The sequence below is a fragment of the Takifugu flavidus genome, chromosome 13 (assembly GCF_003711565.1).
Source record: "Takifugu flavidus isolate HTHZ2018 chromosome 13, ASM371156v2, whole genome shotgun sequence".
NCBI lineage: Eukaryota > Metazoa > Chordata > Actinopteri > Tetraodontiformes > Tetraodontidae > Takifugu > Takifugu flavidus.
Window position 1 is genome coordinate 1,144,764 of NC_079532.1, and position 434,038 is coordinate 1,578,801.

The 434,038-nt window shown below is 44.0% G+C and overlaps 48 protein-coding genes, 5 long non-coding RNA genes and 4 other non-coding genes across 144 annotated transcripts in view; 32 read left to right on the forward strand and 25 right to left on the reverse strand.

The window, feature by feature from the left end:
- commd9 (COMM domain containing 9) overlaps nt 1–616 on the forward strand; it is a 1,956-nt gene extending 1,340 nt beyond the window's left edge. For both annotated transcript variants that reach the window (XM_057053143.1, XM_057053142.1), the window contains exons 4-6: nt 11–45; nt 132–235; nt 349–616. In XM_057053143.1, the coding sequence (XP_056909123.1) occupies nt 11–45; nt 132–235; nt 349–477 (268 nt within the window). In that variant the 3' untranslated portion in view covers nt 478–616. The remainder of the gene's footprint in view (nt 1–10; nt 46–131; nt 236–348) is intronic.
- Nucleotides 498–10,006, reverse strand: LOC130536886 (L-fucose kinase). 2 transcript variants are annotated; one of them, XM_057053126.1, is made up of 23 exons: nt 9,369–10,003; nt 8,732–8,883; nt 6,649–6,699; nt 6,454–6,579; nt 6,305–6,377; nt 6,130–6,227; nt 5,971–6,051; nt 5,778–5,897; nt 5,459–5,630; nt 5,193–5,299; nt 5,017–5,118; nt 4,654–4,830; nt 4,341–4,414; nt 3,902–4,257; nt 3,533–3,764; nt 3,168–3,334; nt 2,878–3,099; nt 2,650–2,793; nt 2,323–2,442; nt 1,906–2,093; nt 1,674–1,773; nt 1,289–1,512; nt 498–1,062 (listed from the first exon to the last, which is right to left on the reverse strand). In XM_057053126.1, the coding sequence occupies exons 1-23, from the start codon at nt 9,448–9,450 to the stop codon at nt 985–987; spliced, it is 3,246 nt and encodes a 1,081-aa protein (XP_056909106.1). In that variant the 5' UTR covers nt 9,451–10,003; the 3' UTR covers nt 498–984. The 2 variants fall into 2 exon arrangements, with proteins under 2 accessions (XP_056909106.1, XP_056909105.1); XM_057053125.1 differs by having other exon boundaries at nt 6,454–6,699; nt 9,369–10,006.
- On the forward strand, nt 8,741–17,704 carry nedd1 (NEDD1 gamma-tubulin ring complex targeting factor). Of its 4 annotated transcripts, none has more exons than XM_057053131.1 (17): nt 8,741–8,763; nt 12,937–12,970; nt 13,655–13,798; nt 14,032–14,126; nt 14,244–14,360; nt 14,435–14,575; nt 14,699–14,928; nt 15,269–15,467; nt 15,610–15,730; nt 15,821–15,943; nt 16,045–16,095; nt 16,159–16,245; nt 16,324–16,487; nt 16,554–16,737; nt 16,805–16,964; nt 17,032–17,098; nt 17,182–17,704. In XM_057053131.1, the coding sequence occupies exons 3-17, from the start codon at nt 13,663–13,665 to the stop codon at nt 17,284–17,286; spliced, it is 1,980 nt and encodes a 659-aa protein (XP_056909111.1). In that variant the 5' UTR covers nt 8,741–8,763; nt 12,937–12,970; nt 13,655–13,662; the 3' UTR covers nt 17,287–17,704. The 4 variants fall into 4 exon arrangements, with proteins under 4 accessions (XP_056909111.1, XP_056909108.1, XP_056909110.1 ...); XM_057053128.1 differs by having other exon boundaries at nt 8,743–8,763; nt 16,156–16,245; XM_057053130.1 differs by lacking the exons at nt 8,741–8,763; nt 12,937–12,970 and adding an exon at nt 12,512–12,535 and having other exon boundaries at nt 16,156–16,245.
- Nucleotides 10,419–12,467, reverse strand: pclaf (PCNA clamp associated factor). Its single transcript, XM_057053145.1, has 4 exons — nt 12,308–12,467; nt 11,478–11,558; nt 11,223–11,403; nt 10,419–10,866 (listed from the first exon to the last, which is right to left on the reverse strand). Exons 1-4 carry the CDS (start codon nt 12,351–12,353, stop codon nt 10,836–10,838), a joined length of 339 nt encoding a protein of 112 aa, XP_056909125.1. The 5' UTR covers nt 12,354–12,467; the 3' UTR covers nt 10,419–10,835.
- Nucleotides 17,705–17,947: 243 nt separating the features above from the next.
- sycp3 (synaptonemal complex protein 3) lies at nt 17,948–20,189 on the reverse strand. Of its 3 annotated transcripts, XM_057053139.1 has the most exons (9): nt 20,066–20,189; nt 19,803–19,969; nt 19,630–19,714; nt 19,497–19,531; nt 19,217–19,334; nt 18,958–19,057; nt 18,734–18,832; nt 18,514–18,618; nt 17,948–18,250 (listed from the first exon to the last, which is right to left on the reverse strand). In XM_057053139.1, exons 2-9 carry the CDS (start codon nt 19,927–19,929, stop codon nt 18,197–18,199), a joined length of 723 nt encoding a protein of 240 aa, XP_056909119.1. In that variant the 5' UTR covers nt 19,930–19,969; nt 20,066–20,189; the 3' UTR covers nt 17,948–18,196. The 3 variants fall into 3 exon arrangements, with proteins under 3 accessions (XP_056909119.1, XP_056909120.1, XP_056909118.1); XM_057053140.1 differs by having other exon boundaries at nt 19,630–19,711; nt 19,803–20,140; XM_057053138.1 differs by having other exon boundaries at nt 19,803–20,140.
- LOC130536897 (uncharacterized) lies at nt 18,218–22,151 on the forward strand. The gene is made up of 2 exons (XR_008953498.1): nt 18,218–18,384; nt 21,413–22,151. It is a non-coding gene; the product is annotated as an uncharacterized LOC130536897 (long non-coding RNA).
- On the reverse strand, nt 20,382–24,210 carry actr6 (actin related protein 6). Its single transcript, XM_057053133.1, has 11 exons — nt 23,859–24,210; nt 23,490–23,607; nt 23,335–23,403; nt 23,116–23,239; nt 22,376–22,511; nt 22,242–22,298; nt 21,984–22,082; nt 21,695–21,773; nt 21,445–21,616; nt 20,961–21,099; nt 20,382–20,680 (listed from the first exon to the last, which is right to left on the reverse strand). Exons 1-11 carry the CDS (start codon nt 23,924–23,926, stop codon nt 20,551–20,553), a joined length of 1,191 nt encoding a protein of 396 aa, XP_056909113.1. The 5' UTR covers nt 23,927–24,210; the 3' UTR covers nt 20,382–20,550.
- Nucleotides 24,211–24,817: 607 nt separating this feature from the next.
- On the reverse strand, nt 24,818–28,587 carry zgc:101783 (uncharacterized protein LOC447883 homolog). Of its 2 annotated transcripts, none has more exons than XM_057053136.1 (10): nt 28,447–28,587; nt 28,249–28,287; nt 27,018–27,101; nt 26,759–26,830; nt 26,582–26,684; nt 26,233–26,291; nt 25,880–25,930; nt 25,715–25,799; nt 25,520–25,646; nt 24,818–24,987 (listed from the first exon to the last, which is right to left on the reverse strand). In XM_057053136.1, exons 1-10 carry the CDS (start codon nt 28,463–28,465, stop codon nt 24,898–24,900), a joined length of 729 nt encoding a protein of 242 aa, XP_056909116.1. In that variant the 5' UTR covers nt 28,466–28,587; the 3' UTR covers nt 24,818–24,897. The 2 variants fall into 2 exon arrangements, with proteins under 2 accessions (XP_056909116.1, XP_056909117.1); XM_057053137.1 differs by having other exon boundaries at nt 28,451–28,565.
- Nucleotides 28,588–29,766: 1,179 nt separating this feature from the next.
- Nucleotides 29,767–35,065, reverse strand: zgc:171459 (uncharacterized protein LOC562056 homolog). The gene is made up of 13 exons (XM_057053127.1): nt 34,489–35,065; nt 34,327–34,420; nt 34,161–34,248; nt 33,739–34,072; nt 33,415–33,508; nt 33,052–33,139; nt 32,509–32,815; nt 32,347–32,440; nt 32,195–32,282; nt 31,803–32,121; nt 31,453–31,546; nt 31,268–31,355; nt 29,767–31,176 (listed from the first exon to the last, which is right to left on the reverse strand). The coding sequence occupies exons 1-13, from the start codon at nt 34,550–34,552 to the stop codon at nt 30,625–30,627; spliced, it is 2,304 nt and encodes a 767-aa protein (XP_056909107.1). The 5' UTR covers nt 34,553–35,065; the 3' UTR covers nt 29,767–30,624.
- Nucleotides 35,066–35,528: 463 nt separating this feature from the next.
- On the forward strand, nt 35,529–38,790 carry kcnj11l (potassium inwardly rectifying channel subfamily J member 11, like). Of its 4 annotated transcripts, none has more exons than XM_057051250.1 (5): nt 35,529–35,688; nt 36,104–36,266; nt 36,461–36,700; nt 36,783–37,052; nt 37,159–38,790. In XM_057051250.1, exons 2-5 carry the CDS (start codon nt 36,108–36,110, stop codon nt 37,870–37,872), a joined length of 1,383 nt encoding a protein of 460 aa, XP_056907230.1. In that variant the 5' UTR covers nt 35,529–35,688; nt 36,104–36,107; the 3' UTR covers nt 37,873–38,790. The 4 variants fall into 4 exon arrangements, with proteins under 4 accessions (XP_056907230.1, XP_056907231.1, XP_056907229.1 ...); XM_057051251.1 differs by having other exon boundaries at nt 35,532–35,792; XM_057051252.1 differs by lacking the exon at nt 35,529–35,688 and having other exon boundaries at nt 36,017–36,266; nt 37,159–37,366; nt 37,451–38,790.
- Nucleotides 38,791–39,077: 287 nt separating this feature from the next.
- LOC130535881 (CD59 glycoprotein-like) lies at nt 39,078–41,922 on the reverse strand. Its single transcript, XM_057051254.1, has 4 exons — nt 41,616–41,922; nt 40,849–40,972; nt 40,468–40,569; nt 39,078–39,457 (listed from the first exon to the last, which is right to left on the reverse strand). The coding sequence occupies exons 2-4, from the start codon at nt 40,901–40,903 to the stop codon at nt 39,258–39,260; spliced, it is 357 nt and encodes a 118-aa protein (XP_056907234.1). The 5' UTR covers nt 40,904–40,972; nt 41,616–41,922; the 3' UTR covers nt 39,078–39,257.
- Nucleotides 41,923–42,675: 753 nt separating this feature from the next.
- On the reverse strand, nt 42,676–45,376 carry LOC130535880 (CD59 glycoprotein-like). Its single transcript, XM_057051253.1, has 4 exons — nt 45,090–45,376; nt 44,460–44,583; nt 44,079–44,180; nt 42,676–43,032 (listed from the first exon to the last, which is right to left on the reverse strand). Exons 2-4 carry the CDS (start codon nt 44,512–44,514, stop codon nt 42,833–42,835), a joined length of 357 nt encoding a protein of 118 aa, XP_056907233.1. The 5' UTR covers nt 44,515–44,583; nt 45,090–45,376; the 3' UTR covers nt 42,676–42,832.
- On the forward strand, nt 45,310–47,195 carry LOC130535882 (uncharacterized). Of its 3 annotated transcripts, none has more exons than XR_008953232.1 (3): nt 45,310–45,450; nt 45,672–45,833; nt 47,019–47,195. It is a non-coding gene; the product is annotated as an uncharacterized LOC130535882 (long non-coding RNA). The 3 variants fall into 3 exon arrangements; XR_008953230.1 differs by having other exon boundaries at nt 45,672–45,810; XR_008953231.1 differs by having other exon boundaries at nt 45,672–45,810; nt 47,046–47,195.
- Nucleotides 46,432–52,841, reverse strand: prdm11 (PR domain containing 11). Of its 2 annotated transcripts, none has more exons than XM_057051246.1 (7): nt 52,706–52,841; nt 51,901–51,975; nt 51,550–51,809; nt 51,403–51,470; nt 51,101–51,288; nt 50,194–50,703; nt 46,432–49,957 (listed from the first exon to the last, which is right to left on the reverse strand). In XM_057051246.1, the coding sequence occupies exons 2-7, from the start codon at nt 51,926–51,928 to the stop codon at nt 47,829–47,831; spliced, it is 3,183 nt and encodes a 1,060-aa protein (XP_056907226.1). In that variant the 5' UTR covers nt 51,929–51,975; nt 52,706–52,841; the 3' UTR covers nt 46,432–47,828. The 2 variants fall into 2 exon arrangements, with proteins under 2 accessions (XP_056907226.1, XP_056907227.1); XM_057051247.1 differs by lacking the exon at nt 52,706–52,841 and adding an exon at nt 52,544–52,678.
- A 752-nt stretch (nt 52,842–53,593) lies between these two features.
- On the forward strand, nt 53,594–54,374 carry LOC130535883 (uncharacterized). The gene is made up of 2 exons (XR_008953233.1): nt 53,594–53,723; nt 54,184–54,374. It is a non-coding gene; the product is annotated as an uncharacterized LOC130535883 (long non-coding RNA).
- Nucleotides 54,375–56,080: 1,706 nt separating this feature from the next.
- On the reverse strand, nt 56,081–56,152 carry trnam-cau (transfer RNA methionine (anticodon CAU)). Its single transcript has one exon. It is a non-coding gene; the product is annotated as a tRNA-Met (tRNA).
- A 150-nt stretch (nt 56,153–56,302) lies between these two features.
- phf21ab (PHD finger protein 21Ab) lies at nt 56,303–76,474 on the reverse strand. Of its 6 annotated transcripts, none has more exons than XM_057051563.1 (20): nt 76,242–76,474; nt 73,733–73,812; nt 73,358–73,397; nt 72,818–72,869; nt 72,336–72,425; nt 71,136–71,168; nt 70,951–71,016; nt 68,068–68,220; nt 67,642–67,878; nt 67,020–67,112; nt 65,587–65,928; nt 65,283–65,405; nt 65,151–65,202; nt 64,988–65,067; nt 64,799–64,859; nt 63,307–63,413; nt 62,761–62,916; nt 62,387–62,462; nt 62,202–62,305; nt 56,303–62,007 (listed from the first exon to the last, which is right to left on the reverse strand). In XM_057051563.1, the coding sequence occupies exons 2-20, from the start codon at nt 73,806–73,808 to the stop codon at nt 61,237–61,239; spliced, it is 2,712 nt and encodes a 903-aa protein (XP_056907543.1). In that variant the 5' UTR covers nt 73,809–73,812; nt 76,242–76,474; the 3' UTR covers nt 56,303–61,236. The 6 variants fall into 6 exon arrangements, with proteins under 6 accessions (XP_056907543.1, XP_056907542.1, XP_056907544.1 ...); XM_057051562.1 differs by having other exon boundaries at nt 65,283–65,408; nt 76,242–76,473; XM_057051564.1 differs by lacking the exon at nt 63,307–63,413 and adding an exon at nt 63,510–63,532 and having other exon boundaries at nt 65,283–65,408; nt 76,242–76,473.
- A 19,638-nt stretch (nt 76,475–96,112) lies between these two features.
- dgkzb (diacylglycerol kinase, zeta b) lies at nt 96,113–109,370 on the forward strand. Its single transcript, XM_057052128.1, has 33 exons — nt 96,113–97,148; nt 98,229–98,337; nt 99,072–99,167; nt 99,279–99,356; nt 99,424–99,480; nt 99,554–99,622; nt 99,722–99,793; nt 100,027–100,143; nt 100,351–100,425; nt 100,614–100,715; nt 100,919–101,001; nt 101,167–101,227; nt 101,305–101,418; nt 101,668–101,808; nt 101,877–101,955; nt 102,356–102,411; nt 102,576–102,638; nt 103,083–103,156; nt 103,237–103,348; nt 103,714–103,913; nt 104,068–104,168; nt 104,340–104,431; nt 104,561–104,630; nt 104,702–104,742; nt 104,954–105,147; nt 105,661–105,750; nt 106,401–106,469; nt 106,549–106,583; nt 106,756–106,799; nt 106,872–106,992; nt 107,652–107,688; nt 107,755–107,854; nt 108,648–109,370. Exons 1-33 carry the CDS (start codon nt 96,157–96,159, stop codon nt 108,762–108,764), a joined length of 3,861 nt encoding a protein of 1,286 aa, XP_056908108.1. The 5' UTR covers nt 96,113–96,156; the 3' UTR covers nt 108,765–109,370.
- Nucleotides 109,371–110,282: 912 nt separating this feature from the next.
- mdkb (midkine b) lies at nt 110,283–114,542 on the forward strand. 2 transcript variants are annotated; one of them, XM_057051015.1, is made up of 5 exons: nt 110,283–110,443; nt 112,480–112,568; nt 112,755–112,928; nt 113,602–113,775; nt 114,042–114,542. In XM_057051015.1, the coding sequence occupies exons 2-5, from the start codon at nt 112,481–112,483 to the stop codon at nt 114,059–114,061; spliced, it is 456 nt and encodes a 151-aa protein (XP_056906995.1). In that variant the 5' UTR covers nt 110,283–110,443; nt 112,480; the 3' UTR covers nt 114,062–114,542. The 2 variants fall into 2 exon arrangements, with proteins under 2 accessions (XP_056906995.1, XP_056906997.1); XM_057051017.1 differs by lacking the exon at nt 110,283–110,443 and adding an exon at nt 110,562–110,915.
- A 241-nt stretch (nt 114,543–114,783) lies between these two features.
- On the reverse strand, nt 114,784–117,886 carry chrm4b (cholinergic receptor, muscarinic 4b). The gene is made up of 2 exons (XM_057051014.1): nt 117,156–117,886; nt 114,784–116,568 (listed from the first exon to the last, which is right to left on the reverse strand). Exon 2 carries the CDS (start codon nt 116,503–116,505, stop codon nt 115,195–115,197), a length of 1,311 nt encoding a protein of 436 aa, XP_056906994.1. The 5' UTR covers nt 116,506–116,568; nt 117,156–117,886; the 3' UTR covers nt 114,784–115,194.
- Nucleotides 117,887–118,146: 260 nt separating this feature from the next.
- ambra1b (autophagy/beclin-1 regulator 1b) lies at nt 118,147–131,746 on the reverse strand. 2 transcript variants are annotated; one of them, XM_057051005.1, is made up of 18 exons: nt 131,434–131,746; nt 129,597–129,802; nt 129,257–129,315; nt 128,744–128,927; nt 128,489–128,661; nt 128,333–128,399; nt 126,772–128,261; nt 126,355–126,435; nt 126,036–126,221; nt 125,781–125,861; nt 125,586–125,686; nt 125,352–125,462; nt 124,977–125,165; nt 124,721–124,875; nt 124,187–124,326; nt 122,658–122,762; nt 121,917–122,224; nt 118,147–120,728 (listed from the first exon to the last, which is right to left on the reverse strand). In XM_057051005.1, the coding sequence occupies exons 2-18, from the start codon at nt 129,726–129,728 to the stop codon at nt 120,217–120,219; spliced, it is 4,074 nt and encodes a 1,357-aa protein (XP_056906985.1). In that variant the 5' UTR covers nt 129,729–129,802; nt 131,434–131,746; the 3' UTR covers nt 118,147–120,216. The 2 variants fall into 2 exon arrangements, with proteins under 2 accessions (XP_056906985.1, XP_056906986.1); XM_057051006.1 differs by having other exon boundaries at nt 120,442–120,728; nt 121,879–122,224.
- Nucleotides 131,747–132,211: 465 nt separating this feature from the next.
- Nucleotides 132,212–139,107, reverse strand: nox5 (NADPH oxidase, EF-hand calcium binding domain 5). The gene is made up of 17 exons (XM_057051013.1): nt 138,851–139,107; nt 137,843–138,042; nt 137,328–137,478; nt 137,027–137,237; nt 136,642–136,882; nt 136,256–136,409; nt 135,788–135,960; nt 135,285–135,467; nt 135,053–135,185; nt 134,779–134,921; nt 134,502–134,702; nt 134,375–134,419; nt 133,772–133,896; nt 133,533–133,617; nt 133,365–133,464; nt 133,131–133,297; nt 132,212–132,923 (listed from the first exon to the last, which is right to left on the reverse strand). Exons 2-17 carry the CDS (start codon nt 137,960–137,962, stop codon nt 132,792–132,794), a joined length of 2,364 nt encoding a protein of 787 aa, XP_056906993.1. The 5' UTR covers nt 137,963–138,042; nt 138,851–139,107; the 3' UTR covers nt 132,212–132,791.
- A 258-nt stretch (nt 139,108–139,365) lies between these two features.
- Nucleotides 139,366–148,615, reverse strand: rpgrip1l (RPGRIP1 like). Of its 6 annotated transcripts, none has more exons than XM_057051011.1 (26): nt 148,327–148,603; nt 147,832–147,927; nt 147,525–147,669; nt 146,846–147,153; nt 146,455–146,551; nt 146,145–146,288; nt 145,744–145,849; nt 145,311–145,457; nt 144,974–145,047; nt 144,717–144,856; nt 144,540–144,646; nt 144,149–144,199; nt 143,881–144,039; nt 143,574–143,691; nt 142,975–143,424; nt 142,713–142,855; nt 142,296–142,629; nt 141,782–142,092; nt 141,568–141,660; nt 141,418–141,480; nt 141,213–141,342; nt 141,014–141,108; nt 140,483–140,669; nt 140,281–140,365; nt 139,841–139,974; nt 139,366–139,771 (listed from the first exon to the last, which is right to left on the reverse strand). In XM_057051011.1, coding segments are annotated over exons 1-26 (3,858 nt in total). In that variant the 5' UTR covers nt 148,328–148,603; the 3' UTR covers nt 139,366–139,631. The 6 variants fall into 6 exon arrangements, with proteins under 6 accessions (XP_056906991.1, XP_056906992.1, XP_056906990.1 ...); XM_057051012.1 differs by having other exon boundaries at nt 146,455–146,547; nt 146,842–147,153; XM_057051010.1 differs by having other exon boundaries at nt 139,366–139,974; nt 148,549–148,615.
- A 3,312-nt stretch (nt 148,616–151,927) lies between these two features.
- trnav-uac (transfer RNA valine (anticodon UAC)) lies at nt 151,928–152,000 on the reverse strand. The gene has a single exon. It is a non-coding gene; the product is annotated as a tRNA-Val (tRNA).
- A 12,743-nt stretch (nt 152,001–164,743) lies between these two features.
- LOC130535917 (uncharacterized) lies at nt 164,744–195,332 on the reverse strand. Of its 22 annotated transcripts, none has more exons than XM_057051340.1 (12): nt 187,908–188,246; nt 187,009–187,323; nt 186,485–186,609; nt 181,826–181,969; nt 177,811–177,855; nt 176,740–176,862; nt 176,400–176,598; nt 168,729–170,092; nt 166,728–166,800; nt 165,756–166,506; nt 165,343–165,438; nt 164,744–165,253 (listed from the first exon to the last, which is right to left on the reverse strand). In XM_057051340.1, the coding sequence occupies exons 1-7, from the start codon at nt 187,921–187,923 to the stop codon at nt 176,515–176,517; spliced, it is 852 nt and encodes a 283-aa protein (XP_056907320.1). In that variant the 5' UTR covers nt 187,924–188,246; the 3' UTR covers nt 164,744–165,253; nt 165,343–165,438; nt 165,756–166,506; nt 166,728–166,800; nt 168,729–170,092; nt 176,400–176,514. The 22 variants fall into 22 exon arrangements, with proteins under 22 accessions (XP_056907320.1, XP_056907318.1, XP_056907317.1 ...); XM_057051338.1 differs by lacking the exon at nt 165,756–166,506 and adding an exon at nt 168,599–168,656; XM_057051337.1 differs by having other exon boundaries at nt 168,599–170,092.
- On the forward strand, nt 188,638–191,742 carry LOC130535915 (iroquois-class homeodomain protein IRX-5-like). The gene is made up of 3 exons (XM_057051324.1): nt 188,638–189,741; nt 190,193–190,595; nt 190,994–191,742. The coding sequence occupies exons 1-3, from the start codon at nt 188,980–188,982 to the stop codon at nt 191,572–191,574; spliced, it is 1,746 nt and encodes a 581-aa protein (XP_056907304.1). The 5' UTR covers nt 188,638–188,979; the 3' UTR covers nt 191,575–191,742.
- LOC130535916 (uncharacterized) lies at nt 195,121–197,130 on the forward strand. Of its 2 annotated transcripts, XM_057051327.1 has the most exons (4): nt 195,131–195,199; nt 195,260–195,933; nt 196,081–196,198; nt 196,374–197,130. In XM_057051327.1, exons 1-4 carry the CDS (start codon nt 195,143–195,145, stop codon nt 196,818–196,820), a joined length of 1,296 nt encoding a protein of 431 aa, XP_056907307.1. In that variant the 5' UTR covers nt 195,131–195,142; the 3' UTR covers nt 196,821–197,130. The 2 variants fall into 2 exon arrangements, with proteins under 2 accessions (XP_056907305.1, XP_056907307.1); XM_057051325.1 differs by having other exon boundaries at nt 195,121–195,933.
- A 1,294-nt stretch (nt 197,131–198,424) lies between these two features.
- Nucleotides 198,425–208,340, forward strand: rbl2 (retinoblastoma-like 2 (p130)). 2 transcript variants are annotated; one of them, XM_057051323.1, is made up of 22 exons: nt 198,426–198,742; nt 199,329–199,459; nt 199,816–200,016; nt 200,100–200,164; nt 200,283–200,411; nt 201,306–201,466; nt 202,596–202,660; nt 202,791–202,962; nt 203,050–203,213; nt 203,321–203,433; nt 203,507–203,610; nt 203,924–204,061; nt 204,158–204,322; nt 204,410–204,518; nt 204,642–204,914; nt 205,054–205,250; nt 205,342–205,518; nt 205,588–205,659; nt 205,850–205,949; nt 206,021–206,262; nt 206,343–206,513; nt 206,620–208,340. In XM_057051323.1, the coding sequence occupies exons 1-22, from the start codon at nt 198,605–198,607 to the stop codon at nt 206,785–206,787; spliced, it is 3,255 nt and encodes a 1,084-aa protein (XP_056907303.1). In that variant the 5' UTR covers nt 198,426–198,604; the 3' UTR covers nt 206,788–208,340. The 2 variants fall into 2 exon arrangements, with proteins under 2 accessions (XP_056907302.1, XP_056907303.1); XM_057051322.1 differs by having other exon boundaries at nt 198,425–198,742; nt 202,791–203,213.
- trnad-guc (transfer RNA aspartic acid (anticodon GUC)) lies at nt 207,780–207,851 on the reverse strand. Its single transcript has one exon. It is a non-coding gene; the product is annotated as a tRNA-Asp (tRNA).
- A 180-nt stretch (nt 208,341–208,520) lies between the features above and the next one.
- Nucleotides 208,521–208,592, reverse strand: trnad-guc (transfer RNA aspartic acid (anticodon GUC)). The gene has a single exon. It is a non-coding gene; the product is annotated as a tRNA-Asp (tRNA).
- Nucleotides 208,593–208,600: 8 nt separating this feature from the next.
- Nucleotides 208,601–210,802, forward strand: LOC130536791 (golgin subfamily A member 6-like protein 26). 3 transcript variants are annotated; one of them, XM_057052977.1, is made up of 4 exons: nt 208,601–208,930; nt 209,220–209,405; nt 209,554–210,468; nt 210,564–210,802. In XM_057052977.1, the coding sequence occupies exons 3-4, from the start codon at nt 209,791–209,793 to the stop codon at nt 210,639–210,641; spliced, it is 756 nt and encodes a 251-aa protein (XP_056908957.1). In that variant the 5' UTR covers nt 208,601–208,930; nt 209,220–209,405; nt 209,554–209,790; the 3' UTR covers nt 210,642–210,802. The 3 variants fall into 3 exon arrangements, with proteins under 3 accessions (XP_056908957.1, XP_056908959.1, XP_056908960.1); XM_057052979.1 differs by lacking the exon at nt 209,220–209,405; XM_057052980.1 differs by lacking the exon at nt 209,220–209,405 and having other exon boundaries at nt 208,601–208,770.
- Nucleotides 210,803–212,602: 1,800 nt separating this feature from the next.
- LOC130536315 (golgin subfamily A member 6-like protein 1) lies at nt 212,603–214,216 on the forward strand. Its single transcript, XM_057052171.1, has 2 exons — nt 212,603–213,559; nt 213,655–214,216. The coding sequence occupies exons 1-2, from the start codon at nt 213,314–213,316 to the stop codon at nt 213,730–213,732; spliced, it is 324 nt and encodes a 107-aa protein (XP_056908151.1). The 5' UTR covers nt 212,603–213,313; the 3' UTR covers nt 213,733–214,216.
- Nucleotides 214,217–216,415: 2,199 nt separating this feature from the next.
- LOC130536878 (golgin subfamily A member 6-like protein 26) lies at nt 216,416–217,504 on the forward strand. The gene is made up of 2 exons (XM_057053112.1): nt 216,416–216,649; nt 216,745–217,504. The coding sequence occupies exons 1-2, from the start codon at nt 216,449–216,451 to the stop codon at nt 216,820–216,822; spliced, it is 279 nt and encodes a 92-aa protein (XP_056909092.1). The 5' UTR covers nt 216,416–216,448; the 3' UTR covers nt 216,823–217,504.
- A 4,782-nt stretch (nt 217,505–222,286) lies between these two features.
- On the forward strand, nt 222,287–223,222 carry LOC130536817 (golgin subfamily A member 6-like protein 6). The gene is made up of 2 exons (XM_057053017.1): nt 222,287–222,833; nt 222,929–223,222. Exons 1-2 carry the CDS (start codon nt 222,306–222,308, stop codon nt 223,004–223,006), a joined length of 606 nt encoding a protein of 201 aa, XP_056908997.1. The 5' UTR covers nt 222,287–222,305; the 3' UTR covers nt 223,007–223,222.
- Nucleotides 223,223–231,805: 8,583 nt separating this feature from the next.
- On the forward strand, nt 231,806–234,237 carry LOC130536064 (F-box/LRR-repeat protein 14-like). Its single transcript, XM_057051679.1, has one exon. The coding sequence runs from the start codon at nt 232,341–232,343 to the stop codon at nt 233,550–233,552; it is 1,212 nt and encodes a 403-aa protein (XP_056907659.1). The 5' UTR covers nt 231,806–232,340; the 3' UTR covers nt 233,553–234,237.
- A 128-nt stretch (nt 234,238–234,365) lies between these two features.
- On the reverse strand, nt 234,366–247,268 carry LOC130536058 (ELKS/Rab6-interacting/CAST family member 1-like). 7 transcript variants are annotated; one of them, XM_057051662.1, is made up of 21 exons: nt 247,090–247,268; nt 245,160–245,935; nt 244,854–245,042; nt 243,079–243,370; nt 242,696–242,823; nt 242,294–242,368; nt 242,045–242,200; nt 241,801–241,968; nt 241,549–241,716; nt 241,312–241,449; nt 241,084–241,224; nt 240,780–240,920; nt 240,511–240,704; nt 240,022–240,033; nt 239,549–239,684; nt 239,315–239,446; nt 238,593–238,753; nt 238,253–238,400; nt 238,061–238,156; nt 237,035–237,220; nt 234,366–236,951 (listed from the first exon to the last, which is right to left on the reverse strand). In XM_057051662.1, the coding sequence occupies exons 2-21, from the start codon at nt 245,703–245,705 to the stop codon at nt 236,814–236,816; spliced, it is 3,345 nt and encodes a 1,114-aa protein (XP_056907642.1). In that variant the 5' UTR covers nt 245,706–245,935; nt 247,090–247,268; the 3' UTR covers nt 234,366–236,813. The 7 variants fall into 7 exon arrangements, with proteins under 7 accessions (XP_056907642.1, XP_056907641.1, XP_056907640.1 ...); XM_057051661.1 differs by having other exon boundaries at nt 240,022–240,036; XM_057051660.1 differs by having other exon boundaries at nt 242,294–242,371.
- On the forward strand, nt 246,228–247,984 carry LOC130536068 (uncharacterized). The gene is made up of 2 exons (XR_008953265.1): nt 246,228–246,374; nt 247,214–247,984. It is a non-coding gene; the product is annotated as an uncharacterized LOC130536068 (long non-coding RNA).
- Nucleotides 247,985–248,483: 499 nt separating this feature from the next.
- On the forward strand, nt 248,484–269,967 carry LOC130536054 (serine/threonine-protein kinase WNK1-like). 6 transcript variants are annotated; one of them, XM_057051651.1, is made up of 29 exons: nt 248,484–248,703; nt 250,241–250,477; nt 250,558–251,379; nt 255,673–255,845; nt 256,184–256,404; nt 257,946–258,103; nt 259,011–259,099; nt 259,172–259,391; nt 259,472–259,573; nt 259,711–260,053; nt 260,134–260,294; nt 260,390–260,473; nt 260,786–260,821; nt 261,262–261,384; nt 262,078–262,148; nt 262,225–262,387; nt 262,471–262,587; nt 263,198–263,311; nt 263,402–263,450; nt 263,535–263,681; nt 263,923–264,911; nt 264,995–265,069; nt 265,176–265,295; nt 265,388–265,706; nt 266,049–266,226; nt 266,348–266,535; nt 266,610–266,795; nt 266,875–267,104; nt 267,184–269,967. In XM_057051651.1, exons 3-29 carry the CDS (start codon nt 250,591–250,593, stop codon nt 267,553–267,555), a joined length of 5,817 nt encoding a protein of 1,938 aa, XP_056907631.1. In that variant the 5' UTR covers nt 248,484–248,703; nt 250,241–250,477; nt 250,558–250,590; the 3' UTR covers nt 267,556–269,967. The 6 variants fall into 6 exon arrangements, with proteins under 6 accessions (XP_056907631.1, XP_056907630.1, XP_056907635.1 ...); XM_057051650.1 differs by having other exon boundaries at nt 250,241–251,379; XM_057051653.1 differs by lacking the exon at nt 248,484–248,703 and adding an exon at nt 248,978–249,115 and having other exon boundaries at nt 250,241–251,379.
- A 75-nt stretch (nt 269,968–270,042) lies between these two features.
- On the reverse strand, nt 270,043–274,707 carry rad52 (RAD52 homolog, DNA repair protein). 3 transcript variants are annotated; one of them, XM_057051676.1, is made up of 13 exons: nt 273,953–274,707; nt 272,437–272,472; nt 272,154–272,275; nt 271,974–272,075; nt 271,825–271,918; nt 271,681–271,748; nt 271,491–271,609; nt 271,329–271,404; nt 271,088–271,251; nt 270,839–271,011; nt 270,598–270,678; nt 270,286–270,525; nt 270,043–270,210 (listed from the first exon to the last, which is right to left on the reverse strand). In XM_057051676.1, exons 3-13 carry the CDS (start codon nt 272,205–272,207, stop codon nt 270,149–270,151), a joined length of 1,233 nt encoding a protein of 410 aa, XP_056907656.1. In that variant the 5' UTR covers nt 272,208–272,275; nt 272,437–272,472; nt 273,953–274,707; the 3' UTR covers nt 270,043–270,148. The 3 variants fall into 3 exon arrangements, with proteins under 3 accessions (XP_056907656.1, XP_056907655.1, XP_056907658.1); XM_057051675.1 differs by having other exon boundaries at nt 272,574–274,576; XM_057051678.1 differs by lacking the exon at nt 272,437–272,472.
- Nucleotides 274,708–274,716: 9 nt separating this feature from the next.
- prr5a (proline rich 5a (renal)) lies at nt 274,717–281,164 on the forward strand. 2 transcript variants are annotated; one of them, XM_057051671.1, is made up of 11 exons: nt 274,717–274,767; nt 274,982–275,112; nt 276,413–276,538; nt 276,630–276,710; nt 277,123–277,171; nt 277,265–277,322; nt 277,395–277,486; nt 277,672–277,812; nt 279,143–279,278; nt 279,368–279,640; nt 279,723–281,164. In XM_057051671.1, exons 1-11 carry the CDS (start codon nt 274,732–274,734, stop codon nt 279,998–280,000), a joined length of 1,401 nt encoding a protein of 466 aa, XP_056907651.1. In that variant the 5' UTR covers nt 274,717–274,731; the 3' UTR covers nt 280,001–281,164. The 2 variants fall into 2 exon arrangements, with proteins under 2 accessions (XP_056907651.1, XP_056907652.1); XM_057051672.1 differs by having other exon boundaries at nt 279,398–279,640.
- Nucleotides 281,165–281,438: 274 nt separating this feature from the next.
- Nucleotides 281,439–283,222, forward strand: tmem60 (transmembrane protein 60). The gene has a single exon (XM_057051683.1). It carries the CDS (start codon nt 281,813–281,815, stop codon nt 282,215–282,217), a length of 405 nt encoding a protein of 134 aa, XP_056907663.1. The 5' UTR covers nt 281,439–281,812; the 3' UTR covers nt 282,218–283,222.
- Nucleotides 283,223–283,608: 386 nt separating this feature from the next.
- On the reverse strand, nt 283,609–291,634 carry LOC130536056 (lysine-specific demethylase RSBN1L-like). The gene is made up of 8 exons (XM_057051658.1): nt 291,079–291,634; nt 290,716–290,835; nt 289,733–290,382; nt 288,473–288,610; nt 287,223–287,365; nt 286,952–287,119; nt 286,753–286,864; nt 283,609–286,454 (listed from the first exon to the last, which is right to left on the reverse strand). Exons 1-8 carry the CDS (start codon nt 291,566–291,568, stop codon nt 284,811–284,813), a joined length of 3,465 nt encoding a protein of 1,154 aa, XP_056907638.1. The 5' UTR covers nt 291,569–291,634; the 3' UTR covers nt 283,609–284,810.
- On the forward strand, nt 291,626–300,233 carry LOC130536055 (mucin-2-like). Of its 2 annotated transcripts, XM_057051657.1 has the most exons (4): nt 291,626–291,750; nt 295,434–295,563; nt 295,641–298,308; nt 298,886–300,233. In XM_057051657.1, exons 3-4 carry the CDS (start codon nt 295,710–295,712, stop codon nt 299,608–299,610), a joined length of 3,324 nt encoding a protein of 1,107 aa, XP_056907637.1. In that variant the 5' UTR covers nt 291,626–291,750; nt 295,434–295,563; nt 295,641–295,709; the 3' UTR covers nt 299,611–300,233. The 2 variants fall into 2 exon arrangements, with proteins under 2 accessions (XP_056907637.1, XP_056907636.1); XM_057051656.1 differs by having other exon boundaries at nt 295,434–298,308.
- On the forward strand, nt 299,034–303,019 carry fam185a (family with sequence similarity 185 member A). Of its 2 annotated transcripts, XM_057051681.1 has the most exons (9): nt 299,034–299,052; nt 300,602–301,079; nt 301,179–301,288; nt 301,473–301,565; nt 301,669–301,807; nt 302,194–302,235; nt 302,311–302,406; nt 302,486–302,620; nt 302,699–303,019. In XM_057051681.1, the coding sequence occupies exons 2-9, from the start codon at nt 300,662–300,664 to the stop codon at nt 302,815–302,817; spliced, it is 1,152 nt and encodes a 383-aa protein (XP_056907661.1). In that variant the 5' UTR covers nt 299,034–299,052; nt 300,602–300,661; the 3' UTR covers nt 302,818–303,019. The 2 variants fall into 2 exon arrangements, with proteins under 2 accessions (XP_056907661.1, XP_056907660.1); XM_057051680.1 differs by lacking the exon at nt 299,034–299,052 and having other exon boundaries at nt 300,524–301,079.
- Nucleotides 303,020–303,596: 577 nt separating this feature from the next.
- On the reverse strand, nt 303,597–311,837 carry fbxl13 (F-box and leucine-rich repeat protein 13). 3 transcript variants are annotated; one of them, XM_057051668.1, is made up of 18 exons: nt 311,617–311,837; nt 311,366–311,520; nt 310,896–311,005; nt 310,737–310,826; nt 309,749–309,844; nt 309,530–309,665; nt 306,714–306,766; nt 306,366–306,466; nt 305,827–305,911; nt 305,317–305,415; nt 305,127–305,247; nt 304,882–305,044; nt 304,703–304,816; nt 304,514–304,637; nt 304,353–304,433; nt 304,100–304,234; nt 303,867–304,030; nt 303,597–303,794 (listed from the first exon to the last, which is right to left on the reverse strand). In XM_057051668.1, exons 1-18 carry the CDS (start codon nt 311,715–311,717, stop codon nt 303,710–303,712), a joined length of 2,013 nt encoding a protein of 670 aa, XP_056907648.1. In that variant the 5' UTR covers nt 311,718–311,837; the 3' UTR covers nt 303,597–303,709. The 3 variants fall into 3 exon arrangements, with proteins under 3 accessions (XP_056907648.1, XP_056907647.1, XP_056907649.1); XM_057051667.1 differs by having other exon boundaries at nt 305,827–305,956; XM_057051669.1 differs by lacking the exon at nt 310,737–310,826 and having other exon boundaries at nt 305,827–305,956.
- LOC130536062 (leucine-rich repeat-containing protein 17-like) lies at nt 305,625–309,435 on the forward strand. Of its 2 annotated transcripts, XM_057051673.1 has the most exons (7): nt 305,625–305,850; nt 307,002–307,183; nt 307,261–307,728; nt 307,825–308,030; nt 308,457–308,612; nt 308,785–308,926; nt 309,001–309,435. In XM_057051673.1, exons 2-7 carry the CDS (start codon nt 307,053–307,055, stop codon nt 309,296–309,298), a joined length of 1,401 nt encoding a protein of 466 aa, XP_056907653.1. In that variant the 5' UTR covers nt 305,625–305,850; nt 307,002–307,052; the 3' UTR covers nt 309,299–309,435. The 2 variants fall into 2 exon arrangements, with proteins under 2 accessions (XP_056907653.1, XP_056907654.1); XM_057051674.1 differs by having other exon boundaries at nt 305,689–307,183.
- A 53-nt stretch (nt 311,838–311,890) lies between the features above and the next one.
- LOC130536060 (uncharacterized) lies at nt 311,891–315,601 on the forward strand. Its single transcript, XM_057051670.1, has 3 exons — nt 311,891–312,041; nt 312,110–312,165; nt 312,233–315,601. The coding sequence occupies exons 1-3, from the start codon at nt 312,025–312,027 to the stop codon at nt 314,059–314,061; spliced, it is 1,902 nt and encodes a 633-aa protein (XP_056907650.1). The 5' UTR covers nt 311,891–312,024; the 3' UTR covers nt 314,062–315,601.
- A 515-nt stretch (nt 315,602–316,116) lies between these two features.
- On the forward strand, nt 316,117–319,129 carry armc10 (armadillo repeat containing 10). Its single transcript, XM_057051682.1, has 6 exons — nt 316,117–316,654; nt 316,813–316,958; nt 317,098–317,232; nt 317,322–317,498; nt 317,620–317,691; nt 317,802–319,129. Exons 1-6 carry the CDS (start codon nt 316,393–316,395, stop codon nt 318,051–318,053), a joined length of 1,044 nt encoding a protein of 347 aa, XP_056907662.1. The 5' UTR covers nt 316,117–316,392; the 3' UTR covers nt 318,054–319,129.
- Nucleotides 319,130–320,034: 905 nt separating this feature from the next.
- LOC130536941 (DENN domain-containing protein 5B-like) lies at nt 320,035–333,303 on the forward strand. Its single transcript, XM_057053278.1, is given in 22 exon segments — nt 320,035–320,356; nt 322,872–322,981; nt 323,307–323,897; nt 323,899–324,016; nt 325,242–325,429; nt 326,118–326,609; nt 326,687–326,918; nt 327,750–327,900; nt 328,022–328,112; nt 328,192–328,311; nt 328,392–328,544; nt 328,636–328,714; nt 328,823–328,898; nt 329,014–329,142; nt 329,227–329,348; nt 329,547–329,692; nt 329,821–329,939; nt 330,218–330,399; nt 330,587–330,669; nt 331,136–331,262; nt 331,507–331,681; nt 332,108–333,303. Coding segments are annotated over 22 exon segments (3,777 nt in total). The 5' UTR covers nt 320,035–320,247; the 3' UTR covers nt 332,292–333,303.
- A 642-nt stretch (nt 333,304–333,945) lies between these two features.
- On the forward strand, nt 333,946–339,952 carry sinhcaf (SIN3-HDAC complex associated factor). Its single transcript, XM_057053280.1, is given in 8 exon segments — nt 333,946–334,136; nt 334,139–334,165; nt 336,539–336,666; nt 336,757–336,856; nt 336,937–337,060; nt 337,136–337,286; nt 337,702–338,039; nt 338,114–339,952. Coding segments are annotated over 7 exon segments (927 nt in total). The 5' UTR covers nt 333,946–334,076; the 3' UTR covers nt 338,039; nt 338,114–339,952.
- A 1,205-nt stretch (nt 339,953–341,157) lies between these two features.
- On the forward strand, nt 341,158–343,469 carry kxd1 (KxDL motif containing 1). Of its 2 annotated transcripts, none has more exons than XM_057053281.1 (5): nt 341,158–341,256; nt 341,621–341,739; nt 341,883–342,035; nt 342,114–342,160; nt 342,243–343,469. In XM_057053281.1, the coding sequence occupies exons 2-5, from the start codon at nt 341,633–341,635 to the stop codon at nt 342,491–342,493; spliced, it is 558 nt and encodes a 185-aa protein (XP_056909261.1). In that variant the 5' UTR covers nt 341,158–341,256; nt 341,621–341,632; the 3' UTR covers nt 342,494–343,469. The 2 variants fall into 2 exon arrangements, with proteins under 2 accessions (XP_056909261.1, XP_056909262.1); XM_057053282.1 differs by having other exon boundaries at nt 341,188–341,332.
- An 891-nt stretch (nt 343,470–344,360) lies between these two features.
- ergic2 (ERGIC and golgi 2) lies at nt 344,361–347,232 on the forward strand. 2 transcript variants are annotated; one of them, XR_008953509.1, is made up of 13 exons: nt 344,361–344,843; nt 344,919–345,027; nt 345,100–345,146; nt 345,224–345,291; nt 345,399–345,439; nt 345,578–345,679; nt 345,790–345,882; nt 346,010–346,065; nt 346,151–346,249; nt 346,349–346,446; nt 346,513–346,703; nt 346,813–346,892; nt 346,975–347,232. XR_008953509.1 is itself a non-coding variant. In XM_057053279.1 (13 exons), exons 1-13 carry the CDS (start codon nt 344,738–344,740, stop codon nt 347,077–347,079), a joined length of 1,167 nt encoding a protein of 388 aa, XP_056909259.1. In that variant the 5' UTR covers nt 344,364–344,737; the 3' UTR covers nt 347,080–347,232. The 2 variants fall into 2 exon arrangements, 1 of the variants encoding a protein (XP_056909259.1); XM_057053279.1 differs by having other exon boundaries at nt 344,364–344,843; nt 346,541–346,703.
- A 179-nt stretch (nt 347,233–347,411) lies between these two features.
- LOC130536940 (membrane-associated guanylate kinase, WW and PDZ domain-containing protein 2-like) lies at nt 347,412–398,567 on the reverse strand. 9 transcript variants are annotated; one of them, XM_057053277.1, is made up of 23 exons: nt 397,901–398,567; nt 386,908–387,024; nt 377,326–377,445; nt 374,669–374,893; nt 373,287–373,515; nt 372,972–373,051; nt 367,863–367,920; nt 367,273–367,394; nt 366,606–366,788; nt 363,009–363,529; nt 362,309–362,477; nt 358,537–358,568; nt 355,332–355,524; nt 355,163–355,254; nt 354,617–354,809; nt 354,020–354,259; nt 353,227–353,412; nt 352,615–352,909; nt 351,924–352,143; nt 351,686–351,829; nt 351,206–351,344; nt 350,800–350,888; nt 350,074–350,274 (listed from the first exon to the last, which is right to left on the reverse strand). In XM_057053277.1, the coding sequence occupies exons 1-23, from the start codon at nt 398,196–398,198 to the stop codon at nt 350,218–350,220; spliced, it is 4,002 nt and encodes a 1,333-aa protein (XP_056909257.1). In that variant the 5' UTR covers nt 398,199–398,567; the 3' UTR covers nt 350,074–350,217. The 9 variants fall into 9 exon arrangements, with proteins under 9 accessions (XP_056909249.1, XP_056909248.1, XP_056909251.1 ...); XM_057053273.1 differs by having other exon boundaries at nt 355,139–355,254; XM_057053274.1 differs by having other exon boundaries at nt 350,135–350,274; nt 350,800–350,910; nt 355,139–355,254.
- On the forward strand, nt 398,555–401,862 carry LOC130536945 (uncharacterized). Its single transcript, XR_008953510.1, has 2 exons — nt 398,555–398,635; nt 401,009–401,862. It is a non-coding gene; the product is annotated as an uncharacterized LOC130536945 (long non-coding RNA).
- A 2,750-nt stretch (nt 401,863–404,612) lies between these two features.
- LOC130536358 (guanine nucleotide-binding protein G(i) subunit alpha-1) lies at nt 404,613–411,630 on the reverse strand. Its single transcript, XM_057052240.1, has 9 exons — nt 411,171–411,630; nt 408,036–408,078; nt 407,394–407,535; nt 406,929–407,086; nt 406,730–406,858; nt 406,519–406,648; nt 406,296–406,449; nt 405,658–405,850; nt 404,613–405,574 (listed from the first exon to the last, which is right to left on the reverse strand). The coding sequence occupies exons 1-8, from the start codon at nt 411,286–411,288 to the stop codon at nt 405,660–405,662; spliced, it is 1,065 nt and encodes a 354-aa protein (XP_056908220.1). The 5' UTR covers nt 411,289–411,630; the 3' UTR covers nt 404,613–405,574; nt 405,658–405,659.
- A 4,779-nt stretch (nt 411,631–416,409) lies between these two features.
- Nucleotides 416,410–423,994, forward strand: LOC130536740 (muscarinic acetylcholine receptor M2-like). Its single transcript, XM_057052880.1, has 4 exons — nt 416,410–416,612; nt 419,867–420,080; nt 420,179–420,961; nt 421,402–423,994. Exons 2-4 carry the CDS (start codon nt 419,919–419,921, stop codon nt 421,711–421,713), a joined length of 1,257 nt encoding a protein of 418 aa, XP_056908860.1. The 5' UTR covers nt 416,410–416,612; nt 419,867–419,918; the 3' UTR covers nt 421,714–423,994.
- A 652-nt stretch (nt 423,995–424,646) lies between these two features.
- Nucleotides 424,647–432,294, forward strand: LOC130536948 (S-adenosylhomocysteine hydrolase-like protein 1). 8 transcript variants are annotated; one of them, XM_057053287.1, is made up of 17 exons: nt 424,647–424,956; nt 427,489–427,600; nt 427,889–428,065; nt 428,148–428,248; nt 428,350–428,452; nt 428,570–428,664; nt 428,741–428,847; nt 428,920–429,036; nt 429,109–429,172; nt 429,245–429,333; nt 429,403–429,473; nt 429,542–429,636; nt 429,720–429,818; nt 430,036–430,104; nt 430,188–430,266; nt 430,421–430,541; nt 430,609–432,294. In XM_057053287.1, the coding sequence occupies exons 1-17, from the start codon at nt 424,672–424,674 to the stop codon at nt 430,613–430,615; spliced, it is 1,791 nt and encodes a 596-aa protein (XP_056909267.1). In that variant the 5' UTR covers nt 424,647–424,671; the 3' UTR covers nt 430,616–432,294. The 8 variants fall into 8 exon arrangements, with proteins under 8 accessions (XP_056909267.1, XP_056909275.1, XP_056909268.1 ...); XM_057053295.1 differs by lacking the exon at nt 430,609–432,294 and adding an exon at nt 426,388–426,469 and having other exon boundaries at nt 424,647–424,967; nt 427,928–428,065; nt 430,421–430,545; XM_057053289.1 differs by having other exon boundaries at nt 424,648–424,956; nt 427,928–428,065.
- Nucleotides 432,295–434,038: the final 1,744 nt, after the last annotated feature.

The window sequence follows — 434,038 nt, forward strand, 5'->3', positions numbered from 1 at the left end:
TGTTTTTCAGTCCAACATGGAGGATAGAAGCTCTCAATAATCAAAGTGAGTAAAATTTATGTTCACTGTGTTGTACAGGTGTGTTTGTGTACAGCCTTTAACTGTGTGTGTGTGTGCACATGTATTTTTAGTCTCTCTCCCTAAGCTGAAGGAGATGGACTGGAGAGTCGACATGGTGACAGGTTCAGACTCGGTCAGCCGTCTGTCTGTCCCCACCTGTTTAGTTCAGTTCAAGGTGAGTAAAGAACAAATGAGCCTCTGTATCTGTCGTCTAGTCAAGTATTAAATAGGTGCTTGATTCTAGGTGACAGATGTGATCTTTTGAAATGAAATCTGTAACCCTTCCAGATGGAAGACACTTCAGCAGGTGGGGGTTCTGATGTGGTGACGGTGGAGTTGAGCAGGGAGTCTTTGGACACCATGCTGGATGGACTGGGACGCATCAGGGACCAGCTGTCTGTGGTTGCTGAGAAATAAGGACGTTTGCTAACACAGTAGACGTTTACAGACTTTATTTTTATTATTTTCAGTGTCAAAGATATTTGACTGAGTTCATGATTAATAAATTAGCCTCCCCAGACCAGAGAAACAACAGACAACTGGTGGTAGACGTTGACTTTGGTCCAACTTTTTGTATTAATTTGGCTTAATGCGGTTTAAACCGAGCTTCATAACTGTTATTTTTTACACCTTTCATATCAAACTCCTAAAACAAAAGAACCCCGGAAGAAGCTTCCTAAATATGTAAAAATCACTTAACCATTCTATTATGAACTCTAAATAACACATTTTCAACATTCCAGCAATGACTCCTTTTCTGATTTAAAAAGTAAAAATCATAATACCGGTAAATACTTTTGTCTGATTTCAGGTTTTGATCAGGTTAAATCAGGGACATTTATAGAAAAGGATCATTATCAAATATAGTCATGGGGAAAAAATACAGTATTGATGGCTGTCAACAGAATCTAAACCCAGAATTATTTAGTATCCTCCAGGAGTGCTGGCGGAGATCCCGTCCATGTCTACCTCCATGTAATGAATGCTGAAGTCCCCCAGTCCCTGTAAGAAACCACTCATCACATGGCTGGTTCATCCTGTGAGCTTTGCATCTTTAACTACATTTTAAAGTTCCTCTTCGTTTGAGTGGCTCTTCACTGATCAACTAAACATTTTAGATTTTTACATTTTTATTCATTCTCAAGTCATTTGACCAGGAACCATATCTTCAGCCAAAGGTTCTAGTTTTCTAGACTTGTATAAACAGAGTAATTGATCACTTCCTCACCGGAGTGTTGTTGAGGACCTGGAGCACTTTCTCCCGCTGCTGAGGCTCCCGGGTTAGCACGCAGAGGAAGCCTCCCCCTCCGGCGCCAGCCAAGGTCTGACCCAGGACCAGTGGCTTCAGTGCCTCCATCATGGTCTTCACTGATGCTGGCTCACAGCCAGGAGCCATCACTTTCTTAAGCCTCCAAAACTGGTCCAGACATGCCCCCAGTCTGGAAAGTGAACCTGGAAGAGGTGGGAGAACTTATTTATACTGCAAAGATTAGAACAACACTTGACAAAATGTCAGCATTTACTCAAATCCCCCAGAGACAGGTGAAGGTGCTATAGAAACCTATTGTCTAAAACAATACATTTATTTGAATATAACATTCAGCCCTTCTCACCCTCTAGACAGGCTTTGGCACATTGCTCAGCATTGGCCACCAGGTCATGGGCATTCTGAACAATGGCAGGCAGACGACTGTACCAGCTACGAACCACATCCTGTGGACAAAGTTACTCTTGTTACACAGCAGGCAGCAATACACAAGTTGCACATACAGTGGATGATATCAACCAAATGGTGGCATGAATCATTCTGATGCTGCAATCAGACAGCAGGTTAACGGGACAGACCTGCAGCAGGTTGCGAGCCAGGCGTGTTTTTCCTGTGTACACCAGCAGGAGGTGCTGCTCCAGAGATGCCAGGAAGTCCTCTGGAGGACGGAGACATTCTACTTCCACCCGCAGAGGCAGCGAAGCCCTGGAACGACCCACCTTCATTCCGCCCACTAGACCTCCCACCTGATCCTGCCAGCCCCCACCTGAAGTCAAACAGATGCCATGATTTTAAACCAAGAAGACAAAAAAGGAAAATCCAATGACTTTATTTCTGGGCTTTAGCAATTTCTGTCATTTTGAGTGAGTGTTTTACATATATACTAAATACATTTAAGCCTTTCATATCTGCAAGTCCACACTAACTTTATCTTTATTTGCAATTATTGGCAAGCAATTCTTCTTGTTCACCCCTACATATTAGCACAGCTTTACCTGTGGTGAGAACCTGTTCCACGTGGAGGACAGCGTGGATAAGCGAGTCTGTGTCATAGGTTCGACCGGTACACCTGTATACAGCAGCCAGTAACGCCCCCGCCAGGATACTACTGGTACCTGCAGTAAAAGAACTGGTCGCTTACCACTCAGAGAAGTCCCTTTTTTATGATACGACAGTGGTATAAACGTCATTTATGTGTTCTACCTAACCCTCATAGAGCGCACACGAATAAAATGGGAAAAAGTTTCATCATGAAAATCATCTCATTGTGGGACAGACTGCAGGGTTAAACACCACATGCTGCCATGTTGTGGTGATCTCACCCAGTCCAGATCCTGTTGGCAGCAATGACCAGCTGTGGAGCTCCAACCCTCCCCCCCAACAATCCATCAGCTGATCTCTCAGAGACTGACTGGAGGAGAGAGACACCAGACCGCTGTACACACACACCGCCTTCAGCAGGGCCCCTGTAACACACACACAGACATACACGTGAAATTAGAAGAAATGCATGAATTTCTCTCAGGCTGTTTGAGAAGCCAATCACCCACCAGGCGCCTGAGGCTGACAGTAGTCCCTCATGTCATCCAGGCTTTCACACACCAAAGAAAGGCCCCTGTCTCTTCCTTGAGAATGGATACAGAGCACGATGTGTGGCTCGCAGATGCGTCGAGCCCTGGCTCCAATAGGACACTTCCCATCCACCTTGACTGCAATATTAATTACACAGCCACCATGCTCAAAGGCAATGGGCGGCGTGTCGCTCCAGCTGCCTGAGCCATAAAGAAGCTGTCAATCAGAAACTGTACGCACTGTAAATCACAATATACCATCTTCCCACCTGCCAGGTCTAGTCGGGCTGGACACTCCACTTTATGCCACTCCTCCAGAGGTGGCAGCTCACCCTGGCCAATGGAGATGAACCTGTGTGATGACATCACAGCTTTTCGCAGCAGCACCTGGCTGGCTCCTTCATAATGCCGCGCTGCTCTCACCAGCAGATCCGGCCTGCAAGAGGAAAAGTGGAATGGATTGTAGGTGTGAGATAATGGAGCTAATCACCATTGCCTGTTTCCTGTTTAACAAACATTTGTGAAAAACATTCCTGGTTTGTAGGAATTATTAACAGCATCTGAATAAGGAAAGTACCATCAGAATGATTGTGGAGACCCGTTAATGCAGATGTTGCAGTAACGTGCAGCTCACCTGCTAAGCCAGTTCTCTCTTTGTGCAGCCAGGGCCTGGACCCCACCACTCAGGTCCTTCTCCAGCAGCAGATAGGCAGAGCTCCAGGCTTTGTTGGCAGCTGGTCCACTTCTAAGGCCACCTTTACCCCCCGCCATGCCCACCAGCACATCGGCAATACAGGTGAGGCAGCGAGCAGCCAAACCCAACTCTTCCATTGACTCCACCTCCTGCTCTCCACATCCTGCTGCGACTAAATGTAAGAGAAAACGTAGTACAAAACACATGGAACAGCTGTTTGGATGTACCGAAAACATGTTCACCGGGGAGTTTTCCGTCACCCAGGCTGTGATATAGAAGTGTTTTTACCAAAGAGAAACTGTAACTCACTGTTGTCCAAGGTCTCCAGCAGAGCCTTGTGTTGGCCTCCTAGCACCGCCGCCCTGAAGCAAGGCAGCAGGCAGACATTTGTGCCATTGCACAAGGCATCGCACACTCTCCTTCTCCCTGCAAGGTAAAGCAGCTCCTCTCTCCACTGTAGCTCCGCCTCCTGGTGGGTGAGAGCCATCACCTCCTTCAGAGAGAGCTTCCAGGCTTCCTTCCACATCTGTAGAGATCCACTTCCTCCCAGCAGCCAGCCGACACCTCCCTCTAGACCCACAGCACCTCCTTTTGGAGAGAAGACTGGAAAGAGTCGAGCCTCCAGGAGGGAGCGTTGTTCTTTTTTTACCCATAATTCCTCTGGCCTAAGAGAAGGATTGTTTTCAGGATTTTTTGTACTTTTTTGTACTCTAAAATTCTCTTAAAACTTGTGTACTAAAAAACATACTGAATTCCAGTTCTGCTGCAGAAGTGGTTCCAACTCTGGTTAAGGAAGGAGGCTCTGGCGTCATCAAAGGAGCTCTGGGGAGGAATAGCAAGTCGAGGAGACAAAAGAAGAAGATTCTTATAGTTTTTACAGTTTTTCCTGTCCTGAGATGAAAATAATTCACTTTATTGACTTGATTTTTAGGTCTTAAAGGATCCTCCTTATCTTTTTCAAGCCACCCCAGTTTGAAAGGAACTTTTTTTTACACCTATTTTTATTGTCAATCCCATGGCAACAGTAGTCACACATTCTGTTAAGTGTTGTTGAATGGTACCTCCAAATCATCTTGTGCTCCCATCACTGTGAACACTTTCAGCTTCAGCTCCCCCAGCTCAATGAAGCGTCCCTGGATAATGATGTCACTGGCCAGGTCCAGCTGCCACAGCGGACATTGCAATGTCATCATGTTGAGACCTGACAGCAAACAACCTGTTGGAACCTTTAGAGGACCCTGGTTGGGAAGTGAAAACAAGTCACGGCTGGAATAATGAAAGTAGGTCACATTTGATCAGGAAAAGGGATGCTTGCATTTATGTGATGCAACTAATCAGTGATTTTGTTCTTAAATTTTAAATCTGTTGATAATTTCAGTTGTAAAACAACAGCATTTTCTTGACATCGGCAGTAAACTCCTGACCTTTAGGTGACAGTGTTGCACCACTGCTCCTGTCGCCACTGTGACATCTCCCTCCAGAACACTATTGATAATGCTGGCTCCTGGGTTGACCCCGCCAACTTTCTGCAGACAGGGACTGTTGTAGTGTCATGGATGCAAACTAGACACGTGTGACTGACGGGAACAGGAAGTGTCACCTGGATGTGGGACAGAACATTTCCGTCTGTGCAATTCTGGCTCAGTCTTTCCACGTGTTGCTTTCCGGACAGATTGAGGTAGTCATAGCAACCGTCTGGGACGTATGCTGTGGGAACAACACAAGAGCAGAGGAGATGACATATCTACCATACCTCAGCGCTACATCAGAGCCAGTCAGGGTCACACATAAGTAAATGTAAAAGAAAACGTGCCTGTGAGGGCATCGGGTTGTTTTCAGTGTGAAGCAAGAGCTCCGGTTACCCACCCACAGTGAGGGGAGTTCCTCTCAGGATCCGCCACAGCTCTTCCCTGCATTGTCTCACTGTCTCCCCCTGAGGCCCAACAGGAGAACTGCAGCCAGTTCGTTCCTCCCTCACAAACTGGTCCTGAGTCACATCTGAACAGAGACACTTCAGCACATCCAGGAACAAAGAAACCTGAGAAGGACACAGAAGAAGAAGACTGGGCTGTTTTCAAAATTAGCAGAGAAGCCAAAGTGTCCTAGCGATAAGGACATGAGAACAGTTCTGAGAAATATTATTTGTGTGACCGTTACGAAGCTGTCCGTGTACACTGACAGTTACCTGCAGGGGCGGAGCTCCTGAGTCCAGGCCCAGATAGGTGCAGCCATCCAGTGGAGGAGTGACATGAGTGCGGAGTAACTTCTCTGACACCAAGCTACTGAAAAAGACAGGACCTGACACCTGCAGACACGCAGAGAGACGTTTTCTTGTATTACGTATTGAAGAGATAATCAGCACAAACAGGAGGACCCACCAATGGAACTTTCCCATCAGGCATCAATGCTGGCCTGAGCTGGTCTTCCGTTCCCCTATAGATGATATCCCGGACGTGACCCTGGGAGACAAATCATGAGACCTCAATGAAACCCTAATGTGCTGCTCTGCATCAAAACAAAACCAACAAGTTGAGCACCTGTTTGTCAGACAGGTAGACTCCATGACTGAGCGCATACGAGATGTCGCCTGGCAGCGCCAAGGCCCGAGCACCTGAGAACCCCTCCCAGGACATGACTAAGACACACACTCAATGGTCAGTACATTTACAGTACCTGACGGACTCAATTCTGTGATACTGCACTGAAACTGACCGAAGTCTGGAGGGATGGTGAGGATCATGTCGGTGCTGCAGACCCAAACACCAGGAGGGGAACCGGGACAGACCTGATCGTCCATAAAGACATGCTGAGCATATTCTGATGGATGGTGAAAGGTGGGGTGTTGTTTTTCTGCAGCAGACCTGATGGTTGAGACAGTTCAGCAGCAGGTCCACGCAACAGACCGGAGCGTGGATGCTCTGGTCGGGGTTTTCCACAGACAGCCAGCAGAAGGCTCTGCTGCAGGAGCTCCAGGGGAAGTCACGACCCTGTGGGAGAACAAACAACCCTGAAGACGACAAAGGCCAGACACAGGTGGAACCTCCAGCAGCACTCACCGTGTGGAGAATGAGGATGTGAGCATCATGCAGGACATCAGCTGTCACCACCTGAGGGTAGCAGAGCTCTCATTAACGCTCATGTTAACTCTTTGACGCTTTGAGGAAGCCCCATATGAGATTATAGTAAATGTGTTGTTTCACTGTGAAGAATATGATATTTGTCTTCTTTAAAACACAAAATAGATGAGGAGCATCTGCAAAGAGTGGAGAGAAGAAGAATTGCTCTTTGTGAAAGAATACTGCAGCAATACTGCTGAAGAATACTGCAGCACCTGTTCAACCAGAGCCTTCATCTTCAGAGGATCCCAGTGCTTTGGAAGACATCCTGCCTGGTCCCGGTGCCAAAGAAGACCCATCCTGTGGCACCGAGTGACTACAGGCCAATAGCACTGACCTCCCACATTATGAAGGTCATGGAGCGGCTGGTGCTGACACACCTCAGACCTCTGGTGAGCCCCTTTCAGGACCCTCTGCAGTTTGCCTATCAGCCCAAGGTGGGGGTTGATGACGCAGTGATATACCTGCTGCAGAGGGCTTACTCCTCCTTGGACAGACTAAACACCACAGTGCGGGTCATGTTCTTCGACTTCTCTTCTGCCTTCAATACCATCCAGCCAAGACTGCTGAGGGCGAAGTTGGAGAAGATGCAGATGGATGCTCCCCTTGTTTCTTGGATCGAGGACTACCTGACAGGTCGGCCACAGTTTGTGAGACTGCGGAGCTGTGTGTCCGACCCCCTGATGAGCAACACAGGAGCTCCTCAAGGAACTGTGCTCTCCCCATTCCTGTTCACCACCTACACAGCCGACTTCCAGTACCACTCTGAGACATGTCATCTCCAGAAGTACTCGGATGACACAGTCATAGTCGGGTGTGTGGAGAATGGACAGGAGGATGAATACAGGGACATTGTGGAGAGTTTTGTCAGGTGGAGCAGGGAGAACCTTCTGCAGCTCAACGTGACCAAGACGAAGGAGATGGTGGTGGATTTCAGAAAAAGCAAGTCCCCACCCTCCCCAGTCTGCATCAGTGGGAAAGATGTGGAAATAGTCCCATCTTACAGGTTCCTGGGTGTCCAGCTGGACAATAAACTGGAGTGGTCCACAAACACCGATGCTGTTTACAAGAAGGCCATGAGCAGACTCTATTTCCTCAGGAGACTCAGGTCCTTCAGTGTTTGCAGCAGGATGCTCCAGATGTTCTACCAGTCTGTCATGGCTAGCACCATCTTCTTTGCTGCAGTGTGCTGGGGTACAGGCATTAAAGCAAAGGATGCTAACAGACTCAACAAACTCATTAAAAAGGCAGGGTCTGTTGTTGGCTGTAGACTTGATAACTTGGACGAGGTGGTGAGGGACAGGATGGTGTTGAAACTGCGGACAATCATGGACAGTCCCTCCCACCCCCTCCATAACACAGTGGACAAACTGAGGAGCAGCTTCAGCAACAGACTCCTGCAGCCTCGCTGCTCTAAGGAACGGTACAGGAAGTCATTCCTGCCGTCCGCCATTAAACTCTATAATTCACTCAAACCAACTCAACAATAATTGTGTAATGTTTATGCTGTAATTTTATTTCTAATTTATTCTATATTTATGTATATATGCTTATAATGCTTATAATATGTATATATTATATTATGTATATATTATATATATGCTTATAATATATGCTGTATATATGCTTATAACATTCTAATCTTATCTGTATTTATTTTTTTCTGTCTCTTTACTCTGCATACGCTGCTACTATAACTCAATTTCCCCACGGGGATGAATAAAGTCCATCTTAATCTTAATCTTAGAACAGCCAGACTTTACATAAGCAGTGGTTCACACCCCTGAGGAGGATCTCACACTGTACAAACACGTGATGGACGACACGCCTCAGAGGCAGAACAAACAGATTGTTTTAAGCTTTCCTTTACCTGAACGAGCCATGAGCCAACATTGTGGCCTCGTGGAAAAATTAGATGGCATAAAATTCTAAGTATTGGTGAATTGAGTAACCGACCTGACAATATAGAGATATTATAAATTACAGTGGCCAGTTGAAGGTGACAACACTCAAACCAACTTACAGTGTGTCCGGCTCTGTTGCTAAGGTGCTCCACGGCGACCAGCAAAGCATTGAGCGTCGCACCTCCACTGCCCAGCGGCTGCTGACGATCCGTCACCGTGGCAATCAGCATGTCCTGGGGGAGAGAGCCACGCTGCTGCCGCAACTCTAGCTCTAGCACACACACACACACACAGTATATCAAAAATGATATACTGGAAGCAGTCCCTGCGGCGGGGGCATTGGGGGATTGTGCCCTCCCACAGAGTAAGCCATTCCAGCAATGGCCTGGACACTATTTATTTTATTTGGTTTATGTTTTTTTACCTTGGAGTGGTCATCTCTCTATTATTCCTATCTCAATTCTTTGACAAGCGACAACGCGAGCAGGAAGCAGTGACACTTCTATTGGGCTCTCAGGTCAACAGTAACACTGGAGTAAACATTTATGTTAAGAGAGGCAGCTACAGGCACACCTCTCGCGCAGCAAGAAATATAAAAACTTTAAACCGACAGAAATGAAATAAACAATAGTTTGATCGGAACGCAGGAACATCAGTAATCTTCCAAGTCCGAACAACAATCGGATACCCAGCGCGGGTTCGATTGCGTGATTAATGTGTTCTTTAGTAATTCTGCAGAACTTTGAGTGGACTCACCCCTGTGGAAGGAGTACACGCTGTCTTTATGTTGGCAGGTCAGAACCACCACCGTCCACCTGAACCCGCTGCCTCCAAACATCTTCTCACAGCTACTGAAGCACGTGAAAGATCCTAACTACGCTGCTGCACCAGGACCTCTGAACTCTTCTGGGACGCGATGGATCTCCGTGTGATAGGCGGCAAACACAGACAGCGAGGCGGATTTCGCAAGACAATGAAGTTAACGGTGCCTGGATCGTCCCAGTGCAGTCCTCGGTGCTTCGACAGACCTTCAAAGGAGAAATTCGGGGAAATAAATCAGGTTCTGAAGTCTCTCTGCAGGTTTATCCTGTTGGATAGCTTTTGACTATACGGGCTTCCGTAGGTTAGTACAATGGCGGTTTGATTTTCGCTTTGTTTTTCAAAAGTCAGAGACTATCAAAATAAAATCTTAATGTGCCTTCTTCATTGTTCGTTGCTATTATTTGCCTTATAATTTCCAAGTGAACAGAGTAATTGTGTATGTGAGGTCCGAGCGGCAAGCTGATCTGAGATCCAGAAAGAAACTCTAACGTTGTTCTTGTGACATGAAGAAAGGTTCTCCTGGAGTTCTGGCCAATTCTCCACCTAAGGGTCAAAGAATGTGCATACATACATACCTACACACACACATACACTATGTGTATATATATCTTTTAAATACATACAATATAAAAGGGTATATATACTTTGTGTATATATATATATAAAATTTTAATTGCTGACGGTTCTGCAGAACAAGTTAACTGTGTGTATGAAACAAGTCAAAGAAGCAAAATACCTTATTTAGCTGGTTTTACCACCAAGAACATTCTTCTGGAATGTTTAAAGAGGAATTCTAGAAAAGATATGCAGGAAAGAAAGCGACTTAAACATATAAAACATCACAAAAATGAGTTAAGTTATAACCATGTAACCTTTTACCAATTTGTATCAGCTTTATAAAAGGTGCTGCTTGACTATTGTGTGGGTTTGTGTGACCACACCCCCTTCAGAGTCAGTATATTATGGCAAATAACACCTCCAAACTGACTTTAACAGCATTTTATTGTCATATTTTGCAACAACAGCTTTACTTTAGTTAAAAATACCATACAGTCCAACTGATGCAACTGGACTTGCTAGCATTTAAAAACACCTGTACTGGGAGAGAACAATCACATTTTGCCTCGTTTAAAGTTCAGGTTAAACAGGAAGGAAGGAGGCGGTGAGCCAAGTAGCTGAAGGCTAATTTCCATAGAGACTAAAAAAACAATTTGATTAGAGATTTCAAAATTTGGCTAAAACTGCTGTTAAAAAAACCTGAAAGACAAAAAGAGCCTCCCAGTGAAAAAACATACAAACAAGTTTTATGAAATGTACAAAATAAGGCAAGAAAAATTATATACAACGATGTACATTAAAATGCCACAAGAGCAGATCAGGAACCAACAACATTCATCATCTTCAGTCATCGTCATCAGGCAGCGGTCTTGACCTGCAGACAACAGAATGCCAATCATTATCAGACTGTAGCTATACCCTCAGCACAGCAGTTATGACAAACTGCATTATGACAGTCTGCATTATGTATTCAGCCAACCAGACCCAAAACATCTGCAGTAAATTCTCTTTATGTGAATAATGACAAAGAAATTTTAGCCAAAAACTTTGTTTTATAGAAACCTTCCAAAAAGTCAAAGCAGCCAATTGATTGAAAACACTGCAAATTTAATTAATAACCCAAATAAAGCTGCAGTGATCAACAAAATCTGAGCATGCTGAAACTGTCTGCAGATACACAAGTTTTTCAAAGCAAAACTCATGTGAACACCTGTAATAATTCAACCTTACCTTCTGCTGGCCTTTGACATGCCACTTCCTCCAGCCTCTTCATCATCCTCAACCTCCTGGGGCTGCTGGTTTTCCTTCTCGGGCTTCCTCGGGGGACCGCCAAAGAAGTCTCCGATGCCTTTCTGCCAGGTTGGTGTTGGACGAGGACACACCGGGTTGCCGCCAGCATACTTGCCCTTTGCTGTGAATGAGACATAAGATCATGAAAATATGCGTCACGTGTTGCAGGTGATGTAGCGGCAGGCTGGAACTGACCAGGAGTGGAACACTGGCTGCTGGGTGAAGAGTTGGATGAACTGGAGCCCAGAGACTTCCGGGGAGCCGAAGCTGCAACAGCTGCAATCACAATCACACAGTGAAGATTCAGTCATAACGCATGACATGGAAAAAATTAAATAAATGTAAGCCATCAAATAACATTTACAAAATAATATGAAGCAATCATTTATATCAGTGTTGAAGAATTGTCAGAATTTATACTAAACGGGACGTTTAATGTTATACAGCAAAGCCAACCACGCCATAACCAAACCACATGTTAAGAAATATTTAAAGCTTGGCTCAAAACACTTTCCCTGCCATACGTGATCCTCGGGAGTGCATAAAAGCTGTAAATTAGCAGCACTTGGGGAAGTTTAGGTGGAGAAATGCAGAAAAGTGCATAAAGGTGCACCGCGGCGCTCAAAAGTGGCGCCAGTTTGCACTAAGAGAGAAATAAACAGAGTAGGAGACCGTCTCTAAACACTAAACCACGCCACCACACAAGTGGGAATACAACATTGAACAACAGGCTTGAAACACAATTTCCTAAATTATGTCCGGATGTCGTTCGGGCAAGGACACACACTGATGGCGGGAGGCTGCTAGGAACACAACTCCTGGATGTAACAAATTCGACAAAGTCATTACATTGCAACCTTTCGCTTCTTAAACAAAGACGTTAATACAGTATTAAGTGAAACCACTGACTTAAACAGTGGGTTTATTTCGGTGCGAATGTACTTTTGGCAGGCCAGACTGAATGGTCGCAACCACATAAAAAGATCGCGTTATTTGTAATGAACATTTCCTGTGTGTTGCTGTACCTTTTCTGTAGGATCCAGGAACACTGTCAGCCTTAGTCCTTACCATGTTGACGGCAACCTGGAAATACGAAATATAATTTCAACACCAATCGAGAAAGTGGATGGAGCAATGTTGGAAATCCCGCCTTGGTTTAAAAAGATGAACGGATGTGGGCGGGAGTCTTCTTCTTCTTCTTCTTCTTTTTCGATGAAGATGATGACACAAGCCTGCCCTCTTTTGGAGTAAAGGTATAATAACATCACATCGTTGCATTTAAAATACTTTATCCACTTAAAAATAATCTTATATATTCGCATTGATAACGATTAACATGTTTATGTATAATATCAATAAATAGATCTAATAAGGAATTTTATTACTGACGCGCACTTTAATTGTGATGTCTTATAATATAACTGGGCTTAATTATTTTGTTAAATTATCTTTTGTACGGCTATGTTTATTATTAGGGTAATTCTTACTAGATAGTACTCCCGTTATACATCATGCGAGTCAGCAGGTGGCAGTATTAGCTAAAGTGTAAAATCTCTCAGAAGAAGACGAAACTTTAAATACTTTTTGTCCTTCCCGGGTCGCGGTAGTGGCGGTCTATTAGTTGGTGTCACACTACAAAACAAAACAGCTAAATCGCCTCTTAATCTAACTTGATTTCATTTTACCGGGTATGTAGTACACATTAAAATGATGATGGCGATGAGACTGAATAATCTCCAAATATAAACATTGCTTTTACTTTTCCCCACTCTATTTGGTGATTGTTCGGCAACTTTAAACCCTGCTATGCTATGACTAAAGATCTCTTCTAGCTACCGAATTTTGACAGCAGCTAACCCTAGCTAAGTCACTTTACCTTCTTCTGGCATCGATTTTAAAAGTCTTCCGTGTTTAGTTGTAATAAATAGTGTTTTTCAAACAAAAAAAATATTGGAATAAACTTATGGCTTCATAAAATAGGCGTATGGTTCAGCTCACATTACTGCATCGAAGCTTTCGGAGTTAGTTTATTTAGTAATACTCTGACCTCTGTTTAAGAAAGAAAACGTGATATTTGAAAGTGTCAACTTTAGTCTACTTCCCAGTTTAGACAGAAAAATCGATATTGTGTGTGTGAAAAGTTCAGTAGTTCATCCACTGAAGATGTCATCATGTGTCAAAGATCAAAACACATGACAGCTATGTAACGTCTTCTTCTCATTTAGCTCATTATTCAGCCAGTCTATAACTTTTGTGAAAACTGAAGTAATCTCACACATGTCACTAACAAAGAAAAGATGAGAGTGGCCATAGTTGGTCAGAGAGGTCACAAATTGAGTGGATGTGTATTAATTTAATTTGTGTTTCTCCAGGCTTTGTCATGGAGGAGCTCAACCGTCTGGTTTCCACAGGAGACAATGTGAAGATGTGGGATGCATTTTCCATGGCACCACTGGAGCAGTTCAATCCACACAGCATCAGCCACCCAGTGGCACAAGCCTGCTGGAGCTCTAACAGTATCCTGATCAGTGTGCATCTTGATTGGAGTGTAATGTCATCACATGAGAAAAATATAAGTTCTTATACTTGAAAGTCACTTTTTCTTAAGGATGTGTTTAATATGGCTGTATTTTTTCATTTCTGAATTGAAATAATGTAATATTAGAATTTAAAAACTGTAGTTTTGTAAGGATCAAATTTTGCTTGTCTAAGCTGTTAAAGATGGGATAGTCTTGACCAGAACTTTCAGACCAGTACTTGGTGAGTGCAAGCAGCAGCGGAGACAAACTGGTGGTCTCAAGCCTCAAATCGACTCCAGTTCCAGTAGTGGAAATGGCTGAAGGGGTAAGAAGAACGCTCCTTTTTATTGCTTATTGAGTGTCATAGTAAAAAATAACTGAAGTAATAACATGAAGTAATACAGTAAACTGACAGCCACTTGGTTTATGATTACTCTTTCAGAAAAGGCAAACCCGCGTGTGTCTTAGTTCCTCATCTCAGTTCCTGGTCAGTGGAGGTTTGGACCACTGCGTCCACATCTGGGACCTCAAGACTAAGAGGCTGCATCGCTCCTTGAAGGTTAAATAATTTCTGAAACAACTTTTGCAATAGTAAATTACAACATGGTGAAGGTCGGTTTTCTTTTCGCTTAGGACCATAAAGAAGAGGTGACCTGTGTGTCATTCAATGCCAATGACAGCTCCGTCGCCTCTGGCTCCACCAGTGGGGACCTGGTCCTCCACAGTCTAACTACTAATGTGTCCAGCAAACCCTTTGGTCATGGAAGCAACCAGGTTGGACCACTTTTCTGTTGACCTGTCGTGGATCAATCAGACCCCCCCATCACAGTGAATCTGAGTTGAACAAATATGATAAATTTGAAGTTCCTTTATATCTCTTCTCCTGTTGAATCTCAGCCCATCCATGACCTGAGGCTGTCTCCACTGAAGCGATCCCTGCTGGGCAGCATTTCTGACAGTGGCAGCATGGTCCTGTGGGACGCCAACACACAGAAAGAGATCCATGTCTTTGACAGTGCCCATAAAGCTCCAGGCTGTGGTTTGGTCTTCTCTCCTGCTAGTGAGCTGCTGGTTGTCAGTGTTGGTCTGGACAAAAAGATCATCTGCTATGACACAGTCAGCAAAATGTGAGTTTTGTAATGATCTTCAGAAGCAAACCTGTTACACGGTTTCATCGGCCTGAGATAGCACTCCATTTAAAAAAGCGAGTTAGAAACCATGCGTAGAAAGTTGCCAACACAAACTTCTACCTTCACTCCTGCTGTTTGCTTCCCCCTGTCTTCCCCCTGTCCAGGCTTGCAGAGTTTCTATTGAGGAGCTAATAGGATTGAATCTGGTTTTAAAATAGACTGTGTTTTTAGACCTAGCTCCTCTCGTTAGCCAGGTTAGTCTCAAGAGGCCATCTTGGTGTTTTAATTGGACAAGTGTGTGAGTCTTAATTGCAGCGGGTGTGTTTTGAATCTCCAGTTTTCTGAAGTCCATCCGGGTGGAGAGTCCACTCACCGCTGTGGATTTCACTCTGGATGGTACTGGTCTGGTTGTGGGATCCACTCAAGGGAAGATTTACCACTATGACCTGAGGAACTCAAGTGCACCCACTCGGATCACTGTGGCACATAAAACCTCTGTTACCTGCCTGCGTTTCCAGAGCAACTTCAAACAAAAGGTACCCTCAGATGAGATTCACACTGTATTAGTATGTTAGCATCAGCCATCAGTAATGTCTGACCTGTAGTGTTTAACCCCAAACGACCAGCAATGGTGTGCATTTAAAGACAAGCCCTGGCTTTGTCTCTTATAAATGACAGAACAGTAAACTGGGCTCCGCCAAGATTGGCAGTACAAAGAGATCTTCAAACAAAGTGTTGAATCAGCCAGATCCTGCTGCGACCACAGGCTCTGCCCCTCAGAGACTGATCACCAAAACAGGTTTGTTCTTGTTACTGGTCTCCTGTGATCTGATTCTCAGTATTTGTTTGTAGTCCGCAACAGAACATGTCAGTGTTTTATGTCCAACAGGGGGCGCTGGCGCCGATGTGATGTCCTGGGAGGCAGAAGGACAACAGGGCCTGGAGCCTGGTGTCCAGAAGTTCAACAGTATCCGGCAAAACAGTCTGGACATCTTCTCTCCTGCTCGAGATGGTTAGATGATGCCCCCAGGCATTGATACATCAATAAATGGAACACATTTTCATCGTATTGCATTCTAAAACTTAGAGACTAATTGACAGTTTTTGTTACAGACTCCAAGATCCAGGGGGCAGTTGGAGATAGCATGTTTGGAAGAACACAAGGTAGAAAAGAAGACTTTAGAAAAGTCCTTATGTTCTGGCTCTAATGTTGTGTTTTTGTAGCAGCCACTTTGGAGATGCTGCCCAGAGATTGTGAGGGTCAGCCCGTCATCGGTCGGGCCAGTTTGGATGTTTTCTCCCCAGTCAGAGAAGGTCTGATTTCTCTTCACTGGTTTAACAATGTTGAGGTGATTTCTGTGAATGTGACCACTGTCATCCACTGTGTTTCAGACTGTCAAACAGCTACCAGTGCCCATCGTAAGACCCCCTTAGGGACACCTCTGGTAGCCTCCGCAGGGCGATGCTTCAGCCCGCTGTCTGTCTACCAAACCCCCCCCATCAAAGAGGAGGAGCCAGCACCTGCTATGGTGGCCGAGTCAGGTGACATCGCGAAGGTACAAACTCAGACCTGTGAGAACAGCAGTGTGGAGCGCTGCAGGATAACAGGTTTTCATCTTCAGCCCCATAAAACTAGCAGCTCCAGTTTGGAGGGTGAAGTTCATACCACGCCCCCCTCATCCCATCAGACCAATCTTAGCCAGCCAGCGCCACCCTTCTTCACCCCAGAACCAAGCCTCGGGAGAGCCAACGGCATTCAGACTCAGCTGAGCTACGATTCACCCACCCAGAGAGCCACAGCAGCAGGTAAACCTATGTGGGATCCCCTCAGCACGCAGAACAACCACAGCTGAATGATTTGTGCTTCCGACAGCCTCGTCCGGACCTTTAGGTTCAGCACTTTCGGCAGCCGTATCCTCTTCTCTCTCCCAGAACATCGTGGAGGTGGTTGGACAGGGAGGAGCTGCTCCTCTCACCTCCCTGCAGATCCACTTCATCCAAAATATGATTCATGAAACTCTGGAGGACTTTAGGTATGTCCCCGATAAGCACCACTGTCAGATGTGTGTGGTCATGACAATGATTGTGTCTCCTCTTAAGGGACACCTGTCACAGGGACATCGTCAACCTGCAGGTGGAGATGGTCCGACAGTTCTACATCCAGCTGGTGAGAATCTCTGCTGTTCTATGTCAGTTGGGATGTTCTACCTCTCAGAAGACACCACTGAATGTGGATTTGCTGTCTTTTAGAATGAGATCCACAGTCTGATAGAGAGATACTCTGTGAACGAGTCTCTGGTGGAAGAGATTGAGAGGCTGAAAGAGGAGAACCGCAGGCTGAAGACCAACTACTGACCTCAGATCCAGAGGTAGTGGATCTCCTCAGCCTTGAATTCAGACTCTCACACACTGTTTTTCACTCAGAACAGCAGCCTCCTGAAGAGGACATCTGGACACCTTATTCTACATGGCTGCCTCTCTTTAGTCGTATTTCTGTGCCTTGAGCCGGCAGAGCCTCCTAGTGTGGAGCCTGTCAGTGCCGTCATGTGTGCGAGTGGCTAAAGTTGTGTTTAATGGTTGAAAAAAAGGTAGATGGTTTATTAAAATAAGCCTCCAGAAGGCCTGAGTAAAGAAAACTTGCCAATTTCAACAAACCTGCAGCATTTTCATCTCCTGTCTGAACTTTTTTAACAATTTACATTTTCTCACACATGAGCAACCCTTATGGATTTTTAATGTAAAAAATAAAGATTAATAATGAATTTAAAACTTATTCTGTGTCCAAATCATCAACATTGTTAAATATGTCTGTCTGGTAATCTAAAGATTTCTGCTACATTTCCAGAGCCACAAGAAGCAATTTGAAAATGAGCTCCAGGATAATTAATATTATCCAACATCAAATGAATATGCCTTATAGTTATAATAGCTTAATAATTTGATAAGCAAACGGTGAAAGGGTTTCTTTAGTTGGCAACTAAAACACCAAAAACTACACGAGACTTGTCTACGTCAATCCAGCTAATTCAAATACTTTTTTATTTTTCACATTTAACTGTTGCAAAAATCACAAAGCTACTTTTGTTTTCAACTGTCACCAAAAGAAATCCATAAAATAGTAAAATGAACAGACATCCGTTAAGAATCACCTTTAACATCTGCCTCACTGCGGCTGAAATCACAAACCTGTCGTCAACATTGCAGTTACACCAACATTAACTTGGTGACATTGACCTGGCCCCTCTGGTGCCATGGCAACGAGCAGCTAGAACAGCATGGACTTCAGGGACTTGCGGACTGTGGCCATCTCCTGCTGATGCTGCACAATTAGACACAGCCAAAAACATGATCCTAGATTATGTGGTCTAAAACTCAAGGAAATCCCTCAACTGTGACTTCCTGCAGTGTTTCAGAAAATTTTATGGCTGGATGAGCTCAAATGAACATCAAAAGGTAACCATTTGAATTACCGTACATGTTTAGATAATGGAATTACATGGAGATAAAAAGATAATGATTCATATCCAACAGCCCGTAGTGTTCTTGGAACTCTGCACTCACTCCTTTTCTCTCTGCACTCACTGTGTCTATGAGGATCTTCTTCTGCAGTATGGCCATTTCCTTCTTCAGCTCTTGTTGTGCCCCCTGCAGAAAAGTGTTGTGGCTCCTCTCCATGTCCTCCATGTCCTAGAGGAGTTGGAGAAACAGGTTGATCGCAGAATTAAAGTGGACCTCACACTGTTTTAATTACAATTAGTAAAAAAAAATCTGGTGGGTAAATGTGCAGTTCCCACATCATCACCTTCACAAACTGCTCGTACAGCTCTCGGACCATCTTCAGCTTCTGGTTTTGCACCACTCTAGCCTGCTGTAGGACCTTCAGTTGCTGTCTGAACATACTCTGCAGATGGCAAACATCGTGGAAGCAACATCATCACACTGGATATATTGTATATTATGTGAGAGAACTTTTTTCTCTGGTGGATAGCAATGCTGTCCAAATTCCGCTATAGCACCAGAACCAACATTGAATTTCTCCTCCTGCTCCTCAGATCTCTGGGCTTCAGTCTCCCACTGCTGTAAAGCGGTTGACACCTGCTGAGAGTACTGCTGTGTAATCTTTTGTCTAGAAACACACAGAAGATGTATAAAAATAATGGTCTTTATGTCCGTACATCTCCTCATGACAATGCACCTGCCACAGAATTTTTGGAAAATCTTAAAAGATCTTATATCTCAGGTCAGTGACTTTTATTCACAAGTCCCAGGACTCAGAAAGCCAAACCTTTGGCCATGGTAGGTGTTCCAAAGCTGCTCCAGTTTGTTCTGGCTCCCTTTCATGTAGTTCTTTGTCAGACATTCCAAGCGTTTCCTCTTCACCTGCATAACCTTACTGATGTCAGCTGCAAGCAAATGTAAATTAGATGTACCACTAAACATCTGATCTGGGTGCAGACGTGCTTTGATAAATTACTCTCACATTGCGGTTAATTTACTATGGCAGGAATGATCCACTTTATGCTGTAAATATTTATCAAAAAAATGTAAAACAAAAATCCACTTACATCCAAATTTCTCCAACATGGATTGAACCTCATTTCTGAAAGAGCAGAAAAATGTTCAGTTTAGTATCCATTTACAGTAAGTGGTTATTCAAGTGGCTTATTTGAAAAGATATTACGATGTAACAGTGAATACCCCACAGCACACCGCGGCCCTTCCTCTTCCATTTCATTGGCGTTTCTCTTCTTGGTGGACCTTTCTGGCATCGAAGTCTCAACTTCTTACAACAAAATACAAAATGGTTACGCATTAATTAGCTCAAGCGCTAGCTAGAGCTAACGAAGATAGTCAAAGCCTACTACTCTTACTTCCTCTGACTTCGTCTTCTGATTCACTCAGTTCCTTCTTTTCATTTTCATCTTCACCGAAATCATAAACATTTTTATCTTTTTCTTCTGGGAGCTTCTTTTTTAACTGTTTTCTCGATGTCGTCATGCTTTTTGAGCTTCCGTAGCTAACAACCTGGCTACACTAGCTGTAAAAAATATTTTAGAAAGTTAAAATCTTTTTGAAGATTTCAACCTTAAGTGATTTTGAAGATTTTTGAGTAAAGTTTAGCGTAATGTCTTACAAAATTAGACAAAGTAGCCAAATGAGTTGATGTAGATCAAAGTTTCGCTCTTCCCGCCACAATCAGACCGTCGGTCCGGAAGTTTATTATGAAGGTCCTAAAATCCCATAACAACTAAAAATATGAAATGATTCACGCAAACAAGTTATTTCTACCATCGAATAGTTAATTACATATTACATCTACTGAATTGTAGATTAGTGGTACCAATTCTAATGAGAAATTTATTGTTGAAATATTTCATTCACAGTATCTGAGATAATTTGATTTCTGCATTTGGAATCAGTTACACAGAAGGCGGGTTTTAAAAATGAACTCACTTTTCAAAGTTTACTGACAACAATAAGGAAATACTTTAACATACATACAACATGTATAAGGATACATAAAAATGTAAAACTTAAAACACTATTTCCTGGTTATCCTTTAAGAAAATCTGAATTTACAATCACAATCATTCCATGGCTGAGTTTTTTAAATTTCAGTCAAGTATCAAATTTTTCTTCACAAATACAATGTCCATTCTCTTCGTAGTCTTCTCGTGTCACCACAATTTCATCGTAGTCTGGACTGTGAGCGAGCAGCTTCCCTCCTTCCCACGAGTAACAGATCGGGCTGCATGAAAAGACAAAACACAAAATGAGGGGGATGAACAATACACAGCTGCTTCAATGCAAGTTCTACTTCAGCATCAGCCAGTTAGTGCTGATCTAAATTCCGTGCTCACACTCTTGTGAGGTTCAGACCTAGACAGTGCAGCATGACCCACACAGAGACAGTCATTTTTAGCCAGACATTGTTTTGTATGTTTATTGACTCACAAAATCATAATTTAATCTGAGAAAGTTCACTATCACGGCTGTAAACTATTAAAAAGGAATTCCCTGGCACCTACTTCTGTGGGAGCAGAACTGACACAGGTAGGTGGGCAGGGACAAGCGAGCGTAGCTCAGCCTGCAGCCGTTCCCTGAAGCCTGGAAATAAAGTGTTCCCTCCAATAATGATGATATTCTGGTAAAAATGAGGTTGCATGTCTGAAGAGGGAAAAAAGACAGTAATCACTCACTCATTCAGAAAATCAGGGTTCCAATTAAACACAAACATTTTCTTACATTTTCTAACCCTAACATTTTCTTAGGTTTCAGCCCTTTTCTGTGCCTGAAGGTAGAATTCCCAATTCCTTTTATAAAGAGATGATGTGAGTGAGAGTTAAACCATCTCTGTCCATTCCTGTTGGATGGTAAATGAACCCGATTCCTTCAGTGTACAAATTAAAGTCTTCTTTGATTGTTCTATGAAGCTTTTATCATATTAGGTGAATGCTAATATTTATGCTGCCATTTTAAGGCTTCAGGGAGAAATGCAGAAGAACAACAGACCTTCTGGTAGAGACTGGATGGAGTCAACGATGGCCTCCGGGATGCCCATCTCCTGGATGCCGATGTCAGATGGATGGAAGAGCATCTCGGGGACAGCAAAGCGCTCGTTGGCCAGCCTCAGGATCTGCTCACCTGTTTTGTACTTTCCACTGAAGACCATCTCCTCTTTCGGCTGGTGGACAGAGAAAGGAGCCGTCAGACCAGAACACAGGTGTCGCTGTGTGACCACAATTCAAAGGTGTTTTCTCACCTTACAGAAGCCCTTTTTGATGGAACTGAAATCTGGAAGAACATAATCCCTCATCACAGTGTTTTCCTCCCCCTTCAACCTGAAAACAGGGACAGAACAGGCTGTAGCTACACTGTTGTCTTATTTTTATTTCATCTGAACTTCTTGAAAGAGGATTTGAGCAAATCCTGAACTACAGTGACTACACAGCGAGCATGATTTGACAATATTAAAAACATTATTCTTTGCTAAAACATAACATTGACTATTTCATTCTGCAGTGTGATGGCTGTGGTGTAACTGGGCTTACTGGGCAATCTCCATGTCTTTATAAAACTGTTGGGAGACGTAACAGACGTCCTCCTTCACCTGGTTGATGACATAGGTTTCATCCATGACATGTAACTGGCTGGAAGGAAGAATATTATTATTTTTTGTTTTTGTTTTACTCCCTGAATAAAACTAATATTTTCTTGCAGTTATGCTCTCATTCTCTCAAATCTATATTAGAAGTCAACAGCCTTTATTGTCAGTTCAGTGAAGACATCTAGTTTTTAAGCTTCCTTACCGATATGAAATGATCTCTTTGAGGTGGTTGGTCAGGAGTTTCCCTCCTACATTGATCCTGCAGAGAAGAAGAAGCCATCTGTGACTTTTATCTTTTATGACTGCTAACAATTATTAATGCTGAGGTTGCCTGACCTTCTGATCCCTTCTTTCATTTTTTTGCTGCGGCAGTACGGGGCAATGTGGGTGAAAGAGAATCCACTTTCAACCACCAAACAGCACAGTTCTGATGGATTTGTATGGAAGTAGTGATGAGCACTGAGGGAGCCAGCTGTACAGGGAAAAAAATAAAACATGACCATAAAGACTGACAACCACAAGAAAAGAGCAAATGTGCATGTCTATATTCATTTAAACGTGATAATATACAGTGGGGGAAAAAAGGTTAGGTTAGTGGTCTACTATGTGCTAATGGCTAAACAAAAAAAACAACAACCTAAAACTTAATTTATGACAGTTTTACGATGTCAGTTCTTTTTTTGTATCAAAGTTAATAATGTTGAGAACTGATATCTTCAAACTGTAAAGAATTTAGTTTTGATAGGTTTTCTTGTAAATACTTAACAAAAAATCATTTGTATCCATCTGTCTAATGCAGACACAAATTTTGAAACACAAAAAGATTGTTTCCCACAACTGTATTATTTAAATGTCACACAAACAACAAATAAAACCAGATTGTTATTTTTAAAAAATTAAAATTAGGGCCCCTAAGGCAGAGGCGGTGGGTGGGTGGGAGGGAGGGAGGGATGGATGGATGGATGGATGAATGGATGGAGGGAGGGATGGATGGATGGATGCAAATGTGTCTTCCAGTACTCTATACTTGTAATTTCTTGTAGTTTTGCAATTGTCAAGTGTCTAAATTGACTAACCATTTATTCTGAGAGCTGACTGGAACTGGTACTCCTCAAAAAGGATTTCATTCATTGATTCTTGAATGGATGAAAAGTTGAAATACGGTTCAGTGATAATGATGCTGGTATCTGCAAAGTCAACCTGGATATACAGGATCCAGAGGGAGGGAAAGTCAGATAGGATGAATATTTTTAAACAATTGCAAACAGCAAGTCAGAATGAAGTACAAAATAAACCTTAAACATCTCTTTTCCAAACAGGTGGTCCCACACTTTCCTCTGGACATCCCAATTGACCAAATAACCCTGAAGTGAAATGACAGAATTCTGATCATAAAGAAAATTCCTCTGTGAGAAAGACAAGACTTCTGCCTGTGTCCACACTTTCTTACCTTCTGGAAGGGTAGAATGTAAAACAGACCTGAAGGATCTTTGATCTCATCGAGCTGGTTGGCTGTAAACGTTTTTAATCTGGATGTTTTGGAACGAAACTGGCAGTTTGGAATCACACTGAAGCAGAGACAGGAAAGGTGAGAACAGAACACTGCAAGCAAAAGAATTGTTAATGCTGTTGGTTCAGAGATTATCATCGGGATGTATCTATGATCACAGATTCCAGAGTTCAGTCTGTGAAGTCAGTAACATTACTTAAGCAAAGTAGTAGGCTATCGTTTTAAAAGTGAACTTGTGTTAGACAACTGCGGGCTCATTATCTCTACCCGTAACCAAACATTAGCTGCTTTGCTAACAGGTTAACCTACCTGACTTTTTCCAGACTGTATCCTATTTTCGCCGTATATGCTCCGTTGTCAAGCACCAGCGTGGCCATTTTAGTCAGTTTACAAGCAGCCACATACAAAAAGTCCAATTAGTCCACAAATGAAAAACAAATTTGAAACAATTTCGACAAAAGAGCTGAAGCCTTTACGTTTCATGCGTCAACTTAGCATTCCCCAATCAGGAGCAATTTCACTTCGACGGCTCAGCAAAGCGACCAATCAAAATTCCCAATGCTCATTGGCTGCTGCTACAGCCAATCAAAACCGACGTTTTGGCTCCTTCAAGAAAAATGTTCGGCCAGAGACCAATCTCCGTTATTAGTTCCGGAGCAGCATTAAATGAACTGCGTTGTGTTTTAGAAAATGTTTTTCATTTCAGAATTGCTAATTATAGTGTACACTTAAGGTGTAAGAAAAACATAAACATAACATTAGTTAAAATGGCTTTTATCTTACAATAAATGTCATAATTTAACAAGCTGATTTAACAACCGATTCAACATTAACACCAGATTTCACAGTAAGTATCCAGTAATTACTTTGCTATGTCAATTTATCAGCTTTATTTGCTAACAATAGGCAATAGAACAAAACTTAAGCTTGGAAAGCCCCTAAAGTCTGTGAAGGTTCTCAGTTATACCCCTAAAGTCAAAACCACACACTCAAGCACACACAACATACTGTAAAACCAGACATCTAAAATATCTCTCCAGGATCCAGTTACTCCAAATAAGTTCAAAATTTAAAAGAAAAAAAAAAAGCATTTAGTATTAATTTTACTCATGTGTCCCCAACAAAAATTATTACAGAAAAATTCTGAAATGAAACTAGTGCTATCTGAGTCAATAAAACACTTCTTCCCCAGTTGGTAGACCGGAGCATAAGACGCTCACCAAACTCACAGTGCTTCACTTAATATTTAAGTTATATTCCAGGCTTGGTTTTCCTATATCAACACGATTCCTCAGCTTTATTCTTCTGTAACTGGCTGCAACCAGGTAAAGAAGGAAGAAACAGCATATCATCCCAAATATTTAGGAATACATCCTGTAAGGGTGATGAACTCTGGCCATCCATCATATGGGTTCTTCTCCCCATCATTCTTTGTGTGCTAAAAAGAAACAGAAAATGTGGAGCAGGAATTCAGGCTCCATCTGGACAACATTGGTTGAAATGTTTGTACAGTAAATTTGAGGGTACAGTCAGCATAGTGTAGCTGATCATGAGGTCTGAAACATGGCCCAAAATTCCAAACTCATGATAACCTCAGCAGAGTACTTGGATGAATTGAATTGCAGTTTTTGCCTAAAATATTTTTTGTCATATAATAATAATATGGTCCCGGCCATAAAACTGCAGTCAGATTAAACAAAGTGGAGCCACACTGGGTAGAATTAAGTTTGATGGTAAGAAAGTGTAACCTTTTCCCAATAAATGCTCCAACTACTATCAGCTACAGGGTTGCTCTGAAACATCATGAGGGAAAAAATCAATCAATCAGCAAAGACTTATAATTTGGGGGGGTCAGAGTCAAGTGTCTAACAATCAAGGCCTTTCAACATTAGTCTAATATATGAATGATGAATGAATAAGGAACTGTAAAAAAAACCCAAAACATTAAATTCCTGGGTCTGAGCTGTTACCTTCTCGAATAGATCCTTTTTGCTTGCTCCCTTTGCACCAACAAACAGCCAGTTGTCTCTGAATCCCACTGAGTTGATGTACTTGCTTCCCAGTTCAGCTATGAGCTTCTTCGCCTCGTTGTCTAACCTGTCAGAGTGAGTCAACAGTCGTCAAAGTTTGCAGATTGTTTTTTCCATTTTATACTGGGGACATACTTTGTAGCAGGTTCATCAAACGACGCCATTAGCACAATGGATCCGTTCTCGATGCTGTTCAGGAAAGTGATGAGAGGTTTCACCTCTGCAGAGAAAAACCAGCATAAAACTAATCAAGAGCGAGATTTGTGCATTGCTGGTACATTTAACATGGCTGACACATACCTCCGACGTACATGTCAAAGTGGCCGGTCTTTGTGACTTCCCCTGTTTTACCTGATTAAAATATTCCAGTCAGGAACAATTCACTTCTGGAAAAAGCTTACAAATGTCATGCTACTGCAGAAACACTGCAATATTTTGTTGCAAACTATCAGAGATAGTAGCAGCAGCCTTCAGTTAATATAATTCAGTAAACCTAATAATTAAATGTCAATCCTGTTGCTGATGTCCTTTAATTTAAGTCTAACTAGACTAGAATATAGAATGTTTATGTTCATGTAGCTAAGAATATTTAGGAAATGCATAAAACATCTAGAATGGATAGCCTGTAAACAAAACTGCCGTGATCAACTCACCATTTACAATAACAATATTTATCCCGACTCCAGCGTTGTTCAGCGTTGATCCAAGAATGCTGTAAGAAGTAGAACATGCACGCTGAGATCAGCATTGTAAAAATATCGACTATATGGTAAAAGACTCAACTGAACGTGTTGAAAGACAGGAAATTTGCCCAGAATCAGTGCAGGCATTTGTGGACAACTGCGAACCCTAGTGATGGAACTTTGATGCCAGTTTAGCAATTTGTATTTTACACAATTTTATGCAGGACTGACACTTAGATCACAAATGAAAATATTAAACCACCTACAACCGAAAATAAAGGCTACAATTAGCTTCTTAGAGAAATTAAGAAGCACCTACAGAGTATTGTAGAGGCAGATCTTTCCAGGAACAACATTGGCAACTCCGCTGTGCATGTAGAAGCTGATCTGATCACTTGGACACTCTTTATTTTCACACGGTCCTAAAGGAAACACGCATCCGTAGTCAATCTACAATCAAAAAGCTTAATTGTTCTGATCTAGTTTCATCTCTGACCTGATCGTTTAACTAGTGCTTGGTTCTGTCCGGACATCTGACCAGACAATGCACGCTGCCGAGTTGAGAAAGCTGAGAAAGAGCATTTTAAAAGTTAGAATATATAATATTCAGTTGCAAAATGTTATTTATAGATTTCTAGTTGTTTAAACAGAACAGGGCTTTAAAGAAGCTGATGAAGCGCAACTAAACTTGGCAGCAGTGAGTTTTAATTTCACTTATTAAACTTATTTAAAATGTCTGTGTTTGCTGGCTGTACCTTTGAATGGCTGGCTGTACTTCTGTATAAACACTGTAACAAAGATTAAGAGTGTCACCACAATCAGCAGGCACTGCAAAATCCCTGTAGACACAAAGAATCCTTCAGTCAGACTGGTAGCTTGGGCCTGAAAGAGTTCTGTAAAACTGGAAAATCAACCAACTGATGTGAGGAGGGCACTATGGATTTGTAAAACAATAACAAATTACACTCCACCCATGTGACATGGCTATAATCTGTGTTATGCCTGCGATGATGGTGAATTACTGATGATGATGGTATCACGCATGTTTCAGAGCAGATTTATACAAGACTCAAGTCTGGATCAGATGAGGGATTTAAAAAAGCTAGAACTTGGAGCTGGATTGGACGAGCAACATGAAGGCTCAGAGCAGGAGGAGCTGCCTGAAGAGGCTACGATCTTCAACATCTTGCGTTCTATGTGCAACAACCATAACATACTTTAGTTACATGAATTACATACAGTATATTACAAATATTATGTGTACACACATTTCCAGTATTCCTATATTTTAACTATCTAACTTGATTGAAAAAACATTTGACAGCTGAGAGGGAATTCACCTTCAGATGCATAAAATGTGCTGTGGCTCTGCATTAACATTCCAACAATGATGACAAGCTGTTATTTGTTATACTGGCATTGCAGCAGTCACCACGGTGATGACTGCTGAGCAGCTGTATTTAACCAGTCAAACCCATCCACTAAAAATGCTCCACATTATTGTCCACTAGTGTTAGTCACAGACTAGTTCTCCTGTGATCTCATCCATGCTTTTATTTTGCTAATACTAAAGCATTTATAGCCTTAGCATTTTACTTCTCCATAAACTCCATCTGCTGATAGCCACTTAAACGCTCTCACACTCAGATCTGTGTTGAACACATCAATGTTTGTCTTCACCAGCATCAAGTGACAGAAGCAAGACTCAAAATATAATAACGGTCAAATAAAGTGAAAGCAAATCTGCTTTGACTGCTTCCAACCAAGGCCATTACTTTGGCGCTTCTTATAAATGCACTTGTGCGCACCATCAACAAATCTGCAGCTCAGTTCAAATGGAGTGTTGGGAACTGGCTCCTGTCAAAACAGGTAAATATGGCCAATTCTCATCCCCACAGAAAACACACCGCCAGGTCAAGTGTGACGGACACTCAGTCACAGAAGGATTACTGACAATTCTTCACTAATGAGTTTGTTAAATCTTACATCTTGTGTAGATATGTCGTCTGGGCATCGTTACTCTCCCTGTTAAAGACAAGCCAACAAAGGTAAATAAACAATGTCAAATATGAGACTTAAATTGATTAATTCTTTCAGAAGAGAGTTGACTGTACAGAATGCTTATATAATCAGTGATGGAAGGCAGAGCTGAGGAATTATACAGATAATCAAAGTCAAACTGACCCACTCTGACTGTCAGCATGTCCACGACGTCCACACCAGCCGCTCGCTCTGATTCCCAGAAGCTTCTTCAGCTATGAGGCGTGTCAGCACAGACAGGTCGATCCTGTTTGAGTCACTGATTACAACCAGTCACATAAAGGACCTGCCATTCTGAAAGCAAAGGGAAATGCAGTAATTCTGTATTCTTTATAGGGATTTCATTGATATTCTTTGAATGCCTTTGCACCAGAGGATAGATAAATGAAATGCTGATTCTGCTTTACCCACTTTCTAACATTTTCAGTAGCAAATTATGAAAAGTTTGGTTTCAAACTAGTTTGTTTTCATCCTTTTTTTGCACACTTCATTATCTATATTATATATTTATTTGTGGGAAATAAATTAACCTCCAGGATTCTGAAATCTGCACCCTAAACAAAACACAGGCCATTCTGATGTGAATTACTTTTAGTGTCTCCACATCCTGTTAAATATTTGTTAAAGGTTTGTACATGAGCGCATTCTGTGTTCATAGCTGAACAAACGTCTAATTGTTTAAACGATTTCTACTGATGCTTTCCCTGTCCCAATTTCAATCAATTTAAATTTCTGAGGCGATCCCAATGAAAACGGTACCAAAATATGAAAACATCAATTCCTAGTCAAGAGGCATGTATCCGCAAACACACGTAAAAAAACAGGCAAAAAGAATAAAGAGAATAAAAAAAGAATCTAGATGAGAGAAGTCACAGCAGAAAAGCAGTCTTAGATTGTCAGAACTCTTGGATGGAGAACAGAAAAACTCACCTGCCGGCTCACCTGGTTTGGCTGCAGTGTGAATTCCTTCCACCAGGACGACAAATAGCGCCGTGGCCACTGTGACTTTCATGTCACATTTTAGTAATGTAATCTACCAATCTAAACAGGATTTAATCAACTTAAGGAAATAATACAGATGGCGCTAAAAACAATATCAACCTGTGTCGGTCCTGAATGTTCTGAGGTGTTCAGAGATGTGACCGCTCCCAACATTTATCAAACAAGCCTGATAAGCACAAGCACAAGTTTTACAGGGTCAAAATGATTATTTATACACCTTTATTGTTGGAGCCACTTTATGTGTCCTTGTTGCCATAGTGAGTGCTGATATGGTGTATTTACAGGTCAAACTATGTCATATTATTGTCTGGGAACATCCTGGCCCTGGGGCCCCGGTGAGGGACCAATAATGTCTGAAATGATTTGTTAATAGTCATTTATAGTGGCTGTCATCAGGTCTGATGCTCATAAAAGACATTCTTTCATTAATCAGAATTTCAGAAGACAAATATCACATCCAAACACATATGAAAACCTTTTTAATGCCATCGTCTCATCACCTCATTCCTGCTTTATCATCAGATAACAAAGTTTTATTTAACAATGACAATATATAAAACAAAACAAGTCTTGGCATGAAATAATAATTTACCCGTGTCTAAAATAAAATGGTTTTCTTCTTCTCAACGTTCCCTATTTAAGGCACAAAATCAGAGAATCACTTGGGAAACTTTGTCTCCTTTGTTGGGTCTTAAAGGTTAGTGAACAGATGAAGCTGAAAATGGTGCCACGCTCTATAAGTATTTCTAGATGAGAGCTCCATTACCATGGGGGTCCAGCTCAACAGGAGATTGTGGCAAACCTTCACTAACGTTTACACATCTGAGCAAAGGCCATGAATATGTCATCTTAGCATATAATCCAACATTATGAGCCAATAAATTAACTTTCGCTGACATTCTGTAAGAAACAGGTAAGTGTGTATCTCAGATAAAGGTCACAGTTGCTGACAACTCTGGCTCAGTAGTTTGCAGTGAATTACACCACATTCATCAGCTGACCCAATATTAAAGGGTGGGCTGAAATCAATGACCCCCAGGAAATGTCTATCTGCACACCAATGGAATGCAGGGCCTCAAACCAGTTTATACTGGACTAGCACACCTGAAAAACCAACCATATCTTGAAAACTCCAAACCGTACTGTTGATAACTGCAGCAGGAAGAGTCACATTATTTTACTACAGTCCACTTCCTCCCTCCACTGGGAGGTGTTCCAGTCACCACACGACAGCCGCCTTGCTGTAGTTCTGTGGTCTGTCAGTTAGGCTGTGGGTTCAAAAGCTAATCAGAGGGTGTCTCTAAGCCCAGAGCAGCTTTCCTACATCAGGGCATTGAGATGTCCAGTGTGTCCTACAGAGTTTAGCATCAACGCTCTCTGGTCCAGCACCTCCCTCTCCCGCTCCAGCGCCGCTCTCTCCTGGTCAACCAAAGCTCTGTCCCGTTCCACTGCCGCCCTCTCTCGCTCCAACCACAGTCTGTCTGCCTGCACTGCCGCCTTCTCCCTCTCCACAGATGCCCTCTCTCGCGCCACTGCTGCCCTCTCTCGCTCCACCATCTCCCACTCTCTCTCCAGCTCTTCCAGCGACCGCTCACACACCTCTGAGCTCTGCTGGTTTTGGTCAGGAGTGTCATTGAACACATCCTGACTGTAGTTTGTGGAAGACAAGGGGAGCAGAGGTGGTGGAGCCGGGCAGGGCCGGTGTCTGGGGGCTGCGTCCGGCTGTTGCTCGTCATCTTGAGTAATGGGGGTCAGAAGGGGGGCGCTGTTCCCCAGACGACCTTCCATGGCTTCATTCATCAGGTGAAACCAGGGCCAGGAGGAGGCGCTGTCTCCGTTACTCTCCATCCCAACAGGAGGATACTTCAGGTCCTGACGAGCAGGTGATGAAATATTAAAACAGGAATTTATGATCGAAAACCTTTTTCCTGCCAGTCCAGACTCTCCCCACACAACAGATCACCTTGTATCGTCTCTTCAGATTATCCCATTTCTTTGACATCTGGTAGGTGGAGATTTTTCCCTGCAGACCGAGCTCTTTCAGGATGGCCCTTCAGACAGACAGGCAGGCAGGCAGACAGACAGTGTCAGGAAACCATCGACTCTGACAGGCAAAGCAGCTGAGGTGCCACAGGCAACCAGTCTTACTTCCAGGCAGCTTTAGCGGCATTCCTCCTGCCAGTGAACAACGACTCGTTAGCTGCTCGAAGTTTAATCATCCTGCGGGTGTCCTGATCCGACACTGGGACAGAAACAAGGGAAAGAATTGACTCATTCTATAAAACTTGGGTTCAGTTTGGAAATTATTTGAAACCATGTGAAATTAGCAGAAACTGGAGATAAGATTTCACTGTAATAGTGCATTAAATGTTAATGCGACTGTCTCAGACAGAAACCTGCAAAACACTGAAGACGTGTCGCAACAAAAATATTCAGATCACCATACAATTGTGCACATTGGCAACATGGAGAGTTAAATCCACAGGTGCAACGCTTACTTTTATAGGCAGGGTCTGAAGGCATTGAGCACTCCTCCCCACTAGCATCAATGTAAGTGATATTCCCATCTGCCCCGTCCCCGTCTGCTTCCACCATGCTGTCCAGCTCCGACAGGCTGCTTCTCTCCCCCATCAAACAGTCTCTGTCAGCAGGTGGAGATGAGACAAATATGCTGTCCTCCTCATTGTTCCACACCGGTGCCACTCTGGGAGCCTTCCCTGCCAGACGTCCTTCCAGGGCGTCATTCATCAGCTGGAACCAGGGCCAGGACGCCGGGTTGGTTTGGCCCTCCATCCCTCGAGGGGGGAACTTCAGGTCCTGCACAATGACACCGATTAGAATCATGTTTTTAGAACTACTGGAGTGGTACAATTCTGTGTGAAAGTGTCACCTTGAACTTGGACTTCAGGTTGTCCCACTTCTTGGCCACCTGATCAGGTGTGATCTTCCCTGTCAGACCCATCGCCTTCACGATTCCCCTGTGAAGAAGAGAGAACCACCATAACATCAGCTCCAGGTGGTTCAAGCCTTGTTGTTCTTTACCTCCAGGCAGGCTTGGCTGTGTTCCTCCTCCCAGTGAAGAGAGACTCGTTAGCAGCTCGTAGCTCTATCAGACGTCTGGTGTTCTCTTCTGTCACTGCAACAAGGTCAAAAGGTCACCAGACAGGCAGGAACTGTTTGAGGATGAAGCTAACAAAGTTTTACATTTGTAGGAGTACTCAGAGATGCGCTGGATGTCTCCTAGAGAGGCAGATCTGTTTTTGTCTTCATTATCTACCAGCAGGTCCATCTCAGACTCTGTCAGAAACTCGGCCATTCCCCCCCGACTGCGCCGGGCTCGTTTCCTCGGTGCCGGTGACAGTGCCTCACAGTCTTCATCTTCGTCCTCCACGATGGGGGTGAGGAGGGGTGCCGCCCCTGCAAAGCGGCCTTCCATGGCTTCATTCATTCGGTAAAACCAAGGCCAGGAACTCGGGTTGGTCTCCACCCCGCGGGCAGGAAACTTCAGCTCCTGTTAAGAGCAGGAGGCTTTTTTTATTCTCCAGACTCCCAGAATGATCTACTGACAGAAACACTACTGATCCATTCCTTCAGACTGTGATCAGCATTTAAGACTTTTGTAACAGAATGGCTAAAATTATTAAATTTGTTAATGATTTCAGTGCCCTGACAAACAGCAACACATTTAACTTCTCATATTAAAATCTCATTTACTATAATGCCAGGAGTTTAAGCGGCTGGTACTACCTTGTACCTCCTTTTCAGGTTATCCCACTTCTTTGCCAACTGATCTGTGGTCAGCTTCCCTTGAAGGCCCAGCTCGTACAAAATGGCTCTGAAGGGAACAACACTTATGATGAATCTCTGCCTGAAGACTGTGAATGATAAAAATGACATCTCCTGGACACTGCAAGTGGAAAAATGTTTGGTTTGCACAGGAGCAGCAGAATGTGAAGATCACCATCTGGCCAGTCCTCACACACATACACGGTCATGAGCTACTGTAACACATCCACAACAGGGACATCATGTAATCTGACCTACAACACCAGTCCTGTTGCCCGGATCACAGAGCTTCTTCTGTAAAACAGAACCTGAAGCGTGACTTACCTCCAGGCTGATCTGGCTGAATGTTTCCTGCCAGTGAAGAGGGCCTCATTTGCAGCTCGGAGTTTGATCATCCTCTCTGTTTCTGCCTCTGTCACTGAGAACAAGAGCAACGGATTTTAGGCAGCTTTAGATATGTGTCTCCCTCTACTGGTGAGAAGAGTCATTACACAAACAATGCTGACACAAAACCTCTAAGTTTTCTACATTGTTTGATAAGTGGCATGAAAAAATGTCTAAGAATTACTGCAATTATAACCAACTCTGCCATTTAAGAGATGAATTGTTAAGAAGAAGAGACTGAAACACTCAGAGAGGTCTGCTTACTCTTATAGGAACACTCAGACATCCTCCTCCAGCCCATGGGGACTCCCTCAGTGGGAGCAACCGCCGAATGAACCACGCCATCATCCTCTGCAGTTTCTGCAGACACTGCATCCTCCATCTCTGTCTTGATGAGGAATTCCAAAATGTCGTTGTTTTCCTGGCTCTGGTCGATGTTGCCACGGTGAGCAGCATTACCACACACAGTCTCAGGACTCAGTATTAGGTTACTGTTGTACAGACGCCCTTGCGTGGCCTCATCCATGATATGGAACCAGGGCCAAGACTCCACCACACCACCTACGTTATCCTGGCCCTGATATTGCTGCTTCAGATCCTAGATTTGAATTGAAAACAAACATTTTCATAAGTGGGGACTTGCCAAAAGTGGGGTCATGCTCATCTAAGTGCTGAATCACACCTACCTTGTATTTAGTCCGCAGGTTGTCCCATTTCTTGGCAATCTGTTCTGATGTTAGCTTGCCTTCCAGGCCCAGGCCTTTTAGGATGGTACTGGGTAATAAACACAAAGGGGTCAGTGAGAGGGTCACTTGCCCACAGTTGTTCGAAATGTGAAGATGGTTTACATACCTCCAGGCTATCTTAGCAGAATTTCTTTTCCCGGTGAAGAGCGCCTCATTGGATGCCCTGAACTCAATCAATCTTTTCACATCCTCTTCAGTCACTGGCAATTGAGGGGTCAAAGGTCACAAAACACTTGCGCTTAAAACCTTACCGATATTAATTTCTTACTTTTATAGTTGTGTTCTGGGAACTGTGGCAGTGGATTAAGGTCGGACTCCATCGATTCCATCATTGGGGATGAGCTCTGATTTCCAGGGAAAGATGATGGTGGGGAGGAAGGAAAGAAGGGGTTTAAGTGCACTGGGGTTCGGGCCTGATGCTACAGCTGTTTGACCATCCTATGGGTTCACCAGCCATGTTTGGCCCGAATCAATCCTCCTCCAGCCATCGCGGATGGCAGTTCTGGCGAGGATTTTAGGCAAGGGAGGAAGACTTAGGAAGACTGCTGTTACGATCTCCTACGACGCTCCCAGACAGCACTTCAGAAGCTCACTGCTAGCTAGCTCGGCTAGCTAACTCAGACAAATCTACAACACGCACCATGGTTTCCAGTCACATAATGGCATCTGTTTCCTTAAGATAAAATTATTTATACAATATCCTTTCTGGATTTATCTCGCGTCATCCTCTGTGGAATAAAAAAGGTGAATAAAAGGGTTAAATAGATAGAAACCGTTCCCCGTCTTCACTGCAGAGGAGAATGCGTTTGATAACAACTCCAAGGCCTGCCGTCCGTCACGTGACAAGCAACACGAAGGAGCGGAGTCAGACGTTATATCAAGATTTCCTAATATGATAGTCATTTTATTTTTCCATAATTTTCCAGTTCTGTCTTACTTTTATTGATAGCTCACTAAAAATTGACTCTTGACATTTAATGTAGAGCCAGGAGCAAACTGTGCGTATGCGTGTTTATCATATGTACATATACAGTATAAACGCCATCTGTTGGCCACGGGAAGCTTCCGCAGCGTGCACCTGTTGGGTGTCCCACAGCACCAGCGTAAAGTTCGTAAAATCTGGACGATATAACACCGGAAATTGTTACAATTACAATGCATTAACTATAGGTAGGCAACGTGTGGTCTAGGTTATTCAACATGTAAGGGCGTAACTTGGTAGTAAAACAGGGGATAAAAACCTTGTTCGATGTGCTTCACCACAATATTTTATTTTGAAGGTAGTAACCGGAAGCAAGGCGCATTAACCAACATCGACTTGACCGCTTTTCTGTTAGTGGTTTAGAGGTTATCTAAAGGATGTGATGAATAAACGATGGAGGCCGCGTCCTTTTAGAGACACAAAACTACCGTTTTGATAGAGGAAGTAAATACCTGCGTCCAGACTAGGCTGTGATTTTCTGAATAGGTATTACATCCTTTATTACCTCATTAATACCTGCGTTTACGTGGACATTTACAGTCAAAACAGCTGATGGTGTTTTGTTCACGCTGATACTCAGTTTCCTGCAGGCAAGACGTGCTTTTGCTGCCTTTTTTAGACGTTACTTAAGGTTAATAATTAAATGCAATCTGATTTCTTCAGTGATCATCATCAGTTTGTCTTTATTAATATGTAGCCAGTGTTTTAAATATAATACACATTTTGCATTAGATACTTGGAGTCGTATTCTTTGAAGTCATGTATTCAAAGTACAAATGTATTGTGATTAGAAGTTGTAGACTATGAACCGTACATAGAATATATATTTGCATGTCAAATAACCTTAAATAAAGACATATTGTTACCTGTAGGTTAAAATGAATTGTGTCTGTCACTGTAGCATCATGTTGGCAAGGAAGGGTCTCCTGCCTGATGGGTTCCTCCTGACCCGTCTGGCCGAGAACCAGAACCAGCCAAACCGCGGCCGCTTTAAGTCCCAGAGGGCCCGGTTCATCACTAAGACTGGGTCTTGCAATGTGGCCCACAAGAATATCAGGGAGCAGGTACGTTTCCAGGGCATCTGTTTCTGATATGATTGCTGTCAGTGATGAATTTGTACAGTATAAAGAGAAAGCAGAGTTGACTTCATGTCAGGTAGTCACAGTGTTATCATGCTAACAACTATCTTTCCTCTCTGTTTCCTACCTCATTAGAGCAAACTTCCATTTCATATTCTTGTCTTATTTGTGCGTTTCAGGGTCGTTTCCTGCAGGACGTTTTTACCACCATGGTGGACCTGAAGTGGCAGCACTCCTTCCTCATCTTCACTTCAGCCTTCCTTTGCTCTTGGATGCTCTTCGCGATGATCTGGTGGTTGCTGGCCTTCGCTCATGGGGACCTGGAACCCCGTGACCCCAATGGCGATCCAGGCCCTGTTCCATGCGTTACTGCGATCCATTCCTTTACCTCTGCTTTCCTTTTCTCTATCGAAGTCCAGGTATGAGTGCTTACTGCTTGCACCCATTGATCGAGGTGGTTGTTTCCGGTTTTGCGTCTTTAAAAATGGCCACCTGCTTCAGGTGACCATTGGCTTTGGCGGCAGGATGGTGACGGAGGAGTGTCCTTTGGCAATCACTGTGCTGATCATCCAGAATATTGTGGGGCTGATCATCAATGCCGTGATGCTGGGCTGTGTATTCATGAAGACGGCACAGGCCAACCGCCGAGCAGAGACGCTGATCTTCTCCAGGAATGCCGTCATTGCTCCACGAAATGGCCGTCCAACCTTCATGTTCAGAGTTGGAGACCTGAGGAAAAGCATGATCATCTCTGCTACAATTCAGTTACAGGTGAGGCAACCAAAGGTCTGACAGAGCTGCATTCTCAGGTGTGAGAGGGCTTCCAGAGGAAATAAAAGACAATTTTGATGTTGCATGGCTGATGTTTCCGTTCCAGGTGATCCGACGGACGGTGACGGCGGAGGGTGAGGTGATCCCTGTGGCCCAGCTGGACATTCAAGTGGAAAACCCTCTAAGGAGCAACGGCATCTTTCTGGTTTCTCCACTCATCGTCAGCCACACCATCGAGAGAGGGAGCCCCCTCTATGAGCTCTCTGCCCAGTCTCTTAGTGCCGAAGACCTGGAGGTCATCGTCATCCTGGAGGGTGAGAATGCTCAGATCCTGATTCAGAAGTCACATGACCCAAAACTTTACTGGTTCTTGGTGTCGTTGTCTCCCTTTTTTTTAGGTGTGGTGGAGACAACGGGGATCACCATGCAAGCTCGGACCTCCTACACTCCTGAGGAGATCCTGTGGGGGCGTCGTTTTGTCTCCATCATCACTGAGGAGGACGGACGCTACTGTGTGGACTACTCCAAGTTCGGCAACACCGTTCCCGTCAGGATGCCATTCCTGAGTGCCAAGGAGCAGGACCAGACCAGGGGCATTCAGGAGGACAGCCCTTCCACCCAGCTGCAGGGTTGGGGGTTGGTCCGAGCTGGGAGGGGGGGTTTCCGAAGAGGAGGCAGGACCTGCGATAGCGCTGCCACCCAGCCCTGGTACGCCCAAACAGAGAGAGAGGTAGAGGGAAAAGGACAGAAGAAGACAGTACAGCTGGAGGTGATTGGACGGCAGACTGATGAAGATGGTCTGGGAGAGATGAGTGAATGACAAACCAGGAAACAGATCCCCCCCCACAAAGTTTGACTGAAGGTCCGAAAAGGCCGAAATATCACAGTATTTGATTGTCTTTGCAGCACTGTGACCCTCAAAATCTACAGTTGATAAAAAAAGTTTGTATTTTACTCAGTTTGATGGAACACAGGAGCCAAAGATGGTGAACAGGTCTCACAGGGAGCCGCAGAGAAACAGTGAAAGTTCACATAAAATGGGCATTTTTATCAGGTCTTTGCATCTGAGTAACATTTGTTCATATGTTGCTATGCTAGTGATGCCATGAGCAGTTAACTGGAAACAACAGTTGGAGGTTTTTGTGACTCACAAAAGTGACTCACATGTGTTGTTTTTGTGGTGTTAAGTTATATTTTTTCATAAAGTTTGTGTATTTGTAACATTAGATTTTCTTTCTTGGTTTTAGATCTGGTAATGTGTCATTTTTGACATTTGTATCCAATAAAATATTTTGTATTTTCACTCTGAAGCTAAAGAATTTTCTATAATGTAGTATCTGACCCGTTCTATGCAGGCTTTACGTTTGTAAGGCCGTAATGTGTTTAACTGCCAACCTAAGCACAATATCAGGACATCCTCCACATGTGTGTCCGGTGTCCTTCCTTCTACAGGAACCTGTGGGCCCCTGGTACCTCTCACTAGGAGGATGTATAGCATGAAGCATCTCCACTATTCCCTTTTTTTAGTCATAACTGAACAATACACCATTGAGTTGACCATACGGTATAGCGTGAGGTCATCAGAAAAGAATGTGTTTACTGGCCTCTATAAGAAGGAGGTATCGAGGTAGACTCCCCGGAGTTCTTCACCATCGGGACCTCGAGACCTCCCTCGGACAAACTGCAGTGTTCGATTGATGCCTGACTGTTCTCTCCAATAAACATCTTTGATAACCAAGTCGGTGTCTGCGAAGTTTCCTTCATCATCAACACATCTCGGCAACCACCAGGAGAAGATTCACAACAATAATTAAATGTCATTTTCGAATATAACCTAATTTGCTTATGTTAAATTCTGTTCTTACAAGGCTTGATGCAGTTTCAGAGTCCTTAGTATATTTGAACATCAAAGAACTATCTAAAAACCATCTGTAAATATTGAAATAAAACCATTTCTGTTCTAAGAAGAACTAGTGAAATTATGGCTGAATGACTTGAGGGGTTCTATAAAATCTAAACTGGAAATAAAACAAAGGGAGAATTTAATGTTCAGTGACAAGCAAAACACCTTTTTTCTACTGTTCATTGTTTAAAGCACAAGTTAGTTTCAAATGATAAACACAAAGAGAAAAAGTCAAGTTTGTTGACAGAAGCTGTGAGTCTGAAAACAGAACAGTTGACTCAACGCCAATGCTTCGGCGCCGTTTAGCTCCAACACCACCAAATGCTCAGCAGCAAGCTGGCCAGAGCCAGGGCAGGCGTCACCATGGTAACGCCACTGGCGGAGTTGCACAGGTTGCTGTTGCAGCATTGGAACTTGAATTTGGAGATGGACGGGAACATCTGGGCCAGGCGAGAGTTATCACAATCCGTGTACCTGATGCACTGACGGATGGTCTTTCCCCCTAGACACACACACGCACGCACGCACACATACACACACACACACTAAAGTTAAACACTGTTATATACAGTCTGTAAAAATAATGAAATATGCTTAAAGCTGCAATACAGAGTAGCTCTTGTGTCCCCTGCTGGATGAAATTCCCATCAACATGAGTAACTGAAAGTGAGTGAGTGAGTGAGTGTGTGAGTGTGTGAATGAGTATCTTAAGTTGGGCTGCCCCGTTTAACCGTCATACATGAAAATATGATATCACCGCAAAGTCTCTTCATTTACTTTAAATCAGTGCTTCTCAATTATTTTCTGTTACGCCCCCCCTAGGAAGAAGAAAACATTTTGCGCCCCCCCCCGCCGTGACTATAATTAGTATGAATTTGTCTATGAAATTGTTATAAGTACACCTCTGCATAACACTGTATCCTTATTAACATTAAAGAAAACAAAAAAAGAAAGAAATATAGACCAAAGCGGGATGATTGTTGCCAATATTCGGCCCGTTTTTGCTGAAAAAACTCAAGCGGCTGATCAGCGTGACTGGGGTGTAATGTCTTTAAGTGACGCCTTCATTTATTTGGCTTCATGCTGTCCGCTGCCAACATTTTTAGACACAGTAAACACACCGGTCTTTCCTCGTCTCCCACCGTAGTCACAGTGAAGCCAAGCGCTATATATGCTTCGTCATATTTCCTCGTCTTAGCTTTCGGGAGACTTTCGTTTGTCTCATTATCTCCGTCTCTCTCCGCCTTTCATTTCATCACTTAAGTATTTTTTCATGCCGTCTCTTGGTGGTTTGTTCACTGCACTTCCTATCCCTTGCTCTGTGGTGTGTGCGCGCAGGATGTGCAATTACACTTTATTCTAGTACGGAAAAAAAAACAACATCTTCTCCGGGGTCACACGCGCCCCCCTGGCATCGCACCCCACTATTTGAGAAGGGCTGCTTTAAATGCAAAACATTCATCAAACATCTGTTATCAGAAACGGTTCCACAAAAGTTTCAAACCAACTGACCTCCTTCGCTCAGAGAGATGCAGGAGTCCTCGTATGTGCACTCCTGCACGTTCTCACAGCGGCCGGTGTTATCCGAACAGTTGTAACAGCGAAGTCCCAAACCTGCAGAAGAGTAAATACGAGGATAAAACATATTAAAAAAAAGAAATAAGGCAACATTTGTAAAACTATACACAACAAACACCAGGTTAAATGTGGAAGTAAAAAAGCCTTTTAATAAAGCTGCCAAATTCAGGGAGCATTTCAACACTGGGAGGATCACACTTCTGTAAACAAACACTGTTTTTCTTCTCCCAGAGAAATTAACTGGAAATACAGGAGATTGTCTTCTGATTAGCGTGTCGAGACCTGAATCTTAGAGAATATCAACCGTCCACCCACCTGCATGGAAAACGGCCAAACACACGAGCAGGAACAGTCCGAGGCCGCTCTTCATATCGCCTCCCGTTGAACAGTCACAAACAGAATGGAGTTGGAGCGGCTGTGGCGTCCGATCTGTGCCACCCTGCGAGGGAGACAGCAGCTGAGTGATAGCAGCTCTTTGTGTCCTGACTCACAGAGCCTTTCTCTCCACCCTCTTCCTCCTCTTCCTGTCCAACAACCACTAGGCTGCTTCCTCACAGGGAATTTTATAGCAGCTGCATCCCAGATTTTTCACCCTGAAACTCACCCAATTCTGCAGAAATTCTTTTTGATTAATTCTATTTATTTGCTTTGATTAAACCAGAGTTTATACCTGTTTTAAGAGTTTTGGGCATATTAAAACATATTTAAAGCATACCTAAAATTAGAACATATTTGATAACAGATAAGTAAAGTTTATTAAATATAAAATAAAAATATTACATTTATTTCCCTCAATAAACAGAAAAGTTACAACACATGTTTATGCTGAGACTGGGATTAGACTGCTCTAATGATGTAGATTAGCATTTAACAGTTATTTTAATTGTCTTTAAGATGGTAGATTTGACGATCGTCGTATTTCTTTCTGTAGCTGCTGACTGTGGCGAAATTAACGCCAGTAACAGGAGCGTATAATTGTTACGCAACATTAAAGCTACTTTGACCATTGGTCCTTGAACCACTTTCATTCTATTGATCTTTAGACTTGTTGGATCTTATTTTTGGATAATAAAGATGATTACCTCCAACCTTGAAGTGACACAAAATGAAGCGACACGTCAGAAGTTGTCTGTTCCAAACTCGACGTTGGCAGAGCTGCTTTGGTCGCCGCTACCTGCTGGTGAACCGTTAGCATATAACGCTAAACAGATAATGCGAACACGACCGTGTTCCTGTCCACGCAAAAGCCTCGTTTGCACGACGACGTCGGCACCAGAAACCTCATCTAACCTGTTATGTTATAAGAACGTGCTATGTTTGGGCAAAATACCGACGCACATTCTCGCGGACTTTCCGAAGAGGAGGCATGGGAGAGATGAGTGAATGACAAACCAGGAAACAGATTTCCCCCCCCACAAAGTTTGACTGAAGGTCCGAAAAGGCCGAAATATCACAGTATTTGATTGTCTTTGCAGCACTGTGACCCTCAAAATCTACAGTTGATAAAAAAAGTTTGTATTTTACTCAGTTTGATGGAACACAGGAGCCAAAGATGGTGAACAGGTCTCACAGGGAGCCGCAGAGAAACAGTGAAAGTTCACATAAAATGGGCATTTTTATCAGGTCTTTGCATCTGAGTAACATTTGTTCATATGTTGCTATGCTAGTGATGCCATGAGCAGTTAACTGGAAACAACAGTTGGAGGTTTTTGTGACTCACAAAAGTGACTCACATGTGTTGTTTTTGTGGTGTTGTTATATTTTTTCATAAAGTTTGTGTATTTGTAACATTAGATTTTCTTTCTTGGTTTTAGATCTGGTAATGTGTCATTTTTGACATTTGTATCCAATAAAATATTTTGTATTTTCACTCTGAAGCTAAAGAATTTTCTATAATTAAATGACAATATTTGTCATTTTCAAATATAACCTAATTTGCTTGTTAAATTCTGTTCTTACAAGGCTTGATGCAGTTTCAGAGTCCTGAGTATATTTGAACATCAAAGAACTATCTAAAAACCATCTGTAAATATTGAAATAAAACCATTTCTGTTCTAAGAAGAACTAGTGAAATTATGGCTGAATGACTTGAGGGGTTCTATAAAATCTAAACTGGAAATAAAACAAAGGGAGAATTTAATGTTCAGTGACAAGCAAAACACCTTTTTTCTACTGTTTATTGTTTAAAGCACAAGTTAGTTTCAAATGATAAACACAAAGAGAAAAAGTCAAGTTTGTTGACAGAAGCTGTGAGTCTGAAAACAGAACAGTTGACTCAACGCCAATGCTTCGGTGCCGTTTAGCTCCAGCACCACCAAATGCTCAGCAGCAAGCTGGCCAGAGCCAGGGCAGGCGTCACCATGGTAACGCCACTGGCGGAGTTGCACAGGTTGCTGCTGCAGCATCGGTACTTGAATTTGGAGATGGACGGGAACATCTGGGCCAGGCGAGAGTTATCACAATCCGTGTACCTGATGCACTGACGGATGGTCTTTCCCCCTAGACAGACAGACAGACAGACAGACACACACACACACACACGCACACACACACACACACACACACACACACACTAAAGTTAAACACTGTTATATACAGTCTGTAAAAATAATGAAATATGCTTAAAGCTGCAATACAGAGGAGCTCTTGTGTCCCCTGCTGGATGAAATTCCCATCAACATGAGTAACTGAAAGTGAGTGAGTGAGTGAGTGTGTGAGTGTGTGAATGAGTATCTTAAGTTGGGCTGCCCCGTTTAACCGTCATACATGAAAATATGATATCACCGCAAAGTCTCTTCATTTACTTTAAATCAGTGCTTCTCAATTATTTTCTGTTACGCCCCCCCTAGGAAGAAGAAAACATTTTGTGCCCCCCCCCCCCGCCGTGACTATAATTAGTATGAATTTGTCTATGAAATTGTTATAAGTACACCTCTGCATAACATTGTATCCTTATTAACATTAAAGAAAACAAAAAAAGAAAGAAATATAGACCAAAGCGGGATGATTGTTGCCAATATTCGGCACGTTTTTGCTGAAAAAACTCAAGCGGCTGATCAGCGTGACTGGGGTGTAATGTCTTTAAGTGACGCCTTCATTTATTTGGCTTCATGCTGTCCGCTGCCAACATTTTTAGACACAGTAAACACACCGGTCTTTCCTCGTCTCCCACCGTAGTCACAGTGAAGCCAAGCGCTATATATGCTTCGTCATATTTCCTCGTCTTAGCTTTCGGGAGACTTTCGTTTGTCTCAATATCTCCGTCTCTCTCTGCCTTTCATTTCATCACTGTTAAGTATTTTTTCATGCCATCTCTTGATGGTTTGTTCACTGCACTTCCTATCCATTGCTCTGTGGTGTGTGCGCGCGGGATGTGCAATTACACTTTATTCTAGTACGTAAAAAAACCCAACATGTTCTCCGGGGTCACACGCGCCCCCCCTGGCATCGCACCCCACTATTTGAGAAGGGCTGCTTTAAATGCAAAACATTCATCAAACATCTGTTATCAGAAACGGTTCCACAAAAGTTTCAAACCAACTGACCTCCTTCGCTCAGAGAGATGCAGGAGTCCTCGTATGTGCACTCCTGCACGTTCTCACAGCGGCCGGTGTAATCCGAACATTTGTAACAGCGAAGTCCCAAACCTGCAGAAGAGTAAATACGAGGATAAAACATATTAAAAAAAAGAAATAAGGCAACATTTGTAAAACTATACACAACAAACACCAGGTTAAATGTGGAAGTAAAAAAGCCTTTTAATAAAGCTGCCAAATTCAGGGAGCATTTCAACACTGGGAGGATCACACTTCTGTAAACAAACACTGTTTTTCTTCTCCCAGAGAAATTAACTGGAAATACAGGAGATTGTCTTCTGATTAGCGTGTCGAGACCTAAATCTTAGAGAATGTCAACCGTCCACCCACCTGCACGGAAAACGGCCAAACACACGAGCAGGAACAGTCCGAGGCCGCTCTTCATATCGCCTCCCGTTGAACAGTCACAAACAGAATGGAGTTGGAGCGGCTGTGGCGTCCGATCTGTGCCACCCTGCGAGGGAGACAGCAGCTGAGTGATAGCAGCTCTTTGTGTCCTGACTCACAGAGCCTTTCTCTTCACCCTCTTCCTCCTCTTCCTGTCCAACAACCACTAGGCTGCTGCCTCACAGGGAATTTTATAGCAGCCACATCCCAGATTTTTCACCCTGAAACTCACCCAATTCTGCAGAAATTCTTTTTGATTAATTTTATTTATTTGCTTTGATTAAACCAGAGTTTATACCTGTTTTAAGAGTTTTGGGCATATTAAAACATATTTAAAGCATACCTAAAATTAGAATATATTTGATAACAGATAAGTAAAGTTTATTAAATATAAAATAAAAATAGATTGGGAAGATTGGGATTAGACTGCTCTAATGATGTAGATTAGCACTTAACAGTTATTATTGTTACTCAGCATTAAAGCTACTTTGACCATTGGTCCTTGAACCACTTTCATTCTATTGATCTTTAGACTTGTTGGATCTTATTTTTGGATAATAATAAGATGATTACCTCCAACCTTGAAGTGACACAAAATGAAGCGACACGTCAGAAATTGTCTGTTCCAAACTCGACGTTGGCAGAGCTGCTTTGGTCGCCGCTACCTGCTGGTGAACCGTTAGCATATAACGCTAAACAGATAATGCGAACACGACCGTGTTCCTGTCCACGCAAAAGCCTCGTTTGCACGACGACGTCGGCACCAGAAACCTCATCTAAGCTGTTATGTTTTAAGAACGTGCTATGTTTGTGCAAAATACCGACGCACATTCTCGCGGACTGAAAACGCCACAGCAAGGACTCCGAGCCAGTAGATGGCGATGTTCACAGTTGACTCAGTTTTTACCCAAAAATGTGACGCAGACAACCCACGGTTAGTAAACAAACTGCGCGATAAGATAAAATTATGTAAATCGTGTAGAATATAAGATAGAATGACTTAAATATTGTATTATGTAAGATTAAATGACTTAAACAGATTGTATACTGTAAGATAAAATGACATATATTGTATGGTGCAAGTAATGTATTAGAATGATGTAAATATTTAGTGTAGTGTAGAAAAACAAAAACATTATTGTTGTCTGGTTAAAGGAGCCCAGACTGACCTTTGGCGCTGATGTGGGAGACCCTGGCGTTGGTTTGGCATTTGTGTTTGGGTCTTCTGCAGAAGCCTCGATGGCACCGGCGGCTCCAATCCCCCATCACAACCTGAATCGTTACATCTGCTGTGGTACCACTGCACATTTATTAACGGTTAGCAGTTTAGCTGTATATTCTTTGTACCTCTGACTCCCATAATCAAATCATGTCAAAGTTAGTAGAAGAGTCAAACAGCCTAGATGTCTTCCAACAGGAGCAGATTCATTTGGATCACAGAGAGGTCAGATTCGGCTTCTGTCATAAGTGAACAAACATTCAATATTGTTCCAATTATTCACGTTATTATGGGTTGTCTGTGCCCTTCCTGGGCCTTGTTTTTTCTGGTGGACCCACTTCCTCTTTCTTTAGTCTTGAGGCCAAATGGCTGCAGGAAATCTCAGCAGGGAGGAAAATTTGCAGTTTCCTAGAAACCAAACATGTTGTCCAGCAGGTTTCCTCACCTCCTGCTTGAGGGCTAAATTGTTTCTGGGGTTATTTTTAAATCATGGGAAATCAGACACACAATCGGTGTTTTGGTTCAACAGGCTTAATTTCTGAATCCAGCAGGGGAAAAAAAGTCAGTTTAGAGAAGTCCAAGTGAAGCAGATCAAACCCTCCGCCTCCTGTACCTGCGATGTATAGACTTTATCCCTCCTTAACTAATTTAACATGCAGAGTATAAATACAGACAAAAGCAACTAAAAAAACTGAACATTTGTGACTGTTTAATCACATTGTTGTTGAAAAAACAACTTCAGCTGTGAGAACTAGCTTAGCATATAGGCTAGAGGCAGCAGGTAGGAGCTAGCCCGGCTACACCAACAACTCCAGAAATCACCTGCCAATTTGTTTTCAACCATCATGTTTCAATTAACTGAACAATAAAGCATAAGAGCAATAAAATACATTCTCTGTCAGAACCAACGAGTACAAAACAAGCAAAGCTTTAAAGGCAAAAATGAGGTTGTTTAGCCCTCAACATTTTGGACTTCAGCTTTAAATGAAATACAAGCATCTTAGGATGGATGAGAGATGCTTATAGCTGCAGCATGAATGCTGTCGTGAGGTTTTGACACATTTTCAGCCTGAGCTTTAGCAACAGTGGCATTAGTTTGTTAGCATGAGGAGAAAAAACATGATGTTTCTTTAGTACCGACCAAATATTTACAGCAGCAAACATTTAAACAAATGCATCAAAAACAGCAGCACAGCTTCACCTTTAGCATTTAAATCTTTATGGTACAACTTTCAAGAGAAAATATACTCTGAGCTAATGTACACTTTATACAATATAAACAGGAGGAGGCGTGTGTGCGTTTCCAACAGAAATATAAAGCCTCTGTGAATCGTGTGTGTTCCTGCCAGGCGCCACGCTGAACATCCACAGCAGCCAAGAAGCAGCTCAACAGTGCAGGCGGCAACTTTCACACTGACTGATTGTTCACCACAAATAAATGACTTTTATTCTGGCAACAAGTGATTTATTATTCTATTTACGCTGAGCAGAGCCAATCGGGAGCCTCTTTTTGGAGAGACTCGTTAGAAAAGCTGCCCTGGAAAAGAAAGAGTTCCATATATGTGAGGCAGAGGACAGACGGACAGAAGGCGCAGCTGCTAGATTCTCCTTGTCTGTCCCCTCCTTCTGCCTATTCGACTTTGTTTTGCATCTCAAGTTTTTGTATCTCCTCGTAGCTGTTAGCTTTTGTATTTGTTATATCTGTTGGGTTTTTTTGTCCTTTTTTCTGTGCAGTTTTGGTCTTTGTTGTGTTCTTTTCTCTCAGGTTTAGAAACTGATGCATTTCTGTATTTTTATTTCATGGTTTTGTTGTTTCCAAACTAATAATTCTTCCAGCTGCTCTGGTCGAGTTATGTGCAGAACATCTGAAACTGGAGATGGAACCACTGTTTCCATATTTGTGAGACTGTTTTTTTTTTTTTTTTTTACATGTTTAGACCTTCTGCTGTCAGTCATCTGACGTACTTTTATCTTGTGATGAGCTGATCTTCATGTCCTGATGCGTGAGACCGTGTTTAAGGTTGTAACTCCTGGTTGGGAGTAGCGTGCAGCCTCCTTGTTTTTTGCTGACAGCGATTTTCCTGGTCGACCAGCTAAATATCAGGATGCACCTCTGTGTTGAAATGATCGGTGGCGGACGTCCTGTTCATCACCTGTACAGACAAACTCCCTGACTTCTCCTCAAACCAGCTATCCAGCGCTCGTTTCCCGTCAAAGTTGGCGATGGGAGGTCCGTTCACCGCCACGGTCAGCTGATCATTGGTGTGCTCCAACGTTGGCCGGGAACGGTGGTTCTGACACACCTTCTGTAGAGCACCGCGCCCCTTATCGCAGCAGGCTGCAGAACTAGGCTGGACCCTGACAAACTGAATTATCTGGTTTAACAGAGGAAAACGCTGCCGGTACCTGCAGATGTGACCAACGATCTCTTTGAAACCGTTCATAGTGAAGTAGTCGGATTTCAGATCTTTCCATTCCACCAATAGGCTGCTTCGGGCCTCTGGCCTGGCCTGGGAGCCCTCCTGACCTCCAAAGGGAATGGACTCCAGGTGGTTAAAAATGATCTGTATTTCTTCCTCTCCGTAGTCTTTTAAGTCATCTGGGTTGTGGGGCCAGGACGACAAGTCCAAGATCCTGCAGGCATGTGTGAAGGAACGAGACTGCTGGTCCAGCCTTTGGGACAGGATGCTCTGGCTCCTGGTGCAGATCTTTTCACGAATGGACTGGAACTTAGACTCTGCGACGCGCAAGTTTTTCAGAGAAATTCCATTGAAACTTTCTCTGAAACTGTCCTCAAACTCCTGCAGGTACTCTCCAGGACAGTCCACCAACTGACCGATCTCCAGAATGGCCTCCTCAATCTTGGTTTGAACTTGTGACACCAGCAAGTAGTCTCGCTGGAAAGTGAGTGCGAGACGTGAAAGAACAGCTATGATATCCAGGAGGAAGTAGATGAGCTTTACAGACTGATAATCCATGAGGAACTGAAGAAGAGTGAGAGCAATGGCTGCAGCATCAGCCCTCTGAGTGTGGCTGCTGATCTCCTTCAAATGGGCAACTACCTCCAGGTAGTCTTTGATCAGCGCATTTAGGACATTTGGTTCTCCTATGATCCATCGAATGGCTCTAATGTCACCTAAGAACTCTGTCTCCTCTGACAATGTTGGGGCTGTAGAACGAAGATCGGCCATCATGCAAGGGAAATAACGATAAAAACTAAAGAGCTGCTTGAGATTGGTCTCTAGGTCCTCCAGGCATGAGAGATCCTTCCCACTGATGGCATCTAGCACCTCCAGATGGGGCCGATGGATCATGACAGGAAAGCAGAGGATCCAAGGAAATGTCTTTTGTACAGCGGAGTATAGGTTGGATCTCATTCCTGAGGAAATGTTGGTACCATCTATCCCAAAGCCCACCACGAGCAAGTCCTGAAAACGGAGGCCGAGGACACTTAAGGCACGATCCACAGCCTGGAGATAGCCATCCACACTGGTCACACTCAACCTCTGCAGGGACAAAAACTCAGTGCTTGGGGAGCCTTCATTGGTCAGGAACTGGATATAAACCGCTACCACATTAGAGAAAATGTCATTACTTTGGGCGTCCATGATGACACTGAGGAAGGGAGACAGACGCATCTTCTCAGCCAGATCTTCTCTCAAAGCCCGGGCAATGTGGTGAATGAGGATCTGGCAGTCTCCTTCATTCATGTACTGGTCCACCACTCTGAGGTCACACTTCTTCAGAAGCTCTGCCAGCGGCCGGAGATCAGAGTAGGGCCGTCCCTCCAGGGCCAAGTGGTATGCTGCATTCAACAGGATCATCATGTTCTTGCACATCTCCTCTGTCTTCTCTGGATGCATGCGGAGCTTGTACAGCTGCAGACACTTCTTGTGGAGGTTGCTCTGACTGTGAAGTTTGATGGTGTGGATCTTGAACTGCTTGGAGCCGATAATGAAAGCAGACGTTCGTGATGACTGCACAGTGTACTGGCGACACACGTGGCACCACATCTCGTTGAGGGTCGGTGAGTAGCGAAGGAACCAGAACTTCTTCAGCCATTCTTGTTTGAAACGTCGAATCCTCCTGCCACCACCAGAGGAAACCTTGGAAACATCTTCAGGAGAAATCACTAGATCAGCAGAGATGGATTCATCTGCTGAGTCCACATCCTGCTCATCTTCATCTAGAACTGCCTGAGTAGGAGTCAAAGGCTCCATCACTGCAAAGAGAAACATAAAATCCACTAAAATTTAGTATGTGAACTCGTGATGATGGTAGCATCTATGCCTACCATTAGGCATAGATGCTTTAAGCCCATAAACAAAAGTCTTAACACTTAATGAACATTGGAATCTTCAAGTATAAACATTAATATTTACAAAAGGTGCTGAGTACTTTCACCTCAAATATTCTGCCCCTGACTCAAAAACAGCTCTGGTTTTTCCAGGATCATACCTTGAACATCTTCAACGGGGCCTTGTTCGGGATGAGGAGCAACCAGCTGGTTTTTGGGTGGACCTCGTTCAGACCTGGATGGACCATCCCTCTGGTCTCCTTTGAGACGGGAGAGCTCTTCCTCCAACTCTAAGATCCTCCTCTTCAGTTTAACACAGTTGTGGCAAAAAGATGTGGAAGGTTCTTCACCTCTCTGGTTCTCTTCTTCTTTCTCCACTTTCAGACACGGAACACTAAAACCACCTTCTAAGGAGTCGATCCATGAACTGTGTGCTCCTGTTTCACACTCACTCGGTAGGGAAGACTGGGATTTACCCCAAGCTGAGCCTTCTAGAGAGGCCTCCAGGACATCCTTGAAGATCAAATCGATCTTCTTCTTCTTGGCAGGAGGCTGACCATTTGGCTCTTCACTGGGTTTACTGGGACTGTGTTTTCCCCGCACAGTTGAAGGTAGACTCGAAGATTTAAAATCCCTCTGCAAACTGGGCAGTGACTCTGACTTCTTTAAATCTGGAATCAAACCATTGATTTACTTATGTCAGGTAGCAGGAACCCACAGAAAAGATAGACCTTTGAGACCCCACTTCAACAACTAAATGGGATAAAACCCCCGAAATGGCTCAAATAAAAGAATTCTGCAGAGGGAAGCATCTCCTGTCAAACCAACTGAATGGGATTAAAAACTTGCTACTGCAGTGGATGCACGCTCACCTTCTGGCTGAATTCATCACTTTTATAGTTTCCATGGAAACAATTTCTGCAGCTGATTTCAAAACTATAGAAATCACAACGCTGACCTCTAAACACAGCAGTCATACATACACAAACATCAACAGGAGACCTCCCGCCACGTTTCCAGATTGGTTTCTGGTTGGTAAAACCCACTCAGCTGGTATATACAGCTCACCTGCCTCCAGGTTCTGGTCAATGCTCTCCTGAGAGATGGCGTGCAGTCGGTGGATGTAGTCTTCACTGTACCAGACCCTCAGTTTCTCTCCGGCCACCAGCGTGCGACACACCCTGAAGTAGATGTTTTTACAGTGCTGAAACGCTGTCAGGTTCCTGTCACTCTCCTCCGCCGAGGTCCGCACAAACCTGCCGAGCCCCAATGTTAGGTTTCCAGAGATGTGACATGGAATTAGGAAAAGACTGAAGTTAGCTCAACCGCTAACTTCACAATAGATCTCTGCTGCACAACAGCAGCGCTACCTCATCCAGTTGGCTTTGGTCTCATCGCCACCATCGATGCACCGATAAGTGTTGTCAAAGTCAAAAATCTGCAACAAACAAAACAGTAAGAACTGGAACTTTCTGTCCATATTGGTTCTTATCGGGCCTTTGACTGAGTAAACTTACTATCCAAGAAAAGAGGCCAGGTGATTTGTCTTTGGAGACCAGCTCTCCTTCGTATGGACCGAATACAGCCCCCTTGGGGATGTTAGCGTCCAGACAGCGTACATCCACTTCCTGTCCGTTACTGAAGACTTCCAGTCCTGAGGGGATTGTGAGCGCCGCCCTGTTGTTCAGCCCCAGGGCAGCAAACGTGTCAGGGACAAACCGCGGGGGCCCGTGGGTCGGACACTCCTTCTGAAAATAATCCTGGCACTCTTCACAGACTGACGCACAAACATTTGATGCTTTTATAATGTCTGATAGGTGATCAATAACAGTGAGGAGTAATCAATAATGTAGCTGATTCATACTCACACCAGAGGTCCGACGACTGCTCGCTCATGTTTGAACCATGTCGATAGATTCACAGCTTCTTTCACATTGCTGCACCTGCAGAAACAGAACCGGTCAATAACAAACTGGTTATCCAGGTGATGTCATCATATCAGTACCAATAACCTAAATTTCAACCCAAAGTGTGTTCTTATCCGGCAGAACACTACAAGAACCTTTAGATACCCGAAGGTACATTTTATGGTTCTCTTGATCAAACAAAGACTTAAGTTTGTTGATATTTATTAATGAAATAACAAGATATTCAAAACAGCCACTACTGATCTGAAATCCCATCACAGCAAACCTGAATTCAGGTCATAACTGTTTGTCGCCTCACGAATTACTTTAAATTAGTCCAGTGTGGGTAATTAGGAATGTCAGAATGATCCATCACAGCATTAACAGCTAAAACAAGTCTGAATTAATTTGATCCAATCAATAATTATAAATTCCACTCTCAGATGACTGATTAAAATAAGAAATTCTGATGAAAAGCGGTGAAAGGGGTTTTTCTGCAGACTGCGGCAGTCTTCTGTGCGCGCAGCTGCACTGTAGCTCTGCAGGAGTCTCTGCCAAAAACGCAACACTTTGCAAGCACTGAAAAACAAAAGTTGCCCCCAACTTTTACGTCCACGACGCTCAATAATCTGCAAAATTCGCGTATGATTGGGCGAAGCGGCATGCAGGAGTTGATCTGCGCCACGGTCTCTGCAGACATCCGGCGATCTGCCTACTGTGTTCGGGAGCCATGTTCGCTGGCCCCGGAGGCGACTGACGGGCTCACCTGGTGCAGCAGGCTACGGGGACACGGAGTTCCTGCCCCGGGAAAGACCGACTCTGGCCCGACACCGACCCCCCGCCAGCAGCCCGATGACGATAAGGTTCCAGTTAATTTAGAGAGACTCAGTCGCCTTCTCGAGCTTTGACCACCATTTTTATATCACAGGAAATGACATAGAAGCGGAAGAAATACAATTACGCAAAAATTAAAGTTAACAGATGGATTTTGAGGCCGTAGGCAAAAATAGTAATATACAATTTGCACAGAAATGAAATCTACTCAGTAAATCACAAAGAGGAGAGCAATATAAGAGAACCAGCATTCTAGTTTAATAGAAGAATACATTTTTAAAAATGTAATTATTATATTAATTAACATCTGCATATCTGGTGCAGGTGATGTTTTAGAAGGTCAGTTTTATATTAGTAGAGAATTTTGAGCCACCTGGGTTAGATCATGGAAAAGTTTCCCTTTTAGAGGAAAAGGTCATCTTAAATAAATCAGAGTTTCTTTAATTTAGTCAATTTTTGACTGAGAAACAATAAATAAGCATTTTCACATAGTCTTCAGGTAGTTATTGAGGACAAACTTGTTATATTTTATAGGTGACCTGTTCTACTCCATTCCTCTGCTCCTCCTTTCCTTTATACCGCAGAGGATATTTATTATAATTTGTATATTACTGCAAACACGACAGAGAAACTAAAATGACATACATCCTTTCCTTTGACAGTGTGACAGCATGAATTGCATTTAAGAATCTGATTGACTAAACTTCAGAAACCTCAAAAACAGCAGCTTTGCAGGTGTGTCTCAATGTTAGTGAAATAAATACAAAAAGGCAAGAAATTGACCCATATTCTGAAGGTAGCACATTGTCAACCTGTTTCCAGTAGTAATCTAAACTTAATCTATTTATGGATACATATTAAGAATCAGTGTCCAAATTATCACCACGGTTACCATCAGCAACTGTTTAAACAAGAACATAAATAACAACAAAAGCCTTTTGTGGCATCATGTGACTCCTGGAATACACAGCAAAAAGCCCTGTAAAATATACATATATAAAGTTGTTTCCACCCAGAAGTAAAAAAATGTTTTTTTCAGGTTTAACCTTAATTAACTGAACTTTGTAGCAACTGAAGAGAATTGTGTTTGCTTTTTTCTATATGTTTATGTTTTCTGTTACAGTTGGTTTAGAAGTTAGGGATAGTATAATCTTTAGCAAGAGCAAAAACGATAAACAGTCAGTTGACCCTCACTTGACATGATTGTTGTTTAGATGTAATCAGCAGGAGACAGTCAGACGGGAAGTGTTAAACCCCCATCGTAGGACAGCATAGTTTACTGGTGTTGATAAGATCCTCTGCAAGAAGACGGTGAACTTTGACCTGGCCATTTGGGAAACAATGGAGAACAAGAACTATGTCAGCAACCAATGGAACGGGAAGAAGACGACGAGGTCATCCAAGCAGAAGGACTGGATTGGACTAAATTAGCATCAATAATTTGCATATGTGTTTCTATAAAAGACTGGGTCAAGGGATAGGTTGTCAGACTTCATGCCCTGGCAATTGACTTTGTTATTGTAGGGTTATGAACTGGCCCGGAGCTCTGTAATATTTGTATCTTGAATTGGTTCTATTTGCTAAATACATTTTGAAATTGGTATTTCTCTTCTTGTAGTCTTCATTCAGAGAACACGCGGATTGGCAGTGACACACGAGAGGTATTGCGATCCAACAAAACCTTCAGTGCTGAATCACAGTTCTGGTGGAGCCCTTTTTCATATAAAGCACTAAATCATTTACTGTTCCGTTCTTAAAGGATGGAAGAGGCATCATGTCTTTGGGATCGGGGCAGACGCCAACAACATGTGGGGCTCCACACTCGTGATATGATAGTTGGTCAAACTGTGTCTCTTAATGGTTGAGAGACGAAATGCCCTGGATCCTCTGATTAAGAAGGTTTGCTGGTATTTAGCGTGGCGGCGGCACACGTGACACCACATACAATCCTGAGTCGCAGAATACCTAAGGAACCAGAACCTTTTCAGCCAGGATTTCTGAAATTAAGTAGATCTGGGTGAGTGTTTGTGAGCAGCTGCATAGCCGGCAAAGGTTCTGTTCTTACTGCCATCACAGCTGCGAAAAAGGCTCCATCCTTGAAAACAGAAGAAAACAAGAACTTCAGAGCAGGACACTATTTCTCCTCCAAACATCAGGGGACTGACCCCCAAATGGTCCAATTAGACTGTTTAACACTACTAAAACATGGTGATCCTTCCGTGTGAGTCACTAAACCAGAACCTGATAAGATAACCAGAGCAGAACAAAACATGGATGACACAGCACTCGAATAACAACAAACAAGGTATGTGACTGAACTAGTCGCAAAACTTCCACATTTGAGTTAATGTTAACTTAACAGTTTAGGAGATGGACAGAAAACAGAAAGAATTACCTTTCTTTTCTCTTAGTTGATGAAAACATTTATGAAGACGTTTTAAGAAGCTTACAATTGCCATCTAATGAGTAATGAGACCTCTCTCCAGCTCGGGGTAGAAGGCCTCTCTGGACCTGCAGAGTGGATTGTCTGTCACAATAGGAAATAAAACACTATCTCCAGGTGTTTTTCCTGCAGAATGACGTCCTCACCTCTGTGATGCTTCTCTCCAGCTGTGCATGTGGACACGGGACTCAGTGTCATGGCTTTTGTTCATGTTTGGTGTTGCTTTTGTCTGTTGTATGGTTTGACACCGACACTCAATGTCAGTTGACCTGTAACAAGACGGCACATTTTTCATTACAAATTGACCTGTTCACAGTGTTATCAGAATGGGACCCAGACCCAACAGAACATGGGGACCAAAAGGATAAAGTCTGCACCAGTTGATCACAGATGGACCTCATGCCACTAAACGTGCCCAAGTGAACGTAAAGAAGTTAAAACAATTACATAGGAGGTTAGAAGCCACGTTATCTATTCTAGAGCATCTCGGAGCAGAAGACCAGTGGTGAATGTTGAGACTCACCACAGGATCTCCTCCACAACTCCTGCAACTACAACGAACAAGCCATTTCTTTCGTTACGGTCATGAAACGTTTGGTGGAGTTTTTCTGAAGGCACGTCGCCCTGGTACAAGGGGAACAGAAACGATCCGGAAATCTCGAAACAAAAGACACGCTAACGAGCTCCAACTCGTTTCCCACAATGCACTGCGGTTCTCAATCTCAACTTCAGAGGTGGTTTGTTTACTTCGTTATTTTATGTCGGTTTGTTTTTTTCTTGTGCCTTATTGAAGAATAATTAGAGATACACATATTGGATGTAATTCCTTTAGGCAAAAGAAAATCTGCAAAATCAAAAATATGTTAGCAGAGGATGGTTTCGATCCATCGACCTCTGGGTTATGGGCCCAGCACGCTTCCGCTGCGCCACTCTGCTCGGCTGTTGGACGAAACATTTTTTTGTTTATAAAAAATACATATGATAACTAATTAGAAAATGAGTCTTCTTACTCTTTCAAAAGGTTAATAGTAAATAAGAATAATGTGGTGAAACGTCTGACGAGTGCGAGGCAGTACAAAACACGTGTTGCTTTTCACAATTTATTAACAAAATGATAAAATAAATAAATACAAATTGATCAAATGCTCCTAATATCAACTCCTCCCCATGTTCCCTACAGTATTTCCTAAACACTGCATACAAAGAATTCATCACAGAAGAGGCTCAATACAGAGGTAAGAATCCCACCAGACCAGTCACAATGTCAGGCCAACAGAAGACACATCTGGAACAGAAGTCAAAAAAATAAACACATTCCTTTCCAAAATCATTATGAAAAAATACAAACAATTATACAAATATTTAGATTGTGTAATTAACAATTTACACTTTATTCAGCACACCAGGTGAACTTTATTCATATCGCTACAATGCATCTCACCAAATGGAAGATAAAAAAGACTTCTTTTATTTTGTAATTTCCGCTTTTTCTTTATTTTATTTTTTTGCACTCAACACTCCCCCAAATGGAATCAGCTGTGGATGAGGTAAGAAGCTTCAGGTGTACAGTTGGGTCTGGACAGGATGCCAGGTGAGTGATGATAACAACGGGCTGATGTCATGTTTCCACAGAATACTACAAGGCCACAATCATGACATGATCGTATTTAAAACCGACTCGAGTTGGACTGAAAGCATCATGGTTGATGGAAACTGATGCACATAGAGTCTCTGTCAAATACAACTCTCAACGGCCAACACCACGGTCCTCTTCCAGCTCAGAGAATGCACACGATGCAGAAATTAAATTTCAAATGATATGCATCGACTACAAAAAAGGCTTCCAAACAGAAATGCACAGTTGCAATGTTCTTTGGATAAAATCACTTTTAGAGCGTGACTGACTAGAAACCGAGGAACTTTTTGCTCGAGATGACGCAATTTAGACGTTAAGACTCGACTGACCCTGCCCCCCTCACACACACTGGGATCCCAACATTCAGCGTGGTGCATTTGCCAAATTAAAATCAAAACCAAAAAAAGTTTTCCCTCCTCAAAACGTGAAGTCAGTAAGAAATCATCTGAACGGTTCACACCTAATCAGAACGTTTGGCATCAGGATGCCTGAATGTTTAAAAGAATAAAAGGTGACTTGAGATTTACAAAAAAAACTTTAAAAAAACAAAACACAAATGCATATTAAAAAGGTTCGACAGATCCTGTATAAAATTTTGCATAAGAAGGCATGCGTTCCACCAGAGTGAGTGGACAGATGTTGCTAATTGGGTCAAAGTCTGCCCATCAGGGTGCAGGTTTGTTCAAACGCACACAGGCTCCGGCTCACACGACCTGATTCAGCAAACTCATCTCTCCTCCAAAAACACAAGAAAAAGAACCACAGCACGGACAGAACGATGAACGAGTGGAAGGGAGACAAAGAGGTCTCATCGAGGCCTCGGGATCCCAGATTCATGACTGCAATTCAGGAGATCCCTTAAATTCTTTTCCTTTTTTTTTTACACTGATAATAATACTGGTCAAATGAAAAGTGCATCACAAAACAACTGACTGTCACACCGAGCTTCGTCAACAATCCCTCATTCATATTTTTTTCCCCCCATCAACCACAATTTGATTTTCACTGAACGACCTCTGAGCTGCATCAGCAACTTTTTTTTTCTTGATGTAAATTTTTTTTACATAATAAAAATAAAAATAAACACATTTAAGGCAACTCCTATAATAAACAACAAGAAAACACTATCTGGTCAATCTAAACGGCTTTATATGAAGCGTAGTTTCACTTGCATTGACTACTGGCAGCCTGAGGTGAAGGGACCGGCTCTGTGCTCCAGGCTATTCGGGGTGGAGCTTGGAGGGATGGTTCAGATGGGAGGGTGGCAGGCTGGGTGGGGAAGTAAGATTCTACAAGTCACAGTGCAAGTCAAGAGACAAAATATTATCTGCTGTTTGAAAAAAGGCACTCGAGGTACCTACTGTACAGAGGGAAAGGTCCAGTTTGCCTGGAACAGGTTTGGGCTTGTTCAAAAGAAAGGAAAAAAAGAAAGAGCGAGTTAAGCGACTGGACTCGTGATCCGTGAACAAAGGCAGGCTGAAATGAAGACAAAAGAGGAAAATCCACCCAAGTGCGCCCACACATAAAGTAATACAGCAGAACTGTTCACCATTTTCAGTCTAGGACAACTTCTAAGTGAAGGTGGACCATAGTTTCTGTTTTTTTTCTGGGATTTTTCTGAATGAAGGCAGTTTATACAGCTGATGTCTGAGGGGTGTTTGCTCAGATATGTTGATTCGCTTTCAAGAGTCCATTTTGATATGACAAAAAGACACCATGTAACTGGCCCGACATCATTACTACCCTGCTGCCCCTTTAGCCACACACTCAAGGTGAATTCCTTTCTTACAACAAAGAAATCATCTAAATGGAGTCACATTATTGACTATAGAGCAAAGATGGTCAAGATGAGAACTCCCCAAAAGCAAAGCCGGTACGTCCTGATCACCCCTGGGGCCTGGCTGCAGCATTCATCTGCATCAATTTTAGATTTTAGATTTGACATTTTTTAACTCAATTCCTGAAACGTTTTAGCTGCTTTGTTGCACAAAGGAAGGTAAGATATCCAAATTGTGAGATGACAGCCATGATGGCAGCTGTCTCCGCTCAAACAGAGCAAAGAGAGGACCTGAAAAAGGTACCAGACTAGATGAAAAATCATTACCGTCCATGATCAGGGGACCAATTGTATCTGAGCTAAATATCAGGTAATTCCTTTGACTAATATCCCTGCCTGAATTCCACATTTCTTTATTTATTCATTTAAACATCTGGACGAATATTCCAAGGTGTCAGCCTGGTGCAGGGACCAAGTTGTGCCGCTAGCATGCCGTCAATCCCACTGAAGTCTAAGAGATGTTGCACAAATGCTGCGGCTGTTTGGAGTGTCATCAAAAACCAACCAAAAAACATCAATAAATTAGAAAAAGCACACACTTGGCCCAATATTGCAAAAGTAAGACATTCCAGCACAACCAGAGGCACCGTTAATGAAAGACCAGAGTTCGTTAATGCCCCAAACCCAACAGTTCACCGGACAAAGACAGACCTGGACCGACAGCCACCAACGCCAACGAACAACAGCATCACATTTCAGCTCCCAAAGGAGATGCGCTAGTCTACATGTGAGGGGGCAGAAAACCCAGCTATTCCTCCCAAAAATGATAGACACTTGAGCTTAAATGTCAGACAGAGGTTTGCATTTCCTCCTAGAAAAATATTGGCAATGTGGGGATAAATCACATCACAACAAAAAAGAGATGCATACTCTGTTCAATCCCATAACAACATACAAAAAGCTCTTCAGCACTTCTTTGTAACGCAGCAAGCTTGTGCTTTAGTCGCAGGATTTGTGTTTTTTTTTTTCCTAGGTTCACATAACAAATCCTTCCATGAAGGAAAAAAAACAAAAGTTCCTTTAAATGGTATCATTTAACAAGCATCCTGTCTCAAAGAGGGGAATCTCAATTTCAGAAATTTGTACCAGATAACCTTTTGGTGCGGTAGAGTGGGCATGTCTCTGCTGAATTTGGGAACATTTGGCAGTTCAGGGTTCAACAGAAATGTACCTTGATGGCAAAGAAAATAGATATTTTGTGTAAATTGCCAGTTCAGCAGGATCAGGAACAGAAAGCACTTATTCTGAAGACTAGGAAGACCTGAATATCTTTTCCTATAAAAAGAAACAACACAGCCCAGATATAGTTTGTGTTTTGACATTGCAATATTGCAATTTCACATTTAGTGCTCACAGTTGACACACGTAACTCACAAATGAAAACTCAATCACGACACTTGACCAACACCACTGAAAACATCTGCTACCGCGCCTGTTCCACCGCGTCCTCCTCATCTGCTGAACCAACGCTCAGCACCTCTCCCACCCCAGCTCAGGGACCAAGGAGGAGAGGGGAGGGGATGCTGAGGGCACTTTAACTGGGATTCTGGGGGAAATCTGCTCACTGGTTAACTGGGACAGGGTTGGAGGCTGAGGGAACTTATGCGGTTGGGAGGATCAGGAGGACATTAGATGGTAAAGGGTGGCTCAAAGGCTTCAGAACACCTCAAATACACCCAGGATTTGACCACGGGAGGATGTGTTGGTATCCCTCTTCATGCCTCTGCTTGCTAAACCTCATGGCACGATGGCTAAAGGGGGTCAGAGAATAAGCTAGGCTAGAATAAGCTACACTAACCAGCCAGATGCCGCCTGTGCTTTCAGTTAGACTGGAAAGTTCCTTTGTCAGAGTGCGTTGGTCCAGTTCAGAGTTGGCTGGTTACTGGGACGTTAAATCTGAGCATCCTACCCAGACCTCAGTTTGTTGGTAGAGCCCAAACAAAGCTAATCAGCTTTTACAACAGGTGACCTTTGGCAAAAATGGAAAATCTTGCTTAGAAGTGTCCTGAGCCTTTAGCGGGACCCACATCGACTGCTGTTGAACTGGGAATCTTGGGGGGCCCTTTAATGGGGGAAAGCAGGGAAGAAGGATGGTGAACAGGCTGTCTTTTCAGAACACATTTTACCACAACACTGCTTTTTATATCGATAACCCCGGACAGATGTTTTGTGTTCTCGATTTCGCCACGTGAACCCGTCTCCCCTTCCCATGAGAACGCAGGGGCCACAATAACAGGCACACACTGGTGTGATGATGAAATAAATCTCCCTTTGAGCATTCCCACCACTGATGTCTATCACTAATTGGCATGATGACACTGGTATGTTAGTCTTCCTGTACTCCAGCTCTGTGGGCAGAACAGCCTACATCATCCCAGAGTCATGTGACTTGGGCAGTATACCTACCAATGACACAGTCTGACAAATACAATGCAAACAAACAAACAACATTTATACAGATTGGCAACTTTAGAGCACCATTTGGTGCAAGCAAGTCTTTTTTTTTAATATATATGTTTCAATTCCCGCAACTGAAGAGACGTAGCATTATTTTTTATTGTCCAAACTGCTGACAAGAGCTGGCAAAGAATGCTGGCAGGGTTCTGAGGTTTTGCTGTTGCTGTTGTTGCTGCCGTCACTGTCGGTGATCTCCTCCTGTTTCTTCTCCGTTGCAGTCTCTGGAGAGGTGACAGCAGCCATCCTGTTGTCAGTGTTGGTGTTGCAACCTCCTGCAGGGCTGTGAGCGGGACAAGCCAGCTCCGTCGTACCGTTGGTAGTGGCGACCGCTGCAACTGCCGAGGCCGCAGGAACCTCAACAACAGGCGGCGCCTCCGTCTCAGGTTTGGCCACCATCTCTGCCTGTGGTTCAGTCCCTGTGCTGGCCCCTCCTTCTGCTTTGACTTCAGACTCTGCCGTGTCTCCAGCTGCTAATCCAGGGCTGTTATCTGCCGTTAGGATCCGACCGTCCACTACGACAGCCGGGCTGCTCGGGTCTCCAGCCACCGTTGCTTGTATTTTCTCATTGATCCCTGTGGCTCTGTGCTCTTCTTGATTATTCCCATCGGTGCTGCTGCTGCTGACGGAGGCGTTTCCGTCCTTCATTTGCTCCACAGAGTTAGAGTCTGGTGCAGATTCGGAGCAAACGACACCTTCGGCACTGTTCTGGACTCTGGAATTGATGTCCTTACCCTCCGTCTCTTCCAGAGTTTGGTTGAAATTGAAGGCTTGGATGAGGCGGATCAGGTGTTTTACCTTTTCCAGGGAAAGCTGCATCTCTTTCTGACGAGCCAGGATGGTGTTTTTGGTCTCCATGCATTTCTGATAGAACAACAGCAAAAAGTCAAATTTAATCCCAGTTTCCCCAGATGTTTAGAACCAACAAGCTCTACTGCTCTGGCCGGTGGACAGTAGAACAGGGAATAAACCTCCGAGGTTGTGAGACTGATTATATTATTATTCTAATAGGATCTGAGTCTTTTTCACTGGTAAATCTGACATTCTCTGGTTCTTACCGTTATGGAGTTGCTGAGCTGCTTGACTCTTTGTTCCAGCTGCTCTCGCTCCAGTTTTAGCTCAGAACTCCACTTCATCAGCTTCTGTTTCTCCTCTTCTTTAGCTGCAAAACATACAAAAAGCAATCTCGTCACTGTTACCTCTTCGTCATCGGCAGAATGAAGGAAAAAGAATCTGAAATCACCTTCTTTGTAAGCGATGTAGGAATGAACAATAGCCAGCGTTCCAGGCCAGGGAATGGCTTCTTCTTTTTTCAGGATCTGCAGTGAGAAACTCGGAGTTGTCACAGAGAAATACCTGAGGAACAACTGATCAGGCCGCCACCCTGCGGCGCGGCTGAGAGACGGCGAGCAATGAAGTGATGGGCGTGAGATGCTAATTTTACTGACACAGTGAATGAGACAAAAGCACAAAGAAACAATACTGCATCATGTTTATGCTTACAAAGATTTGAACAGTCCTACAGTCCAGGAGTGTTTACAGTCTACTACAGCGTCTGGCCCTGACTGACCCCTCTCTGGGCCCCCCCACAGCTCAGATCACGGCTGCTGCATTTACCTGATCTTGACATTTTGGACAGATCCACATGCCTTTAGGAATGGTTTTCAGGGGTGGATCCAGGCAGTCCAGATGATAAACACGAGAACAAGTGTCGCACATGAGCAACTGGCCACTGCGTCTGCACACAGTGCAGAAATCCTCATGGATGTCTCCCTGTGAGGAAGAATTGGACCAATCAGTTTCCCTGCCCAGCTGAACCCCACCACCCGTCTATGGAGAGGCGGAAGAGGCTCTGTGATCTGGTTACTGTTGGCCTTTTAGCATCTAATGGATATGTGTATTAGATAACCCACAGAAAGGTTAGAATGTGTAGTTGAGTAGTTGTTATTAATGGATGCTCGTGGGTACAGGACTCTGTTCACTTTGTAAGATCCAACTAAAAATCTGGTGACTGATGATAATCACATGGAGACAACGGACTAATGGACATGTTTGTGGAAATCTTGGGGTGTGGATGGTTGACAGAGCTATTGGGCCACCGGGGCTGTGTGTGACGGGCTTTTCCGACCCTCTGAGCTGTCCGACTCCCCCATCGTTACTTACATCCCCAGAGCTGGGGCTGGGCAGGGGGAGGGAATGGACAGGGCTTGAGGGGGAGGTCGGGGTGAGGCTGCCCAGCTCCGGGACACTGCTGTATTTGGGTGGGCGACCTGGGTGAAATGAGACAGACGACAAAGACGGAAAAACAAAGAAAAAAAAGAAAGATGGAGAGGGGGGAGAAAAAAACAACAGTCTGTATGACATACCTTAGAAAGGGAGTCTTCATTGGCTAGCATGAGACAAAGGAGCGGTCAGGGAGGAAGGGGAGGAGTCAGAAGCACAGACAGAGTTAGTGCAGGAGACTCCAGGTGAGCTCCAGGCCAACAATGCAGTCATTAATCTAGTCAGCTGTTACCACACCAACACCAGCAGAGCCGCAGATGGGTTCAGGCCAAAATCTGCCACTTCTTATAGGGCGATTTTTTACATAGCTACATGTAAAAGGCAGCCGGACAAAACAAAGGCTAAGATCACACGCGTAAGGTTTACTGCACATTTCTAAATAAAATACCACCTCATGCAGTCCTCTGGATGTGGATGTGATAAAGCCTGACGCAGACACATCAGATTTTAGTGTTTGAGTTTTTCTTATCAGTGAAATGGTTGTGCAGATTAAAACCTGTTAAGTTAGCCTGAAGTAAATAAGATTTTGGTCATTAAAACAGGTGGAACTCCACAGTGGAAACTTCCTCAATTAAATTTAGCCATGGTGTTTCATGTTAATCGTGTGACCCGGAGTTCAACCAACATTCACACATGTTTCTGATCAGCCACCTGATTAATGGCAGAAAAAGATTCGATAGGAGGAAAATGGATCAGAAAAATTTCCTTCTGTCAAACACTTTCAACAATCTCTACATTTGTAAGGACACTTTTCAGGCACTTGAATATCATTGGCAATTCCCAATTCTTTCAGGAACTTCGTTAGAAGAGAACATGTGTGAAGGTTGAACCAGATTTATACTTTTTCATCAACCGTGATAAAGAACCACCAGAACTGCAGCACAGAATTGATGGATTGTTCAGAAAAATGCAGCTATCGGTACTTTGTTGAGTTTCTGATTCTTTTTGCTAGGAATGTTTTATTAAAGGAAAATAACTGCATTTAGGCGACAAGGTCGACGCATGAAGAGGTTAAAATGTCACCATTTTAAATTATCTCTGATTTTTGAATCTTTCAGCTGAGCCAGCTGAGTTCTGCTATCATCTGACAAATAAGTAGAAATCTGGTTTTAGATATTAAAGCTGACTGAAGCACTAAGCAAGCAGGCAAATGAGGGAAGAAGACTCATTTTACAGCTGTCAACAGTTCTGGACATCATGTTATTCTAAAGTTCCATCAGCTTAATAAACCTGAAACATTTCTTTTTGTCCTGCAGAATGAGTTTGTAACGGCTCGATTCCACTCTCACATGGTTCCCTGACTGATGTCTCTATGCTGTTTCTGCCAGTTGTGGCAGGTTTTTGACCCGTGGGGTCAGAATTTCATACAGACCTCTCTTTCTAGCCCCCTGGTGCAGAGGGCTGTTCAGGTAACTCACTGCACTCTTTTTCCTCTGAAAAACAAATGGAAACACAAACAATCAAATACTTACATCAGGTTGGAGATTGTGATATCAGAGAACCAACAATTTCACAACAGGAACCTTTAAGTTCAATCTAATCTCAAATATTCATGTTGTACCTCTGGTTCAAACACGGCACCGCTGTACACAGGGTTAGCTGTCGTTCTTCTCTTCCTCTCCTGTCTTTTGCTCTGAATTTCTGTGATTAAATAGTCAAGTTTTGATGCAAATAACCATCTTGTTACTTTTATCTGACTTGAAGTTTTTCAACCAGTCATTCACCTTCCAAGTGGTCATGTGTTACCAGGCCCAAGGACACCATAAAGGCCAGTTTCTGGAAAAGAAACGACAGATTCCTCATGGGAGGAAGGTTGCAATACTGAATGCATCACTTGTGGGAACCTCGTAGAGTACCTCTGGATTCTCTTCTTTCTTGGGCCGGGGAGGAGGCAGAGGAGGAGACAAGGGAGGAGTGGATGAAGAAGGGATAGTCACAACAGCCTTCTGCTCTGCTCCATTTCCAGGTTTAACAGTCTGCTGCTAATAGGAGAAGAACCAAGGATTCAATGACAAACAGCCAGTAACAACCAGTTCACCTTCCAGCTATGCTACCAACTTACATGAAATAAATAATATTTCTTTATTTGTTTTAACTAAATCTAGGGATCACAGGGAAAAATACATTTTCAGTCCCTGGGAAGAGTTGCACTGGTAGTACCTTTGGTTCAGGGCCCAGGCTGCTGATCTGGATTGGCTGCACAGGAGTGGGAGTGGAGACAGGAATGGGGTTAGGTGGCTGCGCAGGGCTGGCGAGGCGTGTGGGCGCAGTAGAGACTGGCGTGGTGATGACAATGCCCGTCAGAGGGGTGGTGCCAGTCTTGCTGCAAGGCTGACCATTAACGATCCGGACCTGGTGAATGGGGGCCGCTGAGGGCAACGGGGATGACAGCTTGGTTGCCAGCATCACAGGCCTCTGGAGCAGCTGTGGAGCAGCCATCATGGGTGGCGGGGGGGCCGGTGCAATCGGGACATTGGTGGATGTCGCGGGTTTTGGTCTGACCTGCTGACGAGAGACAGCCAATCAGAGAAGTGCACAAGTATTTACCTGACAGTGCTGGGTGACGTGCTGTAGAGCTCTGATTGTTTCATTGATAATGTTCAAGAATGTAACTGTAGATTACACAATAATGATAGCAGATAAATATAAATTCTTTCCCTTCCTGGATTTAGTTTACCATGACCTGCTGCCGTGGAACTGCTTTGTATGGTGTATTTCTGAAATTATAACATGTAGTGTGAAAGATTTCTAGATCTATTTGACTGAAAGACCTTAAATTTGCTCCTATTTTGAATTAGAATAGGCAAAATCTAAAATAGATATTTAACAAAATTAAAGCTTTTAGTATTTTACAAAATAACCAACAGTGAAAAGAAATGGAATTTGTTATGACCCATTTACTTAAGATTCACATTTGTGTGTTGATTCATTCACTGATAGAGTGATACTCAGAAAAATAAATTTGATTGATAAAACTAAATATTTCTATTTTCTGGAAAGCGTCTATCCGGAATTAAAAAGGTTCCTCTCAACCAGCATTACTTTTCTTTCCAACCACAATACCAAAAAGTCGATGAAGCTTATCAAACGATGACGATGTAGAAACATATCCTGGTATTTCAGTTCCATGCTTCAGCTTTGTTCAGCTGTGTATGAGCTGTTGTAAATATTGTCAGCCAGTGTTAACAGTGATTTTACAATGGAACCAACCAGAGCTCCCAGCAGCACCACTCAGCATGGATTAAATCATCAACATGTTTCCAGTTAATGAGTTAAAAGACACCAACAGCCAGGAACAAAAATACCAAGAAGCTGCAGGAAATCAAGCAAGGTAAACACACACACATATTCACGAGCAGGAAACCGTCTAAAGGGACCTTTTTACAGGTCAGTCAGAAAAGATAAAAAGCAGAGGGAGAGAAGATGAGTTGAGGCAGCACAGAGCAAACAATGTTTTAGTGCCACGAGCAAGGCATGAGTGTTTGCTTTAGTCCAATTCTGCCCTCTGCTGGAGAGTGAACAGGTCACCTTGGGGGGGGGCCACAGAGGTCTGGGAAAGTTAGGGTTTGGAGGCGGGTCTTACAAGGACGCACCTGTGGTTGAAAGGTGGGTCGAGGCATCAGTCTAGGAGGAGGGACAAACTGAGGAACTTTGATTGGCTGGGCAGTGGTGGTGGTGGCCTGCACCTGAGACAAAACCACAGCAGATGTAGATCTGTGCAACACTTTCTGCTGTTCGAACACCGATCCGTTTGCTGCCATTGCACACGCGTGTCTGCTTGCTGCCAAAATTACAGCAACATCCTAAAGTGTCACCAGTCGTTTCATCACACCAGGACTGTTGGGATGTATCGATTCATTTCACTTGGTTTTGTTCGCCTACAACTGTAGATCGTTAGTCATTGATCACCAGTGGACAAACCTGTTGACCTCTGCTGGTTCACGCAGCCACATATCAACATGGCTAACGGAGGCAGCCAAGACTGACTGAGAACTGTGACCTGTGTCATCAATTTGGCTGCAACATGGCCACCACTCACACCACAGCCTGCTCAAGCACTTAGCAGTATTAGAGGAAACCTACAGAAGGAGTTTTTTTTTTAATCCTGCAAAACCCCCAAGTGAACATGAAAAGTCAGTAGATCAACTCAGCACTACAGAAGACAAACTGGACACATACTGAGTCAGCAAGACACGGAGGAGATGGAGGACTTACCACCATAGCATTCTTGGATACCAGTCGCATGGGCTCCGAGCTCTGGTTTGTCAGCTTGCTGGCCACCTGCAGGTTGATGGGGACGTTCTGTGATTCGGATTTGGTGATAGATGTGGTTACCATTGCCACTGTAGGCGGGCGTGGCGACAGGACAGAAGCAGGTAGGGCAGGCGTGGCAGCAGCTTTCAGCACCAGAGGTAGAGTCTTTGTGGTGAGGACCGGCGTGACTGTCAGTGTCTGTGGAGACACCGTTCAAGCCATGAGACGAGATGGTTACGTGGGTTTTATGTAGAGGTGCACCACTTTGGTCCTCATTGCTCAATAATGTTCCCACGTACACTCACCGGTGGACCGAGTGGTGTAAAATCACATCACTAGAGTACCATTAAATGAGCACCAGAAAGAGCGATGATGTGACTACAGTACCTGCTGCAGTCCTCCAGGTATCTGCTGGCTCTGCAGCAGGTTGGCAGGCTTGAGGTCGCCGCCTACTGGAGGAGTTTGGACGTGCAGCTGTAGTTTTGTCTCAGGCTCCTGCTTCACCAGCAGCTCCTTCCTCAGCTGCTCCACCACCTTTTTCTGCAGGAAAGGAGAGATAATACTCACATGGCATCTAACTCAGTGAAAACCCTGAACAAAACCCTTCAATAGAAGTATAGAAGTATGTTTGACCGAGGCCCTCGAATTACTGACAACACTCTGACTTCCTGTCTTGGACATTCAGCTTTAACTTCATCCTGTGGACAATAAACTTAACAAAAATCCTAAATAAATCAGTTTGCTGCTGTCTGGCTTCTGAAACGAAACCATCTATGGTGTAACATACATCAAAATACCGAGATCAAATCAAAGTGAATCTCTTGCATTAGAGCGTATCTGACTGCCACTGGTGTCTTTCCAAAGCACTGCAGATTTGTGTATCAGCCATTTTGAGCAGCAGCTGACAAATTTACAACAGGAGAAACCAGTGAGTTGGGTTAGTAATCAATAATTGCTGGTCAACCCCGCTACAATCTCTGCTGTGCCACAGAAGGGATTCATAGAAGAATCAAGAGCAGATTGTAATATAGAGAAGTAGGGGGTCTCTCACTCACACACAAAGCTGGCACTGACGTATGAATTGAGGGTGAAAGATAAAGCAGACCTGTTGCTTAGCAACACTGGACTCTCTCGCAGCAACTTAATGCAGTGACACACAATCATAAAAATGAACTGGAAAAAAAAAAACCAAAGCCCCATTTGTCCTCTCAGAGTAGTTTGACCCACAGCCTCAGTTAATCAAGCACAACTAAGGGATGTTTTATTGCTCAGGATGAAGCCGTCGAGTCCTGGCTGCTCTTAACAATGTATGCTGTAAAGCACCATTCACAAACACAGAAAACAGCGACCAGCCACCAGATGGATGACGTTTTATTCAGTGAGGATTAGAATTATTTACAAGAACTTTGATTCTACGAAGATATACGAAGCTGTGGTGGTGGGATTTAGTTATCTAGAAGCAGGCAAGTGTCCGGGAGAGCAAACTGAGCAGGGAGTTGGCGTGTTGCTGAACGCTCTGTAAGAAGAGACCCGAGAACTTCTGCTGGTGTGGGACGACGCCAAAACATTCCATCTGATCCAGAGAATCACAAGGCTTTGGCCCGGCTCTGGTCCACCCACACTGTGAACAAACTGTCTAGATCTGCCCTCGTTCAACACAAAACTTACCAACCAGCAGGTTAACAACAAAAAGAGGCTGAGCTTTAGGTGTCCTATAGCACCATTAAAAAAGCCCTCCTGGGTTAAAGTAAAGGTGACGTGCATCACAATTTTAATATCAAGCTCAATAAACCAAAATGATCGGTACAACAATGTACCAATTGGTCGTAAAGTTCAGCAGCATTTTTATTGGCTCATTTGTTAAAATTCCATGAAAGATCTGTTCAGCATCTCCATTATTTGTCTAGAAGTCTCTACTGACAGGGCATTAAATCAGTAGCTCCTGTTTGCAGCATTTCCATGGAAACAGATAACTATTACTTGAATAAATTGATGCAAAAGAAAACAACAAAAAAAACTTCAAAACCAGCTCTGCAGACTCTTTGTTATTTGACTTTGCAGCAAATTAACAGATTTTGTTGAAGAACCGAAAACAAAGATGTGTCTTTGGGCCAGTTTTATCAGCCACGGTATTGAAAGATGCATTGATTTAATCACAGACTCCATCTTCTATTAATCGGCACATACTCAGGCCTCTTTCAATAATGCATGGAATTCAGAGACTCTCAAACGTGCCTGACATTTGCTGTTGCTGTGATTAAAGCACAGTTTTGACCTGAAAACAGGTATTTGACCAGCTGAAACTTGCTCACACAGAAGCTTCTTAAGTTAACGTTACAAACACACATTCATACTGTTCATCCTCACGGTCTTTCACTTGCACAGCAACAAAGCAACAAAGACTGGTGAGTGGCAGCAGGAAAGTATGAACCTGATTAAACCAGTCTGCATGATAAGCAAGCAAAGAAGAGTGGTTTAACTGGTATGTCATGTGGCCTGATGAAGTTCTGTCTGTCATTACTGGACCTCCAGAATGTGTAGATTAACTCCTTCAACAACAAGAAGCACCCATAATTCTGTTGATGAGGAGGCTGCAGGCAGCAGAGACAACTTTGATCAGTTGTACATCGGCAATGGAGGAACTGAGCCATAGACCTTATTCTCCCGTGCACATTTCTTGTTATCATCACCAGATAACAACACTCAGTCAGAGTAATCTTCAGAAGTTGTAATGGAATCAGTCACTTACACTTCTATTTTTGCCCATGTCCTGAATTTTAAAAAAAATAAATAAAAAAAAACACAACCACCTGATAAGCAACATCAGTGTCAAAGAAGCTTCAAAGCCCTCATTCCATTCTACGAGTTCTGCACCTATCTGGATCAGCAGCGGAAAACAGTAAAACATGTTGGGGTAGTTAAAAATAGCTCGCTGACAGCAGTTAAATAAAGACACCTCCCACCAAAATAAGCAGGAACACAGGATTCAGAATCAAAGGAGGGATGAAGATGTGAAAAACAAGATTCAGACTTTTGAACAAGATGTTGTATTTCTGGTCACTTCTTGAAACTAGAGCCAACAAGCTGCAGAGCTGGTTTATTCCTCAAATAAAGAATGACTTCATGATCACTTCATCTCCTTAAAGTGTGGCAATTAATGGCCTTTCATTTGAAAAATAAAAAAAAGGATGTCTGTGAAAACTTGAAGGACAGTGTTTATTAAAAGGATTTAGCCCTAAAGTCCACCTCAACAAGCTGCATGTAACATACCTGCTTCTCACTCAGTGCTGTGATCTTTGCTTGAAGTTCATGAAGCTGCTTTTTTAGATCTGCATTCTGAAGGAAAATTCATACAAAATCACCTTTGTCCCACAAAACAGTAATTTTCGTATAAAGGGGTGCAAATCACACGAAACACGCTTAGTTATGCGGGTGATGTGAGCAACGTCGGATACCTGAGGGTCCTGCTTCATCTGGGCAACGAGTTTCTGCAGAGGAAGAAGGGGGAAATAAAAATTAGTGACATCTGCTGGCCACAAGTAGAACTGCAGTCAGGGGAGGGCGCACCAGTCAAGCAAAAACAGCAAATCTTTTTAAGATTAAAAATATATTAACATTTATTAAATTAAAATGAGATTATAGGAGATTAATTTACATGAAAATCAAAGAAATAATCCAACAAAGCTATCTGTTACATACTGAGGAAAATATATAGAAAACTATTAGAATTTAAATTTATGGGTGATTTATGGGTAAATTTAAGGTTCATTCCAATTTAAACAATTAATACTAAATGATTCCAACCACAAAGCATTCATTCATGGTAGAAAAACTGAGAAAATAAGCTTTCCCTCCATAAAACAGCTCACACATCTGAATTTTCTGCTGTAATTGGGTCAAGATTTCTGAAAAGAGACACGGCTATTAAGATTTCCACATGTTTTTTTCCCCTCTTATAGTGCCATGAGCAAAGTGACATCTAGCTTCATTACACTGGAAGGAACACAGACATTATTACAACTGATATCTGCAATACTGAGTGAGGTAAAATGGACCAAATGGGAAAAACAGCAGCACTGGTGAAGAAGAGAAAGCACATAATGGATGGACCCAGTGGTGCTGCTGCTAATGCTAATGTAGCTGTTATTAATGCTGCCTCACTTTCTGGTGGATAAACTTACTCTTATTCTTTTAATGTTCTATTCAAACTGAAAGCTTACGATCAGGGTACTTTCAACAGTGAGCTTCCATCTTTATGGTTGCAGTTCAGTTTGAGAGTTTAGACCTTTTTATCATTTTATTATGTTGTTATGCTAAAATTAAAAATACTTGTTTACACTCTATAATGCAGACGGTCTTTGAAAATGGAATTGACAGCTGTATTCAGACTCTGTGTTTAGGTGCCTATGGAAGTACTTACAGCCTCCAGTCTCGTTTATGGTGTCACAATCCTAGCTAATGAAGATTTGGGGCTATTATGGGGTTTTTTTTGTTTTGTTTTTTTGATGTAGCATACAGTTGCAGAATGAACCTTTATGGGGCCTGGGTGACTTATTTCTCTTTGAAGTTCACCATTAAACATCAGGAATTTCAGCAGTGGTGAGCGACAGCCGCCTCCTAACCCACTGACCCAGTGGCCTTGAATTGTAGCATACCTGATGAATCTGGATCTCCACCTTCAGAGCCTCCTGTAATGTCTGTAATTCCATCATGGATCCAGTAAATCTGCCAGCCGATCGATCAGCCTGGGTACCCATGCACGCACGCGCATGCACACACACACACACACACACACACACACACACACACACACACACACACACACACACACACACACACACACACATGTGCACACGCACGAGAGGGGAGATGGAGCGAGAGGGAAGAAGGAGAAAGGTCTAAACAGCAAGCTCAACAAAAGTCACCTGGGCTGGGGTCACAGCTGTTGTCATAGAAACACGAGGTACAAGGACTTCCTGCTGTGTGACAATAATGCTAAACTTAACCCTACACCAAGGTGAGAAAAGCCTCACTGCGAGTCAAGTGTTGTGCAGCGAGTCTAAACCTGCCACCATAAGTCCCATCCCTCACTTGGGTACAGTATTTACCAATGAATAATGTGAATAAAGGCTTTTACCTGAACACCGTCTCCAGTAGGAAAACCATCCAACTGAAGCATTAAAGTGCCGCTGAAAACAAAGAAAGACATATTTCAAGCTAATTTTCATCATAAAACCATTTGGTGTTTCTCAAACAATAAATAAGTAAAGATGATTTAATTTATGGTTGTACTGTCTGTTCCTTTTAATAACCGATATTATTGCAATCACTATTTTCATAGTCTGGAAAATCTAAAAATAAATAAGCACCATAAGACAATATTAGATTAAAAAAAACTACACTTGTTATCTTTTGAAGGAGTAGAGTTAACAAATGTGATGATAATGACACCAGTCTTGGTAAATGTGTCAGATTATTTTGTTGTCAAATTACAATGCTTCACTTTGGTGCTGTCAAGCTAAAATGGGTTCAGTGGATGTTGAAAATTCTACCCTATGACTCTAAAACCAGCTGGATTAACTAAGATTATCATTAAATGACTGTTAATGATATCATACATAGCCTTAATCCATTGAATGTGGTGACATGTAGAGTCACTTCAAAAAGGAGGACTTACCACCTGGCTTCGGGACTGGACTCCACCCCTCTGTGCTGCCCTGTGCAACATAAAAAATGCCCACAATCAACACTGCTGAGATATAAATTTTAACACAAATTCAACTACTGTGCTTTAAGTTTTTAATTAGTTGAACACCATTTTTTCCAGTATTTCTGAATGCTTCCTTCACATAATTTTACTTAAAGTCTTAAGTATAATGATAATCATAATAAGTACTTTATAACATAGCAGGTGACCCTGAGGAGCACCTACAGGAGATGTAAAATTAAATTTTTTTACCATTGAGTAACTTATAATAGCTAAGAAACATGAATTTCACATTTAGAATAGTCTACACAGAAACACACAAGTAAGCAGTAAAAGTACACACACCTGTATCAGATGCATGTGGTGAGAGTAGCAAATATACACAAGTATTTTTTGCTGCTGTTTTGTCACTGGAATTCATGAAACTATAAGCAGTAAAAGAACAAAAAAGGATCTGCATCATGAAGGCATCTGTAATAAACACAGACTGGTGCTACACTTAATGTAGTAAAAAAATAAGTCAGCAGTAAAAATATGCATCTCAAATTAGTGGTATGTAGTTAAAGTAGCAGCAAAAAAGTACAGACAGTAATACGATGAAGCAGCAGTAGTTGAGCAGCAACAGTAGCTTCATGCAATATAAGCATTTCCATTGAATGTAAGTGTACAGCTAAATTATCAGGCTTGTTACGCAAGTATCACTATTAGAAAAGTACTATCGGTTCGGAGAATTATAAAACACTCATGTAATACCAGCAATGGAAGCAGTGAGAAAAGGTATGACAGAACAATCAGCTTAAGCTTATAAACGTATCAGCATTCAAAGCCTGAAGCTGCAGAAGTAACAGTGAAACTACAGAAGTTACTTAAGCTGGTTAATTATCAGCTGAATCAGTCTTCATGCAGGAATATCCTGCCAGGAAAACAGCCCAATATTTTATACTAGTTTAGAAAAGGGTTCAAAAGTTGCCTTTCTTTATTTTGGTTTAAATGAATCATATAGATCTTATACTGTGGTACACAGGTGACAAGCAGGTATAAAGAATAACAACTACTCTAGGTAGAATTTAAAATGTAACAATAAATAAAGTATATCCACAGAGGTACATCGAAAAGGTCAATGTATAGTTCACTCAAAATAATTCTTATGCCCTTATTATTCACTAACTAGTGTGACGGCAGTTTAAAAAAAACTCTTGTTGAGTTTCACAGTTAAATTAGTTCACAACCAAATCTCATAACATGGAAGGAAACTGTGGGGATGTCTTCAAATCTTAAAAAAAACACACACCAAAAAAGCAGTAATCAAGTCATAAACACATTAACAAAGACAATTGTTCAACTCATCCATGCAGGGCTTCAACCCTTGAGATCAACTACTCTGCACCTCCTTTGTGCACCACAAAAGAGAAATAAATGTTTGCAGCACTTAAAGAAAAGGGACACAAACACTGGTTCCATCCAGCAGCACATCTGCAGGCTTTAAAAACTGACCAACTGATGTTCTCAGTCTAAATTTGACTTGTTGGAGTGTGACCGACAGCACAAAGGTAAAAGAGAGACATTTTTCTGATGGTTTCCAGCCACTTTCCTGGTTGTTTTGGTGGATCTGTGCCTCCAAAACTAGCAAAAGTGTTTCTCTGCCCCAGGAACTACAGAGACCATCCCAGCTCTATAAGCATCACAGCGGGGGGTGAATAATTACTGATCTCCTTTGATTATTTTAGGTGAACTGTCTCTTTAAGTGCAGGGCGGAGGAACCAAAAGAAACAGGATTCATGTGTAAACACAGAGCGTCCAGCGAGGTTATATCATGATCCTGACCTCTATGACTAACGCCATGTGTCACTGATGGGAGCTTCATAGCTGCTGGAGCCCTTCTAATAAAAATCTATATTCAGATGCACTCTTTAATAATCACTCTTTCGCTGCTTCTCCACGGAGTGGCCCGGCCCAGTGGAAACGCCGCCGGTTAATTGGGAGTAATTGCTCCCTGGGTGGGACACCAAGTAGTCGGGATAAACTTCCATCAGCATCACATGCCGTCGCAGAGGCCCCGAAAAAGGGAGAAATGAAGCTAAAATGGAGGGTTTCGCTGCGAGAGACGTTAAGTGCTTTTTTTGCAAGGAGAGCAGAAAACGACGAAAAGTGTGTGTTTGTTTCGGTGGCGACATAAATGTTTTATAACATTCTTATTAGCCCCCCTAACACAAGCTGGCTGTTCAACCTCTCCTTAAGGGAAATAAAAAGGCATCGCTTTGCCTTGGTTAGGTGGCAACCTGGCGGCAAAGTGTTGTGTTTTGGTTGGGAAGCGGCGTCCCGAGTGTTTGTGTCGGTGCTGAGGATGCCAGGCGAGCCTCAAGCAGCCGACATTGCTGAAAATGTTGCCCAGAACAAGTGGATCAGGTTAGCGGTAGCGGCTAATGCTAGCCATCCTGTTAGCCGCGCTGGCTAACGCTACAAGCCACGCTGATAACTTACATCCAACACAAATATCAGCGTCGGTCGGCGGCGATGTGGGACGGAATGAAAGTGGAAATAAAGAAAATCGCGAGCGGACCGCCACCAAAGACGCCATCTTTTAGATTTGTGACAGCGAACAGGCGTCGGTGGGTCTAAGTTATATCGGCCCCTTGTCCTCCAGAATATCAACTCCTAGAATAAGAAACACACCAGCTAAACACACAGAAACAGAGGAACAGAGCTAAATACAGTCCACCTCCGGCTGCCAGCGCACACACCTGCCCACAAACAGCCACAAATACGCCGATAAAGCCTCGGGGATGAACGCAGGTGAAGTTTGACAAAAGAGAAAATTAAAGTTATGAAATTAAAAAGCCCAATGTGCACTTACTCAGCAGCAGTCCTCCTCTAGATTAATTAAATATATATCTATAAGAAGCCGATCCACGATGGAATAACAGCATATAAACAGTGCAGCAGAATCCTTCCCGCGCAGCTTTATTTGGCTGCAGTATTTTAGATTTAGTTTTAGTAAATTTGTGCAAAAACAGAAAAAAACTGAAGCTACAAAACAAGAAGAACTCTTCTTCAATCTCATTCAGCTCAGCCTCAGCACAGCACAGATCCCTGCGCTCCGGAGCTGGAGGAAGGGGAACAAAAACTACTAATAGGTTCAACTAACGGTCGTTTGGACGAGACAAAGCCTTTGATATTTGTATGCATTTTTGTTAAAGTTCGTTAAATGTGGCCGATCAGCGAGGCGCTGCTCGAAGAAAATGTGTTCGGAAAGCGAACTAGTTTTTTGTGTCGGTGCGGCGAATTTATTTCACTTTGCCTAAGGAACGGCGGTGCTGCGACTCTCATTGCCTAGGGAAAAAACCCGGATGTAAACTCAGTGAAACTCTATGGAGAGAAAGTCGGTACACACACAAACACACACACTCGCGCACACACAAACACACACACGCCATGGAAGTCAGCAGAGAAGCCGTTTTTGGTGCTGTGTTCTGATTCTGATTCGGTTTCCATCTCCGCTTCTCCACCATTAAACAATAGCCGGACGGTCCGCCCTCACTCTGACGCTGTTCGGGCTCCATCTGCGGCTGCTCGGCCTCTCCCGCACGGATGCACGGTTGCGGGGGACAGGTTCCATGGCCTTTTGCGTGACTGCCTCGGAGATTTTCCTCCTTCAAAATAGATAAACCACTAATAAAACTCCAATTTAGCCTTAGGCTAACTATAGCCTTTACTGTAATCTAATATAACGACACCACAAACTGGTATGAAGTATTGCTACTATAAAATATAATTAAAAAAAATAAAGTAAAAAGAAGACCAGGAAATAATAAAAAAATAATATATATAATAAATCATTAGAATAAATGAACTTCCCAAGTGTAAGTGTGATGTAAAATGATGGCATACTATTTTTTGCTTACGGTGGTTTGCTGTTTCTGGTTTTAACATTATTTTATTATAATTTGATTTGACATATCCAATGTTCAAATAAAACACTCAGCTATTTTATTCTCTGTTGTAATTATGAAAAAATAAAAGGTTGATCCAAATCTTGATCAAAGGCAGGAATACAAGGAACATTCGTGCTTAAATATGCAGTGCAATTTCTTAAGAAGCATTATTGTGACACGTCTGATGCCCAAACGCAGCTCAGCAGCGCCACAGTCTAAAGGTTCAGGATTTCCTGCTGGTTTTCAGTTGATCCCAAGATTCAACTTCTACTGATGACGTAACCAATCAGGAATGCAAAAAATATTCTTCTCTGTTGCCTGCAGGAGAGACACACACGTGCAAACACACAAACAAAAAGTGTATTCAAAGTATGTAAAAAATAAATATTTAAACTATTTAAAAACAGCCATTTTTTAAATTAAAAACACAAATATTCCCTCTTATACAAACTAGTCTGTTTTTTGAATAATGTTTTATTATTCATTAATTAGGTTTGTGGCTCCTAATACATTCACTGTTTGATTCAGTTTTTGATGCTCTAGAATGAGACTGAAGCCTCGGACAGATTACATTTCAGAGGACTGTATAAGCGGGCGGAATCCCCTTTGCTGTGTGAAGGTGTTGGTGGATGTTCGCTGAGTCTCACAAACCTGTCGGTTGAGTTAAGTTTCCCACAGTTTGAATCTCCAACTGAACTTTCTTGTGCTTTTTCCTCAACTCTCAACAGAAGGCCAAAATAATCAACTTTAATCAAATTCTCCTGACTGGGATCTCTCTGGCGACAGCTTCTGAGGCTTTTACAGCATAATTACAGCCAGTACAACAGTGGTTCTCCCTCAGGGTTTGGGTGTTAAAGTTTGAGCTGGGGATGATTAACAAGATAAAGATGAGTCTCCCAGCCGGTCTCTCTGGTTTGCACCTGTAAATGGATTATTAAAAGGTTACATTACCCATAAATGAAATATGTATCATTCTGTTTGTGTCTGCCGGATCTGTACCCTGATCAGACCCACATTTGTCTTTTACAAAGAATCCATTTGACAGAAATTAGAAATTCATCTTTGCTGTTTCCTTTGTGAGGACCATAAAAGTGAGGATGCAAGTTTAAGGCACCAACATAAAAAAATGTTTATTACCTGATAGGTTTATAAAACAACTACAATTATAGTGATATAGTGTTTATTTGATATCATGTATCATTTGATACTTTTTTAAGAACTCAACTGCTGCATGAAATCAGATACAAATTCAATAATAAGGCAGATTCTTGATCAATGTGAATGTTTACACACACCACATGGCTCAGACCAGCAATGCAAATCAGCTACATTAATTAATCAGCAGTGCTGCAGTGATTTGATGGATTACGTTCAGATCCCACTGAAACTGTATTGTTTGGTGTCATGAAGACACTAGAGGGAGACAAAAGACATAAGATGGCGAGCAAAGACCCACCCGGACAAACGAGGGACGACAAAAATATAAAAGGACCTTTAATCACATTGATTGACATGTCCGCCATATAATCTTAGACTAAAACAGTTCATCCTCATCCTGTTTTTTTCTTGTTATTTACGTCCTATATTGGTAAACGCATTTTCAAATGAGACATTGTTTGCAAATGATACATACGTTTAAATTACATTAGCTTATTCAGCAATAAATACGCAAACCAGAAGATTCCTTCTGCCCAAAAGTTTTGAAATGCGCCCCGGAGGGCTCCGTCCCAGTTTTCCCTTGTCGATAACAGAAAAACAATTGTCCGGTGATATCCGCTCACATTTGTCTGTTGTGTGGCCTATCTGGTGAAGAATACGTGCGTGATTCAATTACACCAAATAAAAGAAGATTTATCTGTGATTTATTTCCAAGGACAAGAAAGAATGATCATAATTCCGCCGGACGCGTATTTAGCGCCCCCTATTGGTCCCCGTTGTGCACTGACCTGGTTTCCATGTTCCTGTTGAACCTGGAGAACCTTTTCCAACTCCTCCCTTACGGTACAGTGTGTAATATTCAAATGTTACTGTCCAGCTGAATCCTCCAGTGAATTTTGGTTGGAAAGACTCCAGATTTTCTTTTCCTTTCATTTTGAGTTTTTGCAACAAGACGCACAGCCACACGTGACGCCACATTAATAACTTCCACGTTTCTCTCACGCAGGAATAGAATTTAGCAGTCAGACATTTCTCTCCATTATCGACAGGACGATTAAAAATAAGTTAATTCAAGTCGTGCATCATCCTGACACCCGCGCCTCGGGAATAAATCTCAAACGACATTTTTATTTTCAGTTTGGAGCCTGAGATCTCGCTCCATCGCACTTTGATTTGATCAAAATTAACTCCGCTCACCCGCCCCCTGGTGTGGACCAGTCAGTGGTCTAACCGATCCTGTCTCCCGTGGACAGCTGTGCGGTGCTTTGTGGGCTGCAGGCTTGTCAACAATCACAAAGTGGCAATTTTATCATGTATGACTGAACACACGGTGTATCAAAGAGGACGATGTAGGAATTCTGTCCTGATTAGATTCAAACCCGGTGGACGTGTCATGAAATTACAGCATGGATAATTACTGCAGCCCTTCACCAGGGGGCGTGCGTAACACACTGAGCTTAGATCTGGAAGCTTTCATGTTACCATCTTTGTGTTTGCAATAATTATCTTCAGAATAAGAGTCACATAAAACAGTCATTTCTGCTGGCTTGTTTAAACATGCCCAGAAGTTTATTTGACCTGCAGTTCTCCTCATTAGTCCCTTTAACAACCCTGATAACACCTTTCTCTTAACTGGAACAGTGGAAATTGTTTTCTCAAGAGTTTCTCAGACCAGTCAGACCCATCAGGTCAGGCTCTCCTCTGACTGACAGCTGCGTGTGGCGAGTCTTGTGATCCTGGACCCTTTAACCCAATCAGAGGGAATGAATCTATCATCTGCAGGATAATTACTTCCTGGCCTCATTAGTGGCGACTAACGACATTAATGTCCCCGTGCTCCCCTCAGATCTCCCCGTAGCTTCGTTTTCCTGCTGCGTCTGCTCTCCTTTGAACAGGAGGACCTCTGGTTTTTCTCCTCTCAGGAGCTTCTTCTCAGATCTCACATCAGATCTGGATTTAAACATGATAAACCATCAGCGGGACTGTCGTGCTGCCACGAGCGCAGTGTCTGGCTGGGAGCTGACAGGTGGAACGGGGGGCGGGGAATAAGGATAGAACTTTGATCATTTATCACCTGACACCAATAATAGTGACCACACACATCGATTTCTAAGAATTGCTTGAATCTAGATGTTAAACTGATGATAAAATCTCATATTTGACTGCTGGAATACTTTTGTCTCACAAACATTAGAAATAAAGACTAAAAAAACTCATGGAAATGGTTAAAAGCTGGCGAAACAACCCCCTCCCCCTTCAACCATTATTAACAGCCACTTCTTTGTGATCAAAACATCATTTTTTCTACAGCAGCAGCTTGCTCTTCTTGGAGCTCTGGGATCTTCTACCAGCCCCAGCTTGGAGCTCTGTCAGCATGAGCAAAGCAGCTTTAATCTGGTGATTGGTTTCACTATTATGGACAAAACCTCAGAGATGAGTCTTCCTTCAGGGGCCAGAACCCACCACGTTCTGAGAGGGGTCACATGGGCCACACTGGAGAGACTCTTGCCTCAGAACTGAATCCAAACCAGTTGGAATGAAGAGAACATCTTTGAAAAACAAAGGCAGATTTTTTGACCTACAGTAACATTTAAATTAAAAACCACAAATGTGTTCCGGTTGTGTCTGTCACTCCAGCTGCCAGCACAGGAAACACTTTTACAGAATTTTCTGGAGTAAGAAATGGAAAATATGAATACTTATAATCACTGTATATGGTCCCAGAATGGGCAGGTAGAAAATAAATTCATAACAAGTTTTCGGCTGAAGTCTTTCTATAGAGCAGAAACCAAGAAAGGTGCTAATGAAGCAGCATGTCTGAGTCACAAGACCAGTACAACTCCTGCAGCTTTACTCGTTGTATCAAAGATTTGTTTCAATAAATCCTCCTCACAGAGATTTTTTAGTTGGGCCGCACATTTTATGACCCAGGTGGTTTTGATGTGTTGATGGACAGGGTGGATCGTCATCAGTCCTCATCAATGCTTTTGTCATGAGACTGCAAACCATAAAAAAGTAATAGGAGAGGTGTTGTGCATGTTGTAGTGGAGCAGCTCACAGGACTCCTGAGCACTCCTCCTGCAGCAGATACGGCCCTCTGATGACATAACTGCAGCTCCACTGTTACTTTTTCAAGCCTTAGTGGAAATGACTCATGAGCGCTCATATGAATCAAAGCAGAGCGTTTGACAGTGTTTCATAATGCTGTTTATGTAAGGGAGGGCAGCAGTGATGTAGGGAGAGGGGGGTGCAGCAGCATTTCGGGGGTGGAAGTGAAGCACACCCCCACTGCAGCTCCACCCAACATCTGCTGCTGAAGCAGGGACGCGCCAGCAGACGTTTCCATCGTCCCCCTCCAGAGTCTCTGTTTAAGTACAATTTAAAGGTTATTTAACCACATTTTCACTTGTAGCTTCTTGGTAAAACTGCTGGAAAATGCTGAAACTTTTTATTTTTTTCTAATTACTGAACTTTAATACCCTTTTATACTTCTGTAATATTTATTGAGTTCATTTTGTTAGTCTAAACTTTATTTTTTGGCAAATACATGACTTTTCCTCACTACGTTTCTTTTACTGCTCCTCATTCATCACTTCCTATGTTGGACTGGTTGAAGGTTTCTGACATTTCACTCAAGATCCACTCACATTTGTCTGTTGACTTGAAGCAGATGCACAAGATGGGAACCGAAAACTCCTGAGTAAGCTCTGCAGTGGACTCTGCAGGACTTTTTGACTCCTCTGTGTCTTCCAAACCCGTTTGTTTTTTCTTCAGTTTGTGCTGCACCTGTCCTCATTGATTTTTTCCACATTTTCATCAGTTCAGATCTGTGATGTGCTTCCTGAAGATCTAAAAGGCGTTCACAGTGCATCTGTGTTGCTGGGAAAAGTAATGAGATTACAGTAACCTCCAGACCAGTTATTACAGTGGGTAACTGGCAGCAGCAGCAGCAGGCCGATCAGAGAGGCTCTCAGCCAGAAAACAACCAGGCTGATGCGATTAGAGGCACCGAGGCCATGTTTCATGTCATTTTTCGTGATTCATTGATTCACTCATCTAACATTAACCCCTTATTTCAGAATGGCCAATGGCATTTACATGGCTCAGACTTCATTGTGTTTGTCAACTATCAACCCTGATACAGATATAGGCCTTTATGTTAAAGTCATGATTTATTCCATGTTGTTTCTGAGGTGTTATTTTGCCGAGTGTTCGGAACTGCACATTCTCAGTGTGACATAAGACTTTTGTTGTTATTTCACTTGTATCTATCGAATGTGTGCGAGAGTGATGAGCTCATTTGTGATGTAACACCATGTTCTGCTACCTGAATCATTTCTCAGCAGGCCTTTCAGCATGTGGGCTCCCTGTGTGAGTGAGACGGAACCAGTGAGGTCACGCAAAGTTAAAACACACTTGCCCCCTTTTGAACTGCAACAAGTACATGAGCCAAAATTCTGTAAGACACAATGATAAAAATGTTTTTACACCCTCCAGCTGTTTAAGAGTATCTAAATATACAGGTACAAGGTCATAAGTTCTCCTGTGGCTTTAAATTTGTGCACCACGTATTGATCTAACAACAAAAACGTAATTATTGCTAAAGTTATGTTTTCCAAAACAGGTGCACTCAAAAAGTAAGTAGGTGTTTTTTTTAAGTAACGGTTAATTAAGAAAACATGTAACAGAGTCAAAGTCAAGAGTTGAGAGCGTATACATTTAAATCCTCAGCGCTTTTGTACGTAGTCAAACATCTGAGCGACATATCGCCGGACACGTTGAGGGAATAACAGGTTAAATCGTTGTGAGCCGACGCAGCAGTAAGTTTGGCCTCCGCAGTGTTAGATAATCAGATTCAGCAGCACAAGTACCGCAGGAAGCTGCTGCAGGACGGACAGAAACCAGCTCAGGTGAGCCGGAAACGGAAATAACACCCCACACAAAAAAGATGACCGAGGATGCGCCAAAATGTTCAAAAAGTTGTGCTTTAATTACGGCCTTCTTCTCAGAATTGGAAAAGTGAATGTAATATTTTCTATTTTAGCCACGCTATCGCCATTTAACTAAGCCAGCGCTACCATCATGCTAACAGTTATAGTCACCAACTTAGTTTAGCATCCATTTAATTAAGAATCAAAGAATGGTTACAGTTGGTTTTTTAAACAAATAGAAATGATACAGACAAAAAGATATATAAATTAAACAACCTTCCAGGTAAAGTGCTAAATATAGGAAGGAAACATTAGCAAGTTTGTTAATATTTTTTTTCCTTCGCAGTGCTAGCTAGTTAGCAGTTAGCCTATCAGGGATAGATTTTCCAATCATTCATCAGAGAATAGCCAGAAAGGTCTGTATTGAGATGTATATACCATAAATACCCTTTGTGTCTGACAAATACAGCCAATTATTTTTATTTTTAAGAGTTCAAGCCTAACGTATCAAGCAAACAAACTACTTGGATCAATTAAAAAGTGACGATTAATATGTTTTATTTTTTTATTTATTTTTTATTTTTATTTTTAAATTTACTGGTTGTTTTCTTGCAATGGTGGTAGGTGGATGTCAGGAGGCAAACTCAGGTTTGTGATTTGAATTGACCTTTAAACGGGTCTCATTGAGTTTGTGCCATCTTGGTACTGGTGAGGTTTCTGGAGCTTTTCTGTGGGGAACCAGTATAAAGATGACGCAATCAGGACGAGAATCACAGCACCATCAACCTACAGAGGTACCGTAACAGGTGGAAAGGGGGGCAAAAACAGTCTTGTAAAGGTAGATACAAGGCTTTGTTTTGGTTTCTTGGCACTTAATGCTCTTAGCAGCTATAATATTTAAGGTAATTTAGGGAGTATAGATCAGTGGCCCTTTAATGTCAGGCAACATTAAGTTAATAACAATGTAGAAAAAAACTAGCTCATCTGAGCTGTTTGATTTCTAGGAATCTGTCTAAATTTCATGGTAAACCTGCCAATTTGTAGCAAAAAAAACATCATCTGACTAAATTGATTTTAGTTCCTGCTTTTGGCTGCCGAACGTCATATTTTAATTTGCTGTCAAAAATAACCTTGCCCTGGCTCATGCTTGTTGCCCCTTGGAGCACGAACCCGGGGGATCAGCCTACCACGTGCATTCGGTGAAGGGTTCTGCGTGGGTCTCGATGCGGCCATGTAACCTCTGCAGCAAAAATCTTTCTGTCTCTCTTGTCAGTGTGGGCTGCCTTACCATCTTTATGTAAAACCTATGTGGGTGGAGAGCACATTGCAGAGTAGCGTTTTAGAAATGTGATCCAAGTGAGAGGCAGGCTGCAGTTACAACAGTGAAACCTCAATTGACTTTTATTTTTCAGGTAACAATGAGGCCGTGCTTTCCTCTTTGCTGCTGCCATGATTAAAGAAGAAGAGGCTGTGTTCCAGTAAGTCTGGTCCGTCCTGTGTTTCTGCTGCTTCGGCGGCCCCGGAGAGGAGAAAATTAGTTCATTTCCTCCTCTTTTTTTTTAGCAGCTGCAGTCTCCGAAACGCCAGCAGGCGGCCAAGTGCTCACCTCTTCCAGCCAGCCAATCAGCACAGGAACACCCGGGAGTGGGTGGGACATAGGAAAAAAAGAGAGGGAGAGCCACAGCGCTCAGATAAAAGTAGAAGAGACGTGAGCAGAGTTTCAGAGACTCCAGGAGAAGTAAAGTTAAGAGACAACAGGTCAGTGCAGCTGGAGTGAGGAGGAGAGGAGCAACTCCTTCCTTGATGCTTCCTGTCAGAGGTTGTCATTTCTGGATTTGGTGCAAAGCATGCTTTGTGGGGGTCGGTATAAGGAGGACAGAGGCTTTGTCAAACTGCGTGCATTAGTAGGAGGAAGGAAGTCAGTTTAGAGAGAAGAACCTCCTAATTTCTCCACCTCCACCACCTCCTTCCTGACCTGGAGGAGCTGCCTGTGTTGTGCTGCTGTTTCCTGCTGTGAACTGAAGCTGAAGCTGCGCTTCCTGTGTGGTCCGCTGTTACTCTCAACCCGTGAGGAGAAGCTCAAGCCATCAGGATGGACTACTCTGAGGAGGACCATGACAGTCCCTGCCTGTGAGCGGAGCAGCCGAGAGGATCTGTCATGGATCAGCAGCCCGAGGACGAGCAGCCTGACGGCGGAGAGGGAACCTTTGCCTCCACATCAGTCACATCCACATCGTCCAACACTGAGCTGCCGCCTGCAGCCGCTGTCCCTCGCTGTCACCACGGCAGCAGAACCTTCACCGGCCTGAGGATCTTCTGCAGAAGGTGAGCATATTTTCAGTTCTCCAGGTTCCCTCACTAGCACACGGAGCAGCTCATCCAATGAAAACTCCACCTTCTGCTGTAGTACAGGAAGTGAAGTGTCTGTTTCCAGATGAGAGGTGGTCTCTGAACATTACATCTGAAAACAGGATGTGATGACGCTGCTGTTGAACAACAGGATCAGCGCTGTAAAAATAAGTTTTCCCCTGAGATTCACACTGGTCCAGACAGACACTTTGTAAATTGGAAAATTCGGATGAAAAGATAAGACACAGTGATGTGATCACTCACAGAGGGTGATAATAAATGTTAGTTTATGCTTTAGTGCTATTGATAATAAAGTGAATCATAAACACCGCCGCCATTCCAGGGATGCAAAGTTCAACTCTCCTCACATCTTGGTAGTTTTCTGGGCAGTGACAAAAGAGCTCAAGCAGCAGGAATTTGACCTTCAATTCAAACAGCTGGATGATTACGCAGAAATAAACAGAAACTATGAGGTCAGAAAACACTTCATCAGATAGTGAAACCTACACTGGAAAAGAACCTACAACTACAGTTCCAGGTGTTCTCACTGCTTGTGATGTGTTTCATCTAAAGGAAAAGTGTGTGTGTGTGTGTGTGTGCGCGTGCGTGTGTGTGCGCTCGCGTGTGTGTGATCTGAAAATGTACAGTCCCTCAAATAAGCTCCATCCATGCAGTCCTTTACTCTGTTCATCTCAAGGGAATATTTTTCTGCTTGGGATATCTGGATGATTTTCACTCAACAGCAAATTAGAGAACTTAAATTGAGCTCATCTGTCTCGTTTACATATTTTTAACTATGGAGATGAAAAACGGTTCTTGTCCCTGTAACAAGGTGTCCCTGTAAACTCTCTATGCTGGTTGTGAAGGTGCTGAGCATCAAAGCAAATTTTGTTGATATCAGTAACTGAATGAAGTACAAGTGTAATATTTTCCCCACAGATCAGGAAGTTTTATCTCAGAGGAGTGAGCTTCCACACACGCTGCTTGTAAACACATCGTCACTGAGGTGATGTTTCCAACAGGAGGTCCAACTGGCTTCCTGTCTCTCTGAGTAGCGTTGCTGTGTGTGTTAGTCACCGTCTGCAGGGTCCTGCAGGGGTAGCCGAGCACGTTCAGGCCTGTCCTGCTCAGATGGGCATCCACAGTTCCTTGGGTCCATTAGTATGTAAGAGGTCAGATGATAAAATAGTGTAAACATTCCCGGTTAATAATTCCAGTTTGTGTAACTGATGTGTAAAAGTGAAATCAGGGTTTGTGATAAAAGACTGTGGGTGCTCAGCCCACCACAGCTCACCAAAGCATCGACGGTGTGAAAGCCAATGTCAGACCTTCAAACATGCTCCGCTGTGAATAAAAAGGTAGATTCAGGTTCAGTCAGGTGGTTAGATTAATCTCTCGGTGATCTCCCATGGTGCTCTAATTATAGCTGCTATTAATGGATTGGCAGAGCAATTAATTAAAATGCGCTCAATTTTGGAGTCTGGTGGGAATATTTCACTGCACAGGAGAAGATTCAATCTTTGGATCTCTGAGGAGTCGCCTTGGCTCTCCTAAAAACGTCAAAGGCTTTAAATGATAACACTGCTATGCAGTGTGTCAGAGCTAGACACTTTATAAAATATGCAAATAGTAGTAGAACAGCAGACATGTCTAGTTTAACTAGTATAACTGTATCATATTTACATGCTTAACACGTCTTCCATGCATCAGATACTGCAGTGTACATGGCAAAACCAGCCAGTCCTTGACACCTAGTCAGATAGTAAATTTGCATGCCTGCAGAGGCCCAGGGTGCCCAACTGTTGAATCTGTGGCTACAGACAACATTGGAACATGGAACTCTGGCCATGTGAAATGACCCCAACTGACAGGATGCCAGCAAGAACCAGTTCAATTGTCAAAGGATATGAAGGGTTACTGGGACTGATGACTAATTATCAGTCAGGGACGTGTTTGCGGTGATGAGTGTGAGTATGCAAATGTAGCTGATCTTAGTCACATGACTTCTGGGATTACTGGCTGGCTTCGCTATGTGTTAATTGTTGTTTCTGCCCCCAAAAACTGCTGATGATGAGGATCAATTTATCATTCATATACAGAGATGTTTATATCAGCCATTATCTGCTTTTTAAGCATTATTCAAACATCTTTATTTGCAACACAGTTTCCTTAAAATGCTCCTCAGATCTTTCAAACATTTCCCCAGAAAGACATTTGGCTCTGTAAGATCTGTCTGCTTGCAGCTTGTCTAAATTTAGATTAAAACGGCTTATATCCAATCATGGCTGTTTCACTCCTGACTGGTGTAAGATGTAACCAAGAAAGAATAAACATTCTAACCAGAATGCAGGTGCAGCACGTCTATCTGCTAAAACAGCGTTAGTGTCTCACTAATGGACGAATTGATGTTCTCTAAACAGCTAACAATCACCTCAGGTCTCTTCATCTTTCAAAAATCACATTTACTTGACAACATTTCCCAATGTGGAACATGTCAAAGTAATGTGTGTGAATGCCAACAGAGCATTAATGCTCAGAGTGCTTGCCTGGTGTGTACAGATCACCACGATGGTGTTTTTAGTAGTGTCTGACTTCATTTAAACACTTGTACTGGGTGGCAGTATACGTGTGTGTCACCTGTTGACAGATACAGAATCTGTGCTTGAATTTTAATTTTCCGGCTGTTAAACTGAGATGATGTACAGTGGTCACAACTGAAGAGACTTCAGGTTCACATAGATACACATCTTTATTCAGACTGCAGTAATTGACAGGACTTTGCAGATGGTCTAAATGAATTGTGGCCTTTATGCATCAAAATCTGTTTTTCTTTGTGCACTAGTCTGATTAGTGAGTTGATGCTCCACTTATTTTAGTACCAATAACTAACTAACCAGCTCTAAGTATGTAGCTGTGGTTTAAACAGTCTGAACATGATATATTTAGTGGGTTTTTGCAGCTATATACAGATCTGGGTTAGTACATCAGCCACTGTTGGACCCTCTGAGGTGAGGAAAAAATGTGTAAAACCTCAAAGAACTGTGACTGGGTGAACATCTGTGTGTGTGTGTGTGTGCGTATGTGCGTGCGTGCGTACCCAGGGATTACACAGACCCATTTCCTGGGCTATCTTTGTTAGTCACTTGCCCTGTTTCTATAAATAGTCTGGTCCAGAAGGGACAGTTGCTCTCAAGGAGGAGCAGGAGGGGCAAGAAAATGATAAAAAAAAGAAAGAGGAGCAGCAAGAACAAGAGGAGGAGAAACTGGAGTAATGGTTCATTAGGAAGGAAACACGACAGAAGAGTCAGAGGCCATATGGAGGTGGATGAGAAAGCCTTAAAGATGGAAAGCTCCCTGAAGGTGAAACCGTGTCTTCAGCACCCTGGACTTGCTGATATTAGGAAGAGTCAGTTCTCTCTTTCCTAAATGCCTCCAAAAAGCAGTTTTTTTACACTGTCCATCTATTTTCATGGTTGATAAATGGAAGAAATAATTTAATTTTAAACATCTCAAAAATTTCTAACACTTGTCAATGGTTGTGTCTGTGTTTCATGGACATCACTGCCTATTCATTTTTAATGCCTTTGAAAAAGTGTGACTAGTTTTTGCAGCAGTTCAATGGTCATTATTAATCTTCCAAATATAGATTGGAGCTGAGCGCATTAATGAGCATAGTTCAAAATAAGATGGGATATTTTGTCCTGCTACAGCAGCAACAAAAAGCCTGTTTTGAGTCAGAAAATCTGCCTGTGTAATGTTTTAAATCTCTAAAATGGAAAATTGTCACACCAGTGTTCCCTGTTGTCGTAAAGATGTTATAAACTCTTTTCACCGCCAGATGGCAGCAGAGTGACACCAGTGGAGGTTCTCCGAGGCGCTAAAGATTTGACGTGATCAGATGCAGGTATATTATCAGTGGGGTTATGAGCAGGATGGCAGCAGGGACGTTGTTCTGATCACACTGATGACGCAGATTTGTCTGCTGCCCTGCTGACTCCTTGACTGAATTAATTAATTAGTTTACTTATTGTCCGTCTCTCTTGGAAAGCTGATCTCTCACTCTCACCTGGGTAACTTTCCCCCGCTGTGAAAGTGGAGCATCATCAAAGCAGCTGTTTATGTCATCTTTCAGACTCTTTTCTGTGCTTTAAAAGTTCACTTCTTCAAAAAGTGAACATTCTTCTCCCTTGAAATATCTTTCCCACAGTAATCAGAATCTATTAGCATCACAACAACTGCTATATATGTTTGTCAACATGCATGTTTTTTTGAGAGTCAAGCAGGAGCAGAGTGTGAGTCAAACGTGTTGATGCCAAATTTTCCAACATAACCTCAGAAGAGCTGAACACTTTGGCTCCTGGGACTGCTAGCATTAGCATTAGCATCATCTGTATGATGGACATATAAAAGTAAGACTCATATCAGCCCATGTGGAATCCATAGTATTGATTTCCTTTTCTCAGGCTGAGCCCAGCAGCCCTGGGTAATGCTGAGGTGAGAGCCTGACATTGTTCTGATCAGTTTGTCAAACAGTGATGGAAAGTAAACCCATTAATAATTCAGGCTGTCTGTCTTCTGTTTGTCAGTCTCAGAGCTCTAATTTCAGTGACAGCAGAACAAAGTTCAACATGTCATCTCATAAATGATATAAAGGCCACCTGGGCCAGCAGCTGACGTGTTCTGTAGGTGGAAACTCTCAGGCACTTTTCATTTGAGAATACAGTTCAACAGGTTTATACATACTTGATTCTTTTCTGCTCTTATTCTCTGATACTGTACAATACCTCAGAATAGAGCATTGAGTACAATATTTATCTAAAATACTTGAAATGTCTACAGCAGGTCCAGCACTGCTGTGGTCCAACTTTCACAGGAGCTGTTGATCTTTTAAGCCTCTTGTAAGTAATCTGTCTGTGTCTGTTCCATTGATGGAAATGCTTTCTTGCCACACAGCAACTGATGACGTCGCAGTGCCTCTATGCTGCTAAAGCTCACCATAAAATCTCTTTCACAAACACTGAATCTGATCTGATCTCCATCATGGTGCATCATGGGAAATGCAGACAATTAAATCTGTAATGTTTTTCAACAATCATGGTCATCGCTATTTTTTATAAGTAAATTCAAATCAATCTTTATCAAATCAATCTTTATTTATATAGCATCTTTTACAATCAAAATTGTTTCAAGGCGCTTTCCAGAATCCAAGGGGCCTAACCCCAGACAAGCAACAGTGGCAAGGAAAAACTCCCCCTTAAGAAGAAACCTTGAGCAGGACCAGGCTCATGTAGGGGGAGCCTCCTGCTGATGGCCAGCTGGGTAGAGAGAGGGGAGGGGAGGGGAGAGGAGAGGCACAGAGCACAGAAACACATACAAAAATACACTATTTATGCAAGCCGCCGGCCGAGTGGGTCAGCGGGGCCGGAAGTCATCAGGCAGCCTGAAAGCAGTGATACCTGTAAATGAATACAGAAGGGGGGATGGAAGCAGAACAACTACACAAGAATCAGCATAACTAGTCTACTTGATGAGAAGGAGAGGAGACCAGACCAGACCAGACCAGACGATCATGTTTCTGGACCCCGGCAGCCTCGGCCTATAGCAGCACGGCTAAGATATTAACCTAATGATTAGACGACCCCCTAAGTATAATAATTTCTCTGTCTATGATAGTAACTGGAACTACATAATTAGTAACAATAAGCTTTTTCAGAAAGGTAGGTTTTAAGTCTGATCTTAAAAGTAGCGATGGAGTCAGCCTCCCGTACCTGGACAGGGAGCTGGTTCCATAGCAGGGGGGCCTGGTAGCTAAATGCTCGGCCCCCCATTCTACTCCTAGATTATGTGATCTCTTTTGTCAATACCTGTCAGAACTCTGGCTGCAGCATTTTGGATCAGCTGGAGGCTTCTTAAAGAGTTTTTTGGACACCCTGATAATAAAGAATTACAATAGTCCAGCCTGGAAGTAACAAATGCATGGACTAACTTTTCAGCATCATGCCGCGTCAGTATGAGAAGATCATTAGTAACTTTAAGAAGTGCTGTGATGAGCTCTAAAGCCTGACTGAAACATCTCAAACAGGCTGTTCCTCTGCAGGTGCTCCAGTAACTGAGTCACCACCACCTTCTCAAGAATTTTAGAGATAAAAGGAAGGTTGGATATCGGCCTATAATTTGCTAAGACATCAGGATCCAGTGATGGTTTTTTAAGCAACGGCTTAATCACTGCCACCTTGTAGGACCGGGGTACATAACCTGACACTAAAGAACCATTGATCTGGTCCAGGATAGAGCTGCCTATCAATGGTAAAACATCCTTCAACAGGTGTGTTGGGATGGGATCTAAAAGACACGTGGTGGTCTTGGATTTCTGAATTAGCGATGACGCCTCAGAAAAATATATAGGGCTGAAGGAGTTTAAGGGCTCGTTGGAGAACCTGTATGTTCCCACAGTCAGCACATCTGGTGATGGTCCAGTTGTTGGGATGGCCTGTTTAGCTTTCTCTCTGATAGCTAGAACTTTATCAGTGAAGAAGCTCATGAAGTCTTCACCACTAAGGGAAGAAGGGATACGTGGATCTAAAACACTGTGACTCTTGGTTAATTTGGCCACAGTGCTGAAAAGAAACCTGGGGTTGTTCTTATTTTCCTCAATTAAAGAAGAAAAATAAGCTGTTCTAGCCTTACGGAGGGCCTTTTTGTAAACTAATAGACAGTCTTTCCAGGCTACATGTTAGCTATCTATTTTACAAGAATGCCACTTCCTTTCTAGTCTGTGCGCTTTCTGCTTGAGGGTCCTGATATGTGAATTATACCAGGGGGCACACCTCCTCTGATTTACTATTTTCTTTTTCAGGGGGGCAACAGAATCAAGTGTGATTCTCAGTGAGGTTGCTACACCTTCAGCAATAGAGTCAAACTGTTAGACAAAAATAAATTATTAAATTGAAAAACACACGGGTAAGAAAATCATCGAAATTAGTTGCTAGACGTTTATGAAAAATAAATATTTACTTTGGTTAATCGTGTTGCTTTATGAATCATTAATTATACAGCGTTTGTTGGTCAGACAGTTTCTTTTTAAAGATCTGATTAGTTTTGAAGTAGAAATAAAATCCGCAAAAGTTTGTACGTCTGCCATCGTAAATGAGTTGTGCTGTTTGCTCTCTAGTAGCAGATAAACCACAGTCCCATTTGGAAACAACGTCAAGTGTGTTTGATTCTGTACATTAGTCATGATGGAGCTTTCATTCAGTGGTTCAATGGTTCGGATCCCACATTTGTTTAACATGCAGCCTCCCGTCCTGTTATCAAATCCATAATACAGCAGTTGCACAGCTTTGAAGTGATAATGAAGAGTATTCTGTGATGCTGGAGTGGGCTGGCGGCTCCATTCATCATCACAACGAGCTGGATTGAAGTGAGCATCCACAAAAGGATGTGCGCTCTCCTAAAACAAGTGTTCTGTTGACGGACGGCAGCTGAAACACTGTTGTGCGGCAGCACTGAGATTTAGCTACGCGTGTGAAGCTGAGCTGAGTTATTTTAAAACGGCAGCTTAGTCTCTCTCTCTCTCTGTCCCTCCCCCCTCTCTCGCCTTCGTTCCTTCTCAGTATTTTTCCTCCATCCTTCCAGGACAGACGTCCGTGAACACTCCTTCACAGGTTGTATCATACCTAACTGTAAAAATCTTCCCTCTGTGTTTTTAACCTTAAGATTTGACCTGCTGATAACAAAGCGTCTCTTTGCTTAATTGATAACATTTCAAGAGTTCAAACCGAATCAATCCAGCAAGTAAAACAGTAGTTTTACTTAAAACCCTTTGTCGGTTATTTCTGTGGTGATTGATTGAGTTTTGCAAAGGTGGAAACTCTTTTTAATTAATCACAAAAGTAGCCTTTTATTGAAGATGTTTGTGTTTGACAGTGATGGATCTGTAGAAATGTTAATGTGAGATCACGATCAGCTCTGTGATTGCACCCTGATCACAGTGTTTGGGTGAACTCACGTCAGACGGATTTGATGCGATACTCATCCTACTTTTCACTGCTGAATTCAAATGAACCTAGATCCCTTCAGAAGATTTTAAAGACATTGCCACCACGCTTCCTGCTTTTATCTGTGTGTCTTAGCTGTTGGTGAAATCCGTGCTGAAATGCTCGTCTCGTGTCTAATGCTCACACAAGCACCATAGAGATCCAAAACAACTAGTCGGGCATAAAATGCACACAGGAACAGGAAATGAGGTGGGAAAATAGCATTTGTGAGTTGTAAACATGGCAATTCCCTATTTAGAACTCTAATCTGAGGTCAGTTTCAGAGGTTTTTCCTTGACATGGCGTACTACTGCAAATAAGTTTATTCTTAAAGGTTTTTTTAATTTAGTCTCAACAGTTCAGATTATCTTCTGGTTATTCTTTAATTTCTCTTTATTTTTCATTTCTGTCAGTTAAAAAAACATTCATTCCGACCCTTTGGCTCCATCAAGCTCCCCCAGGATTAATCCTTTTAGTGGCCTCAGCTGTTTGTGTTCTTGGTGCCGCACACTATAAAGGGTATATTGGTTATCTGTGTTTGTCCACATGTTGCAGCTGTTTGTCGCCTGGTGTTCATTATGTGTCGCTGACACAACACGTCTGCTGCTGTTTGTCAAACCAACAACAGCATTATCCCCCTGTTTGATCATGTTGTTTGATTTTATACTGCATCCACAGAGACGGTGGCAGATATTGCCGCTGTGGTTAAAGTTTAGTGTTGTTTTTATTTGAGGTCAGTACAGTGGTACAGCCTCACTGTGAGGTTCCAGGTTTAAATCCCCTGGGGTCCAGGGGCTTTTCTGTGAGGCATTTGGACGTTCTCCTCCTGTCTGTGTGGACTCTCTCCAGATCCTCCCATAGTTGGGGGAGGATTGGTGTCTCTAAATTGTAATAGGTGTGAATGTTTGTGGAATTGGGTGTTTTTTGTTGTGTGTTAGTCCTGCTGGTAACCTGTCTGAATCCTGCTGTGATGGGCTCTGACCTTGTTAAAAGAAAGTGGTGGAGGATGGATGGATGTTTTTATTGATCTTAGGAATCAGAGCTGCACCTCCGGGTACCTTTTTTCCATAATTATCCCTGTGAAAGGAGTAATTAGAGATTTCAGGGTGCAGTTTCAGGCTATCGAGGCAACGCAGATCAATGTTTCCTGCAGAGTAGCTGAAGAAGCTGGTTCTGCCACATCTCATCTGCTCCTCTCAGGTAGTTATTTCTACAAAAGGTTTTGATGCAACAGCCAGTGTAGTAGCAACATACAAACAACAGATCATGTTCCATGATGAAAAGAACTGCATGTTTAACCTTTTGCCTGGTTGTTCTCAGGCATAAATATAAAATAGACATTCAGGAAGTCGATAAAGTGTTAGGAATTAAGTGCCATTAACGTTTTCTGGTGGTAAAGGTTCCAGTAAGCTGTTGGACACTGGCCAGTCAGAGGACAGACTGGTTACGGATGAGAGATTTCCATGTTTTCTCGCACATCATGTCCCACATCTAACGATACTTAACATGGAGCATGTATCAAGATAACAGGAAAACTTGAATTGTTATTTCACAGGAACTGTGGCTCCACTATTCTTTTACTGCTACTGGAAAAGTGTGTGTCTGTGTGTGTGTGTGTGTGTGATTGTTTTTGTTTTTTTGTTTATTTCAGTCTGAGACTGTTCCTTTGTCTGCTGTTTACAGACAAATGAGATGATGCTGTAACTGACTAATTATAGCTGCGATGTTGTTGTAATGGTGTGAAGCCAACAGGTAGTGTGACCTTAATTATTGTTCCTTCCTGTTGTTTTGTGGCGATCCCTGTGGAGAGCCCCCCCACCCCAACACGTTTCCTGTCTGTTTTATAATTCATGTATATGTTTGAGAAATTATAATAGGCATGTTGATAAAGCAGCCAACAGCAAATTATTAGTGTAAATAAATGAACAGTCCACACCATTAATCACTATCTTCTTTTATGTAACACGTTTGTAATAAAGTTTAAACAGGCGTATTTAAAGTTTCCTATTAGCATCATCTACACATAAAACATTTCTGAATTCCATCTTCTCCATCTAATTTAGACATTACAATTAAACCCCCTGCTGAGATTACAGAATCTATATTTTCACTGCCCAGCAGAGCAGCAGGCAGTCTAATGAAGGGTTTGGTGTGGTGGCTCTTTATCATCTGTATTTGTAGATGTACCTTCACGTATTCTGAGGAGTAATTACAGATGCAAATATCTGTAATTATTCCTCAGAATACGTTGTTAAACAGCTACCAAATGTGGCGGTAAATTCTCTGCCCACGAAGCTAATGCCTCTTTGCACCCAACAGCTGGAGGGCAGCATTCAGAAGTCCGCTCCCTCCCTCCTTCCGATATGGACACTTTTTTCCGACGTCACTTTAAGAGAAAGGAAACTGGTTTGCAGGCAGACACTAAAGACAAGACATGTCGTCAGCGGAGGCCCAGTGTGGCTGTCCCGACCAGCAAGGCACGCCGGAGGTCCAGTGTAGGGCTTCCATCCTCCACCCTGATGCAGCGGCGATGCTCAAGTGTACAGGTCCCAGCCAGGCTGCCTTGTACAGGTGGGGTACATCTCACAAAGGCGACAAGATGCAGGTGGACAGGACAGACTCGCAGGCGTTCCAGCACTACCACCCCCAACCACAACCCGAGGTTTGTTGTGTGCAGGAAGAAGGTGGCAAAGCTGCGCACCATTGACACCCACCTACTGGGGCCCTCCATGCTGCTGGCCAGTTTGATTCAAATGGCTGAGGAAGATGAGGACAATGACATGGGCATGGGACTTCCGGGTGAACAGCAGGTAGAAGTGAGGGACGGGGCCACCAACAGGAGACCATTTTCACGCTCCAGCAGCCTCCACTCAGACGGCAGTGATTACTCAACTGACAGCCAGAACCTGTCGGGAGAGAGTCAGCTGTCTGAAGCAGAGCAGCTGACCAAGGAGGAGGAGGACGACACATCGCTGTCTCAAGATCGGGACCATTGGCCCTCTACCTCATCTCCCTCAGAGACAAAGGTGGTGAAAAAATCTCCTCTGCCCTCTTTGACTTCTAGGGCCCTCATCAGGGCCCCTCGCTGCCTCCGCAGAAACTCCTCTCAGGTTATTCTGGGAGAACCTGCTTTCTGCAACCGTTCTCATACATCTACTCACAGGAAGAGGAGGAAGATCTCCACTATCTCCAAAGCTGGGAGCCCCTGGCCAGGAAGAGGCCACCCGCTGCCCAGCCGCAAGAGTTCAGTGTACTACCTCAACCACACGGCCTTTTACAGGGGTCCCGGAGGCCTCAGCTCCCTGGGAGCCCATGGCCATGACTCTCACCTGGAAAACTGGAGTGGCTTCCTGCTGTATGTAGTCCCTGACTTACATGATGCCTAAAATTAAAACAATTTTTTCTCCCACTTGCCTGCAGGTCTTTCCACTGCCCTTTCTAGCACTTTTGGCTTCCTTGCAAGGGTTCTAGTGCAGCTGCACCCATTACAAAAAAACGTAGTGGTGGCGTCTGCACTTTTTAACCAGGCTCCCATAACCATCTGGTGAAATCCCAATAGCTTACAGATTTAATCAAAATGAAATTTGTCTAAGCTGAATTGAGTCTTTCCCTGTTTTAATGATTGCTGATCACTTCAGCTGTTATGACTGTTTTTACAACATTTCAAACTCTCAACTAAACTACTCACTGCAATACTGCTTTACCAAATCACTGGTGAGTCATAGCATCCCCTATGGTCAGATATAAACCCCAGATAGGTTGGCATGTGGGTTCACGGGACCTTTAATGAAGTAAAAAAAATGTTCATGTCATTTTCTCTGCATTGGCAAACAGACTGTAAAAAGTGTTTTTGCAACTACATGATGCCTATTTAGACATTAGATATTATTTATATCTTTGTGGGTTTTTTCAACATTGATAGACCGACTACATCCAGTAACATGTTGGAAGGATGAAAGGAGCTCAGCAACAATAGAAATAATTCTCCAGATATCCAAAATTCTGCTCCAGGCACAACCACACTCCATGGAGCTGAAACTCATTAGCAGCTTGTGTAACAATGACATTCGCAGCAGAAGTGCTTCGTTGCTAAGGTTAAATGATTGGTGTGTATTGGAAGCCTGAGGGGGACAAATTAAAGAGCCACAATAGTCTACTGACATGTTTTGAAGACCTTCTTGAAATTTAAAGACTTATATTTTGTATTATTGAAACAGGAATAGGGAATATGTTCCAGTATTGCTGTTTAGCCCCAGAAGGAAGTGAAACATTTGTTTGTCTGTTGTAAAATAGGAACATCATTAGCTTAAAAGAACCAGCCAGGCTTTGTTCAGGAATCAGTAATCACCCAAGTGTCAGTCTGAATACACTCAAATATAAATAAGTGAAACAATTACTGTGAAATTGGTCTTCTTAAAAGTTATTTTGTTTTCAGGAAAGCTATAACAAAGACAGGCCTGCAGCATGTGGGGCCTCAGCCCACCTTACCCACATCAGGACAGACTGACCAGCTGCGGGAACCCAGCAGCACCATCGACTGGACTGTAAGTAAATGCCTATTGAGTGGTGAAGGGTCCATCTAAACCAGGGGTGGGCAAACATTTTGATTCGTGGGCCACAATGGGTTCTAACATTTGACAAAGGGGCCGGACCAGGAGCAGATGGATGGATGGAGTGCTTTGGTAACCTCACCTCATTGGAGAAAAAATACACATCTTGGGATATGGAGAAAACATGTGCTTTAATTTCAAATGAAAATGAAGAGACAAAATATCTGACTTTGGAATGAGTCTTAAAACACTTAAAATCAAATGAATAAAATGTGCCTTTTAAAAAAAATTAATAACCATTTCTATTTTAAAGCACTGAAAGTTCTGTTATCCTTCAGGATATCACCGTCACTCTCCTCCTGACTGTCTTTTTTCTAGTGGGAAAACACCAGAATTGCAGTGAAAATTTAACATTAACAAGGTTTATTCATTTAATTTTTCAAGTTTGGCGGGCCGGATTAAAACGTTTAACGGGCCGCGTGTGGCCCCGGGCCTTAGTTTGCCCATGCCTGATCTAAACTGATGTTAAACAAACCCAAATAAAGACGAGAACATGGTAGCACATTCAAAAAATGTGTTTTTAATTGTATCTGCTGCGCACACGTCCATCTTGTGCTGGTAGCATTATGTCTCGACTGTTTGCTATAACACATTTTTGGTGGGTACAAATAAACTGGGACCGTCACTGGACTGCTGTATAGAAAATATTCCATGTCTTTGCTTCCCAGGACAACGCTCAGTTTGGGGAGCACATCTGGTTTGAGACCAGCGGCTCGGGAGACTTCTGTTATGTCGGAGAGCAATACTGCTTTGCCAAATCACTGGTGAGTCATAGCATCCCCTATGGTCAGATATAAACCCCAGACAGGTTGGCGTGTGGGTTCACGGGACCTTTAATGAAGTAAAAAATAATAATTTTGTGTCATTTGCTACAGCAAAAGTCGGTAGCGAGGAAGAAATGTGCTGGATGTAAGATCTCAGTTCACACCATGTGTATGGAGCAGTTGGAGAAGGTAACATGGGTCGTTTTTGAATCAGCAGCGGCCTTTATTCCCCTCACTGTCTCTCCTCTCTGTTCAGATTAATTTCAGGTGCAAGCCATCATTTAGGGAACCTGGATCTCGAGCCATTCGAGAGGTCAGTCGTGTTATTACAAACTTTTGTGGGCACATTTTATTTCGCAGTAACATCATGCTTATTGTTTTTTCAGTCCAACGTTGTCCGGCATCACTGGGTCCACAGGAGGCGCCAGACAGGAAAGTGTCGACAGTGTGGCAAGGTTCGGTTACCGCTGCAGAAAAATCACTTAGAAGCTGTTTTAAAAAAAAAAAAAAAAAAAAAATTCCTGCAAGCTAACTGAATCTCTTACTACCAACAGGGATTTCAACAGAAATTTGCATTTCACAGCAAAGAAATTGTTGCCATTAGCTGCTCGTGGTGCAAACAGGCAGTAAGTCACACATTCACCCAGGACAGAGAATCTAAGATTCCAGAAGTAGTTCCAGGCTATGGAACCACCTAAGAAAATGCTGGGTACCACTGAATACATTTGATTAAGAACCCTGCACCCTGCAAAAATTATTTGCTTTGACATGAGGCTGTAATTTATTTATTACATTTTCTATTTAAATTTAAATTACTTATTTGCCCTGCAAGGTAATTCATTTTATTTTTGTGTTTCAGTATCACAACAAGGTGACGTGTTTCATGCTGCAGCAGATTGAGGAATGCTGCTCTCTGGGGGCTCATGCTGCTGTCATCATCCCTCCAACCTGGATCATCAGGGTCCGCAGGACACAGGTACACATTACTACACACCCACACATACGCACACAGACTGATGTTACTGTCACAGGTAAATTTTTAAACTCCTTAAAACCAGAAGGTTTTATGCTTCTCATTCAAAGAAAACTCCATTGTAGAGCCATATTTAGGTCCACAAATTCTTCATAAACAACAGGATGCATACAAAATAAAATGTTCTCACTCTCTGATGGTGTTTGCCAGACATCTTTAAAATCCAGTAAAAAGAAGAAAAGAACATCTGTGAAATGCAACAAGTCAAGCAAGAAGGGTGCAGAGGTGAGGAATTGATGATACAAAAGCCTATTTTTATTGTCTCCTTTTAAAACTATCATAAATAAGATCAAGTAAAAGAATCACTATTGATGAGCAGATCTTTTATTATCATAGTAATGTGTGCCTGTGTTCATTGGTGAGGAGCTGTTGTCCGCTGACCTAAACCCTAGTTTCTCTGCTTTGTCTCACAGCTTCAGGATGGCCGCTGGAAGCCCTTTCTGGTGAAGCCGCTTCCCTCTCAGCTTATGAAGCCTCTGCTTGTGTTTGTCAACCCCAAAAGTGGAGGAAACCAGGTAGTTATTGTTTCTTCCTACAAGTAAATTCAGACCAACATTCTGTTTTTGATCATTATCAAAAACATGAGGGGGTGATTCTTATTTTATCATCAAATATTCAACCCTGAAAGAAGCGGCACCACATTCTAACATTTGAGGATGAAACCAGTACAAAATTGCCATCCAGGCTCAGCTGCATCTGTTTTTCTGTCCATTCTAAGGGAGCCAAGATCATTCAGTCTTTCATGTGGTATCTGAACCCTCGGCAGGTGTTTGACCTGACCAAAGGAGGACCCAGTGAGGGGTGAGTTCCCCCATGTTGACCCAGGGTCAAGTTTGATTGATTCCCTGAGCTCTGAATTCCATTTGGTTTATTTATGCCCTATTTACATCAATATCACTGTTTCTGTTATGCTTTATAATGAATGTTTGATTTTATCTCCCTGCTTGATGATTTTGTCTTCTTTAGGTTAGAACTCTACTCCAAAGTGCCCAACCTGAGGATTCTGGCATGTGGAGGAGATGGGACAGTGAGTCCAGTTTGACTTACTGGTTTACAATAGGTGTATTCGGATTGACCCCTCACTCCAAACGTAAATGTGTTCAGGTGGGCTGGATCTTATCAGTGTTGGATCAGCTGAAACTCCGTCCTCAGCCCCCTGTTGGCATCCTACCTCTGGGCACTGGCAACGACCTGGCCAGGACCCTTAACTGGGGAGGGGTATGTTCTGTTGCAGTTTAACTGTTGTAATGCTGGGCTAAACAGTGACCCAGCAGTGGAATATCTAACAAAAAAAAAAAAAATCAATCTTTATTTATATAGCATCTGTTACAATCAAAATTGTTTCTAGGCGCCTTACAGAATCCATGTATAACAGCTGTTTACAGCTGATATTACAGTAGATCCTCCATATTAATAAAATATGGTTAAATGGTCAACCTAAAATGTTGGTTCTCACTCCTCCCTCAGGGTTACACTGATGAACCAATAACAAAGATCCTCTCACATGTAGAGGATGGAAACATCGTCCAGCTGGATCGTTGGAATCTGAACGTGGAGCCAAATCCCGAGGCCCGACCGGAGGACATGGACGAACACCAGACAGACAAGGTGTGTCAATAATCAGACCTAATGGAGACAGGTTGACACTGTTGAGGCTGATGTTTCGTCTTCCTCAGCTCCCCATCGATGTGTTCAACAACTACTTCAGTTTGGGCTTCGATGCTCACGTGACTCTGGGCTTCCATGAATCCAGAGGTCAGTGACCCCCACAGACCAACTGCACTAGTTTAGAGGGAGAGACCCATTTTTTTATTGAAATAATTAGTTATATTAACAACAGGGTTCGTAATTATTATCTTTGAATCTTCAGGATAAGATTAGAAATCAAATTATTGTTGTGTGTCCTCAGTACTTAATTACTTCACGTTATCTTTACAGTTCTGACTTTATTTGTTCTATTCTTATTGTTGTGCTGCTCAGTAACCTGAATTGTCTCCAGACATCAATAAAAGTGAATCAGATCTTATGAGGTGATGGAGGGAAATGTTGACAGGCCAAGTTTATTCTGCCCATTTCTACTTTATTTTCCTAAAGGTATCAGTGAGTTTGTTTTGTTTATATAAAGCAGAAACTGTATGATCTGTTACTTTTTCAGAGGCAAACCCAGAAAAGTTCAACAGTCGCTTCAGGAATAAGATGTTCTATGCAGGGGTGAGTGTTTCCCCAAGTTCTGGTTTCTGTTTGTTCATATTACAGCGGCCATGATTCATTTCACAGTATTGTTTAAGCCTTAAATTCGAAATAAATAAAGATTATAGTTTGACCATGAAACTTCTCTTTTGGTATACAGTATGTCTTGTTTTTGTGTGCTTCAGACAGCATTCTCAGATTTTCTGAGTGGCAGCTCCAAAGACCTCGCAAAGCACATCAAAGTGGTGGTGAGTGGACGCACATTTTAAGAACAACATTTGAACAGTAGAGGATGGATGATGAGCGTTTCTCTGAGAAACTGAGGATGTGCCAAATGTACCAGATTTAAGTCATGGAGTCAGTTAGACTGTGGAGTGAAGGAGGATCTCTGTCAGCAGAAGGACTTCCTGCAACAACAGCAGTAGGATTAGTAGAGGAGCCCGCTGAGCATCAATCACTTCTGAGCTGACACTGATCAAACCTGATGTCTGTCACACACAGTGTTTGATTCATTGGATCTGAATGGTGAAGAATATTCAACTGGAAGTGTGATAATATTAGCAGAGTAAAAGGGTTTCAGCTTTAGTGAGGTTGCATAGCTTTATCAAAAGCTGTGTTTCTGTGCGCTTTACTGCTACTACTGCTGCTGCTGCATCTGCTACATCAGATGTTTTCTGGTGGTTTCTCCCCAGTGTGATGGAACAGACCTGACAGCTAAAGTCCAGGAGATGAAGCTACAGTGCCTGCTCTTCCTCAACATCCCCAGGTATGCTGAGGCCTGAAATAAAGTCTTGATGTGGTTATTCAGTTTAAAATCTGGAGTGAAGTCATGTGAGCATGCTGCAGGTACTGCGCCGGTACCATGCCTTGGGGGCACCCCAGTGAGCACCAGGACTTTGAACCACAGCGCCATGATGATGGCTGTATCGAGGTCATCGGCTTCACGATGACGTCCCTGGTGAGCTTGCAGCTTTACTTAGCCGCAAAACACGAGGCCACAACAGCCACCAGAGATGCCTACACTAGACGACATCAAACAAAATCAGACCATATGAGAACATAACTGGGGAGAAGAGAGGACATTATACAGCCTTATAATTTAGCACAATCAGTGGTTTTATTTACGTTTTGGATCTATTTTCCTGTTTTTGGTTGTGTTAATCTGATAGTTCACAAGCAGAAGTATTTGACTGATAAGTTATCTCAAGTTGCTGTGTCACAGGATGTCCTCTGAATTCAAGGATTTCAGCAGAAGTGCATTCTTTCCCTGAAATGTGACAATACAGTCGCCTGAGCGGAGTTGATCTGTTGTCTTGTGTCCAGGCCACGCTGCAGGTGGGTGGCCACGGCGAACGGCTCCATCAGTGTAAAGAGGTGACGCTCACCACCTCCAAGTCCATCCCCATGCAGGTGGATGGAGAGCCCTGCAAGCTGGCACCGTCCATCATCCACATCAATTTGAGGAACCAGGCCAACATGGTGCAGAAGGCCAAGAGGAGGATATCCATGCCCCACCTCAACGAGTACAAACACACCACTTCACTGTTCATATTCTTCAATTCAGCAGGGTTTCCTTTAACAATGACATGATTTAATGAGAAAAAAAGAATAGCTCCCCACAATCGGTCAACATCAAAGATGAAGTGTGTGTGTGTGTGTGTGTGTGTTTGTTTGCAGTCAGCTGCCCCTCCCAGAGAAGCTGCACATTCGAGTTAACCGCATCAGCATGGCGGCATATGAAGCTCTGCACTACGACAAGGACCAGTTGAAGGAGGCCTGTAAGTCCCTGGAGGGTTAAATAAAGCTCATCTATCATGTCCTCATCACGATCAATCAGACCCAGAAATCGACGAACAGCTCACAGGAGAGCTTGTTAACACTCGGGGCCGACTACTGGCTGTATATGAAAGCACTCTTAATTGAATCGTCATCATGTTTATTGTTTGCAGCGACGCCACTGGGAGTGATCACCGTTCCTGGAGACAGTGACCTGGAGACCTGTCGCCTGCTGATTGAGCGCCTGCACAACAATCTGGATCAGGTAGATGGTATCAGTCACAGAACGGTGTCAAAGCTCAAATCAGTCCTGCAGTCAGCGTGGATTCACAGCAGAGTAGCTGACATGTTAAGCGTTGGTATGACTAAGCTGTTTCTGACTGTGTGCTCTCAGGACTGTGATGAGATGAAGAGGGAGTGTCTGTCATCGCAGAGCCTTTCCAAGAAGTGGTGTTTCCTTGACTGTGAGTGAAAAATGTTGCACAGGTCCTCTGCAGTCCCTGCTGACCCTGATGACCTGTTCTTTGTGTAACAGGTACAACTGCCGACCGGTTCTACAGGATCGACCGTGCTCAGGTGTGAACTTCCTCAGACAATCATCATTATAAAGTCATGTTTTTAGATTCTCAGTGACCCTGATTTTTGAGTACAGGCAGGATTTGTAGCAATGGCAGTAGCACTAAAGCAAAATAAATCCTACATCATTATCAGTATTGGTGGTAACCATGGCAACATCAATGACAAGCATTTAAAGCAATCTTATAGACATGTTGTCCTTTTTCTGTAGGAGCATCTGAACTATGTGACTGAGATCTCCCAGGAGGAACTTTATGTCCTGGACCCGGAGCTGGTCGTCAAAGAGACAGTGGGCACGTCCCCCAGCATGCCTGACTTGGTGGACTCTGAGGAGCACCAAGACCAGCAGAGACGTTTTGCTTTTCCCAGCTCTCTGTCCTCTCCCACCTCCTCAACCTCACCCAGGTAAGACAGGAAGCCCATTATTAGATGAATACGAGCACACCCTGCTGGCTGAAGCGGGTACTACATGTACCATGACAACCTGTTCAGGGCGGAATGAACGTTAATAAAGAAGCTGTGATGAAGCCAGATGGCAGCTGATCTTTATTATCTGCATCTTGCTGCTTTTGAAGAGATGAGCACTGAGTTTCTGTCTGTCTGCCTCTTCAGGAGCGAGCAGAAGATGATCAGAAAGAGGAAAGCGATAATAATTAGAAATCTATTTGATTTAGGGAAACAAAAAAGATTTTAACCTTATGAACTCAACTTCTGAATAAAATATAATAAAGTGGCCATGAAAACACAAAAACCATTTAGCAGAATTATTTGACATTTAGTTCTCTTTGGAATTAGAAAATGGACAAAAACTCCATTAAGTGGAATGAAGTCAGAGTTTTGTCTGCATTTTTAACTTTTTTCTTCTCAAAGATGCTCATGTCCCTGTATGTTTCTCTTCCTCCTCTGTGGATGTTTCAGAGTAAGAGACTTTCAAAGGAAGCGGATCTCTAGTGACAGTTCGGTGGCTGAAGCTTTGTCTCAGAGCTCCTCGAAGACTGCTCTCTGCAGGTAGCACACACAAAGAATCAAAGCTTTTTAATTCATTTCATTAAACATGGGAGACTAAAAATACATAATTAACGATGATGAAGTGTATAAAATAAAAGCTATGCATTTAGATGAAGTATTTAAGGTTTCTGATGTACGTAAACAGATGACATTAGTAAACATGGTCAGTATCTGTCTGCTCAGCTTGCCTTTAGTTAAACTGGTGATTTACATCTCCACTGGGTAAACTGGGCCATTAACCAGGCAGTTATCTTCATGCCTCAGCCTGAAATCAGCTGTTGTAAATGTCTCCATTCGTTGTCATATTTCATAAAGTCTGAAGTTTTTTTTTTTTTTTTTACATCAGATTATTAGATTACCATAGGAAATTATTCATATTCAGCCCTACATAGCAGATTTGTGTAAACCATATTATATCTTATCAATGCAACAAAAGTCTTGATCGACACGTCTGTGTTGTGATGCTGTACATGCATCTTCGTGTGTGTGTGTGTGTGTGTGTGTGTGTGTGTGTGTTTCTGTTAATAAAGTAATTTTGACCATAACAAAGCTGTTAGCTGCAGCTCCACTTTATCAGCTCCTCTTCATCACACCACATGTCCGTCTTCATACTGTGACTCTTGTCTCTGTCCGTCTTGTCCTTGCTGAAGGAGGGGGGCAAAGATTCTCAATGTGCATCGCTCCAACACAACGGTGGCTGATTTCAGACCAGTCGTTAGGTATGGCTGCTTTGTGTGCGCGTCCATGTGTAACCGTGCTTACACGGTGTTAACAGGTTCTTCTGCTTGTGTCTGACAGTTCTTCCAGTGCTACCTCACATGATCCAGAAAAAGGTAAATGTTTCGTTTGTTCTGAATGTTTGAGATTAAAATCCTGACTCACTTCAGTCTGATGGTCCATCTGCTGCTGAAAGGTCATATTATTTAACCATAGCTGACTTTAATGCTCTTTTAACATAATCTGATTATTAAAATAATGCAAAACCTTTGTTTTTCTCTTTCTTAGATGCAGATTTGATTAACTGTGTGAAGACTGAGAATCTGAACAGGGTGAGTGTAACCTAAGAGTCCTTGTTAGCCTCCTGCCTCTGCTACCATCAAACCCTGACATCTGTGTTCCAGCTGATGGAGCTCCACCAGCAGGCAGCAGACATCCTGCTGCAGGACACAGCTGGCTGCACGCTGCTGCATCACGCTGTGGAGGCGGGCAGCAAGGAGATCCTCAAGTACCTCATTGACAACGGTGAGAGTCATCTACACTTTCCGTAACCTTTGACCTTTTAAATATGCTGCATTTGTGCTTCAGTTCAGTCCAAATCTTAGCTTTTAATATTACATCTCATAACTTTTTGGACCCCTGTCCACACGATATGTGAGGCCACATTGTTTCTTTTATACTCAACATTTTTATAAGATGTGTTGTTCTTTCTGTACATTATTGATTTTTTTGCGTGTATTTGTTTAGCCGCTTGGTCGCGCTAGAGCACAACTTTCTCTCTGGCAGCCCGACATTACTTCTGTGGAGACAGAGAAAAACTTTAAATGTTCAGTAATCATCATAACAGCTTTATTTGATTTAAAAAAAAAACATTTAAACAAGGGATGTTCAGAGACATATAATATAGGGTTAACTGACTCCTAATGATTAGTGTTGATGCATCTTGTTAAAGGGGAATTCAAACAACTTCTCTGAGTTTTACACTTTGTTTTCTCAGTATTTCTGTGTGCGTATGACTAATGCTGGTACCCACTGGTTGCCACTGTAACCACATGTAATCTCACATAACTCATCCTTCCACAATTTCCGTGGTTGCTTGTATATTGACAAAGATGCATTTTTGTGGTGGTAGCGTTGGTAACATGGGGAATCCTCTGATGACAAAATGTTTCTCTCGGCTTTAGTGCCCACATCTCACCTGGACATCACGGAGAGAGAGACGTGAGTCCAGTCCAACTTTTCCCACACTGTCCTGACATGTACTGTAGCTAACGTTGTTCCTTTCAGAGGTGAGACGGCGCTCCATAAAGCTGCCTCCTCGTGTCAGAGGAGTATCTGTCACTACCTGGTGGATGCTGGAGCTTCGCTCATGAAAACTGACCTGCAGGTAAAATGCACAGTCAGCACTCTGGCTTTTGTACTGACAGAATTCCTCTCATTCTGCTGAGTCAGCTCCCTCTTTCTCCCCGTTTTTCATTCCATTCTGCTCGACTTCCTCGTGACAAAATAGAGAGATTGCTGTAAAAACACACAAGAACCGTCTGTGTCGAAAAAGCAGACATTGATTTCAGAAGCTTAAAGACCAAACCACATAAATTCCAGATGTTTTACTGAACTCTGTAATTCAGGCGGTTCCTGGTGGAAAAAGTGGTCCGAAGGTTCCAGGCTTTGATTTGAGTTCACTGAAGCAGTAGCAACCACTTCCTGCAGCATGAGGCCATTTTGTGATTAGTTCTGGGCCGCAGTGACGGCCACCAGCCCGAGCTGTCCCAGCACATTTTAAATGGATCTCCTGCTCTGTTTGACCCACTTCTGTAACGTGATTAATGTTGTGTGTCACTGAGAAACGGAGCCCTGCTGGATCCCCGGCCTCGCTCCCAAACACACAAAGGCTGCGGCTCATCGTTGCTATGGTGAAGCCAGTGGTAACAAGAAGAAGCCCATAATCTGAGTTTTTTCATCTCCTTCAGCTAATGAATAGACTCCATGACTGTGTTGGTGTGGAGCCCAGTATGTCTGTCTGTCTGTCTGTCCTGCGACAATGTGGCAGTAAGAACTAATGAAGAACTAATGCCAAATAATCGTATACTCCATCTGGTGGTTGGCTGCAGTATGGGAATAAGCCACCCCCCCCACCCCCCCAGATTCCAAACAAACCTTTTTGGTGTTTTTGGTTTCAGGGCAAAACGCCAAAGCAGCATGCAGAGAAGGCCAACGACCAAGAACTGGCCGATTACCTGGAGAACCGCCAACATTATGAGATGATCCAGAGGGAGGACCAGGAGACAGCGGTCTGAGAGCCTCCAGTCAAACCCCCCCTGCTGATGCAAACACACACTATAGAGGATTCAATACTGGACGCTTGTGTAGGGGCGTGGCCGCTGTCAACTTAAACATTATCGCCGCCACGGGCTCATGTGGACCGATGTACAGAAGAAGAGCAGATGCTTCCAGCGATAGTTTTCATCCACCCGCAGCTCGACACCAATGAGCTAAACGCTGTTGCCATATTCTATAGAACTGTTGTAGATAAGTGTCTTTATCCGGCTCATAATGACCTTTTGGATGTATGTTTTTGACTGAAATAAGTATTCATATTTAAAGTTTTCTGTCACCCATTTTATCTATTTATGATTTAAGTATAGGGTTGAGCCTTTAGCGTGTCTGTGACGTAGAATATACGGCGGCTTTCTGACATCCTCGTGCATCCGAGACCTCGGAGATCCGCCAGCGCCGGATATTTAAAAATGGCGACAGAAGCCAGAATCGGTCTAAACGGTCGCATCCGTATCGATGAATATAGCAGTTAGAATGAAATGCTGATGTATGCTAGTGGATGCGTTACCTGCTGTGTTTAATTTTATTTTGACTTGAGTGACCTGCAATAAAGCACGTCAACCACACTTTCCCCCTTCATGGAATCATTTATCCACCCTCTCGTGTTCAAGCTGCATCGCTGGCGCCATGCACAGCGCAGGAAGCAGTTAAAATGCTAACCAAAGTGTCGCAACACCAACGTTCCTAGACCGGCTCCTTGTTTTTACACAAGCGGGACTTTGGAAGCCAAGCTCGCTGCTCCTGGGCCCTGCGGAGCCCCGCAGGTCTTCACTGTGTGTGGTGGTCAGATTCCAGCGGGAGGGGGCAGGAAGGTTCCCCCTCCCTCTCTGTTCCCAGCTGTAGGCTTCAACAATGGCTTCCACGCATGACTGAGCCATCAGAGCGCTGCTAGACTTTTCCCTTCTCGTTTTCGGGGAGCTGAGGAGCAGAATTCCACAGATCTGCCTCCGGTCACCTCCTTGGAACCAACTCCACTTTGCTCCACCTGTCTTAATGCTCCTCTCCCCTGTTTCTGTCCCCTCTTCCCCCCCTCCACAGCTCTGCTCTGGTAGTTTTATTCACGCTAAATGACTTCCAGCCTGCTCAACTCAGCTCAAGTTGAAAATACCTGGAATCTGAACCATTTCATCCTGGACCTGCACCATGAGGCTCAGTTGCTTTCACTCTGACCTTTGACCCAGATTCACTCCTCTTATCTGAACTTTTTACCAGTCTGATAGATCCATGAATTCAGACATTGCCTCTTGGCCCCTCAATGCCAGCATCTTAAAATTAAATTAAATTAAACCCCACTTAAGTTTCACTTTTGATTTGATTATTTAGCGTATTTACATTTTATTTCAGATTATCAAAAAGAATGAGAAGAATGTCAGGTTCATAATGACCTTTGAGTGGCCACCGCATCCATAACACACACACGCACGCACTGTAACACTTCATGATAGACGCACACTGTATGCAAATGGCCTGAGCTGTATTTGTTCCTCAGGGGATGGCTTAAGCCCGTGATGTCACCGCGTGTGCATGCGTGTGTGTGCGCGCCCGCGCGTGTTCATGGATGTTGAGCAGCAGCAGCTGAAAGCAGCGACAGAAGCCGAAGACTCCGCAGCTCCACCGGCCGCTCCTCTGAGCTCAACACGTAAGTTTGATTTCATGTTTGTGTCCGATCGAAGAGAGAATCGATCGAGCTTCGATCTGAAACGATCGAGTGTTTAATTCTTTCGCGGAGGGGTGCAGAATGAAGGGAAATCGGTCACTCCAAGGAGGCTGAAATCAGTGATGGATTTTAGCTTCTGTAAAGATGAAAGGCGGGGTTTTATTCTCCGCTCGGATGATTGAGATCTGGATTTAAAATGATGATCGATTTGTGTTACGCTCATTTTCGGGGGATCCGTGTGCGGTTGACCGGTTTACACTGATTGTGGTTACGTCATGATTTTCCCGTTTTAAACGTGTGGGTCATGTGACGCTCCGGCCGTTGGGACGGTGACTGAAGCTGCGGCTGAGTGCCCGGACGCCATTCCTGTAGGAACAGGCGTGCGTGGATGTTTGTTTTCTCTGTCCAGGAGGAGCCGCCGACACATCCCGACTCCTGATTCATGTTTCCGGATGTGAGTTGAACCCTGAGATCTGGGAGGAAGTTCCTCCAAATGTTGCTGCTGCTCCTGCAGCAAAGGAGCATCCCACTCCTTTTCTCCGTGTTAAGATTTCATTGTTTTCTTATGCAAATGAATTTCCATTCAGGGTGGTGATGGTGTTGGGGGGGGGGGGGGGGGGGGTGGGGGGTCGCGCAGCTCCTAAGATGTGGGCTGAAATTTGTGTTGGGCTTTTAAGAAATGAAACCAGGCTGGAAGAGTCTTTGTTTTGGCCCAATGAATCAGTATTCTTTTGAGGGAATCTAAAGAGCCCTTTCAGGCGCCCCTCCTCCTCCTCCCCTTCTTCATTGATGGAGGACAGACTGGAGGCCTGCTGAGAGCTGCTTCTTTCCTCATAAAAGGCTGCAGGAGGAGCAAGAAGAGCAGGATTTGCTCTGCCAGCTGACGTGTGAAAGAGGAACATTGCTTTAATGGAGGCCTCAAAGAGGAGTCTGTCATCTCCCAGCACAATAACAGAGGGAGAGGAGACGAGAGGGGCTTTATGGGTCATTTGACTCTCCCATTTTAAAAAGTGACATTTAACATGAATGGCTCGTCATTAAATACGACGGAGGAATTTTCTGTTTACGAGGAAAGAGAGAAATAAACTGGAAAAATGTTTGGAAAAAAAGGGTAGATCAGATCTGAATACATTAGCCTACTTCTATAATCCTGCGGTGACTACAATAGTCAGATTATTTGTGTTAAGCGTTTCGAGGTGGGGGGGAGAACAAATCTGAATTAAATTCGGACCATCTGGCCTGAGATCACACTCGTCAAACAGCATGTCAACAATCGCAGAAGAAAATCAGATTAAGACCAAAACAACTGTTTTATTATTGTGTCTTAACGCGGTTGTCCTTAAACTTGGAATAAACGCCTATTTGTCGTCGGGTTTACATGCCGTGTTACAGCGCGTGTGCCACCAGGGGTCGCTGTTGCTGCCAAACCTTTCCTCTTCTACAATTCGGTCCTGCCGCTTCACTGCCTCCGTATTTACTTGTGTCAAAAAGATTTAAAGCGTTTGGTTGTTGCGTTCCAGATCAGTCTGCTGATTTTGACAATTCTATCCGTTGTATTGTGTATATGTAGCTTTGAAGTTTGTGGTCAAATGTTCGATCGCAATCAATCCCAAATGCAAAGTTGCGGTAATTCAAGCGAATACTTGAATAATACAAATAAAATATATATAAAAAATATATATATATTTTTATACAATTATAGGTAGAAAACCGCTAGATGTGAATGTTAGATAAGTGCGAAGAAAAAGAGAGATGCGCAATAATAAACACTCCAATTTGTGTTAGCCTAACGTGCTAATCCATAGTTGTCTTTATTTGAACAACATATATGTACACCAACCGATCTAAAAAAAAACATATAAATATGTGTGTGTGTGTGTGTTTATATATATATATATATTTTTTTTTTTTTTTAAATCTAAAAACATGGACTGGATGAGAACTACAAAGTGCATCAACCGTCTCTATGGGGTTAAATGAACTTTGCTTACTGCTGAATTTTTAATGTGTTTGTGCAGAATGAGAAGTTTGTTGTCAGTCACGTTGCTGCTGCTGCTGACCTTGACGCTCGCGACGGAGGCCAGCAGACGTGTCAAAGGTCACAGAGGTGAGACCCAAAAGAGGAAATCTTAAAATTCCAGAATGGGGCAGGTTCCTGAAGGCATCACCCGCCACTGGATGAACAGCGTGTGGATTTAAAAAAGATAAAAACAAATATGCAGGTTTATACAGATTAGAAATCTTTAACACGCAAATAGCAAAAACGATAGTGTGACACTTTGCGCTCCAACAGGTGGTAAAAGTGATAAATCCAAGGCCGTCTCGGAATGCACCCCCGCGGAGACCCGCTATGGGAAATGCGTCCCTGAGAGCGGAGACTGCGGCGAAGGTCTGAGAGAGGCCACGTGTAAAGATCGCACCGACAAGATCCACTGCAAGATCCCGTGTAACTGGAAGAAGGACATCAGTGAGTCTCTCGATCTCTCATTCACTCTCACTCACAGCATGAGGAAGTCCTTTACTGGGGTGGGACTGATGTGCGTAATGAGTTTGAGGCTCTGTAGGATCAGGAATTCTTCTGCTACCATTGAACACATATTCTGCATGAATCAGTCTAAAATCGTCATTACTGATTATTCTTATTTCAGGAAACATGAATTCATCGGACTCGTTGTGATGTTTTTTTCGTGCGCACAGCGCCATCTAGTGGAAATCAATGAAAATGCATTTAGTAACCTTGCTGTACCCTCGTCTTCCCTCTGAGGACTCCAACCGCACTAATACGCACTAATTATATTATTTTTTAATGGAAATTGTTTCTTCTAATGGTGATTAAATTCAGGAACACATTTAATGTAGTTTTGCAAAAATACTTAAATTGTTTTCTTGCTGTTTTTCCACATTGGGAAAGGTTTTTCGTTTTGTTTTCTGGACCCCAATGTGAGCATTTAGGGATTCAATACCTTGCTCAGGGGTACCTCGGCAGTGCTGTGAAGGTGCTCTGGCACATCCCCCTACTACCAAAACACCTTCTATGTTTCCTAACTGAGCGACCGCCTCCTGCTCCACCATGTTTCTCTGAATTTCTCATCGTGTTCTGCTTCAAACACCAACCTGAGACCATCTGTTGTCTCCTTCAGATGACTGTAAGTATAAGTTTGGCCCCTGGGGACCGTGCGATGCCGCCACCAATACCAAGAGCCGATCAGGGGCGCTGAAGAAGGTGCTGTTTAACGCGGACTGCCAGAACAGCGTGAAGGTCTCTAAACCGTGTTCCCCCAAAGTGAAGAAGGGTCGAGATGAGAAAAACAAACGTAAGGCTTTTCAAACTTCTAATAAATTCTAATAAATAAATCAGCTTTTAGTAAATTTGTATGAAATATGATTTGCCACCATCTAGTTACACATCAAGCATGCACGAGCAGACACACCAATGTTTGAGCTGAAACACGTTTAACACGTTTCAGGAACGTTCTTTTAAAAGCAGAGTTCCTCAGCTAATGTGTCGTCTTTACATCTCAGACAAGTTGATCAAGAAAGTGCCAGTTTTTAAAAATGATAATGCTCTTTTTTTTCCCAGGGGACAAGAAATCAAACTAAAGAGACGACGTGGCGGCGGCAGGACTGAGTTCTCTTCCTCCGGCTGAACAATCGTCGACACTGATCACTCAAAAACCGAGACTCCTCCGACACGGAAACACACCAACCGCCTTTTTCATTCTTGGCCTCCTGACTTTTATTCTTTTACTGATGCTAATTTGATTTTCTTGTGTTGATTTGATCTTGTTTGTGGAAAACCTTCCCGCTAGTTGCTAATTAGCCATATTATCGTCTTGTAGCTGATAGTTCGAATTAACAGTACATTTCTTTGATAGTAGACAAAGTTAAAAATGTCCACGAATATTTTCATGAAATGTCAGGACATCGCCAGATTATTCACATGTGTAAAGATTTTAAAAAAGCATGTTTGACTAATGGCAAAAGCACTGTATCAAATGTATTTTTTTGAACTGTAGATTGTTGATGCCAGACAACAACTGTATAAATGAACAAATTAAATACTGTACATTGTTTTGGTGAACGTATGCTTGTTCATGTACTCGAACAACACCGACCATCTTGGACTGGTGACGTCATCTGCAGCCAGAGTTATGCGGTAGTGCACGAGACGTGCACGCCATAAAAGGCGTTACAACTTTTACCAAATGCGGCCGTTAGGGGGCTCCGGTGTTACCCGTCTGTTCAGAAATTACTGCACGTGTTCTGAAAAAAGAAGGCTTAAATCATTTTTCTAGAATTTAAATGAAGCAACGCGCAACACATTTTACTTTTGACCACAGTTAGACATTTATTAGCTTTGGGTGGCTAAAGAAGTATTAATAAATGCTGTTATGGGGGCATAAAATAAACATCATGTAACACACTAACAGCCATTAACGTTAATTTAAAGCAGGGCATTAGATTTAAAAGAAGGGTTTCCAATACATCATTTATTTTAAAAAGATAAAATTAAGAATCCTTTAAACCCAACAATTGAATTCTTGCTAAAATGACATCGTTTATGTAGCAGATTTATTCCTGATGTCAGAGAACCGACAGCTGCTCCGGTCATGGTTGCTTCAAAATCACTTAAATTCTTACCAACCAGTCAGAAAGAAACGTGGATCCAGAAGAAGAGTTCTAATTTGGCGCCAGAAGATGCCTCTGTAACATCAGAGGGAAACAGGAAACATTCACTGGAGCTTCCTGCTGCAGCAGCGAAGGAGGCCGCAGAAGGTCTTCCTGAAGGTCACGTTGCACAGAGCGTAGCAGCAGGGATTGATGGCGCTGTTGACGTAACACAGCCAGTATCCCGTTGTCCACAGAACGCTGGGGATGACGATGTGCCCGATGGCGGCGATGACGGCCAAGACATTATAGGGCGTCCAGGTGATGATAAAGGCCAAGACAATGGCCAGGATGGTCCTGGTGACCCTCCTCTCCCTTGCTATTGCTCGCCGTTGGCGTCTTTCCTGAGACCTGCAGCTGGAAAAGGCAGCAGAGGCGGTCCGGTGGTGGTCAGTGTTGGACGAAGACTCATTTTCAAATCTGCTTTCGTCCTCCCTCGAGGGTCGAGCACAGGCCCGAGGACGGGGCCCCTCAGGAGTGCCACAGATGGCCTCCGGCTCGGCAGCGTCTCCGGGACTCTTCTGGTTCTTTTTAGGGTTCGGAGCGCTGTAGTCTGATTGGTTCAGGTAGAGCTCCGAGCCAGGGTCGCTGGACACCAACCAGCTGCGTCGCTTCAAAAGAAAGTCCTTGATGGAGGAACTAGACATTCTGAGCGCGCCTCGCTCCAGCAGGTAGGCGTTCAGACGGTTCATGCTGGCGGCAGAGAGGCGGCTGTACAGCGTGACCATGATCACGGCCGGCAGGTAAAAGGTCGGTAATGTTGTTCCCAAGGTGACGGCGGGGCTGGCGAGGAGCTGGGTGTAACACTGGTCATCAGGAACCACGCGTTTGCCGCCGTTCGTCTGCCAGCAGAGGATGGCTGGAGCCCACAAGACGAAGGACAACAACCACGCGGCGCCAATCATCAGGGCGGCCATCCTGCCGCTGCGCCATGTAGGGTAGCTGAACGGTCGCGTCATGCAGAGGTAACGATCTAAACTGATGATCAGCAAGTTCAGGACAGAGGCACCGCTCACCACACGGTCCACCACGAGCCACATGTCGCAGAGCGCCGCCCGCAGGGGCCAGTAGCCCTGCAGCAGGTACAGCGTGTACAGGTTCATGGACACGAGCCCGATGACCAGGTCAGCCACCGCCAGACTCAACAGGAAGTAGTTGTTGACGGTCCGCAGGTGACGGTTTACATTGATGGACAGAATGACCAGGATGTTGCCCGTGATGGTGACAATGCTGAGGGAGGTGGTTACCATGGCGATGAGCACCACCTGAGCGGTGCTGTAGGGGCACTGCGCTGTGATTGGAGGCTGACAAGAGGCGTTCGTGCAGGGGCGTGTCCAGGTGGAGGCGTTGGAATCAGACTCGGGTGCTGTTGTCATGGTTACTGGGTGACTGAAAAAGCGCACTTAAATATTAAACTTTAAATCCTCTTCTAGCGGAAGCTGTGGAACAGAAGACCCGATATGACGTCACACCACTATTTAAATAGGGATTCGTTAGGTAAAATAAGAAAATCATTTTCTAGGTTTCGTTAACAGATTAAGATCGGATTCATTTAACATCGATCACATTTGACGAGTTACATTGGATTTCTGTTTTTTAAGATTATTTTATCAGTCGCATCAAAACGCTGCCGTCAAAACGCGACATTGAAATATTTTTTAAATAAAACAATTGCAACATTCCAACATCATTTTATCAAAACTTTTTCCTTAGACCGGAGGAAACAAGATGCTCGACAACACTGGAGGGAAAAAAAACAACCGTTTCAGAATTAATGAGAAAAAATCTCCTTTTCACTTTAATTTGAGAATTTCCAACTTTCTCCAAACCTTGAAATAGACTAAAAAAAACTAACGAAGTATTAATAAACGGCTCTGAATCTTTGATGGAATTTAAATGTTGGACCTGATGAGCCTGCAGCAAAACAAATATTATTGAATTTTACGCGTAATTTGGGGGAAAATGGGGTTAAAAATCTTTCAGTAAATTGTGAAGCGACTGAGCTCCTCCTGATTCTGGTCTTTACCTGAAACCTGCTGCTCCGGGTCCTCACCGGCGTCGCCTCGTCTTCTGCGCTTCCTGCAACCGCGGCGACTCCTTATAAGAGTTTCTCTCTCATTATCATTATCCGACGCTCCTCCCGAACATCTCCACTGCATCTAAAACCGTCCGGTACCGCCAGGAGACGGAGTCCAGACAGCAGGACGCATTTTATGAGCCTTCCGTTCCTGCAGACAGCTGCTTTTATCGCCTGTTTACCTGCGTCCATCCGTCTGGACTCGGATCATTTACTTTATTAAAATCCTCAGTAAAGTTATCAGCTTTTCACCTACGCGGTTTGGAGGACTATTACTTTTTAATTAATGGTCAGATTAAATAATTTCCATATTAACCAGCATCTTGATTAAAAACGGAATCTCTTTAAAATTAGCATTTATTTTTCAGATGGACTTCGCGTCACGACTGTGAACGCACCAAGTTTGGACCGAGGCACCATTCAGCAGAGTCCAGTGTAAATATGGAGAAGTTGGACAAAAAGTCACTTTGAGACACACGGACAGTGAACAAGTGCTCAGGTCCATAACTGGGAGTCGTTGAAGTGATAAACTCGGATTTTTAACGTTTGAATGCGAAAGTCCCTTCTCACACTATGATTTCTCCACACTAATGTCCACCTTGTCTTGTTGATAAAAGGGAAGGCAGGGAAACAAAGTGAAAGATGATTGACTGCTCAACTCTGCTTCCTGTTTGGTGGAAATTAGATAGTGGATCCAATTGCTGCTTACATGACAACGACCTATGTTTAATCTTTACGCCCCCACCAAAAAAACCGAATGGATTCAACCCGATCAGATCTGAGGCTGAGCACAGGTGGACATTTTACTAGCTTATATTCAATTATCACTGGCAAGTTTTTATAATTAAAAAACATTTTTGATTAAATCAGATATAAATGAATCACAGAGGATCATATGACACAACAATCACACAAAGACAAAACAGACTGCAGCCAGTGGTGTTTTTAAAATGTTAATTAATCAAGTAAAGCCAGGAGGAGCATTCAGATCAGTTTGTAACACAGAAACAAGACCTCACCTGGACTGACCTGCTGAAACTACAGAAACAGAAGCTCCACCTACTCATCCACATCCTCGCTCTCATAGGTCCATTAATACCCCAACGATCACACATCACAACTCAGTAACTTACACAACTTTAACACCATCAGTCTCTGCAACCCAGTCTCTGCAGTGGGGTGTGTGTATCGAAGCACGTGTGGAATAAAAATGAAGTAGTACAGCAGCGGCAGCTGGACAGTCTGGAAAAGGAGCACTTGATCAGAGAAAAAAAAAAATTCAAGTTTTCTTCTTGGAGCAGAGGGAAGGTGAGGTGTATGGGCGTTGCTTTACGTATGGGCAGGGCTTGAACCAATCACAAACGGTTCCACCAGAAGACCTTGCGTCTGTTGCGTTTGCTTAGGTCTTGGTAGAAAAGAACCAAAACATCTGAACCGAGTGTTATTTTTAGTCACTTCCTGTGATTACACATGCAGCAAACGTCAAAGTTTGTGGTTTATAGTTAAATGAGAAAAAAAAAATGACATCAGAATATCTACAAATCTTTTCATTTGATTGCTTTCATGATCAACTGATTATTTTTCTTATAAAAGATTTAAAACGTCTCAGCTAACCCAAATCTTAAAAAGTTTTTTCTGACCAGTCAAAGCTGGCAGCAGTAAATCTTCTCTAACGCCCTCTGCTGGTAGGCTGCAGCAAGGGAACACACCTCGCCTTGAGCTCAAGGTTTTTCCAGAAACTATTTAATAATCAGCTTATATCGTTATTTGTTTTTAGACATATCAGTTTACCTGTGCCGCCCCCCCCACTCCAACACTGTGAGCAGGGCTAATTACAGTATGCTAATCCTTTTATCTGAAATGTTTGTGGAAACGACCCACCAGATGCAGCATAAAGCCCATATGACACATGCGTCTTTAGAACAACGTGCACAAGTCAACCTGTTCCAGCTTTGACGCCGTGAGCAGGTTTTCCTTCAATGATTTGTAATAAAACTCAACAACACAAAATAATCCAGTATTCCACAAACTACGTCGGCATCTTCACACACCTGTTCAGATGGCAAAGGGGCGGAGCTTGCACATTAAGCAAACTCCTCCTCCGCCAATGATGTCACGAGAGAAGAGAAAAATTCTGGGAATTTCTTGGCGCAAAAATGGCCTATAATCTCAGAGAAGGCAGAAATGTCTGAAAGTAAGCAGCTCACCTGAAATAAATAGGAACTGGTTCGTGGTCTTGGGGTGAACTGGCCCTTTAAATCTGCCCAATCTGAAGCTAAACGCAGCAAATCTTCTGTAGTTTATAGTTGATGTGGCCTTACAGCCCGTGAACATGAACACAACGCACTCACTCACACTTTAGTGCAACAGGATTGAGTAGGTTTCAGAGGGATGACGGGTTGGAGCGTGATGACCCGCCCCCCCCCCGGAAAATAAATGGGCTCTTCAGCCTGTAGACATAAACCTGGTGTTCGTCTGATGAGCTGCAGCACTGCAGCTGGATTCATGTCAGATGTCCGATCATCCATGTCTGGTTGTCCCTGTGTTGGGGTGGGGTGGGGCGTGGTGGGGGTCCTCGGCCATTAGAGTAACAAACACCACAAAGTACAGCTCACTTTACTTTTTCAACACTTCAATCACATCGAAAGTCAATGTTGCATGGCACCAAATGCAGCACACTGGGAGTAAATGCAGGAGGCCCCACCCCCTCTGTTGGCACTTGAACCTCTACCCCCCCAGAATGATCATCCTGCAGGAGGACAGCGACTCTGCGCTGACCTGTATTTATCCGTGTCGTAGCCCTTTCTGGCGAGGGTTGACGGCGGCCAGATTCAGTCCAGTCGGTGCAAGTGCAGTAGAAGTGCATGCTGATGTGAAGGGGTGGGGGTGGGGGTGCCGCGTCCCTTATTTTCCAGGTGGGAGACCCCGTTTAAGGTCAAAGCAGCACCCATTTCTTTCGAGATAAGGCTTCAGGTACAGCCGTCTGCTAAACCATCAGCCAACAGCAGAACTACCTGCTGTACGGGTCGCTGGTGGGGGCGCTCCCGCTGCCAGGAAGTGGGCTACGAGATGAGGAGGATGAAGAGGAGGGGGAAGAAGAGGGGGCAGGTAGGGAGTCGTCATCTGTTTGCCCGCCATCAAATAAGTCATCCAAATCCTCCAGAGAGATGGTGTCTGGCTGGGGGGCCGAAAGCACCGGGGGGCCCCACACAGGCGTGAGCTGTTCAGCTGGGGTGGGAGCTGTGGGAGGTGGGACAGCTTGCTGCAAGGGCTGGTTGAGGAGGTGAACACCAGAGGTGGAAGGAGCCGACGAGGCAGGATCAGCTGGCAGCTTGGAGGCTCCTGAGCCGGTCTGGGAGCCGCGGTGGATCCGATGGCTGACAATGATGTTGTTTCCAAAGCCCCCCATGGAGGCCATGGTGGTGCTCTGCTCACGCTGCACTACTGCTGTCATGCCACCATCAGCAATGAGTCGGCGGATTCGAGCCAGAGCGTCTTCTCCTGAACTGAACTCTGGTGACTCTGGAGACAGAAAATTAAATTAAACTGGAGACAGTTCACACCACGACTGGTTTTATGGTCAGCTATAGCAGGGGTGGGGAACCCCCGGCCTCCAGGCCGTATACGGCCCGCGAGACCATTTCTACCGGCCCGCAACGCAATAAGATTTTTATATTTTATATGTGCACTTATACAGTTGGACCGTTTGCTACACTCCGCGAGCTGCGAGTAGCAGCGGTAGCGTATTTTTGCCTTTCGTATCCTGAAATTTCTTTTGTAACAAGAGGAAATATTTTCCCGTTTTCTGAGATAAAACAAACGGTTATGTTATGTCCGAGTCAAGGTCAGGGTCAGTGAACACAGCATGTGATGTACGTAGTGGGCTGGACTGATTGACACGGAGGAAAAATTGATGCATCATGGCGACTGTCAAGAAAAGGAAGGTGGATGCAGAATGCCGAGTTCGTGAAGGAGTGCCTCGTAGCCGCCGCTGAGGCACTCGCGCCGGACAAAGTAAAATTGTTTCAAAGCGTGAATTTTTTTTCGTGGTTTTTATGGTCAAGGAATCTAAATATGTAGTCAAAGTATATGTGGGACTAATATTTATGGTGGAAATCACAATATGCCAGGAATTGTTGCGCTTGGCGGAGGTCTGCGCTCTCTGAGTGCTTTCTAGTTGTTATTATTATTGTCTTTATCTTTCTTTCTTTTCATTTATTTTCTTGATTATCTTGTTGTATTGCAGTTTTTGTGAGTAGAGGCCTCGAACAGGCCCTTACGGGTCTCTTGCCTCAACTCTGCACCTCTTTTTTTTATTGTTTTGTATGATCATGTAAACATATTTTACTTGTTTGTCATTTTATTCTATTTTTTTTGGTGATTTTATATGCATGTGTGCTAAATAAATAATTCAAATTCAAATGCAGCAATCATGAGACTTAGTAACACAGTGGTTATAGACTTTTTTTTCTCCTCTTTTTTTTGCATCCCTAGGTATATGTTCATAATAGTATGGCCCGCGGAGGACTTTATAAAAACTGAAATGGCCCTCGATATGAAAAAGGTTCCCCACCCCTGATCTATAGCCTGAAGGATGTAAATTTGGGTGGGTCGCTTTCCCCAGAGGGAAAGGGGTGTGGGTAAGGGTGTGACCTGTGACCCTGGGACACACCTACACAGATGTGGTTGGTGATGGAGGAGGAGCAGTACCTGTACCGCCTGAGGGGGCGCTGTCCTCTGCTGAAGCTTCACTCTGGATGCTGCTCTGGGAAGCTGCCTGTTGTCCTGCGGCTGCTTCTTGACTTGTTGTAGCCTCAGGAGGAGCATCTGCATGGGGGGGCTGAGGGACGCTGGGCTCCGAGAGCTCCCTCTCTGTTTGAGTCTCTGCGTTCTGCAGCTGAATGATGGGAGTTTGAGTTCCCTGGGATGTGACTGAAGGAGCGGGGTGTCGGGGCTGAAGACCAATGGCGTTCATCAAACCCATGTCTCTGTCCGGCCTCAGGCCAGAGCGATTAGATCTGAAACCAATAATCACAAATCAAATTATGTCACATATTTCAAATGATTTGAGGTAAAAAGTTGATCAGTTAAATTCAGGGAAGGTGGCTGTTTGATGTTTTTAAGCATGAGCTCAGTCTTCCCGATGATCTCACACAAAGCTCCTTTTATCTGATCACCCTACAGCACGTTTCTAGTAGTAGAGGAGGTGCCAGAACACCTTCAGAGCATTGCCCAGGTACCCTTGAGCAAGGTATCAAACCCACAAATGCTTACATAGGGCCCTGTGATGAATTGGTGACTCATCCAGGGGTGGACCCTACCTTTGCTCATTGTGTACCCTCCCTGTGACCCCGAAAGGGATAAAGTGGAAGAGATGAGACAAGACGAGAGTCTACAGCACGTTTCACATGGAGAAGTGGTTGCTGTGATGACAGCATCAGCTCTTCTTACCCGGATCGGTCAGAGCCTCGAGTTCGGCTGGTTCCACTGTTGTTGACGGAGAATAAAGGTTCGCCGCTTGATTCTGCGGGGCTCTCGCCGTCACTTCTGTAGAACCTGGAAAACGCACATGCGTTAATTCATTTCTACTCAGGAAGTTTAAAAGCAGAGGCGAGGTCTCTTCTAAGAATCACACAGACCACGACCTCATTAAATGCTGTAATTGACCTTCTCCAGTCAATGTTCTTCCTGTCCAATGGGACTATTAAGATAATCTCATCAGTTCACCTCACAGGCGTGGACATTGTGACATCTACAACTTTAACTTCACGTTTTCTCTGGGGAAACGTAGGAGAACTGAGCTCCTCAGTGGTGAACTTTAGAGCTTGAACTCAGTCATCACTTGTTAAAACCTGTGACGATGGAGCTGCAAAGCTCAATGTGTTGGTGATGCTGGGTCAGCTTCACAAGACTTTAAAGGGAACAGAATGACACAGCCCACATGTGCTTTCCACATTATCAGCATCTGTGTGACACAGCTGAGATATTTTAACAAAGCAGACTTATAGAGTCAAACTTATGTGGAGATTCTATCACTTTTGCACAAACCAATCAATCCTTTTGGTAAACTGAACTCCAGAAAGAAACTCAAAAGCTACAACATCTTCATTTTACCCGAATTGCTGATGGTCTAAACTTTTTCGTATAAACGTGGACTGTTTTGGCAGAAGTCAACAAATGAAACAGCCTTTTGCCCTGGTGTGATCCGTCTCCTCTCTACCTGTCAGGACAAACATAAACCATCCTCCTGCTTGGAGTTACATCCACCCAGGATGTCTGTTAACATTCCCTCTCTTCTGTTGATAGAATCAGACTAATGCGAGTATACACACACACACACACACACACGCACGCACACACACACACATCTGTGTTACATCTTCAGTGTCCACTCTCTCAGAATCAGCTGTAACTTTTGAAGCAGAAATTCAAACAACCAAGATTCTTCAGCTGTACAATTTACAGTGGTGTCACCTACTTTATCTGGACCCTGACACATCTCAGGTCATACAGGTCAACCTCACACATGAGTAGAACACACTGAACACAAACAGGACAGGCTGCAATGGAACCAGCCCCAACATGATCCCAAAACCCAGACAGATCCCAGATCACACCAAGGTTGAGGTCAGCAGTTGTTTCAGCAAGTATGACAGCACAAACCATTTTAAATTGATTATTGGGCTTTAAATACAGAGTAGTAAACAAACATAGACGTCATTATAGCTCTAAAAATATTCTGCTTGGAACCCATAAAAACCCTGGATCCGTCTGCTTTGTGTCCTCGCCTTCACACAAGCTAGGAGAGCTTACAAAGATTCTGACATGTTATAGATGTGGCTCCAGAACCCAAATTAGATTCACATTCATGTCTACCACCGGGGTGATGCCTGATGTCTGAAACCAATTAAACATGCTGTGGAAAAAAAGCTGTGGACTGGCTCGAGATTTCCATGGTGACGCAGTTATGAATTACTCACACAGGTCGGCAAATGACCAGGTCGCCCTTGTTGGTCCCATATGCCAGACCCATCCCTGGATCTGGAAGCCAGCGAGCTGAGTTGATGCTGACGTGGCGCCGCTGGTCTGGAGCCATGGGGTAGACCACGTTAAAGACCATCTGAAACAGCCAGGAAGTCAATAAAAGCAAGCACACACGGTAATCACATAGTGAATCCTCTCATTACAGGCTGCAAATGAGAAATATCATTAATATTGATGTACCTTTGTCAGTTGGCTGTTGGTTAAATCCAACCAACCATGACATGAAATCTCCCAAATGCTACACAACTGAATATCTTTGATTCATAATTTAGATTAAAACATCTTGACATTTCCCTGCAGTAGTTTTTTCCCCCTGTGTGTTTTATTTGGAGCCATCTGCAACATTCCATTTCTGGAATTAACAATAAAACTGTCACAGCATTGACTATAAATGGACAGAGGACGAGGTGTTAAAATGAGCATTAGTCCTCCGATTCGTGTGACATGATGCAGGTCGTTCCCCGACTCACCCTAATGGAAGTCTCTCCTCCGTGAGGCTGCTGCAATCGGAAGACTTGCGCCACCATGTGGTCAGTAGTGGGATGCAGCAGGATCCTACGGGAGGCCAACCCGACCATGACATAGCAGCCCATTGGAGACAAGCTTACAGAGATGGCATTTGGGCCTGTTGATGGAAAATAAATCATCACAATCAGCCAAAGACATTCATACACATTTACAGAAACCAGAAAAAAAATGTCAAAGTCTATTTAAAGTCTAATGAACCAAATCTCTTTGTGTAGAGCATCTCTCCCAGGTTGTGTGGAGCCAGAGAGTAGATTGCCAGTACGCCCTCATCTGGGAAACCTCGCTGGCTGCCTGGGATGAAGACTGCCAGCAGCTGACCGTCTGCAGAGATGTCACAGCTGGCATCGTTGTAGATCTTACAGTTTGGCACCAGAACATTGACAGAGGCTGAAAAACGGAAAAAAAACAGACAGAAAAAAGTGAACTCTCAGAACATTTCAACTTTTTGCTGGCTAAATAAGAGTGATTATGAACATTATGACATCAGCACATAGCACCAGGTGGGGGAGGAGGAGGAAGGGTGGCTGGAACTAACAATCCTGAATGGAGCAGAAAGAGGAGAAGTTTTATTACCGTTGCTGATCTCAGGCAGGTCAAACTTGGTAAAGTCCCACCACTGCAGACGGTAGGTGGTGTTTGCGATGTTGCTGGCAACTGCAGACTGACCATCACCAATAGAAGCACCTGAAAAGAACAACAGTCACACGCAAATGGAAAACAGTCAAATCTAAAATGGTGAGCTGATTGGAGATTTAAAATCTGTCTGTGAGAGAGCAGCAATAGATATTCTTTGGCATCCATGTTTACCAGCCAGGACTCTGTTGACTGAAGAGTGTGTAGCCAGGCCAGGTTGTCCCCGTTCATGGAAGATGCCAGCATATGGCAGATACTCAGGCAGGAGGAAGCGCCTGCAGAGGAACACCACCATGTTGTGAGATTCAAATATTCTACCAAACCAGTGACAAAACAGAAGTGAGTTGGAATCAGCTTGAGCCGGCTCACCGTGGAACGAAGCGACCCAGCGATGGTGCAGACATCCTGGCGTTCCTTGGAGTTCTGTGTCTGGCTCGATCTACATTGTCACTGAAAAGCAACAAAGTTTTCAAGGAGAAAATCAAATACATCTGTTAAGACAGAACTCTGTATACAACGTGTCTATATATGTTCTTATGTGGATCAGAGGATGAACGTGTCTCTGGTGATTAAGAGCCATTCACAACCTAACAGAAAAAAAATGAAAATAGACTAAAAACCTACTCCAGCTCCTCCAAGTCCACGTCATTGTTGTCCATGGAGTTGGACGGGTTGCTGGCAGAGCTATCGGAGGAAGTCGACATGGCACGCAGTCTGTTTTGCTGATAGCGGAGTGAACGCTGGCGGATGCTGTCTCTCCTCGACAGGTACTGGATCATCCTCTGAGCATAGTACGCAGCTGGAGAGAGTCTGGACAGAGTTCGGGTTCAATTTTAGTGGAGAAAGACAGAAAATTTCAGGACGGTTTCATTAGAACTGAGAACAGACAGAACCTGAAAGGCAGTCTCATTAAAGACCGAGGTACAGCTGTTCTGAAGGTTACCTGGCTGGATCCGGGTAAATGGGATGGTCTCGGGATCCTGACATGTCATAACGCGACAGCAGAGATGATTCCAAAAGTCGCCTGAAGGACAAACAGGACATCACGACATAAAGCATTTACTAAAATATACATGAAGAATAAGAGGCAGTCTAGCTACACACCAAAGGAACTTATTCAAAGCTCATTTTTCAATATATCATCTCTTTCAGAGCAGGGTGGAGTTCTCCATTAACTGAAGCTCCTTTCCTGTCATGGAGAATGAAAATTGCTTATTTTTGCTAAGAGGCTAAATAAAATATTTCAAAACTGCACCAGACAGTTCACGGGACATCAATTAGCCCACAGCCACTCAGATTTAGAATGATTTTATAATGACTGGCTGATGCAGCCTGAAAACCGGAAGAAAAGGGATCGTACCTCCTCAGGGAGTCCTCATCTGGTGGGTCAACAGGCATTTCTTGGCTTAAGGCTTCTGTTGGGTCAGCCAGGCGGCCAGCAGTAGCTTGGCGGTACACCCTCTCCCACTGTGCTGTGTCCTGGTTGTAGACCAAGCCCACAGTCTGCTCTCCAGGCTGGCTGGGGGTCGGGGCCATGGAGAAGGCCACAGCTCCAGCTCCTCCACCTACAGGAGGAGGTGGTTGCTCACTTGGTTCTGAATGGGGCCTCCTTTCTTGAAGCTGGTTTTCTAGCGTCCTTCTGCCCTCCTCGGGTTGCCATGGTGAAGAGGAGGAAGTGGAGGCCTCTGGAGTGGAGACGGAGGTGGAGGAGGCTTGGTTGGTGCGCTCCCAGCGTTGAGAATCATGATTAAAAGTGAGCAGGTTGTGGCAGGCCCGGCAGCGGTTCAGGTGGCCCTGGGAAGCCGGAGGAGGAACATTGTTCTCGAGGCTATGGGATGTAGGAGGAGGGGGAAGAGGAGGCTGATAGTGGATGATTGTGGGGGAAGCTGAAGATGAAGGCCGAGGTCTCTCTGTGTCTATATTATTATTTAGTAACTCTTGATTCTGTTCCTGACTCGTGTCTGTCATACCACCTCCTAGTGGAGTCTCAAGGTCCTGCATGCGATCAAACTCCATAAAATAACGGCTCAGGTTACACTGCAGGACGTTACGGAAAGAGGCCGTGTTGCCGCGTGAGCCATCCCAAAACGGATGATGGCCACTGCTGGTCCCAGCTCCGTCACGGGCCCCCGGTTCCCCATGCTGAGAGAACCCACGCCCTTCTGATGCTGAGGTGTACACTGGGGGCTGGGAAGAACCATCTTGCTGTCTGAGAACTGAGAGCAGGCTAATAGAGGAAGAGGAGGTTCTGGGAGGTGGAACACCTGGACCGACCCCTCCGTCCCTCATACTCTGCAGACTACGGGGCCAGTCAGGTCCTAGTCTGGGGTTGGAGTGTGGGTCAATGCTGTTGGATACAGCGGCATTAAGAGAGGGGTTATAATAGACGGTGGTAAAGGCAGAGGGTCGCTCTGACGGCTGCCTGGGCTCCGTACGGGCCGATGAGAAGGTGAATGCTGGGGGAGGCTGGGAAGCCGTAGGTGGCCCCCTCACATCAGACGGGGTCACGTTGGCAGAAAGGGGTGCATTACGATTGACAGAGCAGCGACTGCAGAGGCAGACCATACCCAGGTGTTGTGTACAACCTGGGAAGGGAGGCCCACGTTCAGAGGTGGGGTACTGAGTCAGAGGCATGCTGGGAGATTCTCTCACATTGGTTCCGTTATCACCAAGTGGACGCAGTGGCTGCTGTTCTCCTCCGGTCTGAGCCCCTGGTGATCTAGAGGACAAGATGTGCAGGAAGTTGTGGAGGATAGGTGTGCGTCGGACCGGTTGCGAAGGCAGGAAGGAGCGCTGGCGGAAGTGAGGCATCTCCACGCTGTCTATCGGAACCTCCGAGTCCTCCTCGTTCTGAAAGACAAAAAACGTTTTGAACCAGCACAGAAACAATTTGGCTCAGATGCATGGCCAACTGTGCTCACCTGCTGATTGGATGGATTCACGATCGCCGTCAACAAGTTGTGACCTAGAGGGTCAAACCTCACCAGTCTAACAGAAGCGTAGATAAAGACAACATACGTTAGATTTATGGTTAAAAAGCATAAATGCTAGCAAACCAACCCCATAACCGAACCCACCGGACTCTCTCTGTGTCGCTGCCCGTCTTGACCACGGCGAAGGGCTCCGGGCGACTCCAGTCCCAGAAGTGCAGCTCATTGTTGGTGGCAATCAGGAGGAGCTGAGCAGTCGGGTGAAAGGCCAGCGAGGCGATGGCGACGTTGCTCTCCGTGAACCAGCTCTCACTACCGCCCTGGAAGAACAAAAACATTACGAAGAAGATCTAATGACAGTCTCCTACAACAGTTTCAGCTGCTTCAGGGCAAAACACTCACGTGCAGGTCCCAGATACGAACTTCACCATCAAGGCACCCAGAAGCCACCAAGCCAGGTATCGTGGGGTGAAAGGTCACACACCAGGGGGTTCTACGGTGGCCCACTAAAGAATGTAGGCACTTTCCAGTCTTCACCTCCGTTATGTAAATGTTGTGGTTGACATGTGTGGAAGCCATCAGGGTCCTGAGAATTTTCAGACCCAGAAATAGGAACCATTTAAACACAAAACTCCTGAAAAGGATCTGCTTTTATTTCCAAGTCAAATGTAATGGATTTAATTTTACATCAGTTGAATTCAAATTCTTATGCAAATTACTTTAGACCCCTTAGCACTAAAGTTTGCTCCTCTTTTACTGAGAAGTGAGACCAAAGGCCTGTAATAACTGTGCAGACAAGAACTTCCCGTTTTTCCCACATCAAGCAAGTGCTTCCTGTTTTACTACATATTTATCATCTGACAGCACCTTTTAGGTTACTAACAAGAATTTTGTGAACTTTGACAACCTGCTCACCTGTCAGGGCTGAATGCTAGTAGGAAGGTGGAACGAGGGCTGTCGGGTAGCTCCACTTTCTGTAACAAGCACAAACACGATCATCATATTAACATTAACAATTAGACTGAAATTAGATAAGACTCCAAAAATGCTAAATTATAACTGAAGCTGTAAGTACAAATACGCATTTTGTAATGTATACGAAGTGAATGACCTCATAAAGTAGTGCCATTTTAGCCTCCAATCAGTCAACGAGGAAGCCACAACATCTGAGTTAGCATGTCTGTAGGATCCCTTTTCAGTTCACACTGCGCAATATTTTCAGAAATGGCTCAAAGGCTAATGAAGGAAAACCCACCTGACTCTGCCACTTCATCCAGCGGACCTTCTCCTCCACCAGCAGCTGCAGGAGCCTCTGGGAGCCGAACGACTGGGAGCCTCGCTCCCGGCTCGAAAGTATGCGAACAGAGTTCCTCTGACGTGAAGCCATGTTGCTTCTGGTGGCTTCAGATGATCAGCCGATCACACCCACTGCTGCTTGTCTGTCCCCATGCAGAGTCTAGACTGAGATGGGAGGGAAGTTCAGAGCTTCAGAAATACAGATGCAGCAAAATTAGACAGAAAAACATAAAGTGAGTCTGGGAGGCCACTGTCAGGAAATGAAATGAGAAAAACACAGGATTACATATTGTCTGCCATCCAGCTAAAGTTCTTTGGATTGTTCGGGCTGGAGGATCATCTGCTCACTGAGCCTGATGTGAAATTTCACAGCACACAAAGTGATTAAAATCACATCGACCATCACGAAGAGACGACTGAATCTGCAGAATATTCTGCAGCCCTGCAAAAACCTCTGTTCACTGCAATACTATGGTTTTTCAGGAACAAAATTCATTCCATTTTCTTTACTATAAATCAACTATCACGTCTTCCAATTGATTTAATTTCCATTAAGAACTAAGATTAGATTGGGGTGGTGCAACTGGGCAGCACCTCACCTAAAAGCTGCTGGTTCCCATTATAAACCAGCTCAGAACAATTATTACTCCTCAGTTATGGTCATTGATGTTGTGTTCAGCTCACTTCTGTGCTTTTACTCCATTATAATAACAGCTTTTAACCATGGCTAATACATCTATACATGGAATCATGATGGAGGACTGTATTTTCAGGATAGCTGCTTCTGCTGCTAGATGAAATATTATTGTGACGTGGCTGTCACATGATATATGGGTTGACAAATCTTTAAGCTTCACAAATATGGAGCACCGCTTTTCTTGCATAAAGTCAGGAAAAATAATTTATTTTCTCGTATGAAGACAATAATTATCTGCAGTTAAAATTAGGAGAAGCCTCTCAAAGGTCACTTGTAACCACTCCAGAACTAGTGCCATTCCCATTTCCAATAAAGAGGAATCAGTGCTGCTCTAATATCAAAAAGCAGAATTTCATTTCAACACCTCTCTTCAAAATAAGCCTCCTTGACACCATTATTATGAATAAACACAATATTTAAGCAGTATGGATGTACACTGAACCTTTACACCTCATCGCCAATGTCGTATTTAATTTATCTGTGACTTTGATCAAATCAACATCCTCATTAACATAATAAACTGCCACAAAAACATCATTGGAAATGAAGTTCCTTCAATCTGGTCATTCTAATGGAAAGTGCATGCACGTTTATCACCCTCAATTAAAATGTACTTAATAACCGTCCTGACACCTCACCCGCCAATCAAACGTCTGACGTGCACGTCCATAGTGCTCATCTCCACATGGGAGAAAAGGATTCATGCAAAAAATGTTAAAATAGGAACCACACCAAAATAAACAACAGACAATTATCTGCACCAAACAAACAGGTAGCTCCATAGTCAGGACAATCAGCCATTACTGCGAGTCTGATGGATTTATTGTCATTCATTTACGTGTTTGCGATTGAGGATGTAAACTACAAACACTTAAGTCAAATTAAGTTGCGTAAGCTAGCATTTTTAAACGTCCCGAGGAAGAAAACCAAAAAAGCTCCATGATCCCATTTCGAATACGTTAGCCAAGAAAACTGAAACGCAAACGTTTAACACTTAGTCGCGACTTTTGTTACTCTAAAGACACACATCCAATATAAAGACAATCGTTCAACAACTGTGATACAAGACAAAAACAATAAAATGAAGTATGTGGCCTACCTCCGAGTATGGAATCCCTCCCCGGCTGTGCCATCATAGGCGATCTTGACTAACCGTAGCTAGGCTAGCAAGTTAGCTAGCTTGAGCAAAAAAAAATAAAATGTGGATGTAGATATAATAAAACCGAATACTATCATCGGTGTTTCGAAATTAATCTAATAAATGTTGCCTATTAAAATCCCCGTATAACATTCATAATGATTGATAGAGGTAAGGAAAAGAAGGGCTTTCTAAGGCATTGGTCCAATGTTTTACTAGCTGTCCGTCGCGAAGCTGCTTGACACTGCTAGTGCGTAACTAGCTAGCATTAGCCAGTCACAGCCAGGCTTATCACCAAATGATCGATTGTCGAATGGTTTCGCATAGTGTTAAAATATAAACATACTTTCACTGCGAAATCTGAATATTTAGCGATATTTCCAGACACAGCGGATTATTACGAGTCACATTTATGGTTAATTTCGTTAAAATCTGACGTGAATTGCACCAGGAACGATTTACTCTGTGATTGATTAGCGAACCTGAATTTGTTTTTTAATAGTAGCAAATATTTAATCGGCAAATCGATTCTATCTGATCTTATAAATCAAGATTTATTGGTACTTTAATAAAATAAGACAATCTATAATGTTATATGCTAAGAATAGTTTACAAATAATTACCATAAAAAGGGAATTAAGAATAAGTTATAATATTAAGACATTAAAAGTGAGCTTAAAATACTTATTTTAACGTTTGAAATATTATCAAAGGTTTATGGAAAAAAAAGAGACAGAAAGGGAAAAAAGATGATCATTTTTATTAATTTTGTACATGTTAATATCATATGAAAGTTAAAATTGTAACTCGAATACAAAAAACAACTAAAAGCAGATGGCAGCTTTACAGTTCAGTCAATTGTCATATTTAAAATGTTTTCATCAGTTTTGAGATGCTTGCATGAACAGACAGTGAAGAGCTGTGACTGTATGACAGCATTTCTCCAAATGCACAGATCTCACTGCCATTTCAGCAGAATGATGAAGGTTCTGCAGATTTCAACTTTAGTTGGTTGTTATTCAAATGGGACTTTACTCAAATTGACAAGAAAAAAAGTGGTAGCATACGAAAGACAGTTTTTCAGAGGGTTCCTGAACTGCATTGTGTGAAATGTAAGAAATTAGAATTGACACAAAAGCTGCTACACGAAAGAAAGTACCTGTCACATGATTTAATAAGCCCTCATGAGGTCTACACAGATACTTTGTGATGTCACCAATAACCACACCGGTGCATATATGGTTTAAGAGCAAACACAAGCAGAGAAACATGCATGGACACGCATGTGCACACGCACACACACAGAGCATGAGGCCTGCTCAGAAGTTCTCTTTGTAAAAGTTGAATTTATAGTGTTCGCACTGAGCTTTGATGACTTTGGCCAGAGCAGGAGAACCGCAGTAAAACACGTGGACCTTCCCTTTTTTCTCTTCGGAAACTTTCTGAAACAACTGGTGCACACAGACACACAGACAGACAGCCAGACAGCCGGCCGGCCGGACGGGGACACACACACACACACACACACACACACACACACACCACACACACACACACACACACACACACACACACACACACAATATTAAATATAATGAATACGTATGGGTGATTGTGTACATGTATGAAATGACGGTAAAGCTTTGACATGTTCTCACCTTTCCCCAGTCAGGTCGTCCAGGCTGGGTTCTGGTCCTCATTCCAGTGATGGAATCTCTCTTCTCCTTCTTGGCTAGAAGATCCAGCGCCATCTGCAGGCCGATGGCCTTCATGTCATTCTTGCTGAGCGCTGACGTCATGTACATGTGCATCTCCAGGAAGCGACCTGACAGGCAACAGCAGGTTGTAAAAGTGGATCTCCTCCAGCTCTAACTATGTCTCCTCCACCTCACCTTCTGGTTCCTCATCTGCCTGATCCATCTCCAGTTTGGTCAGTAAACTGACGAACCATTCGAATGACTTCTGGTCTCTGTTGATCCAGATGAAGTCGACCTGTCGGGTTGAAACCTCCTATGTCAACATCTGCTCACACTCCTACATGATGAATGTTGACCTCTTACTTTGCGCAACTTCATGTCACTGTCTTTGAGGTTCTCGCACCAGGAGTAGTTACAGTTAGGGCAGTTCTGCTTCCTCCTGCGGTACCTGCATCAGCCACAGAAGAAACTTGTTATTGTTATTCCTGATCATGAACAGGAGGTCCAGTCCAGGAGGTCTGGCTGTGGACCCACCTCCACCCCACAAAATATATTTGAGCTCACTGCAGCTATCAGAGCTGGTATCACACTGAGAGTCTCACTTGTACATAATGCTCTGCAGGATGGAGGCAAATGGTGTGATGCCGATGCCTGCCCCGATCAGGATGGCATGCTCGGAGGCAAAGATCTGTCTTGTAGGAGTCCCGTATGGTCCATCTACATAACACTGAAATGCGGTACAGAGTCATTGAATGAGCGTCAGAGGTCTTCACAGATTCTTCTGTGTCTGTGTGAGCAGATGTTTCATTTCAGCAAAATCTGCTCAATGTCATATGTCACTGACAAATCTGACACCAAGGAGTGGTTTTCTTGTTTTCCTTCATCTGCTAAAAAAATTAAGACATTTTAAATAAAAAGTTGTTGAGGTGCATTTTGTTGGCAGCATTTCTCAGCTGTGCTTTGGACCTTCGTGGTCATCTAGCCAGGCGATCATTTAGTACCATCTAGTGGTCACTAATGCACACTGCATCTCCTGCTCTTAGACCTGATTCTGCTGGACCCACAAGGAGCTTTTAATCACCCCAAATATGTAAATTGCTATTTGCTTCAGTTGCCAAAGACATGTGATCCAAATAGCGTCTTGGCATGTCTCATTTTAAGGGGGTGGTGTCGATATTTGATACTGAAGGAAATTATTTACTTACCTTGATGTTGCAGAACCTATGATTATCTCCAAACTTTGCAGAAACCTGCAATACAAAGAAGATAAGTTGAAACCTTTGTTTTACTGTAAAAAAGCAACCCTAGCAGACCTTTGATGTGGTCCCTGACCTCTCTGAGCGGAGGAGCCTCTCCTCTCTCTGCTGGACTAAGCTCATCAGGGAGCGGTTCTGGTGGGACCTGAGATTCAGGTGCGGCGGGTGAAACCACATCAGCGCCGGAGCTGCGCTGTTGGTACATCATTAGCGTGACAGCGTCATCTTCATTGAACGCAACTGCTTTGTTAGATTTAGCGGAGCTGAACACTTCGTCCTGCGGGGAAGAGACGCATGTGAGTGTGAACAGTTGTGCAACAGGACAAAGGTGTCTCTGTGTGTCAGTGATGGACCTTGGCCTTCGGTAGCTGTCGGTGCTTCCTCAGGGTCACCGACAGTCTCTTGGTGCTGACTGTCTGTCTATCTAATTGTCTGAAGTACTCGTACAGGCGGTTCGTCCACTGGCCCATGGAGCGGATGTGAAGCCACAGACAGTCTGCAGGTCAGCACAGTGTTAACAATGGCCATAGCACCCAGAGTTGTGTTAAACCTTACAACGCAGAAACCTCAGAGGATCAATAGGTGCTTTCAGACCTATGACCTCCAGTAGCTTCCTCCGGCTGGTACCTGACTGCTCTGGAGCGCTGCTGATGGTGAACGGGTGCCACTCATACTTTGCTATCTCTGGGATGTTGATGTAGACGTAATCTCCAGGTTTGAAATGGAAGAACTGCGGGCGTTTGATCACCAGGTGGGTCACCTGGATACAGACAGACGTAACCTCACAACAGCGCAGTCATTCCGAGGATCTGAGCACCTGACACCCTGATCACTACGAGAATGTGTAGGTCTTTCTCACCTTAGAAGGGAGCAGGTTCACCTCCACAATGTAAAGACCTCCCATTCGAGAAACTGCGATTCCTATGATCTTCTCCAGCAAGAAGACAAAACCAGGACCCACAAACCACTTCCAGAAGTTTGCACAGTGGACCATCAGTAAAGTCCAGACCCACACGTAGGACAAGTGAGACCAGTAAAAGATCTGGTGGAGAAATCAAGTGTTAGTTTTCACAGACCTAGAATATCTGCTGAGTTCATAAATATAACCTAAATCATGAACATCCTATATAAGCAGTTTTCATGGCTGCAGTGAAAATTAACACCCACTAGGGGAAGCAACTAACCAACATTTACTGTGTTCTTTAAACATAGTTTTAAAATTCGCAGCTTTTTAATGTTTGTTTCGACACATAAAAACTGAAAATTTTTCCAAAGATGTTCGAAGCTAAAACAAACGACACGTTCATCCGATAAACACAAATCTCTTTCGTAACGACTGTCAATAAAGCACATAAAACTGACCTCAAAGTGTCCGCTGCGTCGCACGAAGGTGCTGGAGCAGAGCACCATGAGACAGATCATGAACTGCAGGACCACGCCAGTCACGGAGGCCGTCCCCTTCACCCAGCCGATCCCTGGCCGTGTGGTCAGCAGGTACTCCCACAGGGTGAAGCCGCTGCTCTCTGACAGCTGCACTGAAACACACACACACACACACACACACACACACACACACACACACACACATACACACACACATCAGGACCCTTCTTCAACATCAGGACCCACATCTGAGCCACATCAGGGGTTTTGGAACCAGTCCTCAGGAGCCACCGGGTTTTCTGACCTACCAGCTGGACTCTTTCCCCTGGTCTCCACTCGCCTCAGTGAAAGCTGATTACCTGCCTGGGAGGACAGAAAACTCGGCTGGATTTGGGGACACCAGGACTGGGTTCCAGCACCCTTCCTCTACAAGCTGTGATTTTGTACCAAAGTTGAAGATGTGGGCGCTGGTGTGCAGCAGCGTGTAGAACAGGATGGCGTAGCCCACAATCTGGTGCAGCAGGATGTTCTGATCCAGAGGTAAGACCCTGACCACCCAGGTGGCCCTCAGCCAGGTGAGACAGCGCCGCAGCATCAGCACCTGCACACACCACACAAGTTTTTTCAATTGCAGATTTGTTCTCAGCATCTACAAATATTCGTAATTCTACGTATTTTAAACCATTAAAAACACATTTCAGTCAAACTTAAGATCAAATGTCTCTCGTTTCAGTAAGAAACTGAATAATAAAACATTCAGAACATGATGAAAATGGTTTTGAGAGCTGATTTCTTGTCAGTGATGCATTTGTAAAGTGTGCTGAAGCTCCTACCATGATGAAGGTGCAGTTGAAGTTGAGACACTGTCCGCAGCCTTTGGCCACCATGTACCAGCCGCCACCGTAGCTGTGCTGCAGCATGGCATTGACGAAGAGCATCAGGCTGAAGAAGGTGTACATGCACAGGAAGAGCAGCTTCCTGCAGTTGTTGTGCCAGTAGGCGCGCGTCAGATAACGAGGCGTGTGGTTCTGCTTCTTCTGTTCCAGATCGGGAGGCTTCAGCCAGTTGGCAGCACTGGAGAGGATGGAGGAGAGGCCACACCAAAAGAGGACGTCAGCTTCAAACCTTCTGATAAAATTAGTTTTCTACTTTTTTATGTGTAATGAAAAATCTAATTTAATCTTCTTTTTAAAATAACATGTGTCTCTGATGTTCAACCTGATGGTGAGGTTCTCCATGACCTCGGGGAAGCTCTCTAGCTCCGCTTTTAGCTCCTCGAAGGTGATGGCCCCACTCTTGTCTTTGTCTGCGGACTCAAACAGCACCAGCGTCAGGTCGTCCAGTTTCTCCTCTGGCAGAGAGATTGCACTCTCACGTAGACACGACTTCAGAACGATCCGCAGCTCATCGGGGTCAATGGAGCCACTGCCTGAAGACACACAAAGTAACAACCCCAACACCCATATTTACATTATAAGGGGTGTGTGCGCAAAGCACTTGTCCGTGTGTGTCCACTGACCGTCCACATCATAGACCTGGAACAGGAACCTGAGCTTGTCAGTCTCGGAGCCGTGGATCAGCAGGTCCAGAGCCTTCAGCAGCTCGTCCAGGCTGATGGAGCTGCTGCCGTCCGAGTCAAACAGAGCGAAGAAACGTTCGGCGAAGAATGACTGCAGCAGCACAGACACACATTTGCTCATTAGCAATGAATAAGTTTATGTCCATCAATCAGTTTTTCTTAACACCCCCCCACCCCCCACAAACAAAATATAATCATCAGAGGAAGCCGCAGGTGTCAAGCTTGACCATCAGGCAGCGCCATGAAGTGATTTTGTTTTTGATTTAATTTGAAAAATCATAAACTTTTCACAATAACTGCCCGATGTCCCTCCTGTTCACCTGACGGCAGCCATGTTGGTTTGTACTTTCTGAGGCCATCCCCGTTTTCCGCCTCGACATTGATCTTTATTTCAATCATGATTTCTAAATAAAAATCATAGCTAACAGCACTTCGGGCCTGACTGTCTTCATCACCTCTTTGACCTTCAGTGCCCTTTTAAATTCATCGATATCGATCTCTTTGTCCTCTCCGGCGATGCTCTCAAACTGTTTGGTCACCCACTCCAGCCAGCGGGTGTCCTCGTCCAGACTCATGATGACTGGTGCTGCTCCTGCTGCTAAACACACAGCAAAGACTTCCGGTCACCCCCTGGTGGTGGGCTGCAGTAGAGTTGCTGTTGGGTTGGATCACAGCAATAAGAGAAAGTTGTGAATTCCAGACTGCATCACAATACTCTGACATCAATGAAATCTGGATTTTAGAACTGGATTTAACCCTGATAACTCTCTGATCCAGATCCACCGGAATCACATGTGTAAATGCAGCTGATGTGCCAGAATCTAAGAATCTAAGAATCTAAACGAATGAAGGTGAAGAGAAAAGAAGAGCCAAACTGAAGAGTTAAAGAGTTTCTAAAAGCTCTGATGGGCGATGAAGATGAGCTCGCCACGACTCCGTCTGCAGGTGTAAAGAGACAGATGTGAGAAGGTCCTCTGGAGCATCCATGTAAAGGTCAGGACAGGCAGGGTGACATCATCCTTTTGAGGCCGCCGGAATGTTAAACCTTCAGGAACAGCTGAAAACCCTGCAGACACTGTGCTTTATTCCTCCGTCGAGACCCCTGCTGGGGTTTACGTGGGTGCCATGGAGATGTCAGCCGCAGTGATCGACATTGAAAACTAAATCTGATATGACTGTCATTCACATGAGGACGGAGAAGAGAAGCAGCAGAGCGTTCTGATCTGTAGCTCAGCACTGTCAGATTGTTCCAAAAGACAAATTTCTAAAAAAAAACCAAAAAAACCCTACATTTTAAACATTTAAAAAAATACTTTTATTTTACAGCCTGAATAAATAGGAAAAATTGCAACCTCAGCTTGTTGGTTACGTGATTATTTGATCTAAAAATCACCATCAAACACTGAGAACGCAACAAACGATGACATTTTAGTTTAACTTAAAACCGGACTCAGAACTTTTACCTGCTGTTGAAGCTGCTGTCGTCTCCGCTTCCTGTCTGATGTTCCTCTGAGCACCTCTTCCTCCTCCTCCTCGTCTTCAGAGGGTGTCAGCTGGAGGTGACAGACCCCCGCCCACCGAGACAAACGGAGGAGTAGCAGCAGCAAAAATGCAAAGTTCACCTCATGAGACAAATATGAATCCAGCTGTCGGGAGGTTCATGCTTGAAACTGTGATCATTTGGGAATAGGTGGTCCTGTAAACGGGCCCAGGTTTTTGGAATTTCTTGGAGATGTTGCAGGTCGGTAGGATGAGACCGTCCCACACCTCTGTGAACCAAGATCAACACCGGGCTTGCAGAAACAGCCAAAGAAACTGTTTTCTTTCCCCCGGAGCCTCCTGGGCGAAAGAGAAGCTGCTGATGCTTGTTTTCTTACCTGCAACAATCACACGCTTGTATTTTAGTGTTTTAAAGAAAAACTGGATTGAATGTCAAGTAATTCAGCTTTTGGACACTTGAGTGATGATTTTAATGCCGTGACCATAAATAAAACTCTTTATTATAGCAAAATACAACCTCTGATACAGATTTAAGGCACACTGTACAAAGTAAACATTCTGCTGCAGCACAGTGAAACTCAAACCTACAGGTCCATGATTGAAACTCAGAGCTGAAGCAGAATCCAGATGGCTCATTCAAAGAGTTTAAGAATTTAAGCTTTAAAACCACACAGTGGGTGATTTCACTTCATCCTGAGAGGGTGGCTGCTAGATCTGGCTTCCTGTGGACAGGTGATTCCACCTTCATCTCAGTAAAAGCAGAGAAGTGATGGGAGTCTCCTGGTCCTGGTCCTCGTCCTCCATGATGGCCTGCAGCGCCTCCAGACCCTCGACAGTCACAGTTAGTGTGCCGAGCGTCTCACTGCTGTCCGTCACGTCCAGAACTGCAGGAAACAGACAGTAAGTGGCAGCAGAGACTGTCCACCTGTTTGTGTGTGTGCGTGTGTCCCCACTGTTCAGGCTGGTCTCAGTCAGGTCCTGTTGTTGCTCCAGAATATCAGGAATTCTCAGAAAGGCCACTCCGACGTCTTCACACTCCCTGTCCTCCTCTTCTTCAGGAGGCTCGCTCACCACAGTAAAGCGGATTCTACACACACACATTTATTCCTGAGTATTTTGACAGTGACACTGATCAGCAGCACAACAGAACAGTGACGCTGAGGTTGTGATGATCACATTTTTTGGAACAACAGCAACAAAAGACAGAAAAAACAGTGAAGTGCTGCAAGAAAAAAAGGTGTTGTTGATGAACATTGATACAGCTTAACAAAAGGTTAATTAAAGGTTAATAACAGTTAAGCAACAAGCCAGGGGATCCCACAGAGGCCAACTGATGGAGGTTAAACAGTGAGAAGCGTGACATCTTGTTGCTAGGATACATCAGTGGACTCACCGCTCCATCTGAGGGTTCTTTCCCTGCAGTACCGCCCTCAGCAGCTGCCGCCTCGTGCTGTTGTTCTCCGCATCCACAGGAACAACTGAGAGCAGATGACAAATGATTGTGCCTGCTGAGTCCACAGAACTTCTCTCTGCACCAACATCCCAGCACGTTGCCACAGTATCAAGGGTCAGGAGGTGGTCATGTGCAGCCTCACCTTTGCTGTAGTTATAGTTGATGTTTGTGCCCCGGGGTGGTTTGGGCAGGGACAGGGGTGTTTCCTCTGTGTGCAGATCTAAGAGGGAGTACTCCACAAACAGACGGGCCACGCTGCTGTCCTGGGCCACTCGACCCTCTGGCACAAGGCTAAGAGACAGGATCTCCACGCGCATCCGCTCTGAGGGCTGAGGAGAAACACGAGTTACTGATGTTTATGTGCACCAGGGATCAGGGATTTCCTGGATTTAGAGGATATATTGTACACTCATGCTAGCAGCTGTTGACTGAAAACTGCTAAATGATGATTAGATGAGGTGAGGACTTTCAGCATAATTGACAATAAGGGAGAAATTCTGCCCATTGTCAGTTGGTGCTGAGTGTCCAGACATGACTCTGACCTATACAGGAAAACTCTGATATGAGACACACCAAAAAACACTGTTCAATCAAAACATGGCTGCAGGACAGAATAAACAGTCTCTCACTGAGCTGACTTCCAGCCAAAGACTAGAGGAGGTTAAACACCGACCTTCCTCCCTGTGGTCTGAGCCTGAACGATGCAGTCATCACTGTCGGACTCAGTCGATTCCCCCTGATCCTCTTTGGCTGGCGGGACAACAACATCTGGAGTGGATAAGAAAGAAAACAAAAGCTCAGACCGTGAGAAGGAAAATTCAAACCAGCATCTGAAAAGATCCCCTTCTTTGGGATAAACTAAACGTATTTACCTTCCACGATCTCCTCAGAGAGTTCAGAGTCATCAGACTGGCAGCTGGTGGAGACCAGCTGTCCCTCAGAGAACTGAGACTCTTCGTCCTTTTCTTCTTCTGTGCTTTGAGATGCTGGACTCAAAACATCCTGTTTCACAAAAGGAGATCCAAGCATCAGTAAACTGTATCTTTGCATCACGTTGTGTGGAGAACAAAGATTTACTTTGACAATATGTGATGGACTCATCTGTGTCTTCTCCACTGAGACACCTCTTAAGCTCTCAGCCTGCAAAAACAAAAGTTAGATTAACTTTCATTACATTCGGAAAGATTCCTGCTACTAGTTTACTTTAAGAACAAAAATTGGTCACACCTGCTGGGTGTTGTCTGTGATGCTGGCATCTACAAACGTGACCTTTTTGACCTCCTTTAGGTGTGTCTTCTGTCTGGGTTTAGGCAGAGGAACCTGATTGTGAAAAAGCAGCCAGATTGAGACTGAAAAATGGTTTTAAAGTATTAAGTATTCTTGGTCCCACACAGATTAAACTTCTGATTGTTGAGCTATTTTCCAGTCTGTATCTGATGACCTGACATGCAGCTCTATCGGGCTGAGACGTCGCGTTGACAGCGTCTCCGTTGGCCCGCTCCTCTTCTTGGGTCTCATCTTTCTCCTCATCCTGCCAAGGGTGAAGCACCTCTTTTTCTTGTTCCACTTCCTCTTTCCTACCGCCTGTCAGTAAGAAAGTACTGCCCGGCAGAAAGTACTGCCCGTCTTTGGTGGTGCTGATGGAGGACGATGGAAGGAAGTAGTTTTCAGTTTTGTAAGTGGATTTCCATTTCAGCATCACTTCGATATGTCCAGCAGGGTGTCCAGAGTCATCGGTCAGCTCAAACACACCTGAAGGACAAACAAGACAAGACAACAAGCAGAGACATCAAACTACCGGTAAATCAGCCGAATCAGCATCTGCATCACTAACATAAACTGCTGAGTTGCAGTTTCATGGAAGCAAAATATTAAATGCACAATAAAGAGAAAGCAAGTCTGCAAAGAAGCTAAAGATAAAGAAGCTAAAGCTAAAGATCTGAGTGATCCCTCACCAGTGATCTCCTGATCTTGAGCCAGTGGCAGCAGAGGTATTCTGACCTTCCCCATGTAACTGTCCAACTCCTGCTCTTTGAAGTCAAACACGTAGAACTGAATGAGCTCTTGCCTCAGGTACTGATCCAGCTCTGTGTCCATGCAGACACTGTAGGACTTGGTGTCACTGAAATGCGGCTGGAAGCTGCCATGGACAGTGGCAGTGGGGTAGTCGGGGAACTTAAAGAACCTGAAGACCACATATGGGCTTGGCTCCTGTGACCCCCTAGGCTTCAGATCTCTGCATCTTTGCACGGTGATGTGAAGCTCATTCCACCTGCTGCTGGACAGCTGCTACAGTGCAAACAAAGGGTTAAGAACCTACAGGCAGGTTTGACCTCATAACAATGCCGCAGAGTGAATGTTTGTTCAGCAACCTGTGTGTCTTGGCTCAGAGCAGAGTGGATGTAGTCCACAGCCTTCACCTTCTCTTTATAGAGATGGATGGTTTCAGTCATGGGAAGCTTCAACCTGAACCAGTAATGCAGGGAACCGAAGGCAGGAACCTCATTGGACATGCCTGATAACACAAAAGGAGAAAAACCATGGAGAAAAACAAACACGTAGCGCTACTGAAGTCAGGAAAAGGAAAAAAGTCACATTTATAGACTGCTGTTCCAATAATCATGTTCAACTTACCAACCAGCGGCACACTGCCCTGAACTTTTCCTTCGTGCTCTAGAAGCTGCTGCAGTCGGAGCTGAGAAGCTGCCACCGTCCTCCAGTTACAACCCACCAGCTTCTGATGAAGCTCCACTGTGACGGAGTGTCTGTGGACGTACTCAAGGAAGTCGTTGTCCATGTTAACGATGTATTTGGATGTGAAGCCATATTTGGGTTCGTCTCCCATCACCAACGGGGTGCAGTGCATTTCAAACTTATAGAAGGTGTATGTACAAAAAGTGGAGGGTTCACATTCGCCCAAGAGCTCCATTGCTGATGGCGACAGTGTGGCACCAATGATATGGAGCTCAAGAAGGTTTTCTCCATGCTCCAGGTGAACAGTTTCCTCGTCTGCCTCATGTTCTCCAGTGACCTCTGCTTGAAAGGTGTACATTTTTGCACCATAGGCGATCTCTCTGAGCTGAGCTGAAGAAATGAAGAAAATAAAGTCAAATTTCAATGAAGTTAAAAAATGAAGGTGATATCACTAGCTTTATATCTAACAGCACTTTTGTCTATTTAAGGGACTGAGGGAACGTGAGCACCAGGCTGAACCTTGATAAAAACATGCTAACCTTCCAGTTTGTTGATTTTTGCTGCCCTTGCATCCAGTAGTTGCGTCTGCTGCTCCAGCGTCTGCCTGTACCTTGCTTGGTCACTGTTCATCTTCTTTGACAGCTGCTCAAGCTCCAGCTGGTTAATGACAGAAATAACAACTGAGTCTCTTTACACATCCAGATATGTGGAGCCCTCATACAGAGGACTTGAGAAGTAGAAAATGACTTGATCTACATTCAGCCAGTCACAATAGCTTTAAATAACAGTGCCTGTTTGAATCATGTACGCAGAACAGTGTGTGCTCATGCAGTTGAAGCTCTCCACCTTGTAGTCGTTGCAGATGTTGCTCTCCATGTTCAGGATTTTTCTGGTCTTCTGGAGCTCCTGGATGGTCTCAGCATGAGCAGCTTTCAGCTCTCTCAAGCTATTTGTGTCCTCCTCCACCTCTGTTAAAAACCCCATCTTCTTCTGAGCCTTCTCCTTCTGTGGAAGCAACAGTTTACACTTTAAAAGACACGAGACAGAATCATGCTGACAGATCCCTGATGGACCAGGTTTTGTGCTGATGCCCCTCATGCATACATCCACTCACCTTAATAAGCAGCAGCGCCTCAGTCAGTTCAGCTGCACTGAATTCACCTTCCTACAAACAACAAAGGTTCCATCACTTGGTCCACACATGCAGGAACCTAATTAGCCAAAATAACAGCACCTCCAATAAGCAGACACGTCATGTCTTGTGTCTGAAGTCAGCTCACATTAAAACGCCACACCATGAACAGCGAAGGCTGCAGAAGGCGAATAAAGAATTTTTTGTTTTATTTTATCTGTTTACAAAAGGTTTTAGACTATTAGTGGTTTGGGGCCATGTTGGTTGACATATATGAGCTCCCAGGATCCTGGTTTATAAATCTCTCTGCAGCAGAACTCAACCCTTTGTGTGGATGATAATTGAGCTCCTCAGACTGTCTCTGTCACCTTACCCTGGAGTACAGCTTTAAACGACTGTTCAGCTCCTCCAGCTGCAGTTGCTTCTCCAGACAGTCAATCTTGAGTTTTTTCATTTCTTCTGTCAGCCTCTCTTTGGCCTCTGCAAAAATATTTTACCCAGTCATGCTTAAAGCTCTTCTGTTATCACGCAGGGGAAAAAGCAGGAGAACCTTGTTCAGCTTTGATCCTGTCAAGAATCTCATTTTTGTCCACAAGATCAGCCTGCAATGCTCTCTCTAGCTGGGAAATCTGCACTCTCAACTGTTGCTCCTGGATCTGCCACTTCTGTTCCCGAGACACGTCGAAGGCACTGAAACGCAAACACACTCAATAATGCTAACAGGTCAACATATTTCACAAAGGCTGAAGTGAGCAGAGATGTTCTAAAACATCTAAGCAGGAGCTCTAACATGTGACCGATCCAAACCTGTTGAGAAGTTTGGCATTGCTCTCCTTCAGCAGGTCCCTCTCTTGTTCTACATCATTGAGCTGCTCCTGTAGCTGCAGAAAAACACAATGTATGACAGAGTAAAGTCCTGTGACACTGTTCGCTCATAAAATAACTCACAATGACAACAATCAAGCACATTCATCCACCAAAGATGCAGTTTCAGGAGCCATTTTTGGTTTAGCATCATTCTTAAGGGCACAATCACTTGTGACCTGCAAAGGCCCACGACCAACCATGCAAGCTTCTTATCTGAATACTCGTGAATACTCGGGTTAGAAGCCCCCCCCACAATGCGTAATATCTACATATTCACCTGCTGTGCCCTGATGTTGGCCACATTTGAGAGCTGCAGTTGATCTGCCAACTCCAGATTCTTCTGCTTTTCACTCTTCAGCTGAGCCAGCAGCTCATCCGCCTGTCCCACTGCTGCATCATAACTGGCCTTTAATGTCTTCTGACTCTGCAAATCAATATTTGAACAGACACTGTATGGGAGGATAACTGCCAATATCCTTGGAACACAGAGCAAACAGCCCCACATATGCAATTCAGTGTGCACAACTTTAGACAAACTGTTTTATTCTGTTTGACTGATTAAAAATATGTTAAAATGTATAAAACAATAACTAAATGAGATTTTTTTTTTCATCTGTAGGGTTAAAAAACTGACATAAAGCCACAATTAAACCTCACAGCCCTATAGGCGGTGAACAAGTTTAGTGGGAGTGGAAACAGAAGCTTCTCACCTCCTGTAATTGTAAGAATCGAGCTTCCATCTCAGTCACAGTGTTGGATCTGTCAGCTAGCTGCTTCTGTAGTTTGATCAGGGTCACATTGCTGTCCACATGTGACCTGAGACATCATAGATGACTGTTACTGAGTGATCACATCTCTTAATTACCTCTGGTTCCCGAATCTCCATCAAAATGTTCACTAGAACCCAATTACACCTTCACCCTGAAATGATATAGTACACCAACAACCACCTCCTGAGGAAAATACTGGATGGAAGCCTGATAAAACCCAATAATGTCCCGCAACTGTGTTTCCATTAGCCATCTGGCATAGAGTTGTGGGAGAATAAAGGAGAGTTAACATTAATGTTGTTGTGGGAGATCATCCATAATAGAAACAGCAAATCTGGCACCTGACTTTAGAGGTCCGTTGCTGTCGAATCAGCAGAAGTTTCTCCTCATAATCAGCCTCCTTTTTCCGCAGCTCTTCCTGCAGTAGTGCCAAGGCTCTCTCCATCTCCTTCATGTTATTCTGCTGTAGCTCATTAACATTTTCCCTGGTCAACAAACAGCACAGATGAGTTAACGGTGTTGTCACACTAAAAACAAATTGTTTAACAATATTTTGATATAAAAAACAAGGACTGAAAGAAACAGAGGTGTAAAATGTCTATTGCTTCATTATAAAATGTTGAAAATGGTGAACAGTACAACAGTACTGACAGGCTGCGGATTTCAGCCCGTGCCTCCTCGAGCAGGCTGTGTCCAAACCGAGGTAGAAGACCAGCTGAAGGTTTCCCTCCTTCCAATCTCCAGCTACCTGCAATTCGTAAACCAAATTAACTAAGGCCACCTTTTAACAGGGATCGAAGTGTGATTAATTTCTCTAGTAATGTTGTACACCTTTTTATTAATGAGCACATCAAGTTTAATAATCCTCCATTAAAAACTACATCTCACATTTTAGAATTGCTTTTTTCTTGAAGCAGTTCCATAGGAACACTCCCACTTAAAATAACAGGAAAACCACATGCATTTATTTATAGATTATGATGTCATTGATTTCTACTAAGTTTAACGGAAGTTATCCATTGAGTTTGTGTTTACAACGTACATTTGGGCCGAGAACCAGAGGAAGCGTCATCGTGCAGCTTCTTCAGTCCAGAATTAACGCGAGACTGGATGTGACCATAAGGTGGTGCCCTTCTGCTTTGCAAACTCAGGAGTTGCTGTCTGGACGCGTGGTGGCGCTGTTTTAGCACCTCATTCTGCTTCTGCAGCGTCTGCACTTTCTCCTGGAGCTCTTCCACCATCTCCTCCATTTCCAGATCCCTCACCTTGGACACCGGCTGGCCTCTACCCGCTACCAGCTGCTCTAAACGACCCCGGTCCTTCACCATCTTCATCAACTTTGTACCGAGTCTAAATAGCGAGAAAGAAAAAAGTTGAGTGAGGGTAATCATGTCATGGCCAGCAGTACATCAACCACTGGAAAATAAGTTCTAAATCAAGCTCATTGGCTACTGGGGCAGTTTTTAAAGAATGCTTTAGTCTCCACTTTGTGTGGGCAATTAAACTGGAATTGCAACAAAAAAGTTTTTTGTGATTATTTGTCTCATTAAATTATTGAATTTAAGAAAAATGATTACCGCATTTGAAATGTCACTGATAGAAACTCAAGCAACACAAATTACAATGCAAAGTAATGAAATAATCATCTGTCACTTAAGCCGTCATAACTTGAAAAATATTCACTGGTGAAAACCTCTTAATATGTGGTTTGCATGTCTCACTTTTTGATTTTCTCATCCTGTATGTTAGCATGCTCTTTGAGGTGCACATTCTCCTCCTGCAGGTACAAGAACCTATCCTCCAGCTCCTCCCTGGACACCCGTGAGACATCCTGACGGCTCCGAGCATTCTGAAGCACTGGTGGATCTGTCACCAACAAGGACACGGTCAAAGGATGCTGCTGTTTAAAGGCAGAGGTTAATGCATAATTGGCAACACATTCAATCATTCAGGTCTTCAAATCCTTTTTTGGACAATAGAGAATATTAAACACTGAATGTTAACATGGTTAGTGACAGTATGTAGAACCTGGCTGTAGTCTTGCTTGCAGTGTGGACATAGGAACCGCGGTGTCTCTGACTGGGACATCTGCTGCAGTCTCATCGTGGTTGGACATACTTAACACTGAAAATGAAACAAGTTAAATTCAATTTAAACCATTTTAAATTGCGGCACCTACTGATAAAATACATTTAGCATGTGACAAGGGGTTTGTTTTATTAATTAGAAGTGGTCCCCACAGCAAAGGCGGTCATTCGGTTTAATGTTCTAAAAGCTGCACATACACATAAGGTAATCATGTCACATATTTAAAGAACGCGTCTAACATACGACCTGGTGGTTGTATGGTATATAACCTCTGTTGTGACACACCTTTCAAAGTTTTAATGAGTTTACGTCTGTTAGCATTGCTAGCTTCTAGCTGACGTCTGTATTTCTGGAGAAGCTAAATCATTTTGTACTAAGAGCACGATCCAGCCGCATTAAAATGCATTCACAGATTCAAAACTGAGCACTTCTTACTGTATATAGTGGCTTCGTCAAGTCCCGAATGGCGGTTGCTAATGAAAACAGTTCCATGTTGCTATAGCCATTTTTCATCAGGCTAACATTAAAGCGAATTCAAAACACTTCGTATGTAACCGGCAGTTAAAGTGAGTATTTATGACTTCAATGACTGACCGCGGTTTTCTTTCCCATAAATCAAATTGTGTTGTCGTTTTTATTTGTATATTGGACGCCTACCTGAAACAAAATCGGCTATAAAGGAAGAATCCCCTAGCAACTGTCGTCAACTCAGGGCGTGACGGATTCTGGGAAGCGTAGTTTTCTACTACTATCTACTACTATCAAAAATTGAGAATCAACGAAAAGACATTGTATTGCCTTAAGTATTAGATCTATATTTATTTCATCATAGTTTTGTGGGAAGGGAATAGCAACTTATTGAAAATTTCAAAAGAAAATAATGCAGAATTGTTTAGATCAAATTGATAATGAGTTGCACATTTCTGTTATTTCTGGGAAGGAAGTACAAACTTAAACTGATATTTCATTTAAGGAAAGTGACACTGTTATCACGAGAAAATAATTTTAAAGACATTCGTATGAAAGACCATTTTTAACCCTTTTGACACTTTTTTAAAGTGGGAACCATAATTTTTACCCCATGGTAAAATATTTAATTGATATTAACTTAGAAATCAGCAACAGTAAATTATAAATGTGGCTCACAGTTTTTTCACTGCAGCTCTCTCTTGTACATCTCCTGAGTACATCCATCAGTTCTGTTCCAGCTATTCTCCACTATCTTTTACCCATGGCAAACTTTGCAAAGACACTGGGCCAATTTGAGGACTTAGTCTGACCTGTCTTTACATGTCGGCCTATTTATAAGCAGTGTGGTGCTGTACATACATTCATCACAAGCAGCTCGACAGGCGCTGTCAGAGGCCTGCTTTTCATGAATTGGCAATGGGTCTCATTTAGTAGCCTGAGATGAATGTGCTGGCTGGACCGGATGAGTTCAGTCTACATGTCAGACTCACCGGGCCGTGACAGTCTCCCATCACTGCGGCTTCTTCCAGCCATGACCTTTGAACCCCCAGTGTTTTGTACAGGCCAGTTTAGCACACTCTTAGAAATAATGGTGCAATCGGCAATATGGCATGTTGTTAACGTGGTGATAAGCATGACGATAGTTATCATCCTTGTATTGTAGCTGTTTAGTTCAGAACTCAGACTTGTTTAATATTAATTTATTAAATGCCTGCTGTGAAATCTTTACAGCCAATTTTATCAAACCAGACAGGAAATGATTATTGTGGATGTGTCTTTACAACCAATGGATGATTCTAACCGGTATTTCTGTTTAGGAGAGTTTGATCCGGGGAAGCCAGCAGCCTCTCAGAAAGTCAGGCTGTCATTGAATCCATGATGTCTGTCGACCTTTTCTTCAACAGGCCGTACTTGTCTCCAGGCAGCAACTGTCAAGTGCAGGATCAGGAGAGCGTGGAGTGTGTTACCTTCACACACCCCTACCTTTCATTGTAATATAGGCAGATTTCCCCTCTACCCCCTCCAGCAATGTCAAGTTTTTATCCAAACGACAGCTCAGAGACAGTGAACAATGGAAGCAGGAGAGGTTTGTTTTAACCATCTGCAAAGGGAGAGACCTTCCACAGAGATCTGCCAGCAGAACATGTCAAGAAAATTAAGAAAAGAATAGCAATAAAGGTAGTAGCTCTAGTCATAATCATGCTAGTATTGATCCAGTGTTTCAGAGAACAGTGACTTGGGCAGATGAGGAGAAGACATGAATTGACTGGAAATGTGTTTTTCACACACACACACACACACACACACACACACACACCACACACACACACACACACACACACACACACACACACACACATTCAAGCTGTCAGTGGCTCGGCTCATTCGGATAGTTATTTGCTATTCAGTCATTTGCTATTCAGTCATTCTTTCCCTCAGCATAGCTGTTTTCCTCAGGGGGCGTTATAGCGTTACCTTGAGGGCATCAACATAAAATGCTGGGAAAAGATATTGATATGAGGAAGAAGTTAGTAAAAGCAGCTCTTCTCGGCAGAGTGTATTTTAACTTTAGATCAACTTATCAATAAGCAACTTTTGATATTCAAGTTCATGGATTTATGTTTTAAGAATAATTTTAAATTCTTCCACATTGCATTATTGACCCGGCTAACTTTTATAATGAATAAAATCAGATTTTTTATTTGATGGAAAGTTGAAGCAAGTTAGACTAAAAATGTGTGTATGAATGAATGTGTATCACACCTTCCTCTCAGCTAATTAACTACAAGTTAACAACATTCTGAGAGCCTTTATGACCCCCTTCAGGAACCTTAAAGGAGTTCACACAGTTTTAGGGGCTGATCAATCAATGGACACTAATGTTATCATCATTAAAATGTTTCACCTTTATTGTCAGATTTTTGAGCAGAACATGTTGTATAAAAAAAGCCAACATTGGAGGCTCTGAGACATGTATTATCAGTCCTGGTTGGACTGCAAGCAGCAACACGTCACCTTTTATCCATCTAGAACCAAACCATTTGCAGAATTCACATTTCTTTTTTTCTGTTGTGTTCAGAAATGGTGGCGTCAGAGCTTGCACCACTGGGTGGAGCCTCTGATTACTGATGTTGTTAGAAGACAGGATCAGAATTTCTGCTCCTCCTCCCACAAATGATGGCATCTTTACCATGTTGTGGTAACGAGAAGACCAACTTACTTCTGTCCGAGATGAGTTGTTTGCTATTTGGCCCTGTTTAGAATTATTCACTGAATCTTGTCTGGCGATATTGTTGCAGATGTAATTAGACATTTCCAGGCAGCAACAAACATGACATTTTGGACACATAGAAAAATAAGCATTATTCTCTTTATTTAATATATCCATGTTTAAAGGTCATTAAAAACGTACAAGCTCCAAGCGTAGTATTAACATAAGTGATGAGGATGGTTTTAGCTGTTAAAGGTAAATTAAACACTACATTGAGGTTCATATTGAATTGTGAGCCTGAATATGAGAGAAACATTTTTAAACTTTTAAACACCCTCACTGAGATCAAATAGCAGAAATAAAGTCACTTACTAATTGCTGTAGGCATCGGTTGTTATATTCATATTGTTATAGTCATGCTGCAGAGCTTCCTCAGGAGCGATTCTCTAACTGGGCTTGTAGCAGAATATTTTTTTTAAGAGGTCCTGAAGAGCCATGCGGTCCTTCATTATAAGTTCCTCAGCTGGTGGGTCGAGCTGCAGAGGGAAACAGAGAATAAGTACAGACAGTGGCAGTCATATCTGCTGCCTGGCCTGTAAAGCTTCACAGAGATTTATTGGACACAGAACATTCCTTTATTCAGAATCTCCTGCACAACAAACTGAGACCTTTTGCTGTCTAACACGTCACCAATTTCAACTGTGGAGAGACCATGAACATGGAGAGCATACAACACCGAGCGTACAACTCAACCATCAACTGTGTCCCGGTAATAATGCTGAGATGGACTACTCCCGTCCTGGAACCTACAGGACGACTGTGGAGATTACCACATCAGGGAAATTCACAAAAGGCTAGCTCCACTGGGGCTCGAACCCAGGACCGCCTGCGTGTAAAGCAGACGTGATAACCGCTACACTATGAAACCAGATATAAAACTGCAGGAAAAAATCTGAGGAGGCTATACTGCCGTCTACATCATGTGACCTGCCTGAATCACATCTTAAATATAAAAGTTGCCTGATTGGTGAGGAATCACTGCAATTCTTCACTGGGGATTCTATGTCAACTCCCTCCTGCAACAATCCTGCCTCAGAAGATTTGCTCTCTTTGTCTGTTGAAGACATGTCTTCTTCCTCTGCGTGTTTCTCCTTGATGATGGTCTTTTTAAATCTCCCAACATCCATCCATGGACAAACCATCCATTCACGTTTAAATTCACACAAGATCATCACAAATACTCATCTCGCTGTTGAAAACATTTGGTTTTAAATCCACTAAAATGAGGCATTTATACTGTAGTCTAATATTTGATGGGCTTAGGTGTGTTTTACTGCCGTCAATGTCATGTGCTGAGCTCAGTGTCCTATGATGAACGTCTGTTCATCATAAACAATCGGTGTGTTTCTACCCTACTCCAACCTGCACTGATACATCAACATGTAGGAAGACAGATCAGTATCCTTCCTTGTCATACAGTTGCTGACTGGTTAAAATGAATCGATAGCGATATCGAGGAGAGTGTAACAGTTGTCACATAGCTGTTTTGAATCACAGCTCCATTGACCTTTGATCACTGAAACCATTGATCATTCTAAACTTTGATCATTAGAGCCTGTGAGCCAAGAAGTCGCTGAAGAACAGATACTGTTGTTGTATTGTTGCCCTCCTCCCCCACTTACCCCCACCCCTCACCACCCAGGAGTCCCCTACAATCCACCTCTCTCCCTTCCCATGTGTGTGTGTGTGTGCAGAGATGCAGGCAGACGTCCTTTAATTATGCCGCGAGGCCTCATTTGACCTCTGCTTATAAGGTTTAATCATCAGAAATTGGACTGATGGAACGACTCTGATGAGGTTCAGCCGCCACTCACATGTGGCATGACAGTGTGGAGGCAGCGCAGTGGCCCGCCTGCTCCCTTACTTAATGTTTGTTTGAAGATGGAGATCCTTGTCTTTACATCCCCACCTCTCCCAGTATAACCAGTCCATTTATCCTCTCATTAATAATTATTAGTTCAGTAAAGTTGGTGAGGTTTAGGATTCTGACTCCATAAATGAGCTCAGACCTCCTTGTCTGCTGGATCATCTGCTCAGCAGGACTAGCAGAACCAGCAGAACCAGTCCAATTTGGCCCAGCAGGTGGGGGTTGAGTGAGATGTGGGCATCTGAGTGTCTCAGAAGGAGCGCGGTGACATAAATGGGTCATTGTAGTCAGTGCCTGGGAGCAAAGACTCCTTGGATCATGTGAGAGGAATGTTTGGAGATCAGGATGGAAGACCACGTTTGGATCTTTCCAAAAGACGCCTTCTGTCATTTCCAGGAGTTTTATTTTCCTTTTCAAGATTGGAGATGGAGTCAGCGTTTTTTTCTTTTTTCCAACTTTAATCGTCCTTTAAGCACTGAGTCGAACTCTTCAAAGAGACGCTGCTTCTAAAACAATGTTTAATCTCAGCCCCTGGGGACTGGGGGTGGGTGGTGGGGGGTGGTTAGTGGAAGACGAGGGTGTCAATTACCAGGAACTGAAAAATACACTTCAAAAATGGAGCCGATTAAACTTTGAAATCTTTAAAATGCTCCCTGCTGAATTGTCTCCTCTGTGGAAAAGGTTTCATTCTGCATCAGGAGCAGTGACACACGGTGTTTGTTTACTGCTGGTCTGCTGTCAGCGCCGTCATACACCGTAAAAAAAAAACTCTGAGTGAGTCTGCCACAGGATCAGCTTCAGTTTCCAGCCGCTGCTCAAAAAAATGTCGCTTTATAAAGCTGATTTCCTTCACTTTTAGGTGATTTGTGTCCTTGTCTAAGCAGAGCAGAAACTCCAGAGCCTGAAGAGCTGAGACAATCATGACTATCAGCCATGGCTGAAGTTCAGTAGACGTGTGTTTATCCATACAATAATACTCATAATGGTAAATTGAATAAAAATGCAGACTCGGGGTCTTTTGTTTTACTGTTTCCAAATAAGAGTCTTTGTCTTCCCTGTCCTGATATCTCTTTTCTCCTCCTCCGGTGTCTCTAAATCATAAAGTTGCTGTATTACATTCAGATTATTACATTCACTAGCTCTAATTATTTTGATCCTTATCAGGATCTTATAATGAAGGAGAAAATATTCTGCTCTCATGAAGCAACTTGATCACTTCAGCTCAATAGCAGGAGTTCATAGATGTGCTGCTGAAGCTTCCTGGTCAGCGTCCCAGGATGAAGGTCATGTTAGAACGCTTCCATCATCACTGACATCAGCGCTGAGTGCAGAACGTGAACATTTACGTCTGAATCCCAGCTGCATTTGGCAGCATCTTCATGCTAAAACGTACACACTGGCTCAACTTCAGCTGTCCTCCAAATGGGTGTTGACACCCTGAAGAGGCATCTTACATCAATCTGTAACTGGTTCTGATGACAAACTACACGGTTGGAAGGCCATGAAATCTCCACTCAATTAATTAAAGCACACCAGGTTTCGGCCCACCAGCCGCCAGCAGCACTGAGCAGCCGCCGCTGAACAAGTCAGAGATTGAGTCTGTAGGTGCACGGGAAGAGTGTGTGAGTGTGCACGTGTGTCTGCATTGGTGTTGATGGACCGGGGAGCTGGTGCAGGTAATTAACTCACTTAAATGTTCTCACACAGACACAGACACACAGACACAGACACACACACACACACATTCCTATCTTTCACAGACATGATAAATTACCCAGCTCCCTACCATAACCATCCAAACTCCCTGACCTAAACTCATTTCTAATCTCAACCTTGAAACCAGGTCCTAACCCTTCTTTAAAAACATTCCTTTAAAATTGTGGCGTCCCTGTTCACACACATGGCCCAGCTTTGCCGGTAGAATGAAGATTTTTGTAAACATAGTAAATGTGAGAGAAAACACACACACACACCCACTCTCTCTCGCTGTCTCTCTCTCTCTCTCTCTCACACACACACACACACACCACACACACACACAAATATCAAAATCATGATTTTAGACATATTGACAAACATGTTTTGTCAGTTTACAGAGAAATAACTAGTTTTTTAATTCCTGTTTAACAGTTGGCTGCATTTTCGCTTCCTTAGCTCAGTCTTTCCTGTTAATTCAGAAAAAAAGTAAAGTGTGAAGGTGACCATGTGATTAAGGATTTGCTGTTTTTATAAACACACATGACTAAAGTTTATCTGTTCTGATCACGGCATGTTGGATTTTTGACTCTTCACCCAAATGAAGGATTAAATCAGAGATTTGAGCATTTTTTTGTGAGGCAGAGACACGTTGACCATCTTTCTTTACGTTGCTAATCTAACTGACATCTAGCCTGACATCTGTCAATATTTTAATTTATTTTAGTTTTAAACTTCCTCGTGATCTTTTCTCTTCTGTTTTTTTTTTACTCATCCATCCTGGTTTTATTTTTTCTATAGCCAAATGACTCGTCTTGAAATGAAACTGTGTCTTCACTCGTCCTTGTCTTCTGGTCTTAAACTCCTTAACAGAGGAGACAAACAACTTCATTTCTTGTTTATTTCACACTTAAATCCCGTCCGGCTTCTCTGCTCGTAATTAAAATGCGAGACTACTGCAGCTTTACTACTGCTTTGATAAGAGCTATCAGTTTGGAGTTACTTTGGCTATTGATTTGATTAAGAGGCTTATACATTGTTTAATGAGTTTTCCACTTCACTGCGCTCCTTCTAATCAGGCTCTCTGCCAGGTTGTGGGGCCCCCCTCTCGCTCTCTCTGCACTCCTTTTTGTCTTGGTGTCTCTCGCCCTGCACAGCTTGGGAACTGATGGAGCGCTGAACATCCCAGAGACTCAAGTTCTTATGCAGTGAACTTGCATCATTGTCCCGGGATTTGTCATTTAAGAAAGTTCCAATTCTGCGTTAATGAAAATGTATCCTACTGACACATAAATAACTCGTAAACCTTTGAAGTGCAAAACCAGCAGAACAGGAACCAGTAAAACTGGTGTACTGTCTCACATTAAACACAAACACATTAGAGACACATTCTCAAAATTCCAACAGGAGTGATGTTATTGATCAAGCATTTTTCCATTTTTGTTCATAAAAGACTTCGATATCTTTCTAGCATATATGTGGTACATATGCCAGGACACCAGGTGGCACTGTGTTTCTTCTACAGCCTGATGCAAATATGAGTAAAATGAGTTCTTAATAAGTCCAAGTCAAACATGGGCAATGATAACCACCGGTCAGTCAGTCAGGAGGAGGAGCTATCTTGGGCATTTTAATACATTATTAAAAATGCTTTATTTGTTTTGTTTCTGCTGTTTCAGTCCTAAATCTGTAACTCACTTTGAAACACATTGAAAGGATAAAATGTTCAGCATTTTGGTGTGATATCCTTAAAGTTGCTAGTGTTCCTGATTGAGTGATTCATCATCTGATTTCTCTACAGAACTGTCTTTACTAACATCATTTTAATCTTTTTCCAATTTAAATTGAGAATTTTTAAAAGCCAGAAACGGCACTATTTAGGGCTGGGTTCAAAGGTCATGTGACCATGATTGGGGAAATATCAGGTCTATAAGGGATCACCTGTGAAGGAAAGTATGAAAGTGTTTTGTGGGACTATATGAAGGGTGGGCATCGCTCATCTCCGCCATGATTGACAGTTATTGCGGCATCATTCGGCCTCCTTCAGTGGCACACTGTCACTGTCAGTGTGATAGCAGACAGAAAAATATGTCATAAATCATGGTGAGCAGGCATGCGGCGGGCTCCTAGGGCTCTCTGGGGAGCGATCTAGCACTGCTTCCCAGTTGACTGCTATTTATCATCATTGCTTCTTCAGCAGTGCAAACAAAGCCATGCTCGCCACCGCCAGTACCTGCCATCATGAGATCCCCCTCTCCCTTATTATTTTTTTCAGCGGTGAGATAACACGATTTGTTGTCAACAGCGTTGCTTTCTTCTCTCCGGCATCCAGGCGCCTGCCACTGTTAGCCTCTTGAATTATTAGCAGCCTTCATCTGCACCGCCTCTTGCTGTCACTTTCTTAAGTGTGGCTACCTTGACAGTTACAAAGTTAATTAGCCCCGCTAATGGGAAGCTGGCGTTTGGCCGAACGTGACATGTGAGGTTTATTTAGGGAGAAAACAAACAAGTAAGCATTTGATTAGCTGGCTGTGACAGGTTCTGTTTGTTTTCCGGGCTATAATGAAGTTGTCGTAGCCTCTGCACAAGCTGCAGCAGCATCTTTTACTCCCGACGCTTATTAATGCTGATGCGGCTGAACGGCACCGGGCTCTGGGTGGAGGCACACATTAATAACGCATTAATAATACAGGATGTACCAGGCTGAAGCCAGGTAATGATCGGCGACGTGACCAGCCCGACTGTCTTTACTGTCAGTTCCCATCGATGGAGTGGTAAGAAGAGCGGAGGGGTATTCTGAACCTTAGCTGCCCATTAGAGGGGGTGTATAATCAAGCAGTCGGGGTGGAGACAGAAAGTGAGTCTTAATTGCTCAGCACTTGTCACGTTTTAGAGATTTTAAACCTGAAAATATACAGTTGACTTGGACGAAGTCGATCTCTTTCCGCATGAGAAATTTTGTAATTAAAATCTTGGTACCTTGTATGAGAGTCTGGGTAATATTTGAGTGCATTAAGAAAGAGGCTAAACTCCTTCCATCAGCCAATATGTCACCAGTTTCTATGTTTCCTCATGTGAAAATATACATAAACCATGCCTCACTTTTAGGAAACACCAGCATATTTTTAAGCCTGGTTAAAACCATCCTTATCATCTGGACTCAAAATGTCAGTTTTTATCCAAAAACATATAACAACATATTTTTCTGACAGTCACTCTGGATTGTCGGAATAGCTTGTTTCTGTCTGGGCTGAACCATTGCACGTACCCCTGTGCCCGTTAACATCATTCTCACTCTTCTATTATAATTCCTTTATATTTCCATTCCCTTGCATCTTGTCTCCCTAAATAGCTGCTCTCTGCTCTTCCATCTATAAATCACCGGCTCTTTGTGGGCGCCTCTGCCTCGCCGTGATAACGTCCTCATCTCTGGCGGAGCTGTGGAGATTTATAGCCCTTTGATAAGCAACAAGCTAGCCATCACTCTCAGCCAAACGCGCTCACATTTATGCCTTTATGCTTATTGTGTTTGCCTGTTTTTTTATTTACACCCCCCCTCGTGGAGGTCCTCGCAGGCTGCCAGGGCGGGCAGCACCCGCTGTCTGTGTCATTATTTTCCATTAGATAAAGGAGTAAATGGCCCTGGAAGGGGGGGCTTTGATAGAGAGAAAAGAGGTGACGGTTCATCACGTCGGTGTGGAGAGTGTCTCTTTGTTTGTTCCTTAATTCTGCTTAATTGGCAGTCAAAGGAATTTATCACCAAGAAGAGACATGACAAACACATCAGTCCTGTTTTCAAGTGTCAGGTCAGATTAACGTTGTAGCGCCATTCACTGGACTGCTGACGGCGATGATGCGAAGGGTTGGGTAAAGACGGCAGCTCAGAAGTGTCAAACTAAACACAAAACTCTCAACAGAACGAGCTGCTCATAATCGATCAGCATGCGTTTCGGGGATGTCTCGCAGAGTGGGGATGTTGATTAATGTGAAACTAGAGGCAACTTCAGGGTGACCTTTGACCAAGAGGCTGCAGGAGAGGATGACGGGATGAACCGAAGCAGCGTTGCACCACCTGACGCTGGAACATCAACCACACTCTGGCTTTAACTGTTGGTTCCCAATTCAGTCTGGAATAAGACTTTTTAGCCTTGAAATATGGACACAAACAGTCAGAGGAAGACAATCAGGGTAGCAAGAGAGGATGAGTTGACTAACTGTTGTCTCAGTGATACGACATACTTCCCGAAGACACCCTGAAGTGATGCAGGAGGCTAAAAGGTGGTTGTGAGATGACTGATGTTTGGCTCTGCCATGTCCAGGCTGCGAGGTGTTTCAGCCCGGTGCGTCCGTCAGCCATCAGCTGGGCTCCTGCTCTGCCTGTTCTGCACCGCCTGTTTGTTATCAACACGCACAGATGTCTGCTGACAGGCGAGTCCTGACCGAGGTGGAGCCAAGGGAGCAGCGGCTAATGTTGCATGAAGTCAGCGTATGGCGTCCATGCAGGTCGTTATTTACATTTGAAAGATATACGTCCTGATGGCCGTTTCCGCTTATTATCATGTCAGCCAGATTGACTCCGGGCTAAATTAGCCAAAGCTTGATTTATAACCTTGTCCTGCGGTAACGCGCGGCTTCATGGGCGATGGAGCTCTGAAAGGAAGGAGCCCGATTAGGCAAATCAAAGTAATTATCAGGAAAATGTGCTGCGGCGGTGGACCGGGAGGCCACATTTTACTCTAATTCTTCTGTCTGTGACAAAGTGGAACATTGTGTCGGGCCTCCGTTTGGGTCAGGAGATGGAGCTCACGGCCTCGGGAGACATCCTCCTGAGATTCCAGCCTCCGATAATATGATAATAACAACCTGAAATATTCTTGTTTTGTCTGTTTTCTTTTGGATACTACAGACCTGAGGAATTGCTGCAGTTTATAAGTATTTCTTTTGAGTGTAAGGGGTCCATAGTTTGCATTAAAACTGCTGAAGACACTGAAGGAGAGCATTTCATCAGGGATTATCATCTCAAGAGGAACTCTCACTGTGTTCTCATCAAGGACTCTCATTTAAGCCATTAAGAAGTCCTCACTGGTCTTCTTTTATTCTATAAGCAGGTGTAACATCAACAGTGAAACTCAGGGTTAGGGTTGATTCCCTCCAGGTTGGCCGATGCAGTCACTAACATGCCACCAGTTATCTCTCCTGGCTAATATAGTAATGGATTTGGATGAGTAAACAAACAAACAGCTGAGAAGAGAGAGTTCAGAAGCCAAACTTCCTCTGACGGACACTGGAGCATGCGATAATAATATCAGTTTCAGATTTTCTGAGCAGTAGCCGGAGGCTCATCTTATCAGGCTTGAGCATCTTCACACACACAAACACACTCAGAGCACGAGACGGAGCTCTGCTAATCGCCTCAGTTTCCCTCCATTATCAGCCTACAAGATCAGCCTGTTCTTCCGATTTAACAACAACCAGAAAACACAAAAAAAAGGTTTCCACAAATGTCAAAAAATAAATTAATTTCAGTTAAAGTGAAGCCGCTTATTGAGACGACGGTGCCAGTGGTGAAATCTGGAGGCGCTGTTGCTGTAACGCCGTCCAACGTTGCAGCCAAGCACAGCGAAATGGGAGAACAAAACATCTTGATGCCCTCTGGTGGATGGTTCCAGTAAAAAATAATCAGGTCTGATTTGGATTTTTTTTTAAAAATTATTTGTAAGAATTAAAGATGACAAAAAAAGCCAAAAAATTAATCACAACTGAAGTGAAAACAGACAGTGATGAAGAGGAACTGGGAGGAAGGTGTAATGTTGTTGTAGAAATGATCAACAAACCGATGTGGTTGTTGTCTTCCAGGGTTCCTTTGTGTAATTTGTGATGTTGATTCTTTTCACAAGTATCTTGTTGAAAACTCTGTAAATTCAAGCAAACATGTTTTAGTGTTCTAGTTTCTGGACTCAGTCGATGGGATTTCTGTTTACGAGCAGCTTTTATTCTGAAGGGAATTTCCGCGGTGTTGTTTTTCTTTTCAACCTCTTGGAAAAACAGGATATGGTGCATCGCTGTTCCTCTTCATCTCCATGTTTTCCTCCTCCTCCTCTGGTCCGTTGTGGGACTGTTTATTGTCCGAGTGAATATTTCATGACTCGGGTGTCTCGTCCGCGGGGCCGCGGCTTCAAACCGGCACTCACTGAACGCATGAATAAGTGAGAGGAAACAACAGGAGAGGCGGCAGGTGAATCCAGAGCTGTCATGCCTTCAACTGAAGAGTCAGACGGACAGGTCACGCGTCCGCCTGTCCAGGATTTAACCCAACCCGAAAGGGTAACAGACTCTTGTTCTGAGGGACATCAGTGTCAGCATCAGCTAATAGGTTCTTGTCAATTAAACTACTGTAATGTGTCCTAACTGTGTTAAATTGTTCTCATTTTACATTGAATTCACACTGAAGTTCTCGTTCTTAGGCAGCATTACATGTCTGCCCCCTGGTGGTAGGTGGAGGCATAAAACAATGATCCACCTCCCCCTTACTTAAAGTTCTGAAAAATGTTTTAGTAAGGCAGCAAGATTCTATGTAAATGTTCTATTTGAGAACTGCTGAGAACTTCACAGAGGAACATCGGAACCTTTAAAGGCTGATTCTAGCATATTAGCTGAGTGTCTGTGAGGAGAATTTACTGGATAATTCTGATAATCATGTTCTGATTAAAGCGTACAGCTGTCTTGAAACAGCAATATACATTAATTTTTTTGATGATAATGCAGCCACTCTTCTGGTCCCCCTTTATTTTATAGTAGCAGCATGAAATAGAATCATTTTCTGTAAATGAGTACTGATGGAGCGGCACATCCTGAGGGTTCTTTATTGAATGTTTGGAGGAGTTAGACAGCAGGAATTAGACCCATCCCGTCTGTGTTTGTTTAAAAACTGAGCATGTGATTCTGGAATTTACTGGGAGTTTCACAATTAAGATCAGTATCAGCCTTTGACTTGATCCTCTTATAAGGCTGATCCAGACTATGACAACTCCATTACCCATAATCCTCTGATAGCCAAGATGGTGTGACACCGATTTGACCTATGTGAATCCATAACGTTAAGACAGGAATGATAAATATGATGGGTTTTCTGTGAAATCCCTGTTTTTGAAGCTTTGGCATTTAGATAAACATTTTGGCATCTTCATCGTCTTTGTTTTCCAGTAAACTTCAGGTCAGTCAACCATGTGATTACAGAGCAGCGAGAGGCGTCCGTGGCTAACGCTGCTGATAAATATCCCCATCCAATTACAAGATGTAATAATTTTGCACTCAAGTTGGTAATGAGGTCTAATGCTGGCCCCGTATGATAATTCCCCCTCCGGATGCGGGCTTGATCAGATGTTGAGCTTTGTAATTAGACTGGCAGAAAATCATTATTTGGTGTTCAAATAGAAAATGAGGTTGGTGGGAAGTCAATTTGGTGTGGCTCTGTGAAGCGTAGACGGGATTTTAATGATTTAATTACAGTTGTAAGCTCCTTGGATGAGGCTCGAGTCGAGTGGAGACACTTGGCCGAGCTCCTGGAGCCGGGGGAGGAGGTGGGGGTGGTGGTGGTGGAGGACGGGGAAGTGGAAGCTAAATGAGCTCTTAGCATCAGTTTAGGAACACATAGAGAGGTGTGATGGCAGCCCGACTACAGGTTATGACGTTTTATCCCAGTAGGGCATGAAAACATTGTCGTGGTTCTTCCTTCAGGAAAGAGAACGTTGCTATCAGATGAAGGAACATGTGACAGATGCTCACCTGAGGACTCTCAGAGTGCGTGCAACCTCACTGACCATCAACCATGCAGAAGCAACAACATGTAAATTTATTTGGAGGGCATTTTTTTTGCATTTCAATATACTTATTTTAAATATCACAAAAGAATATTTTTACTTTTTGGTTGATTTATATTATACATCTGGATTATATTGAGTCAGACATATTTAAAATTTGTAGCTTTCTCACTTTGTTCTTTATTTTCTAAATGTACTTATGAATGTAATAATTTTATATTTTGTTAGAGGACCTCTCAGCTGAATAATCTAGTCTTTGTTTTATTTTTTTATTTTATTCTGTCTAGAGTCTTTTAAACAGGCATAGTTATACTTTTTGGAAGCAGAAGAGTCTGCCCATGGTGGCTGGCTGCAGGATGACTCTTAGAGTCTTTTAATGCATTAAAAAGGGATCAACTCATTTCAAATAACACAATTTGAATTCATCATATAACTCTAAAAATGAGATATTGGCAGATTTATGAATACCACAAAAAACAAAAGAGTCGAGGTTAATTCAGCCTCTTGGATCTGACTTCTTAACAGCGCTGGAAAGTTTGGAGGAGATTATGGAAGGATCAGGCAGCCAAGAGTCAAAGAGTCGGAGATGATTTGATATGACCATCAGGGATCTGCGTAGTGACACACACCTCTGTCATCCACACACTCACCTGCCCACACGCTTACATAAATAATGCTGTTTCCATTTACATACAGATGGCAGGTTTCATGCATTAATCATTTCAGGGGCCGAAAGCTGTGAGCAGTGAATGAATCAGGAGGCGTTTCACTGAGGATTATCCAGAGAGGCTGAGTGGAGCATAATGGAGCTCTGATTGCTTTCCTATTGAGGGTAAAAGTGCTTTCATTTTGGCCTGTCATCTCTCATAAACCTTTACTGCACTCGGGAGGTTTGTGAGCTCGTCTGGGACGGCGTCGGCATCACAGAAACTGTTCAAGGCTGATGCAAAAACAACTGGGTTTAAGCTCAACTACTGCACTGGAGTACACCGCTAAAATCCTCCTCTTCATCATCATCATTATAACACGGTTCCGCGGCGGCCTCCTCAGCTAAAGTCCTCCCATATGGCAGCAGCTGAGGGTGCACTTATGGTTTCCAGGCCTGTTTTTCCTCTTCCATCCACACTGTTTCTCAGCCTCACTGAGAGCGGCACTTCTGGCTCTCTGCAGGCCTGCTGGGCACACCTTTACACCAACGACCATCTTACCCCACAGCGGCGGCAGCCAGCGCCACTAACTGACAGGCTGCCTGCCAGTGAGCGACGCTCTGCTGTGAACAAGTGAATGTCACAACCAGTATCACACAAACTCAGCTGTGCTCCAAGGTTGAGATGTGGCTGCAGTTCAGCAGTGTTTGAAGGTTCTCCGAGCAGAGGGAAGGAGCAAACGTCAGCACTTCAGCCTGAGTAGTTGATGTGAATCATCCTCTCACACCTCTGATGTGGCCTTAAGCTCTTTAGGTCACTGACTGGGAGCCATGGCAACAGCCATTTTGGGCCAAATAATCAGTCCTGAGTCTTTTTCACAGCGCCGACTCGTCAGAGGTCGAAGGTCATAACATTGCCCCAATGATAAGGAGGGAGTCCAGACACTCATCTACTCCATTCTGATACCACCCAACCTGTTTGAGGACTCCCAGGGACCAGTCGTCTTCTGCAAAGACTCGTTTTAAAAGCTTGTTGTTCGTATAGATGTTAATTATTCCCCTTCACTGGGAAGGGTGGGGGGGCGTGGTTGTAGCGCAGAAATTTTCACTCCAGTGACTATATCTGAGATCATGACAGCCTGTTTAGGATTACACACACACATACACACACACACACCAATGTGGATCTGAGTGACACACCTGACTAACCTGGAAACTCTGGATCTCTTTATACAGATAATGAATTTGCATTTGTTGTGCATGGGTGTGTATGTTTGTGTGTTCCCATTAAGCAAGTGTTGTGAAAGCTCAGTGGCCTTTAGTCACACATGGACTAAATCACAGCCTGGACTAATTTGCTCATTAAGCAGAGTGAGTGTTTGTTAGTATTTAAGTATGTCCTCCCACCAATCACATCATTTCCTGCTCATAATTTACACAAACGGCGCCGGTCCGCCTTATTAAGGGAGATAATGAGCTTCACGCTCTGAGTCAACCAATAGAAACTAATGAAGATGTTAATGAGAGAGTGAAAGAGAGCGGGACGGTGAAAGGTGTTAAACTGTGTCAAACATTCACTACCAGACTGTTCAAATGATTTTTTTTCCCTTCAGAGCTGAAAGTCACAACAATGGGGTCAAACACATTTTTAAAGAGCAACATGTAAATCTTTCATTAGACTGTCTCGTTAACAAACTGTTTAAAGCTGATAAACCGCAGCACAACCAGACATCCACAGCCAAACATATTACGCTACTACCCCCGGGGGGGGGGGGCTTTTCCAGTGGAGGGGATGCCTGTAACATCATGAGTTCCCCACTGCTGTGATATGAATCAAAACAATCCAAAAAAACAAAACAAGTCAACAGTAGTTGTTGGGTTCACCTTCTAAAGGTCAGGTGAAGCTTCACCGGATACAGAGAGGAACCAGTTCGGATTGTGGCAGATGTTTCACACCTGAAGGTCCCACATGTAACGACCTGCAGATCGACTCTCAAAGTCCAGGTTGAGTTGTCCTTGACTGCGGGACCGAGACAGACGCAGGGACGGAAGGACGTGACATTGCCCGTATTTCCCCCGAGAGATCCTCCCACCTGGCAATGCAGCAACAGTCATGTAAATGCTCAAATGTGACACATCTGCGTAATGTTCCCATGGCAGGAAGGACGAACTTGATCCCCACCTGACTGCAGGTCTGGTTTCTGGAAGACATTGGAGGAGCCGCTCCAGTAGTGGGCGGCGATCTTCCCGTGATAATCTCTGATGTTGGTTTTAGCATCTAAAGTAAACAAACACAAGGGAAATTTTGACCATTAGGAATAAAACACTTCTGATTCTGGGGTAAAATGATGAATTACATGGATCCAGAACAAACAAAGATTTCAGGTAAAGTTCTTCAAAGTCAGATCTCCGTTCAGAAATTCTACCCCAGGACTCAAACTCAGCCTCATCAGTCACACAGGTAAACCTGCTGAAGTTGTTTCTCTAACATCTGTAGAAATCCCTTTAAACAGCTGGACGTGAGCTGGAGGTGTGACACGGCACCCCCGCAGATGTATCCTCAGTCCGCCTGCCTCCTGATGGTGGAATGCAAACCTTTTGGCTCAGGTGTTTGGTGTCTCCATTTCCTGCAGGATGATGTATAACCTGCATGGCGGATTAGAGGCTCCAGCGGCTTGGCTTGATGAGGATGTCGGAACCTCAGTCATCGTGTTGCAGCGCAGAGGAAGACGTTCTCGCGTTCCTCGCTGGGATGCTCGGAGGATAATGGTTTCACTGTAACCGACTCTGGTCATTACTGTCGGTTTAACTCCCACTGACTCCTCGCCCACCTGCGTAAAACGTGGTTTATGAACCCACCGCTGCTTCTACCAGAAATACAACCGCACCTCCTGCTGCAGAGGGGAGGCCTCAGGAAACTCACCAGCAGCTCCTCAACTGAAGTTTGTACTTCCGAACTGGGAAAGTAGGAAAAAACCCTTCTAGAATGAGTTCAGACCAGACAGAAACCAGTAGATCCTTGCAGGTTTCCATGGTGATTCTTAGTCAGTCAGTCAAAGCTTTGGGGCTTTTTGTTTAGTAGAGTCATTAAACATGGCGAGAGACGACCAGTAGACAGAAACGCCTCTCCACCTCGGCGGCCGCAGCGTCCAGCCTGTTGTTTAAGAGACATGAAGCTCCCCCCCTTAATGAGGATCTGCCGACATTAACAGTCATGAACTCAGCCCACCTCATCCTTCCCCCAGACAGAAAGAGTGTGTGTGTGTGGGCGACCTGTCAGTCTGGGTGTTGGGGGGGTCTTTTGTCAGACAGCAGCGATCTGCATCAATGCCTCCTTTCAGAATCTCTGAGGCATGAAGAAAAATCCCAGTTTGATTCTGAATGTGAGATTTTAAATGTGAATAAAATCTTGACACAGAACTATAATTGGACAGTTCTGGTTTAACCGATCAAAATCATTCTCATAGTGATGATGCAAACAGACCTTTGCTGGTTCCTAAATCTTGACTAAACATCGCCAAACCTGACAACCTCCCCTCCTGGGCGTTGTAACATAAAGAGACTCACTGTAAATGTGGATCAAAGTGTGGACGACATGCTGGTGCCCGTGGATGGAGGCGAGGTGGAGCGCAGTATAACCCTGCAAATGAAACACAGACACTGTTTTCCTGCAGATGTTAAAGGTCTGTTTCACCATCGGCTGATCCACGGATGCTGTTTCTGTGGAATTAACTACTGTACATCTGGTAAAGTCTGCTCCACACCAACAACTAGAGCTTTGACTCCTCTGTGAGGGTTGGCCTGACCTAAACCAGTCTAAAATCATTGAAATAAAGGTGACAAACATGCATCTGGACCTCAGTACAGAGACCAGACAACGCAGGAGAAAAAAGGGGCGGAAACAATTAGACAGGTGAGATAATTAGACAGGTGAGGGAGCAAGTGAAGTCAGAACACTCTTAGCTATATGGAACCAATAACAAATACATAAACTAATAAAACAAACCAAATATCTAAATTTACAGGCTATCGGGTCACATGTGCCTTTATGGACAGAACTTGTATTTTTCCCCAGTTTCCATCATTTCCTGTCTCAACGTGAAACAGAAAGAAACCTTCAGCATCGATAAAAGATGGATCCTGTCAGCTACAGCAACGCTTTCATTCTCTTTCTTTCGTTTCCTTGTCTGTCTAGAAGAATCCATCTCCACGTCCTTCATCCCAGCACAGGAAAATCCTCTTCGCGCTACGGCACCAATCGTTTGTACGTGCATTAACCCTGGCCACTGACGGCTGAATCGGCATCCGTCATCCTGAGCTGCTGTCAGTCGGAGCTGAACAAACGCCGGCGGCCTGTCAGTCCACGCTGGAGTCAAATGACAGCAGGACCATTTGAAGTCAGTGCTGATTAGGAGAAGGGGTCTGTAGTTTATGGAGCGCCGTTCTGTTAAACTCTCGTCAGCGTCCTGACTGTTAAGATGCCCTGGAGGCTCTTTGATGTGAACAACAGAAAGAGGCAATCAAAAGCGTTGAAATGGCGAGCTGTCGCTGCTGTCAACGTCTTTACCGTCACACAGAGATACACGTTACATCTGTGCATCTAAAGGTGATAATATACAGTCTTTAGGAAGCCGCGAGCCTGCCGTGATTAAAGACACTTCCTGTTTGTTGTCCTCAGGCTGGCGTTGTTGGGATAAATAGCAGATAAATACAAGTGTGCAGATGATGAAAACGCATCAGCGGGACTTCCCGGTGACACGGAGATGTCTCTGTAACAGTTTGACCTTTGGCTGAAATGACGAACCGCTTTCATGTGTTTATATTTTTATATCAGAGGTAAAGGTCAGCTTGGCAGGAGGTCCACAGCACGAGGGAGGATCACAGCAAGGCAACAGACCTCAGACGGCGTCAACAGCAGCTAATAATACTCCATCAGATGGAACATAAACGTGGCCGTGGACAGGAGAGTGTGGGAAACTTTACTGTGTTCATTAGGACTTCAAATGGCTTTGCTTTTCCATCCACATTACCAGGGGATTTACAGTATGCATAGGTTGCATGTTTCCAACTAAGATATGGATATCGGAGGGAAGTTTGACGGACAGGCATTTTTGACCTTCCAACCTGTTCGCTGATTCAAAATGATAAAAAAAACAAAGTGCTTTGGTTGTGGGTCTCCAGCAAATGTAAAGTGAGGTAAATAGAGAGCTAAATAAATGACTTCAGGCAGTGATCTACGTTGTGTTTTAGTCCCCCCACAACTATATATTTAAGGAGGGGGCTTAGCCAGCCTCTGATTGGCCAAGACAGGACAGAGCCTTCTGCTGGCTATCATTGTGGTGAAATGAGCTGAGGTGAGCTGAATTAAAACATAGTGAGGACTGTGTTCAAACCACAGGACTGACTTTAAAGATGGATGCAGAATCCTTAAGATTTACCTTGAAATGAACTAAAATCTCACTGGTGTGAGTGAAGTCAGCTCTTAGAGGATGTGATCTGTGGTTGTACACATTTAAAAACACATTTGTGTTCATTACACATCACAAAAGTGCATTAAAGAGGACTTACCCCCTTCAGAGCATGGCGGGCCAAGCGTGCATGGAGGAGGTCAAAGTAAGGCAGCAGATCAAAGACATAGGCAGCACATCAAAGACACAAGCAGCAAACCCATTTCACACGGCCGCCAGAGGTAATTGGACTAAAGTAAATATTTGTCAGTGCGCCATTTGCTTAAAGAGCGTGACACCTAAAGAGTTTGACGGCTCATCTTTGTGCAGATTTGTGGAGCTCTAAAGGTTCCCAAGCTCACTTACATGCTGCGGCAGTGGTGATGGAGCAGGTGGAATGGGGGAAAAGAGAGAGAGAAGAGGCAGTTAGTGTTGAAGAAAAGACAAATGTGTGTTTTTAACACAAATGATGCAAGATAACACACACTCACACAAGTATTCCTAAATAAACACACGTGAACTCACAGTTTGACTCCGTGGTTCATTCTGATGTCAAATTCTGCTTATTCAAAAAACCGCCAACTCGTGGAAAGCCATTAGAAAAGCAGCGAAACGCCCCCAACAGATCTCAGCCTCACTGTTTCCTGTTAATTCCGTTCTATGGATTATTGATTCTTGATCTGCTGCATTACCTCCTCAAAAACTACAGACAAAAAGTAATTATGTAATTATGGTGACAATAAGTGACTTGTCTGGCTTGCTTTGCTCTGCTGGGTCTTCAACATTATCTCCTACGTGCACGTCGTCACCATCTTCATGGTCATTGTCATCAGCAGCAGCAGCAGAGGGAGGATGGGAGATAAACACTGAGAGAAGTAGATGCTAAATTGAATTCTGCAGCTCTTGACTGTCTGGGAAGCCATTAAGTAATCAAAACATAGACCAAATCAACCAGAACACCCCCAATGTGTGTGTGTGTGTGTGTGTGTGTGTGAGTGAGAGAGAAGTGCTCTGTCTCATGTGCCTTACAGCCGGCTGATAAAGTGTAACCTGAGATGGTAACATGTTAACCAGTCGAGCTAGCAGGCTGGGCTGTAACTAAGTGGTTTATCTTATTCTCCAAGTATCTGTGGTATTAATCGTATTCAGTATTAAGACAGACAGCCTTATAAAGTATCCAAGACTGTGCTGTAAGGAGTAAATGCAGGGACCTCAACTTCAGGAGGCTTTTATTTTGATAGGATCATAGAGAAATAATTTCAGTGGACAGTTTCTTTAAGTGAGATACGATGTGGTTGTTTATACAGGCAAGATCCAGGTACATATGTCAGGTGCTCCCTCTCTTTCTCTCTCTTGCACGTGCGCGCACACACACACACACACACACACGGAGCTCACCGATTTGACGTTGACATCGGCTCCAGAGCAAAGCAACATGTCCACCACATCCTGACAGCCCTGCTTCGCTGCCCAGTGAAGGGCTGTCTGTATACACACACACACACACACACACACACACACACCACACACACACACACACACACACACGCACACACACACACACACACACACACACACACAGAGTTTTCAACTATGTCCAAAATGTACTTTTAGGGAATTTTTCTATCGAGAATAATGATTTCCAAAAACTTTTCAGGTTCTGAAACTGGAAGCTGAGTTTATAATCTGTTGAAGCAACAATGTTTCCTCAGAGATACCAGCACAGATAGATGAGCAGAACACACATCAGACCGGAACAAAACAGTCTGAATTCAGCTGTTTCCTTTAAAATGTGGACAATCGGCTCTGTGAAGCTTCCCAAATACTCACAAACGAATGTGATCACGGGCTTCAAATGTAAATCTTGTATGTAAGTATGTAAACATTTACACAATCTATTGAGACAGGACTTCACAAGGCTAACACACAGGAGGATGCTACGATCAGATTTATGAACATGACCATAGAATAAAACTTACAAACTTGATGGTTTCCAGTGATTTAGTGAGAGGACAAAAAAAAGAGAGACGTAACAAAGGAATGAATGTCTTTACGAGGTGATAAAAGCTGATCAGTGTTGCTAATATTAAAATGGTAATGACAGGCTGAAAGTGCTGCAGGTCGAGCTGTCTTTACGCTGACGTGACTTCACAGTGAAACGGTGACATTCCATTTTCCCACCTTTTTTGCACCTTCGACTGTCTCCTGTCACCGTCTGAGCCGGATTAAAGACGGGTAAACATCATTTCGCTGAGATCTGCACTTTTAAGATTAACGCTGCTTTCATGAGTTTTTCCCTGTCGGTGTTTGTGTGTTTGTGAGGCCTCAAAGCAGGCCGTTAGTTTTACAGATGACAGTGAACAGTGCACAGTTACAAGCATCAGCTTTGACTGATCCCCACTATTGATTATCGATAGACATTCCAGCAAGAAATCACTGAAGAAACAGTTGGAATGTTTTATTTTTGGTTTAGTTTAAACTGTTTTGTTTCTATAATCTAAAAAAATGTATAATAATTATCAGTTTTTACTTTTAAATGCAATTCTTATTATTTGTCTCTATTGGGCATTTTTGCAAATCAAAAAATTGAACCCTGCAGGTTTCAGCCTAGTGTGGACTGGTTTAGTTTAACCTTCAAACTGGGATTTTTCCACTCATGTTGCCACAGTAAATATTTCTTTCTCAAGTTCACCTGAACCAGGGTTGTGACTGGAGGTTTATTTTGGTGGTACATGTCTGCAGGGGGGACGCTGCTGGGCCGTTCTGTCAGGACGGACTTTCATTAGAAGGTGTTAACTGAAACCTGCCTCGCCTTCCGACACTTGGCGAGATCGTGCCGGCCTCCACCTGAGCCTCACACTCACCTGAACACACACCAGCAGACCTGCTGTTTAAGGCCACGACTGATGGTTGTTTAGAGTTGGATCAGAAAAGAGTGAATTTTCTGCTATTTAACAGTGAATTTTTGAGAAGCAAATAAGTAGCTGAACAACGATCACTTACGAAAATCAGCACTTATGTTATGCTAATTCTAGGTCAACGGTTAGATTAGATTTATAGCTGCAGAGTCACTTTTACTGTCATGGCCATAACTGGGGGACCTTAAATCCACATGCGGCTAATGTGACAGACGCCTGCGTGGCTCAGCAGGAAGCTGCCGCCGCCATTAAACTGTCGCGACCGCTATCGTCTTGCTCGCAGGGGGAGAAGACAGGGACCTGACGCTAACACGGCACCAGACGCCAACAGTCGGACCCTGCGCGCCGGGCATCTGTTGGACGGTTGGTGGTGGAGGAGTGACAGGCAAGATGAGTCTGAGCTGCAGATCTGAGAGCAGCAGGGAAAAGCACATCAAAAGCCGTAAATTTCACTCTTTCCATTTTGATCAAGTGAGGCATGAAAAGGAGGAGAGCATCACTCTGGAGTGGCGTGAGCGAGGGCTACTCCACTGATGTTGTTATTCTTGTACACGGAGGTCCCTGCAGCTAATGAGGGGAGGAGGGGGAGGCCATATGGAGGGGTCCTTTCTGCAGAAGCTTCTGAATAGGAAGCTTACGCTCAGGATGTTGTGTGAAATTCGACTTTTCAAAGCCGGCCTGCAACAGTTCCACCATATGTTCCCGTTTGAAACGGCGTTCCCGTCACTATTGTGAAACCACGCTTTGATTCAACAATGAATCTAAAGAACATGTGCTCGCCGAGGCTTCATCCGCTGACAGAATAAAGCAGATCAAAGACTGATCCTCCTTCAGCACGTCTCACTGGTGAATCAATCCCAGTTTACCACTTCAAACTGGGAAATCAGCTCCATCCATCCATCCATTCTCTACCGCTTATCCGGGTCGGGTCGCGGGGGTAGCAGCCTAAGGAGAGAAGCCCAGACTTCCCTCTCCCCAGCTACCTCCTCCAGCTCATCCGGAGGGACCCCCAGGCGTTCCCAGGCCAGTCGAGAGACATAGTCTCTCCAACGTGTCCTGGGTCTCCCCGGGGGTCTCCTACCGGAGGGACATGCCCTGAACACCTCACCAGGGAGGCGTCCAGGGGGCATCCTGATTAGATGCCCAAGCCACCCCATCTGGCTCCTCTCAACGCGGAGGAGTAGCGACTCTACTCCGAGTCCTCCCGGATGGCAGAGCTTCTCACCCTATCTCTAAGGGAGAGCCCAGCCACCCTACGGAGGAAGCTCATTTCAGCCGCTTGTACCCGTGATCTTGTTCTTTCGGTCATGACCCAAAGCTCATGACCATAGGTGAGGGTAGGAACGAAGATCGACCGGTAAATCGAGAGCTTCGCCTTTCGGCTCAGCTCTCTCTTCACCACAACGGACCGGTGCAGAGTCCGCATTACTGCAGACGCCACACCGATCCGCCTGTCGATCTCCCGCTCCATTCTTCCCCCACTCGTGAACAAGACCCCGAGGTACTTAAACTCCTCCACTTGGGGCAGGATCTCCTCCTTTACCCGGAGAAGGCACTCCACCTTTTTCCGGTCGAGAACCATGGCCTCGGATTTGGAGGTGCTGATTCTCATCCCAGCCGCTTCACAGGCGGCGGCGAACCGATCCAGTGATAGTTGGAGGTCACGGGCCGATGAAGCCAACAGGACCACATCATCCGCAAAAAGCAGAGACGCGATCCTGAGGTCACCAAACCAGATCCCCTCAACACCATGACTGCACCTAGAAATTCTGTCCATAAAAATTATGAACAGAATCGGTGACAAAGGGCAGCCCTGGCGGAGGCCAACCCTCACCGGAAACGAGTTCGACTTACTGCCAGCAATTCGGACCAAACTCTGACACCGATCGTACAGGGAGCGGACAGCCCGTATCAGCGGGCCCGACACCCCATACTCTCGGAGGACCCCCCACAGGACCCCCCGAGGGACACGGTCGAATGCCTTCTCCAAGTCCACAAAACACATGTGGACTGGTTGGGCAAACTCCCATGCACCCTCGAAGACCCTGCTGAGGGTGTAGAGCTGGTCCACTGTTCCACGCCCAGGACGAAAACCACATTGCTCCTCCTGAATCCGAGGTTCGACTATCCGGCGGACCCTCCTCTCCAGTACCCCTGAATAGACCTTACCAGGGAGGCTGAGGAGTGTGATCCCCCTATAGTTGGAACACACCCTCCGGTCCCCCTTCTTAAAAAGAGGGACTACCACCCCGGTCTGCCAATCCAGCGGCACTGCCCCCGATGTCCACGCGATGTTGCAGAGTCGAGTCAACCATGACAGCCCTACAACATCCAGAGCCTTAAGGGACTCTGGGCGGATCTCATCCACCCCCGGGGCCTTGCCACCGAGGAGTTTTTTAACTACCTCGGCAACTTCAGCCCCGGAGATACGAGAGCCCATCTCCAGGTCCCCAGGCCCTACTTCCTCACTGGAAGGCGTGTTGGTGGGATTGAGGAGGTCCTCGAAGTATTCCTTCCACCGATCCACAACATCCCGAGTTGAGGTCAGCAGCACACCATCACCACTATACACAGTGTTGACAGTGCACTGCTTTCCCCTCCTCAGACGCCGGATGGTGGTCCAGAACCTTTTCGAGGCCGTCCGAAAGTCGTTCTCCATGGCCTCACCGAACTCTTCCCATGCCCGAGTTTTTGCCTCGGCAACCGCCGTAGCTGCGCTCCGCTTGGCATGCCGGTACCCATCTGCTGCCTCAGGAGTCCCACAGGCCAGTAAGGCCCGATACGACTCCTTCTTCAGCTTGACGGCATCCCTCACCGCTGGTGTCCACCAGCGGGTTCGGGCATTGCCGCCACGACAGGCACCAACCACCTTGCGGCCACAGCACCGGTCAGCTGCCTCAACAATGGAGGCACGGAACACGGTCCACTCGGACTCAATGTCCCCTGCCTCCCCCGGGACATGGTCAAAGCTCTCCCGGAGGCGTGAGTTGAAGCTTCTTCTGACAGGGGACTCTGCCAGGCGTTCCCAGCAGACCCTCACAACACGTTTGGGCCTGCCAGGTCTGTCCGGCATCCTTCCCCACCATCGGAGCCAACTCACCACCAGGTGGTGATCAGTTGACAGCTCCGCCCCTCTCTTCACCCGAGTGTCCAGAACATGCGGCCGCAAATCCGATGACACGATCACAAAGTCGATCATCGATCTGCGGCCTAAGGCGTCCTGGTGCCAAGTGCACATGTGGACGCCTTTATGTCTGAACAAGGTGTTCGTTATGGACAATCTGAGACGAGCACAGAAGTCCAATAACAAAACACCACTCGGGTTCAGATCAGGGGGGCCGTTCTTCCCAATCACACCTCTCCAGGTCACACTGTCATTGCCGACGTGAGCATTGAAGTCACCCAGGAGGACGAGGGAGCCCCCAGAAGGGGCACTCTCCAGCACTCCCTCTAAGGACTCCAAAAAGGGTGGATACGCTGAACTGCTGTTTGGACCATAGGCACAAACAACAGTCAGGATCCGTCCCCCCACCCGAAGGCGAAGGGAGGCTACCCTCTCATCCACCGGGGTAAACTCCAATACACAGGCACTGAGCTGGGGAGCAACCAGAATTGCCACCCCTGCCCGTCGCCTCTCGCCATCGGCAACTCCAGAGTGGTAGAGAGTCCAACCCCTCTCAAGAAGACTGGTTCCAGAGCCCTTGCCGTGCGTCGAGGTGAGGCCAACTATATCTAGTCGGAACTTCTCAACCTCGCGCACCAACTCAGGCTCCTTTCCCACCAGAGAGGTGACATTCCATGTCCCTAGAGCCAGTTTGTGCAGCCGGGAATCAGACCGCCAAGGTCCCTGCCTCCGGCTGCTACCCAAAACACAATGCACCCGACCCCCTTGGCCCCTCCTGCAGGTGGTGAGCCCACGGGAAGGGGGTTCCATGTTGCCTCTTCGGGCTGCGCCCGGCCGGACTCCATGGGCAGAGGTCCGGCCACCAGGCGCTCGCCAACGTGCCCCACCCCCAGGCCTGGCTCCAGGAGGGGGCCCCGGTGACCCGCATCCGGGCAAGGGAAACTTGGTACCAAAGTTGTTAGCATCATTAGGGGGTCCTGGGCTACGCTTTGTCTGGTCCCTCATTCAGCTCTTCAAGAATAAAAAACAAAAGAAGAGATAAACATCAGAGCTCCTGGCTGATCATGTGATTATCGCGTCCTCCCATCTGTTGGAGTCATGTGGCTTAATGTTAATTACAATGTAATTACAGTATTATTACACATCCCACTGAAAGGCACAAACTCCAGACAATTATAAGGAGAATGAACACAAACATCCCGCTGCAACATCCTAATATTGCCCAACAACCAAGAATGAAAGAGATGCAAAATTACAGGAAGGGACACAAAACTTGGTAGAGACCGAGACACACAAATGCAGAGACACAGAGGACATCAACCCCAGGGGTCAAAGACACCCTCAGTAATCCATCCAGTCACTAATATAGGTGTGATGGCAGAGGATCAGAGGACAAAAATAACAGAACAGTGTGAGGAAGAAGAAGAGGAAGTTTATGTATGTAGGAGCGTGTTTAGTATCATGGCAGGTGTGTGAAGGCAGAACTGCACGCTTCACAAAGCAACGCTGTCGATCTACCGGTTTATCACACAAACGTGCCTCAAAATCAGACCTGTTGTGAATATTTAACCCCGCCCCCCCCCCAAAGATCCATCGTCCATCCGTTACAGCCAGCCTGAGGACAGACAGAGGCTCAGTGTGATATCAATACTAGGCTAATTGAGGCAGGAGTTAGCATGTTGTTGAGTTGCTGTTGTGGGTATGTGTTCATGATGAGTGTGAGCACGGCCAGCAGGAAGAGACAACTTACCCCCTTGGTGCACAGCAACGTTACAACACACATGGACAGGGAGGCAAGAAGGAAAACAGAGGAGATGCGTCAGCATTTCTAACTTTTAGTGTGTCTGCAAGGATAACATACATTGTTAAAAAAACATATTTACATATATACATGTCAATAACCAAGAAGCAATGAAACAGATGCATGATAAACTCACAGTGATGAAATCCTGATGATGCAGAAAAAGACAAAAATGTTCAGTTACAGATACACAGAATATCTCCCAGGAATGCTAGCAGCAGCGTGCTAACATGCTAATGGATAATGACTGGCTTTATTTTTTAAAACAGCCTGCAACTGTTCCAGCTACCTTCTTCAGCACCAGGCTGGATTCTTGAAAGAGCAACTGACGCTGAGCTGCTGCGTTCCCCAGAGCGGAGCTCCTCATCCAGGCCTTCTCCAGGGGGTCCAGATGGACTCTGTGGAACACAGACTGAGACAGAAACGGAGACTTGTGTTCTACGTTTATCCTCACTTATTCTTTCAAACGTTGGAACCTGATTTTCCAATTAATCAGATTTATGTGAGGCAAAAATTAGATTTCTGTAGAAATGATAAATTAATAATAATAATCCAATATATTGTCCTTGTTGTCCTTAAGTGTTACCGCGGCGACACTGGATAATGTGTTCCTGATGCCATTAGTGGTGTTTATTTGTCAGCAGGTTGCAGCAGAGCAACACCCAGACTTTCAATCAGAGTCCTGCAGGAGTGTCCTCGCTGTCCACACACACACAAACACACACACACGGTTTAGGTTAAAGTCAGGTCATAGTTGCCCCTATAGGCAGTTGTGATGGTTAGAGTTAGAGTTGGGCTTATTATGTTAATGAGAGTCCTCACAAAGACAGAAGTACACTTGATGTGTGTCCATGTTAACAGTGCTAATGCAGAGGGAGCGGAACAGGATAGAAACAGTAAAATTATGTTCCAGATAAATGAAACATCAGGACAACTCTGTTCTGGGTCATTCTTTATATGTTCTTATTTTAATTTATTGTTTTAAAAATAACTGTGTTTGTTTGCGACAATTTTTATTTCTACTCTTTGACAAAAATGGCACAATTTTTGTTTTTGCAGCAAAGATTCTATATGAAGATAAATATAGATTATCGATATAAATATTCACTCATTTCTTTTCAAGAACACAGTCTGTTTGAGTCCCAGTTCAAAGCCGATTTCCCTGCTGGTTCCAGTCAGAAACAGAAGTGGGAGGCCGTCACAGCCAATAAGCAGCCAGAGCTGCGTCCTGTCAGGACGACAGCGATTACGAGACATCGCCATGGGAACGGCGTGGGGGGGATCTGTTTCAACCCAGTGTGTGTGGACAGTGACGCTCTCAGCTGGTTAAACACACACACACACACACTCTCTCTCTTACTGTGACAGAAGAAGCTGTGACACTGGCACTGTCGTCATCCTCACTCTGAAAGATAAACAAACAAACAATGACATCATCAGTCACAACAAAACAATATTTCTAACACTTCCCAACGGAGCGTTTACTGATGCGAACAGCAAGACAACATTGCAATACCGATCACATCAACCTTCACTGGAAACAGCAACAAAACAACTCTCATAAACGTAACAACAGCAACAGAATAACAGCGACATCAAAGCCGATGTCGACAAAGCAACGCCACCACCATGACCACCACCAGGTGGCGCTAACGAAATACCATTTTTTTACCAGTCTGAATACACTGTTAGCATGAACCACTGAAGCTAAATATCAAACACCTTCACAGAATCAACATCAACTGGAATAATTTTTAACACTGAATCCTTTAAGGAGCTGAACCATGTAATATTAATCATCTGTGGGATTATTTGGACGTCTTGTTGTGTAATTGTTTGTACAGCGACTGATTATCTGAGTCTCTCGCAGACCAAGTGCGAACCTCCCTGAAGGAGCGCTAAAGGATAAAATCTAACGAATCCATTAAATCACTAAAAAGAGAGTCAGAACTCTCAAAGGCTCCATAAAACAGGCTTCAGAGAGGACCATGCTGCTTTCATCTCCCAGCCCGACATCTTTATTTACCGTCTGTTGTCAGCCTGGCAGACTGGTGAGGTCCCCTCTCAACGTGTTAATGAGCGCCGTTCAATTATCTGATTTATTCTTTCATTTCCTGCACATGAATTAATTCGTTTCATGTGAGTCGCCGTCTCGCTGAGTCCAAGGTTTCATGCTAGAAAACAGGAAGTGAAGACATGTGAAAAACTGATCAATAATTAGTGTCGTTGTGATGGATATTAGCGGGGATGTGTTACAGTTTTTGGCATCAACGCAGGTCTAAATCCCAGAAGTCAACAACAGGACTGACTGTTGCTCAACAAAATACACACTGTTGAACACAGGTGTAACACAAGAGCAAAGCTGGACAAAGACCAAATGAGTCAGTCACAAATCAATTTTTTACATTAAATGATTAAATAATCATTTAGATCTAGGATTAGATTAGTTCTAAGCTGCTGTTTGTCTTCTACAGTTGTCAAGGAAAAAGGTGGAAACAACTGGGAAAATTAAACAAATGAAAAAGGTGTCTTTGAATAACTTCCATGTTTTTCCATGTTTCCCTCTTCTAAGTTTCCAGAGGAAGTCTTTTCTCACATGTTCTCAGATTCTCTCTGGGAATGATGAACAGAATCATGAAGAGTTGCATCAGTGACAGAACATGTTTGACGATGGAGAGGAGGACACGACTGGAGGTAGTGAGAGAGGACATTGAGAACATGGACATAGGTGATTCACCATGGAAACCCCTGAAGGCAGCAGCCCAAGAAAGAAGAAGAACAAACACAGAAAAAGAGAAGTTTCCAGGTTCCAGACTCCTGGTCTTGTGTCAGGACGAAGGAACATTCTAGTGTTCTGATGGATGTTTGTGGGAGATCAGAGAGCAGAGGTGAACTCGTGTCCCAGAAGAGAGGAGGAGGGTGGAGACGGTTCTTCTTCTACCTCATTAGTAACAGAACTAACACAGTGGGGGGTCAATTAAAGGTGAGAAAACCCAGAAATCATTCCTTTCCAATGGGAAAGCCGCTCATATCTTGATCTTTACTAAAATGCATGGTGCTAAGTAGACAAAAGTGTTTATACTGGTTCTAATAGGTGCAAACCTCGCTGGTGTCACGTGTGTTTGTAGCTTGTTAGTTGTGTTTCCTGTGTTGTAGCTATAAAACTTAACGGGACAACACAAGCATCACAAACTAGGACGTAAGACTACACTAGTAGCTAGTTTAAGAAGTGCAGGTTCTGATTCATGGAATCTGAGCGTGTCTCTCCCCCATCCTCACGACCCTTAAACTGATCTGGCTCTCCACGAGAGATAATAACATCGAGCGCTCCTGTGTCGAGGATACATGAATGGGCTTCTGTGAGCACCGTTAGCATAACAAAAGCCTTTTCCAGCCACTTTCACTCCTCCGACTATTCATCCCGTCAAAACACCCTTGCTGTTTCCTCACCCCTGTCCTCTCCCCTCTTCTACTTGAGGTCCTCTGACAGCCACAGGGGTGGGAGGAAAGCCCCCACGCCTACTTAGCAAAGTCCTTTTGTCCTATTTGGTGGCGTTTACGAGCGATCCGTCACATTGGCAGCAATGCAATCCTGCAACAGAGCGATCGACATTATAAAACAGAGAGAGAAAGCGGTGGTGGGGGGGGTGCTGGCCTGTGTAATCACACTGGTCAGAGGAAAGACGAGACGAATGGGTGACAGTGTTTTTGTCTGCTGACATTTTCATTTTGGTTGATTTAACCTTTAAAGTCGACATAAAAGCTCAGAATCTGTCGAAGGCGCTTTTGTTTACGTGGAGAATAAAGAAGAAAATCGGATCTAAACTATTTCTGAAATGACTGTTGCAACAAGACTTGTTTTCAAACAAGTGGGGCTCGTTTAATCAACCACCTTTTGATCGTCTAATCAGTCACAGTCATCCTTTGATCGAATATTAACAAAGTTAACATTGGTGCTACACATGAAGCAAGACTTTTGAGTGAAATCAAACGTCAAACGCCTGAAATACTTTCAGAGTGTAACGAAGGGGTCAAAGGTCAGCGAAGCAGCCAGGTCGTCTAATTATCAAGTCTGTGTTTGCAACAGGGCAAACAAGGAAGGGTTCCGGTCAACTCAAGTTTGTGTCCAAGGCTGAGTAAAAGTGAGGGAGTTAGCTAGGGTACAGGCCGTGGCTGTTGCCAAGGTAACGGGTAAAAAGATTTTGTTAGCATTGGCGGTCTAAAGTGATCTTCGTCTTTAGCGTCCCCCGGAAGAGTGATTCAGCCACGGTTGCTTCAATTTGGAGGCTACTTTTTTAGTTTGGCTAACCAACAATCACCTTGGTCATGTAACCAAGTCTGAGTCCAGGTCCTTTACGTGAGTATCTATCCTATGAAAGGAAGACAGAGGCTGGGCGACACTGCCCAGCTGCTCCCCCCGCTAAACTGTTCATCACAGATTTTCACGTTTCTTTTGCACAGTCAACTTAGTTGGTTCCATTAGTTTTGGTTACGACTGTCTCATCTGATCGTAGCACAGGTCACTTTGGACTCAGATGGACAGATGGACAGATGGTATGGTCCCCCCAGAGCCGTTCTTAATGTGACTCGTCTCAATCACATTAACATATTAATCAAATCTTTCCAAAAGTCCTGTTTTACTCATCGGTTGCTTTCAAATCGGTATTTGAGTCAGCGGACAGATTTAATGAGAACGGAGAAGATAACCACTTTGTTCTGGGATTCGGAGCTTTTTGTCTCACCCCTGGAACCTCGCCTTCTGTAATCTGCCCCCTCATTCGCCACCGCCGCCGTGTGATTGTTTGAGAAATGAAAAAGCCATTTTGGAGCAAGCGGCGGCCTGAAAGGAGGCGCCTGATCTGTGGCGTGGCCCTCGGCGAGGGTCAACGTGGGTCAAGGGAATTATGATTACGCTGCAGCCTCGCCGCTCCTTCAACAAGCTCTGCGTTTCCCCCGGTGACCCACCTCCAGAGAGTGCTTTCTGGCTGATGATGAAACTCTGCAGAAAAACACTGATTTTTTTTTGTCAAGGACGCCGCATCGCCACTGTCCAGTTCAAGAGATTCATCTCAACCAGATGAAGGCGGATTTTTTAATTCCTCATAGGCCGCCTCGCACTCGCTGCCAATGTGATTTAAAACCTCTGTTCACACCTGAGTTTGGGTGACTCCAGGCCAGGTTGACCCCTGATGGGACTCTGACAATAGACGTGATCTTCAGCAGTGAAACAGTTACAAACATCTGAGCCAATAAGGACAAAGACTTTTAGCTAAGCTAAACCAACTAAAGTACTTTATTACAGATAAACTAACCTAGACTGTATATCTACAAAACAAGATTTGACCAGAATGAAAGAAAATCCATCTTCCTCTCACCGTCCTGGAGATGTTCATCTCACTGGCTAAAGATACGGAGTCACCTCTCAGAGAGAGGAGGTCAGCAGCTGCCATGTCAGCTCCGTCCTCCCTCAAACTGGTGTCTGTGGGTCTCTTCCGTTCCGCCAGAGTCACTGCTGGTGCCTGTGACCAGAAAAAACAGGAAAGGTTGAATCCTAGTGTTCAGCATGCCAACTTATTTTTCTTTGATATTTCTTTGATCCTGGGGTCAGAAAATGCCGAAAAATGCATCTTCCTTAAAATGGAAAATAAACTGAGATCCAAATGAAATCAAGAGCCAGAAACAGAGGCAGGAAGCAAGACTCTGGGTTTGTTCATTCTTTAACTTATCCAAGAAGGAAACAGCTGAGGAGTAGAACATCAGTTCTGTTAGCTTACTGCAATCTCCCAGCAGAGGGCGAACTCGCAATCATCCACAAAACCTGTCTACAATTATTAGTATTTTGTGTGATTGTCGCAGCTTTGGGGGTAAAATCAAGGACTCCAGGCCCAGTCAGAGCTGCTTTTTCTTTGGACAGTAAATATACTAATATAGCTGTAGCCATGTTGCTGATCCTTTGTTGAAAGTATTCAGGTTTCATTTTTAAAATATCAATTATAAACAATTTAACGATTGTGAAACGATGAGCGTGAAAGCACAGACCGACTCTCTGTCCCATCACTGTGATCCCGTTGACATTACTTGGTGATGAAGCTAACGACAAAACTTTTTGTAACTGCATCAAAATACGTTCTGACTTAAACGGCTGCGACACTGCAAAAAACCAACAACACAAACCTGCCGAGTGTGAACTTTACACAACAGCAGCCAACACGCATCACTTCCAATCCTCACACACGTCCCTCAAACGGTGCTCAGGTGCTGCTAGATTAGCATATAAGAGAGTGTTTACAACTCAAACTAAATGTCCGTCTGCCTCTCTGAGCGCGCCACTCATCTTCATACGCCGCTAACAGAAGGAATCGGCTGCCTGAGCCTGTTGACTACAATTAGGCCCCAGCTGGCAACAGACAGCAGCAGCAGCAGTTTAACATCTCACTGAGCCATGATTGTCCTTTAACTGTTTAGGATTGGAGTCTCAGGAGAGCTAATTATGGCTCCATGCTCGCTATTGTCCCGGCTACAGGCGCGCAAAGTGATTTACACAACAGACGGGTCCGGGCTGCACACAAAAACTTTAATATCACAGATAAAACGCGCCACACCTATCATTTTGATTTCTGCTAATTATTTAAATCATCCGCAACTGTAAATAAAAATGACATTGCATCGCACATCAAAGGAGGTTGTTGCTGGGCTTTTTAATTCAGATGTAATTATTAGCTCGGGGTGACATGCTTTCATTTGTTCGGTGGTGCAATCCGGAGTGCATGTTTCAGCGGCGTTAACAAGGGTTAGAATATGCAGCCGGAGAGTGAGAGCATGTCGTATAAGAAAAGAACCTTCAGAGCTGTGATTAGGGCCATTGCTATGTTAGCATCATAGCATTGGACATAACATCAAAATGTATCTCACAACAACCTGGATAGTCCAGATTATTTTAGCATTATTTAAGAATGACCTAGTTTTACCAAGCACTCTGAAGGCATGGTAACAGTAACAAACCACGATTTCTGCTCAAGTGCTAAAATATTGCTGTAGCTAGTTATGGTAAAGAACTAACTAATGAAGTTACATCTAAAAAAAGGAATGCTAAGAACGATATAAAGAGCCCAACGAGGCAAAGCCTTGTGCTCAGATTATTATATTTTATTTATTATTAGATGGGAGTGACGAAACGAGAGATATCAGACCTTGAAGTAACATTTAAATAACCTACACGTGTATGTAAATACTTCTTATGCACAGAAACATAAAAACAAGCTGTCTCACAGCCATATTAGGATTTTAATTAACAATCATGTCACTGCTTTGAACACACAGTGAAGAACTGTGGATCAGCGAGGGAAAGTGTTAAAGCACATTTGATGTACAATGTTTAACGAGCAGGTTCTCAACACTACATGATCTCTCACAGGACACAGACAGAACACTGACGTGGTCGGGATCCCCCAACTGTCATTTCAGCAGGAAGGAGACCTCAGTGGGCGATGACATGATGCGAGCTCTAATTGGTGCTGCTGACTGTCAAAATGTGCTTCTTCAAAGGGCTCCACCCCCTAAAGGCCACACATGGAACATGGCGTTAACGTGCTCTGAAGTGTGACGTCTGAGAGGAGAGGAGAGGAGAGGAGAGGAGAGGAGAGGAGAGGAGAGGAGAGGAGAGGAGGAGAGGAGAGGAAAGGAGGAGGGGGGAGAGGAGAGGAGAGGAGAGGAGAGGAGAGGAGAGGAGAGGAGAGAGGAGAGGAGGAGGAGGAGAGGAGAGGAGGAGGTATTAGAGGAGAGGAAAGGAGGAGGGGGAGAGGAGAGGAGGAGGGAGGAGAGGAGGTATTAGAGGAGAGGAGAGGAGAGGAGAGAGGAGAGGAGAGAGGAGAGGAAAGGAGAGGAGAGGAGGTATTAGAGGAGAGGAGAGGAAAGGAGGAGGGGGAGAGGAGAGGAGGAGGTATTAGAGGAGAGGAGAGGAGAGGATGAGGAGAGGAGAGGAGAGGAGGAGGGAGGAGAGGAGAGGAGAGGAGAGGAGAGGAGAGGAAAAGAGGAGGAGAAGAGGAGAGGAGAGGAGAGGAGAGGAGAGGAGAGGAAAGAGTCCTTTTTCAATAAGTATACAAGTACTTGAAAGTAAATGTTAAAGTACGGACTTGCAAGGACACAAGAATGCAGTACACTTCTGGGCACTTGGATTGATGACTTTTCACAGGTGTGGACCCTGAGAAACAGCCCTGGTCCCCCTCCAGCACAGAACCTGGCCCCTGGGGGATGCCGGTGTATCTGCTGCTTTATTAAGGTGTGGTCAAACTGGTCCTGCAGCAGAAACTTCCTGGATGTTCTTAGCTGGAAATTCTCCCTCACGCGTGCCAAACGTAGACGCAACTCCGGCGCCTGTTTGGATGTCTTCGTCAGTATCAGTTTAGCAGAAGTCACCTGAACGCACCTCAGGATGCCTCAGGATGGCCTTTGCTCTAATCTAGAGCACTCGCTAGAGCCCGGTGGAGGCCAGCAGAGAGGGGGGCTAAGCCACGATAAGGTCCCCCTCCCTCTCGGCCAGGATTGCCATCTCCCTATTTCCCATGCAGCAGGGAGTGTATCCCCGAGTGCACACTCAGGCCTGTAAATTGTTTATCAGACACTAATGCAGTAGCCTAATCCTATTTGCATTCATATTAGTTCCCCCATATCACCATCAGAGGGAATTACTTATTTGAATTCTTCTGAGGGGTAAATAACTTTATGCATGATATCAGTATCTTCATAATTCACATCAGTAAAGTCAATTTGGTTTAAGTGCTCCTCTGCCACATGCCACAGAGGTTCTGAGAAAACGAATTTGGAGGCGGTTCGGATCGGTGAGTGTGTACACAGGAGGGCGGGTAATGGGATCGCTCAGTGAAGGAGAGAGCGCTCATGTATTTAACTCCTCGCAGGCCTGAGCTGAACACCGAATTCCGTTCTGATGTCTTCACAGTGCTCCACATTCCTCTCCTGCACTTGTTACTGCAGCAGACGTGAGTCTGCCTCGTTCTTGTTTCCGCCTGAAAACAAAAGTTCTCGTCCTGATTCAGCATGACAGGAAATTATGTCACCAGAGGACGACATAGCACCCGAAGATAAGATGTCTTTGGCTCCCTCACTTGCGTTGTTAGGTACTAGTGAATTGTGGTCAGTCGCTCCAGTTCTAAGTTTGCAAGGTACCAAGGATGCTGTCAGTCTCCCAGAAGTGTACTTGCGCCGCCCATTTTATCAAATGTGCATCAGACCCATGGACGCGCTAGGTGTGCCCCGATTGATTAAGTCTGCAGCTGTGTCATTGCAAACTTCTAAGTACATACTTGTAAACATAGTATTGTGAAACCCCTTGGGATTAGTGTAAACACAGATTGCTTTTTTATCTGTAGGATTAATTTTATTCTTTTTTTAACTTAATGAACCTGTTGAATTACTGAGCAACATTTAACTTTTTAATCCTTTTCCTGGAAAATTTCCGAAAAATTTTTAGTCTGACGTTAAAAATAGACAGACATAGTTCAGATGTTGGAAGATCGCGAAAATATGATGGCGACAAGCGAAAAGAGAAAACTGTCTTGAATTTAGAAAGTTGGAGTTGATCTGCGATTAAAGTCCCTGAGAATGTTTCTCACCTCATCGCTCAAAGACAGCGAGAAGATCCGTGAGTGAAAACAATCAGAGCTTCTTAAATCCAGCATGTGACGGCTGGAAACCAGACGGGAATGTATAATTACAGCAAGAAAGCCACAAACGCTGAGTACAGTAGGAAAATAAGAGGGAAGAGGGTGGTTTTGAAGGAGCAGAAAAAGGCAGATTGATGAAGAAAAGCTGTCAGGACGTCTGTGCTTTGAAGCTGATCAGAGACATCGTTTAAACAAAGAACAAAGGCGGCAAATATGGAGAAGAAAGTCTACCTGTGAGTGCCAAAACAAAGACGGGACTTTTGGCACTGATGGCGTTAAAGCGGAGCAGCGGAGCCCGTGAATATAAATGAGAGGGAACATTATTTCCCATCAGGCTTTTCTGTCTCTACTCACCTGTTCAGTGGCTCTGGTGATTACAAGTGACGGCACGCTACCACCTGACTCTGGATCTGCCTCCTGATTGGCCCTGGTCCTCTCACGGTCCCAGTCCTGGTCCACATCCCAACCGGAGACATCGGCTGATTTCATGGACGCATGAATTTCATCAAATTTGTATAATTTTATGCATAATTAGAATGTGAATGTAAAAGAATAACAATAGGTAAAATCTCATTCATATATAAAGAAAAAAATGTAAAAAATATTTATACAAATGCAAAAAAGGAGGAGGAAGAAGTAACTACATCATTTCTTAAGCTTTTTTCGTGTTCTTCCATCTCTGATTTTAATTTCCATTTGGATTTGAGAATTTTCATGATTGGAATTTTCCATCTGCCGTCAAACATGAACCCAAACCTTCCCGGATAATGTCTCACCAAATGTTATTCTTCAACAGGAAGAGCCATGACAAACATGTGGCCTCCAAACACCATCAGAAGTTTGAATGAATAAACATTAAAAATCACAGTTTTCCTCACCATGGTCTATATCCAGCTGCAGGGTCTGGTTCTGAGCACCAGGGGGGTCTGGACAGTCAGCATCCTGGCCTGAAGCAAGACCTGGATCCTTCTCACCTCTCGGGACCTCCGACCGGTTCTGGTCTAGGTTTGAACATCCGGTTTGATCCAGAATCGGATTCTGACTGTTGGAGTTCTGATGCTCGTGATCCTGGATCTGTCGGTCCAGGTTCTGGCCCTGTGGTGAATCTAGTACCACCTCGGCACTCAGAGGGGACTCTGGGAAATCTTTATCCATCATCAGCTTTACTTGCTGTCCTGTCATCCAACTGTCCCCTGAAACATGTCACACGTGTTGATCAAAATCAATAATCAATAATTCTCCTTGAGGAACTGGTCAAAAGCAGGTTTTATTGATCTGACTTTCCAATATAAAGCGGCTCATTTTAAAGGCCAGCGCACCTGCAAGTGTTGCGTTCGCTTACACCCCTCATGTGGGATAAAACACACACGGCAGAATGGACATTTCATTGACTGAAGATACATCTGAATACGACTGAAACAAATGAATATTTGACTCTGGGGACAGAGAGACTGGTGGTTTCTGACGTTAGCGTCGTTAGCACGACCTACTAGCACGACGCCGACCCAGATCGTTCTGATGGAATGCGATTTTGAACGGGTTCGTATCTGATCTGAGCCCGCTCAGTTAATTGTCATCATCATCAACATTTCCACCTGTTAATTCCCCGGGGTGATAATTATGTCTGCGCTCGGATAACAAGGAATACGTTTCATACTTAGATAAGAACAATTAAAAAGAGTGTTTTCCAATTAATTAAACACACTGTCTCTAAGTAACCTCCGGACATTAGCCCCGCAGGCTATGCTAATTGATGAGCTACTAGGGGAAAACCAACCGGCGGTTCCTTTCATGTGAGGATCTTCACCAAAGACACGTTACCGTGGAGACTAGGAGGATGACCGCACCGCTGACGTCCTTGAATATTCGACTGCGTACGAGCAAATGGTTAACGCAACTCTTTGATATAATAGAAAACACAGTGTTTGATGGACGGGCCCACGGGGGGGGGTCGACCCGTTGATGGCGAGAAAACCACAGCAGCCGTTAAGAGCTGCTCAAACATCAGATGTGGGAGCAAAAAACAGAAACTGGCCCAAACGCCACCATTTTGCTGCAGGACAGTCAAGTGATCAGGATCATCAGCCACAATCAATAACGCTCAAAACAGCTCGACCTACTCTTACCGTCAATCCTGGAGCCCCTTGCGGCTCATGCACGGGTCAGCCATGTGAGCGCCTTCATCAGAAATGGAGCAGGAACAGCATTTGAGCTGATTTTCACCGTCTTCTGCCTGACTAAAGTGGCTCCCCTCTTCTAATTATAGGAGCCAAATGAGATTAGACTGTGTGAAGCTAGATTAACATAAACTGACCCACACAAACACAGCCTGGACCTCTGTCCCCAGGTTCTGGATGGCGGCAGGTTCCTCAGAAGGAAACCTCTGATAATTATGACAGAAATGTGATGGACCCATCTTGACAAATGTGACATTCAGAAGAAAATTTGAAGCATTTGTGATTGATCAGCTTGGTCGCTGATGAGCCTAAAAGGTTCCTGTAGTTTCAGTCCCTGAGAGAGGAGGTAAAGCTCCAGATAGAGGTGAGGGCAGGTGGAGAGGAGCTCATACCTCTTCAGAAAAAGAGCAAAGACACATGTTGGACCCTCAGTGTCTCAGCACCTCCTCAGTCTCTGCTACTGTGTGTGTGTTAGTGTCTCCGAACCGATCGCTCAGATCATCAGCTTCTCACTTTGTCTTCCTTTCTCCGCTTCTTTCTTTCCTCTCTTTCTCACTCTCTTCATCCCCCTTCCCATCTCTCCCCTCTTTCCCAGTCTTTCTCTCTCTCACACAGTATCTCTTATCTCACTTCCTCTAAGTATCTCTCTATCTTTCCCTCCATTTATCTCATATGCTCTCTCCTCCCCCCTCTTCTTACAGTGTCTCTCTTCCTCTCATCTTCTTTCAGTGTCTCTCTCCCCCTCTCTCTACCTCCCCTCTTAATTCACAGTCTCTACCTCTCTCCCCCTCTTCCTTCAATGTCTCTCTCTTCCTCAGTCTCTCTCTATTTCACTCCCTCTCCCTCTCCTTTTCTTTCAGCTCAATCTCTCTCCCTCCTCTCTTATTTCGGTGTCTCTCTCCCTCTCCTCTTCTTTCAGTCTTTCTCTCTCTCTTAGACCCCCCTCTCTCTTCAGCAGCGGTGAAAGTGAAACTTGCAGCTCATATCCATCCATCATCCATCCATCAAACTGGTCCTCTAGCAGCCTCCTGTGATGCTCCAGGATGCTCCTGCAATTTTAAACCTTTTCCTCCTCCTTTTCTCTTCTTTCTCACCTCCTCCGTTTCTCTCTATTTTTTTGTCGCCGGGGAGGAAGTCGCGCACTTTCTGCTGTCCGATGTGAGTTGGTTAGTGCGCGATCGCTCCGGCTCCGTGTGCGCGGTCATGGCTTACCAGCCACCGGGCTTCCTCTTCCAGCCGTCCCTGGCTCTGCACCCGTCCTGCCCGTCCTTCAGCTCCGGGGTCCTCCTGGGCCCGAGGACGGAGGATCTGGGTCGCTCCTCTTCGGGCTCAGCCTTCGCTCCGTACTCGGGATCAGCGACTTCCTCCGGCTTCAACGGGCAGCTGCCGTACGGCGGAGAGCCCCGGCCCGCCGCCACCCTCGGCTCCTTTGTGGTAAGTGTCGGGTCAGTTGCGGTTCTGGTTCACATGACGGCCAGAAAGAAGACACAGGAATGTTCTTTAAATAAATAAAAGCGCGAGAAATTATTATCGGAATTCCGGATTTCGATCTGTACTATTTTGATACTATTTTAATATCTGAAAAGTTGTAGTTGACCAAATGTTGTCCTAATTTATTTTTTTTTTAAATTGGACGTGTATTTTTTTATTTGCATTAAAGATAATTTAATATTTTTCTTTTCACATCCGTGTGTTTCATTGTCTGCGAAAATCAAGCTTTGTCAAAGATGATTCAGAAGTTTCAGATTTAACAACATAAAGATGATTAAATAATACATAAAATACGCAAAAATCATTTTCAAGGTTTTAGTGTGTAAGAATCTAACTAAAAAAGAGAGAAATTAAAAGAATAAACTGATTATTATGGCATGATCTTCTGTCCCAGAGTTCTGGTTATGATCCATCCTCGGGGCTCTCCGGCTCCGTAGATTACCACCCATTTGGGCCGCTGGGGCCTTACCCCTATGGTGACCCCACCTACAGGAAGAACGCCACCCGGGACGCCACGGCGACGCTGAAGGCCTGGCTGAGCGAGCACAGGAAGAACCCGTACCCCACCAAAGGGGAGAAGATCATGCTGGCCATCATCACCAAGATGACCCTGACGCAGGTGTCCACCTGGTTTGCCAATGCTCGGCGGAGGCTGAAGAAGGAGAACAAGATGACCTGGACGCCCAGGAACAGAAGCGAAGACGAGGAGGAGGACGACAACATTGACCTGGAGCGCAACGAAGAGGACGAGGAGCCCCTGAAGATGAATGAGGGCCCAGAGAGACGGAGTGACTCGGGTGAGTGGGAGAGAATCAATCAACCAATCAAATCATTCAATCCACTCTAAGTGTTTATATGTGTTGAAAGTGTTTGGACTTTAATTTTTAAAAATTTAACAGCGAGAATGAACCTAAATGTTGATTTACTTTCTAACATTGATTGAATTTTAATTGATGAATTAAAATACGATAGATTGAGCTTTTGTAAAATATTCTTATCCTACATACAAATTCCACAATGCTGATATTTTAAGATTATTAAGGATTTATTTTAATCTTGTTTTATAGACTGTTGAAACAGAATTAATGTTTGATAAAGGGGCTGATAAAATTAGATTATCAATAATTTCTGTTGCTCATGGTTGGGGTCTGTATTTTTTTAACAGATTTGTGTGTGTGTCTCTCCCCCTCCACAGCCGCCCGGCGTCCCTCCTCTGCCGGCGACTCGTGTGTGTTGATGTTCCGCGACGACAGTGGCAGCGACACTGACCGAGGCCTCGCCGAGTCGGACTCTGGGGACCGGACGCTGCCCTGCATCCCCCATCCCTCACCCACGGGGGCTCCGGCTCAGTCCTCGCCCGTGGAGCTGCTCAGAGCGTCAGAGCCTGGGCTTCCATCTAAAGACTCCATCCAGGAACCAATCCCGGCCCCCAAACCCAAACTATGGTCCCTGGCTGAGATCGCCACATCTTCAGATAAAACTAAAGGAAGCCACGCGTCCTCGCAGAGCAGAGGGGAGGGGCAACGGCAGCCCCCCGCCCACCCTACATCCATCCCTCGGACCTTGTTCCCCCATGGCCATGCCCTGCCCCGACACCTGTATTACGCCTCTCCCTTCGTGCACGGATACTCTGGCTATGGCCCCCTGGGGCCCCTGCACGGCGGCTCGCACTTGGCCACGGCGACACATTTAAATGGATTACACCAGACAATGTTACAGAGAGCTGAGGCCAAACTTCTCAGTCAGGAACTGAGGAAAGGCTCCCTACCCTCCTAGAAAATCCATGTCCAGGTTTTTTTGGGGTAAATTCTGCTCCGAACTCTCCTGGAAGTGTCACAAACATTCCGTTTTCAGCTGCTTTTCTATGTTGATGAGATGTAACCTTTGTAGTGCGACTCTGCACAGAACACAAGCAACATTAAAGATAGTTTTATTACTACACAACTCATCAGCTGACATTTGTCCTGGATCAGCGCTCACTGATCAGCAGAGACATGAAGGAAAGGTTTGAGTTCAGGTTTCACAGGATCCCATATAGGTTCTGATGGTGAAGTGATTAACAGAAACTTGGGTCAAAGGTCAGCCTGGGCAGCTTCTGTAACAAATATTGATGTTAACCGATCAGATCTACACTGAAGTATAACATTAAAAACAATCCACTTTAAAGTACAGTACAATTGGGTTAAAACACTTAAACGATAAATGTCGCTGAACTTTTTGGCTCTGTACTTATTAACATCCCCATTTTGAATGGGAGAAATCAGAAGACACATGGGATTTGATAATAAAGAAAAAAGATTCACAAAGTCCAACTACAATCAACCTCTTTTCATGTGGCACTAAACAACCTGTTTCCACGACGACCCTGGAGCACGGAAACGACAGGCTCACACAGATTTAGCCTGTTAGCTTTTGGGTGGATGGATCAGGTGGAGCATTTTAAAAATTAAAAAGGAAATCAGAAAGGGAAAAAGTAAAAAAAATAAGCTGAAATGTTGAATCTCAACACAAATTTAAATTCCTGTAACCAAAGTTGCTGAATGACTTTCTCCTGTTTTAGGAGCTAAATTTAGCCGAAGCAGCAAAAGCTAATAAACTCAAACGAAAACAGCAATGATTAAGAAAATTAAAAGCCCAATTGTGATGTTAATTGCACTGCTTTTTAACAAAATGTACCTAATTAAAACTGATGGAATGCCAAACTAAAAACCAAACTAAAAGAGAGGGACGGGGCTTAATATAATATAAAAATGTAATTAAGATTAAAAAAGCATAAGAACACCCAGTTTTGAAACCTTCCCGTTATCACACAATTAATAGTCAAATTTGTAATCAAGCATATTGTTACTTTTTGTTAAGAAATATTTATTTTATATTGGCAGAAATGGACTTCAAATCAAATCTGAAAAAAACCCCACCATATTTGATCTTTTAAAGTCCGTGGAAGACTATGTTATCTCCAGGATGTCAAAGGTAAGTTGTCATTTCTTTTATACGGTAAAGCTGATTGTCATTATCTCCACTGAATATTGATTTAATGAAGGAAAATGCCTGCAGAACATTAAAAACAGTCAGATTGCACAGATTTTCTGGCTCCTTTTGCCTAGAATATCTCCTGTAACATCCCATTACAGAGATTGTGATGTTAAATATGAATACAATAATGAAACTTTACCCCCCTCATGTTCCGTGTGCATTTCTGCATCCAGCTGCGTGTTAACACTAAATGCTGTCAGACGTGTGTGAGGCAGCCGGAGGCCCAGCAGCCGTCTGATGCCACTCAGGCCTCCTGCCACGCCGCTCCTCTGCCCTCTCTTCCTGCTCCAGCATCTGGGCTCACAGGCAGACCCCCCATCCCCCGCAATGCGCAGTCCCTCAAAATACACCAGTGTCCCCGGCGACACTCCCACTGCAGCCACTGGGACCAAACCACTCTGTTCTGTTCTCCCATGCACACTGTTTGACCCTGTGTTTGTTCTGCCAGGAGGAACTGGAGCTCCACTTTGTTCTTCTCAAGCGTTGTGAACGTGAGTGACAAAGATGAAAGCAGATGGAGTTTAAAGGTCACCTGCTGAGAAACGTCTGGTGCAGCACAAACATGAACTTTGCCGCTCTGTCAGGTTTTCTTGCAAAACTGACTTTTTATGGATTTTGCACGAAAACAGCAACAGTATTTATTCCTAATACTTTTTTCAACAGTATTTTTATGTCCTTTATGTTAATGTCTTTAATTTATAATACTAATTTTTGGTGCCCCTCCCCCCGCTTTTTTCTGCTAAAGTTGCTTCTTAAGTATTAAAATCATGCTTCAACACAGATCTGTAATGTCTTCACTTTAAAGTTCAATGGTTTTGTTGGATAATGCTCATTTTAAAACAGTATTTTTCATATTTTATGGAAATCTAGTCTTTAGTAACACATACATAACTGCTTTTTAAAAAAAATAAATAGACAGAGCCTCTGATTTATATACTCTAAGATATGAATTATGTATTTATTAAATGTTTTTATTGTTGCTAGATGACATCACAAAATAAACACATCACAGATCTTTGATTATTTTTTCTCCAAATATTTAATCCAGAATTAAGCTAAATATGTTTATTTTTGTGTCCTCTAATTTTAACCTTTAACCTTTTTAGGTTAAATTGTTCATATCTGTGCGTGGTGTTTGTTTTATACATTGGCATCTTTTCCAAAGTGTTCAATAAACATTAATTAAAACATTAAACATTTTCTGCCCTAAGCAGAGGTTGAAGATTTATGTTATTCATGGACAAAAACCTAGTTAAATGCCTGTGTTTACATTTATTTTTGTTAGAATAAACGTCATTCAGGCTTAAAGTTTGAAAAAAAAATGGATTGTTAGTTTTGGAGACCTGACATTCAGAATGACATTATTTTTCAAATTATTTTTCAAATCTCAGCAACTGTGGTTGTTGTGCTTGTAGCGCCACCTATTGTCGCCTTTTAGGTCAGATAATGGGAAGAACAATAAACTAAACGTCAGTGCTGAAAACAAGCCAGGTACTATTTAAAATTAATGGCTGCATTTAAGATGTGTTTTTTTTTTTTACATTCTAGAAATAGTTATTGTTGCTTTTGTGGGGAACGTTAAAGGCAATTTCCATAAATTAAAATGCAATATGGAGGATTGTAGATGCAGAGGAGATGGAGAGTTTTCAATTCCCAGTGAAATATCATTTAGGCGTTCAGTTTGATGACTTAACAGGATGAAACTCTGTAAAATCTGGAGATGTGATTGAAACTCCCACCGCTGCTAGAGCTCTGGCTGCTGCTGCTGGGACACAGATGGTGCCATTTGCTGGCAGTCATTCCTCCAGTGACCCACAGCACAGTGGTGAATATCACCCAGCGGGATCCTGCTATCCGTATTTTACTGCTGTTATTAAAGTATAAACTATGACAGGAATATTCCTCATTCACTACATGGTAAAGAGTAACACTTCCCTTTGCATTTTCCAAGAAATGGGCCACATATAAATGGGCCACATCAATACTCCCGGTGGGTAGAATGGGTGCAAATGTAGAGTGCAAAAATAAATTTCTCTAAACATATTCGTTAAAATCTCTGATGCATTTAATTGTATTCATGTTTATGTATATTATTGTCGCAACTTGGTGTCTAGATTTTTAAATACTTAAATACTACACGCTTTCAGTAGCGTTGCTGGGTCTACGACAGATTTAGTAAACATTTTAATAAGCTCAAATTAGCTTTTTAAAAACAAAATCATGCTTAGATGCAGAACCAGACACAGAGACGCGTGGCTGTCTGGGTGGCTACGTCATCAATGTGCGCCATGTTTACAGCAATTACAAGATGGAGCCAAAAGTGGAAGGGAGCGTGTCGCTAACAGCCGCGTTACTTACGTCAATGGTGAGTCTGAATATTTCCCCCGTGTGTGACGACCAGGCTTTCGAGCTTTATCGTCTTCAGACGGCCCTGGTGCAGCAGAGGAGGGTGCGGGAGATGATTGATCGGGACAGGCGCTTGCGACAGTACCTGCGAAGGCGAAAGGCATTCCTGATGTCCTCCGTCACCGCTGTTTTGAGCATCTTCACCACCACTAGAAACAGACACGTCTGGGTCCGCAACCGTAGCTCCGAGGACAACTTCTGGTCCTCAGTCGAGTTATTCGACGACGATGAGTGGAAAGCACAATTTCGCGTGTCTCGGGCAACTTTTGACTACCTGCTCGAGCAGGTTGGATCGGCCATCAAGCGACGCAGGACCAACTTTCGCGTCCCAATCGAGCCCAAGCGCAGGTTGGCGATCGCCTTGTGGTGGTTCGCAAGAGCCGGAGAGTATCGAACTGTATCAATTATGTTCGGGGTAGGAATCGCAACCGTGTGTAACATCGTCCGTCAGGTCACTTCCGCCATCCTGGAGCGGCTGCATCAGCGATTTCTGTCGCTCCCGAGCGACCAGCGGCTAGACGACGTCATGGCTGCCTTCAAGGAGCGATGCTACCCACAGTGTGCGGGGGCGATAGGCACAACTCACATTCCCGTCTCTCCCGTCGCCCTTTCGAGGGACAGGCCGGACGACTACCTGAACGAGAGAGGTTGGCACTCCATCATCCTGCAGGCAGTGGTCGATCACAAAGCTTGGTGAGCTTGGGTCGTGTTGGGTTCCAACCGGAACGCATTGACAAGTTATTTATAACAATATTGGTTCGTGTGTAATTGAGCGAATATGATAATACTTGTCTATAATGTGCATTCCTGCTGAAAGCCTAAGCGTTGTTTATGTCTCAGCTTCACAGACGTGTATGCAGGCTGGCCTGGAAGTACTAGCAGTGCCTCCGTGCTCTCCTGCTCAGACCTGCACACTAAAGCAGAGGACCAGGCAGATGGTTACCTGTTCCCCAAAGAGGTGAGTCTGATGGCTGGAAAAACAACTGAGAATTATGATTAGGATAATGGTGGTGGTGGTTTTGGACAGATCACAATATGTCAGCGCTTGTTCAAGAAGCTGAGGTGAAGCACTCCGATGTCTTCAGGTAGCATATTAGGTCTCAGCATTCGCTTTTCTTTTTAATTATTTCCAGAAATCAGTATTGATTGAAGGTGTAGAGATACCTGTCCATCTCATCGGAGACACGTCTTTCCCACTGAAGCCGTGGCTGATGAAAAGCTACAGCCTGAAGGACCAGCTCTCCCCCGAGCAGCACCGCTTCACTCACACCCTCTCTTCTGCCTGCTCTGTGGTCGATACTGCTTTCACGCGCCTAAAAGGTCGATGGAGGTGCCTGCTGAAGAAGAATGACATTGACGCGTCAAACATGTCCAAAGTGGTGGTTGCCTGCTGTGTCCTGCACAACATCTGTGAGATCCGTGGGGATAGTTTCCTTCCGGAGTGGAACACCGGCACGGTTAATTGTTCCAGTTACCTGAGGCAGCCGGACATGCAGCCGTATGACGGCGACACATTCTGCCCTGCTGAGGTCATCAGAAAGACCATCACGTACAACCTCCTCACTTTACTGCAGCACTGACTCTACAATAAGGAGTAGGTTCTTCCCCGCAGGGACGTTCGGAGGATACGCACTCTAAACATATAGAAACGCTCCACCCCTGGTTTTTAAAGTCCAGGATCTTCATTAACCTGGATCATCAGGTGGGTCTGCAGTGCCAGACATCCCAAAATAAACTCAACAAGTTCAGTATTTTTAAGCCTTTTTATGACTGTATGTACATACAAGAGTATCTGGAGGCGTTAATGATATCAGCATGGCTGGTCCTGCTGAATGTACGCAAAACTGTAAAAATTAGACATTTGTGATTAAAAAAACTGATTTAAAGTCATATCTCCTTGAGTTTCCCCTGAGTTTACTATTTCCCCTCTGCTGACTCATCAGGACCATTCACAGTGAGAAAGTTGTTTGCGTTAATTTTGGAGCTACACAAAATATTAATCTAAAAATGACTAAAAAAATTAATCAGTTGCTCCTGTACAAACCACCAGGAGGTGGCTGGGATGGGCTTCAACCGGCTAAAAGTGATTGATGGGTGACAGGAAATTTGGTCATATCGTACCAAGTTAAAGGACAGATATCTTAGTCCTGTTTAGGTGTTTTAATTTCCTGCAGCTCTATTTTTTTTAATCCCAATATTTATTTTTGTTATTTTTATTGGACAGTGTTTTGATCCTCACAGTTCTGTCCTCTGTAAGAGTTGAGACACCAGCAGGTAGGGTCAGAGCTGGCTGCGTTATTACAGTTTATAACATTTAAATAATTTAAAATCAGGAAACAATATATGTTTGTAATGAAAAAGCTTTTACATGTGTTCCCAAACCCCTCATGCAAAGTACTGGTGCAGATTAGTTACCTCTGATGTATTCTGAACTATTTATTCATGTTTCAGGTACACATTTTATATTCTTACTTGCTCAGTATAGTTCACATGCAACAACAAACAACCGAGAGATAATTTAAGTTCAATAAGGACTTAAAGGGAATTGAAAAGATTAATCAGCCATGCATTTAAAATTGGACCTGTTCTCGTCTTTTTCTCCTTTAGAGGTTGTAAAAGTTGTAACATTCCCAAAATAGTCGTCTTATAGGTCTATACTTAGTTATTTCAAACAATAATTAAGACAGTCAGTGGACCAAAGAAAACTTTTACTTCCTTCATTCAACATGTTATCTGTGAATTTGTCATCACGTTAAAATTTAAAGAAACACCAAAACGTGATTAAAATGTGCCACGAATTTGGAAAATCGCCTTTTATTTTACGATGCTGTGTTTTGCCCAAAATTACAGAGCAATTTAAATAATCAGAAACTGACTTCAAACATTGTGGTCTTGTATGAAGCTGAACGTATCATATTCTGATAAAAGATCACTTTAACTCAGAATTTTGTGCGTTTATTCCGTCTTGAACGTAAGAAGCTACTGTTAGCAGCTGAGCTAACCGGAAGTCACGGCGTCCGGATTGACGGCGGTCCCACCCATTCACGCGCAGTTACGCACGTTTAGTGGGCTGGTGCCGGATAAGATGCAATTGGGATTCTCTACGTAAAGTACGCACAAACTGGTGGCCTGTTCGATCTTTAGTAACAATCCCTACGTTTATGACGCTTAACAACTACGCTTGTTAGTCAAAGGATATTTAAATGCACACCATACAGCGCTGTAAACGCTCACGATAATAACACGGTTACGATAACATCTGGATAAGCAGCTGCACGGAGCCCCGCTATTCTTTTGGCCGGCGGTTCGTTCTATCACCTAAACCTCACATTTAAACCAGCTATCTGTTCTTAAGGCGTAAAATATGACCGACGAGGACGACAGCTTGCAGATCGCTCGAGCCGGGTTTGAAGACCTGTGTCGGGCTTTAAATATGGACGAAGAGGCGGCCAACGAGGCTTGGAAAACCTACGAAAGCATCAGTAGAAACTTTACATTAGAGGTAAACACTTTTTAATCTGTTAGGGAAAAGATTGTGTCGTTGTTAGCGACGATGATGCCGCCGTTACTATAACATTAACACAACGTTAATGACATTAGCTGCGTTGATATAACGTTGAAGCTAACAACTCATTTTTTATTTACTGTAGTTATTGCTTGAAACACTAACCACTTATAAGTATGGCAAACATGTGATATTTAATCGTAATTATGCGTGCATTACTTAAAAAAAAAAGATACATATTGGCAAACTCATAATAAGGTGGGTACCAGAGAATGGCTGAATAATTATTGACTTACTCACCAACAAAGACAAAATTATTTAATTGAGAGATTCCATATCTTATTACTCAATCAGTCTGTACAATAACCTTACGTCATTAGCTGTACTGTTATTGTTTTTTATAGTGCCTTTTGACTTCATTATGCTTTTCATATTCATATTCATTCCACATTTAATGTTGTGTTATTCCTTGTTGTCTAATGCAGTAATGAATGATTAGCAGATTGAATATATGTTCTGAGTTTGTTGAACAGATGAGTTGTCATGTTCTTTCTTCCCCCTCTTGTCCTCTGTCACGCTGCAGGGTAGCGAGCTGCACTGGCTGGCCTGTTCTCTGTATGTTGCCTGCAGGTCGTCTGTGCCAACGGTGGGAAAAGGCACCTCCGAGGGGAATTACGTGTCTTTAACCAGAATCCTGCGCTGCTCAGAGATGAGGTGTGCCAGTTATTCACCTGTGGCTCTTTTCTTTCCTGACTGTGTGCTCTTATATTTGGTTACTTTGTTAGTTCACAAACATTGTTTTTTATGGAGCACATCACTTATTCTACTACACTTTAGTTACTCTCTAATATGTATCTTACAAACTGCATCAGACTCATCTAAAATGTATAATGTACTTTATTAAAAGCACCAAATATTTACCTTTCCCCTCAATATAAATTGGGTTTTTAAATTTAAAATGATTTTCATCTAAATGTCAGAAGTATACTTAATATCAGCTGTTTTCTGATAAGCTTTATTCAAGTATGAGATTGATGAACTTTTGAAGACCTGTTGGATCATTGTCCCAGCCTGATAGAGTTCTTTAACAAGATGAAGAAGTGGCAGGACATGGCCAATCTGCCACAGGAGTTTCGTCAAAGCACTAACAAGCTGGAGAGAAATTTCACAGTTTCAGCCGTGATCTTTAAGAAGTACGTCCCCATCTTCAAGTCCATCTTCAAGGCGCCATCAGAGGAGCCTCCTCGAGTTCACCGCAGTCGCAAGCAGAGGTGAAATGTCCCATCCTGTGACACCTCTCTGATTTTTGACTTATGGCAGAAATTTTTAATGACTCCACCTTTTTTGTCTCCAGACGTCATCCCTGCACCATAAGTGAAGTCTTCAACTTCTGCTGGGTTTTGTTTGTCCATGCTAAAGGTAAATCTATTTTATTATAATAGTCATTCAAACAAGATACAAACAGATGCTGGAGACCACAAGAAAATATGAATCTAAACAGTCACAGGATTAAAACACATCTCCTGTCCATTTTCAGGGAACTTCCCTATGATCAGTGATGACCTGGTCAACTCGTATCATCTGCTGTTGTGTGCGCTCGACCTTGTCCTCACCAATGCTCTGCTTTGCAATGCCAGGAAGGAGTTGCTCAACCCAAACTTTAAAGGTATTAACATCAAAATCTGGGATTATGGATTTTTGGTGGCTGCAGTCCACACTGTAAACCAGGTCCTTTCCCTGAATTTAAAAAAATAAAATAAGCAGCTGCTCTTAGATTCTGAGTCGCACGTCTTTGTCTTATACAATCTTCTATCCAACATTGCAATTTAGACATAACTGGGCTGACAAAAAACTCCAACCATGTTGAATTTGTTTGGCAAATACAGCCATGTAGTTCTGAAATAGATCCGGAAGAGCTATAAATTTAAAACAGTATTGGAAACCTCCATCACGCCGTGCACAGTCCATAAATCCAAACTTCTGAACTTCTTGAAATTGTACTGGAACCGTGTGACTCCAACGTACCAGGGTTGGACCCATTTCCTGCTCACACCTGCTGCTTCCTGCACCTCCAGCTTTTATGGGGCTGCAGGAAATGCTCTGCCAGCCTCAGCATGAAAAACGACACCGCATCACACTGTGTTCACACAGGAAACACTCACTTTTCTACAGTTCCTTTACATTGTCCAATAACACACACCATGAAAACTGAGATAACACTAAACCTCCTGGTGAAAGATTTAATTCGGGGCAACTTTATTGGTAACAGCATCCACACTCAGTGACCTGTCGGCACACTGTTGATACGTGTTTCCTGTGTCTGCTTCAAAACAAGAGTGTCAGTCTGTGTCTGATTAAGCAGCAGATGTAAAAAGTGAAATTACTGTTTACTTTATTAGCAAATCTCTTTATTTTTGAAAAGGAAATGGCTTATTGCTGTCCTATGTGCATGCCCTCAGACCTACAGTAATCAGATATTCGTCAGTCCTCGAGACCATCTTAGACCACTGGTTTCTGTGTGGTTACTGACCTGTGAGAACATGTGTGCTTTGTGGTTCAGGACTGCCGGAGGACTTCAGCAGTAAAGACTACAGGCCGTGTGCAGGGCCGTACTGCTTCATGGAGCAGCTGTGTAAGCTGCACGATGGTCTGGTGCTGGAAGCCAAAGGAGTGAAAGAGCATTTCTGGAAACCGTTCATTAAAAAGCTTTTCCACAAGAGGGTGAGGCCTGCTGCCATGTTATCTCCTTGTTTTAACCTCATCATGGTCACTGATCAATGTCACAGTCAAAGGTCACGCATAGATCATTTATGTTATCCTCCCTATATTGACTGTAGAGTGAAGATGTGTCATTAAAACTTTGTCTATTTTTCCTGAATCAGCCATGCATTTCAAATTGGACCTGTTCTCATCTTTTTCTCCTTTAGTAAACATTTTAAATAATTTATCAGTTGTAAAATTCCCCAAATATTTGTCTTATAGGTCTATACTCAGTTATTTCAAACAATAATTTATATAATACAATTTGTCATCGCGTTAAAACGTGATTAAAATGTGCCACGAATTTGGGAAATCGCCTTTTATTTTACGATGCTGCGTTTTGCCCAAAATTACAGAGCAATTTAAATAATCAGAAACTGACTTCAAACATTGTGGTCTTGTATGAAGCTGAACGTATCATATTCTGATAAAAGATCACTTTAACTCAGATTTTTGTGCGTTTATTCCGTCTTGAACGTAAGAAGCTACTGTTAGCAGCTGAGCTAACCAGAAGTCACGGCGTCCGGATTGACAGCGGTCCCACCCATTCACGCGCAGTTACACACATTTAGTGGGCTGGTGTGGGATAGTGATGTGTCATTAAAACTTTGTCTATTTTTCCTGAAACCTGTAGAGTTTCTGCACACTCTGACCAGTCTGAAGCATAGAGTTTTCCGGTCTGAAACGGGAATACCACTGTGATCCGCTGGTGGTTCCAAAAAGCCCTGGCACCAATCCACTCCCATTCGTTTTCCATAATGAAATACTCATTAAAAAATAAGCCACAGATCCGGTGTCAACAAATTTCATCATCCTAAAATATGATCTGGTCTTCCATCTGAAATAATATATTAGACAGTAATCCTTTAAAACTGGGGGAGGGGGGGTTGTCTATTTGATTGATGTGCCTGATGTACAATAGTCTGTGGGTGAGCTGCATAGTTAGTTACATCTGCTCCTGACTCCTCCTCCAGCCCATCCCTCTTATCTGAATATCCTTAATAGTAGCTCAAAAAACTCAAAAAAAGGCCATAACCAATGGATGACGTCACTTGTTCTGAAGTGAACCATCTCTCCCTGTCTCACGCAGATTCTCAGAGGAAAAGAGGACAGTCTGACTGGCTTTCTGGATCCTATGAACTTTGGAGACAGTTTGTGAGTGTCTGCTGTCCTCTACAGTCATTCTTCATCTCCAATCACCCTACATTCTGACACTAGCCTTGGAAAAACTCTTCCATCCCTCTTTTTCTCTCATCTTTTCTAATCTCTCGTGCTGCACTTTCAGTCTGTCTCTCAGTCGGGTGTATGAAGAACACATTCTGGCTACCGGCAGTCTGGATGAAAGAATCTTCACTGGCGAGGGCGCAAGTGAAGAGATTGGAACTCCTGGGCCCTGTCTGTATGAGGGGTTGGAGAACCAGAACAGCGCCATCAGCAGACTACACGTCAGCCTCACCGTGAGACAACAAGCTTGTGTTTTCATGTTCACAGTTTCACATCTCTTCCTGATTTTTTTTATAACTCCACCTCTTTATGGCCATCAGGCCTCAGCTCTGAAGGTTGCCACTCCTCTAACAGGAAGGAAATACATTCAGGAGAATGTTGTGGCATCTCCCATCTCAACTGCCATGAACAGTGTTGGGCGTCTTCACACACTGTTGTCAGGGACCCAGCAGGGGCCAAGCGCTAAGCTAGCAGAAACATTCGGGTGTGTTCCACACATTTATTTCCCCTTGGAGGCAGGCAGGGTTTAACTGTGCTCTGTATTGACATAAGCAGAATTTTTTTTAAAAGGCTGTAACTGTTCTGATGCAGGGCGTGTGCCAGAGATCCCAGTGATGTCATCACTAGGCGCCTGCAAGGAATGTTTGAGCTCTTCTCTCAGCATTTTGAGGGCAGTGGAGCTGAGAACAGGGGGATGGGGAAAGGTATGTGCACACACAGCTGAGCATCACACATTCTGTCCTCTTTGAATGAATACAGAGTACTTTCACCCCACAGAAATGGCAGTGAAGTATTTCCACCTGGCGGAGGCGCTCTACTACAGGACCCTGGAGTCCATCATCGAGAGAGAGAAGATGATTCTGGGAAATGCTGACTTGTCAGTGAGTGTCACACCTAACAGAAAGTCCTGCGTGATACAATACCTAATACATATAATTCCAAAATAGTGTAAAAATGCTCAAATAAATAGTTCACATTGTGACAATATTATTTAAATTAATAGTTTATGAGTGCATTAATTCATGTGAGGTTTACATTTTTTTTTAAATTTCCACAGAAATATACAAATTTTGTCTCCTGCATCTCTTACAAAGATAATTTTAATTTTAACTGATCTTGTGCTCTTCAGTTTGTATTCGAATGCTTATTTCGTCTGAATTTTGCTGAAACTGCATTTTACTAACACTTTTTCAGTGTATTCTGGAGCAGGATGTCTTCCATCGCTCCCTGCTTGTCTGTTGCCTGGAGATTGTCATCTTCTCATACAGACCTCCAGGAGATTTCCCCAACTTGATCAGTATCTTCCAGCTGCCTGCTTATCACTTCTACAAGGTACAAACACCACCTGATCTCTTCTATGTGCTTATATATGTGTTCTATTGCTTTACCTGAGACATGACGTGTCTGTTTGTGTGTCTGTGCATGCAGGTGATCGAAGTGTTGGTGCGATCAGAGCAGGGTCTGTTTCGGGAGGTGGTGAAGCACCTGAACCAGGTGGAAGAGCAGGTCCTGGAGAGTCTGGCCTGGACCAGCAACTCCCCCCTTTGGGAGACGCTTCGTGGGGCCAAAGACCAAGTCCCAGCCTGCAAGCAGGTCCAGAATTTACAGCAAACACCACAACACCTAGGAACCGCTCAGAGAATACACAAGTATTCATGTGTGTGTGCGTGTGTGTGTCAGGTGATGCCACCTCAGTATCTGGAGCAGAACAATGACAGCAGCTCAGGCAGCCTTCCCATCACCCCCGTCAACCAGGGACAGAACCTCAACATCGGCAGCGCTCTCAAAGGTATCTTATACTAATAATTGTAATTTCTTAAATGCAGTTCATCTATTCCATGTCTGAGCGTCCATATCAGCTGTCTGCATGTAAATATTTAACATTAAAGATCTCACGCCCTCCCCCCTCCAGGCATGTCTCCCTCACCCACCACTCTGCTGGACCGCTACAGTTCTCCACCTGTCGGCCCTTTTCGCCGACGGCTATTTGTCGAGCAGCAGGACAGCCAACCTGGAGCCACCGCCAAAAACGGTGTCAGCACCGCCGGCCCGGCACCGGCCACTCTGACCAAAGTCGACCAGCCCGGCCTCATCACGGCCATCACAGCCAGACAGGGCGTGGTCACTGTGGGAGCCGCCACCATGACTGCTGACAATGGGCAGACACTCACCATCCCTATGCAGGGTGGGAGGCAAATATTCTGAAAATGTTCACAAAAATTCAAGAACAGTAAATAAATTAGGCTCAGTTAGCTCAGTTTCACAACCAGCCTGTTTTCTTTTTGTGAATCAGCGTGTTTCCTCTCATCCTCTCACACATGCAGGTATCGCCAATGAGAGTGGTGGAATTACCCTCATCCCGCTCCAGGTGAGCGTGTCGGGACAGGGCGGAGCTACGCTCCATACGTTGCCTGCTCAGACCCTGACCGGCACGGTCGCCGTCCAATCAGCCGTCACCAAAGCAGCTACCAAACCCATCAGTCCTCTGAGGAAAGGTTCTCTGTCACTCTTCTTCAGAAAGGTCAGAATTCTCTTATGAAGCTCACTTTCGAGATCAAATCACCCAGAAGTGTCCTGTGAGGCTTAGACTCTTCACCTGTCCACGCTCGCAGCTGTACCACATGGCCAGTGTGCGCCTCAGAGATCTGTGTGCCAAACTGGACATTTCTGCAGAGTTGAGGAGGAAGATCTGGACGTGTTTTGAATATTCTCTGGTTCACTGCACCAACCTGATGATGGACCGACACCTGGACCAACTCCTGATGTGTGCAGTTTACATCATGTCAAAGGTGTGTGTGGGAACAGTTGGTGTTTTTGGAATTGCTTGAGGTAAATGACGGTTGTTTTTCTGCTGTCAGGTGACCAAAGAAGACAGATCCTTCCAGAACATCATGAAGTGCTACCGTACTCAGCCGCAGGCCGGCAGCAATGTAAGATCAGTGAACATCACACAAAAACTCAGATATGACCACATTGTCATCCAAACATCACCACCACACATCCAACTCAGTCATGTAAATTTCACTCAGGAGTAATTTTAGGACACCATTGACGATAAAAGTTGTGACTCACAAACTTTTGTCAATAAAGTTCACCTTTATATGTTTCTGTGTGTTTCAGGTGTACCGGTGTGTGTTAATCTCAGGTAGGAGGAAACACCAATCAGGCAGCAACGGCACAAAGAAAACTGACTCAACTGCTGACATCAGCCAGGATTCAGGTGAGACACAGATTTTAAATAAGAGTTTTAGTTTCAAATGTGATATTCTTGATCTGTGGAACCCCCCTCAGCTGATGGAGACAACAGTCCAGTTCCTGTTCGCTCCAGCAGCACGTTGCCCACCTCTCAGCCTGGAAGTGCCCCCTCCACCCCCACCAGCAACTCCATCAAGACATTGCCTTCGTCCCTTCCTGGGGGTGAGGTTGAGGAAAAGGAGGAGCAAGGTGACCTGATCCATTTCTACAACCAGGTTTATGTTAAGCAGATGAGGAGCTTTGCTCTCAGATACTCCGTCAGCTCTCTGGCTACAGCAGTAAGCCCCCCTCAACTCTTCCATGTTTAACACCATGTTCACACCATAACATGCTGAAAACTGTGTCTGCGTTTCTGCAGGTGGACTCTCCCCCTCTCTGCCCATACCCCACCCTGCGGACAGGTTCACCTCGTCGGATGCTTCTGTCCAGCAAACATTCTATCTTCATCTCACCTCACAAGACAGGCTCCACCCCCTCCGCCTCCCCACGAGACAAGATTTATTACTACATTTGCAGCAGTCCCCCCAACGTAAGTGAGCACAAACTGCCAGTAGACTTTAGTCCTGCCATCTTTAACTAGCCCATCAATTTAAAATAATCTGAACTCTGACCTGTGTCCTCTGACCCCCCCATAGCGCCTCCAGGAGATCAACAGCATGATACGGACTGGGGAGTCCCCCACCAAGAAGCGAAGTATTCCTCTGGAGGAGGAGACATCAGCCAAAAGAATTTGTTCTGATAGCCATTCTGCTCTGTTGCGCCGCCTACAGGATGTTGCCAATGACCGAAGCTCCACCCACTAAACTCACACACACAGACCGCGTTACTCCACATTCTGACTATTGTTACACCCAAACAGACCTGGACAACTTCATGTCAGGGCTGATGGAAACTCATGTCTGCTGAGGTAATGTTGGTTATAATAACAATAACTTTCTTCAAGGAATAGGTTTAGGTGTTCCGTTTTGAAGAAGGGTTTGAATCACTTTTCTAAAAAGATTATCCTTTGATGGAACCAACACCAACCACATTCTGATTCAGCACACAGTCAGAAGAGATAAAAGATAGAAGCTTAAAATGTGGCAACATCATGTTTCCTGACTGAAGCCTACAAGCATCATGGGAAGTTACGAGAACAAATTCATTCAATAATGTTGAACTACCAGCAGTCATTTGTGACATTTTAGATGCTCAGTCATTAGTGAGTTGATAATCAATCGTTCAAGCAGTTTCTCGGATATCCCTTTGTTCCATTTTTGTTCTCGGAGCGTTGCATTATTTTGTACCTGGAATTTTGACCTGAAGAGGCAGCAACATTGTGAAGTTTGATTTTCACCAATTCTATGAAAATGATTTGCATTTTTCTTGAAGTTTATGTTACGTGTTTAACTTCTATCTTTCATTAACTTTATTCACTCTTACTGTTTTCATGTGTTTTTCACTATCATCCTCCCTTCACCTTTTTAAATGACTGTAAATATTTGTAAAAAGAAAAGCTATTTTATGGAGGTGATGTAAGTTAAGTGCCTTTGTTTTTAACTCCTAAAATCTGTATCTATTTACATCAAATAGACGTTTGTTTAGTCCTCATTATTACAAAAACTAAAATAGAATTATTTAAAAACTTGCTACCTTCCTGAAAAGAATAACTCATTTGGGACATTGTACATTTTAATGGCTATACTGGAATAGATCTGAAATTGACTACAACATAAAAGGGGAAAGATTTACTACAAAAGTTTAGTGCTGTAAATTATACATATTATGGCCAGATTTACATTTCAAAAAGATCAATCTCCCCGTCGGGGAATCGAACCCCGGTCTTCCGCGTGACAGGCGGAGATACTGTCCACTATACTAACGAGGATATAACAACAAGAACGTCTCTCACAGATACACAATTTAAAACTCTCTTCTAATCCACATATGGTGGAAGTAGTTTTTCATACCAGAGTTTAAAGATGTACCGGTATGTATGTATGTGATAGAAACCATATTTTTTGTAAAAAAATACTACTTTAATTGGATTCAATTAACACCCAGCGAAAAATAAATTAAATCACTTTTTTCAGCTTCAATGGCAGAGCCAGAGCCAGAGCCAAAGGGACAGATCTTAATGTCAACATGTGGACTCTGGATCCAGGTCTCACATAAGCATAATGTGTACTTCACAATTATACTTGTAAATATATACAGATTAACATGTAGGATTTGCCTGGAATATACTATATATTTCAAGAATACATAATATGTTATATTATATAACTACAGTATCCAATAAATGTATGTTCATATATTGCATGTCTGATTGTGCACAAATAAAGAAATCATGTATTAATTTGTACAAATGAACCCACCAGAGGAAGCATAGACTGGCTACACTGGAAGGTCTTTACTGTCTATACTGGGACAAAGATGCTAAATGAATTTGGTTGGCTAAATATCCTAACAATTGTGTAATTAAATAGACTTTACTAAGTAATAACGCTGAACGTTTCAAAAGTTAGGTGCTCAATTATATTGATCAAAATAAACACTCCCCGTCGGGGAATCGAACCCCGGTCTTCCGCGTGACAGGCGGAGATACTGTCCACTATACTAACGAGGACGTTTTACCCATCAAAATAACAGAGGTTCGTGTGCCAACAGCTTATTAAACAACAACCGGTTTTATTCAGTTCATTAATAACCCGTTGTCAGTGCGTATAGGTTCTAAAATCCTGCAGCACAGACTGAAGAACCAGCGGTACCGGGGACGTCTCAACAGCCTGTTAATGCTAAGCAAAGTAAGTGTAGCATAGCCGTCGCTATCCGAAGTACGTACAACGTGAATCAGCTGTACCATTGGTTAGCGGCTGCTAACTTTCTAACTGAAGAAAAGAAGGACATTGTGGCAGACTACGTCCGATGGTATGTTATTGACCTCAACTCATCTGTAATTGACAGGTAAGTTAAATTTTCATTTGTTTTTTGTCGTTCCACCCCCCCCCACCCCCCAAAAATGAAATTTGCTTGAAATGTCTCATGGCATGTATATCTATGGTGTTACAACTGCTAGCCTATATGATGTCTGTCTCTCCATTCTTTGCCTTATGCTAATCTATAAATACTCAATATAACAAACAAATAGAACCTTATAAAATATATAAACTTAAGATAATACAATTTAGATAGTTTAATTGGTTGTTGCTGTTGGCACTACACAGCAGTGAAAGTGTTTGTGTTCACTTTGTAGATTCAAAGATGGCCTTTCAGCCCTTCAGTTTCTGACAGCACTACAGCAACACCCTTCTTTGCTGACCCCAGTTCTCTGCCACTCTGAAAAGCGACTAACTGGCTTTGACATTGAGAGACTCTTTACACCTGACGTCAGCCCTGCATTTGCATTTAGGCTACTGTCCTGATTAGTTGGATCTGCAGAGTATGTACTGGAAGCCAATAAATAAAATTCCTGAACAACATTTAGGGCTTGTTGTTATTGATATGCTCCGTAAGGTATCCCAGAGGGGGCTGCTAAATAAAACACCTGATTATTAAATTCATGTTTCAGCTCCCGTTTTTCTTTTCAGGCAGCCTCTGGGACACCTGGAGTGGTCAGGGCTACTTGCTGCCTGGGTTTGGACATGCCTGGTTCAAAGCCTGACATAAAAGGCACAACACCAAAGACTAAAACTCTAGTCCTAAACATAAATCCTAATATACTTAAACTATCTACTTGTGTTAGTGAAACAGCATAACAGAATAACATAACAGAAGCTGCTAAAGTGATCTACATTTTAAACAAAAAAGTAAGAACAGGAAGACCAATGGAGAAGATACAGGAAGAGAACAAAAAGCTGCTGAGGTCAGTGACGGAGCTTCAGCATGAAGTCAGGCAGCTAAAAGAACAGCTGGCTGAGAAGGACGAGCAGTTGAGCCGGAGCACCGAAAGGCGCCAGATAAGAACAGTGGCTCATATGGACACCCTGACCCAGCTGAACCAGGCAAGGGCTGATCTCACAGTCAGCCAAGAGAAGTGCTCTGATCTGGAGGAGAAGTTGCGCAGTGGAACCAATGACAGCCACCAGAGTCCGGAGCACGGAGACCAGGTAGAGCTCTCCAAGAAAGAAGAGGCTCTGAAACTTCAATTCTCAGAAAAAGAACAGCAGATGGAGGCGTGGATGAGGCAGAGGCTCATTGGCGCGCAGGAAGAATTCCAGAGGAAGCTCTTGGAGGAGAAGGAGAAGGACCAGCGTGAGATGCGCGAGAGAGAGGAGAGGCTGAGACAGCAGCTTGAGAGAGGGATGAGGGAAGAGAGGGACGACTGCTTGAAGAAGCAGCTGACCACGTTGATCGAGTCCTGGCAGACCGAAGCTCAGCGGTGGAGAAAACACCAGTCAGAGCTGGAGGAGAAACTCCACGAACAAGAGACCCTGCGAAAACAGCAAGAGGAGGAGAGGAAGCAGGAAACTGAGCGCTTCCAAGAGAACTTCCAGCAGCTTTGGGTAAGCAGCCGCAGATTTGTTTGTCCCGTCACTCCTGGTTTTGGAAGTTTAAATGTGTGGGTGTGAAAACTTAAACCAATTCTTCCTTTCATCAGAACTACATTGAAAAGAAGGAGAAAAAGAAGAAGAAGAAAGGGGTCTGGAGCAGGATTCTAAAATTTTGGAAAAAGTGAACTCCAACACTTTTCCTTGCGTCCTGCCCTCAGTAGTTTTCCACTCTACCTGTCAGCCACTCCCACCTCATCAGGCCAACTCCCCTCACCTGTCGGCTCCGCTGCAGCTCGTCCCAGACCTGCCTGTCTTCATCCTGCCCGCCTCGCCTGTTCCCCAGAAACCTGCCTGCTTCCTGTCTCCGACCACGCACTCTGCCTCCGTGCCTCCAGCTATAATCTGCTTCCCCGGCTTCGACTCCTGTGCCTGGCCTCGACTCGTCTGCCGCTCGCCCCTCATCGGTACCTCTGCCTTGCCGCCCGGCTCTGGACCCCTCCCCTCGGCCGTTCCACCAAGAGTAAACCCATTCCCTTCCCCTAATCCTAAACCCAGAGGCTCCTTTTGGGCCACTGGTTTGAAGAAGACTGTTTCCTGAAATCACGGGGCTTCATAAATGCAGAAGTTGTCCTGGAAAAAATGTTCTATGTATCTAATGGCTTTTAGTTTTTGGGGATTTTTTTATGCTGAAGTAATTCACAACATAATTGTGGGATCCTAAAATGAGTTTTTCCATTAATATTGTAATTCAATATTTTTAATAATTTCAGACTGTTCAAATTATTTGCATCCTTTTTAAAAATGTAAAAAATGCAAACACTCTTTGAATCCAGCAGAAGATGTAGGTGTTCACACCCCCATGTGTATCTGCTTTCATTTATTTTATGCATTCTGTCATTTTTGGCATTTTCTGTTATAATTAAAATACATTGAAACAATCAAGCGTTTCCTTCAAAATAGTCAACAGGGTCGCAAGAAGCGTGTGGAAAAACCAAGGTGCAAAATAACTGCCCATGAACTGAGAAAAGTCAAGCGTGCAGCTGCCAAGATGCCACTTGCCATCAGTTTGGCCATATTTCAGAGCTGCAACATCACTGGAGTGCCCAAAAGCACAAGTGAGCAATACTCAGAGACATGGCCAAGGTAAGAAAGGCTAAAAAACGACCACCACTGAACAAGACACAAGCTGAAAAGTCAAGACTGGGCCAAGAAATATCTCAAGACTGATTTTTCTAGGGTTTTATGGACTGATGAAATGAGAGTGAGTCTTGATGGGCCAGATGGATGGGCCCGTGGCTGGATCGGTAAAGGGCAGACGGCTCCAGTCCGACTCAGACGCCAGCAAGGTGGAGGTGGGGTACTGATATGGGCTGGTATCATCAAAGATGAGCTTGTGGGGCCTTTTCGGGTTGAGGATGGATTAAAGCTCAACTCCCAGTCCTCCTGCCAGTTTCTGGAAGACACCTTCTTTAAGCAGTGGTACAGGAAGAAGTCTGCATCCTTCAAGAAAAACATGATTTTCATGCAGGACAATGTTCCATCACACGCATCCAAGTGCTCCACAGCCTGGCTGGCAAGAAAGGGCCTAAAAGAAGAAAAACTAATGACATGGCCTCCTTGTTCACCTGATCGGAACCCCACAGAGAACCTGTGGTCCCTCATCAAATGTGAGATTTACAAGGAGGGAAAGCAGTGTCTGGGAGGCTGTGGTTGCTGCTGCACGCAATGTTGATCGTGAACAGATCAAAACACCGACAGAATCCATGGATGGCAGGCTTTTGAGTGTGTTTGCAAAGAAAGGTGGCTATATTGGTCACTGATTTGTTTTTGAATGTCAGAAATGTATATTTGTGATTGTTGAGCTGTTATATTGGTTTCCCTGGTGAAAATAAATAATTGAAATGGGTATATATTCGTTTTTTGTTAAGTTGCCTAATAATTATGCGCAAAGTAATAGTCACCTGCACACAGATATCCTCCTAAAATAGCTAAAACTAAAAAAGCCCCACTCCAACTCCCAAAAATATTCAACTTTGATATTAATGAGTCTTTTGGGTTCATTAAGAACATGGCTGTTATTCAATAATAAAATGAATCCTCAAAATTACAACTTGCCTAAAGATTCTGCACTCCCTGTAGTGCTGCTGTTCCATTGGCTGGTTCTACAGAACACTGTCTTTGATGTGCTCTGATGATGAACGGTTAAAACTTTTAAAGCCTGACAAAACCATAAAGCCTTGTCAAAGCCTGACAAAAAAGGACATTAAAGGCACAACACCAAAGACTAAAACTCTAGTCCTAAACATAAATCCTAATATACTTAAACTATCTACTTGTGTTAGTGAAACAGCATAACAGAATAACATAACAGAAGCTGCTAAAGCGATCTACATTTTAAACAAAAAAGTAAGAACAGGAAGACCAATGGAGAAGATACAGGAAGAGAACAAAAAGCTGCTGAGGTCAGTGACGGAGCTTCAGCATGAAGTCAGGCAGCTAAAAGAACAGCTGGCTGAGAAGGACGAGCAGTTGAGCCGGAGCACCGAAAGGCGCCAGATAAGAACAGTGGCTCATATGGACACCCTGACCCAGCTGAACCAGGCAAGGGCTGATCTCACAGTCAGCCAAGAGAAGTGCTCTGATCTGGAGGAGAAGTTGCGCAGTGGAACCAATGACAGCCACCAGAGTCCGGAGCACGGAGACCAGGTAGAGCTCTCCAAGAAAGAAGAGGCTCTGAAACTGCAATTCTCAGAAAAAGAACAGCAGATGGAGGCGTGGATGAGGCAGAGGCTCATTGGCGCGCAGGAAGAATTCCAGAGGAAGCTCTTGGAGGAGAAGGAAGAAGGACCAGCGTGAGATGCGCGAGAGAGAGGAGAGGCTGAGACAGCAGCTTGAGAGAGGGATGAGGGAAGAGAGGGACGACTGCTTGAAGAAGCAGCTGACCACGTTGATCGAGTCCTGGCAGACCGAAGCTCAGCGGTGGAGAAAACACCAGTCAGAGCTGGAGGAGAAACTCCACGAACAAGAGACCCTGCGAAAACAGCAAGAGGAGGAGAGGAAGCAGGAAACTGAGCGCTTCCAAGAGAACTTCCAGCAGCTTTGGGTAAGCAGCCGCAGATTTGTTTGTCCCGTCACTCCTGGTTTTGGAAGTTTAAATGTGTGGGTGTGAAAACTTAAACCAATTCTTCCTTTCATCAGAACTACATTGAAAAGAAGGAGAAAAAGAAGAAGAAGAAAGGGGTCTGGAGCAGGATTCTAAAATTTTGGAAAAAGTGAACTCCAACACTTTTCCTTGCGTCCTGCCCTCAGTAGTTTTCCACTCTACCTGTCAGCCACTCCCACCTCATCAGGCCAACTCCACTCACCTGTCGGCTCCGCTGCAGCTCGTCCCAGACCTGCCTGTCTTCATCCTGCCCGCCTCGCCTGTTCCCCAGGAAACCTGCCTGCTTTCTGTCTCCGACCACGCACTCTGCCTCCGTGGCTCCAGCTATAATCTGCTTCCCCGGCTTCGACTCCTGTGCCTGGCCTCGACTCGTCTGCCGCTCGCCCCTCATCGGTACCTCTGCCTTGCCGCCCGGCTCTGGACCCCTCCCCTCGGCCGTTCCACCAAGAGTAAACCCATTCCCTTCCCCTAATCCTAAACCCAGAGGCTCCTTTTGGGCCACTGGTCTGAAGAAGACTGTTTCCTGAAATCACGGGGCTTCATAAATGCAGAAGTTGTCCTGGAAAAAATGTTCTATGTATCTAATGGCTTTTAGTTTTGGGGATTTTTTTGCTGAAGTAATTCACAACATAATTGTGGGATCCTAAAATGAGTTTTTCCATTAATATTGTAATTCAATATTTTTAATAATTTCAGACTGTTCAAATTATTTGCATCCTTTTTAAAAATGTAAAAAATGCAAACACTCTTTGAATCCAGCAGAAGATGTAGGTGTTCACACCCCCATGTGTATCTGCTTTCATTTATTTTATGCATTCTGTCATTTTTGGCATTTTCTGTTATAATTAAAATACATTGAAACAATCAAGCGTTTCCTTCAAAATAGTCAACAGGGTCGCAAGAAGCGTGTGGAAAAACCAAGGTGCAAAATAACTGCCCATGAACTGAGAAAAGTCAAGCGTGCAGCTGCCAAGATGCCACTTGCCATCAGTTTGCCATATTTCAGAGCTGCAACATCACTGGAGTGCCCAAAAGCACAAGTGAGCAATACTCAGAGACATGGCCAAGGTAAGAAAGGCTAAAAAAACGACCACCACTGAACAAGACACAAGCTGAAAAGTCAAGACTGGGCCAAGAAATATCTCAAGACTGATTTTTCTAGGGTTTTATGGACTGATGAAAGGAGAGTGAGTCTTGATGGGCCAGATGGATGGGCCCGTGGCTGGATCGGTAAAGGGCAGACGGCTCCAGTCCGACTCAGACGCCAGCAAGGTGGAGGTGGGGTACTGATATGGGCTGGTATCATCAAAGATGAGCTTGTGGGGCCTTTTCGGGTTGAGGATGGATTAAAGCTCAACTGCCAGTCCTCCTGCCAGTTTCTGGAAGACACCTTCTTTAAGCAGTGGTACAGGAAGAAGTCTGCATCCTTCAAGAAAAACATGATTTTCATGCAGGACAATGTTCCATCACACGCATCCAAGTGCTCCACAGCCTGGCTGGCAAGAAAGGGCCTAAAAGAAGAAAAACTAATGACATGGCCTCCTTGTTCACCTGATCTGAACCCCACAGAGAACCTGTGGTCCCTCATCAAATGTGAGATTTACAAGGAGGGAAAGCAGTGTCTGGGAGGCTGTGGTTGCTGCTGCACGCAATGTTGATCGTGAACAGATCAAAACACCGACAGAATCCATGGATGGCAGGCTTTTGAGTGTGTTTGCAAAGAAAGGTGGCTATATTGGTCACTGATTTGTTTTTGAATGTCAGAAATGTATATTTGTGATTGTTGAGCTGTTATATTGGTTTCCCTGGTGAAAATAAATAATTGAAATGGGTATATATTCGTTTTTTGTTAAGTTGCCTAATAATTATGCGCAAAGTAATAGTCACCTGCACACAGATATCCTCCTAAAATAGCTAAAACTAAAAAAGCCCCACTCCAACTCCCAAAAATATTCAACTTTGATATTAATGAGTCTTTTGGGTTCATTAAGAACATGGCTGTTATTCAATAATAAAATGAATCCTCAAAATTACAACTTGCCTAAAAATTCTGCACTCCCTGTAGTGCTGCTGTTCCATTGGCTGGTTCTACAGAACACTGTCTTTGATGTGCTCTGATGATGAACGGTTAAAACTTTTAAAGCCTGACAAAACCATAAAGCCTTGTCAAAGCCTGACAAAAAAGGACATTAAAGGCACAACACCAAAGACTAAAACTCTAGTCCTAAACATAAATCCTAATATACTTAAACTATCTACTTGTGTTAGTAAAACAGCATAACAGAATAACATAACAGAAGCTGCTAAAGCGATCTACATTTTAAACAAAAAAGTAAGAACAGGAAGACCAATGGAGAAGATACAGGAAGAGAACAAAAAGCTGCTGAGGTCAGTGACGGAGCTTCAGCATGAAGTCAGGCAGCTAAAAGAACAGCTGGCTGAGAAGGACGAGCAGTTGAGCCGGAGCACCGAAAGGCGCCAGATAAGAACAGTGGCTCATATGGACACCCTGACCCAGCTGAACCAGGCAAGGGCTGATCTCACAGTCAGCCAAGAGAAGTGCTCTGATCTGGAGGAGAAGTTGCGCAGTGGAACCAATGACAGCCACCAGAGTCCGGAGCACGGAGACCAGGTAGAGCTCTCCAAGAAAGAAGAGGCTCTGAAACTTCAATTCTCAGAAAAAGAACAGCAGATGGAGGCGTGGATGAGGCAGAGGCTCATTGGCGCGCAGGAAGAATTCCAGAGGAAGCTCTTGGAGGAGAAGGAGAAGGACCAGCGTGAGATGCGCGAGAGAGAGAGGAGAGGCTGAGACAGCAGCTTGAGAGAGGGATGAGGGAAGAGAGGGACGACTGCTTGAAGAAGCAGCTGACCACGTTGATCGAGTCCTGGCAGACCGAAGCTCAGCGGTGGAGAAAACACCAGTCAGAGCTGGAGGAGAAACTCCACGAACAAGAGACCCTGCGAAAACAGCAAGAGGAGGAGAGGAAGCAGGAAACTGAGCGCTTCCAAGAGAACTTCCAGCAGCTTTGGGTAAGCAGCCGCAGATTTGTTTGTCCCGTCACTCCTGGTTTTGGAAGTTTAAATGTGTGGGTGTGAAAACTAAAACCAATTCCTCCTTTCATCAGAACTACATTGAAAAGAAGGAGAAAAAGAAGAAGAAGAAAGGGGTCTGGAGCAGGATTCTAAAATTTTGGAAAAAGTGAACTCCAACACTTTTCCTTGCGTCCTGCCCTCAGTAGTTTTCCACTCTACCTGTCAGCCACTCCCACCTCATCAGGCCAACTCCACTCACCTGTCGGCTCCGCTGCAGCTCGTCCCAGACCTGCCTGTCTTCATCCTGCCCGCCTCGCCTGTTCCCCAGGAAACCTGCCTGCTTTCTGTCTCCGACCACGCACTCTGCCTCCGTGGCTCCAGCTATAATCTGCTTCCCCGGCTTCGACTCCTGTGCCTGGCCTCGACTCGTCTGCCGCTCGCCCCTCATCGGTACCTCTGCCTTGCCGCCCGGCTCTGGACCCCTCCCCTCGGCCGTTCCACCAAGAGTAAACCCATTCCCTTCCCCTAATCCTAAACCCAGAGGCTCCTTTTGGGCCACTGGTTTGAAGAAGACTGTTTCCTGAAATCACGGGGCTTCATAAATGCAGAAGTTGTCCTGGAAAAAATGTTCTATGTATCTAATGGCTTTTAGTTTTTGGGGATTTTTTTATGCTGAAGTAATTCACAACATAATTGTGGGATCCTAAAATGAGTTTTTCCATTAATATTGTAATTCAATATTTTTAATAATTTCAGACTGTTCAAATTATTTGCATCCTTTTTAAAAATGTAAAAAATGCAAACACTCTTTGAATCCAGCAGAAGATGTAGGTGTTCACACCCCCATGTGTATCTGCTTTCATTATTTTATGCATTCTGTCATTTTTGGCATTTTCTGTTATAATTAAAATACATTGAAACAATCAAGCGTTTCCTTCAAAATAGTCAACAGGGTCGCAAGAAGCGTGTGGAAAAACCAAGGTGCAAAATAACTGCCCATGAACTGAGAAAAGTCAAGCGTGCAGCTGCCAAGATGCCACTTGCCATCAGTTTGGCCATATTTCAGAGCTGCAACATCACTGGAGTGCCCAAAAGCACAAGTGAGCAATACTCAGAGACATGGCAAGGTAAGAAAGGCTAAAAAACGACCACCACTGAACAAGACACAAGCTGAAAAGTCAAGACTGGGCCAAGAAATATCTCAAGACTGATTTTTCTAGGGTTTTATGGACTGATGAAATGAGAGTGAGTCTTGATGGGCCAGATGGATGGGCCCGTGGCTGGATCGGTAAAGGGCAGACGGCTCCAGTCCGACTCAGACGCCAGCAAGGTGGAGGTGGGGTACTGATATGGGCTGGTATCATCAAAGATGAGCTTGTGGGGCCTTTTCGGGTTGAGGATGGATTAAAGCTCAACTGCCAGTCCTCCTGCCAGTTTCTGGAAGACACCTTCTTTAAGCAGTGGTACAGGAAGAAGTCTGCATCCTTCAAGAAAAACATGATTTTCATGCAGGACAATGTTCCATCACACGCATCCAAGTGCTCCACAGCCTGGCTGGCAAGAAAGGGCCTAAAAGAAGAAAAACTAATGACATGGCCTCCTTGTTCACCTGATCTGAACCCCACAGAGAACCTGTGGTCCCTCATCAAATGTGAGATTTACAAGGAGGGAAAGCAGTGTCTGGGAGGCTGTGGTTGCTGCTGCACGCAATGTTGATCGTGAACAGATCAAAACACCGACAGAATCCATGGATGGCAGGCTTTTGAGTGTGTTTGCAAAGAAAGGTGGCTATATTGGTCACTGATTTGTTTTTGAATGTCAGAAATGTATATTTGTGATTGTTGAGCTGTTATATTGGTTTCCCTGGTGAAAATAAATAATTGAAATGGGTATATATTCGTTTTTTGTTAAGTTGCCTAATAATTATGCGCAAAGTAATAGTCACCTGCACACAGATATCCTCCTAAAATAGCTAAAACTAAAAAAGCCCCACTCCAACTCCCAAAAATATTCAACTTTGATATTAATGAGTCTTTTGGGTTCATTAAGAACATGGCTGTTATTCAATAATAAAATGAATCCTCAAAATTACAACTTGCCTAAAAATTCTGCACTCCCTGTAGTGCTGCTGTTCCATTGGCTGGTTCTACAGAACACTGTCTTTGATGTGCTCTGATGATGAACGGTTAAAACTTTTAAAGCCTGACAAAACCATAAAGCCTTGTCAAAGCCTGACAAAAAGGACATTAAAGGCACAACACCAAAGACTAAAACTCTAGTCCTAAACATAAATCCTAATATACTTAAACTATCTACTTGTGTTAGTGAAACAGCATAACAGAATAACATAACAGAAGCTGCTAAAGCGATCTACATTTTAAACAAAAAAGTAAGAACAGGAAGACCAATGGAGAAGATACAGGAAGAGAACAAAAAGCTGCTGAGGTCAGTGACGGAGCTTCAGCATGAAGTCAGGCAGCTAAAAGAACAGCTGGCTGAGAAGGACGAGCAGTTGAGCCGGAGCACCGAAAGGCGCCAGATAAGAACAGTGGCTCATATGGACACCCTGACCCAGCTGAACCAGGCAAGGGCTGATCTCACAGTCAGCCAAGAGAAGTGCTCTGATCTGGAGGAGAAGTTGCGCAGTGGAACCAATGACAGCCACCAGAGTCCGGAGCACGGAGACCAGGTAGAGCTCTCCAAGAAAGAAGAGGCTCTGAAACTTCAATTCTCAGAAAAAGAACAGCAGATGGAGGCGTGGATGAGGCAGAGGCTCATTGGCGCGCAGGAAGAATTCCAGAGGAAGCTCTTGGAGGAGAAGGAGAAGGACCAGCGTGAGATGCGCGAGAGAGAGGAGAGGCTGAGACAGCAGCTTGAGAGAGGGATGAGGGAAGAGAGGGACGACTGCTTGAAGAAGCAGCTGACCACGTTGATCGAGTCCTGGCAGACCGAAGCTCAGCGGTGGAGAAAACACCAGTCAGAGCTGGAGGAGAAACTCCACGAACAAGAGACCCTGCGAAAACAGCAAGAGGAGGAGAGGAAGCAGCAGGAAACTGAGCGCTTCCAAGAGAACTTCCAGCAGCTTTGGGTAAGCAGCCGCAGATTTGTTTGTCCCGTCACTCCTGGTTTTGGAAGTTTAAATGTGTGGGTGTGAAAACTTAAACCAATTCTTCTTTCATCAGAACTACATTGAAAAGAAGGAGAAAAAGAAGAAGAAGAAAGGGGTCTGGAGCAGGATTCTAAAATTTTGGAAAAAGTGAACTCCAACACTTTTCCTTGCGTCCTGCCCTCAGTAGTTTTCCACTCTACCTGTCAGCCACTCCCACCTCATCAGGCCAACTCCACTCACCTGTCGGCTCCGCTGCAGCTCGTCCCAGACCTGCCTGTCTTCATCCTGCCCGCCTCGCCTGTTCCCCAGGAAACCTGCCTGCTTTCTGTCTCCGACCACGCACTCTGCCTCCGTGGCTCCAGCTATAATCTGCTTCCCCGGCTTCGACTCCTGTGCCTGGCCTCGACTCGTCTGCCGCTCGCCCCTCATCGGTACCTCTGCCTTGCCGCCCGGCTCTGGACCCCTCCCCTCGGCCGTTCCACCAAGAGTAAACCCATTCCCTTCCCCTAATCCTAAACCCAGAGGCTCCTTTTGGGCCACTGGTTGAAGAAGACTGTTTCCTGAAATCACGGGGCTTCATAAATGCAGAAGTTGTCCTGGAAAAAATGTTCTATGTATCTAATGGCTTTTAGTTTTTGGGGATTTTTTTATGCTGAAGTAATTCACAACATAATTGTGGGATCCTAAAATGAGTTTTTCCATTAATATTGTAATTCAATATTTTTAATAATTTCAGACTGTTCAAATTATTTGCATCCTTTTTAAAAATGTAAAAAATGCAAACACTCTTTGAATCCAGCAGAAGATGTAGGTGTTCACACCCCCATGTGTATCTGCTTTCATTTATTTTATGCATTCTGTCATTTTTGGCATTTTCTGTTATAATTAAAATACATTGAAACAATCAAGCGTTTCCTTCAAAATAGTCAACAGGGTCGCAAGAAGCGTGTGGAAAAACCAAGGTGCAAAATAACTGCCCATGAACTGAGAAAAGTCAAGCGTGCAGCTGCCAAGATGCCACTTGCCATCAGTTTGGCCATATTTCAGAGCTGCAACATCACTGGAGTGCCCAAAAGCACAAGTGAGCAATACTCAGAGACATGGCCAAGGTAAGAAAGGCTAAAAAAACGACCACCACTGAACAAGACACAAGCTGAAAAGTCAAGACTGGGCCAAGAAATATCTCAAGACTGATTTTTCTAGGGTTTTATGGACTGATGAAATGAGAGTGAGTCTTGATGGGCCAGATGGATGGGCCCGTGGCTGGATCGGTAAAGGGCAGACAGCTCCAGTCCGACTCAGACGCCAGCAAGGTGGAGGTGGGGTACTGATATGGGCTGGTATCATCAAAGATGAGCTTGTGGGGCCTTTTCGGGTTGAGGATGGATTAAAGCTCAACTGCCAGTCCTCCTGCCAGTTTCTGGAAGACACCTTCTTTAAGCAGTGGTACAGGAAGAAGTCTGCATCCTTCAAGAAAAACATGATTTTCATGCAGGACAATGTTCCATCACACGCATCCAAGTGCTCCACAGCCTGGCTGGCAAGAAAGGGCCTAAAAGAAGAAAAACTAATGACATGGCCTCCTTGTTCACCTGATCTGAACCCCACAGAGAACCTGTGGTCCCTCATCAAATGTGAGATTTACAAGGAGGGAAAGCAGTGTCTGGGAGGCTGTGGTTGCTGCTGCACGCAATGTTGATCGTGAACAGATCAAAACACACGACAGAATCCATGGATGGCAGGCTTTTGAGTGTGTTTGCAAAGAAAGGTGGCTATATTGGTCACTGATTTGTTTTTGAATGTCAGAAATGTATATTTGTGATTGTTGAGCTGTTATATTGGTTTCCCTGGTGAAAATAAATAATTGAAATGGGTATATATTCGTTTTTTGTTAAGTTGCCTAATAATTATGCGCAAAGTAATAGTCACCTGCACACAGATATCCTCCTAAAATAGCTAAAACTAAAAAAGCCCCACTCCAACTCCCAAAAATATTCAACTTTGATATTAATGAGTCTTTTGGGTTCATTAAGAACATGGCTGTTATTCAATAATAAAATGAATCCTCAAAATTACAACTTGCCTAAAAATTCTGCACTCCCTGTAGTGCTGCTGTTCCATTGGCTGGTTCTACAGAACACTGTCTTTGATGTGCTCTGATGATGAACGGTTAAAACTTTTAAAGCCTGACAAAACCATAAAGCCTTGTCAAAGCCTGACAAAAAAGGACATTAAAGGCACAACACCAAAGACTAAAACTCTAGTCCTAAACATAAATCCTAATATACTTAAACTATCTACTTGTGTTAGTGAAACAGCATAACAGAATAACATAACAGAAGCTGCTAAAGCGATCTACATTTTAAACAAAAAAGTAAGAACAGGAAGACCAATGGAGAAGATACAGGAAGAGAACAAAAAGCTGCTGAGGTCAGTGACGGAGCTTCAGCATGAAGTCAGGCAGCTAAAAGAACAGCTGGCTGAGAAGGACGAGCAGTTGAGCCGGAGCACCGAAAGGCGCGCCAGATAAGAACAGTGGCTCATATGGACACCCTGACCCAGCTGAACCAGGCAAGGGCTGATCTCACAGTCAGCCAAGAGAAGTGCTCTGATCTGGAGGAGAAGTTGCGCAGTGGAACCAATGACAGCCACCAGAGTCCGGAGCACGGAGACCAGGTAGAGCTCTCCAAGAAAGAAGAGGCTCTGAAACTTCAATTCTCAGAAAAAGAACAGCAGATGGAGGCGTGGATGAGGCAGAGGCTCATTGGCGCGCAGGAAGAATTCCAGAGGAAGCTCTTGGAGGAGAAGGAGAAGGACCAGCGTGAGATGCGTGAGAGAGAGGAGAGGCTGAGACAGCAGCTTGAGAGAGGGATGAGGGAAGAGAGGGACGACTGCTTGAAGAAGCAGCTGACCACGTTGATCGAGTCCTGGCAGACCGAAGCTCAGCGGTGGAGAAAACACCAGTCAGAGCTGGAGGAGAAACTCCACGAACAAGAGACCCTGCGAAAACAGCAAGAGGAGGAGAGGAAGCAGGAAACTGAGCGCTTCCAAGAGAACTTCCAGCAGCTTTGGGTAAGCAGCCGCAGATTTGTTTGTCCCGTCACTCCTGGTTTTGGAAGTTTAAATGTGTGGGTGTGAAAACTTAAACCAATTCTTCCTTTCATCAGAACTACATTGAAAAGAAGGAGAAAAAGAAGAAGAAGAAAGGGGTCTGGAGCAGGATTCTAAAATTTTGGAAAAAGTGAACTCCAACACTTTTCCTTGCGTCCTGCCCTCAGTAGTTTTCCACTCTACCTGTCAGCCACTCCCACCTCATCAGGCCAACTCCACTCACCTGTCGGCTCCGCTGCAGCTCGTCCCAGACCTGCCTGTCTTCATCCTGCCCGCCTCGCCTGTTCCCCAGGAAACCTGCCTGCTTCCTGTCTCCGACCACGCACTCTGCCTCCGTGCCTCCAGCTATAATCTGCTTCCCGGCTTCGACTCCTGTGCCTGGCCTCGACTCGTCTGCCGCTCGCCCCTCATCGGTACCTCTGCCTTGCCGCCCGGCTCTGGACCCCTCCCCTCGGCCGTTCCACCAAGAGTAAACCCATTCCCTTCCCCTAATCCTAAACCCAGAGGCTCCTTTTGGGCCACTGGTTTGAAGAAGACTGTTTCCTGAAATCACGGGGCTTCATAAATGCAGAAGTTGTCCTGGAAAAAATGTTCTATGTATCTAATGGCTTTTAGTTTTTGGGGATTTTTTTATGCTGAAGTAATTCACAACATAATTGTGGGATCCTAAAATGAGTTTTTCCATTAATATTGTAATTCAATAATTTCAGACTGCTCAAATTATTTGCATCCTTATTTAAAAATGTAAAAAATGCAAACACTCTTTGAATCCAGCAGATGTAGGTGTTCACACCCCCATGTGTATCTGCTTTCATTTATTTTATGCATTCTGTCATTTTTGCCATTTTCTGTTATAATTAAAATACATTGATATTTTATTGTGCTAGCCATTTTACCATTCAATCAGTGCATCCTTTTAAGTCCATCTCCAGCAAAATAAACAATTACCACTGAAATAGGACACACTGAGCTTTTTCTAAATGTTGAATAGGTGTAATAAAATTAAGTTAGAGCAACTGAGTGGGACCACAGACGCTTCAACAAGACAGAAAAGTCAGAAAGTGCTTTCAGTTGATGTGTCGTAGGCACATTGGGGGTAGATTTCTGATGACTTAATTGCTGACATAAATATTCAACTAAAAGATTAAATACAATTGGACAAAAACAACAAAACTAGCATTCCCACTAGCGCTGCTGTTTCAGTGGCTGGTTCTACAGAACACTGTCTTTGATCTGCTCTGATGATGAACGGTTAGGCAGCTTCTCCAGCCATCGAGGGTTGTCAGCAAACCAGGTCTTTCCACAGGCCTTGCAGCAGATTCACGAGAAAAAGATGAAATGCTGTCCACTGTGCCAACAATTACGGTACTTGAGGTCTTCCCACACCTGCAGAAACCACCAGAGGATGAGGACATCTTTGGAGACATGGCAGATTGTAGTTGACTATAGAGTAATGTAAAATAACAGCTTATGTATGCACAGTAACTTTGGTAAAGACGTGTTTTTCCATGAAAATTAACATGAACTCCTAATGCCATTCTCATGAGTGAATCAGAAATTTCGTCTGGACATTAAAACACAAACGCTGTTCACCTTCATAAGCGATATATAGAGGAGAGAGAGAGAGAGAGAGATATTTAACAACACCTTTATTTACATGTATTATTCACATTTGCATTTACACAATTCAGAGTGAGAGATTGGAGACCTTCAAAAATTCAAAACCAAGCAGTTCTCCCTAACTGAACACAGGACATCTCTCACGCCCCAGATGTCTTCGAATGTGCCAATTTGGCCGGTCAGTTTATAAAAATTAAATTCCACCCTGAGCCGAGCTGAGCTGCCAGCAGTCCAGTCATCATGGCCACCACGTCCTCTGACCCCTGACCTCTCACCCGGTTCTTCCTGGTCTTCCATATGGCCAACTTAGCCGTCCCCGAGAGGACATTGACCAACTGGTGTACAGCCTTCCTCCTTGCAAGGTAGTGTGGACCAAAGATAAACGTCCTGAAAGAAAAGCCCTTACCTAACCCAAGAAACCACCTCTGCAGCTGTCCAAACAGCCCCACCAGTCTGGGACACAGGACAAAGAGGTGGTAGATAGTTTCTGACTGGGAGCAGAAAGGACAGCCATCCCCTGTGCTGGGGTCAAGGTGCACCAGATACCTGTTAGTAGCTATGGCCCCATGCACAATCCTCCACTGGAGGTCTCCTGTCCGTTTATCAACAGGAGGCTTGTACAGGGACCGCCAACAACCCCCCGGGGAAGAGCCTGCGCCAAAAAAACTAGTCCACCCTGACGTCTTCAGCCCTTCCAGGGAGCGCAAGTTTCTGACCTTCACAGCTAAGATGTAGAGATCTTTCCTCCCGACACCTTCAAAATCCACTGATACCGAAGACTTCAGGGACAGCAGGTCGTCTTCCTCGGGCTGCCACTGTCCAACAGCTGGACAGACAGCCAAGGAGGGAAAGACATACTCACAATTGCCGTCCCACAGTTCAGACACAGACGTGTTCAGACAAAGCCATTAGATACATAGAACATTTTTTCCAGGACAGCTTCTGCATTTATGAAGCCCCGTGATTTCAGGAAACAGTCTTCTTCAAACCAGTGGCCCAAAAGGAGCCTCTGGGTTTAGGATTAGGGGAAGGGAATGGGTTTACTCTTGGTGGAACGGCCGAGGGGAGGGGTCCAGAGCCGGGCGGCAAGGCAGAGGTACCGATGAGGGGCGAGCGGCAGACGAGTCGAGGCCAGGCACAGGAGTCGAAGCCGGGGAAGCAGATTATAGCTGGAGCCACGGAGGCAGAGTGCGTGGTCGGAGACAGGAAGCAGGCAGGTTTTCTGGGGAACAGGCGAGGCGGGCAGGATAAAGACAGGCAGGTCTGGGACGAGCTGCAGCGGAGCCGACAGGTGAGTGGAGTTGGCCTGATGAGGTGGGAGTGGCTGACAGGTAGAGTGGAAAACTACTGAGGGCAGGACGCAAGGAAAAGTGTTGGAGTTCACTTTTTCCAAAATTTTAGAATCCTGCTCCAGACCCCTTTCTTCTTCTTCTTCTTTTTCTCCTTCTTTTCAATGTAGTTCTGATGAAAGGAAGAATTGGTTTAAGTTTTCACACCCACACATTTAAACTTCCAAAACCAGGAGTGACGGGACAAACAAATCTGCGGCTGCTTACCCAAAGCTGCTGGAAGTTCTCTTGGAAGCGCTCAGTTTCCTGCTTCCTCTCCTCCTCTTGCTGTTTTCGCAGGGTCTCTTGTTCGTGGAGTTTCTCCTCCAGCTCTGACTGGTGTTTTCTCCACCGCTGAGCTTCGGTCTGCCAGGACTCGATCAACGTGGTCAGCTGCTTCTTCAAGCAGTTGTCCCTCTCTTCCCTCATCCCTCTCTCAAGCTGCTGTCTCAGCCTCTCCTCTCTCTCACGCATCTCACGCTGGTCCTTCTCTCTCTCCTCCAGGAGCTTCCTCTGGAATTCTTCCTGCGCGCCAATGAGCCTCTGCCTCATCCACGCCTCCATCTGCTGTTCTTTTTCTGAGAATTGAAGTTTCAGAGCCTCTTCTTTCTTGGAGAGCTCTACCTGGTCTCCGTGCTCCGGACTCTGGTGGCTGTCATTGGTTCCACTGCGCAACTTCTCCTCCAGATCAGAGCACTTCTCTTGGCTGACTGTGAGATCAGCCCTTGCCTGGTTCAGCTGGGTCAGGGTGTCCATATGAGCCACTGTTCTTATCTGGCGCCTTTCGGTGCTCCGGCTCAACTGCTCGTCCTTCTCAGCCAGCTGTTCTTTTAGCTGCCTGACTTCATGCTGAAGCTCCGTCACTGACCTCAGCAGCTTTTTGTTCTCTTCCTGTATCTTCTCCATTGGTCTTCCTGTTCTTACTTTTTTGTTTAAAATGCATAAAAAAATGTAAAATTTGTTTCATCCGTAAATTTGTTTCATCCGATTGTTAAAGTGTTAAAGGGAGAGCTGAATCTGAGCACCACAGTCCCCCTGTGGATCAGGACAGTGGCACCTCTTCTAGTTCACCCAGTGTATGTTCTTTTCTAAATGTAGCACTACAGTCAACTCCACTCAGAAAGCGAGCAGACTTTGCTTTCAGGAGGACAGATACTCAAAGCTCACCTCCTGGATGTAGGGGGATCTTGCGATGAGGACCTGTTGCAGCACAGGTCCTTTTCTTTTAAAATGTTGTACTTTTTTTTTTTCAGAATCAGGGTACTTTATTGATCCCTTTAGGGGGTGTCCATTAGGGAAATTAGCATCTCCCCAAAGAAACGTACAGCACTGTTTAAAATATTAAAAATAATAAAAATAGAATAAAATAAGAAATAAAATAGAATAAATTACAAATAGAATATAAACACAAAACTATAGAAATGTAAATAAATGAAATGAATGAATGAATGGATGTCCCAGTATTATGTTATTGCAGTGTTGTTCCAGTCCTTCTGTTGCACCCCCCCAGTGAGGAGTTGAACAGTCTGATGGCTCGGGGGATGAATGAGTTCCCCAGTCTGTTTGTCCTGTACTTGGGGAGGCGCAGCCTCTGGCTGATCAGGCTTCTCTGGCTGTGGATGACAGTGTGCAGAGGGTGGCGGACATTGTCCATGACGCTTTAAACATACTCATGACTCTCAACATTTCCTCTGAGAAGTCTGAGGTCAAGAGTTAGAGCCCAAAGTGTTTTATCCTTTTTAAGTTCCTTTAAGTCTGATGTGTTTTTAATACAGGAATGTGGCCTACCTTTTTTAAACCACTACCGTCAGTGGGAGGAGATGTGGCCACAGACATCCCTTTGGAGTGGATCCAATGAAAACAGAAATGATGGAGTGGCCATTTTAATCAAAAATCCCCAGGTTCTGGTAAAAGGTAGCACTGTGGTGAGAAATGGTCGGGTGCTTTTAACACATTTGACTTTTATGGGACAGGACTTTAAAATCTTAAATGTTTATGGCTTTAATGATAAGAATGACAGGTATGACCTTTTAGAAGACTTGCAGTCCCACATGCTAGGTAGGGCACCTTTAGTAGTAGGGGGAGATTTTAACTGTATTTTAAGTAGGGAAGATAGGAGAAGAACAGGGGAAGATTTTAAGTAGACAAAACATCAGTTTTATTACAGGGCATATGCAGGGATTTTAAGCTTCAAGACTGTTTTAAAACCATGCATCCCAAGGAGGAGGGCTTCACCTGGTTCAGTGGTGATGGCACCAGAGCCTCCCGCATAGATTATGTTTTTACACGGGACTGCCCAGCAACTGATGCTAGACTAACACCTGTCTTCTTCTCTGATCACCTTATGCTCTCCTGCACCCTTTCACTGCCTTCAGGTGTGACATCAGGAAGTGCCCTGTGGAAACTCAACTGCTTCCTCTTGGAAGATAGGGAGTTAGTTAGACAGTACAGGGAGCAGTACAAAGAGTGGCAGACCCTTCAGGACTTTTACGACATACGAGTAAGCTGGTGGGAAATGGTGAATGGAAGGACCCGGACTTTCTTTAGGCAGGCAGGTAAGGAAAAAAAGAATAAGGAAACCAGACGCATGATGGGACCGCAGAAGCGACTACAGCGCTATTTTAACCTTAACCTACAAGGTATAGACTTTAATGAAGAAATTAAACAAGTAAAAAAAGAGATGTTGGTTATATCAGAAATTAAAAGCAAAGGTGTCATTTTAAGAAGCAGGGAACAGGATATTGAGGAGGGGGAAAAGTGCACAAGGTATTTCTTCAAGAAAATCATAAACAAAGGGGGGACCATTACAAAACTGACTAAAGAAAATGGGTGCACAACCGAAACAATAGATGAAATAAAAGAGACAATTGAAAGCTTTTATGGATTGTATAAAGTTGTATTTGTATAATTGTAATTGTATAAAGAAAAACCTGTTCGAATTGACACCATGAATGAAATCTTAAAATTCCTAAATAGAACAGTGAACAACAGCGTGCTTTTATCCCAGGATTTTACTTTTAGAGTTTTTTTTTTACTTTTTTTACTTTTAGAGTTAAATAATTGTATACGTAGTTTTAAGACTGGGAAGTCCCCTGGACAAGATGGACTTCCTGTAGAATTTTATTTGACTTTTTGGGACATTTTAGCACCTGATTTAATCACTGTTTTTATGGAATTTGAAGGACTCAACCGACTTCCTGACAGTTTTAGAGTAGGGATAGTGACTCTTCTTCACAAACAAAAAGACAAGACAAAACTAAAGAACTGGAGACCTATCACACTTTTAAATGTTGACTGCAAACTTTTTAGCAAACGTTTAGCAACATGTATGTCCACAGAGGTGATTGACCTGGATCAAGCCTGTGCCATTCCGGGGAGGAAGATCACCGACAGCCTCGTACAGATCCGAGACACCATCTGTTATGCGAGAGACAGAAACATACGGCTAGTAGTTTTAAATTTAGACTTTGAGAAAGCCTTCGATCGGGTCTTGCACCAGTACCTTTTCCAGGTACTGCAAAAAATGAGGTTCCCAGAAAGATTTGTAGCTTGGGTGGGCTTGCTGTACTGGGACATCACCAGCAAAATTTTGTTTAATGGGCATTTGACAAAAGCAGTGGACATTAACTGCGGTGTCTGTCAGGGGTGTCCGTTATCCTCTACGTTATCTGTATTGAACCACTGGCACAGATCTTGAGAAGGGACAAATGAATCAATGGGGTTCTTTTTTTTCCCCTCCCAGAAGTGTGGTTTTAGAATTGGAGAGAGCCATCTTTTACTTCCTGTGGGGGTCCAAGGTGGAAAAACTGAAGAGATCAATCATGAAAAAACCAAAAGAAAAAGGAGGAAAAGATGTCCCAGACCTGCACCTGTTTTTAGGGGGCAGGTTCACAGCCATACATATGGGCATAGTCACAGCCTCATCCAAAAACCCAAAGACAGCGGCAATGGCATGCTTTTAGATGGGGGCGTACCTCAGAAAACTTAAAATCGAACCAGTAAACCTCACGGTGCCCGTGTCTTTTAACCTACCGACGGCATATGGTTTTATCCAGAGGTTTTTAGCGCATTTTAAATTGGAAAATGAGGACTTGCATATTTTAACTAACCACTGCTCTTTGATTTCTGTTGTGCAGGAGCGCGAGCCAGTGAGTCCAGTGCGCGGCCTCGCATTAGGTGAGCCCTCAACTGTTTGGCGCGACGTGAACCGTCCTGTTCTCCCAAACAGACTCTGGGACCTGTCGTGGATGGTGGCTCATGAGATCCTCCCGGTCAGGTCCGTCATGCACTCCCGAGGCATGGCGGCACACGCAACCTGCCCCCGGCCTGGTTGTCGCACGCCTGAGTCGGTGAGGCATCTCCTCTGGGAGTGCGGTGCTGCTGAAGACCAGTGGGCAATGGCCGGCTCCTTGCAATTCCCGTACTTGCCAGTAAGGGAGTTCCTTACAGCACAACTGGTGTTGTATGGGGTGAGCCCAACTGTAATACCACCTAAAGACTTTGCCGAGCAGTGGCTCACCCTAGCCGCCATCAAAGACGTCCCATGGACCTCCAGAAACTTGCTGGTAAGGAAGCACATGCAGATCCCCCCCGTGGCTGTGATCCGGATGGCTGCAGCAACGGTTCTTGGAAGACATTTTGTCTCACCTGAAAGGCTTCTTCAATTATGAGCGGTTGGGGGGGAATTTAAGCTACTGGCGCATCAGGGGGTCAAGAAGTTAGATAAACGTGCCGTTAAATGTAGGAAAACTGAACGAGCACCTGCAGAAAACCTGCAGATAAAATTGCAGAAAGGTGATCTTTATGGGTCACAGGAGGAAAAAAGCGAACGACTGATAAGAAAATCGTTAACCTTCTTTTAGCTTATATATTTAAAGCCAGACAGGATGGTTTTAGGATGGTGCAGGGACAGGTGGATGTTCCTGACGGTGAGGCTGTCAGGTCTCAGCAGACTAAGCCTCGGGACTGGGAGTGTTGGCTGGAAAAACAACTGATTTCAGTGGACAAGTTGTTCTCATTGGTGCTGTTTCCCTCCCACACACCACTGAAGCCCTTTCAGAGGTTTGACTGGAACATGTTTGAACAACCACATGATTATTAGTATGTCATTGATATATTAGTATGATAAATAATGAATCCTAACAAGGTTTGTTGTGTGATTATTTTTCATATTTAGTGTTATAGTGCTTCAGTAACAATCCTGCAACTAAAGCCTTAGTTGGTCCATATCTATATTTCTGACAGTAAAAACCCAAATTTTCCTGACATCAAGGCCCAACGGTGCAATATTACTAAACTTCATTCTATTTCTCCAGCAACTGCCTCCTCCAGCACCTGAGAAATGGCAGGAAATGTTTGTGTTGTTTTGTTTGTTTTTTGGGGGGGATGGGGGGGGGTTACAGGGTTTCACATTAAAACCAAAGTAAAACTTTCATTTTTCACATGGTAAAGACAAAACTGACTACATTTACTAATCTGAAATTTGCAGATGGACTACAATCACCATGTGTGTGGCCAGGAAGGAAGGAAGGAAGGAAGGAAAGGAAGGAAGGAAGGAAGGAAGGAAGGAAGGAAGGAAGGAAGGAAGGAAGGAAGAGTGGATGGAAGGAAGGAAGGAAGAGTGGATGGATGGATGGAAGGAAGGATGGAAGGAAGGAAGAGTGGAAGGATGGAAGGAAGGAAGAGTGGATGGATGGACAATGGGTAGATGGATGGAAGGATGGAAGGAAGGAAGAGTGGATGGATGGATGGACGATGGATAGATGGATGTGTGGATGGATGGATGGATGATGGTAAACTCATTTTTTTTAGAAGTCCTGTATCCTAGTATTAAGGATCAGACGGGTTGTGTAATTGACCACCATAAAATGACCCGATGATAGAATTCTGTTGTTTATTGAATAGGAGATAAACGACATGGCCCTTCCGAGAGAGGCGGGTGTAGTAACACGGCGCCTTCGGCAGAAGGCGCCAGTGAGCGGATAAAGCGCTGGGAACAGATTGGACTGGGTTATTCATTTGTTGAGATCCGGGATGCGCTGTCGTTAGCGACAATGTTTCAGCAGCTACGGAAGGAAAGTTTCTATAATCTGGGAAGAAAAAGTTATCGGACATCACTTGTTATGGGCGAGAGTGAACGATAAGCTGTTTTGAAAAGTGCTGCGGGGACTTTGTTCAGCGTCGAAGCTCAGAAGTTTGGACAGTAAATGCTACTTGCTAACGATAAATGCCGCGGCATTAGCCTAGCCTGCTACCGTAAATATTACGACTGCCTTTTTGGAGTTTCGCTAATCTGCGTTATCGTTGGAACTTTCTCGTAAGGGTCCGATTTTTTTGTGCCATATCGGATGCCAAAATAACCGTGATCTCAAAGATGGGTGTTTTTTTGTTACCTTGTACACAAAGCTAATTGGCTATCGTTAGCCTGGTTCGCAAATTCGACGGCAGTTTGGGGAAGCCGACCTCGGCCGTCTTGTCGCCTGCACCGAACCCTTGCTGCTAAAACAGTCAACGAGGAGTCATGTTTGAATACGAGACACACATATCGTGCCTTTTCCCGGAGATCCTGGCCATTATTTTCAGCTATTTGGACGTCAAAGACAAAGGGAGAGTAGCCCAAGTGTGCGCGGCCTGGAGGGACGCGTCTTACCACAAGTCTGTGTGGAGGGGGGTGGAAGCCAAGCTCCATCTGCGACGAGCTAACCCGTCTCTGTTCCCCAGCCTGCAGACCAGAGGGATCAAAAAAGTTCAGATCCTCAGCTTGAGGCGAAGTCTGAGCTACGTGATCCAAGGGATGCCTCACATCGAAAGCCTTAACCTGTGCGGCTGCTTCAACCTCACTGACAGCGGACTTGGACATGCCTTCGTGCAGGACATCCCATCCCTGCGAGTGCTCAACCTCAGTCTCTGCAAACAGATCACCGACTCCAGCCTGGGCAAGATCGCCGAGTATCTCAAAAACCTGGAGGTGCTTGAACTCGGAGGCTGTAGCAACATCACCAACACGGGCCTGCTGCTCGTGGCCTGGGGTCTGCACAGACTCAAAAGCCTCAACCTGCGCAGCTGCAGGCACGTTTCTGACGTAGGCATCGGTCACCTGTCCGGCATGACCCGCAGCGCTGCAGAGGGCTGTTTGTCCCTGGAGAAGCTAACCTTGCAGGATTGCCAAAAGCTGACAGATCTGTCACTCAAACACGTCTCAAAGGGCCTTAACAAGCTCAAGGTGCTCAACCTCAGTTTCTGTGGGGGAATCTCAGATGTGGGGATGATCCACCTGTCTCACATGACCCACCTCTGCAGCCTGAACTTGCGGTCGTGCGATAACATCAGCGACACGGGGATAATGCACCTGGCCATGGGGTCCCTCCGGCTGTCTGGGCTTGACGTGTCGTTCTGTGACAAGATCGGGGACCAGAGCCTGGCCTACATCGCGCAGGGCCTGTACCAGCTGAAGTCCCTCTCCCTCTGCTCCTGCCACATCAGCGACGATGGCATCAACAGAATGGTGCGGCAGATGCACGAACTCAAAACGCTCAACATCGGCCAGTGCGGGAGGATCACAGACAAGGGCCTGGAGCTGATAGCCGACCACCTGACCCAGCTGACAGGGATCGACCTCTACGGCTGCACCAAGATCACCAAGAGGGGCCTGGAGAGGATCACACAACTCCCATGCCTTAAAGTCTTGAACCTGGGGCTGTGGCAGATGACAGAGAACGAGAGGATGAGGTGAACACTTGTCCTGGGAGTGGACAGGCGTTCCCTCGGGCGATTGTGAAAGTGAGACTGTTTCTTCTCTAAAGAGAACCTCTGTGTGACCGGCGAGAGCAGCAGATCACTGGAATATTGCTCGGACTTCCCTGTTCAGCTCTCGTCATCGTTTGTCCCCACACGTGCGTTGCTTCATCTCAGCTCATGTACACGTCTCTGATCTACCTCACACAGGAGTGCCTACTGCCGCTGAATACTAGAGCACGGTGTATATTTTTCACAAACCAGTAGATATTTTGACACCGAAAGTCTCTTTGCTAATTAATAGTTCAGCATTCTGACTTAATGACTGGAGTACCTTTGACTTTTTTTTTTTTTAACTTACCAATATTTTTTGTATTGAATGACTGAAGAAAAAACCCCAACCTACTTCAAATTGAAGTGAATGTATCACGCCTGTTTTTAAACTGGCAGTGTTTTATATTCCTGAGGAAATGAGTGTCAGCGTCTCCGTCCAAGGTTTGTCGTCATAGTAACAGGGTGTAGTGATTAACCGCTGCCAAGGCTTTATGCAATACTCATGTTCATCAGTGGTCTTCCCCCCCCAGGAGCTTCCAACAGCAGAGTATTTGAAAATAAACAGTAATTTAAGATTTATATTCATACTGTAGTGCTATTTATGAATAAAGATGGCAACTATGTTTCAATTTTGTGCATGTTATTTGTTGAATTGACCTGAATTGGGTGTTAATCTGTAGTTTCACGCTGTAAATGTTTCTGGTTTGATTTTAATGCCAGGCGTTTCGTTGCCGTTCGATGAAGAAATCCACACGTATTTAATAGGACCAACCAAGGCTTATAATTTATTTATTTACAGCCATACAAAATCGAAATAACTCACGACGTGTGTTGCTTTTTTTCTTTGACATGGTTTGATTCAACATGAACAGAAGGCGGTACAGTCCTCATACAAAATACAAAAGAAAATACTGATAAAGTGGACAAAAGCCCCTCTATCAGCACCGCGTTCAAAGAAAAGAGACAGGGAGACGTTAAGGCAAGGGCTGGGGTGCACAGGCCAATCCAGAGGGGATGCCACACAACAAATGCTCTTTTCTCTTCCTCTGAGCCAGTCTGGGGTCCGACAGGGTTGGACAGGAGATTGACCGCTCTCGGTTCCACAGGCAGGAATAAAACCAAGATCCAACCAGCATCCTCAAAAACGTTTGCCTTTGACCCAAAGGCTGTCCAAGCTGTCACTGAAACCAGGCCATGCTGGCTGGAACCTTGCTTTTATCCATCACACAGACCAAAGAAACATAGATCAAAGGGATAAGACAACATTTACATCACCTTCAGGTGAAAATAGATATAAAAAGATTAGAAACAAATGCAGTTAATGTATTCCTCCATTACACAGTCACATTTGAAAACATCTGTAGTTTATTTATTTTTTTCTCCACACAAGTCTTTTTAATGTTTGACCCCCCCCAGGTTCTGCTGAGGACATTTGACGTTTTTGTTCAGAGCAGCCTGCTCCCAGATTCTGTGCAAACATTCAATGCATATCCAGACAGTAAACATTTTTAATATATTCATATATGTATTATATTTATATATAGAACATGACTTTCTGCAAGTTACGGCAGTACTGTCACGCACACACACCCACACACACGCTTTGTCCTGAAGACAAAACAACGAGACGACTGCACTGCTGTTAACTTGTCACATAGTTGTTTATGAATGCACAACACTTTGGACATAGTTACCTTTATTCAGTCACTGGACGTATTTAATACCACATTATTTACAAACTGATCTGAAACACTTCAATCTGCTAATGTACAGATGTTCCTTTAAATGTAGACGCACTTTGTACTTAAAAACTGAGCCCTGAAGATTTTAAAAAATAAAATAAGAGGAAGCCTCGCTTCCATTTTTTCTCCCAACTGGCCTGAAAAGAAAGAAAAGGGACATCGCTTGTTTTCAGTCAACAGAAGCCAGGTTTTAAGTGAACATCAGTAGAAACTTTGGATGGGACTGATCGCTGGATCAGATCAAGCTTCATACCTTAGCACCAAGATTACAGAGGATTGAAGGTCTGTTAGGTCCAGTTCTGATCCCTCTGCATGCTTCAAGGCCACTAGAACATTCTACCACAAACTGCATACCTCATAATCAAGTGGACTTAGTGTGCAAAAACCACCTAAAAACTTAATCACCAAGAAGAAAAGCTCGTTTTTGGGGTCCTCTCAGCTCTCACGCTCGGGTTTAACAATATAGCAACTGAAGGCCGAGTTTCGCTCTTGTCCCCCCTCAGGCCCACCACCCAGTCAGACCCAAACAGATGTACGGGTGACTTGATCCGGGCCTCAGCGCAGTCCCGGCTCCAGGCTGGGACACCAAATATTTGGAGAAGCCATCGCGTTTTTTTTTTTTTTTTTGGTTTAAAAGTGTCTGCTCGGCCACCAGCAGCGGCAGTTCCAGATGTAGCAGCGTCCGGGCTAAGGACAACAAGTGCTTTCCTGTCCCGTCCATACAACACACATGAATCCCTTTAAAACAAACAATAACACAGTGACATTTTTGGCTCAAAGCCAACGTAGCCTGACATTAAGAGTATTTTAAGAACATGAATTTTCACATAAAACCCGTGTGCTATAAAGGGAGTGTTGTAATTTGTGCTGCTGTAATTATACATCATCTCACCGAGCAGATTAGGTGTCCACCGCACTGTTACCGCAGTGGAAAGTTTGGCTTTAGGGTCAACTGCAACGACGGTCCTGATCCTCACCGAGACACGACGCGGCAACGCCAGCAACTGTGAGCTTACTGTGCCGGCACCGACGTTGACCTGCTGTCAACAATGATACGTAGGAAGCTGAAGGCTGCCAAGGAACTCGGAGACGTCGTGCGGTTCATTGGTATGCTCTCATCCAGCCCGACACCTCTGTAGCTTCCTCAATACATTTAAAAAAACAACTTTTGGGAGGAGGGGGAGGATTTAGCCTCCCTCACTGTGATCCAACAGCTGTTGGATATTTAGGTGAACTACCATATTTTACCATCACCTACAAATTGCCCAAATCTCATTTGAATACAGGAAACAGGAAAGCACTTAACTGTCTTGAAAGTTACTTCCGGGTTTGAAGGGGGCAGAAAAGCTCAGTATCGGGGGGGAGAGCCTCTCTTTCTGTCGTGCTTTCGGGGCCCTGTAGTGCTCAGCTGCCACCTCGCCGAGGCCTGGGTGTCACCCTGGCTGGGTCTGAAGTCAGAGCTGTCAGCAGGACTCTTCCAGGGCATTAACAACCTGCTCCAGGATGTCGGGGCAGTAGTCTGCTATCTGCTGGAGAACAGAGTTGGCGTACTCCTGCAGCTCTCCGCTCTCCTTCTCACACACCTCCAGCTCCCATTCCAACTGCAGGGAAAGTGTAGTTTTAAATAAGTAAAAGAATAGCTTGTTTTCATCACTAAATTAAGCTAAAGATGATTTTTTTTAACCTGTTCCACACTCATCTTCTGCAGCTCCTCCTCCCAGTCTTCAGGGTTGCTGTGGTGATAGTGAGAAGGTGGCGTGAGCTGGCTCAGGATGCTGGGGTCGCGGTCGTGACACAAGTCTGTCAGGTGGGCGATGTAGAGCTTGAGCTTGCTGCGGTTCTGGGACAGGGCTAACAGAGGGGGTACCATCTGCAGGGTGGGAGGACAAAGGGGAAAAAAATGAAACGACGTTTTGGATGCACGTGATCATGTCCCATTTTGACGGATGACAGTATGAGTGAAAAGAATCATCTGCATGCACCCTGACATGGGAGCCAACCTTTACAGGTGATATATAATAAGTAAATGGTATTTATGTATGTGCAGCACAACAAAATAATTTAGTTAATAGCCAATATGTTTCAGAGTTATTTAAAACAGCACCTGTCTCTGTGGATCACAATGTCAGGAGCAAATTATGGCTGTTAGAGACATGCAAGGTTAAGATGTGTGATGGAATTGAGCCACGATCAATCAATCCATCCCCTTAGCTTGTGCGTGCAAACACAAGAACACCACAGATCACCGTGCAGTAAGCCAACAAGAAGTAAATGAACAGCATGAAGACACAGGATGACCTGCTGTCAAAGACGCAATGACGACACGGACGCGTATAATTCAAAAATAAAAGCAACGACACGCAGCTGAAAGTAGAAACAATGAGAGAGAGATGAATAAATGCCCCACAGAGCAGAAATGAAGAAAGATGTGGCAGGTTTGGCTTGTACGAGCTCACCCTTCTGAACAAAAAGAGCTGTGAGAGAGAGGGAGGCCAAAAGGTTGGCTATGCCCAGATACCCTCCTCATCATCCTGTTAGCCACAAGGTGAGTCAGTCGCAGCAATAGAGAAAACACTGGGTTAGTGTGCTAACAGACGTACAGCAACGGTTAAAAACGAACAGGGAAAACCTGTGACTTTAACTACCGACCTTCCACATTCTAGAAAAATTGCTGAAGGCTAAAGGGAACCCGTGTCCCAACAGGTGATACCTGATCTGGAGAGGGTTTATGATTAGCGTGGTCAGGAGCAGTCTTCAGGTGGTCATCCTCATAGTTGTCTGCCATCAGCTTCATTCGGTTTTGTGTCTTAAAATAAAGAAAAATTAAAGCTGTAGAAATGTGCAGTCATGCAGATCGGGCCTGAGTTGGAGCAGCAGCCCCTCCTGGTATCTGCAGCCCCACCTGCTGTTTGAGCTGCTGCACGAGTCTGTCCTTCTCCCGTTTCAACAACGCCACCTCGTCCTGCGTCTTCTTTTTCTTCGATGAAGACAGCTCCAGTAGGGCAATGTTAGCGTCCTTCTCACTGATGGCAGCCAAGAGCGCCTCCTGCCTGTGAGGGTGGCATAAAACATTGTCGCATTTAACCAGAGGGAATAAGCTCACTTGTCATGTATTATTCATCGGCTGTAATATCATCCAGTCAGCTGGGAAGGGCCAGAATTGGATGACATTTTACAAGAGGAAGGCAGCAATCGATACTCCACGGTCTATCCTTTCCCCCCCCGGGCGTCTCAGCTCTTACTTCATCTCCAGCACCTCCTCCAGGTGTTTCCTGCGCTCAGCACGCAGGGTTGATAGGTGTGCCTCTTTCTCACACAGAGACTGCTGGGTGGAAGCCAGCTTGGCCCTCATGGACTCCAGCTCCTGTTTCACCTTCTCCATGGCCCCCAGCAGCTCCTCCATCTGGGAGACCACACAATAATTTAACCAGAACACAGAGTTCATCATCGCACTGTTAAAAGGTTCCTTCTAAATTGATCCATGACAATATGTTTATTCACAACCCGTTGATGAGGAAAGAGCAGGTTTAGGAGTGCCTGGGCTGGAAACAGCAACCCCTGACATTATGATGCAAACCAGACAAAAAAATTCCTGAATGTGATGAAAGCCTCTAAATGATTGTGGGACTACATGAGTCATGGAGGCATTGCTATTAGTGTGTCCACTCCAGGAAGTGTTGTTGGCCACTGATGGAGGTCACACTATCAGGGCTCATACCTTTGACCACTTTAAGTGGGCGAGGTTGGACTCATGCATTGGTTTGAGTGAGTGCTTCTGAGAGGCGGTTGTGTAGAAGAGAGAAAACAAGAGAAACTGATGAGTGACGATAGACAGGACTCAAGAGAAGACAGAGGATGGGGGTGCAGAAGGACAGGAGACATTCCAGTGGTGAGTAAACAAAATAAACTGAGCATTTTAGTGGGGCTGTGCAGGTGAGAGGTGGAGTTGTGACCCTGGAGGTACCTGTTTCTCCTGGAGAGACCTGGCAGACTCCTCCTGGGCCAGCACCATCTCCCTCTCTGCATTAATCTGAACACTCTCCCTCAGGGCCTCCTCCAATTCCTCAATGCGTTCCACCTTCTGGCGAAGAGTGTCCTTCAGAGCAGCGAGTCGCAAAACCCAATTAAGGTTTCTCGTGGCAGTAAACGCATATATTAGCAGCACGGAGTAGGTGGACACGTGGAATGCACGGCTCACCTTCGCCTGCTGGGAGTTCTCAGACAGATTGTCCTCCCTCTTCCTGGCCTCCTCCATCAGTCGAGCATTCTTGCTCTTCTCCACCTGCTCCTTGTGCTTCAGTGAGGCCACCTTCTTTGACTGGTCCTTCATCTGCCTGTGTGTCACCAGAGGATGCACAGGAAACACTATATATGTCATACGTATAATATATATTACTGTAAACATTTCCCATGGGAATAACTTAACAAATGGAACATTTTCAACAAATGGAATGATTTTTTTCACACAAATATGCAAAAGAATAATGGTAATAAGTAAAGCACTGTAGTATAAGAGTGAGGAAAATAAAAGAACTTGAAAAGGGGATGAGGAAAAAAGAAAAAAAAAGAAAAAAACTATTCAGAATTAAGCTCAATGGTGACAACACTGAAAACTGGCAAAGAGGGAAATAAAGGGCAAAATAAAAAGGCGCGAAGAATACAAATACTAACCTGGAGGCCATGCTGCTGGGATTAGACATTTCCAGGGTGAGAATGAGAAAGCAGTAAAGATAAAACTCACATAAGGCTCATTTCAGGCAAGAAAAAGTCTAAGAGCTCTAAGAAATAGGTACAGTATTGGAGTCTGGTCGAGGGTCAGATGATTCACCTCATACGCGTCCAGCAGTATAACATTATACAACTATAAAATTACACTGAAAACATAACACAGCCACACCTACACACAAATAACAATATCATATAGACTGCAGACATATCTTGCAAAAAAGTGAGCTTTTCTTCATGTCCCCTGAATAAAACACACAGAGGAACATAAACAACATAAAAGTTAGTTGCTTTCTACCAACAGCATATGATGGATTCAAACACCACAAGGATCATTGAAACCCTTTAAATTAAAAAAATAGATCAAGTAAACCATCGTCACAATGAACTGATAAAGATCCATTAACACGTGATGCTGTTCATGGATACACCCACCTCTCCAGTTCGTTAATCTTTTTATCTTTGTCATTCTTCTCATTTTCCATTTCCCGAAGGATCTCCAGCAGCCGGTCAACCTCAGCTTGGGCCTTTCCAGAGTCCTCTTTGTGGCGGGCCACTTCCTGCTCAAGGTTCTGAATACGCTCAGACACTTCGGTGTTAGCTTGAGCCTCCAGGGCCGCATTCTGAGCCTAAGGACAGACAGGAAAATACACGTTAGCGGCAATTTACATGTTTGAGTTGATTCCATTTAGGGGGACCTCTACCCTCTTCAGCTGGTTCTCCAGTTTAAGACATTCCTCCCTCTTCTGCTCTAAGGTGATCTCTAGACTCTTCAGTTTGGAGTCCTTCTTCAGCCCAGAGGAGGCTAGAGATGATGCATGCTCCTTCAAGTCCAACAAGGATGTCTGCAGACACACACCCACACAGGTAAGAATAAACCCACCGATTACATTAGTTCTTGTGCAGGAACCTGTGACTCATTGAAACAGGACCAATAAAAATGCTGCTCATTTCAGATGGGGTTTTAACAGAAAGGGGAATAACAGGAGCCGTCTCTTTGTTTCTCACCTCTCTGTCAGACAGGTCTCCCTGCAGCAAACTCAGTCTTTCCTTCAACTCTTTCAGTTCTTTCTTGTTACAGTCGAGCTCCTCCGTCTTCTCCCGATCGTCCCTGTCTCGCTGCTCCTTCAGACGCTCAATAATGCGCTCCTAAGAGGTGAAGACACAGATTACGTGCCCTTCCTTCACAACCCCCCCGGCCACCATACGTCAGTAAAAATGAGCCAGCAGACAAACCTTTTCTGCTAGAGACTCCTCCAGTGTGGTGAGAGCAGTGTCGGTGTTGGACGTGTCTGCCTGTAAAGATTTGACCCTCTCCTTCAGACTGCTCATCTGCTTCTCTTTGTCCCTCAGCTGCTCCTGCAGGTTCTCAATCTGTACGGCAAACCCAGTCAGAGCCATCATCAATTGCAGGGCAAACACATCTCCAAGGTTAGTTCATAAAAAGCGGCTTCTTTAAAACCTCTACACCACCTTCTTCTGCAGCACGTTAACTTTACGCTCCTTGACCTCCAGCATGTCTTTGAGGTCGTGGATTTCCCCGTTGAGGGTGCCCTTCTCTTCTGAAATCTCTTGAATCTGTTTGCTCTTTTTGTTTAGAGTCGCCTCTTTTTCCTCCAGACGCAGACGTAAAGCATCCACCTGGGAAACACAAAATGCGTTGGTGCTGGTCCAACGAGTACAAAGTGTCCACCCTCTTTGTGTTGGTGGTCCCAGATTCCGTACCTCTGTCTGTAAGATAGCAGCTCTCTGCTCCTTGGCTGTGAGGGACTCTTTCAGAACTTCAATATGCTGCTTGCTGTCTGAGAATTGGTTTGTTAGTGTTTCTAACTTGGTCTGCAAACCGAGCAACTCGGTGTCTTTTCTTGAAAGGTCCTGCTTCACCTGCTCCATCTGAAAAAGACAAGGGGAACAAAAGGGTGAGATGAAGGTGAACCGGGGTGAGTCAGTTCGCTCAGACTCATCTCACCTTGTTCTTCATAAACTTGGTGTGACTGCGGTAGACCTCCATCTGCTTCATTTCCTCCTGACGCTCCTCGCAGCTCAGGAGCCCATTGGACTTCAGCATTAATAACTCCTCCTCCATGTCTCTCATGTTCCTATCCATGGAGTTAATTTTTGCATCCTAGTGTGATATAGAGGTGTTAAAATGGTAGCAGACCACATAAGCATCTAAAAACAACACAAAAAAACGATCTTTTTCTATTTAAATCATCACCTTCATGTCGATGACAGTCTGCAGAGCCTTAGTCTTTGTAGACTCTGGGGTTCCCTCATACCGACGATGTAACTCCTGCTGGTTCAGATCACAAGGTAACATATATAATTAATCAATACATCACAACAGGCTGTGGTATCATGTCACAGCTAAGGGGCGTTCTTAACCCCCATTGCAGAAGAACTTTGGCTATTTGTAAAATTCTATTTTCTTGACATTAAATTTGGCTTCGATGGATTGTGTATCCGCCAACAACTGTTGGTGTTTCTGAGGGGCCACCAGGAATATCTCGATATCGGTTAAATGTAGTGCGGCTAAGAACCATCCAGACTGTGTGAAATCACCTTTCTGCTTTATAAGTGAAGAGTACCACAGCATAAACACAACCTGGAGTGAATTTACCTCTCTGAGCGCAGTAATTTCTCTGTCTCTCTGGTCCAATAAACTTTCGAGGTGATGCCTGTGCATCTCTGCATCAGCCAGTCGCCTGGTTTGCTCCTGGTCCTCTTCTGAAGCCTTAGCAGACGGTCCTGAGACAGACACAAATATATGTTATCAAGCTGAAGTTGATAGACATTCACAAAACAAACAGTTAACCTTTGTGGGAGCTTAAACACTTTTTTTTGGCACATTTTCACATGCGCCATCTTCCAAGCACTTGATTTACATTAAAATGAATTAAACATTCCAACAGAAATATTTAAATACATTCTCAGCCATTTCATCTAAACACCAGGATTCAATGTCAGACAGAGGGAACAACATCAACACTCCTGAGGCCTGACCTTTGCTCTGCAGTATTTCCAGAAGTTTCTTGATGGACTCGTCTCTGGCTCCCAGGGTTTGCTTCTGCGTGTCGATCCTAATCTCCATCTCTTCCAGCGTCTTCCTGAGGAGGAAGAGCTCTTTGGCCTGCCTCTCATGCTCGGCCTGTAGCCGCCGGTAGTTCTCCTCTGTAGGCTCAGATGTCAGCGCCAGTTCCCGGACATGGCTGGCCGGGTCCTGCTGGAACAGCTGGTTCAGATCCCTTTGGATCCTCAGCTCATCCTGGAGAGCCTGAACAGTCATCTGGAGATGCTATGGATTCACGTGAGATGCAGATACTCTTGTTACTACTAATTTAGGGTTGGTAACAAAACAACAACAACTATGAATTAATTCACAGCACATGGATATATGAACAAAACATTTGGAATTTCTAAATACAACCAAATTTAACATCAGCAGGCCCTGTGTTGCATGGAAGTACAAAAAATATAAAGACGGTAGCACCACCAAGAGCAGGGCTGAGAATAGTGATACACAAATGGTGAAACACAATCGGTCCAGTGTAATGTGGCATCGTTTGTGGCATCTGACGACAAAAACACTTGGCAGAGCTGCTGTACGACAGGAACAGAAGGCAGCGTTATACTCTGGTCTCAACCAGCTGTGAGCCTCTTCAGATGACAGAACAAAGGAAGAAGTCAGTGTCTGCCTTCAATTTTCTCCTCAAGTTCCCTCCCTCTCCTTTGTCATTTTCTCCTTCACACACACACACACACACACACACACATGCGCGCGCACACGCCTCCCCTGCACTTGCCCCGTCACTCCACACCAGTATTTTCACTTCCTCTCTCACCAGCCCTCCCTTTCCCATCTTTCTCTCCACCCCGTAACCGAGGCTGAGTCACTGCTGTGACTGTACGACACCCCCTCAACATACACACGGGCAAATGCGTGCACAAACAAGCAAGCCGCTCACACACACGCCAACCTTCTTTATTCATCGTCCCTAATCTTCTCTGCTCTTGGCCAGGAGAGATAGCGCTCAGGTGTTTGTAAAAGCGCGCAAGTAAATTAAACTGGATCAATCATAAAAATAATTAAAAGCCATTTCTCAACTGGTTTTGCAAAACAGAACCAACTATCTAGTACTCTTGACACAAAAAAAGCAAACGTGCAGCCTTTTAAATTACTGTTATGTGGGTCTACATCAGTAAAAGCACACAGTCAACTAAAACTGTAATTAGCCAAACGCCTTTGAGTACAAGTGTGTGTCTGACTGTTTCCTGTTGTTCTCCATGCCAGCGTCGGAGGGGGAGGCTGACATACGTAGGCAGACATCTTTTAATTACAGCACCCCCCTATTAGCCCTGTGTTAGCTGGGTACGGCCGGGAATTAGCACACAGTGTGATTTTGGGATCCAGCGGGAGTGAAAACAGCAAATTAGCCAGATCGACTCAGCCATTTCAAATTCAGGGCAAGAGCTATTTTGTTCCGTGACAGAAACCTAATGTGAACCATTCCTCCAACATGTTTCACCCTATTCCTCCCATCTCGCAGATCTGCATAAAGATACAAAAATGTTGATGCTGAAATTAGAGTTACTTCTGCTTTCGTACTCATCAGAAGCGCCAGCATACAGCTGGGAATCAAAAGCTCTCCAAACTGGTGCAGAGAGAGCAGTGTGTTGACTTGTGCTCAAGGCTGAATGAAAAGCATTCAGAGTCGAGGGCAATAAATTAAATGGCAACTTTAGAGACATTGACAAATCAGTGAATCAGGAAGCCTCACCTGTGCCTCATCTTGAATCACACGGTACTGTTCCTTCCAGACTGTGATCTTAGAAGCCTCGTCCTTCCTGAGCGCTCGCTCCTTTTTTAATTCTGGGCTCCAGAAGGTTTTGATAGAATTCATGGACGAACTGAGCTTGCTCTCTTTAACTTCCGCCTCTCGACGCAGCATCTCATTCTCACGCAAGACCTGGGACAAAAGATGAGGAACATCAATGCTGCGTAGGTGTTCCTACAAGGTTTGACAAGCAAATCTACAGCCTTTTAAAATATTCTGCGCCCTCGCTTTCAAATGCAAACAAAATACCTCTTTCAGCTGAGCCTGCAGATCCAAGATAGTGTTGTCTCTGGCCTGCCTGAGTGAATGTGGCACAGTGGAGGCCATATGGTGGTCCCCAAAAGCCAGAGCATCACCTGCTATCATGCCCACTGGCAGTATGGCATTGCCTGGCACAGTGGTGGAGATGTTGGGGGTGCTGGCAGCGACAACCCCACTGCTGCTGCTCCTTGAACCATAGGTCACCCTTTGTCTCCCAATGGTGGTCATTGTCCCACCGCTTTTTGGGAGGTTGTCTCCAGTCATGGCAACTTCATTGTCACTAAGGTACATAGGGCCTGAAGTGGCATAGGCGGCATTGAGCGACTGGATATTTTCCATGGAGAGCGTCTTGCCCCCTGCTCCTCCAGGACCACCCCCACTGCCACCAGTGCTGTTGGTGCGACGGTGCCCCATCCGAGGAGAGCGGGGAAGGCGAGGTGAACGACCGGATCCCTGGCTGCCTGTGCTTCCTCCATCTCTTCCTCCACTATGGTTGGCATCCCCTCTGCCAACAGAACGGGCGCTACCATACATCGTTTGCTAAAGGAATGGAGCCCGCAGCAGCTTTGAAGTATGTCCTTGAGTCTCTGGATAGATACTGTTCTTTTCTTTTATTGTACCCGATTATTGAAGGGACAACAGTCCGTTACATGGAGATGTTCGGGACCACGTTCATGATAAACATCCTGATGAATGTCCAGTGTCACGGACAGAAGATATTTATTTTCAATTGAAGCTATTCGGTGCAACAATGAAACATCAACCTGCAAGCAAAACAGAATTTTTCCATATTATTGACACAGCAGTCCCATGCAAAGGCATCTTAACTACTAAAAACGATACACTGGCAAGGAATTTCCAGTTACTTCCTACTGGAAACTGCACTAAAACTTTCAAATGTCAAGGTCCTTTCAAGATTTTTAATCATTTGCTGCAATGGGTGATAGGAAAAGTTTTTTCTTAACCAGAATCCCTCTGTTGGCACAGACTGTTACATAACTGTACAAAATCAAGTCGAAGAACAAAATTCAACTCGGGTGAGGCTATTGGGGAACTTGGGGTCACAGATGTGGAACAGAGGTTTCCGCATTTAGGTTTATTCTGTTTGGGATGAAACGCTACACACCAAGTATCTTACACTGGACTATCTCCCAAGAGATCTGGGGGCTTTAAAAGAAAGGACTTTAACTAGTATGGCCTCTGGTGTGTGTTGTTTTAACTCTATTTCAACTAAAGCTATTAAACTAGGCAGCCTGCGTGGCCTTGCTAGCAGCTAACGTTACCTTAACATAGCGGCTAACAGCAAAAGCTGACGTTTGTCTCCAATTAATTCTTATATGAGAGCAACTCTTTACATATTCTCAGCTGCCTTGAGCCACTGGAAAGCATGCTCGTGTGTTTTGTTAGGAGTGATGGTTTTTGATTCCGTATTTTTTCGCCCCCACCAATGAAGCCGTTATAGACTAGCATGGGAGGGAGAAGGGATTGTCCCTGGTGGACATCACAGGGGGAAAATGTGGATGCTTGTTAATCAAATCAGAATAGAAGCAGCGATTCTAAGAAACTAGATGGATATACGTCAGATTATTACAGACTGGAACCATGTAGGTCAATGTTAGCCAGGGTTTAAACCTTTAGCACAAGCTTGACGAACTGCTGTGGTCCGTCTCGGAGACACCCTCGTCCAGCCTATTTTCTACCGACTTTACCGAGCTTCTTCTCCATTATCTTTATCCACACGGTAGCTGAGAGTCTGGGAGTTATCACCAAACAGTGCGACGCCAAACGCTCAGGCGCTGTTTTTCGCCGTGATCCGGCTTGAATCCGAATTTATGCGGCCGAGCAGATTCTCTATTTTCTCTGGCAAATGCTGACAATAGCCAGAGGTGGAAAAAATCCTCTCCGAGAAAAAAATTACCTTTGTTGTTGCCTGCTGGAGCTGAGATCGGTGCCAATAAGGAATCCCGAACCGCCGCAAAAAGCTGTCATTTTATGTCAGTCCCGGAGCGAACCACTATCTGATTTTTCCATCTTTTCTCCAGCAGAAGCAGCGGCTCACAAGAGCCAGGGCGCCCGAGTGACGTCAGGCCTCCGGGGCGCGTCCGCGACAGCCTCCCTCGCCACGCTTGAGTTTTAAACGCGCGTTCCCGACGCTGGAAGCAGCGCTGGTGGTGATGGGAGTGGCGGGGTGACAGCAGAAGGAACAGAACGCATTTCTGACGAATCAAACGCTTGAATTTGGGTTTAAAAGGCCCGAGGAAAGGCTGCGGACAAGCGTATCGATTTTATCTCAATGGGAATACGCTTTGAAGTTGAGGAATAATTCGTTATTGTTAGCGAATTATTCATTTGGAACACGGAGCTTCGAGCCAAAAAGAGGGCTTTTTTTATTTTTTGTGAAATACTGCAAAAGATTAGGCGTGTATTACACCCGTAACCAGCAGGGGGCAGTAATTACACACTGAAACATGTGACAAAACTACATGGCTTTATCAGTCAAGTCTTAAGAACTTTTAAAATTGGATATATTTCAACGGTTCAGTTCATATACGTACACTTGGAGCTTTATTGAAATAATCAAAAAATATTTTGAGTGACCCACAGAGTTAACGTTAAGACTTATATCCTTTATATATCACGAAACCCAGAAGTTCCAACGAACTGAACCGATTCTGGGCTAAAATTATATGTATTTTTGTGGTATTCAGACACAGTTTTATTGGTGGCTAGCACAAATGTCTGCCGAGGTTCGTTATAAATTCATATCCACAGGTGTAAACTTTTGACCCGCTTTCAAAATATTCAGGATAAAAGAATAAAATATCTCGTATTAAGCCACATTATTAGCAATACATTTTTCTGTCAGTCATGTTTGTGCTGTAAAATGTGTTTTAAAGAGGTACTTTCCTTTGGCTTTTCGTTTCTGTGTATCTGGAAGTGCTGCAAAAATCCCCTTGTTAAAACAAAGCTTATCTGAAACACAATTCTTGCTTGGTTTCGCAAATATCCAGCAGATTAAGAAAATAGTTTTATCCCCTAAAACATCTTTTCTCTTCATTCATGAACATTGCTGCACACAATCGAACGTGATCTGAAAATTACCATGGAATTAGGTGATATTTATTGAAATCATAATGCACACTGGGGAGTGCTGACAAACCATCCACTAAATTATTACACATACGCTGTTAAAGTACTCAAATAAATGCAACATTATAGTGGTAGTTTAACCTGTGTAAGTGAGTAAAAATCACCTTAAAACGGTAACGTGACGCTGCGACTCGCGGAGTTTATGAGGTCATTCTTGGCCGGCGCACGCGCTTTGAAGGAAAAAAAACGGTTTCTTCGTCAATATGTAGCAACTGCGTCGCCCGTCAATGAGCCTGCAAATCGCAGTTTTGAGCCTCACAACGCGGACGTTTGTCTCCGAGTCTCACGGATGGCGTTTACTGGGTTCTTTTCTCCAATACGAAGACTGATTCGTGATGTGAGGGTAATTTAGACGTCGCCGTCAGCTGTCGTTGTTCATTCGGTAGGTATTCGTGTTCTATGATGCTAACTGTTAGCAAACACGAGTATGAATACGGGCTATGTGTCAGCAGAGTGCGTACAGTTTTTAAATGTGTAAATGTTCCGTGTAGATTTAAAAGCGACAAAGCGCCGAAAGGTTCGGGCATCAGTGCTTCAGTTGGGTTATTTGAATGGGAACAGCCGGGGAGGTGGGTCTCGTCTCTAGGCCATCAGCAAGACCCGCCTAGCTTAACGTTTGCTAGCTAGAAAGTAGTGGCGCTGTTGTCACTGTTCAGGGGCTTTTCACCGGCGTCACACCGGTGTAAGAGTCGCTGCTCAGGCAAATGATCAAAATAGGACAGCATACAAGCCGTTCACGGACATTGCCGGAGACCTCTAACCAAGAACAGCCCCGCTGGACAGACGCAGAAATGGTCCGTCACGCTCGGCCGAACGGGCAAGTCGGGGCGGTATATAGTTTAAAAGACGTGACGTGGTAATCATTCATCGCTGGTTAACGTTTGACTGGCGAAGGATCGGCTAACGCCAGCTAAGTGGCTCCCTGCTATCTGTTTTCATTAGCCGGCTAACAAAGAGTAGTTGCCTTGTATCCTCCATGGTGCCGTGTCTAAAGGCTTCGGTGGCACTTTTAAAGGGGCAGAGGTATGTACGAGGGTTCTGCTTGGTTAGAACCTCATTTTGGCCTGTATTTACCGCCACTGGTGCTCACATTTACAAGGTTTGATTGTGACATGGCTTACGCTGGCAATGGCCGCGATCATGGCAGAGTGCAGGCGATTAATAGGTCGAGGATACGGGTCGTCGCGGTCGATCATGATTGCGTTTGCAAAATCGAAATTCAGCAGCAGAGAAATGTTAGCATTGGTCCGAAAACCCATCAAACGGTACTCATTTTGCATCTGCATTCTGCTCGTTTACTTAGCTTTTCAGCGTTGTCAGCAAGTATGGAGAAAAAGCTGCCGCAGTTGTCCTAAAACTACGGTTTATTTCAATTTCTACCTCCGCCGCGGAGGTCGTGTGACAGCCTGTGTTTTGTCTGTAGGCAAAATAAAGTTACGAACGAAATTGGATGAAGTTTTCAGCAAATGTTGACAATAATCCAAGGAAGAGCTGACGGAATTTGCTGCTATTGAGACGTTTTGCCATAGAATGCACCCCTGCAAGATAACCTTTACGAGGACACATGCATGCAACTCTGGTTACACACTAGAACGTCTCTATACTGTGAAGCATCTGATGCTGGGGAGGGCTACTTGTCACAGCAACTAGGCTACCACGAAATGAACCGACTGTCTCGGGGGACTTTGATGTTGCTCCCCAAAAATCGCGAAGGGGCTTTGATCATAAAGCACCCTGCTGCTTAAGCTGCGTAATACTACTTCCTATGTATACTACATTTCAGGTAGAATGGACTCTATGGGACTGTAGATGACGACATTAAGGACAGATTTAATGTAGTATGTTCTGGTGAAATGTGTAGCAGCAAACGTGTTTTTAAGGTAATTTTGGAAACTGATTTTGTTTTTTTTCTTTTGCAGTCAAAGTGGATTTGAGCCAAGTAAGGTATCTGCCCCACTGCCGAGGCCTTCCATTGGAGCTTTACTGCCTGTTGCAGGCTGTGCACATTTGATCCTTTCCACTGATTACTCCTGCTTAGAAGAGGCTGCGCCGTGTGTCGTTAAGGTTGGATGGTTTGCATTAAGTTGTCCATCCTTTACGTCCAGTCCATGTGCTGTGTGAAGAGTATCTAGCCACAGAAAACGCCAGACGGTGAAGTGAGTGTTGCTTTCGAAGGCACGGATCAGTACAGTTTACATGGCAGACCTTGGACTATTCTTGTTTTAACTATTTTTAGGTATTGTACCCTCTTACTCTTGTGAGTGGTGGGATGTCGGAAAATCCAGATGCCAATATGGTTAAGTTCCTGGCTCCCCCTTCGAAGAGTGGAAATGGCCCGTGTTCAGATTCAATGGTGAATGAAGGCCGGCCGGCAGAGGTGAGGCGTAGGCATCACACCATGGAGCGAGACCGTTGTAACCCCGAGCACCGCTTCCTGCGCCGAAGCGTCATCAGCGACTCCAACGCTACAGCGCTGACCCTCCCCATACCCAGCAAGATTCCCATACCTGCACCACAGAGAGTCCAGATACGAGAAGCAATCCCCCAGAGGCCTCAGGCTGTCGTCCATTTACCCAGAGCTGAACCAAGTTTGGTTAAACATGAGGAGTCGGCTCAACTTGGCAGTCCGGAAGTGGGAATCAAAAAAGACCTAGAAACAGCTAAAGTAGATTTAGTGCCTTCAGAGCAGGAGCCCGCTGTCCTAACAGACGTTTGTAACGGAGATGAGGCGTTAGCGGCCCACTCAGCACCGTGCTTGGGCACAGAATCATCAATTCAGTCGGAATCTGAGAGCTCAAATGAAGCGAAGGTGCCTCACGACGGCGAGGGAGAGGAGGAAGAGAAGGACGCAGCAAAAGCGCGAGCAGAGGCTGAGCAGAGGGAGGCTGAGAAAAGGGTGCAGGATGACATCGAAGAGGCTGAGACAAAAGCAGTGGGAACATCCCCAGATGGCCGCTTCCTCAAGTTTGATATCGAGATTGGACGAGGCTCATTCAAGACCGTTTACAAAGGCCTGGACACGGAGACCACAGTGGAGGTGGCCTGGTGTGAATTACAGGTATGAACGCGGTCACTTTAATGCACTAGCCTTCCTGTCACTGTCACATCCTCATGCTACCTGTGCAGCATCGCCACACACCACCAGCTTTCCTGCTGTGGCTGTTTCACATCCTGTTTTTGATCCAACCGCCGTCAAATCATAGAGCTTTGCTTTCTACCTGCATATAAACGAATGTCACGACCAAGATATTTCTAGTTAATGTTTTCAACACCTTTGCTAAGTGTCTGGGACAGATCCTGCCTGAAATTCTTGACTCCATCTTTGATTTATTATAAGCACTGTATATATTGGATATTCACCAACAGATTCTCATTAGCAGAAGAGTAATATTGGTAAGATCTCTAAGGACCGGTCAATGAGTTGGTTTTTATTTTTTTTTTTTTTTTTTAAAGCTTCGGACAGCCAGAGATAGTGAGTGATAAAATTTAGAAAATATCTTTTTGGTTCAGTTTTAAAACCAGGGTCCCGTTAATAGATTTCCATTTTTTCAATTGGTAATTCTGCTATTTAACAAACCTCTGTGATGTCCTGTTAAATCATCGTGGCCCAGAACAAAGTTTGACCTCATTCATCCCGTGAATGTTTGTGTTTCCTGTCACGCTTTCTCTCAGCCCTGCACAACCACGCATGCACTCTGGTTCCTGAACAATGTGAAGATCAGACACGTGCCCCTCCCCCCCACAGAGCAGATCAGCGCATGCTCACTTCATTCCGGCTGTGAATCCAAAATGGGTCACATTCCTGATAGAGGAATGAAGCAGGCCTTCGTCTGGCCACATCCCACCTTATAAAAATACCCATTCTAACGCAACAGTCAGTTTAAAAGAATATTAAATTCAGTTGCATCTTTATACCTGCATTATAATTGGTGATAATAAAAATGTTTCATTTTACTGGCCCACCAGTAAAAAGTCAAATGACGACTCGGTTGCTGTGACTGATTAATTTAAAGTGGAACTAAAGTTTCTGAAATTTGCAACCTGAGAACTCATTTGTTTTGTTGCGTGGAGAAGTTTCAGTGTAGAAATTGTTCATAAAAATCCTGTCACATGGCTTTTAAAGCCGTCTCGTGACCTCTTCAGTGCCAGCTTGACGGCCTTTATACACAGGACTGGATGAAATGTTGAAGATTTTTTTGAACTATAAGACAAAATCTAATTTGTATAAAACGGCACGCAAATGGCAAAACCTTTACAATTGTGCTCATCTAGTTAGACAGTATTCAGATGTACAGATGCTAATGCTGATATGCTAATGCGTAGCTATGTAGTTTTTCTCAGGTCCACCTGAGATTTTGGACATTTTTGGACTCCAGCACTGTTTCATAGCTCACCTTTTTAAAAACTATAACCAATGTTTAAAATTAAAACTAACTTCCACCATGACTTGACACTCATCATGTATTTATCCATTCATGGAAATTGATTTTTTGAATTGAAATAGCTTAAATGACAAAACAATTTGTAAATGTTTCAAGCTAAATACATTTGTAATTAGACCTATTAATGAGGGGGAAACAAGCTCAGCAAATGGAACCGTGGGTGTGACCTGAACATCATAAATGTGGAATGTGCTTTTGTTTTTAACACATCTGGTCACAGATCAGTTCTGGTCCAGGCTTCATACAGGTTTCTGGCCAATGCAACTCCTACAAGTATATTATCATTCAGTTCCAATGTCCATTCGTCAACTTTAGTCACGCTCTTGCATGTGCACTTTTGTTTTGGATCACACAGAGGAGGCATATCAGAAGAATAAGTAGGTCACCACAAGGAGGAAGTCCAGAAGAAAAAGAAAAAACAGGACCCTCCCCTTTCTCATTCAGTCATGCATTCTGAACCATATTATCCGCCAAACCTCGCTTCCACATCCTCCTCTGACTGGAGTCCAGTGTTGAGAGCCGGTGGATAACTCCAGGCATCCTTTAAAGCCCTGTGAGCTGCTGCTGACGGCCCCCATCGGGCACCGCTCAGTATCCAAGCAGAGTAATATCTAATTAGTCACAACATGTGATTGTAACCATAAATCGCTGTTAGTCTTTATGCTGCTCTTTCTCTCTGTGCATTTAATTTATTCTGTATTGGCACAGTTTTGGTTCAGAATGTCTTGGTGTATCATACCTGATAAAAAAAACTATCATCCAACCCTGCATAGCTCATCAAAGGTGTGTCAGATCTGGTTATTTTCAGCCATGTTGACAGAGCTGCTGATAAAGACGTGTTCTAATTTGGATTTCTGTTGCTGTGTACAGTTATGTTTCAATTTTTCTGTCCTCTTACTTGCTTTATTGCCTTCAGAAAGACTGCAGGGTTTGTTCCGTCAGGCTGGAGTTGCTGGTGTAGACGCGGTGATGCTAACGCAGCTGATTCATGTCTGTCAGATAGAGCTGCTGTGATTCAAATGCAGCTGCCGTAGCCTTCTGAGAGCACGCCATGTTTCCTATTTTATCACCAGCGAGGACCTCTCCATAAAGTGGCATTTAGAATGGGACGGTGGTATTACTCGGGGAAAGACTCATGTCAGTTTAATTGGTCTGAAAATAATATGAATCTTTATTTTCATGGCTGTGAAATCAGAAGGAACAGGAAGCAGCTAATACATTCAGCTCTGAACTTTAAATATTGGTCTAAGTAACAGTGGTGCGTATCACGCTGTAAGAACCCGGTCGCTGCCTCAGTGCCAGAACACAAACGGAAGTGTGTAACAATGCAATCACAGGGTCGCCTGAAGGTGTTGTTTGCAGCCAATCGCATTATGTTAGGATAAATAGCAGCGTGTCCGTGTTGAACAAGGTGCACTATTGTGCCTTAAGGAAGCTTTTGTTGATGTCAATGTCCGCGGTGTCAGGCCTGGTAAAACTAATTGGCTTTAACTTTCATGAAGACATTCGAGTTGTGCCAGTGTGACACGAGCCTCTCAACAGGCTCTGAGTTGAGCAAGTGCGTTCACTCTTTAAGGGTGTGACATGTTTTATCCAACTGGAAATTCCCCCTTGACTTAAGTGATTTAAAGGATTATATAATGAGTTTGCTCTGGGTGCCAGCAGTTATATGTCCACAAATTGCTTATTCGTTCTATAATCCCTTTATTTTTCATGCACATCTCATCAGGGCATAAACTGTTTTATTTCTTTTAAGTGCACATTTTACACACCACAATAGACCTTTTTATATTCCAAAATTCATCCCAGTTTTATTTCCTGGTGAACATTTGAAACCTTTATCTTAAGCACATGAACATGCTTCTGTGTTTTCATGATGGCTAACCACCACACCGATGGTTAGGTCTCTGTCTGTTAACAGCCATGAATCGCTGCACAGGTCTTCATTTGATGAGAAACAAAGAGGAAGCTTTGACTCACTGGGTCAATTTTTTCTTAAGTAGGTCACTTGGTCCAACGCTGTGATTCAAATGCAGCGTTCCCCCTCTCCCAGGACCACAGTCCTACCTTGGACTTAATCAGTTGCACATAATTTTCCTGTTCTCCTCACTTGTTGGACCTGAAATTATTAAAATCCAGTTGTCAAAAATATGCTTAGCCCCGGCAAATTCGGCATTTCGTTTCCCTTGTTGCATTTGTCATTTTACCTCTTACAAAAGGATTGGATATTCTGGTTGGCCTTGGTAAGTCTCTGGGGGGACTGAGGAGGAATCTGGCTGGAGTTTCAGTGGGCTTGTCTCAGTGGTATGGGTGTGTTGCTCTGTATTCATGCATGCCGCAAATGTAGGTCACACCAGGAATTACTCAGGGAACCTGAGGAGGCTAGTAGTCTCCATTCTACAAATCCAGTCTGTTCGGACTCCTGACAGTTTAGCTGCAAAAATGCTTCTACTTTTGTCGATGCACAATGTGTTAATTAGTAATAGATGGATAGATAATCTGGACTCCAGTGATTACTCTCAACAGATCCTGCAGTTCTTTAGCATCATCAATCATAACTTGACCATGAACCAAAAACTACTGTACATAGTATTTGAATGCATCTTTAGTAACATTTGATGACCCTAGTGTTCGATCCCTCCTGATGTGCGTCTTCTACAGCTCTCTCTTTTTGGTTTGACCTCAGACAAATCCAGATCCACAGTACATTCCAAGTGTTTCCTCACACAAACGGACAAATTCAGTCACTGCCAGGGAAATAAGTCATCATCCTGTGCTTTATCCTGCTGGACTACTACTAATCACAGTGGTGATAATAATAGTTGCAGAGAAGCCGGTTGATCTCTACCTTTTATTTATAAGGTGAAATACTGTACAGCAGTCTCAAGTGTGTATTTCCTCCCCCCCAGGATCGCAAGCTATCAAAGGCAGAGAGGCAGCGTTTTAAGGAAGAAGCAGGGATGTTAAAAGGACTACAACATCCCAACATTGTACGTTTTTATGACTCCTGGGAGGGACCCTCCAAAGGCAGGAAGTGTATTGTACTGGTCACTGAACTCATGACTTCCGGAACTCTAAAAACGTGAGTGATGATGCTTTTACACTTGGTTGCATCCCTTAGAAAAAAGTCATGCGGTATTAAGTATTATATTAATAATAGAATGATAATATTAGAATAAATCTGAGGTATTCAGACATGCCTGCTCATATGGTTATATGCATTTATTTTAGTTATTTCCAAATATATATATTCCCAGTACAGTTGATATAAATAGCCTTTTATTAGTAAGAGTTGTAATTATTGTACATTTGCCCATTTTGGACTTTTTAACTTGTATCATTCGAATGCCACATTTGTTGTCTGTAAATTTTTCTTTTTCTATTTAAAACCTGGTTGAAAATGCTGATCTTCCTTTGCAGATATCTGAAGCGGTTCAAGGTGATGAAAATTAAAGTGCTGCGGAGCTGGTGTAGACAGATCCTCAAAGGACTCCACTTCCTCCATACGAGGGCTCCCCCCATCATCCACAGGGACCTGAAGTGTGACAACATTTTCATCACAGGCCCGACGGGATCGGTCAAGATCGGAGACTTGGGACTAGCTACACTTAAGCGAGCTTCATTTGCCAAGAGTGTCATAGGTAGGCCTTGGTCATCTCTACCTCTTAGTTTCTTTGCTGTTGTGGGGCATTATGTTGTTTGAGGTCAATGTTTGCCTTGAAAATGGTGTTGAAAGTGGGTATTTTCCCTGAGTCATGTTTCAATAGGATCAAAAACAGACCACAGCGTTTCAGCTGTCTCTCAAACCACAGCTCAAATGGAGGCCAGATACTGTGGTAATCTTAAACAGATAACCACAACTCTTTCTTGTCTTTCCACTCACACGGCAATTTAATCAAGTTTGGTCATTGTATAGATTTCTGTTTCTCCAAAAATGGAGCTTTTTTTCCAGGCACCTACTGACTGTAAGTAGCGCCTATCACTTTGTCATACTCTTTACAACAACACATTTTATAATAGTTGTCATGCCTTCTTCCAGGTTAACCTGACAATGGCTAAAGGTATGGCCTTTGCTTCTGTCCTAGATTGCTCTTTGTTCTGTGGTTTGGAAATATGTGGTCTGTTTGCCCGTTATAATGTTTAACATCTTCTATGGGTTTGCCTCTACAGGATTTTTTTTAGTGTTTGTGTCTTACCGTCTTTCAAATTATTACAGGACTTGTGAATCTTTTTGCTCCATTTGTGTCCAGGGAGCGCTTCCCATTCTCTCTCTTGTCAGCAGTTTTTTATTTTATATTATTTTATTTTTTCATATTCCTGGGTATGTTTTTAAAATGTAGGCTCTAGCCTCAGCTGTGCCCCATTCTGCTGTTTGGAATAAATAGGGTACTGCTGGTCATTGAGCGAGTATGACCTGTAATGGGCCTGGTAAGTCTGACTGTGTGCTGTAACACACATCAACATCCAAAACAATTATATTCAAATCACCAAATGAGTTTTTCTGTGTAAGACCTCACATTAAATCTGAACGGATTTACCTAATGGAGCAAGGCCATTGTGCAAATTCACACCGTCGTGTATGGTGACTAGCTATGGAATCTGCTTCCCTCAGTCTTGACCATAACATTCCTCCTGCAGGTCAAAGAGAAACACACGGTAAGTCAACGTGTAAAAGGTAAGTGCACTGTAAAAAGTTGTGGTTTTAAGGTCTTGACAAAGGTAATTTCCATAGCTAGAACTATGTTTCCCCTGCCTCAAATCAGTTAAGACAATAAGAAGTGTTTTAGCAGAGTATTATCAGCTCATTTTTAAACAATAAAGATAACAAGAGATTTGACTAAACGGTGTGTTCTGAACATTGGCTCGGTTGTATTCTAACTAAACAAGATTTTATGGTCTTACACAGACAAACGTGTACTTGCTTCTCTCCAGTGTAACTGAGCCCCACTTCTCCCTCCTTTTTTGTTTTCTGTCTCTTTTTGCTTCCTTTCCTCTTTTTTTTTCCTTCCGACTTTCACCTCACAGGTTCTGCTCGTGGAGATATCCGTCGGCTGGTCACTCTTCTCGTCCTCCTCTTCCTTAACCCCTCACGGGTTAGAGGAGCAGAGGGGCACTGGCTTCTGAGAAGCCCTCTCAATCAGTAAGGGAGATCGAGAGTTCTGAATAGTTGTTTTGATTTAAGGTACCCCTGAGTTCATGGCGCCTGAGATGTATGAGGAGAAGTATGACGAATCAGTGGATGTGTATGCCTTTGGAATGTGCATGCTGGAGATGGCCACCTCAGAGTACCCTTACTCAGAGTGCCAGAATGCTGCACAGATCTACCGCAGAGTTACCAGCGTAAGTCTTTATTTCAGCTCTCTATGTCACCCCCCCGCGTGCCTTCACTTCTTTTGTGGGATGATTTTTTATATTCCACTCTTTGGATGATGACTGAAAGGAAATTGCCAATCTACCAATGGAATGAAATATTTTAGTCTTATCCACACTTTTAATATTAGCTGAAGATCAAAATACACGGTTCATTGTGTGATCAGACTTTATATATCAGAGTTTCCTACATTAGACAAAAATAGCTTCTTTACAGGAATAGTTATTTTTTATTGTTACGAGGTGAAAGGTTTGTTGCGACAGATACGTAGTGTAGATATTGTGGAAGGAAATGATTTAAAACCACGGAACGATGCTGTGAAACTGGCCACTTAGGATCAGAAAAGGTTATGTCATCAAAAATTAAAATGATAAAATTTCAAATAATTTCACAAGAGAATATTCCTAGCTAATCAATTTGTGGTGTAACCATCCCAGTTCATGCAGATGATGTCAACTGCTATTGTGGAGTGATTTGGTAGGTAGTGTCAGGTTATACATCCATAGGGAAACAGTTGTTCATACTATTCTGTCATTCAGCACAGCTGCGCAGCCTATAGTCAGCCCCCATTTTTTGTTGCACTCAGCTTCCTGTTATTTTAACACTCGGTATCTACCGATCAAAGCACCCAATGACATTTATCTTCTAACATTTGAATGATTTGCTGTGGAAGTTAAGTTTATTATAAGCAACCCTCCCACCATCTTATCCTGACCTTTTTATTCAACCTCACAACACAATTAAAAGAGGATTTCAGTTTAACCTTTTAATGTTTCTGTTAGTGTGAAATTGAAAAAGATAGTTTTGGGGAAGTCCAAAACAGAGAAAGAACAGAACAGAGAACTGTTCTCATTTAGGAGTCTGTGTTTCCTGTAGGGGGTGAAACCAGGCAGCTTCGATAAAGTGGCCATTCCCGAAGTGAAGGAGATCATCGAAGGATGTATTCGTCAAAATAAAGATGAAAGGTCTCGGAGTTTAAAGAAACAAGTTTAATACAAGCTCTACAGAAATTTTAACTGGCATTGTCACCTATTTAGGTACTCGATCAAAGACCTTCTGAACCATGCCTTTTTCCAAGAAGACACAGGAGTCAGAGTGGAGCTGGCAGAAGAGGATGATGGAGAGATGGAGGCTATTAAGCTGTGGCTGAGAATTGAGGATGTGAAGAAGCTCAAGGGGAAGTACAAAGATAATGAAGCTATTGAGTTTTCCTTTGACCTCAGCAAGGATGTACCGGAAGATGTGGCTCAGGAAATGGTAAATCAATTTCAATTCTTTAGTCTAAAAATGACACCATGCATCTTGAAAGTAAAGGATTTTTCATCTTTGTGTTTAAGGTCGAGTCAGGTTATGTGTGTGAAGGCGACCACAAAACTATTGCAAAGGCCATTAAGGACAGAGTTTCCCTAATCAGTCGTAAGAGAGCACAGCGCCAGCAGGTATTTATACAAGATAAACATGGTGTAGCAAATGTACAAGTATATAATGAATAATAAGATGCTTTGCTGGAGCTTTGGGCCTTTTTTTAACCAATGCTGTTTCGCAGTTAATCAATTTACTGTTGCGTGTCTTGAAGGTCAGAGAAGATCAGGAGAAGAAAAGAATAGAAGAAGAACCAGCACAGCAAATTGGGCAGCAGTCTGGCTCAGAGGTGCCTCAGCAGATTTCACAGACTGCTTCTTATGTTTCCCCGCCACCAACTCAACACAGCACACAGATGCCTGCAGCTCAGCCGAGCATCCAGAGTCCTAACTACAGTACTCCTCAGTCAACCCAACACACAACTATTGTGCAGGCTCCTCCACACTCGGGGGGCCAAGCCCTTGCTCCAATTCAGAGTCAGAGCAATGCCTCCGTCCAAACAGAGACTGACGAACCTGAGAACGACCAACACCAGCACCCACAACCAGCTGGAGCAGGTATTATAGCTGTAGATTTGGTATATTCAAACACCTACAGCTCCACTTCTGGGACCTAACCTTAGTGTTTTATCTCACAGCTGGACATATCGGAGTACCTGGATCCTTCATTCACTCTGAAGGCCAGTCTTCTCAGTCTGGAATATCTTACAACTCTGTTAACAGCCAGCAACTACAGTCCCAGGTGTCTTGCTCACAGATGCAGAACGACCAGACTCAACAACAGCAGCAGCTGTTGGTGGTGAGTGTCGCATCAATCAATCCGCTTCTGTAGAAGTTGGCTTCTGTCTTTTGCTATTTCACAGCGCTAATGTTATTACTTCCTGTGATGTGCAGGTTAAACCCCCAAGGCTAGGAGTTCAGTCTGAAGCTGGCCCTGTTGCACCCAACAGTCAGTCTGCTCCAGCTGTTTCTCCACAGGTGTGTTGTTCTCCATGTTATGGTCTTAAATCAATGGTAGCTGCTACCATCCGCCACAGAAACACTTTAATACTCCATTTCCACAATAACTCATTTCTATGAGCGAATGCGATCATTGAGGATGATTTTTCATAGTCTGAAAAAAATCACTTTTAAAAGATTCAGTGTTCTCTGCTTCAAGCGAGGATCAGCAAATCACCTGTAATTCCAGGTTCCCCCGTTCCCCTTTCAGTTGTTCTTTGGACGGTTTGGGTTTCTACTCTTCTTTCTCAGGTTTCCCTCTCTTACCCTGTGTTGTTTTGTTTCTTGTAGTATGGAGTTTACTACCAATCATCAACTCCCCCTCAGGTAGATGAAATGTCCCATTTTTCTGTTGCCACCTTTAAATTCACCAACTAATGATTCTTTCTAACAAAAAATCTAAATGTGTGACTGTGGCAGAGTCCATTTTCAGTCAGCTACTATTTGTTTTTAGGGGTGTTTCTGCTGACAAATTTTATTTTTAATGGGCTCTTCAACACAGAAGTGATATTGTTGTTAGACAATCATTAGCATTACGCTGCCACCCAGCAACATCATCAGTTCGATACACTTTCAAAAAAATAAATCTTAATTCCTGTTTTCAGGCCAGGCAATTGGTAAGTACTTGTGGCTTTGAGACAGCCTAAATTAACAACAACAAATCTTGATTTGGAAAAGAGGGGGTTTTGGAAATAAAAGTGTCACTGTGTTTCATTTCTGGTTTTATTCTTGCTTCTGTCTTATCTTTATGTCTTCTGGTCTTACAGATACCTGCCCAACAAGTGATGATGCCTCCTTCCTCTCAGTCATCCAGCCCACAGCAACAGCCAGACAGCAGCAGTGCTCTTCAGAGCTCTTCTCTCACTCAGAATGGATCTCAGCCGCTACAGGTGACCTGCTCAATCATATCAAACCCGCACAACAATATTTCTTTTCCCTAAAATAATTACCTTTCTTTTGACAAACATCACAAATCTTCACCTTTTTATCTTTCTTCCACACCTTGCCTTCTGCATGCTACATACTCCTGCATGATAATTAGTCTTGGGCCAGTGATCCAAGTCCTATCATGTCTCCTTCACTCAACGCAGGGCATCTTCACTTCCTCTATCAGGCCTCTTGCCTCTCTTTTCTGCAGGTACTCTTATCGAAGACAAAACAAATTTGTGAAAATAAGTACCAGGCTACAAAGCATTTTCTTTGCACCCCCTAATATAGTTCTTGTTTGTAATTAAGTCCATTTTTTAAATAAAAGATTAACTGTACACAAACTCACATTTTCCAACGACTTAAGGGTTCATCGGGTACAGCTAGAGTGCAACATTAAACCTTAAAAACAGTATTTAGCACATTGTTAAATATGGTACTGTAGTCCAGAAAAACGACTCCACCTGGTGGCAGTTTAGTCTGACGCATATATTTCTGCTAAATAGTTGGTATCTGTTAAATATGCAATTAAATCAATGAATTACATTCCATCGACAGTCTTGAAATCATTGAAATGTAGGCTTGTTTTTTTTAGTTGCAAACACATTTTGTTTGTGAATTGCACTTGACGTCTTCATGTGAAAATTGTATTTCAGACAACCGGGAACATTCCACAGCCCACCCCAGTAGAACCATCGTCTGGTTTGGTACTACCTTCTACAGAAACGTAAGAAGGAAGTTCATTTTATAAAAGAATTTACCCAGTCTATCTGTCATGTCTAATAACATTATTTCTCTTTTAGCTGCCTCTCAGATGCAGCTTCAGGTCTTAGTGATGGCAATGAGGGAAGTTCTACTTCAGGAGGTCGTCACGAGGGGCGTTCATTGAAACGGCACCAACGGCGGTCTGTACGCAGCCGCTCCCGCCATGAAAAGACTACAAGGGCCAAGCTAAATGTTTTGAATGTATGCAGCTTGTCATTCTCAGAGTTGTTCTCATAGTCCATCCTTTTTGTCATGAAATGGTTTTTAATCTAAATATTTTGCAGATTTCTAATGTTGGAGACAGAGTAGCAGAGTGTCAGCTGGAAACGCACAACAGAAAGATGGTGACCTTTCGATTTGACCTTGATGGTGATAATCCAAAGGAGATTGCACATATAATGGTAATGTTTTCCTATTTTTAGACACTTTGTAACTGTTTTCTTTTATTAAAAGAAAAAGAAAAACTAGGGATGAGGGTAGCTCAGTCTGTTAAGGATCGGGCTGAATAGTGGGGGTTCTCAGTTCAAAACCCAGTGCAGCCAACACATGGAATGTGTTCTGGTAGTAGGGGAAGATGCCAGAACACTTTCAGTGCACTGCCGATGTACCCTTGAGCAAGGTACCTGGCGACTCATTCAGGGAGGGACTCTGCCTTTGCCTGTATGCAGCTGGCATAGGCTCCAGCACCCTCCCCGTGACCCCCCCGAAAGGGATGAAGCGGACAAGAAATGAAACCAAATGAACAAAAAACCCAATTTTCACATTTGTAACTCTTCAGTCACGTGCCTGCCAAGTGAACAAGCAGAAATATTCTCAATTATACTTCCTTCATCTTTTCACTATGGCACAGCCAACTGCTACTCACCGTATGCGTATTGTTGAAATTCAAAATTTAATTCACATGAAACTGCACAATATGTGCCCCATAGATCAACCTAAGATTTTTCAAGATCTTGCATTCATCTTTAGAAAGTTGTGTTTAGTTAAGTGGTGTATTTCTGTGTGTTTCAGATTGTAAGTGATTTCATCTTGGAGAGTGAGCGGGAGTCTTTCATTGAGCAGGTCCGTGAAGTCATAGAAATGGCTGATGAGAAAGGAGAGGGCATTAAAGATGGCTTCCATCAGGTATTTATTTTACTTTACATGAATCTAACACTTGTTTTTACCCCTACCTGTGGGAAATAGTCTTACCACCTTATATTTTCCTCTTTGCAGTTGAGCGATCATCAACAACAGCCTGAGCTGTCTGTGCCCATGCTGCCAGGTTGGTAACATTTTAACTCACAATTAGATTCTAATGTCGCAACTTACACCTCAAATATGTCCTTTTTATTGACATTTCTCTCAGGCATTTCTCCCAGCACGACAGCCCAGGTGGTGCACTCAGCAGGACGGCGGTTCATAGTTAGCCCTGTACCTGAGTCCCGTCTACGATATGAACAATTCTTTGGAGCTTCTTCTGCTAACACCTCTTTTGGCGATGAATCTTCACCAGGTAAGAAATGTTTTTTTTTCCTTTTCTTTAATAATGTAGTTGAAATTCACTAAAATGTAGTAACAGATGTATATATAAAAAAAAAGATTCAAATTTAAACAACCTAAAATGTGTCATTCCATAATGTCTTACAGGTTGAAAATATATTTATGTTTGCAAGTCATGTTATCTAAATTTCAATTCAAATTTCAATTCAAATTTTCGACCCTAACTACTTACTTTATTTTTAACATTGTTTCAGGCCCCCCCATGACATTGGGCCTTTCTCTGTCTGCTCCATCGGGGACTTTGCAGCAGGCATTTAGTGAAATCAGACAAGAACACACTGAACTGTCCAACAACATGGAGCCCACTGCCATTGAGAAAGAAGCAGGAAGTGTTCCGGCCCCTGATGCTGGACTAGCTCCATACTTTAGCAATGTTCTGGTTTCTTCAGACTCTGTCACTTCCACAACAAGCTCCTCTTTTCCATCTTTGCCGCTCTCAGCTAACATAACATCATCAGCATCGTCCTCAAGTGGACAGGCTTCCCCTCCGTCAATGATTATTCAGTCACAATCTCAACCCTGTGCCACCACCGACCCCAGTCCAGTTACCCAGTCTTCACATGAAACAACCCCATCACAGCAACCACCAGGAGCCAACATCCCTCCCCCATCTTCTGTTTCCGTTCCAGCGGCTCAGACTTCCGTCTCCTCAACGTCCGGGCCTCAGCTGAGCAGTAATTCAGTCTCTCCACCCAGCACCGCCAGCAGTATCCCTGCCTTAGAGCAGCAGTCTTTTAGCAGTGCTGTCACATCTTCTCAGCCTATGAGTTCGACCACGCATGCACCTCAGCATACAAGTTCTCAGTATCAGCCTGTCCCTATCCCCACCCAACTGCCTCCTCCCAGCGCTATGTCCAGTCAGAGCCAAGTCCAGCCACAACTAATGGAGTCCGAGGGAGCGGACTTCCAGGTCAAGAGTGCTGGCCGAGATGATATCCAGGCTCTTGATAAGAAGCTTCGTTCCCTTTTTAAAGACCAGAGCTCTGCTTCATCCTCTGCATCAGTGGATCCCAGTCACAACACAGGCACGTCCTCACCTCCTACTGGGACTTCTTCCCCACCACCCGGTGCAGCTCTGATACCCCCATCTCATCTGCCCCTCAACTCTGGGGTGCAAGGTTCTGTGGGCCCCACAACCCCAGCAGGACATGCACAGACTCCTCCATCCAAACCCAGAGCACAGGTTGGTCATCTGTTTAGCTGTAAGGAAAATTAAAAACAAATGTTATGGTAGAACAAAGGTTTATATTGTCTCTCTGTCTTTAGACTTTACCTACTGTTATTGATCAAGCTGCAGTACCTCCTTCCGACATCATGCCACCATTTCCTGGACCAAATAAGGTGAGGTCAAAGTCTTTGGAATGCTCCATTTTTTTGGCTCTAAAATGGTGAATTATTTCAATGATGTAGCATTCATTGACAGTCGTTGAATTCTTTGTCACTTCAGTCGAAGCAACCTCAGGATAATTTGAATGCTGATGTGAGGAGAGCACTCAGCCCAGAGACTGTTCAGGGAGGGGACAGAGTCCAGCCAGGAGCAGCCGGTTTCAGTCTGGGTCGTTTCCAAGTAGGTTTCCAGCAAATGTATTCCAGTGTTGCCTGTTGGTTAAGGTGGTTTTACCATTACCCTCTTGAATTAAATTATTTTTTTATGAGCAGGTGTCTGTGGCCCCCGATGACACATCCAGAAACGTTCCAGATCCATCAGGCTCTTCTTCCTTGACACCGTCTTCAACCTCCTCATCATCTTCCTCATCTTCCTCATCTTCCTCCTCCCCCTCAAGCCCTGAAAATACCCTCCACCGCTCATCCCCTCTGGCAAAAGGAATTTGTGAATCTAACAAGCTAAATGAAGCTCTGCCTGTAACTACTGGTCCTGCACATCCCACCACAATTGGGCGATTCCAGGTTTCTACAAGCACCAGTGCCACATCTGAGCCAACACCCAGTTCGAAAGTGGGCCGTTTTTCTGTCACAGGTGTGTAAAGATGCCACATGATGCAGTAATGCTTCCTGTTTTGCCTCAGGCTTGTTGTAATTCCAATTTGATTGACTGTAGGAGATGAAGGCTAACAAGTGGAGCCTGTTTATTACATCCGCCCTTTGGTACATTTAGATTAATGATGTGCACTGTGGGGTTTTTAAAAACGTATCAATCAGACATATGAATGCATTCAATCCCCTAGCCCATCAAATGGTTTTTAACCAAGTGCTGTTGAAAGGCTGTGGTGAAACCTTCATGATGGAGCCTTTTAAAGGTGTATCCAACATATGCATTACATTTTTAAGGCGATAGCACAAATCTGTGATTTTCCCTCAGTGACTCCTGCAGCCCCTGCAGCTGACAACGATCAGTCACATGGTTCCGTCACCCAGAATGGACCTTCCACCACATGTGAACCTCATCATACAAATGCCCATTACAGCAGTGACAACGATGAGGACTCTGGAACTGAAGACGGAGCTTTGCGCAAAGAAATTAACCGTCTAAGAGAAAAGTAAATCATGTTTCCACATCTTTTTAAAAAATGAATTGGCTGTTATGGTTGTGATGTTTCTTAAATGCTTAATTAAAATGTCATATTCTCCGTGTAAGTTGTTTTAATTGCCTGCTTTCAGACATATGATGGAGATCCAGGCCCTGCAGACTCGTCAGAAGGAGGAGATTGAGTCTTTGTTTACACGCATGGGAAAACCTCCTCCTCCCTCGGTTGTCTCACCTGCTGTGGCAATGGCTGGAGGTCGGCGTCGGCGCAAAAGCCACAGATCGAGTCGCAACAGTGGCCAGCCCAGCCCTATACACTCGGGTACGGACAGTGAACTGCATTTTCTGATGACTACAGCTGACGAGTTGGACAATATTTGTTAACTGTGCCTCTAGTTTCAGGATCGCCAGGCCTTTCTCAGAGTCTTCATGCCTTAGACTGCTGCACAGAGCAAAGTTTACCGTCGGCAGCAGCAGAGGCCTCGGATGTGGCTGCGGAGGCAACACAGTTGGCTAACAGTTCATCCGTGACGAAGTTCAGGTCCTCTCCGTCCATGCCCAGTCTCAGTAATTGCACCACAGGTCCGGTAACACTCTGTGCTGTCACGGTGGTCTGCTTGAGTCTTTAGCTACAATCTTGCTCACGTCTGTTGTTTTTCAGGATTGGGTGAGACCAGCATCGCAAATGGTTCAGGTCATTCCCAGGACCATTTTGTCTCCATGGCACAGGCAACAGTGTCCACCTCCGTGACTTCCCACACCCAGAAGGGAAAAGGAACCTTCACTGATGACCTGCATCAACTGGTAGATAACTGGGCCAGAGATGCCATCAGTCTCTCCCAGTGCAAGAGGGGTCCTAAAAATGGTGCCACAGCAGTACTGGGACATGACGTAAGCACTGATTGTTTTTATTCCAAACCATGATGAGTAGTAGATGTTTGTATATTGACAGCTGATTTCTCCCTCACAGATTGTCCCTCCAGCCAGTATGGCCCGCAAATTCTCAGCTCCAGCGTACCTCTGCCCGACTCTTCCCCCAAATTGCAACACGACTACAACTCACATTCACAACCCAACCAATCCTTCAGCTCATTTAGGGCCCCGTAAAGGTTCTCTGGGACCAGTTGCTCCAGGCTTTGGCTATGCATCTGCCCCGTACAGCTCATCTCAGTGGCCAGGACCCACGGGCACATGCCAGGTCACCATGCTGAACCAGGCACAGCCCCTGTCACAGTACCAGCCCCCTACAACAGCCCCCTTACACCAAGGCTACCCAGTCGGGGCCACAGCAGCCCCCCAGAAGTCCATCGGCCAAGGAGGATCCAACCTAAGGCCCACATAGCCCAGTTGAGAGTCTTGCTGCAGTGTAAGCTTTGAGTTGCTTTGCTTGTTTTAATTTTTATTTCGATTTTTATACTAAAGTGTTTTTGTTTTTTTTCCCTGTAATACATGTTATCTGTCCTCAAGCAGAAAAAAATATGTCCGGTAAATGGAGGGAGAGTGCAATAGACATCCGCAGCACACGTTTCACGTTTAGCCTGCCATTAGCTGTGGAATCAAGCTGTGATGAGTTGGTTGGTAGTGTCTGCCCCAAAGGCACGTCCAACAGCAGCCAAAGATGTCGTGAGAGCAGATGTTGAAATATTGTCATTCCTTTGATGGTTGGAGACATCCGGGTTTACGTCTTTATAGATGCTGACTTTAAACAGAGCTGGGAGAGCTGAACGCACCTGATGACACATGAGCTCGGTCAAAAGACTTGGGATGGACGGTTTGGTGGTCTAGTGGAGGATGGGCGGAGTTGAGTAGAAAGTGAAGTGTTGGAGGGTGCAGGAGATGATGGATAAGCAAAGTGTATCAGACAGGGAGGAACGATGTTAGTTAGGTGGCAGTGTGATGGTTTAGGTTGCAGTATGGTTACATTTCCCTATTAGTAAAATGCAATAATGGCAGAGAGTAAATATACTGTCCTTTGTAACTGTGGCCTTATTCCCTGAACTCATTAAAACATTGAATATGTACATAAATACTTAACTTGCATAACTCCACTGGTTTATAATTCCATGTTTATCTGATTTGTCCCTGTGAGTCTAGTGTCTTTGTGACTCTTGGCCATCGAGGCACCTTTATTATTGGCATCTGATTAGCGAGACGGTGGATCTGCCATACGGAAGGACTTGTCCTGGTGTTGATCACCAGTTAGAGTTAGAATCTTTTGAGGTGACGCTGCTGTAAATCTGGGAATTGGAGGGTGTCTGCAGGGTCTCCAGATGTTTTTGTTTTGCTTTTAAATTCAAGAGTGGCATTTTGTAAGGATCCCAAACGGAGACACCAAAACCACTTCACGAGCTGTGGAAAACATGCCCGTCACATCCTCATTAGTTTGTTGGAAAAGGTGACACCTCCCACCTTGTTCCTGTTGTTTAGACAGTAAGAGTCACCATGTCGCATTAAATATCTCCGCTCACTTCTATAATCAAGTGTCTGGGGTTCTATTCCTGTGGTCTGTTTTTGTATACATATATTTAATAAAACAAACGTTCTTTATGGACCTGTATTCAGCCATCAGATTTTGATGTTGTTTCACTGTAATTATTATTAAAGGTTGTTAAACAACGTGTAGTTAAATGAATATAAGAAGTGCAATTGCAGGGTTGTTATTATCAGTATGCTCCCCGCCAGCCAGGAGAACTCCTGTAGTTTATGAAGCTCTATGACGGTCCTGCCCCCTCTCTTTTTTTTTTTTCTATTTAATTGTGTATATATATGTGTCTAAATGTGAGGAACACGCTGACTCACTAGAATACGTTGCGATGACCCACTCTGCACACACTCACCTGTAACCATGCGGAATACTTTAGTGCCTTGCATCCTCACTAATGACGAATGCGGATCACCAGTTAACTGAACCTGTACACGGTTGAAACGCCGCACGCAAATCCATAACCGCACAGGTGTGTTCAGAGCCCCGAGTGCTCCGAGGCACAGCACGCAGGACTGCAGAATAAAGAGCACATCAGAGTATTGTGGGAACTTTCTGTCTACGGTAAACACTTGCTGGTTGTTCTGTCATCTGTCTGTTAATATGTGGCTCATTGGTAGATTTGCTGACGTGCTTCTGTGGATTGATCTTTAAACTCTTGGACAGAAGCACTTGTTGTGGTGGCGAACGAGCCAAGTCTCAAAAGTTCGGTTCACGCGAGTGCCGCGCTGTCGGCCCGACGCCTTCGCCTGCTCATAGATGGGATGAAATAAACTTCTCTAGAGAAAACAAAGGTTACTGCAATGCAGAATATGCAATGTTTTAAAGGGACCGAGGGGAAATGGAAACATTTGCATGCTGATGGGGGTTGTTACTGACTCAGTGTTTTTGATATTGCATTTAATTACAGATCTCTCTTTTTTTTTTTTTTAATTATTTGTTGCCTTCATGAGTCATGATTTAAGTGTTGATGTGTTTAGTTGCCATTGATACGACGGGCACAGCTTCAATATTGGCATTTAATTTCTGCATGCTAGCTTCACGGAATGATTACAAATGATAACCAACTTGCAAATGACCACTGTACAGCACAAGTTCTCAACCAACGCTCCCGCTGTTACCAGCCACAGACCTGCCTACATCTGTGATCTTGGAGCTTCTATTTCTGATCCCTCAATGATTTCATGTGATTCAGTGTCTGTTTTGTGTATGTTTTTCCACATTGTACAAAATGTAAAAAAATAAATAAATAAAAACATCCGTTAAAGTGCATCTTGCAACCTTCCCCCCCGCCCCATTCAACTTTACTTTGGAGGTTGTGCAAAGTGTCACAAAGAGGCAGGCGTGTACAAGATAAAACTGGGCTGACTTTTATTTGATAATACCAGTTAACTTTGTTTCCGTTAAATTCTTTTATGCAAATAAATACAGAGGGAAACGTAGGAACAGACACTCAGGCCTCCAGCCTGCGTTTCTTCATGTGCTGTCCTTGTCTGTATGGGCTGAAACTTTCACCTGACCAGGCCAAAGAGTGAAATAATATTTATCCCTGAGATCAATGATCAACTTAATCAATTCACGAGCTCTCACCTGTACTGTGGTGATACCGGTTCGGGTGCTGAGGCCTGGATTGTCCCTGCTCCCGTCTTCTGCTGTGTGGTGCTGCGTCCCCTGGAGGTCTGCCTGGACCGCTCTGAGGTGTCTTACTGCGGGTCTGCATGGCGTGACTCCTGGGCGTGCTGGGCCCGGCGTCTCTACACTGTATACTGCCTGCTGCAACGTCCAGGTCCTCGAACCTATCCAGGGTGAAGTCCCAGATCTCAGGGTCGTCTGCAGAGAGATATGAGGTGTTTTCATTGAGGTTCATCTCATCTGAACCCTCTGGTGGTGGAGCTACCTCACCTGCTCGACAGTCTTCTGTGCTGTTCGGCTTCACAGGTCCAGATGTGCTGCTTTCAGCAGACGCTCGTGCACCCCGATGGCCTGAAGTGATGGTCACATGAACCACAGAGAAAAATTAAAGATTCTTTCTTGGTATAAAAAGACAGAATAGTGGTTTCAGCCTCATTCAACCCCCCTCAGCCTCTTGACCACCATCAGAGATGATCGGAGAGCCGGTAACAGAAGGGAGATGATCCTTTACCTCCATCGGCTCCTGGCACGATGGAGAGCTCCGTGTACTGGGACTTGGGTCGATCCTGTTCCTGCTGCAGCTTTCTGGCCTCCATCTCTTTCCTGAACTTCTGCTGGAGCTGCTGCTGTCGGAGCTTCCTCAGCTGTTTGGGATCCGTGTGTTCTCCAGAGCCAGCGGCAGCGCTGCCGTCCAGGCAATAGAATTTAAAGAGACGAAGTGAAGAGAGAACGATGCATCAACAAGATGAACCCTGTTTACCTGGAGTCATCTTCTTTGTTCTCAGGAACATTAGGAGTGTGAACTTCTGAACAGCTGTGGTTTCGGTGCAGGACTGGAGGCTGGAGACTGGAAAACCGGGCTTTCTCTACCGCTGCTTCGCCTTGGGCTCGTTTGGTTTGGGCCGGGTCTACGAGAGGAGTCGGCTGCACGTAGAGTGAGAAGATTCAGAATCTGCAGACTTTTTAAATAACAAGAATGCGCTGGGAGTTTATTCACTTGCCTGTTTGGGGATTTTGTTGATGGATAACAGGTATTCTTTATCCAGGATACAGTTTCCCAGGACATTTCCAAAACATCTTAAAAAAATCAAAGCTAATATGAGCGAAAATACACCTACACTAAGAACCAAACCTTGTCCTGAAAATGATTTCACTTCCAGTACCTCAGAGCCCTCTTCATGCCGTCAGTGACTGCTTCCTTTCTGGCCTTTTCCAGTGAAAGAGCTTTGGACTTGAGTCCCTCACTGACACCATAACCTACATCTTCATGGAACGCCCCGTCCTGGAGGAACGACACGCCATCACGCACGTCATGCCAGAGCACAGCTGAAGAAATGCCAGGATTGAACTCACCTTCAGTTGTACTTTGACGAATGCGCTGACGCCAACGTAAAACCTCCCGTTAATGAGGTCCACGAAGTCTGTAGAACATCGGAGAGCGTTAACACAACTCTGTGTTGGTTTTTCATGTCAGTTTCCTGTGTCATTAAGTCATACCGACATTCTGCTGAGTGATGGAGTGGGACCACCCGTTGTATCCAAACATCTCATTGGCCAGGCTGACCACACGATGCCCTTCAACATAGCAAACCTGGGGGAGTTTAGTCCAACTGCAACAGCTGACTTTTGCACACACCGACACTTACTTTCTGTCCTCCTCCAGCCACTCTGGTACTGATGTACTCCGGTCCAAGCCTCTGCTTCAGAGCATCGTGCACGGCCTGGTACTCTTCGGCTGTGTAGGTGTACTAACACCAGGGTCCAGGCAATTATATTAGAATATTCTAAATATTTTCATGAAAAATGGCCCAGCGGTTTCGGCCTACCTGTCCGAAAGACGTGGCTGCAAAGCTGCTCTTGTCCTCGGAGATACTCAACATTCTTGCTGCTGGTCAATAATCGGTGCTCACTGAAGACACCACACCTGTCAGAAGGTTCAGCTCTCGGCCTACCAAAATAGTCATAAATCTATATTGACAAACAGCTTCAGCGGGGAAAAACCTTCCAAATGAAGCTAGCATCAAAGTGTGGGCACTTGTAAACTGTAGCCTGACCGCAGGAACTGAGGTAATACTGCATAATCTTTATCACTTTAGAAGGATAACTCACCAAAAATCTCAAGATGTATTTTGGGGGGATTTCAACCTAAAAATGATCAGAACAATTAAAATTTACATTTCCCGCTCGGATAGCTGTGGGAGGAGTTTATAATGATGAGTTCAGGTACAGTAGAAAACCAAACTTACCAATCAGTTATAGTTTCTTCTTTATGTTTTTTCCTACCTAAGGCTTATTACTATTGAACTATGTATAAGTAGTGTCTGCCAGCTATCCCATTTTAGAAAGTTACAATGGTTTTGTCTCGCTAAAACTGTTAACCCGTTTAGCATACCGTTGCCAGTGTATGTTTAATTAATTGATTTAATGGATGGGTTTCTCTTTGAATGAATAATTATCTTCCTGCTAATGTGGCACGATGTATGTAAAAGACTCTAAATGCAGCTTCGCTCAGCTCAATTCATCTGCAATGTTTCATTGCGGCAGAAGCTGCTGTTTACGAGGTATTCGTGAAGTGAACAGGAAAAATACAGTCAGACACGAGAATAGAAATGTAACTTATATGTTTATCTTTTTCACTAGGTCATTTATACACGCAAAATATGTCAGTGATCAAAACAAGTGATTGATTATTTCATTATTTTCCTTTTTCGCAGCGTGATAATTTGGGGACTCATGAGTCATTTTACAGGTACATACAGGTTAAGAGCGCCGAGGACCTGCGTCAGTACAGTCGCAGACTGATGTGCTCGACCTTCCTGCGTGGTTTCAGAGTAAAGTTCCTCACAAGACCCACTTATTTACATTATGGCCCGTGGATTATCTACAAAAAAGGGGGTGGGGGTGGGGGTTGACAGATGGCAAGACACCCGCTGTGTTAAACGCCATAGATTAGGGTCAATGCTGGAAGCGACCACCACAACCGCTGCCTCCAACATCTTTATTAATCCATGTCATAAGGTCACAAATGGCCGCGCTGCATGTTGTACTTTTATTAGACTGTAAATAACCTGTATTTGGATGTTGGCTATGACTTTACCAGCTGCACTGGAAAACCTGAAGAATACACTGAAACATTAAATGCAAGATGTTTTATTCTCGCCTGCACCCTCTTGCTCCAAGGAAGAAGCGCGTCCGCGTGTCGCGCGCGTCCGCGTCCAGGTTCGCTTTTGCATCTCGTCAAAACAAAGCGGGGGCGAGCAGAGAGGGGGGGGAGAAAGAGAGAGCGAGAACGAGAGAGAGCGACGGTGCATGCCTCATGAATGAGTCCCCTCCGAACGCACCTCTGATCGGACCCTCGCAGCCCGATGCCCGAGTGGCCGCGCAGCCCGGCGGGGACCCGTGAGAGAACCAGCAGCCGATAAAGCCGGACAGCACACACATTCCATCGGTACTACATGAACGTTTCATCTGATCTGGAACAACACGCCAGGGCAAGGTACTGTGTGTGTGTGTGTGTGTGTGGTGTGTGTGTGTGTGGTGGTGGGGGGTGCTACAGTGGGCGGGCAGAGGCGCATGACATACGGTAACTTTGTGGCCATTATGAGACATTTTTACTCGGGCTTACGTGTTCTTGGAAAGCCACGTTGTTCGTAGTAGTAGTAGTATTCCTCTCACCCACGCAGGTAGAAAGAGTAAAAACCTCCACGTACGCACAATGGCCCCAAGGTTCTTCCCTGTAGGATGGACTGCCGATCGCGTGTTTCCGACTGATTGACCATCTACTGTCGAATAAACGTTACGCAGCCTGCGCAGCGGGCCGTGAACAGGCCGCAGAAGGCAATGGTAGACTAACAGGAATTAAAAGTGGCATCGATCTTACTATAGACCAGCCTGAGAGGGGAGGAGGAGGGGTGAACAAAAACTGGAATGCCCAGACTGGCGTGGCATGTCGGGAAGACACGGGGCGCGATGTGCGCTCGTTTCTGACTGAGGTACGATCTGAGCAGAGCTCTCATCAAAGCGGCAGGCCTGAAAACACGGTAGTCACACACGGAATCGGTCAGCAGCGTGCAGGTCGGCAGGTATGTTGTCTTTGTCTGTGACAGCCCAGACTGCTGCTCTCCCCTCTGCCCAGCAGGGGGCGCGCTACCCTGCAGGGGCCAGTCCGCTTGCATGGGGAGACACCCAACCCTGCCGTTAGCTGGTGGCGTGGAGACTCCAGGGGAGACGGTTGTGGCTTTGCAGGCATAACTGTCAGATTCTGTACGTGCTCAAACACGCGTTTGCTCTTGTCCTGTGATGTCATCCGTGTGGCTTTCGGGGCGTTGTCATTTCCAAACGATCTTCCACTATGTTGAAATCAGAAAAGAACTAGACAGAAGCAGCAACAGTTTACGTTAACAAATGGGTGGTTTGAATCTCTGCTTTGCAGCTCTGAGAGTATATTTGACTTTATTTTTTTTTCTTTGTCTCTTTATCTTCCCCTTTTTTATATTTATGGTCTCAGGAGGATAAGCAGCTTTATAATGGCCATTGGGAGCCACATAGACTTAAGATTTTTATTTTCAAACTTCGCCTTCACACAGCTGTCTTGTTTGCATAGTCATCAGTCATGCCCTGACCCTCCTTTCTCCATTCTTCCTCCAATATTCAGATGCTTGATGGTCTCCGGCGAAGGCACGCCTCCCGACCTTCCTCCCGACCCCTGTCCCTCAACTTCAGCACCTTCTCCGCTCCTCCTCACAGTCCAGACATGGAGGGCAGCAGAGAGCATCCAATCAGGAGGTGAGGCTTGACAGCTTTTGGAACTGAATCGTCTCAACATCCTGCACAGAATCAAATATTAATGAGTGAAGATAACTATATCTCTTCTTCCAGGAAATTCAGCTGCTTGAGCTGATGATAATGATCAATAAATGAGACGTTTGGCTCATTTCCTCCTATTCACACATTTTTTGTGTTATCTGCATGTTTGAGGGATGTTTTGTTTTAGTACATCCTTTTTTATTCTGTATGTTATGGTTGTTTTTCACCTGTCATTCTAAATGCATACTGTTATTTATTAATTAAGGATATTGAGATTATATAAGCACATATTAATAAATGTTGTATTGTGATTATTATCATCAGTAGTAGTATTAGTTTTCTTTTAGCACAATGTCTTTGTGTGGGGAGATTTTAGTTTGGAGCCTGGAAAAGCAGAACCACCAAGTAAAAAATATGCTCCTTTTAAAAATTTTTTAATTTAAAATCCTGATTTTAATCCAGCTTCTTTGTGGAATCTTTGTGGAATCAAATTAATGAGAGTTCAGGCCGCCCAAGAGCTCCTCATAACAAACGGTTTAATTTGGTACAGCCCTCAGAGGCTGACAAGTAACCTTGATTCTATTGTAAATATTATTAATCTATTAAGGCCCCTAATGAAAGCGGAGAAAACGTATTGTTGCTCAAAAATCCTCACCGCTGTCACCTTCAAACGCTCTCTTCTTCTGTTGTGACGCACCAGCTGTGCAGAAACTGGCAGAGCAGGAAACCTCTATTGTCACACACTGTTTCTGCTTCCTATTCCTGCTGTTGTCAATAAGCTGGATGACTTCCCCCTCCTCCTTCTCCTCCGTGCTTGTGCAGTGACAAGCACAGCCTGTCCCTCCTGTTCCATTCTGCTGACGATGCAGTTTTCTCTGGAGCTCTTTGCTTTGCATAAATATTTGTTTGCATAAATGGCTGTATTGTTCGGGCCATGAGAGGGAGGAAGAGTGTGCCCCCATCAGTTCATGTGCTATTGTTTTCTGTGAGACCTATGGGGCAACATGAAGCCCCGCCCACTGTCTTGGCTCTGCCCTCTCGGCTATGGACGCGCTTTTTCTGACTCACTCAGCATCGTTCTGTCCTATTTCTCCTCTCCTCTGTTACCAGCAGCGCTTTGTACACTCTACCTCACGTGCTCTTCTGTCTCTTATGTCCCTCCTCCCCTCCAGCTTCGTCCTCCTTTTTGATCTCTCCACGTCCGCTCTTGGCCTGACCCTCTTTTTCTGCTGTCCCGTACTTAGTGTGTCTCTGTATCTGTCCATGTCTCCGCCATGAGGACTCTGCACCGGCTCAAGTTGATGAGCTCGCCCAGTCTCAGCGAGCTGGGGAGGAGTGAGAAAAGTTCACCAGAGGACAGAGGAGAGAAGCAGAAGAGGGCGGGGGCCAATGCCACCTGGAACAGGTACGTAGCGACCGCTGCCAGGCTGCTGAAAACGCAGTCTTCAACATGCGGCTCTGAGCACTGACGCAGGTTTCTGTGTTTCACGTTGCAGCATTCACAATGCCGTCATAGCTGTCTTCCAGAAAAAAGGTTTGGCAGATAATGAACTCTACGTCCTCAACGAAGGTGTCCGGTAGGTGTCAACAGCCAAACACTCAGGCTCCGTCCTCGTGTTTTCCTGCTGGAGCCATTTTCTGTCTCGTAGTTAATGCATTTTACGGCCTGTCCTATCTTTGCTGACCAAACATCTCTCTTTGAATGACTGGTTTTGTGTACATTGTGTACTGCGAGGTGGCCTGGGGAGTCATGTGGCTGTGCCAGATATCTCATTATCTTTCAAAGCCAGACCACCACTTCTATCACATCACCAGTATGGCACAGTAAACTTGTTTTCATGTACAGAGAGGCAACAAGGGGGCTCGTGCACATCTTTGCAGTACAGGACACGCGGTTCTAACGTGCCCAATTAGGGTCCAATGGATCATCCTATGGTTCCCTCCCATGAGTAATGGTACAGTAATTTATTAAAACTAATCTCCCCTCAGGCATCTGTTAAAGACCGAGCTGGGGTCTTTTTTCACAGAATATCTTCAGGTATTAGACCATTGCTTACATGAATAAATGAGATTTATGTTGTAGCACGATGGGCTTTTATAATAGATGTTTTCCCGACTTTGTATTTCACAGAACCAGTTGCTAACAAAAGGCATGGTCATCCTACGGGACAAAATACGCTTCTATGAAGGTGTGACCGACAGGACCAAAGCTGTTAATAAGACTTAAAGAGGCCCTGCTTACGCCTGTTTTGGTTGTGCAGGTCAGAAGTTACTTGACTCTCTGGCAGAGACCTGGGACTTCTTTTTCTGTGATGTTCTCTCGATGCTGCAGGCCATCTTCCATCCAGTTCAGGTGTGTGATTGTAAGATTGGGGTGTTTTTTGTTTGTTCCTTTGTCTATGATAGTGCACCTTAAAGTCCTTAAATAATTAGATTTGTTTCCTAATCCTCACTGAACTATAACATCTCTGAATCAGTCTTGACTGTCCTGTACTCAACGGTGGTGATTGCTGCACTGCTTTTTGTCCGTCTGAGCAGGGCAAGGAGCCGTCCGTCCGCCAGCTCGCGCTGCTTCACTTCAGGAACACCATAGTCCTGAGTGTGAAATTAGACGACGCCCTCTCTCGGCCTCGTGCTCGCGTGCCCCCCTCTGTTACACAGATGCTGCTAATTCTTCAGGTAGGCCCCACGCTGCCACTGGTGGACAAAAAGGCCCTGATACTGTTGTTTTAACCATGTTGATACACCGATGATCAAATCCACATCACAGATGCTATCGTCAGTCTAGATCACAGAGTTCATTATTAGGAGGTTGCTTTTATCTTTTCATTATAGCTGCCTGGATGCAGGAGACTCAGCCTGTTATTAATGTTTATTTCGGTCTGATTTCTATTTTTATGGTATATTTGCGATGTGGTTATCTCTGATCACTTCCCTGTGTTTCAAAGCCTGGCTGAGCGTCGGCTGAATGGCACCGCACATATTAATAACTGTTTTATTGTGATTATTATCATCAGTAGTAGTATTAGTTTTCTTTTGGCACAATGTCTTTGTGGGGGGAGATTTTAGTTTGGATCTTGGAAAAGCAGAACCACCAACAAGCAAAAAATATGCTCCTTTTAAAATTTCTTGATTAAAACCCAGATTTTGGTGGCAGATTCTTTGTGGAATCAAATTAATGAGAGTTCAGGCTGCCAAAGAGCTCCTCATAACAAACGGTTTAATTTGATACAGCCCTCACAGGCTGACAAGTAACTTTGATTCTACTGTAAATATTATTAATCTATTAAGGCCCCTAATGAAAGTGGAGAAAACATATTGTTTAAATACATATTGTTGCTCAGAAATCCTCACCGATGACACCTTCAAACGCTCTCTTCTTCTGTTGTGTTTTAAAACCTGACTGAGCGTTGGCTGAGCGGCACCGCCCCCGCTCATAGACCAGCCAGGAGAAAATGGGAAAAGGACACATTTGGGCTCTCCTCGGGGCTTCGGAGAGACTTTTTATCTAAATACCACTTTTCTACCTTCCAGTCATGTCTGACAGAGAAGACGTTTTCTGTTCATCACTTTTTGACAGCCTGAATCAATATCTTGTTTTAGGTCCGCCTGATCCTTAATGATCAGTGTTTTTTTAATACCTGTTTTAGTTTTTTAATACCTGCTGTCTTTGGGGTCTATTTGAAAAACATGCAACAGTTCCATTTAACCTCAATTAAAATGCTTGAAAGATCTTAAATCCCCAGATTCTAATTTACTTTGTCCAAATAGATCAAGATTAAAGTTGTTGTGTTTGGACACCCCTAAATATTTAATCAATCTGGCCTATTTATGGTAATTTAAAACAGTTTTCTAGTTTTCTCGGTGTGTATGTTTTGTGGATTGTTTATTTACTGTTAAGGATTTTGTTTAGTCTAAAGGTCGTACATATACAGTATGTACATGAACCTCTTTTGGGATAATTGGAGGTTTGAATTCATGCTTTTAAAGCCCACCTGTGTCTGTCCAGGGGGTCCATGATTCACGTGGCGTCCATGAGGATTACCTGAAGCTCGAGTCTCTCATTCAAAAGGTGGTTTCACCCTACTTGGGCACACATGGGCTTTTTTCTGGGGACGGTACAGATACACACTGCTGCGTTGTAGGTGAGAAAGTACAGTCGTAAAGAAACGCTGTATGTTTGTATCTGTTAGGGTGTGCAAACATTTCAACGCCTTGTGCTGTTAAATTTCAGAGAAGTGTTTACCGTGGCCTAAATCTGCAGATCAGCTGTCCAAAAACCCGGTGGTACGATCAAAAAGCTACAATATCCCCCTGCTGCTGACCCCAGTGGCTGAGTATGACACAGATGCCGGCTCTGTTGGCAGCGGAGGGATACGGCGCCACTCGGCCTGTGAGATCACATCATGCCTTGAAGATCAGGGACTGGCTTACTCAGACCTGGCCTCTGGACCAGAACTGTCCGGAGCCTCATCCAACAGACTATGTGTGGGCTCCCATTTCAATGGTATGACACCTTTAGATGTCATGTGGTTGTTATGATAAATAAACTTGAGGATGTCGTGACCCCTGTATCCTCTGGTTCCCAGGTATTGTTCCAGCAGGAGCCAGCGCCATAGATCTTTTGTCTCCCTCCATCCTCCATTCCTCTGGAGCTCTACATGGCACAGAGGCCACAACCACAATGACTGATCTCAGCAAAGGTGCATCCTCCACACCGCCCAGCGAATCTTCCAGCCCCGAAACCATAATTGGACAAGTGCTTGAGTCTGCAGATTCTGACTCCGATGGGATCTTTATCGATTTCCCACATCACTCTGCAGAGTCTATGGGGTACAGTCGTGAGAGCAGGCAGAGCACCGTGTAGTTCTCTCCCCACTGGCGATGGCTCCCATCTGTGACAAATTTACAGAAATCCAAATTTTCTTAATTAGCACTATCTAATATTCTTACACCCGTTGGATGAACTTAATGGCGATAGTGAATGATTAGTTTGCACCTTTAACTATACAGAGCAAAACAACATAAGACTGTTATTACAAATGTCAAACGTGTGACTTTTTAAACTTGAAAACACTATTGACATAGTTCTAGCATAAATATGCTAAAAAAAAATCAAAATAAATTCCATCAAAATCACAATCAGCCACTGTTTGATCATAACTGGGGACTGTCCCCTGATATTTAGCTTCTATTCTTTGACACATAAAATCCTAAAAAAAATAAAAAAAGCTTTTTGCAGTATGTTGCTTTACGTTGATGGACCGACTGTAATTTGTTTTACTAAACATTACAACAGACCCGGCCTGCTTCTATAAAAGACTCACTACAGTTAACATGTATTCATCCTCAGCTCAAAATAGGAGCGTGACAGCTTTACCTGAAACATGGGTGCACGTTTTGTTGCTTTGGGTTTGTGATGATACAGCAAATGTTCAATACAATTCAATATTTCCCTTTAACTCTCAGAAGGGGATGTGTTCATTTTCATTATTATCACAGCTGTTGAACCACAAACCAATTTTTTATAAGGCTTTAAGTTGACCATGAGGTAACTTTGGTCAGACATCAAAATTTGTTTAAAATACAACAAAATATAGACTGTAGGAGTGTTTTAATTGGAAATCATATATCTAATGCAAACAATCATCTTAGAACAGACAGAACTACGCCCTCATTAGTGTTTGTGTGGTAGCTCTGGAGTTCTCTGGACAATGTTTACATATGATGCATACATTAACTCTTAAAACTGAATGTCATTCCACACACTGTATTTTGCACCACCACTAACATGTAAATAAAAGTGCATTGTTGATTTTTTTTTAGTACAGCTTGATAGTGTAAAGTGAAACTTTTACCTTTAAATGAATTGTGATTTTCATAAGGGCTTTGTATTGGAATCTTTTTCAAAAAATGTTTTACCTCGAGCATTTTGTACTTTACTTTTTGACAATCTATGATGTCTATGATGTACTTTGTATTAATTTGTTATACTGGCCCAGTTAAAATAAATAAATACATTTTCAGTGTGTGAGAATGTGTCATTTCCCTTTAGAATATTATGTAGATTATTCTTTTGACTGATTAGTCCTTTATTTAGGAGAAAATGTTATCTACTTTTAAGAACTTTCCAGTGTTTAAAATAGAAGCGTTACCGTCGTCAAAATAAGTTAAAATATCAAAACAAATCGAATAAACGTTCATTTTTGAGGGCTACCGGAAATAAAATACGAAATAAAAGTCAAAATAAAATTACGTTTCCTGCCTCTCGTTTAAAACATGCTTTTGTTTTGAAACGTGTTACCGGAAGAAGTGTGATACCAATAAGGAACTGCTCTAAAGTGAGCGCAAATTAGCTTAAAGCTAACTGCTGTGAACGCGATTCTGTTTGGGGAAAAAAGTTTATGCATTTGACTAGGTAATCTTTATAGTAGGTCAGTAAAATCTTCCGGTCAGCTCGGGAAGACATTTTTCTCAACGTAGTGTGTCTATTTTTGTTTTAGAGTTCCGCTTTCAGCTAACTAGCAGGTTTTCTAGAGCCAACTAGGAAGTAGCAGATAGGAACAGCAGCGGTGGAGGTGTCGGTGGATAATGAGAACATTCCGTCTAATTCTGGCTCTCAGTCTGTCGAGCTGTGGGTGAAACTGGCCCCACTCCATCACCACCCCCTCCCCAATAGATGAAGATGTCCCTGATCCAGCGAGTGCTCCTGTCCTGGGTCTTCTCCCTGATCTTTCTTATTATGCTGGTCCTCAAACTTGATTCCAAGATCAACTGGAACTGGTTTCTTATCTTCCTTCCTGTCTGGACCTTTGACACCATCATCATCCTCATATTGATAGTGAAGATGGTTGGACGCTGCAAGCCGGACTTCGACCCCGGGGATGGGGAGCAGAGCCTGAAGAGGAGGCTGTGGTACCTGACGGCGCTGCTCCTGAAGCTGGCCTTCTGCCTGACCCTGTGCTCCCGCCTGGAGAGGCTCGTCGACATGTGGGTCAGTGTGGTGTGTGTCCCCCTGTGGGCGCTGCTGGGTGGGGCACTGGTGGAACTGGGACAAAGTGTTTTCCACTTCAGAAGGGACTGATCCATCTTACTTTGCAGGATGCGTTCTTTTTTTTCTCTGTATTATAGTCATACAGCAGAATAAATGCAGCTCTCACTTAAGAATCCCTCATTAAGATCTGGGTTGGTTCCAACACTGAACTTGACTAAGTGGACCAGATATCAGATTGACGCTTTGTGCATGTTTGTTTTTCGTGTTATTATATCAGTGTTTCTTCTGCGACATCGAATCTAGTGCAAGTTGGAGGCTGATGCTACCATTATAACCAAGTCAAAAGAACTTTAAAGTCGCATTAAGTCCACGGATTGTTATTTGATCTTAATTTAAAAAGATCCTTAAATACAATCGGCCACACTGGCTTATTTCAGTTAACTTGCTGTCTGTCACATGGCTGCCTATTGGCTGGAGTTAATTTAATGTTATTTAAAAGAGTTTTACTGCCAAGTGCAGATTTTTTTTAACTAATAAGAACTTGCGGGGTTTTGATCCAGATGATACTTTTATTTTACAGTCACAGGTAACATCTCATAATTTTAAACATCCAGTAGCAGATGAGCATTTTTAAAACAACTTGACATAAAAATGTTGAACATTTTTCAAAATGAGTCCTGCACCAGCTATGTCCCATTGTGTCCTGTTAGCTTTGTATTAGGGTGTTGTAACATATGTAAAACCAGCCCTCGTTGCTTCGGCATGTGATTGACACTAATGTTTATTTCTGTTGAATATGTGAGGACACCTTGGACTCAACCCACTTATCCTCACTGCTGAGGTATAACTGGAGTTTTAAAATAGCACAGACCTTCTTTTTATTGAGGACAGCAATATTTTTAAACAATTGTAGAGATGGCTGAATTTCAAGGTCCTGCTCTCGTGCACTAAGGACACGTTACACAGAACTTTTTTATGCTACTACAAGCATTAATAGTTTAAGTGCTGGCAATATTGAAGGCTACTTTGTGGAAGAATGTTAATAATCCCTTTTCAGACATTAAAATAAATATGCTTTTATAGCACAAAACCTTGTTACGTTCACCAAATTGTGATTCATTAAGATATTTATCTGAATATTAATACAGGATCCCTTTTAATGCACAATAGTATGTCCAGCATAAACAATAACTTCTAAAATACCACTTAATCGGTATTTTAAAAGCACCATTTAATTTTTAGTGCTATTTCTGAATGGACTCGGGTCAATTTTGAGCTGAGCAGTGACCATCTTACGGGGGCGGATGAGGACCTGTATTCAGCTGTTGTGATGCGCTTCATCACCACTAGATGCTGCCAAGTCTTCACACTATTCAACACTCGTTTAATAGACAAGCTGCACCATATTTATGAGTCAAGGAGAATCCCTTTTAGCTCCAATGCACTAACTGGCACCATGTTAATGCAGAGACACGAGGAAGTCATTGTTTGTGAACCATTTATTGAGAGGTTCTGATCAGAGTATAAATCACACTACGAAGTCTTAAGAAATAAAATGTATTTACAACAAAATTTTCCACATACATAGGCTTCCAAATAAAAACCAACAGTAAATGATATAAATAAGTTCTATGGAAAATAAAACTTGTCTTACAAAAAATATATGCAATTTCTGTATACATTTTCTCACATAGGTGCTAATAACATCTATACTGTACAGATTTGGTAAATACAGTATAATTTACAGCCCTGTGTGAGTCAAAAATCCAGTCTGGAAACAACTACTTACATCAACTCTGGAGTGTTTTTAACAACAAACCCCAAATTCTAAAGCAACATGAGAAAGAAGACTTCAGCAGGAGCAGAGTCAAGTGCCAATATGTCCAAAACAGTGAATGTATGGATTTCTTCTAGCAGGGGGGTTGTTTTCAGATTGAATAGTCCACTATCTAAAATGGTGCTTTAAGAGCGAAGCTAAGTAGTGCACAGGCACTGACACGTGGGTCACATGACATTTTATATCGAGCCTACATACATTCGCTAACAAACGTAAAGTGAGCTACTTAGCTTACATTCTTGGGCACTGATAACGTGCATGAAGAGGTCATCCTCTTCGTTACATCAATGGAATTACTGTGGCTGTTTTAGTAAAGCAATAGAAACGTCATCGACCAGCGAGTTGGAACCACCGGCTGATGTCAGAGGAAAGGATGCATTTTCACATCTTTGAGCAAGAGCCCCTTACACACAGGCACTTGAAAACGGGCCTGTTCTGCGTGAACCCTGAAGGCGTAAGAAGAGGGGGCCAGTTCGAACTCTGAAATGGAACCGACCATCTGAATGCAAAGCTGACGGTGCTCTATGGAGCCGTGTCATCTGGCCACGACTTCCATGTGTAACAGAGCATGGAGCCATTTAAAGCAGCCGGACGCTGGCCGACACCGTATTCTGTTGTTTACAAAGAGCCGCTTGCGCTGCAGCGGTTAAGCTAAGGACACCAGGCAAAGATTCGGCACTCGCCGGCGCCCATTTTAAACGTGGAGCTTGGGACCGCTGTATGAAAGGACACTGCGACGCCGGGGGAACAAGTGCAGACGGGACTGTTATGGCAAGTTTGCAACATCTGTGTGTAAGGGGCAAAGCCTCAGTGTAAGATGGACAGTAAAAGAAAAACTGCAGACATTCATATTAAAAAGTCTTTGTGTGTGTGGGGCATGTGTGTTTTAAGGGTCTGTTTTAACGTGTGTTGCTGCTGTGGCCGCGTGTCCTGTAGGGGTGGGGCAGGTTTGCCCAGCGTAGAGTCCTTTACTTTTGGTCCTTTGGAGGGCACAAGCGTCCGAGTGTCAGACCCAGGCTTGGAGGAAGCGCCTCGACAGTCACCGTGATGGTGGCTCTTGGGCCTCGTGTCCGTGACCGCAAAAGCTTGGTGAGCGTCCATTGGCTTAAAAAGGTCAAAGGTGAAGAGCGTCCGTGGTGGTTTGTGTTCTGGAGGTGCTGGGCCAGACTTCTTCTTCTCCTCCTTGCTGTTGACGTCTTTATCCTTTTTTCCATCTTTCTTTACCTGAATATTAGAATGTTTGGAAGAGCCTTTCTTTCCGTCTTCTTTTCCCGACGGCGTCTTTCCCAGAAGCAGGTTTGCTGGTGTGGCGTCTCTGTGTCCGCTCTTCTCCTTTTTCCCATGTGAAGACTTGTGTTTGTGTGAGTGTGTATCTTGAGCGTCCTCCCGCTCTGGTCGGGAGTGTGATGACCCCTGTGCGCCCCCTCTGTCTCTGTCAGGCTCCTTCTCTCTCTTGATGTGGGGAAGCATTTTGGAGTCGTCCCTCTGTGCAGGCGGGGCTGTTTGGAAGATTTTACAGGCCTCTCTCGTTTGCTCCTCCTCCTCCTTTTTCCTTTGTGCCAATGGTTGTGTCAACAACTCTCTTCCTCCCTCTGCCTTAACCTGGTCTTTCACTCTTTCCTTCTCTCTATCCCTGTCTTTGCCTCTATCCTTTCTGTCCTTCTCTTTACTCCGATCTTTATCCTTCCTCTCCTTCTCTTTGAGCATCTCCTTTTCATCTTTCTCCCTTTTCCCTTTTTTGATTTGTGGCGTGTGGCACGCGTTCGTCAAGTGATCTTTCGTTTTGTCTTTCAGACCCTGTCCTGGTGCACTCGTCTTTTGCAGCCGGTCTTCCTCCACGTCCGGCTCCTTCCTAACTGGCACCGGTGACTTTAAGGAAGCACTCTCTCCCTCTCTCTCTTCATGGGCCTTCTGCACTGCCTGGCTCCCGTCTGCATCTTCACCTCGGACATCTTTTCCTTGTCCTCTTTCTTCTTGCTGAGCTTTAGTTTCTGTTCCCGGGTGACTGAGGTCGCCTTCGTCTCTCTCCTGTTTGACCAGCTGCACAGTCTGGGTTGAAGAAGGCTCCTTCGTCTCAGCTCTGCCGTGCAGCTGCTCCTCCTTAAAGGCCTGTGTCAGGATTGGAGACGAGTCTTCCTTCCTTTCAGCCACCATGTCCTCCAGCTTTGTCACGGTCTGTACCACGGGGCCGTAGTCTACCTCTGTGAACTGTTCATCGATCTCCTCCTTTTTGATGTGAGGCCTTTCTTCTCTGGGCGCACACACCTCCTTCATCTTTTCCTCCTCCTGCTCCTCCTCCTCTTCACTTTGGTGATACTGCTTGAGTCGGACGTGCCAGGCTAGACTGCAGACAGCAGACACCGTCTTGAACTGGTGGACAACTCCCCTGGGGATGAAGTAGATGTCGTCGTGGTAGAGCTGGATCCGGGCGTATCTTATCCCTTCCCTCCGTAACTGGTTCAGCTTTGCATCGTCAATCCACTGCACACACTGGAGGCAGCGACAGACAACGTTCAGTCTAAACTGGTAAACCCTGATTTTAAATTCTCACATACTTCAAATATTCTATTATGCCAAACCCACGAGCAGACATTACAATTAACAGCAGAGGTAACAACATAATTACAGCCACTATGATGAGGCTCAGGTAGCCATGTCTTTGCCATGACGTCAAAACCTGTTCACCATTTATCTGGATGCACATATACTTTCTATTCAGTCTTTGGACTTATAACAGTTTTGGTGCTTTTATGTGAGATCGCATCAGCTACAACAAAATATGTCCCACCTGAGACAGAGGAGGCTCATGGAGGTCCAGCTGCAGCCTCATGACCACATCTGGGAAATCTCTGGCGTGGAAACACACAACGTCTTTGGTGATCCGAGCAGGACTGCAACTGCTGCGAGGCAATAGGAAAAGTCTCTGTCAGCGTTGGCAGGATGACCTCACAAATCTTAAAACATTTGAAGAATCAGAACGGACTCACTCCTCTCCACAGCGTACAGCCTTCAGCACACCGACAGCAGCAGTAGTTTGTCTCTCGAAGCCCTGACCGATGTGGTCGGCGTGGGCTCTCGTCCGGTCCTCAAACAGCATCTCCCTGGGCTCGCTGGTTCTGGGCAGATACTGCAGGTTCTTTATCTCATTGGTGGACCTACATTTGAAACAGTCACAGACTGTTAGACACATTATACCCCTTAATCATTCATAATTACATAATCTTGGATAAATATCGCAGACTCAAAACACCAACCTACCTTTTCCGTTTGAAGGGTGACTTTGGCATGTCTGCCATGGGGATCATCTGTTCTCCAGGTCTGACCCACATTATTGGGCCATCATCGCTTTCAGTGGGACTCTGCAGCCTCAGACTGGAGAAAGTACCCCACGGCAAAGTCCGCTGCAAGAGGACAGGTTGATGATTCAGAATTAAAAAATGATTAAGGCCCACAGGCCTTTTATAGATTGCTAGCAATATTTTCATATTTCATATCTGACCTCCTGAGATGTTGACATCATCATTACACGTTGAAGTGCAGAGGAAGACGATGAGGTAAACAATGTTGTTTCGTACTGTTGCAGTTTTGTCTCTTTAGCAAACATTGTCCAAGTGCTAATGCAGCGAAGGGGAGCACTTATTGCCTTCATGCTGCCAACATTGGCAACGCTGCCCTGATTGTTGGTTGTATGTGGCTATGAGATCGACCATGGCACATTTTAAAGAAGAGCAACGGAAGGCTCATTTTTAACCATTTTGTCAAAGGAATTGCTCCAGTGATCACTGACCAGAGGAGTAACTTCTAAAGAACCCTTTTTAGGAAATACATTTTTGTTTGCAAATGTTTCTATGTGTTTAAAATTCCTACCAGGATATCAGCTTTGTGTTCATCCTAACAGTTGTTTCATAAGGTATAAATAAACTTAGACTCTATATTAAGTAGTAGACAACAGTGGCATCTTGTAACATTTTTAACAGTGGAGGCCATGAAGGGCAAAGCTAGTGAGATGGAGATGCTCAGGGGAATTGCCAATGCTGAGTGGCTGAATATTAATTTGCAAAGTTCATAAGGCCACATGACCCGCTCTTTCAACAGGCTGGCAATATCGCCATAAATAACTGCGCCGCACACACAGCCCAAAATCAGCCGCCAAATCTCATCTTCCCCACGGATGCTGAGCAGCTCGAGGATCTTGTGATCTTGCCGGTGCGCTGCCACAATTGATAAAAAAGGCGCGTCGAATCGCTACACAAGCTGCGCAGGATTTCACGAGCATGACGTATGTGCTTCCATTAAAGTTCACGTAGCTACACATTTGATTTGTCTGATATAAAAATACAGGGACAATAGCAGCCTTAAGAGACCGACAGAAAGACCAATTTCATAGGATTGGACTAAAACTTTGTCGTTACTTGGCGGTCTGAGCCGGGAGGACAACGCTTTCAGATTGCTGAAACACGGACCCAGGACAAGGTGGGGTATTTGTGCGGCGTGAGACCAACACTAACCTCTAGAAATGGAGATTCTGCGAGCATGCCGAGGAACTCTGGGAAGTAGTCTCCAACTTCTTCATCCACAGCACCGACCAGACTGATCTGGCGCATGGCACCAGCACGGTAGGTTCCCTGGGAATAAGTCCGCTTCACCTGCAGGAGGGCGCAGAGAAGACAGATCAGACTCCCCCAAGTATCACAGCTGGGACGTTTAACTGTTGGTATGAGCCAAGGCTATGGCCCCATGTAGTATTCATGTAACCTGACCTTGGAGAATAAAATGTAAAAATATATTATATAGGCAAGCTAATCTAGCCGTGAAGCAAAAGCAACTTTTACCATAGAAACCTGAGCATCTAACGAGGGAGTGAACTAGTAAATCTCAGCTAGTCATGTTGAAAACCTTCGCTTGTTCAGGCTCTTGACATCTGAGGTGTCTGCTCTGCTCTGCTACAACAGGAGAAACTCACACGTCCTGGAGATTTTTCAGAAAAATGAGAATTCATCAGGACGGTTTTATTCTGTACTGTTTTTGGAGTCACGACACTTAAGATTCCTGGAGACACTGAACCTGACTCATTGAATCAAAGACAGTCAATCTGAGTGACACCTGTTCAGGTGTCTTTTTAAATTCACCCAGGCGGCGAGAAAAATTCACCTCGGCGTAAACGGCTGCGTTTCTCCCACCTGGCTAAATTCCAAAAACGAGCAAGAAACTTTCCTAAAATTGAAAACAACTCCAGGAAAAAAAATGGACCATCTGTCCTGTGTTTGTCGCTTGTGTAGAAGTCATGACGCCACATTAGCCGGAGCAGGATCTGATTATGAAAAGCTCTGTGGGTCGGCGCGATCAAGGGAAATTAAACCAGAATCACCCAGAACCTTGGCTGAAGCAAAGCACTGTTACGCTATTTTCTGTATTTTAGATTAGGAGTTTCTTGTTGAATTATATCAAAATATTAGTAGTATAAGCCCCCTTTGCTCGTTAAAAGGAGGTATTACAGAGTAGGAAATCAGCACATCAAACACAACCTGAAGCTTCTGGGGGGAAAAAAATCAAAGGAAGAGAAGCCTTTAAAAATACAAACAGCAAGTAAAGGAATCCTAGTCAGACAACAAAGTTATTCACACCGTAAGCCTTCACAACAGGACAAGGTGAACCACTACCGAGAGGACTCCGTCTCCATATCACTCCTCTTGACAAATGACAACCAGACCACTTTGGGATGTGATGTGGGCATTTTATATCTCCAACAACTTTCCACAACATCTCACCTGAGAGTGGAAGTTGATCATTGTCGTCGTCTCTATGTCCTTCTTCCCAAGCACCTCCATCTTCACAGGCGCGTTGGGGAACTTGTAGGAAAAGTAGTCCAAGAAGTCTGGGAGGTAGGACGCTGCTCCGTGGATGATTCCCATCACAAAAGACGCAGCCTGGGCTTCATCCTCGCTGAAGGACAGAGTCACAAACTCTTGAGCGAAACGCTGCATCTCGTCCGGTGACAGGCAGGCGAGCTCCTCGCTGTAGGCGTGCACCACAGACGCCCCTCCGTTGGCCTGCTGCTCGATGTGAATCAGGTGGCCAAACTCAATGCCCGACAACCCCGGCGCCGGGGCGCAGTGGAGCGGGGAGGTGTAGCTGAGCCTGTCCCTGACCATGGAGGAGATGGAGGTAGGATCCTGGTGCTGGTGCTGTAGTAGGTCGCTGCTGTTCATGTTGTTGTTCCCATTAATCCGCTTCAGGAACTCAGGCAGAGCCACAGACACCCCCGAACACACCGTCTGACAGGAGCGATGATACATTTTGGGACGACCATGCCGCTCCTTCACCCGCTCTCCGTCTTTGTGCTTCTTTTTCTTCTTCTTTTTCAGCTTCTTCAACAGGAGGTCTTCATCCAAACAAGATTTGGGCTTCTCTGCTGACTCTGTGATTCAGAAATACAGATTTTTCATTCAGCACAACATTGTGTATTTGCTATTTAAAATACATGCATTCGTGGACATTTGTTGGCAGATGTCATATTAAAGTGTAACTATAGATTAATGTCAGTCATTAACTACACATTAGCGAACATTTGGTATTGGCATTTATCTTAAATGTACAGTTGTGGTCGACTTTATAAAACCGTGTCTTTAAAGGACATCAACCATGTCTCCACTGAGGTTGCTTATATTTATTTTCAAACAACTGCGTCAAAGCAGGAGACTAAATTCTCCAAACCCTGTATTTTACCAGCCTGTTGTAGGTCCATTCCTACCTTTCTGTGGAGAAATCACCTCCCCGTTTTCTCTCGCAATGTCATGCACAGGCGGCAATTTATGATTTTTCCACTCTTTTTTCTTCTCCTTTTTCTTGTCTCTTTCTTTGTCCTTGTGATCTGAGGAGCGCAGAAAAGGGCAGATTATTTTTTTAAAAGTGCCGCTACATGCTGAGAAACATTACTGAAGAACAAACATTTCCACGTGTATATTTTCGCCATCTGGGCCTAATAAATACTGGGGCCTAAGATTCACAGAATTATGTAATGTTTCCTTTATTAATGCGGTCGCGTTATTGTTGGGTAGAGGTGTGGATGGGGTGTTTTGGAGCAGGTCGGGACGGAGGCTGGCGGTGCTCCTACCTCTCGGGGCTGTTTTCATGTCGCCGTTCTCCGTCTTTGTATGGCAGCTAGCGGGGCTCACTCTGTCCACAGCGGCGGCGGAGATCCGCTGCGCTTCGCCGCTTTTCTCCTTCTCCTTGTGTCGTTTTTCCTTCGCCCGTTTCACTTTGGGCGGCGACGCGAGGAAGTTGCTGATTTTGAAGATTTTCCGAACGGGGGTAGCTGGCACCGCGGCGGCGGTAGAGTGGCTTGGTTTGGCCGGGCCGAAACTCCATTTCGCTGGGCTCCCGTAACTCTGCTTCCCGTTGTGTTTTTCCCCTGCGCACACCTCCCCGTTTACTTTCCTGGGCTTCAGGCCCTTCTCCTCCAGTCGGACCTTCTTAGGCGGAGGAGGGTAGGTGTCAATGGAAGACTGCGGTCGGCTCTCCGGTGGACGTTTAGCTATCAGAGGTTTCGGGGAATTTGTTTTGCTGTTTGCTGCGAAATGCATGGACTCCACGGCCTCAGCCATCTTGGAAGTTTCTATTTTTTACGGTCAGACGTAACTGGTACGTGAGATCCTGACGGGGGCGGGACCAAGCGTGTGACGTCAGACGCACGCAGGCGGGACTGTCACGAGCTTGTTTACAGGCAAGAAAACAAGAAAACGCGGGACTCGCGCACTCCAAACATGACCCTTGACCCTGCCCGCAGGTGCGTCAGCGACTGATACATGTGTCTAATTGGTCCTTTGTGCAGAAAAATGTAGCATTTAATATAAAATGGCATAACAAGAATTATTTAGATACGTTTTAATTGATCCTTGTGTTTAAACTGTATCATCGTGACCTCTGGCTGCGAAAATACACTTGCTTTGAATTATCAGATATTTAGAACATTAACATACCACCGTAGTATACCAACGTACCATGTTACTTAACCTTGTATCTACGACCAAAGCAATTTATAATCAAACCCCAATGGATTGGATCTTCGGAAGGTCAAAGTCCTACCTGGATACAGAACATCTCCAAAAGTTAATCATCTCTTCTTTAGCCCTTTGTCAACGTTTCCTGAAAGTTTAATTGTTCATTTTCAAGTTTTTCAATTTTGTTCACAGATAAGTGCTAGTTGTCATAAAACGTCCTTGGTGGGCCTATCAATGTAGTTTTCACAACAAAATGGATTACAATGGCTTTTGAAACTTTTGAAAATAATTGTATTTTATATACAAATAAGTACCAAAAGAAAGAAAAAATACTTTTACCATTTAAAAAAGTAGTGATAATGTTGAAATATTTTCAGTCGAAGAGCCCTGGCAAAATTGACAGTTAAGCATTTAAATCTTCATGGAACTCACAATGGTTCGACTTTTTTAGACCGTCATTCTTCATATTGTCGCTAGGTGGCGGTATAGTGGTAGATTACGCCGTAAAGATTTTTGAAACCAAAAAAAAATATTGACTTACACAGCTGTCATCAACCCCCTGAGATTTAAAATAAATAAATAGATAAAAGCAGTTAATTAGTTACCGGTGATAAACAGTTGTCAGTTAAGAATGTATTATTTTCTGTTGCATAAGCCTGAATTAGTCACCACTTTTATTACATCCAAGATCCAAACACTCAATTTAATGTCAAAGTTATGTGATAAAAGGTTTTCCAAAGCAACGCCTAAGCATGTTACTTCATATCACACTGATACTGGATGAAAGATGTTTCTGACCAAAAACAGCAACAAATTCTTTAGTGATGCGGAAAATTTTGCTGTTTCTTTCAATCAAATATCAAATTCTCTCACGTCCATTTAGAAGCTCTCATCAGAGTCTGTAGCCAGTAAATAAGAAACTGTATCCTGCCAGAGAGCTTTTACACCGTGTGTATACGCTGTCCTTCAGCGTCACTGTTGATATACTGTGAATTCATTTCTTTGTCAAGAATTGTGTATAATTTAATGTTTATTCGAACAGTCAGCTATTAAAGTAAAGTATACAGGACAATACAAATGTGTCTTTGAAAAGTAGTTTTTTGCTTGCAGAATATTGCTCATTATACATAATATACTGAATTAATATTGTATGGGGAAAATGCCATATATTGATATTACCTTTATCTACAGTATATCATTGGTACAACAACGGCAAAACAAATTTTTATCAGGCAGCACTGAATTGGAACTTAATGTTCATAAAGACTGAATTTTGTGTTTTGACATTTTCAGTTTGAATAAATACCGGAAGAAAAATGTGATTCATTTATCACGACAATAATTCCTTTGCATAATTTGTGCACAAAGTCCCGATTCAAAAAGAATACTTTTTTAAATTTGATTTTATTTGGCACTTTATCTTCTGTAATTATTGATGTTTACGGTAAAATGAGAACAAAAGGAGAAGACCCGATCTGTAAATATATAATACACAGCGGAGTGTTAATACATCGGTTTTAAAAAAGTCCAGGATTGTGGATGTAAAGAAAGTGATCCAACAGAGTCTTCTGTAATCCATCAGAAAGAAAGCCAGCGCACGTATTGGATGTTTGGCAAACTGATCTTTAACAATTTGCAGTGAGACACATTAGTTATAGCAGAATTAATTTGCAGCCTCACAGTATAAACAGCCATTCTGGAAACTATTCTTCTGGGTTTCTACCTCCAGACTGGTTGTGATATTTCATGAGAGCAGCGCTGCAGTGCGACAGTTGTTGGGTTCACTGCAGTTCAGCTCGAAATGGGACACTTATGCATTTAGCAGACACAATCGATAACGTTCTCCTCTGCTCAGAGCAAAGATGGACTGATGGTCAGACATTTTGTTCTGCCCAAAATGGGCAAAAAAACCAAAAAAACACGGGTTGTTTTTACAATCCAGATCGGAGCCCGGGCCAAGTGAGCTCTCTGGAAGAACTCAAAACAGCATTTCTCAAAAGGGCATCATGAGGATTTAAAAAAACAAACAGCCATCCATAAATGGGTCCAGCTAGTGAGGAGGTTATTGGAAAGACTGAATCAAAGTTTCCTAGTAGTTATTATCACCCCATTGATGTCTGCATTAATCCCAATGGTAACTCATGGAGCCAAACTATCAGGGTAGTTACTGAGGCTAAACAGGAGAGTTTTTCCTGACTGTGACATTAAATGGGTACTGCCTGGTGTTCAGACACAAGTGTAAACACTTCCCTCACAGTCTGTTCTTCTGCAAACGTTGAAGTGCTGGAGTGGCTATAAAAAGGTTTAAGGCGACATGTTCCTGGCTTCCACCCTGCCAGCAGCTATCTGATGGCAAACGACCTAATAGCTGTACAAGAGAAGAAGAATGGCTGTCAGTGTACAGCCGCACCGCCTGTTCCAAGTGTTAAGGCCTCAGAATTATCATTCTGTCGAAGCATCTTCTCCAAATTCAAGATTCCTGTGAGCTGCTGCATTTAAAGCTGCCAGGTTTGAGTCACTCTAAAAGGGCTTCAGTTTCTAACCCGATGCCCCTCACATTCATTAAACAAACCTGCCAGGGCAACAGACGGCCAAAAAAAAGAAATGCACCAGGGTTGCATTTTGTCAATTTTAAAATAATTTAAGCAAGAAAAACAGGCAGATTTCTGGAAGACTAATGACTGGCATTACATGCCATCACTCAGATCTCATATCCTGGGGTAGGACTGACAGTAACACCCCGGGTCTGAAAAACTAAAGCCTCATTATCTAAACTCCCTGCCAAGCAGATGCCTCATTTAGTTCATGTGACTGCCCTTCCTCTCTCTGTTTTTCACACTATAGGCAGACACAATGAACCACCTTGGGTGCTTTTTAATTTGTACCTGTTGTCAAAAAAATCAGCTAAATCAAGTGAAACTTTGAGATAAAAGTGACATTATTTCATCTCTCAGAAGCTGACAATGGAATGTAAAGTATCCTTTATAACCGGTCAAGTCTCCAACAGAGCCCTTCAGCTGCGCATTTTTGACTCACGGGTTTGTAGATCCACTGATGGGATCCACAGAAGGAGTGCAGGAGTGACTGCGACACACGCCAATGTTCACAGCCTGAAGGGGGGAAATTCATGACCTGTGGTCATGTGACTGGCGTTATTACTACATGGATCCACTGGATTGTAATAACGGGATTAGAGATAGATAGATAGATAGATAGATAGATAGATAGATAGATAGATAGATAGATAGATAGATAGATAGATAGATAGATAGATAGATAGATAGATAGATAGATAGATAGATAGATAGATAGATAGATAGATAGAGTACTTGTACACATGCACTCTCCAGCTGCATCAGTTCCTCCTCCTCCTTTTCTCCCTCCCACCTTTCCTCCCTCTCTCACTGTCACTTCTCAAGCTCAGGTCAGTCTTTTTCCTGCACTCACTTTTTCACTCTTTCGTCTCAAGATGAGGTTATCGTCACTGTGCATATGGCTGCTGCTCTTCTACGGGACCCCAGCGGACTCCGATGAAGTAAATCTGTTGGACTATAGTGGATTTGGGCCCTGTGATGTCACTTTGACACCTGAGGAGCCATGTGAGCAAGAGGGGGATGAGATCAACTGCCCTTATCTTTTCAATGTGCCACCTCTGACCATTCATCTACCCAAACAGCTCAGAGAGCTGGAGAGGATCGTGGATGAACTCCAGACGCTGAAGGATAATGTGGATGAGCTGAGGAGGATGTGTGCAGACTGTACAGTAAGACAAACTGGGAGAGAATGTGACAGAGAGAGTGAAGCTGTGAATGAGGGGAAGAATAGAAAGAAGGATCAAGGGAACTGGTTAAATGCTGATTCGTTAAAAGATTTCAGCCTGGAGCATGGGACCAAAAGGGTTAAGTCGGGAAATAGATCTGACAGTTATAGTGAGAGAGAAGTAGAAAAAATAATTTTAGAACAGGAAAACAAGGGTGGATCAGTAGGACAGAACACAACAGGGGAAATAAATGAAGAAATAAGAGGAGACGGGAAACAAGGGGTCAGCATTACTGGAACAGTAATAATAATAGTGGAGCAAGGTAATGAGAAACTGAGAGGGGCTTCAAAAAAGGGTGAGGAGGAGAAGAAAGAGACTGGACAAGAGAGCAAAACAAAAGGAGAAAAACTAATCCAGAGCACGCAGACAGATGGTGATAGTGGTTTAGCCTCAAGCAAAGACACGGCCAGGACAAACTATGCTTCAAAAGGTCAAACTCCATACATCAGCGCTGAAGGCTCCAGGCAAGAATCTGCAGACTCAAATGCAGCTCTAAGCTATCGCTCATCTCATGGATCCCCTGCTTTCTCCAGCTTGACTCCACCTTTAACCAGAGTCCATAAAGGCTTAACAACCACTGCTGCTGGACCACAAATCCAAACCACAGACCTCAGTGCAACCTTTATTGCCGAGCCAGGTTTTACAGCCACAGGTAGGCCAACGACAGCCCCGGTAAACACAGGTCAACAGGGTTTCACTGAACCCCAGAGGGTTGTGAGACCAACTACAGCAACTACAACTACAACTAACGGCCCGACTATAGCAACACTCCCTGGAGTCTCGCAGCACCACCACAGTCCAGCTAAATTGAACATAAGTTCAAATACTAAGACTGGGGTGAAACCTTTAGGCACTAACCCCAAAATTAAAACTGCTAAGGTTAATAACAGCCCCAAACCCGCTCACGGTCTTTTTTCTGACAAAAAAACAAAATATGACCAGAAACAAAAGCCTCCTTATCACAAACCCCTAACAAAACCCAGATTCAAAGGCTCTCAACTATTTCAGGGTCTAAAACCCAGTCAAAGAACTGATATTTCACCAGCTGACTTGAATCTTAAGGAAAATCCAACCAATCAAAACCAGCCAAATATTCAGACTCCAAAATCTCCTTCAAAGCTTCCTGTCCAAAGGCCGATGTCCCATCGAAGGCATCAACCTGTTAAGATGAATAATCCTGAAAAGCACCTTCCAACTGAGCAGAAACCTAAATCCACACAAATTACAAATGTTACTCAGAGAACTCTCAAAAAATCAGCCATTGAGAAGAAACGGAAACAGAATCAAACCCCTGAAATAACCCACGGTCTCAGAGACATTGAAGGTCGAACTGAAAACAAACAAAAAACAAATTTCACTCCACAGTTGTTCCACGAGGCTGATGCAGAATTACTGGAAAATGCTGATGGGCCCCTGGCTGAGACTAATTCTGTAAATTCTGAAGCTGGGTCTAAACCTGTGCTCCCCGACCCAAACCCTGACTCCAGAAAGAAATTCCCTCAGATCAAGCCAAAACCTGCACCTGCCCCAAAAACTGGTCTCAACCAAAGTGATCCAGATCTTACAACCGACTCCGAGGCTGAACACAACCTTGAATCTGATAAAACATCACATATCGACCGAGGTTTCAAACCACCTCTGCCGGACCTGATACCAAATCCAACCGTGAAACCTGTGTCTGATGGAGCCCCAGGAGCAGAATATGATAGAATCCCATCTCCACTGCCCAGACACAGATCACCGTCCACGCCTACAGCAGAGCCAGGAGCAACATCTGCTCAGAGGTCAACTCCATTCTTCCCATTAAAGTCAGGGTCAAAGCCCAAAACTTCAGGCCCTGTCCAAAACTCCCAAATGATCTTACCACCTTCATCTGGCCCTGTAAAACAACTTGATGATGTAACTAATTCCTGGGGGGACACAGAGGTCAGTACAATCAAGATGACGACTCTGGATCTAAAGTCTTCCATCAGCCAGGATGGACGAGCTATCCCTCATCTTCACACTCTCCCTGGAGACTTCATGGTGAACCCAAACAGCAGAATTATGTCTCGTCAAAAATCACAAACAACAGCTGCACCGCCATCAATTCAAGTGACAGACAGGCCAAATAGACTCATCCCATGGGTCCTCTCAAGTGTTCCTCCCAGCGATAGCCCGACACAGCAAAAACAAGCTGCTAATGTTGACTCAAAGTTGCATCACAACCAGGAGGAAACAACAAAAAGCCAAATTTATGATTCAAACAAAGTGATGAATACCATCCCTTCCAGTTCCAGCGCTGACCTCAGGTCAACAAATCCAGCCAACTCTGGGCCTCAGCCCCTGGCCCCTGATGTTTCCACTGACAGTGCTCGTGAGCTGCAAGTGAAAATTAACCAGGTGGCTGCTTTCTTCAATAACAGCCACAGCACAAGTGGAAGACACCCAGAAAGGCATTCAGCAGAGCAACCAGAGGACAAACAGAGAGGCAGCAGGCTTGATGGGATAAACAGCAAACTACTGACACGGATACCATCTAAAGGCAAGACGGGTTCTTAAATATTCACCCCTGACTCCTCAAATAACGAAACTTGGTGTTAGTGTCAATAGATATAAACGTATGACAGCACATGATAAGCCTGGGTGAGATCATCTGTTTTTTTTAAAGGCCCCGTGTGTAAGGCATTGCATCACTATTGTAGATTGAGAATAATAACCATGAAACACAATAATATTACATTGTATTACATTGTCCAAAAGGTGCCTGCAGTGCCTGTGTAGGTTCTCGTGGTTCATTATTGACTGGGGAGTTATGAAACCATCACAGTACCCTGTGAAGCTTTAATGTATTCCCACATAAGTTTAGAATAATATTATTTTATGTTGGAAACTGCTGTTGCTGAAAAGGCAGTCCATTATATCTGAGATCTTTGGGATTTGTATCTACTTTGGAGGTCCACCTTCAAAATCACTTAATGTTTATGGTGGAAAGGTAGTTTTTGCACTTTGACCTCCTTTCAAGTCTTTACTGTGGCTGTGAGTCAGATTCAGGTGATACAAAGCAATATTTTGGGTAAATGTCTTTTCTTGAAGTCATTCACACATTTTCTTATGTGCAGTTACCGTGGTGATGAGAGACTGCTCAGACTACCTGCTGAGGGGGAAGAGAAAGAGTGGAGTGTACATTGTGACCCCTGACCTCCGCAGCAAAAGCTTCCCTGTGTTCTGTGACATGGAGCTCCTGGGAGGAGGATGGACGCTCCTGCAGCGTCGACAGGATGGAAGTGTAAGCTTCAATCGCACCTGGGCCGAATACCGATCAGGCTTCGGGGAACTGGATGGGGGAGAATTCTGGCTGGGCAACAACGTGATCCACCTGCTGACCCGTGAGAGAGACATGATGCTTCGGGTGGAGCTGGAAGACTTTGAGGGGGAGAAGGGATTTGCAGAGTATTCCCAGTTCAGGGTGGCAAGTGAGCGGTTGCGATACACGCTGACAGTTGGGGGGTACTCGGGGAATGCTGGGAACGCTCTACGCTTCAGTAAAAGTTATGATCACAATCACCGAGCTTTTACCACCCTGGACAGGGACCACGACCGCTACCCATCAGGCAACTGTGCGGCCTACTACAGCTCGGGCTGGTGGTTCGATGCCTGCATGGCTGCAAATCTCAATGGCAGATACTACACAGGGAGGTACAAGGGAGTCCGGGATGGGATATACTGGGGTACATGGCACAACATATCTTCAGAGTATTATCCCACAAACAACAGACAGTCGTTTAAATCAGTCAGGATGATGATCAGACCAAAGGGATTTATGTCAAAAACCACACAATCATAAAGACTTCACATACTCGGCGTAGATTACGTCACATTATATCATCTATAGTCCGACAGCCACACAATAACGGTATAATCCACTGACAAAATGCTGCCACCCTGTGGTAGTTGGTTCTGCAACAGGCTACTGATGTTTCCAGAAAAAAGTAATGACTTGACCTTTACAGAGCTACAGCAGATTACATAACCTTCATAAGAAATATAAGTTTTGTTGGAAGTTTGTTCAATGGTGATACGGGGACAAACATATTCAAGAGGAATGATGTTTTATTGGAGAATTTGAAGTAGCAGGGATTTTTTTTTAAATTCAGCACTGGAAAGATTTTATAGAAATGTTTGAATTGTTTTGTTGTTCGGATTGAGTTTGGTTTGTAGATAGGACTAAATATATTCTATATTTAATAAAAAGACATTTGTTTATTCTTTTTTGAAATTATCTGCACATATAAAATAAAGAAGCTAATCAATACAGGTAAAATAAAAGACCTAATTTCAACTAAACGTCTCCACATAATATGTACCATGTACACACACCAGTCAATGTTATTTTTATTACTATAAATTCAACCAATAAAATCTGATTGTATTTAGTCACGGATAAAACATAATAAAATTTAAAAACAATTCACAGGTGACTGTTTATTGGACGAGCTAAAAAGGGGCGGTGTTTCCAATAATTTACATCCGGTTTGTATGATTCAATAGATTATAACCGGAAGTAACCTAATGCTTTCAGCATAATTGGAAAATTGAATAACGCGTTTAGAGCATCAGATAATATAAACATGACAAGAGCTAAATTCCTGTATTAGTCAATGTTTCTCACACTCAAATCTCGATTAATGTAATCTAGTCTTGAGTAATAAAAGAATCACGCATCTTCGTATTTTTATTTTGAAATCATGCACCGGAAGTATTCCACTGAACGTGACAGTCACGAATTTGTTATGAATGGCGGCATGACTAACCGAGCCATTTCTGTTTATGTTTAGCGGTGACAGCAGCCATTTGGAGCCGGGGTGTTTGAGCCGTTTCCTCGCAGGGTGTCGGAGATGTGGAGCTCAATGAGCCGCCCGGGATGCTTCGGCCTCCTTCGCTCCTTGTCCTTCAACAGCGGTAAACTCACAAAACCCAAGTGTCCTCTGCGAACTACGCGCCTCTTCTCCGTCTCTGCCTCACCGAACTGTCCAATAAATGATGCGCCGGTGAGGCAGTGGGCTCTCGAGGTGAACCCCTTCAGCACAGTACGAGCTCAGCTGGGTTGCAGCATCTCCGTCCACCCGCTGGACCCGCACACCTTCCCGGAGGCAGACCGTGCATTCGTTACGGTCCACGGTGCAGAGACTGAGCAGCAGCTCGGTCCTGAACACTTCATGGTCAGCTATGATGAACAGAGCAAAGAGCTGCTCATCTCAGCCAAGGAGGTGAGCAGCAGCGTGTCGGTTGATCTGGCCGCACCTATAAAAAGCAGTGAGTGTCCACTGGTTAAACTATGGCACAACAAACGGTGATGATCACCTTGGGCATTCTGGTGATTTCTGCAGTTGCATATAAACCTGTTTTTGTCAGATCTGTTCATCACCACACGAGGAAAGGGCAGTGTGCAGGTGAAGAAGATGGAGTGTGACTTCTGCAGGGTGCAAACGGAGGAGGGCAACTGTCTGTTGCATTCTGTCAAGGTAGGTGGTAGTCTGATTAAAAACTACAACAAAGTGCTTAGAAAGCTTAAAATGTTCGTATATAACCCGCTGGTGGAGTTTATTCTTGAATACCCGTCTAAAGTTAAAATGTCTCCAAATTTATTTTTTTTTATTATATTATTTTACAATTTATATATTATATATTTGTTATTGTCGTTTCCAGGGTCATCAGATCGAGGTCAAGTCTGAAGGAGGACATGTTACAGGTGTGGGGACCATCCACGGCAATGTGGACATCAGCACGCGAGGATACAGTGTAAGGGCGACCAGCAGAGGGCAGCTGATGTCTTACTACTTCTTCTAATGTGTTTACAGCGCTGGCCTGGAAAAATAAATTATAGATAGTTTAATCTTTGCAGACTGTGGATGTCAAGAAGCTCCAGGGCACCAGAATGAATGTTTCAACAGAACACGGAACATTAAAAGTTAAAGCCATCTACGCCGAGTCCAGCCAGGTTTCTTGCTCCTCTGGAAGAATCCAACTAGGCCACATTCATGGTGAGGAGCAGCATCACCTCATCCAAACCATCGACCCTTCATTTACCAGTCCACCTACTTGAACGCCCAAATGAGGCTGACCTTTAATTGAGAACAGTTCCTGAGAAACTAATCTACATCTGATGCTCGATGGCCTCTTATTTTGATGTTTCCCACAAGTCCCAAATGGAATCCTGGGACAATTAAAATTGACTGATGTTGAGGTTTGAGCACAAAAAGCAGTACAAATGTGTCATGCTTTCAGAAATTCTCTTCTGCCTAGAGTTAAGCTTGCCACAGCTAATAGATGGAAGTCATTATCTACCTGGCGTAAATGTAGCAGTATGTAATACATCATCATCCAGTAAAATATGTAACCACATCTTTTATACTTTTTAAAAAAAAAGGTAAAGCTACTGTGGAGAACATTTCAGGAGACACTGTCATTGGTAAGTACAGCGACTCAGATTGCACAATGAGGCACATGTGGTATCTATCAGCCAGCTCTCTTTTTTTTTATACAGATGGTTCGAATGATTTCCTAAAGATTTCCTCTAAAGGAGGAGATGTTGACGTCTACATAGGAGATGGTGGCAGTGCAGATGTTCAGACACAAGAAGGCAAGTTCACCTTGTGTGAAGTAGCGAAATACACAAACCACATTTGATGTTTGTTCCTCCCATTCTCTGTCCCACTCAGGCCATGTGTGTGTGCGTGTCCCGTCCTCACTGAAAGCTGGAGTGGAGCTCTGTGGGGGGTCAGTGCACATTGACCCAGAGGTTGTTCTGCACAGAACACAAAGTGAACCAGCTAAAAACCTGACCACAGTTATGGGTAAACTGTTTCTTCCTCATACAACAGCGCCACCATTATTGATCTAAGCTGTCCAAAACAAACATTTGTTTCTCTCAGGTTATCTTAATGGCGAGTCTGAAGCAGTCCAGTGGGTCAGAGTCCGGACGGACAGAGGTTCTGTCACACTGAAGACACAGAGTTGGTTTGAGACCCTAAAGTTGGGGGGTCAGGAGTGATGCTCCTCCTCCTGTGCTCAGGTTATACCAGCACCAAACGTGTGATATTTAATACAACTTGTGTGGGGGAAAAAGACCAATGTGTTTTCTTTGTTTACCATGATTTAGTAAATCACTCGCTGCCGTTTGAACAGAACAGAGATCTATTTAAACAAGATATTTTGTTTTCAAGCTGCAAAATAAATCCAATTCTTTGACTCGCCCTGAGGCAGAACTTGGACGTATCAAAAGCCACATCTGGAGCAATAAATTAGTCTGCTCATTGTAGGAGAGATTGTCAGATGTATGGAACAATTAATACTTGGAGATATAAAACTTCTTAGTGCAGACAGAGCTGACTTTCCCAGGACAGATTTAATATCAGAGGATGAAACAATGTTAACCCTTAAACATCAACTGAGTCTTTATGAAGAATGACTTTACACAGACCGGCTCATGCAAATACCGTAATAGACACCTGCAGATGCTTCATTTGTTTTGTTTGTGAGTGTTTGTTTCTATATATAAGCCCTGCAATGAGCTGCTGATGTTCCGAGTGTGTGCACCTCCCAGCTGGGATGGGCTCCAGCTCCCCTGTGACCCCTGAGTGATAAAGTGGTGGAAGATGGATGGGGGCTTGCTAGATATGCCAGTCATTAGGCAGTTGACCTTTCACCTCCTAGATTGTCATCGTGAGTTGAATTTTCAAAACAAAACCCTGAGATAAAGAGTTCACAAGCGAAAGGACGTGTATGGACCTGGAGCTCACTCGATCAATACCCCCCCCCCACACACACACACACACACTTCAGGCTGCAACTGTGTGAGATGTTGGGTTTTTCCTCTCTTCCTGACACTCCTGACATCACCGAGCACTGTTCCGCCATTTCCTTGATGTTCAGGTGATGACAGGTCACCATGTGCCCAGATGGTATCGAGGGTCATCGTTGTTATGCTCCCAAAACTGCACGTGTGATTTCAGCCTCATGGCAGCAAACCTAATACACACACACTCTGGTCATTAATAATCCCACATTAGGTACATCGTGAATGTTTTGATTGCGTCTTACTTTGAGATGCCTTTGCAGAAGACCATCCTGATTGAGGAAAGCCAGGGGCAGCTCGTTTGCAAGTAGTCCACCGTGCGATCGGTGAGAAGAAGGCAGCCGCTAATGTCGAGTTCTCGCAGAGACACAGACCCGCTCGTCAGGACGTGTATCGCCAAATCCGTCATCTAGACAACAGATATGATTCAAAACACGTCTCACAAAAGCCCAAGCGTGCTTTAATTTCTCATGTATACCTTGGGACAGCCCGCCATCTGGAGCGTGCTCAGCCCTCTGCAGTAAAAAGAAATGGCTCTGATGGCCTGCTCTGTCAGGGCTGCGCAGTGCGACACATCCATGTGTTCCAGACATCTGACATTCTTGCACAGCACCTGACAAGTGACGAGCAAAACAGATTTAAGAAGTGAGGACAGGATGGAAACTGGGAATTAGAAATGCCTTATTTTAAGTCGACTCCTGGTCAAAGGCCAACAGTCTAACTATTCTCACCTCTATGCCAGCGTCCGTGATGCGGACACACCCCGCAAGGGCCAATTTCTTCAGTTGAACTCCCTCTAGCAACGCCAGCCCCTAAAAAGGTGCCGGGTTACGTAGGTTAAAACAGCTTTATGGTTTTATTGTTAGGTTGAGAGCAGGAGTTGAAACAATACCCGGTCTTGTATGTTGCAGCCGCTGATGTCAAGAGAGCGAATCGAGCTGCCGCCGAACCACTCCAGACACAAATCCGTCAGCTGCTCACAGTAACTCAGGTTCAGATGCTCCAGATTGCACAGGCTGATGGGTTGTAGAAACCGATTAAACTAGCTAAGCGGATCATATGCTGACACGTATGCACTTACTTTTGTAAAATTCTCATGACGGATCTGTCCGTCGTGCGGCTGTGACTGATGTCCAGCTCTCTTAGTGTACAGGAGGAACTCTCAATGAGGTACTGGATTCCAACATCACCCACCCTAAAACATGGCGTGCCGTTACCTCAAGAAGGGGTACAGTAGGCGCAGCAGCAACCGATACCAACCTGCTGCAGAGTGAGACGTTCAGGTGCTGCAGGTGCTTCAGGGTGGCGAAGGATTTCAAGCTGGCATCTGTTAACCTGGGGCATTCCGCGACATGGAGCCAGCGGAGGTCTCGCGAGCTCCTGCAGAGAGCCTGCCAACTGACGTCTGTCAGCTGGTTGTTACCTGAAACCAGAGTAAATCAGAGGAAGTCATTCTTTTATTGTAATGTGCATGTAGAGACCTGCGCAGGGCAGGAAAATCTCACCCTGGAGTCTGAAAGTGTCGAGGCTGGTGTTCTCAACGATGGCCTCCAGCGTGGCATTAGAGAGATGAGGGACGCCCAGCAGAGAAATGGCAGACAGGGAGGGACATCCATCAATCAGAGCCTGTGAGGACAGAGCATGCGAGTTACGTGCAGCCAAGCGTTCTCTTTAAAAACACAACTGCAGCCTCACCAGGACGCATTTGTCTGACAGCGTGGGCATGTCATTGATCACAACCTCTCTGAGCAAGCGACAACCAGCCGAAATAGACATGAACCCGTTTACGGTCATCTGGGGCAAGAGAGAGAAAACACACATCGGTATGGAGGAGTTACCCTCCTGGGACAGTTTTATTTACCACTCATTGTTTCAGCACTCCATAAATTGAAAGCAAACATCTGGAACGTGCACAGTCCCTGAAACAAACCCAACAGCGTATTTTATGTTGGGGTGCTCTGTTGTGGAGAGTGCAGATGGTAAAAGTGGGTGGGCCAGGGGTGGTTGTGTAGACCAAACCCTCCACTTGTCCGCATCTGCCTCCTGCCTCCCTTCTTCCCAGTTTGCTCATTTGCTCTGAGCGCCGAGAGACCTCAGCCAGGAGCGAGCGAGGACACGTGTGATCAGAGCGCCTGGATTCTTTGAATGCAGCCCAAGTGAGCGGAGCGGCTGTAGGCGGAACCCAGAGGAGGATTTCCCACTGACCTGAGTGCAGCCGGAGAGGTCGAGGTAGAGGAGATTGTAGCAGACCTTTTCTTTGGCCAGGCAAAGGAAGCCTTCATCGGTGACCCTGTTGCAGTAGGCTAAACTCAAATACTGGAGGTTCAGACAGTTCCTGTTTAAAAGCAAGAGACTTTATCTCTGAATGATTTGCTCTCATGCCCACACCAAATGTGTACATTTGCCATGACTGAAAGGTTAAGTTTGTGAAGCCTTTGCTGGCCCGGTGCCAGGGTGCAGTAGTTTTTAGCCTGTAAATCTATAATTAATGCAGCTGTACAGTGTAGACGCTTTGAGCGCCACATCTGTTGCTCTAAATCAAAAAGCCAACAACGATGGAACTGTCTTCACAAATGAAAAACAAGCCAACGGTGACTCATCTGCTTATTGAACTAAGGGATGAAGATTCTGGGAAAAATTGGGCGACAATCTCATGCCAGAAACCAAAAACCAAAAACAGATTTTGGGGCTGAACGGGTAGACGCCAGCAAGCTGCACCACAATTATAACGTTTGACGACTTACCTGAACAGTTCCTTTAGAGTTTTGTCTGTTACGTGTGTCTTGGAGAGGTTTAGGTAGAGCAGGAATGAACAGCCTTTTAGGATTTTCTGAACCATCATATCCTGTTAAAATGTTACAAATGAATGTTAGTCTGTCAGGAAGCCACATGGGACTGTGAGACAAGACAAAGATTTAATGTTTATTTTGTTCTTTTTAAAAAAATTAAACAAAACCATTTTATTCCTGAAAAAAAAAGCAAGTTGCTCTTTGACCACCACGTTACCAGTGATGTTTTCCTTCAGGAGATGACAATAAGTTTAGATTAAAGCTTTTCAATACAGTTGAAAAAGAAAAGGCATTTTTACTCACTGTGACATGAACGCACTCGGAAATGTTGAGCTCCTGCAGGTTTTTACATTCACCTAAACAGAATTGAACAGAAACAAACTGAAAGTTTCAATTGGTTTATGACACCCATGTTTGGACAAATACGTCATCATTCAGCAATAATCCTGCAGTGTTGTGGCATAGTGACTTCTTTTGCAGTGATATACATTCTATTTCATGGCTCCCATCTCTTGCATAATGGAAACTCCAGCTCGGTTCCATTAACAATAACAACGTTCACCTCTGCCCCTTTTCTTCTTTTTTTGCAAGACTCTTATTTTGACTCCAGCCTACAAACAGTTGATCCCAGCAGGGCCCAGGATGCGTGCAACCTCCTCCTTCCTCCTTTTCACCTCCCTTCTCCTCCTCCTCCTGCTCCGGAGCACCGAGACAAAAAGGCCGGGGAAGGGCAAAGGCCTCAAAGCAGTAAGACACCATCTCAGAGGAGACAGGTAGGGACTGGTATGTGAAAGGTTCGCCCAGTTGACCGTCTGCTCTGTAACAAGCGTTGGCTCATTACTCGTGACAGGGTGAGGGGCGCTGTGCGACGCGGCAGATCCGACCCTTCACGACCCAACTGCAGAGAGTTGACAGAGTCTCACGATGTCTATGTCGACTGTCAGGACCGTCGCCTCACGACCGTTCCTGCCTCACACACCTGGTCCAGACCACCCAAACACCTCCTTCTGGCGCGCAACCGCATAAAAGTCCTCCGTGAAGGCGCCTTCTTCGGATACGACAGTGTCACTAGTCTGGATCTGCAGCAGAACCAGATCTCTTTTGTGGAGGAGGGAGCCTTCCAGGGCCTGACGCACCTCACAACGCTGCTGCTGCAGCACAACCGTCTGGAGACACTTAGCGAAGAGACTCTGATCCCCATGCCAAGTCTTGCATACCTGCGTCTATACCATAATCCCTGGAATTGTTTTTGCCCTTTGGACAGTCTCATACGCACCCTTCAGGTCCCCAGCAACCGTAACCTAGGAAACCATGCCAGGTGAACTGGAGGAACTATTGTGTAGAACATCAAAGTGCATCCAGCTACCACCTTTGACTTCATGATTTTAAAAGTTATAGTTTTTTACTGTTCCAGGTGTGCAGAACCCGTCAAGCTGAAAGGGATAAAGTTGAAGCAGGTGAACCCCGAGATGATTTGTCTGGACTCAGAAACAACCGTTGATCCATCAGAAGGCCCAATCTACCCTGAAGACCCCACTCCAATCCGTACCAAAGCAGATGCCACCACAACTTGTCACACCTACCTTTACCCTGAAGTACGGATGGACTGTAGTAACAGAGGTGAGTTGCTGCATGACCAACACGATCAAATATGCAGGCCTCAGTGCCAAGCACAGAAAATACTGGCGGGAAATGAACGTCTGATTTGTGAAGTGTTTTTGTTCATCTAATCCTTACTGAACCTTTGGATACTTCTAAATGATACCCATTTATCACATTATGAAGAACTTGGAACGCTTTGGCTAAACAACCCATTGCTATTAGTTTAAATATAGCAAACCTTACAAAAGCATTTTAAGTAATAGAATACATTAAATATTTTTGTTATAACCAGGTATTCATTTTACCATCAAATTCAGATGATGGATAGAAACAGAGTTTACAAACCAATTTGTTTGTTACTCAACTTGGAGGCGTCTTCATTGCTATCTTTAGACTACTGGGATTATTACCAAGAACCCTTCTTTAAATAACTTCTCGTTTCAGATCTTAGTGAGGTTCCTGCGGGGATTCCCGAAGATGTTGTTCATATTGATCTCTCCAATAACTCAATCAATCATCTCAAAGCCAAAGACTTCCTTGGCACAAAGAGCCTCAAGGTCCTAAACATCAGCAATAACAACATGCAGCATGCCGACACAGGTATGTTGGCCACGATATTTGTACGATCACAAAAGGTGCAATGCGTGACAGATTATCAAAGCAACATAATCATTTGCCTGCTCGCTAAATTATTAAGGGAAGATGAGCTGTCAGAGGATGAGAAGTCTCAATCCCGATGCATTTAAAATGGTATTTTTTTACTGTTGCTCAGGTTCTTTCTCAGGACTTCTGCATCTTCAAAAACTGGATCTGTCCAACAACAGCCTGCATTTTATCCAGTATGGAGTCCTTGAAGATCTGTATTTCTTGTCTGAACTGAAGCTAGGAGGGAACCCCTGGGTCTGTGACTACAGGTGAGTTCTGCCGCTCACAGGTTTAATGCCGTCTTTAATTAACTCAATGTAAAGCTATACACCCCCCCATCCAGTATCCACTACATGGTGTACTGGCTGCGTCTGCACCCAGGAGTGAAGCACAGCGGCCTGATCTGTCGCTCCCCTCTGGAACACACGGAAGAGAGTGTGGAGGAGTACGTGAATTCTTACAACAGAGAGTGTCCGAAGGGCAGACGGCGTGGCCAAGCACGGCAAGACCAAACCGACTCTGACCCGTGGGACACGCAGAAAGAAGCGCAGGGGGAAAGTGAAGAGGAGCCGCAGCAGCAGCAGCAGCCGCCGAGATCTTTGAGCTTGTGGAAAAAGTACGGGATCATCAGGCTGTCCTGACTCACGTGAACACTTGTATCCCCCCCCACACCCCACGGTTTTGTATCATAAAAACAGTCTGTATCAGATGGAGAAAATACTTTTGTATGTGTTGTTTTCTTTGTATTCGAGATATAAAACATGTCTTTGTGACCTTAGCAGTGGCAAGATTTACTAAAGGATCATTATCTAAATGGGTGATTCGTATTTAAAAAGGTGGACGCAAGTTTGGCTGGAAGGTGGGACACTCACTGATGCTCTGAAAGCTGGGCCAGTTCAGCGACGTGCAGCCACGCAGGTTGAGATGGATCACGATTGTCCTATAGTTCCGCAGAATCTGCTGCACCGTGTTGTCGCCAAGCCACTCTTTCTCTACAGAGAAGTTGATCTGAAGGAGATGCAAAAATGGGAAAAGTTACACCAGTTTCAGCTGTAACTTGAGCTGTTTAAGGGAAAATTTAAAGGGCGGACCCGACTCCACAACTGTCCTGACTGGATGACGGACTTCCATTCGCAGCACACTTCAGCACAATTCAGCAGGTCACGTACGTTTAAATAACGAAATATCTGCACAGAAAACATGAGAGGCGCGTTTGTTCCCTCGGGATGGAGACGGTTACATTTCCTCATGTCACGTGAAAAAGCAGAAAAGATGCAAGTTGTAATGGTTTGTGGGACGCAGATACAGATGGCAGAAATTAAATACCCTTACATCACTTACATCCTTGAAGTTACTCAAGTGCTGTTATAAATATTAAGATTAGCAGCAGAATTTGAAATTAAACATTTAATGTTGCAAACTGATTACAGCCGATGAGCCATGTTCCTGTACATTGGAACATTGCTGAAGGGTGCCCACATCAATATTTATATAAATATGCTCCTTTGATTGGAATGAAAACAGACATCGTTAAGCTGTGTTATTTTAAGGAGCAGGACTGTGTTTCATGTTTGGTTTCTGGCAATAAGAGTCAATAATCTCACTCTCAGGACCTTTGGAGACACTGGTTTTCCTGCCATCTCTGCCACTTTGTAAGGCAGCATGATCTAAGTGCACAAACAGCCACTTTCTATCTCCAAACATAGTCATGCTGAGGCTGTGTTTGTCTCAAGAGTTGTTGGACAGAAGAAGCAGCGCTAATAAAGCCAAAAGTACACTCCTTCAGCCAGCACTACAAGTCTAAAAAACACAAGGGGCTGGAAGAGTTGCATTACATTTGTTAACGGTCTGTAAGGGAAGTAATGCAGCTTCAAAAACTAACAAAATTGGCTAATTTTTTTTCATGAGATCTGATGAGGTTTAGATTCAATCATAGGAAGCTGCAACTGTGCTGTAATGGACTGGCTGAAAAAAGTGTGTTTATAGAGGACCCTGAAGGCTTGAGCAGCATGTCTGATCACCTCACTGCACCGAGGAAAGAAGGCTCGACCCCATAAATGCAGGAACAAGAGGAATTACCTTCAACAAGATATCAATATTCACAGCAGAGATGATACATCCTCCCTTCAATTTGCTGCTGATTTCATTCCAGCCTTCAGCATTGAGCCTCTGCCAGAGAAAAATGTGCCAACATTGATGGAATTCTCACATTTTTTATGCATAAGATGAAATATGCACCTTTAAGACTTCTTTTATCCTCCTCGAATCTTTTGTAAAGCTGCACCATGCAGCAAAAGTCAATTTAAGACGGCCTCGGCTCACAAATTCATGAAGCCTCTCCATGGCAACTGAAAAAAAATAAAATAAATAAATATATATGATATATATATATATATCATATATATCTCATATATATATAGACAGAAAAAAATGCTTTACACTTCTGAACTTAATAATAAAGAGGGGAATATGATGACAAATTGAACACTTCATAACTGTAAAACAAAGTTAGTCTTTACAAATGAAGCCTGTGGTGAAGGTGCGGAGGACAGAATGAGTCACTGGAGTGAGCGCACGCAGCAGCTGGGAACAAGTGATGAATATCTGGAAACTTCTCCTGACGACACTGTATGTTTTCTCTGGCTCCTTAACTGAGTCACGGCAAGCCTAAAAAGGTTTATCTAATCCAGTCAGGTAAGGATATCTACCTGCTTGGGTCTTCTTCTGCACTTCAACCCAACTGCACCATGCGGCCATTGCATTCTGGAGGCATTTCCTCTCATTAAACCTCTTCGCCTTCTTAATCTTGAAAAGCAGCACCAGGGAACCTTGTTTTGCCAGGACAGCGAACTCCTTCCACTTCCTGCTCCCAAAAACAGACCCGTCAGTTCCAACCATCAAGAATATGTCGCGTTTAATATGTTTTTGCAACCAAATTGTGAACAGAGTCAGCTCCTACAGACAGAGGTCAAATGTGTAAGCCTGCGGAACAAAGTGGAGAAAGCTCATCGGTGCCACATGATACCACCAGGAACTCAACAGTGTGTTAAATGAAATCATTCAGGGTCCTCAGACAGATCAAATGTCTGCTGCTCTGTCTCAGCGTTATCAATCTTTCATCGCGCAGCCATGTGACTCATGTGCTGTTTCAGCACCTGTGTTCCAATCAGGCTGATCTTTGTGCAGCAGCAGCTGTTTGTGATCGTGATCAGCAGCTCTCAGGTCATAATTTAAAGGCTTCCAAGAGCTACTGGGTGAATGTTTTTAGTTAATCCTTGCTCCTAAAATGTTTGTGTGAGGAAAAGGTCAGAACATGGTTGGTTGTTATCAGGAATGCTGGTCTTGATCAGTGGTTGAACTTGCTGCCATGGTCTTTTCATTGAGGTGAGTAAATCCAAGTCTTTTTCTGGATCCGTTTGTTCAAATGAGACATTTCTGGCTCTGATTTTCAGATTTCAGTGTTTTGGGAGTCTGTTCTGGTTCTGCATTTGTTTTCCTCTGCAGAAAGGTAAGAACTTGTGCTCTGTCAATATCAATCTACATGGACTGAAACCAGTACATTTACTCCTTGCTAGGCTGTGGGATTGCACGTGGCTATCCTGTCGGCAGCCATGTAGGTGTGTCTGACCCTCGACCCTCAGACCAGCTGATTTCTGGGCAGTCTTTCAATGCAGAAACTGACTTTGATGTGGGTAAAACTATAAGCATGAACCACATAAGCTTTGCCTCATCGCAAATCCAACAAGAAAACGGAGATGATGCTGGCTCCATTATCAACCCCGGTGACCAAAATGGGCCCAAAATCTCTGTGGTGCAGAGGCCCAAGCATGAAAGATCTGCTTATCTTCACCCACTTCCTCTTCTAGTCAAACAGACACAAAAGGAAACTATACACAATTTAAGTTTCCCAACTGTCCAATTTTTCAAACGGTTTGTAGAAACGATGAAAAACTCTTACTTAACACCAGGAAATGATATGACCATGTATTTTCATATGGCGCGACACGTGATGGAGAATGAATTGGCTTTGGAAGCACAAGAGACTGAAGATCCCACCACTGACTATAGGTCCCAAATCCCTGACCTTGTGTCCTCAACTGAGCGTTCTGGGTATGATGAAAACCAAGACTCAGATCTGAGCACAGAGCTGCCTCATTTAGCAGCTGATGGATATGGGCCAAATGATTATGGGAGTTTAGAAACTGTTGATCGCTCCAAAGGGCTGAAAAATGCTGGTGCACAGAACAAACGTACTTACCCAGTAAGCCACAGACCAACAGATAAAATGCCCTACAGACCAGTCTTTGGAAAGGTTCCTCCTGCGGAGGCTCTCATCAGCCTTTCTCAGGGTCCAGTGCCAGATTTAGATTCTAAAAACTCTGAGAGGATGACTCAAGAATCTGACAGTGAGGACTTGTTAAAGTATGGGAGCCCATCTGGTGGCTTTCAGCTTGGAGGCTTCCAAAAAAAGGATCTGCGTGTGAAGATTCCAGCAGATGTTCTGTATTCACCTCACTTTGGTCACAAAAACGACCAGAACCTCCCAGATCACGTCCCTGCGCACCGGGAAAGCCTCTACTCGTCATCTCGGACACATCAATCTGCTGTCGGCGAGGAAGAATCAAAGGGAATTTACCACTCTGCCGTCCCCCGGCCTTCATTTGGTTCTGTTGCCTCAAACACTGACCACATCCCACAGGGTCATCAAGGTCAAGTGGGTGCTCAGTTAAACAGCCTACATGTTCCCAAGGAAGAAGCCAATACAAGGCAGCCACGGAGGTCCCAACACATAGAGCCAAAGACCATCTTTGGGATTAACGAGCCAAAACAGACAACTGATGATGTCCAGGTCTTCAGTTCTGGCGGCTCTGGTTCAGCACGGTGGGCTTCTTCCCCCTACAAAGTTGATTATAGTCGGAATTTCTTGGCTAACTTGGATCTACCATCTGTATCAGACCCATTCTTCTGGCAAAAAATTGGCTACAAATTAAATTCCAGAAACTCTAACATGAAAAATATCATCTCTGATAATCCAAACATGCCAAGTTCATTTTTTACCCTGAAGAATAGAGGCGTGACTCTAAAGGGTGGCTTTGGTGGTCCAGCTGACGCTGCCATTCCACACAGGTCCATACAGGACACCATCTACTGGCCTCCACGCCCCATATATGCATTAAGAAATACAGTAAATGATGCTTTTCAGAGGAAGAGTGGAGCTAGAAGAGGGCTTTATTCTCAAACGGGTGGTAGTATATCTCTGCCTTTCTACACCACAAAGACCAGAAGCAACTATTTCAGAAGCAAAGTGTCACTTTTGAAGAGTCATTTTGCACCGCACAATTGGCACAAAACTGGGCGTCATCACCAGAAACCTGCCTCAAAATATCCATACACCAAAGCCTAGCAGAATAATGTTCTTTTCCAGACTTTAAGTCCACTTCAGGAAGAATGAGAGAATTCTGTTTTTTGTCTGAAACAGAAGCCAGTCTGTAATAAATTGATGCAGACTAAAGTTGCCTGTTCTGGTTCTTAACAGGAAGATTTCTGGAAAGTCAAAGTTCTGTTAGAACAAAGAAAAAAAAACGAAAAAAACCCCAGCTTTTTTTAAGTGTTCTTGAGCTGTGATAACACAAATCTTAGCAGTGTGTAATGCACGTGTTCACCAGAATGTCTCCAGAATATCTATTCTGGAGACATTCAACCAACCCTCTTATCTAAGAGGGTTGGTTTAGAAACTCAACTGTGTTTGTGGGAGAACATGCTGTGACAAAAGCTGCTCTCAATAAGCTACTGCAGGAAAATGACAATAATGGTGCTTGTATTTATTTTTCCCTTGATATCTTAATGAACCCCCAAATGTGATTGTGAAAGCTCTGTTGCAGACATACCTAAAGCACATGCCCATTAAATAGTTCTTATACCAGGAGTAGATCTGCTCAGGGAGAAGAGAACAATCCTGTTAAAATGGCTTAAAACGGATTTGTTGCTGAATATTTGGACTTATTAATCAGACTGTACCGCGGTTTCTTTGGAAGTGTCGTCTGGCTTAAACGTCCACTGTTTCAGAAACTCTAAAAATTGGTACCTGCAGCACAGAAATGAAAGTTACCTACAGAAAATCAACATGAAACTTGAACATGTTTGATTCTTGTGCCGAAGGCTACTGTTGGACAGAAATACCACTTTCGCTCACAGAAGATAACCGCGTGTTTTACGGTGAAATATGACCAGCTATTAATCCATCACACGGCACCGGTGAACCGGAGCCCGATCCAGATCTTCAGTCTGGGTTTATGAATATTTATATGTTCGGGTGCCCAATGTTGAGGTTTTAATGTGTTTGAGGGGTGAAAGTGAGGACCGATGAGTAACCCATAAATGCTTGGAATCATTTGTTTGTGAATTTACATTGAATGCAACTGTTGCGTATTAGGAAAACTCGGCCTTCCTGATTTATAGTCTGTATTTCCGTTAAAGGTTCTGTTATGGGGTTCAGCACTTTAGACAACACGGTCAGCTGCAGGAGCAGAATAAACTTTAACTTGGAATCACGTGGAGCAAAAGTTGTGAAAGTGAGCCACCATGTGTCGGTGTGGCAGAAACGTCGGCGAGCAGAAACTCGCGTCCTCACCAGTCAATAGCCTCAATGTTGTCGTGACCCTGGAAGAGCACCAGTATGTTCCTCAGGAACTGAATGGGATCATTGGGACAGGACGCACAGGAAGCTGTCAGCAAAGCCTGTCAACGCACAATTTAACATATGTGCAGGGTGTAGAAAAGAAAACGGGAACGTTTTGTTGGCAAGTTAACGCACCTTAAATATCTGCGGCAAGCAGAATTTCAGTTCAGCCCGAACCTGGTAGAACTCGGACATGTTCCCTCTGCCAGACAAAGCAAAACTCTTAAGGATGGGCCACTGAATTTGCCTATATTTTATTTGCAAGTGTATGATGCTTTTTCTTTTCTTTTTTTTAAGTGGGTTTTTTCTTTGTGCACAGGATATCTTGTCAATTTCTTACGTTGTATTTTGTATTTCTTCCACGCTGACTGGTTGTTAAGCGAGACAACCACTAGAGGAAAAAATGCAATACAATGTAACGCAGTGAGATGGTATGTTACTTTGATGTGTGTTGCTTTGAAATATGTTGCTTTGCATTCATGCAGGATCACACAGAATTAAAGGACAGGGAAACGCGGAAAAGTTTGCTTGTGCTTTTTTTCTACATAAACAAATGAATCGTTTTTATGATCTAAGAATATAAATGCTGAAAATCAAAATTGAGATTAAATCAGAACTTTTTAGTAAATTGCAAACTGCTGTGTAAAATGGTGGAGTAGGAGCTGGCAGTACAAGCTAATTGTCTCCACGCGGTGGCAGCATAACCGTTCCCTGCACGTGAGCGATCCGATTAAAAGCGAAGAAGAAGAATGGGCGGGTTCTTACCTCTGATTGTAAGCATGTTTTTATCTCAACCAATCAAAACTAATAACATCGTTGCTTGCAACAAACGACAACATTGTTGACAGCTCTAGCATGGTGGCAAACCACTGGTTGCAGAACAATGTCTGCAACTATTTCTGTGGACTTTATCGGGGTTTCGTTGGGCTGTAATCAGTGCTAGCGAGGTAAATTACCGGATTAGTCGACTGATTTTAACCGCCGATTTGAGGTGTCGTAGCGCAGCGTCATATAGCTAACAAAGCTTAGCTAACTACGCTCTGGCGTAGCGGCAATATGGGCGATGGCAATCTGTCCTCAAGGCTTGGCAACATGAAAGCATTGCTTGGAATACTGGCCGGAGCCGGGGCCTCCTATGGCATATATAAACTTGTCAGCGGGGGAAGTTTCAAGAAAAACAAGAAAAGTGTGACAAGTGAACCTCCTGTTGGAAAGAACGTTCAGCCCAGTGGAGTTAATGTTGCTTTACAGCCAGGCAGCCTGCTGGCCAAAGTGTCTGGGCTGGATATTGTGTGTCCTGGACCTGAAGTTGCAGCAGGTAACCACATTACTGAACACGTACTGCCTTGGTCACTTTTGAAATTATGTTCGCATCTTTAATCCGTGTAGCTCCTGTAAACAGTAATTACAGCTGGATGTAGTCATATCCTTGAGCCGCAAAGTAAATATTGGTTAAATCTTTATTTTGCTGTACAGATGACATCATCCATGCTTCCTCTGGCAACCTGGAGCCACAACACTTGAAAATGTTGTTATCAAGTCTACAAACCAGCAATAATCCATCTGAGAGACGTCAACTCCTGCTGACATTGGGAAATGCAGCAGCTTTCACTGTGAATCAGGTGTAGTTAAATGTATCATTCTTTCTTTAAACAAGACTCATTTTGACCTCAAAAAGTGCCTAGTTCATGTTGCCACCTTTTACCTGATAGATATCTTGAATCTAATATTTCTTTCTCTATTTTCACCTGCACTCTTCAGAATCTTATACGGGAATTTGAAGGGATTCATATCATAGCAGGTTTCCTCTCTGATCCTGCAGCCGAGGTCAGAGTGCAGACTCTGAATGCTTTAAATAATCTCTGTATGAACATCCCAAACCAGGATCAAGTAAAGGTCTGTTGCCGGGCACTTCACAGCATACATCATACGTACGAATGACTAAAGTTCTCTTGTCGTATACTTATGTTTTGTCTATCACACAGGTTTATGTGCCACACATACTGGAAGTGATCGAGATGTCGCCAGTGAATTCAGATCTTCAGCTCGGTGCTCTTCGGCTGTTGACCAACCTTTCTGTCACAGATCAACATCAACACCTGTTGAAGACTTCCATCAGGCTTTTGCTCTCTCTGCTTGTTGTGGGCAATGAAGCTTTGCAGGTTGGTTTTTTTGTCATTAAGGGTGAAAAATAACAACAGTTCTTGGTGCAGGCAATCATTTGCAACTCTTGCTTAATGTGGTCAAACTATGACTACAGCATTGACAGTGTTTGTATTTCAGGTCCAGTCTTTGAAGGTCCTGGTAAATCTTTCATCTAATCCTGACATGATGGATGACATTGTGCAAGCTCAGGTGAGCATTAGGAATGCTGGTCCTTTTCTCCCAACTGCCTTGTGTAAGTTAAAATACAGCTTTTATAATGCGTGGCACATAAGTGAATCTTTCTTTCCTTCTTGCTGCAGGCACCAGCTTCTGTTGTGCTGCTGTTTGATGCCCAAACAGCCTCTCCGGTGCTCCTGAGACTGCTGACATTTGCAGGAAACTTGAAGGCTTGGAGGCCCTCCACCCAGGTGGCTGACATACTGAGGCAGAAGCAGGACTGCCTCTTCAGAGTCATGCTAGACGAGTCCTCCCAGCTGAACAACAGACTGTTTCAGCTGCTCTCGCACCCTGATGGCGAGATTCAGGCCCGAGTGGCTCGTATTTTAACATAAGGGTCTGAACTCTTTGCAGCTTTGGCTTCCACTGTTTTTATTTTAGTTACGGTAGTAACATTCTTCCTCCTGTCATTTAAATAAATGGATATAAATTTTTTTAAAAATATAAATCTTTGTAGCATCCTAACGATGGACTCCATGCACAACAGTATCCTCTGAAGTGTCTTCGTTCCCCACATCTTTACATTACTATACATCTGCACCGCTAATCCAGTTAGCAGAGGCTAATTACCTTTCATCCTTCACATCTGTGAACTTTGAGTCTCTGAAGAAGCACTTGAGATGGTGCAACCACTGCCAACCTTTTTCTAAAACTGGATGAATTCCCAAATCTATTTTATAGGTCAGATTGGAAGATTTAAGCCTTTGTTTAGCATCATGTCATAACCAGGAATTTGGCCTGAATGCTCTTTTAGTGTGGAATTACGAGTGTGTGAGAAGTTCACCAGAACTGAAGCCTAATGAGGAGCTGGTTGATCTTAAGGAGTTCCTTGAATGCAGCCTGACTACGTTGGGACTGCATCCGTCCGCAAGCACCTGCGAATCCCGCCAGGAAGATGCAGAGGAAGGATGTCGGGAATGCAACAATTGTTTCCACTTAAGCACAGATGCCTGAAAATAACTGGAGGAAGGATCAAGCTTTAACCATTAATGCTGCATTTCAGTGCGGAAAATATGCGGTGAACTACAGCGAGCGAATGTTACGTTTTAGGCCTTATTGTCTGAAGCTGCACTTGTCCAGCACCGTGAATGCATCCAAAGACTTGCTAAAACAGTATTTAGAGAGAGGATTGTGGTTGTTTGATTTGCATGAAAACAAAGACGTTTATCTCCAACAGGAGTTTTAAGGCATGTGCCAGTTTAAAGGTTAAGAACGATGATAAATGCTGCACTCTTTGTAAAGTAAGAAAACTGACTTGAATCTGTATCTCAGGAAATATGAACCCCCAGATTAGAAACATTTATTTGTGCCCTAGATGATTCTATTTATTTAGTGTTTGTATTGTTTTAAGTAAGAACTGCTTGCTAAACTAATTATACTGTTTCAATAAACCCTAGAAGAGATAATCTCATCCCCAGGTTGATTCTTCCTTTTTTACTATTTTGCAAGCACATTTAGTTTTAAACAGAATGTGTCAGAATTAGAAACTGCATTTTAAATTAAAATGTGTTCAAACTCTCATTGTGAGACGTTAGTTTGAGCAAACATGCAAATTATGCCATGATTCATGTATTCACACAACACCTGGTGGAATTAGCACAATTTAACACTTCTATCATCATTGTGTGTCTTTAAACCTTCGTTCAGAATACAGACAGTGTTGATTTATTTCTCACTTCTGCGGACTAGAGTTGAACCCGTTGACCCTGACAGCCACTTCAGATCCATCCTGCGCCTGTCGCCATTGGTTGCTGTGGTAACGACAGCGGCCTCGTAGGCTCGCTTCACCGTGCGCCAATTAAAGGTAAACGCAAGTGAAAATGATAAATGTAATGTTATTTCACATCGAGTAAGACAACGTCTTTCCTGACATCCATTTATAATGTTCGACCTGGATGGAATGCGGCCTTAATTAGCAACATTGGAATTATGCTGTTTTATAAATATAAACTAAAATACGGACCCTGACAAATATTGATCACTTTCCAATGAATCAACACGAAGCCTTAAATAAATTTATTCATATATGCATTAAGCCTCTGACGCAGGCTTTGATTGAAGTAATTACCACTGATCATCAGGCATCAGTGCGTCATGATGCGCCCTGGTCTTTGTCTCTCTCTCTCTCTCTCTCTCTCTCTCTCTCTCTCTCTCTCTTCTCTCTCTCTCTCTCTCTCTCTCTCTCTCTCTCTCCTCTCTCTCTCTCTCTCTCTCCTCTCTCTCTCTCTCTCTCTCTCTATCTCTCTCTCTCTCTCTCTCTCTCTCTCTCTCCCTCCCTGCCTCCCTCCCCACCCTCTCTCTCCCTGTCTCTCTCCACCAGGCTGACTCTTTGCCTCCTCCCCCCGGCCCCTCGACCGACTGTCGGTGTTTCTCCTAAAGCCCCTCCGACATTCTCATCGGGCAGAGGCGGGCGGACGGACGGACGGGCACAGCGCAGCGATCACGTACGGCTGCCAGACCTTTCTGTTCAGCCCGGTCAGATATGAACAGCCACTGAAAGAAGGCTCTCCCACCCTGAACGCGTCGACGATGATCGGAACAGCCGCGGCTGCCGGATCGGCTTCCTGCCGCTTCGCCCGTTATTTTGTGGTGTGTGGACTGGATACGGAGACGGGCCTGGAGCCGGACGATGGAGCAGGTAGACAGGTCACCAACACGCCATCTCCAGCTATCTGCTAATGATTATTACACTCACGATTGATTTTGTGTGTGTGTGTGTTGTGTGTGTGTGTGTGTGTGTGTGTGGTGTGTGTGTGTGTGGTGTGTGTGTGTGTGTGTGATGTCATGAACGTACACCATTTCATGTCTGTGTCATTAAGCTGTGTTTTGATTGGACGCATCATTTCCTTTAGAACCATTGTTGACAAAAATCTGAGCAGCCATTTCATATGCAGGAAGAAATGATCCAAACATGTTCAAACCGTATTATTGCACTGGAAACAACAAGAAGCGCTGCGTCTCCTTTTATGCGCTGGTGGAAAATACGTCTGTCTTTTTGTTTATGCTGACCATTTAATGATGTTGACACTGAGAATTTAGCTTTTGTGGTTTTCTGCAAGTCATCTGCTGCTATAATTGACCAAACAAAGCAGACAAAAGGCTGAAGTGACCTTTTTTGGTCCTTACAAAACGCTGGAATACAGACAAGGCACCACGACCGAGGCAGTGGCTGATAAGGGCCTGAGATTACAGATTACAACAGAAATCATCAATCTCTTCAGCCCTCTCATCCTCATTGTGTGCACAAACCATGGGTGCTTTGTTTTAACAAGGAAAAAAATGTGTCCATATCTTTTTCCCCACTGGGTGCTAAAGGTGACGGCTGATCGCTGTAGTCTCCCACCAATTTCCCTGCAGTTGTGGAGCCGGGGTCGTAGTCACACCCTGTATTCTCCCTGCGCTCTTTGTTTTCCGAGACACACGTCCTTGGGGGGGGGGACGTGCTTGTTATCAGACATTCTTTCAAACGCACATCTTGAATGGCGAATAATGTTTAGCTGAGCTGTGTGTCATGTCGGCGCTCTGCTGCAGATTATTTAGGGCTCTCGCTAACCATTAGGGACTTTGATACTGTAGCTGGCTCCCTGTGGTGAGTGACAGCACTGCTGCCAAGTATATCTGAGCTCCACCAATCTCCTTATGTAACAGCCGGCCATCCCAGAACCCGTGCAGCGGGGGACTCCAATCCTTTCACAGGATCACGTCGGAGTGCTTTTCTGAAGCTGTGGCTGGAGACCTTCACCCCGCAGCTCCGGAGCCTTCTAGATGTGCAGGCTTGTACCGTATCTGTGTGTGTGGTTAGTGAAACAATCTGCTCTTGTTGGCGTCTCAATGGGCAACACTGTTTTCTGCAGTCTAATCAAATTGTGCATGACGTTGCCAGTTGGCACAGAGACCGGCCTGGGCTCTGACGGCCGCTCTGTCCCCATGACTGTCATAGGGGGGTGACATCAGCGGAGGACAAGAACTCTCAGGCCGATCATCTGAGAGATGCTCTGGAGCATCAAAATTGTTTTTTATGCATTTTATTTTTGGCTTCCAACTGTTGCTTTTATCCCTTATTGTGTATTAGGGCCACATTTGTGTCTGTGATCAAAGAGAAAAATAATTTTTCGGTACATTTGAATTCATCAGTCGAAATCAGTCGACGTCTGCTGTCATTTTAATCTCTTTCTCAACTTCAGCATCTGTCCCTGTCTACCAGTGACGAGTGAAGCAGCTGGGGAAAGTCACTGGATGAGCAGGACAGATGTCTGCATTTAGAGCCGCTCCATCACTGCAAGTTAGTCCTCCCTGTTTTAGGGATGACGGGCCCTTGGGGGCCACGCGTCTCTCTTGAAATCAGATATATGGCCGCATTCATTGATGACTGCGGGAAAAAAGTTTGTTTCTCAGCTGTTGAGGAAATGTTGAGCAACGAGCTGGACTATTTAATTACATTGGTCGTCTAAATCGGGCAGCTTGAGTCTGTCATTCCCATGCTAAATCAACGCTCCTATCTCTGTCCTCATATTACGCAGACTGTGTTTAGACGGAAACCATAGATGTCAGCTCGGTTTGTCCGCTGAAGGCCCCTTTTGACGCCAGCCTCAGACAAAGATCTTCATCCTAATGTCTACCTTCAAGGCCACGCTGTTGTGCTGCCTGATCTCTGTTCTGCCTGAACTCCAGCTTGTATCCATGGTCACGCCTCCCCCACGGTTCTCTCTGAGCTCTGTCTCTGACCTACCATGCTTCTTCCTCTCTCCCTCCAGCTCCTCTTCCGCTCCCTCGGAGTTCCTTGCGTAATTGCGTGGGCAGGTGGGGTGGTTACCTCTGAATGTCGAAGGCCAGCGTCACACGATGGTGATTGCGGTTCTGGCTGTCACCTCTTCATTTCTCACAGCTTTGTTATATAAAAACCCTATTTTTCCTGAGCCACAGCATGTTTTTATTCTTCTGCAGAGCATCAGAGATGAGGTCTTGTACCGCATTGCCTTTCTTTTTTTATGGTAATGAATTATATAACCATCAGTGTGGCATTTATTTTATGCAGCAGACTCAATCCTCCAAGTCTTTCTGCTTCAGATTTTCAAAGCCTCCATTATTTTCTGACACCCCCTGAGATTAAAGCGTTGCTTTGTACCACAAGGTAACGACCTGTTCTTTTTCAGGTGAGGCTTTTGAGCAGAGTCCTCTTCGACGCTCCTTCAAGTCAAAGGTTCTGGTTCACTATCCCGAGAACACGGACAGGAGCCCGTTCAATAAAGATGCAGTCAACATGGTGAGAGCTTCTTTTCTCCCTCGCAGTAGTGGGGGTGATTGGGACAGACAAAAGGGGACTTGCACTCAAGGCAAACACTGATATGGGAAATTATCTTTTTTTGGTGGAAAAGAAAATTTCGGGATAAAATCAGCGTTAACACTCAAAAATTGTGCTAAAACAGATTCTGTTTTATTGTTTAGTATCTAGAATTCCCTGAACTGCTGTGTGTTTGTGAGGATACCAGAGTTCATCTCTGTCCGTCATTGATGTCAAACAAGCTTTATTCAGACAAAACAAAATCTTTATGCGACTTTAAATGATTTTCCTGTCCCTTTCTCTTCAGCTTTGTATGCCGAGAGGTCTTTCCTTCCGCACGCAGGCGGACCAACTCGATCCGCAGTTTCACTCGTTCACAATGTCCTCTGATGAGGGCACGCGCTCTTACGGATTTGTTCACACCTTCTACGAGGAGGTGACCAGTACCCAGATCATCGCTGCCATGCAGGCTCTCTCACAGATGCATCACGTGGAGCACCACTCCTCCTCCTCTGCCTCCACTCCCTCCTGCTCTTCATCATCCGCTTCCTCCCCCTCCACCTCCAGCATGGACTCACTCGTGAGCAGTTTGGATGAATCGGACGCCGAATCTCTGGCCAGTTCCTGTCTGGGCTGTGCAGGGTCATTTGATCCATCCCGAGACACATTATATGTGTCTAAAGCCCTCTGTCTCTTCACGCCGCTCCCCTTCCTTCATGCCTCTCAACAGTTTCTCTCCCAGCTGCACCAGGCTGTGGCATCTCACACCCCGCCGCCCCTCCCTCTGGAAAGTTATATCCATAATATTCTGTACGAGGTGCCGCTGCCTCCTCCCGGAAGGTCACTGAGGTTCCACGGGGTGCAGGGACCCATTGTGTGCCAGCGACCCGGGCCGGGTTGAGCTCCCAATGGGGGAGTATCCTCTCGGAGAAGCCTTCTCCTTGCTGGGAGTAGACAACATGGTGAAACTACTTACCTGCACACTTCTGGAGACACAAATCCTTCTTTACTCTCAAGGTCAGTGTGTGGATCTGTTCCAAAATGAACAGAATGACCAATACCATACATACAACTTCATGTTGGTAGCAGGGCTGCAGCAAGTAGTATCAAATCAAATCAAATCAAATCAATCTTTATTTATATAGATTATACAATCAAAATTGTTTCAAGGCGCTTTCCGGAATCCCAGGGCCTGACCCCAGAAGCAACAGTGGCAAGGAAAAACTCCCCTTTAACAGAAGAAACCTTAGCAGGACCAGGCTCATGTAGGGGGACCCTCCTGCTGATGGCCGGCTGGGTAAAGAGAGAGGAGAAGGGGGAGGACAGGTCAAGATAGGATGGAGGAGAGGAATAGATGAGCAGGAGAGTGAGGAGGAGAGGAGAGGAGAGGAGAGTGAGCAGGAGTCTAGGGAGAGGAAAGGAGAGTCTCTGCGCAGTAGAGGGTTCGGGAGAGGGGCGTTTTCTCTGTTATGTTCTTTTTCGAGGAGAGGAGAGGAGAGGCTTTCGTCATGCTCGTCGCTTCGCAGTCTAGTTTGAAGGGCTTCATCTCCGGTGTGCGTGCCCTCAACGAGGATCTATGCGAGGAAACAGAGCTAAGGAGGGGAGAGGAGAGGAGAGGCACAGAGCACAGAAACACACACAAAAAATATGATGTACAATCACTTCAGCGGGGCAGGAGGTCATTATGCAGCTCCGAGGGCGGCGATGACCTGGAAATAAATAAAATCAGGGGGGGGGTTGGGGGGGGGGGGGGAGCAGAAAAACTACACAAGAACTAGTCTGCTTGAGATGAGAGAGGAAAGAGAGGAGGAGTGAGAGGAAACCATGATCCAGTGGAGTGTGACAGGCCTGTCAGGGTGTATCATGTTTCGCGGACCCGAGGGCGGCAGCCTTGGCCTAAGTAACAGAAAGCATAGCTAAGATGTAACCTCTGATGGATTAGAACGACCCCCTAATATGAAATCTGTCGTCTATGATGTAACTGGACTCTAGAATTAGTACAATAACTTTTTCAAAGAGGTAGGTTTTGGTATCAAGATGTTCTACAACATGGCAGACAAGCACATTGGATTGTTGAAATAATGCCATTTATTTATTTCTGCAGTTTCACACATCTCATCCATATCTGCAGCAAACAAATTAAAAACACTGATATGACTCCAGGATGAGTTGATGCACATTTTTTTCTTGGCGCATACTTTTGATTTCTTCGTGACAATGTCGCTTCACTTATCCCCCTCAGACTACCAGCGTTTGATGACGGTGTCAGAGTGCATCACTACCCTGCTCTTCCCGTTCCAGTGGCAGCACATCTACCTGCCCATTGTTTCAGCACATCTGTACCACCTGCTGGACGCACCTGTGCCCTTTCTGATGGGAATCCAGTGCCGAGATCGAGCTCAGCGTTCCTCCCTGCACCTTCCACATGAGGTACTGACTAACTGGCGTGTAAATACATCTCTGCTTAACGCAAAAGTAATGTGGCTGAACTGCACCATTCTTCCAGCCGTTCATGCGCGATAATTCATCTTCCACCTCCAGTCGGAGGCTTTTGCTTCTCCACAAATCCAGCCTTGCACCCGCGATGACTTTATGCCGCATTAAAATCTCACTGAAGCGTCTTTGATGCTGCTCTGCCCCAGAAAAAAAGTTGAAAGACAGCTCGAGGGGATGAAAGCTGAGATTCAGAGAGATGCTAAGTAATGGGTCTCACTGGATAATTAATGAGAATTAACAATCAGCAGACGTTTCAACTCTGTACGGGTTGTATGGATGGTCGTTTTGTGAGAATGTTTTAATCGTGCATGCTGAAATTGGCCAAAATCTTCTTGGGTTCACATTTAAGAGCTCCTCGGTGCAATAAATGGAGAAAGTCACCTAAACCTGTCATATGATACTCATAAGAGACTCAGAAGTGAATGCATGAGCGAAGAGGCTGAAGCTGAAGTCAGCAACTACCCATGAGGCTGCAAACTGAGTGTGATGTCGAAGGTCACATCCTGCTGACTACAGCAGCATTTTCAACTCGCTGTCTGTCCTTTACGCCCATCTCTGTCCTTTTACATTAAAGCTCAAGTTGTGTTTATCTTTATTTTCTGTATATGACTCGTTTGCACAGGCCAACCTCTGTTTTGTGGATATTGACAACCACTGTGTTGAAGCCCCCGAAGACCTTCCCATCTTTCCAGACCAAACCGAGCTCATCCAGGAACTGAGCGAGGTGCTGCTGTGTTTCGGGGTCTCTCTACGGGGCGGCTCACACACTAAGACCGACGGTGCCGCCTCTCCTCACCTGACCAGCCTGGTGTTGGAGGACCTGATGGAGGACAGAAGGAATGGCAACCTAGGAGGTGAGGAACTGGCAGTGCTCGAGAGGCTGCAGGCTCTGGCGCTGACATGCGGAGGAAGAAAACTGTCAGAAGGGGGAAAAATGCTGCAGAATGCCGAGGAGGAGGAACTGAAATCAGCCAGGCTCAACGTGCAGGTGAGGGAGGTGTTTGCTGCGCGTTTTGCTGCCATGTTCAACAGATATGAGGAGTTCATCATCCACAGCGCTCTTGATTTGGACTCTTGGTTGAACAATCGAGAAGGGACATCCAGCTTTGACAAGGTACCGGAGCGACTGTCAAAAATGTGTTAATTTAATTAAGCTGAAATTTAATCACACTGGTATTTCTTATGTTTCAGGGTTCCTTCCTCTCAGTGCAGCCGGAGACGCACTTGCACTTCCTGTCTCAGTTCCTGGAGACCTCCATGTTTTCTTCTTTTGTGGATGGCAAAGTGATCGCTCGATGGGTGGATAGAGATCCAGTGCAGCACTTGTTTGACAGCCGACTGGAGAGGGAACGACTGTATGACACAGAGGAAGAGGACTCCCGTAACGGCCGCTACAGGAAGTGCAAGTCACTCTTTGAGTCAGGTACATTTCATCTTCTTCGTAAGATCATCTTCAGAAGAAGCATTAGGACATGTCAGTGCTGCAAGATGAGTCACAAAACCAATACTTGTATGCAGAAGAAAATACAAAATGTTTTACAGGTCTTTTTACTGTATTTAAAATTGACAGTGGTGCACATATGTGAATAATTTTAATGTTTTTGGAAACGCGCAACAGTTGAAAATAGCTTTAACTTTGGCACGTAGTTGGCAAAAGAATCCGCACATGTCACCCACCGACAAGCCATGTCAATCCAGGAATAACACAAAGGGGGTGTCTCCAGTCTCAGCTGTTGGCGGGTATGTGGCCAGAAAATAAATGGAAACCCCAGTTGGTCAATGGAATTGAATTGAACTGAGGTCCATGCCAGCTTCACTAATCTGTAGCCATCTGTCTCCCTCTGTTTTGGTCTTTTCGGCCCCCTGTATTGTTTATCTGTTCATTAACCACTGGTATTAACATTGCTTAGGGGATATCTGAAGCAATTTTTTAATCAGGTCGATGCATTTCTTAACCAGAAACAAAATGTTTAATTGCGGTGACACAATCTAATATTGAGGAAAAGCAGAGTGTTGAACTAAAGGATATGATATTTTTTGTAATTTAGTTAATTAATATTATTTGTGGCTGAAGTTTTGCCTCACGGTGATGTTACACACCATGTTTCAGTGTTTCTGCATCTCCGCGCAACAAAACAAACTCGATCAGCTTGAATTGTTGATGTTCACCTGAGACATAGGAGGAACGTCTCTTGTCTGATATATCTGCATCCTGTTGGATCTTAACCACTGCTGTGTATGTGATTCCATGAAGCTCAGACCATTGAGCGAAGGCTGCTGAAGGCTGACCACACGGCCATACACCCCCATCTGCTGGACATGAGGATTGGCCAGGGTCGCCACCAGCAGGGCTACTTCCCCAAACTGCAGGCCGATGTGCTGGTGCAGGGACAGAATACCAACAAGTGGGTCATCACAGAACTCATCAGAACTGTAATTCTGTAGTGATGGGCAGTAATTTTGCTACTAAACCAGACTTTTAGAGGTTACTTATCACTTAAGCAGCTTGTTGTTGTGGTTGATCAGGTGGTCCAGTCGTGTTACAGCGCCACGCAGGGCCGAGTCCAAGAGACCAGGAGGCGCCGTACACGCTGGGTCGGACAGTGAGCATAGACAGGTAGTTCCGTGTGATCAAAAACACAGCTCACATAGAAAGGAAGCTGAAAACAAAGTGTGATTTATTTTCTTTGTTTTAGAAGCACACAGTTGCGAGGAAGAACCTCCGCCAGTCTAAACTGCTGGACCCATCACCTGAAGCCACCAGTCAGACTCACAGAGAATTTGTCAACGGGCTTCTGAGTGAGTGCCGTCTGAAGGTGAGCCATCAGTCTGTGTTGCGTTACAGTCCAAAGACGGAGGTTTTGTTCAAGTTTAACACTGTTTTTATGGTAAACAGACAAAACAGATGTTGATGGAGAGGATGGGAAAGGAGAGTGTGGAGCTGGGCCAGGGAGAGGCTAACATCACAGGGCTGCAGGAGAACACACTCATCCATGGCCTGTGTGATCTACTGGAGAGAACCTGGGGCCACGGCCTGCAGCTTAAACAGGTTCAACACACAGGACATGCTTCCAGATCACACGATCTACTTAATCAGATGTTTAAACAAGAATATCTATTGACATGTTTGCGTTGAACAGGGAAAATCTGCACTTTGGTCCCATCTGCTTCATTACCAGGCGGCCCAGGTGAAAACTGAGACCCCAGCTGAGTCTCCAGGTCAGAGCAAAACCAACTCTTTGTGTAACAGAGGGGTTCCTGACCTGTCTTGATATCAGTGAGCTTTGTCTCAAGCATTTAATGATGCATAACTAGTTTTTCTTTTAGGGTCCAACAGCTCAGAAGTCAGGACTTTTGATGGCAGAGCTGCGGTTCTCAGAGGGTCATTAATACATGATATGAGGTAATGAGTGCAAATTATGATGCATGTAAAATGTTCTCCAACGGTATTTTGATAAAGTTCAGTTGAAGACACGTGCTTTAATTATTCTGAAAGTATTTCTTGGGCGGTTTGCCAGGTTTATCCAGACGATGAGTGAAGGTCTGTCTGAGGTGGGACAAGCTCGAGCCTGGATCCATCTGGCTCTGGAGAAGAAAATGCTGTCCCAACACCTTAAAGAACTGCTTCTAAACCAGGAGCTGCTCAGGTCGGGACACACACCCTGAAGAAACATGTTGCTGTTACTCACCAAACATCAGATATCCTGACTGTGTGATTTATCCCCAAACAGGCAGTTGTATAAACCTCATGCTTTCCTGCTCTGCGAGGAGGAACGAGAACAGTTCCTGTTCCACCTGCTGTCTCTCAACACTGTGGATTATCTTTGCTTCACACGTGTCTTCACCTCCATCAGTGAGTCCTGTTAACCTTTATGGGGCTGTTGTGAAATAAACTGTCAGCATTATGGCTCTGTTGGAGCTTCCCATCTCCTGGCCTCAGATACTAGACTTGTGCCCGTGGATGCAGACGTTGGTGGATAAAGTGGCTCCTGCTAGGAGAGACCATGATGAAATGACAAGAATAAGTAGACATTGTTCTGTGTCTTTCCAGATATTCCTTACCGTGTTGTTATAATACCCATGAAGAAGCTCAGCATTGCTATGGCAACTGTGAACCCCTGGGTGTGTGTCTCTGGAGAGTCGGGTGACTCGGGTGTTCGACAGATACCAAAGAACACTCAAGAGATATATTTTCAGGTCCGCACACGCACTCCTGCACTGTAATAAAGTCCATCTTAAAGTCCATCTTAATCTTAATCTTAATCTTAATGTTAACACCACGTCTAGCAGAGCTATGGGTTAACTGTTCATGCTCCTGATTTCAGTGCAAGAACCTGGGCCGACTGAGCACGCTGCAGCTGGGTCAAGAGAACTCGGGCCTGCTGGCCAAGTGTCTGGTTGACTGCGTGATGGTTTACAATGAGATCACCGGACACACCTACAAGTGAGATTCAACCTGATAAGCGTGTCACCTCCTCACACTGACCTCGTCTAAAGACATGGAACATTTACTGAGCTAAATCAAGACACGTTTGGCTAATTGTTTTCAGGAGTCTCACTATTGTTAATGGGTCCAGTAACAGCAGCTCAGCTTCTCAATCTGAGTGACTTTGCAGTTTGTTTCTGCACAGTCCAGGGTGCTATAGGAGCAGAGGCAACGCCCCAACATTGGAAAGTTGTTTTTTCTGAGATAAAGAAACAGTGTTTTCTCTGTGTTGTCAGGTTTCCATGTGGCCGATGGCTGGGGAAAGGCGTGGGCGATGGCAGCTTGGAAAGAGTTCTGATCGGCCATCTGGTGTCACCTGGTGGAGAAGAGGATGCTGGCCGATTGACAGGGACACCTCCAGAGCTGGCCTCTCCTTCCCAGAGTGTTCGGAATGTGCTGGGATCACTTGGCCGAAGCAGTACGTACCCTCTAACAGAGCATTCTTCCACACAATAGCTGACCTACTTGTTTATATCAGAGGCGTCATGCAGAAACAAACCCTGCTCCCTCTATCACTTTTCTGTTAAGCCGGAGTGCATTTGCCATGGGTTTGTCATCATTTTTACTGTTTTTTAACACTGCCTGACTTTTTTAACTCTCATCAGGAATTCTTTCTGTTGAAGTACAAGAAGACATGAGAGAGGCAGCAAATAACCTTGTAAAACACTTCCACAAACCTGAGCAAGAGGTACGTTGCTGCAATAGTGAGCGTGTTCCATAAAAATGACTGTTTTGTTCATTTAACCTGCGGGCCTTTGATAAGGAGTGAAGGAGCCTAATGTGTTTCTGTCTCCAGCATGGTTCATTACCTTGGCCGCTTTAGCCTGGGCCTCATTTGTCTCATTTGTGTATCAAAATGGCCTCTCTCCTCTCAACTACAAGTTAAAAGCCCTGAAGTGACTTGATGGATTTGGCTTTAGCTTATCTTTAATTAATCTTCAGTTCATTGTCGGGAGGCCTTTTTAGTGCCGAGGCTTTAATGTTCAATCCTGTTTGTTTACCTCCTTTATAAGACAGAATCTGTTGGAATTTTTTTTAATCTGTCGTCTGTTGTGCCTTCTATCACTTGTATGAAGGGATTCACTGACATTGAAAGATGAGCCATTTTCCTCGCAGTGTCTCTTTTAACTCTGTCCCTGTTTTTGTCATCCCAGCGGGGTAACCTGACAGTCTTGTTATGTGGTGAAGGCGGCCTGGTGACTTCACTGGAGAAGTTCCTTTTGCATGGGTTCAAATCTAATCGTCTTTTCCAGAGGAACGTGTTTGTTTGGGACTTTGTTGGTAAGCCCTGTGAACTCGAGTCAAGCAGGACAGAGCTTTTGTAACCGTCATTAGCTGCCTGTCTCCATCTAGTGGCTGTTATTATTACAGTCGTCTATTAAGATGAACGCAGTCAGTCGAAATTACTTTTACCCCTGTATCCCAGTATTGATGCCGAGTGGTCAGTTTAAATGAAAGTAAATCATCTACATCAGCAATGACCAAAGAATCTCTCTCTCCCTCTCTCTCTCTGTCTATCTCACAGAGAAGGTTGTGTTTTCCATAGAGACAGCTGATCAAATGGGTGACGTGCATGTATCAAACCTTGCAAAAGGTCCACCCTGTGAGTTGCTGTGCCACTACATCAATGCCATCAATGCTTCACCGAGGAACATTGGAAAAGAAGGAAAGTTCCAGCTGTTTGTCTGTCTGGGAATAAGGTGAGGCATGATTGAATAAGCTTTTTCACCTTTTCACTGTACTTTGCAGTGTCAGCTGAGGCCTTGTGGTGTGAAGTGAATGCATCTCTTATTATAATAATGCCAGTTAATAAATATTAACCCAGAAAAGGTCAGATAAACGAGCCCCACTTGCAATATCAACCCCCCCTTACAAAAATGTGTAGAATTATATCCAAGACTTTAGACTGCAATGTAGGTAGACAGAATGTAAAGTTAGTATCAGAAATACAATATTTGATAATGAATGAACCACTTTGGAAGGGAATTGGATATATTTATTGTAAAACTAGATAATCAACATTTTTTCCTCGTGTGTTGTACTAAATAACCTAAATATTCAACCCATAAACATCATCATATGTCTATGACCATTACTGACCTCTGACCTTTTTCTCATCTTGACAGAGATAGGCTTCTCTCTCATTGGCTCCCCCTGCTGGCAGAACTTCCTTTGACTGCGAGGGTGTACGAGGATGGCGCCCTGCTGCGGGACCGTGCTGCTGTGCACTCCCTCTCCCGCATCTTACGCACATTGAACGAGTTCACCGTCACCCTGGAGACCTCACTGGTTAAAGGGATTGACCTGTGACCCTGAACAAGGCTGGATCAGGATCAGCTATTTATCTTTTCTGCTGTCGGGAAAAAAGAAGAGAGAAATATGACTTTAAGAAAAACAGACTGTCTACTGAGTGAAATCACTGGCAATGTGAGCTTCAGACATTTTTCCTTGTTTGCATCAGGAAACAGACTGATCCCCCCACCCCCCCAAAAATTTTTTGTTAATACTGTGAAAATTCTGTCTCCCTAAGGTGAAATACAAAGTCCTAAAGTCTGACATCTACAGTAGATATTTAAGAGTTCCAGCCTCAGGCGTCTCCAGCTCTCCTGCTACGGCTGTGTTGCTTGCAATTGAATTTAAACTTAACACACGCATGACTAAAATCTGTTTTATGTCCTTGTATTGCCATTTTCAATATCAGTACTCAGGCCTTATCTTATCAGCATTTTTCTCAACAAATGTCTTCAATTAATGGTGTAGTTAAAGAATATCTCTTCTCGTCATCACAGTTTGCCTGTTATTTCCTTCATTTTGAATAATACTACAGAATTCAACAGTTGAAACAGTTGAAACACTGAAACCAAATAGGTGTCCTAATTGTGTCAGTTAAAATGATCTTTCAGGAAGCCTTTATTCCCCCTTGTTGTGAAAATTTACTTTAATTAGATCTCTAACATAACCATGAATTTTTTTATTAATTGTAACGAATTTGTGGCATACTTTTTTCTGTACAAAAGGCATCTTCTCCTGTGTTTACGTGCAGCAGTAGTTCTTACCGCACTGGGTAAAAGGTCACGCTCTCCGAATTGAAACTGTTCAGTTGTCTCCACAAAATGGCTCAAGCATCGGTTCCTATCACTGGGTATTATGTTGATGTCGTATTTAACAGTGGAAAACTAATGAAAATGCTGGCTGATGCGCTGCCTGCAAGCACTACGTTATCGACGATGATCGAGCATCTGCTATTGTTTAAATACAGGTTAGAGAAAGCAATAATTATTTATGTGGGGTCAAATATTAAAGTTATTATTGACATAACGGACCTGTATGTGTGTGTCGGATTCTTAAATTTGCCATTTTAAAAAAAATCCCTTTAACGGAGTATTAAATGAAGAGTTCATTTCAGTTAGACTTGAATGCTACTTTGATTTTATAAAATGCATTTTAGTAGGAAAAGACAATTTAGTAACTCGTGTTTGACTTTAAAGCCCGACTACTGTTTCATATGTTGTAAAGGACTGAAACCTTTTCCACATTACAGCGGTTGCGTAAGAGTAGACGGGCCGCAGCCTATACATCCTGGTATCACACTGGTGCAGTGTGACGGTAAACTGCCACCGCCTCGACAAAAAAAGAGTGTTACTGGCGGTAAACCGACCTCTTGGTGGAGGCTACGTTTCATGCACCTTACACTTGGAACTAATCTGGTCTCGGGTCACGCAACCGAAATCAACAAAGCGCATCTCGCTGAGACGCTGTCGAGGCTCCCAGAACGCGTCTGGCTCCAGACAGGCCATCTGGCGCTGTGTAGTAAAATGACAGGCCACACCCCCTTGCTTACTCTCTCCAATGTGCCATAGCAACCGGGGCCGAGCCCCCTCTTCCCGCGCAATGTTCCCGTCCTTATAAGGCCAGTAGAATGCAGACGCACGGCGACGTCACGCGTCCTTTATGTAAATACTCCGATTGAAGAAAAAGAAAAAAAGCCTTCGTCCTACTCTGAAATGGAGGTGTGGAAACGACGCATGCGTAGTGCGTCCACAACTCTCCAGTCCCGTCCACAAACGCAGACATCAACAAGGGAGCGGGTTACCGATGCGGGTTGATTTCCACGGGAGTCACGTAGTTAACCACGCGCTACAGGGACTCGTACTTTCAACCAGCTTCACGCGACCTGCAACAAGGTAACGACCGTACGTTTGTCTCATTTCCGCTGTTGTTAGGGAGGTTTTAAAGTCCGAAATGGGCTTTCAGAGATGCGCAATTTAAGACATGCATCGAGTTGCATCCGAAGAATTGCTCCTTTTTGGCCTACTGCGACGTCGACTTCAGCGTGCAACTTCACGTGCAGATCGCCGTACAAACCTTTGAAGTAACGAGAAGTGGAGGGCGTCGAGATCGGTGCGGGAAACGACAGGGAAACTGTTTTATGATGAGTGGTAGTTGTTGTTTGTGGCATGTTGGAGGAAGTCAGTCATTTTTCTATCCGCGACCAGTTTAATTAAGTCGATTATTTCTAGAGTTCTACGGAGCAAACTATCGTAATTTAACCCCCATGATGCTTTGTAGCGTCGCGGGTGTTTGTAGTGCTCATTTAGTGGCGCTAAATAAGCCAAGTTAAATCTCTCACGCCCACCCGGTCCTCTGATGCGCCTGAGCACGCGGCCGCTGTTGTCAACAAAACCGCAAAAGGCGCAAAGTGCCCCGAAACATGTAATCAAAGTCGAAATCGGGATTAAATTGTAGTTCACTAGGGAGGTAATAATGAAAAGACGACGAATTTCCAGTCAGCCTCGCTTCGAACTTCGTGCACATATAGTTGAAGGACTGTTGCAGCAACGCGGCCGTGGAATAACAAAGAGTAGAGATCAAATTACGCGATTATCATGAGGCCTTTTGTCTTCGGAATTAAAGCGGGTTTTTTGCTTTTGGGTGGTGTTGGCTGGGCTTGTTCTACCGAACCAAGTTGTTGTCGGTAGGGGAGAGAAAGTCGGCCATCGTCTAGCAGAGGACGGTCGTCATAAAATGGGTGCGCATGAAGCAGGTCGTGTGGCATGCCATGCTTCCTAGCCGGAGTGGGCGGTGAAATCGGCGACTTGCACTTTTTTGTCTCGATAAAAACCGTTGCGTGTTTTCTGTTATCAGATTCGACGTAACTGTGGATTTGGCTAATCTGGAATGCTTTCAGGGGAATTGAAATTAAAGTTTACTTTTAACGTCGTAGCTTTAGAGGTGAAAAAAATCCCATCACACCCCCTTCTCCGCTCTGCCTCCGCCTTTGAAGCGTGTTGCCATGATGCCTTGCGTCACGTACTGTATTCTGCTGCAAAGATCGTCTGCAGTTTACAGATGACCCACTCGAAGGCGAAATGTGGTCGTCTGGCTATCGACAAAAATGGCCGTCATTATATAACGCAACATAAATGGCACATTCTAAATGAAAGTGGATACAGTTGGTACAGTCACCTACAAATCAATTATAGACTGTACAGATGCAATTATATTGATCTTTCGCCTCATTTGGTTTCCGCGTTTATTTATTATTATGACCTCTATGTCCTGCTACTATTTTGCATTCCCAATGTTGTTCTAAGAACTTTATCGTAAAAATACATCTACCCGGCTTGAATTGTGTGCTTGTGAAATTGTTTAGCTGCACGTTTAAGTCGATTTTTCAACATTATTGCGCTCTTACATTCATTAAATGTCGTTGCCTACATTGAAACCAGACCTGGAATTTAGTAACGATAATTACATGATTACTTTAAATACACTTCATGTCAATTTCTCCCACACGTTTGAACACTTGATGCTATTTTATTTTAAATGAGCAACTGCTTGGGCCATAGTCCGTTTTTTTAGAACCTCAAATGGGTCTCTTATTTCACGTATGCGCTCCAATCATCTACGGTGTTCAATAAATCCATCAGAGTTAAAAGTCTTCCTTTTTTACTGCACTCTGCCAGCTCTCCGTGGCACCGCACTGTCAGAAGACCCCAAGGACTGATGGCAAAGGGAAAAAATCTAGTCTGGGGGGGCGCGGCTCACAGTTTTGCCGCAGTTCGGGTCTACGTGTGCTGAGGAGATTAAATTTTGCCTAGCAACATAAATCATAATAACCCTACGCTTATTGAATTTCCACTTATTTCTCCCGGCTGATTGAATCTGTCTACACATCATCTACTGTATATCTTCTGTAGTTTATTTATGAACGTTGAATTCCTCTCTAGCCTGGAGGATCTGGGTGCGTGCTTGCTCGTATTTTGGGATTCCAAAATAATGCGTGCATCCTGTGAGCGCAGTGGGTGACATGATCTGTCTGACACGCTGTCTGACCTACTTCCCCCCATGTGGGTCAAAGCAGGGAGATGCCTCAACAAAATCACTTTCCCTGAGACTCTTTCATGCTCTCTAATTATGGGGGGATTAATTCATAGAAATAAACACGAATGGGACCAAACTACATAACATCTGAGAAATTAATATGCAGCTGCAGGCATGCATGTATGCCCCTTAACTCATTATGCCCAGTTATACTAACATACCTTTCATTGCAGATGTTTGGCTTTCACAAGCCAAAAATGTACAGGAGCTTGGATGGCTGCTGCATCTGCCGGGCCAAGTCCTCCAGCTCCCGTTTCACGGACAGTAAGCGGTATGAGAAAGACTTCAGGAGCTGTTTTGGGTAAGAGTCATCAGTGCCCACGCTAGGCTTGTGAATGGAGAGACCTTCCTCTGCTGGGTCCTGCCCTCACAAACTGTTGCTTTTCTGCAGACTCAGTGAAACACGATCTGGAGACATCTGCAATGCCTGCGTGCTGCTGGTGAAAAGATGGAAAAAGCTACCGGTGGGAACCAAGAAAAACTGGAACCATGTGAGTTGCAGTAAACATTCTGGTGGAGGTGTCTTTTATTTACATATATGTGTATTAAGTATTAAAATCTCTTGGTTGAGGTGGTTGATGCACGGGGAGGTCCGAGCCTAAAGCTGACCTCCAGGCCCAAGAAGATAAAGTCCATATCAAAGAAAGCTCGGCCCAGTCAGATCAGCAGACTGCAGAAGGAGCTTAAAAGGAACAGTGAGTTCTGGTCATTGACTCTGATGATGCCCGTTACATTGGACCACCACTTTAAGACTCGGTTTCTTTGTTTAGATTCGGATGCCCACAGCACCACCTCCAGTGCCTCCCCAGCTCAGTCTCCAAGCTACAGTCACCTGTCTGATGACGGCTCTGACACTGAGCTCACTCCAGGATCCAGCCGCTCTCCCGTTTTCTCCTTCCTGGACTTAACTTATTGGAAGAGGTAAGTGCTCATTTATGTTTGGGAGTTACGGGGAGCTGTCCAGGTTGTTTGTGACAACTGTGACAATAAAGTGGATTAAAATATTGTCTTAAGACTTCTACACTGTTATATTCAAGCAAAATCAAGAGTGACTGGTTAAAGTTTGGTGTAATTTTCCAGCAGATTTAAACACCCATGTAGGTTCTTTCCTCTTCACTGGAAGGTTTTTCCTTATAAAAATGGATGTACCGGTAAATTTCATTAGGTGTATCAAAAACGAGCTAAACTGGGATGTGTGCAAAGTCGATTAAACATCTTCAAGTCAAATCAATATAACGAACCACAAACTTTGGTCCATTGTTTAAATCTGTTACGCAGGTTCTCCTTTAAATAATGATTAAGAAACAAATTTAAGATGTTTTCTTCTTGTATACAGACAGAAGGTGTGCTGTGGAATCATCTATAAGGGGCGCTTTGGGGAGGTGCTCATTGATCCCCATTTGTTCAAACCCTGCTGCCGCAAAAAACAACGGCAGCAGCAGCAGCAGCAACGAGAGGAGGAGGATGAGGAGGAGGAGGAAGAGGAGGAAGATGAAGAGGAGGTAGTTGAGGAAGGCCGGATGGCTGCTGGTGCCGTTGAGCAGAAATCCCAGATGGAAGAGGAAGTGAAGGAGACGCCAGCGTGTCAGGAAAATCCAAAAGCTGTCGATCTGTGTGATCCCATGGTGACGCTTCCAACCAGCACTGTGGTGGCTGTGGAGGCAGGGTGGTGAGGTAAGCCTCGTGCCCCTTCACCATTCCTCCTTTCGCACATCTCTGAAGTAATCTTGAGGGGCTTTTCTTTTTAGCACTTACAAATAGAAGTTGCCTCAGATTGCCTTCAATCACAAAGCAGCTGGAAAGCCATCGGTCTTCTCCATGGTATCGTCGGAGGTTTGTTTATTGCTTTTAAACAGTAACTTATGGATTGTTGTGTTTCCACTTTGACTCTTATTTTGTATTTAATATTCTTGCTATCCTGATGATGGACCATTATTCATGGTGTTTTTGATCAACTTTAGATGAACTGCTGGAGCTCTACTTTGGTACATATGTAAGATTTTATTCCAAAACGCAATAGATCCACTCAGTGACAGAATAGGGTGCTACTTGAAATGCATGAGTCAACATTTCAGCTGATTTAACTCATTCCCTGCGTGGATTTGTGCGTGACACAATGAGGTGTTTTCAATAAGAGTAGACCTCTTTTGGGGAAAAAAAATTGTGGTTGCGTTGTTTTGGAATGAATGACCCTCTCCACAGAAAGAGCACAGACTTGTACAGTAACCCTTGTGTTTGTGTCTAATCACATCGACATCCTCTCTTCTCAGAGACTTTTTGTAGACTGGATTATTGTTTTTTGTGTGCAAATGTATTGGTCCCTTTTTCTTTTCTTTTTAAAATTTATAAAAAGGCCTATTCACAGCTCCAACAGCAAATACACCAGCCTTAATTATGTGTTATAGACAGCGCTAGTGTTAATTCTGGATTGGTGTTAAGGAACAAAAAAGGGATGGCTATATTTACCGTGGCCTCAGCAACACATAGTGCATTTTGCATGACTGGTGAGCCCTATCATCCAAAAGACCTAATGCCCTGATGCATGAGCCTGTTATAATTGCATGGCCTTATATGAACTAGAAATCTTACTTTTTAAAATTTTTTGGGTCCATTTAACTTATTTTTATATGTAAAATGTTTTTTAAAAATGGAAAAACAAAAGTGTCTTCACATTAACAATACCACACAAACCTACAGCAAAACGCATTATTGGTCTATAGTCCTTCAGCAATTTTAATATCAGTAATCATCTTTACCGGATCATAAAGTACAAGAACTTTATACAAGTAAAATTCTATGTCATTGCCTCTTTATATACCACAAATGTGTTGTGATATATATATATATAGCCTAATATTACTTTATTTATCAAATTGAAGCCAAAGCACATTGAAATTCACCCAATGTCAAATCAATGCAGGTTTTTCTTTTTTCTTTTTAAATGGACATGTGCTTGTCCAAAGTCATTTGTACATACAATGTATATATGTTTATGGCATTCTTAAAAAAACACTAATACAAAATTTGATACATGTCATGTTGCAGCTGGGAGAAAAGAGTGTGCTTGTACATAAGCGAGCAGGTGAACTAATGGCCTGTATGGGTTTCATTATTTATTTTATATTTATTTGTATCAATGCATCCTTTCTTAGAAGTGTAAAACTATGGGTTGTATGGGTTTTTTGTTTTTAGTGTATGTTTATTATGGTTTTTGTACATCGGAAATTGAATGTAATTCTCACGCGGGACATTTGCGTTGAATTACTGGATGTCGATATTTGTGAAATGTTAAGTATTTATTTACTCATCAGTTGAGTTGCGTGCAACCTAACTTATTCTGTACCATCACTCTGAACCTGTACCATGTAGACTGAAATGATATGATGAATTGCATACTGTGCTTTTCCCCTTTAGCCTGTAGCTGAAAAGAAAAATGACAGTAGTAGATAATTAATTCTAGACTTGCATGTACTGTTGCTATGCATTTACTTAGCCTATGAGTTAGACAAAGCAGTTTTGTATTTTTTATAAATCATGTACTTTTTTTACTTGTCCCTTAATAAAAGTAATTTTGTGAGTTTTCTGGAGTTGAAGTGTGGTGTGAATTTGTCAGAGTTGAGGTGGATCATATGACCTTGACAGCATGACAGTATTTTTTTAGATTACCGGTATGTACATGCTCTCCTACAAGCTCTCCTGTTTTATACTCTACTGGAGTAGAACACAAACTCCTAACACTAAGATGGTGCCTGTTCACAATTTTATATTAAAAATCCTGTATAATGGGGCATGTTGTGCTGGGATAGAGATGTGTATTAATGTTTGGCTCAGGAAGGATCAGATTGTCCAAAATGATTTGGCCATAACAACTGAGCAGAGTTCCTCTTAACCAGATGCATGATTATACAAACTCTATATTGCTTTCTTTTCATTTTAGGTTTCACCTCCACTAGACTTCATGTCTTTACTTAAGAGACACTATCAGATGGAATAATAAATCTTTCATTAAAAGTAGAATCTTAATGAAATAGGAAACACAATTTTCATGTTATTGACATACAGAGCATAAAACATTTTGATGCTTCTGTTTTTGATGCTCTTAAGATGTTTAAAGATTTTAATATAATTTCTTATCCTCTGAACACGTTTTTGATTGGCTATAAGAGCACCATAAACAGGTTTGTACCCATATTGCAACAAAATTATTTTGGGCCTCCATCATGTCTTATGTATGTTGTGAAACATACAGTAAAATATTGTCGTTGATAAATGGATAAACTGTTGACTGAGTGCAATTGCTGAGATTTAAGCATCTGTTATCCCACTGTGACTGATGTGTATTTTATTTAAATAAAATAAAAATGTGAACAGAGACTATTTTTAACTGTCCTTCATGAATAAAACATGTATTTATTAATAAGCCTCAGCTCCAATTTTACATTATTATTATTATTATTATTATTATTATTATTATTATTATTATTATTATTATTATGATATAATAAGAAAAACATTTACGGGAAAAACAGCTACAAAGACCGTCATCATTTTAATGAAACACAATTGAATTTCTCTCTAAACATTTAAAGTCGACTGAAGACGTTTCCGTCAAAACTGTGTTTTACACGTTTGTTTGCTTTTATTTGTATTATCGTTCAAATATAGTACTAGAAATACGTATACACTCCCCTTATGACCATTTATTAAAAGATAAATAAAGGCTAAAATATCTTATGTTCATGGAAAAGTGCATAAAACTTAGAAAAAAAATACAATATACGTCATTTGCGATGGTGCAGTCACCGGAAACAAGGGTCCTATGACAGGAAGTTAAAGGAACAAGGAAGTGTTTTGTTTTTATTTTACATCTGGTCATCCAATACAACTTTAGGTAATATATGTGGTTAGAATATCATGGTTTTAAAATTCTACATTTGAACTAGTTTTACCAACGTTGGAAAATCTCGGTAAATGCAATAAATGGTTTTATATGCCTCGTCAGTTTAGCTAACGAGCTAATTGCACTCTATAGCTTCTTACAATACATTGAACTCTTAAAAGACATGTAAAATAAAAATGAATATAACTTTAAAGCATAGCTATTCAAATGATTTTGCTGAAAGAAAATTACGAAGTGCACGAATGTTAATAAAGGTAGCTGGTGTCCGTTAGTTGGAAATTATCTTTTTAGTGGTATCAATTGCGTTAAAGACTATACATCACATAAGCTTATCGATTCAATGTTTCGTTTGCAGTTTTTTGACTTGATGTTCGTCATGGCGGAGCCCACAGCATCTGGGGTGTTTTGTAACAGGATGTTGAGCATGGTAAACTCTGAAGATGTTAACGCTATTATCCAGGCTCAGAGACACATGTGAGTGTCGTGACATGTGGTAGTCCTGCAACTTTACACCGCCCAGTCTTATTTCCATTGCATGTAAAAGTAAATCTAATGACACCAGTCTTGCTTTGTACCAGTTAATCTGGATAAATACAGCCGTTGTCACTCTTTAACAGGCTGGATCGCTTTGAAAAAACCAATGAAATGCTTATCAACTTCAATGGGCTGTCTAATGTGAGATTACAACAGATGAATGAACGCTTCCTGCTGCACACCCGCACCCTTGTGGAGATGAAGAAAGATCTGGACAGCATCTTTAGAAGGATCAGGCAAGTTACTATTAAGTTTCTACCTCCAGTGTAAATGTATGGTTTAATAAATTCTAATGAATGGTTGTCATCCTCTAGAACACTCAAAGGAAAGATTGCAAAGCAGTACCCAGAAGCATTCAGCAGTATGTTTGCAGCTTGGATACAGTCATTATTTTATAAACAACCCTATATAATTTTTTCTATAATGTGTGTCATCCTTCTTAGATGTCCATGAATCACCAATCCTGGAGGATGAAGATGATGAGTTTGACCTGGTTTCACCTAGCGTTATGGCAACAACTCTTACCGCCACCTCAGAGCAGAGCACAGAGTCCTGTGACACGAGTCCAGATGTTATCTCACCTACTGTAAGCAGATGTTCTGAAGATCTCTCACAAGACCCCTCCGAGACCCCTACCTCCGATGTAATGGCAATCCTTCAGGACGAGGGTCCTGACTCTGTACCTGCAGAGTAGATAGATTGTTATAGTTTGTTTTTTTTAACATTTAAATTATTTTAGAATTGTGTTGCATTGCATACTGTATGTGAGTTTCTCCTGGCCTTGTCATTATGTCAAGCCTTCAGGTCACAGCTTAGTTTGTTGTGAACGATACCAAATCCTTTTTACACATGACTGCACAGTTTCCATTAGGATACCAGGATTGTGTTGATACATTATATCAGTTGCTGCAAACCATTAAAATAACAAAACACTTTAAATGATATATTCCACAAAAAATTATAGTAGGCTATATGTGCATTAATGGTTGAAGAATTTTGTCATGAATTTTGTTACTTGAAAGACAAACCTTTACATTTTAACTTAAATAATAACATTTAATGCCTTGAAATTAAATACTGTCATATTATTACAGGTTTTTTCATTGAAGCATTTTTTTTATCTATAACAGTTACTTAATTTGTCAGTGTTTAAAATGTCATAACTCAATAATGCTACATTCTTATGTTCTCATCTTTACTCAGTGAAAAGTTTTCTGAGAGAATATTCTAATTGTTACATACATAAAATGAGTTGGTGGGAAACTTTAAAGGTGAGTTTCACATCCTGACATGGATTTGATTTGAAATTTAAGACCTCTTGGTAAATGTATTCCAACAAGTGTCTTATTTAAGTAACATGACCAGTTAACTTAAAAACATCATGAAGACTACATTGTTTTAAGACATAAGTACAATTTCTTGTAAATATGTAGATTATTGGGCTTATTAGTGACACAAAAAAGAAATGTGTTAAGGACTAATACATTTGTTGAATGTTGCAGGTGTTAAAATATTTTTAAAAATGATTCTAATGCTGTTTATTTGAGCTTTAAATATCAAATTTTAAAGTTCAGAAGCATGATTAGTTGTAACTGCTTCTCTGCTTTCCTCTGCAGGAAAAAATAAAACTGGTTTATCAAAACTCTCAACCCCAGCCAAACACAACACTATCACAATTGTTATTGTGACTTTTTTATAGTGTATGTTATTGATGTCAGTCCAACAATCTCCCACATAGTGTCAGAATGATGACATGTTGTAAACTAGACTGATGGCATGTGGGGGTGGGATTTCTAAATCCAACCATTTATTTCTGCAATTTGTGTTGGAATTGTCAAAAGTCTTTCCAAAGAATGGTACTTTCTAGCTTGAAAGCTAAATTTATTTATAAATGAAGGGAAATGTGCATGATTAAACTCATTAGGCAGTTGTATAATCAGTTAATTTTTAAGCTCAAGTTTAAAAAAGATGTCTTCTGAATATTGTCAAATATTATCAGTGGTGTCATCTCCATTTGTAAAAACCAGCATGGAGATAAATGCAAACCTTTTGTATAGATTCTAACTCGCATAAGATGTGAAAGGCAAGTGGAATTACATTTTTTTTTAAAAGTGAGTGTGAGTCTTGGGTTTTTCATAGGGTGGTTGACAGTTTTCAGAGACACCTGAGTGTAGATGGCCTTATCTAAAAGAGTTATGTGGATTTTGTGTATATATTGCATCATGTCAGTGAAGAAAATGATTTTGCGGTAGCTTGCAACATTGGTGACAGGGGCATTTTTATGGTTTGTGTATCAACAGTGTGCAATTTTCTCAGTGGAAGCGGTGATAAAGAAATTCTTTAACATTCCTAAATGGCTGCAGCATGTTTTAGTGATGTCTACTCCGAGTGATTTGTTGTTTTTGTTTTTTAAAATTTACAGCTAGCTGAGTGTCCTGAAAGACGGGTTTTGCGGGGTGCGTTCTGCATGTCTGTGATTTTAGTGAATCAATTCTGTCTCTTGCGCATTTTCGTGCATCGGGCTATTCCGGAAGGAGGAAGTCCCGCCTCCTGTGATTGACGTCACGTCCTTTACCAATTAAAGCTATTGTATTGCCGCAATGTTTCCGTGACCCTGCAGTCGTGCAGATTGTCATATTTCATGCTTGGGTTTCAGTCAAAATTCATTGTAATTTTGTAAATTTGTGATTGGGCTTTCATTCGCCCTTAGCACGATGTTGGTATTCTGCATATTTATATAATACCAGTACTAGCCATGTTTTAGCTAACCACTAGCATATGCCACCGTCTGTTAATCTGACGTCAGCAGATAGAGTAACCACACATTATCAAGGGCTCGATCAGTGGACGTCGCAAGAAACGGCGACTTTGTTGACTATGTAAAAGAAGGTATTCGTTTTATGAGGGAGTCGGTTAAACCTGCTTCTGCTCTCTTAAAATGAGGAGACTTACCAAGAAAAAGGCTCTGACTCTGGTGAAGGAGCTGGACGCCTTCCCCAAAGTGCCTGAGAGCTATGTGGAGTCCACAGCCAGCGGTGGGACAGGTACCAATGTAACAACAATGCAGCTCAAATTTACCTCCACATTTTGTGCAATACTCATTTTCATGCTTTCTTCAGTGTCCCTGATCGCGTTCTCTCTCATGGCTATACTTGCCTTCCTGGAATTCTTTGTGTATAGAGACACATGGATGAAGTATGAGTATGAAGTGGACAAAGATTTTGGCAGGTAAGTTTCACACTAAGTACTAAACAATTACATCAGATTGACTTGTTTTTTAAATGACCTTTCCATGTATAGTAAACTGAGGATCAATGTTGACATCACAGTGGCCATGAGATGCCAATGTAAGTATAATAAGATATACATGTCAGGAATCTATCATGCCATAAAATATTTAAGTTGTGTGTTTGTTTAAATGCAGACATAGGTGCAGATGTTCTAGATCTAGCGGAGACCATGGTAGCGTCTGATGGCTTGAAATATGAACCTGTGAGTAATATACATATTCACTGCTCATTTACATTGTATTCCTCTACCTTATTGCATATTATTGTAATTGCATTTCTGACAGTGAAGTCATTTACTTCTAATTTTAGGTCAACTTTGAGCTCTCTCCACAGCAAAGATTGTGGCACATGTAAGATGACAAATAAGTTCTAAGCATTCCTTGAGGACATTTGTCAAATCAACCATTTGTAACTTTTGAAATGGCGTCATCTCTGTCGCCCTCCATGCCTTGCGAGTTTTTATTTCTTAATTGATCCGTTGCTATTAGGACCCTTCAGCACATTCAGGAGCGTCTGAAAGTGGAACATTCTCTCCAGGATTTAATCTTCAAGACTGCAATTAAAGGACCCCCTCCACCTCAGCCTCAGAAGTAAAAGATTCACCAAAATAACTTATCTAATTCTGTGATGATTCTACAACCATTCTATAGAAAAGAAAGTCCTCCAATTGATTCTCCACTGTTTTGTTATTTTTCTAAAGGGATGACAGTTCTACCTCCCTCCATGCCTGCAGGATACATGGTCATCTCTACGTCAACAAGGTGGCGGGAAATTTCCACATTACTGTTGGCAAGTATGTAACTGTCACCTGAATTTTCTCAGATATTCCGCAGTTTAACTATACATTAATCCAAAATGTGCAAGATATATCTGACCTATTGCTACAGTGTGTGACCTCTGATTATTTACTTCTTTTTCAGATCCATCCCACACCCCAGAGGTCATGCTCACTTGGCTGCCCTAGTCAGTCATGACTGTAAGTTCATGAAAGTATAACAAATTGTGATGATGATGCCCAAATGTTCAAAGTTACTCTATTGCTGTTATTTTTTGTGTCCCAGCTTATAACTTCTCTCACCGAATTGACCACCTGTCCTTTGGAGAAGACCTTCCTGGGATTATCAGCCCTCTGGATGGCACAGAGAAAGTCTCTGCTGATTGTACGTCTGTGCTGTCCCTCACTCCTTTTCAGTCATTAGAAATTTATTCACTACTGTTTTCAACACTTGACATGATGCATTTCTATTCCTTACCCTTAGCTAATCACATCTTTCAATACTTCATCACCATCGTGCCAACCAAGCTGAATACCTACAGAGTTTCTGCAGAGACACATCAGTACTCTGTGACCGAGCAGGTAGATACCATTTAAAACCAACCATCTTTGTCCGTTATTGTGAAGTTCTAATAATATGAATAGCAGTTGGGTTTGTATTGCTCTTGTTGCACAGGATCGGGCTATAAACCATGCTGCAGGCAGTCATGGAGTCTCAGGGATCTTTATGAAATATGATATCAATTCACTAATGGTGAAAGTCACGGAGCAGCACATGCCTCTCTGGCAGTTCCTTGTCAGGCTTTGTGGCATCATCGGCGGGATTTTCTCCACCACAGGTCGATGAGTTCTCTGTGAAACAGTTTTAAACAGTATCCAAGGGTTTATGCACAGTCAGTGACTGCTATTCAGAAACAGAAATACTAACAGCTTGACTCTTTTTTTCAGGCATGATCCATGGTATAGTAGGTTTCCTAGTTGATGTCATCTGCTGTCGTTTAAAAATGGGAGTCTACAGACAACTAAAGGTGAAGTTGCTGCACCGTGATCTTATAACGTTCTATTGTTTTAACTTCCATCACTGCAGCATTTTCCTCTTATTTTTTTTAGGAATCTCCTGAGAATGAGCAAGTCAACAGTGAAGATCAGAACACTACTGGTGGCGAGGCCCTCTATAGTCCAGCTGCAGTACATCCTCACAGCCTAATCCAATAGGCCCCAATAAGATAGTGACCACATGTTTACAAGGTTGAATTTGACCTGATTTGTCATTAAAATTGCCACCTGTTATTAAGCATACAGGTTTTTGTCTACTTATGTTAAAATACCAATAATGAGATACAAATAAAAAAAAAGAAAACAACCATCTATATGTGTTTTCTTTCCTTTCAGATGTATCTTTGTATAAGCAACCACAGCCAAGGACAAATGTATAAAATAATATGTTCACAATGTTCATGGTTACAGCTGTGAGATGAAGCTACTTATTAAAATGGCGGATTAAATGTTTTACATATTAGTGTGGTTTTAAGAAAATGAAAAAATAATTTACACCATATCAATAGTTTATTTGACAGTATTTCAGAATATCTTTCAGTAAACAAGTTTTTTTGTTTTTTAGCAAAATGTAATATATCAGTACTGTTGCATTTCATAAAAATAGTTGTTCACGTCTTTGAAACTACAGTATCAATGATACAGTAAACCATATTTGTAGGAATACAGCTGTACAAGGTGAATAATACACAATTAACACTACACAGTAAATACTGGATCTCAATGGGGATTTATGAACGTGCCAACCTTTACAGGTTTCAATAAAGCTGTTTTTTTTGTATCCGTGTACAAAGTCACTCACAGCAGGCAGGGGGACAGCTTTGGGGGTAACGAAGGGTGGATTACATATTTGTTGAACACTGCTGAACCTTTTCGTTTGTACAAGAACACGTTTCTACAGCTGACGAGCAGGTTTTTGTACTGCGCTAAAGACTCCTCCCATCATTGCATCGTAAGAAACCAGTGACGATACGTCATGCACGACCAGTGTCCAAGTCTGCAGGCAAAGAGTCCTGCTGGAAACAAGAGGGCTACACTTGATGACACCCCTGGATGTGCCATCATGCTGCATTCAATCAAACGTTACACTGACATTCGTTTTCCGGACTCCAGTGCTCAGAGGATTTTTTTTTCTCAATTCATTTATAATGAGAGCAAACGCCCTGTGGAGAGAAAGTTAATATCAAAATGGTCAAATACTATAAGAAAGCATCATCTTCATCTTGGGATTCTCAGTTCTGATTACTCACTGACACTTGACTATTTTAAAACGATCAAAACACTCCTTACAGTACAGACAGGTCCACTCTGGATAAACAGTGACCTCTTTAATCTTCCAAAAGACTAACAGGAGGAAAAAAATGCTACTTCAAATCCCCTTTGAAATGCAAGGGGACAATGGTGATCGTTGACATTGACAAGCTATACAGCTGAGAGTGCATTCAGGAAACTATATACCGCCAGGCGATCAGGCTCCACAACTCACTATTTTGCTGATATGTGTGTGTTTCCATCTCCGTTTCCAAAACAAATCACAACAGCAGCAACAGCCCTGCAGCAGCTTGAGTAAGGCACTCCGCCCCACCGCATAACCATCAGCCTCCAATGTGCCCTCACCGATGCCCCTCTCCCACAGTGATGTGGTACACATAGCACAGTAAAAGGCATAAGGATGGGAAGAATAGACTGGACAAAATTCTCATTGAGCATAAATGAATACAACACATCTAATAATTCTGCACAATGACTGCATGTTTGAGTTGTGGTCAGTGGTGTACATAACTTATAGTTTGAGTTCTTTTACTAAGTCAACTCTTTTCAGTCAATCAAATGTTCTATTTGAAAAAGGAAAATAATGAACGTCCTTTGTCGAGCTCCAGAGAGAACTCTTTGTCTACACCTCTGACGCGAGTCCTGCGTATGTCACAATGATTTTATATCCATGCACACCACCACCGACTCCTATGGCCGCCTGGGATTGGTGACTTGCGCAGTCTTTGATATGTAGTTCTAGACGAGGCCATGTAAATAGTAACTGCGAAATACTGGTCTTCTTGTTTTTTTTTCCTCTTTTCTTTTGGATGCGTCCAAGTACAACACTGCCTCGAAAAAATACTGCAGGGTATGATTAGGAGATCACAGAATGTACATATTTTTCCCCACCATTTTACATTTACAATGTAGGTCAGCTGGCATGTCAGGTCAAAAGGTGTTTGGGTAACCAGGCGGTCATGTGGATGAGTGACACATTTTTCAGGAGCTGAAAGTGTCTCCACCTCCCTCTGACACACAAAAGTAAACCTTATGGACGCCTGTGTCTCTTCGATGATGGGCTGCACTAACCCGTCTGAGCTGTACACGGTCGGGCAGTTAAAGGTACACATAGAAAGCTCCACTCAGCATCCAATGGCATCGCTCCGATCATTTGAATGTCCAACATCCCCACATAGTGAGCTGACTTTATCATTTTTATACTCAATGTCAACGACAGCTGTCAGAGTTACTGTTTTTAAGGTGGTGGGTGTAGTATTTATCTAATAAGAACACGGAAAATATCTTTGTAGAGGGCTCAGACAGAAAGAGAGGATGATGGTGATTATGCTGTTCAAAGATTCCTTGGTGAACTGAGAGAGGAGCCAGACAGCGTGATCCAGGCAAAGCAGCGAGATCCATTCTATCTACTAACAGTGGAGGTCCAGGACCGCAGAGTGCCAGGCAATTTATCAGGTACATTCCAGGACCCCGGGGAGGCTGCTGCACTCCTGCCAGGAGGATCATCCACCGTTTTAGATGGACAACAGATCCTACTGTGGCCACTGGGCCTCTCCTCTTCTCTGAGCAGACCTCGAGGTGTCAGCCTCTCCTGGAGGTTGACATGTCCATTTTCGTTACCGAGAGGAGCTCCATTCAAATTCACACTCGCATACGGGTCCCATGGCCACACCGATCTAATCACTTGTGGGTGCAGGCCCTTTCTCTCACAGCAGGGGGAGCAAGTGTCCCTCTGTCTATCTTTTCGTTCAATGGACCTCCCAAGGACAGCTTTTGAAGGCAAATCCTGGGGCTGTCTGTTACCACAGTCCACCTCTCCAGGCCCCTGAGGCATGCCTGGACGCCTAGTAATACACTTCTGATGGGTGGACCTGCCACCTGTCACCCCTCTGATGGAGCTGTGGTTTGTCAGTCGTGGAGCTTTGTCTGCCATGCACGCTGTGGTCTCTAGATGAAGCTGATGAGGGGAGTTCGGGACCGAGGCTGGATAGGATGAGAGCAAAGGATTTAGGTGGGGTTCCGAGGTCACTTCCTGCAGGGCAGAGTGGGTTGTAGAAAGGGAATCCCAGGGGCTGGTACAGTCTGTCAGAGAGGAAGAAACCATGCACTTAGATGGGCTGAACTAAAAACTACCTACAGTAACTGTCATGCACATGCAGAGAGGTCAGAAGGAGGGAAAAAACATACAGGCAAAATCATCATAATACATTTGCATGCACATGTGCATGAGCTGCTCTTAAGTAATCATTTAACATCCATGCTGCATCTGTGTTGACAACCTGCTCCTACAGTTCATAGCTTCCACAAGAGCAGATAGAAGGAACATGAACAATTGAGCATTTAAAAGAACACATTTGTAACAGTGTGACAGAGAGATAATGAGCAGATTGACTTTATACAGTCTGCTTCACAGACCTTATCATGATCATGATAATTTTATCCTGAGGCTCCCTTCAAACCACGGCGCTCTCTTACTACAACGTACTTGAAGCATCCACACACGCAAGGTTGCTTTCTCCCCATGCATAAAGTCAGTGTCACGCAAACATGCACACATGCACAGAGCACAGCTAGAATGGAGAAAAGCATGCATTTCTGTGTACAAACCGTGTCTTTAGAGTGGCCCATTAGGAAGAAATAGGGGGAGCTTAGTGTGTCACCTTTCATGCACATGGACAGGTTGGAAGGTACCAGTCCTGAGGGGAGGCAAGTGAAAGCCTATACCAATCAATAGACTTGAAGCAAAGAGGTTAAACTACACGTAGAGCCAGAGATCATGTTGTTATGTTACTGTTTAATCACGATAGTACTTATTCAAATGAGGCAAAAGGAAGAGGGTGGTGAAAATGGAGAAAGATGTTAATGTATGTTAATGTGCTCTTCAGAAAAGATTAGCAGGAAAAAAGCCATTCTGGTTAAAAACAACAATGTCAAAAAAACATTGGTATTTATGTGAGAGCAGAAAGATTACAGTGGAAAGACTCTTCAGAGGCTGTGTCCCATTAAAACCCACCATATTCTGGCACCTGTCCGGTGCCTCTCTTAAGCAGCAGCCTGACCCTCCTGCCTCCCGCCTTTATGAGTTCAATGGCGCGGGCGTGAGTCATGTCCCGGGTGCTGTCCCCGTTAATCTCTATGATCTGATCGCCTACCTGGAAGAGACAGAGAGAAGATGCAGTTGATTTCTGTCAGCATCTGCCTTTACAAGCACAGCTGACTTTCCCACACTCCCACAGTTTGCTGATGGTGATTAAGTGCCACTAAGATCCTTGTTCAAGTGCGCTGCAACAGTTGTAAAGGGAAGCAGAAGAAAAAGCCATCAGTGAGTTGACATGTAGGCACAATGCCCCTTTCCTCACCTCTAAACTCCACCTGACCCATACAGAAGAGGCAGACGGTTGGAGGTCAGACAGCAAGAGGTCAGAGCATCACCAAATCCCTGTACCTGAATTATTACACTAAACAGCTTTTATCCTCAAGGTTGTCATCTCACCCTCATTCTTCCATTACGAATTGCAGGACCATCCTCGGCAAGGCGCAACACAAACAGGTCCATCTTGTACTCTCTGCCCCCGCGGATACTGAAGCCGAATCCTTTTGAGCTTTTCTCCAACTCCACCGTGAAGTAATCATAGTCCTGTGGAAAGGTCGTGGATTACTTCAGAGAAATCCAGCGCATGTAAACTCGTGTTACCGCGATGACGATAAGAAATCAGGACTGGTCGTCATACCTGGGGTCTGAAGTCGGCGGGTATTCCCAGAGGGAACTGTGCAGCTGCAGGATGCTGCCTGAAGTCCAGCAGACCTGGCGGCTGTCTGTAATCCAGCGTCGGAGGCTGGCGATAATCTGTAACGGGTGGGTGACGGTAGTCTACAGGAGGCTGCCTGTAGTCAGTGAATGGAGGGTGGCGGAAATCAGGTTTCACGTCCTGTCTGGCTTTAACCTCTGACCTACGGGAGGGAAAAACAATAAAAACAACTAAAGGAAAAAATTCAACAAAATTCATATAGATTTATTGATACATTTAAGATGATTTTCACAGGTGAAGGAAAAGAGACTTGACTTGCACAACCTTTTTAACTGTCTGATTTGAAGCGTTTAACACTTGTGAACAAGTGAAATGGTCACAAATCTACAGCTCTGGGGCTGTAACAGCCACGGATGCTTCCATGCCATGAGACTTTCATTGACCTGACCTGAAACTCAGTTTCATCACCAGTTTCTTGCATTATTGAAGTGGTATTTTCAGTTAAATTATTCAATGATGCTGAACCAGCTACAGTAAGTGGCATTATGCAACTGGAAGTAAGTCTGGGTTTTCTCTTTTAGATGTCACCTTCTTGATACAATGGCATAAAACTGACTTTCCGCCAAAATATAAAAGCCAGATAAGGACATTAAATCAACCTTTTTGGTTTTACCTGCCGTCGTGTAGGTAGAGCTGTGGGGGGAGGCCAGAAGGTTGGTTGACCGGGCTCTGCTGAGCTCCAGGTGGTGGAGGTTGGGAGGCTGCTGGTGCATGAAGGCCTGTCACTGGCTGACTTGTCTGAGCTGGTGTCTGGCCAGGTTGGGCGTGCGCTTGACCCATCTGAGCGGCTGTTTGGCCAGGTTGGCTGCCCCCTTGTCCGGGCTGAGCTACAGGGCTGGGCTGGGTCTGGGGGCTGTGTTTCTGTGTCATGGGGCTCTGCTTCTCTGAGCCAGGGCCAGATTGGGAACCTATGATGGGGGAAACAAAAATAATTGCCTGAATAAAGGGATTTAGAAAATGACTGGGAAAGGGAAAAGAAAACCCTGCAAATTACGTGCTATTAACTTTTGGTTCTGACTGAAAAGCTAAAAAGCAGAACCAAACCCCTCTAATATATGTAAAGCTGCTGTGACTCCCTTACTTCAGAGGCCAGCAGTTTGTGTTTGTGGCACCCTTTAGCCAAGTAAAAAAAGGCTTTTCTTAGAGTTCAAAGGAAAACTCAACAAACGGCCACACATGTGATAGCATGACACACACACATATGCACGTGCGCACACACTCTTACCCTCCTCTGGAATGATGTGCAGCGTGACCGTTAGCCCGGCGTCTTTAATGAGTTTGACAATGTCTGCGTGCGGCATGCTGATGATGGACTGTCCATTCACAGCCAGGATCCGGTCACCCACTTTCAGCTTCCCACATCGATCCGCCGGACTGCCCTCGATAATGCGTCCAATTTTATGGGGCACGGCTAGAAACAGGTAATAACAAGGATGTCAAAGGTGATTTTGGCAAAAGAGTCTTTAATAGTCAGTTCTTTCCACCGTGAACCTCACAAGACATGAAAGAAGTGAAGAAACCTACTAGAAAAAGTGTTTTTATCTCAGAAAAAAATGGTTGTTTAAAGTTACATATGGCAGCTTTTATCACTTTCTTCCACACTGACAAAAAACTGTTCTCCACATCCAAACCCAAGAAATTCTCAGAGTGACTGTGGAACATTCCCCCTGCATACACTAAAGTTTAATGACTTCTGTAAATTACAACCTCTTTAGTGGATATTGAAACCTCTTTGGTATCTTTTTAATATAAATGCATTCACCAAAGGTCTTCAGTGCACAACTGGGCCAGACAGTAGCAGAATACTGTTGAACTTAGGTTAATTTATGGTTGGAATAAAACAGAGAGCACATCAGTTTAACTGAGAAGCAGCTAAAAGCCTTGAAGCTTCTTCACGAGATAATAAACATGCACAATGGTAATATATTATTAATGGAGATAAATCTAACTGGATTTAGTATAAAATATATAAAAGGTAAAGCCCCATGTTCAGCACTCTCCAGACAGAAGGGACTCACTGATGATGGTGGTGTTCTCCGGTCTGTTCAGCGAGCTGATGATGACGAAGCCGAAGCCCTCGTTCTCTTTGCGGTGAATGACCACGTCGCTGGTCTGTAGGGCGGCTCCTTCAGCAGGTGAGGTGACAGCGGGGACAGAGGTCGCTGGATGTCCCGAAGCCGACGCCGCGTCGCTTCGCGGTGAGCTGTGCTGTGTCGATATTGTGCCTGGGCTGCGGCCATTCACGGGACACGCCTCACCTGGAAAAATGAAGACAAATAGCAGAGAGAGACTCAAATAACCAGTTTTGGCTATTAAATGAGATTTACAATTTACTTTGACTTCTGCTGTTAATTGACATTAGTGCCTGTTGACAAAGTGTCTCTCTTTAGGCCAGAGTCTGACCAAAGATTTCATTCTTCATTGATGCATTCTCCATTTGCCACAGAAAACACTGCGTGGGTGAGAGGGACACACTGATCCCGCGCACAGACTGTCAGCATGTGTCCTGTTCGAACGGCCTATTTTAATTTGGTGGCAGTGAAATGTGCAACATGTTCCTCAATCCCTCTCAAAAAACAGAAACGAGGACAAAAAAGATGAAAGTCTGTCCTCACCAAGTGTTTGGACTCTCCTTCTCACTGTCAAGCTGACTTGTCCGTTTCGAGCGGCTGCGTGCATTAAGTCTATGACAAACTGGTGTGGTTTCCCGGCAACCACATTTTTATCCACTGAAATGAGCTCGTCTCCAGGTCGAAGCCGTCCATCTCGCTCGGCAGGTGTGTTTTCTATTATAGCGCCAATAACAATCTGTTCAAAGACAATCGATATTAGCAGTGGAGATAAAGGTAAAGAGGATGAGGAATCACACAGTAATTGTTTTAGCTAAGATGGACTCTTGTTTTTCCTTCATGCTGATATTATCACCTTTCTATTCATTTTTAGTCACACGGTTTAGAAGAGAAAAGGCATTAATTCAGTATGGGAGGTACTGATTGTTTGTGTGTATGTGTGTGTGCATGTGTGTGTGTGTGTGTGTATGGTTGGATGAAGCATGAGATGAGGTCAGGTGCAGGTCAGATGTAGTTTGGTGTGTATGAGGTTAAAATCGTGTGAGGTCCAGCCCGTCCCATACGAGCCTTGTCGCGGGCGTCCAGACTCACAGCCTGCACGGCCTCGTCTCCGCCCAGGATGCGGAAGCCGAAACCGGTCTTCTCCCTCAGCAGGTGCACCTCCACCTCTTCGTACTCCGGACCTGAAAGACGACACCTTCGTATGTTAAATCTTCAATGTCAAACCAATTTAAGACTCCACGGAGCAGGAGGAACTCACGCCGACTCTCATAGATGGCCCTGGACTTTTCATAAAGGTCGTAGGGGTCGGGTTTGTTCAGGTCGAATCCCTCTGTGGAGTCAGGCACAGATGTACGGTGCTGTGGCTGGTTTGGGAAAGGTGTGCCGGGTGGCAAAACTGGGCCAGATAGGTTTGCCTGAGGGCTGCCATGTGGGTCCCACTGGTCAGGCAACTATGAGGAGAAGAACAGCAGATCCTTCCTTTATGTGACATATATTCTTAAAAAAGTTACTCTTTAAATACACTGGAGCTTTTTTTGGTTCTATTTGACTGCGTTCATTGGTTTTGACTCAATGTAAAGACACGACGAAAGATGAGTTCCACCAGTGGCAGCGGCAGACTGCTGAGTCTGCATCACTAATCATCCATGTTTTTATACCGTCTTCATCCGTCCTGACTACCAGGCACTGGCAGCTCTTGTCAAGTATCAAAGTAAAAACTCATGGAACCTTTAATTAATATTGATGTTGAACACTGTTATGTGCATAAAACTTGAATTTCTTCATTTCTTCATTTAAACCGCGCGATAAAAAGCAAGTTATTGGTTCTTCTGGGAAGACATATTATCAGTACTGAACATACAAACTTTATTAATGTTATTGCTTCACTCCCCCCTGATAATACAGGTATGAGCCATGTGCCTCATGCAGCTCTTAAATTGCTCTATTCCTCTTTTTATCAGCACGGTCATCTTAAATCTGGCGATTATTTTAATCTTGACTGTAGGATCCAGAATCAACTCGGACACACAGGAAGTCGACCGGTCATCTTATTTACAGCGATGATTGATCTTTATGGAGAGTGTTGGAATTTCAAGAACAAACTAGAGAACAAATGTGTGCAGATGGTGGAGAAAGTTGAGTTATGCTCGCATAAACGTTCTAATTCACTAACTTAATTATGCATTGAGGAATAATGGTTATTCTGCCTCGGGCAAATGTGGTAATAGATTAATATTAATATTCACAATTCAAACCCAAATTACATGAAATTCATTATATGTGTATGGCTGCCGATTGCATGCGCTGGCGCAGGTGCTGTGTGGCTGTCCTCAAGGTTCTGTACTTGGACCAGTCCTCTTCACCTTGTACATGCTTCCCTTAGGGAACATTATTCGGCAGCATGGGATAAATTTTCATTGTTATGCTGATGACACTCAGCTTTATTTATCCATGAAACCAGAGGAGACAGAGAAGTTAGTGAAGCTTCAGACCTGTCTTAAAGACATAAAGTCCTGGATGTCTTCAAATTTCCTCCTCCTTAACTCAGGAAAAACTGAGGTCATGGTGTTTGGTCCTGAACCTCTCAGGGACAGATTAGATCACATGATCACTCTAGATGGTATCTCATTAACATCTAGTCTCTCTGTGAGGAATCTAGGAGTAACTTTTGATCAAAATCTCTCCTTCAACTCACACATTAAAACAGTCTCTAGAAGTGCCTTTTTTCACTTGAGGAACATCACAAAGATTAGGAAACTACTGACGCGGCATGATGCTGAAAAGTTAATTCATGCATTTGTTACTTCCAGGCTGGACTATTGTAATTCTTTATTATCAGGGTGTTCAAACAACTCTTTAAGAAGTCTCCAGTTGATCCAAAATGCTGCAGCCAGAGTTCTGACAGGTATTGACAAAAGAGATCACATAACTCCTGTAATGGCGTCTCTTCATTGGCTGCCCATTAAATTTAGAATAATTTTTAAAACCCTTCTTTTGACCTACAAGGTCGTCAGAGGCCTCGCTCCATCCTACCTGGAGGAGCTAGTGATAACTTATCAGCCCAATAGACCGCTCCGCTCTCAGAATGCTGGCCTACTTGTGGTTCCCAGAGTCTCTAGGAGTAGAATGGGGGGCCGAGCATTTAGCTACCAGGCCCCCCTGCTATGGAACCAGCTCCCTGTCCAAGTACGGGAGGCTGACTCCATCTCTACTTTTAAGATCAGACTTAAAACCTACGGTCTTTGAAAAAGCTTATTGTTACTAATTCTGTAGTTCCAGTTACTATTATAGACAGACAAATTATCACACTTAGGGGGTCGTCTAATCATTAGGTCACATCTTAGCTGTGCTGCTATAGGCCAAGGCTGCCGGGGTCCGGAAACATGATCACCTGACAGGCCTCTGTCACCCAACTGGGTCGTGGTTTCCTCTCCTCTCCTCTCCTCCTCCTCAGCAGACTAGTTATGCTGATTCCTGTGTAGTTTTTCTGCCCCCCCCCATTCTCTATTCATTTACAGGTATCGCCACCTTCGGAGCTGCATGATGACCTCCGGCCCCGCTGACCCACTGTATAAATAGTGTATTTTTGTGTGTGTTTCTGTGCTCTGTGCCCGTCCTTTCATCTCATCTCATCTCATCTCATCTCATCTCATCTCATCTCATCTCATCTCATCTCATCTCATCTCATCTCATCTCATCTCATCTCATCTCTCCTCTCCTCTCCTCTCCTCTCCTCTCCTCTCCTCTCCTCTCTCTCCTCTCCTCTCCTCTCCTCCTCCTCAGCAGACTAGTTATGCTGATTCCTGTGTAGTTTTTCTGCCCCCCCCCATTCTCTATTCATTTACAGGTATCGCCACCTTCGGAGCTGCATGATGACCTCCGGCCCCGCTGACCCACTGTATAAATAGTGTATTTTGTGTGTGTTTCTGTGCTCTGTGCCCGTCCTCTCATCTCATCTCATCTCATCTCATCTCATCTCATCTCATCTCATCTCATCTCATCTCATCTCATCTCATCTCACCTCACCTCACCTCACCTCTCCTCTCCTCTCCTCTCCTCTCCTCTCCAGGTTTCTTCCTGTTAAAGGGGAGTTTTTCCTTGCCACTCTTGCTGGTCTGGGGTTAGGCCCTGGGATTGATTGATTTGATGTACGTGGAGATGCAAAGAGCTTTTTATTTCCTCCAGCTGGTGAGGTGTGAGTGCTAACGCGATGGATTTCACAGTGAATAAAAAACCGAGGCCCGGATTGTACGCACTCCTGCCTCCACCCGTCTGCTTCGCCAGACAAATGTGGTTCAGAAACACACACCTGCATCTCTTTCTCAGCCAGCCACGCTCACACACACGCTCTCTCTCTCTCTCTCTCTCACTCTCTCTCACACACACACACACACACACACACACACACACACACACACACACACACACACACAACAGAAACATATTTGCCTTGATGAGCGTACCTGTTTGGAAGCCTTCCATGGAGAGATGTGGCCTGAGGTGAGAGAGAAAAGAGACAGCAGACTTGGTTAATCTCTCCAATTCTTCCAAAACAACCTGCAGACACAAACTCCTCAAATGAAACTGTGAGACAGTGCAAAGGGCTTGAAAAACAAGCACCAAAGTGTTCTAGTGCTGATTCCATAATTCCTCTGTTTTGACTTTGTTTGTCGAGCTCTGCTTAAACACGTTTGGCTGTTGCGTTTGTTTTCAGTATAATTACATCATTAGCTGCTGGCAAAAGCTCAGACCAACATCTCCCCCCTTACACACACAAACACACACACAGATGCAGAGTCATACATTATCTGCATGTAGCACACAGGGAGCAGGGAGCAGTCTACATCACAATAATATTCTCATGAACATAACCCCCCCTTCTCATATATGCAAAGTACACTTTCGAGACCCAAATACATATATTTAGAGGCGGAAGTTTGTACAAACATGCGAGGGAATCTTTACATTAGCAGACACACATGGACAAACCTGCCGCATGGCTGTAGAAGGCTTCAGCAGCAGCAAGTGCTTGTGAACTATTCCACAGAGAAGTCTGAAGCATTTCATGTGTGAGTCTCCCTGAAAATTGTCATCAGCCAGCCAACAGAACATGTTTATGGACATGTTCCATAAGTATATCTGCCTGGTGTTTAGATGGGTGACAAGGTTCAGAAGAGCAAAACATGAGAGTTGATCTGTATGTGCCTGTATGTTGAAGCGTTTAAATGTTTAACACAACAGTCTATCTGTGACAACAGAAAGCACCTGTGAAAATGCTTCTGACCACGAATGCGGTTTGTGGAGAGATGTGTGGAACCGCTGATACGGTGATAAGGGAAAAATGCCTGAAAAGTATTTTTTTTGGTAAACATTGTAAAGGAAATGAATATGTGTTCCAGCGACTGACCACTCAGAAGACGCATTTAATCATACTTCAAATCAATCAAATCAAATCAAATTAATCTTTATTTATATAGCGTCTTATACAAACAAAATTGTTTCAAGGCACTTTCCATATGTGCCAAATGTGTTGGGGATGCACATGAATGCTGATGAATAACATATGAATGACTGATTGAGAGGATTCACGCGGTGTCTATCACGAATCAGTGGTCAGCCAGTCTGGCAAGTCAGCGGTCCAGACTAGCCCGCTGAGTCCTGGATGGCCCTCAGATCAAGCTGATTGGCTCATGTTGCCTGGCAGGGTTTTTTTTTCCTTCACCCCCACAGCCATGATGAGCATCCTCATTGGTGAAGGAGAACGTCTTTAGTCAGTGGTTGGCTTGGCTTCAAACTGGGATGTCAAGGGACGGAGCTGCGAAAGCAACCAGAGCTCAGTGCAACTCTGGCAGCGGGCCTGCACCACAGCGGAGACAGAAACACGGCGGCTGCAATGCCAGTCTGTCATCACGTGTAACAGAAAAGATCAGAGCTTTGAATAACACACCTGAAATCATGCAGTCAATTAAACTGGACTCAAAGACAAACATGCCTTAACATTTTTACCATTTGCAACAGACACCTCTACAAACAGACACACACAAATATGCATGGGGGTTTTGGTAAATTTTGACTCTTGTTTACAACGCTATAAATTCATGACCAAATAATAATGTATTGCTGTGCGCAGTGTGATTTGTCACTGAATTTCATCCATTCAACAATCCTAAAAGGTCTTTTCAGAGGAACGTTGAAGCGGCCTGCCACCAGAGGGCAGTGTGTGGGTCCAGTGCCTCCGCAATTATAAGGCACGCAAATATCAGTTTAGTAGACACATAAAAAGCTTCTCCTGATCCAGGTAAAAATGTGACAGTTTGAAAACACAGTAATCATGGAATTTATTAACCCTCTTGCAATTACTAAAAATCCAGAGTGTAATCCAATGAATATCAAGTAGTATGTGCACTGCATGTGTCAGTGATGCCTATTTACATTAGTTATATCGAATGTTGTAATGTTTGCTTATGCGTATGGATGATTTTCACAAAAGATTTTCCTATTTTTAATAGGAAGACTACTGCAGGTAATTTCCAAGTCGGGTTTTGCTCTTTGACCACAACACAATTTAGAGACTCAGAACAGGAATCTGTCAAAGTGTACCATTTAAATTCCTCACAGGCAGCCAATCTTGGCCACGGTGTGCTGGCAGTGTTCTAAAAACTCTGCACTCCAAATCCTCTTATTTTTCAGATTTACATTGGGCACAAGTCCTCTTGGGTGCATCCTGAGGTTTAAACCATTTTTCCCCATTAGGAGAAGCTTCAAAGTTTAATTTCAATCAATTCCAGTAGAAGCAGTTCTGAGTTGAATGAGTCGGTCCATGCTGGCTTGAATTGAAGATTTTTCTGTCCAAAACTTAAAATGATTTGGTGTGAAAAAGCTTGTGATTACATTGATGAATATATAACTGACAGGTGCTAACACATAAAATCCTATTTATAGATGCAGACAGCAATAAAAGGGCTGTTTGTGTATTAGCAGTGAAAGAGGATCTGAGCATGTAGACGGTCCTCTCACCATCCTTGCTACTGAACCCTTCTGTCCAAAGCACATTACAGTAAAATAACTGCATTTATTTTGAGGATGAGCTGTCCCAGCAGGAAAGAAACTGCATCTCTGTAGCAGCAAAAGTCCCATCTGTGCCCACAGTGACAAACTCTACTGTCCAACCTAATTCTCTACTCCATTCTAACTTTTACCAGCTTTTCATTGACCGCTTCTTAAAACAGTCATTCATGTAGCTCTGTGGGAAATATGCTCCCTGTGAAATGTAATAAATACACTTGAAACGTGAATATGGTGAGAGGTTGCTATGCGTGATGGCTGGCAGCAGCAACTGCCACAAACACTTCGCAGGAAATCTGCTAATGTTCTTTTTTCTTTAATATTTCAGGGTTGTATATGAATACTGAATACAATGAGGGAAGAGGGTAAGCTTGTGACAAATCATGTGGGGAAAGAGTTCAAAGGTTTAAGGCTCAAAGAGGTGGCGCAGTGGTTTGCAGTGTCGCCTCACAGCAAGGTTTCAGGTTCAAATCCCCAGGGAGGCCAGGGGGTTTTGCACATTCTCTCCGTGTCCGCGTAGATTTAAATTTGTCTTTCGGAAATTGTGTGTGGTGTAAAAGCACCTTGAATAAAGCAAAAACAGGTAGTAGCCTCTTCCTAAACAGATCCTGAGACCTGAAGGGAAACACGCAACTTTCCCGAAGTAAAAACATCTGAAGACGTCAATCTGCCGTCATTTCAATTAAACATGGAACGGTTCCCCAAATGATCATAATCGAAATGCCTCCTCTCCTGCGAAGTTGCAGCTGCGTTTGGAGATTCAGCAGTAAAACTCCATATTGCCGCATCGCAATCAAAAGGCAGCTGATATTTATCCAGGACGATACTCTTAAACTGAACTCTATATTTTCTAAAATTATCTTGGCTTATGACAGACTCCAAAGTGCCACTTGTGATATGACACCCAGTCTGCTGCAATCGTTTTCCACTGCCGCAAGAATAAATCAAAGCCAAAACTTGAAAACACTCATTCTGGGTCATTTATCCTCCTGCACCATCTTCACATAGACCTTCACATGTTTGACCTTCCATACAGCAAAATAGAACGAGATTAAAATGAGGCCTGTGTAATGTAGGCAGCAGCTCCAGGTTCCCAGCACCACTCTGAGAACCGGGTTGGCTGGTGCCAGTAAGCTCCCATCACCTGCTGTGTTTGGACCAGTCTCTCACCTGTTCCTGCTCTCTGTATAAGCAGCGTGGCCTCAGCTCCCACAGGACACTCTTTGAGCATCTCCACCACTCGTCCATGTCCGGCTGCGGCCACTGGCTGCTGGTTCACTTCCAGGATCAGGTCTCCCTCTAACAGGCCTGACGCTCCCTGTGAACCCGGTTCCAGGACCTGAACCATGACAACACAGCAGGGTTCAAGTAAAATCAAAGGAAAGAATTTCCACATTTACCATCACTCCGATACTCTGGAATCCTTATTCCTATTCTAACCTGTTCTCATACTCCTAACTGGGGATGAACAGTGTTTTTTTTTTAATTTCATCTTTTAATTGTAGCTCAGAGCAGTTCAGGGTTGACCACTGGGGCCAGTTGAACTAATCCTGGATTCTTCCTCCAGCTACTAAAGTTTCCTGACCATTAAAGCCACATATGCTCAGTTAGTTTCTATTCAGCGCTGCACTTGACCTTGGACCCCTAGTGTTGCAGGATGGCTGCCCAGCACTGGGTTTAATACACAGGTCAGATTCCATCTGTGTGCTCAATAGTTTGTGCCTCACAGAGCTCCTACCTGTGTTCGCTTCGCTTGACAAAGTGATGTTTAATTCTAGAGGCTAATTTCATGATTTCCACACAGTAAAACAGTAAAACAGTAAACATGTCGGAAACCTCTCCAACATGTACGCGATGCCAAACTGCTGACCTGTTTTACTCGCTGACCAGTGGGGCTGTCGGCGATGGTGAAGCCAAATCCCTCCGCTCCTTTAACCATTGTAACTGTGAGAATCTCTGCTCCTTGTGCCGTCGCCCCAGCCATCCCGGGGGTCCCCGAAGAGGTCACGTCCTCATGAGGTGTGTTTGCAGGTGCTGAGCCAGGCGTGGTGGGTGGCAGGGACGAGCCGTCCAGATGGGTGTCCCCAGGATGAGGGGCTCCGGCCTGGGCCAGGGCCTGAGGAGGCAGCTGGGAGCTCAACGACAAGTACTCCAGGTAGGGGTCATAGCTGCTGCGTCCGTTCACCACTAGGGGGCGGTGCTCTAGTCCAATGGGTGTCAGGGAGGCACTAGCAGCGGCACTGGGGTCCTCGGGATCGAAAGGCAGAGGATAGCCTCTACAGAGCACGAGGGTGACGCTCTGGCCAATGGGAACGGACTGGAAGAGTTTGACCACGTCAGCGTGCGTGGTGCCGAGCACGCAGATGTCGTTGATGTAGACGATGACATCACCTGAGCAGGAAGAGGGACAGGGAGATGTGTTACAGCGTGAGTCTGTCACACCATGGCGCACATGTTCAGCGTGCCACAGGAAGGTGTGAGACCGACGGGGTCAGTCTCCCAGTGTGTTTCTGTCTGGCAGCCATCTGATCCATGCAAAGCGGAAATACAGGAAACCTCAAACATTGTAGTGGCTAATGCAAAATGTATTGCTACAGAAAGCGCTAACTGCTTTTATGATCTGCTGCGAGTAATAAGCAGTCCTCTGCTATGAGGCCAAGCTTGATCCGCACAAACTCGGCACCAGATTCGCTGTCATCACTCCTGTAGGCTGAACGAGCAAAAAGTTATGGATTTCAGCTTTACAGTTCCAGCCCCATGACAAATGCATCTGCCTCAAATCCCCTATTTCACACTTCTAGAGGCAAACTCTGTCACACATGCTCATATGCATACGTGCACCCGTTAGTGTCACATAAGCAGCCCCCCCACACACACATACACACACGCGTCAGATGCACAATCATACACAATCCCTAAGAGCAGTGCCGCACAGCTCAAATTGGCCAGTTAATCTCATCCAGGGAATGCCTGATTGTGACTGTGCGCATGTGTGATTGGGAAAATGTGTGTGCGTGCGTGTGTGCACGTGCGAATCTGGCAATGTCACAGAGAGAGGGAGGGAAATTGGAACACAGAGGGAGGAAAGGGCTGACAGACCAGGATAGAGGGATGACGAAAGAAAAAATGGAAATGTAGGAAGACAAAGGGGATGAAAATATACTGAGGCTGAAAGCAGAGGACAAGTGTCAGATGACATGGTTAGATAAGAAGGCATAATGAAGGGTAAGCCGGAGAGACAAAGAGAGGAGCTGAGATAAAACAGAAAGTGATGGAATCCAGATAGAAAAAGAAACTGATAGGTGGAGAAGGGACATGAGAGCAGAAAAGAGACGGCGGATTCCCTGTGCTTAAGTGAGTTACAGGCTCTGTTTTGGTGAATCTGTTCACAGCGCCGGGAGCAAATGTTGGCTCGGCTATAATTCAAAATAAATTCAGTTCAGGGACACTTACAGGGAGGTTCCACAGTGGAAACGGCGGAGAAATAGATGAGTAAAAGTTGCCTGACCACTGATTTTAGCACTGTTTATGTAGCATCACTTTGAAACAGTATAAAAAACTGATCACTAGAGGTGTGTTCTGAAAAAGGTCCTTTTCTAACTGCTACAGGCCTGAAAGCATGTAGAATTATTATCCATTTGTTCAATGTATTCAGGCTGCCGAAACTGCAATTCAGTCTTATTTGTTGTTGACCCAAATGGAAATGAGTGAAAATGTCTGCAGGATTTGGTGTAGCTTTATTTATATATCTTGTTATATTGCTTCCCATAAACTAAGTCTAAGAAAATAGATCTCTGCCTGTACAAATTGCTAAAAGAATCTCTAAATGAAAATGTTAGCTGCTTTAAAACTCAGTATTTACGCAGCTTAGGTGTGCTAAAAATAAAAAAGCTGGAAGGAGTGTGTTTTACTTTATTCAGGTGGACTGTGGGATCATAAAGACACCTTGTGTGACTGCAGTGAGTTATTACTGCACCAGCAGCAGCTGCAGCACAATAAAAATGTAAATGAATCACCTGGTGTTATAACTGTTGTGCATACTATCCTACTTTAACCTCACTCTAATCAATTCCTCCAATCCTCTTTAAAAAGTTATAAAACAGAAAGACATGAGGATAAGACAGGGGAGAGGACATTGTAGAGCACAGACAGAGGACAAATGGTGAGCTGAAACAGCGCTCGTCTGGGACACGGCGCTGCAGGGACAAATATAGGACATCCTAGATATGCGCCAGGGGCTCCCCATGTCCCTGGTTAAGATGAGCTGGTGTTTCTTGGGACACGCAGAAGTCATTAACAAAGGTGTAAAAGGAATGTTGGTCACATCATTGATAAGTTTCTTCCTCTTTAGCTGGGCAGAATTCAACGGTCTCCGTGTTTGTCTGTGTAGAACCTTCAAAAAAACAACTTAGCATTCAAGCTGAAGGTCTTATAATTACTAATCTTTCTAAATACACACACACACCTTTGTACTTAGCACCTTTGTGAGGACTTTCACAGACATAATATGTTCCCCAGCTCCCAACAGTAACCACCTAACCCCCTGACCCCAACCTAAACCCAATTCTAACCTCAACCTTAAACCATGTCTTACCCCTCAAACAGCCCTTTGAGGATCTGAGGACCAGCCAAACATATCCTCACATCTCAAAAATGAATGCATATTTTTGTGCTCAATATGAATATGTAGCAGGTACATGAGCATGCACACGTGCACACGATTTATTATCCTAAATTTCCTTCATTCTACAACCACAAAGCCAAGACTATTTGATGTGTAAACTGCATTAAAAAGAGGATCGCACGATCACTCCATCCCAAACACTTAAATGCATTAACCTTCTCTAATCGGTGCCACAGGGAAAAGAAACATTTAGATCCCAGCTTCAGACAGTAAAAAAAAGACTTAAAAGCCCACAACATTACAGAAGAACATATATCAAGGACTCAAGCCCAGATGGACTTTAAGGCTCAAGAAAATGTATGAACTCATTATTTTAGCTTCTGTTAACCAACATTTAATCAGGTTAGCAATGGGAGTCCTGGAACCATTCCCAGGTAAAAAGCCAGCATTCACTCCCACCTGGGGGTGATTTAAAGCCTCCAATCAACCCACTGTGCTACGTTTAGCTTGTGGGAGGATACTGCTCCAAGAGATGATATAAACTCCACACAAAACCAGAAGTAGGCACCTTGTTGTTGTTGTTGTTGTGACAGCCCACAGCACCACTGAGCTGCCCAGAACAAATTACAGGTGGGTAAAACAGCACTTGACTGGAATGGAAAGTCTGCCAGCATTTGATCGGCTTTGGCAGGAAATGATGGTTCCAAATGCTGAAACATCTGAATAATGATGCAGAGCTGCAAACACAGTTTACAGCTGTGGCAACATTAGGTTGTGTTTGTTTACCCTTCAATTTCTTCATCACTTCATCGTCAAAAACTCTGCAGGGAAACACATGATTACCTGTGTCCATCTTTCCATCCTGGGCAGCTGGTCCTTCTGGTATCACGCTCTTCACCTGCAGGAACTCGTCAGGCTCATCTCCTCCTATAATTGTGAAACCGAATCCCATGTTGCTCTTCTGTAGGGCCGTTGACAGGAAGTTGCCCTTCAGCTGGGTGGGGTCCCTCGTAAACAGCGGCTTCTCTGCAGTTTGTAAGGAAAATACTGGTTAGGAACCTCAAGGCTGGAGTGGCTGATGCATGGCAACACATGAACAGTGACCTATGCCTCCATCAGGGGTCAGCTGACCCGCCGCAGACCTCGCCGGGATGGAGCTGTATATTATTCACTGTTTTAGCAGGTTGTCATATTTTGGCTCGAGCAGGCCTGCTAACGGCCTTGGGGTGAGTATGTCCTCTGTCCCCAACCATTCTGCACAGTACAATGTGACACTATGCATCTGTCTTATCAAATGCTCATTAAAGTGGCCAGTCTGTCGGATGGATTAGGTCAGGATAGGTATGCTCTTCGCCAAAGCCAGATTTTACCAACTAAAAATAAGTGGGCGCATGAACGTAAGGGTGACCTCATAAAACACGGATTGTGCTCCATACATGTGATCAGGGCATTAATTGCACTTTAATGCTGCAGCCGTATGTCTGAATGGATGAGTGTATTTTGTTTGTACCTCTGTATATGGTTGGCAGGGGCAGAGCTGAGAGACCCTGACTCTGCATCTGCCTCTGCTGCTCCAGGCGCCGCTTCGCTTCCAGGACCGGGTTCTCAAACTGGGTCCTTCGATTGATGTGACTTAAAAAAGCCAAAGAGAGACAATTTATTGCATCTATAAACACAAAATGCCATTAAAATGCACAACTCAACACAACACGACAGATGGATCAATGAAAAGATATGAAACAGATCAATGTTACGGAAATCTAATGTTTATTATACTGATATAAAGTCTCTCCTCTTCATTGGCCCTGAAGCAGGGATGGATACAAACATATAATGTATTCAATTATACATGAACTAGATGCAAATATGTTTTTTTTTGTAGTGCAGCATGTGAAACCATCTCAAGCAGGTTTAATTAGCAGTGTTTTCTCTTCTTTGCCGAGCTTTTCTCTGTAATGTTCAGAGGAGAAAGCAGTGACACATAAAAAAGGGAATCAGAATTTTGCCATTAATAATTAATCAAAAAAGTGTAAACCACAGAAATGTGTTGCTGTCCCACTACATAGCCGCTGATCTCACCGTGTCAACGGGGATACTTACTCGACATAGTAGCTGCCATAAATGGGGTCGTCTATCTTCTCCCAGCCGTAAGGCAGTTCTGAAAGGGAGGAGACAAGAGACAAGGGGACACAAGTCAGCTTAGACTGAGCAGCAGGACAAGGCGTGGACCCACTGAGGGGACAGGACACCAATCTGGGGACTCGAGACACTCAGACTGACATCTGGGACACATCTCATCGTGCTTTTATGATGAGGGCATTCTTTTTCCCCCGACAACTTACTAGTTGGGTTGTCATGGAAGCATTCTCATGGCTCATCCATCGCTGTGCTGAGCGAGAGCTGAATTTCACGACCTATTTTAACATTTTTAGAGATATGTACGGGGGCAGGGCAGCCATCCTTTCACTGCAGCTAAAGGAGCACAGTGAGGGTGTTTACCTTGAACCGAGGATCACACACACACACACAAACGCACAGAGTCACAGGCCAACAACACAAGCTGTTCCCCTCCCACTCAGATGCACACGAGGAAATTAACTCATTCCGAGTATCGTTCTAGAGCAAGTGTTCCAGCAAAGCTGATCGTCCCAATAAATTTATGGTCGTGTCTCTCAGCGTCTCCTCCTGACTATCAGTGGATATAAAGGAAGGCTGATTGTGACCGAGTGTCACACAGTTGGACAGATACCTTCGTACCGACCATGGAAAAACTGGGTGGCATCAGTATTAAACTACAGAGAGTAACAGCAGCTGACAGCCTCAACTTGGGTTGAGTGTTCCTGTTACTGTTCTGGACCACCATTGTGGGATCTCCTGCAGGTGTCTGAACGCTGGGCACCTTCAGAGCAAAACTGCAACAGTCCTCCTACCCCCAAGCATCAGACTCTCATTTTCAAACTGTATTTTGATTGTAATCCTATGCAGGTTTGTGTCTTGAAGTGAGTCGACGCGCTCCAGCAGGTCAAAAGTGAAGGAGAACGAAGAATGAATGAAACGGTGGCGGCTTGCAAGATCAACACTCTTCTTTTCAAACACTGATTTTCTTTAAAAAAAATTAATGGTAACTTCTGGAGAGCAGTTTAGAAATAAAATTGCACTTTGAAATTGTGTGTTAATGATGTGTGTAAATCACACACACATGCACACACACACACACACACACACACACACAGCCTCCAGTGATTTGGTCAGCAGGACACTGATACTTTGGCATCAGCCTCTCCTGCAGTAATGCGGCTACTGTAAGAAGAGATTTGCAGATTTGATATCAATAATCCGTGTGTGTGTGTGTGTGTGTGTGTGTGTGTCCTGGCTGTTGGTGTGCTGACTGTGCAGCCCAAGGTGAAAGTGGTGTACATGCTGCAATAATGGTTTCTCTGCTTCGGCTGCTGCCTCAGATGACCCTCCTCATGAGACACACGAGTCAGATGGATTCAGATGTGAAGCCGTCTAAAATTCCCTCCCACCCTCTTCGTCAGTTACATCAACCCTTAGCTGTCGATGTAGCCGACCAGCTACTGGCTTGCCCTCCCCCCTAAGAGAAAAGGGTGACAGTTTCCATGGAAACCACCAGTGCCCATCTGAGCTGAGGGCTCTATCTTGACTCTGTTTGCTGCTGCTGATTTTCAAAAAGAATGCGTGCATGTGTTTGTTTTTGTGTCTCGCTCTACGTCTGCAGACAGCTGAACAGTGTTTGCCTGAGTGAATGAGTGAACCAGTCCGCCCATTTTAGATGAATCCAGCCTTTTCATGATGTGTAGCACCGAGGCCTCTGCTTTGTTTCTTCTGATGAATGTGGATCTACTCTGTTGACACCAAGACTGGTTTTCTGTGTTTTGTATCATCAGGCAGGTAAAATGTGAGGCTACGCTCTCTGACTCAGACAGGGAAAAACAGAGCTCTCACCTTAAACCATGTTGGACAAAATGGTCTCAAAAATTCAAGAAGAAAATCAAACCATTGACCATTAGTAGTGAATGACGACCACTGCCCTCTACCGACAGAAAGCAGTAAGAGACTAAGCTCCATTTTAAGAAAAGCACTAAAAAATTAAAGAAAATGTTTCTGATAGATTTTGTTGTTGTTTTGTTGTTATGAGCATTTTTTTTTAGCATTTTTAGATTAAATGTGGAGAAACCTTATGAATCAACAGACGCAGACTTTGACAGCGAATGACACCGGATGTGGATAAATACCAGAATTGGTGGAATATTCCTCGACCCACTCAGAACCGTGGTGCCATCTACATGATCCATCTTAACCCAGATATTTATAAAGGGCTGAAATTCAAAACGTTCCTCAAGTCAATGTTTGCATTAGTTATTTCCTGCAAGACTCTTTTCCAGTGTCAGATTTACAGTGACAACTGTTTTCCATTGTTAGTCTCTTGAATAAGGATTATAACAGCACTTTATACGAAATGTAACCATGACACGTCAGTCCTCCTGCTATAATGGTTTCAAACTACAGCTACAAAAAATATTCTATCAGATTGACTGATTATTTTCAGAAATTCAGCTGATATGGATTTCTGACTCAATCCGAGGGATAAATATGCTACTGTAGTTCCTTCGGTGACAACTACCTCGATGTAAATGCAAGGATAGTGTACAAATCACAGCGCTGAATCCTCCAGATGCCTTAGTCCCTTCTTGCCTTTTCTGTTGGAGATACGGGCTTAGGTTACATAACCAAAGTCTCGCCTGACAGAAATAATGCAGGGGAATTATATCTGCGCTGACAAGCCTTTCAACTGCTTAAGTCAGCACGCAGATACAACAAAATGCACACTATAGCTGCACGTTTGAGCAAACACGTCAACAAAAAACAAGCTTCTCCTCACTTTCACCCGAGAAGCGTCGGGGAAAGGGAATAGGAAATGAGCACCTGAGATCCTCGCAAAAAGTGGAGCAAGAAGACCAAATAAGAGATGGAGGCAAAGGAAAGACGGGGAAGGAAGGAAGGATGGGGAAGGAAGGAATGAAGGAAGGAAAAGTGAAGGAAGAAAGGAGAAGAGAAGGAAGAAAGGAGAAGAAAGACAAGTGTGTCTGAAGTCTGCTGCCCGAGGCAGACAGACTGTGGGAGAACCTTCAGGCAGATGGACATTTAAAAACAGCTCCACCTCTTCTGCTCCCTCCCTGCGTTCACGCTTACACAGTATGTAAGTTCTTCAGTTTCATCAGCTCTTAATGCCACTAAACCGCCACACACACACACACACACACACACACACACACACACACACACACACACACACACACACAGCAAAAGTGTCCTACATGTCCATCAGCCTCAGATATGTCAATAGCCTTACATCATGTTCCTGTTCTGTTGTCACATTGGATTGAACAAACGTTGAAGCCCAGATCAATAGACTGCGGTGCGTCTTGCTCCAACTTTTGCTACTGTACTTTGCTCCAACTTTTGCTACTGTGTCGGGATCGTTAGCGGAAAAATGGAAAAAGTCAGAATTAATTAAATATAAAAACAAGAAAAAATGTTTTTTTTTAAAAAAAAAAGCCGTATAAATGAAACAAACACTTTGGAAGGCCGTGCACAGGGCTCTAAGGGCTGTGGGAACGCAAAACGACTTGGACAGAATTAAATGAAACGTGGAGGGGTAATTAATAAAGGTGGTTATTTTACACGCAAATTTGCTCAGGTTCAGTAAATAAATCAGTCCTTCATAGCAGTATTGGGTGAACGTATGCAGAGATGCTAATAAACTGAACCTGACGCATGTGTTTGTTATTTACTCTTTGATTTACCACAACGACTGTACAAATATCCTGTAATGTGGCAAAATGTCCCAGTTGACACATCAGAATCCATCAGCTGCATCATTGTCCTTGTGGCTGCGGAAGCTTTAGCAGTAAACCAAGAAAAGGCTTCCTTTGTTTGTGCCAACGCTGCTTCTGAAGGGCATCAGTTCAAAGATGCAGTGGAGGGTTGTGGTGCATCACCAGGACCTTCACAAACCATCAGCAAACTGCCTCCCATTTCAAAATCCTCAGCCAGTGCTGATCGTTTCAGCATTAACTTCCTTTAACCACTGCCCTTCCCAAAGATAAATGTAGGCAGCCTAAACGCTCCAATAAGCTCCAAACAGGCAAGACTTTGCGGACAAAAAGATGACGGGGGAGGCAAAAATGCCGTACAGAGGTATTATAGTGCAAGTCACATGGACGCAGATGTGCACCACAAGGAAAAAGTAGTTTTAAAACATTCATCTTAAATATTTTTAGACGCAGAAGAGGATTAAGCTCTAATATAGAGAAGTGAGGACAAGCTGCAGCCAGCAGGCTCTGTTTATTAAACCCATTTTACATTCATGTAGATATTTATAACCTCGCTCAGCAGCATGGTTCACTTGGTCTGTCTAGACTGTTGGGAAAGAACGCTCTATATTGCATTTCTGGCTATCATCTGCATTTCCCGGACAAATGTTTGCAGCTTAAATGTCAGCAGATGTTTGTTTCTGACTGGCTCTCTCCTCACGCCACCGCAGTTTGGTCCTGAATACCAGGAGGACAGTATTGATCAGAGACGAAGGAAGAAACAACAGCAATTTGATGCATTGATTTGAAAAAATGGGATCAGAGAGCGCCACAGACGAGTGGAGACGGGGTTTGTGCTGGGCTGAGCGACGATATTAGAATTCCTGTCACAGGGCAGCTTCAGTGCTGAGCAGCGGGGGAGAGAGACATAGAGAGGGAGAGAGAGAGGAAGGAAAGAGAGCTAGGAAAATGGACTAAATGACAACAAGGGTGAAGGGAGAAAGAAGTGAGGTGACGTAAAGTGACTATTGGAAATCGGTGATGGAGAAACTGAATAGAGGGTAAAGATAGAAAGGATCGATCCAGATGGGATTCTGAAAGATTAAGATGGTGACTTCACCATCCAGGGCGAGCTGCGAGCTGAACTGAGGAGAGAATCACGTCTCATTAGCACATTTTAGTGATGAAACCTGCTTCAGACCCAAACTTCAGCATCTGACAGGCCATCACATCTGCTCAGCAAAGCCTCAAAGCCTTAAAAAAAAGAGCTCAAGTACAATAAAAGGCAAATCCCGGTGTGACGTTAGGCTGCTGAGCAGAGATATTTGGTTATGACACACAACACATTCATCCCACCTAAACTGGGACTTACCGTCTTCTCTGCATTCTTCCGGAGGTTTGGCTTTCTTAGCGAGCCGAGGGTCCAACCAGGACGTGGTTTTGGTGTTGTGGCTGCCAGAGAGGGAAAAGATGAGTAGAGGTAACCACACACAGAGGAACACAAAGTCTGTTGTGTTCAGCAGCTCAAATGTTACCTGATGGCAGGTTCACTAAAGTTAACCTGTTAAACTTGTCACTTGTCCAACTGCATTTTAGCATTTTCCAGAATAACTACAACCTGCTGCAGCTACACACTCGACACGTGCATGGACGCCACGCAAAATGAATGCAGTCAACGTTCTCTCACTCTATGAAGTAAACCTCGCCCTTCTCGGTATAGGCCATCTCCCAGTTATCAGGCAGAGGACCCAACTCCTCCTCGTCCATGTCTGGGACTTTAGCAGGGGACTCGGAGGGAGATTTCTGGGCCTCATCTCCCTCAGCGGGGGCCTCAGAGGAGGCTGGTCCCTGGGTGGACACTTCAATGGCAACCTCCCCAGAGGCATCAGTGCTCTTGTCCTCATGTTCACTGGACTCTGTGGATCACACACACCCACACACACATGATTATTCCTGCATACTCTCTGTGCACACATGCAGACCTCAATGGACATCACACGTGCCTTGAATGATGAGTCAGAGCCAAACCACTGCAGGGCCATGAACCCCCCCAAGAGAGGGAGAGGGTGAGAGAGTGAGAGAGAGAGAGAGCGAGCGAGAAGGAGAGAGAGACACAGAGAGATGAGGACAAAGAGCACGATGGAGAAAACAAGATGGGGAGATAGGAAGAGAGAAGCAGGGACAGACTTTAGGGGTCTGAGCATGAATCAAGGGTCTAAGGGTCGAGAGAAGCTGGTGGGGGCTATAACCTGATAAAAACTCAGACTCATTTAATCATTATTACAATCTACCACATTACTGCGGTAGGTATAAAAACATGGAATGGTAGTGGTTCCTTGCCTGTATTTGAGAGAGGTTGTTGACTTTCAGGAGTGTTTTTAGGTCAGTTTTATTCTGTTGAACTTTTTGGAATAAAACTCTACAAGTGGTAATACTATTAAACTACAACAACCTTTTTAACATGAGGGGGAGAGGAGGGGAAAAAAGGAAGTCACTGGTATTCCGAGAGAAGACGTACTCTAAAGACAGATGGAGAAATGAAGAAAATAGGGGGACAGAAAAAGGGAGAGATTGCAAGAGGAAGATGGTGGAGGACAGAGGGTATAAATAGAAACAAGGACAAAGGCCAGTGGCGGGAGAGCAAAGACAAAAAATAAGAGGACAGAGGGACGGGACGTCAAGCTGAAGTGAAATTCTGGACGCTGATACAAAGGACATATTGCTGTGGTGCTGTTACATCAGGCAACCGGATCAATGCAGGTCTGCGTAAGTGCGACGTGCACACATACGCAGACCTGCCATCCATGAGTACTCGGGGTGTCGTTGGACTGGGGACGTGAAGCCGGGGCGAGAGAGGCAGCAAATCCTCCGCCAGAGACAATAAAAATAGACGATGTAACAATCGCCATGACAACTGAATTATTTTCCTGGAGTTGCTCAATCACATCAGCGAGAGAGCAATAACCCGCCCAGGGGAGAGAGAGAAACATCAGGAAAGAGTGTCACTGTGGCAACTTGGTGAAAAGCAGATGGAGAATGTGTGACAGGAAACGGATGATTGGACAGCACCTGGCGTGATGGCCACCCCGTTGCCATTGACGACCGGACTCTCCTCTTCCTCGTCCTCGGGTGGCTCCAGGCTGGCGCGCTGCTCCATGTTGCTGACCGACTGGTTCCGCTTCCTCTTGCCCTGCGCGCTGGGCCGGGCTCCTGGCAGCAAGACCTCACTTACATTAAGAGGAGGGGCCGCGGGGGACGGCTCCGCTGGAGGTTTGGGGGTGCCGTAGAAGTTATCTGAGGGCAGAGAGGTACAAGGACGTTGGTGCTCCCACCATGGAAACTTATGAGAAAAACGGTAACATGGAATAAAGTAGAAGAAGAGTTTTAAGAATCTGTTCAGCATCAGTTCTACGACGGTCGACGAACGGAACCAGAGAACGCTGCTGTGACATCATTGGAGAACTCATTTAATGAGGGAGGGGGGTCACTGCATCCACGGCATCTATTCGCCTGGACAAATGTGGTTGGATCAAGAATATGAAAGTGTTACTGGAGGAGTTGATGGTTCAATAACCGCCAAAGATATGTGGTTGTTGTGCTGGTGTGTTTAAAAATGCACAGAACAAACCGATGCCCAGTGATCGCGGCCCCGCACAGACCTCTATCTTTGGAGGCACATGAGCGGGCACCCGAAATAGAAGCACACGTCTGACACTACACACCCACAGTATTACAACTGCTGAGGAATTCAACACAGAATGTGCTCAGAACATCCCAAAAATGCTTCTTTTCTGTTTGGCCCAGAAGGATTTGGGACGTTCACTTCTTTACTTCTGACTCCGAAACACAAGCTAGTATTTACTTTAGACAACAGACACCTCGATTGTCAGAAAAATATGCGGACTTTTAAATATGGAGTCAAACTCTATTCCCCCCGAGGAGGAGTTGGGCGGAGGAGGAGTTGATAAAGGACAACAGGAAGCGAAGACTGACCATCTCAGTCAGATATTGAAAAAAGGCCCGATGCAGCAGGAGCTTTCTCTGAAAGGATCATGAACTCTGCTACCCACCAAAGAAATTCATCACACTCTGACTTAACATATTTATATATATATTTATATATATGTATCTAAAATGGTCCACCGGCAGCCACATGTAAACACAGTGTGAAAGGCAGCAAATGCCCATACATGACAGCTTGAGCATAACCTGCACGTTAAAGTGTGCACTGGCGGCAGCGCCACAGCTGCTGCTCAGCCCAGGTTGTGAATATGTGTGCTGTGTTGTATCTGAGCTGGGTGACAGGATCCTGTGGAACAGGACCATGTCACAGCACATTTCTGTTTGGAACTTTGGCTCTGTGATTAATTAGCTTCATTAAAAATTAAAAAATATATATCGCTTTGTAGTCCAGGAACATGATGTTATTCCATCACTCCAGACTCCCGCAACAATCCTCAGAATGTACCACATTTACCATAATACTTCACATCCAAATTCAAGTTTCAAGTGCGGGCGTCTTTTTATTATGGCGTCTGCTGTATTTCTTTCTTCTTCCTGTCTGACTGATTTTAAGATGCATTACAGGATTACAAGAAGAACAGCAGCTCCAGAGCAATCCCCTAGGAACAGAGAACTTCCCCCAGTGGGCATTAGGAATTAGGATACACACAAAATACACACATAGACACAGAGATAGAGAGAGAGAGTTGCATTTCTATCTTTGTAAGGACATTCATAGAAGTAAATATTAAAGACTTTAGGATGTAAAATGCATTATGCCTAACAAATCCTCAATACCTGAGACTGAGCCTATTAACCTAAACCCTGCTAGAATTTCAACCTTAAAACAAGTCTTAACCCTCAAGCAAACATTTCTGCTTGGAACAAAATGTCCTCACTCCCCAAAAATGTCCTTAGTTTACACATGAAATGCACATTCTGGTCCTCACTATGTAGCATGTACAAGAACGTACACACAAATAACACAGACGCTCACACATACGCACAGAGTGCACATGCTCACTAAACTGCGATTGGCCAAATGAACCAGCAAATCCCCCATCTGTAGATGTAACCCTGACAGCAGAACAGCAGAGCAGATGCACAGACACGACATTACTTGGAAAAGGCATTCATCTAACACACACGCACACGCACACACACACACACACACACACACACACGCGCACACACACACACACACACACTTCACCATTTTTATCTTCAGCTTGTTGCTAAGTGATCGCCCATATTGTCCAAATTACATCCACTTAATTGGAGGTGGTGGTAAAGTCTGTGGTAACTCCTCAACTGGATTTTGGTTTGATTTATTGAATATGATTGTTCAGAATTGGTCAATGAAAACAGGAAACTTAACAGGAGGCTCCTGCATGGCTGAAAGTCAATCCAGGAAGGTGTTTTTCCTAGGAAATCAATCTTATTGACAATCTGCTATTTAATCAGGTAACAACTGTGTCTGCTTGAAAATTCAATTCAAAACCTATATAGGCATGATCCAATGACCCATAAATGTATCATGTGTCCAGTCTTCAGTCCAAACACACAACATTTTAGTAATTACCATCATCAGATTTCCTCTCCACTACAGCAATTGAATTTGACACATTTGGCTTCTGATGTGTAGTTAAAGGATGCAAATCAAATGCTTTGCTAGTTTAGTTCCTCAGCTGCATGCACAGTGGCTAAAGAGGTCCAAAACTCACCTTCATAGGTTCCACTCTCTAGCAGGGCTCCATTTTGCTCCAATTCCATAAAGCGCTCCACACTCACAAAATTATAGTCCACCCCTGGCACCTCCCCCTCTTTAGGCTGCCTAGTGGTACCTTCAGGGAGAGAGAGGAAGGGGGTCATGAGAATCAAACGGGCACTTGAGAAGGAAAAGCAGGAAGGCAGAGAAAGAGCCGGACAAAAGAGACAACATATTTAAGGCTGAAAAGTGTATCAGAGGAAGTAGGAGGGGAAGGAAACGGAACAGAAGAGGCTGAGTGAAGAGTCTGCACAGATGCCAGAACCATTCATTCAGTTGTGAGAGGGACAGAGAGAGTGAGGTGGGGGGAGAGGGGCAGATACAGTGATGAGAGAAAATGTGCTGCAAACAGACAATGTTCAACCTCCACAACTCTATGGGTATGTCTTTGGGAGGAGTGTCAGTACACCACGTCTGGAAAGTCTAATTTAAACCTGAAAACTTCAGATGATACTGTGGGCTCAGGTTATAGTGGCAGCAGCAGGAATGCAGAGGTGCCATATTACTGTAGCAGCAATTAGAGCCTCCCAACATCAACACTCTGGAGGTCTTCATCAGCGCTGCGGCATCAGATCTTGGCTGCACGATGGCAGCGTTGGGAGTTTCAGGTTTAATGAGTTGCTGCGTTTGTGTCTCTGCCAAGTGAACTTTAAGCCGGAGCTGACTGAAGTGCATCGCTACACACTGATCACGCCTGGAATCCCCGGCCGGGCTTGGAGGACTGATCCAGGCTGAGAACTTTTCCCAGGATAAGCGGAGAGCCCACAGTGACTTCAGCTGATCGGACGTCCTGACGTCCGTCCCTGATTGAACGTACTCGCAGTTACGGTCAATCTGTTGAGATGCTATATTGTTTCCATAGCAACGACTCTGCTCCTCTTGGTGAACAACAGCCTGTTTTTAAGCTGCATCTAAATTGTCTTTTATTTTGATATGAATCATTTATAGTGACTCACTCTGTGCGGTTCTATTTATGGCATTAATTAAACAGGGGAAACAAAAAGGAGCAAAATTAGTCCAAATGTTGATCCGGCAACACTAACACTCCACTGTTACTCTCACAAACGCACAACCTGATTCTTCATCCAAAATTCTGGTATTAGGGAAACGATTGGTCCTATTGATGTTTATTGTCTCGAATGGGTTCAGTCCAAATATTGAAAAGCAGCAGTTCTGACGCCTGACTCACAAAGACCCAGACTTTGTCAGTGTTAAGCAGGACCAGGCCGTGGTCCCCTTATGGGCTGAACTGGACCGACTGACCAGCAGAACCTTCCCAGTCCTGGCTCAAGGCCTCAGGGAGGTTAAACAGAAACTACCTGAAGTCAACAGAAAATTAAAGACAGGAGTAACGAGCATCACGTCCCACGAAAGGCGGTGCAGCAAATGAGTCGCAGCGGTGCTCGGCTTTAACCTGAAGGAGAATAAAGATCAGCTCTGGTTTAACACCTTAGCCAAAGATCCAAAAATCCAGCGAGTGAGCGTCAGACATGTTTGACAGGCGATAACAACCTGGAACAGGAGCAGAAATGAACCTCTGCAGCACTCGCTGTCACCTGCTTCTGTCTGGTACACAGTTACTGTTGTTTGAAACAGTCTTTAATGGAAACATCCACAGATGTGTAGCTCTGTCCTCCAGCAGGACCTTAAACACCTCAGTTGGCCAAGCGGAGCCGGTTGCGTCCACTCCGGTTCAGTTATTGATTTAGAAGAATGAAATTATTCTGCTGCCCACAGCACGGTAGGCAGAGGCTGGTTGTCTCACCCGTCCTTCACTGGACACACCAACAGGGCGGAGAGAATGGAAATATTGATCTACTATCTGGCCTCCAGATAGTCCCGCCATTCCTTTACTCCTCATTCGCTTCACACTGCAGCACATTACCTGGTTTCCCCTCAGCAACACAGCATAAATAAGTCAAGTCAAAGTTCTTTTGTCTCTAATAAAAGCAATTCCCTGTGACCCCACTTCCACCTCTCCCCATCTGTTCACTTCAGACACTTGCTGGATTTGCTGCAGCCTTCAGTTACAGCCAAAATTAGCTTTAATGACAGCCAACACGTCTCCTCATTTCTTCTTAAATCATAAGGACAGATTCACATTATAGCAGAGTTTTATTAAATTAGAAAAGATCAGGGTGACCTGTTCAGCCACTTGGCAAAAATAAAGGATTATTATGAGAAAGCAGCAGTAAGCGAAAGGAAATGGTGCTATTGATTCGATAGCGAGCAGCTCCTAACAAAAGATGGCAATGAGCCAAAAGTGATTCTTGAATTGCAATCAGCCACCGTGGCCAAAGATCATGGAGGTGAGACTGCGAACACGAGCAGCATAGGTTGATGTCTTAAACTGATTTAATCTACCTCAGACAAAAGCTTTGGAGCTGCCACTTCAGCTGTCAAGACCTTCTCTGTCACAGCACAGGAATATTTTCCCAGTATTGGGAGTGCCGACATTGAAAAAAAGTGCATGTAATAACGCGGAAACATTACAAGGAAATTCCATTTGCTGGAAACGCTAAAATAGCTGATTTTATGAAGTACCACAGTTGGGCATCAGTTGGTACAGGGACAAAGACCTTTGCTGAATTATAGAATGATGAGATAAAAACGGCACCACGCATGCAGAGCCGGCAGCGGGAGAAAGCGAAGCATCCACAGAAGCGTGCAACCGAGGCATGCACGGGATTTATACGTGTATATTAGATAGGAAGTCACCAAGAGGAGGAAACAGAGCAGGAAAATCAGAGCTAAAAATAGTGTATTGATATAATATAGCTGATTATCATCATAAAAGGTGGGGGAAGGGGTGGTGGTGTCAAATTATACATGCAGTGCTGGTGTGTGTGTGTGTGTGTATGTGTTGGGGGGGGTGAAGGTCTGCATGTTTCACATTACCGGTAAACACTGATCTGCAAAAACAGAGCAGTAGTAATCAGGTTTATTTTATGGTTCATCATTATTAAAGCGGACCCACCATAAATGCATAAATAAAAACTAAAGTCCTCTACAAATCACATGAGAACCGAGACCCCTGTCGACTATAGCAACCCCCCCCACTCCCTCCACACCAGCTCTGCTCTGATTGGTCGCCTCACCGAATCCAACTGAGAAGCTGCTGGGAAGGAAGAAAAAAAAAAACACCATTCAAAATACATTCGGGGTGTTAATGGAAGACAGAAAACTTTCAATGGTCATAAGTCTCACAAGGAAAATTCATGTTTAAGTTGCCGATTTGTCACTTTAATCAGTCAGAAAACAAACGTGAACCTCAGACGGTCCCTTTTCAACAACAAACCCTATGAGTTATGACGGTGGCGTGCATGTCAGCAGCCACTCTATTATGTCTGTTTGTTATCATTTAAATGCGTTAAAATTATGCTCCGCGGTGCTTCCATTGTCAATAAAGGCTCCTCACATTTGTTGCTGAGAGGCATGAACAAAGAGACACCCACGGTACCCCCTGAGTTCCCATCTCTGTGTTAGACTGTGCAGAAACATGGGTTCTGCTCCTCTCACAAACCCCTCCTGACTCCAGCCCATCATCCATCAGAGTCGCCGGGCTGCTGTGGGAGGAACACGGAGACAATGCTAACACCGACGAAAACTAAAAATACTCTCTGTAAAATGAACAGCGTGATGCCCTTTGACAACAATCCCCAGACGGCCTGAGAGAGGAGGATTCCGACCTACGAGAGCAGATTGGACAGCAGATCCTGTCCTCTGGGCTTCCTGTATGGACAACATAACCTAGAAAGGCGGCACGTGCCAAAAGGACACAGATTTTTTTGGCTAGAGAAAAGTAACATTGATTTTCCGTAGCTGAGTAGAAGCCCCAAATTCACTAAAAACCTAATGTTTTCTAATGACTAGGGAGTAAAATTCATAAGCAAATTTAAAGAATAAAACAGTTTTCCTAATTGTATTGTTATTATTCTTATAAGTTTTCATGATTTGTATCTTGCTGCAGAGGAACAGGCAGGAAAACAAAGAGACACATTATAGAAAATAAATATCAGAGTAAAAGAGCAAGACTCGTATCCATAGAGTGGAGCTGTGTTCTGTTTTGTATCCTTGATTTTGGTGTGTATTGTCTGAATTTATGGCTCAGGGTTAGCATTTTCCTTCAGCCCTACTTTATTAGATGGGAATAATTGAACTTTCCACACCTGTATCAGCATTCTCAGCGTGAACGTAGACCTTATTTAAGGGCACAGAGAATCCAGAGGTTTCCATGGGGCAAAAAAAGTTTAGCTGAGATCTCTGTACTGACAACCCTCAAAGTGAACTGTAGGGGACTGGATTATTCTAGTGGACTATTGTCCTGGTACTCAAACCTTTCACACTGAGCTATTGTGTTATAGCTATTGACAAGTTGGCCAGCAGCAAACCGGCAGCATCGGTAAACTCTTCTCCTTTTACCTTTTTATTCTCTTCGCATTTCAAACCTCATAGTCCAAGAATCTAGCAATTTCAGAGCAAAGGAAAACATTCAGAAAGCCCATTTCTGTAATGTGTTTACCTCCAAACCTTCCCGGTTCAGAGCGCGCAGGGACCCGTGGCAGGAAGAGAGAAATGTGAGGCCTGTTTGTTTGTTTGCATCCAGCGATCCAATTGTTTTGTTCAGATTACCATCCTCCTTTAACACGTCTCTGTTGTGCTGTTTCCATTTCAGCCATTTCTTCAGCTATTTGAGCCTCTGCTGTTGCTCCCTGTCCTAATTCCTAATTTTCCTCCTTTCCTCTTATCTTTTAGGTTTTTTATTCACACTTGATCACTCTCTATACCTCATGCTTTTTTGCCTCATCGGTGGGCAGATGTGAAATATGATACAAAAGTGTGAGCATGCACACATAACCGCACACACGCACGATACACACACACACACACTTATTTACACCACAAAGCTCAAAAGTCGTGACCCACCATGGCAGTGCAGAAGCATCTGTTTTGTTCACAACAGATCCACGCCTGCTGATGCAGCCATGGCAACAAGCCACAACATCTACATTAGCTGCAAAAAGACATATTTGTATCACACATGGCACCGACTTGTTTTGCCTGCATAACCATTTTACTGGTCTCAAGGGTCCTCCACTCAAGTCCTTATGGTTTAAGGGGCTGTAGGTATGTCCTGCTCACTTCCATGTGCCTCATCGATCACTTCCTTAATCATTTCACTTCCCTTCCGCTATTTCCTCTGGCTCACGTCTGTGACTCTGGGGAAAGCAAAGTGTTTATTCCTTGCATACACAGGAGTAATTTGTTTATCCAGGTTGCAGTTTACCTAACATGATAATAAAATTGTAATAAACACAATAGAGACTAAAATGTCTCTATTAAATTCTACCTCCATCTCCAATCAGCCACAAGGATTCCTGCAAACTCTGCAGAAAGGTTAGGGTTCTTGCGACCAGGTGACCATTCTAGAGGCTGCACCACTGTGTTCCCTCACCATGGAGTTTAAATTCAGTAATTCACATTAAGGGCAGCTGCAGGCATCTTCAGTTTCAGGCTGTTTGGTTCGTGAGCAGCTGGACAAGTGTGTTGAGGCCCAGTGGTGGAGCTGTGCTGACAGCCTGACACCGTGGGATTAATCCTGCGCCAAGGTGTGTCCCGTCACGAAGGAAGTCAGCTCTAATGTGCTGAAAAGCATCTTTATGAGGTTGCAGAGCTGAGCGACACAGGACGACGGTGGGGGATGGGGAAGCGGAGAGTGGGGGGGGGGGGGCACGTTTGTGGCGTTCGTATAGAAATAAGGAGCACTGAGAGCAGAGGCAGGAAGGGATGCAGACACTAAAGACTTGGACACCTGTCTGCAGCAAACCACTTGACAAACGCAAACCACTTAGCATTCGTTATGTTTGGCATTGGCTTTTTCCATTCCAGGAAATGCAGATCATTCTCTTACAATTTCTTTCATCTGCAGAACGATTTTAATCCAGCGTGCCAATCAGACTGTGGGGAGAACGGAACCACGTGAAAGCGTGTCAGGCAGCCCTTTAACAAGAGGAAACCAGCAGGCAAATCATCCTTTTAAAGTCAGAGTCTCCAGGGACTGAAGCGCCCCCCCCAACCCACCTCCCTGCGTGTATAGCGAGTGTGTACTGTACCATTTTTCATAATTCATCAGCTGGGCTTTGAGTCATCACTGCAACAAGTAAAAAAAAAACACACGTAAAAGCGCCTCATGTGTAAACATTAACCAGTGTGAGCGTAAACAGCTGAATCAATCTACAACACACGCAGACCATGCATGTTTTTTTTCCAGATCAGTGCCCACCCATATCCATATCAGTAATATAAACACATGGAAATACATTAACAAGAATTAATCAACTTCCCTTAAAAGCTCTGCAAAATCGGACAAAAACACTGATTGATTGTCAGTAACAAGCCTAATGGACCTGTTATAGACAGCAGACACGGTTGTGTTCCTTCCTGAAGGCTGTTAACAAGATTGTTCTCTTTTTTCCAGCATATTAAACATAATCAGTGGCAACGGGATGATTTTACATATTGGGTTCCAAAATAAGAGCATCGCCAGCTCTTGGGGCTGCTACAACCTTCCTCCATCCTGATATTCTCCATTCAGTACATATTAAATCATCCTGGCGAAGCAGCCACCTTGTTTTCTTAGTAAATCCACTAATCTATTGAGACTTTTTTGCATTGTATTTTTAATTTTCTCCAATGTGATTTTCAAAGCTCTTGGTTTCTCCTCACATCTGAATAGTAGCATCTTCATTACTGCTAATATCATTAGTGTCCTTCAGCCCCATCGCCATCTTGAGCGCAGTGCTGCTTACGTTCATCGGCGGCTTCCTGTCTCCGAGGAGGATTCCCTGCTGGCGGATCTGGAGCTGGGGGGCAGCGTGCATCCACAGCAACAGATATGAAGTGACAGAATCTGCATGTACTGTATTTTTAGGCTATCTAAGTAGCTTGCTTGCTGCGGCGCTATTTATAGAACCTTTTACTGATGCCTCTACACAAAGCAGAGGGGAGCAGATGATTCTCCTGGGAATAACTTATGAGGCACCCTCGTATCTCACTTTACCTCTGCCGAGCACATATCCACTCTTTTACTCCCCTCATTCCTCCAACATCGTCTTCATAACTACCCTCTTTACCATCTTCTTCCATCTTCCTCCCCGACCTGGTTCACATCATCTTCTCTTCACTTGCTGTTTTTTGCTCATTTTCTTCTTCATCTTCTTCTCCAGTTCCTCATCTCACTGGGCAGAAACACCAAAGCATCTTTTCATTTGTCAACAGCAGAAGTTCTGGCAGATATGAGGTCTAATTTCCCGAAGTGGTCGGGTGATGTGAGTGAAGTGAAGCATTGCCAGTGAACGTCTCATCTCAGCGCTGCCAAACGATGATAAACTTCTCAAACATTTACCAACAGAGTCAGAGGAGGTGATGTTGGCTCCTGCGGAATTCCAGGTGTTGCCAACAACAACTGTGGAAAGTTCACAGAATACCTGAAACTCATGCCTGTTTGGGAACAAAATAGGCTTTATTTCCATACTTTATTCTGGGGTTTCTTATAATTCAACACTGGAATTCAGATTTTTAAACAGCAAACGTGTAATTAAAGCACTTTAAGACACTTTAAGACATTTCTTTGAATTTTAGTTTTTGCGGTGTTTTTGCTTGTTTAGTCATCATTTCTATTATGGAAATTACTTTAAGTGCCTTGAAATAATTGCTTAGGTTGCCTGAGCGACATCTCAGCCATTTTTCAGCATGTTAAAAAAGAATGGACATATTAATATGAGCATAAAGGAAATATCTTCAATTCATGACTTTTTTCAAGACCTGAATGGCATGCACAAGTCAATTGCAGCATGGGAGTTCGTGGCTTTCTGAGCACGCGCGCCTCCTCCCACGTCCTTCAGGGTGACAGCGTGTTGTGATGCAGAGTGGCGTCTGCTTGTCAAGCTGACAGACTCGCCCTGACAGCCTGGTCAGAGCGCCGCAGACGCGGGGAGAAACGCACTGATTTTAGAACGCTCCAAACCACAACAACAAACAGCCTGCCGAGCCGCAAACAGCACAGCACCCAGGATCATCGGCGCTGTTTTCAGGCATGCAATGCTGTGTCACACTGGCAGTGAAGCAATGCCGCTCCAGTGGCTCAGAGTGCCAGGACGTCACACAGCCAAAAACACACAGGAAGCATCAGATGCGAAGATGGCTGCCACAAATTTGCAGTTCAAAATTCATAGTTGCAGCACGTGAGGTCTATAAGATGTCATTCCTACAGTCCTTAATATACTGTATCAGCTTTGTGAAGTGATAGACAGTTAATTATGGGATGGCGTTACCACTTATGCAACACGGAAGAAAACTGCCTTTCTAGTGAAATGCCCCGAGATGTAGTTTTAAGGGAAAAGTGCTGACAAATCATGGTTCATACCACCAAAAAGGAGCCCACGCTGTCCTTGCAGGGAGATGATGGACCTGCAGTGTTGACCCTCAGCCAGTCCCCATCACCTCAGCCATCACTGTCAATCCACCATCACTGCACTATTACACTGCCAACAGGCTGAAAAAGGCAAGCGAGATGAAGGACAGAGGGCCGTCTGCAGTTTAAAGGGAGAGGGGTGGAATGGTTTAAAGGGAGAGGGGTGACTTCAGAGAGGGAGAAAGAGAGGAAGGACGAGAGGAAAAAGGAGGGAGAGGGAGGCCCAGGAAGTGTGCAGCTGTGCGAGCATATTAAACAATCACGTCTGTGTCAGGGCTTTAGTGCACCATCGGAGGGCAGCTAGTGGGGTGGTGGTGCTCAGCCAATATAAAAATAAACCTTCCTTTCTGTCACATTGTTGGTCCAATTTGACACCTTTGCTTACAAAACGGGCAGTGGGAATGACCGAGACTCTTCAGAGGGCACCGATACAGATCAGACGAGCCTTTCAGCAAACATCATATCGCCGATTGACATGCAGTGTGAAATGATGTTGTCTGCAAAGTCAAGCGGCATCAGTCCCCAGAGAAGCTGAAGCATGAGCGGTTCTGTGTATCGACAGCAGGCTGAAAGGCTGGGGGACACCCCCCCCACAGTGTCAATGACATTGTCCCCAACAGACACATGTTCCTGTGCATCCAGCATGAAGAGTTTCTCACATGCACGACATCTTTTCATTGGTTCAGTAATGATGCGTTATCATCTTTGTATATCTCTGTGTGCTGTGCGTTTCTGGTGTGCACTGAGGGGGTAGGGCGTTAAGGCAACGCAAGCCTCGAGACAAGAGGGTGGTTGCCGTGGAAACCTCAGGCTGAGAGCTCGGAAGCCGGACGATTGAGAGAAGTGGAACGATAGACGTTGAGAAGGAAGAGAGTGTGTGTTTGCGTGTGTGTGAAATGAAAAATAAAACAGTATTTTCCCGGAGGAGAGACTGACAACAAAAGAGGTGGAAAATGATGGAAAGAAAAGAAAGAGACAATCACAGAGACAGACACGTGAAGGGGGGGATCGGGGGGGGAGACAGATGGATGCTGTCTGGAGGAAGGAGGTGCACAGTGGACTCACAGGGGATGGTGCGAAGGTAGAGGTTGTCTCTGATGATCTGTTGGTGATCGTGGTCCACCGAGCCCTTGGAGAAGCGCAGGTTGAGGTAGTGCCGTAAATCTTTGTCAACCACCCCCCCTGCACAGAAAGACATCGGGAGAAGGAGAGACGTTTAAGGACATTTCAGCTCTTTATCAATCAGGCAGCCTTTCCAAGAATTCCAGTCAGTACCCGACTTCATCGATGGGTCCCAGAACTTTTAAATTCTTGGGAAGATTCCAAAGTTTCTTCACATCCCAAACAAGACGGAATAATTTTTATTCCCAAACAGAGACACACGCAGACCAGAGTCACCATGTAAAGCAATGATCTTCTTTAGATTACCGGTAAATGTGCAAGGCCAGCAGATTTGATGACAAAAGGCCTGCAGAGGACAGAAGCACTTCTTCATTTCTAACTCTCCCTCTCTGAACCGCTCTTCCTCCTCTACACGGTTCTGCTGGTAAAATAAATGGCATTCATTAAGCGATGGCAGTCTAGGCCAACATATCTGTGCGGCACACTCTCTGTATGCTAACGAGCGTGAATGCTCTCTCCTCCCTTCACGCCAAACCAAAAATCCCAGGAGGATGAGGAGGAGAAGCTGTTCTCCATGCAACGTTCTGGATGCAAAAACCTCGCACTGCACAGTGGGTGGTAAGGTTGCCCGCCGTGGATTTACAACAGAAAACAAGACATTTCGCTCAGCCAAACTGACCCGACAACACTGGGCCCCCTGGTGCAGACGACCGAGAACACACGGCGTACGAAGGAGAGCTTGCCACATGCAGTCACATCTGTCGCCTGTACCTGCTGACACTGGTGACCCTGAATGAGAAACCCTCAGGTGAAAACGTCTTATGTAAACTGACACCATTTTAGTGAGGCTGCGAACTGCCTCCTAATCAGCAAGGAGAGACAAGAAGACAGCCTCAAAACAAAGGCAGAATCCACCGATTTTTTTTAGTCTGGCACAGGCCAAATATTTAACACCAACAGACAGAGAGCTATGCTAAAAATGTGGACAGACCCACATGCAGGCAGACCCAGATGTGTGTTGAAAAACAGGCACCTCATCAGCAGCTACCTCAGATGTTGAGGATAAAAGCAGTCCTCTCTCCACAGGTACAAATCCACCGATACACTGTCCTCCCAGGCGTCCCCTAGCCTTGTAAGCAAACACCGCACCGCATCTTCTGCTGTCTCTGTGAAACGTCTCTGTTCTCTCTCCCGCGGCTCCGGCACGCGCGCATCCACTGGCGGCACCTGGCTGCAGTCAATGTTAATCCCAGAGCAGAAGACGAGGTTGAGGGGGAAGGGAGATGCAGAGGCGCGGTGCGATGGGGAGCGCTGACGACAGTCGGGAGAATAGAGAGGAGAAGGAGATGTGCCAGTGAGAAGCCAGACTCAAGACAACCTGACAGAGGATTGGTTCCAGAGCTTCCACAGTCCTGCAGCAGCCCCTATCTGCTGTGCCTGTTACTGCGCTGGAGCGCATTGGCAACACTGTGGGCAAATACACACAAGTGCGTGCGCGTGTGTGTGAGCGAGAGAGAGGGAGGGAGGGGAAGAAAGAGAGAATTTGCCAAGATGTTCCCTGACATTCTTTAAATCTTCTGCATCTTGCATAGAGATGCCCAAGATGCTCAAGCTGACCTTGTGTAAATGTTGCAGCAGAGGCAGCAGCGGCAGCAGTGGCGGTGGCAGCAGCAGCAGCAACAGCGGCAGCAGCACTGTGTCTCACCACGGGGACACACACTCAAATGCACGTGCTGAAGCTGATGAGCTCACAGCTCCAGAGACTGCCAAGCATCATCCTTTGAAATAAAAACACAGATCTGGGCCATGAGTAAAGGACAAGGGCTGTAAATAAAGCATCCAGTTTAGACGTAACACTGTTCCGCCACTGCCTGTAGAAGTAGAAGGAAAGATTTTGGGATGGGCAGATTTACAGAGTAAAAAAAAAGTAGCATGTCAAGGGTGAAAAAAAAGATAGCTGCAATCAATCACAAGCTCACCAAGGCAGGCAGTTATCAGTGGAGCTTGTGCTCAGCAGAGCCTTACATTCTTCCATGCAGGTCCCGCGGTCTCCCCTCCATCAACTGAGCATCACCAGATCCACAATAATAACAGAAAAATGTGCTTCAAATCTATGTGTCACTCAGTTGTCTTTTTAAACAGTAGCTGCACACGGAGCTCTCACCCACATCATTCATCTCCACTCATTCATCTCCACGGACCTCCGGCTCTCTCTGGACTCCTATGTTGACTTTATATGTCCAACACATTGTAAGTTGCACCTGCTGCTCTGCTGCTGCCGACAGGCTGAAGCGCTCTCATGCTCCGCGTTTAGCATGCTCTACACTAAAGCGCCCGATTAACTCGGCAAACACGCGTGGAGCGCTGATAGCGTGAAAACGAATACGAGCTCTGAGAATAAAAAAGTTGTCGCATAGCTCTTTTACTGGGATCTCAGGAAATCAGCCCCCGACTGTGCCACCATCAACTGGTGAGCGCGTTCTACAGGGGGAAAGCTTTCAAATATAAAGGCTGAAAATCGATCGTATGATAAGTCAGTTCTCTAAAGTGAAAAGTCAGGTTTCTTTAAATGGTTGTATTAGTGTCAGAATGAATTAAAAACCTTCTGGAGAAGGGAGAATATCTTAACTCAAACGGGACGCTGCAAGAGTGCAAATGGAGGAATATGGCAGACCTGGCAAGTGCCCAGCATTGATTCTGCCCTCAGTGGCCTCACAGGTCAAGATCACACTCCAACACCTGTCACTTACTGTACGTTGAGATGCTGTCTTGCCCGAGGCCACATCACCGACTGTACAAGCTCAGGAGGGGAGCAAATCTCATTAAACCAGTTCGCTCTAGTACTCCACCTTCTCAACTGCATACAAAATGTAGTGATTTTACAATTTTAACCTTCTTATACCTGATCTGAGATGGGTTTGAGTTAAAGTGGTGATATTGCTGCACCCTCGACCTGCTTCTCTGTCATACCACAATGGAACACGGGCACAGAGCAACGATCCTTCACAGCGTGAGCGTGATCAGATGCCATTGTGCAGGAAGAGCTGCTCCCTCTCTCTGTGGTTATTGTAAAGTTTGAAGAGACAGTCACCCATCATTGCGTGCCCTCATTCAGTCACCGTTACCACAGTCGGTGGTACACATGCCCACATCTCTACACACCACCTTCTACACACTGTAGGCTCATGGAGGGGGACCCTCCTGGTCCTGCTCAAGGTTTCTTCCTGTTAAAGGGGAGTTTTTCCTTGCTACTGTTGCTTGTTTGGGGTTAGGCCCTGGGATTCTGTAAAGCGCCTAGAAACAATTTTGATTGTAAAAGACGCTATATAAATAAAGATTGAATTGAATTGTATTAAAAACAGAAAAAGAAAAAAGATGCTGCACCCTCACCTGCTTCCGCTAATAAATCTCAATTTCAGCTTCTGTGAATGTCCACAGCAGCTACATAGAGATGAAGAGCAGGAAGCCTTTCAACTGTGTGACAGGTCCCCTCACTCCTAACATGGCTCACACATCCTGCTGCTGGCTGTGTGTCCATCCCAGCTGCATCCCAGCAGCGGAGTTGAAAAACCGGGAGGGAAATGACATACGATTGAATAAAAGGGGTGATTTGTGCTGAGAGACGAGATGGCAGTGAGAGCTGAGCATTCCAAAGCTCGAGCGAGATGTCGTTACACGTCTGAGCAGGATTTGTTTTGGCGTCTAATTAAATGGTCAAAGGTCACGGCGGTCGTTTGCATTTGCATCATGTGAATTAAGTTTCTAACTGATGATTCTTTCCTTCTTGAATTTGTTTTTGATAGGACCGTTGGGGGGGTTGATAAGATGTGTGGCCTCAGATTGACCCTTTTTTTAAAGTTATTTTCACGTATTTTCAGCATAACCAGCATGAAACCATCTCTTGCACATGTTTTGGCATCAATATTCCTAATAATTCCTTCGTTTTCTCCCCACATAATTCCACAGCTCAAACTCTGGCCACCTTATGTCCCATCTAATAATGTCGTTGACTTGATTTGTCCCTCCGTTCTCCCTCTCCAGGGGTCCTGTTAAGTCTGTCCTGATCTGACATGGTCCTTTTTCTTCTTTTGCTGTTCTAATTAGGCTGTTTGTGCTAGTCTCTGATGGCTTAAGTGTGTGTTTTCTGGGAAAATCCAAAGAAAAGAAACATAAAGTGTAAATGTAGATAGTAGAAGCATTTAAATGAGAATAAAACATCTCTATCTACTCTTCGTCATGCTGCTATTACAGCAGGTGACGAAGTGCAGTAATAGTAAATGACAGAGCTGTTCTCCTAAAGGTCTTTATATTGATTACCTCGCCACGCTAGTCTTTCTCTACAGCTCTGAAATCTAGGCCAGATGCACATTTGCATCTCAGACACCATGAAGAAACAAGCAAACATTACAAATTCAGGAATAAATGTGAGGTTACAGGAAGTGCCACCTCTAATATCCCTGTTCACGCGGCAGACAAATTAATTCAGGCTCCCCACTCAGACATCTAGGCAGACAACTGTTTTTCCTTACGTGACACGTTTTGTTGCTTCTGATTGCGCTCAGGCAGGAGGCTTCTTAATTAAAACTGGAAGCAACAGCCTGACAGAGAGCTACAGAGGGGTGGGTGAGGGGGTGGAAAGATGAGGAAACAGCCAGGGACTACAGCAGGAAGGCAGGCCAAAGGTGTGCGTGAGGGACTTTCTGCAGCCGCTGCAGCTAAGTTGAGCGACTATAATACCGTAGAAAGAAAATGGAGGCAGTGGGGCCTGACAGGCCACAGGGAGCAATAACAGACACATTGGTTAGAGAGCGAAAGGTCGATAACCTGAGGGGTTAAAACCAGCGGGATGCTCGCGGTCAAGAGAGAAAATTAATAATTGTGGCTGCGGCAGGGAGAGCGCCACCCTAAGAGGAGAGTGGCGATGCTCTTCTCTAATGGTTCATTTGGCTGCTGTGGTTTGATGGTCTAATAACGCCTGTCTGCAGGGGCCCCGACACGCTGCTAAACCAAAACTAAATCAATTCAGCTCAATCTGACCTGGCTGCTCTCCTCATCCCTCATTACACATGAAGATGAAGTTTATGAGCAAGAAGATTACTGCAGCAATATTATACATATCAGCACAGAATAACCACACAAACACACACACATGCACGCACACACTCAAAGGTTCTTCTGGATCTTTTAAGACTTATTTTACTCACATGATAATGATATCATTATCATTGTGATAGCAATTATATTGGATTCATTTAATGTAATAATGCAAATGCACAAACAAAGGCTTCTGCATTATTGAAGCACTGAGGTGGCCTGAATCCAGCGCAGCTTCTTGGATTTCACTGCGCACAGCTGCATTGAGCATTGTGGCTATTTAGGTCTGGAGAATATTCAGTAATATGGTGCAGACACTGCTTATGTCTGCAACCAGCACTGACATTTCATCTTGAGGAGGAATGAGCGCAAAGATGCACAACAGGAATGTGGGAGAAACTGTGTTAAGATACTGAAAAAAACGGCAAAATCAATTAAGCAACTGAAAATTCACAAACTAAATACAAGGGCTACGAAGTAGAAGTGGCTATAAGGAGCATTTCTGATGCTTTGTGACTATTTTCACACAGGGGTAAATAATACTACAATAATATAAACCAAAAAGTGCTTTATAATTATTAATTTGTACAATACAGTAATTGTGTTTTTTTTTGGGGGGGGGGGGGGTGGTTCCCTAGAATTTGCTGTGACTCTATTATACTGGGCTGTCTTTTTTTGTGAATATACTGCAGGTTAAAAAAAAAACCCCCCAAACATTAACTTTTGAGCCAACTCAATTTGATTTAGGATTTTGTAATTCATTTTATTGTATAATTTGTAGTTTAATGTTGTTAAATGATTTCTTAAATCGCATGAATGTACAGTCATATCTCTCAGGTATAAGGCTACAGCTAGGTCATTATATTCTGTTTAACAACATATTGATCTATAATACGTAGTGTTTTAAGAAGAAAATGACCTCTTAATCTGCTCTCGTCGTTGCAGTTTGGAGAGCAGCTTCAGTCCCTCTGAGGGCCCTGGGGTCCAGCTGACCGGACGGCTACTGCCCCCAGATGGTGGGATGTGGTAACTACAACGTTGAAATGACGAAATAGAGAAATAAATCTAAAAAAAAATAAACAACAGGATGATGGTAGCTAAGGAGAATAGCAGATAACAACGTGCTCTCTCTCACACACATACTCTCTCTCACTCTCTCTCACACACCCACACACACAAATATGATAGCAACAACCTAATTATGTGACTACTTTATGGCCACAATGTATCAGGCTCATCACCATGGTGATCCACTACCCAACAGTTCTGCTATTCTTTGGGTCAACATCTCCGCTGCTGCTGCTGCTGCACCCACAGTTGTATCACAATCTATCCTTTCAATAAAGCAGACAAACCAGATTACACATTCCACATCACCGCATTTGCAATAATCTTGGATTGAATAATCTTGGATATTAGGACTAAAGGATAGAACGTCAAACACACCGAGTGCACTTCATAAACGGATGCCACAGCACATGCAGTGTGTCCACAGCGAGGAGAATTATGCTGACCCAATTCACTTAACTGGACCAGTTGGCCATGTGGTCATTTCCAGGCTGAGCTTGATTCTGATCCTCCGAGTGAAGCTCCAGAAGCTCCGAGCCTGAACAGAAATCCTCCTCTGCTTCTGACAGAACTCATCTCTTGCCGAGTTATTAATACCAGCCGAACAGGCAGGATGTTATGCACTGATTCTTCAAGCCTCTCATCAACAAAGTGACATGAGCGGAGAAAGGGGTCACCTTCCCTCCCTCTGCTCCATCTGTCCCTCCATATTGTACCCACATAGCAGCGCTGGTAGGACTTGGGAGGAACCTTAAAAATTAGGTAAAACCCACATCTCTTATGCACCGAACACTCACTCACGTATTTTTCATGCTGATACATAACAATGGCTTTTTTTAAAGCACACTTTTCAGGTGGCAACACACGCGCACATGCGTGCGTGCGCGCGCACACACACACACACACACACACACACACACACACACATAAAGGGGCAGACCACAGCTCTGACTATGAGCCAAAGAGAAAAGAATAAATTACAGATTACATAGCTCAAACAGGAGTTGCCAGTATTAGCACGCCTGGCTAACTAGATTATAGCCAACAGCAGTAACTCAATTCTGGACTACAACTTTTTGAGTGGTGTGTGTGTGAGTGTGAGTGTGAGTGTGAGTGTGTGTGTGTGTGTGTGTCTTCTTATAAATGCTGCCTGATGAGGAGCAGAATATAGATTTTACTCTCAAAGTAAGGGGGCACATAATGTCACTGTGAGTTAGCACAATAGTAGAAGAACAAATGTGTGTATCTCACAGGTTTGAGAAGAAAGAAGAAAAGAAGCTTCCATTTTGAATTTTGGATCAAAATGTTTGAGCTGGAACCTTCAGTTGATCCTTGAGGTTCTGCATCAGCACCAGAATTTTTATTTGAAAGCAGCCTCTCTGTTTATGGTGATGGCAATATCTTTTTAATAAAATCAGTCAGTCATCTGAGCCGTAATAGACTTGAACAGACTAATAATAGTGTCTCAGACATTCCCGGAGCTCTCTGTGTTTGTGTCTTTGTCCAACCGTCCAAGCCAGAGGCTGCCATCAGAATCAAAGTCTAACCTGAGTGACGCAACACTTCTAGAGCACGAAGAGGAGCATTTTAGAGCATCTTTCCTGTAAACTGCAGCTCACAGCTGCTGCCACCAAAGCTTTGTCCTTCAGATGTTAAAGGACATGTTAGCGCATCCTGGAGTCTTCCTCCACCACAATCCTCCACAACAGTTAACAAATTAATTCTAAAACCAGTTGGAGAGAAAATTACATGCTGAACAAACACTACAGTATTGTAGAGAGGAGACACACTCCTGCCCTTCAGTCTACTTTAGCCACATCTGGTAAAAAAAAAAGCTCCTGGAAACCGTCCTGACGGTGACGTTTGTTTGGTCTCATGTAAAACACAGAATTGTGCGTCGTGCATTTATCCTGCAAATATGTCCCCAATAATCTGAACCAAAAATAGCTGACATTAATATTATTTATATCTCTGTATTTGTGCTATTTGTGACAAAAGATTGGTACTAATTCAAGGCGACTGAAATGGACAGCTGGGTTATTTTGAGGTGGATTCTTTTTTTTTCTCTCTTCAGGCATTCAAATGAGCGAACAATAGACTCTAACTTGGAATATTCTACAAGACGCACGTGTCAAGTGTGTAAAGATGGCGAAGCATGAATTTTGGGCTGTGCCAAGCAACTATTGTCACACCTTCACCATCTTCTGTAAACTCCGCCTCTTAGTTTTCACCTACGAGGACACACACACACACACACACACACACACACACACACACACACACACACACACACACACACACACACACACACACACACACACACACACAGAGCCCTCCTCTCGATCTCACACCTCCTGGCAGCTGTGCTCTTCACGACACTATAAATCTGCTCGTCTGCGTTTGCATTTGTCTTTGTGCTGATGGGAAAAGAGGACGCCGAAGAAAGGAAAGACGAAGGAAGAGGACACGGCCTAGAGATGTTTATCAGATAATTGCGTAAATTTGTAGACCTGGATTTAAAGAAAAAAAATCTATAACACGTTTAATGTAATTGGGAAAGCATTTAGAACCATCCTTATTAATAAAGGTCCAAAGCGTTCCTTTTACTGGGACGGGAACATAAAAGCATTGGTAATGAGACGTGATGAGGCTACAAACAACGTGCGTTTTCTTTCATTGAAACCACAAAAACTGGAAATGTGATATATATATAACACTGGACGCAGGGTAGTTTAAAGAAATACTCCAATATTTTGCCAAGCATCTTAGAGGCACCCCCACCCCATCTGCTTAAAAAGGGAAAAACTACACCAAAACAAGCTTTTTTACCAAGTCACATGACGATCCAGAACCAGTCACATGACACTGTAAATACATGAGGCTGTGTGTGGCCTGTAGAAGACACAGACGTCTTTCTGAGTCTCATTAGATGAAACAAAATCACGCTAATATAAACGAGAACAACCTTGCGTCAACCATCTCTTCTCTGCTCTTTTCTGATCAAAAAATAGTTTTTGCACCTCTGAAGTGTTAATACCTGAATTAGAGAGTTGTTCCAATGCATCTGAAATTCATTTTAATGGGTGTGACTATGGTGCATGAGGAGCAGGTCCTCGTGTTTGTGAGTAGGGGGGGATGGATCTGTGGCACCAGCAATGACCTGTTTCTGTCAGCCAGGGTAAAAGAAGACAGGGTGTCTGTAGGACGAGGACGTGGGACTGAAGGATGGAGTGGGAGAGTTAGCTAGCGCTCCTCAGAGGTTGAGTTTACTTTGCGATAATTGGCGCTCACAACCATGAAATGAGCATTGGAGCAGTTGGCTCTTCGGACAGCAGAACAGCAAAACTCAGATTGGTTTTTATTTTTGGACATTGGGGAATGTGCTGAGAGGATTTGTCTTCACGCGTCGCTCGGGTGATCGTCCGGGAGCTCCGAGCCAGCGACGTTGATGATTGAGCTATCTGCCGACACAGTAGGCCCTGTGCTTGTGCCGTGCAAGGAGTTAAACGTGAAACGCTGCCCTCCTTCTCTGGGCAGACTTCTTATTGAGCTACCTTGTGCTGTCTAGCAGCTCTGACGTGCACAGCTGCATGTTTGCATCCTTCTTTGCTGCCATTTTAACCGTTCGACTTACTTTTCACCAGGGTGTCTATGGCAGCAGCCCGCCGAGGAACCATCTAGTAGCAGTCCAGCCTGTCTGTGTGTGCAAACAACACACACGCACTATTTGAGTAATGGAATACAGAAACACTTTGCGGGTTTCACACTCAGACACACCTGCAGCAGGATGCGTTTTATTCTTTTTTAAGTGCAACTGCCTATAGACACACACCAAAACCTCCACAGGCATGATGAGAAGCACCCCCTGAAAAACTATTAAAGGCATTATTCAGTCGGTGAATGATGGAACCTTATCCTGGAGAGACAGAGTGTGTGTGTGTGTTCCTACGTATGTGCGGCCTTCACTAAAAGGAACCTGGAGTGGGGTCTTTGATCGCACCATACCTTTTCTTTCAAAGTGGTGCACTGGTGTGGTGGGCAGCAAAGACTCACTCCTCACTCCTGCTTCCAGCTCCAGCTTGGGGCTCATCTGCCTGGAGGGCGACTGTTCTCCTGGTGTCTGTGTGGGTTTTTGATTGTGTTCTGATTTCCTCCCACAGTCCAATGACATGAACACCAAGCTAAATGAAGAGTCTGGGCGTCTGCGTGTGTGTGTGTGTGCGTCCAAAGATGAATTCCTCCCTCTCATCCTGCCGGTACTGGGACAGGCGATGGACAGGTGGATGGATGGTTTTATTAAGACATATCAGGGTGAAGCTATAAGCCTGTGTTATGGTTGGATAGGTTAGGTTAGATTAGACCCCCTCAAAACACCGCTGCAAGCCTGTGCGAAAGAATCTCTCTGTCTCAGTCTGCAGCACGTCCCGCAGCAGCAACCACAACATTTCATCCACGGACCTGTTTGCTGAAGGAGAAAACCCGCAAGATGTGGCGTGACAGGCGCACGGACACACCCCCTCCAGGCGGTGGCATCGAACCAGCGACGTAAACAAACCGATTCGTGATAGTGAAGTGGCTCCTGGTTCTGCCCACTGAGCCCCTCGTTACGGTCCATAATCACCGCTCATTCACACAGGGGCCTACGGGTCCCCGCACTTAAACACAGTCGGGCTGACACAGGACTGCACGAGAGACGTCTAAATCCAACCAGCTACACACACACACACTCGCATACACACACTCCTTCACGCCTCTTCCACGTTGCGTCGCTCACCTTGCTTGACACATTTGAGCCGGACCGGGTCCTTGCAGTGTTTGATGACGGCCAGAACGTCCCGTGTGGTGAGTCCTGCCACCGGCATGTTGTTGACCTCGAGCAGCAGCTCATCCTGGGCCAGTTTGCCGCTCTGGATCAGCCCCTTCCCCTGCTTCACCTCGCCAAAGTAGGGGAACTGGCCGTTCTCCGCACCCCCCTTCAGCTCAAAGCCCAGCTCCCCGTCCTTCCCACGCGTGATCACCGCTTCGTGGACTTTGTTGGTCCAGTGGTTTTTCTTCTTCAGACTCTTCGACATCGTTAGGGCCAGTTGATCACCGCGCGTTGCCCCCCCTGTGGAAAAGCCTCCTACCGTCTCATCCCTGCCTTTGTGCCACAGCTTCACGGCGTCCGCGGCTTCATCCTCAGCGGTGAACTCCACGCCTGGTGTCCGCTTGGCGAGCCCCGCGGTCGGTCAGGAAGCTGCGGCGGCGGCGGCGGCTGGAACGGTTCTGATCGCTGTCAGACACACGGAGCAGGAGACAGATACTGGTGGATGACCCGGATGTGAAGCCCTGAAGGAGGGGAGACAAAAATGGTTCTGGTTCGGCGTAGACGGGATGGAGAGGAGGGGGGAAATCAACACGGGAGGCGCTTGACTCCCACCCAGTGCCGGGGGCGCTTCCCCAGGCTCGCTGTGCTCACACACGGGCGGTGACATGGAGGAGGATCATCTCAGACACTTAGCGCGACCACGTAAGCTAGATTTGAGGAATAAAACGGCTGAATGTGAGGAATGTTTTTTCTTAAAGGGATAGCGTGTTATTAAAAACATGAGGTGGGGTTGGGGGGATATTTAGTGAGATTTAAACCCCCGCAGCTGAACTACAATGTGCATCTACACTCCAGGGGCCCCAATTATATTCAATCCATTTCAGCTTTTTTTTTTAAATATCATGCCTGTTCCCTGGCAGCTTTAGAGACATCCAGAGCCGGACCCTTGAGCAAGACAGAGGTGAGGAGTGCCTCCCGCTTCATAACAGGAAGAAACCTTGTAGCAGGACCACGTTAATTTCGGGGTTATGCTGCTGCATAACGGAGGAGAGGAGATAGAGCAATACATGCGTTACGCTAATGTCACCACATCTATAGCAACTATAGCATCTAGTTTCACTGTCTCAGCACATTAAATGTGGTTCTGTTGACCAAAGAAGGTAAAACTACTGGTCAATTAAGGATAACCTTTCTAGTTCTGTCCCAAACCTGTGAAAAGGGTTAGAAAACAAGGCTTGTGCCATAATCGAGGTTTTCAAATGTCATGGGTCAGCCCATGTGACTCCATAGGAGTCCATGTTTGTTGTTTTAGGATGCACAGGGCATCATGGGAGTCCCCCTGCTGAACTATCACACGCTGCCCACGGTTTTGACCTCTGTAACCTTGGCTCACTGGGGGTGGGAATGTAAAAGCCGTGCTGCTGCTTTAAACGTTTGGCCCCCCCGTTACATAATTGTCAAGATGATATAAATCTGGGTCCGACGGAAAATGACGAAACCTTTTGTCACCATTACTTTTTAATGGCTGTGGGCCTTTTGGGATGCTGTCAAAGTAACGTTTCATTCAATATTTAACACAGATGTCAAGAGCTGGGAGGGGGGTGTCCTTCTCGGTTCCACTTTCTGTGGCAGATGTGTGTGAGATTGTGCGTAGTTTTGTAATGCAAGTATACAGAAGTGTATGCAAGCCCTTGGTGCATTTGTAAACAGTAAATAAACCATGAAATGCAGCAGATTCACTTTGACTGTCACTGTTTACTTTAGTGTCTTTGCATTTAGGTCAGCTTTGCAGCCTCGTCACAGCAGATGCTTTTGACAGAGGTTCCAAAGAGAAAATGAGGTAAAAAAAAAAAAAAGGATTTTTTTTTTCTAAAAGATTTTTTAAAAAGAACATCAGAAAAGAACAATCACTGGTGCAATATAGAAATCTGTTTGAATCTGGAAATTATTGTTTTACTAAACTGACCATCTTTGACGGGTGCCCCTGCTGGCTGATGTGAGAACTGCAGCACCATGGCACCAGTAGACAGAACTGGAAACCAGCTTATGTTTTCGTATTCTAGTTTCCATATCAGTTCCAACTACATTTAAAAAAGAAATAGAAAAAATCACCTTGTAGCTTTTTATAGGCAACAAACTATTTTGTGATTATCTTTGTTTCCTGTGTTTAATCTATATTTGGATCATAGCATTCTGCATTTTGGTGAATAAAGGTGTGACAGAGGAACAAAGATATCAGCTGTACAGAACATCTAAATTTGGACTCACTTCAAGCAAGCTCTTCGAGCTTTTATCAGAGTTTTTTCTCTACAACCTCAGCTCTGTGTGTGCTATAGGAGCCATAGTGGCACCATCCAAATCACACAGCTTTAAAAATGGTGGTTTTTAGCTGGTTGTACTGACAGATTGTTGATGGCCGTAGTGGACCTTAACGTGCCTGATTGAGCTCCCTTAGACACTTTGAATATATTTGTGGAATCGTTTGTGTGCGTGTGTAGCAGGAGGAGGGGGAGGATGAGAGAAAAGGATCTTACTTGGTATCATCATCATAGACAGAAAGCAATGAGCATTCTGAAGCAGAGTGCCAGCAACAGAAGGCAAAAATACAATAACAGGAGCCAGTCTGTGCACTCAAAGGGGGAATTTCAATGGAGCTTATATGGATTTAGCTCGCCGCCTCCCTCATTGACTGCTTTGTGCATTTGCTGCTAGAGAAGAAATGCACACTAAGTTGTTTTTATTGCTCAGCAAAGACTGGGGGTGTGTGGGTCACCTTCACTCACACACATACACACACACACATGCACGCACATGCACGCACGCACGTAGCAGGCAAGTATTACCATCATTTGCTGTCGAGACAATAACAATGTTTGGGAGACATTCAAGCTTAACATAAAAATAATAATAAACTTGAAGCGTGATGATATCACACACACACGCACACACAGCCATGTGCAGAATGTTAATTAGATTGGAATGCTTAGGGGAATTAGCAGCTAAATCATGTTGGCCTTTTTTCCCCCCTTCCAGCTCATTATGTTTTTAATTATGTGGTGATTTTTGTGATGGCAGACTACACCTGTAAGAAAGTCTACAGTGGCTCCAAGCCAGCACATCTCTGTACCCCAGACAGAGCAAACCTTGGCTGACCCATGGCTCCCGGTGACGAGCCATCGCGACTCAGCCTGCTGGGCACCAAACTGCACCGTGTCAGACACCGATAAAGCTCAAAACACAAACACCATCCATAATTGCATTTTGGCTTAATTAATTTGATGAAACTGCTTCAATGGAATTGGGTGTGTAAACAGGAAACAAACACAAATAGCAAACCTCTGTGCGATTGAAAAGGTTGGTTGTATTGAACAGTTCTTTCAACTGGATATGAGGTCTGAATTTAACTCAGGGTGTCTCTTATCGTTAACATATTTTCTATGTTCCCAGCGCCACCTTAATTCTAAAGACGTCTCATATCCACGCCGTTTGAACTCCATAGCTCCAGGGATTAGTTAAATGACACTGCAGTTAGATTTTAAATCACACAATGCCTCCCTAAAATAGTGTCCTCCCAGTTAATGCCCCACCATGGTGTTGGCGTTGCAGTGGTTTAGTGTGACTGAAAGACTCTGTATGTATGCCAAAAGCCATTACTGTGTCCTGTTTGAGGTTTTGCCTTTGTAAAATATGAAAAACTTAATATAATTAGTGAAAGAGTTCTTCTGATTTTCATTCTAATTATGTTACTGTTTGATCAGCTGGATAAATGTTGGACCGACTCTGTGACACAGTTCTTGCTTTAAATCCCTGCAGCTTGGTGATAATTCTCACTGTTAATTAGTTCTGGTCCTGTTGTGTTTCTAATAATGATTTTGTGAAATTCCAATACATCTTTGTAGGATAACAATGCATTAAAAATTGGACTTACATTTCTCCCTTGTTTTCTTTGATCATCGCCATCACTTTTATCCAATTTATGCAGTTACACATCGTGGCCAATAGAGGGAACTTCGTTCGCCTCTATTTAATTATTTATTTCTTGAAAATCAAGTCAACCTCAGGAATAATTTATAGAGATTAATATATTCTAGACAGTTTTCAGTAAAATGATTGGATTTTAATCTGTAGTTATAAATTTAAAGATTTTAAAATGGACAATTTCAGGCAGCTAATATGCATAATCTCCTTTAACGTCAGGCCCTCGATGTGCCTGGAAAAGAGAAAAGGAGACAAAGGAACAAACATCAAAGAGGATAAAACACGAAGGGCACAACCCAAATCAGTTTCAACACTAATCAGAGCCCACCGGGTCATCATTTTGAGAAACACTTCCATGACGACAGTTTTACAATATTAAGAAGGAAGAGCAATTTAGAAAGAAAATGAAAGTCTTGAAGGACAGTGCTGCTGAAATTGTTGGGTATTGTTTAGGTGTCGACATTTTTTGGTTTGTTTTTTGTTTTATCACTGGGTTAAGACCTGGATTCAAAATGGGTTTTTTTACTGCATGTGTTTTGCACAATATTTCACATTCTTATTCTAAAATGATAATAGAAATCATCCCTGATGGCATTTCAGTTTATTTTCAGGTAATTCACCTACATAATGATATCTAATTATCTTTTTTGTTATTTACAGCTGGATGATTGAGGGAACTTTGAGAGATTCTGGGCGTCTGAACACTACTGGAGGTCAGATGGAGCCTTTGGTCCCATAAAACGCAATTAATATAATAATTCCGCCTTCAGCGCCATTAAATCTTGTGTCGCGGCGCTCTCTTGTGGCCACGTTTGTGACTCACATTTTTGGATTCGCTTATTTGACTTTGCCACTAGAATCATAACCTTAAACTTAGACTTAAAATATTTCTGGAACTGAAAATGCCTTTGTTAATAACTGTAAAAATGTTAAACATGGAGATGTAAAAATTAACTGAAACACAAAATCTATGTTCTGAAACTAGACTTTAACACAATTCATTTGAAAAGCACCATGTTAATACCAGCAGATGATTATCATTCAACAATGGATTTTGTGCCACAGTTGTCATGTTGTGGAAATCATACAAGGTCTAATTTTCATAAAATTTGTGTGTCTATGTCTAAACATACCTTTGGGAATCAACAGAAAGTATGTGAAGAAAATAATGAATTTTAGAAGACCATTAAATTATTGATCAATTTCTGTAGAGGGCCACAGAGGAGCTAGCAACTGGACAGTCTGAGTTTCATGAAGACGTTTCACCTCTCATCCAAGAGGCTTCATCAGTTCTGGCTGTTGGCAGTTCCAGATATTTATACTCTTCAGGACCATTAATACGTTTGGAGCTTCAGTCACCTGGTTGTTGGAGGCTCCAACCCGCATTATGCAGGTTGTTGAAACTTCCCCTGATACAATGGGGTTTGTTAGTGGTCACGTGTAAATGGCCTCTTCTCCTCCTGGGGAGGTTTTTCAATACTGTATTGTAGACAGGTGAGAGGTGATGTCTCAGACCCCCAACTCTGTTTAATGATGGTCTTTCCAGTTTGACATAGATGGTGTCTTTCACTCCTCTCTCAAACCATCTATCTTCCCTGGCTAAAACCTGTATGTTACTGTAATCAAACGAGTGTCCTTCGACTTTCAGATGCAGATGAACTGCTGAGTCCTGAGGAGTTTACTTTTCTATCTTGGGTCATGTGCTTGTGAAGTTGTTTTGTCTCCCCAAAGTACAGGTCTGGGCATCTATTGCTATGCTGTAGTGCATACACGACATTACTTTATTTGTGTCTTGGTGTTTAGTCCTTGGGGTGGAAGTGTTTCAGGATGCCTTGTTTCCACCAGGAACAAAATTGATATACTAATGACACAGATTAGCATCATAATAAGATTTTTGCGACATTAAAGACCAAATCTGTGTTAAAGGACAGATCTGAAAATGGCTTATTTTAAGCAGGTTAAACCTGTCACTTTAGTTTTATTCAGTTTCTACTTATCAATCATCTGCTTGATAAGTGATAATTGATAAGGTATTCACCCAGAAATGGTGGATTCTGGGGAGTCTCGAAGAATGAGATCAAACCACGAGTCGAGGTCCTGATTGGTCTCTGAGTGACTGACAGGTGGAGTCACTGGTGCTGGAGGAGACTGGTCCAGACCCTCCTGTGTAGAGCAGGACTGTGTGTGAAGCTGCTGCTGCAGCCTCACAGACTGTAGCTCAGATGAACAGTGTTCAGGGTGGAGGCCAGGGCTAAAGGCACTGTTCTGCTCCGCTGGAGTCTGACGCTCACTGACTTTTACTGTAATCTTCGGCCTCAGTTCTTTATTTTTAGTTATTTTGTTGACAGGCAGATGCCTCAAATTACACAACTAGGATTTGTGTCCTGCGCTCCCGGTGGCCATGTTGAGGACTCATTCTGGATGTCCTTGTTTGACCTTTGCTCTACTGGAATCAAACAATCGCCTTAACTTTTTGGAATGACAAATGTTCTTTCTTGTGATTAGAAATATGTTGAACGTGAAGATGTTTGTGTACTACTACATACAAAAAATGAGATATCTAAAAATAGAATTCATATAAAACCTTATTAAAAACCCCTTGAAGTAAAACCATTACTGTGTTACACATTATATAAAAGATATTGAATTTATGTAGCAGGTGGTGACATTTTACTTTCTCATACACAAATGAAACAGTATATTTTCTTGCATAAATTGCCATGGTTTCACCACAGCAGCACTTTTATTAGAGAAATCAAGATCAGTCAACTAATGTGCCATCCAATGAAACAGCTGGGGTTTTAAGAGGGGTAAGTAACTCCAAACCATTAAAAAAAAACAATCAGTAACAGCGGACTAATATTGACGTCTGTTCATCTTATATGCTGAACAAAATCTTCCATATTGTCTGAGCATCTGCTACAGTCAACATCCATTTCCAAAGTTTATCCTTCATGCTTCCATCTGGAATGTTACAGTAGTTTATAGTAACATGAACTCTGCATTGAATAGCTTGTTTGGTCCTTTATAAAAAATAAAACTCTTGATGAGCATGCCCCTATAGTCCCTTAATTCATTTTTTAATGCATTCTCTCACACTCGTACACACACACACACACAAACAGTTCGACAAAAGGAATCCCAGTCGCTGCACACATGCAAACCACAAATCTGTAAAGGTTCATGTGCAGCTCTCACAGTATGTCAGAGTCAAAGTGAAACGGTCAACAAGGCAAAACCAGTAAAAGAAAGCTGATAACATGGAGACCATGGTTCATGCTGGGTGCTATTTTTGGGGGGAGGGGTGTGTGTCTATACAGGAATCTAACTTGTAACCCAATGAGGAAAAGAAACGGCATGCAAGGCACAGAGACCTACAAATTCAAAATGAAAGAAAAAGGTGTTCATTTATGGACACAAACAAAATCAAATAAAATAAGGATAAAAAGGTAAAACAAGCTAATTTTAAATTTGTGAAAAATCCCCCGGACAAACGACTGTTGTACAAATATTTTACAGAAATTGTTTTTTTCTACAGTTTTTCCAAACCTTCAGAGATGAACATAAGTTAATAAAAAGGTTAAAAGTGACATTCGCAGGACTCCAAAGTTCCCTCTAGTCACAGTCCCCTTTGAAGAGTCACTCGGAAAGGTGACCAACAACCTGCCAGAACAGAAAGAGACAACTGGTTAACAACCGGTGGGACAAGCATTTGAACTGTCGGCGCTGAGAGCGGCACCGGTTACCTTCAGAAAAGGCCGCAGTCCTTCAGGTTATTCTTGATGATGACGTCAGTGACGGCGTCGAACACAAACTGCACGTTCTTGGTGTCGGTGGCACAGGTGAAGTGGGTGTAGATCTCCTTTGTGTCCTTCCTCTTGTTCAGGTCCTCAAACTGGCACTGGATGTAAGCCGCTGCCTCCTCGTAGGTGTTGGACCCTGAGAGAGAAAAGAACCGGGAGTTGGGTTGGGTCGGGCAAAAACCTCAGCACATTTTGACTGCTGGCAATTCCCTCTGCCTTTTTGGTCAATTGGTCGAATTGTGCACTCACCATCACGAAAACATTGGGGAACATGAATGTAAAGAACCATCATAATCAAATTCAGGCACACAACGAAGAAGAACTAGAGTCTTCTGTATCTTATTGGAGACCCACGTGCTACGAGAGTCTAGCTGTTGCCACTACAAACGGCAGAGGATCAGATTAGGACCTGCATGTTCCGACTAAACTGTGCAGCCTGCTCTCAGGTTGTAGCTCTAAATTGGAACAATCTATTGGAACATTCCAACTGCTCAAGGACACTTAATGAGGCTCCAGAGGAGGAAGTCATCAAGAAAAAGTGAAGACAGAAGTGGGAGGAAGAGGAAGCGGGTGCAGCTCACCTGCATATTCAGGGTAGCAGATAGTGAGAGGACTCTTCTTGATCTTCTCTTCAAACAGGTCCTTCTTATTGAGGAAGAGGATGATGGAGGTGTCTGTGAACCACTTGTTGTTGCAGATGGAGTCGAACAGCTTCATGCTCTCGTGCATTCGATTCTGCGTAAAGAGAGGCCGGTCGGTTGTGCACATCCGCCTAAAGAGAAATCACCAGTGGAACACTCTTACCATCTCTTCATCCTCGGCCAACACCAGGTCGTAGTCACTGAGAGCGACGCAGAAAATGATGGCAGTGACTCCTTCAAAGCAGCGGATCCACTTCTTCCTCTCTGATCTCTGCCCACCTACGTCAAACATTCTGAAAAACGACCAATAAAAACTCAGGTCACCGGGTCTAAAAGGTTCAGTACAGTTGACAATCAGACGCGATTGTTCTTACTTGAAGTGAAGATCCTTGAAAGTAAAGTGTGTTTCCACAATTCCGGTAGTTTTGACTCTGGTCCTCAGCACATCCTGCTGGGTGGGGACATACGCCCCGTGGGATATCCTCTCCAGGTCATTCAGGTAGCTGTGGGAGGAGACGTTCATCAGTACAGCCAGACACCTGCGTGCCACAAGACCCGAGGATAAAAACTCACTATGCTGCAGAGTCGTTGAGCTGGTACTCCCGGGAGCGGCTAAAGCAAGCCTGAACTCCGCCGTCATTCCAGAGCCTCTGGATGACGCCAGCCAATTCTCCCGTCATGAAGCCCTCCTCTGCCGACCCTGCTAACACGAACAACTGCCGCGCGTCATCCTGCAGGGACAAAATACAGATTATGTTAGATCAACATGATGGAAATGATGTTGGATGGCTGATAAAGTCATAGAATCTCTAAACCTGCCTGTTGGAAAGTCTAATAAAGTGTTTTCTTTGGGTATCAGCCCATTCTTGTTGTTCTATTCATGGCTGTGACAGCTGTCTGTTTGCCCAGCAGGATGAGACAATCAGTGGCTAAGATGGTGTCGGCACCATTCTACCGGGCCGTTTGTAACTGTACAGAAACCCAAACTAGGCTTGTTCTTGGAGAACAGATCTGTCAACGTTGATTCCCCTCACTCACCGCTCTGGTGGTGTCAGCAAAGTCAATTTTGAGGCGTCCCATCGCTCTGATGATGGCGATGATGGACTGGATGGTGTTGCTGTAGACCACAGCCTTGTATTGCTTACACTCCTCCTCTGAATAGCCTGCTTCATGGATGATCCTGGTAGACAAACGCCACATTATCACAACCTTTGTTGAAAAAAATGCATCATTTGAATCAAATGAAACACCTGTGTTTGGGAGGTTTTGTTGCCTCATTGATAATTAATCTCTCAGTAATATAAAAGCCAGTAAAGCTGAGTCGCTCTACGTTAGAGAAAATGTTAATGAATCAGTGACTCTTCACAGCAAGTGAATGAGTGAATAGGAGTCGTCTCGGCTACCAGCAATCAGACCAGTATCAAGTGATCTGGTGTCTCCTGCTCCTGGTTGATCGGTCTTAAAAGGAGCTGTGTGAAAGTTTGTGGCTAAAGCCGATACTGCAATCACACTCACACTACCTGGTTCCAATAATATTGGGTATTAACATGATTCCTTTAAGTCTGGTGACACATCGGAGCAACTTTATGCTTACTGCTCCTTTAACATTAAAGCGGCGTCGCCTGGTCAAACCATCGTTTTTCTATAAACGCCAAGTTTGTTGTGTCATTATTCACTTACTTCATCTGTTTAACAATTGTACTTTTGCCAGATTCGCCAGCACCTGGAAGAGAAAAATGTAAACATTACAATATGAACAGACAAGACACCTAGAAAACTTATTTCAACTTATTTATTTGCTTTAAATGCATCTGTTTTGTATGTCTAAAGCCTTAATCATGACATGACTGTGGATTACACCAGCCAAGGTAACTAACACTGTGCAACAAAATGCCAATATTTTGCTCCCACTCCCTAAAGATTAGAATCCACAGCGTGTCCCAAGAAACCATTTTCAATGATTCTTCCAGCCAGCATCAGACAACAGGAGAACACACAGCTGGCATCTCTACAGAGGATAACAAAGATCTGGGTATGTCCGTAACAACTGGTCACCACTAACAGGCAGAAAGGGGGTTTCCATGATATCAGCGCAAAAATTAAAATTAATTTAGACTTTAGAAGTCATTTGTCTCTGAAGAAGTACAAATCTAGTTACGTACACACACACACACACACACACACACACACACACACACCACACACACACACACACACACACACACACACACGCATGCACACAGAGAAAGCACGTCAGGGCTGTGGCACCATCTCTAGTCATAATGATAATTTAACAATAATGTTTCTGATCAGGTCAAAGAGCAGAACAGTAGAAGCCAGCAATAACATGACATGACAAATGTTGATGGGAAGCCACCCTTTTTTGAAGCAATCAGGAAATGTGCCTTGCATCATTGCACTGTAACGTTGGCCATATTTACATCAGGGACAACACGAGGACACAACAACGATCACAGCTCATAGAACAGAGAAACATAGCGGCCCACCGCCCTGCGCCCCCCATCAGCCTACAACAAATAAAGGTCCTATTTCATCTGTACCGGCTTAATAATAAGCATGGTAGTATTAATTGATGAGGTGTTGGCAGCAGACAAAAGAACAGCCATCCTCTCAGTGACTTTTACACACTGTTGTTTTGCAGCCTATAAAAAGCACAATCGAGAGGTTTCATGAACGGTTATTTTAACTCTCCGACCAAAATAAAGGGTTTCGGCCATTTCTTAGAAACATAACATTGCTTCCTGAAGATAAAGGGTCTGAGACTCAGATAAATAAGACTAAGGAGCAAATGGATTAATCAACTGAATCCTCATGACAATCAGATTATAAGCAGCTTAAGCGTTCCTGGGCAACATACCAAATGGTGGCTGGTTAGAACCGTCATACGGCCCATTTGACCCATATAATGCTGAAATCACACAGTTTGCAATCCAGTAAATGGGGATGGGATACAGAAAAGAAACTAAGGCATTAGAGAGAAGCATGTCAAGTTTCTGAGTTCTGAGATTAAGGTGCCTGTTCAGCTGAGCTCACAACATTTTAATTACCTTCCCTCTGTGGGGACATTCAGCTGCCTAGTGAGGAAAACCATTCATTAATTCTATGTCCCACGTGATAAACAGCCCCGCTTCAGAGCAAACAATAATGCAATTATCCTGACAAATATGTCACTTTCATACAACACCAAATACGCAAAAGGCTAAACTTCTGTAAGCAGAAACACACCCTCCAGGGAAGCATCAGAGTGGGTTTTTCTTTTCTGCTACAGTACAGGATTTTGATTGTACACAAAACAATTGGGACGCTTTGGATGTCCCTGCGGTGTGTCGACTGAAACTACGCGGCACCGGAGTCTACCATTTGTAATTTAATGCAAATCTGCCCAGCAAGATGCAATGCAATGCGCAACCTTCATATCTCACTCAGAAACACATTTTCGAGACATTCTACTTCCCAATAGTGGCTGTCCAAACACACCCATGTGTGCGAGCATATGGTAATCAGTCTCTGCCGACAAAACCACAAACCAATCGCAGGCACGTCGTACGCAGGTGCTTGTGGGAATCATGACAGGGAAAAAAACAAAAAGCGCAGCCATGAAAATTCAAATTGTGTTCATCTCAAATGACACACAAACACACAAGATGTGACTGTTGCTGTGACGACACAGACCTGAACAAACAGTCTCGATCCAAAGGAGAAAAATACAGTCGGGATTTTTTAAAGTGCCGTTTAATCAAGGCAGAAATCCGGTTGTGCGCTGGCTGTTTCTGTTGTGTGTAAACAGTCATCGCAGTTGCTTAATGTGGTCAGTCAGGCTGCATAGGTTGCTATGCAACCTGTTGACCATCTTTACTAAAGTCTGGCAGCGGTGACCATTAGCAGCAACAAGGTAGCAGTCAAGTGTTCTTTCTGGTCTAATCAAATACCTGTGACATAATCAGTACTATAATAGTTCAGTACATCACAACTGTAGCAATAAACTAGTTCAATGTTTGTTCTTCCCCCCTCAGGCTACCAAACATACCAGATTGAACTAAAACAAAGCAAATTTAACCATCCAGGTCCAAGGCTTTTACGATTTTGAACTCATGTTTTCAATAGCAAAGAGAAGCTCGGAAACCTTTTTCGAAAACGTGTCTAAACTGTATATTGATCATTTCGTTGCAGATTATTGGAGAAGTAAACGACGGTCGGCCTACAACACGCTAGTGAGTTGGTGGTGAAATGGATGCAAAACAGGAACTAGTTAGCTGACGTGTATCCTTGGCGTGTAAATTTAGTAAACTTTGTAAAACGAATAGCGAGACAACGATCATTTGAACACATTGTTAACGGTAGTTAAGACAATCAAGCGTCAGGGCTTTACTCCCACGTTAGCTCAGCAGCTAATTGCTTAAGCTAACAGAATTATCTGTGAGTCTCAGCGCTGGTTAATAGCTGCAGGTTACAGCGAGAGCCGCTTAGTATCGATCACTGATTAGATCGCTGCATTGATCCGATCAACATAAATGAAGCACCTTGCTTAACTTTTTAAGACGGTTGCACAACCATGGTGCCAAATTCAGCTGCCTGTGCCACTTTTTGGGTTTCATCGAAGTTAATACGACGAAACTACCAAGCACTAACGCAGAGAAATGAAGCTTAATTTAAAGCTATTTAAGCCTTTATAACAAAACTAAAATGAGTCCTGGAAATTATCCGCGCATATTTGGAGCAAACAGAGCAGCAGAAAATGCCCTCTTCAGCAAATAGAGCGACCGCCAACCCTGCGTGCATCCATCTTTCTCTCACCCAGCAGAAGCAGCTTGACCTCCCGGGCAGCCTTTTCACCGTCGTCCCGCAGGTTTCTGTCGATCATCTTGCTGCGCTCCTGTGCCGCTTTGTCGTCTGTGCTCAGAGTACACCCCATCTTCTTCTAATCGGCCTTCCGAACGAGTAAGAAAATTCTGAACGACGCAAAAAAAAAATTTACCAGTCGTAAGACGACATGCAAAAGCTACAGAGTTAGCATCCACGGAGGAGGTGGTTTCTGGCTGCAAACGATGGATCCAAACGCCCTCGCCGCCCACTGGAGCCCTTCACCTGGCGAGGAATATCCCTTAGTTATAGTTAACCCAAAAAAGGTTCTTTTACTACCTCTGGCGTTTAGACTAGTCAACCGAGCGAGATCCAGCCAGTGTCATTCAGTGAAATAAGGGAGTAGCCAGCAGCCGTCGGGGCCCCTGATTTGTTCGCTTCCTGCTGCCAGCGCAGACCCACCAACTGCGCATGCGCGCAACAACAACAAGCCTCTTCAAAAATTGATCAAGTTGAGACGTCTATCCGTAGGACTGACTCCAGGAAAGCCCAAATATAATGTGAGCGGGGGGGAGATCCATCAATGTAGTCGTCGTAAAATCTAAGTAGACGTCAATGGGGAATACATGACAATATCTTTATCTTATCGCAGTCTTTGGTGTAAATGATGGGAGATAGACGTCTCAAATATATTTGAGCACGATCTGTTTCTCCTAATCTTGCTTATGTAAATACGCCCTTGTTTCGTAATAGGCATTTTTTAAAATGTTTCCTCTCGAATTCCGATAATTTATGTGGGTAAGCTCAAAAGGTCATCCAAATTCATCATGTCTGTTTTGTTAGTATCCGGCACACACATGTGAGCACCAGAAGGCCAATTTGACCGCACCATTACAGCTGATTTGCATTTCTACGTCTCTGTCATGTGCTGTCAATGCTCAGTAACATTTTGCATGGGCAGAAAACGCGCGCGCGCGCGCACACACACACACACACATGCATGCTGCTCAAACAGACACTTGTTGAAAGGTGCAGCTATTTGAGAATCTGTATTCTTCAAACAGAATAAGTAATTGAATATGAGACTACTGTTGAATGACAACTGAAAGGGTCACATTTGGTGCCAAAACTCAATTCAGTTTTACTATTAAAACAACAGGTTGATTTTGGTTTTTTTAATCACTATTCTGCAAATTACAGAAATTAGAGAAATTAGAGCTCACAGTGGGATATTATAAAAGCTGTACCATATAGTTTACAGCTCTTATAATCCTCACAAAACACACAATTTGGAAAATATTGCGCATAAATTTTCATTTTGTAGCAGTACAACCAGTATTGGTCAAGATTTAGAACTTGGACTAAATTTACCAGCCTAGTACCAGAGAGTTTATGAAGGCCTGTTGTCCTTCAACGTTAAACATGTTTCAGGAAATGCTGAGAATCACAATCGCAGAGTTGTACCCTGTGGTTAAGCTTTCTCCAAAACCACATCCAGGTATTCAAATAGTCAGTAAATGACTCAGGCCAATACTCAGATCTAATCATAAACTCATAACACGATTGACTGTTAGGATTAGAACCATTCTTGAGCTGCAAATAGAAAAATATACATTTAAAAAATCCCGTGTAATGCTGCTGCGTGGAGTGACCTGTGATTAACGATCCTAATTTCAATTGTTTAATATAGAAATGGATGGGGAGTGGGTTGAGATGTGGTCAGAATTTATGTCCTCACTTTACATGTGATTTTCAATGCAGATGGTTGGCACTGCCTCATGCAAACCAGGCCCATAATTCTTCATGTGATAAACAATAATTATTACCAAATAGCAGGGGTGGGAATTTCAGATGAACCGCGACTAAGTTGAGACATTAATTAAAGCCCCTTAAAGTTAACACATTTTTGTTGGATCGACTTGAAAAACTGATGACAATAATATCATCACCCCGCTTGATACTATCCCCCCAAAATACATTAATGTTTACAGAAGTATTATATTACTGTATATAGTTGTAATAATCCATCACTGATTTCATTATATTCACTCTAAAGCAATCTTATTTGTCATTTACTAAAAAAAAAGGATTATTGTTTTATATTGTTGTCATGGACACACCCAGACACACACATTTGACTCCCAGATGATGGAGCCTCATGAGACCGTGTGTGTGTCAGCAGATGCTCATTATGCTCTGCAGGGATCACCGCCATGTGTGCCTACAACAACAGTTTTCTGTCATTAAACTTTGGTTTGCTTGCCCTCTGAGCTCAGTGATTGGTGAAGTGCTCAACACGTTCAAAACAAATGGAATGTTGCTGTTACTTCATAGTGTCATGGACCAGCTTACCAATTAATATAGAGGAATTTAAATGCCCAATTTAAATAATATTTTTAAAGGAACCTATATTTTTCAGTCACGTTATCATGCTGCCATTTGAGCAGACAAGGTGTTTCCTTAGAAATACTCAAAAAAAAAAATATTATGAGTATATATCATAATGATAATTCAAATTCTTTTATTTTGTATTCTATCAGACATTTTTGCTTGTTTTCAGTCGTTTGTTATTTTCTTGGCTCAGACTCTGGCTTTGAATTGAAATTATCTTGATTATTTAATTTACATGTGGTGAGATCATCCTGTACTATCTGTCGGTCCTGCTTTTATTGGATGTGTGACGATGAAGGGAACAAACTAAAGTTAACCGAAGCCTCCGTCCGCTAGATGGCAGCAGAGCCACGAACCAACCAACACCCGAGGAGCTCCATTAGCCAAAGATTGAAAATACAGTTAGATTATTAGACTTATATTTATGCTCCCTTTCACTGGACAACTATTCCAATTTAAGGTCATTTAAGTTTGTTTGCTGTTTAAACCTATCTTGAAATTTTACATTCAAACTGCAATAAAACAAAGGTGGAGTTTGTGAAAACCACAAACTCTTAAAACGTTCCAGTGAACACTTTCAGACATCAGTAACTACACATAGTTGTGGCCTAGATGTTTTTTCATCTCTAATTAAAAAAGGTTTTCATTGTTTGTTGCTTTCTTTATTTTATCCTCTTGTTGCTGCTACTGTAAGTCTCTGTAACCCCACATATTACGTAACTCTGGACCATACGGCCAGAAATGGAAGCCAGTGTCTGAGTAGTTCAAAAAAACATTTGTTGTTTGCCAAGAAATGTGAATTTTCCCAAACACTGTGCACAGAGTTTGTTGAAATTTGGAACGTGGCTTGAATATGAAACACGGGTGAATGAATCGTCATATTCTGGGACAGGCCTGCTGCACCTTCAGAACAGAACCCTCCCTGCAGAAATGATTTTTCAGAGGTGATTTTTACTCACTGAACTTTTCACATTTACATTAAAATGTACATGATAAAGGTGCAGACGTATATATAGAAAAAAGAAGTTTCCAGGAACATATGGGTCCCTTTCATTTGACAGTGTTTCATTAAAAATGGAATTTTAGAATTTCAGTGAAGATCAGACATCAGATAGAAGGCTTCTATTGTGTTGGGTGAACTCCATCTATTCAGAAAGCCATCCAGCTTCCAGTGAGATGACCTCATTTCCTCGTAGCCTTCAGGATTTTCCTTTTATAATGAAGAGGAGTGTTCCTCATTGCTAGCACTGTTGACAACTCTTGAATGAGTCTGTTGGTGAGGACACATTCAACGGCGTTGGGTTCTTTTAGGACATGTCCTCAAAAGATGCTGACACTGAAAGAGTAGTGTGTGTGTGTGTGTGTGTGTGTGTGTGTGTGTGTGTGTGTGTGTGTGTGTGTGTGTGTGCGTGCACAGGGTGATGGCTTTTATCAGACTATACCGTATATACTACGCAAGGATGTGCCCATAAGCCCTGCAGCACGGTTTCCTTTATGTTCTCCATCTACCTTCCAGGGGACAGTAAAAAAAACAACAACATTCCATGTGACACGATAAATTACGCAATGAAGCCCATTGATGAAACTCAGACCTTTAACCAGCCCATTCATGCACAAACTCTAATTCAGGGCCCGCACGAGGACGGAGTGCTAGAAGGCTGAGATGCAAAGCAGCAGCCATCAAGTTGTGAGGACGCGAGGCAACTGCACAATCCCGATGAATTAAACATTCAGCTTAGAGGTCTGAAGCCGCTCAAGTCGACCACGGGTGGAAACCGCCGGCACAGAATCCTCCGTGTTTTGCCACTTGGAATCAAAACAACTGTAAATGTGTCATCATATATTACATATGGAGTTTTGCATCCATGGAGCATTTCAGCTCAGACAGAATGATAAATACACACTGATTACTTTTGGTTTTAGAATCACCACAAATGTATAAAAGCTAGACTCTTTTAAGCTACCTCCACCAACCATTACCTCTGTCCGTCCGTCCATCCGGCTGGCTGACCTCTTATTACTACTGCCTGTATCCAAGTATTCTATATGCTGGCCCAGGTCAGAGCTCTCCGGGACCTTATTTAGTTCTAGTTCTGCCTGTTTTACCATTTCCAAAGTGTAATGCAGAATTACAACTGCTGCAGTAAGATGTTCCAGGAGGACATTTCAGAGACAGGAAGCTGAAGACAGGCATTTAGGCTGGAGACACGGTCAAAGCCTCATATCGATTTGTGCTCATGACAAATGGTGGCCCGGGAGAAGGGAAGCCACGGGCAGACTACCGCATTTTTCTACAACATAATTGTGACCACATCAGCATTATATCCAAGCAAATAAGCTGAAAGACCAATGGCAATGTGATCAGATTGCCGTATGTCTGCACCTGTGCGAGCACAATAAATCAAGTCATATTTTCTCATATCAAATTATACTTACATGTCTGGCCCGTGCCTGTTTGACGGCAGCATGCCCGTTTCAGTCACAATAATGTTTTGTGGGGACCGGCTATGATTCTTTGTGGTAATTCCATCAAAGTAAGGTCATACACCAAATGGGGCAGGTTGCATCACCAGTTTGGTTGAAAGGTCAAAAGACCTCAAAGGTTAAAGTCCTGCAGCAACAGAACCGCAGCGCGAGCCTTTCCCTCTGTCCCGATTTTAATAAGGATCTTAGCACTTTGCAGGCCAGCACTCATCACTGTGGCCTATAGATTAACACAGATGTGTGTGTGTATGTGTGTGTGCTGGAGACATCGACACATACCACGTGTGTAAAATATTACTGGCCCTGCCTCCATCACTCGCTTATTCAGACGTGTGACCCGAGCTTCAGGGATGCAACACAACAGTCGGTAAGAGCCATTCTGACCCCTCCCCATTGTGTCTGTCAGGCTCTAACACACAAACACCAACGCACGCTATCAGAGGAGGAGCAACGTCAATGTAAGGTTGCGCTTCGCTTCTGTCGTCGCTCTAGTGTGGACTGAGGTGAGAGTATCATGGACCCAACCAAGAGAGTTCATCTGTGTCCTTCCCAGCACTCAAGGTGAGCTGAAATCTGACTTGTAAACTCTGCTTAAGGTAACCATGCATTTATTTTGTTTTATTTTACCTGCATTAAAGGCAAGGGATATAATGTTTCTATTTAAATGTTAGACATAAATTTGGGAGTTTTCTATGTAGTTTATGTAGATTAAATAGTGTAATTAAACCCTTCACATACAGATTCTGGTCCCGTTGAAGCCTCATTCTAACACTGATCCTGGTTTTATTGGTCCCCTAAGGCTGGTTTAGAAATGCTTGAATTTGTTCCATTCCTGAAGTCAGCAGCACTGATTCGGCTCTCTGGATTCCCTGATCTCCCTGCTCCTGAGGAATCCCTCCCTCTTTACTCTGGGTTTAAAAATGGGAATTAGATTTCATCCCAGCAGCTCCTCCCAGAAACTGTGGGCTTGCATCAAAATCAAGTTATGTTTTTAATCGTCGCTCATTAACCCTCCTCCTCCTCCCAGACCCACTCTCACAGGACTCTGCCTCTTTTTAAAAAGCCCACGACGACTTGTGAAAATCATGCTCGTCATTTCTCTGCATATGGGAGCTTTTCCACTTCTGTCCACCTCACTCCCACATTCTATGCCCAGTCTTTCATTTTGTTCTGGCCTGTGTTATACATCTGTGAAAGGCTGCAGCTCAGCCTGATGTGAAATTTCTCGCCCCTCACAGGAGGAATACAACTCTCACAAATCCAAGCAGTCAAGATGACTTCAAAAACCTTGTTTCTATCAAAGCCTTCTGTCGACTAACACAGAAACGAATGATATATTGTGTACGGTCCACTTAATTCTCTTTTGTGTGCACATGTTTACATGCATCCAGTCGCAGGATAGGTTAAAAAACCATCTGTGCAAACATCCCGGATGATCTGACCGGCCTCCAGCTTGATTTGTGTTCATAAACTAAGCAATAAAATACATCTACAAGGTTTGAGAAAAAAGCATCTTTGCATGAAATAATTACACCCCCTTTGATCCCCGTGGTCATTAACTCGTCCTTTTGATGAAACTGGGCCCACCTGTCCTCATATCTGCAAACAAAGCCCTTGTTTCACCACCTCATCTGCTGGTAGCCACTTAGTTGCTGATGTCAAAGGCAGGGCAGACATTTTAAAGACAGCCTCCCCCTGTCCCTGATGGGTAGACCCACCACTACACCCAAGAAGCATATTACCGGTACAGCTACTGCTCGATCTAATTACTATGTTTCTACGCCTGTCAAAGAAATATTGTTTGTGTCTGTGACTCTCTCCAGTAGCTCTGAATTAGGGAGGTCCAGTAATGGAGGTCTGATTAGTGTAAATGATGGGAAGATGTGAGCATGAGCTTGTGAGGAAGCAGTTATCTCCTGCAGTTTCTCAAAGCATCCTCACACCAGCGGAGCAGACAGCATGTTAATATAAAGGTGTTGAGGTGAATTTATATCATGTTTGATTTACTTCAATAAATAATAAAAATATTCAATTCAATAAAAAAAATTTTTTTAAATAAATATCAGCCTGTGGTGCAATACAAAAATTTGCAATAAATGTGTTTTTTTTAAAAGTGTCTTTTTAAAAAAAAAAAGATAATTCTATAACTCTGGGGTTTCAGTTGTTTTAGGGTTACTTTTATTTCAATACATGCTAAATAGGAGTTCCTTTTGTATGCCATAATAATAATAAATATAATAAATAATAAAATGTTTTCTAGATGATGAAGAAAAGAGGCCTTTTAAATATATTAATTGATGCCCCAGAGGCAGACATTTTATGTCAGGTCAATGGAGCCTATATTAGAGTTTATTTAAATCCTATTTTATTGCATAATATTTATCATTACTGATTGAAATAATAATGTACTGTTTGTCCCTTATTGCAACTGATACTACTTTGTTGGGATTATTATATCTTATACCACAGACAGCACCTGCAACGAAAATATTCTGTGGTTTCTATTGTGCCTCAAATATATCAGACACAATGAAGCTACGTGTGATTTGACAGTGGCTCTGGTTTTAATTGTCATTTCAGCCACATGAAACACTCGATATATACTGATCATGTGTATCATTTATTTAGATCACAGTTTATTCAGTTGAATAGAACTCTGAAAACATAAGTAGCTAAATTAGAATAAAAACAGAGCTATTAACATTGCTTCATACCAATGCCTTAGCATCTATTCAGATTTTGAATTAGTAATACTGCTGCAGTGCATGCTGGGTCTTGGTGGATCAATCACGTGTCTGCCAGCAGGCCAGTCATGGTATAAATACGTGATAATATCTTATGTAATTGCACCGAGTGCTGGATGGGGCCCCGGGGCCTCAAGTTTGGTGCACGTTCTATAAAGGGTATCAAATGTAACAGTGTTTCTCCCCCAGACTGTTCAAAAATGAGACTTTAATGCAATCATGTGTTTTCCTAACAGTACCATAAATCAAGTAAACCCATGCCCGCATACACACACACACCCTTCACACATACATATAGGGCTCTTTCTGAAGCAGAAAAGGTCCAGAAGGGGTCTTTGATGACTAAGTGATAAAGTTAGAGATGGTGTAATGAAGTTTAATCTGGCTGTAAGAGCAGGAAGGAAACGTCTTTCAGGTACAGTAAGATGTTATCACGTGGCCTAATGGAGTCACTTACAGGGTTTTAACAGTGTGCGACAACCCCTGTGGTCTCAACTGAGAGTCTTGACATTGATTTTCTGATCACAATACATCAGTTAATCACATTTTTGGGGTCTGTATATTTTATGACTGACCATAGTCCCGTCTATTGCTTTGGTTTTTAAAAGGTTATTATTATTTATATTGGTAATGATGCAAACCCTCATTTTATTTTTATCATTTGATTGCTTTTTATCACAGTTATTAGAGGCCATGTTATTTGGTAGCTGAAACACAGCTGGGACTGAAAGCATGAGTTTGATACCGTCTCCTGCACATGCACACATCAGCTGTATGCACATGTAACAGGTCACCAATAATGGCAAACTGGTGCAGCAATGCAGAATCTTTACAGATAAATATCTCAGCCCTGCTGCTTTCAGTCCCTCAAACTTTTTGGATGTATTATTTCTGATATCACACTGCTGGACGTTCCTGCTGCTGCCTTTATTTACTCACCTGTCCATCTTTGGCCAGCCTGGGAGCTGAAAAGGACTCAAACACCTGCTGTAGATTTGCAGCCCGAGAGTGGCGTGTTTGGCACGGATGGCCGTGCTGACGGACAACAGAATAACCTTTCTGTTTCTCCAGATACAGAGATGATCTGAAGCGCCTGTGAGAGATATTGGGAAATCTTGACAGAATGGAGAGCTCGTTCCTGTCCGCGAACACCAGCGGGAAGAGCGCCGGCATGTTCTCTGCAAGTCCGTACACCACTGTGGAAATCCTCCTGATCGTAACGGTGGCTGGGTCTTTGAGTCTGATCACCGTCGTCGGAAACATACTGGTCATGCTTTCCATCAAGGTTTGGCTTTGCTTCACCCCCCACAAGATTTATACGTTTTCTCTCACTTTGATAGTGTCGAGGAGCCTGACAGCCTTTTGCATGTTGTTTCTTTAAAGGTGAACAGGAACCTGCAAACGGTAAACAACTACTTCCTGTTCAGCCTGGCCTGTGCCGACCTCATTATTGGCATCTGCTCCATGAATCTGTACACTGTGTACATCGTAATTGGCTACTGGCCATTGGGAGCTGTGGTGTGTGACCTGTGGTTGGCTGTTGATTACGTTGTCAGCAACGCGTCAGTCATGAACCTCCTCATAATCAGTTTTGATCGCTACTTCTGCGTCACCAAACCACTGAGCTACCCAGTGCGACGCAGCACCAAGATGGCAGGCCTGATGATTGCCGCCGCCTGGGTCTTGTCCTTCATTCTGTGGGCTCCAGCCATCCTCTTCTGGCAGTTTATTGTTGGGGGGAGAACCGTTCCATCAGAGGAGTGCTACATCCAGTTCTTCTCAAACCCGGTGGTGACGTTCGGCACAGCCATAGCAGCGTTTTACCTTCCAGTGGCTATCATGATCCACCTGTACTGGCGCATCTCCAAGGCCAGCCGCAGCCGCGTGAAGAAGGACAACAGGAAGACTTCGGGCACCAGTCTTGGAGATGGTCCCAATCACAGCCAGGAGGATGGGTGTGAGAGCCAGAACACCGGGAAGAGACGAGTTGCAGTTGAGGCTGGAGACAAAGAGGAAGATGAGCAACAGCAAAATGGTGACACTGCGGTCACCATGGTAACACAGAAAGGCTCCAATGCTGGGATTGAGACGAATCCAACGCACCCACCTTCCCCTGGAAATTCAGCTGCCGACAGACAAAGTTTGGTCACAAGGACACTGTTTAAGGTAAACCCAATTTTATTAGAAATTCTCAAAAAACATATTGTGAATATTCGAATTGAGGTGTTAAACAGTCAGTTGTGGAAAAATATAAAAAAAACAACCTTGACTTCTATTGATGTTTAACTACATTAATGCTCGGAGTTCTGCCAGAAAATTTCATTTTTCGAAGAAACATTGCGTCGTCCCAGAGTCAAACTTTAAATGACATGTTTTTTAAAAAGAGACCTTTGGAATTCACAGCATTTGTGAAGCTGTGTTGGTTAGCACATGACAGGGCCTTGTTACAATAGGAAAAATCAGGGTAGCAGGTCTATAATTCTAACTATAGTTCTATCCAACAGGACTTAAGGCTTATTTTAATACTTCTGCTGCATTCATGTTAAACATATGAGGTATTAAAGTATAAAAACCGCTGACAGGTTCTTTCTGCTCACATTTCACAGGTAACTAAGCAAAACACTGTTGCCAAGTGGAAGAGGAAGGGGATTTCTTCAAGGGAGAAAAAGGTGACGCGCACCATCATGGCCATCCTGGTTGCCTTCGTGGTCACATGGACGCCGTACAACGTGATGGTCCTGATCACCACCTTCTGCTCCGTCTGTATTCCAAACTCCCTCTGGACCATCGGCTACTGGCTCTGCTACATCAACAGCACCATCAACCCGGCCTGCTACGCCCTGTGCAATGCCTCCTTCAAAAATACCTTCAAACACCTGCTCCTGTGCCAGTACAAGAACATACGTTCAGCACGGTGAGGGCCGTGAGCACCTGTCAGTCACACATGTGGCATCTGTAACCTGTGAAGGCATATTGTTGTCGTAGAAACATTGGTATTGTACTCACACCTGTTACTTCCCACTGCCATTAACAATGAACACACTAATGACATACTCATTGTGTCATTACATAACTAAAACTAGTGAAAAATGAGTCTGTTACAGTCAACTGTGAAGAGTGTAGATGCCTCCTATACGTGAGCTTGTTCAGTGTGCGCTTTGACATGCAACATTCTTATACACTAACATCTTAAGTGTGGTAAATGTGATAGTTGTGAACAGCGATTTTCTTCAATACCAGAATGGAACTAACAAATAGTGTGAGAACAACATACAGTATATCAGAAATGTCAAGTGATGCTTGTAAATGGAAATGAGTAGCAAAAATGAAAGATATCTCTGTGAATAGCATGCGTTTGTGTTTGTGTGTGTGCGCACGTGTGTGTGGGTGTGTTAGATTACACCAAAAGCAAATAACAAATATAATCCACGTTGTTTTGAGCCCAAATGTAATTTCTGTCCCGATGGTCCTTTTATTGTTGATTCTGTAAACAAATATGTTATGCTGAATAAAAGCAGTAATGACATTACGTGAACGTTAGGCTTTATTCATAAGGGCAGAATTGTGATCATCATGGTGCATTTGCCGATGCTTCCCGTCAGACCTTGTGTGTCCAGCTGCTTTCAGGCTGCTGATGTTGCTGATAACAGCAGATCAATAATGGCTTTTGAGTTTTCTTGCTTTTGTTAAATGTCACAAAGAAGCCGGTAAAGTTTCTCCTTCCTTTTTCTGCATTAAAGGATCACTTGGTAAAATGTGTAAAGATCAATAAATAGCAGCCAGAGCTTTCTGAGACCATTTTGCATGAGGGCATCAGACCCACCAGACCACTAGCATAGCTAACAAAATGTAACATCTGAGTTAAAGTCACGTCCACAGAGCAGCAGGAAGTGTGAAGGTAGCCTGTCTGGTGGGTCTGCTACCCCACGTCCATGTATAAATGTATGTCCTGAAGCTTACTGACCTTAACAGCGTCTCTTAAACATTTGGAAGATTCACTCTGTTCAAACGAATTGTGGCATGATTCAATATTTAATCAGGCTCATATTCAAAAGCACTGATGACCCATCTTCTTCCCCTCATATTTAACAACACACTTTGTACTTTGGACTATAGGGAACATGTATTATGTTGCTTATTTTTCCTCAGTTATTCATCCTGAGGTCAGCGGGGTTTCTTTGTTGTCTGATAGGAAAACTGTAGAATTGCTGCGCCCTCTAGTGGAATAAGAAACACATTTCACACTGTTGTTGCTGACAACTTTGATGAGTTATTTTTGTCACATGGTGGAGAAATCGGTAACATTATTGATCTTTTTCCATGTGATAAATGTTTATTAGTTTATTTCTGTATCATGTGAAGTTTGTACTCACTGTAATTCTTTAAATTGCCTGCACAAAAGACCCACTGGCTGGAGCCCAGATGCTCCAGGACACCTATGGAAAGCCTGGTCAGCTGGTTCAACGTGAACTGGCCGCCTTACAGGACAATCCAGCCCTCAGGTTGGGTGATGCCACTGCCTTCAAGACGCTCGCTGCATCCCTCCAGACCTTGGTTGGAATTATGCGGACCCTTGAAGGCCAGGACAGCAACCAACTCCATTGTTCTTTCCATGTTTACAGGCTCGGCAGGATACCCCAAGCCCACCTTAACAACTGTTTGGATCATTGTTTCCAGAATGACATCAGGCTGGTGCCTGCAGGTCCTACACCCCGCAGGACTTTGCTGCCTGGCTGCAGACACGGGCAGCAGCGGTGCGGGTCTCCAGCGACATTGCCTGGCAGTTTGAGCAGATGCAGGATACAGGAAATGTATGCATTTCACTATTGCTTAGGCTTCCTGCAAGCACTTCGAGGACATTGAGCCTCTGGCAGATGGAAATCCTGCCCTTCAAAGACATAGAGAGTCTGTGAATGAGCTTCTACTGCCTGGACCACCCCTTGGACCATCCCTACTCGGTGTTCCGCTGAGGATCCACAAGCACTCGTTCGCCATGAGCGGATATACCTATGATGGTGGACTTCCCTCAGCTATATATACTTGTGATATATTGGCCTATGGCTGTTGCATGTACGCATCTGTATATTAGCAACTCTAGCAACTATAAGTTCACCATCTCTGTAACCTGTAACGCTGAAGCTTCCTAACCAATCTCAACTCAGAATAAAATATATAAAAATCCATTTGGATGTTACCGCACCTTCCTCCAGAAGCACTCTTGATTCTCTGACCGGAATAATAGTCTATAACGTACCGCCTGTCCAGCAACCCTTGAGTCCCACCCTCTTTATTAAGTAACATTTCAGAGTTTCATTTTTGTCATTAACTTTTTTTCTCAAGAAACTAGGTGACTTTGAAAGGTGTATATTTCAGCCATAAAAATATTTGCAGTTGATGGAAATCTGAGTAAATGAACACTTTAAGACATTTACTCTGAGGATGGAAGCCCGAGGTTAGGTTGTTGCTCACTGCTGCTGGAATGTCATGTAAATATCTAAGGTGGCAATTTGTTTATTGTGTAAGCCTTTGTCTGTTTTTCATGTGATTTGAGTTGATGTTGTCAAAGACAACACAACTGGTCTCAATGCAGTTTTAAGCACACGTTTCTCTTGCAAACATGTGCAGGCAAGCGGATGAGGGTGCTTTGATGACTTTCAGGCCCTGTACACGTTACTTTCCCCCATTTCAGGGTTTCATTTGTGTCTTCCTAGCAGCTGTGCTCACATTGGTGTTTACACTGTACACGCTGCACCCAAGACTAATGATCTTACTTTACATTTAGTCAAAGTAACCAAATATAGCTCCTGTTGACTGTAAACACAAGCATTGACATATGCGGGGACAGCCAGACATCATCTGGTCACTTCACTGCTGCCATGGCAGACAGAAAGGAGCAGACAGATGCCTCCTGGAAGGACCTGCCACTGCCAGACCAGTTTCCCGAACCGCTCACCGAGGGCTGCGATGGACCCCATTGGGGGAAACTGGGTGACACTTCAACAAGCAAGAACACAGAAGAAAACCATCCACATCAGTGCAGTCCCAACCTGCTGCTGATGCTGAAGGCGGCAGAGAACTGGAGGATGCCTCACAGTCGGGACAGAGAGCGGGAGGAGACGGCTAGGCCAGAGCTGCTGGGTGAAGCTCAGAGGACCGACATGGTGAGTGAGACGTAGACGCGCACGTCTGGCTGCAGCTCTGCATGAGGCATCAACGCCCACGCGATCAGTATGTGAATGATTTTCTTTGGAAGGTGCACATCTCTGTAAATGTTTGACCAGCTGATTTTTCAATGTTTTTGAATATGCTGGATTAGAATCTACACAGATTAAATCTTAAAAAAATTCTGGAGCTGACAATACTCACTCTGAGGACTCGAGCGCAGAGCTTTCAGGAAGTAACAGTCTTTATTCAAACTCAAAAGGCCTCCAAGGAGGGATTAAACAAAAAAACCAACTAAGCTAAAGAAATCCAAAAAAGGGGCAAAGCCAAACAAAATACACTCTCTTATGAGGATCAGACAAACAAAGGTTATGACAGTCTCGAAGATTCTCATGGCAATGAAGGACAAGCTGGTGATCATGACAAGGGACGTGATACACTGGCACAGGACCAAGGGAGACACCAACTATAAGCACATGGGGGGGGGGGGGGGGGGTAATGGGGAACAGCTGGACAGGAGCAGGTGATCACCTGATTGCTGAGGTGGAAACTGCCACATTCCTTTTTTATTATTATAAATGAAAGCCGCCTTTCTGTTGCTTGTCTGCATCTAGATCTTTACCTTCTTTGTTAGAGCCCAACTTCATTTTTAAATCAGTATTTCCTACAGCAGATTAGAGTAATTCAAAGGTTCGATGAGGGGGTTCTTTCTCAACAAATTGTAGACTAAATTCTAGAAATGTGGCCTTCTGTTGTGCTGCAGCTATGTAAATATACAGTTATACAAAGGTTGCTATGCCGAGCTGCAGACCGTGACAAACACACGGTGTAACACACACCCGTGGAAAAGCTCTTTTTAATCTGGAAAACATGACGACTTTCCTCACCAGCAAGTGAGCTCACCAACAGTGTCACCAACAGTGGTGAGAAGAATCTTCTTTTCTTGGGGTTTGCTTGTGTGTTTGTTTGTGTAACGTCATCATTTAAGGTCACATTTTCCCCCCGATAAAAGTGTTGCTCGTTAATCAATGCAGAGGCAACAGAGAAGCTGCAGATGACCAACATGAATGAGCTCAGAGGTGAAACAATCGTCATCCGTTTCTCTTCTCCTGACACTTTCATCAATATGCAGGTGTAAACACTTTATTTACGCACATAACAGTGCGCCTCTTCTCTTTCACACTTCTCTTAAGGATATTATCAAACCTGTTTTCTCCTGCTGTTCTCTTCCCTTCTGAGGGTGACAAAGACCCCTTTTGTTTCTGGTCTTTTCCCTCCACCTGTTACCTGTCCTGTTGGATGGGGGCGTTGCCGTGGAGCGTCACTCAGCCAGATCTTTGCTGCCTTTACTAGTACCAGTTTGCAGCCGTGCAGACTGAGATCAGTGAGATTAGTGAGATCAGTGAGATCAGTCCGGTCGGCGTCTGCAGCAGCAGCATGAAGAAAGCTTACAGTCTCGTGAATACAGCCAAAGCCAAAGACCAGGAGGCCGTGCAGTCTGTCTATCTCAAGGTATCTGTGATTTTTGGTGTGCAGGGAGAAAAACATTTGTCTTTTAATTGCCTTTTTCTGCTTAAAGAGTGAAGGATAAAGGTAAATTTTGAGCAGTGCCGCTCAGGACAGAGAGAAGTTCTATATTGTTTCATTGTTTTTTATTTTATTGTAGCTTTTTTTAATGGTAAATTGCAAAAATTGAAAGATAAAGGAGTGTTTGTACAAATCCACCAGGTTTATAGCTGAGAGAAGTGCGTTAATGAATAATAGGGTGAATTGTTATCATTGGAGCTGGTTTGACTGTTGCTAGACTAAAACCGAAAATCCAATTCCATATATGATTATTTAACGATAGTATTACGTAAGTAGGTGACGGTCGCGGTAGAACAATGTTATTGATTGACTTTTCAGATGTCAGTTTGTCACCTGTAACAAAGCAGCTAAGGTCAGAAAGTGCGTTTGTTAGTTATTTGTGATTAAGTGACTATGAATGAGCGAATATGCTGCATTTATTAGGATGATGAATAGATCAGAGACCCAGAAGAACAAAAACCTTTATTCTATCTTAATGAGCATCTCAGATTTAAGTGCTTTCAACAAGGATTATAGGAACCGGTTGGATTAGCAGCTCAACATCTTCTTGCTTCCATATTGGATTTTTTTTTACTCTAAATCTTTTTAATTGAATATTTTGGTCAGAAAAACTGAGAAGCAGTCGCCCAAAATAACTGAGTATATCAGGTGCTCTTGGTAGAGGTTATTTTCACACGCAAACTTCATATTTTGTACTACTAAATCAGTTTAAACCAGAGTCTGAGTGAAATTCTAAAGGACACGCCGCTGATTTGCCATGAGCCATTAAATGTGTTTGGTGGTGGGGTCACTGGGGGGGTGGGTTAAGGTTTTTTTAAGGACCTGAAAAAGCTGCCAAATTTTAAACTTTTAAATTGGTCAAACTTAATACAGATGGTGCTGTTGGCAATAATGAAGCCGTTATAATCACGCCCCCTTTTTTTGATTCTTTTCTGTCCCCGTAGCAAATACAGTTCACCGACCAGAAGCAAGAGTTCAACGAGCGTCCCCTCAAGGCTGCCCTGTGCTCCTTGTCTCGGACCACTTCCCAGTCGTCCACAGACAGCCACAGTTCAGGTACAGGAAGTGAAAACACTGAGGCCTACGCACAAGCGTGATCACATGACCTTGATGTGTAAACTGAGCAGATTCCGATCCTACGTGAATCAGGCTCTGGGCTTTCTCTGCCACATCTAAACTGGGCTTACAAGGAAAATTCTCTGAGTTTTAAGTCCAATTAATTTGGTTCTAATCGCCGCTCTCAAACATGTCAGTCACTTGTACAGACTTCAAAGGCTTTAGAGGAAACTGAAACAATAAGGCTGAGAAACCAGAGCCGGCTCGTGTTATCACGTGTCTCTTCAGATGACGCTGAACACTCCAGCAATCAGTTCTGTCTTCCAGCGTGCAGTGACAGCTCAGGCAATGAGTCCTCTCCCAGAGAACAAAACCAGAAGGCCTCCACGGGCTTTTCGGACTTCTGCATCAAGAGCATCAAACAGGCCCATTTTGGACGCAGGGAGATAGAAATTGCAGAGCAAGGTGAAAGGAGAAGGCAGGAACCACTAAATGTGGATAAAGATAATGAATAAATGCATAGACTGACAGCCTGTGGTGTGTGTAGAAATGGCAGCGCTGATGTTCCTGAGGAAAAGAGTAGGAGGGGAGAAACCTCTGGCCGGAGCCAAAGTGATGGGCTGCACACACATCACTGCACAGACTGCAGTCAGTTCAACACACACACACACACACACACACACACACACACACACACACACACACACACACGGAGAAAGAATGAGAGTTAGTGTATGCTTCTCCTGCAGGTGTTAATCGAGACCTTGTCTGTGTTGGGAGCTCAGTGTCGCTGGGCGGCCTGTAACATCTTCTCCACTCAGAACGCTGTGGCCGCTGCTCTGGCTGAACAAGGTAGAGTGTGTCTGGATGTGTGTGTGTGTGTATCTTTGTGTGTGCGTGTGTGCGTGAGTAGCTGGTCTGGTTCTTGTGCTCGGTCTCTCTTCACCTTTCACCTTCCTTGCCGTCCAGGCACTGCAGTGTTTGCGTGGAGGGGAGAGTCAGAGGACGACTTCTGGTGGTGCATAGAGAAATGTGTGGGTGCTGAGAGCTGGCAGCCCAACATGGTAGTGTAAACACAGATTTCAAGGCTGAGGAGACATATAGCTTCATCCCGGGATAATGTGAGGATTCTTTTGTCAGATTTTGGACGATGGGGGTGACCTGACCCACTGGATCTATAAGAAGCATCCAGGTCTGTTCAGAAACCTGAAAGGCATCGTGGAGGAAAGCGTTACAGGGATCCATCGGTCAGTTTTAGCAACACTCCATCTGCACCTGGAAGCCCACAAACTCACGCCCCGGCTGTTTTTTTCCCCTAGGTTGTACCAGCTGTCCAAGGCAGGGAAGCTGTGTGTTCCCGCCATTAACATGAACGATTCCGTGACCAAGCAGAAATTCGACAACCTCTACTGCTGCAAGGAGTCGGTGCTGGATGGGTACGGAACCACCCTGTGTTCCTAGACACTGGTGCACAGTGACTGTCTAACTGGTCTGAACTGGTCTTTCAGGCTGAAGAGAAGCACGGATGTCATGTTTGGGGGAAAACAGGTGCTGGTGTGTGGATACGGTGAGGTCAGTAAGCAGACTATTTCAGGACATGACAGGTGAGGCCGACACAAGTTATCGTGGCTTTTTTTGGTGCAGGTTGGAAAAGGCTGCTGTGCTGCGCTGAAAGCTGTGGGCGCAGTTGTTTATGTCACAGAAGTGGATCCCATCTGTGCCCTTCAAGCCTGGTAGGAAGAGTGTCTCTGACAGTAATGTGGAAATAACCAAATAATAAACTTACTGTTGTGTCTTCTCAGCATGGACGGCTTCAGAGTGGTTAAAATGAAGGAAGTGGTCAGACAGGTGGACATGGTCATCACCTGTACAGGTGACTGCAGGCATATTAGATCCCGTGAAGTGGAGCGACACACGAATGCATTTTGTCTCCACTCAAAGGTAACAAAAACGTGGTGGTGAGGAAACTTCTGGACAGGATGAAGAACGGCTGCATCGTCTGCAACATGGGCCACTCCAACACTGAGATAGATTTGGTATCAACTTTTATTTTTGCACATTGGTGTCGGTGTAAATCCCCATACAGACGTGTGTGTGTGTGTGTGTGGGTTAAACTCAGGCGAGCTTGCGGACTGCAGAGCTGAGGTGGGAGCGTGTGAGGTCTCATGTGGATCATGTCATCTGGCCTGATGGCAAGAGAATCCTCCTGCTGGCAGAGGTGATGTTGTTGTGGCTGTTGTTGATGTTGTTGATGATGATGGTGATGATGATGATCTAGACCAATGGTTACCAGCTTTTTCTCAGCTAAGATCACTTCAGTGTTCATGTCATACAATGAAAAGCAAAGATCTACTGTATCCTAACATCTATTAGCTGAAATCACGTACAAAAGTGGCCTCGTCATGTGACTCCTCCTCTTTAAAATGGCGTCTCAGGGTCGCTTACTTAACCTGACCTGTTCCACGGTCCCTTCACTTGTCCTCTCCATCACCACAACGACCCAGGTATAGTCCTTTATTTTCAGCACAACATTGACGACAAGGAACTGAATGTTTAAGCTAAAGTCTGGTGGTTCCATTTGTGTCAGGCCCTGGCGCTCATAGAGCTGTACAGCGCTCCAGAGGGGCGATACAAACAGGACGTTTACCTCCTGCCAAAGAAGATGGGTACATCCATCGGTATTATTTATACAGGTCCCTCTCTGTCATCATGAAAAGTCTCAGACCTGTGTGTGTATGTGTGTGCGTGCTTGCGTGTGCACGTGTGTGTGTGTGTGTGTGTGTGTGTGTGTGTGTGTGTGTGTGTGTGTGTGTGTTTCAGATGAGTTTGTGGCCAGTCTTCACCTGCCAACATTTGATGCTCATCTAACAGAGCTGAGTGAGGAACAGGCCAAATACCTGGGCATCAGCAGATCTGGACCCTTTAAGCCTCATTATTACAAGTGAGTTCTTCCCTGAAGTGACAGCACATGTCACATTTTGTTGGCCTTAAACAAATGTTTTAAATAGGTATTGAACCCTCCGGAGATCAAGCACGAGGGCGGTCAGATGTGATCTTTGGACAGTTCTGCAGAGAGTTCTGACCTCTACGACCACAGAGGGGCTGGACCAAGGCTCCATCTGTATTTTTCCGCAATGTGACAGGGAATTGTTTAATTTACTGGAGAGGAAATCAGCATTTTCTTCTTTGAATTTGATCACGTTGACTGAATAAAGGAAGGAAGGATGGAAGCAAAAATAATTAAATGAGGGCGCTGTAGAACAGGGCTTAGAAAGTGCAGAACTACAGAACTCAGTGTTTTAACAGTAGAGGGCGCCAGAGGTCTGTTGCATTTAGTGTCAGGGAAAGGTCACAAAATAACTTTTGTATTGTAGTTTATCAATTCAGCAGGAATATATATAGGATGCAATGTTGAAAAGATATTTACTTGTAGAAACATCGGATGTGGGTTGAATCTGTTGAATTGGAAGAATTTTGGTTTTCTTGGGTCTGACCAAATCCAAATGTTAAAATGCTGGCAAAGGCCCTTCAACCATCTCTTTTGTTAAGAATAAATGGAAATGGTATGCATGAACAAATGGAATTGATGCTTTTAATGTTGATTTAAGTTGATATTTAGGGAAAGATCATTAATATCCACCAATGTGCATTCAAATATATGATGTAAAGTCATGCAATTTAGCCACATTTTTATACAGTTAAGAAAGAAATCTTTGAACCATCCCTTAAGTCTGAAATATGACATATGAGACATGAGGAGAAAAACAAACAGGAAGCATGAGATGAATGAAGTATAGTTAAAATGACTATAGACTGTGGGTTATTTGCACCAAAATCCTCAAAAACATCACTTTTTTTTTTTTTTTTTAACATGTTTCCTATTAACTTTGCTGTCAGAATGAGGTTTGGATGATTTAAATTTAAAAAAAATTGCCCAATCTCTGTTCCAAGAAAGCTCATTTGGGCATACGACAATCATTATCTCTTTTCCTCAATTGTTGCATCCTGGAGCCTAAAAATACACCCGTCCCTGGATTACTGTAATCCAGAGTCTCCTGGTGTGTGTGTATGTGTGTGTGTGTCTGTGTGTGTATGTAAAGACATGACCTGGCTCCCTCTTAAACTGAACACTGTGTTTCTCTGAGGCAGCAGACTAAGGTGATGTCACAGATTTTGTTCACAGTACCTTTCCTCTTTCTCTCACTCTCTCTGCTCATCCAACCATCACTAATTCACCCAGAACACATTTTCTGTATCTCCTCTTCCATCAGTGTAGTTTTGGCAATGAAAGAGAAGACATGTTACTTCAGCAAGTCTTAAAATGTCAGTTAAAGAAGAAGATTTTATTGTCATAACACTAGTTTGGACAGTAAAAATCCGAGGCTGGATGGAGGGTCACGCTGAGGCGCCTGAGTTGACCAAGCTAACCTGTCTACTTGTGAGGGGGGATCTGTAAAATAAAGGAATAAAGGAGGTTATAGAGCAACACACTGGAATATATCAACACTTGGGGGATATATTAATTAAACGGCTGCAATGATAAAGGGAGGAATGCTGTGATTTTCCCTCCCAAACCGTGTGTGTATGTGTGTATGTGTGTGCTGTTAATCCATTTGTTGATGATGCATCTGTAAAATGACAGATGGCCTGTTTAGCCTGTTCGCTGTTGTCAATTAAAGCCAGGAAGCTCAGAATTTTGTGCATGTGTGTTTGTGTGTGTGCACACGAGTGTGTGTGTTAAGGATTCTTCCTAAAGAGCTTTGATGCCTTTCTTGCATCAATACACGGTCTAATCACTTGCACCAGCTGTCAGCATGCCGGCCTCCGCTCTTCCTCCTCTCCCTCGTCATCTGTCGGCCCCTCTCTTGCTGGCCTGATTCTCACAGCATCTCAACCGAAAGGACGACCACGTCAGCACGCTGTCCCATCTCTGTCAGATCTGGAGTCCCACCTCTCACCTGGTGAACTCTGAACCCCTCCGTTCCCCTGATTAAACAGCGGTTAACAGCTGACTGACGGCTGAGTTCCGAAGCAGAGACGCATTGGCTTTGTTTAATGACAGTGTTTTATTCTGGAAATACCAGGAAGGGATTGTTGTTTTCCAAAAGGGAACAAATAAACCAGAGACTTTTCATTCTAATAAAACTTCTCCCACCTGCAGTTCCATCTGCGCCCCAACGTGGGATCACCTGGGGTCAACCCTGCTTGTTTGTTGATCAGGCTGCAGGGGTCAGTCTCTAAAGGCTGTGGTTGGTACCATCACACTGATGTTCAACCACAATCTGTGAAGACGTTAATTTAAGCAGCTGATTCTCTGTCTGGTGTGTCGACGTCCTGCATCCTTTGCAGAGCTTCTGGTGTTCTGAAGCTGCAGAAACAGTGAGGAGTTCTATTTTAACCCTCCTCACTGCTGACCTGCAGCCACTCACACACCCAACAACCACACTCCGAACCCGTGATTCCCTCAATCCTAAAAATCTTCTTCCCTCGGTCAGACGTGCAGGTGACAGATTCGATCTCTCGGTCAGTTGTTGGCAATTCTAGAACTACCGGATCCTTCTAGCCCACCGGAGTGAGTTCTACCATTGCCAAACACTGTGGGAGAGTTCACCAGATCTGTGTGGCGAGCAGGCGTCAGGTTACAGAGATAGGGTGGCCAGCTTCTATGGTAACCACTAATATCTCAGAGCAACGATCAATCAGACCTCTTCACTCCAGAGCGCCTCTCAGAGAAAAGCCGTGCACCTCTCTTGTCCCATATTGGCACTACACATGATTGCTCAAACAGCAGGAAACGAAACAAAAATGTGCTAGTGCCAAAATGGGCAAAGGAGTTGGCCAGTTCCCTTCCGTTTGAGAGCAGCGTGTCTGTTGGATTGACCCGAGAGGCAGCGTGGATGTGTCTCCACGCTGTTTATGGCCCTATGGTAATTCACTGAGTATGCTGTGACAGTGAATTCTACCAGTGCCATAAACAGAACAGGAGGAGATGTGAGCCACAGACGCGCCGATGCTAACAAACACCAGCCGCTCTGCTCAGGTTTTATTCATCAACCAGTTAAAGGAGTCTGGGTTTTTCTCTACAGCTTGCAGGTAAATGGAGAGGTTTTTTTTAAATATTTAAAATCAAATTCGGCAGTGAAATCCTCTGGACACCAGCAAGTGGAACACAAGGGTCTTTCCATCTCTGCTGGTGTGTGTTTACTACCAAGTGTGTGATTTGTACCTGATGCTACTGATGGAGGTGACGTACAGCTCAAATTGATTCTAACTTACGGAATGATGGGCTAAGTGATTTTTGAGAAGCTGCAAATGAGACTCCCAAAGCAGAGCTCATCTTTCTGTTTCCGGGAGAGATCAATAAATCCAGGGGAGGGAGAAGGAGAGAGAGCACAAACGTTTGATCAACCTTTTGAAAAACTGTAATAGTGTAAATAT

What these genes read in the sequence shown, in the direction of transcription:
- LOC130536886 (XM_057053125.1), bottom strand. Translation starts at nt 9,450, where the DNA reads ATGTTTGGAGGCAGCGGGTTCAGGTGGACGGTGGTGGTTCTGACCTGC. An exon ending in CGTGTACTCCTTCCACAGGG is followed by an intron (nt 8,884 to 9,368) that starts GTGAGTCCACTC and finishes TGTGTGTGCTAG; the next exon opens with AGCTAGAGTTGCGGCAGCAG. An exon ending in GAGCACAAGATGATTTGGAG is followed by an intron (nt 4,415 to 4,653) that starts GTACCATTCAAC and finishes ATTCCTCCCCAG; the next exon opens with AGCTCCTTTGATGACGCCAG.
- pclaf (XM_057053145.1), bottom strand. Translation starts at nt 12,353, where the DNA reads ATGGTAAGGACTAAGGCTGACAGTGTTCCTGGATCCTACAGAAAAG. An exon ending in TCCTGGATCCTACAGAAAAG is followed by an intron (nt 11,559 to 12,307) that starts GTACAGCAACAC and finishes TTGTGATTGCAG; the next exon opens with CTGTTGCAGCTTCGGCTCCC. An exon ending in ATGTCAAAGGCCAGCAGAAG is followed by an intron (nt 10,867 to 11,222) that starts GTAAGGTTGAAT and finishes TGTTGTCTGCAG; the next exon opens with GTCAAGACCGCTGCCTGATG.
- nedd1 (XM_057053128.1), top strand. Translation starts at nt 13,663, where the DNA reads ATGGAGGAGCTCAACCGTCTGGTTTCCACAGGAGACAATGTGAAGATG. An exon ending in TTGGTCATGGAAGCAACCAG is followed by an intron (nt 14,576 to 14,698) that starts GTTGGACCACTT and finishes GTTGAATCTCAG; the next exon opens with CCCATCCATGACCTGAGGCT. An exon ending in GACAGTTCTACATCCAGCTG is followed by an intron (nt 17,099 to 17,181) that starts GTGAGAATCTCT and finishes GCTGTCTTTTAG; the next exon opens with AATGAGATCCACAGTCTGAT.
- sycp3 (XM_057053139.1), bottom strand. Translation starts at nt 19,929, where the DNA reads ATGACGACATCGAGAAAACAGTTAAAAAAGAAGCTCCCAGAAGAAAAA. An exon ending in AGAAGACGAAGTCAGAGGAA is followed by an intron (nt 19,715 to 19,802) that starts GTAAGAGTAGTA and finishes TTTTGTTGTAAG; the next exon opens with AAGTTGAGACTTCGATGCCA. An exon ending in AGAAGATCCTCATAGACACA is followed by an intron (nt 18,251 to 18,513) that starts GTGAGTGCAGAG and finishes CTAATTGTGCAG; the next exon opens with CATCAGCAGGAGATGGCCAC.
- actr6 (XM_057053133.1), bottom strand. Translation starts at nt 23,926, where the DNA reads ATGGCCACGCTGGTGCTTGACAACGGAGCATATACGGCGAAAATAGGA. An exon ending in CATCCAGTCTCTACCAGAAG is followed by an intron (nt 21,100 to 21,444) that starts GTCTGTTGTTCT and finishes TTCCCTCTTCAG; the next exon opens with ACATGCAACCTCATTTTTAC. An exon ending in TCAGTTCTGCTCCCACAGAA is followed by an intron (nt 20,681 to 20,960) that starts GTAGGTGCCAGG and finishes CTTTTCATGCAG; the next exon opens with CCCGATCTGTTACTCGTGGG.
- zgc:101783 (XM_057053136.1), bottom strand. An exon ending in AGCACTAGTTAAACGATCAG is followed by an intron (nt 26,685 to 26,758) that starts GTCAGAGATGAA and finishes TGTTTCCTTTAG; the next exon opens with GACCGTGTGAAAATAAAGAG. An exon ending in AAAAGGATCTATTCGAGAAG is followed by an intron (nt 24,988 to 25,519) that starts GTAACAGCTCAG and finishes GTTTCTTTTTAG; the next exon opens with CACACAAAGAATGATGGGGA.
- zgc:171459 (XM_057053127.1), bottom strand. Translation starts at nt 34,552, where the DNA reads ATGATGGAATCGATGGAGTCCGACCTTAATCCACTGCCACAGTTCCCA. An exon ending in TCTGCTAAGATAGCCTGGAG is followed by an intron (nt 34,249 to 34,326) that starts GTATGTAAACCA and finishes TTTATTACCCAG; the next exon opens with TACCATCCTAAAAGGCCTGG. An exon ending in CTCTGAGTACTCCTACAAAT is followed by an intron (nt 32,441 to 32,508) that starts GTAAAACTTTGT and finishes ACCTTGTTGCAG; the next exon opens with TGACAGAAGAGAACACCAGA.
- kcnj11l (XM_057051249.1), top strand. Translation starts at nt 36,081, where the DNA reads ATGAATTGTGTCTGTCACTGTAGCATCATGTTGGCAAGGAAGGGTCTC. An exon ending in TTTTCTCTATCGAAGTCCAG is followed by an intron (nt 36,701 to 36,782) that starts GTATGAGTGCTT and finishes CACCTGCTTCAG; the next exon opens with GTGACCATTGGCTTTGGCGG. An exon ending in CTGCTACAATTCAGTTACAG is followed by an intron (nt 37,053 to 37,158) that starts GTGAGGCAACCA and finishes TTTCCGTTCCAG; the next exon opens with GTGATCCGACGGACGGTGAC.
- LOC130535881 (XM_057051254.1), bottom strand. Translation starts at nt 40,903, where the DNA reads ATGAAGAGCGGCCTCGGACTGTTCCTGCTCGTGTGTTTGGCCGTTTTC. An exon ending in TTTGGCCGTTTTCCATGCAG is followed by an intron (nt 40,570 to 40,848) that starts GTGGGTGGACGG and finishes ACTCTTCTGCAG; the next exon opens with GTTTGGGACTTCGCTGTTAC. An exon ending in CATCTCTCTGAGCGAAGGAG is followed by an intron (nt 39,458 to 40,467) that starts GTCAGTTGGTTT and finishes GTGTGTGTCTAG; the next exon opens with GGGGAAAGACCATCCGTCAG.
- LOC130535880 (XM_057051253.1), bottom strand. Translation starts at nt 44,514, where the DNA reads ATGAAGAGCGGCCTCGGACTGTTCCTGCTCGTGTGTTTGGCCGTTTTC. An exon ending in TTTGGCCGTTTTCCGTGCAG is followed by an intron (nt 44,181 to 44,459) that starts GTGGGTGGACGG and finishes ACTCTTCTGCAG; the next exon opens with GTTTGGGACTTCGCTGTTAC. An exon ending in CATCTCTCTGAGCGAAGGAG is followed by an intron (nt 43,033 to 44,078) that starts GTCAGTTGGTTT and finishes CTGTCTGTCTAG; the next exon opens with GGGGAAAGACCATCCGTCAG.
- prdm11 (XM_057051246.1), bottom strand. Translation starts at nt 51,928, where the DNA reads ATGAGCGAGCAGTCGTCGGACCTCTGGT. An exon ending in GCAGTCGTCGGACCTCTGGT is followed by an intron (nt 51,810 to 51,900) that starts GTGAGTATGAAT and finishes TTTGTGCGTCAG; the next exon opens with TCTGTGAAGAGTGCCAGGAT. An exon ending in ACCAAAGCCAACTGGATGAG is followed by an intron (nt 51,289 to 51,402) that starts GTAGCGCTGCTG and finishes GGGGCTCGGCAG; the next exon opens with GTTTGTGCGGACCTCGGCGG.
- phf21ab (XM_057051562.1), bottom strand. Translation starts at nt 73,808, where the DNA reads ATGAATTCCAGTGACAAAACAGCAGCAAAAAATACTTGTGTATATTTG. An exon ending in TCCAGTCCCGAAGCCAGGTG is followed by an intron (nt 72,870 to 73,357) that starts GTAAGTCCTCCT and finishes CTTTGTTTTCAG; the next exon opens with CGGCACTTTAATGCTTCAGT. An exon ending in CTACTGGAGACGGTGTTCAG is followed by an intron (nt 72,426 to 72,817) that starts GTAAAAGCCTTT and finishes ATGGGTACCCAG; the next exon opens with GCTGATCGATCGGCTGGCAG.
- dgkzb (XM_057052128.1), top strand. Translation starts at nt 96,157, where the DNA reads ATGGACACTTTTTTCCGACGTCACTTTAAGAGAAAGGAAACTGGTTTG. An exon ending in CCAAAAGTGGAGGAAACCAG is followed by an intron (nt 100,716 to 100,918) that starts GTAGTTATTGTT and finishes GTCCATTCTAAG; the next exon opens with GGAGCCAAGATCATTCAGTC. An exon ending in GGACCAGTTGAAGGAGGCCT is followed by an intron (nt 104,169 to 104,339) that starts GTAAGTCCCTGG and finishes TATTGTTTGCAG; the next exon opens with CGACGCCACTGGGAGTGATC.
- mdkb (XM_057051015.1), top strand. Translation starts at nt 112,481, where the DNA reads ATGAGAAGTTTGTTGTCAGTCACGTTGCTGCTGCTGCTGACCTTGACG. An exon ending in ACGTGTCAAAGGTCACAGAG is followed by an intron (nt 112,569 to 112,754) that starts GTGAGACCCAAA and finishes GCGCTCCAACAG; the next exon opens with GTGGTAAAAGTGATAAATCC. An exon ending in TAACTGGAAGAAGGACATCA is followed by an intron (nt 112,929 to 113,601) that starts GTGAGTCTCTCG and finishes TGTCTCCTTCAG; the next exon opens with ATGACTGTAAGTATAAGTTT.
- chrm4b (XM_057051014.1), bottom strand. Translation starts at nt 116,505, where the DNA reads ATGACAACAGCACCCGAGTCTGATTCCAACGCCTCCACCTGGACACGC.
- ambra1b (XM_057051005.1), bottom strand. Translation starts at nt 129,728, where the DNA reads ATGGCTTCACGTCAGAGGAACTCTGTTCGCATACTTTCGAGCCGGGAG. An exon ending in GCTCTACACAAAGAGATTTG is followed by an intron (nt 124,876 to 124,976) that starts GTTCATTAGACT and finishes TTCCATCAACAG; the next exon opens with GCCCAAATGCCATCTCTGTA. An exon ending in CTGGTCATTTGCCGACCTGT is followed by an intron (nt 122,763 to 124,186) that starts GTGAGTAATTCA and finishes TGCGTTTTCCAG; the next exon opens with GTTCTACAGAAGTGACGGCG.
- nox5 (XM_057051013.1), bottom strand. Translation starts at nt 137,962, where the DNA reads ATGAGTCTGGACGAGGACACCCGCTGGCTGGAGTGGGTGACCAAACAG. An exon ending in GGGCACTGAAGGTCAAAGAG is followed by an intron (nt 137,479 to 137,842) that starts GTGATGAAGACA and finishes GTGCTGCTGCAG; the next exon opens with TCATTCTTCGCCGAACGTTT. An exon ending in TCAACTGCACCTTCATCATG is followed by an intron (nt 136,410 to 136,641) that starts GTAGGAGCTTCA and finishes TGGTGTGTGCAG; the next exon opens with GTGCTGATGCTGCGGCGCTG.
- rpgrip1l (XM_057051008.1), bottom strand. An exon ending in GGTTCTCGGCCCAAATGTAC is followed by an intron (nt 146,548 to 146,841) that starts GTTGTAAACACA and finishes AATTGCAGGTAG; the next exon opens with CTGGAGATTGGAAGGAGGGA. An exon ending in GTCCATCACATATTGTCAAA is followed by an intron (nt 141,343 to 141,417) that starts GTAAATCTTTGT and finishes TTTGTGAAACAG; the next exon opens with GATGTTTTGAGTCCAGCATC.
- LOC130535917 (XM_057051342.1), bottom strand. An exon ending in TCACCAGAGCCACTGAACAG is followed by an intron (nt 181,970 to 186,484) that starts GTGAGTAGAGAC and finishes TTCTGGTCACAG; the next exon opens with GCACCAGCAGTGACTCTGGC. An exon ending in TCACAGCTTCTTCTGTCACA is followed by an intron (nt 176,863 to 177,810) that starts GTAAGAGAGAGA and finishes TTTCTGTCTCAG; the next exon opens with TCTGTGTTCCACAGAGTCCA.
- LOC130535915 (XM_057051324.1), top strand. Translation starts at nt 188,980, where the DNA reads ATGCTCTCTCCTCCCCCCTCTTCTTACAGTGTCTCTCTTCCTCTCATC. An exon ending in CCACCCTCGGCTCCTTTGTG is followed by an intron (nt 189,742 to 190,192) that starts GTAAGTGTCGGG and finishes CTTCTGTCCCAG; the next exon opens with AGTTCTGGTTATGATCCATC. An exon ending in AGAGAGACGGAGTGACTCGG is followed by an intron (nt 190,596 to 190,993) that starts GTGAGTGGGAGA and finishes CCCCCTCCACAG; the next exon opens with CCGCCCGGCGTCCCTCCTCT.
- LOC130535916 (XM_057051325.1), top strand. Translation starts at nt 195,143, where the DNA reads ATGGAGCCAAAAGTGGAAGGGAGCGTGTCGCTAACAGCCGCGTTACTT. An exon ending in GTGGTCGATCACAAAGCTTG is followed by an intron (nt 195,934 to 196,080) that starts GTGAGCTTGGGT and finishes TTTATGTCTCAG; the next exon opens with CTTCACAGACGTGTATGCAG. An exon ending in GTTACCTGTTCCCCAAAGAG is followed by an intron (nt 196,199 to 196,373) that starts GTGAGTCTGATG and finishes AATTATTTCCAG; the next exon opens with AAATCAGTATTGATTGAAGG.
- rbl2 (XM_057051322.1), top strand. Translation starts at nt 198,605, where the DNA reads ATGACCGACGAGGACGACAGCTTGCAGATCGCTCGAGCCGGGTTTGAA. An exon ending in CACCGCAGTCGCAAGCAGAG is followed by an intron (nt 200,017 to 200,099) that starts GTGAAATGTCCC and finishes TTTTGTCTCCAG; the next exon opens with ACGTCATCCCTGCACCATAA. An exon ending in TGTCACTCTTCTTCAGAAAG is followed by an intron (nt 205,251 to 205,341) that starts GTCAGAATTCTC and finishes CCACGCTCGCAG; the next exon opens with CTGTACCACATGGCCAGTGT.
- LOC130536791 (XM_057052977.1), top strand. Translation starts at nt 209,791, where the DNA reads ATGGAGAAGATACAGGAAGAGAACAAAAAGCTGCTGAGGTCAGTGACG. An exon ending in AGAACTTCCAGCAGCTTTGG is followed by an intron (nt 210,469 to 210,563) that starts GTAAGCAGCCGC and finishes TCCTTTCATCAG; the next exon opens with AACTACATTGAAAAGAAGGA.
- LOC130536315 (XM_057052171.1), top strand. Translation starts at nt 213,314, where the DNA reads ATGCGCGAGAGAGAGGAGAGGCTGAGACAGCAGCTTGAGAGAGGGATG. An exon ending in AGAACTTCCAGCAGCTTTGG is followed by an intron (nt 213,560 to 213,654) that starts GTAAGCAGCCGC and finishes TCCTTTCATCAG; the next exon opens with AACTACATTGAAAAGAAGGA.
- LOC130536878 (XM_057053112.1), top strand. Translation starts at nt 216,449, where the DNA reads ATGAGGGAAGAGAGGGACGACTGCTTGAAGAAGCAGCTGACCACGTTG. An exon ending in AGAACTTCCAGCAGCTTTGG is followed by an intron (nt 216,650 to 216,744) that starts GTAAGCAGCCGC and finishes TCCTTTCATCAG; the next exon opens with AACTACATTGAAAAGAAGGA.
- LOC130536817 (XM_057053017.1), top strand. Translation starts at nt 222,306, where the DNA reads ATGGACACCCTGACCCAGCTGAACCAGGCAAGGGCTGATCTCACAGTC. An exon ending in AGAACTTCCAGCAGCTTTGG is followed by an intron (nt 222,834 to 222,928) that starts GTAAGCAGCCGC and finishes TCCTTTCATCAG; the next exon opens with AACTACATTGAAAAGAAGGA.
- LOC130536064 (XM_057051679.1), top strand. Translation starts at nt 232,341, where the DNA reads ATGTTTGAATACGAGACACACATATCGTGCCTTTTCCCGGAGATCCTG.
- LOC130536058 (XM_057051659.1), bottom strand. Translation starts at nt 245,705, where the DNA reads ATGTATGGTAGCGCCCGTTCTGTTGGCAGAGGGGATGCCAACCATAGT. An exon ending in GAGACCTGTCTGACAGAGAG is followed by an intron (nt 240,921 to 241,083) that starts GTGAGAAACAAA and finishes GTGTGTCTGCAG; the next exon opens with ACATCCTTGTTGGACTTGAA. An exon ending in TGGAGAACCAGCTGAAGAGG is followed by an intron (nt 240,705 to 240,779) that starts GTAGAGGTCCCC and finishes GTCTGTCCTTAG; the next exon opens with GCTCAGAATGCGGCCCTGGA.
- LOC130536054 (XM_057051650.1), top strand. Translation starts at nt 250,591, where the DNA reads ATGTCGGAAAATCCAGATGCCAATATGGTTAAGTTCCTGGCTCCCCCT. An exon ending in AAGATGTGGCTCAGGAAATG is followed by an intron (nt 259,392 to 259,471) that starts GTAAATCAATTT and finishes TTTGTGTTTAAG; the next exon opens with GTCGAGTCAGGTTATGTGTG. An exon ending in GGGCCGTTTTTCTGTCACAG is followed by an intron (nt 265,707 to 266,048) that starts GTGTGTAAAGAT and finishes ATTTTCCCTCAG; the next exon opens with TGACTCCTGCAGCCCCTGCA.
- rad52 (XM_057051678.1), bottom strand. Translation starts at nt 272,207, where the DNA reads ATGTTGAGTATCTCCGAGGACAAGAGCAGCTTTGCAGCCACGTCTTTC. An exon ending in CATCACTCAGCAGAATGTCG is followed by an intron (nt 271,749 to 271,824) that starts GTATGACTTAAT and finishes GATGTTCTACAG; the next exon opens with ACTTCGTGGACCTCATTAAC. An exon ending in CGTGCCAGGAGCCGATGGAG is followed by an intron (nt 270,679 to 270,838) that starts GTAAAGGATCAT and finishes CCATCACTTCAG; the next exon opens with GCCATCGGGGTGCACGAGCG.
- prr5a (XM_057051671.1), top strand. Translation starts at nt 274,732, where the DNA reads ATGGGTGGTTTGAATCTCTGCTTTGCAGCTCTGAGA. An exon ending in TCTGCTTTGCAGCTCTGAGA is followed by an intron (nt 274,768 to 274,981) that starts GTATATTTGACT and finishes TCCAATATTCAG; the next exon opens with ATGCTTGATGGTCTCCGGCG. An exon ending in TACACACTGCTGCGTTGTAG is followed by an intron (nt 279,279 to 279,367) that starts GTGAGAAAGTAC and finishes GTTAAATTTCAG; the next exon opens with AGAAGTGTTTACCGTGGCCT.
- tmem60 (XM_057051683.1), top strand. Translation starts at nt 281,813, where the DNA reads ATGAAGATGTCCCTGATCCAGCGAGTGCTCCTGTCCTGGGTCTTCTCC.
- LOC130536056 (XM_057051658.1), bottom strand. Translation starts at nt 291,568, where the DNA reads ATGGCTGAGGCCGTGGAGTCCATGCATTTCGCAGCAAACAGCAAAACA. An exon ending in GGTGATTTCTCCACAGAAAG is followed by an intron (nt 290,383 to 290,715) that starts GTAGGAATGGAC and finishes TCTGAATCACAG; the next exon opens with AGTCAGCAGAGAAGCCCAAA. An exon ending in TCACCCTTCAAACGGAAAAG is followed by an intron (nt 287,120 to 287,222) that starts GTAGGTTGGTGT and finishes TTTCAAATGTAG; the next exon opens with GTCCACCAATGAGATAAAGA.
- LOC130536055 (XM_057051656.1), top strand. Translation starts at nt 295,434, where the DNA reads ATGAGGTTATCGTCACTGTGCATATGGCTGCTGCTCTTCTACGGGACC. An exon ending in GACACGGATACCATCTAAAG is followed by an intron (nt 298,309 to 298,885) that starts GCAAGACGGGTT and finishes TCTTATGTGCAG; the next exon opens with TTACCGTGGTGATGAGAGAC.
- fam185a (XM_057051681.1), top strand. Translation starts at nt 300,662, where the DNA reads ATGTGGAGCTCAATGAGCCGCCCGGGATGCTTCGGCCTCCTTCGCTCC. An exon ending in GGCCGCACCTATAAAAAGCA is followed by an intron (nt 301,080 to 301,178) that starts GTGAGTGTCCAC and finishes TGTTTTTGTCAG; the next exon opens with ATCTGTTCATCACCACACGA. An exon ending in GTCTGTTGCATTCTGTCAAG is followed by an intron (nt 301,289 to 301,472) that starts GTAGGTGGTAGT and finishes TGTCGTTTCCAG; the next exon opens with GGTCATCAGATCGAGGTCAA.
- LOC130536062 (XM_057051673.1), top strand. Translation starts at nt 307,053, where the DNA reads ATGCGTGCAACCTCCTCCTTCCTCCTTTTCACCTCCCTTCTCCTCCTC. An exon ending in CACCATCTCAGAGGAGACAG is followed by an intron (nt 307,184 to 307,260) that starts GTAGGGACTGGT and finishes TACTCGTGACAG; the next exon opens with GGTGAGGGGCGCTGTGCGAC. An exon ending in GATGGACTGTAGTAACAGAG is followed by an intron (nt 308,031 to 308,456) that starts GTGAGTTGCTGC and finishes TTCTCGTTTCAG; the next exon opens with ATCTTAGTGAGGTTCCTGCG.
- fbxl13 (XM_057051667.1), bottom strand. Translation starts at nt 311,717, where the DNA reads ATGATTTCATTTAACACACTGTTGAGTTCCTGGTGGTATCATGTGGCA. An exon ending in TACACATTTGACCTCTGTCT is followed by an intron (nt 311,521 to 311,616) that starts GTAGGAGCTGAC and finishes TTTTGGGAGCAG; the next exon opens with GAAGTGGAAGGAGTTCGCTG. An exon ending in CAGGACAGTTGTGGAGTCGG is followed by an intron (nt 309,666 to 309,748) that starts GTCCGCCCTTTA and finishes CATCTCCTTCAG; the next exon opens with ATCAACTTCTCTGTAGAGAA.
- LOC130536060 (XM_057051670.1), top strand. An exon ending in TTGTTTTCCTCTGCAGAAAG is followed by an intron (nt 312,166 to 312,232) that starts GTAAGAACTTGT and finishes ACTCCTTGCTAG; the next exon opens with GCTGTGGGATTGCACGTGGC.
- armc10 (XM_057051682.1), top strand. Translation starts at nt 316,393, where the DNA reads ATGGGCGATGGCAATCTGTCCTCAAGGCTTGGCAACATGAAAGCATTG. An exon ending in TGGACCTGAAGTTGCAGCAG is followed by an intron (nt 316,655 to 316,812) that starts GTAACCACATTA and finishes TTTGCTGTACAG; the next exon opens with ATGACATCATCCATGCTTCC. An exon ending in TGGGCAATGAAGCTTTGCAG is followed by an intron (nt 317,499 to 317,619) that starts GTTGGTTTTTTT and finishes TTTGTATTTCAG; the next exon opens with GTCCAGTCTTTGAAGGTCCT.
- kxd1 (XM_057053281.1), top strand. Translation starts at nt 341,633, where the DNA reads ATGTTCGTCATGGCGGAGCCCACAGCATCTGGGGTGTTTTGTAACAGG. An exon ending in ATCCAGGCTCAGAGACACAT is followed by an intron (nt 341,740 to 341,882) that starts GTGAGTGTCGTG and finishes ACTCTTTAACAG; the next exon opens with GCTGGATCGCTTTGAAAAAA. An exon ending in GTACCCAGAAGCATTCAGCA is followed by an intron (nt 342,161 to 342,242) that starts GTATGTTTGCAG and finishes CATCCTTCTTAG; the next exon opens with ATGTCCATGAATCACCAATC.
- ergic2 (XM_057053279.1), top strand. Translation starts at nt 344,738, where the DNA reads ATGAGGAGACTTACCAAGAAAAAGGCTCTGACTCTGGTGAAGGAGCTG. An exon ending in CACAGCCAGCGGTGGGACAG is followed by an intron (nt 344,844 to 344,918) that starts GTACCAATGTAA and finishes TGCTTTCTTCAG; the next exon opens with TGTCCCTGATCGCGTTCTCT. An exon ending in GTGGACAAAGATTTTGGCAG is followed by an intron (nt 345,028 to 345,099) that starts GTAAGTTTCACA and finishes TTCCATGTATAG; the next exon opens with TAAACTGAGGATCAATGTTG.
- LOC130536940 (XM_057053268.1), bottom strand. Translation starts at nt 398,198, where the DNA reads ATGTCGAAGAGTCTGAAGAAGAAAAACCACTGGACCAACAAAGTCCAC. An exon ending in AGAGAGTGGAACCTATGAAG is followed by an intron (nt 374,894 to 377,325) that starts GTGAGTTTTGGA and finishes CTCTGCCCTCAG; the next exon opens with ATAACTTCTACGGCACCCCC. An exon ending in TTCGTAATGGAAGAATGAGG is followed by an intron (nt 351,345 to 351,685) that starts GTGAGATGACAA and finishes TGTCTCTTCCAG; the next exon opens with GTAGGCGATCAGATCATAGA.
- LOC130536358 (XM_057052240.1), bottom strand. Translation starts at nt 411,288, where the DNA reads ATGGGGTGTACTCTGAGCACAGACGACAAAGCGGCACAGGAGCGCAGC. An exon ending in TTGCTGACACCACCAGAGCG is followed by an intron (nt 407,087 to 407,393) that starts GTGAGTGAGGGG and finishes TTGTCCCTGCAG; the next exon opens with GATGACGCGCGGCAGTTGTT. An exon ending in TTCAAGGATCTTCACTTCAA is followed by an intron (nt 406,649 to 406,729) that starts GTAAGAACAATC and finishes GTCGTTTTTCAG; the next exon opens with AATGTTTGACGTAGGTGGGC.
- LOC130536740 (XM_057052880.1), top strand. Translation starts at nt 419,919, where the DNA reads ATGGAGAGCTCGTTCCTGTCCGCGAACACCAGCGGGAAGAGCGCCGGC. An exon ending in TGGTCATGCTTTCCATCAAG is followed by an intron (nt 420,081 to 420,178) that starts GTTTGGCTTTGC and finishes GTTTCTTTAAAG; the next exon opens with GTGAACAGGAACCTGCAAAC. An exon ending in TCACAAGGACACTGTTTAAG is followed by an intron (nt 420,962 to 421,401) that starts GTAAACCCAATT and finishes CACATTTCACAG; the next exon opens with GTAACTAAGCAAAACACTGT.
- LOC130536948 (XM_057053295.1), top strand. Translation starts at nt 424,672, where the DNA reads ATGGCAGACAGAAAGGAGCAGACAGATGCCTCCTGGAAGGACCTGCCA. An exon ending in CACAGACAGCCACAGTTCAG is followed by an intron (nt 427,601 to 427,927) that starts GTACAGGAAGTG and finishes TCTGTCTTCCAG; the next exon opens with CGTGCAGTGACAGCTCAGGC. An exon ending in AAGGAGTCGGTGCTGGATGG is followed by an intron (nt 429,037 to 429,108) that starts GTACGGAACCAC and finishes CTGGTCTTTCAG; the next exon opens with GCTGAAGAGAAGCACGGATG.